Source organism: Gobius niger (assembly GCF_951799975.1).
Source record: "Gobius niger genome assembly, chromosome: 1".
Classification (NCBI taxonomy): domain Eukaryota; kingdom Metazoa; phylum Chordata; class Actinopteri; order Gobiiformes; family Gobiidae; genus Gobius; species Gobius niger.
In genome coordinates, this window is record NC_136852.1 from 56,955,126 (window position 1) to 57,490,341 (window position 535,216).

General features: G+C 40.4%; 52 protein-coding genes and 2 long non-coding RNA genes across 76 annotated transcripts; 29 read left to right on the forward strand and 25 right to left on the reverse strand.

The window, feature by feature from the left end:
* Window positions 1-19,245: 19,245 nt before the first annotated feature.
* Window positions 19,246-22,861, reverse strand: mvk (mevalonate kinase). Its single transcript, XM_079562690.1, has 10 exons — window positions 22,479-22,861; window positions 22,252-22,399; window positions 21,983-22,127; window positions 21,178-21,333; window positions 20,874-20,977; window positions 20,759-20,804; window positions 20,536-20,626; window positions 20,155-20,274; window positions 19,784-19,937; window positions 19,246-19,554 (listed from the first exon to the last, which is right to left on the reverse strand). Exons 1-10 carry the CDS (start codon window positions 22,554-22,556, stop codon window positions 19,403-19,405), a joined length of 1,194 nt encoding a protein of 397 aa, XP_079418816.1. The 5' UTR covers window positions 22,557-22,861; the 3' UTR covers window positions 19,246-19,402.
* Window positions 22,862-23,008: 147 nt separating this feature from the next.
* mmab (metabolism of cobalamin associated B) lies at window positions 23,009-24,715 on the forward strand. Its single transcript, XM_079572220.1, has 10 exons — window positions 23,009-23,158; window positions 23,270-23,328; window positions 23,402-23,495; window positions 23,562-23,619; window positions 23,693-23,765; window positions 23,846-23,943; window positions 24,025-24,089; window positions 24,161-24,220; window positions 24,294-24,387; window positions 24,585-24,715. Exons 1-9 carry the CDS (start codon window positions 23,064-23,066, stop codon window positions 24,376-24,378), a joined length of 687 nt encoding a protein of 228 aa, XP_079428346.1. The 5' UTR covers window positions 23,009-23,063; the 3' UTR covers window positions 24,379-24,387; window positions 24,585-24,715.
* aldh3b4 (aldehyde dehydrogenase 3 family, member B4) lies at window positions 24,579-27,458 on the reverse strand (the record flags this gene model as incomplete). Its single annotated transcript, XM_079572231.1, has 10 exons — window positions 24,579-24,778; window positions 24,854-24,953; window positions 25,149-25,315; window positions 25,406-25,795; window positions 25,863-25,944; window positions 26,198-26,283; window positions 26,348-26,468; window positions 26,640-26,750; window positions 26,811-27,006; window positions 27,406-27,458. 10 exons carry the CDS (start codon window positions 27,456-27,458, stop codon window positions 24,579-24,581), a joined length of 1,506 nt encoding a protein of 501 aa, XP_079428357.1.
* On the reverse strand, window positions 27,196-35,309 carry ube3b (ubiquitin protein ligase E3B). Of its 2 annotated transcripts, XM_079572177.1 has the most exons (27): window positions 34,946-35,309; window positions 34,643-34,810; window positions 34,441-34,555; window positions 34,302-34,361; window positions 34,108-34,212; window positions 33,937-34,033; window positions 33,779-33,864; window positions 33,624-33,706; window positions 33,431-33,536; window positions 33,236-33,356; window positions 32,984-33,161; window positions 32,734-32,909; window positions 32,384-32,551; window positions 32,136-32,307; window positions 31,948-32,066; window positions 31,765-31,879; window positions 31,588-31,687; window positions 31,387-31,506; window positions 30,948-31,124; window positions 30,753-30,863; window positions 30,538-30,675; window positions 30,407-30,472; window positions 30,279-30,337; window positions 29,981-30,163; window positions 29,802-29,913; window positions 29,627-29,719; window positions 27,196-29,549 (listed from the first exon to the last, which is right to left on the reverse strand). In XM_079572177.1, the coding sequence occupies exons 2-27, from the start codon at window positions 34,801-34,803 to the stop codon at window positions 29,358-29,360; spliced, it is 3,213 nt and encodes a 1,070-aa protein (XP_079428303.1). In that variant the 5' UTR covers window positions 34,804-34,810; window positions 34,946-35,309; the 3' UTR covers window positions 27,196-29,357. The 2 variants fall into 2 exon arrangements, with proteins under 2 accessions (XP_079428303.1, XP_079428304.1); XM_079572178.1 differs by lacking the exon at window positions 34,946-35,309 and having other exon boundaries at window positions 34,643-34,923.
* Window positions 35,310-35,657: 348 nt separating this feature from the next.
* On the forward strand, window positions 35,658-38,256 carry kctd10 (potassium channel tetramerization domain containing 10). Its single transcript, XM_079572209.1, has 7 exons — window positions 35,658-35,806; window positions 36,146-36,359; window positions 36,427-36,596; window positions 36,660-36,746; window positions 36,850-36,902; window positions 36,987-37,182; window positions 37,258-38,256. Exons 1-7 carry the CDS (start codon window positions 35,804-35,806, stop codon window positions 37,474-37,476), a joined length of 942 nt encoding a protein of 313 aa, XP_079428335.1. The 5' UTR covers window positions 35,658-35,803; the 3' UTR covers window positions 37,477-38,256.
* A 145-nt stretch (window positions 38,257-38,401) lies between these two features.
* myo1ha (myosin IHa) lies at window positions 38,402-49,766 on the reverse strand. The gene is made up of 32 exons (XM_079560840.1): window positions 49,675-49,766; window positions 45,927-46,061; window positions 45,745-45,860; window positions 45,388-45,586; window positions 45,230-45,310; window positions 44,931-45,110; window positions 44,748-44,846; window positions 43,248-43,364; window positions 43,091-43,162; window positions 42,880-42,999; window positions 42,735-42,802; window positions 42,082-42,187; window positions 41,942-42,022; window positions 41,782-41,873; window positions 41,607-41,701; window positions 41,412-41,458; window positions 41,248-41,328; window positions 41,047-41,152; window positions 40,866-40,983; window positions 40,692-40,805; window positions 40,541-40,617; window positions 40,409-40,477; window positions 40,239-40,323; window positions 39,962-40,124; window positions 39,792-39,875; window positions 39,566-39,659; window positions 39,444-39,499; window positions 39,239-39,374; window positions 39,086-39,156; window positions 38,907-39,004; window positions 38,744-38,843; window positions 38,402-38,673 (listed from the first exon to the last, which is right to left on the reverse strand). Exons 1-32 carry the CDS (start codon window positions 49,678-49,680, stop codon window positions 38,647-38,649), a joined length of 3,093 nt encoding a protein of 1,030 aa, XP_079416966.1. The 5' UTR covers window positions 49,681-49,766; the 3' UTR covers window positions 38,402-38,646.
* Window positions 49,767-53,591: 3,825 nt separating this feature from the next.
* Window positions 53,592-59,252, forward strand: foxn4 (forkhead box N4). Its single transcript, XM_079578161.1, has 10 exons — window positions 53,592-53,850; window positions 54,229-54,328; window positions 56,106-56,272; window positions 56,696-56,805; window positions 56,882-56,992; window positions 57,077-57,204; window positions 57,308-57,404; window positions 57,481-57,688; window positions 58,097-58,489; window positions 58,569-59,252. The coding sequence occupies exons 2-10, from the start codon at window positions 54,249-54,251 to the stop codon at window positions 58,811-58,813; spliced, it is 1,539 nt and encodes a 512-aa protein (XP_079434287.1). The 5' UTR covers window positions 53,592-53,850; window positions 54,229-54,248; the 3' UTR covers window positions 58,814-59,252.
* A 155-nt stretch (window positions 59,253-59,407) lies between these two features.
* On the reverse strand, window positions 59,408-74,204 carry acacb (acetyl-CoA carboxylase beta). The gene is made up of 53 exons (XM_079554291.1): window positions 73,847-74,204; window positions 72,061-72,193; window positions 71,850-71,988; window positions 71,594-71,703; window positions 71,436-71,517; window positions 71,267-71,365; window positions 71,038-71,141; window positions 70,849-70,959; window positions 70,536-70,745; window positions 70,298-70,468; window positions 70,058-70,219; window positions 69,812-69,975; window positions 69,578-69,728; window positions 69,389-69,492; window positions 69,238-69,319; window positions 69,026-69,171; window positions 68,787-68,937; window positions 68,580-68,714; window positions 68,349-68,495; window positions 67,572-67,760; window positions 67,377-67,477; window positions 67,203-67,291; window positions 67,012-67,136; window positions 66,820-66,933; window positions 66,614-66,727; window positions 66,430-66,519; window positions 66,215-66,333; window positions 65,933-65,956; window positions 65,360-65,500; window positions 65,180-65,273; window positions 65,002-65,109; window positions 64,875-64,931; window positions 64,754-64,795; window positions 64,447-64,662; window positions 64,204-64,359; window positions 63,930-64,133; window positions 63,687-63,842; window positions 63,484-63,606; window positions 63,138-63,407; window positions 62,966-63,063; window positions 62,722-62,842; window positions 62,543-62,653; window positions 62,212-62,355; window positions 62,036-62,150; window positions 61,871-61,964; window positions 61,710-61,806; window positions 61,496-61,631; window positions 61,251-61,428; window positions 61,069-61,181; window positions 60,844-60,998; window positions 60,586-60,756; window positions 60,369-60,505; window positions 59,408-60,292 (listed from the first exon to the last, which is right to left on the reverse strand). Exons 1-53 carry the CDS (start codon window positions 74,200-74,202, stop codon window positions 60,166-60,168), a joined length of 7,086 nt encoding a protein of 2,361 aa, XP_079410417.1. The 5' UTR covers window positions 74,203-74,204; the 3' UTR covers window positions 59,408-60,165.
* Window positions 74,205-75,828: 1,624 nt separating this feature from the next.
* On the forward strand, window positions 75,829-90,572 carry pole (polymerase (DNA directed), epsilon). The gene is made up of 48 exons (XM_079554606.1): window positions 75,829-76,026; window positions 76,873-76,999; window positions 77,669-77,749; window positions 77,825-77,869; window positions 77,942-78,034; window positions 78,118-78,272; window positions 78,333-78,477; window positions 78,546-78,626; window positions 78,706-78,813; window positions 79,127-79,237; window positions 79,306-79,391; window positions 79,471-79,590; window positions 79,671-79,803; window positions 79,900-80,013; window positions 80,159-80,371; window positions 80,472-80,579; window positions 80,658-80,786; window positions 80,860-80,962; window positions 81,085-81,231; window positions 81,304-81,449; window positions 81,524-81,672; window positions 81,753-81,845; window positions 82,177-82,479; window positions 82,557-82,752; window positions 82,838-83,052; window positions 83,202-83,304; window positions 83,378-83,458; window positions 83,538-83,660; window positions 83,746-83,952; window positions 84,106-84,318; window positions 84,846-84,989; window positions 85,067-85,207; window positions 85,278-85,431; window positions 85,517-85,623; window positions 85,693-85,869; window positions 85,955-86,178; window positions 86,253-86,473; window positions 86,541-86,745; window positions 86,821-86,994; window positions 87,108-87,233; window positions 87,978-88,110; window positions 88,185-88,377; window positions 88,446-88,574; window positions 88,816-89,009; window positions 89,088-89,288; window positions 89,377-89,502; window positions 89,582-89,671; window positions 89,755-90,572. Exons 1-48 carry the CDS (start codon window positions 75,956-75,958, stop codon window positions 89,875-89,877), a joined length of 6,861 nt encoding a protein of 2,286 aa, XP_079410732.1. The 5' UTR covers window positions 75,829-75,955; the 3' UTR covers window positions 89,878-90,572.
* Window positions 90,573-90,732: 160 nt separating this feature from the next.
* p2rx2 (purinergic receptor P2X, ligand-gated ion channel, 2) lies at window positions 90,733-93,662 on the reverse strand. Its single transcript, XM_079570558.1, has 12 exons — window positions 93,430-93,662; window positions 93,011-93,146; window positions 92,863-92,934; window positions 92,682-92,757; window positions 92,520-92,616; window positions 92,322-92,402; window positions 92,097-92,250; window positions 91,868-91,998; window positions 91,326-91,416; window positions 91,186-91,251; window positions 91,024-91,101; window positions 90,733-90,959 (listed from the first exon to the last, which is right to left on the reverse strand). Exons 1-12 carry the CDS (start codon window positions 93,594-93,596, stop codon window positions 90,861-90,863), a joined length of 1,248 nt encoding a protein of 415 aa, XP_079426684.1. The 5' UTR covers window positions 93,597-93,662; the 3' UTR covers window positions 90,733-90,860.
* A 273-nt stretch (window positions 93,663-93,935) lies between these two features.
* On the forward strand, window positions 93,936-98,952 carry pes (pescadillo). The gene is made up of 15 exons (XM_079561487.1): window positions 93,936-94,100; window positions 94,252-94,331; window positions 94,453-94,606; window positions 94,701-94,810; window positions 95,012-95,183; window positions 95,292-95,381; window positions 95,471-95,587; window positions 95,749-95,826; window positions 95,927-96,016; window positions 97,307-97,437; window positions 97,532-97,657; window positions 97,785-97,969; window positions 98,065-98,207; window positions 98,283-98,450; window positions 98,690-98,952. Exons 1-15 carry the CDS (start codon window positions 94,077-94,079, stop codon window positions 98,762-98,764), a joined length of 1,743 nt encoding a protein of 580 aa, XP_079417613.1. The 5' UTR covers window positions 93,936-94,076; the 3' UTR covers window positions 98,765-98,952.
* A 1,003-nt stretch (window positions 98,953-99,955) lies between these two features.
* Window positions 99,956-102,445, forward strand: gal3st1a (galactose-3-O-sulfotransferase 1a). The gene is made up of 3 exons (XM_079570252.1): window positions 99,956-99,975; window positions 100,995-101,141; window positions 101,228-102,445. Exons 2-3 carry the CDS (start codon window positions 101,014-101,016, stop codon window positions 102,375-102,377), a joined length of 1,278 nt encoding a protein of 425 aa, XP_079426378.1. The 5' UTR covers window positions 99,956-99,975; window positions 100,995-101,013; the 3' UTR covers window positions 102,378-102,445.
* A 1,737-nt stretch (window positions 102,446-104,182) lies between these two features.
* Window positions 104,183-112,233, forward strand: lztr1 (leucine zipper like post translational regulator 1). 4 transcript variants are annotated; one of them, XM_079570064.1, is made up of 20 exons: window positions 104,183-104,749; window positions 104,824-104,886; window positions 105,246-105,302; window positions 105,379-105,458; window positions 105,544-105,652; window positions 105,748-105,831; window positions 105,924-105,981; window positions 106,063-106,202; window positions 106,279-106,480; window positions 109,195-109,305; window positions 109,397-109,489; window positions 109,573-109,668; window positions 109,754-109,922; window positions 109,994-110,163; window positions 110,241-110,524; window positions 110,597-110,746; window positions 111,031-111,136; window positions 111,243-111,323; window positions 111,647-111,781; window positions 112,215-112,233. In XM_079570064.1, exons 1-19 carry the CDS (start codon window positions 104,580-104,582, stop codon window positions 111,761-111,763), a joined length of 2,340 nt encoding a protein of 779 aa, XP_079426190.1. In that variant the 5' UTR covers window positions 104,183-104,579; the 3' UTR covers window positions 111,764-111,781; window positions 112,215-112,233. The 4 variants fall into 4 exon arrangements, with proteins under 4 accessions (XP_079426190.1, XP_079426189.1, XP_079426191.1 ...); XM_079570063.1 differs by lacking the exon at window positions 112,215-112,233 and adding an exon at window positions 111,911-112,088; XM_079570065.1 differs by lacking the exon at window positions 112,215-112,233 and having other exon boundaries at window positions 109,757-109,922; window positions 111,647-112,090.
* Window positions 112,234-113,235: 1,002 nt separating this feature from the next.
* cldn26 (claudin 26) lies at window positions 113,236-113,931 on the forward strand (the record flags this gene model as incomplete). Its single annotated transcript, XM_079570399.1, has 1 exon — window positions 113,236-113,931. One exon carries the CDS (start codon window positions 113,236-113,238, stop codon window positions 113,890-113,892), a length of 657 nt encoding a protein of 218 aa, XP_079426525.1. The 3' UTR covers window positions 113,893-113,931.
* A 2,112-nt stretch (window positions 113,932-116,043) lies between these two features.
* aifm3 (AIF family member 3) lies at window positions 116,044-125,250 on the forward strand. 2 transcript variants are annotated; one of them, XM_079570150.1, is made up of 21 exons: window positions 116,044-116,383; window positions 118,424-118,609; window positions 119,555-119,768; window positions 121,148-121,257; window positions 121,341-121,450; window positions 121,540-121,584; window positions 121,654-121,750; window positions 121,827-121,939; window positions 122,089-122,175; window positions 122,243-122,334; window positions 122,410-122,540; window positions 122,627-122,742; window positions 122,874-122,945; window positions 123,079-123,142; window positions 123,207-123,283; window positions 123,361-123,478; window positions 123,550-123,648; window positions 124,148-124,223; window positions 124,319-124,423; window positions 124,682-124,702; window positions 124,787-125,250. In XM_079570150.1, exons 2-21 carry the CDS (start codon window positions 118,579-118,581, stop codon window positions 124,827-124,829), a joined length of 1,821 nt encoding a protein of 606 aa, XP_079426276.1. In that variant the 5' UTR covers window positions 116,044-116,383; window positions 118,424-118,578; the 3' UTR covers window positions 124,830-125,250. The 2 variants fall into 2 exon arrangements, with proteins under 2 accessions (XP_079426276.1, XP_079426277.1); XM_079570151.1 differs by lacking the exon at window positions 124,682-124,702.
* Window positions 125,251-125,501: 251 nt separating this feature from the next.
* LOC306973379 (uncharacterized protein) lies at window positions 125,502-132,411 on the reverse strand. The gene is made up of 12 exons (XM_079570305.1): window positions 132,209-132,411; window positions 131,589-131,700; window positions 131,239-131,332; window positions 131,039-131,093; window positions 129,247-129,387; window positions 129,008-129,168; window positions 128,273-128,371; window positions 128,011-128,156; window positions 127,156-127,327; window positions 126,971-127,083; window positions 126,819-126,906; window positions 125,502-126,745 (listed from the first exon to the last, which is right to left on the reverse strand). The coding sequence occupies exons 1-12, from the start codon at window positions 132,318-132,320 to the stop codon at window positions 126,692-126,694; spliced, it is 1,347 nt and encodes a 448-aa protein (XP_079426431.1). The 5' UTR covers window positions 132,321-132,411; the 3' UTR covers window positions 125,502-126,691.
* A 781-nt stretch (window positions 132,412-133,192) lies between these two features.
* LOC306973449 (solute carrier family 2, facilitated glucose transporter member 11-like) lies at window positions 133,193-137,329 on the forward strand (the record flags this gene model as incomplete). Its single annotated transcript, XM_079570372.1, has 11 exons — window positions 133,193-133,255; window positions 134,717-134,815; window positions 135,016-135,176; window positions 135,259-135,383; window positions 135,454-135,583; window positions 135,649-135,797; window positions 136,010-136,197; window positions 136,281-136,391; window positions 136,533-136,634; window positions 136,885-136,960; window positions 137,043-137,329. Exons 1-11 carry the CDS (start codon window positions 133,217-133,219, stop codon window positions 137,327-137,329), a joined length of 1,467 nt encoding a protein of 488 aa, XP_079426498.1. The 5' UTR covers window positions 133,193-133,216.
* An 869-nt stretch (window positions 137,330-138,198) lies between these two features.
* Window positions 138,199-144,340, forward strand: rbm19 (RNA binding motif protein 19). Of its 2 annotated transcripts, none has more exons than XM_079570015.1 (24): window positions 138,199-138,336; window positions 138,411-138,593; window positions 139,237-139,344; window positions 139,424-139,462; window positions 139,881-140,112; window positions 140,204-140,436; window positions 140,507-140,566; window positions 140,658-140,736; window positions 140,810-140,881; window positions 140,952-141,155; window positions 141,221-141,351; window positions 141,428-141,552; window positions 141,664-141,760; window positions 141,841-141,951; window positions 142,021-142,221; window positions 142,301-142,367; window positions 142,840-142,982; window positions 143,074-143,134; window positions 143,194-143,273; window positions 143,357-143,412; window positions 143,500-143,616; window positions 143,719-143,824; window positions 143,894-144,014; window positions 144,096-144,340. In XM_079570015.1, the coding sequence occupies exons 1-24, from the start codon at window positions 138,301-138,303 to the stop codon at window positions 144,182-144,184; spliced, it is 2,751 nt and encodes a 916-aa protein (XP_079426141.1). In that variant the 5' UTR covers window positions 138,199-138,300; the 3' UTR covers window positions 144,185-144,340. The 2 variants fall into 2 exon arrangements, with proteins under 2 accessions (XP_079426141.1, XP_079426142.1); XM_079570016.1 differs by having other exon boundaries at window positions 140,207-140,436.
* Window positions 144,341-144,468: 128 nt separating this feature from the next.
* plbd2 (phospholipase B domain containing 2) lies at window positions 144,469-148,394 on the forward strand. Its single transcript, XM_079570171.1, has 12 exons — window positions 144,469-144,703; window positions 144,907-145,000; window positions 145,093-145,251; window positions 145,331-145,431; window positions 145,515-145,729; window positions 145,807-145,901; window positions 145,971-146,131; window positions 147,201-147,296; window positions 147,366-147,437; window positions 147,545-147,697; window positions 147,783-147,945; window positions 148,053-148,394. The coding sequence occupies exons 1-12, from the start codon at window positions 144,495-144,497 to the stop codon at window positions 148,263-148,265; spliced, it is 1,731 nt and encodes a 576-aa protein (XP_079426297.1). The 5' UTR covers window positions 144,469-144,494; the 3' UTR covers window positions 148,266-148,394.
* Window positions 148,395-148,800: 406 nt separating this feature from the next.
* Window positions 148,801-150,421, forward strand: LOC306973457 (transmembrane protein 248). Of its 2 annotated transcripts, none has more exons than XM_079570380.1 (7): window positions 148,801-148,918; window positions 149,045-149,224; window positions 149,289-149,520; window positions 149,597-149,693; window positions 149,773-149,911; window positions 150,003-150,140; window positions 150,220-150,421. In XM_079570380.1, exons 2-7 carry the CDS (start codon window positions 149,063-149,065, stop codon window positions 150,238-150,240), a joined length of 789 nt encoding a protein of 262 aa, XP_079426506.1. In that variant the 5' UTR covers window positions 148,801-148,918; window positions 149,045-149,062; the 3' UTR covers window positions 150,241-150,421. The 2 variants fall into 2 exon arrangements, with proteins under 2 accessions (XP_079426506.1, XP_079426507.1); XM_079570381.1 differs by having other exon boundaries at window positions 148,811-148,948.
* A 765-nt stretch (window positions 150,422-151,186) lies between these two features.
* Window positions 151,187-159,534, forward strand: morc2 (MORC family CW-type zinc finger 2). 4 transcript variants are annotated; one of them, XM_079569914.1, is made up of 28 exons: window positions 151,187-151,317; window positions 151,782-151,889; window positions 151,963-152,016; window positions 152,082-152,116; window positions 152,189-152,257; window positions 152,331-152,421; window positions 152,491-152,599; window positions 152,699-152,858; window positions 152,940-153,051; window positions 153,155-153,280; window positions 153,361-153,440; window positions 153,527-153,609; window positions 153,684-153,769; window positions 153,889-154,029; window positions 154,096-154,250; window positions 154,655-154,783; window positions 154,862-154,967; window positions 155,093-155,225; window positions 155,309-155,392; window positions 155,466-155,711; window positions 155,794-156,039; window positions 156,919-157,035; window positions 157,301-157,352; window positions 157,444-157,582; window positions 157,656-157,823; window positions 157,912-158,005; window positions 158,097-158,285; window positions 158,826-159,534. In XM_079569914.1, exons 2-28 carry the CDS (start codon window positions 151,822-151,824, stop codon window positions 158,892-158,894), a joined length of 3,141 nt encoding a protein of 1,046 aa, XP_079426040.1. In that variant the 5' UTR covers window positions 151,187-151,317; window positions 151,782-151,821; the 3' UTR covers window positions 158,895-159,534. The 4 variants fall into 4 exon arrangements, with proteins under 4 accessions (XP_079426040.1, XP_079426043.1, XP_079426042.1 ...); XM_079569916.1 differs by having other exon boundaries at window positions 151,198-151,284; XM_079569915.1 differs by having other exon boundaries at window positions 151,206-151,384.
* Window positions 159,535-159,875: 341 nt separating this feature from the next.
* On the forward strand, window positions 159,876-163,850 carry LOC306973228 (acyl-CoA dehydrogenase family member 11; the record flags this gene model as incomplete). The annotated part of the gene is made up of 14 exons (XM_079570126.1): window positions 159,876-160,270; window positions 160,340-160,563; window positions 160,946-161,045; window positions 161,109-161,226; window positions 161,333-161,475; window positions 162,153-162,305; window positions 162,434-162,528; window positions 162,602-162,701; window positions 162,772-162,912; window positions 163,000-163,092; window positions 163,172-163,279; window positions 163,359-163,530; window positions 163,606-163,672; window positions 163,736-163,850. The coding sequence occupies exons 1-14, from the start codon at window positions 160,004-160,006 to the stop codon at window positions 163,848-163,850; spliced, it is 1,896 nt and encodes a 631-aa protein (XP_079426252.1). The 5' UTR covers window positions 159,876-160,003.
* Window positions 163,851-164,921: 1,071 nt separating this feature from the next.
* slc8b1 (solute carrier family 8 member B1) lies at window positions 164,922-170,012 on the forward strand. Its single transcript, XM_079570197.1, has 15 exons — window positions 164,922-165,229; window positions 165,758-165,910; window positions 166,109-166,161; window positions 166,449-166,506; window positions 166,597-166,702; window positions 166,780-166,947; window positions 167,032-167,145; window positions 167,214-167,288; window positions 167,953-168,083; window positions 168,161-168,302; window positions 168,389-168,510; window positions 168,610-168,763; window positions 169,405-169,485; window positions 169,565-169,629; window positions 169,716-170,012. The coding sequence occupies exons 1-15, from the start codon at window positions 165,206-165,208 to the stop codon at window positions 169,905-169,907; spliced, it is 1,638 nt and encodes a 545-aa protein (XP_079426323.1). The 5' UTR covers window positions 164,922-165,205; the 3' UTR covers window positions 169,908-170,012.
* A 403-nt stretch (window positions 170,013-170,415) lies between these two features.
* On the reverse strand, window positions 170,416-182,321 carry tpcn1 (two pore segment channel 1). The gene is made up of 26 exons (XM_079570410.1): window positions 181,812-182,321; window positions 179,924-180,063; window positions 177,609-177,785; window positions 177,310-177,423; window positions 175,864-175,994; window positions 175,576-175,664; window positions 175,476-175,504; window positions 175,316-175,374; window positions 175,059-175,158; window positions 174,871-174,987; window positions 174,661-174,785; window positions 174,555-174,603; window positions 174,422-174,485; window positions 174,302-174,346; window positions 174,169-174,225; window positions 172,512-172,565; window positions 172,365-172,437; window positions 172,178-172,285; window positions 171,949-172,110; window positions 171,766-171,881; window positions 171,650-171,696; window positions 171,516-171,584; window positions 171,350-171,446; window positions 171,132-171,271; window positions 170,979-171,059; window positions 170,416-170,904 (listed from the first exon to the last, which is right to left on the reverse strand). The coding sequence occupies exons 1-26, from the start codon at window positions 181,900-181,902 to the stop codon at window positions 170,761-170,763; spliced, it is 2,478 nt and encodes an 825-aa protein (XP_079426536.1). The 5' UTR covers window positions 181,903-182,321; the 3' UTR covers window positions 170,416-170,760.
* A 3,929-nt stretch (window positions 182,322-186,250) lies between these two features.
* Window positions 186,251-210,561, forward strand: LOC306973536. The gene is made up of 3 exons (XR_013793568.1): window positions 186,251-186,750; window positions 188,361-188,510; window positions 210,396-210,561. It is a non-coding gene; the product is annotated as an uncharacterized lncRNA (long non-coding RNA).
* Window positions 191,854-203,692, reverse strand: LOC306973302 (T-box transcription factor TBX5-like). Of its 2 annotated transcripts, XM_079570208.1 has the most exons (10): window positions 203,387-203,692; window positions 202,194-202,495; window positions 198,839-198,982; window positions 198,630-198,724; window positions 198,409-198,528; window positions 197,463-197,610; window positions 196,555-196,707; window positions 195,507-195,598; window positions 194,513-194,760; window positions 191,854-193,695 (listed from the first exon to the last, which is right to left on the reverse strand). In XM_079570208.1, exons 2-10 carry the CDS (start codon window positions 202,215-202,217, stop codon window positions 193,112-193,114), a joined length of 1,608 nt encoding a protein of 535 aa, XP_079426334.1. In that variant the 5' UTR covers window positions 202,218-202,495; window positions 203,387-203,692; the 3' UTR covers window positions 191,854-193,111. The 2 variants fall into 2 exon arrangements, with proteins under 2 accessions (XP_079426334.1, XP_079426335.1); XM_079570209.1 differs by lacking the exon at window positions 203,387-203,692 and having other exon boundaries at window positions 198,839-199,004; window positions 202,194-202,208.
* plekha2 (pleckstrin homology domain containing A2) lies at window positions 204,156-209,452 on the reverse strand. The gene is made up of 12 exons (XM_079570316.1): window positions 209,209-209,452; window positions 208,082-208,233; window positions 207,920-207,976; window positions 207,392-207,440; window positions 207,188-207,285; window positions 206,264-206,404; window positions 206,121-206,195; window positions 205,978-206,046; window positions 205,823-205,893; window positions 205,641-205,704; window positions 205,167-205,244; window positions 204,156-205,082 (listed from the first exon to the last, which is right to left on the reverse strand). Exons 2-12 carry the CDS (start codon window positions 208,220-208,222, stop codon window positions 204,660-204,662), a joined length of 1,266 nt encoding a protein of 421 aa, XP_079426442.1. The 5' UTR covers window positions 208,223-208,233; window positions 209,209-209,452; the 3' UTR covers window positions 204,156-204,659.
* An 851-nt stretch (window positions 210,562-211,412) lies between the features above and the next one.
* Window positions 211,413-213,218, reverse strand: LOC306973518. Its single transcript, XR_013793567.1, has 3 exons — window positions 213,166-213,218; window positions 212,739-212,852; window positions 211,413-211,665 (listed from the first exon to the last, which is right to left on the reverse strand). It is a non-coding gene; the product is annotated as an uncharacterized lncRNA (long non-coding RNA).
* Window positions 213,219-213,526: 308 nt separating this feature from the next.
* Window positions 213,527-227,608, reverse strand: LOC306973370 (transforming acidic coiled-coil-containing protein 1-like). Its single transcript, XM_079570295.1, has 12 exons — window positions 227,373-227,608; window positions 221,163-221,254; window positions 219,105-219,462; window positions 218,031-218,149; window positions 217,303-217,349; window positions 216,592-216,723; window positions 216,407-216,483; window positions 216,295-216,338; window positions 216,021-216,181; window positions 215,350-215,456; window positions 215,148-215,268; window positions 213,527-214,232 (listed from the first exon to the last, which is right to left on the reverse strand). The coding sequence occupies exons 1-12, from the start codon at window positions 227,429-227,431 to the stop codon at window positions 214,164-214,166; spliced, it is 1,386 nt and encodes a 461-aa protein (XP_079426421.1). The 5' UTR covers window positions 227,432-227,608; the 3' UTR covers window positions 213,527-214,163.
* Window positions 227,609-230,051: 2,443 nt separating this feature from the next.
* Window positions 230,052-236,716, reverse strand: ddhd2 (DDHD domain containing 2). Of its 2 annotated transcripts, XM_079570113.1 has the most exons (19): window positions 236,585-236,716; window positions 235,973-236,146; window positions 235,085-235,277; window positions 234,644-234,831; window positions 234,481-234,570; window positions 234,289-234,409; window positions 234,129-234,218; window positions 233,877-234,018; window positions 233,590-233,798; window positions 233,268-233,332; window positions 233,059-233,181; window positions 232,885-232,980; window positions 232,630-232,812; window positions 232,489-232,515; window positions 232,091-232,246; window positions 231,910-232,012; window positions 231,669-231,830; window positions 230,386-230,554; window positions 230,052-230,299 (listed from the first exon to the last, which is right to left on the reverse strand). In XM_079570113.1, the coding sequence occupies exons 2-19, from the start codon at window positions 236,090-236,092 to the stop codon at window positions 230,215-230,217; spliced, it is 2,322 nt and encodes a 773-aa protein (XP_079426239.1). In that variant the 5' UTR covers window positions 236,093-236,146; window positions 236,585-236,716; the 3' UTR covers window positions 230,052-230,214. The 2 variants fall into 2 exon arrangements, with proteins under 2 accessions (XP_079426239.1, XP_079426240.1); XM_079570114.1 differs by lacking the exon at window positions 232,489-232,515.
* A 529-nt stretch (window positions 236,717-237,245) lies between these two features.
* On the forward strand, window positions 237,246-248,163 carry LOC306973088 (clustered mitochondria protein homolog). Its single transcript, XM_079569903.1, has 28 exons — window positions 237,246-237,567; window positions 239,567-239,661; window positions 239,877-240,048; window positions 240,329-240,460; window positions 240,802-240,953; window positions 241,026-241,180; window positions 241,352-241,474; window positions 241,578-241,707; window positions 241,800-241,892; window positions 242,116-242,282; window positions 242,348-242,527; window positions 242,608-243,030; window positions 243,110-243,183; window positions 243,264-243,368; window positions 243,445-243,545; window positions 243,627-243,779; window positions 243,871-243,933; window positions 244,056-244,288; window positions 244,384-244,468; window positions 244,861-245,014; window positions 245,085-245,224; window positions 245,907-245,987; window positions 246,086-246,211; window positions 246,768-246,877; window positions 246,957-247,050; window positions 247,121-247,246; window positions 247,341-247,414; window positions 247,523-248,163. Exons 1-28 carry the CDS (start codon window positions 237,519-237,521, stop codon window positions 248,013-248,015), a joined length of 4,083 nt encoding a protein of 1,360 aa, XP_079426029.1. The 5' UTR covers window positions 237,246-237,518; the 3' UTR covers window positions 248,016-248,163.
* Window positions 248,164-248,544: 381 nt separating this feature from the next.
* srrd (SRR1 domain containing) lies at window positions 248,545-250,297 on the reverse strand. Its single transcript, XM_079570368.1, has 6 exons — window positions 250,075-250,297; window positions 249,948-249,988; window positions 249,649-249,854; window positions 249,090-249,188; window positions 248,859-249,010; window positions 248,545-248,794 (listed from the first exon to the last, which is right to left on the reverse strand). Exons 1-6 carry the CDS (start codon window positions 250,242-250,244, stop codon window positions 248,548-248,550), a joined length of 915 nt encoding a protein of 304 aa, XP_079426494.1. The 5' UTR covers window positions 250,245-250,297; the 3' UTR covers window positions 248,545-248,547.
* A 331-nt stretch (window positions 250,298-250,628) lies between these two features.
* Window positions 250,629-254,805, forward strand: tfip11 (tuftelin interacting protein 11). Its single transcript, XM_079570039.1, has 15 exons — window positions 250,629-250,654; window positions 250,881-251,102; window positions 251,205-251,376; window positions 251,465-251,615; window positions 251,693-251,820; window positions 251,889-252,047; window positions 252,180-252,371; window positions 252,605-252,784; window positions 252,892-253,023; window positions 253,109-253,212; window positions 253,289-253,457; window positions 253,551-253,794; window positions 253,896-254,038; window positions 254,110-254,275; window positions 254,363-254,805. The coding sequence occupies exons 2-15, from the start codon at window positions 250,891-250,893 to the stop codon at window positions 254,707-254,709; spliced, it is 2,499 nt and encodes an 832-aa protein (XP_079426165.1). The 5' UTR covers window positions 250,629-250,654; window positions 250,881-250,890; the 3' UTR covers window positions 254,710-254,805.
* Window positions 254,806-255,383: 578 nt separating this feature from the next.
* Window positions 255,384-261,254, forward strand: thoc5 (THO complex 5). Its single transcript, XM_079570421.1, has 19 exons — window positions 255,384-255,500; window positions 255,653-255,748; window positions 256,432-256,575; window positions 256,662-256,775; window positions 256,878-256,975; window positions 257,061-257,207; window positions 257,278-257,392; window positions 257,507-257,639; window positions 257,723-257,800; window positions 257,872-257,915; window positions 258,348-258,447; window positions 259,116-259,224; window positions 259,309-259,410; window positions 259,481-259,583; window positions 259,655-259,766; window positions 259,842-259,945; window positions 260,384-260,587; window positions 260,797-260,987; window positions 261,051-261,254. The coding sequence occupies exons 2-19, from the start codon at window positions 255,662-255,664 to the stop codon at window positions 261,112-261,114; spliced, it is 2,049 nt and encodes a 682-aa protein (XP_079426547.1). The 5' UTR covers window positions 255,384-255,500; window positions 255,653-255,661; the 3' UTR covers window positions 261,115-261,254.
* Window positions 261,255-261,387: 133 nt separating this feature from the next.
* On the reverse strand, window positions 261,388-264,747 carry LOC306973507 (neurofilament medium polypeptide-like). The gene is made up of 4 exons (XM_079570431.1): window positions 263,883-264,747; window positions 263,060-263,259; window positions 262,864-262,988; window positions 261,388-262,790 (listed from the first exon to the last, which is right to left on the reverse strand). Exons 1-4 carry the CDS (start codon window positions 264,631-264,633, stop codon window positions 261,929-261,931), a joined length of 1,938 nt encoding a protein of 645 aa, XP_079426557.1. The 5' UTR covers window positions 264,634-264,747; the 3' UTR covers window positions 261,388-261,928.
* Window positions 264,748-265,945: 1,198 nt separating this feature from the next.
* On the forward strand, window positions 265,946-269,529 carry fancg (FA complementation group G). Its single transcript, XM_079570138.1, has 14 exons — window positions 265,946-266,454; window positions 266,561-266,651; window positions 266,739-266,864; window positions 266,941-267,116; window positions 267,224-267,356; window positions 267,470-267,600; window positions 267,666-267,812; window positions 267,890-268,050; window positions 268,143-268,212; window positions 268,310-268,623; window positions 268,681-268,721; window positions 268,801-268,974; window positions 269,108-269,222; window positions 269,330-269,529. The coding sequence occupies exons 1-14, from the start codon at window positions 266,386-266,388 to the stop codon at window positions 269,442-269,444; spliced, it is 1,863 nt and encodes a 620-aa protein (XP_079426264.1). The 5' UTR covers window positions 265,946-266,385; the 3' UTR covers window positions 269,445-269,529.
* A 475-nt stretch (window positions 269,530-270,004) lies between these two features.
* vcp (valosin containing protein) lies at window positions 270,005-276,611 on the forward strand. Its single transcript, XM_079570050.1, has 17 exons — window positions 270,005-270,263; window positions 271,414-271,525; window positions 271,599-271,771; window positions 271,852-271,994; window positions 272,069-272,199; window positions 272,271-272,402; window positions 272,480-272,582; window positions 273,264-273,397; window positions 273,997-274,132; window positions 274,247-274,359; window positions 274,465-274,629; window positions 274,749-274,871; window positions 274,947-275,159; window positions 275,249-275,557; window positions 275,629-275,784; window positions 275,851-276,005; window positions 276,117-276,611. The coding sequence occupies exons 1-17, from the start codon at window positions 270,247-270,249 to the stop codon at window positions 276,220-276,222; spliced, it is 2,421 nt and encodes an 806-aa protein (XP_079426176.1). The 5' UTR covers window positions 270,005-270,246; the 3' UTR covers window positions 276,223-276,611.
* A 101-nt stretch (window positions 276,612-276,712) lies between these two features.
* On the reverse strand, window positions 276,713-278,338 carry akr1a1a (aldo-keto reductase family 1, member A1a (aldehyde reductase)). Its single transcript, XM_079570346.1, has 8 exons — window positions 278,170-278,338; window positions 277,983-278,102; window positions 277,741-277,892; window positions 277,446-277,641; window positions 277,324-277,373; window positions 277,106-277,255; window positions 276,881-277,040; window positions 276,713-276,785 (listed from the first exon to the last, which is right to left on the reverse strand). The coding sequence occupies exons 1-8, from the start codon at window positions 278,248-278,250 to the stop codon at window positions 276,720-276,722; spliced, it is 975 nt and encodes a 324-aa protein (XP_079426472.1). The 5' UTR covers window positions 278,251-278,338; the 3' UTR covers window positions 276,713-276,719.
* Window positions 278,339-279,943: 1,605 nt separating this feature from the next.
* dnajb5 (DnaJ heat shock protein family (Hsp40) member B5) lies at window positions 279,944-286,149 on the reverse strand. Its single transcript, XM_079570327.1, has 4 exons — window positions 285,990-286,149; window positions 284,952-285,229; window positions 283,806-284,467; window positions 279,944-280,683 (listed from the first exon to the last, which is right to left on the reverse strand). Exons 2-4 carry the CDS (start codon window positions 285,160-285,162, stop codon window positions 280,450-280,452), a joined length of 1,107 nt encoding a protein of 368 aa, XP_079426453.1. The 5' UTR covers window positions 285,163-285,229; window positions 285,990-286,149; the 3' UTR covers window positions 279,944-280,449.
* A 1,520-nt stretch (window positions 286,150-287,669) lies between these two features.
* epg5 (ectopic P-granules autophagy protein 5 homolog (C. elegans)) lies at window positions 287,670-304,997 on the reverse strand. Its single transcript, XM_079569891.1, has 46 exons — window positions 304,803-304,997; window positions 304,416-304,560; window positions 303,709-304,320; window positions 303,354-303,614; window positions 303,082-303,280; window positions 302,870-303,006; window positions 302,684-302,788; window positions 302,532-302,605; window positions 302,330-302,438; window positions 302,136-302,250; window positions 301,152-301,302; window positions 300,913-301,074; window positions 300,685-300,842; window positions 300,463-300,614; window positions 299,375-299,515; window positions 299,123-299,284; window positions 298,923-299,045; window positions 298,582-298,844; window positions 298,364-298,504; window positions 297,874-298,018; window positions 297,575-297,772; window positions 297,376-297,483; window positions 297,185-297,307; window positions 296,946-297,112; window positions 296,637-296,873; window positions 296,439-296,562; window positions 296,197-296,341; window positions 293,598-293,769; window positions 293,338-293,500; window positions 293,115-293,257; window positions 292,882-293,038; window positions 292,181-292,375; window positions 291,888-292,101; window positions 291,656-291,798; window positions 291,361-291,568; window positions 291,207-291,282; window positions 290,990-291,093; window positions 290,724-290,899; window positions 290,215-290,421; window positions 289,927-290,136; window positions 289,714-289,858; window positions 289,399-289,641; window positions 289,110-289,323; window positions 288,815-289,033; window positions 288,607-288,721; window positions 287,670-288,528 (listed from the first exon to the last, which is right to left on the reverse strand). Exons 2-46 carry the CDS (start codon window positions 304,467-304,469, stop codon window positions 288,340-288,342), a joined length of 7,659 nt encoding a protein of 2,552 aa, XP_079426017.1. The 5' UTR covers window positions 304,470-304,560; window positions 304,803-304,997; the 3' UTR covers window positions 287,670-288,339.
* Window positions 304,998-305,439: 442 nt separating this feature from the next.
* On the reverse strand, window positions 305,440-307,272 carry LOC306973434 (protein limb expression 1-like; the record flags this gene model as incomplete). Its single annotated transcript, XM_079570357.1, has 6 exons — window positions 305,440-305,820; window positions 305,898-305,975; window positions 306,231-306,326; window positions 306,441-306,581; window positions 306,888-307,087; window positions 307,197-307,272. The coding sequence occupies 6 exons, from the start codon at window positions 307,270-307,272 to the stop codon at window positions 305,473-305,475; spliced, it is 939 nt and encodes a 312-aa protein (XP_079426483.1). The 3' UTR covers window positions 305,440-305,472.
* Window positions 307,273-308,793: 1,521 nt separating this feature from the next.
* riok2 (RIO kinase 2 (yeast)) lies at window positions 308,794-312,190 on the reverse strand. The gene is made up of 10 exons (XM_079570236.1): window positions 312,017-312,190; window positions 311,799-311,937; window positions 311,568-311,684; window positions 311,092-311,267; window positions 310,933-311,021; window positions 310,655-310,846; window positions 310,479-310,571; window positions 309,978-310,394; window positions 309,093-309,192; window positions 308,794-308,978 (listed from the first exon to the last, which is right to left on the reverse strand). The coding sequence occupies exons 1-10, from the start codon at window positions 312,080-312,082 to the stop codon at window positions 308,817-308,819; spliced, it is 1,551 nt and encodes a 516-aa protein (XP_079426362.1). The 5' UTR covers window positions 312,083-312,190; the 3' UTR covers window positions 308,794-308,816.
* A 51,473-nt stretch (window positions 312,191-363,663) lies between these two features.
* Window positions 363,664-371,347, forward strand: rgmb (repulsive guidance molecule BMP co-receptor b). The gene is made up of 3 exons (XM_079570225.1): window positions 363,664-364,312; window positions 367,584-368,134; window positions 369,529-371,347. The coding sequence occupies exons 1-3, from the start codon at window positions 364,045-364,047 to the stop codon at window positions 370,264-370,266; spliced, it is 1,557 nt and encodes a 518-aa protein (XP_079426351.1). The 5' UTR covers window positions 363,664-364,044; the 3' UTR covers window positions 370,267-371,347.
* A 2,533-nt stretch (window positions 371,348-373,880) lies between these two features.
* erap2 (endoplasmic reticulum aminopeptidase 2) lies at window positions 373,881-380,419 on the forward strand. 4 transcript variants are annotated; one of them, XM_079569964.1, is made up of 22 exons: window positions 373,881-373,912; window positions 374,156-374,222; window positions 374,330-374,488; window positions 375,006-375,192; window positions 375,262-375,431; window positions 375,511-375,649; window positions 375,711-375,845; window positions 375,918-376,038; window positions 376,352-376,506; window positions 376,591-376,704; window positions 376,770-376,901; window positions 377,064-377,195; window positions 377,857-377,925; window positions 378,015-378,190; window positions 378,325-378,404; window positions 378,486-378,669; window positions 378,741-378,897; window positions 378,991-379,175; window positions 379,263-379,424; window positions 379,521-379,661; window positions 379,739-379,820; window positions 379,916-380,419. In XM_079569964.1, the coding sequence occupies exons 3-22, from the start codon at window positions 374,340-374,342 to the stop codon at window positions 380,060-380,062; spliced, it is 2,817 nt and encodes a 938-aa protein (XP_079426090.1). In that variant the 5' UTR covers window positions 373,881-373,912; window positions 374,156-374,222; window positions 374,330-374,339; the 3' UTR covers window positions 380,063-380,419. The 4 variants fall into 4 exon arrangements, with proteins under 4 accessions (XP_079426090.1, XP_079426093.1, XP_079426092.1 ...); XM_079569967.1 differs by having other exon boundaries at window positions 373,882-373,912; window positions 374,156-374,242; window positions 374,325-374,488; XM_079569966.1 differs by having other exon boundaries at window positions 373,886-373,912; window positions 374,156-374,242; window positions 379,916-380,418.
* A 271-nt stretch (window positions 380,420-380,690) lies between these two features.
* lnpep (leucyl/cystinyl aminopeptidase) lies at window positions 380,691-391,178 on the forward strand. Of its 2 annotated transcripts, none has more exons than XM_079569947.1 (22): window positions 380,691-381,135; window positions 382,588-382,682; window positions 382,937-383,139; window positions 383,209-383,320; window positions 383,845-384,102; window positions 385,888-386,081; window positions 386,155-386,293; window positions 386,381-386,515; window positions 386,599-386,719; window positions 386,811-386,962; window positions 387,033-387,146; window positions 387,222-387,353; window positions 387,429-387,563; window positions 388,009-388,169; window positions 388,264-388,352; window positions 388,430-388,613; window positions 388,691-388,847; window positions 388,938-389,122; window positions 389,202-389,360; window positions 389,454-389,594; window positions 389,673-389,754; window positions 389,844-391,178. In XM_079569947.1, the coding sequence occupies exons 1-22, from the start codon at window positions 381,108-381,110 to the stop codon at window positions 389,973-389,975; spliced, it is 3,108 nt and encodes a 1,035-aa protein (XP_079426073.1). In that variant the 5' UTR covers window positions 380,691-381,107; the 3' UTR covers window positions 389,976-391,178. The 2 variants fall into 2 exon arrangements, with proteins under 2 accessions (XP_079426073.1, XP_079426074.1); XM_079569948.1 differs by having other exon boundaries at window positions 380,692-381,135; window positions 385,891-386,081.
* Window positions 391,179-397,950: 6,772 nt separating this feature from the next.
* slc14a2 (solute carrier family 14 member 2) lies at window positions 397,951-401,086 on the reverse strand. 2 transcript variants are annotated; one of them, XM_079570260.1, is made up of 10 exons: window positions 400,907-401,086; window positions 400,502-400,561; window positions 400,253-400,415; window positions 399,768-399,957; window positions 399,550-399,678; window positions 399,237-399,429; window positions 398,898-399,045; window positions 398,657-398,791; window positions 398,531-398,580; window positions 397,951-398,442 (listed from the first exon to the last, which is right to left on the reverse strand). In XM_079570260.1, exons 1-10 carry the CDS (start codon window positions 400,928-400,930, stop codon window positions 398,110-398,112), a joined length of 1,425 nt encoding a protein of 474 aa, XP_079426386.1. In that variant the 5' UTR covers window positions 400,931-401,086; the 3' UTR covers window positions 397,951-398,109. The 2 variants fall into 2 exon arrangements, with proteins under 2 accessions (XP_079426386.1, XP_079426387.1); XM_079570261.1 differs by having other exon boundaries at window positions 400,848-401,084.
* Window positions 401,087-418,631: 17,545 nt separating this feature from the next.
* setbp1 (SET binding protein 1) lies at window positions 418,632-447,862 on the reverse strand. Its single transcript, XM_079561377.1, has 7 exons — window positions 447,148-447,862; window positions 440,355-440,916; window positions 428,857-429,194; window positions 426,469-428,169; window positions 425,994-426,186; window positions 424,886-425,915; window positions 418,632-422,502 (listed from the first exon to the last, which is right to left on the reverse strand). The coding sequence occupies exons 2-7, from the start codon at window positions 440,778-440,780 to the stop codon at window positions 422,003-422,005; spliced, it is 4,188 nt and encodes a 1,395-aa protein (XP_079417503.1). The 5' UTR covers window positions 440,781-440,916; window positions 447,148-447,862; the 3' UTR covers window positions 418,632-422,002.
* An 8,418-nt stretch (window positions 447,863-456,280) lies between these two features.
* On the forward strand, window positions 456,281-461,061 carry cdk7 (cyclin-dependent kinase 7). Its single transcript, XM_079571229.1, has 12 exons — window positions 456,281-456,377; window positions 456,554-456,613; window positions 456,699-456,732; window positions 456,804-456,871; window positions 457,002-457,070; window positions 457,818-457,928; window positions 458,006-458,124; window positions 458,987-459,086; window positions 459,595-459,681; window positions 459,761-459,910; window positions 460,000-460,138; window positions 460,920-461,061. Exons 1-12 carry the CDS (start codon window positions 456,312-456,314, stop codon window positions 460,946-460,948), a joined length of 1,032 nt encoding a protein of 343 aa, XP_079427355.1. The 5' UTR covers window positions 456,281-456,311; the 3' UTR covers window positions 460,949-461,061.
* Window positions 461,062-462,875: 1,814 nt separating this feature from the next.
* Window positions 462,876-478,081, forward strand: serinc5 (serine incorporator 5). 2 transcript variants are annotated; one of them, XM_079569823.1, is made up of 12 exons: window positions 462,876-463,036; window positions 469,612-469,779; window positions 471,903-472,081; window positions 472,169-472,251; window positions 472,409-472,502; window positions 473,010-473,221; window positions 474,311-474,403; window positions 474,728-474,851; window positions 475,129-475,198; window positions 475,303-475,348; window positions 475,626-475,770; window positions 476,786-478,081. In XM_079569823.1, exons 1-12 carry the CDS (start codon window positions 463,010-463,012, stop codon window positions 476,928-476,930), a joined length of 1,386 nt encoding a protein of 461 aa, XP_079425949.1. In that variant the 5' UTR covers window positions 462,876-463,009; the 3' UTR covers window positions 476,931-478,081. The 2 variants fall into 2 exon arrangements, with proteins under 2 accessions (XP_079425949.1, XP_079425950.1); XM_079569824.1 differs by having other exon boundaries at window positions 475,303-475,339.
* Window positions 478,082-478,243: 162 nt separating this feature from the next.
* thbs4a (thrombospondin 4a) lies at window positions 478,244-491,664 on the reverse strand (the record flags this gene model as incomplete). Its single annotated transcript, XM_079570483.1, has 23 exons — window positions 478,244-478,375; window positions 478,460-478,599; window positions 479,646-479,818; window positions 480,262-480,458; window positions 480,541-480,589; window positions 481,472-481,650; window positions 482,284-482,380; window positions 482,466-482,550; window positions 483,382-483,434; window positions 483,510-483,628; window positions 484,283-484,442; window positions 485,881-485,988; window positions 486,061-486,165; window positions 486,239-486,391; window positions 486,457-486,537; window positions 486,802-486,939; window positions 487,813-488,030; window positions 488,107-488,158; window positions 490,197-490,288; window positions 490,347-490,449; window positions 490,545-490,792; window positions 490,866-491,063; window positions 491,589-491,664. The coding sequence occupies 23 exons, from the start codon at window positions 491,662-491,664 to the stop codon at window positions 478,338-478,340; spliced, it is 2,862 nt and encodes a 953-aa protein (XP_079426609.1). The 3' UTR covers window positions 478,244-478,337.
* A 1,298-nt stretch (window positions 491,665-492,962) lies between these two features.
* On the forward strand, window positions 492,963-496,791 carry mtx3 (metaxin 3). The gene is made up of 9 exons (XM_079566484.1): window positions 492,963-493,069; window positions 493,672-493,741; window positions 493,823-493,899; window positions 493,970-494,062; window positions 494,145-494,327; window positions 494,410-494,486; window positions 494,581-494,738; window positions 494,812-494,900; window positions 495,866-496,791. Exons 1-9 carry the CDS (start codon window positions 492,980-492,982, stop codon window positions 495,962-495,964), a joined length of 936 nt encoding a protein of 311 aa, XP_079422610.1. The 5' UTR covers window positions 492,963-492,979; the 3' UTR covers window positions 495,965-496,791.
* A 475-nt stretch (window positions 496,792-497,266) lies between these two features.
* On the reverse strand, window positions 497,267-507,284 carry cmya5 (cardiomyopathy associated 5). The gene is made up of 14 exons (XM_079570606.1): window positions 506,976-507,284; window positions 505,823-506,438; window positions 501,985-505,098; window positions 499,969-500,064; window positions 499,664-499,882; window positions 499,555-499,577; window positions 499,026-499,150; window positions 498,801-498,935; window positions 498,566-498,712; window positions 498,344-498,491; window positions 498,126-498,259; window positions 497,885-497,996; window positions 497,631-497,807; window positions 497,267-497,562 (listed from the first exon to the last, which is right to left on the reverse strand). The coding sequence occupies exons 1-14, from the start codon at window positions 507,089-507,091 to the stop codon at window positions 497,310-497,312; spliced, it is 5,415 nt and encodes a 1,804-aa protein (XP_079426732.1). The 5' UTR covers window positions 507,092-507,284; the 3' UTR covers window positions 497,267-497,309.
* A 579-nt stretch (window positions 507,285-507,863) lies between these two features.
* tent2 (terminal nucleotidyltransferase 2) lies at window positions 507,864-512,145 on the reverse strand. 3 transcript variants are annotated; one of them, XM_079558007.1, is made up of 14 exons: window positions 511,923-512,145; window positions 511,710-511,802; window positions 511,250-511,493; window positions 510,943-511,057; window positions 510,108-510,196; window positions 509,974-510,031; window positions 509,750-509,816; window positions 509,589-509,665; window positions 509,376-509,504; window positions 509,260-509,303; window positions 509,045-509,181; window positions 508,707-508,798; window positions 508,535-508,614; window positions 507,864-508,449 (listed from the first exon to the last, which is right to left on the reverse strand). In XM_079558007.1, the coding sequence occupies exons 1-14, from the start codon at window positions 512,066-512,068 to the stop codon at window positions 508,363-508,365; spliced, it is 1,458 nt and encodes a 485-aa protein (XP_079414133.1). In that variant the 5' UTR covers window positions 512,069-512,145; the 3' UTR covers window positions 507,864-508,362. The 3 variants fall into 3 exon arrangements, with proteins under 3 accessions (XP_079414133.1, XP_079414134.1, XP_079414132.1); XM_079558008.1 differs by having other exon boundaries at window positions 509,974-510,034; window positions 511,895-512,140; XM_079558006.1 differs by having other exon boundaries at window positions 507,865-508,449; window positions 509,974-510,034.
* Window positions 512,146-515,082: 2,937 nt separating this feature from the next.
* On the forward strand, window positions 515,083-534,409 carry homer1b (homer scaffold protein 1b). 3 transcript variants are annotated; one of them, XM_079555290.1, is made up of 9 exons: window positions 515,083-515,756; window positions 520,498-520,654; window positions 523,543-523,674; window positions 525,523-525,615; window positions 526,839-526,986; window positions 532,512-532,684; window positions 533,073-533,183; window positions 533,263-533,343; window positions 533,993-534,409. In XM_079555290.1, exons 1-9 carry the CDS (start codon window positions 515,752-515,754, stop codon window positions 534,182-534,184), a joined length of 1,092 nt encoding a protein of 363 aa, XP_079411416.1. In that variant the 5' UTR covers window positions 515,083-515,751; the 3' UTR covers window positions 534,185-534,409. The 3 variants fall into 3 exon arrangements, with proteins under 3 accessions (XP_079411416.1, XP_079411415.1, XP_079411414.1); XM_079555289.1 differs by lacking the exon at window positions 515,083-515,756 and having other exon boundaries at window positions 520,358-520,654; window positions 526,839-526,987; window positions 532,528-532,684; XM_079555288.1 differs by lacking the exon at window positions 515,083-515,756 and having other exon boundaries at window positions 520,358-520,654.
* The last annotated feature ends 807 nt before the right edge of the window (window positions 534,410-535,216 follow it).

Sequence of the window (535,216 nt, forward strand, 5' to 3'; positions counted from 1 at the left end):
TGAGAATAAGCCCACAAATTAAAGAGATATTAGGCATCGTCAAAGTTTGAAAAATCAGCAATTTTTTTAGAAGTCCAATTTCTTCATCTTTTCACATACAAGCACTTTGGACTTCCTGGTGTCCTTGTTAATAAACTTCGATTGATTGATTGATTTGATTAATTTGGTATATTATACACTGAACTAAACTTTAAACGCACATTTGTTCTTGCTCTCATTTTTCATGAGGTGAACTCAAAGACATATTTTTTTCTATACACAATACAGACACATTTCTCTCAAATATTGTTCACAAATCTGTCTAACTCTGTGTTAGTGAGCCGTTCTTTGTCAGAGAATCAAACCCCTCCCCAACAATAAAAGTGTCCTTTTATTGTAGGCAGCCTAAGACACACCTGTGCAATATTTTTATGGTAGGATCAATTCTCTTACATAACATATTTCGGAAAAATATTGTATTTATAGAAAATGTTTGATGTCTTTGAGTTCATCCCATGAAAAATGAAAGCAAAAACAAAAGTGTGGCATAACAACCCCTGTATAGATGATTTGATGAATGCAGCTCACAGATGCCCCCCATTCCCTTTTACAGTCAGATTGATCTCTAGCTGTGCTCAGTGGCCCTAGTAAAGTAAGCCATACAGATTATTTACAACACACAGTTCTGGCATCTAAGGACGCTGCTAGAAGCGTCAGCACCGCTGATAGTATGATTCTGTTGTCTTATTAAAGCAAATACATGAGGGCAGTGGGGTCACATGGGTAGAAGAAGTATACAGCGATTTCCTGTGTGCTATATATGACTCTTAGGACAGTGTCCTTTGCTGGCACAAAAGATATTTTCTCTCTCTTCCAGACTCTTTTGAACTATTCAGTTGGTAATCACACATGAGAGATGTGAGCATCAAACAAGACGAGCGACTTTGGTCTACACAGCTGCCTTATAAAAAGCAAACAAGCTATAAATAAAAGAGAATTTTATAGAGGCGCGTCTGTCGGCTATGGGAGAGGGATGTTGAGAGGAAAGCAGAGAGATCTGAGAGACATCAGAGACTGCGGTGCATGACATTACCTATTATGAATACAATGTGATGCTATGTGAATGCGACGGTAGGAACAGGTTGGTGCAGGGCAGGACTGGTGCCACATCTTGTAATGAGATCCTTTGATGTGGTGGATTAGGAAGAAGAGAAAAAGCAGAGGGCCCTCTGGTGATGAGAGGTGAGAGGACACAACGCCACTGTCACAACAGTATATCATGTTCACCATTAATTTCAAAATCAATTGCAAAATTACAATGGCATTGGCTACACTTTCATACACAGACTGCCATATTTGGGAAGACTAAATGATGCTATAGGAGTTGGTTAAATACTTAATTCATTCACTCATAATTTGAATTCTACAACAACAAAAGGACTGCTTTTCTGAAACACTCAGCTCACTCTTTCCACACACACAAACATGAATGACCTTAAGAGCTCAGCCTCACTCCAGGTGTCTCCTGGAGACTCGGTTTGCTTTGGTGCCATTAAAACAAATCTCCACCTGCCGTCTCCGGCATCCTCGGCTGCCTTTATTTTAGACAGAAATCAATCGCGCTGTCACAAAGCATCATCAGCTTACAGTGTGTTTGAGCACGCCCCACTGTGCACAAAATGCACACTCTCACAATTACTTATAGACAAAGACAAACAAAGGGCTGAGAGCAGCACATGGGCTGCTTGCAGTTGTTTGAAGGCGAACAGAATAAAGATGGTGAAAAATAGCATGACAAATGGGAACGTGGCAGAGTGTATTCAGAGACCTTGCACTCCTCACACCTGACAGCGAGGGCAGACTAGCACCTCTTCTGACAGAAATTTAGCTTTGTACCATGGGCCAACAAAGTTTAAAATCTTATAACAGAAAAAAACACTTACAGATACACATACAGTATTATCTTGCTAAGCAGTTTTCATCTGTTAGAAGTTTATTTGTTGCCCGTCGTGTCCATACATTAAAAATATCTAAAGCTGATCAAGGTCTCTCCTGTTGTATCTAAGGTCAAGCGTTGGGTTATCATGAAGCCAGTGGCTTACCAGCGTTTGCAATCCCCAAGGTTGTCTCTGATTCAGCTTAAATATCGCAATCATTTATCCTCTGCCTCCACATAATCAGTAGATCTCACTCCATTGTTCTGCACAGACAGTCCTAATGCACCAAACAAAGGATAATAATCTACTGTGTTGAAACAAATCGGGAAAGTTCTCAGGCAAACTCATGGTGAAATCAGTTGGAAGGACGTCAAACTTTACATGTATAACACTGTAGGGTGTTTAGTGGAGTCTTCAGTTGGAGATTGGGCAGATCTCCTCATAGATAAGAATGAATAGTACACATAAATGCTATGCATATGCACTACATTTCAGCCACATAACTGACTTGCGACTAAAACACCTTTTTGTATTGTTTAGTTTATGTTATTGTTAAAACCTGCAGTTAGGGGCCTCATGGTCACAGCAGGGAGTGTCTGTAACACTGTTTACCTACAGAGATCCTGAGGCGGCCGCTGTACAACTTTCACTTCCTGCTCTCCACCTGAACAGAGAGTTTCTGGCCCATATTCCCCGCTTGCTACAGCTGTGACCCCTGAGCACTTTGAGCACAGCGAGGTGGGAGGACGCAAACCACGCAGCGCTCGCCTCTGTAATGTACTCTATTTTTGAAACAACACTCATACACTCAGCAACTGCATTTTTAGAACCTCCGTATAAAAAGACTAAATGTTGCTCTGATTCGGCCTCTTGGTGGTGAAGAATGTATAAGTGCACTCTGTCAGACAGTAAATTTGTAGTCGTCAGTAAATTCAAGGCCATGTTAGATGGCTGTCAGTGTCTTCTGGCACAGGGCTCTGCGCTGACCTCTGAGATGAGATTTATGGCAAAGAGGTGGTGGAAGAGAAGCCGCGCCAACCGGAAAGCACAATGAACTGTTCCATAAAGCCGTCTTATGAGTAAGAGAAAATGGCATTAGAGATTGTTTCAAAGACTTTCAGAACAAAGGTCTGTTTGAATCATTAGTAATCAGACAGCAAGCAAATTAAATCAGAGGAGGGATCAATGGCTGCGGATCGATTGGTGCAAAGGACAGCCGATTCGACCCCAGAGAGTCGTGGAATTCCAGAGGCCAAACAGAAGGCCATGGATCAGTTTCCACTTTATTGCCACAGCTGTCAGGGCCAATTCACGTCAAAACAGGCCACAGCTTCTTCTGAAGAAAGCTAAAACAAACCCTGTGAGGGCAGAGCAACATGCAGCACTAAGTTGTCTGCAGGAATTTCACAGACAAAAGATTATGGTACTCCTCTGCTTTGTCTGTATCCACTTCCTGTTTAAGAAGAAGACCCAGACACTGCTGCAGCTGCTCAACAGATGGCTGTCCTCCACATTTTTGGGTTCAGAAACAGCTGCTTTTAAAAGGTGCAAGTGCAAACATTCATCACCAGAGAATGACCCCTGAATGGTAATGAAACATAATTTAGACTGATTGGTGTGTGGCATTTTGACAGACCATTGATCATACTCATTAATGAAACAAGTCTACTCAGTCGTCCAGCTAAAAGTCACATTCATAAGTCCACCATTTACCAAACACGTCACACAGAGAAAGCCAGAGGCAGGTAGTTCTCAGTTACATTACAGTACTTCTACTTGAGTAAAATTATAATGTACTCTTATTTGACTAAAAATAAATTACTTTTTCCACTGTGAGTAAATATTCAAGTGGCAAATACTTCATTTTGATCTGTAAAATAGATGTAGATCGTCTCATGTACCTTGTTCTTACATTATATCTTATATCTTGTATTTTCTACCATTTTCTTTGAATTTTCTTTGTAAATATCCACATGATTTTATGTTTTGTTTCACACAATTTAAGGCGTCATTGAAAATAAAGTATTATAGTTATTCACAGAAATCGAGAAACATTTTCTCCAATTACTTTTTTACTTTTACTTGAGTAAAATTATTTCAAAGTAACGTTACTCTTGTTTGAGTAAATATTTTGGCTACTCTACCCACCTCTGGAGAAAACAACATCGTAAACAGTGCAAATGTGATTAGATTTGTTGTTTATTTTCAAATGCAGATTGCGTGTACACTGTGCATATTAAACAGTCCAGGTGCATTAACATTTAAGGCAAGACCGAAATAAAACTTGATACAAAAATTACATGCATTTTAGAACATGTTTGCATGTGCTTAAAGGCCCTATACCTGACTTTTTGAGTGCAAGCAATGAAATCGGAAGCCACTAAATTAAAATGTTAGTTGTGGTTTAAACTCATTTGTAACTTTCCTAATATATTTGTAGCATCCGAATTCTTTACAGGGAGAAGTTTATCGGCACATTTCACAACTTGCAGGGTCACCTTTTAGGGTCACTTTCACAAAAATGCAAGAAAAATAGCCTGAAAGTTCATAAAATTGATACACATGTTTAATAATGTGATGCAGTGTTTTCCCTACAGATGTGTGAGTTTACAATATACTAAAAGAGGGTAAAATAAATGTCATTCCATTTCTAGAAGTAAAATCAGGTATAGCTCCTTCATTGTGTTGTTTGCAGTTATTTTATGAGCTAAATAACTGCATTCTTAATCTTATAACTCAATCATTTATTGAATTTAATTGAAATTGCACTGAATTACATTGAAAAATGTATTTGTCAGTATGGCCAACCGGGGGCGCAGAATCTTACCAAGAGGTTACCATTTAAGCCACACTTCCACTGGCTAAACTCAGTATCTATTGATATCAATAACACCAGCTCAGCAATAAGCTGATCAAACTTTAAACCCCACGCTTAAGGCAACACAGGTTCGTATTAACTAAGGACAGAGACAGGGATACACATTTAGTTAATTTATTAGTATTGTTTCTTTGAATTGAAAATATAAGAATTTAGTTTGCAGTCACAGTTGGTTTAAACTGTATCATATTCATCCATACCCACAATAACAATTCATATTTCATAAGTGCAAGAAACAAGTTATAAGGCAACCACAGCAGCATGCACTGTAAAAATCAAATAGTAAGCCATCGTGGACTGTTACAATTGTTCAATACTTAACTATAGACAATAGTGTTTACCCACACCTTTCACTTCACACATTTAGGCATGTTTTGTGAGAAATATAGTTGTGAATTCCATAAATGTTTCACCTTGTTAGAGACTCACAATTATAGCACAGGCCCCCGAGGCAAACCTAATCTCAAAGTGAAGGGAAATCTTCTATCATATCAAGTGAAATTACTGCGAGCTTTTCTCAGCCTATTCCGATAAGATACCGATCAGCCAAATAGATTGGCTTTTCCATTATCTGTCGGGAGATCTGGGAAGGCATTGGATAGATAATTTGCTAATGTTTCCTGTGACCTCCCCAGATTTAAATTATGTCTTTGGCTACATGTCAACTCAGTCCTTCTGTTTACCACGGTGCAAGCACTCAAATAGCCATTAATATTCACTGCAACGTAGCTGTCGTCTCACGCATTTTTCTCCTCCTTTTACTGACGGAGGGTTTACTTGAGGGGTATGTTTGGAGTTTACTTTGAGTGACTGGAGGGCTAAATGTATTAGAAAAACAAAAACATAATAACTTTATTGTTAATTGCCATTTTGACCACAGTATTTTGTAAATGGGGTTCTTATTTCTCTAGGTCTAATTAGAGCTTTATAATTAGTTGCTTAATTATATGTGTGTATTTTTGGATAATAGCTCTACATGAAAGACGATACGCTGTGATCAATTTAAAATGCACCGGATTTTGTTTCTACTATTGTCATCTTCATCTCATATGCACTTGTAATATAAAATTTGATTTGTGAGGGAATGATGCATTATATCTAATGGCTGTATGCCTCAGACAGAACTTTGATTAATGAACGGCGTGGCAACAAAAGTGAAACAAGTGCAAATCATAGATTGTACAGGGGCCGATAGTGAAAAAGCCAAAAGGAAGAGAAATAAACAATTAGTGTTTAGAGATAGTTCAGAAGTAGGAAAAAAACACTGAACACTCAGTTTATTACTCTGCATCCACCCAAATATGAGCCAGTAAGATGATAAAGAACAAGATGATGAGGGTTTGTATTGTAATGGTGAGTTTGGAGTCTGGCTTGTGTTTTTATGGTCTGATGCTATGTTTTCTGTGTTGCTGTGACCCCTTTTTTATATTGTATGTAATTTCTGCTTTTACTGTGTTGTGAAGCACTTTGTGGCCTTTGCCTGTGAAAGGTGCTATATAAATAAAGATTACTTACTTACTTACTTACTATGCAGTTATTAAATCAGCTGGAGCAGTGCAGCGCTGTCACACACAGCATTAGCACGCCACACCCCCTCCCATTACCAGGTGCAGCCCTGTGATTTAAAGCTTTGATTCTGTTCAAATGACAACAAAGGTGAGCTCACAGCTGACACTCCTAATTCATCATCCGCTGCTTGATAAGAGGGGGATTAATGCTTTTAATGCTACCGTCGCAGGCATTCATCCATTATAAAGCCAGCTCCCCGGAGGACGCAGCTAAAAAGGGAAAACACCTGAAACATGGAAGTAAGGGGAAGCTCAGAGGACGATGCTGAGTATAAAAGGTTTAAGCAGTGCTGTGATGGGGAGCCTCTTGCTTGTAGGACCTTGCCCCCAAAGCCTTGGCCCTTGTCCCAGGAGCAGATGGTTGGAAGACTGGGGTGACGTTTGACCCACATGCTAAAAATCTCAACAACTCATAGGACATTTACGTGTCAGTCAAAAACATTTGTAATTAATTTAAAAACAGTGGTGTAAATAATACATAAATTCAATAAGAAAATCACGGCATACTTATATAAGTTTAATCTTGAAAAGTGTACCAACAACAGAAGGTCTACTGTATATGATAACTAACCCTATTATGTACTTTATGCTGAAGTCTGGAGTCTGTGATGTTCCATTATGATCGGCCTTCAGCGACTCCGTAGGCTGCTTTAATTAGTCACCATCAGTGAAGTCAATGCCACTTCAGTGACACACACTAATCCCTCTTCCCCTCTTTCTCTCTGCAGGGCGCTCATTGTCTCCTAAATATTGTTTCCCCCAAGTCTGTGCACACTATTGGATTAAAATGTGAAAATTAAACCAAGCAGAGTATTTTCTTAAATTGTGTTGAGTTACAAGTCCAAGAGAGAGAGAGTGGTTTAAGGGTGATACTAAACTAAGAATTGTGTACAAATGGATGACCTGGAGATCTAGTTTTTTTTTTAAAGGGCATTCAACGAAAATGTAAATGTAAATGCTTATAGATGAACGCTCTATGCATCTATGCAAGTCATTACTCAACTTTATACAAAGTGTGTTTGGAAAATGAGTCGGATCGAGTGCTGTCAATAGAGACAGAGCTTTGAATGTTGAGAGGGGACAGCCTGTTTTGTTTCTTTTTGGAGCCTATGATAAAGCAGTATTAGAATTCCCACTTCCTGTTCTCGTATGCCTGCCGCAGCTTTTTGTTCAGCTGAATGCAGAGCCTATTCATCTGAGCACACAACAGACCCCAGTAATAACACAGTCAGGAGTTTTGACTGATATCAGCTCGCAGCTTCTGCAAGTCTCTCATCCAGCCCTCATCATTTGACCGCTGAGGCCAAGTAACCACCTAATGCAATGTTAGCTCACTGATAGACTTTTGAACTGATTGAACAGATGAACCTGTGGTCTGAAGGCCCATAGTTTACTATATGAAGCTTTTCCAGCTCAGTTTTGCTTTTTCATTATGTATAGAACTGGTTTTGGAGCATTTATCACATGAAGACAAAGAAATTACAGCTGCTCCAATTCCCCTTCTGATACGTGTACACTGCTGTGCATTGTGCAGTGTTTTGTTGCGTATATCCCAGTATATAGCAGCAGATGTTATGAGCTGCAGAGTGGGGTTCGAAGCTGTCATTACATGGGAACTAGGTCACTATTCAGGCCCACTCGCTTCCATTGACTGTTTTGAGTGACTATTGATTTTCTGACTAAAGCAATGACTTCATTAATATCACCATTAGTCTACCATCTGACACAAATGGGGAGCTTGGCTGTGTGGCCCGATATATTTTCAAACAGATATGAATCAGATATGGGATGAATTAAACATACAATCACAGAGATGTGTTATACTGTGAAATGGGAAAAGGTTGTAAAAAGCTTTTCATCTTGAACCCTCTTTGAAGCACAGCAAAGCTCAAATGAAATACCAAAAAAAGTGAATGTCAACATGACTATACACACCAACACACACAGACATTTCACTAAATTCATCTTTCAGCATCCAATTTAAAGTTAATCTGAGAGAGATGAGCGAAAAATCAACAGATCACTTTACAGCAGGTTTTCAAAACAAAAACAACAATGAACGGAGGATTATTTTCCCTTTAATCCGGGGGCACCGGCTTAGCTAAAACAAAAACATGGCCATGGGAACACACTGGGGAATGAAAAGGCTCTCTTCCAAGCAAATGCGGCTCTCTGTGCACAGCACAAATAAGCAATGAATGAATATGTGGATACAGGAGCAGGAGAGAAATGAAAATGGGATTTCAGATCTATATTAAAACTGCAAATAGCTTTTAAAGATTAGTGACGGCACAAGGACGTGGCAGCAATGTGAAAAATGGTTAGCCCCTCCCGATTGGGACTATTTTGAAAGCCATCATGTTGACAAGCATCAACTTGATTGTTCAATGCATTATGTGCTGAAAATCCTTGACAAGTTTCTTTGAGGCGTGTGGGGATCTTTTGGAGACTGAAAGGAGCATAAATCAGGATTATGTATTACCGCCACATTCAAACAGCTGGCATTAAGCACTCTCAAGTGTCTGACAAGAACCTGTTTAACTATACCACCTCTTTATGAACTACAATAACACATATCTGCACTTGTGAAACATTTATTTGGAACATGTTCAGTGATGACGTAAAATAGTCTTTCAGAGAATTCAAAGCACATTAACGGAATTATTTACAACAAGATTAAACTTAACGCCTTTGAGGATGTCGTGCACCATGACTGTCTCAGGCTGTTGTGGCGGTTGTCAGAGATGTTCCTTACCGTGGCATTTGGCAGGATTACAGAGAAGTAATCCCAAACCAAACTTCAGAGGATGTCGTTTGAAATCTGCCTCGGATCCGAGATCTGTTTGCCTTTTCACTGAAATGCTATGCGAGTTATCTTCTAAATGTTTTATTTCTCAGAGGTCAAGATTACCTTAACATGTGAAATAAAATTTAAAAAAATGATGTCATGACATTCCACACCTCTCTCCCTTCTCCCTGATTGAGTGCCGTCTGGGAACATGGGATGCTAAAGACGAGTCCATCACTGGCTCCCTGTCTAATGTTCCTCAACAGTGCAGCATCACCACCCTCCATTAAGTCATCGCTTGTGTCCGAAACAGGGCCAATCTGTGGCTTTCTGGCCCTGTGCCTTTATCACAGCACAACCTTTCAGTGACAGACAGGACTGATCTCCCCTGCAGCACCCTCCACCCTGCCAGTAAAAGGACAGCAGTGGAAAAAGCCCCCCAGGGCCCACTGAGGATGGACTCATGAATCAAACATGTGCCTGAAGCTTCCTTCTTATCGCTGGGGTCAGCCGAGGCATTAATACGCCATGGCTCCAGGGAGCTACCTACTGTGACCTCCCCCAGACGCCCCCGACAGAAGGGCATAGTCCTCAGGAGCCTGTCCAGAAGAGGGGCCTCCCTCCAACACAGTCACTTCTTATTACATCCACATACTTAGAGGACGGAACCAGAGACGGCCCATATCAAGCATAAAAAATCAACACACAATTACACAATTACAGAGAAAAAAAGATAAGTATCATTTGGTGCAGCACTGGAAAAGGGACAAATCGAATGTGTGTTCAGGTCCTTTCAAATGCCACCAATCTTCATTGGCCAGACGGAGGTGATGTATGTGAGTGTCTGCCGGCGTAAATTAGGCAGTCCAGCCCGCTGTGTGGTAAAGCATGACGGGGCCGGACACTGCACTAACTCAGGAGGCCCGGTGCCACAGCGCTGCCTTTCTCTGCTTCGCCGTGCCATAAATCATCAGCTGCAGGAAATGAATCGCTGTCCGTCCAGGCCGGACGCACCAGCTGGCACCGCCATCACCTGACCAGCAGGAGCTCCTGCCCACATGAGTGGCTGGAATCAAGAAAAATGATGCATGCAGGCAGACAGAGCCACAGCCCGCACGCACTCATTAGTCTCCTCTGGGCTTCCTGCACACTGAGCGCTTGTGAAGTGAAAGGGCACACAAAATATATTTCAGATGTCACCGGAGGGAGAAAAAGGGGGGAAATGATCACCCCTGGTCTGCCCACAAATCTATGGAGAAGTGAAGTGGCAGACTGTATTAGTGTTCTCAATCCTAAAGCAGTGGGAGACTGAGGAGGGCCATGAGGTTGCTGTTATTTAATGGTGTTATTTCACCAAAAATAAGAGTCAACCCAATTGGGAATTCCACTTTGCATTCAGATGTAGTGAACAGAAAACATGTTGATGAATAGATTTTCACTTTTCAGTATTGCTGAGTTGCTAGTGGAGAGCCCACTTAAATGCTGACCGCTGCGATTATGAGAAGCTGTGTAGGCGTCAAAACTGAACCACTCATCAGCAAAATGGGTTGAAATTGCTTCAATACAAATCTTATACAAAGATGGCGGGGTCTAAAATAATATGTTTGATCTTATAGCCAGCATTATCTAAGGGTAAAAAAAAAAAAAAAAGAAAAAAAAATCCTTACATTATCTTACATTATATTAAAACCCCAAAAGTGCTATAAAGCCATGACAAGAAACAAAACAGTTTCCCCTAAAACCCAAACAAATGTTTTGTGGAGTCCATCGCTGTCTCGGATATGGAAGATTAGCCTATTTTTCCTGTACAGATAAATTTGTCTTCTGAGGCGTTGTGATAAATGACAGGGAGCCTGAGCAGATGCACTGAGGACTCATTTTGAGGTAGCAAGGTGAAATCTGTCCTGGCACCGTGCCCCAGGTCAATGCCCACCACACATACATTGCTGCCGAATAGAAATTCCCCACTGACGAGGATACTTTTATTTAGACAGATTGATATAAAAATTATAACACTTTACCCTGAAGATCATTTTTAGAGTAGACTTGGTTACACGTGAACTTGACTCAGATAAGGCTTTAATCAGTTCTGTGTCTTACAAAGTAAGTAGTAGAGGAAGTTAATGTGTCTCGGAGCTCAATAGTAGTCTTCTGCAGCTGTCACCTTCAAGTCTGGGTCCAGCACTCAACACTTCCTCATTTGAGCTGAATCCATGTAAATGTGGAGCGCTCAGTGAGAGGTTCCTCGTTCCCTCTCCAGAGCTTCATTTCCAGCTGCCTGAGCCCTTGAGTTGACCACCCAGGGGAGGGAGAGGAGGAAGTCATTATTGCTATCATAGTCAGACATACCCTACACCATCACACAGCTTGTTCGAGCCTCAAAGAGTCCTCAAATCCTTGACAAGACTATCCATTCCAGTCAAACTACCTTTATGAATACAAAATATCAATCACACTATCCACCCTAAACGGCTCTGCCCGTGCCTGCCAATTTGGCTAACCTAAACAACAGACAACTGAATCTTATCCTCAATACTGGTGCCCTATTCACATCCCCGAGATATTCATAATTCATCATTTTCGATTCCTGACATCTGCCGCTGATTGTGTGACGGGTTAGCTGGAATTAGCCACTCCTGGGAGCGGTGTTAATGTGCTGGTGCCCAGCACATGCCTGGTTCGGGAGGGGCAAGGGCTGGGGGTGGGATTGAGGCCGAAGCGGCAGGAGCCTTTCACACTTCTAATGTGTAATTAGGAGCCATTTTGGAGTGCTGCCTTCCTGCACTGAAATTAACCACCATTTATTAATCAGCCAGACCAGTGCACTGCATTGCCACAAAGGTCTCTTAACACAAAATTCTGCTCTTAATTACAGAAAACCGAGGTATTAGATTGCAGCTCCTGATTGCCTTGTGCCAGTCTCTCCACTGAACATTACAAACATTTGGAACATTTTTTTTAATTTATAATTATGCGCATGACTGGTCATTATATATTTCTTTAAATATTACAACTGTGGGAACAATTCAGCTCCACTGGAATACCATAGACATTGCCATGAGAAGCACGGCTACTCCTTTTTAGAGTTAAGTGAGCTGACCTGGTCACCCTCATCAGTGCTGATGCCTTCATGACTACAGATGAGCTCTAAAGACTTCACTGTTCGCTCAGCTCTCGGTAAAAAGATATTTTCACAATTCCCTCAAGAATACATAGTACAGTACAAGGAATCAATGTCATTATCCATATTTGCCTGTATTTGTCATTTTCTGTAAGTTTTATGTCTATGGCAAGTGCAACTGTATTCTGGCACTCAAAATACTGTGGCTGAATGAGGGCAGAGAGCGTCTCACTAAACTATTGTTGACAAAATGTCAGTGAAAGGTCAGTAGCGGCCTCGGTGCTCTCATCAAGAGCATGTGCAGTAAAGACATGAGCCACAAACAGAAAAAAAAAAGACTGACTAATGTTCATGTGAAATGTTAAATGCTCTGGTCAAGCTCTTAATGAACACCTACAGAAAACATTCCACTTAATGCAACTCAAATAACAATGAGTTTTGTTTTTCCAAAAATTATAGTTGATTTTAATCTATTACATAATGAAAAGATTAGCAAACATTTTCACAAAGAGACATAAGCAAAACAATGTATAAAAAATGTAAAGTTTAACTAATGAAAGATATGCCAAACCAGGGGCAAAGTGAAACAAAGTGTATAACTGTCTATAAAAATGAGATCATGTGGCCGTTGGAGGAGTCTCGAAGTTCTGGCCCACTGGACAGAGTACACTGCAGGGGAGTCCCCGGGGAGTGAGACATAGCGGGTTTCAGAAGGGTTATTGGACTGTGCTGCTGTCTCGCTGACTGTGAGCGCCACTAGGGACCAAAGCAGAGGAGCCTCATAGAGCAGTGAAGCCTGCGCCTGGCACCTGGGCTGTCTGTCACAACCACAAACACACACACTCAGTGACACTTGACAGGATGGGAGCTGAGGCTGAAACATCACGAGTCAAGACCCAGCTGACACTCGGGGACGTGTGCAGTTCAGTCACAACTAAAGCCAAGTCTGTTCTTTTTTTATTGCATTTATCATGAAGGTACTAAAGAGGAAGGACTCGCAGGATACTGTAACAGGACTGTACACGATTAAATGAAAAGTGAGAGCAAATGTACATGCATATCGTCTAAAATAATGTCCAAAGACTATATTCAAGTGGGTGCAGTCAAATTTTCAAAGCAGTTACTCAATGTCAAGTCTGCTGGACCTGCTACTACTATAACCAAAAATACTATTACTATTGAAATACAGCTACAAGCAAAACCTATATAACAATCCCTACAAACCCTATAACCACAAACTCAATTTCATGTGCAATACTGCCACCAGTTTGACTCATAATTGTGAAAGATAACTTTTTCTGTAATTATTGTTACGTGCTAACCTGGCAAAAGCAGCACAAGGTTATAAGTGTGCATTGCTAAATAACTAAATGAAGTTGTTTATGGGCCAATTCTGTTCACGTCATCATCATCAACCAAACAAATGTGAGAAGTCCGGACATGCTGTGTCAGAACCGGACAGACACAAAGTAGAGAGACCAGGACCTTGAAGGAGATTTCACCAGAGGCCAGAGTCGGCCGGCTGAGTGAGCGATGGTCTGCACGCTCGCCTGAAAGCATGACATTGCCGAAGGGGGAAAAACACCATTTTATCATTCAGTGCGATTCTCACCCTCTCTCCCTGTCAAACATGCCATATGTCCCCGTCACAGGTCGTCTTGCTGGCTTATCGAGTGTGACAGGGCTATTCACACACTGCTCCCAATCAGACACCATCTCCTGCAGAAAAATCAGCAGCACCGCACAGTGACAGGCTGTCAGGCAGAGGGCACCAACCTCCACAGGGCCCTGGCTCAGAGGCTGCCCATCTGAGGAGGGGGCAAGGGCCAGGGGTCATGAAGGAGACACCAAGCAGCTACAACCATGGACACATTTTTAGTAGAAAATTATGTTTTGATACCTTATCATGGAGTGGGCTTTTAGTGTCTTCATTATAATATCAGGGGTCCTTCAGGGTTTAGGGCATTTTGAAGCCAGTGGCACAGCGTGGATTAGTCAAATATACAACAAGGTAGGTAAACAGTCAATCTATCTACATCTATCCACTCATCCAACCTATTATTATCAACCTATTATATGGAAATCGTTAAATAAAATAATTCTTTAAAAACTAAATGAAAAAAATACATACAAAATAAGTATAATTACTACATAATTTGTTGTACATTTCCAAGTTCAAACGGCTTGCTATGGTGAAATTAGCAAATATTAATAAACCACAATGACTGATCTGAAATGGCTGACACACGTGCTGAAAAGAGAATTAAATAGACTTGACTTTTATCAGCTTCATGCAGCTTGCAGCATCTGGGAGGCAGATCATTTGCCTGACAGGAAACTGAAGTGGTATGTAAACATTACTTGAGCCCTTACACTGCAATCCGGTCACCAGCCCATTTTCCTACCCACTAGACCATACACGTCCCATGTGTTATGCCCATCTAAGCCAACATGTCAGGACACACAAAGGTCAACGAGGACCAGAAGCAGGAAGAAGCAGAGTGGCCTCTGTCTGCGCACTTTGCAGTGCAAATGTTTACTTTTATATTAAAGAAGAATCTTGGCAGTACTTTGTCACTTGACTCCCAACACAATAACACTGCAGATGCTGAATATTTTCACTAAGTGAGCAATCAGGAGCAAAGTGGGCTGAAAATTACACTTATCCCCCCATGAGATGATATGCATAGAGAAATAAATCAGAGTGCAAGAGGGGCAGAGGGGAGAAGTGCTATCACCTGATCCGTCTTATCTTAAAAAAGCAGCGAGATGTGTCACCTCCTCTCTTAGAGTGGATAGAGCCCTCCTGGCACATTTTTATAGAAAAGATTTCAGTGAAATGATTGCTAATCTATGCAAAAAAGCAATCAGTAACTCATTCATAATGCATGAGCAACGAGATACCACTTTTGCAACGCTATGAGATTATTAGATGTTATCGGGAATGCAGCAGATGAAATATGAACACTCCTACCTGTCCCATTGTAATTACACAGACACAGAGCTTTAGTAATAGTCTAGAAGAGAAAACTTGAGAAATAAACCAGAAGCACAGTCTGCACATGGACAGAGAGACAGGCTGAGACACAGTGAGTATAAATTCATTACGTCTAACTGCAGATTGCACTGGATGGAATATTTGTTTGGAACAGCTTTATGTATCCATTTGTGCCATGATTTATCAACCTCAAAGCTGTGGTTTAAGTACATCTGGCTGACATTTTAATAGTTCATCAATCACACAGAGTCTTGAGATAACATTTGATTATGCTCCTCCACAGCTGAAAAAAAAAAAAAAAAATCAATCCAATGAACTGGCAGCAATCCCAGAGAAATTATGAGAACCCATTTCAATTCAAAGGAAGTTCAAAGTAAGAACATTAGATAAGCTGCTTTTTAATTAATGCAAATTATTTTTAAGGGTTCTCTTGTTTTCCATGGACCTTAATGCACTGCATACATCACTGTGCCAGCATTTCAAAATATGTGTGAAAAATAAACACTACGCCGCGGATTACAGATCACTGGTACATTTACGTCTTGCTATAATTATTAAAAGCACAGTTAATACGTGTACACACCGTAAATAAATGGAAAAAGCGCATTCATATTATAATCTTTTTTAAACCGACCATAAAAAGAAACAAGGATTATCACTTGCATGAAACGCAGATGCAAAACCTTGGGAGCATGGTCCAACACCACCTACTTTGTCATTACATTTGGGGATACTACAAGACAATCCTCCTTAAAACAGGACATAGCACTGAAGGGAGCAAGCTATAAAAATCAATAATGCGTTTCAAAGGCAACAGAAAAGCTAGTGCCTGAGCCGGCAATTAAACAAGAGAGCAGCTGGCAATGAGGGATAACACACGGTGTATTTAGCGGTGCCCTCCACTTCACCCAATCAGTTACTCAATAGATCAATCAGCATGATACAATTTCACAATAAAAAATAAAATATGGACAAGGGGCCACTATAAATATTGTGATTACGATTAGATTTGCCATTTATGTTATGCAGTTCAAGAGACATTTGCTTGTGTACATTTTAAACGTGTCCAGGAGCGTTGACTGTGCAGCCCTAGCATGTAGCATTTTTCATAATATCATAGCTACCTAACATTACTATCACATAAAATAGTTGTCCTTAAAGTTCTCTCATAAAATATTTGACCTTACAAGTAGACAGTACAACCAGGCCTAGATAAAGACAGAACCTGGTCTAAAAAAGGATCTAAATAAACTTAAATGGACTAAATTCGGTAAAAAGAGTTCTCCCTGTAAATCTTGATTATATTGCAAGTGGTAAATGAATAGACTTTTGCAGATTCAGAGGACAATATAACATTTCGGGCTAAACGCCTTAACTTCCTCGGCCTGCTGTGTTAATCCGACCCTTGCCACTAACTTCGTGCTCTACCCCACTCACTGAAAGGGCAAACACCCCCCAAGAGGATCAGACCGCCCATCAAGACAGAGACGAGCTCATGGGGTTGACGTTGCCTCTGTCAGTGCTGATAAATCCAGAAAAGATAGACACATGGCCCTGCAGATTTTGTCCGCTCAGCTAACACGAAACACTATTCTGAGGAAAACACACATCAACAAGTCTGAGTGAAAAATCAGTGGCCAACATTTGTCAGCCTGGTCGAACTCTTTATTTTATTTCATGCCAAAAAACCTCATCGAGAATTAAAAAGCTAATTTTCGAGAGTGTCCTGGCCAATATGCAGCGATTAATTCTTTGTTGAAGCTTAAGAGTTCCTGACATTCCCTCACCAAGTAATTTAACAATTTATGGCTTCAGTCTCCTTAAATCAATCACTTACATTGGCACCCATCGGCATAAGAATATCAGGCCTATTGATGGCCATGGTGTGATTGACCACCAGCAGTTTTTTGCCCCTCCCACAACATACGGATCATGCACAATATACTGCTGGGACCCATTTTTCCAGAAGCAGCATTTTTTGTCTTTTACCTTTTACTTTCTTATTATACGTTTGCTACTGACCACCACAGACCAGGAGCGTCCCACTAAAATTGCAAAGAGGGTGCACATTTAATCAAATTTGAATGTGAATCACAAATCGCAAAGTGTCGGGGAGCTACTTGCAAAGTGCTGGAGAACAACCAGTTGGAGATGTCTGACTTTGTAGTATGTTATGTACAGCAACGTAACCTGGTACTGCTTGAATTTTATCTATTCTTGCACTTTTGTTTTCCACTATATCAAATACATAAAATACAAAAAACATTTAGTCAAACTTTGTTTCAATACATTTTTGCCGTTATCAAGCAGCCTTAAACCGCAGTGTAAGATTTCCTAACACAACTGTCGGGTAATTTGGTGTAAATTCACTCCTTTCCAATTGTTTAACAACAGCTAGAGGAGTATTCACTTACAGCTGACAGAATCTCACACACTTCAATAGATTAGGTGATAAATTGTGCACTTCGTGTGTCATAAGAGTAGATAATCCTCAACTAATTTGAAATGTTAAATGATCTGCAAATCTTCCTCCTGGGACACTTTTAACTGAACCTCTCTAATTTTGACTCTCTCCCTCTATCCTTGACCCCCTTCTCTGACTCCTTCTTTTATCTAAAATAATCTCTGTGCCTCTGTGGTTTCTATTCATCAGAGCATAAAGAAGCAGGCACTGAGATTGATAAAAAAAAAAATACCATCTGTGCCTTCCAGGGGTGCGCGGAGTGAGGAAAGAGTAAGGCAGGCCCTGTTGTGTCCCTCTTGTCCACCCTTGTCAATGCCATTTCAATTGAAAAGCACAGTGGTAATTAAATTCCAGCAGGGGTTAGGGGCGGCTGTGTGGCGCGCTGACGGGGGGCTGCCTTGACACATAGATGACACAATTCAAGAGGACAGCGGCAGAGATAAAAGGGAGGGGGACAAAAGTGTTTTTGCACATGTACAACGTCCACGGTCTTGGTGATGTTTGATAAATATAAGGTCACTTTTATCAATAGGTTGCATTCACGGCAGTCCAGAAATTGATCTCATCATTTTGGATGGAGGGCGGGGGCCTCTATAACTCCAAGGAAGACTCACCGTTTTTGAGAAACACAACTAAACAGTGTTGTTTGGGATTGGATGCACAAATTTGCCACTTTAATTCAGCCATCGAGACTTTGTGATTGAATAAAGCCATAAACTATAGGCTCTATAGTGAACCCAACATATTGACTAGTGCTCTTTGGCTTTGCTTAAAGTGATGAGGTAGAGGAGAGTTGAAGAAAGCTGCTGTGTTTGTGTCAGCACTAATTTGTGACTCACAGAAAGATGCTGCTTCATGATTCATATAACACTGCCACTAATCCAGAGCTCCAGAGGCCACTCAGTCCTGATGTCCCTTTGTCCTCATCCGCTGTTAGTAGAACAACATTTATGTTACTAAAAAATACAATGAGTGCCTCAAATAAGTGAATATAACATTTAAAGCAAATATTTTCTTAGAAAAACACGGTACATCTCTCGGACTCCAATTCTCCTATAGCTCAGATCTCTTACTGTAATATATACATACATTTAAATTTGTTAAATGTGAATAAATCGATTCATCAATTTAACAAGTCAAACATCTCTCAGATCTTTCAGCTAATGCTGTTGTCAAACGTGTCACTCTGCTGCCATCTATTGGGCAAAACAAGCTTTACAGTCACTTATTTTCTAGCTGTTTAACCACTTATTTATTAAAAAGCAATTATTTATTACATTTAACAGTTTAAATATAATAATTATAGATGGCAAATGTTGAACTGAAATGCTTTTGCATCGTTGTTTGTGCTGCAGATGTTACATCAATCTGGAGATGGAACTTAGTCACTTGGGCTACATTCTCACATTCCTTTGTTCATTAATATACATTATCAATTGATAATAATAAAAAAATAGAAAGCAAAAAGAAAGTATAATTGACAAGTGTATAAATTGCATGTCCCTTTCTAAAAACAGAAGGCAGAGAAAGAGACAATTCTTCTTAATAAAAATATTTTTAATTAAATTAAATTATAAAATATGTATTAATTGTAGTGATTATTTGTTTAGAGGCATGACCAGTGTACATTGAAATATTCCATGTCACAGCAGCAGGGCAGCTGAGATGCTCAGTATTGGTTTAAGATTTCTAAAATGTCCTCCTTAACTGAATGTGGAGAGTGCTGCTGGACGCCTGGACCACCAATACTTGTTTCCCAGCAATCAAATCCACAGTCTCTTAGATCTTTGACAGTGTTCTGCACCACAGAGGCACTGGTTTCTAGAGAAAAAAAGAAAAGCAGCTAAAAAAATCTGTATATAATGAATATTTAAGCACATGCCAACTTAAACAATACAAAACATTTTAACTCATAACAAAATCATACATTTAGATTGATTATTATTAACATTGGTTTGTGAAAAGGGGAAATTAAAAGGTTTTAATTTTAAATTACAGCAAAGAACACATGATTAACATAATATCCTATGACAAATGTGCTGAATTGTACCTGGTCTGAGAAGTGTGATGCCACAGCCTCCTCCTCCTGCTCCAGTTAGTTTACTGTGGAGACCTCTGGTCAGAGTGACTCGACATAATGTGTCCAAAGTAGGATGTCCCACCCCCATGACATTGAGATGGTGCTGGTTTATGTCAACAAGCTCCTAAAAATTATAGATTCAAACTATAAAAATGTACACACATATATGTATTTATTGCTGATAAACGGTAAAGGTTAGAAAAGGTAAGAGAAAAACAAAAACAAAGATGATAAATGTAAAGAACATTATCCGGTGATAAGTTTAATTTTTACATTTGTCCTTGTGAAATATGTATGTAGTAAATACGGTATTAATGATCAATAATCAAAGTAGTTTGTACCTCTAGAATTTTGTAGTGCTCTCCAGTGATTGGCTCACTGGTCATTTCAGAAAGAACTTTCTCACAAGTGCAGGAAATTGCATCCACTGAGTCAAGCACAGGTGTCATAATTGTCGGAAACTGCAATCAAAATAAACAATACTTTCTCACTTTACAATTAAAAGAGCATAGACCTCGAATGCCACAAGCATTATGCAATGATAAAGAGACATGATCTGACTTTGACTCAAGCTTGAAGAGCTTCAAAGTTTCACAAGAAATGTTTTCCATATTTATTCATGTTTTATATTTATTTATTCACTATTATGCACTACTGGCGTATTGTAAAAGCTATGCCTTTGAGTCAACCATCGTATGGTTTAGGAAAAGTAGAAACCATACCTTGTTAATTTTGTCTTTCACACCAGCTACAAGTACTTTGGTGCTACGAGGTACTTTGGTGTTAGTCAAAAGAATTCTCAATAATGGTACTCTGTGAAAAAGGTACAGCAAAGTCAGTACACACACACATACATTTATAATGTTTATTATAATGCCACGTTGTTATTGTTAATTCACAAAAAACAATGACAACATTTTTTTAATGTAAATGAAATACCCGTACCTGCTCAATGGTATAATTTTTCCAGACAGAAATCTTAACATCCCACCTGCAAAAGAGAAAATATCATGAAATGCGTCCCTGAAGCATGTCGTTATAGAAACCCTTGGCAACTCACCCCATGTTCCAACAGCATTGTCTACCCCTGAAGGATTACCATGAATAATGGTCTCCCCTCGAAACGCCCAGCTATTGATCAGCTCGAGGTCTTCCTGACACCACCTAAAACCAATCAGCATGAAGAATAAGATTTATAATAGGCTGCTCTCCCTAACCCTAACACTATCCGCATCTGCCATTTTAATGCAGCAAATAATGACAAATTAAAGAAGATACAATCCCTCTCTATTATTATTCAAATAACATTATCCATGCGCTCATCAAAATAAAACACCACGTGCCAAAGATTGATTACAGATTACCTGGCGTTGTGTTCAGATTCTTTGAGAGGGGTTGCAATGGTTCCACTTGCACAAAGTAGAGCTGCCGCTAAACAAACAGAGAAAGCAGCGCTGGATCCCAGTCCTGCTCCAGTGGGCAGCTCCGACCACACAGTCATTGTCAGGCTAGGCAGCTCACTGTAGGAAAAAGATACAAAGACAGGGAGTGAATTAGACAACTACTGGTTACTGGTTTACTTTTATAACTCACAACAATATAATAAACTGTTCTTAAAAATGTGGGCCATTTGCTTGCTTTTTCAGCATCATAAAAAATGCAATAGGGCAGAAAGAACTAATCGATTATGAATGAAAAATGAAAAAGTAAACAACTATATTAGTAATCGATTAATCGTTTTCTGGTTCACACAGACTCAAATAGAGCAAAAATGACATGAAAATGTAGTATTTTTGATAGAAAGTGTATGTAGTGTTTTGTACTTTGTAAATTTCATGAATATCTGTTTGTGTCCAATCAGAAGCAGAATTAGCGCCAAGAGCCTCCAACAAACATTTACTTTAAGTTTACTCTATCAACATGTCCTTACTACTTTAGCTTTATGTGATAATTTTTTTTAATCCAATTTTCCTACACCGGCAAAAATATTAATCGTAATTTTTAATCGTAAAAATAATCGATAGATTAATCGATGACACAATAATCGCTATTTGCAGCCCTAAAATACAGTACTTCCAAGCAGGTGCTTTCTGATAGATTGATGAAAATAAATCTGCAGCAATCCAAGTGCCTCTGCAAGATTGTAAATGTACAAAAGCACATGCTTACCTCGATCTGAACATGGAGATATAGATATAAAGGAATGCTAAAGTAGCCATACTGGATGTATCCAGATTTCCATTTGTTATTCCAAGAAACTCCCTCAGTCGCTTCACTAATTCAGCATTCAGGAGGGATCCTTCCTCCTTTTTACCTGGGACCAAAAACATGAGAATTAGCTAAACTTAACACACTGCAAAATGTAGGTAAAATATAAAAACACAGTCAATACAGTGCAAATCACATACAAAGCATATGTGGTTTAAAAATGTTCTCACCACAAGGATCAGAAACAAGTAGCTTCAGCTCTGTCAGATCCCAACAGAGGAAGGAGTTGATGTTAGGGAGATTGATGCAAACCTTCCCATCATTTGTAGCTTTTAATTTCAAATACGTTCTCAGATTCAAGCTGACAGCAAGGGCCACCTGAAAAACAAACAAACAGACAGAAAACTGAGAAACTGACACTTGATTTACACTATATGTACACAGCATAGACTAATACCTTTCCGTGTACAACAGCGTGCTCTCCATGCAGTATTGCCTTCCCTGGAGCAGACAGGATACAGTCCTTTACATGCATAATTGCACAAATTCTTGTCTTCAGTGCGGAACAAACAGGTCACTTAACGTTAGTCCAAAAATAATCTGCCTGTATTATTTGCGTTACTAGCCACTTTGAGCCAGCGTTAATCTCCTGAAGCTGCAGCAACGACGACCTCTTCATAACATTTTCCTCATAACCTCACTCGATGAAACGTTAAGTCAAAAGCATCGGTTAAATGCGGTAAAAGGAACCGTTATCAACCGTTGTCAACCGTTGAAGTGCCTGAGTAGCGCGTAAATGTACACGCATCAAAATACACTAGACTCATGGAAATGGGACGATCGTTGTTTCCTCGCTTTCCAGCGTCCAATCAGGTAGAAATGTAGTCGTATTATGTGTGTCCTGTCCAATCGCTGCTCCGCTTTATCAAATCACACAACCAATCATGCCATCCAAATGAAACGCCCTTAACTACAGGTGCCGTCCGGGGACACACGTGTTTCCATTTGTTTACGCTAACACCTAGCTTCGATCTTCACCGCAATGACTTTTTTAATAAAACTTGCTTATTTTCGCGTTGACATGAACAAAGTAATGGGTGTTCAAAGGAGCTGTGCAGTGGTGTTCACAAACAGAAGGTACAACTGGTTTGCTTTTATATTTATATAACACTAGTAGCTGTTGTTGTATAAAGGCCATATGGCAGCTACATTTCTGTGTATTAACTTTTCCCTGCAATCCTGTTCAAGGTACGCTACTGAAGGAGAAAAGAAAACACCCAAAATATACACAAAAACAGGAGACAAAGGTAGCCAAGTCAATCTTACAACGTTATTAGTTACATAGGAGAAACTGCTTTTATTGTTGCTTCTCTGTTAAAGGGTTTTCCAGCACTTTCACAGGAGAGAGGAGACCAAAGGAAGACCTAATCTTTGAAGCTTTGGGAAACACAGATGAACTGTCATCAGCTATAGGGTAATCTGCAAATTACATTAATCAGCTGTTGCTTTAAACTAACTCTACATTAATGGTACATTACAGCTTGGCCAGAGAATATTGTCTTGACAAAGGTCATGCATTCACAGTTCAGCTCGACAAGGTTAGATTTATTTTTATCTTTTCTTCCCCATCTGTCATTGTTGAGTTCTTATAACACCAATATCTTTGGGCAGATACAGTGCATTTTACAAGATGTGGGCTCTAACATTGCGACGCCCAGATCATCAGCACGAGACAGTCACATAAGTAAGAGCTTATTTGTTTTATCCAGAGCATATTTGTTTTATCCAAAACATAATGTATTAAAAGCATCCATTCCCTTCTAGAAAAAACAGAGTTTACCAATTCATCAACTACAAACCTTGAAAACTGGATAGATCAATTTACAGAAGAACTTCCCCCATTGACAAATTTCATTCTACCTGTAAGTCAATTAAATTAATCATAATATTGACAAAAAATTATTTGGCAAATAATATTCTTACTTTTTACATTACTGCACCAGTCTGGAGGAAAGAGTAGTGCCGCTTTGCACTTAGCTCGGGCCATATGTCGAAGGGCAGAACGCAGGTAAGCTGTAAGTGATTAGGGGGTTATTTCTTACCTTTATTTTGTGTTCACAGTTTAATGTTTTCATACAGTGTAGCGCCAATTGTGCGGTCTGGAGAGGCAGATCAAGATGTTGCAAAGTTTTTAAACCGGTAAGTGAAGCTAAAATTTAAATAACATGATTTTCATTACAAAATAATAACCAGAACTTGTTCTTCTATTCAGATTGAGTGATTACCTTTTTACTGTAGCCAGATATACTGCAATGAAAGAAGGCGAGAAGGACACAATCTACAAAAGACCTCAATAGCTCTCATAGGTAATTGACTTTTGTGTTGATCATCCAATGTGATTATCTTCCTATCTTATATTAATGTGTGTGCCTACCTATGTGTTATAATATTGAAGAATATATAATTGCAAAAAAAACACGGATTGTAACATTTTATTGCTGTACTTTTGTATAACGTGTAATTTTACAAATGCAATTTCTTCATCTTCTTTCTTCATTCACAGGATCTGGCACCAGCCTTGACTTCTCTGGGACAGAGTACTGGCCCAGGCCATCAGAGATAGGTTGCGCTCTTCATAGGGCGGATAGCGCAGATAAGTGACACACTCAAAGCGTTGACTTCGAAGCAGGCATGATTTCTTGTGAGAAAATGTATCAAAGCTGTAGCGTCCATGATGGGAACCTGTGCCACTCGCACCTGTTTAAATGGAGGAATCTTCAAAGAAACAAACATACCACAGAAATATCTAAAGGCATCCCATGAATTGCTTACCCACTCCACCAAATGGCAGAGTCACCATCAAACTCTGCAAGACACAGTCGTTAGCACAAAAGCTTCCACTGTAGGTCTCATTCATCAGTTGTGAGATAACCTGTGACAGACAATTGTAAACTAAATATTGTGACCTTGTCTATTTTTTTTTAATATGTATATACGTATATAAAAGATTGTGCAGTAAGTGTTCAGTGTTGCATTTCAATGTTGTATTCTTTTTTTTCCTCAAGGTCCCTTTACTGTTAAGTTAAACTAGAAATAGTCATGCACAGACCCACAAAGTGTGTTTTACCTGGCTGTTGTTGGAGTATGCATATACACAGAGAGATTTCTCCTGCTTATTGATGAAGGCTACAGCTTCATCCACATTTTGAACAGTGAGCACTGGGAGCACTGGACCATAAATATCCTGCTGCATGACAATGTCCGTGTCCACTACATCTGTCAAAATAGTTGGTGCTGCAAAAAGTTTTATATGTTTTATAATATATTAATATTATGTTGCACATATTTGCCATTGCCACTGTTATCAACACCATAGATTCTTACCGATATATTTCTCTGCTTCTATTGCCTGGCCACCCACTGTCACCTTTCCAGATTTCCACAAAACATCTTTTGTTTTGTTGAAAATATCCACATTGACCATCCTACCAAAACTGCGAGACTCTTTGGGATCCGGTCCAAAAAATTGCATAAGGCAGCACTTGAGAGCCTGAATAAGCCTCACTTGTATATCTTTGTGGCACAAAACGTAGTCTGGTGCCACCAAGCTCTGCCCTGCATTGTGAAACCTAGCCCAGGCAATGCGCTGTGCAGTAGTGACTATGTCACATTGCTGGTCCACATAACACGGGTTCTTGCTTCCCAAAACAAGAGTGACTGGTGTGAGCGTGCGGGCTGCAGCCTGAGCTATTCTGCTCCCATCCTCACGGGCCCCTGTTAATGATCTGTTTATTATTCTATGTAAAAATGTAATATTAAAAATATATATATATCATTTTACCTGTAAAGAAGACATGGTCAAATTTGAGTTCCACAATGTCGGGTAAATCGTTTTTGAGTGCAAGAATCACATGGAAACATTCCTGTAAAACAAATACAATTATAATTTTGCCATGTGTAACAATTATAGATTACTGACCAAACAACAAGCAGCTTATGATCTATATATATATACAGTGGAGCAAAAAAGTATTTTGTCAGTTCCCCATAGACTTCCTATTGGATTTACAAAATACTTTTTTGCCCCACTGTATCTAAAAAAATATATAGTAAAGAGTTGAGTTTCTTTTTGATCCATTCCCCACACAGAATTTTGTTAGTGGTGATCGTACTTACATTATTAAGGTACAAAGGAATTAGACGATGAAGAAGCTCTGCTGTGTTAGCTGTCCACTCCGACGGGTTAATGATCGCACAGTTTCCTGCATGAAAACAGACAAAAGCCCAAGCATTGCTTATTTCATAAAACTCATGGTTTTGCTGCACCTGCTGCTATGGCTCCAACCAATGGGACTAGACACATTTGGACTGGACAACACCAGCCCCCCACAATGAGCACCACCCCCACAGGCTCGCTGACGAGGCAACAGTCATCCAGTGTGGTGGACTAGAACAACAAATGTCAAAACTAAATTCACTCTCAAAATAAATGAAATGACTAAGTCACATTGACTGAGCAAAAGTAGCTATTTGCTTTAGGCTTTAATCTCATTACTAAAGTCTGACAATGAATGTCTCTGTGAAAGGCAAAATGTGGTCATGAAATAAGTTGTCTCACCAAGTTTTTTTCAACTGGCTGTGGCTGCATCCATTTCTTGAGATTGTTGATCGCATAAAGGGCCTCATTTTTGACAAGTATCAGTTCAGACATCACAGTCTCAAAGTGCGGCTGGGTCAAGAAATAGTTAAATAGATTTTGATTTGATCTTTAAGAGCAAATGTATTATACCTTATGAAGGTCCTTTCCAAGGGCCTGCACAAAATCACACTCATGTTCCTCCAGCATACGAACCACTGCCCCGAGCTGAGCCACACGAGAGGTCTCCTTTAGGGTTTGTCTGGCCCTAAAAGCAGCTCTGGCCCTTCTGAGTAGATCTACACACTCCAGTGGATATGTCCTCAAGCATGGCTCTCCGAGTCTAGTTCTGAAACATCAATGTAGTCGTGGTTAAGGTTAGGGTTAAGGTGTACTTTATTGTCCCCGTAGGGTAGTCACCACAAAACTTTATTCCAAACAGAATGTTTACATACCTTCTGCAGGTTAAACGTCCATTTCTCTGACAAGCATTGCAAGCCTTAAATTTCACACTCATTTCTCTTAATAAAAAAAAAACAATGGAAGTACCAGGACTGAAGTCTCAGCCTATTGTAGGCTTGCTCAGAAAAAAATCCAATTGCAATGGGGATAGTAAAAATTCCAACAGCAGCCAATCAGGTGATGGAAACCATTCAAATGTCAAAAGTAGCTTAATAAGAATTGCACTGACAATAACAAACACATTACCTCTCAGAATATAGCCTACCACATGGACATGACTAATTACCTTCTCAAGACTTTGAACCAGCGGGACGGAGAAGGACTCGGTGGGCTGTTCATGGTGTTTCAGCTTTAGTCTCTGGTGGGCAGCTTCTTACAATGAAATGCATCAGAAAGCACAGACTGAAAACAATGCACACTCACAACATAATCCCCGACACAAGTTAATCTGGAGTGAGACATTTTCTCCAGCCCCCACTTTCAACTAGACTCGAATGTGCTCAGCGCTGCTTACTTGGTAGGAATGTGGTGTATTTATATTATTAGTTATAATAATGTTTATAGTTAGAGGTAACATAAATCCATAAAACAATGTCAGAGTTACCTTTATTTTGTACTAAAAGAATGGAAAATCAAAATCCGCAATTAGCAGTCATCTGGTACATGAAAGAGTAGTCTGTTCTTGACATCATTGAACACAGATGAGAAACCTCATCACAAGACGTTTCGGAGGTACATTTCATATTCTGGTCAGCGTAGTGTATCTTTGAAGAGGAGAATAGAGTTCCTTTAGACAGAAGATTTCAATTATGATTTAGTAGAATGTGAGGATGTAATCATTTACACCACAAGGTTAGAAAGGTGACAAGTGTCTCAGAAGAGTAAAAGCATTTTGCATAATAAAATCACTTGTTAGAGATTATATTATATACTGTAGTTATATTTACCCCTTATAGCATAGTCTCTTCTAGACTGCTTTGAACCCTGTGTCATTTTTAAGGTTAGGTTAAGATTACCCTTCTAAAACACTTTACAGATAAAACAAAGTAGACATTTGTGCAACATTGCCATTTTAAGAAACATCGAATCAATCTCTTGGCTCAAAAACCAATCCATGACATCATCATGTTTGAGGTCCTGGCCTCATGCGATTTTCCACATGGCTTAAAACTTCCAGAGCACAGCCCTCCCTAATGACGGAGTGATAACAGTGGGTGTTAGGTTTTTGAAACTTTTAGTAATAAAGTCTACGTGTACACATTTACTCATCTCTATGGCTTGTTTCCAATATACATTAATATGTGTTACACTTACAGGTGGACATGATAGAAAGGGGCCGTTAAATACATGAGGCACTCAGTACTTAGGAAAAGTGGAAATTTTAGTTTCTCTAAGTGCATACAAACACTACTAGGTATAATTAAAAGTTTACCACATATAGCAATGTTGGGTTCACATATAAATGAACATGTCCAGTGTATTTTCACATATGTGTAAAACAGGCATCTTTCCTTTAAATATATTTTTTAAAATCATTATTACAGCTTCCGCCCTATATTGACATCATTTACATTGATAAAACTTCTAAATCTAGTGGCGCTCAAAATCACATATAAAACCAATGGGCAATATCTTTTTTCCTAGTTGTAAAATGATGCAAGATTGATTTTTTTGTTTCTCAAATGGGAGGTAATGCAATAGACATGAGAAGTCCTTCTTAATACACAGATGTGGATTTGTCTTCAGTAGATAAAAGATACATTAACCTCAGTGTAACCTTTTAAGATCCATCTAATATCATGTAAAGGCTACTTTGATTCTGGAGTGCACATCACTTGGTTTCACTTACACGATTAAAGCATATACAGTGTGTATTGGCTTGCATTGCATCTGTATTGCTTTCCAGTTCACTTGAAATGGGAGCGTTACCACCAAGGATGATTTTGTTAGGCCTGAGAAACATAGATTTAGCCACGGTGTATCACAAGTTAATCAAGTTAAATATAAGATATATTACATTTCGGGTGTGGAACAGGGCAGGTCCTAAAAATCTGGTTGTGCTGCTAAAACAGCACTTGACTGTTAGTTGGCTGAAGAACCGCAGACTTGTTGAAATCCCTGTGATTCCCGGCTGTTGTTCTGGTTACTTCTGGCAGCCACTCTACAGTCAGCACAGATTCTCATGGTTCAGGTTGCTTGTGACAACACTTCTGTGCAGACAGGTTGTGTGCAAAAGAGTTAAGAGAGCTCAAAGCCTGTGTTCATGCTGATGGCATATCTCAGTTTATCACGCAAAATACTCTTCTTGCTGTAATTGGGCAGCTTGAGCAGATTGAAACATGTTGATGAAGTGGGAAGTCGTCCACCAGGTTCCTTCTTGCGAATAGTGAAAAATCCCCTGAGGACACTGCCCAGTGTGTCTCCGGTGTCCTAGACAAACACGCATTGCTGTTTTATTCAGCTGGTTTTTATGGTAATTATGCCGTGTTTACACATCTGATTCTTACCTGATCATCTGAAACCTCAACACAGCGGATGGAAAATGGAGGTTTGAGGTAGGCAAAACCAAGTAGTGGCGGCCTTGAACAGCTGGTAACAAACTACAAAACCAAACATTATTTTAGCTGCGTTAAAACACTTCTGACCATTTTGTGTTACAAATACCAAACAAATCATGCTTACTTTAAGAAACATAGCCCTCTCCTCTGCATTAAAGTCACTTGACAAAATGTCCCAAAGCCAGATGATGACACGATGACTGCTGTGAAAGCCTCCATAGTACACTGTGTGTTTCCTGGATATAGAAAAATTATTAGGAACTCAACAAAAGTCTAAAAAAATGTTTTTCAAAAGAAACCTACTTAAGGTCATCTAGATCGATTTCTGCATTGTCTCCTGATATAAGGCGTTGGACTTCGGGCGTGGAAAACATATGCAGCCACTCAGGGTTTATGATACAGCGGAAGCCACGGATGAAAGCAATTGTTTGTTCTTTAATCTGTGTGTGCATTCGGAAATGAGCCATGAGGTGGATGTAGCTGATTCTAGATCGAAAAGTAGGAGTTAAAACATGTTACATGTCACACAAATCTATAAACTTTAGTATATACACAGTATTGTATACTGTAGGCAATCAACATAGCAACATATCTTGCTTACTTATTCTCATTGGTGACAGACATTGTTTTTCCTCCAGGTATTAATTCATGACAAACCAGCTTAAAAAAATAAAGAGCATTAAAATATGTTCATTATTGTGCTAAATTATTCCAGTGAGTTATTCTTACCTGCCCCATGACATCCTCATCATAAGATAATGTAAGTCCAAGATCTCCCACATCTCCATCATAACGCTGGAAAAACAAAATCAATATAGTCATCATCATATTGACCAGAGCAATTCATTGGTAAGCGTTACCTTAATTGAAGTCAGGTTTTTGTAAAATTCAGAGTCCAGTGAGGGCAGCTCGTCAATAGAGCTGTAAAAGGTGCTGTGATGGTGACCCAAGACTTGGCTCAGGAAAAAGGAGGCGAAGGGGACGTCGACAACAATTCCCTTCATACACAAAATAAATCCATTAGTAAAATTGCATACAACTAAAAGAGATCTTTTCCAAATCAATTATGCATTACCTCATACACCGCCTTCCCAAGCATCTTTCCGACAAACTCAAATAGCTGCAGATGGTTTTCATGAATATATGATGTGGGGGATGGATACAGCCTTTCGTTTCCGCTTGTCGTCTACAGGAAGGAAAAACAGAATATAGATGTGGTTAATTATCAGACGCGTGAAATCAGAATGAAACATATTTTCAGTTCATTGACCTTGAAGAGGTTGAGAGCAGGGTTGAACACTTTCTTAATAATCTCTTCTAAAAACTCTTTAAATACACCGTCTTGATCAATTCCAGCTTCATCCACTCCCAAGTCGTTCACAAACTTCACCCGAATGACGCCTTTCATAGAATTGACAGGCAATCTTCGCAGTTGATCATATCCATCCTAGAATAATAATTTTAAAAAAAGATTAAGGCAAGAGCATGGGTAGCACTTTGGTGATTGCATTGTTATTCCTCATGGAAACTGGACATACATTTGCTATTGCACATTATTTCACTGTGATATAATTGGTCATATCCCTCGCATCCCTCTGCTGCCCCCTTGTGAACATATTTCTTAGATATACATTTTTGATTCTCTCATATGATCATGTTAAAACTGTGCTGGATGGTCAAACGCAACCAGTGGAAGTGAAATTTCATACCTCTAACATCCTTGAGCGACGAATGGTTATATGAGTGACATGTGGTGATGCAGAACTCGTCTCCACCAATCCTAAAGTCTCTTTTTCTTTAGTAACAATATTTCTGAACAGCAGCACTCTCTGCAATAAAGAAACAAAACAAAGATCCAAACCAGTTGAGGTAAATAGACACTTATTTCATGGAGGAAAACGGCGTCTTACGTTTTTATGAGGAATAACATGTGGTATGTACTGCAGTAAAAGTTGGGCTCTCTTCTTTCCTTTCTCCAGTTCTTGAAATAACAAGCTAGGCTTCAGATCCCTATTTCAAGTAGAAAAGATGGGTTTTGAGTTTGTCTTCAAAGGGGGTACTTGTGTCTGCTTTTATAATTGTATTACTTGCGCAGCCAGTGTTCATCAGGTGTGAATTTTCTTCTGCAATCGCGTTCATAAAGCACCATTAACCAACCGTGCACACTGTGAAACAACTCCAGTTTTTCTCCTTTCGCATTTTCTACAAAGACCATAAAAACAGAGATTTAGGACCGAGTCGTGTTGTATAAAAGCACAGATGTGATTTACCTAAAATGCCATCCCAGATCATCTTAAAGACAAATGTGTTAAGAAATGAGGAGATGGTCAGGAGTTCTTCTATTTTAAAAGAGGTTTGTTCTTCATAGACCTCAATGTCATCCAAAATACTGCAGCAGATAAATATGCATTATGAAATTGAAATAAAAGATAATTAAATTGAAAATAGTGAGATTTACGTTATAAGGTGGCGTGAGCAGTCACAGAAAAGCATCAGCATGGCAAGGAGCTGTTTGGACTCCTCTGTGTCATTGTTTAGACACTCCATAAAAAGTTTGAGGCCGCCCTGCGGGCCCAGCTCACAGATAAAAGCCCATAGTTTGGGCAGAAGGTCATCCAGATGTGTTAGACCTGAAAAAGGCAAACAAACATAATCAAATGTTGCAATTACTAGAGTTTTTGTTAGTGGTCTCGCCAATTAACAAACCAGTAAGTATCTGAAGCCGTATCTGTGTCAGTGTAGACAGGGCAGTCTGGTAGAGCACACAAATACTGCACACTTTCTGAACTTCAGCCGAGTCAACTCGTTTTCCTCCAACTGGCTTCAGGATGTTCCGTACAGACGCAGACTTCTGAAAAGCTCGTTTGAAGAGATCTGAGTGTAAAATGAAAACACAAATGAGCTTCACCAACATCAAAATCTGTGCCACATGTTACCAGCCTGAGCTGGCGTTACTGGTACAGTCGTCTGCTCTGATCTTTCATGTGTGTTTTTAATTTGGGCTTCATATTCATTTCAAAGCTACCTTACAATATACAAAATATTGCATAACTCACTTTTAACAGGCAGATTGTTTTGTGATGTGCTTGGTTGGGGTGGTGAAAGTGGTGGAGGAGTGGGTTCTTGGCTTTCCAGTTTTTTGGAGAGGACGTCGCTGAAAAGTGACCGAATTATCGAAACACCCCATAAATTTTGAAGTTGTTTGGTCACCAACGGCATTGACTCATTCAAACTAGAAACAGAAATAAAGGGAAAATTAATGGTTACATTCAACTTTTACAATTGCTCCAAAATATATTACCATACCCATAGTCTACGCTTTGAGAGAACCAGCCCAGAACAGGATGCCAGTGAGTGAGGTTTGACTTCTTTTGAGAGACATATCTCTGACAATAGGACAGCATGTCAGTCAGATCCTTCACAAAATGATTAGCTTCTTCTTCTAAGACTTTCTCATTAAGGTATCCCAAGTGAATGAGGTTTCCTTGGAACGAGAACACATAGTCAGCGTCACAATACATTATTGAAAACGTAATATAAGGTTATGAAATACAATACCTAGTAAACAGAGGGTATGACTTCCTTCTAAACAAACACATATATCTGAGCACTGTTCTTCACGGCTGAGAAACAGAATAAATTTCCGAAGCAGCTCATGTGTCTGGATGGTTGCCATGCACTGTAAAAATATAACGTGTAAAATAATCTATGTTCTGTTATGAATAGGGTCATAGATGTGATTTGAGCGCATACCTCTGGGGTTAGGACATTGAGGTGATGTACAATGGCTGGAACTGACATAATGTGCAACAGGAATGATCTCAGAAGGTTATCAGAAAAGTGCGCAGCAATTACTGGTCTAAAAAATACAATTAAAAAGCATATAAGTACGTGAAACATCAAATCATCTTCCGCATCACAGACATTTAATGTAAAACTGGCAGACCTTAATGCCAGAGTGAAGATTGCAGTTAGAGTTCCTTTAGAGAGAGATGGTCTGGAACGAGCTAATCCATTAGTCAGTAAGATCTGAAGGACAAGAAATTGAGCTCAATAGGTCTATAGAATACTAATTAAAGATGACACAACAAAACATCTTACCTGCAATACTGAATAGAACCCCTTTTGATTGAGATGGCCCATAATATTTTCACAGATTCGGGTTAAAGCTGGTCTTAGAGCTTCTCCTAAAAATGGAGAAATTACATGTTTAATGTTGGCCCCATAATACAAAGGTTTTGAGAGAATACGGCATTTACCTTTTCCTCTGACTATTCGCCAAGTAGACGTGTCAGTGAAAGTTACAAGCATGGTGAGATACATGGTGATGATTTTATGGTCTTGAAGTATGTCGGGCTGGAAGTCATGAAGCAATATTATTTTGATATACATTGCTATATCGGTACAATGTGCTGTTTCTTTATGCACACCTTTAATTTTTTTAGCAGCTCACAGCAAGTCCATAATACATCCTTTATCTGCTTCAGCCAGGCAATTGTGAGATCCTTTGAAAGTGCCAGAGACACATACCAAACCTATAGACAGAAAAGGTGCATAATCAGTAAGCCATAAAAAGACATAAAACACTTTAAAAATGAAACATGAAATGAGTAAATGTACTTACTTTAGGCTCATTTTCAGCCTCCATACTGGCCAGAATTGCACGGCAAAGTTTCTCAAATCTCTGTATACAGAGGTTATTGGTGTATGAGTATGTCTAGGTGTTAAGTCATTATAAAAGATCCACATTAAATTTGACTTACCCGTTTGTCTTCTTGGCGATAAATAAATAACAATTTTCGGGCAATTTTGAAAATAGAGAGTGCATTTCTTTTTGTGGCTGTCTCAGAGCTTTCAAAGTATTCATCAACCTCTTTTCTGATAAGCAAAGAGCAAATGCACGTTAATAAGGACATGTGAAACACTGTTAGTTGTATAACATTTCTAAGGCAAAAATGATATCACCTTATTTCTTTCTGAAGCCTACAGCGACAGAGAAATCCTTTGACAAGTGCTTGAATAGAGGTTGCCGCTTTCTCCTTCTCCTTCTGACCTTTTCTCTCCTCCCTGGCTTGTCTGGCTTTATCCAGAAAGTCAGTTTTGGAGCTTTGAGGTACACTGAACATTGTGGCCCTTGAAGAACACAATAAATGTTTGTACTAATGCACTGTAATTTGGGATTAGTAGTGCAAAAAACAAAAATCTGAATAATTGCTACACCACACAGCATAATCAATTATGTAGGCAACAAACATTGTAGTGTACTTACAAACAATGTTTCCCAAATTATATGTTTCTTGAGCCAAGGGGCTCACCCTTCACTATAGCTCGTTATTCATTAGGTTGTCTCCAGAGGAAGACCGACTTGTCATTTTAGAAGCTAAGGTCGTAGGATGCAGGAAAAAAATGACCAAGAGTTAGCACACGGTGGTTCACTTCAGCGCAGCTTTGTCAAAACACCAGGCTGAACATTTTTACATCCATTAGTTCATCTTCATTGTTTCTCTCTGTTTAGTATACACCCTTTGTTGTTGGTCGTTTATAAACTCAGGCAACATACCGCAGTAAAATGTAAACAATGCCAAAACGCTTCGTCCACACTGCTACAGCCTAATCTCTGGTGTGTGCGTTAAATGTTTCCGGGTAGTTTGTGTTGTTGTTATTCCATTTCCAACCTTAGACCTTGCGTGTATTGTTTTTCATGTTCATATTATTTTCTCTGTTTTCGCATGAGCAAATGCACATTATATGTATATTTTACTTCTCTTGATAAAGAATTGATAACAGACGGTTTCGGAAAGAGTGCGGGGGAATGTTTTCACTGGTGCACACCTCAAGCGGAAACACAACAAGACCACAGTGTTCGTTTTAGTTTATACAGCAGCTTGAGCTTAAGGATTAGTTTGGTTGAACTGATATAAGTTGTTGGGGCATTGTTTTCACATAATGCAACATTCTAATTCACATCTTCTGGACAAACATTGAGGAGTAGTATCACTTTAAAGGTTCTGACTTGACGTCATTTTCATAACTGCGCAGCTTGAGCTCGGAAGGAAGTGGGTGTTAGCCGAGTTAGCTGGTCTGTGTTAGCGAGCTACTACAACTTCGAGGTCTGCTGCGGCTTCTATGGTGAATATTATTAGTTTTACTCAACAAAAATACAATTGAACATCGCTCGTTGATAATACATGTACAGTGTTTGTCTGTAGAGTAATCTCACGAGCGCCAACTCTGTGTTTTTTTTTTAACAAAGTGTCTAAGCTAACTCAGTTTAACTTTTTTTGTTAATAATAGATTTCTTACTGTTTGCGTTTTGCTATGTCATGTATAATGTCTGGACCATTGAATTTCACTCAGAGAGAGCTGACACCAGTGTTCAATGGTGTTCATTGCGCTACCACATCAAATAAGTTACTATAACGTTGGTTTGTTTATTCCGTCTCAGAGCTTGTGCTTTTGTGTTTGTAGGAAGAGATGTCAGGTGAGAGTGTGGTGAGTGCGGCCGTGCCAGCAGCAACAACTCGGACCACGTCCTTTAAAGGTTCAAGCCCCAGCTCCAAATATGTGAAGCTCAATGTGGGTGGTGCACTCTACTACACGACCATGCAGACACTAACTAAACAGGACACTATGCTCAAGGCCATGTTCAGTGGCAGGATGGAGGTGCTTACGGATAGCGAAGGTAGGTTTGAATGAAGTGGTATGTTGGATAGTAAAACAAGTTATTTATACTGTCAACATGTTTACAGGTTGGATTTTAATTGATCGTTGTGGCAAACATTTTGGCACCATCCTGAACTACCTAAGAGATGGGGCAGTGCCACTTCCAGACAGTCGGCGAGAGACAGAGGAGCTTCTTGCTGAGGCCAAGTATTACCTAGTGCAGGGCCTGGCTGACGAATGTACAGCTGCTTTACAGGTTTGAGACTGTCAGTTTCGCTAATTAGTTAAACCATTTTAATATGCTATACTTTCCACACAGAACAAAGAAACATATGAACCTCTTTGTAAAGTACCTCTGATGACATCTTCTAAAGAAGAACAGAGGCTTATTGCTACATCTAATAAGGTATGGTAATAATAGTATAAATTCTGTATGTTTTTTATGTGATGTATGATCTGTGTTTAAAAGTCATAACTGAATATTGTTATTAAACCATGTGTCTTTACAGCCTACTGTTAAACTGCTTTATAACAGAAGCAACAACAAATATTCTTATACCAGGTGAGTTACTATGACATTTAAACAATGGAGGAATTCAAGTTTTGTGCTCATATAACAAAAAAAAATGTTTTTTTAATTTCCCAGCAACTCGGATGACAACATGTTAAAAAATATTGAGCTGTTTGACAAGTTGTCTTTGAGGTTCAATGGCCGCGTTCTGTTCATAAAAGATGTGATTGGGGATGAGATCTGCTGCTGGTCCTTTTATGGACAGGGCCGTAAGATTGCTGAAGTTTGTTGCACTTCTATCGTATATGCCACAGAAAAGAAGCAAACTAAGGTAAATTAGATATTTCCCCATTGTGTCTCTTGTTAGTCTGTGATCTGTTTTGTTCAAACATGCTCTCTGTTTCAGGTGGAATTCCCTGAAGCCCGAATTTATGAAGAGACCCTCAACATTCTTTTGTACGAGTCCCATGATGGGAGAGGTCCAGACAACGCACTATTGGAAGCAACAGGTGGTGCTGCTGGGCGATCCCATCATTTGGATGAGGATGAAGAGCGAGAGCGTATTGAGCGAGTTCGGAGAATTCATATTAAACGGCCCGATGACCGCACACACCACCATCAGTGATCTTCTCTAACCCTGTGTCTTTTAAACTGGACTTTCTTTGCACCATGCCTGTGCCTTACCATACCTTCTCTTCCACTTTCACCAGCTTTCTCTTTGAGATTTCTAAAACAGGAGTTTATGAAGACTATATAAGTGATACAGTTTATGCTGTAAGTGCTTTGGTTTGACGGTTGTGTGTATTCTTTATTTTCCATCATCGCCTTTGTTTTCAATTAATCTACAGGGGACTAAAATTTCACCTCATTGTATGAAAATTGGTGTGGTTTGAGTTAAATGAACTACTTTATAAATATAGAATTATAATATGTTGACTAAAGTGTTTTTGGTATACACAGTAGTGCTTTTGGCTGGTTTGTGTATTTGAACAAATTGGGTGACCTGCCCAGTCCAACCACTTGGTGGCACTGTGTATTTAGTTTTTCCATTGGCTCCATGTCTGTGTATGTACCTATGACCAACTTAACCTGCAAGTAACAGACTTGAGTTTTCAGATATGAAAGCATTTTTTACCTTTCCATCTATGTTTCACTGTTTTTAAACATTTCGTGTCAACTATCAATTACCAGTGTTGAAAACTTGAGTTGTGACTGGGTGATGCCTGTGAGTGAATGAATGAATGAGTCACATAAGTGAATGAGTGCAACCTGAGATGTATCTGTCAGGAAGGGTTTCCTGACCCTTAGCTTTGTACAACTGAGAACTTAGACCCATCCCCGTCATCGCATTTATCAAAATATACTGTTTGCACAATATCATTTAATTTGAGTAAGTCAGAGGAACACAGTTCTTGTAATGTGTTATACTTTAAACTTGTTTTATAAATATACTTTATCACAAATAAATTTGTACACTGTGAGTTGAGTTTTTTAAATTTTATTTGTAGATTACTCTTTGAACATACAAAATTATGAAATATATGGCGAGTAAATATTGTAATGAAATGTGAAACCAAGCGCCTGAATACAGTTTGACACAGAGTGACACAAAAATATAACGTACATTTAATACTGCAAGAAACTGCATTGTGTGTAAATGTAACCAAAAGATAGTGAAATGTAGCGTGTTTATAAAAGTTCACTGTGAAGTGCAAGTATGTGAACCTCTTCTAAAGGGGTGTCTTCAAATACTGTATGCAAGGCTGTCTTTGAGTGTCTCTCCAATTTCCTCACATTATCGTGCCCTGGTCCGTGTGGTAACCTGCAGTAAAAAGAAAAACACTGTGCGTCTGCCGCTCTTTAAACACGGCCCGGACAAACACAATACTCACCACCGTGAGGTGTCCATTCTTGCCTTTGTAAACCATTGGCTCCTGCCCAATACTGAAGTCCACACCGCTCTCTTTTCCTGCTTGGACCTCAATTTTGATACTGAAAAAAAATATATTTGAAATTCACAGAAAAAACTAATATAAAAATGTAATTCTACCATACCTCCCCTGAACCACTTTGATGGCATTTTGTTTATTAGCAATAACGCTGAGCTTGGTCAAAAATTCAAACAAGTGGTCACAGTGCATCACCAAGTCACCCTAGAAAATAAAATCGTAGATTACCTCCCACTCATGAGTACAAAGGTCTATTATTTAATGGCTCCAGGGACATAAACTGACCTTCTGTTTGGGATCTTCACAAGTGATATGAAACACCACAATGCCATCTGTCAAACTGCTCACAGAAATGCCTGAGAGGCAAAATCAAAATGAAGTTTTAATTTCCTCCTTGACATACTTTATGACTGCATGACTGTGACACATGGGACTCACCTTTTAGAGATGTGTAGAGCACTCTCTGTTTGATCTTGGCATCCTCCACTACATATGCAGCGGTCTGCGTGAGAATCAGCTGCCTTGGCCGTGGCTTGAATCCGTTTCTATCATATTTGGTCACTGGTAAACTATACTGAAAGAGACTGACTGTTAGTGCACTAATTTATTTGTTTTAATTTTCATCATGTCTATTAAATACTACCTTAATATGTTCATTTCTAATCATTTGTATGACTCTGGGATTTATATCTTGTTCATCTAGGGAAACAATAACATGTCATGTAACATCTTAACACTTTTTGGATTGTCAAAACTGATTCTCACCGATTCTGGTGTTGACAAAGGGTTGGGCGACACTCTGAGGATAACTCTCCTTTTTGCCCTTAAAGAGTGCACTCGTCACAAGCTTTAGTTGGAACTAAAAACAAATATTTGTGAACACTTTTTACCATTCAAACGATGCAATACTAGGTTTTCTATGGTGATGGTCATGATAATTTGTCTCTTTGAACCCATGCCCATTGGTTGAATAGAATAGAGTGTGCAGTACCTGAGCTTTCCTCTGTGGTGTGATGCCCCTGACATACTTCCTCACCATGAGCCGGTAGTGCAGTTTCTTCAGCATTTCTGACGTCTGACACAGTGTACAAACAGCGCACATTGTTATTATGAAGCCTATGTATATTGTTTGGGTTAATCAATGTGATTCGTGAATGTTACCTCTGAACAAACAGGTGGTGGGGAATACCATGTTGTCTTGTCCAAAACAGTTTTTGGCAGATTTTGTTTGAGTCTGTTTAAAAAATTCTGCCTTACAAAAGCCAGGTACTCCGAGTTGTCTGTGGTTTTTGCTTGGCCTCTGGTCATGTATCCTTTAATAAATCTGTGTAATAAATGGAGATAATAATATAATAATGTAATAATAATAACAATTGAAACAGCACTGTCATCATTGACTTTCAGAACCATAGCCTCTAAAGTTAGATGTTAATCTTACTGCTTGATGACTTTGACAGCCCAAGCTCTTTTTTCTCTCTCTTTTCGAGCTTGGACTCCTCTCCAACAGGTTTCAATCTTTGTGGCTGTACACATATTAAAGTGATAGAGTATTTTAGTGTAAGAAAACTAAGCAAAGCATCATGTACCACACTGCATTTTTTTAATTACCAGCCTCTTTCTGCTTTTTAAACTCTCCTTTTGCTTTGTAACCTTTATATTTGGCTTGGAGTCTCGAAGCTGTAAAATGTTAAGATATTGTTAGACCAGCAAAAAGGAAAGTCGCTGTCAAATTGTACTCACCCAGTTCATGTTTACACTTTTCAAATGCATCTTCTGTTGCGTACAGTGTCCTTGGATGACGAATAAAGATTTTGGTTCTGAAAAAGGTCAAAATAAGCCAATTTCATTATTATTTAATCTCAACAACAATAGAAATGTAAAAGTCACATACCTTCCCATTTTGTATTCATTTGGCAAATAGCCCAGATGCTGAACAAGCACCTCCACTCCATCGGCGGGGTTTCCTCTCCAGTGAGGCCAAGTGCCTGGACACAGAGGTTTGTACCTGACAGAAAACAATATTATAGTGAAACATTGCGTGAATAATATATGTGTAAGTCCTCACCTTTGTAGGAACACATCATATTTGCGTCTGTAAGCGAAGCCAGCGCGTCTGACTCTGAGGTGCTCCATGAGGCCCAAGTATTTCACCTGGTGCCGGATTAGAGCTTCATCAAACTGCCCTGTATAATGGTAATATCATTTAGAGTGTAATTGTTAATAATGTACAGTATGTGAGAGAGTACCTTTCTGCTTAGACTCGTTTGACTTGAGGCAGCGTATGTACCAGGCCTCTTTAGCCATGAGGATCTCCGTCAGCTTCAGCAGACTGTTCTTGAACTGAGTCGCCACCTACAGACACCCACAGGTCAAACTCCTTCACAACCTGCCACTTCCATATGTCCCAAAGAAAGCAATGGACTGCCGCTGACAGCCAGGCACTCAACTGTTTCAGGCCTTTTCCTGTTGTCTGGGTCTGAAGTCGAGAAGCACTCCTGGATTATAGCGTTTTTAGATTGACACATGAGCTAAAAGGTAAAAACTATGATCAGACAACAGGACAAAGATTAAAAATCCTTTGAATAAAACAAATTCTTCAGCCGGAGCTCACATCTTTAATGTTCCGGTAAAGAAGATCATTGTTTTTGTCCAGGAAGCCTGCAATAAGTGAAGAGGGTTAATACAGGGGCTTGACACGATTGAAGGTTTACATTTCGGTTGTGAAGCACCAATTAAAATGGGCAAAAGATAACAGTAGACACATTGGCACATGCAGTAGAAAAGTATCAACTATTGGTGTCTTTACCCACAACACAGTAGGTAACTTCTCCTGCGTAATGCAAAAGACGGAAATCTCCTCTCTCCAGGGTCTTGCGGGTCGTTTTGTCTGCCAGTTTATGTCTGCCAAGTTATGATAAGAAATATTACAGTGACTGTTATGCACTTTTTCCGATGTCGGTGCAGTTTGCTGCTCAACATACGTAACAAAATGCGGGTGATTTGCCATTTGGTCCTCCAGTCGCTCAAGAAAGGTCAGATCCGTGGCATCTCCGGGCCTGAGACACTCCTCGTCCTGAACAAAAGTATCCTCAAAATGTTAATTCTGTAAAAATCTATTAAACCTTGTATGTGTTTACGAACCAATATGGCAATGATTCCTCTGTGTTTCTCCTCAACCAGGTCACAGATGATCTTATTGTTGAAAAACTGCACTGGCTCCCACTAAAGACAAAAAGTGTAGTAATTATATCATAAGTAACAGTCAGTATATTGGGGATTACCTCAATGCCCTCTGCTTCATACTCCTCTTGTTCAGCCTTGAGCGTCAACTGGATGAAGAGTTGCTGGAGTTTTTCATTGCAATAATTTATGCAGAACTGCTCAAAGCTTAAGACAAGCAAAACACAACAGAAAGAAGCGAAACGCTTCAGCTATCATGCCAAGAAGTGTAAGAGAACAGTAAAGTCAGGGATTGCCAACCATTTTTTTTTAACCCTGTAAGCAACTTATACCTAACACAAATAGGTGAGATCAACAAATGTTTTAAAGACATTTGTTAAACCATGTGACCTCGTCCTCTTCCACCATCAGGTTCAGACTCTGAAGGGAAGACATTTCCTATGCTCATTTATTGTGCTGTGTATGAAGTTCAATTCAATCAGTGCTTTCTGCTGAGGGTCTGAGGACCACATAAGATTCATGTTCAGTAAAACTAATGCCTATTGTTATTTTTTTCCAGGATTGGAATGGTAGAAAATGACTTGAGTTTCCTCTTCCTACTTAACAGCATTTTCCTCAATGTTGAAGATTGATTTCAATATGTTCAATATGTTCAGAGCAAACAGAAAATCGTGACTCATCAGCCACAGCACTACAGGAAAGGACTGGAGACCAACTCATAAGTAACTTCCAGGTCTGAAGAGTTGAGTTGTACCTGTTTACATAGAAAACCTCAAATCCATATATGTCCAGAAGACCGATTACAGTTTTTCGTGAGGGATCCTGGATGTAAAGCAAGAGGGGAGTGGTAAATATAAACTATAATCTATTCATAATGGAAATGATTATCCACTACTCACTGTATTCTCCATGGACTCATTGATCCTTTTAACCAGCCAGGTAAAAGTTTGTCCATAAATAGCTTTGGCCAAGGCATCTCTGGCATAGATGGCATGATCGATCGTGAACGGGGTCAGAATCTTTATTAACACAAATATAATCACAAAAAAATTAACATATTTATCTTTAATGATTGATACATTTTTTCAATTAAAAGGGAGAAACTTCCACCTGATCATTTTTGGCTTCTATCTTTCTAAATGTGAATCCTTCATGGAGTTTTTGAGCATCAACTCCCAGAAGCTGTAATGAGTAATGACCTTTTTTTTAACATGAATTCACAAAATATGACAGAACAATCTATTTGGTGTGACTTGTATTGTCTTACGTTTGACACCCATCGTAGTTCTTCACTGCTGCTGCTTAGGGTGGCGAGACCTTTGCTGTCGGGAATAAACTTCAAATTCCCAAGATGCAGAACACTCGCAACAATAGAAAACAAATGCTAAAAGAAATAGATAAGTTAAAGATGCATGTGCTCATTTACACTGTTCCTTAACCCAGCGCATTTTCTCCAGTTCAGCTTTACCCAAATCAAAAAGCTTCTTACAGCTAACAGGCCACTCTAAGACCTCATTTGAAAGCTAAGACTTACAAAACCGATTCAAACTTAGAGTTTTTGTCTCTTTTTTGTTGTGTTTTCATAGGTTTTTTTGTTGTGTTTTGATCGCTTTTTTCCCTTGCTTTTTTTTGTCACTTTTTTGTTGCTTTTCCGGCACAATTTTGTTGATCTTTTGTTGCTTTTTTGTGGCTTTTTAATCACTTTTTAGTTGTGTTTTTGTCACCTGTTTATTGGGTTGTTGTTGTTGCTTTTCCGGCACATTCATGTCGCTCTTTTGTCACCCTTGTTTTTGTCCCTTTTTTTCCCCAAGAAGCGTTTAGATTTGGGTAATGCCGAAATGGAGAAAATGTGCTCGGCTTAGGTGGGGGTTAAGAGGTTAATTTCATTCAGTGGTATGTAAGGGGAGACACTGCAGATGAAGAGGGAAAATAAGATTATCCCACTGAACCATTTGCTGTAGATTACTGACCTAAATATAAGAATACCTTTATAGTGAGTTTTCTTCTATTTAATATTTCCATGTGGACATTTGGCATTTTATGTGTAAATATGACTTAAACTGTCTATATTTCAAGAGACAAAATTGGATTCATGGTGAGAGTCAGCCTGAAAGGGGCTAGATGCAAGTTGGTTGCAAGTGGTGAGCATTAAAAAAGCTTGGGAGCTACAAAGTTGTGCGGATCTTTTATTCTCTAATTATTCGCTAGATGCAAGTTAGCCATTTTATACTCACTACTGCCACCTCAGGTCATACGTGCAACTGCAGGTTCTATATTAAGCTCGTGCATGAGTGACAGTGCAGGATTTTAGAGGCAGTTGTGGTGAACAGGTCTGGGCTCATTCTACACCTTAGGACATTGTTGGAACATGTAGAGGGAGGAAAATACATTTTAACATTTTAAACTGCATATAGTCCCTTTATATGTATGATATATTTTGTTGGCATATACATATTGGAGACAGCATTTCTAACAGAAGAAAGTTTGTGTATCTTATCTAGTCTAAAAAATATAGTTATTTCTGGGGGGGTACTTTGTTTTGGGGGGTTTGAAAGCTCAATAAATCAGACAAGGAACAAATTCATAAATGTTTGTTAAGTTTAGCCAGTGAACTACCGGATAAATGAAAGAGAATATTGTGGACTATTTGTTTCCAGGTGAAATCCTGGAAATCCTGCATGTTTGGAGACCAATCTAAACTGAGAACAAAAATAAAGTTTTGCCTGCAGTGTCTCCCCTAACAAAAATAATGTTTACCCTGACTTACATTTGTGTGACTCTCATCGATGTTGATCACTTGTAGTGCATTTTTAACTGTCTTCCAATCGTTATTGTCATTAATTGAAGGAACAATGGCACATTCTCCCTGTTGGGATATCAAACTGAATGAGCCAAGTGCAGATATCCAGTAGGTTTCTGCAGTACAAGAAAAGAAAGAGCCTCTCTGTACTTGTGTCAGGTAGTTATAGAGCTGGCAGTCCCTCTCCAGTCCAAGTTGCTGCAGCAGGTCATCCCCCGCTCCCCCCACGAGCTGGTAGAAAATGTGGAAATTCCTCTCTCCGTGATTCTGGTGCACGACCCGAGATTTCTCCAGAAGGTAATTCAGGATATGGCCTCCGACCGCATCCCCCTATGGGCAGCATCAACCTAAACACAACAACTCTACAACTTGCAGGAAAAACAAACCTATAATCCCCTAAATACATTCAAGATCTAACTTTACCAAGGGCACACGCTCTGCTTACTGACCTGGCTGTCAAACTGAATGTCCATGTATTTCCCAAAGCGACTTGAATTGTCATTTTTTAGGGTTTTGGCATTACCAAAGGCCTACAGAAAACATAATAAATGACTATAGTTACAGGTAAGAAATCTTTTAAGTGGTTATATGGTAACATTCGTCTGACCTCCAAAACCGGGTTGGACATGAGCATCTTGTCCCTGACTGTGTTGAGCAGTGTGGTGCTGGGGCAGCTCACAGCGTAGTACTGCAGGATCTTCTTAGAGGCCTCTGTCTTTCCCGCTCCACTCTCCCCAGAGATCAGAATAAAGTGGTTGTTATACTCGGTCAGCATTGTGTGATAGGCATTGTCAGCCAAGGCATAGCTGCAGGAGAGAGGTTTCAAACTTTAGTCAATACATAACTATAATTATTGACCAAACCACAATACACTAACACTAAATTAACCAAAAATATACTTTTCAAGAAAATGTTGCCAGATGTGTGTGTGACAAAGCAGATGATGCTGAAATTAAAGACTCACATGTGCGGTGGAAGTTCAAAAAAGTTAACTCCCATGTAGATATCCATTTGTTTCCTGTTGTAAATGTCCAGCTCTTTGTAAGGATTGAGAGAAACCACCAATGTACCGACATAAGTCTGAAAAGAAAAGTTTGGTTTAGAAGTGAGTTGCAATTTGCATGCATATTTATCTCGCTAACTCACATAGATGAGGTCATTGCTGAAGCGCTTTTTGAGGTTATTAATGAAAGCCTCCTCTGTGGTTTCATCCAGAAGAACAAAGTCCTGGATCCCCACTCGGTCCCGGGCCGTAAGAGCGCCCTCCATGTCCAGCTGAGCCTGTGTGAAGAAAATACATTTAAAGAATTTTTTTTTTTAAGTAGATGGTGCAGTAGTCTGACTGTATCATGGAGACAGGGATTTTATATGGAGCAAATCTGTCCAATGTCAAAACTCCTCCAGTGTGGAAGGTGTGCACCATAAGGCAAAGAGGCTCCAATGTTATATTTTATGTATAATTATCATAATGGCTTAAATAGTTTGGTTCACTATGTTTAGATTTACACTGTTGTGGGATTTTTGTGGAGAGAATGAAAACTATATATTTTATAAACCTTATGGTATAAGCAATGAGAAAAACAATGTTTCCATTTGCCCTTGTCATTTGGTAAAATTGTGCAATTACACAATTTTTCTATTAGAGTAAACAGGGAGTTCTGGTCATCGCCACGGGAACTCCATAAAACATATGACAAGGGTTTCATTGACTTTTTGATTGCAACGACCAAATGGAATTTTCTGCCAAATTTCCACCAAACTATGTTTTTTACTCCTCATATAAATGTTATTGATTGACTGCGGAATTCTTCCGCAGTCAATTATTGGTTTTCATGTTCTTTATTATTATTCCTCTTCCATCTTTTTCCCGATTTTCTCCAGCTTTCAGCACCTTCATGCTTTGTGCAATTTATGCAAGTTATGCATCAAAACGTTCCGCATGTTGAGGAGAAGGGTGCTATTACTTTTGGGACTTCTGCAACTTACGTTTTTTCCGCAATCGGCCGAAATGTCTGAGATTTTTCCCATTGACTTATAATGGGGCTGCCGCAAATCCATGCTTTTCTGCACTTTTTTCTGCATTTTCTGCAATTTCTGCACTTTGTGCATGTTCAGCTTCCGCAACTTGTGGGTTTTGAGAAAAAATCGTCCTTCTGCAGTTTTCCAGTTTTTTTATACAAGAGTTTGACATTTTTGCATTAGTGTGTATGTGCGAATCCAGCCAATGGGGAGACTCCAGGCCTTTCAGCCATTTGTGCAGCTTCTGCCAATCAAGCACTGAGGCCATTTCAACAGTTTGACCAGTTTATGGAATTTAAAAAGTTTATGCAACATTAATAATTTATGCAAAGTAACCACTTTATGGGATTTAACCAGTTTATGCAGCTTAAGAGTTTATGCAATTTACACAATTTATGCAAATTGTCCCATTCATGCATTTTACCATTTTATGCAGTTTATACAGTTTATGCAAATTTGATTATGCAATTTGAAGAGTTTATGCAATTTCTGCATTCGCTTCCCGCATTTCCTAGTTATCACTATTATCATACTTCTTTTTTTACAGAGCAAATGGAAACATTGTTTTTCTGATCGCTTATTTAATAAAGTTTTCAAAAATGTATAGTTTTGATACTCTACACAAAACTCTGGCGACATTACATACTGAACCTGCTCTTTTCAAGCCTGTGTTACCAAGTTTGTCAAAGACCCACACTGCAGTCATTATCTATTCGACCACTACTCACTCACATACTACCTTCATTCAATACAACAGCAATTAAAACTCATTTGCAAAAAAACAAGAGCAAAACAACAGAACTCTACAATCAAAACAACACTGTTATTTCAGTGACTGTGTTTGTTTTGGCTTTCACAACTGACCGCACAAATGATCAAAAAAGAGTCTCAATGGGTGGACTGCTGTGAATCCAAAAGCACAAATATGGCACATGTTTGTTCCTTTGACAAGCAGGGTTTTCGGGGTCCTTTGCGCCTTTGAGAGCGAGTGGGGTGATTGTGCAAAGAAACAGGCAGAGGCTAATCACCACACAGTGCGCAGGGACCTTGGCCCGGCGGCTCGCAGTTCCCCAGAGCTGACACAAACACACCGCGAACGGACTGAGAGGGCCCAACACGGTCCCACAATGACGAGGCATAGAGGAGAGAACTCCACCAATCTGTTTTGCATTTTCAGCTCCAACATTCAGACCAAAGGTTTTCACAGCTTTTGTTGGTTTTGTGTGTTTTTTCTCATGTCTTTGGAAGCAGAGGCTCTTTGATTCCCAGCCCTCTCTGTAAAACATTAAAAAGATAATCCATTGAATCTAATTGACACAAAGCCCTCCTTCAACTCCCCCTTTGCTCCCCCTGCTCTGTCCTCTGCCCATGGCCCTCGATTCTTCTGAGAAAGGCCAAGTGTTTTTGTCCAGTAAATACCAGGGAGCAGAGACAAAAAAGACGTCTTTAAAATGCAGTCTACAATCCATTACACATATTCCCCCGGCATATCCATTGAGTAATTATTCATTAGAAAACATTTAACGTCACAGTGAATTTCACACTAGGCAGTCGAAACACAATGGAGGAGATTTGGCCTATTTTTGGGTGAGGAGTTGGGGGGTGTGGGTTGGCTGTACAGAGGAAGGCTGAGGGGCAAAGGAGGGGTGAGAAGGGGTGCCGTATTTGTCTGATCTGAGAACCTCCGAAACTGGGCCGTCTTGAGACAACAGGGTGAGACTCCACAGTGCAGTAACGGTCTGTGCCCCGCTGCTCGCCCTCAGCCCAGACAATAGACGCTTGTTCGACGCAGTCCTGTGTCGTAATTTGGACTTGATTACTCTGCTTACACGGGCCCCTCGACGACGATGGAGGAGGCTAGTCAGAAAAGAGTGTTTTCTTTCACCTGTCAGCCCCACAGCCCGAATACTTACACCCCTGTGGGTAACAATAGCCCTCACCCTGTGTTCTCCTCCACCCACCCCCCTGCCCCCCGTTTTAAGCCAATGAGACAGGTGAACAATATCATTGAAGAGACTCTTTTGGGGATGTCAAAATCAATCTGAGGATGTGATGGTCGCTCGGGAGCTGCGGTGGGATGTTCGTGACACCGCCTTTTTTCATGGGAATTTTTTTTCTGAGAGCCGTAAAACAGACAATACGCACCGACAGCGTGACTTAGATATCTGCTCTACAGTATTACAATAAAGCAAGGATGAGCCACTCACAAAAGAATGTGGAATGGTTGTTGTCTTCATAAAACTATGTTTGCAACTTGAGTACCCTTACTGTATGCATAGCATGGAAAACGAATAACCATATTGTGCTAAACTCAGCTGTAATATATTATTGAGAATAAACAAGACAATCTGATGTAGTAGCGGAAAGAATGAGTAGGTAATTAATCCTCTGAGGCCAATGACAGATCAGGTGAGCCTGGCAACTTCAGGAGCCCAGGCAATTGTGTTTTAATTAAGAGATGGTCCTGGTTTTGGTCTAGAGTGTCAATGTTGCCTGAGATGGGAGTGAGCTCATCTGTGAGAAGAGAGAACGCTCTCTAGTTTTGCTTCCCTGAGAAGAAGGGGAGGGGACAGTTATACATTAAGAGCTTTGCTGTTCAGAGCTCAAGTAACATGAAAGTGGCAACATGGACATGAGAAGCCTTTCCCTTGCATTAGTTACATCCTTTCAGCCTTTTTATGTCAGAAATATTAGTATATTGTTTGATGAGAACATTCAGTGCTACAATAGATTTTTAGGAGAGGCCCACCTGCTGTAATTGCAAAACACCAAAGTTCAAGATGTAGCTAAAAGTAATACATTTACATATAGTCTTCGTAATAAAAAAACAACACACACACACACACATTTTGGCGCTCACACCGAGTTTTCAAACCTGCATTTTGAGAACGGTATTGTTCTGTTGTCAGGTGCAGACTCTCTTGGTTAGGATCCAAAATGGCAAAGGTCTCCTTCTCTCAAGAGAAGTTTGACAGGTCTCCCCCAGTGTCTGTTTGCATCAAGGCAATGGATGACTTTAAACAAGAGGTGGTTGTTGGCAAATCTTCAGCCAAACTGTGCTCCAAAAGTGTCCTCTTCTGCTCCTTCAGTAACGTGTTTGCCTGGTGTCAAGAAGAACAGGTTGGGGATGTTGCATGTGTACATCAGGTACAAGGCATTGCAGCATGCTTAATCATTCATGTTGTGGGAGGTGGAGGAGCAAGAAGATCTTATTCAGGTCTTACCTGGTATCTGCTCCTCTGAGTGAAACATAAGGATGTAGAAACAGGATACAAATGCCCCAATCCATCTCCTCATCTCATTCTGACAGCACACAAATATACAATCTCTTGGCAAGAAATACAGGATTGAGATTTGATAAGTGAATCAGATATAATAAAATCCTACTGCAACACGCCCAACTTTATATATAAAACAAACAAACCTAAAAAAGGGCCTGAACAGAACAGAACAGCGTGCCTTTTAGATCAGTGCTTCTGAACTTGTGGGTCGTGAGCCTTTCCCAGAAACATTTTTTAATATTTATGTACAGAAAAAGTATAGGATCACTGTTAAAAATCCCTGTTATCGGGATGTTTTTATCATAACTTCTGTCTGATTTAATGCTTATTTAACAACAGTTTTTGAGGAAAAGACAATATGATACATTATATTTCACAAGTCTACGACGTATTTGGGTTGCGGCTTGTCATCCCAGGGTGATTGTGGGTCCTGATGCCAAACCAGTTGAGAACCACTGTTTATTTAACATGTGTAAATGTGTTAGTACGAAATATACACAGATAATCTTCACATTTGAAACAGAGCAAGTCAGATTTGCTACAGTTTTGAATGTGAACTATTAGCATAAATTTAACACTACAAGCAGTCTTAAGTTGTTCAGTTAGTCTTAAGTTACACCTTAAGAGCGAAAACGTGGAAGTAACAAGTGTTTATGCTGTATCCAGGTAACCACAAAGAAACATTGGTGTCCGTTTCTTCTCCTCCAATGTGAGAGAAAAGGTCAGGTTTCAAGCTATATTTGGATTGATTTATGTCACCGCTTTTAGCCAATTGACTTTAATAGCTGTGTCTTGAACATATTTAAATAATTCACTGCTCACTCCACAGAAGCAGGTTACCTTCAGCCACCTCTCCCGCCCAGTCCTGCAGCAATGCTTGTCCAAACTTAACAAGCTTTGAGCTACCCACTGGGCTCTGATTCAGCACGAGACCCGGCAAATCCAATTACACAGGAGTCAGAGAGGTTGATTTTTCCCATTATAGATGCCATGCTGAGAATGAGAGCTGATGATAACACTCACATCTCTCCACACCCGCCCCCTCCCCTCCCTCTTTCCAACCTTATTTTGTCTCCATTTCACACTTTCCCTCCTTTTATTTCTCCATCTCTTCCTATCTAATTCCTCTTTCCAAAAGACTGTCTTTCTTCTCTTGTCTCATTCTTTGGATCACACCTTCTTTCATAGCCCATTAGTCTAATTTTTCAGAACAGCGTAACGAAGGCTGGGCCCCATCATAGTTAGTTCTAAACTGCTGGGTCAAGAGGGTTGTTTTATATTTCACTTTGAAAAAACTTTTTTTTTTTGCTCAACACTGTGCAAGGAAAAAAGATACTGATAAAATTGGTCTCTGCGATTTAAATTGTGCAAGTATTCAATGGCTAGTGGATGAGCTTATTGCTAAAATCATATTCACTAACCTCGAACAATTTGACATATGGTTGCCTACAAGCACTATCTCTTTGGATTGACCTGGACCTGCTGTGACAACGAAAAAGATTTCAAAGGTTTTCTTATACTAGAATTCTTTCCACTCCTTTAGTTGCGAAAACAACGTGGACTTTTGCTCCAACATTTCCTTTTTGCTCACTCAAAACAGTTGACCTCTGCACAGACTGGTGGCTTTAGTGTTGACCCAGGTCAAAGATAGGTCAACACCACTGACCTCTTCAAAACTAAAGATTTAAAAGCTTATCTCAACTCGCTGCGGACAATAAGTCCACTTCAAACAGTTACACACAAAGGGCCAAAGTTCAGTCCAATAAAGTCATATTCTGTGTAGAGGAGAGACTTACACTTACTCAGGCACTGCTGCACACTTCAACAATGTTCCCAAAAGCTCCTCCAGTCTATTTCATCGCAGAAACAGATGGCTTTTAAGGAGGCATAATAGTTTACATTGAGCGGATTTGGATTCATTATTTTGTCTTGTGTGCTTACAGCTATTGCATTTGCATATATATATATGGGGCCACGTCACGCCCAAGTAGCCCAATGGTCTAATGATTATTGGGAATGGGTTCTATGCTTTATAAATGGATAATATATTAAACAGTTTGGTTGGTGGTTAGACAGATATGCTCTATGTGGCAATTACAGTACTCTGCAATCAAAGTCAGATACTCAGGGGAAATGTAGCAGCGGTGCCAATATTGCTGACCATTTAAATCATGTGTTGAACAGTGGCAGACGACCTCTCTGGGCAATGGCATTGTGCCTGTCTTGAGCATCTCACTACTCATAGAGGCTATACAGACTGCATTAGTGTATACTTTATGTACAAATTAAGCTATAGGTCCCAAAAGCAGGTGAACCTGGGAGAGTAGTCAGTACTATTTTAACTATTTCAACTATCTAATGCAAATGTTGTGTTGAATGATTGATCTGTTTCTTCTGTTAAAACATTGCTACCTTGAACTTGCATGTCTTTTGATGTTCATTTGTTGATCATCTTCATTGTCTCCTCAAGGGGCTTACTATTAGACCATAGCCAAACCCTGCGGGCTTTAGGACCCACAGACAACTCTAGGAGGAGGGCCTTGTTTTTGTCCGTTACATTCATGCATGTAATCATTGATTGAGTCCATTGTGACAGGATGATTTACCATCTGTATGCTCTCAAGGGATTGACATTACTGTCAGTGCTACCACCTTTAATTTCTACCTTTCCATCAGTTACCTATAGGCTGCATATATATACAGCATATATATATATATATATATATATATATATATATAGATATATATAGATAGATAGATAGATAGATAGATAGATATATAGATAGATAGATAGATAGATAGATAGATAGATAGATAGATAGATAGATAGGTGGTGAGAGAGTAGGTAGGTAGAGTGTACTTAATTTACTGTCTGTATGACCTTTATCATGTGTGCATATATATACACGTAAAGACCTACAGCTGAAGACAATACGCACTGTTTGCCTTCCCTGTTTGAAATGTGTGTGCGCGCCCTCACCGCCTCCTGCTCAAGCCCACCCGGCCCCATGTCCCATGCCCTCCCTTCACGCGCCACCCCAACTCCTTTTCCCACTGCTCAAAGGAGCAGGACGCGGCCACAGCGGCGGGAAGCAAATTATCTACAAGGACTTCCCTTCAAACAAAGTTCACTCACATACACAGATGCCGCTGCAAGTGGCAACATCACACCGTCAGACCTGGCAACGGAGACTCACCGGCAGTAACTGGAAAGGGGATAGGCCTAAGGATACACATAATTCGAACGGATGACTTTTAACACATATTATTGTAGAGTCAGAGTAAATTAGGGGGTTTCACCTTTTTTGTCCACTTGCTATGGAAAAGCTTCCTGCGTTAAACGCACTGGATTTCCAAATGCAGCCGGAAATAAGAGGCGCATAAATGGACTGATTGAAGTCTAAGATTTGGCACTCAAGCAACAGCAGCTGATGTGGATGCTAATTTTCTGATTTGTTTTTTTTTCTTGGATGCTACAAAGGAATTCACAGAAATCTTTACCCACACTAAGAGAACGTTAAAAATTCAGTCTGGTTTGTAGCCGTCCTACTGTCAGCTGCAGACTGCTGTGGCAGTTGTCAAACTTGACGGGAACCTGCCCCGGGCCTGGCGAATGGGAGCTCCCTCAAAGTCCGCACTGCGCATGTCAGAGCGCTGGACAGCTCCAGAGAGGGAAATTTAAAAACGCTTTTGGAGAATCAAGGGCAACACACTGAATACAGTACCAGAGCTCCCGAGCGCCTCACCCAATCTGCATTTTCACCAAAAAGGTAGGTCTTTTTCAAGTTTAACTTTGAACTTTATGGAGTTATAATAAGATCCACATTATATACCAAAAGTGGCCTACATTTAATATATTTTCAGAAAATCAAATTAACAAAAAATCAAATTACAATTCACAACGATTAAGAAAATCTGTTTGCTTTATGGCCAGATTAGTAAACCAATGACAGGCAAGAGACAAAAAAAATCTGTGAGTTTTATTATGTTTTATTCCAGTCTTAGTAGAAATGTACTGGTATCAGTTTAAGAATTAGCCTTCTTTTTATGTTTTTTTTTCTAAAACTGCAAATGACACACGTTTTGTAGGCTCTTCAAGAAGCATATGACATACAATCTGTGCTTTAATTATTATGTTTACATTTTAGAGTTCTACACATCCCAGGAAATGATCGAAGGTGGAATCACATCCAGAATGTCAGGAATCATGGAAAATGCTGGGCATCATCCATCTCCACAGGACTACAGGTAACCTGTCTGTGCAGGAATTAAATAAGCAAACTAACCAAGTGTTTATATGAACACATTCAAATATTTATTTATTTACTTCGATGTACGACAAATTCTGAGCTCAAGATGTTTGGACAGTTCTTTTGTGCGTGCATCAAGGGTAAAAGAAGAGCAGAGAAATCCTTCAGAATCAATGATTTTGGGTCTGAATGGATCTGTCAGAAGGCATCAGCTCTGTTTACACCCCTGCTGTCGAAACATGGAGCGCTGAGCCAGTTGGATGGTCTGCTGAAGAGACAGGGTGACCGAGGTCACCAGCGTGCACAAGTGGATCACAATTAGAAAGGGGTGATACAAAACCTGCAGTTTATAAACCTGGGAAAGCTGTGTCTGACCATTGGGTGACATTTTAGAGACAGCAGCCCCAATGTGTTCATGTGTGAGCACTTTTATAATCGGCTACATGGTCCACATGTATTACAAAACAAACATAAAAATAGGCCTATATACAAATGCTGCGTGTAATTGTTAGGATTGTATATTGTTTTCTATTGTATTTATCTGCATATGATAAATAATATGATTGGATAAAGGATGAAGGGCTTTTAATGTGATGAGGGGTTTGTTTTTAGTCTGTTTGTTGTGTAGTAAATTGACCATCACTTGTTATTTACAAAGGTGTAGACTTGTCCTAGTCTTGGCCGCTGTGATGTCACTTCTTGGAACAGCACACGGTGCTCTAACCCCAAACTAGATTTACAAATCTTTGGCCTGAGGCTCTATTTTAGGAAGGGTGGGAGGCACTGGAGAAAGATGGGGGAGTGGGGGAGGGGTTAGAGATTGGAAAGGGACAGGGAAGCAGATGGCATCATTATTTGTCTCTCTTATGTGAGGCCTGTCATTCCAACAGATTAATGCAGGGGTCGGGTAAAGAAAAGAAACGACACAGACAATCAAGGAAGGGTCTGGCCGAGACAATAGAGCCACGTGCCACTGGGCAGATTTGTCGTTTGGAACACAATAGGTGATCATTTTTCAATAGACAGGGCCAACTGTTGCAGGCAACATGTGCTGCTGTCCCATGTTTCAAACGATCTCATTCGTTGTTTACTTATGATCCAGCCAATGGTTAAGGCAAAGTCGTGGTCACCTGACACAGGGTTGATTTTTTATAATGGGGGGGGGGGGGGGGTATCCTCGACAAACCCTCATAGTAACTGAATTATATGTGTTGTCATAGCAACCCAAATTACTAAACCCCTTTGTGCATAAGCCTGTGTACAAAGTCTGGAGAAGGTTCAAGAACGTTTTGTACTTTTATTATATTTTTTGTCATTTGTTGCTCATAACAAAAGGCTGCTGAAAATAATCAATTGTTGTCAACACAATATTTTATTATATGTATGTAGCCTTATTAGCTGTTAAACATGTAAGAAATAATCCTATTTATAGTTTTCAGTTTAGTGTTTTTGGTGCTCACTTTAGGAAACAACAACAAAAGGTATAAATGTTATTATTTAATTTGTAAGAATGAGTTGTTAAACTTGGTTAACCGTTGACTGTTCAACTGTCACTTCTTAATCTCCTTATGGTAATTCTTGGATGGCATGGCTAATACGGCTTTGTTATGTATGTTTCTTATCAGATTTTGTGTACTTAGACGGTTAATGTTAATTCAGTCGTTGAGGAAAATGTAGCTTTATGACGACGACAGAGTGAACGTTAGGTCTATCTGTGGGTCACTAGAGGCCGAGATGACAGCAGTGTTAAACCCTCACCCCCCTGTCTCTTACAGGCTCTTGACCACAGACCCCTCCCAGCTCAGAGAGGAGGACCTCCCTGGGGACCTGCAGTCTCTGTCATGGCTTACCTCAGTGGATGTGCCTCGGCTACAGCAGATGGTTGATGGCAGAGACCACAGCAACGGACCATCCCAGGGCAGTTTGTTGCAACAGCAGACAGGTGAGGTGACAGAGATGACAGTGAAACATTTAAACGTCAACAGCTGCTCTGCTGGACCAATCAGCATGGGCCTAAACTGAGTGTACAGTTGTTAACAAAGCCTAATGTAAGAACAAGTCATTGATCCAGTGTGTCACAGTTACGAAACTTATTGAAGCATTGAACGCCCGTTCTCACAAGAATAACATTCTGGGTTGTTTGCACTGGTGTGCCTAATATAGGTGAGCTGGAACCTAATTTTAGTCATACTACTTAACACAATATATATATATTTTTTATCCCCACACCCACACCATTTTTTGGCAATGCAATAAGATGGTGTGCACTAAAGCCTTGGCACAGTCCATTTGCGTCATGTACTCACAGACAGTAAATATTTCATATTATAATCTGTCTGAAACAGCTTGGCTACTCTCTTTACAGCACAAATAAACAACATTTCAATGACTGGGCAGAACTCCATGCTTCATCTTCAGAGCAACATGCAGCACAGTCCTTTAGGAATTAGCATCATCAGCAGCCACAGTGGAAGTGTGAGTATTTGCATGTTTTTAATCAACATTGTTTAGTTCAGTTTTTAGATCAAGTTTAACAAACTCCTCTTTGCAGATGTCTCCATTTTCCATGAGTAGTGTGCCGTCCCCAGGATATCAATGTCCTACCTCAGTGTACCAGACTACATCACAGTCAGTGTATCCACTCACTCAGAGTGCACAGCAGGTACAGTGCTGACCAAGTTTAATTATTGAAAAGCACATGATGAATGAAAATGTTTAAGTGTAAAGCTATATTTATATATTTCAGTGCTCGGCTGGTGGATTATATAACAATGTCTCTTTCACTAACCAAAGTATCTACACACAACCTCGACTTGCTCCACAAGAACAGGACCTACAACCCAAGACATTCCCCAAACCCATTTACTCTTACAGGTTAAATCTCTTTGAAACTGAATACTTTTACAGATAGGCATTGATAACTATTATTAAAGTATTGTAATTTGATATTTATTCTTTTTTTTTTTTTTTTTTACAGCTGTTTGATTGCCATGGCTTTAAAAAACAGCAAAACTGGCAGTCTGCCAGTCAGTGAGATCTATAGCTTTATGAAGGAGCACTTTCCTTATTTTAAGGTAAAGTATAACTATTTGAATACTTAAACAAGAAAAGGAAACATAAAGTCATGTCATATCATTTGCTGTTCTGCAGACTGCACCTGATGGTTGGAAAAATTCCGTCAGACACAACCTGTCTTTAAATAAATGTTTTGAAAAAGTAGAGAACAAGGCAAGTAGCTCATCCCGAAAAGGCTGTCTATGGGCACTGAACCCTGCAAAAATTGACAAGATGGAGGAAGAGATGCAGAAGTGGAAACGCAAGGACCTTCCAGCTATCCGCCGCAGCATGGCTAATCCTGGTGAGAACTAGATAGAAAGTCATTTATTGTAGTTTAGATTAAATGCTATGTATGATGGTCCTTACGATTGTCAGAGGCGTCTAATCAATTAAGAGTAACTTTAGTTTAAAATATTTCAAATAGAGGTAAAAGTTAGTTTTAAATGTAAGCACTCTGGTAAACGTATGTCCTTAGATTTGTGCTTATATGGATGTTTACCCATATTATAAGTCGAATTAAATAGAACTCAATCTAATTAATAGGGGTAGCCTCAAAATGCTTCATGTTGTAGCACCACAGACAAAACATCAAATAATGTGAGAATTCTGATATTTTTTGTTATATATGTTAATATCTATATTCATAAAAAACAAGAGATGTACTTTATGACCGTGCACCTCTGATGACTGGCATGTGTTGTGTGAACAGATGAACTGGACCAACTGATCACTGACCGCCCTGAAAACTGCAGACGTAAAGCTATGGATCAAGGCATGACCCGTCTCCCTACTGCTCACTCTGGCCTCCCACTGGTCGCCCCGTCACACCTGCAGTCCCAGCCGATAGTCACTTTGTCTCTGCCCTGTTTACCCCTGCACCAGCACCACCAGCTCCACGCCAAGCTGCAGTCTCAGGCCCGACTGGCGCCCATGTCCCCAGCCCCGGCACAGACCCCGCCTCTTCACGCTGTCCCCGACATGTCTCACAGTCCGCTCGCTCACCATCCGTCCAAACCACCGGAGGACTTCTACTCCGCGCAGGGCGACACACATTCAGAGGTGGACACCATTGATCCTAGCATCATGGACTTTGCTTTTCAAGGTAAGAAGAATAACATTGAATATGCTATCGTCTGCAACTATTGGGAGCGTGGTGGTGAACCTCTCAACTTTCTCCACAGGTAATATATGGGAAGAAATGAAGGATGAAAGCTTTAACTTGGACGCCCTGGGCAGCTTTAGTAACTCTCCACTACGACTCTCAGACTGTGACCTGGGTTCAGCCAATGTTTCACTGGGTTCTAATGTACCAAACCTGCCTGAAGTCCAAGTGACCGGCCTATACTCTTCCTATCCGACCCAGGAGCCCCCTTCCTCTCAGTACATGACCACAGGTGCAACAAGCAAACCCATCATCTTGCTTTGAAGTAACTTAAAAAAACAAAAAAAACATGCAAATGAACTGTCACCTGCAGTCATTCTATAAACAAAAACACAAACAGGTCGTCAATGGATGAACTGCATTCAGACTTTATAAATAGGACAACTGGAGATGTACTGAAAAGTGACCTTTGACTCCTCTACTTCTGCATTTGTCTTTCCATGCTGTGAACCATTTATCATTGTATTGTGCTAGACTCAGTTCCTGTTTCTTATTTATATTTATGAAATCAACGAGGGGACGATTGTTTTCACTCTCATTGTATATATTTGAATATTTCACAGAAAGCTTTGTATTTAACTACTGTATTTCACTGTGCGCCGAGAGTCAGGTGAACCTTTTGAGACATGATTTGACCAATTACTCGCAAGCCTCCCAGTCTAATTGCCAAGTCATACTTCAAGATTTTTTAGGGGGAAAATTGACAGGAAAAAAAACACATTTGAACCCTCATAATGTTAAAAGACTTAGGCAATTATGCTAAGAGGCTGACACTATGTTACCTGTGTAGACAATTCTCAATAACAAGAGAAATAAAAACAATTGCAAAGATGTTGGCAAAAATATACCACTGTCATTTATTAAGTTAACAAAAAGCCCTTAAACGCCATTACATCATCACACATTCTTTTGAAATGTTATGACTTGAAGACAATGAAACCAATGAAAAAGGTGGTGCCTTGACCCTTTTCAGAAACCTGAGTTTGATTAATAACAAGGAAGGGAAAAAGATGATCACTTTTCCACTTGTCGTAGCTCAGTGTCAAGGTACGTTTAACAGTCATACACAGGCCCTCTAAATCGCGCAGTCAAACATACAGTGAAATGACAATCCTAGCTGCACACAAGCCCTTTACTGGCCAGCACTATACAAGGTAGTACACTATGCAGGACTCCACCCCCCCCCCACAAAAAAAAAAAAAGTATTGCACTTATACTGACCATCCTGCTCTTGTGGTTTTTCTGATGGCAAGTTAAAAGTTTGATTGACCGACCGCTTCCTGCATTTGCCGATTTCTCATTTTATATAGTGGCAACTCCATGAAAATGGCAGTTCTTTCAATAACAAATTGCAGCATGTAAAGGCTAGAGCATTGAAATACAATGACGTGAAGTGCACTTGGCAACAAAACAGTGTAAAAAACCAAAAACAAAACTCAAGCTCATCTAAAAGTTGAACTGTCAGTGCCCAGTGTGAAATTCTTTCTTGCCGAGCTTAAGAATCCAATAGATGGTGTCGAACCCTCTGTGATTCAAGTCTCCATGGTGCGTTTCGCTGAAATTATTTACTATCACATTCAGCAGCGTCCTGTTTTTATTAGAGTATTACAAAAAGCTTAACTGGTGCTGGGGTCGTCCAGAGTAGCCAAGAGATGGCAAAGTTGTGCTCTCTGTGCTGGGGTGATATATTGGCTCATGTGCATAACACTCTCCATAGCTACATCTGGGTTGGCCTCCACAAGCCTAAAAACAAGAGACACATAAATGGGATTGTAAAAAAGTTCCACACATCACGATAACTAAATTAGCGGGAGATTACCTGTGAATTTGTCGGAGAGCATTTTCTTTCTTCAAGAACTTGATATTTTCCCTGATGGATGATTTCATACCATCTTTTGTGGACAACTGCTGTTCAAGCCACTCAACTACTGCCTGGTTATTGTCCCAAAGGTACGTCTGAAGAACAAAAACACGGCAATTAAAGAACATGTATTTATTCTTTTTGCACAACTAAATAAACCAACAAAGGCACATACCTTGACAGCTCCCTCGGTCTCAACAAACCAGCGGCGCAGCATAGAATGCATGTGCCCATCACTGAGGTCACTGTCAGCCTGCATTATCTCACATTTTACCACCTGCTCCAACAAAAGCCGACGCAGCCGCCAGTAGAAGAAGGGCCGCACATTTTTCCAGTCCAAGATGTCCTGCAAGCAGTGAATTTACATACTCAAAGTGGTTCTACTACACCATAAGCATCATACTGAACCATAATAACTTTTAGGCAAACTTACAGTGATGGCCCCTTTCTCCTGCATCCTGCCAGGGGTGTCATGGAGGTCAACAAACTGCACTGCCACCTGGTGGTAGATGGGCAACAAGAACTCCTCCCTAGCTTTAAGTTTTGTCTCCAGCTCTCGGCAGTCTTTCTCCGGCAACGCTGAGGATGCTAATGAAAATATCAATAATTAGGGACACACCTTAAATGTAACCAGAACACATTACTTTCACTGCCTTACAAAGCTTCTCAGCAACACTGGCATAAACGGGATCCAGTCTCTTCATTGTCTTCAACAAGTCTTTTCTTCTGAATTTAATCTCCACAGTGCCCTCGGCCTCCAGAACTCCGCCTCTAAAACGCCAAAACAAATCAGTAACAGACACATCCTTGGTCTGAAATGTAATGGACAATTCAAAGCACCTGCTCTCCCGGTCCGCATACATCTCCATACACAGTGGGTTGATAGTTGGGTCAATGACTACCCAGGATCCTCCTCTCAGTTCAGCATGAGGCGGGATGTACACTAGAGCTGGCTGCTGGAACTTACGTAAGGCATCCACAATGTAGGCTCCGAACTTGAGAACTTGATCGTACATATCTTCCAAAATAAACCACATTTTAGTAAAAAGGCAGCACAATAAAAGAGCAATAATTATATAACTTACCCTTCATGCCACCAGAAAAGCCTCTCCAGTTGGCGAATATGATGAGAGGCAGCCGTTCATTGTTAAAGTCATTAATGGCTTGAGCTGTTTTGAACGCAGAGTCTGGGAACCAAACCTGTCCAGCCTGTTGCATAACCTACAACAAAATCCAAAGATCTTAGATAAAATTGGATATTTTTGCATTTATTAGAAGAAGAACTTCACTGTAACTAACTTTAGACTCTGAATCCAAATTTGCCGGATCAGCTGGGATGGTGAACTCAACAGTGCGAGTTTCCACAGCAATGACACCAAGAGGTATTCCTCCAAGTCTGTAAGAATTGTTTTATTAATATCAACAATGCATGTGTGTAACATGAGAATAAAGATGCTTACCGTGCCCTGCCCACGACAACAGTTTGAGCCCAAGAAGCCATGATTTCCATAAAAGAGCCGTCGTCAAAGAATCCACTGAGCCAGCCTCCTTTTGCTGCTTCAAGTGTATCACATGAGTAGGCATACAGAATATGTTTTACAATGTATTTTAACTTATGTACTAACAGAGTTTTCCAGCCAACATCCATCGTGGATCGTAGGGCGCTTTTGACGGAGTGAATTCAATCTCTCGGTCAATAGGATCCGTAATTGATAAAACTGGCACAGGGGAATGTTTGTTCTGGATCACAACAGAACAGCGTTGAACAACCAACATTGACTTGACTTTTCACACTTTGTACCTTTGGCATGTAAGATAACCACTGGAGGATCGTGGTGACCCCCTCAAAGTCATCTGGCACTGTGGTATGTGCGACTCCATTGTTGTGCATGATCTGGATGCCGCCCAACTGGTTATTGGAAGAGTAGACCTCTTTGCCAAGGACCTGTCCAGACAAGAACTTACTCTCCATCCAGATTCATGTCATGTAACTTGTATTAGCAATATACATTCAATGCACTGCTGTTCTAGCTTTTGAATGGTCAAAAGGTCATGTGACCGAAACTCAAGAATAGGATCCATATCATAGTCAATGTATTTGTTTTAACACGTTTAAAAAGCATATAACAAACCTTATTCAAAGCACCTGCTCCAGTCAGGATAATATGGGAGTTTTCCACCTGAATCACTCTCTGTCCCAACCGCACCAAATAAGCCCCGATACCAATAGATCGACACGTCACCTGCGAAAAGGCAAGTGAGACATTTTCTTAACATCATAAATCTTTTTAAAGGTTATTTTCTGCCTTACCAAACTGATAGTGATGATATCCTCATAGGCCTGAGATGACTCTCCAGCAATAGTGCCAGAACCTCGAAGGTTCTCAACACCGAGACCATCCTCTTTTCCAATAATATCTGTGATTATGTACCTGTTAGACAAAGATGCTGATTCATTAACAAGAAAACTGGTGTTGGAGATTCCTCTGGATAAAAATAGACAAAATACAGACTAATTAAAATTATAAATCATGAACAAAATAAACGTGTTCCACCTGGACTCTCCGTCCTCCTCTACGTGGCGACAGTGAACAGAATTGGCGGAGCTGATGCACGTGTAGTCCTGAGGCGTCAGGTACAGATACTTAAACCCCTGTGGAGAAATAATAATACAAACATTTGAGGTGAATAAATTCTACTTTACTTCTTTGGTGTTCTTTTCCTTACCTTATAGGGGTCAGAAGGGTCTATCCAGGCCACTTTAAACATGTTTTTAACCTCCTCTGCAAGTCCAATGCGAGCGCCGCTGTTGGCTGCGATGTAAATGCGCGGAATACCTTCCGCTCGAGCCAGTTCAGATGCCCTGAGGAACAGCTTATCCTCTTGGGGACCAAATGATCCAATCATGTGAGTGATGTCATTAGAGATCACAACAATATCACGGCCTTCTGGGTATTCAGGAGTTTTCATTCTCATTTTGAATGCAACCATCCCCACCTGAAATAAAGGGACAAGATTATTACTGTGTGACCACGAACTAGTGTACGAGTACAAGCTCAATGAGGATGGTTACTTGATTATCTCCCGGCAGCCGGTTCATCTGCACTAGATGCTCTTCAGAGTCCAGTACCAGCTCAGTGCACATCAGCACGTCTTTTGGAGCTTTGTCCCTCGGGCCCCATAAGTTGAACAGTGCCTATGTTTCCATTCATCAAAAGAATGAGGTTATTATGGGGTGGATTTGAATAATGTAAGACTATAGGGCTACAGTGGTACCTGTCTGAACATCTCAGGAAAGTCATAGACGTATGTAGTACCCAGAGTTTGGGCCTGAAACCTCTTGGCCTGAAGCAGGTCTTTGGTCACATATGGAGTATTGATGAGCATGCCATGCAGAGGACATGGTTTCTCACAGTACGACTGGAACATAATCTGAAACAGCACGGTTATAGATTATAAATTAATTTATATTCAGTTATTTCTGAACAGATTTGACTGAATCAGAGTGATTTCACTGACCTGCCCAGAAGATGAATCAATTACTTCTTTGTACAAGCTTATGTCTAAATAGTAGCCAGATTCATTGGTCAGAAACAAGCGGATGGGGATGGCATTGCCATTGCTCGTTTCACGAATGTTAATCTTCAGCTCAGCTTGAAGGACTCGCAACTTCCACAGGCGGCTGCCGTAGCGCATTACCATGGAGCGCACAGACTCTTCAATCTTCAGATTTAAAGAAAATATGTCAATGAGACAGATACTGACAAGATACTGTGAAGTGTTATCTGCTCACCTTGGAAGGATCCATAATTACAGTAGGGACAAAATTTAGAAAGATGTGATTACAGTCAGTGCGGACAGAAGTGTTGCTGAAAGCAACTTCTAGTTCATCCATTGCCTCCAGCAGAAGACGCTCCCCTTCATTCTGAAGATACTCAAAAGAAGCTTCCTATTGTGTAAACAAAAGAACAAAGAAAAGAAAAATAATTATTGTATCGTACCTTTAAACCTTTGAATGGGAATAAGCACTTTTTACCTTTGTGATCAGATCAGAGTGGCGAATGATCGCTCGAATAAAAAAGCGGTAGTCTGTGACCTCGGCCCCATCCTGAGCGTGAGCTGCACCGAGATACAGGTGCATTTTATGGTTCTCACAGGGGACGGCTTTCAGGTCAAAGTTTCTCATACGGTTGAGCTCCAGCTGAAAGGCTAGTGCCGGCTCCAGATGTCTGTAAATACGATCCTCAAGAAACTTCAAATAAAGCACAACGGTTGTTTTTGATCCAAATGATTATTTAAATATTTTTTTATTTCATGTGAGATTTTAAACACAATAAACTTACATCATCTCTTGCTCTGAAAGTGAAGAACTTGGGAAATTCTCTCTGTCAACAATAAATCCAAACAAACCCAACTAAATATTATACAAAATAATATATTGTATTTATTTTGGCATTAAATTACCTTTTGTGCAACCAAAAATGTGATTCTCCTAATGCCACGGTCAAAAAGCTTTGATTTCTATTAAAACAGATTTAATGCTTGTTAGCAGCACATACGAACTCTAATTTTACCGTAATCAAAAATGTACCTGTGACTGAGTGAAATCAGAAAAGGTTTTGACCAAAGCGTCATCATCTTCTGTGTCTGCATTTTTTAAGGAAACATTGATGATGTGAATTGGATTCTCCGTTGAATTCTGTACAGTGCAAAATATATAGTCAATGACAGCAATTTTGATGCTTGGTAAACAAAAAGAAGATACATACTTTTAAGTCTTCGTTAAAATTGCAGCATGACTCCAACATGGACACATTTTCTAGGAAAGAATCACTAAAGCTCGAGAGGATTTCCCCAAAGTTTCTACAATGAAGAAAACCACAGTCAGGTCTTTCGCTGCTTTGTGAGACTTTGGTGAGGGAAGAAGGTCTGACAATTGAAACTGTTACCTTTTGAAGTCGTCAAAACACTGCAAAGCCACCATGGCCCCCATGCGTTGACAGGGCGGAGACAAGCCTCCCTCCAAAAACAGTTCACTGCTCTGTCGCCTCATATTAAACTGGCTCGAACTGCTCACTGGAATAGGAACCCTAGAGAAGACATAGAGGGAATATGAAAACACTAATGAGAAACACACAAAGGTTGAATTTCATTTTCAAATAAAAACAAGCAATTATGTCATACATTACCAAACCTTTTGATTCTGCAACCATTTTGAATTGACTTATATGTTATCCAAGTTGTTGCAATTAAAAATAGATCTTTTTATATTATATTTCCTATTTCTATCTGGTAGCGATAAACATTTGGTGCTTTTGAGAAGTGCATGCATTTGGCAAAAAAGATTCACCTTTAAAAAGGCCTTAAAAAAATCCCAGGTAATAAACATAAATTAAACATAAATGAATTGAGCTTTTACTTCTAGATAAAAGGACAGAGAACGGAAGTTCAGTGCATTTGTCATGCATTACAGTGAGACAGACACACAGTTGTTTGGCTGGCTGGGAGGAGCTTTACTCTACCTGTTCAGAGTAGGGTTGCTCCCTCTGAAATCAGACCATTCATAAATCAATATAAGCAGTGGACAGTCAACCTCTAAGAGTTTTTCCACTTAACGCTGCTAAATTTACCAAGAAGCAAATATAAGCAGGGTGTGTTTTTCATAATAACTCATAATAACTGATCAGAAATCATCACAGCACTCGCACAGATACATGTCCAAACAAAGAGGCTTGATAAAAATCAACTTAATATTGAAAGTAAAAGGGTCTAAAATGATTGTTTTTTTTAGTTAGTGTAGTCACCTGTTGGGATGTGATGACGGCAACATAAACTGGAAATCCACAGCACAAGTCCCGTCCAGGAGCTGGTGATGTTGAATACTGTTCAGCTCATAAGCAATGTAAGCTCTGCGGACATACACCTATTGAACAAATTAAAGCAAATTAATTACTCTCGCAAATGTTTATTGTAAAAAAAAAAAATACAAATAAACAATATTTTGGATTATTTTGCTTACCTCAAGTGCAGCCATGCACACAACCTGATTAACATGGTAAAAGAAATTTGGCAAAACATCAAAGATTGACGTCTCTGAGAGGATGAGTTTCTGATGACATTATGATAAAATAAGAAACAAAAAATAAATACATTGTTGGAAAATATAATATTTGTTTGAAAACAAAAATGTACAAGAGTTTCACCTTCAAATTCTCTGGACAAAACTGGTGTCCGTACATATCAATAGCAGACAGAAAGATAGACTCCACCTGGTTGTGTCTGAGTTCATACGAGGGCAGATGAGAGGCAATCAGCACCTGCGATGAAACAAGTACAAAATAAAAAACAACACCGGCCTCATTAGCTCAATTACTAATTATTAAACTAGGATTTCAACAATAACTCGTACCTGTCTGGCTCTTAAAGCCACCTTTGAGTTCTCCATTTTATTAAGTTGTGTGAGCTCATTTAAAATGGCCATCAGCTCGTCAGCCAGAGTTGGGTCTCTTCCACACAGCTGGTCCTACAAGATTGACCCTGATCAAGATAATGGGCTCCAAATATAATGTATAAAAAAATACCCACACTGTATATGCCTTACAATAAGCATGGTGACCAAGATATTCTTCTTGGAGACTTGGGCGTGTGAGAAGATGTAATTGACGACTGGAGTCATGTCAGGCTTGTAGCGCTCCCTCAGGTTGAAGACACACTTATCATAGTGGGCTGTGAACGAGTTTCAATATATCAGCAATAAATAAAAACACAAATATTACTCAAAGTGCTCTCTACCTTGCTGAAACTGCATTTCTACTTCCAAGTACCGCTTTAGCAAATCCAGAACCACCGCTTTTATATAACCACGGATTCCACTGCGGTACCTGAGGTGAAATACAAATAGCACAATGTGTTTAATAAAACTGCATGGAGTTGTGCAAATAAAGTTTATCCGTATCACAAACTTGCCTCTGCACAAGCTGGACAATACTCTGAGTGTTCATGAAAAATACTTCTCTATCTGCTTTTCTCTGAAGAGTTGCAGCATGAGAATCGAGAATATTTGCAATCTGTAAAAATGAGCAAGTGTTTGTATATTCAGACACACTTTCAAATGCACAGGTTAAAGCACTCTGTTGTAGTAAACAGTAAGACAGGTTTTACCTTTTGACTTGGGAACTGGCACAGGACAGAAGTAATGTTGCTGGCATACTGCGCCATGACTTTGCGGATTTCCTTATCCACACTGGGAGGGATGCGTACCGCCACACTCGTCATGATCTCCTGCAGCTCCAGCAGTGGCAGTGACGGGTCTCGTAAGGTTTTCATGAGAATAGCCACCCAGTCTTTGAGCTGAAAGAAATACGGGTGAAACACAAATATCGTTAAAAGTGCATTCATTTCTGTAATTCAATTTAAAATCACACCACGTAAAACTTACCCAATAAACAAAATGTAGATATAAGCATTTACATATTTTCATCATGGAAAAATCCAACATAAATATCCAAACAAACATGTGCTTTTGCTGTGAGCGGCTCACATCTCCTAAGACACGACTGTAACTTTACCGGGAGTGGATAGGTCTCCAGCTCGTCTCCATGGAGATGTGACTTAAGTCAGCAGAACTTGAGATTTAAGTAGGTTAGGTTCTCATCCAAATCCATTCTTCGCCTTTAATTGTTTGATGATTGTTTATAAGTTTGATTATTATGGCTCAGCTTGTAAAAACCCCAAATTAAAAATCTCAGAAAAAGTAAATATTTTGAAAATGGACTGTAAGCCAAAATCATCAAAATTATAACAAATAAAGGCTTGAAATATGTCACTTTGCATGTAATGAGTCTATATCATACATAAGTTTCACATTTTAAGTTGAATTGCAGAAATAAATTAACTTTTGCACGATAAGGCTGCAGAGCAGGTATTACTGTGACTTACCTTGTTATTAAAGTAGGGTTCTTCAAGACAATATCCTTCCATAACTTTTATGAGGTTCTCCAAGACAGAGTGGAACTTCTGGTGTAACTTTTCACCGACAATATGCATTTGTTGTTGAGATGGCAGTTTAGATGTGTAGAGCTCAACCTGCAACAATAAGGAACATGGCTCACTTAACCACCAAAAGCTAGTATTATATAAACCATTTAAGACAAAAGGTTCACAGCACACCCTGTGTACACTGCTAGGATCGTCCAGGTTCATATGTGCAACTACACAACCAGTTTCAAGCATAGCCCCGGGCCTCTTTACAAAATGAATGCATCCAGACTGATGCACCGTCAACGTCATGACCATTTTCATCACCTAAAACAAACACAAATTTAAAAACACATTGCAGATTGTGACACATTAAAAGGCACAGGTTTTAATAATGACCTCAATCTCTGCATAGGGCTCCCCAGCAAAAATATGACCTCCATCCTCAATGACATACTGCAGCAGTTTACCAGCAGAGGGCGACCTTAGCACGGTGGGGTCCTTCTCTTTCTCAAACACACAGGTTTTGTTGCCCACAATTATTCTATAGCTGTTGAGAGGAAGAAAAACATCAATAAAGAAATTCAGTATGAATAGAAACCCTCAAATAGGAGTCATTAAATATTTGTTCGGAGCACCTGTCCACTTCCTCCTTCATGTAAGTGGTGTGACTGCTGCCATCATAGGAAAACAGAAGACCACCATCGCTCAACCTATGCACATCAATCTCTATGTCCGAGCCGTTCATGATGAGGACGTAAGTAGTTGGGGATTGTCGGGCCACCTGTAAGCAGATGATTCAGTGTGAAGAAAACGCAGCTTAAAGAAAAGCATAACTCTATAGCATTACCTTCAGACAGTATTTGACACCTTCATAAATAAGGTCCACATTGATAGAGTTGAGCAAACTTGCAGCCGGTAGCACTTGGCCTCTAAACACATTTACACAAAATAATAAACAGAAAACACAAATAAAGCAAGAATAAACTGAACATACCCACCTTTCTAGTGAATGCAAAAAGTCTGACATGCTCTTCCTGAAGCTAGCATCAGCGACATGCAGAGCTCCGCATATAATTCCCAATATTGTGTCTGGTCTTTCGGCCTACAAAACATACACATAGTTCCACCTATTTAAATTTGTTTGGACAAAAGCTGAAATTGGTTGTCAATGGTTTTAGGATTCATACCTGCACTTTTTCTGCAATGAGATGATCGAGCCAGCCTGTGTCAGTGTCGTTGTTTCTAAAGCTTTCTGTCTCTAGTAACTTTATAAGGTATTCAACAGTGGTTCGAAAGTCGCCTCTAATGGAAAGTTCCTTCATTGCCACCACCATGTTACTGAAACAAACATAGATTAGTTTGACAAAAGACTAGTCATAATTAATATCCATCGCTTAACCACAAAAAAAAAACATGCTTACGAAATAGCTTCCTCGCGGTTTTCACCCCAAGAGAAGCAGTGACCGAACTGTGAGTCTGCAAATTCATGTAATCCACCAGCTGCACCAACACTGAAGTAACCCCAGACATTCTTACTGCTGCGAAAGTTTAATTCCTGAACTGTACCAGAGCTTGGCTTAAAACCCTAACAAAGAGAAGCAGTTTTCACAAAGGTTTTACAGTGTTCTACAATAATCCTTCTTTGAAGGTTGAGACATTGACAATACCTCATCAGGGTTTTCACTTGTGATCCGTGCAGCGATGACATGGCCTCTTGGACATGGAATACAGTCTGGATTTTCAAAGTCAATGACAGAGTCACCCCACGGATCTTTTTTATAAAGCAAGCGGATATCCTTTATTCTATGAAGTGGAATGCCCATTGCAACCTACAACAGATTGTACAGCTGGTTAATTTGTTGGTGTTTAACAAGGTATGTAATGCTTATTCTTGCATTAAGACTTACTTGAAGCTGCGCTGCCGGCAAGTTGACATCTCCAATCATCTCTGTACATGGATGTTCAACCTGCAGACGGGGGTTCAGCTCCAGAAAATAAAAACTTCCGTCTTCAGAGAAGAGGTACTCCACTGTCCCTGCACTGACATAGCCCACCATTTTGGCCAGCCTCACAGCAAACTGTCCCAGAGATAAACAGAGTGTCAGAGAAAGCTTTATTTATTGAAAAGAAAAAAAAACACTTCACCTTTTCCATTTGCTCTAATGTAGATGAAGAAGCTATCGTGGCTGGAGCTTCCTCGATGATCTTCTGGTGTCTCCTCTGGACAGAGCAGTCTCGTCCAAACAGAGAAATAGCATTTCCATACTCATCTGCCAGGATTTGAACCTCGAGATGTCGAGCATGTTGGGCCAGTTGCATTAGAAAAATAGGTGAGCCAGGAACTTCTGTCTGAACCTGCAAAACACAAGCACAATGGTCAGTACAAATCAATCAATCAATAATCCAGTCAATAACTGCTGATTATCAAACACTACAAAAGAGCATGTAAAAAACAAACCTGTCTGAATGCACTTGGAAAATCATCTGCACACTCTACTTTACGAATACCCTTTCCACCTCCACCCTCTGAGGCTTTAATTACAACAGGATATCCAATTTTCTCAGCCCCCTGTTGAAAACAGATTCTTATATTAGAGAGAGCCATTTTATGTCATAATTTACATAATTTACATCTGATTTCACTTACTTCAAGTCCTTTCTCGACATCATTTACACATCCACGTACATATATCTCTGAAGGAACACTGTAATATTGCTTCTGATCCTTCTTGTCGCATTTTATGCTCAGGCCTAAAGTACATAAATAGACTGATAAATGGACATGACCTTTAAACACATTTTGCTACAACAGAAAGTCTGCAGCCAGTGTTTACACTATATCAAGGACTGAATGTGAGAGTGAGGGTATGCATCACCTGATCCAGTCCAGGGCAGAGTGGGAATGTCGGCACTCTGTGCCACAATAGACGAAGCCACTTTATCACCAAGAGCCCACATGGCTTTACTGGATGGCCCTAAAAGAGGACACTTTTTACGGTCAAACTAAACTATTAGGAACAATAAAAAAGATTGACAAGATGATACCTAAAAATGAAATCCCTGCTTTGTTTAGGAGTTCAGGAAGTTTGGGATTTTCAGAAGCATGACCCCAGCCTGCCCATACAGCCTAAACAAACCAAAACCAAACAATGTTATCACAGTAGTTTTAATTCAAAGCGCAAAAGGGTAACTCTATGCAATACCTGCACTGGAATTCTTTTAGCAATGTCAACTATCAGCTCTACATTTGCATAGTTGTTGTTATTAGGACCGCCGGTCACCGGCACGTAATGGTCAGCCATCTTGATGTATTCTGCAAACAGATAAAATACTGATATTGACTTAATTGGTACAGGTTTCAGATAAACCTATCAGTAAAAACGACAGTTAACGTCACTTAGATAGAAGAGAGTGGATTAGCTGCTAGTTAAATATGCAATAGTGATAAGAAACAGTGACCTGCATTGGCTTTCAAGTCTTCAGGTGTTACCATGACAACGAAACGAATGATCCGCTCATTACGAAACATTTCATAAGACCAGCGGCGGATAGATCTCATACATTTTACTGCAGCTATACCATTGTTAGCAATCAATACCTGCAAAACAAACAGAACATGGGGTTTAAAGGCAAGTCAAATGAGCTCATTTAAGATCAAGTTTAAACATACTTTTTCTATGACACGGCAACCACCAAACCGGGTCACAAACTCCGCTGGAGAAGCCACCGTGAAATCTCTTGATAGATCCATTTTTCTTTGTTCACGTCCCTTTTTCACCAAATGAGGACCAGACATACTAGGCCTAGGAACAAGTACTTTGTTAATTCATAGAGGGGCAAAACCTTTTTTAAATTAAAACAAGGTTGTAACCTTCAAAAATGTCTGAAACAGAAAACAGCAGACAAAGTAGAGATTTATTACAAATCATACTATCAAAAACTTCAACAACACACCAGAGCAAAAGGGCTGAACAGACTCACAAAATAATTACGCTTTCTTTTGCTTTTAAATCAGGATCATAATCATTATTATTAAAACAGATCCGCTACATCGTGTTTGTCTTTCTGGTAAATCATTAGAATATTCCACAACAATCAAGGAAATCCCATGCAGAAATTAACCAACAACACTGCTGCTGCTGCTAGCAAACCAATTAAGACGAGGAAACTAATTGTACGCACACTGACTGAATAAATATTGCTGTAAATTATAACTTAACATACCATGATTCTGTGTTGGGCTGCTCGTATGAGAGTGGTGTGGTAATCCCTCCACTAGAGAGTTCAGAGATGTGTGGCTAAAGTCAAGACGATATGGCAAAGAAACAGGGGAGTTGCACCAGAGGCTTTTATTGTGAAGCTGCAATAGTGTCTGTGCTGATGACCTTTAGACACAACACCTGCACTGTACCATCCAGTCGAGATTACACACTGTACTTGTGCTACTGAACGATAACCCTTTCCTTTTCGAGAATCTTGCACCATTGCTCCTTTACAGACATGACCCATTATAAAACTAGGCAAACTCTTTGTCAAAGTTCAACAAGTGCCGTTTTAATAACTGCATCTCAAGAGCACGCGATGGCATGCACAGTTCTTAAATTCTTGGCATACTCACTGCAGCAAACCGTCTTCCATGTCCTGAAACATAAGGCATGTGCCAACAAAAACAAACTTCTTCTCAACTCCTCTTTTTAATTTGCCATGACTTTACTTTGCACAAAACAAACTCCGCTTAACAATGTCTCAAGGTGTATTTTGCCTTAGCACCACTGACCTTTGCATAAAAGAGAACCAGCTGCAAACTCCAACACTGTTTTCTTCCATGTTTTAGCCAGAATTGGAGCTGTGCTAAGCTAAGATGAAAACAAAAGCCCAGCAGCTACTTCCTCTTTACTGCTCCCCCTCTGCTTTCCCCTCCCACTTCTGCTAAAGGCAGAGCACATCACAGACCACCACACAAATATGCAAACATGGGCCAAGTTTCACGCTGCAGCTTCAGTACGCAGAAAAGTAAAGTGCTTTTTACTCACTCACTCATCTATAAAACAGACTTTTCAAAAATCTATTGATATTTTAGCACAAGAATATTCCTTACCTGACTCCATCTTTTGATAGTTGCTCTCAATAAACTATCATTACATTTTCTGTATAAACTATGAGTGTAGTTCAGCAACTACACTTTAAACCATTACCAGATAAACGCTAACCCCACTTTGTAAAGAGATGTAGCCTGTAGCTAACTGAGAGCTGTGGCCTGGACTGACAGTGCTCCGCAAAGTCATCGGGCTGAAATCTCAAGCCAATAATAGAGTTGGGTGTTTGACATGCCACAATAACACACATCTGCTCTGATAACTAACAGCACAGGCACAAATATAACACGAGGCAACAAGTGTGTGTCTGAGTTTAAAATGCACAAAAAAAGTCGACAATGGATGTAAATTAACTCTTACTTCATGCGAGTGGTTGAATGTGGAATTTCAGTATTTTGTGGAGCAGAGGTTGGTTTTGATGTAGATGGTAAAGGTTCACAGCTTGGGGGTTTTGTGGCAACAGTTTCCTCATCTGAAGAGTTGTCCTCTGAGGCTCCAAGGATGAATTTGAGGCGCTCCCTAGCCTCTGGTCCGGAGCTGAGCTTTGGCACAGTCTGACTCCTCAGAAATGAGGACTTTACCTGAGACATTTCTGTAGGTGATGTGTGTGAGCGGACATTGGTCACCGTTACGGGCCAATTGTCCTGTGAGGAGTCCTGTGAGTCCACTGCGGAAGAACCACAGCCATACAGCGTTTCCTCCTCTTTCTCAGGCATGACTACAGTTCAAGTTACAGGACATCCCAAAAGCACAGTTCACCTTGTTGATCCTAAACAAAAGAAGACAGACCAAAGTCATGCTTAACATTATAGAATTCGGGAATGTGATGTCATATCGCTAAGCATTATGGGATTAGCAGCAATTGTAAACTAATGGAGATTTTAAAAGTTAAAATACTGGCGTTATTGTTCACATTAAAACACTTGAACACCACAGTGTGTTAGATGTATTTACCAGCAGTAACTCAGCAGCTAACGGCGTTGTTCTATGGCTATTTTCTCCACTTTTTATATTGTTGTTAGGTAATGTTTAGTCTATGGAAATGTATGCTAACAGTTGCAAAGATGGCGCATCTCCATGGTAACTGTGGAATTTCTATACAGGGACAGCTGTCTAAAAAGTTGTGCTGGCTTAATAAATGATTGTTCACAAAAGAAACAATCTGACGCAGGGGCTGTACATTTTAGTCCTCCAGGCAAACTCTAAAACACTGAGAGAATTAATTAAAAGTATAAGTTTAAATAATTTACAATACATACTGGTTGGCAGAGTTTACCAATCCCAGTGAGGCTGAAGCAAACAGCCTGCCCACAACAGCTGACAGCCCCCAATGGCAGCTTCATGTGGGGTAAAGGTCACTACTGTACTGCAGGAATGGTGCATAAACAGCAGCATCCAATAAGCATTTTAAGATTTAATACAAAGTTGACCTCTTGAGGCATGGTGTGTTTTCTATGATGCTCAGTGAATTAATAACTAACGATACTGAAAGATGACAGACACGCGCAACAGCTGCTATTTTGTAAACAAACCTCTGACGTTCAGTTGGGATGTGTTGACAGATCATTGGTCATAAAATAAGGACAAGTAAAGCGCTACAACTGCAAACATTTAACAAGAAGTGTTTCACTCACTCACCACTAGAAATCGTGGCTTTGCTCCGTGTTAGCAGGTTAGCCGTCAACTTTGTGGAGTTTGTTATTTCCACATAACGGTAAATCCATATTTTGAATCATAACACGTTATTCTTTGTAATTTATCGTGACGTAACAGAACTACGGCTGTTACAATAAGTCAATAGCAACGCTGCTTAATAGACATGCCACCTTTGTAAATAAGACAGCCACCTACCACGTCAGCCCCAGGCCAGTCCCAGCCCCCTGCCCTGTCGCCTCTGCAGCTGCGCCCTCCCCACAAAGTAAACACATGTGCAAAGGGCAGAGGTGTCACTCTGTCTGCTATTTACGCAAACCGTTCAAATTATGATGCGCTTCAGAGAAAAATAAATAATGATGCACTTTATTCTATACTATACTATCTATACTATACTATACAGCAGATTAGGGTCTTAAATATAACATATTTAAATAGGTAAGGGATATAATCTGGCTTCAAGTTCAGTGAACACTATAAAATGAAACGTGAGATTGATTCAGTTGGATATTTTATAAAGTCATTTCATTTTAGTGATTTATTTTGGAGAATCCACTTTTTAAGCATCCTGCACATTGATGTAGAACAAAGTTGTGCAGAACTCTTGGCACAGCATCTGACTTCATAACAATCTTTGTACTTCCGGTTTCAATCTCGCGGCAAATCCAGACCGCGCCAAAATAGGAAAACAACATCGTGAGGGGGAGAGCTGAATTCAAGTTGTAGTCGACTTTTACATGCAATAGTTTGACAGCAGATACACTGTTGTGTGGTCAAGGTTTTACTTTTTTGATGTATGTTGGCAAGTAGAGCAACATGGTTCTTCAAAACAGTGGACGATATAAATCTGACCGAGGAGGACAAAGTGGCGGAGATCAGGAAAACCAGTATGTCACATCTGCTTTCTTTTTCTTTGTAACTTTATGTAATCTGCAGCAATTGTGTGGTTTATTATATTGTGAGTGTAATCATGACATTAATGTTTATTAATGCAAGTAATGTTTGCACCAAACGACACAAACTATGCACTATGTTTGTCTCAGGACAGTTTACTTTACTTAACTGTTACAGATAATTGCCTGATATCAACGTTTACTGTTAACATTTTTGGGAAATAGTAACTTTAAAAAGTAAAGTTTCTCAATCTATTTCACTTACATCTGCATGAAATCGCAGCTACAAACACCACAGTTTCTAGAAGAAAATAAGGTTTTGTTCAGATCTATTTTTCTAATAAAAAATCCAACATCCCCTCTGAAAAAATCTCAAACTAATGTGTCAACATAACAAGTCCATAAAGTTAAACCTGGCTCTATTTATATTTCTGTCTCCAAAAAAACAAGCAGTTTTGGCAATTTTTATGCATAATAGGCCTTATTTAAAATAAACTTGCAATACATTTTCCCTTCATTTATGTATGACTATAATTTACAGCTACAATTTTTCACCTTAATTGTTAAAAGTAAGTATTTAATAATATAAGTAAGTAAGTAAATAAGTAAAGTTTACATGTGTTTTCACAGACCTATAGTTTAAGTGCTATGGTTAATATATTATCAAACAATCGCATCTTTCTATTTAATGATTCTTGGGGCTCAATAAGCAAATTGAATTCACTTTGATTTAAATCTCTTTGCTTCCACTGACCGACTGCTGAATGTTCTGTTGTATGTATTATTACAAACCCATAGAGCTTAAGGTACTAAATATGAAATACTTTGACCTTCTCTTAGGGATGATGGGTCGGCTCTCAAGAGACTGGAGCAGAGTCAGTTCACGGATGAGATGGACGCTCGGTTCGGATTCGACAGGTTCAAAGAACCAGGCGAGAAGACCGGCTGGCTCATAAACATGCACCCAGTACGTCTGAACGGGTTCAGCATTAGGGCTGCACAATATTCCACCAAATTATCATTATCACAGGGTTCACAAAATCAGATTCAGAAAACTATTGATCCAAAGAGGCAATTCAATTGTTGTAAACCTCACTGAAATCATCTACATATTATTTGCTATCACAGCCTAAACCAAAAAGAAATGGTAACGCAAACAAGCGGAACAGGTTGGCAATAGGCAATCACGATAATGACTATATCGACTTATTGTTCAATAAATAACAGATAAAGAATACATTTCATTACATTACATCGTCCGTACAATTATTATTATTTTTTTTTTTACAATTCCTCAATATTTTTTCTTTCTACTATACTTTTCTGCTTCAATATATCGAAGTTTAGTCCTGATCTTAATTCATTACATTTTAGCCTTGTCCTTTTTTGGTCTTGTTTTTGACACAATTAAACAACAAAAGTGCCTGTGTTTTTGTTTTGGTTTAGTCGAACATTCTGTGTTGAAAAGATTTGGTAAAATACTGCAAGATGGCAATGAAATGTCGCAGTTATTTTCTCATATTGTGCCACCTTTTCACCACGTGTGATCATTTCATCCATCCGTGACTTTTGCAGCCCAAAGGAACCAAATAAATAAATAACTTACCCGCAGTAACAGATTTTCTACACCCCTTAGGCCGAGATCCTGGATGAAGACAAGAGGCTGGTTAGTGCTGTGGACTTTTATTTCATCGAAGAAGATGGGAGCAGGTTCAAGGTGCGTAACAAATGGCATATAATCAATCATTTCGCTAGAGAAAATTATGACTTTATCACATTTCCATTTTTCCAGGTTGCCCTTCCTTTCAAGCCATATTTTTATGTTGCAACTAAAAAGGTCAGTGGTAAAGTTTTATTTCCTTTTACACACAAAATAGGTTGGATTAACAAGTGTGTGCTTTAACTGCAGAATTGTGAGAGGGAAGTCATCTCTTACCTGTCGAAAAAGTTTCAAGGAAAAGTAGCAAAGCTTGAAATCGTTCCCAAAGAAGACCTTGATTTGGTGAGCTTTTTTTTTTAATGGTATTTTGCATCCACGTACGTACTCAAGAACAAATGCTGAGTTGTGTGTTCCACTGTGTCCAGTCTAACCACCTTGTTGGGCTGAAAAGAAACTACATCAAGCTGGCGTTCAACACAATGGACGAGCTGAACAAAGTCAGACGTGAGATCGCTCCAGCAGTGCGTAAAAACAGAGAGAAAGAGCAGTCCAACGATACATACACGGCAATGTTATCAAGGTAGAATCGAAGTAAATCGTCGATAAATCTTTGTGTGTATTAACATGCTATGGAATTTAGTGCATTATCAGGTGGCAGTGTGCTGTCGGTGGATGAAGAAGCGACGGCCAAAAGTATTTCCGAGCAGATCGATAACATTGTAGATATGCGGGAGTACGATGTGCCGTACCATGTCCGTGTGTCGATCGACTTGAAGATCCACGTGGTAAGGATTTAGAAGTTACTTTGTTTAACTCAAGCAACACTTCTGCATAAATCTATTGTTGTTTTCAGGCCCACTGGTACAATGTTCGATACAGAGGCAGCTCTTATCCTCCAGAGATTGTACGAAGAGATGATCTCGTGGAGCGGCCTGTATGAGGATTTGCGTTACGTTCACATTACAATGGATATCTTTCTATTCGCTTTATAACAAGGCTGTCTATTTGTGTAGGATCCTGTTGTTTTGGCCTTTGACATAGAGACCACCAAACTGCCACTGAAATTTCCAGATGCGGAGATGGATCAAATTATGATGATTTCATATATGATTGATGGTCAGGTATGTTACATTGCCTTATCCTATAGGTGGCAGTGGCATTTTTATGCACTCGTAATCATAGCTCAAGAAGATAATTGTTTGGATTTACCAAAGATCTGCTTCACACCTCATTAACACATAAAAGAGTAAACAGAAAACCTTTCTCTGTGATTTCTACAGTTTGTCTTGTAAACAGAGTCGGCGTTTAAGCTGCTCAAGACGTTAGCATGCTACCAGTTAGCAACTGTCAACACGATAAACACATGATTAACACTGAAAAGTGTTATTGTACATTGTTTTTTGTGTCCTTTACACCTTGTTTTTCTCAACAAAGGGATTCCTTATCACAAATAGAGAGATTGTTTCAGACGACATTGAGGATTTTGAGTTCACTCCTAAACCGGAGTATGAGGGTCCCTTTACAGTCTTTAATGAGGATGATGAGGTACGTCTTCCTCTCTACAGGATCCAAACACCTTGATATATGTTTTGTAACCTAGATTGTGTCTGTAGGTTGCACTACTTAAGCGGTGGTTTGATCATGTTCAAGAGACAAAACCAAACATTTTTGTGACCTACAATGGAGACTTCTTTGATTGGTAGGATTTTTATCGCTTATATTCATCATATACTATGCTGAAGAATGTTTTAGCTAATTGTGTCTTACAATGTTCACAGGCCTTTTGTGGAAACACGGGCGACTCTTCATGGACTGAACATGTACAGAGAGATTGGTTTTCAAAAGGATAGCCAGGGGGAATACAGGTCTAGTCAGGCCATCCACATGGACTGCTATAAGTATTGCTCAAACAAGAAGCGCATTATGTTTTTAAGTTGTTTCTACTTGATTTAAAACAACGTTTCACTTTATTTAACAGATGGGTTAAAAGAGACAGTTACTTGCCTGTTGGAAGCCACAATCTGAAGGCGGCAGCGAAGGCTAAACTGAGCTATGACCCTGTAGAGTTGGATCCAGAAGAGATGTGTCGTATGGCAACTGAGGAGCCCCAGGTAGGAAGCATTTCAATACTGGTTTTTATTCTAAATGTTAATGTACATTTTAGAATATGACTGGAATTCAATGCTTCTGTTATTGTTTTCTCCTAGACTTTAGCCACTTACTCGGTCTCAGATGCAGTGGCCACTTACTACCTCTACATGAAATATGTTCACCCCTTTATATTTGCTTTGTGCACAATCATTCCAATGGAACCAGATGAGGTTTGTCGAGAGAATAACCAACTATTATTACAGTGGGGGGAAAAAGTATTTGGCCAAAATCCAATACAATGTCTATGTGAAACTGACCAAATACTTTTTTTCCCGACTGTATATCCTGTGTTTAATTCTCCACGTGTTTCCTTAGGTGCTGCGGAAAGGCTCTGGCACACTGTGTGAAGCTTTGCTGATGGTCCAAGCCTTCCACGCCAACATCATCTTCCCAAACAAGCAAGAACAAGTTTTTAACAAACTGACTGACGATGGCCACGTTATGGACTCTGAGACCTATGTGGGGGGTCACGTGGAGGCACTTGAATCTGGAGTCTTCCGCAGTGACATTCCCTGTCGTTTCAAAATGGTATCCCACCCCTCGCACTATAGATCTCGTACCAGATCATTGGTAGATCTCTACCAATGATTCTAGATATTACAAAGTATGAATTGCTAATATTTTGCAGAACCCAGCTGCATTTGACTTCTTGTATCAGAGGGTTGAGCTTACGATGCGTCATGCCATTGAAGAGGAAGAGAAGATTCCCTTGGAACAGGTTACTAACTTTAATGAGGTACGTTCATTTACTTTTGATCATGTATGAAATATCTTTTATGTGATTTAACTTTGAATATTAAATGTCCATCTACAGGTTTGCGATGACATCAAAGAGAAGTTGACATCTCTAAAAGAGGTTCCTAATAGGATTGAGTGCCCTCTCATTTACCATCTGGATGTTGGTGCCATGTATCCAAATATTATTCTTACTAACCGCCTCCAGGTACACAATATCAGAAAGATCTTCTCAGTTGAAAAAGTCAAGTTTTTAACATTCAAATATGTACCATTTGTAGCCGTCTGCAATGGTTGATGAGGCCACTTGTGCTGCGTGTGACTTCAACAAACCCGGAGCCACGTGTCAGCGAAGGATGGCCTGGCAGTGGAGAGGGGAAATCAGTCAGTTCTACCACACAATCATATTGTTATCACAATGCAAAAATAATTGATCCTTTTAATGAATTACACATAAAACCATGATAACAGCACAAAATATTCAAGTTGTGATATTTTTGTTTTAGTGCCAGCCAGTCGTAGTGAATTTCACCGCATTCAGCAGCAGCTTGAGTCTGAAAAGTTTCCTCCATTTTTCCCCAATGGTCCCCCTCGGGCCTTCCATGCTCTGAACCGCGAGGAACAGGCCAAACACGAGAAGAAACGTCTGGGAGGTAACTTTGCTTAGTTACTCTGCAATATACAGATTTTTTTTCCCTTGAGCTAAAATGTTTTTTTTATGACAGACTACTGTAAGAGGGCATATAAGAAGATCCATGTTACCAGACTGGAAGAGCGAGTCACCACCATCTGTCAAAGAGAAAATTCCTTTTACGTTGATACAGTGAGGGCCTTCAGAGACCGACGATATGATTTCAAAGGACTTCACAAGGTACTTTTGACCTCCATTCTTACAATGTACCAGAACTGCTATTGGGGCTAAACTCTTGACGGATTTTATTGAAGGTGTGGAAAAAAAAGCTGTCAGCGGCACAGGACAGTGGCGATGCAGCTGAGGTGAAACGCTGTAAGAACATGGAGATTTTGTACGAATCTCTTCAGCTGGCTCACAAGTGCATTCTCAACTCTTTCTACGGCTACGTCATGAGGAAAGGGTACGAGTTGCTCCTAGTGGTTTTCTTACAGTTCTGCCAAACAGTACGTAACGTTTATTTTACCTATGCCCTTTCTGTAGGGCACGCTGGTACTCCATGGAGATGGCTGGCATTGTGTGTCACACTGGCGCCAACATCATCACTCAGGCCAGAGAGCTCATCGAACAAATAGGGTGATTGTTATCTCAATAATTTGATAGAATTACTCGAATGACCACTTAAGCCTGGCTTTGTTTATCTTAATGCTGCACTTTCATGATTGTGCTGATGTCTGCCACTGCTATATTATTATATCCTCTACTTGTAATTGGTTTGAGCCAGACCAGTGTGACTAAATTAAAGTAGTCGAATAATAATTGATTGAATTTCAAATTGAGAATCACCTTTGAACCAATCATATGTGAAAATTAGTACCGGACCACCAGACAAAAATATTACAAATTACAAAAATCCTCAATGTTGACCCAGAATAGAAAGTAAATGTTACTTTTCTCGCCCTCTTAGGAGACCCCTGGAGTTGGATACTGATGGTATCTGGTGTGTCCTTCCCAACACTTTTCCTGAGAACTTTGTAGTGAAGACGAGCAATGAGAAAAAGCCTAAGGTGACCATCTCGTATCCTGGGGCCATGCTGAACATCTTGGTAAAGGAAGGATTTACTAATAACCAGTACCACGAGCTGGTGGACCCTGCGTCTCTCTCCTACGAGATTAAGTCAGAGAACAGCATCTTCTTCGAAGTGGATGGACCATATCTCGCCATGATCTTGCCCGCCTCTAAAGAGGAAGGCAAAAAACTGAAGAAAAGGTACTTGCGACGAGGTTGTGATCTGTGCTGATGAGTCATTTCATTCAGATGTAAACAGTTTTATATTTTGTGTGAAGGTACGCTGTATTTAATGAAGATGGCTCTCTGGCTGAGCTCAAAGGCTTTGAAGTAAAAAGGAGGGGTGAACTACAGCTCATTAAGATCTTTCAGTCTTCAGTGTTTGAGGCTTTTCTCAAAGGCACAACTCTAGAGGAGGTTTATGCTTCTGTGTCCAAAGTGGCAGATTACTGGCTGGACGTACTCTACAGCAAGGTCAGAGATATTTTCATTGTTTTTTCTGTTTCTAATTAAAACCACACAGCAATAACTGATGCACTAATGTACTTCTTGTGAACAGGCGGCTAATATGCCAGATGCAGAGTTGTTTGAACTGATTTCAGAGAATCGTTCGATGTCTAAGAAGCTGGAGGATTATGGAGGACAGAAGTCCACGTCCATTAGCACAGCGAAACGACTTGCTGAGTTTCTGGGAGACCAAATGGTGAAAGACGCTGGTTTGAGCTGCAGATTCGTTATCTCACGGAAACCTGAAGGATCCCCTGTAACTGAGAGGTTGGTCTTTCATTACTTGAAAATTAATTAAGCAATCGAATTAAAAGTATCCAATGAAATTAAATCCATCTGGTTGTTTTATATGATCCATTATTTATTTATAAAGCACTTTTAAACAACCGTGACCCTGATGTATTTGCTTCTTTTAGGGCGATTCCTTTAGCCATCTTTCAAGCAGAGCCAAGTGTCAGAAAACATTTTCTCAGGAAATGGTTAAAAATGCCAAGTTTACATGACTTGGATATTCGCTCGGTTTGTAAAAACAAAACAATCATGCAATATTGTTAGAGTAGATTACAATAGTTAATAACCTTATCCCTTACAGATTGTCGACTGGAATTACTACATAGAAAGACTGGGCAGTGCGATTCAGAAAATCATCACAATCCCAGCTGCTCTTCAACAGGTGCGGGAAGAAAAGCTTTGATCTAGAGACATGTCTATTCTTTGCAGATATTTGAATGTGTTGTAATTTTGATTATAAGGTGAAGAACCCTGTTCCAAGAGTCAGGCATCCAGACTGGCTCCATAAAAAGCTCCTGGAGAAAAATGACATCTACAAGCAAAAGAAAATCAGCGAGTTGTTTACGAGTGAAGGCAAGAGACAGGTATGTGCCTTTTTTCATAATACAAGGATTATTTGTTTTTAAATCTACACATGGGTTATAATTTACATTCAACGTGTCTTTTCAGGTGGCTCATCAGCCCCTGAACGAAAGACAGACTGCCGACATTGAGGATTTTGGGATGCCAAAACCCATACAGCCAGCCGTTGTCATCAGCACAAAAAGGAAGCGGTGCTCACAGGGTGAGGACAGTCAAGTGGAGTCGCAGGACCTGGACCTGACACAGTCCTGGAGAGAAATACTAGGGCCTCCTCCACCCATGGGCTCCACAAAGGTAAACATGGACAATTTCTAATTAGGATTCAGCAATTGTGTTTAATGACTCATTGGATTCAAGAAAACGGGAGGAATGCTGTGAAATCTGTTTTGAAAATGTTCTTGATATTTATTTATGCCTCAAATTACTTACGGATATGTTGCTGAATAGGAACAGCATCTGGTTTGGATCCGATACCATAAGAAGAAGTGGGAGCTGCAGCTGAAACAGAGAAAGGAGAGGAAAAAGAGGCGGCGGCTGCTGGATGGAGAGGCTCAGTCGACAGGGGGCGGAGTGATCAGAGGTGGACCTGCCACTGGACTGGGAAGTTTTCTCAGAAGGACGGCCCGCAGCATCTTAGACATGCCATGGCAGATTGTGCAGGTATTTAAACATAGAATAAAGAACATATTTAATAGTGAGAGTAAAGATAATCGTTCACCACATTCTAGATTGTCATGTCATAATTTCAGTAGGGCCCTATGCAGCTCAATGGGAGAGACAGTTTTGGGATCAAACCTCTACAGTAAATCTACAATTATTGATCCTGATAATTATTTGAAAATGATTGGATTCACGAACCTGCCATATCTTATGGTTGAAAGTCCTTTCATCTGACCAACATCAAGCACATCATTTTGAATATTGTCTTCTTTTTTGGACACCTTTATGAGACGGTAATCTGCCCTCAGTTCATATGTGCTGAGAGACAGGACGTTGAATTGAACTTTGGGAATTTTTTTGGTTTTTTTGGATTGGTCCAGCCATGTGAGATATAAGCCATAAACAAAGTCAATAATTACCATAGTTACCACAATAGAATTCTTATGACGTAAAGTTGAGTTGGTGCAGTTGTTCAGAATGTTGTGATGTCTCGTGAACGCGACCCATAAATGTTTTCTTCTCTCCAGATTGCAGAAACCAGTCACCCCGGCCTCTATAAGCTTTGGGCGGTGATCGGGAATGACTTGCACTGCATGAAGCTCAATATCCCACGAGTATTTTATGTCAATCAGAAAGTGCCAAAGCAGGAGGAGGGTTCCTCTTACAAGAAGGTGTTGTAAATCAATCACAAACACTAATTCAGTGCAAGTACATAAAAAGTACTAAGTTGTTGTTTTTTTTGCGCCAGGTGAACCGCATGCTCCCTCGATCCAACATGGTGTATTACCTCTACGAGTACTCGGTACCAGAGGATATGTACCAGGAGCACATCAATGAGATTAATGCAGACCTCTCTGCTCCCGATATCGAGGGAGTCTATGAAACACAGGTATATTGTTAGGTCTACACATATTCAGGTTTTTACTTATTGGTAAATGTCTTTATTTTCTTACTCTCAGGTTCCTCTGTTGTTTCGTGCCTTGGTGCAGCTTGGGTGTGTGTGCATGGTTAATAAGCATGTAGTTCGAGACCTTGCAGGCAGGGAGGCGGACACATATGACCTCGAGCATCTGGAGATGAGATCTTTGGCTCAGTTTAACTACCTGGAACCAGGTACTGCATATTTGAAATGTAATAAAATATTACGTGTGCTTCAAAATCTAAGACATGCGGATGACCAGAGCCTTTTTCTATGTAGGCAGTGTCCGTCATATGTATTTGTATCATCATAGCCAAGGCCACAAAGCTCTGTTTGGTCTATTCATCCCATCTCAGCGTAAAGCTAGTATTTTCATCTTGGATACAGTAAGTAACATTAGTATTCATGTTTTTCCTCTAGAATTACACTACTAAATAACATTATGATTCCATAAGGTCCGGAGCAACCAGATGCCCAACCTGACTAACTTGTACACTGCTGAGCGTACTGTACTCCTGGAGAAAACGACAGAGGAGCTGCTGCCTCCAGAGAAACATAACTTTGAGGTTCGAGCCGAGAGCGATGTAAAGGCCATCCATCGTGCTTTGCAACGCATACTGCTGCAGTACAAGGTAAGTCAATACATTTTTGTTAATGGTAAATAATTCTTTATTGTCATTCTGTTCTAGTACTTGAATACTTGATACTTTATGTTAGGAGGAACGTCGAGGGCCAACGCTCATTGCAGTCCAGTCAAACTGGGAGTTGCGGCGTCTGACCGCTGGGTTGTCCGTGCTGGAGGAGTTCCCGGTTGTTCCAGTGCATGTGATCGATGAGATCAACTATAATGTCCTTGACTGGCAGAGGCACGGAGCACGACGCATGATTCGACACTACCTCAACCTGGACAGTTGTTTGTCACAAGCCTTTGACATGGCCCGGTATGTGCTCTAGTATGTTTGTGCTTGTGTACATATAAAGGTGCACAATTATTTACATACCTTTGTGTCACCAGGTATTACCACTTGCCAGTAGGAAACCTGCCTCAAGATATCTCCATATTTGGGTCTGATTTGTTCTTGGCAAGACATCTTCGAAAGCACAACCACCTGCTGTGGCTTTCGCCCACATCCAGACCAGACCTCGGAGGGAAAGAAGCTGACGACAGTCGTCTGGTCATGGAAAGTGATGACAGGAGCTCCGTAGAAATCAATGCTCAGGGCTGTTACTCCACAGGTGTGTCCTTTATGGACCAGAATAACATGAATCAAATTTCTAATATGATCCTTTATTTTTTCATCAGTCTGTGTTGAGCTTGACTTGCAAAGTCTGGCAGTGAACACAATCCTCCAATCACAACATGTAAATGACATGGAGGGCGGGGCCAGTCTTGGTGTTAGCTTTGATGTGATCCAACAAGCGTCTTTGGAAGACATGATGTCAGGAAACCAAGGAACCAGTGCATTGGCGAGCTATGATGAAACTGCTCTGTGCTCCAACACTTTCAGGTTCTTTCCTTTGTTCATTAACCTCATGTATTATGTCCATTGTCTGTACTAATGTGATGCTCTGTGGCGTCACAGGATTCTGAAGAGCATGGTTGTTGGGTGGGTCCGTGAGATCACACAGTACCAGAATGTGTACGCAGACAACCAGGTGATGCACTTCTATCGGTGGCTGCACTCCCCCAGCTCTCTGCTCTATGACCCTGCGCTCCACCGCACACTGCACAACATGATGAAGAAGGTCTTCCTCCAGTCAGTGCTGCTCTACTGCTTTTTTGCATGTTTTATTCAACATTTTGTTAACTGTACACCTATGAACATAAGCATATCTAGCATACTTAAAAGAACAAATCTTCCCTTTTCAGGTTGATTGCTGAGTTCAAACGTCTTGGCTCTACAGTGGTCTATGGAAATTTTAACAGAATAATCTTGGGCACAAAAAAGCGAAAGATAGACGATGCCATTGGTTACATTGACTACATCACTAACAGGTTGGTCGAGTAAAATAACACACTTAACGCTATTTGCATCAATTACAGATTTAGGATTATACCGTATGCTGTGAAATTACATTAGACATTGAATATATGTAAATATAGTGGACCGAGTCAGTCCAGCTGAGAAGTTAATGGGCACCAACAAGTTGAATAATAACTGATTAAAACTGCCTTTTGCAGTTTCCCTCATACTTAATGTTTACAACTTTAAAACCTTGTTACTTAAATGATTATGAGTTATTTTATTAGTTACATTCAGCAGTTGCTTGGTATAAAACTGTACTATTACACATGAGTTGTCCTTAAACTGAAAACTTAACGCATACGTTACGGTGGGAAAAATAAAGCAAATATATGTGTTTTTACTTAAGAAAGTTACAAATATACTAACTCACTGTGACTTGGATAAGGAACATTAATCTGATTACTGGTTTGGAAATAGTAACATGTTAGAATACTCGTTACCAAAAGAACTGGTCTTTTTAGAGTAACGTGTTACGAGGTAACTCGTTATTGGCATCACTGCTGGGAGGATTGACCAGGGAGCCTCAATGAAGACTCTTTGAATTTAAACTTGTTGGTCTGTATAAAGTTCACAGCTTGACAACTTGTGCCTTGTTCATCTTCATATTTGTTGTCAAGTACCTGTTTTCCCTCTTGGATCGTCAATGAGCACTGTTTTTTGCTCTTGAGATCTAAGTCTTTTCTTACACTAGCCATTTGTCCTTTGACTTGCAGTATACACTCCAGAGAAATCTTCCACTCGTTGTCAATTTCATTTTCTCGATGTTGGGAGTTTTTGATGTGGATGGACCCTGCCAACTACGGAGGCATAAAGGGCAAATTGCCCTCCAGCGTCTTGTATGGCGAGGTACTTGGTTCATTAGCTTAGCCTCACCTTCTATTTTGTTCATGTAAAACATGTTTCACCATGTCCCCTTTTAGGAGGGAGCTAAACAGAACAAAACCAAACAGCAAGGAGAAGATGACAGTGACGATGACGAGGAGGAGCCGGATGAGGAAGACCAGGATGGAGAGTCTGATGAAGTCGAGGATCTTATTGAAAGCAACTGGAACATTATGCAGTACCTGCCTCAAACAGCCTCCTGTCAGAAGTACTTTCTAATGATCGTCTCTGGTAAATACACCTGTACTTCTTAGCTGTTACATATTCTATTTTCTATACTCATAAATCTTCTTTCTCAGCCTACATTGCAGCTGTGTATCACAGCATGAAAGAAGAGATAAGACGTAATGCTCCTGGAGCTACACCAATAAAACGCAGAGGTGGAAGTCAGGCTACTCAAACAGTTGTGGACTTGAGTGCTCTTCCAGGTATGTGCTTATGGATTCTTTGAGACAACAAAAGTGTATTTACTATTTGTTCAACAAGATTTTTGTCATTCTCCACGTATATATATTTTTACCAAGATATGTCCGTAAGATTTTCTCTAAAGTTTTTAACTATTATGATAATGCTTCCATCAGTTTTGAAAACTGTAATTTTCAATTGAATATTCAGTTGATTCTTTACCCTTTTTTGTATTAATATTATATTAATATTTATTTTGTTCAGGAACAATTTCTTTTTCTCAAGAATATGTGTCGGGGGAGCTGACTCAGAATATTTTTACCATCACACAAAAAATCCAGAAGAAGGTGACGGGAACCAGAAGTGTGAGCCAGCCGTCAGAGATGTTTCCCGTTCTCCCTGGATCTTACCTCCCCCTCAATAACCCAGCACTGGAGTTTATCAAATATGTTTGCCAGGTACAACAGTCACTTCATTAAAGCTAGTTCTGACTAGAGAAGATTGTCCAATGCAGTTTTCTGTTCTTATCTGCCCAGGTTTTGTCTCTGGATCCCAACATCACCAACCAAATGAACAAGTTAAAAAGAGATCTCCTGCGTCTGGTCGATGTGGGAGAGTTTTCTGACAATGCCCAGTTTCGTGATCCCTGTCAGTCCTATGTTTTACCAGAAGTCATTTGTCATCACTGCAACTTCTGCCGAGACTTGGATCTCTGCAAGGATCCTTCTATAGCACATGTAAGGCTCCCTCCACAATTTGATGATGATAATTCAATAGTTTCAATCCCTTCCTGTTTGTCACCAATGTATTAACTGCCCATTTTAGGATGGCTCAGTCTTGCCACAATGGTTCTGCTCAAACTGCCAGGCTCAGTATGAGACAGAGTCCATAGAAATGGCTCTAGTGGAAGCTCTGCAGAAGAAACTGATGAGCTACACGCTGCAGGACCTGGTAAATGTCTTTGTTATTGTCTCTTTTTAAGTCACCATGTTCTGTTTGAATAGCTGTAAATGTTTCCTTTATGATTTAGGTTTGCAGCAAATGTAAAGGAGTGAAAGAAGCCAACATGCCTCTTTATTGTAGATGTGCTGGTGATTTTGAACTCACTTTCTCATCAAAGGTGTTTTTCCTTTGTTTTTATCCAATTATGTTTCACCATATGTTTTATATTTTCTAACTTTTTTTTTTAAATCTTTTGTGCAGAATTTCTCTGAGCAAATTGCAGTATTTCAGAACATAGCGTCCCACTACAACATGAGCTTCTTGGGTGAGACCATTGAATGGATGCTCGCAATGAGTCCACATTTGAGTCAAAAGACTCATTGAAATTCACAATGTCCTTGTTTATAGTCATGGTTGTCCCTGAATGCACTTACCAAGATCAGACTTTGGATAGATTTAACTTGTTTTTTTTATTGTGTGATGATCATGTTTTTGTACAGCAGCAGTAATTACAAAATAGAACAATGTATCAAATAATTTAAAACAGACAAATGTAGTTGTGCTTCCCAGGATTAATGGGGGAAAAATTGCTAAATAAACAGAACTTTTGACGATGCTTGTTAGTTGTTACATTACACGATTACATTAGCGTGATTGGCTCAAAGACTCGACTGTCTGATAGTCTCTCAGTGTAGAATCATATTTCAGACTGTGCAATTAGACTGGTAGCTCGTCACATGACACGGGCTAACAAAACAAAGGGAATATGGTAAAGTATTTTTGTATTGTGGTCGATTATTTCCCACACATTAAGTACTCAGTATCTTGAAAGTAAAGCTGAAATTTTAAAAGACAAACGATAGATTGTATGTGGTGCTCCTTTCTCCTCTTTGTGGTAGATGTCTATCCATTAGTCTTCAGTCTTATGTCTCCGTTCGCCACTGAAACTCCTGATGCATTCACACTCCCCACAATCTTGTTAGAGAAACCATTTGATGGGAAATGTTGCCTTTATTTGATTACTACTCAGTGCTGCTCTTGGGCTCCTGGACATTTTCTTCCAGCAGGCTTAAACCTCAAAGCACTCTAGATCGAATTAATGAATGCATGTTTTTATTTAAATGTGAAATATTTATAATTATGAATTATGTTGATTCTAGGTAGTAGAGAAATGTCTTAAAAATGTAAATGAAAAGCAGTATTGAAGGTTGAAAGCAGGCGGATAGTAGGACTAGGATCAAGACGGTACTATATTTAATGCGTCAAGAATGAGAGGCAGTTTTGTTATAGTAGCTAGCTCTATTTCAATATGATGGGCCTTTTTTCCAAAGGGTTCAGAAAGGAAGTCTGAGGCAATTGTTCTGATGCTACAGCGGGACACCATCTGACAGGTCTGAGTGGTTGGAGCCATAGTCGACTATGTATCCAAACCCTGTTGAAATATGATCTATGGGCTCTTTGGCAACCTGAAGAATACACAAGGAAAATTAATAACACTGAATATGAGGTCATTGAGCTGCGTGAACTTACTTCGTCAAATTTTCTGTCACTGTAAACTTCATTCTTGTCAATAAATGTAAGCATGATCCAGTCGCAGATGATAGTGCACTGAAGTAGAAAAAAAAATGGTGAACTGGAACAAAATATATACCTGTGAATGAACATATTTAAATAGAGAGGATGAAATCTTACAATCCCAACTGATGTCATTGCAGTCACTAAGCTGATGATAGTTGGAATAAGACTGAATTTCCCGGCCTGCAAGTGTATTTTTAGGAAAAGTGTCACTTAAGGCAATAATTTCACAGATTTTAAATCATTCGAGTTCTTACGTGTCCATGAACTATGACGTCCAGGCGGATCCCATAAGCTTTGATAAGTGTCCTGGACTCTACTCCGTCCTTGTTGTAATATTTGCCAAACCTAGTAAATATGTTTTTTTATATAATAAATACTTGACACATATATATGTGACACATTAGACAAATTTACACAATTATACTTAACATTTTGCTAAAAAAAAAAAAAGCTACCCAGTTTTCTTTAGCTTCACATTTTTTGTGCTTTATGTGGTTTATTTTTTCACTTCTCTATTGGACACTGACAGGAAGTGACATACGTAGAGGTAAAAAAAAAAAGAAAAGGAAATTGTTATCTCAATGAGAAATTAGTGAGTCAGAACTCTGGAACTTTACCTCTATGTCATTAACTTACATATGTCAATAAAAATAACTTTTCTTCATTTAATCGCTGCTTCACTGAAATAAAACTATGATTATGACTTACAACAAATGTTACCCATCTAACTAAGCCATGATTACAAAATAATTAAAACCTGTCATATACACTGTAGGATCAATGGCACAAGTGTCACCTGTAGTAATAGCCTGAATCCGGCAAATCTTTCCTCAGACCAAGTCGCCGAAAGGAGTATGTGGGTTTACAGTATGATGGATCCAAGTCCAGGTCACACTTCCAGTTAATGAACACCCCGATAACTCCACCCTAAACATATATGATTTTAACTTTATTTTACTACATTATTACTACTACATCATTTTGCTGACTGTACTGTGTTCTAAGACATGGTTAATTGTACTTACTGTCCGACAAAGCTCGTTAAAGTTCTCCCTTGCTTTATTTGCAATGTATCCAAGTCTAAAGTTTGGACAATAGGGCTCTTTCTCTTCATCATAATGGCACTTGTTCAGGTATCTGCGCAGCGTACGCTTGTTTTCAGCATCTTTCACGTTGCCCCTGGCAAATAATACATGAGTTGTTTTCAGTTACAGGATACCTCTTATACTGTCATATTAACATGTGCATACCTTAGCACTTTGAATTTGGGGAAGTGGATGGCGTTTCTGATAAATACAGTGAAGTTGATGGCCTCCACTAATGCCGGTTCTCTGTGGAGGACACATATCTTGTTACATGGAAAGACTATAACTGTATCAGCTGTGGGCAGTGGGAATTTAAGGTCTATAATCAGTATATCAAGCTGTATATCATCTGGGACCACTCACCGAATTGCCGCATATTCCTCAACTGGGCACCAGCTCTGGATTTCACAGGTTTTGAATGTGTAGTTGTAATAGCGTACACATCTCCCTGTCCTTCTGCCTACAAGAAAAGTATTTCATATTTTAATTTTAAAACAGAATGTTAAGTGTCAGTAAAGGCAGTACCATGGCCATTGAAGTTGACCTCTCCCTCCACACAGTCTGAATCAGATGTGCAGTTGGCATTGTCAACCTGGTGATACTAAAAGGAAGAAACACTTAAGTGTCTATGTAACCGATAGTCTTAATTCAATTATTGCAGGGCTTCAGCACAATTTAAAGACTAGAGCATTTGTAATGTTTTCACCTCGGGGCAGGTTCCTTGCTGTTGATCGTATGTGACTTCTCTTCTCAAAATTGAACTGATAACATCACCCCCCTGTTTCAAAAGGTAGCATTAGGGTTTCAACTTTATAATCAACACAATGATAAATAGAATAGAGCAGATGACTTACTTCTGAGGGCCGAGCATACTCCACTGTGTCAAGAATGTCATCACCATGAACTGCTGTGCCTTTCATTGTAGTGTAAACAGAGCTCTCTGGATGAGTTTCACTGTCTTGATACGCTTTTTGACTTATAAAAACATACCTTTAAATAGAGCAGCACTTTTAAAACACTTGCAGGAAATTAAAGACTGTCATCTAAAATGCACCATGTTAGGTTGTAGTTAAGCAAGCAGCCTGTTCTGGTGAGCACTGAGTGAAACATTAGTGGATTATTCAAGGTGATCAATTACACAATATGACAAGAACAATTATTATCCAACTTGTGTTTTACTTATGCTGTAATAGAACACTTTCAAAACTCCATTTATTTATTCATTTTCCAGTGGACTATGTAGCTAATAATTGAAATATATTTTCAAACTTACCAGATAAAATAAGTGATGACAAGAAACTGAACTCCTCTGTAAATAACTCCAAGAGTTCTGTTTCTAACCACCATAACCTTTGGTGTCTCATAGTCCCAGAAACCTATAAAATACTCCGTTATAAGCCCCCGTAGCCCCATTAAAAAACTGCGAATAGCTCCACACATGATGAGCGATCAGACTTCTTCACTTAGTATCCAGTTTTTTCATTCTTCTTTTCTCACTACTCTGCTTGTAGAATCCCAGAGCGCATCTCCACAGCATCAGCACCAGGAAGAGAAGGGGTGGGGTTTGCAGCTGTCCGTCAAGGAGGAAACACACCCACCCCTTCCACACACGCGCGCGCACACAAAAATAATAGATACGAGTAGTACTAATACTATTATTACATTATTCTTTTTCTATTTCTTATTCTTGTTATAACCACAATAAAGTAAATGAACAAGTTAATTTAGTGTTTTTTATTTTTAAACAGGCGCAAAAGGACAACCACGCGGGTCCTGACTGTTTATTCACGTCAGTCCACACGTGTAGTGGAAACACGCAGGAGTTAGCCGTGCATTTATAGCCGTCCAAAAACAACGTAATTAGACGCAAGGACAATATTGTACATCGTATTATTGTGGTCACATTATAATTATTTCTAAATGGGAGGCCTTCAAAAGAAAAAGGTAACGCAAATGTGTTTTTTTTAATAGCTTAGCAACATGACTAGCTAGCTAAGTTACATAATGCTCTATCCACCTATTTGGGATTTTTGCAATTCATATACCTCATCCACGTATTTTGTGTGTTTGAAATATTACGTTACACTGTTTTCAGTTTGAGAGGGGCTCTGCCACTAACTACATCACGAGAAATAAAGCCCGCAAGAAGCTGCAGCTGAGCCTCCCAGACTTCAGGTACTTAAGTAGCCTTTTCCATGCGAAGGGGTTAAGCATTGCTTGATTGATTCATGTAAACATCAGTGGACATTTATTACATTATTTGTATCGTGTTAACTTACTCGTTTGTTTATGGCAGACGGTTGTGTATCCTCAAAGGCATATACCCACATGAACCCAAACATAAGAAGAAGGTGAACAAGGGCTCCACTGCACCGAGGACGTTCTATCTCCTGAAAGACATCCGCTTTCTGCTTCACGAGCCCATTGTTGGGAAGTTCAGAGAATACAAGGTAACTCTTTGTTAAAAATGTGTATACAAAATAAATGTTTAATCAAATATCACATTATGAGGTGTAACCACAACTGAATATTCTTTGTTGACAGGTATTTGTTCGCAAATTAAAGAAGGCATATGGAAAAACCGAATGGTCAGATGTGGAGAGATTAAAGGAGAATAAACCAACCTATAAATTGGACCACGTCATAAGAGAAAGGTGAGGGCTTACATAATAACCACCAATAGAGGGCACAATTTAGCCCTGTGTAAATCACAATTTACAGAGTGGGCAACTGAATACTAAAATGCTGAAAACACACTTTGGCAGTTTATTTTCACTTATTATTTTGTATATAAATTCCTTTTATGTGTTTGGTAAATTGACTTATTTTTTGCATGTCCTTTTGTATGTTTTCAGATTCCCCACCTTTATTGATGCGGTTCGTGACATTGACGATGCACTATGCATGTGCTTCCTGTTCTCTACATTCGCACGAACTGGAAAGTGTCACGTTCAAACCATCCAGCTGTGCCGGCGGCTCACTGTGGAGTGGATGAACTATGTGATTGCATCTCGTTGTCTCAAAAAGGTGACAAAGTGGCGTGTTGTTTTTGTAATGCACTAGTGTAATGTTTAAGGGTTTGAAATGACTTGTCTTTGAAATCAATGTCTTTTGACCGTTCTGCCTCACTTGCAGGTTTTCCTTTCAATCAAGGGAATATACTATCAAGCTGAGGTGATGGGACAGCTCATTACTTGGTTGGTGCCATATCAATTCTCACATGATGTAAGTAACCACAGATTTAATTTACTCCTGGGATGGATAAGTGTAAAAGCTATTTGCAGTGAGCACTAAAATATTCCCTTTGTTTATAGCACCCCACAGATGTTGACTACAGAGTTATGGCAACTTTCACAGAGCTTTACACCACTCTCCTCGGATTTGTCAACTTTAGACTGTATCAGTGTCTTAATCTGGTTTATCCACCAAAGGTTTGTTACTTCTATGATCACTACCGTTTAGTTTGTAATCATTTTCACTAGGACTGCACGATATTGAAACAACTGGCAATATCCAACACGTCTCAATATCATGTATGGGAAAATGAAAACTTTCACGCACAATTTAATGCTTCAATTAAACCATTTTGCAGTTGGACAGTAAATCTGAGTCAGAGCTAAAGGAGCAAAACGTGGAGGACTATGCCATGGATTCTGAAAACTACTATGAGGTAACATTTTGTTTTCCCATTGTTTTTTGTTTCTTGGTTGTTGTTGTTGTTGTTGTTGTTTACATTGTTCCTTGCTTCTAAATGATTTTGCTTTCTACAGAAACTTTCTGCCCTCAGTGCCAGTCTGGCTCGAGTGGTGTCTTCTGTTGAGGAAGAAGAAGCTCAACTGGACAAATTTCCTGCTGAAGGAGTAAGAAACCCCCCCTCTCCCCCATTAAAATGTTTATGAGCAGCAAGCATAGTCTATATCAAGGTTTTGCTTGTGCAGGGTTACAGCGTTTAGAGGTGTGAGACCAGGGATTACTGCTCTAGGTTTGGTTGCTAAGTGAAGGTGTTTCTCTGTTTCTCACACTGAGAGGCTTGTTTTGCTCAACAGATCTGAGCATAAATTAAGCGCTGACATTTCTGGAATTCAGAAATGTTTCTAATAATAATGTCCGTTGGCCCCTAAGCCAAAACTGTTAAACATGACTGAGGGGGAATACATGGTCTTTGGTATTTGTGTTTAATATACATTTGACATATTGGTTGCAGTCAATTATCATATTTTCTTCTATGAATGTAAATAAATACTCTTAGGCTACAACTACATTGTCCAAAAAAAAGTCGGGATCGATCTCCCAGTCTCGTGCTTGGGAGCATGGCGATGTACCTTTGGAGCTAAACGAGTGGAGGAAATTGACGCTGCCGCACGTAGATTAAAGGAACAGGCCACTGTTTTTCCATACAGAGATATGTTTTTACCTGATCTTAGACGAGTTGATGTGTACCTGTCTGGTCTTAACGCTTGCGCTCAGTCACGCAAAAGCACCATGTTGTTACCATTTAGCCGCTGCTTCTCGTCTCTATGGGACCAAACAAGGGTGTTAAATGCGACCAAGCTCTTCCACGTTTTCTCTATTTAAATACAGTTACATGAGTAGTTACACGACCAAAGTATAGTCACACAAAATTAAACATGTTGATTTTCTAAGCGGATAAAAAGGGGTACAATAACAGCTTAGGAGTACTTTACAGCGCGGACGTCTGAGTAAAGACCAGACAGTTACGCATCAACTCGTCTAAGCTCAGGTAAGAACAAATCTCAGTATGGAAAAACGGTGGCCTGTTCCTTTAATGTTATGAACCGCCCCACGCTCGTGTATTTGCAGAAAACAGAGTAGTGGTTTTACAGGTTAGGCGATATTTATAGAATCAATTTGTAATTGGGGCAAATTCGCCTGGGTGCCTAAAGATTTGAGTGGGTGCTCCAGCCCTGCAGCAGCCACGGGATTGGCGCCTATTCTCCCAAGTAAACTTCAAGCTTCATGTGCTGTAATATTTATCAAGATGTTATGTCACTCACCCTGTTCTGTACACTTCACAGTGAGATCTCGGGCCTTTTTATTGTGCCTTATTTTTTACACCTAAACTTTCTTTATTAATGTTAAACTTTCTTTATTAATGTTGTTGATATGATGGTTTATTTTTTTTCTATTAGGAAGACATGGAAAATATGGAAGTCAGAGAAAAAGAACTCAAACAGGAGGAAATCACAAAAAAACTTTTCGAAGGCCTCAAGTTTTTCCTCAACAGAGAGGTTCCCAGAGAGTCATTGGCATTTGTCATCAGGTGCGTATCTGTAGCTCTAGTGATCTCCGATAAAAAGCTGGTAAGTCTATGATGGTAAAGATCAATGGTTATTAATCTTCATTGGTCTTTTCAGGTGTTTTGGGGGTGAAGTTTCCTGGGACAAGTCTATTTGCATCGGAAGCACCTATGATGTGGCAGATGAATCCATAACTCATCATATTGTTGACAGACCCAGTGTTGAGAAACAGTACATCAACAGGTATCCACACACTGCTGTATTTTATGCAGATATGTAGAATAGACTTTTTTTTTTTTTTACTTTAAATTGTGATTATTATTTTTTACGAGAGCATTAGGTGGATCTTATAAATGTGCGCTTCTTTCAGGTTCTATATCCAGCCACAGTGGGTGTATGATTGTGTCAATGCCAAGATTGTATTGCCTGTAGAGGACTACTTCATTGGAGTGACTCTGCCACCACATCTCTCGCCTTTTGTGGAGGAGAGGGAAGGCGATTATGTGCCACCAGAGAAACTTAAGATTATAGCCATGCAACAAGGACAGAAACCAGGTATAAACATTTCACAGTAGTTTGGGTGGGCTCTTACGCCGCCTGTTTGTCAGTGTATCTGAGCTGAATCTTACACTTTTGTCATATATCTGTAGTAAACGAAGAGGACAATGAGGGCAGCGATGATGATGAAGAGCAGGAGGATGATGATGAAGAAGACGAGGAGGAAGATGAGGAGGAGGAGGAGGAAGAGGAAGAGAACCTCAAGAAAATGGAGGAGCAGAAAGCCAAGGGCAAAGTATGGCAGTTGATACATGCATTGTGCTAAATACTGTGCGATAATGTCCTTATTGAATTGTTGGTGCACCTGAAGTCATTGCAGGTGAAAGTGACCCCTGGCAAATTAAAGATGGATAATGCAGCCCGCTTGGAGCAAGAGGAGAAAGCTGAGGAAAAACGTCTGGCCATCATGATGATGAAGAAAAAGGAAAAATACCTCTATGATAAAATCATGTTTGGAAAGAAAAGAAAAGTTCGAGAGGTTTGTCCTTTTTTTGTTATTGATTTACCTTAGGTTTGCGCTGATATGATTCATACGATGTCCTTGCAAAGATAAGATTGACATTTTAAACTCTGGACCCTTTTCACAATTGTTAACATATTTGAACGATTTTGTTTAACTGCACGAGGACATGTCAGTAGCCCAGTTTTGACAGTTCAATGACCTTTCAGAATATTCAGATTGCATAGGTGCTTAATAACAAGTGCACTCTTTTACAGGCAAACAAGTTGGCTGCAAAGAGGAAAGCCTATGATGATGCTGAAAAAGCAAAGAAGAAGAAGGCCAGAAAGTAACCTGTTTGGTACACAATACTGAAAATGGAACCCTTTTGTATACAAGCTTAAATAAGGACTGTGCTTTTCAAGTTTAAATGTGAAATGATGTATCTCGAGAGTGACCGGTGGATATTTCATGTATCATGTTGTACTAATGTTCTGCTACTTTGAAGTTAAAATTATATAAAAAGGCTTTTATTCCTTGATGAGTTCTTCCTCAATAACTAATGACTTGGGTCAATCTGCTGTCTTTCGGGATCCTTTATTCTAGGATTGGTCCTTATATATGCCTCCGTTCTCTGTGATGTGACTGATCTTGTTTGGGACAACGGCCAAAACTATCCATAGCCTGTACACATCAGTCTCTTTATTGAGTCTTCAACAGTGGATGCCTCTCTCCCGATCTGCATTCCCTGTGTACCCACCCAGTCAATTCCTGCACTGCCACTCTGGGTGCCTACAGGCACTGCACACCCACAAAAACAAAAGCCACAGTGTCATGTCTGAGCATGACAAGTGGGACTAGTGCCACAAACCTCATTCTTGTAAGTTAAGGTTATGTTCATGTTTGGTGTGAAATGGCCAATTAGCTGGTACTGGGTAGGATTTATTTTATTCTGAGTTACTTCATTGTAATTTGGTAGTGTTTGACCACATACAGCTTGTTAAAGTGTTTTAAACATTACCATAGAGCAGTATTAATCGAGGGAAACAATTACAATCTTTGTTCTTATATGCTCTCTGCATTCGTTATTTTATTCCGTTTTCCACCCCTCCTATCAGCTTGCATCTTGGACTCCACTGTCTGTACTCAATAGCCCTCTGTATGGAGACACAGAATGGGGACTATACAATCTCTCTCCCATTCCCCCTTCCCCCATTTACACTCACTCTGACAAGTGTGTGTGTCCCTTGACAAGTTTCCTACGTCACAGGTGGGTGGAGAAGCCTCCCTGCAGTGCTTAATCCAGCAAACTCTGGCTTTTAGAAATGATAGGGGGAGGTGGCAGTCACCGACATGCACACTGTAGGAGAGGAGAGGGATTGCCAGATGACACGGGTCTGTTACACTGGACATGTGAGAAGGCTAGCAGGGGACAGTGAACCTGCACCGTGCCGGATCTCGATCAGACGACTAAAAAGTGTTATGATGGTTTACTAATCATCTGACACAACATTATGCACTCAAATAAGGAGTGTTTTGATTCATCTTTTGGATTTGCCTGAGGGTAAGCACATTTTATATGCTTATATGTATATTAAATTTGTGCTATTGTCTGTACTATTTTGAATTGTGATCTTGCGCAGAGTTAATTCATAATTGCATAACTATTGAGCCTTCACTTAAATAGAATTTAAAAAAATAGACATTCAGCACTACATGTGGAAAGTATTTTAACATTGGCCAAAAAGCAAAGACCTGTCCAGTTATGAACAGTAGGATTAATTATTAAAGTTAAGCCATACTGTGTTCCAATAAATAAAAGGATACATGCATTTAATTACTTGGGTTCTTACTGAATAGACATATCTGTACTGCAGTACTTAAGCTGGGGGTCACAAGATCAAATGAGAGATATCTATGTTTCATGAAAACTTGCACTGTTGGAGTTACACCTAAAAAAGGTTGACAACCAGAACTTGACTGTGTTCACATCTCAGACCGGATGCGTAACATTTCTTGGAGTGGGACATCACCATCTCATCTCCATGGGAGATGTTAAGCTTGGACTACAAGTACAAACATGAGGTTGTACATACTTTCCATAATAAAGCAGTATCGTCCGTATCTTGATCATTAGAAGCATGTTTGGTATTGCAGACATGTTTATGTTCAGGTTTAATTTAGTTGCTCTTTTTTTAACAAAGCAACATATATACTTTAACATAAGAAGCAAAGTAAAAGTAAACAGCGCAAATTAAATTTGAAAATACATTGATACAATACATGATTATGCTACCCAAAAACATAGATGCCGTTGGTCTTATATGAGTGATCACAGGGTTCAAATTAGTATTGCCTGTGTATCCAGGTTTGTACACATGGATTCCTGAGTCAGGCTGTGACTCGTCTTACCTCTATCTGTAGAGGATGCCAGATCACTTTTCACTCTAATTAATTATTTATTTAATGAGACGGGTGAGAACCATTGGCAGTGTCATTTTTAGTACAAGTAAATTCCAGTGCCTCATTCAATTTATAACTATTACCCTTTAACTTGAAAAGTGTGGCTGACTGTGTTTATAGGTTTTCACTTGACTGAGTCATGACGTTCAAGAAAGTAAGACATTGGAGATCTATGTGCAAAGGCCTTGTCCTGGGCACTGTCCTGACCAGCTGCATGATCCTGCTGTACTGCCTGTCTATGCCACAAGTCCACATCAACTTGCCTGAGTAAGAATACAAAGTCTTTATATTTTTAGAAAGTACACTATGTACTAACTCATTGCTAAAAGTCATGTCTTATATCTTTTTTGTAGGGTACCTGTACCATATTCCTGTGCCCATCGCCCTTTTCAGCTCCATCCCAAAGTGACCATTAATACCTCTCAACAAAGCATGGGTAAAACATGTTCTCCTAAAGTGGATATAATGTTCATGAAGACTCACAAAACAGCCAGCAGCACTTTCCTCAACATACTTTTCCGCTTCGGTGAGAAGCACCGGCTCAAGTTTGCTTTCCCCAATGGCAGAAATGACTTTTTCTACCCTTCATTTTTTGAGCGATACCAAGTCAAAGACTATAGATCTGGAATGTGTTTCAACATTGTTTGCAATCACATGCGCTTTAATGCATCTGAGGTTGCCAAATTACTCCCAATAGATACTTCATACATTTCAATTCTGAGAGACCCAGCAGAACTTTTTGAATCATCTTTCCACTACTTTGGCCGATTGGTACCATTCACCTGGAAGATACCAGGCGAAGATAAGATGACTGAGTTTCTACTCAACCCTGATAAATATTTTGATCCAGATGGCTTCAACTTTTTCTACCTCAAGAATCTGCTGTTTTTTGACTTTGGACATGACAACACACTTAAATCAACTGATCCTCAGGTAGAAGAAGGAATCAAATCTATTAGTGAGCGCTTTCAACTGGTCATGTTAGTGGAGTACTTTGAGGAGTCCCTCATTTTGCTGAAGGATGCTCTCTGTTGGGACATGGATGACTTACTTTTCTTCAAGCTCAATGCACGCAAGGGATCCACTGTGTCCAAACTGACACCTGAACTCAGAGCAAAAGCACTTGAGTGGAATGCCATTGACTGGAAGCTTTACCAACATTTTAACAACACCTTTTGGATGAAAGTGGCAAGGTATGGAAGGCAGCGAATGGCCCAGGACGTGGCAGAGCTCAGGAGGAGGAATGAGGAGATGGCGAACATCTGCATTGAAGATGGTCATGCTGTGGAGGCAGGCAGCATCCATGAGACAGCTTTGCAGCCCTGGCAGCCACTTGGAGAAAAGTCCATTATGGGCTACAATCTGAAAAACAATGTGGACAAAGCGTATAAAAAACTGTGTCGCAAAATGTTGACGCCTGAAATACAGTATTTAACAGAACTTGGTGTTAACCTGTGGATCACCAAGCTGTGGGGACATGTTCGAGATATCATAAATTGGTAACAGCTAATGTGGGAACAGTTTATGGCTGTGGACAAACATTGAACAAACAATGTTTCCACATCAAGACAATTGTATATTAAAATGTTTGTTGCATTGTTGGTGATGAATTCTACTTTGTACTGTTTGGTGCTAGTCATTCCAATCTATATCTACTAATAAAATTACTATTTTGTATAGTACTTAGATATATGGCACTTCAATGTTGTCAACTATACTGTATCTTTCTATTTACATATAGCTGCTAACTCCTACAGAACAAGACCAAAGACTCCCAGACCAAATATGTTTACTTTGTTATCCATATCAGTCATTATTCTTAATTTTGACATAAATTATACATTGTCATATATGACACATAAACATAAACGTTTGTCCTTTGTCACATGTTGATAATAGCAATTAATGGCAATTTAAGAAACTGTAAAACAAAGCCTATTTTGTGTGATGCTTCATGAATTTTACAATGATAATAAAGAAAAACGTTTAAAATGTATGGTTTACAGCCAGTGCTTCTTTATGTCTTGATTATGTTATATGTTTGATTATTTAGTTATTTGGATTTATAATCATGTATCACAAAGTATTGCAAGGATGAGACAGAACCAAAGGACAAGTCAATCTGATTCTGAAGCCACTGTGGAAATCAGAACAGTCTTGGACCAATGCTGCCACCTAGAGGAAAAAAACACATACAATATTTGACCTTCCCACTGTACAAGCGAAATATTTGAGCTTCCACCACCAGGAATAGATCAAAATCCAATCGAAACAGAATCTGATAAGGGTCTAAAATATGCCAGTCCATTCTCCTGAAGTGTGTTTATTTTAAACTAGAGATGTCCTCTTTCTTTCGAATGAGAAGTGTGTGTGTGGCTGGCCAGGCTACTCTTTTTTTTTTTTTTATTTACAGTAAAGCATAAATATATACATTATGTACATTATATATACTTAACTGATTCTCTTCGCTCCCTACACGGTTTTTGGTCTGTAAGCTGTAATGCACTTTGTGATACCTTTCGGAATGAAAAGCGCTTTATAATTAAAGTTTGATTGATTGATTGATTGATTGATTGATTGATTGATTGATTGATTGATTGATTGATTGATTGATTGATTGAGTCAATGTTAGTCTATGACAAATGTATTCTGCCAACATAGCAGCTCTCCATAGTAAAAGTGGACTTTCCAGAACTCTATGACAAAAACAAGAGAGAAAAAACACAAAAAAACAAAACAAAGGAGCACAAATTAAACAGAAATTAAAATGACATTATTCATTAATGGAACAATTCTTCATAGATGTTGATTAGGTTAATTGTTTTTTTTGTTTGTTATGTGTTTGGTAACCTAGCCAGGCTACACAAATAGAACGTATTACTAGAGAATAAATAAAAGCCCAAATAGAACTCAACAGTTACCATGGAGATCCAGCTGTTAGCATTCATTTCCATTGACTAACATTTGCTAAACACGGTATAAAAGTGGAGGAAAAAAGCCGTGGAACATCTCCGTTAGATATATTTACCAGCAGTAACTCAGCAGCTAAGTCACCGTGGTGTCTGAGAATTTAAAAGTTAAAATAACTTTTAAATTCTCATTTCTCATCACTTTACAATTGCTGCTAATCCCACTAGACTACACGTACCGCAGTTTGAGAACCACTGGCTAAGGGGTAAAAATATGCTAATACTTCTTTACAAACAAAAGTTGAACGAATTTCTGCCATCACTGTGCATGGTAGACAATAAAGTTTTTCTATTTTATTAGCTCTTCTTTTTTTTTATGTGTTTCTTTGCCGACAGGAAGTCTCCGTGAGGGGGCGTGGCCGTGACTGAGCGCCTCAGCTCCTGTTATGCTAGTTTAGTGCTATGTTTATGCCTTTATGGATGTTTCCATTGAGGTCGTTTTTACGTTGGTTATTTTAGAGGCGTCTAAGACAGATATATATATATCAACTTCAACAAATGCAACTTTCAACAGTTGGGCTGAGTTTACAGCGCTAGCTTCCCTAATTTAGCTCACCTTAGTTAGCAATATAGCTCGAGGTAGTGAATTTGACGGGAAAAAAACAACTTTTCGCATATTCTGGTAAAAGTGCGCCTTCAAATAAATTGTGAGAGTAAATGCGTTGTCAGCAGCTGCTCTTGTGATGCTGTTCGGCCACAAAACGTAATATTTTGCGTTAGCAGCCACCTTGTTTGGATGAGTTTCCGATCTACGATGAGTTGTAAATCAACCAAAGTCGCCCCGAGTGTAGATTTTGACCACAGTTGCTCTGACAGTGTGGAGTATCTGACGCTCAATTTTGGGCCATTTGAGACCGTACATCGCTGGAGAAGGCTACCTCCTTGTGACGAGTTTGTGGGTGCCAGGTAAATATCACAACAAATACTTTGAAGATGCAGTTTCGGGGTCATTTATTAACCCTGGAAATCTGTCTGTCCAGACGAAGCAAGCACACAGTTGTGGCCTACAGAGATGCAATATATGTTTTTGGTGGAGATAATGGGTAAGTAGCCAACACATTGTGGACCCTCCACAACATCACAACACACACAATTGATAAAGCATGGTATCAAATGACACACAGTTTGGTGTCTGTGTTTTCATGTCACACAGACACCAAACTGTGACATGAAACTAGTCTCACTACTTGAAAGTCATCACATAAAGTTTGATTCACTGCATTTGTTGGTTCATTCAAACTTCATCTTATTCATCTATTTATTTAAAAGGTTATTCATAAGTAACAAACAAAGCCACACCAGTGTCAAAGTTCAGCTCATGATATTTGTTTCGACACTGGGAATAATGTGAATTTCCTTTATTATGTGAGGAGATTGAAGTGCGGATTTACTTTCTCAACAGGAAGAACATGTTAAACGACTTACTTCGCTTTGATGTTAAGGACTGCTCATGGTGCCGGTAGGTTCAGAAGAAGACTGTTTTAGTTATTGGTGGTTATTCCATATAACAAAATGTTTTGACTTGTTATTTGCAGGGCTTTTACCACCGGGACCCCACCTGCACCCAGATATCACCACTCCGCTGTTGTCTATGGCAGCAGCATGTTCGTTTTTGGTAAAGTATTTCTTCATATTAATCAGGAAATTTCACAATTTAATATTTTTGAATATAAACTTTTGCATTGCTCTGAATCTTTTAGGGGGCTATACCGGAGACATTTACTCAAACTCAAACTTGAAGAATAAAAATGATCTTTTTGAGTACAAGTTTGCCACTGGGCAGTGGACTGAATGGAAGGTAGAGGGAAGGTAAAGAGCTTTTATTGAAATTAGTGTTAATATTCTGCCACGTGTCTTGAGTAGTTCACCACAGACCCAGTGAATACTGTTTTATTTCTTTTTAGTTTGCCCGTGGCTCGATCTGCTCATGGAGCCACAGTCTACAGTGACAAACTTTGGATATTTGCTGGCTATGATGGGAATGCACGGTACTTGTGTTTCCTTGTAACTCAATCTATAAATGATTTTTGCTATCGCTACATCTTTTGTGTATTTATTCTGTGTTTATTTCTGTCTTTAGGTTGAATGACATGTGGACTATCAACCTACAGGACAGAGAGCATGCCTGTTGGGAAGAGGCCAGTGGAATTTATACCTTGTTATTTCTTTAAAAAGAAACATTTTGATCACATTACTGATGTCTTACTGTCGTTGAACAGATTGATCAAAGTGGAGAAATTCCACCCTCTTGCTGCAACTTTCCTGTTGCCGTTTGCCGGGACAAGATGTTTGTGTTTTCTGGTCAGAGCGGAGCCAAAATCACCAATAACCTTTTCCAGTTTGAGTTTAAGGGCCACATGTGAGTTTGATAGTCTCCAGGCCTATGATATGGACCTGTTTGTTGATTTATTGTAATACATGTGCCTTTGTCCCAGGTGGACGCGCATCCCAACTGAACACTTGCTGCGGGGCTCGCCTCCTCCTCCACAGAGGCGTTACGGTCACACTATGGTTGCTTTTGATCGGCACCTCTACGTGTTTGGTGGAGCTGCTGACAATACACTGCCCAATGAGCTGCACTGCTATGATGTGGACTCTCAAACCTGGGAAGTCATTCAAGCCAGTGGGGACAGTGAGGTCTGTGTTCAGAGGTCTTTATATTAGCTCTATTTTATGTGATGTTGCTGTCTGACACGGACATTGTATACATTTCTATTGGTATGAAAATGTTGCTATGTATATACATTACAGCTGAAAAGTTTGGGGTCACTCAATCAACTTCTATAGTTTTTCTCATCAGCACAACAGTTTTCAGCAGTGCTAGCATAATTGCATAAGGGTTTTCTTGCACAATTAGAGGGTAATTGATTTGAACACTGGAGTGGTGGTTGCTAGAAATGCGCCTCTGCACCGCTATGTAAGTATTCCATTAAAAATCACCCGTTTCACCCTTTTCTTTCAGAAATAAGGACATTTTAAAGGAATAGGCCACCGTTTTCCAAACTGAGATATGTTACCTGAGCTTAGACGAGTTGATGTGTACCTGACGCTCAATCACACAAAAAGACCAAAGATGTTGTTAGCATGTAGCCTCTCCTCCTCCTCTATGGGGCCAAATGGGTGAAGTTTGAAGCGACCGAGCTTTTCCACGTTTTCCCTATTTAAATACGGTTACGTGAGCTGTTACACGATCCAAGTATAGTTACACAAAATGAAACATGTCGATTTCCTAAGTGGATAAAAAGGGGTACTATATATTGTAGCAATACCTTAGGAGCACTTCAGTGTCCGAGCAGAGAATTCTATTCACCTTATTCCGGAAGTTCGCATGGACGCTGCCATGAATTGTGCCCGCCCCTTCTCTCCTATAAGTTAACATAGGACTGGAGAAGTCCTGTTGAAATAAGTTACTACACGAAAACACAGCCGATTTTAGGCCGCGCAGAGAAACTGCAGTGTTGACATGTTGGTGCAAGTGAACATTGGACATTTTACACAAATCAATCTACTAAACATCAGATTTTAGAGGTGAACATTTTCCCTCGTTCTCCGATTAAATAAACGGGCTTCGCGCTCTACTGGAAGTGTCAATACAACGGAAGTGCTGAGACAAAGCAAAAAGAGGCAAAAGTGGGTGGGGTGGAATAAGGTGAATAGGAGTGAAGATATTATGCGTGGACGTCGGTGTTATTACACCTTACGATATAGTTCCCCTTTTTATCCGCTTAGAAAATTGACATGTTTAATTTTGTGTAACCATACTCGGATCGTGTAACATCTCACGTAACCGTATTTAACCCTTGTGTCGTCCCCAGGGCCACTTATATACAGTATATGCGTTAACATCCATGACTTTTACCAGTAAATTTTTTTTTCAATTTTTTGATTAAGTGATTACAATGTTATGAGAAAGAGTTACACACGTGGTCACCTGGGGTCATTTTTGACCCCATTTTGTGTGTCTAATATCTCAGCCATAAAATATCATTTTTCAATAAGTTTGGGTTCTATCTTTAGTGTAGCTTCAGACTAATGGCCTGATACTAAATGTTTGTGTTTTTATTTATTTTCTTCAGTTGGTAGGCCTTGGTAGGTAAAAAAAACACAAAATCCCGATCAAACAACAGTCAGAAAATATCAAAAATCGAATTCTGCGGATAACTCGGACTATCTGGTCAGTTTCCAAATGGAAATAGTCAAAATTTTGTGTTAATGCAATTTTTGAATTTTCTCATACATTTGAATGAGAACAAATAGTTACACTCGTGGTCACCTGGGGTCATTGTTGACCCCATTTTGTTTCTCTAATATTTCACTCATAAAATAACATTTTGAAATAAATGTGGTTCTATCTTTAGTTTGACTTCATAAAAATGCACTGATAGTAAATTTACCAGTTTTTATTATTTTTTGAGACGGTGGGACATGTTTATGTAAAAAGAAAGTCAAATTTTGAGCCAAAAATGGCCCTGTAACACTGAAAATCCTGAAGTGGATATAACTCGAAGTATTTGGTGACTTGGGCACTGGGAGAGGCTCAAAGGTAGAGCAGGTTCTGTTTTTGAAAAATGTTTCATTTTTGAATGAGAGCAAATAGTTACACTCGTGGTCTCTGGGGTCATTTATGACCCCGGCAAAATCCCATTCATTTCTATGGACATGAGCCGATCCTCCATGTTTTTCTGTCTTTGACCTTTTGTACCGACTTCATTTGTGCTTCAAATATGAAACCATTATTATGTTTCCATCCCAGAGGACCTCCTTGACATTAGTCTGAAGTTACACTAAAGATAGAACCCAAACTTATTGAAAAATGATATTTTATGGCTGAGATATTAGAGAAACAAAATGTGACCACGAGTGTAACTCTGCATTATGGGGCACACAAGGGTTAAATAGGGAAAACGTATAAGAGCTTGGTCGCTTCTAACTTCACCCCCGCTTGGCACCATAGAGGAGAGGAGAAGAGGCTAAATGCTAACAACATCATTGGTCTTTTTGCATGACTGAGCGCACACACAAAGGCTAAGCTCGGGTAAGAACATATCTCAGTATGGAAAAACAGTGGCCTGTTCCTTTAAGTGACCCAAAACTTTTGAGCGGTAGTGAGAAGCAGTTGCTGATTGAGGTTCTAGGTGGAAGGTTGAATTAGGCAAGACAAGCAAAAGACATTCCTGTGGATCATATGGTGCTGTTTTGAAGAGTCACAAATTTGACATTTCTAGTAAATTCCATTCATTGTCCAGAAAGATACTTAGAACCTCTATACAAGCCTAAGTGTAACGTATAGATATAGTTTTACATTGTTTTAATTGACAGCTAAAATGAAAACAACACCTACTTGTTTCCAGATGCCAAGTGGAAGGCTCTTTCATGCTGCTGCTGTCATTCAAGATGCCATGTACATTTTTGGTGGCACAGTGGACAATAATGTCAGAAGTGGAGAGATGTACCGCTTCCAGGTTTGTGTCACTCACAGATTTAGCTCATATTAATATGTATTTCTTATGTCTTTTTACTCTTTACTACTATTGTTTTGTCTCTATTTTGCAGTTCTCATGTTACCCAAAGTGTACTTTACATGAAGATTATGGTAGACTTTGGGAGAACCGTCAATTTTGTGATGTAGAGTTCATCCTTGGGGAGGTGAATCTGTTTTTGGTTCAAACCTCATTAGTGAAAAATCATTGACTGACCGTAACCCTTTTTTCTTGTGTTATAAAATGTAGAGGGAACAAAGAGTTTTGGGACATATTGCTTTAGTGACTGCAAGATGCCAGTGGCTGCGCAAAAAGATTCTGCAGGCTCGAGATAGACAGCGATCGGTCAGAAAATTCAATAGCATACTTTAAAAACCTAGCTTACTTGAAAGTCATTAGCATCGATTTCAAAAGAATGTGTTGTGTCCAGAAGTGTAAACAGGATAGTGAAGAAAGTGATGAGGGGGCAACCCGCGGCCCTAAGGATATTCCTGGGGGCAGCCAGCTGCTGGAGGTTCACATCAGAGAAGCAGAGGCCCAGCCATTTGAGGTCCTGATGCAGTTCCTCTACACTGACAAAATCCAGTACCCCCGCAGAGGTATTGTCACAGATGGGTTCACATTCATGCGGATATTCCCATTCCACTGATTAACTTTTCTGTTCTTATAGGTCATGTGCAAGATGTCCTGTTGATTATGGATGTGTACAAGCTTGCCCTGAGTTTTAGATTGTCCCGTTTAGAGCAGTTATGTGTGCAATACATCGAGGCCTCTGTCGACCTGCAGAATGTTCTTAGTGTTTGTGAAAATGCCAATAAATTGCAACTTGATCAGTTAAAGGTATAGCCTTTTACATCGGATATTTATTTCAAAATCGTTTGCATCAGATGCATTAATCCACACATTTCTATTTACAGGAGCATTGCCTTAATTTTGTGGTGAAAGAATCACACTTCAACCAGGTGATCATGACAAAAGAATTTGAACACCTGTCCACCCCTCTGATTGTGGAAATAATCAGGCGCAAGCAGCAGCCCCCTCCTCGTGTTTACTCTGACCAGCCAGTGGACATCGGCACATCTCTGGTGCAGGACATGAAGGCTTGTTTAGAGGGAGGTGGTCTGGAGTTCTGTGACATAATCCTGCTGTTAGATGGGCACCCACGACCTGCCCATAAGGCCATACTAGCGGCACGATCAAGGTAGGAGTGACCTACTCAAAACAATTGTTATTATGGTCATATAAAATCAATGTAACATTGTTTTCTCAAAAGTTATTTTGAAGCCATGTTCCGCTCCTTCATGCCTGAGGATGGTCAGGTGAATATATCCATTGGAGAGATGGTTCCAAGCAAACAGGCATTTGATTCCATGCTGCGCTACATCTACTACGGAGACGTCAATATGCCTCCAGAGGATTCTCTGTATCCTTAGTGATAATAATAATACCTTTTATTTAAAAGCGCCCAAGGACACTGTACAATGGAAACATTAAAAGCAGGTAACATAATGAAACAGTACAGCATTGAGATGGTGAGTGTGGGACTAGGTGGTGTAAGAGTGTCTGAACAGGTTCAGTGCTTCTCACTTTCTGTGAATGCAACCATTGGTATTTGTAGAACTGTTGTAAATGCTGCAATTATTACTCAACTAATTGTTGAAATGGAAAGACGCACAGTTATTCTACACCCTTAACTGAACTAAACAGCTATCTGTTTGCTGCACCCTATTATTACGGGTTCTCAAACAACCGTCTCCAGGCTTACTGCAAGCAAAATTTGGAGATGAATGTGACCGTGGAAAATGTGTTGCAGGTATTTGTGTTTTTAACTAATTGATTTACTGTTACCTCGTGGTTATGATTTTATCATTCATAGTAAATATGAGTGCCTATGGTATTTTGTTGTTTTTCTACTTCAGATTCTGGAAGCCGCTGATAAAACTCAAGCTTTAGATATGAAGAAGCACTGCCTCCACATTATTGTGCACCAGTTCATCAAGGTGGGTGGGATTGTATCTGGAGCGCTTGGGGTTTGCTGCCCACTCTCCGCAGCTGAGCTAACCCACTAGCCCTGTCTTCTTTGCGGGAGACTGACATTTTTGGCCTGGTATTTTACAGCCAGGCCGGCTGAACAAGCACCTTTTCACATAACAATAAGGTCACTTAGATTATTCCTTGTTGTTTTAGCGACTCAATTTCCACCCTGTCATAATGGTTTGTGTTAAGCTTTTTCACTTTGTTTTAGAAGATTTCCTCTTCATTTAATGAGTTGCTGTTTGATTTATGTTTGATTTATTTCATTTTTGCTCTTCCTTTTCTAAAGGTATCCAAGCTCCCCAACCTACGCTCCCTCAGCCAGCTACTGCTTTTGGACATCATAGAGTCTCTAGCTTCTCACATATCAGACAAACAGTGTGCCGAGATGGGACCTGATATTTAAGATGACTTAGGCAAACCAGTAAGCTCTTTTTCCTCTTGTGGCCCCTACCCAAGTCATTCCCTAGACCTAAACCTCCCTTTATGTTGAACATTGCATGTTGTCAAACATTGTTTTTGATTATGCTCTATTGTTTGTCTTTGTAAACAGAATGCCATCATCTATGAAATGCAACATGTCTTTAAACGTGGTATTTATTTATGTTGTGCATATATTTTAAGCTCTATTCAGCCACATCTGATTATATGTAAGAAATCTCATGTATAGTGTCTGTCATTAGCCTATTTAACAGATTTTCTACAATTCTGCCTGTGACTGACATTGAAATGTGTTATGTATTGACTGGCATTATTATGCTGTATTAAATACATTGCAATCTATTTATAGCTTTAATAAAACAATTATGAATCTATTTCTCGCATTTGATTTCACTACTACATGTTTACTTTCATAGGAGACTCAGAGCCAGACCAGGCAAGACCAGAGAGGCTTTTGACACCTAGATTTTTCATATGAAGGTTAGTTTTATCCACACATGCAGAATATGCCATACGCCGCTGCTGTATTTCTAGGTCAGATTAAGTTGCCTGGTAATGCACAATCAACCTGTCTAAGTGAAATTAAGACTGAATTAAGGGATCAGATTACTAAAATCATCTTTTGGATGCGCATTTTGTATTTGTTCTTGACTGAGGCATCCATTTTGTTTATGCATTACCTGGAAAACTGAAGGTTAAGCCTTGACCTTTCTTCAAATGGGCCTGTCCCTCAGAGGTTTCAGCTTCCGCAGATCAGTGCATGATAAGCCTGGACAATGCTCCTTGTTAAGGTTGAATTCCTTAATGTGCAGCACAATTTGTCCAAACCTATATGTATTTGTATTAACCACATTCACACACCTTTCCCCCCTAATCCTCAGCACAGACATTGTAAAAACAGTGGTGCAAGACCGTATCACTTACTCTTCTATCAATGAAAGCTAGTGTTGAATACTTGTAAGTACTGGACGTTGAGCACAAAGCACTATTCATTGCGTTAACATCTCAAACGGATCAATTGTTGGTTTATTTCAGTATTAACACATTCATCAATCACATTCAAAGAAATAACCAACCTAAAGCTCAGTAAAAAGTCAGTGGAGGAATCCCAGATAAGTGTTTTTTTGTGTATGGGGTAGTGCTCATGTTTCGTTCATTTAAGCTGTTTCTTGTATGCATGCTGCCCAGAATCCCGTTGGACATATCCAGTTACATCTAAAAACGGTGCTCCTTGTTCAATGTCCAGATATTGAACGCTGAAGCACAACAGTGTGTCTCTTGTCATGGCACAGTGCTGGGCTATCTCCCTCTCCTCAGGTGCATTTTTCAGAGTCTTGCGTGAGTGGGCCGGCCCAGTTGGTCTTGTTACCTTAGTTGGTGGGATGAGTTTTTGAAAGCTTTTTTGGACCGTCTACTTGACTCGGCTGCAGACTGAAGATGGTTTTCCTCACACCAAAGCTCATGCAAAGGACTGCCCTGTTTGTGACTTTCGGAGGCTTCTTCACTTCTTTGATGACCATGTTTATTCCCTTTTGGAAAACTATGAATTCTGATTTAAATGAGATGGAGAACTGGTTTTCCGGATTGTTCCACATGTGCCTCTATACAGAAGAAGTGGGAATCCAGTGCAAGGCTTACGAGTCGGTTTTAGGACTACCGTGGGACCTCCAGATCTCCAGAGTGATCATGTCTGTGTCTATGGGAACAGGTGGCTTGGCGATGGTGACGGCATTTCTCGGTCTGGATGGAGTGCAGGTTTTTGCGGGTCAGCCTGATTTCAAAAGAGGGCTGCTTATCTTTAGCGGGGTGCTGGCGTGGGTCTCTGGCCTCACTACCCTGGCCCCTATATCAATAGTGGCCTACACGACGGTGGTGGAGTTTTGGGACAGTGGCTTCCCTGATGTGATGCCCCGCTGGGAGATTGGAGAGGCCATGTTCTCAGGATGGTTTGGAGGGCTGGCTCTGGTCATCGGAGGGACACTGTTCTTTATCGCTGTGTGCATGGGAGACTTTGATCAGCGGAGTCAAAGTGCGAATGATGGTGCACTGGTGAAGCACAGGACACAGCATTACCTAAAGACCGAGGTTTTATAACTGATCTTTCGACCTCATCTTGGGCCTATCCTCATATCTATGTTTAGCCTCTTTGGATTTACGCATAGTGAGAGTCTGTAGGCCCTAATAAATACCTGATGCAATCTGTTTTGTCTAATGAAACAAAGTGCGTAGCTTTTTATTGTGTTCAGTCAGTTTAACAAATGTATCAATCAAAAACTGGCACAAGCGTAAAGTCTTCTTCCTCAGCAAAAACATTAACAAAAGTATCAGAAATGGTAGGATGATTCAGCTGTGTTTGATTGTTTTTAGTTGAAAAGAGTTTTAGGGATTTTCTGTTCTGTTTAGTAATTCCTTTCAAAAACAGTGAGGTTCTTATGAAGGTGGGAGAATGGATGAAAATTAGCTCATGTTTGCATGCATGAGTCCCATGTGTGTTCATTAACAGAAGTTACATAAGCCTTTTATAAGCACCATCTTATTCTAGTGCGTGCTGCCAACCTTACAAGTTTCCCAACCAAATGCTTCCTTATTTCTTATTTACACCAGTTTTCTTTTCTCATGTGTTAATTATTTGTCCCTGAAGATGCGGCAGATCCACTGACTTGATTTATTTGTATAAGCTATTTGTTCAAGGTCAGTCAATTTGATTTGTGTGTGTGCTGCTGCTCCTCCCTCTCTTTCATCTTTACTTGATGGTTTTTTTTTTTTTTACATGTGAAGAAATAACTAAAGCAGTGTTAATTTCGTCGACTAAAATATTTAGTCTTAATTTTAGTCAAAGTGATATTTTTGACGACTAAAATTGGACTAAAACTAAATTAAAAGTTTTTCATGAGACTAAAACTATGACTAAAATGTCCAGATATTTTAGTCGACTAAAATAAGACTAAATAAAAATGAAAGGGAGAGACTAAAATCATCCAAACTTCAATTGAGCGTCTGAAAGAGCCTCAGATCATGTAAATTCACTGCCAAAGGAGCAGCTCTGAGCTTTATTCATGTGGAGCAGCTCCATGAAGTCGAGGACCTTGATTAAATATAATTAGAATGAATAATATAAATGCAAAGTCGACTAAATTAGTCTTAATTTTAGTCGACTAAATTGACATGCCATTTTAGTCAACTAAAACTAGACTAAAATTGAAACTTTTTTTTGACTAAATCTCGACTAAAATTAAACTACATTTTAGTCAAAAGACTAAGACTAAAACTAAAATAAAATATGTTGTCAAAATTAACACTGAACTAAAGAGGTAAGAAAACAAAAGGCAGCCATGTGTGTCCTGTTTAGACCAGTTTGTACCACCATAAAATATTTGACCAGAACCACCAAGCCTCAAATCAGATCTATACAGGTCTAAAATAGATCTGCCTTGAACTGAACTATGTCTAAACTGGGAAAAACAGCACAAAATAAATGTACCTTCAATTGAATAGAATAAAGTCTAAAATTCCATAACATTCCACCCTGATCATCAGGGGGACCGAGGCTGTTTATCACATGGGTTAGTTGTCACATTGCTTATTATAGCCACACTAGAGGGCGCTGTGACGTGATCTTTGTATTGAACATCAAGTTTAACATCCTGATTCTTCTGCTTTAATATGTTATCATTCCCACAAACAAAACACATTGAAATGTGGACAGGATTTGTCTTTTCTTATATTCTCTTTTTTATGAGGTTTGGCCGATTTTTCAACTGTCTGATGTTTTTGACAACCAGCCTCGGTCCCCCCATCCACTGGTATAAACATTTCATCTTTGTAAACGCTGTTTTACACACTTATGTGAGAGTGGAAATATCCTGGGAGCTCATTTCTATAAGACTCTGTATACCTTTTAATCCTGCTCCAATCCCCTGAGGGAAACAAGTTCTTTCTGCACCACCCACCCACTCCCCCTCTGTACATTACTGAATAAATGCTGCAAATTAAAAAGTTACATGTAATGAAATGCCAGTTGCTTGTTAAGGCTTTGATGAATGAAATTGTCATCGTTGTGTTATTCTCTCAAATGTATGCAGAAAGTGAGCAATGTTACAGAGACGAGGGAAACAATAGGGCTTAACTGGCAACCCAAGACTTTGACATGTGGAGTCGAAGCTGACAGGGCGCGCGGGCGGGTGAGGGGAGGGGAAGTGGCAGAAAGTGTGCGTGTTTGTAAAATTGCAGAGAGGAGGGGTGAGGGAATAGCGAGTTTTCATGCTGTGCTAGCATCCCCTCAGCAACTCCATCAATACTGCACACAGCTGAGAAACTGGCAAAGATCTCCTCTCCGTCAGTGCTGCATTTGCGAAACGGAGCGGTCGGTTCACTGTGTCCTGCGACTACTGGACGCGGCACAAAATCAAGGAGCGCTGACCGGACCGGGACTGTCCTGTTCTGAGTGCAGATATCCCCAATACCCCTTTCTCGGACTGGGACAAGCGCCGTTAAGGACGTGCGGATATGCTACCGAGCTCTGCGGGGAAAGCCGGGCACGGAGGAGTTTTATTCTAGTGAACCTGCTCCATGCGCCTGGACAGTGGTAAGACCATTTACGCAACCCACTGAAAGAAAGGGTGGTTGATTTGATTTATGATGTTTGTTACGAAATGTTTTTACTCGCAGTAGTTCTAGTAGTATTGGTCCAGTTGTATATTGGCATTGAGGCGAGTGTTGTACTTACATTGGGCTGTTGAGGTCCAGGTAAGTAGTTTTGCCTGGAGCGCTGTGGCGCTGTTTACAGTACACTGATTTAATGCAACTGTGGGAGCACTGCAGGGTCCATTTGAAGAATGAGGCTGTAGTATGCAAAGGTCATTAGAGAGACTAATACACAGACATAATGAGAGTTTTTCCTGAGTAATGTTTTCTGGCTCATTCCCCCTTGTGAACTGTACATCCAGATATTTTGTTCCTGGGGAGAAAAAAACAAACATGTTGAATGAAATGCTAAGTGTTTTACAGTGACACTGAAAAAGCACAAAACATGATGTTGGATAGTAACTAATAAGTGTGTGTTTGTATTTCATTGTACATACTCCAGCTTCTTAATGGGGATTGTAACTAGATGTAATCCACACTTCATTCCTTTGTAGTTTGTGGCATGTAGCCCCTGAGACAAGCAGGTTAAACACTTGTGGCATTTCAAAAACAACACAATTTCTGCTTGTTCTCAAAAAAGAAATGCTTACAGCTGCAATGCACCTTTAAAATTCAATTTGGCTCTTGACCAACTTAATGAAGAGTAAACACCACATGTAAATACAAATGTTTGACAACCAATACCCCCAAAGAGCACTTGTCCTTGTTCTTTGATTATTTTACGCAACTTGAATGACTTCTTTGGGTTATCTCAGGTTTAACAGCAGGATGCCAGAGGAGGTAATCTGGTGAGTGAAGTAACCAGTGATTTGTTGTGTAAATATTGAGAGCATTGTGTTTGAGAGATACCATTATCAAACAGGGAAAGTACTCTTATTGTTTATGACATGGCCTGACGTAGTAAATATGTGTTTAAGCTTAGATTTTAATACTGGTATTTGACGTGTTGATGGTATTTGTGTGTTTGTGTCCGGAGAAAACAGACTGAATCCGAGCAAAGCCACATGGCACCCAGCATTCCTGTTTTTCAGTCTCTATAGAGCGACCAGCTCATCACCAATCAGGGGCCATGGCTGCTAAAGCTCCCCCAACATTCCTGTTATAGGTATTACATTTGGAGGGACACTGCTTGTTTGCATGCAATATTAGCGCCCAACAGTGAGACCGGGATCTGCGTCATGTTGTGAGGACCAAATCTGCTTGACCTATTTTAGTTTGTCACCAAATCCTTGAAATAACATGAATCGCCCAATTTGGATTTCGTGAAAGTTGTTGTTGCTGTTAGTAATTGTTCACACTTTGTGCCAGACAAATGTGAGTTTGCTTGGATTCAGAGGTAATATAGATTGATAGAAAGATATAAAACAAAAAATTGAATTGCATTGATTAAAAATTGAGCCTCAGCAGAACAGGTTTGGAGCAATTTTGTCCTCTGAAACTTTGCACTAGCCCATTCAACTGTGCTCCCTGTAGTTTAAGGACATTAAGATGTGCTCAGAATATCAATCAGTCTCTTCAGCTGTTAACCCAGTAGGTTTCATTGGTTGTAATTGATTGCACCATTCTGTGCCTCTGAGGATCCAACACATTGCATTTACTGTAAGAAACTGTATGTGGTGGTGAAATACTAACGCTGGACAAAACATGGAGATTACATAGCCACAAAATGTCAGGGATTTTGAACCTTGGGGGCCTCCTGCTTCTCCTTTTAAGTACTCTGTGATGAGAAAGTTAATAGGTGTCAGAGTGCTGTTACTTTTTAACAAGTTCTACTGCAATATGCATGAGGAAAGATAGCGCTGTGTGGAAATGTTCTCAATTAACACACTTGTAACACACTTAGTCACTGTTGTCATGCACATACAGTATGTCTTTGAGTGCTTCTTTGTAGTAATCTTCTAAATCTTATGGTTATACAGTAAAAAAAACCGCCATCAGCTTGACATACGCAGTAGTTACATCTCACTGCGCACTCTTGTAGGTCAAGTGGAGAAGCTGATGTGTGCAATGGCCACTGTGGACTCACTGATGTCCAGACCTCCACCTTTGTCTGAGCAATGCTTCTCCAGTAGGTGGCGCTGCCCATAGGTCTGAGCACCTCACCGCTCCAGGGAGTCTTCCCATCCTGGACCCAACATGGGAGGATGCTTCTCCAAATCAAAACCCGGCAAGTATTTAGCTCCATGACTGTCCAAATGTGAATTAAATTACGATATGGATATATATAATTCCTTTTCCAATATGTAGTTTTAATAGATCCATTATTTTTACATGCCAATGTATGTATCTTAACAGCATCTGACCAATTTCTTCATTCTGGAAAGTTTTTTTTTTTTTTTTCTCTTGCAATCCCACTCACCATTATGATTTTCCACTGATTTAATTAAGACTTGCACAGCAGGAGAAAATTCCAGCCAGATTTACTCTGTAAGAACCGGATGATCAGCACATTTTCCAGTCAAAAAGATACAGTCGAATGTTTGAAAGGATAACACAACCATTTTTAATGTCACAAATAAATAAAATTAAGAAACACTATTAATTTAGTTACTTTGTCAATAAAACCACATTAGTGTACTATCAGTGTATTCTTTGTATCCATTGCCCAGCACAAACCTGTGCAAATGGAAGTATATCCAGAATATTGAAGACAATATATAAAGTCAATTGGACAGGTTTATATGTTTGATAAAAAGGTTTCGGTGATCATCATCTGATCACCATATTCACTGGGAAAACTCAGACTGGAATCCTCTGAGCTCAGTTACACGACTGCAGATAAACTGGATATAACATCTTATCTGGCGACACAGTGTGACACAGATGTGGCCAAAGTGGTGCCACCTGCAGAGTGCAGGGGTGTTAATAAGGTGTGTTTTGATGATGATGGTGAGCACCAAAATGTTGAAATCATGAAAACCTGTTGACGTTGTACTGTATATTGTCGTTTCTAAACCTGGATGAAGAAAAAATATCTGGTCTAAAATGTTAATGTAAATCTATATACTCTTGGATGCCTTTTTGGCCTTTAATTTATATCAGTCTTGGAAACACATTTTTCTATGACTGCTTGAACAGTTCTCGAAAAACACTCCTGTTTTTCTTGATGCAGTTGAAGTTAAAGTGGAGCTCTCCCTTTTGGAAAAAGAGAAGGAAGTGGATGGACTGTCGCCAAACGGTAAAGCCAGCCCGTTTGCCGAATGCAGAGCAAATGGTGCCCTGGGACACGGCTCGGATGATGAATCTACCCCAGTGCCCCTGTACCACAAATCAAGAGACTATGTGGAGGCATCTGTCTGTCATGTCAAAGACTTGGAAAATGGACAGTAGGAACATTTTTAATAATTAAACATGGAAAGTCGTTACTAATGTCACTTAACTTTGTATATACAGTGGGTTGAAAAAGTACCCATACCCCTTTAACTTTTTGACATTTTCCTATGGACTATGGACCACAAACATACATGTATTTAGTTTACATTTTACGTGAATGATACACAGTAAGTGACACACAATCGTCAAGTGAAATTAAATTTATACATGATTTTTACCTTCTTTTTTTAATATAAAATCTGAAAAGTGGGGTGTGCAAAAGTATCTACCCTCTTTCCTTTTAGTGCAAACAATTGCCTTCAGAAGTTGACTGATGATTTCTGAATGATCACATGTTGCCCTAATGACTAAATAGAGTCTACCTGTGTGTAATCTAATGTCAGTTCAAATACAGCTGCTCTGTGATGGTCTCAGAGGTCTGTTAAGAGACTATTGTGGAGCAGAAACATCATGAAGTCCAAGAACACACCAAACAGGTCCGGGATAAAGTTAGTGAGAAATATAAATCTGGGTTAGGTTATAAAAAGATTTCCATAGCTTTGAACATCTCTCAGAGTACAGTTAAATACACCATCCAGAAATGGAAAGAGTTTGACATCACTGCAAACCCACCAAGACCCGGCCGTCTTAACTAAACTTACTGACAGCACTGACCAGAGCTGTTACCAAGAAGCACTTTGACTTTACTGCGCAGACGTCAAAGTGCTCCTAAGGTGTTATTGCAATATAGCACCTCTTTTTATCGGCTTAGAAAGTCGATTTCATTTTGTGTAACTAGACTTGGATCGTGTAACTTTTCACATAACTCTATTTAAATAGGGAAAACGTGGAACAGCTTGGTCGCTTCAAACTTCACCCCCGTTTGGAGCTATAGGAATATGCTGGTAGAGGCTAAATGCTAACAACATCCTTGGTCTTTGACTGAGCACACGTACAAAGACCAGACAGGTACACATCAACTCGTCTAAGCTCAGGTGAGAACATATCTCAGTATGTAAAAACGGTGGCCTGTTCCTTTAACAGACCTCTGAGACCATCACAGGTCAACTGTATTTGAACTGAGATTAGATTACACAGGGGTGACCTCTATTTAGTCATTGGGTCAACATGTGATCATTCAGAAATCATCAGGCAACTTCTGAAGGACATTGGTTAAAGGGTATGGATACTTTTGTACACCCCACTTTTCAGATCATGTGTTCAAAATCATGTATAAATTTCATTTCATTTGACGATTGTGTGTCACTTAGTGTGTGTCTTTCACGTAAAAATTCAACTAAATATATTTATGTTTGTGGACAATAGTGTGACAAAATGTTGTCTTGAAACATATTTATAATATTTTTTTTTCTTCTTATTTATTCAACTCCAGGATGCGAGAGGTTGATTTGGGAAGTGGCAAAGCTTTGTTGATCAAAGAACATGGGGAGTTTTCAGCCATGGGCCACAAATGTCCTCATTATGGAGCACCATTGGTCAAAGGTATGATATTCGTTACAAGTTGCACGTACATTTAGCCTAAACCTTAATCCGACTTTATTTGTCAAATAATTACTGTTTTGAAGGTGTGCTCTCAAAAGGACATGTCCGGTGTCCATGGCACGGTGCATGTTTTAACATTGCTACTGGGGACATTGAGGACTTTCCTGGGCTGGACAGCTTGCCTGTTTTCCAGGTAATCCTGAGAGAGACAGCTCTTTCTCTTTTATCAAGTCACTTAAGCACAAACAAGTGTGTACACACAGTCTTGTCTGCTTGTCACAGGTCAGAGTTGAAAAGGACAAAGTGATCATTTGTGCAAACAAGCAGGTAAAGGAAGATTAATGTGACATGTCTGAAGACACAAGACTAATAAATTAATGCCTTATTGTATCACAGGCACTTCAGTCACAAAAACGAACAAAGCCCATGGCGCGATGTTCAGCGGTCATAAACTCCAGCACAGGCTTCAGTCATGTGCTCATCATTGGTTCAGGTGAAAAAACATTAAATTTCATGCATCAGATTATATCTTTTGAGCAGTGCATTTACGATGCTGTGGACAATGGCAGGTCCAGCAGGTCTGGTGTGTGCCGAGACACTGAGGCAAGAGGGCTTCACTGATCGCATCGTGATGTGCACCACGGATAGACACCCTCCCTATGACAGGCCTAAACTGAGTAAGGTTTGTACACAGTCTGCAGCTACAAGCATAAATATTTTTTTTAAATGACTTGAATGACACCCACACACAGACAGACATTACATGCAGCTATTAGTGTTTTGCATGCAATGAATAAAGTAACTAATAATTACTATTTGCTGATCACTCAGTCCTTGGAGTGCACAGCAGAGCAGCTCAGACTACGCTCCGCCGATTTTCTACACAACCACGACATTGAGCTGTTAACTGAAAGAGAGGTGAGTATCTGAAGTAAACGCAATAAAGATGTTCAATTAAAGGTAAATATTAAAGCTATAACTTTAGGTGGTTGCGGTCGATTCCAAAACACGTATAGTGACGTTTGATGATGGTGTAAGAATGGAATACAGGAAACTTTTTATTGCCACAGGAAGCAAGTAAGGACAATAGTGAATTAAATGGCAAATTAAATTAGAATATCATAACGTGTATTTGTATTTTCTGCCTTGAAGGCCCAGACCATTGAACTACAACGGCAAAGATGTCAGAAATGTGTTTTACCTCAGGACACCAGAAGATGCAAACAGCATTGTGAGGCTGGCAAGCAACAAGAACGCTGTAATTGTAGGAACATCATTTATCGGTGAGACACAATCACACCCTAAAGTGCTTTGTAGCTTTTCTCTTTATGTCATACTGTAAGTGTGTATGTTTGACTCGGGCTGCCAGGTATGGAGGTGGCTGCTGCTCTCACTGACAAGGCTCACTCTGTCTCCGTCATCGGGATAGAGTCTGTGCCCTTCAAAAAAGCTCTCGGCGAGAAAGTGGGGAAAGCCATAATGAAGGTAAAGACAACCTCAGGGGAAATCAAGCTTCTTCAAAGGCACTAATGTATCAGCAGCATCTTATGATCAAAGCTACAAGCACAAAGCAATCCCCTTAAACTCTTATCTTATGTCATGTTCTGCCCTTGAAGCTTTTTGAAGCAAACAGAGTGAAGTTCTATTTGCTGAATGAGGTGTCGGAGATGATTGGCCATCATGGACAGGTATTCACAATGTGAGAGCAAAAGCATCACCTGTAATGTACAATATCCTTCAAAATCAAAAAGTGGAACATATTTGCTAAAAATATACATGTATATACAGCAAATTAAAGTTACACATTTTGCCATCTTACAGTTAAAAGAGGTGGTACTGAAGAGTGGGAAAGTACTCAGAGCAGATGTGTGTGTCATAGGAACAGGTGAGTTCAAACATTTTCATTCATAAAGTGTGAATGTACCTCTTAAAGATGTGTGTCTCTGCAGAAAGTGTTCCTGCCACTGCTTTTCTGAAGCAGAGCGGCATCCACCTGGACTCCAAAGGCTTTATCACCGTCAATAAAGTGTGTAATGTACGAGCTCGATTTAACTTCAATACTTAATACAGTAATAATCCTGTCTTTGTGTAACCCATCTGTAGATGATGCAGACTAGTGTTGACAGTGTTTTTGCTGGAGGAGATGTGGTAATGTTCCCTTTCCCGCTGCGCAACAATAAGAGGGTCAACATCCCACACTGGCAAATGGCCCATGTGCATGGTATGCGTGGAGACAATACAGTCAAGTTTAATCAGAAAATGAAAAGCTAAACTGTTTCATCTTATTTACAGGAAGAGTGGCAGCTCTCAGTATGATGGAAAAACCCGCAGAGATCAAAACAGTGCCTTATTTTTGGTCAGCTATGTATGCAAAGACCATTCGCTATGCAGGTAAGCATTTAAAGGTTGTAAACAAGCCTTATAGATCAAATAACATATCTAATAGCATATTTGAATGTGTGTGCTACGATAGATTACTGTACTGTACTGTAGGACATGCCGCCTTTGCTATGCTCGATCCCGTCAGATCTCGAAAGCAGGGAAGGGCTGGGTTGGTACTTGGATGGGAAAGCATTTGGGAACACCAGGAAGCCTGTTTGAATATAGTGTGCTTGAGTGGTTGGTGGTGGTCGGACGGGCCGATGGAGCAGACTGGTAGCCTCGCTTCCGTCAGTCTACCCCAGGGCAGCTGTGGCTACAATAGTGGCTTACCACCACCAAGTGTGGCGTGCATGAATAATACCATGTAAAGTGTCTTTGAGTGTCCAGAAAAGTGCCATATAAGACCAATGCATTATCATTATTACTGTATCTGAATTATGAGGGAACTGCACTGCCACCTAGCTGTAAATATAAAAGTACAATTAAGCATTTGTATGTTTGTGTAAAGGTTATGGAGAGGGATTTGACGATGTCATTATACAAGGAGATCTTGATGAGCTTCGATTTGTGGCGTTTTATACCAGGTACATTGCACATATGCAAAGCTGTTTCTGTATTTTTTAGGTAGTATTGAAACTGAAGTGGTTTGTTTTTGTCTTTTGTCTGTTCATTTCCATAGGAGTGAAGAGGTAGTTGCTGTTGCCAGCATGAACTATGATCCCATTGTGTCCCGAGTGGCAGAGGTCTTAGGGTCTGGAAAGACGATTAAGAAACGCGATGTGGAGTAAGTCTGGTCACACTTTAAACTGCTCTGTGGGTTTGGATCGTGAAGAAAATAAATGTCATTGGTCGTTCACAGAAGTAATGTAGAAGTAGTAGATATAATATCGCAGTGCTATTGTTTCTGCACAGGAAAAAAAACTCTAACGTGTTGAAACATTTTAAAGGAAATGTGGGCTCTTGGCATTACGGGAAACCTACTGTTTCCTTAGTTAAGTTGGTTATCTTTGTCCCTTTTTGTGTCTTTCTTGTGCACCACAAGGATGTTAGCACGACTTGGCAAGTATGGACAAATAAGGAGCATTTATTCATTCCTCTTGATGACAGTGTGATACATCAATTTGAAAGAATCTGATATGTTTTTCAGGACAGGAGACATTTCCTGGTTGATAGATAAAGGCTCTCAATGACTTCACCTCTGTTCAAGAGAAGATCCAAAGTCGACTTGCTGATCCCTCAGTTTGGACATTTATGGTGCTGAGACACAGAGCAGCTTCCAGGATTGGACTTTTATCAGACAAAGCCCGAAGTCAGTGCATGTTTCTTTCTGAAACATTTTTCTTTTACTGAAACACATTTTGTCTTTACAAAATGAAAACAGGAGATGCATTTGATTCATTTATAATCTCTACACATTTCACACTGTTGTGTTTAGCAAAAGCAACAAACTTTTTCTCGCAGCATGTTGCTTCAAGATGCACCTATCTACCTGTACAATTTGTCCATAAAAAGCCTGAGATGGGCATTGGCATTTTTGTATATTGTTCTGTATATAACTCTCATGATGAATGCACTGCAGCTAAATAGGGACACACAAAATGAGCTGGATTTAAATATATATATACATTTTTTATAAATATATATTATAAATATATATATATAAATATTTTAGATAAATATATATATATATATATATATATAGAGAGAGAGAGATATAGATATGCACACACATGTGTGTTTTTGTGTATGCATATATGTGTATATACATACACACACATATTATGTGTATACACACACACACACACACATGTATATATATATATACGTGTGTGTGTGTGTGTGTGTATGTATAAAAGACAACAGAAGGTAGATTTGCATGTTTTTGTTTTTTTACATAAGTTTCTAGAGGCATCAACAGTGTAAAAATGTGAAATGCATATTCCTGATGTTGGCGATGTTTAGCAAACTACCGACATACCTCTTATTATTGTTGCCTTGCAAATAGACTGCACAAATGAAATGCGATATGCTTTGATGATCACTATATGTATATTTTCTAACAAATGTCTAATGAATGCAATACACTTGTTACTGAGAGTAATTATTAAAATCTGTCCCCAATTTGTTACTAACTCAGGGAACTGAGGTTGAGGCAAAAAGTGATGGAGTACGCTAATTACTATATACCAATGTACTATTTTCTGTGCTGTGCATCTCACAACTGAACCCTGATCAAGACTTGGGACTGACACTGGAAAAAAAAAAACAATGTTCTACCTATGAGAGCCCCCACAAGGCTTTTTTCAAATAGAAAATAAAATACTTTGAGCTGAATGTTTTACGCATTATTTTTGTTTTTATATTTTTCTGCTTATTCCATGACAAACACAAGAGTTTGATAATAAAACACCTGAATTTTAAGGAGACAATTTTTGTTGTATATTTTGTCACAAAAGTGAAGACTGGCCTCAGCACAACTTCACATTTAGACCAACAGTACAAATAATTCACATTTAAATGACAGATGACACCTGGTTGTTACCTAACACCCATCACACAAACACATTGGTACAATAATATTGCTAAAATCAAAACAATTAAAAAAATATCTAGCACCAAACAAGAGACACCAATAAATAGTTTAAAAACAGTGAGGGCACTGCATGGTAGTACTTGATTCATTTTCAGAGCTTGATAAAACTCTGTACACTAGAAAATACATTAGCTTGACTTTGGAAATCAGACACCGATCATTGGTCTTGACAGTATAAAAACAGCTGCTCTTTCTAAAATGTGACAAAAGAAATCGGTTTTGGCTAACAAGAAAGGTTTTTGTAAACAACTAAAAAAAATATTTGATTTTATTTCACATTATAAAGTTGAATCACCAAAAGTTGCATACTGCTCCTAAGGCACTTAAGGTCATTGCAGTTTATGAGATGACAGTTGTTCAGGAACAAGGCCGGTTTTCCCACTGTCCCGACTTATAAGTACAAAATGGAAAATTCACTTGTACATGTGTGAACACAAAACAGTGCATAGTTTCCTGGGATCAGAGGTCATATTCTGCTGCACACTGCTGGAGGTACCACTCATACAACTTAGCCTGTCCAAGAACAGCAACGTAAAATACTTGAACTTGACTTGTGAATGCTTGCTTATATGAAAACATAACTGACCTTTTTATTTTTCACAATATCACGGATGTATTCGTTATACTCGGCCATAGTCCTTTTTTCTTTCTTGGAGAGAGTTTTATTTCTTTGTCTGTGATAAAACAATCAATTAAATGACGGCAAACTCTTTTTATTTATCCTTTAAACACACTCACCTTGCAAAATGCTTGGCTAGGAAAAGCAGGAGATAGCAAGATGTCATGAATAAAAGCACAAACACTACTTGTCCATCTTCTGGTATCCACTCCCACAAGTACATGAAAATTCCCTAAAATGTAAAGATGACAAAGACATGAGCGAAAGGAAAATGAATTAAACTACAAGACATAATAAAACTTACGGTTAAAATAGAAAGGGTTCTTGCCAGGCTTTCCCCAGTGAGCTCTTCCACCTGCTCTTTGGAGAAGGTGTTGAAAATGAAACTAAGGACAAACAGCATGGGGAGGAAGACGCCCAAAGCACCGTACAACAGAGAGTAAAGACGGATATTTTTGTTGTACGACACATCCAACCTGGAGCAGAGTAAAATACAATTTATTGGCACAAAAACAAGTTCAGGATCAAATGGAACAAAAAATAAACGTTACGACCAAAATCCATTATTGGTTGGTAAATGTCTACAAAAAAAAAACATAGAACCGAATTAAAACATGTGTTTTACTGTGAGCGACCTCGCCTCTACTCAGACCTAACTTTGCAGGAAACTTTGCAATACATGTAGCTACAAACATGAGGTTTAACTATGTCCTTTTTCAAATGCCTTAGTTTTGTGACCCATTACAAAAATAGCATTGCCAGTGACTAACTAAGCGCTAGATTTTGCTGGCATGTTTGTGTTTTACAAGTGAGTTTTATGTGTTGATCTGGTGACATAGCAACATATAATCTGTAGTGTGGCCATCAGAATCAGAATACTTTATTAATCCATATGGGCAATTCATCAGCTGCTGCTCCAATCAATGCCAAAAAATTAAAATGGATAATTCTGAGTCAATGTGTGAATAGTTCAGGGTAACAGAGGTCATTACTGGCAAATGCATCTAACACACTATAGAATCAGAATAGTTTAACGTGAACACGCGTATAATTCTCCAATGCCAATCTCTGTACAAATACATAGGTAATAAGTAATATTTCACACAAATACAGAACATGACTCTTGTTAAACGGCAGACCATGCAAACTGAAGCCATACCTGTCCTTCTCCAGTCTGCCGCTGATCGAGTCTGAGATCAGGTCGCAGTCTCTCTCTAACTGGTCCAGAGTCTTCTGAACAGCCTGATTAATCGCCTTTTCAATCGTCTGACAAATTCCGTCAATCTGGTTCACACAGCGACTAGGCTACACACAAAGCAGAAGCTTGTTACCGCATAACCAATCAATCACGTGGTGGTGGAGAGGTTTCTTCAGTTTCAATTACAAACATGAGCTCTAGTAATTACAAAGAGAGCCAGTACCTTCTGTGGGTTGGGGATGTATATTGTTGGCATCTCAAAACCACACTTGTTGAGACCTGGACGACGGCATAACTCTTGTACAATCTGCATCATTACCCTCTGGCGAAACAGAACACTTTTTCAAGTACAGTACGTGTAATGGTGTCATTTTAAAGTGTCATGCATAAAAATATTATTTTAGGATGTTTTGCCATTTAAAATTATATCCATGTATCGCCTATTTCAGTAAGGTTTCACCCTCAATGTCTGTGGTGACTTTTAAAATTAAATTACTACGCTCAGTGTGATGGACAGCTGCGTTGAGCCACTACAGTTCAGTGAAATACGAGTTAAGCGCCAAGACCAAGAAGATCTGTTTTTGTGCTGCTGTGTAAAAAATCACATTAATGTTGTATCGTCTATAAAGCCTGTTTTGCTTTTCAGAGACTCAAATCTCAGCTGTCTCTCCACTTTTGCACATACTTGTTTTGCACAAAACGTGGAATAATTTATGGCCTTTTAAAAAACGCAAAGTACTATTTCATATTCCATGTGTTACTCAACAAAACACAGCATATACAAATCAGAGCGCTTCAGCAGTCGAAGAAATAGCAACCAAGTAAAACTGGCTTCCTCAAAACTGGATAAATGAAGTGAAATACGACAAGGGAACATTATAGCATAGTTTTTCATGTCTATTTTGGCTAATATGTCTCTTTTATTGTGTGATCCTGCTGTATTGATGAAGAAACATACCTGTCTGTCAGTTTCTTTTCCAGCCTCGTCTGCCTTGCTGAGGTAGAACAACAGCTTATCCCCACTAGTTTCACTCAATTGTTCAACAATGTTGAGAGTCCGCTTGCATAGAGCCTGACCCATTGGGTCAAAGAACACAAATATCAAGTCAGACTGTTGTCCTGTACAAAAACAACCATGTTCAATCAAAATAAGGAATCAGTATTTGTAATAATTATTATTTTTTTCCTTCAGCATACCCAACCAACTGATGGCGCGGTTTACATCAAAAGGGTATATCATGTCTCCATCCACCAAACCTGGGGTGTCAATAAATGTCACCAAACTAAACTTCTTCTGTTTTGAGGTAGAGATCTCAGCAGACAGGTAGTCCAAGGCACCTAGGACAAACAGGTATGCAGGTTTAAGCTGGTCCCTTTTAGAAAGCAATTATTGTCATTACAATGCTTGGAAACCTTGTTACCATCAACATATCGAAATGACTAGTAACTCTGTGATGGAAAATGGATAAAGTACATGCACCAGGAGAGGCCACGCCCACAATGGCGACACAGAGAAATAAATAAACAGTCCTTTAACCTAGAGACCAGTTGTCATGGTTACACACAACAGCTCTTCAACTGGCAGCTTTAGCATGAGCTGTTGGACATAAAGCTAGCCAGTGAAGAACGACTGTGAGGCAACGCCTGGAGAAGTTTATTTTGTCTCAAAGCTGTATGTAAACTTTGCTAACTAACACAATTGTGTTTTTGTTTGTCACCATAATCAACAAACCAATCAGGAATCCCTGTGCACAGTCATACACACGTGCGTGAGACTGAAGCTGAGAGAGGCAGGTGTCAACAGCACAAATCACATCCTTGTGCTGCAGCGGAGCGCTGCTTAGCATTCCTTTACGTTTGTCCTCTTCAGCAATGAACATCGCAAACCTTATTATCTAGCAGATTTTCATCAACACCTTGCACCTTCGAGATCATTTAACAAATCAATTTCTAAAACAACTGACAAACGAGCTGATGGTAAGTCTATAAGTGACTGCAACTAAGAAGATAACCCCATCGTGTGCCCAGGAAAAGGGCAAAGCACCAGTCATGCTGCACCACTAAACGGTTCACTTAACGGCACCAAGCAGGAGGTTACTACACAACAGGTTGAAGAAAAGATAAGAACAAGTTAAACAGTTTCCAATGACCAATTGCAGAAAGAGAAAAAAAAATCTCCCAAAAGAATTGGATTTTTGATGAGTCATTCTTTGTTGCTGAGAAAGGTAAACAAAAGTCTGACACAGCAGATTTCCAGAGGCGCTGAGGAGAATTGTAAAATCCTGTTTGTTCCTGATCAGATGCGGAGAGGGTCTGCAGGGCTCGGCCTGTGGAGCGTCTCTAAAGGCTGTGACATTTCTCCGCTGCTCCTCCTTAATGCACTGCACTGCTGTGGATGGGGCGTGTGACTCACATACAGTGAGCGCTCCAGTCTGCACCCAGTGAACCCTCACTCTCACACACTGTCAGAGCACGGACATGCAGAGCCCCCACCACTCCTCTGCACCCTCCCCCTCTCAGGCACACCCATGCTTTAGCATAAGCTCCATCACAGCACCATATACCACTGACGTACGCAGACCACCACTGCCATTCTCTTGAAACAATACACTGCTAATTGCTGCTTCTTCTGAACATTGAGACTGAGACATTTATATCTGGAGCTACACCACTGACTGATAAGAAGAAAGAGTTTGGTTTAACAGCAAAAGCTATGACTCAGAAATGAGGATTAGTCATCAAGGTGGAGAACCTAAATTGTGGAATAAAACAATAACTTTGATTCATTACCACAGTCCTACGACGCCTCTAAAATGTTCCTCAGTATTAACACGATTTTGGCAACTTGAGCTTTAATGCAGCATGCACTTACACTGTCCACAGATGAGATTAGAAGCATTGACATGCGCTGTTTATTATATTGCTCAAAACTAATCAGCATTTTAAATTGATAATTTTGTGTATGGATCAAAACTCAAAGAAGGCTTACCTTTGAACTCAAGGAGTGGTCGAAAGTGAGGGTAGAGATGTAATGTTGCATTCCCCTGCGCAAAATGAAAAAGGCCCTGATGAAACAAACTCCTGTGGTGCAGATCAATGCCCAATGTCCCAGCCAAACCTCTCCTTGTGCACTGACAAACCCTCCCTTCCGGACAAATGAAATTAACAGAACTATTACTCTGAACTTACCGTCAGTGATTCTCTTTTACGTCCACTTGTAATGAATGTAAACCCTTGTGTTTCAATGGCAACACCTGTTTTCTGTATGTGCTCCTCCACATACCTGAAATGACAGTGCAACAATTAACCAAAGTCCTCAGCCTATATACGTGTCTCAAAAGAAAAAGAAAAATGCGATGAATTACAACAAGTTAATAATACATTCATAGCAGTGAGTATTGTCTATGTTAAACCAGCATAGACAACACACTTTTAACACACTTTAAAACAGGGAGTAAATAATGTTAAACTCTATTTCCAACAAACTGAAAGCTGGTAACAAATACTACATAAGACTGCTTTTAAATATTAGGTATTACCAGTTAATGAAGGAACTCTTTCCTGCAGAATGATTGCCCATGATCATTACTATGATCTTCTTTCTGGGAGGAAGAAGCCGCACTCCCAAGCTGTTGGCAATTTTCACCAAACCTGACCCAAAAAGAAAAAGGAAAGGTGATGCCCATGTAATAGTTTATAATCTTCACTTTTATCTGAAAGATTCACCAGTAGTAGATGTCAGATCCCTGCATTCTCTTGTCTTTACCTAAGACACAGGCCTAATAAACAGGGGGGGTGGGGGGTGGGGGTGTTGTCATTGGACACTGTGCTTTGGCTTTGGCTGTAGTATTTTTAGGTTCCCAGTCTGGGCTGGTAGTAGAAGTCTACTGAAAAATGTTAGTAACAGAAAGGAAAAGTAGAAGTCGGCTAGTAATAAGTAGTAATCTCGTCGTTACAGCATTGCCACAGCCCTCCCCCAAGGCACTGTGACACTGACAGACAGCTGATAATGGGAACAGTAAACCTATAAATGTAAAGTAGATCTAAAATGTACTTAAACTTGTGTGGATCATATGGAACTGCTACTTTAGTGCGAAACCTTTCCTCCAATGCGCACATATTATTTTTCCAGTGTTGTAGTCGGGGGCGGGTTATTTACCGTGCTCGGTGTCCACATACAGGCTGTGGCATTCTTTCAGTATTCTCTCACTCGGTGTTGTGATCGCAGACTCCAGAGGGTTTGCCACTGACCGGGGCTTTCTGCCCGACATTATATCACAGACATATAGGCTACGGGCCGCTATGGCTACCTGCCTCCGTAGTTCCTCCAACTCATGGGGGACAGTTTCTCTGTTGCACACAAGTCCTGCAGCTCAAACAGCCTGCCATCTGCTGGTCCCTTTCTGAAAAACACGTGCAATGGGACGTTTTATTGGCTACTGTCAAATGCCACCTGAGGAACAAAATGTAGCGACGAGACACAATTCATACAATCAACAAACTCAAGAAACCACGGAAACTCACAACTGCACTGTGTGGATTAACATAAAACACTTTTATAAAAGCCCCTATGCCTGAAGTGTTCGGCAGACAGGATTTAACATTTCAGGCGCTAAACCGCTGAGGCATCTGGTCATGTGCCCAGTCCAAGTCCCTTTGAAGATTGCTTTTGTTGTTGTGTTATGTTTTTGTGTGCGTGTGTTTGTTTTAATGGGCTGGTCTACTCTATGACAAAGTTTGCCCCATCTTCTCTGAGTTTGAGGTGGGCCTCACAGTCAATATAAACAAGGCAACAACAACATCAACAATTAATATAAGTATTATTATTGGTATTATTATTATTATTATCATTATTATCATTGTTGTTGTCATTATTGTTGTTATTATTGTTATTATTACATTTTCGTCTAAATATAACAGAATGGCACATAAAAAAAATCTATCAGTGGTTTACAAACAGAGTTGAATAAAGCGGTCGTTTGTAACTATGTGGGCCAGTCTGCTCCTTGCCCCCAAGTTGTGCGTGCGTGGGTTTGGCGTCTCCCCCTCTGGCTCTTGCTACTTAGAATCATATGCTGCACCTTACAAAGGGTAGCCCTTATGAGTGCAGAAGGCTACTTTAAGGACAAGCCGTTATCAACTATCATTCAAAGCAGCTCTGTGAAAAATGAACTTCAATGAGGAATCAGGAGAGACAAAGAAAGAGGTAAGTTATCAATTAAATTATTGATTTGTGAAAGTGTGATTGGTTCCAGTTTGGCTCCGCGCGGTGCAGGCTAGACCTAGGCCTATTCAAACAAGCAAAGGAATAGAGGAACTACTCATTCTGTTGCGTATTGGATTATTGGATATTTGTCAAAGTTTAAAGGTGTCCATTTTACATTGTAACATTTTATATCCTACTCTAAATTAAGTAGCCTAAATCTAAATGTTTCTGTTCTTAACGTATAATATCATGGTTTATGGCAACATTGGTCTCAGTGTAGCCATGACGTGGACCTACACCCCGGTGATTAAACCATTAATCAGCGGGGTGTAGGTCAGTACCAACGTTTGTTTGCAGTCATTGTTACATTGTTAATTGCATTATACCGACCTTATTTTATTTGGGCTCATTGAATAGATTAACGCTCCAGACTGGATGATTGCTGGATGATGTCTATTAGTGCATGTATTAAATAGAGAGACACATTGGCCTGCATGTAATTCAGCTCATGGGTGTAGAAAAAAAACGTAGCCCAATATGTTTGGTCCCCATATTTTATTGATTTTGTTTGTTATTTCAACGAAGTTTGAACTTACAAAATAAAGCGTTAGCCTATGAAATATATATTTAATTTCAATCAAATTTAAATCAATGATTGATTGATTTAAATGTTGCAAAGATCTAGACTGTGCCTGAAACTAGTCTACTAAGTTACTTAGAATAGACACTCATGCACACATCTTAAAAATATTAAACAGTCATTTACAAAAGATCAACCACAAAAGGTAATTATTATTTGCATAGTTTTCCAGTTAGTTGTTTTCCAGTTGTAGTTTCCAAATTGAGGCATAGGGGACAGCAGAGCTCAGACTAAAGAACGCGCGCGTGAGAAGTGACGGTCAGTGCTCTCCTTTCAAGAGACGCGGGCGCTTGTGTTGCAGACAGTATTTAAACTAATTATCTGTAATGTTGAGTCAGTTTAACATTTGGTGGTGGAGATAGTCTCCATCACCAAACCTCTACAGTAAAAGATAGTTTAATATGATGAAAAAGCCCTTTCCTTTAAAAAAGAAAGAAAGAAAAAAGATACGCTGTTCATCTAATGTCTTTGGCCATGGTAAAATACTGTGAAAGTAGAAGATCCCTTAAGGCTCCACGTATTGTCACGGTGAGACAACGCGTTATTGGTGGGCTTTCACCACAGAAAAACTTCGCTCTGCATTCTCAAAGAAGTGTCTATTAGAAAAGTCGTCTCCCTTCACAAAGGACTCAACAGTTTTCTGCTTGCGCAAAATACCGCAATCTCCAAGGAAAGGATGGATGAATATCAACCCTTGCTAGATAAAGACTTCAAAGTAACTTTGAGAAAAAGGGTACGCTATAGGGCTTCTAGGCTTCTCGTTTCGGTATTCTTGATATTTGTGATGACATGCCTAATACTTGAAATGTACTTCCAAACAGCTTCCAAACAGATCCCTGCTGATGGCTGCTGGTGCTGCTTGTATTGGTGGGTCGTTTCAATATGGATACAACATTTCTGTCATCAACGCACCAACTATGGTAGGTTGATTATTCTGTCAATAAAATGCATTTATCGGCCTTTTGAAAAGTTATCTTTTGTATGAGTTTATTGGTGTTTTGATTTTGGGAGGTCAAAGTAAAATAACAAAGTCAAAAACAATCTTTCTGTATATTAATGTTTTGACAAGCAGAAACTGAATGAATTTGTTAGTTTCATACTCTTGTTGTCTCTTTTTTAGTATGTGCAGAGGTTTATAAATCAGACATGGAAAGAGCGATATGACACAACCATTTCAGAAGATTTCCTCACACTGCTGTGGTCCATCATTGTGTCCATCTTTACCCTGGGAGGACTCATAGGAGCATCTATTGGAGGGACTCTGTCTGTGAAGCTGGGCAGGTAGGTTTTCATCTCCTCTTCCTTATTTGATAATAAATGTTGATTTATTGACTAAAATCTTCAACTTCTTTTTGTTTTTAAGGAAAGGGACATTATTGGCCAACAATGCATTTTCACTCACAGCTGCTTTATTGATGGGTCTAAGCTGGCCGACAGGTTTATTTGAATTGCTCATTGTGGGACGCTTTTTCAGTGGTATAAATGCAGGTAGGGAATCTTTCTGTAGTTAAACTTTGCCAAAGAGCTGTTGGTAATTCAGTCCTGCTATATTTTAAAGGTATTGCTAATTGTGTTCAACCTCTGTATTTGGGGGAAATCGCTCCCACGGCACTCCGTGGAGCAATGGGAATGGGGACTTCAATTTTCATAACTGGAGGGATTCTGACAGGACAAGTCATGGGTCTGAGGTAGCTGTGAAATTATTGTATTTATTTTAATTTGATTTATGAATAATATTGAGGTACTTTTACAGGGAGTTCCTGGGCAGAGAGGAGTACTGGCCTATCCTGCTTGCAACAACATGTGTTCCAGCCATAGTTCAGCTAATCGTCCTGCCCTTTTTCCCTGAAAGCCCTCGCTACCTTCTTATTGACAAAGGCGATTCTGAGGGTGGCAAGAAAGGTAAACCAGTGATTGTGCACCGTGAATGATGTATTCTATGCACATGACTGCACATAACAGCATGAGACGATGTGGTGAAGAACTACAGACAATTGTGGTCAATCATGTGATGAGATTTTACGGTGGGACGCACTTAGACACAGTGGACCCCAGGAGCAGGTCAGATGAGAGCGATGCGCAGATAACGGTTTGTCATGTGATTCTTCCTGCAGCGCTGAAGCAGCTCCATGGGGCTGGGGTGTGTGACACTGAGAAGGACAACATCGAAAAGGAGAAGCTCAATGCAGCTGGAGTCCAGGCCAAGAAGCCCTGGGAACTGTTCACTGACCACAGTATGCGCTGGCAGCTTCTCACCATCATCCTACTCAACACTGCTCAGCAGCTCAATGGCATCAACGCTGTACGTCCCTGAAACAAAAACGCTATAAGTGCCCCACATTTTTGGTGATGCCATCTGTGTTTTCACTTTCATCTTTGTTTCAGATATACTTTTATGCAGACTATGTTTTCAGACAGTCTGGCCTCCCTGAAGATAAAATAAGATATGTTACAGTTGGGACTGGGGCCTGTGAATGCCTCTCTGCTTTGACATGTGTAAGTCAAAATGTGACTACTGTACATTTATTAAAAAAATACATTTTCGTTGCAGATCATCTAACTTTGAACCACATATTTCACATGACAGAATTTAGAGTTGATATTTGAGAGTCTTGTGACTTGCTGTGTGTCTCACAGGGAATGCTTATCGAAAGTCTGGGAAGGAAAGTGCTCATCATGGGTGGATACAGTCTCATGGGCATCTGCTGCATTTTATTCACTCTCTCACTCACTTTTCAGGTAATTAATCCTAAAACCTTAACCTTAACCTCATTACTACTTAAATGTACTCATCATTTGGGAAAGGCATTCCCAGGAAACATTTTTGTGAATAAAATATCTGAGTTGGAAAATTAGTATAATGTGTTTCCAGTAACTATTTTGGCTTATTCTACCAATCTGTTACACCAATCCAAAAGTGCTCCAGTAATTTATGACTACTGATTAACAGATTGAGAACTACTCGTAACATGCATTTATTTCTTCTTAGGAAGCCAGTCCAGTTGTTCCATACTTGAGTATGGCATGTGTGTTTGCATTTATCCTCAGTTTTGGCCTTGGACCAGGTAAATAATTCAGTTATACACTTACTTTGAAGACAGTAGACACTGTTGAACAAGAATAATCCTCAGATTGTTCCTTGTAAAGGTGGCGTGACCAACATCCTGACGACTGAGTTATTTACACAAGCCTCACGTCCATCAGCGTACATGATCGCAGGGACTGTGAATTGGTGCAGCTTCTTTTTTATTGGCCTACTTTTCCCCTTTATTGTGGTGGGTAAACTCTATCATCCCCGTTATTCATTGAAGTCACACAGGTTGAGTCACTGCTCTCTGTTCTTCCTGACAGCGCGGACTGCAGCAGTACTGTTTCCTGGTTTTTCTGGTCGTCTGCGTTGCTGTAGTGACATACATCTTTTTTGCTCTTCCTGAAACCAAAAACAAAACATTTCTTGAAATTCAATCCGAGTTTCAGTCATCAAAGAACAAAAAGGCCAATGGTGTGGACGGAGCAGGGACAAACCTTTTGACAACAGCTTTTTAACTCAGGGACATCATGTTAGGCAGATCATTGTAATAATATATAGGTATATTATTCATGGTGCAATCTGATTTCTTGTACTTGTGCCTATACATTGAAGCTACCAGTGTTTATTATTATTATTATTATTATTGTTATTATACACAATGGATAAACCAATTGACCAAATGAAATGTGTTAATCTAAAAGTAGACTGAGAGATGGAGTAATAAACATATTGTCTCTGGTTTCCCTCTTAAATAAAGCACTGGACACAACAAATGAGTCTTTTAAAAGCCTGAATGATATTCAAATGAATTGTCCAATAAAGCCCTGACTTCAATGTTCAGATAAATCCTTTTGTGTAACTGAACCAATACACATGTTTACACTCTCTATCTGTCTGGCATGTGATCTGGAGAACAGGAGCCTTATTCATATTCAGAGGAGTAATATAATAGAAGGAATTACTGACAAAACGCGTGTGAAATAGTTGCTAATATGGATTGCAGCGTCATTATTTCTGTTTTTACTCATCAAAGACTTTAAAGTGAGCCCTACATAAATGACAGAAAAAACTTAATTATATCCTTACTTATATGTCCACATTATTATGATTATGGCTATGATTATTATTGTTATAAGTAATTATTGTTATATAGTAGTAGTAATAGTAATACCAATTTCATTTTTTATATTAGTTCTGGCTCAAACTTCTCCAGTCCAGCAGATGGCAGTAAAACACGTAGCAACATTTGAACATCACACCACCAAAGAAAAACCGAAATGAACATGGCGACCTAGGCTAACCATGCTTGTTTTGTTGACATCTGTTAATACCTAAGTTTGAGTATATTGTTACGGTTTAGCGATCACCTAAATAATGTCTCGTCTCATCGTTAAAAACCTCCCGAACGGGGTGAGTACGGAGCCATCCATAACAGTATAGAAATGTTCTAAATCCTGTCTTAATTCCTCTGCATACCTTTCCAGATGAAGGAGGAGAGGTTCCGTGCGATGTTTTCTGCTTTTGGCACGATCACAGACTGCACACTTAAGTTTACTAAAGACGGAACATTTCGAAAGTTCGGGTTTGTGGGGTTCAAGAGCGAGGAAGACGCGAATCAAGCCCTGAATCATTTCCACAAGAGCTTCGTGGACACCTCCAGAGTTACGGTATGGATGGAGATATGCGGTTAGCTAACTACTGACGTTGAGTTAAAGCTTTACACCAGAGTTCGGGAAGCACTGTTATATGTTCACTGTTACCATGGAGATTTGCCATGTTTGTGGGTGCTTCTTATTTCTATGGGTGCGAGCACATATTTTCCATAGACTAACTTTAAAGTATTTTTCAATGAAATTATTTGTTTTCATGTCCTGCCTAAAATAATTCAGACACTACACTAGCGTTTGAGATGCACTGTAAAATGTTCATTGTTACCATGGAGATCCGCCATGTTTGTGAGTGCTTCTTATTTTAATGGGTGCTAGCCTAGCACACATTTTCCATTGAATAACATCAAAATCTTTTTTATGGAAATATTTGTTTTCATGTCCCGCAACCTAAAATAATTCACAGAGAAGGCATTCAGTTCTCCTTTCTCTGTACAAAACACCATCATTACCAGGAGAATTGAACTGAAGTGTAGTTAATGCACAACACGATCATTGTAGTTTAGACAATTTGAGCTCTTAAATGACCAGCTACATTTTAAAAAGACCAAACAGCACTTTCTGAAGAAGGAGGGCACTACCAGTAGTTTGACCTGTTGTGGGTGCACTCTGACACATAATTACAGTATTTCCTATTAAACAGGTGGAAATGTGTAAATCTTTTGGAGATCCCACTAAACCGAAAGCCTGGAGTAAACATTCCCAGTGTCCTGTCCTCGACAAGCCACCAGCTCAGACAGAGAGCAAAAAGGTGAGGACAGTATAGCCGCAAGTATGCACAATTAATTAAAAAGTTGTTTATAAGCTGACCATTGTTTTTATTTTTCCAGAAGAAGAAGGACAAGGGAACAGTAAATGCACTTGAAAATGTAAGTCTTTGATTGGTGTTTGCTCATGTCCTGTTAAAGTGTATTTATTATTATTATTATTATAATAATGATAATGATAATGATAATGATAATGATAATGATAATGACAGTGATAGCGCTTTTCTGGACATTCAAAGATGTTTTACATTGCATTATGCACTTACTCCGTACATGGTTATGGTAAGCTATTATTGTAGCCACATCTTCAATGAGGGTTCTTGAGTCGTCTTCTGTACTCTGTTGTTGTTACCTTCTGAGATCTGACGGGGTCGGGCATAGACAAGGCGGCATGGCCATTTGTTGTAGAATTGATATCCAACCCTGTCACTGTTATTATAGTGTAATATTGCTTTGAAATCTGAACAGTTGTATTAGTTAGTTATCCTGTCTAAATGTAAACTGCATTGCATTACTTCAGATGGAAGAGGATCAGAGTTTCAAGGAGTTTTTGTCAGTGCATCAAAATCGTAGTCATGCACCAACATGGGCAAATGATACTGCACCGCAACACGACGATGCCAACAGCAAGAATAAGAGCAAAACAGACTTGAAAAACAAGAAGACAAAGCCAGATTCAGATGATTATCTAAACTTTGACTCAGACGAATCTGAAGAGGAACAGGAAGAGGAGCAATTGAGTGAAGATGAAGGTAGGTTTGATAAACAGTTTTGACCAAAAACAATTATATTAAAATGAAATTAATATAGTGTTTTGTTTTGTTTTGTTTTGTTGTTTCTCAGGAGATGTTAAAGAAGCTCTTAAAACTGGTCTGTCGGACATGGAGTACCTGCGATCGAAAATGGCAACCACAAAAGACGCAATGGTGGAAAAGGAGATGGATGAAGGTGAAGGCGACAACACTTCTGGTGTCATTGACAGCGCATATGAGAGCGGTGACAGAGAAAATATGTCTGTGGCCAAAACCTCTAAGGAACATAGACCAGACAAGAGCCAGAAGGATGCAAAGAATGAGGTACGGGGTTGTTTTTGTCACTAATTGTATAACTTGGCAGCCTTTGTCAATGATATATCCATGTTTCCAGATGGAGCCAACCACTGAGTTCACTGTGAAGCTTAGAGGAGTCCCCTTCAATATCAAAGAGGTTGAGCATGCATTCCAAACACAATTATTACATTTTAACCACTTTCGCTATAATTTAATTTAAATGTCTATGATATTACATTGTTTAATAGCAACAAATCCGTGAGTTCATGACACCACTGAAGCCAGTAGCCATTCGAATTGGAAAGAATGAAAGTGGCAACAGAACAGGTACTTGTTTTTGTCCATTTTTATGCTACTACAGTATGTTATATAGAAATTAATAATGCCCATCCTGTTTTAGGCTATGTATACGTTGATTTACGCTCTGAAGAAGAGGTGCAAAAAGCCTTGAAAAAGAATAAAGATTACATAGGTAATGATAAAAGATATATACAGAGATGCGTGTTATTTGTGCCTGATTATTATCATTTCATAATTTTTAGGAGGGAGATACGTCGAAGTTTTCAGTATTGACCCCAGTGCTAATAAGGAGAAGAGAAAACCTAAAGAAATTGACAGAAACTTTACCAGAACGCTCAAGGAGGATGAAGAAGAGGAAGATGTGTCTGAGTCGGGGCGGCTTTTTGTCAGAAACCTTCCTTACACCTGCACCGAAGAAGAGATTAAAGAGCTTTTCTCCAAGCATGGTCAGTGTGATTAAACATTTAATACAAAGATACATTTTGATCATTAAGATCTGTCTTTTTTTCAGGGATATTATCTGATGTGCTTTTTCCTATTGACACTCTAACCAAAAAGCCTAAAGGGTTTGCTTTTCTAACATACATGATCCCAGAAAATGCTGTAACAGCTTTGGCTCAACTTGATGGTCACATATTTCAGGTATTATACACATTTTTATGTTCTGATTTGTCTATCTGATTAAGCTGCACATAATTTAGAATATGACGTCCAATAGGGTAGGATGCTTCACGTGTTGCCCTCAACAATCAAAAAAGAAAAGACTGAATCCTCAGATGGAGGCCCTGGTTCTTCATCGTATAAACAACAAAAAGATGCCAAAAACAAGGCCTCAAGTTCCAGGTAAATATCACTATTTCCATTTGTTTTGTTTCCCTTTTGTGTTCTGAATTTTGCCATTTGTACAGTATGAGAAATTTGTTTTCAGAATGTTTTTTTGAAATTCTTCTTCAGTTCCCATAATTGGAACACGTTGTTTCTGGGAACAAGTGCTGTGGCAGATGCCATTGCTGAAAAGTACAATACTACAAAAAGCAAAGTTTTGGATCATGTGAGTGAGTGCACATTTTGTGTGTGTGTGTGTGTTCCTAATTTGAGTTTTCCCCTTGCATTTTGCTTTGTTTTCTGTAGGAATCAAAGGGAAGCGTTGCAGTGAGAATGGCTCTTGGGGAAACTCAAATTGTGCAAGAGACTCGACAGTTCTTATTGGACAATAATGTCTGTTTAGACTCCTTTAGTCAGGTTAGTTCACCAGATTTCAGTTGATTGAGCGCAAATGGGTAATATATATTAATGAGCCTTCATCCACAGGCTGCTGCTCCAAGAAGTACTGATGTGATCCTTGTGAAAAATCTCCCTGCTGGAGTGGCGGCGTCTGAGCTGGAGGAGCTCTTCTCTCCCCATGGCTCATTGGGCAGGGTGCTGCTGCCGCCTTCGGGACTTACTGCAATCATTGAGTTTTTGGAACCCACTGAAGCTAAGCGAGCCTTCACTAAACTGGCGTACAGTAAGGTACATTGTCAAGACAATTGTGTATTGTGTATGTGTAGCACTGATTTTCATTGAACTTAAGATGATATTTAAATTCTAGTTTCATCACATTCCTCTTTATTTGGAATGGGCACCGGTGGGAGTGTTCTTGTCCAAACCAGAACCAGGTGAGATAATATTATTGTACATACACTTCCTGGTCCCAAAAAAGAAAAAAAGTTGCCACCTGGATTTAACTTTGCAAATAGGCAAGATCTTCAAAATGTATAATTACAGTGAGTTCAGCAAACTCATGTACTTTAAGACAGAGGTTATATGACTACCTGAATATAATGAATGACCAGGTTATTCCATCATCAATACAACACTGGAGAAAATCTTGTGACATTTCAGAAGCAGTAGCCTTAGTTTGGATACTGACTTTTGAGATTAGGCTTAATTTGACTAAGAAATGCTGTTTTCAATCAAAAATACATCAAATTCCACTTTGGGAACAACTGCTTTAACCAAAGCTAAAGGCGGTCCAACAAAATATTTGTTTGTTTTATGGTGGCAAATTATTATTTTTTGGCCTGGCAGTGTATTATATACACGATAACTTGACACAAAATCAGCTGCATAAACACTTGTGTTCTCTAGTTCAAAAAAAGGATCTCGTACAAGATGAAAAGGAGCCAGAGGAGGATGAAGATGAAGACGAAGATGAGATAGAAAGTGTTGCTGGGTCCACACTTTTTATAAAGAATCTCAACTTTAATACAACAGAGGAGACATTACAAGAGGTTGTACAAAATAATTATAATGTATCATACACACAGTAGCTGTAGGAGATTTGTTTTTAATTATGCGATTGTTCATTGGTGTTTGTTGCAGACATTTTTGAAGTGTGGAAAGATCGTTTCCTGTACAATTTCAAAGAAGAAGGACAAAACAGGTATTAATACATTTAAAATGGCTTGTTAGAAGATGTAATAACAGAGAATTCTCTTAAAGGAAAGTTCTTGTCTATGGGCTATGGATTTGTTCAATATCAAACGGCTGAAGCAGCACAAAAGGCCTTGAGGCAGCTCCAGGTGAACCGGACTCCTTCAAATGTAGCCATGTTTTCTAATTTAAATGCTGTCATATTAATACCATTTATCATATTTCAAAATAGCATTGCAGCGTTGATGCTCACCAGTTAGAATTAAAGATTTCAGAGCGAGCCACAAGGTAAATACATACACAAGGTTTAACTAGAAGCATCCTATGTCATTAACATATGTCAAAAACACTTATTTTTAACACATATATCTTTAGATCAACTCAAGCGACTCATAAGAAGAAACAAGTTGTGAAAAAGCAAAAGGGGTCCAAAATACTTGTGCGCAATGTACCGTTTCAAGCAACTGTGAAGGAAATTCGTGAACTTTTCTGGTATTTACTACTTTACATTTTGCATGTGAACGCTTTTAATTCTATTCTATTCAAATTTTGATATGTTTCATAACTTGTTTTCCTAATTTTATTTATTTTTAGCACATTTGGAGAACTAAAGACAGTTCGCCTTCCCAAGAAAGCTGCTGGCTCAGGAAATCATCGAGGATTTGGTTTTATTGACTTCATCACAAAACAGGATGCCAAAGTGTGTGAGATGATACTATTGCAAAAACACTGAAATCATTTGTTTAAAACTAATTTATCTTGTTTACAGAAAGCTTTTGCTGCACTGTGCCATAGCACACATCTTTACGGAAGACGTCTAGTACTTGAGTGGGCCGATGCTGAAGACACAGTAGAGACCCTGAGAAGAAAGACGGCTGAACATTTTCACAGTATGGGTTTGTTGACTTTTTAAAATTAAACATATAATTCTACTCCTTTCATATAACTTTTTTTTTTTTTTTTTTTATCAGGTTCAGCAAAAAAGCAACGGAAATCTGAAGTACTTGAGGGAATTTTGAAGACAATGGAAACTGATGATGCTACAGAAAATAATTTGTAAATGGTCATGAGATCAAGAGACTCATTCTTTGACAAATTTATGCAAATCTCATCAAGTCCTTCCATGTCAATGAAGTGAGGCAAATGTACAGGCTAAACATGTGGGTTGTTAATTTTATTAACTGATTTTACTTGTAACACTTGTACAAAACTATAATGTTTGTAATTGTATATAAAAGTAGTTTTTTTCTCCCATATCCACTGCTTTGTTTCATTAATGACAATACCGGAAGGCTTTTATTTTGAAGTTGGTCGCTCCCTGTGGTCAGGTGACTGGCCAGTACACAGTCATATGATGTGGTCATTTCAACATGGCTTTCAAGGGAACCTCGGATTGTTTTGGAGTTCGTTCTGCACTGAATCTGTCTGTACTTTTATTGTGTTTTACGTGTGTCTCGGTGCGAGCTGTAATTCAAACCGCTGTCATTGACAAACAAAGTGGAGAACTTTTAGTCGTCGATGGATTTCGTGAGGATTTTGTCGCTTGGGCAAATTTTACCGACGCCATTAAAACAACTGGGTTGGTATTTAATAAAACGGAATATATTATATAGAACACGTAATGTACCTGTTGTAGCATTGTAATCAACTGCCTCTGCCATGACCATGTTTTTTAAATTGTGATTTGTTTCTCTGCTGACCTTTGCCCCTATATTGACCTGATCCACAATAATCATAGTGATTGATTAACAACACTGTAAAAGTTGAATGCATACGTTTCAGTTGGTCTTTCTTGGAGGTCACCACGAGCAGTGAGTACAATGACAGTATCCAGGCTTATGCAGCTGGTGCAGTGGAGGCAGCTACCACTTCTAAGGTCAGCACATATTGATATCCTTGTTTACTACTTTTACTTAAAACTTTTTATAGTATTTGTTCTGAAATATGTTGTTTCACAATTCTTCTCAGCTCATATACAAACACTGGATGAACACCCTAATGGGTTATTGTGGGCCATTCAAGTCACAATCAGATTACTGTGATCGTCTCAAAGCTTTCATCAATACTAACCTGCAGTGGGTTCAAGATCAAATAGAAAAGCTACCGGATTCGCTCTACTGGTACCAGGTACACAGTGGTAAACTCAAAGGGAAGACATCATTCTGCAGCTGCTTCTCTCTGACATCTGTGTTTTTAATTTTTGAAGGTGCGCCTTGCAATGTTGCAGCTAAAAGGTTTGGAAGACAGCTATAATGATGACCTATCCTTTCCAACTGGACCCATTTCATTTAATCCATTTGGATTTCTGTATGTAAATATGTTTGTAATGGGTTTCATAATTTTAAGTAATTATTGTCAAACATTGTTTATTACGTGCATGTCTTATTCAGGCTCTTCCAAATGGGTGGAGACCTTGAAGACTTGGAGTCAGCATTGAATAAGTCTAGTGAAACTCGACCTCTTGGTTCTGGTTCCTGCTCTACTTTGATTAAGCTGCTTCCAAACAACAAGGATCTGCTTGTGTCGCATGACACCTGGAACACATACCAGTCTATGCTACGGATTATAAAGAAATACACATTTCCATTCAAAATGTCCCCCTTGGGTAATTGTCTCTTTGATCTCATATTATCTCTTATCCTCACTTTTTTTCAAAATTAAATTTCTACATACTTTTTATAGGTAATGAACTAATTCCAGGGGAAACACAAGCTTTCTCATCATATCCTGGATCCATTTTTTCTGGAGATGACTTTTATATTCTAAGTAGTGGCTTGGTAAGAAAGTCTTAAATGTTTCAACACTTGAAACACAGTTATGTAAATGTGTATAATCTGTATCTGCAGGTCACACTGGAGACAACCATTGGCAACAGCAATCCTGCTCTTTGGGATTTTGTTCAACCCACTGGAACTGTGATGGAATGGCTGAGAAATATTGTCGCCAATCGATTGGCTGTTACTGGCAAGGAGTGGGCCGAAGTGTTCAGCCAATACAACAGTGGAACGTAAGGTTCATTTATTTAAGTAACAGGGTGTGCACAGGATGTTTTCATTTAGGTGCACCAGAACAAAATTTGGGTATACCACTAACAAAATGCTTATTTGAGAGAGTTCTCCATCGCGCTGGTGCTGCGCTCATGCAGTGCTCATGCAGTCACTGTGGTTGCATGAGGGGAAAGTCTAATCTCCTGCCTAGTTTGTCTCAACTAGAGACATGATACGAGTTGGCTGGTGAGGGGTGGTGTGACAAGGATCAGGACAGGTGGAATATAGTACAACCAAAGAAAATTAGTCAATTCACATCCATTAGAGTTTTAGGCACATGGATTACCAAAGTAGTCGCATGCTCGATCTCTGGATATACTTGACTAAAGGTCTATAAAACTGAAGTATAAATCTAAATGTACAGTGGGGTGCAAAAGTTTAGGCACCCCGGATCAAAATGTCTAACAAGGAACAAAGGGAAAATGAAATTACTTTCCAAAATGCGTGAGGTTGAGACATTCCCATAACATATTTAAAGAAATCATGTTTTATTTCCATCATTCACATTTAGTATATATTATAATATTATGTAATAAAAAAAAAAGGCAGGGCCAAAGTTTGTATTAAACACTTTTCTGCACGAGAGTTCCTTCATAAAATTTCTTAAAAGAAATGTTTCCTGTGCCACAAACTGATCTTTGCTAGTTTGGGCCAAAATGTTCTTCAGTGGTATGGTATTCAGACATGCCATGTGCATTCTGGAGACAAAAAGCAGATGTTGAAATGATTATTATTTTGGTCAAAATGAGCAAAGTCAGTTTGGAGAATTTCATGAAGAGATCATCTGTCCAACTGTTGAGCCTGGCTTTGGCTCGATCATCCTTTGAGGTTGTTTTGCAAAACATCATTGAAGATCTGTGGATAAACCTCCAAAAAGCAGTGTGTGTGGAAGACCACCTCATGCCTTTTGGAGATCATTTCACCTTCCCCTTGCTTCATTATTCACATTATTGGAAAGTTTCGTCTGGGGTGCCTAAACCTTCGCACCACTGTATACGTATGTATTTGAGTATGTTTGTCTTCCTCCAGATACAACAACCAATGGATGATTATAGATTATAAACACTTCTCTCCTGGTAAAGCTGGTGTTAAAGAGGGGCTGTTTGTTGTGCTGGAGCAGATTCCGTAAGTTCAGACATACTGTATTGCCGTCATGGATGCTAGACAAGTCATTAAACGCCACTGTTGTTGCAGTGGAATGGTTGTGTACGAGGACAAAACCCAGGAACTGATGAGAAATGGTTACTGGGCCAGTTACAATATTCCGTAAGCTACATTTAATTATTTAAAACAAATACATTTGAGTCACAACATTACCTGTGACTACACACTGAGATGTGTGTGCAGTTAACCTTGTTATTTCATGCATATAGGTACTATGTTGACATATTCAATGCAAGTGGCTGCAATGAGCTTGTTGACAAGTTTGGACCATGGTTTTCTTTTGACAAAAGTCCTCGAGCTCAGATATTCAGGAGAAACCAGACTATGGTGACCGATATTGAATCGATGATCCGCCTCATGAGGTAACGGTGTTCTATAATGCAGTCTGCTGTGAATAAGTCAAGTGCTAATACTGGTTTGTATTTTATGTTTGATGCATTTTGGAAGATATAACAACTTCAATGAAGACCCTTTGTCAATGTGTGAAGAATGTGATCCTCACGCAAATGGAGAAAACGCAATCTCAGCCCGCTCAGACCTGAACCCTGCAAATGGCACATATCCTTTCGGTGCTTTAACGCAAAGACAACATGGAGGAACGGACATGAAGGTTTCATGTTTAACTTTTTTTTTTTTACAGCATGTTTTTGTTTTGAACTAATGCCGTTTTTTTTTTTTTTTTTTGCATTGCATTAACGTCTTGGTTCTGTCTTGCAGCTAACCTCCTATGATATGCTCCATGATTATGGTATGGTGGCGGTAAGTGGGCCCACTTGGGATCAGGTTCCTCCTTTCCAGTGGAGCACATCTCCATATAAAGACCTGTTGCACATGGGACATCCTGATAAATGGACATTCAATCCTATAAAAGTATCATGGTCTTCATCGTCTCATGATCGGAAGGTCGGGGGTTTGAAACGCAGCTCCTGAAGATATACACTGTCGTTGTGTCCTTGGGCAAGACACTTCACCCACCTTGTCTCCTGTGTATATTGGTGTATGAATTGGAGTGTGAATGGATGACTGGTTCCTTGCTGTAAAGTGCTTTGGGCCTAAAGGCACCGTTTTTTTTAATTCCAGCACACATTTTTATTGATTTTTTTATGTACAGAAAGGGAGCCAGATGAGAAAAGAAATCAACTGCTTTAATTTTAAGATAAGGGATCTTGTATGTTTTAGTAAATGTAAACCATTTGGGATGTACTTTTTAAATTTTAGTACACAATCAACAGAACGCTGCTGAATGCCAATTTTATATAATTTAAATATTTGCATTGTATATCATGTAACTGTTTTTTAAATATATGTATTTTCCCTCTTCCTAAAGACTCTTCAAAAACATAAGTGCCTTTTTCTTTTTTACTGCTTTGCGTCTCCCAGGCCATGTGACGTGCTACGTCATCACTGCCGTAAAATGAGTCCAGTGTTCAATGTTTCTTGTTGGATTAAGTTTGAATACTGATATTTTTTTGTGTTAAACGTATGGTTTCTCTTGCACCATACTCGCCAGCAAATATTTACTACAACGGGCAACTTTTTTTTTTTTAATTCGTGTTACTTGAGAAATACAGACGCCGAAACACGTAAGACGTAGAGATAACCTTACTTTCTCTGTTCGTATTTGCTAATAGTGACATATGGCAAAATGTAGCATATTTGATGGTCCATAATTGGATTTAATGTTAATGTGTTGAATCTATTATTACCAGGTCACTGTAACCTCTCTTATGATGGTATTCTGGCAACCCATAACCAACCTGAGAGAATATGTTACCAACAAACCTCCAGGAGTGACATTTTTCTTTTGCCTATTGGCTCTAGCACTGTCTTTCATCTGTCTCAGTGTTTACAGCTATACTCACACTCTGCCTAATCCAGATGTGGCAAAGGTAATAATATCACTGATTGTGTGCCAATGTTGTGTCCGATATGTACTTTTCATCTGTTTTACAGGACTGGAACCATCTGCTTACATCTATAGCTCAACATCAGTTGTGTGAGAAAAACCACACAAGCTTCACTACGATAGTTCCAGAATTTCCTAATGAAGAACAAAAAACAATGGAAGTTCCTGTGGCCTTCTTGCATGTTCAAGTACCTCTCATTTTGGCTGCTAAGTCAAAAGATATATCCGAGAGTGTCATTTTACACACCAGTTTCACTTCTAGCCAACTACAGCTTGAGGGTACTACTACAGAGGATGCTTTTCCTATAAATTGAGTGGTAAAACTATGGAGACAATATTAATTTTCTTTCCTCAGGAAATGAAACTTATATTGTGACTATAGACTTTACAGCAAATGGCAGTAATTCATGCCTTACCATAACTGCACCATCTCATCTGCTGTCTATTAGTCCGTAAGTGACCCACTCATTTAGATCTACCTCTTTACCATAAGTCTGTATTGTCAATGTGGTTCTATTGTTTTACATGGAGAGTTCCACCAGCATGCCCTCAAACAACAAATATCAAAGAAGCTGTCTATACTGAAGCAAGGAGAGTGATAACACCTGCACAAAGGTGCTATAGTTTACTATCCATGTATGACCCAACACTCCAAGTTATGCTGACAAAGGTGTTGTACATGTTCTCAAGTCCAAAAACAAACTGTCTCAACAGCTTTATTCTAATTCGGTGTTTTTTTGTTTCTTTGTTTCTTAACTAAGGAAGATCAACTTGTAGCTGTACGGCATCTTGTGGAAGTTGCTGTTGTTTTACTTGGTGTTTGTTTAATACTGTGTCTCTCTGTAAGTCTTCCACATTCCCCAAGTCAACGTCACCGCTTGACAGAGCAGGATCTTCAAGTAATTTTTCCATTAGCATCTATTCTGCTGATGTTTATGTAAGGTTTGCCATAATTTGTAATTTCTCTCATGTTTGCAGGACCCTCTGATTGACAACTAAATTTTCCCTATCCATCTTGAGGACTTTTAGAAAACAACTACCATTTCATATCAGGATGATGCTGGCTTGTCCTCAGATTCCATTCTGTCTCACATTTAGACAGACTGTGTAGATTTGGCCAAAAGTGCGGCCAGGGGGCCAATTGCAGCCCTAAGACCATGTTTTGTTGGCCCTCATACTTCCTACAGTAAGGTCCTACGGAGTGGTTGCAATGTGCGCAGTTAAAATGTCCGATAAATATTTTTGTTACACTGTGTACAATCTTTGGCCCTTAATGTTATATGATGATGTAGTTGGTATTGTGATGAAAGGCAATATCAAGTATGCTTGTGACAACTTTAATTTCAACTAACCACTTAAGTGCACAGAACAGGCTTGTTGAACGGGGTACATACCCTACTCAAAATGAACACACACATGACATGCAGCTTGCGCTACATTATATTCACACAAAAATAAAAAATTCATTGAGTAAGAGAAATTCACTTGTTGCATTCGGCATTCAATAAGAATAAATAATAAATAGTTTTTAAAAAAGTATGTACAATAAAAGCAAAAATCTTAAGGGGCGGAATTATAACAATAAGGAAATAAGAATAGAATGAATATTTGAACAGACTACAAAAAAAGGAGAATAAAAATTACCCCCTCCCCAATTGTTATAATCCATACATTTAAACATATTTTCAGCACTGAAATTGCCTTCAATGAGTGTGCCTTACTCATACCAGCTATATCTTCGCTCCAGTCTTTGCGCCCTCTGCTGGCAATTGTATTTCGTACAGAAATGAGCGTTGATGCATTATCTACTTTTAATAAATTGCAATAATTGGGTAAAATATTTGTCTAATGGAGTTTGTCTTGGATCTGCAGCAGCGGCTGCTTTGTCCAATCGTTGTTGACATTCTTCGGTTAAGTTGCTACGATTGGCCGTTTGTCAAAGACGAAGGCGGGATCGAGAGGAAGCCACTGTCTACCGTGTTGGAGTGTGGGGGATTTTCACGGCCTGGCTAACTGTCTCATGTTTGGGAAAGAAGAACCGAGGTGTTTCACACTATCCTGACCGGTTCCGTACAGGTGTGAGGCCGCTGCACTATCGTACTGCGTCTAACTGCCGGCAAAAGAAAGCAGTTTATTTGACTTGGTAACGACTAGCTAACATTACAGAGGTGTCGAGCTAGCTAACCGGACTGATAAAAACTCTGTCCCTCGCATTTATGAAGTTTATAGTTGGGTTAGGTATGTTATCGCGTGTTGTAAATGTGGTAAAATACACCAGTTAAAGGTGAGCAGGTAAAGTGTTGTAATAGATGGACTATTGTATAGCTTAACGTTAAATAACGACATAATTTAGCATTGCTAGTTCAGTTGCACGTAGGAGCGGTGCTAGTTGCTTTACAAGGTAGTTTGCACAGGGATGTTTAATTCAGGCCTCTCACGTGGTCATACTCACCTGAAGACAGGCTCGAGTCCAGGATGAGACATTTCCAAAATGATAAAACAAGATTTTTTGAATGTTAACATACGTGTTGTTTTCACAGGTCAAACAAAAGGCATTAAACGTTGACAAAGTAACTGACCATGGCATACTCCAGCTATAGCTCTCTGAGCAGAGCACAGCTTACCTTCGAGTACCTTCACACTAACTCGTGAGTATATTTGAACTGTTGTCAAGACTTAAGAGCAGTCATTACATACTTACCAAGAAATACATGATTTTAGCACAACTCACGAGTTTCTATTTGGAGCCCTGGCTGAGCTGGTGGACAATTCCAGGTAAATATACTTAATTACATTTTCTAAACAAATCCGATTTGTTCTAAAGACAACACATTTTTTAGGGATGCAAATGCTACACGGATTGATATCTACACAGGTATACTAACTTCATATCTGATTTATGTACAAGCTGTCTTCTGTATCAAGCATATCTACTATACATTTTCAGAAAAAAGGCCAGAGCTTCGGGGTGGCTACATGTTATGTTTTCTTGATGATGGTATTGGAATGGACCCCAGTAAGTTGTCTTTTGTAAGTCTTCCATTGTAAATGATAGTTGTTATTTGAAGCATATTTTTATTTGTTCCTAGATGAGGCAACTCATGTGATTCAGTTTGGAAAATCAAGCAAACGCTCAACAGAATCCAGCCAGATTGGCCAATATGGAAATGGACTCAAATCGTACGTTCTGTTGTGATGTGTTGTCATATTTGAGAATCTTGCTCTAAATATATATTTTTTTATCAAAAGGGGTTCGATGCGTATTGGAAAAGATTTTATCTTGTTCACTAAAAAGGGCAACACGCTTACATGCCTGTTCTTATCACGGACGTTCCATGAAGAAGAAGGCCTGGATGAGGTTGATACTTGTTGAATACGTTTTTACCATTATGTCTAATTCATACCAGTCAAATATTTATAATAGTGGAGAATGAAGCATATACCAACTGTCATTTAGGTTATTGTGCCTCTACCTTCGTGGGATCTGACGACAAAGCAGCCTCTGACCTCTGATCCAGAGAAATATGCAATAGAGACCGAGCTGATCTTCAAATACTCTCCTTTTAAAAATGAACAGCAACTCATGCAGCAATTTAACAAACTAGAAAGTAGCAGCGGTAAGAGTTCTTTTTTAATTTTGACACTTCTGTTGTAAGTGAGCTGCATATTATACTTTGTCACCATTCTATTTTTTAAAGGCACTCTTGTGATTGTCTACAACCTTAAGCTGATGGACACTAGGGAACCAGAGCTGGACTTTGAGACCGATCATCAGGATATACTGATGGCAGGAACGCCAGCTGAAGGAGTGTCAGTGTTTTTACTGTTCACGTATTGGCGAACTATTTTATTGTTCTGCTAGTCACTTTGATGCTTTGGTGGTAAGAGTCCTAACTTCCTTCTGTCTAAACAGGAAGCCAGAGCGGAGGTCATTTAGGGCATATGCAGCAGTTTTGTATATTGACCCACGAATGAGGATTTTTATCCAAAGTCATAAAGTCAGGACAAAAAGACTTTCCTGCTGTCTGTACAAACCAAGGTAATTTTTAACGTAGTGCGAAGCATGTATATTATTCTCAATAATAACTAAATAATGCATCTGCTTTTTTTTTCAACCAGACTGTACAAATATTCCTCTACTCGATTCAAAACCCGTGCCGAACAAGAGGTCAAGAAGGCAGATCACCAAGCTAAAATTGGTCGGTGCAGAACAAACACTGAATAGTGATTATTCTTATGATTTGAAATTATTTGGATCAGAGTTCTGACTTTCATTCTGTTTCAGCTGAAGAAAAGGCAAGAGAAGCTGAAAGCAAGCGCATTGCTTTGGAGGCTAAACATGGAGATGACTTGTCGAAAGATTCACGGGTATGCTACAGACTGATTTATTATAATCAAGTTATTATCATTTACATGTTTTTTCATACTCGATGTGGGTTTAGGCAATTTTGCGAAAGGTTCAGGATGCAGCCATGATGCTCCGCCGTGATGCAGAGATGAAACAAAGAATGCTGGAAGCCAAGCAAAAGTATGATTTCATAGGTTTTCATCTCTTTATTTACGACATATGTTTAGATTTATTTTATGGTTAGTTTGTTTTCAAGTGTTGCCACTTCGCAAATGTTAACTTGTTTTTCCTCATTTCAGGGCATTGAAAGAGCCTAAAGAGCTGAATTTTATATTTGGTGTAAACATTGAACAAAGAGAACTAGATGGAATGTTTATTTATAACTGCTCCCGTCTCATCAAAATGTATGAGAAGACTGGACCCCAGCTTGAGGGAGGCATGTAAGTACATAATTGTTGTCAAAAAAATGCAAACTGGGTATATGCTCATTTAATAATTTGTTCCAGGGCCTGTGGGGGCGTTGTCGGAGTGGTTGATGTTCCATATTTAGTTCTAGAGCCCACTCACAACAAACAGGATTTTGCAGATGCTAAGGAATATCGCCACCTATTGAAGTCCATGGGAGAACACCTGGCTCAGTACTGGAAGGACTCCAACATTGGTGAGCTTTGATGTCATAGTATAGCAACAGAAAATTGAGTGGCCGTGTTTGCAATGTTATTCTTGTCTTATTCTATTTCCATTGAGATTTATGCACATCCTCTATTAGCAGCAGTTGTTTGAATTGTGACAAAATTCTGGGATGGATCAATTGTTTGGCTAAATCTACAATCTAATCTTTATCACACTGCTCTGAGTGGTACATTAGCAGGTTAAGCAGCAAAGTTGAGAAAGATATCAGTAATGTGTGGCTGCAGGCCAGAGAGCATGGATACAGGAATAATAGCTACATGGGTTATATGTTATATGTACAATGCTTTTATGATATGATTGTATGATGATATGATTATAATTGTCACTCTGTTGTAATAAATTAATAACAGTGTTGTGTAAACAATGATGCAGCTCAAAAAGGCATTGTGAAGTTTTGGGATGAGTTTGGCCATCTGTCTGCCAACTGGTCCGCACCTCCTTCTTCAGAGCTAAGATACAAGCGACGCCGTGCCATGGAGATACCTGTCACTATACAGTGTGGTGAGTTACAGGCTGAATTACCTATCTTTACATGTACACTGAAAAACATTTTCTTATGTCAACTTCATCTGTGTCTAGACAAATGTTTAAAGTGGAGAACACTGCCCTTTAACATGGATGCAGTAGATAAACGGTACCCAGACAGTTGGATGTGTCTCATGAACCCAGACAGCACCCAAGACAGGTTTGGAAAATGTGTTTAAACAATAACTATACCACTATTAACACACAAAATGCAAGAGGATTCTAAATATCAACATATCAAATGTTTCTACTGGTGCCGTACGCATTGTATTTGGTCTTTTCCAGATGTGACGCCCTTGAGCAAAAGCAGAACTTGCCATGTGGAGTTTTAAAAAAAGACAAGCCAACTGCTGAGGACAAACAGAAAGAACTTGCTGAAAAAATTAAGCAGCAACAGGACAAACTACAGGCCCTGCAGGTATTTTTTGTTCCTGCTATGCACAATTAGTGTAATAATAAATTATGTTTTGTCTTGGTACATCCATTTTTTTTCTTTTTCAGAAAACAAACACTATAAAATCAGCAGCTGATATAAAAAAATTGCCTTTGAACGTCAGCATGAAGTCAACTGAAAGTACTTCTCAGGTATGTATTATTACAATAGGTTTAGCTTAAGTTCGATTTTTGATTTCACTCACTGTTTTTTTTAATGATCTAGGCAACTAGGTCGTCTGAGCGGACAATAACTCGTCCCCGTTCACCTCCACTGCCTGCTCACCTTAAAAATGCCCCTAGTGTTCCCCCGTCCCGTGCTGCCTCTCAGCGGCCCACCCGAAGCCCTGCCCCTGCTCCACCTAAACCGGAACCACCAAAGTCCAGATCTACTGCTAAGCCTGTAACGCCCACAGCAAAGCCTGCTCTCAAAGCTGCTGCCAAAACACCACCACCTAGTCGAACTTCAAAAGTAAGTAACTGTATATCACAAAAATTCTACACATTAATCCTTACGCTACTTGAACACGTTAATATCTATTACACCTTCTCAGACACCTGCCAAAGCGTCACCAGCTGCAGCTTCTGGGCAACGCAAGAGGATAACGGTGGTGCAAGACAGTGAGGAAGAGGACGATGAGGAAGAGGAAGAAGATGAGGAGGAGGAGGAAGAAGATGACAGTGAAGAGGAGAGTGAAGAAGAACCACAAACAAAGAAATCAAAGATGGCGGCTGCAGTCGCTAACCGCGGCAAAGTAGTAGAGAAAAGTCCGGCACCTAAACGAGGAAGGTTGGAGGAGGTGTGTTTCATCTAAAAACTCAATCATTTATCTTAAAGGGATATTTCAGGATTTTTGACATAGGGCCTTATTTCCTAGTTATCGAGTGTTGCTGATTTCTGGAGATATTTTTTTTTGTAATTCATGCAGTTCTGATATTTGAAGAGTTTCGTGGTGCTAGGCTAATGCAAGGCTAGCACATTTCTACAGTATCAGCGAGCTTGCATTAAAAACAGTCTGACCCGCTCCACAGTTCATCTGAGGCAAATCACTTATAACGCCAGACTAACCATACAAATATCTGTGTCGATAGAATATTTTTTGGAATATAACTGACCTTGCATCACATGAATGATCGCATTTTAGGGACTATTTTCTAGCTGATCACTCCGCCGCCGCCTAGCTTATACAACCACGAAGCTGATGCTGCTCAAATATAAGTTATTTTAAATGCAAAATGGTTAAAATTATTCTGTCGACACAGACATTTATATCGTTAGTCTGGCGTTATAAGTGATTTGCCTCAGGTGCACTGTGGAGCCGGTCACTGTTTTTAATGCAGGCTAGCTGATCGTAGAAATGCGCTAGCCTTGCACTAGCCTAGTGCCACGAAACTCTTCAAATATAAGAACTGCATGAATTACAAAAAAAATATCTCCAGAAATCAGCAACACTCTGGATAACGAGGAAATAAGGCCCTATGTCAAAAATCCTGAAATATCCCTTTAATTTTACTTGCAAATGTTTGCAGTCACATTAGTGAATTTGCTTCCATTTCCTGGTACTTTTGTGAATTATTCTACAAAATATTGAACCAACTACACATTTGTCTGTATCATGAGAGGCTAATTGAACTGCAGAACGTGAGAATTCGATTACTTTTGTCATTGAACCCTGCAGGTTAACAAACTCTCCAATTCTGTGAAGAAGGGGGTTTCTACTCCTTCAAGGCAGGCTCCAACTCCAGCGTCTTCCACTAAAGCTGTTTCCACACCTGAGCATGGTGCTAAAGCTAAGGTAGCTTTACCTGCCGCCCTCCGCTAAACTTAAGCTGGCTCGGCTGCTTTGCTTTCACACTAACGTTTTTAATCCTCGTTTGGGAGTATTTAGTAGTTTATTCTTTATCCCAAATTGTGTCTTCTTTTGAGAGATCATTTTAACCACTTTCTTTAAGCATGAACTTCTCTTCCATAGTAGACTGGTGGTGGTCTTGCACGCAGGAGGTTATATTTGAGACACAAAAAAATATATATATATTGTAATTATACAAATGTTTTTGCAGGCGCCACAGAAGGCACAAGAAGAACAAGAAGACGGCAGGAATGCTCAGAAAGGTTTGATGAGCATTAAAAATGTGTATTTTCTTTATTTTTATTCAAGTTTTTACAATGAAATTGATAAGGATGCCCGTTGCGTGTTTTGCAGATAAGGGGGTCTTAGTGGAAGTTCGAGTCAATAAAGAGTGGTTCACTGGTAAAGTTATTGCTGTTGAGGCAATCAAACAAACTGTGCGCTGGAAGGTGAAGTTTGATTATGTGCCTACATCCACACCAAAAGACAGATGGTAAGAAATGTATTACATTTATTTTTACATTGTTCACCTCCATTTAATAATGCATTATATGTTTTGTATAAAGGGTGTTTAAGGGCAGTGACGACGTGCGATTGATGAGGCCCCCATCTCCAAATTCTCTGACTCCTGACACCCAGCAGGAGACGGAGAAGGGCCCGTCTCCTATGGAGCCAGACACCACTCAACCCGGAACAAGTCGAGAGGTCACTGGCAGCCTAGTTAATATGCTCAGGTGCACTCTTCTGACACTACATCATTGTGTTAAAATGTTTGCTCTGTCTTCAAGTCAATTATTGTTGTTGTTATTATTATTTTTTCAGGACAATGCTGCATTACTTTTTCCCTCCGGTTTTCCGGATTCCTAAAGATGAAGTTAACAGCATGACCGCTGAAGAGTTAGTTTCATTTCCTTTGGTGAGTTGTAATAAACTTTAAAAAGGGCTGTAGCTCTAAAACTGTTTAGGCTGTATAATGATGCTTAACAATGTTATCTTTTGTGTTTCAGAAGGAGTATTTTCAGCAGTATGAATCCGGTCTACAGTCGCTGTGTAATTCGTATCAGAGCAGAGCAGATGCCAAGGCCAAAGCTGTGGAAGAGAAATGCAACAATAATGAAAACAAACTCAAAGAAGCAGATGAGAAACTCCAGAAACTTAGAACAAATATTGTAGCTCTTCTGCAAAAAGTACAAGAGGTAAGGCTTTTCGTAGTATATAATTGTTAATTATGCAGTCTCTAAATGTCTATTGTTGTATTATAATAAAACAAAATGTTTGTGAGGATGAGAAAAGTCCATAGGCTTTTGAACTGTCGTTTTGTTGATGGTCATATACCAAAGGAACGGCAGTGTATATGAGGATGCTCTCGATATTGTGTATAATCAATGGCATAAGGCTACAATTTTACCAAATGATTTGGCAGTAAAGCAGCATTTAATACATTATTCTTATCTTATTTTTTTATTTTATTTTTGTTGCTTTTTTATTAAACACATTTATTTACAAAAAAACAATTTACAAAATCTCTCACTTGGAGACATATGTGCAGAACAAATAGAAGTCAAATAAAAGAAAATGAGTACAAAAAAATAAATTAAGCAAAGGCACTTCAGTCAGAAGCTTAATGTCAGAGCTGTTCACGTACATTGTCTTTAGTCCTCATTCATTCTCCACAGTAGAAAATTAACTTCTTAACCAATGTTAATTGTAAAAACTGATATACTGTTGTCTTTCAGGACATTGACATTAACACAGATGACGAGCTTGATGCCTATATAGAAGATCTTCTTACCAAGGGCGATTAAAGAACAACGTGTATGCAGTATAAAGGAGACCCATCAAGTGTGTCTCTCCAAGGACAATGTTAACTCTCCCACTTTTATTATTTGTACATTATTGTCAGCTCTACTGAACTGAAGTGAGGCACAGGCAGATCCTCCTTTTTAAACTTTGTTTGTTGCTCTCCTGTGGCTCTCTTTAGTTGTTTTAATATTACATGTATTTTTTCTGTTAAAACAAGTTTATACTGTTTTAGTGTTGTTTAACCTCCTTGAAAATTTTATGTTATATCAAAAGAAAGCCTTTAGTTTGTCTAATCCATGTAACTTGTAACGGGGTGACGGGCTGATGCTCTGCATTGCCTGTATTTCAAACTTTTATTTTTGTACACTGACGCAGTAGTGCTGCCCTTCACCTCGGTTCGCCTCGGGAGCCCAGGTAAGGCTTTTACAGGTGAGTGCAACATCACGCTCGCAAAGAAATTATTTACTGGGTTTTATCAGTATCACTATTCGTTTAGACTTCTGTATAAGATTTATTTGTCCAGAAACTGTCTTTGCAAATGATACATTTTTGTTCATGTTGAAGGTGAAAGTGTGACTAATTGTTTTGATAATTGTTGCATGCATTCTGCCATTGTTCTGGACAAGACAAAATGATTCTGTATTTTTGAAAAACATACTTGCAATAAAACAGTTTCTGTTACCGCATTTTTTGTAATTATTATGATCCCCAAGTAAAGTAAATTCAATTTCTTTATATCCATTCACTACCACTGGGCCTTTTATTTTGAAATAACTGCACCGGATGTAAACACTGAAGTGTGTGAAGTATGTTTTACACAGCTGTACCTCTTCAATGTTTTCACCGTCTGCTTGTGTCAGCTGTTCAGAACGGAATACTTTGAAGCAAACTGATGATCACTTCCCTTAGTGGGGGCTTGGGGTCATTTGTGGCACGTGCGTACTTTGAAACGTCTAAAATGTAGGTGTTTTGTCTGAGTTTGCAATCGTTCTTCCTGAAAAAATCCAGTGAACTATCGGTAAAAGCTGACCTTAAACCCACTTACAAGTTGCACAATCTGAAGCGGGAGATGGGCATTTAATGTTGTATTTTTCCAGACAAATTTACAGCCATGAAGTTTTACTCAGTCCCATGTCGCGCGGTCAAGAGTGCAGTATGGCATAAGTTTCCCTGTAGTTCCCCACAGTCACTCAACCAGGTCAGATCTGCCAGTGTGGTTAAAACATTTACCAAACCACAGACGGAGCCAGCTCTTGACACTGTGCCATTCTCCAGCGCCAAAATAGGATGTTTCTTCCAAGAGAGACCCGTATTAAAGAATTCATTTCTTGAAGACGCTCTGCTCAGAGGTTACTTAAGCAGGCATCTACCACAAGAGGTGAGACATTTCGATTTTGTTAGTTGTTTCCTCCTATTTCTTGCTGCAATTTTTTTTTTGTCTTTACAGGCTGTCATTTCAGATCTGTGTGCGTTTGGGGGGCGTGTGGCGGATGAAGTAGATGGTTGGGGCAGAGACTGTGAAGTTTCTCCTCCACAACTGGTCCAGTATGACCCCTGGGGCCGCAGAGTGGACCACATTCACACCAGTGCTGCCTGGAAACGAATGAAAGATTTATCTGCACGAGAAGGACTTATTTCTATTGGCTATGAGAGACATTATGGGGAGTGGAGGTACTGTTCGTTATTAAAATGTTAATTCCAAATCCCAAGTTTAAAGGTCCATTACACAACTTCCTAGGGGGAAAAAAAGTTGATATTTAACGTTGTAGTGACCCAGCAGCTGTATTGAGTGGTCAGAATGGTGCCTTTACTTTCTATCACAGTGGTCTGTTGGACGCTCCAGGATCAATTGTTTAGTAGGTTTTCATGTGAAAGGGTAAATTGATTCTGGAGCGCCTTAGAGACCACTGTGATAAAAAGTAAAGGTGCCATGCTGACCACTACTACAAGGTCAAATACGCACAAATATAAACTTTTTCACATTAAAAGTCGCATAATGCATCTTTAAGCTTAAACTACAATGTGTTGTTTTTTTGTTTTCTGTTTTTTTTAGTCGTGTATATCAAATGAGCAAGTTGTTCCTCTTCTCTCCTTCCTCTGGCCTCTACACCTGTCCGCTGGCCATGACTGATGGAGCAGCGAAAGTTATTGAGGTGTCATTAATCTGCTTTACCTTCCAACGTACTTAGTACAAACAGCCTTTATTTGATCACTAGTCCTTAGGTATTTCTTGGCCAGTGGAGGAAGCCTTTAACCGTTTGACCACTCGTAAAGCTGAAGACTTTTGGACGTCTGGGCAGTGGATGACTGAGAGACAGGGAGGATCCGATGTGGGTCAGTGAACTTTGTGCTGTTATGGGCAGAAATGTACTTGTCAGTGCTTTTGTAAAGTATGTGGTAAATTTACATTGATTCTTTGTATTTTCACTTCATCTCTCAGCAAATGGGACTGAGACCGTGGCTGTTCCTCAAATGGATGGTTCATACAAGCTCTATGGCTATAAGTGGTTTACCTCTGCGACAGACGCAGACATGACTCTCACATTGGCCAGAGTGCAAGATGCATCAGGGTCAACTACATCGGTACAGCTCTCACACTTCTCATGTATATGACTACTTAAAGGAACAGGCCACCGTTTTTCCATACTGAGATATGTTCTTACCTGAGCTTAGACGAGTTGATACGCACCTGTCTGGTCGTTTTGCGCGACTGAGCGCATGCACAAATATCAAAGATGTTGTTAGCATTTGGCCTCTCCCAACATATTCCTATAGCTCCAAACAAGGGTGAAGTTGGAAGCTCTTCCACGGGCCAGACAGGTATGTATCAACTCATCTAAGCTCAGGTAAGAACATATCACAGTATGGAAAAACTGTGCCCTCAGTCACGCAAAAAGACCAAGGATGTCGATAGCATTTGGCCTCTCCCAATGTATTCCTATTGCTCCAAATGGGGTGAAGTTAGAAGCGACTAAGCTCTTCCACGGGCCCGCACAAAGACCAGACAGGTACGTATCAACTCGTCTAAGCTCAGGTTAGAACATATCTCAGTATGGAGAAACGGTGGCCTGTTCCTTTAAGTCAGCAAAAGTAGTTCCCAAAGTGAGTGGGGGACACAAGGCCATGAACTGGTTGTCCAGATGATTTTGATTAATCTATTTTAATTATACTGATACCTGAGTAAATGTTTTTGTCCCTCCTCTACCCAACTCCATAAAGATACACAGTAAATGTCCTGTCTTTACTTCTTGCATGTTCAGGGTAGCCGTGGCCTGTCATTGTTTTATGCTGAAGTGTGTCGAGATGAGAGCGGCCAGTTGAAAGGCATAGAGGTGCAAAAACTCAAGGACAAGCTGGGCACCAGACAGATGCCGACTGCGGAGTTGCTTCTCGATAGTCTGCCAGCTCACAGGGTTAGTTACACAGAGAACCTCCTCCTCTTCACTGAATTGGTTACTGTAAATAAAGGGCAGGCAGTGCTTAATAACTCAATTATTCATCTTAGCATTGTCTTGACATGTGATTTAATGTTGCTGGTCAGATTTCTGCAGAAGGAAGGGGCGTGGCTTCAATTGCAAACATGCTGACAATTACCAGGATCCACAACAGTCTGTCTGCAGCGGGCGCAATGCGAAGGCAAGACGCAAAGTTCAATTGTCAATTCTACTTTCATACAATTGAACTAACCTTTATGATTATGTGTTGTCAGGGTTGTCCAGCTTGCGCGTGACTATGCTACTCGCCGCAGAGCTTTTGGGAAGCTTCTTAAAGACCACCCGCTTCATGTGCAAACCCTTGCCAGGATGGAGGTGACACGCACCTATGGCGATAATACTACACTTTAGTGGTTTTCTATTGCCATGTCATTGTTTCTTTCAGGTTGAGACTCGCGCAGCCTTTCTCTTAGTAATGGACGTGTGTCGTCTTTTGGGCAAGGAGGAAACTGGCATCGCAACAGAACTCGACACACACCTCCTGCGTCTTCTCACACCTGTAGTGAAATTGTACACCGGTAAGCAGGTATGTTTTAGACAAGCTGTTGTAACATACCACTGTTCCTGTCTTCTGTCTGTGCTCATTTTTTGGCAACATACATTTTTGTTTTAGGCAGTGGCGGTTGTGTCTGAGGGCTTGGAAAGCTTTGGTGGACAGGGCTATATTGAAGATACTGGGTTGCCAGGACTTCTTCGAGATGCACAGGTCATAGCAAGTAATCTAAATAAAACAGATGCACTTACTCTACGTATTGATTAGAATTTTTTTTAAATGTGATCTCTAGGTGTTGAGCATTTGGGAAGGCACAACAAATGTCCTGTCTTTGGACGTGCTCCGGTGTGTGGCGCGCAGTGCAGGCATGGTTTTTCATGCATATTTTAGCCACACCAAGGTAGCGTGCAACTTGTCAAACTGAGATTATTTAAGAATCTGTGCAAACAAGGGAATGTGACCGCTTGTTTTCGTCTTAGTCCCTTCTTGCAGGTGCATCAGGAGTTTGCACATTGTCTCCTGCAGTCCAAGCAGTACATGGTGCTCTCTCTAAACTTGAGCTAGTAGCACAGGACGCTGTCACCAAAGAGTCCAGCTTTCTTGATTTGGCGGCGAGAGATCTGGCATATAGTTTGGCTCGTATCTATGCAGGTTGGTAAAAATGTAGAAAAGAAAAAAAGGACATAAATACAGCAGCGTTTACTCTTCAGTGTGACCTTTCCATAGGTGCCCTTCTCATTGATCACGCATCTTGGAAAGGAGCATCTCCAGCGGACATCTACACAGCTCTAAGGTAAAGAGACTGCATTCTAATGTGGGAGATGCTGATGAATTAATCTCGCACATTTTGTCACAGGTGGTGCGAACAGGATTTGTGTCCTGTGGCAACTAATAAAGAGAAAGGCTGGTATAACTCGGGCACGCCACTTCACGATGCAGCATTGGTGTACGACCAGCAAATACATGGCTAATTCTTAAATTTAAAACAACATTTTGAATAGTATTAGATATATATGATTTTTTTTTTTTTTAAGTAATATCCAAGTTGCTAATATACTGACCTGTAGCTACAGCACAACTATTTAACACATGTTAAAGCCACACCGCGTAGAATTTTACCCAATAAATAAAATTGAAATACAAACATTTATTTCATGACAGATATTTTCATCATAGAAAAATACCGCATACAGACAATCATTTATGAGTCTCACCCCGCTAAGATATGACTGTGAACTTTACTGGGAGCGGGTACGTCTCCAGCTCGTCTCCATTGAGATGTGACGAAAGGCAGTAGAATTTGAGATTTAAACAGGTCAGTTTCTCATCCAAGTCCATTCTTTTAGGCTATTTTTTGATGTTTATAGTTTCACTTCCTTATTTGACACTGACAGGATGTTACATAGAGAGAGGCAAACAACTTTAAACTGCTAAAAAAAAAAAAAAAAAAACTGATGCCGTGCCAACCATGTTAAGTCAATGGGAAATGAGTCAAACTGCTGTGGAACTTTACCTTTATCTATGTCACTTCCTGTCAGCAGCTTAAATATTCAAATAACTTTTCTGCCCATTTTTACATAAAAATTGCTGCTTCTCTGAAATGAAATGATAATTATGCAACTGATGAACTTGCAACTTGCAAATAAGTCATATTTTCAAAAGCATTTAAACCTGCACCATGACACTTTGACAATGTGATATTGGAAAATGTCAATAAAAATCTGTGTGAAAAGGTGGTATTTAAGATTTGTTGTAAATTTTGAGCTCCTCACATCACAATATATGTATTATTATTATTACTTTTAATTCACTACACAAATTTTCATGTATGTTTTGGTATTATTATTATTTTTTGTTTAAGTGCGTTACCGTGGCAACACAACTTTTTTTTTATTTTATCGAAATGGTTCGGGTACATGGACATGAGTGACATAACGATTAATGTTGATAGAAAATGTTATGAAGTAGTAAATAAGTAAATCCTGAGCTCAGACAGTTCCGTGAACGCACCACGTTAGTAAAACGTCAGTGGGCGGAGTTAAGCGTTGGTGACGAGGACACTGGCTAAATGTAAAAACACTGGACTTGTGACTGGGCCACTCTGTTTAGCAATGACTGTGAATACATTGTTGTAGATTTTGATCAACAAAGAGCTAAACAGCGGCTTGTCGCCAGAATGAGCGCGTCCCGGGATAAATCGTCGGCAATGCAACGACATTAATTGTTTTTCTAGGTGTTTTTCCCCATTATATTTTCGCCTGTCAGGTGGCTCCCATGTTTTCAGGAAGGACATTTTTGACTTAACGCATTCAACACAAGACAGACCATGACGTCGCAAACCACGGACGAGGTTGGTGAATGAACATGAGCTGCTACAAATTTCTGTTTACACTTTCCTCAGTGAACATTGCGTCCTCCAGGCTCCAACTCTGCTGCTTTTATTTTACCAGCCTCATGTTCTCTTGCCTCATTTCCACGGAATCAGATTTCTGCCCCACTGACACATTGCTCTCATTGTATTTTTTTAAATACATTGATTTTTATTCAAGTCCCTTCATCTCACTGAGGCTCACCTTTGAAATGCTGAAGTGGTCAAGACTGACAAAGGCTTTGATTTTGTGTCACAACATGCATTTTTGACATGGGCTCCATACATCTACATGCTCTTTGACATGTCACGTGGTTCTCCTATTAAGTGCTTTGACTAGTTAATTTATACTTATACCATAAACCCAATACAAGCCAGCAAAATGTGTAATTTGGATCCAATTCAGTGTTTAATTTTGTTCTCCATAGTCTAATAACAGACACTGTGGGCATATTAATGTCAGGTTCAATGTAGCCTAATATTTAAAATGTCTCTTTGTCTCCTGTTTAGTGCGATGTGGTGATGCGCTTGAATGTGAGCGAGCGCTGTGGTTTTGTGAAGAACACCTCAGATTGTAACGTGGAGGAGAGCTTCATCAACTACATCCATTTGGCCTTTTGTCTGCTGCCCCCGAATCTCACCCCTCTCACTGTGACCCTTTGCGTAAGTATCAGTGTCTGAATGAAGTGAAATCAAGTGAGAGCAGGGACTTGACATTCACATTATGAGGAACTTCACTGTACTGTGAAGCTTCACTTCTCTGTACAAGCGGTTTGTCGAGGCAGCTTTAATTTATCCTTGTGTGGACATGGTGCAAATGCATAAGATTTCTTTAGTAAAATTAACTTTTTTATTTTTCAGATGATTTGGCTCCTCTTCCTGTTTATTATCCTTGGACTCACTGCATCTAAGTTGTGAGTTTGATTTAATGTACATTCAGTAGAAACTTAATGGCAAGTAGCATAATGAACCTCCCCGATTAGTTTCAGCTTTTTAGTTTTACTTTCAGTGCACTCTATACCCACGATGTTATAGTCACATGATAACAGTCATGTGACGGTGCTGCTGTGATTGTTTCCTTAGAGTTGGACTTTTAGCACTAGTCTCTGTTTGTTGTAACAACTATAACTGGGAACTGAATCCGATTCAAAGCATTTGTAGTTATGGCATTATTAACTTCTCCTTTTGTCTCGGTCAACAGTTTCTGTCCAAATCTGTCAGCCATCTCTACCAGTCTGCGCCTCACTCACACTGTAGCTGTATCCTTTTTATTGTTACAGATAAATATAATTTCCTCTGTGTCACTTCCATTTTACACACAGTAATTCGGCCCTTAACTGCACTTGTAGGGTGTGACGTTTTTGGCTCTTGGTAATGGAGCTCCTGACATCTTTAGTGCGTTGGCAGCTATCTCTCGTCCACACACAGCTGGACTGGCAGTGGGAGCATTATTTGGTGAGTGTAGTAGCTGATAAACGCCACATCTCAGTCATCCTTTGCATTTTCATATTTGCATCTTCCTTTCTCTGCAGGTGCTGGCATTTTTGTTACCACAGTTGTTGCAGGCAGTGTGGCGCTGGTGAAACCTTTTGCTTTGGCGTCGCGTCCATTTCTCCGCGACGTGATCTTCTACATGTCCGCAGTGTTTTGGACATTTGTTATTTTATACAGAGGCACCATTTCCCTGGGAGAAACGCTGGGTATATTCAATATTGGTTGATAGTTTGCACTGAATTCTTCTTGATATCATGCTCATAGACTTTGTTTACCCTGACTTTCTTTAGGATACCTGAGCCTCTACATCGTGTATGTGCTGACAGTCATTATAGGTACCATTATCTACAATCAACAGAAACGCTCACTGAACTCAACAGTTCAAGCAGCTCCACAAATGCCAGGTGCGCATCAGATCACACCCTTCAGGTTCAAAAATGTTGTAATAATATAACTTTATGTCTGTTTTTAGATTATCAATCATCTGACACATCTGACGACGATGAGTTACCTTCTTTAAGTCCCAGGTTTATTCCACATGATTATGGTAGGAAAGCTCATTTCAATATATCAGCATGCCAGTCCTCATTTAACCTCTTTCCCCCCACTTTAACCGAGTGGATCTATAAAAGTTTACAGCGTATAGGCCAGTGTAATGCCTCATTGGAAAGCTAAGGCCGACAAAACTGATCCCATCTTTTTTATTGCGTTGCCGCTGCTTTTTTTGGTCCCATTTTTGACAAATCTTTTGTCGTGTTTGTTTTTTTTTGCTTTTTGTTCTTTTTGTTCTTTTTCATCGTTTTCTCTGTTGCTTTTTTTGTCTTGGTTTCGTCACTTATTTGTTGCAGTTTTGTTGTATTTTCATCCTTGTTTTCGTCACTGACCTGACTGGGGACAGGTGCTGGAACACTGGAGAGAGTCTCTTTATGTTCATTTCTTTGGATCTGGCAATCCTCAGTGTGGGAATCATTCTGCTTTCTGATTGGATAATCGTCTTGAGAACCAAAGCAATGATAGTGTGAACATAATGACCTTTTACATAATGTTAAATGTTTTCAACAAAACAATCAGTAAAGCCAATATTTGATTTGAAAATGTTTCCCTCATATGTGGGTTATGTTTATGAAATATTTGGAAATTTTAGAAACACAATTTTCAATCTTACCTTATCCTACCTTTTTAAATTCAAATGTTGTGTGTTTTTCTTTCAGAGACTGAATACAGACCACTTCTGCCATATTCAGAATCAACAAGTCAAATCTTCCTTGGCTCTCTAAACCCAATAGACAGCGGGAAGTGGAGGAGAAAACCCATGAAATGGAAAGCTTTGAAAATATTCAAGGTCTTTTCCTGTTAAACTTGGAACAAATAAAGTATGTAAAATTCAGAGAATGTGCTAAAATTGTTTTCTACCCTTAGACACCTCTGGAGTTTCTGCTGCTGCTCTGTATCCCAGTTGTTGATCCAGATAAAGAGGACAAAAATTGGAAGCGCCCACTCAACTGCCTTCACCTGGTCACAGCTCCGTTGATGTGTCTTTTCGCGTTCCAGTCTGGGGCCTGTAAGTGCCACTGACCTCACTCACAGTCATGCAGGTTCTCTGTGCTCCACCGGGGTACGCATCATGACGTAATCTGTCATTTTCAGATGGGCATTTCATGATCCAAGGGCAGTTCCCTCTTTGGCTTCTGTTTTTACTCCTGGGTCTTTTCTTGTCTGCGATCCTGTTTTGCACCACGACCAATGACCACCCTCCATCCTACCACTGTGTACGTAACCAGTGTACATTTGCTGCATATAACTTGCCACCAATACGATCTGCCATTCGTTCTATTGTGATAATGGAATTTTACTCTCGTGTCCACCAGCTTTTTGCAATTTTAGGTTTTGTGACCAGTGCTTTGTTGATCAGCGCTGCAGCATCAGAAGTGGTCAGTCTTTTGCATATGCTGGGGGTCGTCTTGACTCTCAGCAACACTGTGCTTGGATTGACTCTCCTGGCTTGGGGAAACAGCATAGGAGGTACTTACATATACATAGACATAGACATAGACATAGACATAGACATAGACATATCTCTGGAGCAGTTGTGCCCGCCTCAAAACTAGGCAGATTCCATATCACAAATATTTAGGACATTTTAGCTTCTAAGTTGTTAGGGTAAATCTTAACCTCTTAACCCCCACCTGAACCGACCACATTTTCTCCAGCTTGGCTTTACCCAAATCTAAAAGCTTCTTGAAAATAGTGTCAAAAACAGGGAAACTAGGATGAAAACACGACAAAAGAGCGACAAAAATGTGACGACAATGCAACAAAAAAAGGGACAAAAGAACAACAAACACATGCCGGAAAAGCAACATTAACAAAACAGAAAAGCGACATAAAAAGAGACGAAAACATGAAACAAACCTGCCAACAACGCAACAAAAAGTGAGGCATTAGTTACACTGAAGCTTTTCGATATGGATGCAGCTGAACTGGAGACAATGCACTCAGTTAAGAGGTTAAAATGATGTGTTTTATGAGCTGTATTCATCAAATAAGAACTGAAGAAATGAATGAGAACTTGACTTCCCGAGTGGGTTTGATGTGGTCAGACCGGGTGAGCTCCTTAAAATCTCCTGCAGTTTAACATTGTATATTTGCATCTCCTTTGACAGACTGTTTTTCTGACATTACCTTGGCCAAGCAGGGTTACCCACGGATGGCCATATCTGCCTGCTTTGGAGGAATCATTTTCAGTATCCTTGTTTTCAGCAGGTTTGTGAGAAATGTTGTTTATAAAATGAAAGCTCTGACCTCCTTGACTGAAACGCACAGACATGGTGTTTGGGGTGGGCTTAGGATGTTTGGCGCAGAGGTTTGAAACACATGCTGAAGTGCAGGTAATCGAACACCGTATATAATTGTGCAGGTTATGGTTAATTGAGTTTATAATTGTTTTGGAGCTGATACTTTCCCCTGATTACAGATTGAACCAGAGGGTGATCTGCCCTGGGTCCTGGCAGCGTCGCTGGGTTTGTCTCTGGTTTTCTCCTTCATTTTTGTGCCACTGAGGAACTTCCACGTGGGGAGGCATTATGGAATTTTTCTTCTGCTTTTCTATTTCACTTTCCTTATTGTTGCTCTTCTTACGGAGTTTAATATTATTAAGTTTCAGTGAAAAATCATGAATGAACTGACGATGTTATGTCTTTTCACTTGAGTGCCAGTATGACTAAACGAGGAACACTTTACGAGATTATAAAAATACACTTAAGTTTATAATATAAAAGGTGATTAATAAATTATTTTTGTTTGACATTTGGATTTTGTTTTTACTACAATCAATATCCCCCCTGGAACCGCCACCTTAACGTGGTGGAGGGGTTTGAGCACCTGAATGATCCTGGGAGCTTCATGCCCCTGGTAGGGTCTCCCAGGGCAAACTGGTCCTAGGTGACGGGTCAGACAAAGAGCGGTTCAGAAGCCCCTTATGAGAGACCAACAGGCCCGGTTAAAATCATGAGGCCGTCCTTCTGTGGACCCACCACCTGCAGGAGGCGCCATAAGGGGCTGGTGCAATGTGATTTGGGCAGTTCCAACAGCTGCCCCACGACCCGGAAACGGACAAGTGGAAGAGGATGGATGGATGGATACAATCAATATAACTAATGTGGTTTATTAAAGTGTTACTCCTTCAAATACATAAACACCGGAAACATTAGACACACGGACCAGTTATGAAATGGTTTGGAGAACTTGTACATGTACTACAATGAATACTAATCCATGTGCTTTGGAAATACTTAGTATAAGACGTACACGAGGTGAACTTCAGTAGAAGCACAGAACTTGTGCAGTCCTCGTCTGCAAAGAGACCTGACAAAAAGGCCCATTTTCATTGTCCCATAACAGGCAAAATAGTGAAGCCATCTTCTCTCAGCTTATGTCGTCCAAAACATTTCCCATGAGGCACAAACTCGAGGAGATGTGGAGTGTTCCAGTTCAAACAGTCGCTGGAGTTACATGTGAACTTAGTTAATGCTGTGTGGTCCAGTCTGTGAGTTGAAGCGAGGCTCAGGAGATGGAGACATATTGGAGGCGGGAATATCCAATTCCTGTTCACGGTTTTGGTTGAGTTGCAACAAGATTTCTTGGGAATACTCTGCATACCACTCCTGGATACAAAAATAAACAAAAAAAAACGTAATTTTCCACACAGTTCCCATGTCTTACAATAGTTCTGCCTCACCTGTATCTCCTCCTCGTACATTTTCATACTGAGGTCACTCTTTGTTCTGGACCTGCGGCCGAGGTAAACTAAAGAGGTGTACTGGAGACCACAGGACAATGGTCAAATGTTTTCATTTCACCCGAACAGTAAGCATCATTTTCAGGCGCTTACCTCATTCCTGTCCATTGCAAGAATGACGCCCTGAAGCGAGCTCAGAGAGGAGTGTCCTGGAGAGATTTGTTTGTACAGGTCCAGAGTCGCTAAGGCTTCATCACGACTGACTTCCACTTCAAACACAATGCCGTTTTCATCTAAAAAGTGCACAAAAATAAAACTTAAAGACCAATTCAATTTAAATACCTACACCAATTATTAATGAACAGCCCCACCTTCAGGGTTCTCCAGGGTGTCCCTGTTCTTGCGGCTGTAGTTCATACGAAACACGAAAGCATCTAAAATAAAAGCCACTATGATGGTCATCACTACCTGTAGAAACAGCAGACTTGCTTAAGGATCCTTTGGAAAGAGTAAAGAGTTAATTTGCGTCGGCCTCACCATTGTTACAATGTAAAAAGTCATGAAGTAGAGACGGCTCCAGTGACTTGTCATGGAGGTGATTCCTTCCTATGAAAGAAAGAACAAACCAATGATGACATGAATGTAGAAATATTCATGTCAAGTGAACTTACCATCGTAATGTACCAATTGTTGACAACAGTCAGTTCGAAAAGCGTCACTGAAATTATATGATTAACGGTTAAAACAAAGAAGCAAAACGCGTAGTGATTAAAAACATTACATTTACCAAAGCTGCTGAGGATGTCGTTGAAATTATTCAGGTAATAGTAGCCTTCTTGTAACTCTGTTTTGTTTCCTACAGTGACATTGACTAGTCTGTAGGAGTCTGCCACAGTGCTACCGCTGAAAGAATGTAAACAGTTAATTGATTATCTATGAAATGAGAGCATGACATCGAGCAGATACTTGCTTGCAACAGTTGGGATACACCACACCAGCAAAGAACTCCATCCCCACAATGGCAAAGGAATAGTAGAATATGATTAAAGTGAGGCCCAGACTTGCCATCCTGGGGAACAGCTCGAACATGGTGTCTAGCACATTACGATACCGTTGCTTTATTTTAAACAAGCTGCAAAAGACAGAAATGCAAAAGTCAAAGGTATAATCATGTTAATTAAAAAAGAAATGAAACCCACCGGAGCAGCTGAAGTGGTCTAAGTATCACAATGAAGTAGAAGGGCTCCATGTTGAAGGCGAGGGCGATCAGGCCCAGGAAAGCAAAAACTGTTACGAAGAAATCAAATCTGTTGAAAATAAGAATAAAGTTCAGTTCAGGAAGACACTGCACAGGTCAGTTAGGAAATGTATCCAGGTGTTACTTACAGATTCCACCCAGAGCTGAAATAAGCCATTGGCCCCAAACCTGTGGTTTTCAGCAGCACCTCCACGCCATAAACTGAAAGAGGAAACATGAGATTAGGACATTCACTTCTCTATGTGGGTGTCAGTGTTGTAATCCAAGAGACTCACTGGTGAGGAAGACGATGTAACTCCACGGGACTAATTTGGACCGAGGAAACCCACCTGAAATAAAGTGCAGTATTTAGATCTTATTACTGTTTCATTATACAGCAGTCTGATACAAAAGGCATTTCATTTCTATTGGTCAAACGTCTATGGCCTACATTAACACAGAACTATTAGAAATTTAAAAAGTTATATGAAGAAACAAAATACATTTTAAGAGGGTTCAGAAGCAATTTTCACATTATTTTGTTCCAGAGATATTTAGGAAAAGGATAGATAACTCATGACCATATAACACAACATTTCAATTAAAAGATGTATTCCAAATTTATATAAATGTATTTTGAAATTATTCCAAGGACCATTACTTTCTTTCATTTAAAATATTATATATATATAAATATTATATTTGCGCTAGTGAGTAGTTGTACTTTGATTTCTCAAAAGGTCTGTGGAAAATGAATGGAGCATTTACATTGCAAAAAGGAATTAACTAGAGAGTATAAATGTCTCAATTTGAGCATAATAATCCAAATTTGAGTTGTTTTGACTAGTTAAAGGAATAGGCCACCGTTTTTACATACTAAGATATGTTCTTACCTCACTTTAGTCGAGTTAATATATCCCCGTCTGGTCTTTGTCCGTGCGCTCTGTCACGCAAACGGAGCACATACGCAGCCTCTCCCAAATGTCACATAGCTCCGAAAAAGCTCACGATAGAAGCTACCAAGCTCTTCCACGTGTTCCCTATTTAAATAAAGTTACGTGAAGTGTTTTCATGCGAAGTATATTTACCCAGAAATGTAGCATGTCGATTTTATAAGCAGATAAAAAGGGGGACTATATTGTGAGGCGTAATGATACGAGGAGCACAGCGTCCGCGTAGTAACTCCTAAAGACTTCCCCCGCTCACTTCCGTCAATAACCTTTAGGAGTTACTGCGCGGACGTTTTACTCCTCGTATCATTACGCCTCACAATATAGTTCCCCTTTTTATTTGCTTATAAAATCGACATGCTACATTTCTGGGTAAATATACTTTGCATGAAAACACTTCACGTAACTTTATTTAAATAGGGAACACGTGGAAGAGCTTGGTAGCTTCTATCGTGAGCTTTTTCGGAGCTATGTGACATGTGGGAGAGGCTGCGTATGTGCTCCGTTTGCCTGGCAGAGCGCACGGACAAAGACCAGACGGGGATATATTAACACGTCTAAAGTGAGGTAAGAACATATCTTAGTATGTAAAAACGGTGGCCTATTCCTTTAAGGTTTAGTTGGGCATTTGACCTGAAACATTTCTGACATTTTGTCTTCATTTCAGGTCATTTTCTTTGCCAATGGGGTAAGAAAATTGGTCTTATCATAATTTCAAGCAAGATTTACCTTAGAACAAGTCTGACTAGTCTGAAATGTCATCAAACTGGCAAAGTAAACTTGTTCATATCAAGAAAAAAGTCTAAATGAGTGAAAACTGCTCAAAACAAGATAGATTTCCTCAATTCAAGTAATTTAAGCCAATGCTTGATACTGAGAGACCGTTGTTCAGCTCCACATCGGCAGAACCTTTCCTTTGCTTCATAGTCGTGCATTTATAAGTGTCTAGGTCTGTGGTAAATCATTCACTGCCACTTCATGGTTGAGAAAACTAACTACTTACTATTGAGAGTGTACGTTTCAACGAGGATCCACACTCCATTGATTGCTACAACTGCATCTGTAATTATAAAGCATAAACTAAAAACAGGTTATAACAGGGACTTGGGGAGTTTGCAGTGCGTGATCTTACTTACACATGGCATACTGAAAGGCTTTTGACTTTACAAGAAGATTGATCCCTGCCAGGATAAATACAGACAATAAGAAAATTTGCCAAGTATGCAATTGAAAAGTTAACAACTGAGTAAAAGAACCTTTAAAGATGAGAAAGGGTGTGTGTGGAAGATCGTCAAACCAATATTCTCCGCTGCGTCGTGCCTGAACAACACACACTGGTTTAGGTTTGGATTTACATCCACAACAGGCCACAGATAAAACTGCCCTCACCTTCCATTTAAGACCAGTGACTTCGTAGAACTTGTAAAAGTCCTGCAAACTGGGAAATGAGCGCTATTAATTAGTGACAATATAATGATGGACATGTTGATGTTACCTGAGGTGAGGAGCCCCTGAGGTGTTCAGAGCTTTATACGTGAGGAATCGGTCTCTTGCAGACAGTCGTGGTCGGTAGAAACGCATCAGTCCATCAAACTGCTTTAGAGACACTCCCATTGGTCTCTGAAATTAAAGCCACCATAAAGATCATTAAAGAAAACCTTGTTATCCATTTAGGATGTATTTAGAGACGCTAATAATAAAATACCTGTCGACTGACTAAAAGCCGAAAGGCATGGTCAATAGCTGAGCGTTTGTGAAGTAGAAGTGATTTGAACTTCATTTTCTCGACACCATTAAATGTATCAAACACCACTGCCAACAGCTGGAAAAGAGATGGTACCGTTAATTAAAAGAATAAGATAATTCATGTAGAGAAATGTATGTGATACCTACAAGATTCATGACAAAGTACAGCTCAATGGAGAGATAAACAATAAAAAAGACACAGGACCAACGGTTTTTGGAGTAAGCCGGCATCATCACATCTGGGAAACTACAAGAATTCATAGTTATATTTCTTTAAAGTCAAAATCAACTGCTTAAATATTTACGACATGGAAAAAAGTGCTTTGCTCTGAAAGTGGAAAGCATTGATTGCATGCAAATGTCAAAGGGTAACTAAACAGGACTGCGTGTCCTCCTGCACTTACTTTGCTGTGGTCAGCAGAACAAACAGACTGACAAGACTGTTCTCCAAAGTGCTGAAGTACTGTGGTGGAAAAGACAGGAAGTATGAACACGATAAAATGCCGTAAAGCCTCCAAAAGATACGCCATGTGCTAAAATGAATGCAACAGTGAAAGAACATACCGGGTTAGCAGTAGAGAAGAGACAGAAACCTAGAAGGAGACCATTTATAGACCATAAATAATACGCATTTAAACACATTCACGCTGATATTGTGTCTTACCCAGTATAGCAAATATAACCATGAAGAAGAGGAGCAAGAGAAGGATGTCAATGAAAGGTGGAAGAGACTGGAAAATCTGCCGCAAGTTTCTGATCGGGTCAAAGAATCTTTGTCAGTAACATTGCATTGTTACTTTAAATCAAAAGCACTATAAATTAGAAATAAAAAGGTCTGTAGGGATGGTTATTCAGATGGCGACTAAACGCACATCTGTAAATGGCCACACATGTCAGTCACAGTTCAAAATGTCTTCCTTCTTATGTATATCAAAGCATCAGCCATAAATACCTGCGTACAGCACCACAGTATCTACAGTCGACCAGGAAAATGGGTCGGAGAGCTCGGGTCACCCTCATGTGTGACGTCTGCCGCACCAGAACCACTATGGCCTCCACAAACTGGAGCAGCAGCACACACGTCTGCACAAGACCAGAGGGTAACATGTACGAGAGTGGACAGCAGTACAAATATACAGAACGTTTTGGCCTATAATGGCATTCAAATAGAAGTAAAAACATTTTGAAAAAATATAAACAGGAAAAAAGTTATTTCATAATTACATAAATATTTTCTTCCTTGTCAAAAAATCCAGGGGCTGAATCTCCCAAGTAAAGCTCAACTTTCTCCAAAATCCCAGTGTTGTACATTATATGACCCACCAGGGGTTTGTGGCTGGCGTCCCCAAGGAATATTTAAAGGATCAACAGTTTTCAGCATTTGTAGAGTATTGGACTTTAACAGGTATCTGACCTCTGTTTGTAACAATCACGGGTGGGTAGAGTTAGTAGCAAAAATATTTACTATTTTACTTTAGTAAAAAAGTACTTGGACAAAGTTTTACTCGAGTACTGTGAGTACTGAGTAACTGATTCATGTTTCAGTAGTGACGTAAATTATGGGACAGAACCCCTGAAATAATGTGATTTTTTTGTATATTTTCAAAGAAAATATAAGAGAAATTAAGTAAACAAAACACAACACACAACAATTTTATAGGTTAAAATGAATATTTGACACTTGAAAGATAAACTCACAGTGGCATGAGCTACTGTTTATTTTTACTGAAGTAAAAGTACAGATATTTCATTTTAATATTACTCAAGTAGAAATAAAAAAAGCCGTACAAAAAACTACGGTTGCTTTAAAAAAGTTACTTAAAGCCACACTGCGTGTGATGTGGCCATCACTAAAAAATACCTCATAAATGTACAAAAATACCTCATAAATGTACAAATACACATAATGCCTTTGCTGTGAGCGGCTCAGCTCTCCTAAGACATGACTGTAACTTTACTGAGTGGGTACGTCTCCATGGAGACGTGACTAAAGTCAGTAGAATTTGAGATTTCAATAGTTTAGGTCCTCATCCAAATCCATTCTTTAATTACCCACTGCAGTAAAAGCATTTTCTGTGTTGAGCTGGTCATTAGGAGCATGTTTTGTACTGATGGGAACAGTATAGTCCAAAATGTTACGCAGTGTGTCTTTAAGTGCATGTACTTGAGTAAATGCAACTGACCAACTCTGGTCATGATATTTCTCTAAATCCTGATGGCCTTTACCTGCTGTACAGCATCTGCAGACCCACCTCCTCTCAATCGGCATTTTCGGACATTTATACAAGTTTGTGTCTGTGGTAAATTCCGGTCAGAATCAAACTTCAGCGTTGCGCGATAAGAATAAACCGAGGAGTATGAACATTTCCTGAACCCACAGTGCATGCAGCGGCAATACCTTAACCATGGTCCTCTTGTGCCTTAAGAAGGTGTGGAAACCTAACCAGCGAAGCTTCATGCACAGCTCAAAGGCAACCATCACCAAAGCCAGCAGCTCCAGAGTGGCATGGACCTTCAATGAGGAAGTCAAAGGGAAAACGCAATCATTACATGACAAGATAGAAGTGTCAGAACATCGAGGTCTAAACTCGGTTAGCAAGTCTGATCTCTAAAAACGCGCTTCAAGACTGAGTAGTTTGTTGTTTGCAGTACACAGTGAATGAACTTGATAACAACAGCGTTAGTGTATTTACGTACATAAACATCCAGTCGTAGAGAAGGCACCGCTGGAGCCTCACACAGAGACAGGGTCATGAGCAGGAGGCCTGTAAGCAGCTCCATCATGTAAAACACGTGGTTGTGAGCAAACAGGTACGCTGACAACGCCTTGGGGTTTCGAGGGTGGGTGAAAAACTTGTCATTGTTCTCCCCTTCCTAGAAAAACAAGAATATAATACTGACACATGTTTATCCAACTTCTTATTTCTACATTATGATGAAATGGAAGGGAAGGCCCAACCCTTTATTGCCTTTGTTTTATTACAGATGTTCTATATTATAAAAACAGCCAAGTGCATAAAGGACACATTAGTCAAGGCGGTGCCAAAGACGTAATAAAATATCATGTGAATGCTTTCTATTTCTAGATGATGTTAAATGTTAAACTTGTGCATGAGGATACCCTGGAAAACAAGACGGTTCAACTCATGTGGAGTGTTTAAAGTCTCGTTTTAAGACCAGGCTTTTAACACAGTTTGAGTTGTCTTTTTATTTATTTTATAGTTCTTATTTATTGTTTTATGCATTCATTTAGTGGTGAAACAAATAGATACATTTTTGGGTTTTATGATCTCATGTGCAGCACTTTGGAAACATTAATGTTGTTTAAATGTGCAATATAAATATATGTTTTTTACACATTAGGGCTGGGACAAAATATGGGATTGGATTTGGATCGCAATACTTTGTGCTGCAATACCAAGTATCAATACTTTTTCAAGTATCGCATTTGTGTCAATGCACTTTTCGATCTTAACACTTCAATAAATGTCAAATGGCATTAGGTTTATAAACTTCAGACACATGACTGTTTTCTTATTATACATTTTAAGTTATACAAATCAGCTTGCCCTGAGGAAGGCCAAGAGCTGAAACGCGTTGGCAATTTTATCTTATCTAGCCATGTTTAAATAAAGGCTTTTTAATATCTCTACTTTTGGAGTGCCTCAGTTTATTTGATTTTTTGCTGAAACGGATCCCTGCACTGAAGAGCACCCCAAAGACTAAACTTATACAACTTTTTTTACATCCAAGTAGCACTCCAGCCTCCCAATTTTTTCAACATATTACAAATCATAATTACTTATTTTATCGCAATACGTATCGGATCGGCCCCTGAGTATCGTGATAAGTATCGGATCATGACAAAAGTGGATCGTCCCAGCCCTAGTACACATTAATGAACATTTCTGCACAGCTAGTTTTCAGCTGTTGTGTATAATGCCAACAACAATTATAGAACAAAACATATAGAACATTTTAGTTGCTACATATTACATAACATAGCATTTGTTCATGAATTAATACACTGAAAACGTCTGCATGTTCGTTCTGTATGTTCGTCATACAGTTCAAACAGAGGACATTATGAGGATAAATATGTACAGTTATTATTTACAAAGCAACACCTGTGCAGAGGATCCTGACACTCAATCATGCACCAGGAGATCTGTAAGGTCTAATGATCACTTATTGAGTCCTGAATGTGTTAAACGTGGGGCATCCAGCCCAAAGGTGGTCCATCTATGGGGCACTTCACAGTCTCCTCTAACCATAGACCGAGTGGCTCTGCCAGAAGAGGATTTCAGTTTTAAGAATTCCCTTAACGTGCATTTGACACATTAGACACATTTTTTGCTAAAACATAGTTAAAGGAATAGGCCAAAAGCTGATGGAAGTTAGCGGGGGAAGTCTTTAGGAGTTACTGCGCGGACGCTGTGCTCCTCGTATCATTACGCCTCACAATATAGTACCCCTTTTTATCTGCTTATAAAATCGACATGCTACATTTCTGTGTAAATATACTTCGCATGAAAACACTTCACGTAACTTTATTTAAATAGGGAACACGTGGAAGAGCTTGGTAGCTTCTATCGTGAGCTTTTTTGGAGCTATGTGATATGTGGGAGAGGCTGCGTATGTGCTCCGTTTGCGTGACAGAGCGCACGGACAAAGACCAGACGGGGATATATTAACTCGACTAAGGTTAGGTAAGAACATATCTTAGTATGTAAAAACGGTGGCCTATTCCTTTAAATATTCAAATAAAAATAACTTTCCTGCCCAACAAGTGCTTTACTGAAATAAAATGATAATTATGCATCTGATGAACTTGCAACTGATGTTATCCAAGTCATATTTTTAAAAGCATTAACGCGAGAGTAGAGTCAAGAACTACTCCAAGGTATTTTAACTCTTTGGGTTATTCTACACGTCAAACAAAAGTCAATAATGATATTTAGGCCATTTTAATTTGACCATTGTGTGTGGAAATAATTCTTCGTGCTTCATACCTGCAGATAGATCGCCGCCTCCTGGTAGTTCATCTCCCAGCTCTGCCGCAAGGTGACATTTTGAGCCCTGTAGTGCTGAGGTCCCGGCGTCGATATCACATCATGGTTCATAACATCATAGTTGCCTGTTCCTCCTCCATCTGGGAAATCAAAAATTTCATCAAAAATGTTTCAGTATTCCACGACACGTATAAAAGATTGTCATTCCAAAAATCAAGGAGACAGAATAAATGACTCTGAGTCCTACCAGTGCCGTCTAATTCGAGTAAAGCATAAGAGGAGATGACAATGGGACCCTCGTTGTGGTTAGTGTCTATATAAAAGCAAGGCGCTCCAGTTTGGCCGCACAAGCGCTCCATTTGGGAGGTTTTTCTCAATGTCTGATTGTCTTCATGCCCTGAACAGTCTTCTGTGTGCGAACCATTGGTTGTGATCCAGCTTTGACAGGGAGTCATTGGCACAGAGGGGCACACATTTCAAGTAATGCCAGACTTCAAAGCTCAGAGCAGTCCAGAATAGTCCAAGAAATATGACAACAAAAGCTCCAAGTCTTGAGACCGAAATAACAACAGTAACAAACAATCAGAAGATCCTATGAAGTTTACAACTCCTTCAACATGTAAAGAGTTTTAAAAATGTAACTACCCTCCCAGTGCTAAAAGCACTAAAAAAACATTATAACCCTTTGAATACAGATAAAGAAAGGAGAAACTACTGCTACATCACAAAAACAAAGAGTAAAACGAGAGTCTGTATTTGTGTCCAGTTTACCAGGCTAATTGTGATGCCTTCCCAAGCTCTATCACATGATTTCACACATGAGAGCAAACTCCATATGATCCAGTAGATATGATCACAAACTATTCCCATCCATAGTGTCCACAAACACGGTTTTTAAGTGAAAGTTAAGTTCCAGGACAGGAGTGACCAGGTCAACAGAAGCCCACCCAGTGTCCTCTGTGTGCCGTTCGAACCATCCATTTGTGTGAGAACAATAACATGTATAGAGCTCCCAGTCAATAACACAGTCCGCTTAAACGGACACAGGCATTGGCTCACGGGGGAAAATGTCCTTTCGAAGGTCATTGAGCAAACAGTGTTAAAATCCCACTCGCTGAACCTCGGCTTTCCTCGTCTTTCCTCGTCTTCTTCACACCCCCCCCCCCCCCCCCCCGATCCCACCAAGTTGTGTCTGAACTGAAACTCCTCCACTTGTCCCAGAGCACAGACTGATCAGCATGAACAGTGGGACATTTCCTCCTCAGACCAGCACTCCTAAATATCCTGAGGGGGGGGGAGAAAAAAAAAACTTATCTTCCTGTCCTCCCCTATAGTCACACAGCTCCTCCGGACACAGACTTACACAGACATGGGTAAACAACATAGTGTCTGTTCGCCAGGAGGTCCTGCTGAGGCTGCACTTTCTCACATGGGTCACTCTGTAGGAGGAATTCAAAGGGAGCAGGGCACGTGGACAGGTCACACACACATATGAACAGGTGAACTTTGAGGTGAAACTCTGTTTTGCATGTTGCACACACCCTTGACCTTGCAAATCCTCAAAAATTGCATCAATTGACAACCAAGACTGTGTTTTACAGGCAGAACCACCACACCATGTAGGAAGGCAGTTGCATCTGTCTGCATTAGAGATCATGACATTTTTAATTGTTTGGATGAAAAGTATTAGTGTTGCTTTTATTAGTATTAGTTTAAGTAGTGTTGCCAAACTAGCCCAAACTGTATTCCATTTATAATTAACCAAACATAATGGATTTAATTTTGTAGTCTAGATTTTCTACAGTCCTTTATGTGCATGCTTAGTGCACTTGGTGAAGGAAAGGGCTGTTAACATAAAAAAAAAAGCTAATTTGATGGTGTCACTTACTCTCGTCCGGCCTCTCCGTGTCCTCACTGAGCAGCCCGCTGTTAGCTTCGTCCCAGGTCAGGATGAGAGGCACATCGTCGTCAGTGTCCATTCTGCTCCGAGAGAAAGATCCGCTTTTCAGACACTCGGTGCACGGCTTGGTTGCATGACTTTACACAGGGGCATTGTTGTAGTTCGTCATGAAGCTAACTTCACTTCTTCTTCGCCAACTCCGCGCAAACTTGTGAAAAACGACGTCAGCTCAGCTTCAAAAACAGTCAAACCCGGTCGCGGTCAAGTTATTAGCAGCACACAGGCCTTTCATTCGTTGTTTGGTCCTTTCTTCTTCTTCTGGGAGGTTTGTAACATCTGACAGCGGGCTGAAAAGAAGCGTCCAGATATCTCCAGCGCAGTGACCGCGGCTCAACAAATGGTAAATGTTTTCTTCAGGCTAAAAAAAAAATCATAGTCAATAAAAGCTATAGAAGACGTGCAAATCTAAAGCGTATCAGGCGCAACAACAGCATCTTAAAAGACATTTAAAGGTGTGTTTATTACCAAACATTTGCGACAGTAAAGCAGTTGACGGCAGAAAATGACCACTGCCCGCCTTCAAAATAAAAGCGCGCAAGTAATATAAAAATAAAATCAACTACAGACGTGACATGTTAACATTTATCACATGCAAAATAGAACTGTCTACTAACCCACATAAGGTATGATCAAGTGTGGTTTCACTTTGCTTTGGTCTCGCTAAAGCCAAACTTTATTCATTCACATGTATTATTTGCTCTTCGCCATATGCGTGGTGGAGCACAAACTTAAACACGTCACACTGATGAAAAACAAACAACATACGTCACTGATATAGTGAGAGAACCCTATTTAAGAAGGCACCACGGTTACAGATGCTCCTTGTGCTTTTAGACTGAAACAGGAGCACCAACTTAAAGGTGCATTATGCAACTTTTTATTCTAAAAAAAAGTTGATTTGTGCGTATTTGACCTTGTAGTGATTGGTTTTACAAGTGGTCGACATGGTGCCTTTACTTTTCATCACGGTCGCCTCTGCAACGCTCCAGGATCAATTGTTTTGTCGGTTTTCTGGTGAGAGGGTCCGTCATCAGTGAAAACCTTCCAAACAATTGATCCTGGAGCGTCCTGCAGACCACCGTGATAGAAAGTAAAGGCACCATTCTGACCACTCATATAGCTGCTGGAGCACAAGGTCACACACAAACATAAACTCTTTTTTTTAAGTAAAAGTTGCATAATTCACCTTTAAACAAAGATTGATCATTACAATTCTTCTTTTATATAGAAAAGATTTATCTCTAAAAAACAATATCTCATTGTTTGTACCAGTGTTAATTTCGTTGACTAAAATATTTAGTCTTAATTTTAGTCAAAGTGATATTTTTGCTGACTAAAATTGGACTAAAACTAAATTAATGACTTGATGACTAAAATGTCCAGATATTTTAGTCGACTAAAATAAGACTAAATAAAAATGAAAAGGAGAGACTAAAATCATACAAACTTCTGTTGACCGTCTGAAAGAGCCTCATATCATGTAAATTCTCTGCCAAAGGAGCAGCTCTGAGGTTTGTTCATGTGGGAACAGCTCCATGAAGCAGAAGACCTTGATTAAATATGATTATAATGAATATTATGAATGCAAAGTAAATTTAATTGCATTTTTAGTCGCCTAACACTCGACTAAAATTGAAGATTTTTATTTTTTTTGACTAAATCTCGACTAAAATTGAACTACATTTTCGTCAAAAGACTCAAACTAAAATATGTCAATATCAGAATTAAAGGAATAGGCCACCGTCTGAGCTTAGACAAGTTGATATGTACCAGTCTGGCCTTTGTGCCCGTGGAAGAGCTTGGTCGCTTTTAACTTCAGCCCGTTTGGAGTCATAGGAATATTCTGGGAGAGGCCGAATGCCAACAACATCTTTGGTCTTTTTGCGTGACTGAGGGCACACAGTTCTTCCATACTGAGATATGTTCTTACCTGAGCTTAGACGAGTTGATATGTACCTGTCTGGTCTTTGTGCGTGCCCGTGGAAGCGCGTGGTAGCTTCCAACTTCACCCCTGTTTGGAGCTATAGGAATACATTGGGAGAGGCCAAATGCTAATCTTTGGTTGTTTTGCGTGACTGAGGGCACACAGAAAGACCAGACAGGTACGCATCAACTCGTCTAAGCTCAGGTAAGAACATATTTCAGTATGGAAGAACGGTGGCCTGTTCCTTTAACACTGGCTTGTACATTCTAATATGACATGTAATTCATCCCCAACCCAATTATTGACACATAAATTATATGTTCTCATATTCCTTTGTATCTACCAATGACTTTAGGAATCCTTCTGTTATTTTTTCGGAAGTTGCAGATGGCTTGCCGGTATTTTGGATTATCACATCGCAAATATTCCTCTTAGAACTAACAGTTTGTCAGAATGACCACGTGGTGGCACTAAAGGACCTTTATTGCCCTGGCATTTGTTGGCTTCCTCAAATGCAGGGTTCACTACATGTTTAAACCCCTCTGCACGAGAGAGGTTGTTTCCAATGACTGGTATTCAGGTTTCTGAGGTTGGTAATATCTCCAATTATTTCCAGCAATCATTTTAAACTGAGAAATTAGACGTTTCAAGTGACAAGTCTGAAATGCAGAGTTTAAAGCACACTGCTCTTAATGAAGATTTATAACAGATGTCCGATTATGTGATTGGTATTTTTTTGTTAAATTTTATATTCAAAAGGAAAAAAAGTATTGGGGAAACTATAGTGTTGTTTTGTCATTGGAAAAGTCACCCACCTTTCCTGTTTTTATAAACTAAATGTGTGGTGGTGGAGACACAAAATCCAATTATTAAATAGTGTTAATAAAAAGGGGAAACACTACTACAGGGCTACATGGTTGATATTACAACTTGATTTCACAATCTGACGGTTCAACTTGATTGACAGGTGTAACAGTTTATATAATGTGTGATTTCTTTCACGTTGAGCACCAGAATCACACGTTTCCTCACACCTCTCATGCTGATGCTTAAACTCTGACAGTTCACGCAAGTGCAAGGTTACATAGTCCTCCTTTGCCTGGTGTGGCAGCCACGGGCCCATCTTGGCAGTAGCAGTGGCTGATTTATTAAAACGGTAAACCACAAATCCTTTACAACATTAGGCCATGAACATTTATAGAGCTCTGTGATGATAAACAAAAGCATTGTGTCAACACTTATAAACTTTAGACACATTTCAAACAGAGGCTTTCTTGTGATGGTAACTAAGAAACAAACATTAGCACCAATATAAAATGGAAATACTGCATGCTGGGCTTTTTTTCCCTTTGCAGATACAAGCCAGCGTAAGTGGGGAAGATGGTGAAGATGGTGGCAGTGGAAATGACAGCAGCTGAACCAGTAAAATGCATCTGCTAATGCAAAAGTCTCTTAAACACCTACATAGAATGAATGCATAAAACTGTGCAGAGGCAGGAAAAGGCAAATCAAGGGGCAATGAAGGGGAAAACAACAACACATATAGCTGGGAGCGGAGATGCCACTGTATCTATTTTTGATGAATGTATTAATACTAATGGAACAACCTCTTATAATAAAAGCATCTTGTGTCAAGTGATACAGTGTGAGGCTGAGGAGATGGAAGCATCACACCCTTGTAAACACCAGAAGACCTTTTAACGACAACACTGGGATAATGCGTACTCCAAAATAGTCCAGGCCATGTCATTGTCCATTTCTTCCGAACATACTCATTTCAATATTGGATAGGAACATCTCAGGCTTAAAACTGCATTTCACAATAATAAGCCTCCATTTTATATTATTTTTTATTTATCTGTCAGCATATACTAAATAGCTTTTTGTTTTTTATGTCATTTCAATGTATGAAAGTATAGCATTATGTTACTTATTTATATGTAATGTTCATTTAGGTTTGTGCAATGGAGCCCAAATTTAGGTCCCCAAAACTTCACATTGGAGCCAAATGAGGTTATGTATATTTATTCATTTTTCCAATCCAAGAAAGAGGGTGCGTGTGAAATTTGAATTTTAAACTTTTGGTCCAAGCTCATCTAACAGTTTAACCAGCATTCCCATTCTTCTCAAGGCTACATTCATAAGCACGTGTTATACTTTTAGGGAGCAATTCTGTCACGGCAATGTAAATAACAGTAACTAGTTACTAGTTCATGACTGATTAAAAAACGTTGGCTATATAATTAGATGCACAGTGCTCAAAGGTTTTTGGGTTATTGCTTTTTTTTCTACAAATGCCAGATTTTCAATATACTGAAGGTCGAAACGGTTTAATTCTTCTTTATAATCCACACTGCGGTTTCCCAAACTGGAGAAAGATGTTGGATTCACCACTGTCTCTCTAAAATAGGGTTCACTGAGAGTAACGGGGCGAGTGCATATAGTGTGGCTTATGGTCTCTGAGCAGTGGGCGCACACTCCGCATCTCCACACTTGAATGAGCAGGTAACAAACATTTAGCCATTCATAATTAAAGGTCAAAAGAGGTCTAAACAGAAACTGAGAGGAAGTCTATGTTTATGCTAATGCCTTGTCAGACAGAGGGGGCAGCGATTCACTGACACCATCTATTAATAATGAGACAAGATGCAGATATGCACAGGGTAGGCACCAAACAATGCTTCTGCCGTGAGCCGTGGTCCCTGACAGGACGCTGAGTGAGTGCTTTGAGAATTGGGCTGTGTGAATCCAGTGTTTTTGGGGAATGGAGTGTATGAATGGATTTGTTTGTTTATTGATGTTTGTGTTTGTTTCACACCAGTGGCCTTGTCTAAGCTGTTTGCAAACAAGCCCAACAATCCTCTCCAGAGAGCGCAAGCAACCGAGAGACTGAGGGAAGAGGCGGGACGTCCTTTAAGGCACTGGCAGGATTGTTCCTCTATGGTACTTGTCTTTGTATCTTTAATTTAGAGCGATATATATTAAAAGCCAAAGTTTGGACATGTACAATGCAATGTTAATAAATTGTATATCACTGTAGAAGGACTACAGGATTCAATTTAATCATAATCAAAGAAGAATTGCAACATAAATGGTCACAATGATCAAGTCCCCAAGACTACTTATGTAGGGAGCATCGTTCTCTCTGTTCTGCCTCCATGGGGTCTGATTTTGGATAAAAGGTAACTCATTGGTTCTATCTCCAAACAAACTGAAATGCAATTCACAGGTGCTGGTCCTATAATTAGAATATCATGGAAAAAGTGCATTTACTTCTGTTATACAACTTAAACCGTGAAACTAACATATGACAGACTCATTACATACAAAGTGAGATATGTATAACCTTTATTTGTTATCATTTTGATTATTATGGCTCACAAAAATTTGAATATATAAAAAATTGACTGTAAGCCATAATGATCAAAATGATAACACTTTGCATGTAATGAGTCTATATCATATATTCGTTTCACATTTTAACTTGAATTACAGAAATAAATGAACTTTTTCATGATATTCTAATTATATGACGATCACTGTGAAATCTAAATCTTAATCTGAATTTGAAATTATTATTATTTAAATTTCTTTATTAAATCACAAATTGAATAGGCATTGTACTACTTGCCCGAAATATTGCATATTTTCCAGAATCGTTCCGCCATAAGGATAATTTAGTTACACAATTTGATAGAAATATGATGATTGATGTTGGTTCAATGGTTGATTACAGGTCAATCCATTCAGACAATTAGTTTTATCTTGGCCAACATACAACTTTTATTCTAAGGCTACATTATTGCCAAAATTGCCTGAGTGAGTGAGTGAGTAAATTTATTATGGTCTAAACTCATTTAAAATTTTCCAAACACTTTACATACGCGTGATTCACAATTGGCAGGGTCACTTTTTAGGATCAGTGTCACAGAAATGGTTGAAAAGTAGCCGGCACATTCATGAAATTGATTAAATGCTTTGACATTTTCCCCACAATTATCTTACTTTATCTTTATATGTACAATGCACTGAAATAGGGCACACCACATTTGGTTCCACCATACTAAAAGAATATCCGGTACAGAGCCTTAAGTCACCGTGCTCCATAGTTCTTCCAGAGTTACACATGACGTCATCCTCTGCTGATATGTGCTTATGCTTAGATTGTTCTTGTTGTTAGTTTAAAATGATAGTTGCTACTACTCCCTGGATTTACAGTACAAGTGCAACTGATCTGCCTTAAAAGACCCAACAACTCTCCAACTAATAGTCTCATTTGGCTCTTTGTCTATATCAGAAGACTGTGGGGGCCTCATTGCCTCTAAGCTGTGATCAAACAAGCAGAATGAAGTCCTGCTGTTACTGATATCATTATGCTGTGTGTCATGTCTGGACTGCGCCAAGTTAGAGCCGAGTTAGATATCGATCGCCCTTTCATTTCAGTGATTTGGTCCGAAATATTTCTCAAACGAGTCGTCTTTCCTTTTTGTGTTTGGACACTTTTGTCTTTTTTGTCTGGTCAAATGTCTCCGTAATTATGTGTGCGTGTGCAGGATTTGCGTGCCTCTCTGGTCCTGTGGCTGTAATCGGATGGGACATTGGCTCCATGACGGCCCGCTGCCCCCTCCACCACCCACTGAGGGAGCGCCTCTATCCTTATTGCCCTGTCATGTGTGTTGGACTGCGACTCTCCATAACCGGCTGTGAGTATAATGAGCTACAACTTATTGTTGAAGGGCACTAAGAACTTTGCTGCTTGGGATTCATGAAAGTGTAGAATTTGACCAGTTTATCTGGAGGAGATGGGTGGGGGTGGGGTGGGGGGGGGGGGGGGGGGGGGGGGTGATTAACTTGCATTGACGAAAAATAACCAAACAGAAAATACACATGTTGAACCTTTGTCTTGCCACATCAATCTTTCCGCCTTAAAGTGCATATGACTGGTTTTGATGCTTTTGAAAATAGGACTTGTTAGAAGGATCTGTTGTAAGTAATAATTATGATTTTATTTCAGTGAAGCAGCGATTTTAAGGAAGGGAAGAAAAGTTATTTTTGCATGAATTCTTAATTTAATGACAGAAAGTGACATAGATAAAGGTAAATGAGCAGATCGACTCATTTCCCGTTGACTTAGCATGGTCGGCACGGCAACGGTTTAGAATTGTTGTCAGTGTCCAATAAGGAAGTGAAACTATAAACATCACAACGATGGTCAAACTAAAGAAAGCTGGGTAAACGTTCTCACGAAATCTTAAATATAGTTGTGTCTAATGTGTCACTTTAAATCCTTTCAAATGACATCGGTAGCGCCGTTGTGATAGAGTAAGTTGAGTCAGTTTATTTGTTTATTCTGTAGTGGAATAACATTTAAATTGACCTGCTTCACCTTAATTCACTTTTGCTGATAGAGATGACATCGAGCTTCATGACAGTTTTTATTAGATGTAGATTGGCCTCGCAATTACAGAGATATGAATTGTAAAGTGTAAAACGTCTGCTTCATGACGTTCAAAGGCAAATTCTTAACACGATTATACATATCACTTTTTTTTTTAAGCACAGTTTCCCTCTTTTATGTGTCTATTATTGATGCTTGGGCACAAAAAGTGACCCATGAAGGAAGTTGAAGACCCATAAAAGTGCCACTTCACAGGTGCAGGTTTATGATCGATACTTGGGCATTGTCGCATCAAACTGACTCATAATCACAAAAACAAACACTCTTCAGGCTCTTTAAACCTTTGGCTCGTAAGTGAATTAGTGCTAATGTGAACGCAACGTATTCAGCGCACTTCAAACCAAAATATTTCTGCTGTTGTACAACAATTATTCGAGCAGCGGGACACCGGTCTTTGTAGTGTCTCGAAGTGAGAGCCGGCCCCTGATAAAGCCGCGCTATCGGGCAGTGGTTACCGATAATCAGCCATCACTGATCAGGTTAGTCTGAGCCCCCTGACCCCGGCCGGCCTGTCTGCTGTTAGTTTGACCTCTGGCCTCGCCCCCTTTGTTTTTCAGACGCTAAGCACCCACCCACACATAGAAGCGCGCTGTCGTCTCGAGCCTCTTATCCTTGACAGCCCCTGTGGTCATATGAAGATGTACACAGGCGATTTCCGAGTGGTTTCAGCCATAAACTCTCATTTAGGGGGGAATTAGCGTTGGCCCGAGTCTTGCTATGATACTGTGCTTAACGGCATTAGTCCATTCTTCAGGCTTTTAAATAACAGCAGGATGGATAGTGTCATTCAAATAAACCTCTGCAATCCGACTTTCTAGCATTGTAAGTAATGACCATGAGTTCATTGTTGTACTTTTTTTTTCTAAGGCGACATAGTGCTTATTGATTCAAATACATACTACCCACAGGAACATTAACATTAAAACATTACAGTGTTTTTGCATCAATGCACTTTTAAAAGGGACACATTACCATCTCAGAACAGACTAATTTAAGAGTGGATAACACAAAGATTATGTAAGACGTGTGCACAGGGAAATAGTCCCAGTGAAAATCTGTGACTGCTCTGTGTCTGCCGCTGCTGAGACAGAACACATCAAACCTATAAATGACCAAGACTAATCAACTTTAGCAATTACACTCCATCTCAGAGCACTTATTCCACATCAAATGGCATCTCTAATGGTGGGGGCCACACAAATCTCTCTCATTGACCTGCAACTCAAAATACACCGTTTCAATTATATCAGTTCTGGAATTTAATTATGAACATTTTGTTAGTATTTTGTTCTATAACCGTATAGCCTTATTCTGAACTGACTGGTGCTATGAAATTTAGGTCTGCAGGCGCAATGTGACATTTAAAAATGTCATCCTCTCTCAGAACACATAATGTTGAAGCACCATGAAGTGTGGTTTTGATTGTATTTTCATAAAAGAGGGAAAGATGGTGTATGTTTAGGTGACTTTGGCAGAGGCTTCACTTAGGCTCTTTGATCTCTGGGCTTCATCAATCCACTGTCTCACAATGTGGGTGAGAAAGTTCGTCGCTGATGGATTAAGTGCCTTCAGACATATGTTTGCATTGTGTTTAATATTACTTTACCACTCCACGAAAGCTCTTCTCTCACTTTTCAGCTGAGCTGTCTTACTGTACATACAAGTATTAAGCAGTGTCATTTATCTTCTGAGCTGAGGTCCCCCAGTCCCTTCTTTCTCTCTCCCCTCTCTTCCCAGCCAAGAATTGTCTGCAATGAAAGGTTAAGGAGGAACAGACCCTCTGAAGAGTCGGCTGCTTAACCTCTGCCCTTATGGTGTACAAGAGCGAGAGGGAAAGCAAGGACTGTGAGTGCTGTAGTTCTCATTTAGATTTTGGAGTTTTGAAGTTGCATGTCTTTATAGCAGGTGCTGCATGTTAAACTTCAGCCTAGAACAGAGAGGAGACAAGCTGCAGGTGTAACAGTGTGTACAAATCCCAGAGTATGAGAGTGCTAAAGATGAAGGGAGCTCCCTCCTCTCTGAAGGCAGCAGGTTGTCCGTGAGGGGGTCCAGCTGGTCCACAGTGAAGATGGCAAACAAGCTGTCGGAGATAAGAGGAACGGGACATGGTATGCGCACATCCCAGAGCAGGGCACTCAGCGAGGGCTGAGGAGGGTCCAGGTCTCTGGACTGGATAACACTGTTAAGACTTTACTCGGTACGTCCCGTGGTGATGAATGGGATTACACGAACACACACTCAGGAGAGAAAGCAGGCTACTGCTCTTATCAGCTTCTTCATAAAGATACAAGCATTAAAATGCTCGGCACTTAAAAGAGTTTCCACACACTGATGTCCTGTGCACTAAAATAAACTCTGTGGGAATGTTAATTGTTTTCTTAGACAAAGAACCTGCTGACTGGCTTGTGCAAACATATTTGAAATTTATTATTTTTAATATAAATTTGTCCATTAAACAGACACCATTTGTAAACTGAAGATAGGAGCAGAAAATAAAGTTTGACAAATATCTCTGAATAACATTGTTTTTCATGAGTCAACTACAAACTAATATTTACAAATTCAATGTAATAAATACTGGCAGGAGCACTGCTATTTAAATGTTCTCCTAGACATTACATTTCGCCCCTGCCCTGCTCCCCACACAAACTCACGAACACAAACAGTATATTACACATACACATCTCAACACTACAGGATGGAATGACCAGGACTGCTCTCTATTTACTGATGAGTGCAAAAGCACCATGGTACTGCAAAGGAAGACAGGAAAAAACAACTTTACAAACAAAAAACCTCAATAATGTCCACAATGAGAGCCATGTGTCATATTTACTGGATGAGAGAATGTTGAATGTAACTTGGCCATGATAGTCAGAAAACTGTGCTGCATGAGTTTGACATATAAGTGGAAATATTGGGCTGAAGTTCATCAGCATGATCATATTTTCAGAGTGGTGTTTGCTGAGCAATCCTTGCGTGTCAGGGATCATCTTTGGACTGCTGAATAATTCATGGACAAACAGGACCGGGTCGACACACGCACACATAATATATGCTGCACGTCTGATACTAACTGGCTCTCAGAGGAAGAGAGGGAAGAGCTTTATGATTGGTCGATTTTCAGAGAGGAGAGGAGCTGATTGGTCAGCTTAGGGTGACTGAGAGGACAGCAGTGACAGCTGTGTGATGCTGAGTTGTGCATTTACCCAGAATGCAGTGGAAACAGTGTTTACAGGTCTTTCAGCCTGTAGCATGGTCCAAAGTGTTTATCTCCATGGTGCAGTGCCTGAAGCTACTTCTGCCTCTGTCTCATTGAAATTAACTCGAAGCATTCTTAAACTGATCTGACATGGGCTTTACATACAAACACACACACTTGCACTTACAAAATAAATGCCTTTCTCTATTGCGGAGACAAAGAATGGAGCAGGACTTGGTCCACTCAATGAAGTGTGTGAAGTGTCTCCTTGAAGCTCTGCCCTGAGAGCTCTGGTCATTTTGCTCAGTAAATGTTACTGTCTGACAGTGAGTCACAGCTCACATGGTTCACCTTGTATAACCTGGAAGTCACTGAGACAAAAGAGAAACTGTTCATGAACAAGATTAGACCACAGTGTAAACTTTAAGAAGACACACTTTTAAAATACAAATACATGTTGTAATGTGCTCTTGCAAAGTCTTCCCAAAATATCCTTCTGTTAAGTCCACGTCTTCATCCAGGACAATTACTGTGGCGGGACAGAGAAGCGGAGCTCGAGATGACATTTTAATAACAATAATAGGACAATGATATAATGAGGATAATCCAAAAGCGTCAGTTTCTTGGTTTGTCTTTAGGGTTGGTTAGGAAGCTGCACTCCACTCCGGGAGCCCACAGCGCACATGTGCGTGACTTTCCAGCGTGTGGTACAGAGGGGGAGACATGGTGCTGGTGTAGCGAGGATACTCTCTAAGAGGGGAGCTGAGCTGTCGGCTGTGGATGTTTTGAGAGCTCTGAGTTGGTCCTGTCTGGTTTTGGTAGGCCTCATGAGCCATGTGCTCTCCTAGATGTGGAGAACTCTGGTGGGCTATAGCACTGAGTCTGGAGCCTTGAGGACTAGAGCTGTAAGGGGGGTGGGGGGTATATGGGTATGGGTCCATGTTGGTCACATTCGAGGGCACTGGGCAGCTGTATGACCAGGATGTACAGTTGACATCATCTAGTCTGTTCTCTGAGCCAGCAAACATGCATGCTTGACGCTGCCCCATTTCTGAGGTGTATGGAGCATCAGTGAGACCCATGGCAATGTTGTTGTGCAGCCCAGGAGGTGGAGGGAGAGGGAAGGAGGAGGGGTGGCCATAGGGCTCTGTCCCACTTGGAGAGTCCCCAGTGAAGGCTTTTTTATACGGATGCCGGTTCTCAGGAGAGCACCTCTCCTCCATAGCAGCTAGAGACAGAAAACACTCCATCAGGCTTGATAATATGCTAATGTTTATGCCACGTCAATTGATTCAATGACATCCAGGTAAATAACAAACAAAATCATATAAATTGGCTTTTAATACTTAGAACACACTGCATTAGGCTATGTCTAGGATGCAATAACTTTTATTTTTCTGTGAAGCACTTTGGTCTTCCTGGTTGTTGTTGTTAAGTGCTATATAAATAAAATGTGATTGCTTGATTGATATAAATCTGTTTATTTGAGCTAGAATTGTTTGGTATTTGCCTGTGTGACTCTGAGCAATTTTAACATTCTTTCAAATTATTTGCATCTTATGGAAAATTAGTTTCCAACTTTGGCCCTGGAGAAGTGATTTGGCTGATCCGGTTGTTAATCTATATTTTTATTTAATTTAACATTTTATTTGGTCGGGACAGTGCATGATAATGAACACGCATGAACACATGCATGTAAACACGCCACACCGGATTGTAGCCGTGGGCTAATTTCAATCCTTGGTCCCCCACTTGCACTCTCATTCATCCTGGCTTATTGTATATGTTTTAAGTGGTAAGGGAAACCGGAGCAGACACGGGGAGAACATACAAACTCCTCACAGAAAGGCCCTGTCCGGGGATCGAACCCCGGACCTTCTAGCTGTGAAGCACAAGCGCTAACCGCTGTGCCACCATGCCGCCTAAGAAGTCAAGAAATATCCAGCTGTCTCCATTTATTGAACTTTGTTTATGTAAAATTGCATTTTTTGCTACCTTCTTTGGTTTGTTCATGCTCAATATTGTGTTGACCGAATGAGGCGTACCTTTCCTCTTGGAGCAGTGGTAGGCCTGAGGCCCGGGCTGCAGGTGTGGTTGGAGGAGGCTGTAGTGAGCGGAGGGAGGGCTGATCATGTGCTGCGGGCTGTGAACGCTGAGCCCAGTGTCGCAGCTGAACGGTGACCGGAGGTCGTCTGGAGAACCCCTCAGACACCTTGTCTCTGCACTGAAGGGGCTTGCGGCAGGACAGGCCCTCTGCCGGACCGTACTGCGCGGAACGACGGGGTAGTCTTTACTGAAACACATAAGGAACATTCATTGGGTATAGATTCCACTGTTTTATGTCCAGTAGTCTACAGCATGTGTCCCCGCTGTGACTGAAAAAAACACTATTTTTTTTATCAAACCTTAAATTTCCCAAACCTTTTTTCCCAGTATATTGAATATAAACTATCTTCTTGCTTTGTATTGTGTTTCTGATCAGCTGCTGTGCCCCTTTCAGCTCTGATTCCTCTCTGCGCACACTGCCCTCTTGATGAACTCTGTGGTATGTAGGGACAGCGGGCCACATCTCCCTGACTCTCGCTCTGATAGTGACACACAAACACACACACGCAGCTCGGCTCTGAGATAATTCAGCTCTAAAAATAAACATCCACCCGTGTGTCACTTCAGATATACTCCTCTGTGCTTTCTCTAGATCAACCAAACAAGCTCAAAACACAGTGCATCTCAATATGACTGATTTGGTCATATCCAAAATGCCAAACATTGTGTGAACACCATGTAGTTAGTTATTTTGAGTTGACAATGTCTTTGATAGCGTTTGTTTTTAGTGAAGACCTGCTAAAACTCTGCTATTTCTAAAACGTTTCAGACTAAATCTTCAGGTGACAAAGGCTAAACACAAAAAGCTACGTTCATACAGTCATGTCTTGCTCCATATGTGTCCAGTCATAACAATCTGTCCCTCAGGTTACGGAAAATAGAAGAGAGAGACAGGAGTGTGTCGCAACATCAAATATCCAGAGCTGCACTCACCCCTGTAGCTTGGCCATACGGTGCAACTCGTTGTCGTCGCCACCTCTGAAGCCTTTAGCAAAAGGATTATTCTCAATTTTAAGCTGTGTGATCTGACAATAAAACACAGGAATGGTTAAAAAAGCATGTGCTATGTGTTGACAGAGTATCAGGCAGTGACAACATGTATTTGTAAATGTCCGTACAAGGGGGCAGAACTCAAGACTCAAAGGGATGTCTGTCAATCATGCAGATGTTGACAGCAGAATTGGCTGATCATCACCCATCGCGGACTGAGGCTGAGGGTTAGATTTAACAGTTTGTGCCTGCTTCAACAGTTAACGGCCAAAGCTTTAGGCCCACAAACATGCAAGCTTTGATGTTTTCTCACAAAGAGTCGAGCAACCGTTTTAATGACACAACGGTCAAGTCCATTTTGTCGTAAAACAGTTACAAAATGAACGAATGAATGAAAAGAAATCCCAGAAAAATGTAGTAAAATGATCTTAATAGATAATATGATTTTTTTATGTAATTAATATTTGAATATTTTGATGACTATTACACAGCTACTATGGTTATTAATGAAGGTGGAAATACAGACAGCTACATAAAATAATCATGTTTTCTTAAATGCATCTGTGTTAATTTTTTCATTTCATTTTATTTATGTGGCAGTATAATTTGTAATGAAATTGGATGTAGTTGTGGCTGTCATGTGAAGACTCAGTGTGGCTTAATGCGTGGCAATCTGTCTTTCTAAACATCAAGGCGACTGGAGCAGCCAAGATCAAGGGAATGGAGCAGGTCATTAGAGCAAGACTCTCACACAGTCAAGTCTCCCTCTCAAAAAGTACATACTCAGAGGAAGAATGAGGCTACTTTTGGGCACAATCGCAACTCAGCAAGTAAAATACAACAAAAATTCATATATTGAAATGTTTCAAGGAAACAAACCGTTAATAACAGCAAGACTTAGAAACACTAAAATGTTTGTTGATACTTTAAAAGCGGTAAACACATGAGCTTGCCCTTAGTGCCACAATAACTGTGATAAAGACGATGTTACCTTGTGGTTCTGGTAGGATGTTACAGCGATGAAAGCAGTCTCTGCAAAAACGTGGGTGCAGAACGCTGTGTTTTTAGACCCAAAACCATTATTCTCGTCCGCTTTGACAATATGGAGGCGAGGCTGGTACTTGTGCATAGAGTTCAGTATAATCTGCACGGAACAAAAAATACATGGTTCAAAGTAAAACTTAGCACAATTGCATACATTAGAATGCTCAACAATAAATGCATTAATAGTTAAAATAATGCTGAATCACCACCCAACTTGTGTCTGTTAAAACAGATTGGCCTCTGTCATATGACATACTTTGTGTGAAAAATTGTATAATTTGTAAAATGCTCTATTTATTTAAAATTATTATAATCATCATTTTTTACACACAAAAAATCACAAAAGACAAATGTACAAACCTCTCACCAAGGTAAACAATAGTCCATAGTCTGGTGCTAAACGTCAAGATGTGCGTCTTAATTTATCCTGCTAAACGATATTCTAATTTACTCAAAATGTTATTGGCTTATGAAAAGGCCAATGGTTATTATTTTCTTAACAATACAATTGTTTATGTCTTTTTTTCGGTTGTTGTTTTGTTTTAACTCGGCTACTGCTCATAATCCGTTGATACATTTTGGGACGTGTGTGCCCTGTTTTTGTACCAATGTCGCTTTGTAACAACAAAGCAAAATGTTCTCGTCAAAATATAGCCTTACACTGATCTATGGCCTTACACTCACGCTACAACTATTTTGTCTCTGTATAAAATGGACTTTAATACAATCCTAATTGCTGAACTTCTGTAAGAAAGTGTTTAATGCTCCCGGTGCGTAATGGACGCTCCGCACTTTGCGCGTTGCCTGTGCTTTTGTTTTTTGGACAAAAGTGAAATTGAATGTAGCCTTACTCACATGTCCGAATGGGTCCAGATGGTTGTTGGTTAGTTTTAGCTTTTGGAAAGACACGAGTTGGCGGCTCCAGTGCGCTCCCGTGGCTGGAGAGTCCGGATGGACGTATAGCCTCCCGGGCATCGCAGGCTCTGCCTTCCCCGTTACTGACCTGGAGGCACAAGATTTTCTTTTGACGCACATGCAAATTGTGTAACAATAATGTGGTTAAATCTTGGTGGTGGAAAAATAACAATAAAAGTCGGTCGCCATTATTTTTGTTTAAGTAAATATGACCCAGTGCGTAAATGCGTAAATATGGCCTAGTCAACAAACACACTTTGCTTTCATTGCGCGTTGACCTGTTGGGGTTATCCACCCCACGTGGCACACACAAGGCCTCGATACAAGCCTATAGTCAATGGATTTTCTCTGCGCGCAGCCTTTGAAACTACAGCACGTTGAAAGGGGGATTTAATCCAGTGTGTGCCGTCTGTCCGCCCGGTGAACCCTTCATACTGTGATTTAACCAGCGGGCAGACACGGGGGGAAACACGGGGAAGTAGGCCATCCCAGTCTGCAAGAAGAACCCGACCTTTACGCTGAGCGGGCAAGGATAACGTCAGAGCAAACTAACAAGCACAGCACAACACAACAGCAATTGACCAAACGTGTAACTTCGCGAATCGCGAACGTTTATACATAAAAATTTTTTTTTGCCTATTTGATAAATATTTTTCTGACAATTGGCACAGTTAAGGCTCGACTTGATTTGCCATCACAAGGTTTCTTTAGTTGCCCAATGCCGTCTTCATTGGGGGAAAAATAGGCCTCCAAAACATAAAACAAAAAAAGGAAAAACGTCTTGCCCTATAGTCAGACCAAATCTTAGTCGATGTTTAGTGAAAGTGTATTTAGGAGTGTTGAGTTCTGTGTATGGGTGAGAGTGCACTGGGATTGCAGAACTAACCACTTGTTGTCTGCAAATTTATAGCGATGATCGTCCGCGGGCACGATGTCCATGAGCAAGATGTACTTGGTTTTTGGGTTCAGTCCTGTGACCTTCACTTTGTAACTCGGGAACATGCGCCTGATCCAAACACATAAGGCACAGTCATAATTTTAAGCCAATTTTTCATGGCAACCCAAAGTAGGTTTTGCCAAGGCCTACACGCTATTTTTGGAGCTTACCTTCCTGCCTTAGTGATGATCATTTCAGTTCCAACTTCATCGAACTTAGTCCAAAGATCCCTGTCATGCAGAAACACTTTAATCCCCTCCATTCCCTGTAGAGAAAATAATAATTTTAATATATGCCTACAAGAGTGTGTCTGAAAACAGTAACTTTTATTATATTATTAATTATTCTCATCACAGGCTTATTCAAAGCTTTCCATTACCTGCTGGTTGGTGGTTGTCTGGGGTGATGCTGGGGAATTTAAAGAGTAGTTTTCATTTTCCTGCTTGGACTCTTTTGGAGATTCCATACAGTCTGAGTCTGGACACTCTTCAAGGCCAAACTGGTCCCCGCCGTTCGCCATGTCCTGTCACACACCAGGCGCAATACTTTGACAATCATTTAGCTACAGCCAATTAAATAAGAGTCTATCGTTAAGAATTATTGTAGCCACATAGGAAACATTTTCATAGATTTATTAATTTTTAGGAGGGAGAGGGGAAAATACTCTCAGCATTTTGGTGTAAATCATTGGAGTCACAACATGGACATCACTGAACAAAGCGGGAACGGTTGAGTGGGCTAATCGTCAGCTTTGTTACACAGCACGCGCGTCTCTTGCTCTTTTACGCAATTTATTAGTTTATTATTAATCATAAAGTATTGGCCTGAATTACTGGATTACACTGTTTCAAAAGCTAATAGATACGTTTTGAATAGAACCTATTAGATATTATATTATATCTTAGGCACCATTCCTAAAGTAGTTATTAGCCGAATTGATTAGGCTATACCTAATGCCCAAATTTCACCGATTTGGACGTTGCACAGAACACTCTCCTGTCAGAGCCTTCCCTGTGCTTAGGTCCTTACCTCAAAGTCACTGGCGTGTAGTTCTCACAAATAGCATGCGCATCCTGCTTTGCACATCGAAACAAGTATCCACCTTTGCAACTCTGTGTGTAAACTCCCCGAAGAGCAAACAATGGTCCGTGTTTGTTTATTCTCCTCGGACTGTCCTGTGCCTAGTCCATTTACGCGCAATGCGCTCGCTGCCTCCTCCTCAGGTCCGTTGATTAAAGCGAGACACGTTTATTTCCATTGATCGGGTTTTCCTCCGCTTTGACCTCAGCGCTCGTGGTGTCTGGACAGCGCTCCTCACCTCGGTCATTACCAACGGAGAGAGCCCTCCCTCTGCGCTCCGCCATAGGACGTCATGCAAAGGCATGAGCTGCTACAACTTGCGCGTACACGGTCCAATCACAGAGCAGCTCATGCACGCGTAAGCATCCCCACATTGGGTCCCACACATGAGTTACTTCTAGACAGCAATGGTTTCCCCTAATTGCACAACTAACTGTGTGCGCTCATCAGTGTCACATTTCTGCAGAATATTGACATATGTGCCAGAAAGTAATTAGGCAACATTAACACACTTTCTTGTCACTGGGCTATTAGCCTCTTTTTAGATATATTATTTATTTAGTAGCCTATTGTGTATTATCCTGCAGCACGACACTGTGGCTTGTAGAGCTGCAAAAGGTTAGGCTATTTTACCATTGCTGTGGCGTTTGTGTGAGATTAAGAGATTGATTGGCGTGGAGGACAGTAGCTGTTGACGCGGACGCGCATCACATTGAGTGGATTACATTGGATCCACCAAAGGAATCTCGAATTGAACGGGTCACCGAGAGGTCAGCAGCTCCAGATACCGTGAATAACGGAGTTGTGCGTTAATTCCGCTTCTTGTTCAGAGCAAATTGTAACCAAACATGGTGTCACTCCTGACCAGGTTTGGTGGATTTCTTTTAAGGCCAGCGCGTAATCACTTTCTATAAACAAAACGCTATAACGATCTTCGTTTTGTAGCAAATTGCGCAGACAAGCCATAGGGTCTAGCAAAGCGCCGATATGTCTCGGTGCCCTGAGTGCGCGCTGTCTCTAGGGGTCCGAGTGTGACACAGATGAGCCTTCATTTTATTCGAAATGTAGCCTATGTTCAGTGTAAACGTGTTAATGACGTTTCCACCAATTTTTTTTTTCTTCTTCTTCTTTTTTAACTGTTTGGATATGACACAATATATAATGTCCTATTTAGAACCGATAACAGAGCAGGCCTATATTCAATTTCTAAAGGCACAGCCTACCTGCCAAATCTTCATTCGAGTATAGGCTTATCCATAAAGGCCTTTGGGCGATAAAGTCGATCGTTTTTCAAATCAATGTTTGACCAATTGATGCCAAGGTTATAATTTGTCATGTGCGTTATTCCCGACATTGAGCGAATTGTTTTTAATAGAGCGTAAAGCGTAAAGACCAGTTGATTTGATTCATTGCATTTGCCTTCCTATAGCTTACTTCTGTTCTCAAACCTATGAGCCGTTTTAAACGCTATATCTTTACCGCACAGCACGCGTTTTCATTTCACTAAAGTGCAAAAAAAAAGAAGAAGAAAAAAGTATAAAAATCTTTGTATTTTTCTTAACGTGACAACCAGGGAAGTCCCACAAGATTTCAGAAACTCTTTTTCTGGAGAGGAGAATCTATTGTATGTATGTTAGTAATAGGGGAACATTACGCAGGGAGAACAAAGACACAAGAAGGCCCTAGACCGGGACATTGGGACCTTCTTGCTGTGAGGCAAAAACACAAAACCTAAATTAAAAATAGCTAAAACAATGTTGTTATAGACTTTGCCTTTAGGCCACTTATATTAACCTAGAGCCTTTATACAACTCACTTAAAGCAAATAGCCCAAGTTTAACCCTTTAATCGACTAGCCCTACATGTAAGTAACTTTTTGCTGTACTTTTGCAAGTAGTTTTTACATACAGTACTTTTCACGTCTACTTGAGTTGTATTGAAATATCTGTACTGTTACATGAGTAAAAGAAAAAGTAACTCGTAACAGTGAGTACTAAATCACTGAAGAAACTGATGCGTAAAATAGTTTTGTTCTGTTCAGGCTATTCTTCATAACCATTCCTTTATTAAATCATTTTTTATATTATTTTCTTTGAAAATACTACATTTTTCACATGAGTTCATGTCTTGTTTCTCATAATTTATGCCACTACTGAAACACGAATCAGACTAAATAGAGGTATTATATGGGCTATACAATGACGACCAAAGACTGTAGGGGGCAAAAGGTATAAACAATAAAAAAATAAAATAAACATACTGTAATAAAAAATGTCTGTGTTTGCAAAGCAGGTTTACAGTCAGTGCAAGTAGTCGATAAAGTGACGCAGATAGATTATTGTACGTAGTTTTGAAAGAGGCTATTGCACATGTTACTGTGTTGTACAGTCTGACAGCAGTACATTTTTACCCTTACTTGAGTTCATATTTGGGCCTCTACTTTTTACTTCTACTTGTAACTTGAGTAAAAATACTTTAAAGTAATGTTACACTTCAGTAAATATTTTGGCTTAATAACTTAATATGTTGTATTGTTTTGTATTATAGCCTCCTTCAAGATTCTCTTAGACCAATAGCTCCAGGGTAAAGGTAGACATTATTGGCATGGTATATTCATTACTCTCAGCTCCACAGTGGAGTTTGCATTCCCGTACCTGGAATGAAACCGGACGGCTCATTATTGTTCCATCGTGGTTAGGGCTGAGTGGACCCTCTGTTCTGGGTCTGGAGGAAGTGCTGAAGGGGTCCCAGGACCGCCTGCACTCAGCGGCTCCATCTCGCACACCTTTAGCCAGCCACAAGCCGCATGTGTGTGTGGCATCGCGGGGCAAGGTCAACTCATTTCTCTGCAAACAATCACATCACACAGGGCCCAATACATTCCAACCCCCCTGCATGCGTGCCGTGTGTAAGGTGGCCTGATGTGGGAACCTTTCTGCGGGGAGGGGTGTTGGCTCTGGTCCAAACGAGGCCCGGTATATGCAAAAGGAAACCGAGAAGATTGTTATTAAATTCAGGAAGATTATACCTGAATTGTCAAGATTTCCTAAGAAGATAACCTTAATAATATAGCACAGTGTAGTAGCCTGTACCACAGAGCGCTATTTGAAGCCCGTGTGGTGATTCATCATAATTAGAAAATACTTTTAAACTTGGAATCAACTCTGCATAGGTATTTTACAGCCAGTCTATGTAACGTGTTGTCCGTTTTTCCAATGGGCTTGTACTGTTTTGTACCTGTGCAAGCGGCAATAACTTGTATTCTATTAAGTATACATTTTCTGCTGCCATGGCAATCCTAATTGTTAACTGTTTGATAAATTCAACTGGTCTTTAGTGCTACAGCTCCCTCTAGCGGATAATTAACGCAAACAGAATCAGACTTGTATTGCCATTGAGGACAGGTTCACAAACTAGGTTTTTTTTTTCTCGGGACACACGTGCAGCATAAGACATACAACACAGCATGTAGATAAAAATAAGCTATAACTTGCAGCATCGAAAATGTAGTGGAGTTTTATATTAATTACTGTTTTGTTTTTTGTTGTTTTCTTTAAGAACATTTGTGTTGTGAATTCCAAGTATTTGTTTGAACAAAGCTAAAATATTCTCCCGTATGGAGGCGCATGACAGAGTTGGAGGTCAGCAGTCAGAGCAGAGGTATGAGGAGTCAGTCATGTGGGAAGATTAACATTTAGGGAAGTGTCTGTGCAGACTTTGTCACTCACATGTGTCAAACTCAAGTGCTAAGTGACCTTTTTCCTGCTCCGAACAATAAATGTAACCTGGAGGGCTGTTTATAACAGTGGTTTTGGATGGAAGTGCTCAGCCAGACAAAAAAACTCACCTTCTGTTCATCAATAGCACCTCCAGGAGAGTTGTCTTTTCCTCATCTGAATACAGCTGACATTTCATGTGCTCCCAGGGCTTTTGTACTGACTCACAAGCTGTAAACTGGAGTGGAGGCATTTACTGCTCTGGCACAGTCAGCTCCAGGAGGCAAAGCGGGACACGGAGGTCATCAGATGCACCTAATGGGTCCTTGCACTTGTTGTGTGAAACAATTCACTTAATCACAGCCTCAGAGCCCACACTCTGTGCAGTGAGTGCACAGCTGCTCTGGTGCTCCCTGTGTTTCGTCATGATCATGTAAAGGTCAGATGTGTTGACCCAAACCCTCTACACAAGCATTAAATGTATAAAAAGAGAAAAATTCACAACCTCAAAAGCTTATGTCAATCAAACACTTGCCACTTGCAACATAACATCTTTATATTCAAAACAAAAAATGCAAAACCAAAACAATGAACAAAGCATTACAACTACAAGAACAGATTGTACCACAATGAGATGCCTTGACGGTCCTTTATAAAAGTGAAATGCAATTTAGAAACAAAAACACATTAAAAAATAGTTAAGTGCACAATCACAACTCAGTGGCACATTCCTGCAACATGCTGCAGCTCAAAATTATATTCTCAATTTTTTTAAAGCCGTACTTTAAGAAAGTACTTTCTCAACACAGTATTATAATTCGATCGGCGCTTTGTTGTAATATTGCAACAATAAGTACTTCTATGTAGCCTACTGACAATTAGTTTATGTAAAAATGAAAATAATATTTTTTGCCATTTTATATTTTAGTAATAAATAAGTTTGGACAATGTTAAGGCACCTGCATGTTTGAGTGTCCAATTACTAATCATCTGAAACATGTTGCCGTCTGTAACAAAAATACTTAAAAAAGATGTATAAAATTGCTATTGCTACAATCATATACCTGCCAGGCCTTCAAATACTGATCTAAAATAAAAAAAAATTGAGTTGCAGTGAAGCTAAGTGCAAGGGGAATAAACGCATGTGCCTTCATTTCTAAATTTGCAAGGACAATTAATAAGTATTCAAGTTTTAAAGAATGTTGATGATCAAATACTACATAATCATTTCACATTTAGCTAACACATGACTTAAGCAGTTGTAACAACAGCAGTACCTTTTACATCCAGCAGGAGGCGGCACACAACAAGGCACTGGGACTCTCACAGTGTTACAGGGAATACTTCGTTTTATCAGTCACTTTCAGAGTGCCAGCGTTACCCCACTCTGGAACAGACCTGGATCTACACATCTGTGGTGCGAATGCTGTCGTCGTCCAGGCTGAAGGGGAAACTACAGCTGCTGTGAGGCTGCGGCTGAGAGCGGTGCCTCCGCCGCTCACTGGCCACATCTCCAGACGCTGCCACCATCCCCAGGCCCACAACAGATGGCCCCGGGGCGGCGTTCGCAGCCACGGGCAGGACAGACAGGGAGTTAGAGGAGGAAGAGGTGGATGAGGACGTTGAAGAAGACGAGAGAGAAGGTAAAATAGGCAATGAGGTGAAGGCGCAGTCATCCTCCTCTCCGTCCAGAATAGACGGTTCCCCGGGGGGCACAGGGGTCCATGGCTGCCAGCCCGGAGCCACGGAGCGGGACTTCTGAAGCACTGGTCTACGCTCCTCAGCCAGACTGCAAGAGCCTGACAACCCTTTGTGGCCCCGAGATCTCTGAAAGAAGCATCTTCAGTGAGAAAGACACTGCACAAAGATGAAGTGGCGGAAAGATGAAATGGTGATATGCCAAATAAATACCTTTGAGGCACCTCTAAAATTCTGAATTTTCATGTCAATATCGCTGATCCACTCATGCATTTCCTCAGGAGAATCTGTCTAAATGATATATGCACATTGTTTTACTCATTTATAAAGCATGACATTTTGTTTACTATGTAAACATAATTTTCAAATGAACATTTTTCAGAGCAGTGGTTTAAAATTAATTTGAAAAGCACAATCAGTTTGTGGCATTACAAGACTGGCTTCCACTCAAATTAATTGACTTTTTTTTTGGCTTGTTATTAATATGACGCCTCCACTCTTGTCTACAGTCAGCTGTTGTCCCAGGGGAAGATTCCGGATGTTTTTGTTGGTATGGAGGCAGATGGCTTTCTCAGTTACACAAAAACAAACACTTCGCGCTCCTTAAAAAGGAACCACACATCTGCAGCTCATAGACCAGAAATGACCCGAGGACACACTTGAAGAATATAAGCCAGTGGTGTCTACCTGAATGTAGAAGGTGCGGGAGCTGGTGATGATCTCAAATAAATTATCTCTGAGTAACAGGTCCCTGTCAGGCACAGACCAGTGTTACATAATGCATTACTCAAATAACTCAATGCTAAGCACATGGGGCTATTATAAAAAGCTGGTCCCAGTGTGACTGCAGTCAGTCACAAATGACTCACCCTGACTTGACGAGACACTCGTGGACTTTTTGAATGTCCCTCAGTGGAACAGACCGAAGAGGCTCCTTATCCTGCATGCATTAAATCCACTCACAGTTAAATAGCACAATGGACACACAAATAGATAAAGTGAAACATTGTGTCCAGCTCCTCACCGTATCAGACTTGTAGTAACTAACAGCATTATGATCCAAGGTAAAAAATCTTCTTTTCCAGCTTTTCCTCTAAAACAACACTCACGTGTGAGCATAAAGTTTATATTTGACAACATTATTACACAAGGAATACAAGTGCTCACCACATTTCCCTGTTTCACACAATAACCACACCTCAACACACCCGGCCTGCTTCTCTCTCTGAGCTCATCTTCACCCTGAAACCACAACCATCAGTTAAAATAATATCCTGCAATTACTAAATAAAATCTGCTACTGTCAGTACCAGTATAGGAGTGTGGACCACGACTCCGCCGATGATCTCGGTCTTGTAGGCCTGTTGTTTCCTCCCTGCGTTCTTTTGCTGCGGATCTGTGATGATCGCTGTAACATCGGGCCGGGTGGGGGCAGATCCTGGCTTTGGAACCTGTAAAAGGCATTATATATGCATTAATAACAAGTCATTACTTGTCATTTTGTGTGGCATTCAGTTTAATAGACTGTTTGAAGGCAACATATTTCTATTAATTCATTAGGAAACTGCCTGTAATACAGCGCTTCTGAAGTGAGTAAAAGGCGGTAAGGCCCCTCTCACAAAGGGAAGTGAAAGCTCCAGCGAGCAGCAGTGCTTCCTGCGTCAAGTTGCAGGTGAGACAGACGCTGCGTTATATCCTCTGCTATCAGTGGACATCTGGATGCTACTAGTCAACAAAGCACAGGTCATACTACAGATGAACACACAAATTTTATGCAAATGTGAACCAACTAAAATGATCAGGGTTTACACATGACAGCAATACTTTTTTAATGCCAAAACATAATATGTTTAATGCCACAAATGCAAAAAAGAAATCTACGCATTTATAATTCCTGAAGATTTGTATCCATTCCAGTAAAAACTACAAAAAGCAAAGTGGACACAACGGGAAACTTTTGAGTAGGAATTGGTGTAAAACGGATGGAAAATGAACAGAAATGTTTAACAAATCCTGCCAATGATTGTGTTTTGGGACACATTTTTGGCATTTCCAATACACTTCTGCCCGTTCAGATCACAAAGGGTTAAAATAACCACACACTGCAGCTTCCCCCATCGAGGTACAAAAGAAATCCCTTACCATTAACCGCCTGCCAGTTCACTAAAACGTCCGCTGCATTTACCTTCCTCATTATATCATTTTACGCTGTGTGGCCGTTGTGATGTACTCACAGTGATCTTGCTGGCCTTGTTCAGAGCAGCCACCCAGTCTCTCATGTCCATCTCATCATTGGCTTGGAGGAAATAGCGCCTGGAAACGGCATTTATAACTACAAAAGCAGAAACAGATTTCATGAATACCACAAACTCACCATATTATATAATGCTTCACATGTGCAATTAATATTAGTGCTATTTTGTGCTTCTGTTTCTTACCAAAGCAGAACTCTGTTTTGGGTTTCTGCTTGGCCGTGGCCTCATTTACCTGAAGAGAGGAGAATTGTATATATACTTTTACTGTCGTGTTAAGGGAGGAGTCCTCCGTTTAGTTTTTGTGAAAGCAGATGTTGTTATCTCTGGTCTGATGGAAGTGTTTTAACATCTGGAATCTTCATAGTGTCTGGTTTTCCTCGGAGCCACATGAGACTCAAGGTGATGGCTACAGATAACTTTTTAAAAGTGCTTCAGTTGGTGTGCATTCACAACATGCAAAAATGAACAATAGCAGCGACATCTCAGTACAGCATATAGAGAAACATCCATTTAAACTATACATTATTGTCCCCATGCATAGAGAAAATCATCCACTGCTTTGCCCCATCCTTCACCGACGCTGGGGCAACCTGACATGACCAGTAGTGCACAGTGTAGCCCCTGCGGTTCAGTCTCTAGCGCTTGAGCAAGGATGAGATTAATATTCAAACATCAAGTCTCCATTATAAAACAAAACAAAAAAGCATTTACCTTGGAGATGTAGGTTAGTTTTAGGCTGCCCACAGCGCTGGCTCCGCGGGCGAGATTCTGCAGGCAAATGTAAACACACAGTAGTATTGGTCCATAGTCCAAGGTTACTGTTACTCTGCACCAAAGCGGTCATTTCTGCCTCCTGCTCTTTATACTAGGCACCTGCGGGTTGTCCATGTACCAAAGCAGAACATTTTCTTGCGTGTCCAGGATGAAGTATCGTCTCTGAAAGCGTCCACTGTTCTCCTTCTCCTCTATGTCCAGGAATCCACACACACGGTTGAGCCTGTCCAGATACGGCATGCCTGCAGCTGCTGTCACATATCACAAGGTTCATAACATCGATCAATCGCCGTTTATTTCAAAGGCAAAGAAGGCAAAAGCATTCAACAGGAAAGTTGTAAAACACGGTGAGAAGATGACGGGCTTTGAAATCTTAAAATCTGGAAGTGGCCGTACTGGTTGTGGGGTTGCGGCTGTCATACATTTAGTATTCAGATTAAAACACACGCATACAGTGCAACAAGATAGAGACCAACTCGCACTCAGCAGTTTTTCATGTGACGTGATTGAGGTCGTGCAACAGAAAAACCCCGAAGCCCTGGGCCCTTCACCGCAGCCAAAAATTATAGAGTGCACTGCAGAGCTGCGCGCACACATTTCCACTGGTCAGGCGAGGAGAAGCAGAGATGGTAAGACGCTTTTCAACAAGATGTCAGTGGCTGCATGTGAATCACTATCCTCCTGCAGTGACTGAGGGATTTGTCAGCAGCGAGACTGATAGGTCAACACAGTGGCATTCTTCTTTGGGATGGGTTCGTGAAGTTACAAGGAAACGTAGGGGACTCTTAATTCTTTGAAGAGTCCTAAAAAGGAATAGCTGTTTACATGGAAACGTTTCTTTTATTGCACAATGACATTTATTTACAAAATCTAATGAAGATTTTCATATTCATATCTGACATAGTACAGTGTAGGCTACACATATCAGGCTTCACAAAACATATTATAAGCTCAATGAATCTGTGTTGGTATAATTGTAAAAGCTGACTGTCTTTTCAGAATGGGCATGAAGAGGACATTGTGACAGCAGATGGCCACATACACCAGTGTCATTACCAAGCTGACAATGCACGTGACAGTAGCCTATTAAATAAATAGACACCGTCCCTCATCACCTACACTGACTCAACAGGACCAGCAGACATGCCACACCTTCCTTAATCCCGCACCAGGGTTAGAGAGAGAGAGAGAGAGAGAGGGACAAAAAGTTTTCATGTGGGACATACCCGCGGTGTTGTTGGTGGAGAGCTCAGCGCGCGCCACAGCCAACCAGCGCCCCCGCGAGCTACGAAGCACCGTCACACAGGACCGTCCCGCCTGCGCAAGTTACATCCATGTCACACACACTGAGCTGTATCAACTTTCTCTAAAAGCGCAGGGAGTCGGTGCGTCCATCACAGAAGAGCGCGTCACTCTCGCCTGGTTGTTTCAGCTGGATATTAGAGACAGATGAGTTTTCCGGGTTGCTCGTTTGGTTATTAGAATAAACCAGCCCCGGATGTGATCTGTGCGATACACGGCCCTCCTCCTGCCGCTGTTGTGCTGTGTGTGGGACGGGGGCGCTGACTGCCAGAGAAAGCCTCTTCTCTCCACTGCAGAATGGAGTTTCACTCATAGTTTAATATAAGCTGTGGGACTTTCATTGAAGGGGATTGTGCTGAGAAAACAACATGGCACTTTGGTGGGAACCAGAGGTGGGTAGACCATCCAAAATATTTAACGCAACGCTACTTTAAAATAATTTTACTCAAGTAGAAGTAAAAAGTAGTGGTCCAAATATTTGCTCAAGGAAGAGTATAAAAAAAAAGAAGTGTGAGTACTGAGTAACAAGCATTAAAAAATGATTCATTTGTTTCTCAAACATTATGAGAAACAAAATGTGAAATAATGTAAAAAAAAGTATAATATTTTAAAAGAAACAAATAAAATCATTATGAAGAATTAAGTAAACAAACATGAAGCCTGTTTTACATGTCCACTTATCTTTCCACTAAATCTTCCACTTATAATTTGCTCACAATGGCTCGGTTACTTTTTCCCCTCAAGAGTACAGATACTTTATTGTAATACTATAGAAGTGAAATTAAGAAGTACTGTATGAAAAAGCTACTTGCAAAAGTACTGTTACTTCAGAAAGTTAAGTACATGTACTTGAGTAAATGTAACTGAGTACTACCCTAACCTCCGGTGTGAACCATTGATGGTATATTTTAAACCTTATACTGTCAATGGTGTGAACACATCTGGACCAAACATAAATGACCCTATAGTCCCTGTGCCCAATCCATATTTGTGTCAAGAACTCTCAAGTTTTCACAGGCAGACCGTGACCATCCCTCTGAAGCTCCACATCATCATCAAACAAACACCCCTTTGTCAGCAATTATTCAAGCTATTTTTTTCTACCCTGTAGGTCTGGATGATCGAGCTCCAGATTCTGACCATAAACCTGGGTCAGGATCTTCAGATGGGCGCTGAACTGCACCTGCCCACTGCTCTGGACAGGTAGCTCTAGAGGCAATAGAGGATTGGTCAAACACAGAAGGCAGATTTAAAGTAGGTTACTTTGCCTTACTTTAACCTTAAGTTGCCCACATGACCCTAGGGATGAAATAAAGATGATGATTGTTCATAAAATAATAAATTCTGTGCAAAAGGGAATCTCGTAGAACATACTTTTTATTTCTATGGAACTTACCACCAATAAGACATCAAAGTTTTAGACTATTCTTCATCTGGCACAGTCCTCTAGTTGGAGATACATGTGTGGTTTCCTCTGGCAGTGTCTACACATGGTTCAAACCACAGTTTCACAACGTAAGCCCTGAGATTTCAACACTTTGCTCTATTCTAGCCTATAGGCCAGTACAGGGATTTGCAGCAAGCCAATCAAACAATTCACTTCACAACTCAACTTTGTTTCTTTGTATTTTATTTATTTATTCAGTGACACGTATACAGAATTTCATAACTACACATGTTTAACATCATTTCTAACCTCTTGTGCAAAACGAACAAACACGACGCTGCTCTAGCTAACTATGTCATTGCGGGTCTGTAGTAGCCCGAAGGTGAAAGAAGCAGTGCAGCCGTTCATATAGGCACACCACATGAGGTCTAGAGCTCAGCCAAAGCTACTAACCCTGTACACAGTTACACTTTCGAGTTTACAGATGGCTTACATCATCTGAAAATAATTACACAGATATGGGGCTGCACTAAATCGGTTCATTCATCATTTTACCTGTTTATGAATAGTTCTCTAACATTTAACAGACTTCACAAACCAGTTAAGATAGAGTAAATAAGATTGCATTTGTACATTTAAATGCTATAGGACTGCTTCATCTTTTTTTATTTTCTGTACATTGGATACACCTTTACATTTTCTTATCAGGGAGAGGGGGGTTTCTGCACAGGGCTGTACGAGTGTGTGACATAAATGTAAAGACGACATTTGAAAGTTCAGAGGTGGGTGAAGGTGGTGTGCAGCAGGGCAGTACTGATGAGCAGGGCTGTGCTGAAGACTGTGGCCCCCGCGCTGTTGCGGTGGGCCCCGTGGCTGTGGCCTTTGTGGGGCCCGTTACAGTTGTCTCCAAAACAGCACTCCATTTTGGCTCCAGAGCTGCTGCCGTGAGCCTTGTCACAGAACGCCTTGTATGAGCATGACTTCATCACTGTGTCTGAAAGAGGAGGAGGCACAAGAGCAGTCAAAAACAATGCTTCTGTGTTGAACATTTGCTTTAAAAGACATGTATTGTCATTAATGGTTTGTAGTTCGATTCCAGCTTCCTCTAAGATCATTTACGATGTTATTTTGAGCCTTCAGACTTTAGGCTGATAGGGTGACCATCTTGTAAAAGAAGTGGAACAAGCTATAGGATTGGTGGGACAGACTGAGAAATGTATTATTTGACAATTAAATAGTTATTACACTACATTGTAATGGAATCTAAAGTCGATTCTCTCTAAAATCTGCAGTTTGTGTTTATTTAGAACAATTAATTAGTATATATCCTTAAAACACCCACACATTTTCAGCATCTGTCATTTTGAAAATGTGTGGGTGCATTGAGTTGTCTTGTGTATGAAATGTGTGGTATAAATAAACACACCTTGCCTTGCGATGTCTTATAAGCCGGTCCTTATTGAGACTGGGACGGGTTACATAATTCCCAGCAACATACAGTAGGTCTATAGGGCAGGGGCACCCAGAAATACGGATCTTATCACTTTTATATGTAATAAGTAATACGAGTAATTAAAAAGTCATGAAAAAAGTGGGACGTTGTCTATGGTAAACCAAAAGAGGAACATGTGGTAATAATGTTATCTATATTTATTTATATTATGATTCACAAAGCAAATGTTTGGCTTGATGATTGTATTCATAGAAAGTTACTGGATTCTCATTCATGTCCAAGTAAATGGAGTAGGATGGATTTCTTCCTACGATCCAAAAACTTTGTTTATCTAGTGTAGTTTTACTTTCTCATCATCGGTTAAACATTCAGGCTTCGAAGGCCCTCTGGTTACTGGAAGCTACTAGAAAGACATCCAGCAGAAGCCACAAATAATGAGAGCCTTATACTGTCACACGACTATTATTTGCACTGTTATTATCTCAAATAAGCATCTTTCCAGGGAGCTCTAAGAGAATCAAACACATCTGTCAATGGAAAATGCCTTTAAAAAAACAAAAACACACTTTGGTCCTTGTGGCAGCGCAATGCTGCCCTCTAGCGGCTGTACTCACTTTGTCCAGTGATGGTGGAGCAGGCGTCTGCGTACTGAGGGCACGAGGTGGTACCCTGCTTGTTGCACTCGTCCTCATTGGAGGCCACGCACGTGTGACACTTCAGGGCGTAACCTTCACACACAGAACAAGACAGAGCGGCTGGACTGTAACTGAGCGTGTGTACATTAAGGCAGTCAAAATGGACATGTTGTATTCGGTTATAGTATATTTCCCCCCATTTTCAGTCAATATACAGCTCCACACACATAAAAATATTGTGAGCCACTCAACCTTATGCTTAATTAGTAATTATTGCAATTGGTTACTTGTAAGTGGTTCATCAAACCATAAAGGCTCATTCAAAACTTATCACACATTAAGTTATTGCTGATTATACCAATACATTTCAAATTATAACTAGCCAATAGTTGTTGAATATACTCACTGTGACAGGCCAAAGAGATAAAAGCCAGAAAGGCCAGTGCAGTCTTCATGGCAGCTGATCAGAAACAAATGGGACAATGCAGGGGACAGTAGAGCTGAGGAGAGAATGTCTTAATGCTTATTATAGACTTATCTCAGTAATCTCCATCTATGCTGCGCAGACAACCCTTCAGACAAACGGACGGCCAGACTCACACCGGACAGATGTAGACGCTTCAGTGACTCATAAACTCTGTGAGCTTCTTTCATCGATCACGCCATTTAAGTAGAAACACAGAAGTCCATTGGTAGATTTGACAAACTTTATTGAACCAAAAAATATACAGAACTTAATGTAAAGTAACAAAAAACATAGACAAAGTGCAGGTCTTTTAAACAAAAAAAGACAAGTGGCACATTATTGCAACTTTATTCTTGTGTGTTCTGTCATGAGCAAAATATATAGCATTGTGCATTTGGATTGACGATATAAAAGTGCCACAATGTCTGGCAAACTGTAGAAGTAAAGGTTTTCAGTAAGGCAATAAAATAAAACTGTAGCTCATCTAAATTACACTCAGCGAACAGTAACGCATCGTAAAGTCACTTGTACAAAGAGAACACAGGTCTCATTCACAATTATTAGTGCAATATTTTAAATAATGGAACAAACATTGACCAAAAATACACACTTTTATAATCTCTCTGGTTATGTGAGTTTGCAAGCCTAACATTACACTTGTTTCAGAGCAATATATACTTTTTTAACAAAAATAATTAGCGTCTTATCATGAAACATCGTTCGACACAAGCTCATTCAAACGTATTGTCGGGTGTTTACAAAAGATCCTTAATAGATGCGATTGTAAAGGACCGTTTGGCTGGGATTTCACAAGCAGTTCACTGACAAACATTAGTGCAATAGTAAAATACACTGTACATTTGCCTGGCGTGATTAAACAGGAGTCTCTGAATTTGCAGGGCTGGCACAGGTTTATGCGACGGTTCTGTCCGTCTTTCTCAGTCGATCTTTCCCATTTTGGCAATGAGCTCGTCACAAATCTTTGTCAGTTCCTCGATCTCCTGACTCTGTAACACAAACGTGATGAAGATCCATTTATTTGGGGCAAACACCAAGCTGGTTTAAACTTTTAACCCCTACATGAACCGGGCACGTTTTCCCCAGTTTGGCTTTATCCAAATCTGGACGCGAACATGGACGCTGTTTACAAGAAGGGGCAGAGTAGGATGTACTTTCTTCAGGGTCTTTTCGAAGTTATTGTACATGTTTTATCAGTCTATTGTGTCCAGTGTTCTTTTTAATGCTGTTATTTGTTGGGGGGGGGGGGGCAGTGCCTGAACTTCTCTTGTATTTATATTGAAAAATTTGTTTTTTTAACTTCTTAATTCTGTAGATCCTGCTCTGTTTGTGTGAATGTGAGCAAGAGACTAGGGCACAATTTCCATTCGGGATCAATAAAGTATTTATCTATTTATCTGAAACCTTCTGAAAAAAGCGTCAAAATAGCTTAAAAAAAAAAAAAAAACGAGACAAAACGAGAATTAAAGTACAAAATAAAACATTAAAAAGCAACAAAAAATGTGACAAAAATGCAACAACTATAACATATAACTCTCCAGTCAAGAAACCTTTAGATTTGGGTAATGCTGAACTGGAGAAAATGCACTGGATTAAGGCGGGGGTTAAGAGGTTAACAGGCTGTAATGTAATATTAAACTAAAGAGGCTAAAATGTGTAAAATAATATAGAGGACGGGAGCAGCAAAGAATTCAATGTCTTCGTCATGTTGTGGATGTTATGACCTGGTAATTACTGGCTATGAAAAACAAAAAGTAGCATCAAGTTCACTGTCTTCTCTGTGAATCTTTATGCAAATAAGTGGTGGCATGCAGACGTTATTGAAGAAACTTATAGCCACGAGTTTGAAGATCTCATCTATAACAACACACCGAAATATCAAAAACGTGAATAAACCAACTGACCTTCTGCTGGAGGGCCTGCTCCAAAGACTCCACCCTCATCTGCTCCTTCCTCAGGCCGGCAGTGAGCGCCATGTTCTCTGAGCTCAGTTTGGCCCGCACCTGAGCGATCTCTTCGTTGGCCCTAAAGAAGGAAGTCACATTGATACACTTTAAACATTAGGTCAAAACATTTCACTCATAGTGAGTTTGCAGTCCTTCTCACTTGTCGAGCTTCTCCTCAGCGTGCAGCTTCAGGGTCTGGTATCTCTGCTCCTCTTGTTTAACTCTGGACAGATATTCTTGTGCACATTTCTTCAATACTTCTTCATTCTGTTGAGATAATTATTTTAATTTACAGAGGTCCCCACTGTGTTTGTCACACACGTTTTTTTTTTCCCCCAATAAAAAAAATCCACTTTTTGTTTTTCTTATTTCCTAATTTTTGCTTTTGTTTTTTTTCCTAATATCTTCCCAACCCAACCCATTTCACACATTGACAATGGAGATGAACACGATATTATAAACTTGCAGATCTTCCACAAATTATTGTTCTGTTTTCTGGTTCTATATGACAAATATTTTAGTATAGGTATCGGAAAAAGCATCGTTCAGGTATCGGTATCGAAAACCAAGTATTGTTAAAGTGCCAGTATCGGAATATTTTTATTACAGTACCCCGAAGTGTGACTAATATTTTTCTATATTTCTTCCTGTATTGCTTTTGTGTTCCTTGTCAAACAGAAAACTTATACTCGACCTTCAATATAAAACCCTGAGACCCCTGACCTTAATCACTAGATGCAGCACAACCTTATTTTAATCTAATCCTCTTTAAAGCATTTTACAAGGTTCCACTTAAGTCATTAGCTGCATATTTTCCAAGAAATGTCTCACTTTCTTGAAACCCTCCAGTGTGCTTTTCATGTTTTCGTATCGGCGAAACACATCGGACAGAGAGCGCTCCACGGAGTTCAGGTCAACCATTGCAGAGTCCCTCTCCATCGTCATGTTGTTCAGAGCCTTCTGGGAGGTCATGTTGCTCCGCTGTTCATCTTCTGAAGGCGACAAAACCCACAGTGTGCAAACATTTAGCAAAATATAGATCATGTGGTTGCGGCAAATGAAATACACAGAATCTAAAATGTGTCATGTAGTGTTTTGGACCTACCAATCATTTGGGCAATTGTCTTCTCATATTCTACGACTATTTTCCTGCAAAACAACAAAAAAAGTGGTTAAAATAAAATAATGGTCACACATTTCCAAAAAGATCAAATTACTTCATCTCAGTGACTTCCTGCCTGCTCTCTTCAAACTTCTGCTTCCAGTTGCAGACTTCCACCTCTTTAGTGATGATCTAGTGTGGACACAATGAAGATGTTATGCAGCACATTATTACGCACAGACTTCATTCCCATTATACAAAGGTTCCATGGCTTTAATAGATGCTTGTTCATCTTTGTACCTCCTCCCTGATGAGAGTGAGGACGGCCTGCTTCTCTTCTCCGCTGATGCAAATAGAGTCAAGCACCTCACTTCCTGTTTTCTGCACGGTACTTCCTGTTACACTGTTCTTTAGTTTATTGGAGTCGTCAAACTGTGGACATAGAAAGATACTAAATTGCACAAAATACGATAAAATATAGCCCATATTATGCTAAGTGGCCGTGAGATTTCAGCTTTATTTAAACTGCTCGAAATGCAAGCATCACTTTTACTTGTTTTTTTACATACACATTTAATCTAAGTTTATTTGAGGCATATTATCTGTTTCATATTGCTCTTAATTTCTAAAGTTTCATTTCTGCTGCTTCCTTTGTTCACTGTTTTCATTGTGTCCCTTCCTGGATTATGGCACTTATAATGTAATCCTATAACAATAATCTGTTTGTCCGTCGAGTGGAAGAACATAGTAATTGATTAAGTGATTTACTGTGTGTGACTGTTGTGTATATTTATCAACTACAGCCCAGTTTAAACATTAGGACATTATAAAGAAACTTCTTGTGTATTATCAATGAACCAAGGAGGTATTGAATATGAAATGCTGTGTATTTGTTGATGCTTAAATAATCAGGTCACCAACAGCGTTCCCATGTGCACCATCTAGTGTCGTTTTCTAAGCCACACCGGTCATAATGCAAATTTATAGGAGATAAAAAGATCAGTCCATTACCTCAGAGCAGCAGTCTGACTCCCCGGACTTCACATGACAATCTTCATCTGTAACAAATGCAAAGCTATAGTCATTAATGAGAAACACTATTAAGACAGTGGCTTCTTTTATTTACATAATACTCATCCTCATAATGTCAATAATCTCAAGACATAGTCATAAATTAGCTTTCTCTTCTTATTTATGATCTGAGCCTCTAGTATTTTATGAAATATTTATCAGGGTTTATACAGGCAGAAGCAAGTCAATGGTAATGCTTTTAATGCCAATTCAATGCCCCATATATAGTACATTTCAATGCTATGAAAGAATTGGTGCATAGTTCATTTCTTAACATTTCATCAGGAAAGAGAACTGGACAAAACAGGCAACTTTTGAGCAAAGAAATGTGGTCATTTTCAGCCAAAACAGTGACTGAATATGATTCAAACCATAACTTTGGTATTTTCAATGAACTTATACAGAATAAAAATGTTGAGCAATGTCATAATTTTCCAACAAATTCAGATTTAATGCCAGTATGAAACCATTTTAATGCTTTTTAGTGAGATTTAAAGCCTTTATTTTGGGACAAATCATGTCATGACTTTTCAATGCTCTGTGGAAACCCTGATTTATGTGACAAGCAATAATAGCAACAGCAGTTAATTTTGTGAGAAACAGCCAGTGTAAAAGTGAAAGCTTTAGTGTGTTCACAAAACATTTAGAATAAAAGATAAAGCGCTCACTGATCTGGTCTCGGTCTGGTTTAACACTGACGGTGCCGGCCAACTTTTCTTCATCAGTGGCATGTTCTCTGTGCGGCTCCTCCTGCACCGTCGGGTTCTGCTTCATTTTACAGGAGTTTCTGTGGCCGGAGATCAGAGGACACAGTGTCAGAGCTAACGACATTATGTCAACTGGGTCAAATGGGTCAACCAAACCAATGTATGTGTCAGGGGTTTTACAGCCCAGAGTGTAACGTTTGGTTTAAAGGTACAGCAGCATAAGCAAAATAACACCCAGAATCTGCAACAATGGGCAGAGAATGCAGATGGCTGGAATAAAAAAAAGTTGCTATGACTCCCCATCAGTCTATCTCCAGTGTATTGCTATTAGATTTTTGTGCCAAAGATGAGGACCCACATTGCTGAAGCTGCTCGCGAGCACTACTTACAACAAAAGACAGAGGAAATGGACTTGCTCAGCGGTCCTGATGCCACATTTAGAGAGAGAAAACACAATTACACGAACGGGACACGTTAGGTCTGCTCATGTGAGGATGGGATGAAGTGAGATAAAGATGAAGAGCAGAATCAGACATTATGCAGGGCAACAGTTAGCCACAAGAGGGCATTATTTCTCAAGAGAGGCAGCTAAATCGGGACCAATTATTACAAGCCATGACTAAAACAAGTAATTGTAATGATTTAATAATCTGCTTTTCTATTCTGCTGTAGTAAATAACATCAAATTGACAATATTTCTTCTCAGAGTTCTGTTGGCCCGCTGAAAACGAGTCCAGACACCCGAGCACTAGGACCACAGACTGAAATATTGCTTTGCTTTATTGAATATGCAACTTCACTTAACAAAAGAGCTGAAAATAAAACACACATGACATTACTGTGAACTCCAAAATAGTGCATTGCTCATATTCCTGGAAGTTTGAAAGGCACAATAACAACCACTCATTACAGCACCACAGAGACGTTAGATGCACAGCTGTGAGTCATCCCGACTCGGTTTCAGTAAATGTTTGGAAACAGGATGGAAAGGTCTGTGGCAGGAGTCATTTAGCGCCAGTAAAAAAATCTACTCACGTGATCAGTGCGGCTTTAGGTCCTTCCGGGCTACAGCTCAGTTTGTCAGAGTTTATGTTGCCGTTAAGTAAGTCACTGTCATCTGCGGAGAGGAGTTTTGAGTCCGAGGCTGCAGGCGCCTCATCGTCCACTTCTGTAGGATCCGGCTTGTTCAAAGTGGACTGGACAGAGAGAGAAGGGGGGCGCACGGCCGTCTGAGGGCTGGGTTTGGGGCCGACGGTCAGATTGAGGTTTTGGTCCAACCCAAAGCTGTCGCAGGTACTAGGGGCGGCTGTGGGATCAACATCTTCGGGTGCAATTGGAGCACTGTCCTGGTTGGAGTTCTGGTCCAGAAAGTGGCTTGAGACGTCAGATGGCGCTGTGTGAAGAGAAAAAAAGACATCACGATGCAAATCAAGATGGAACAAGGATCATTTTGCTACAGAGATTCAATTATGAGAAATGTCAGTCATCAGCCATTACAAACTCATAATCTAAAGAATTATTGATGATTGCATGTCTTCGCCTCAACTCGTTACTTTCCAAAGAGGTGACAGAATAAAACTGAGATGGAGAGCATTGAAGTCTGATATGGTACAATTTAAATGGTCACATTAATCGAGCGCTTTTCTACCTTCACTTCTCAAAGGAGCGCTTTATAACAAAGAACCACTCGCCCATTCGCACTCTCTTTCATACACCAGTGTCAGACAGTGGAAGCAAGCCGGCAGGTGGATGAAGTGTCTTGCCCAGGGACACAACGACAGTGTGCACCTGCGGGATTCAAACCGTTGACCCTTCAGTCACAAGATGACCCCTCTACTTTCTGACAATTTACCACTTCAACTGTAAATCAGTTACTTTGACTGGATTTATGGTTAAAATTCTCAGTGTTTACACTTATGTCAACCAGGATTCTCATTAAAATGTCAGAATCTTATTGTAAATGTTTTTAGAGAACATCATTGTAATGACCCTCCATCACAATCTAGTCACATTATGAAATCTCATTACTTGTTTATGCTTTTTTCTTGTGTTGGAAAATCAGTACAATTTCCGCTCACGGCCATGACCACAACAACCATCTCTGTTGAGTCACACCACTCCAACAGTAGCCTTTCTGTTAAAGATTAAAAAAAGACTGCAATATAACACACAGTAAAAACCTGACTAGAGCTTTTATGTGTTGTCACGACATACAATAATGCTCTGTGCTCTGAATGGAGTCACTGATGTTTTCACCTTGGCGGACTGCAGCTTCCCACTGACAAAAGCTAATGTGTGACTTATTACTTTGCTTGCAACAACTCTTGTATAAAATGTGGGTACTTTCTGAAACCTACGCCCTCCTTCAGACGGAGGACCAGATGTGGTAGGGCCCCACCCAAAAGGTCCCGCTGTGCACACACTACCACGCGGCCTAGCAACAAAAACACCAGCTCGGTTTCACAACGTGGTGAAAAAAGAGGAAGGGAGATGTAGAGGGAAGTGACAAACGGCTACGAACAAAGGTCTCTCTGCTTCTGTTTAGACACAGCCATAGCATGTGGTTGATCTCATGAACATAGGGTGATCCCAGTGAGCAACGCAGGGCTAATTATAGTAAGAAAAAAATCCACAAAGAAAGCTAATAGTTTATTTATGATTCCCCTAGCCTAGTTTTCTACAAAGCATGTGAGAGTCTTATCTTACAAAGGACAACACATTTCTTTCCTGTATCTAGCTATCAAGGCCCCATATTTTCTATAGTTTTCTTTTAAATGTTAATAAGAGAGCGGAGATCGTTTTGAAGTAGGTCTATTCAGGCCGTACCGTTCCCATGGTAACATAGCGAGTTGCCGTGAAAGCAACAGTGTCGAAAGAGCGAAGAAAACGAGGAGCTGGGGCTGGCAACGCGGCGCTCAGGCAGTTTTAGAGGTTGCACTCAAAGATAAACACGATACAGTTATGTAATCACGCCCATGTGCTGACAAATGCATCATGCAACTACTGAAGCGAAGTGGAAAATATAGCATAGACGTAACATATAATTCCATCAGTGCATCTACTGTAAAAAAAATAAAAATAAATAAAACCTACCTATGTGGTTGGAGTTGTCCAGTTGTCCCAGCAGCTTGGCCACTCCTGGGGACTCTGCCTCTGGAGTCTCAAACGCCCCCTCTGAATCAGAACTGCAAAGCAAACGCAGAGAAACACTATAGTGAGATTTTTGTTAGACTTTGTTTGTGTGTTGTTGAAGATGTTTGTCTTTGTGCCAGTTTTAGTCACAGAGACAACACTTTTTAACATCAAATTTATGCCATAAGTTTCATGTGATGAATAATAATTGGTGTTGCCACAGTACGTTATCAAAATGGCATCCATGAGAGAAAAGTGTTGTAATGAACACAACCCAGATTAAGACTTTACCGTAACAGAAATCAAACATAGTCATAATGTTAAATCAAAGCAACTGTTTTGTTTACCATGTTACATGTTCGAAGCGTGACAAAAGGGAAACTAGAGTTCAACATCGGCTCAAAATAGACAATGCACTTATTTCAAAGGAGGAAGGGAGAGGAGAGGAAGAGTTGCTCGAGCTCTCCAAGGCCACCTGCTTCCTTTGCAGTCGACAAAAGTGCAGACACAGAGTTTGTTTCTGTTTTGGGATATGGGCCACCTGTGCATTTAGCATTTCAGCCATGTCTTAAAGTTGTTACCTCATGAAAATCATAGTTAGAGTGTTTTGTTTCAATCATGCACGTTTAAGTATTCACCCAGACTCCTGCTCAAAATGCTTGACGTTATGAGGCAGAGCTCCGCCTTTCCTGGACTAATTTCAGCACTCAAATTGTCTTCAGTACTAAAAAATTCTCATCAATAGCATAGCATTTTTTCCCCCACACATGCATATTATTTTGAATTATAAAACGTGAATGCCAATGCTGTGGTGTCCAGGAGTGATTTAAATATGAAAACATTATTTTATTCCCCAGACGTAAGAAAACAACATCACAATTAAAGAAAAGCCTTAAATACTTTTAGCCTCTATATGATTTAGAGGTCCGGTGTGAAACCCCCTGAAGGGAAACAAGTCTCCACAAGTGACGGGAGAAGGGCTATACGTCCCTGTGCCCCACTGCAGCCTTCCATCTGTCAGCTGCCTAGACACCACGCTCTGATTTATTTTGGGGGGGCCCACACACTAACAATAGAAGCAAATAGGACTACAGTGAAAGTTCCTGGTCAATGTTTGCTTGTTCTCACTGAGCTTAAATCCAAATCAAAACATCACGTGTAACTGCATGATGGAAAAACACCACAACAAAAACAGATCAAAGCTCACTCCATTTTAGACTGGTCTTTCAACAGACACATTATGAACTAATCCTAATCTACATATCAAGCCACGCACTGAATTGCATCCCAAAGAAGGCCCCAATCCCTGCGATCCTGTGCGGTTACTTAGTGACTAGACAGTGGGGAAAAAGAAAAAAAAAAGCATTGGAAAATACAACTTAGTCCCTTCCCCCAAAGTATTTCTTTACTTGAGTCTCCCTCTTCTCACTGAAGAAGAAAGCCCAGCAAGAGCATGTGAAGAACAGTTTCTGTATTATGACTAAGTAGTTGTTTTAGCAGAGCGACCTTGCCATCAGGATGAGGTGAAATAATTTAAGATTAAGCCACGGTGCTGATCATATTGTATGTGGGTCTGATCCATTCACCACCTGTCAGTATGACTCAGGGGAACTGCTCTCATCGGACATCACACAAACACAGCCACAGCCACAAAAAAAACAAAAGCATCTCTGTCCTTACTTGGCCCCTTCATCTTTAGCTTCATCGCCTGTTCCTCCGGTGACCGCTGACCATGTCCATTTTGCCCACTGGACCGGAGACAACCAGGCCATGACCGGGCACTAAGCAGCACAAAGATGTATGTTCACCACAGAGGTATAGGCAGCCAACTTCCTTCAGAGCCCATCCAACATCGAGTGCGTCAGTCTTGAATCTCTACTTGCAAGTGTCAGCTTCTCCTCTTTTGTGTTACAGCTTGTTTGCCCAAATTCCTCCGTGGCTTTCCAATCCTGCGCTCTGTTGTCAGTCGAGAGGAGAGGTTTTTGTGACTGCTTTGCTCTGAGGCAGATTACCGGAGCATCAGTAGTCACTCCCTCTCTCTCCTTTTCTCTCTGTCTGACTGGGCGATCAGCTGGTCTACACACACACACTCCCCTCCCACACTCACACACAGCCTCACAAGCCGGGTTCAATTTCACAGGCTAGACAATAACACTCCAGTAGCTGTGAAGGTTTTTTGCAGTAAAGCTGAAGGAGAGTTTGTGCATGTCACCCCAAAGGAAATGGAAGGCAGTGTCTAGAGAACCAGGAAGTGAGGCCAAAAGAGGAAATGTCAAACAATGTATTTAAGAATGTGAGGGGTGTGTAGTCACTAGCACTTCAGAGGTGTGCCTCGGGGTTCCGGCTTGTTATCTTTATCTATCATGAATAAAAAAAACTCACTCAACTACATTCAACTGTCTCGGCTGTAGAGAAATGAAAAGTGCATTGTGTCTGCGTTGTTAATCTGAAAGGCAAATACAGTGTGGACATTATTTGAAAGAAATATGAGCCTTTCAGTTGTGCTTGTTTGTCCAGTGAGACAACAGAAAGCCGAGAAAACATCCCAGTCAACACCCAGGGATATAATATAGTAATAAGAATAGGCTTTTTATACACTTGTCGTACAATGTTAAACTCTAAAGGGCGGTTGATGTCATACTGTGTAAGCACAGCTACATAGAATTGATTGTTTGCCAAAACATCCAGACCAAATCAATACAAAAAAGCCCCAGATTTCTGTGTTAGTAAAGAGTCCAGTCTGACAGAAAACTCATTTGGATAAAAGCTCCTATCCCCCCTCACCCAGATTTTTTTTAGAGGCTGAATCTAGGCCATATGTACGGCAAAACCACCGTGACTAATCCAGTGGAGAAAATATGGTTTTCCACAGCAAAAGGTGAAGTGGAGAGAAAAAGAGGAGCTAGTAAGATTTTTTTTTTTTTGCATTTCATTCGCTCTTGAAGGTTTTTACTGTTGTTTAACGATCACACATGAAAGGCACGTCAGAAGCTCCCTGTGGGCAAGCGATTCAGCTGTGTTTGTGGGAAAAGTCTCTGTAAATAATGTCACACACTGGTGAACACATAGAAAGAGACGCAAAATGGACCAATTACAATCATGGCAGACCGAAAACAGCAATTATAATAGGGGGGTAGAGCAGCAGATAATAAGGATGGCACCATAATGGCTACGGGGATGACAGAAGAGGCTATTTGGTTTTGAAGCTTAACTAGGACTTTCTGAAACATTCCTGTCATTGCCTGCTTTGTTTGTTTTAAGTCTTATCAGCAGAAACCGCAACAAGAAGTCAAACCTGTCTTCTTCCAGTGGCTTGAGGTGAGAAGACTCTTATGTAATTTTATCTCAAATACAAAGCAAGTCCATGTGCCATACATGTACTGTCATGGTCTACTGCAGCACAAAGTAACCGATGAAGCGCTACAGTCAGAGGGGGGTAGAGAAGCCAAAATATTTACTCAAGTAAGAGTAACGTTAGAAAAGTAAGAATGACGTTACTTTGGAATAATCATATTCAAGTACAAGTAAAGTAGTAGTGAACCAAATAAAAGAATACTTGGAGAAAATGTTACTCGAGTGCAGTGTATATCGAGTAACTGTTTCTTGTTCCTTTGTGACAAAAAAAATTAGATTATGTAAAAAATCCTAATGAAATTTGCATTAACAATATATATTTCTGACGTAAAAGGGGCACAAAACACAAACTACATACATTTTTAGGCTTTTGTAACCTTAACATGTACTCTCAGTGGCACAGGTTTTTAAAAAAAAATCTTTTTACTTAACTTCTTAACCCCTACCAAGTACAAGTACAAGTAATCTAAAAGCAGAAAGAAAAACAAAAAAAGAGTCAAAATAGCGTCAAGCATGAGAACAAAACAAGGGTGATAATGTATCAAAAATAGTATCAAAAAGTGTCAGACAAAGGCACAAAAGACTAACAAAAAAGCAACAAAATGTGACAAAAAAAGGGACGAAAACTAAATAAAAACGCCACAAAAGAGGAACAAACACTGAACAAAAAAGTGGCAAAAATTAGATGGAAAAAGAATGTGAAAAGAGTGACGACAACATGGCAACAACACGTTCATGGCAACTGATCCGTTCAGATCAGTTGTGTTGATCTTAGCTTTCAAATGAGCCGTTACTCTGGCCTATAGGCTGTGAGCTCCAGTCTAGAAGCTTTTAGATATGGTAAAGCTGAGCAGGAGAAAATGTGCTTGGTGAAGGCGGGGATTAAGAGTAAAGATACTTAATATCAGTATTACACAAGTCGAAGTAAAAAGTACTGAATGGGATAACTACTCTAAAAGATACTTGTGTAAATGTAACAGAGTACTACCCGCCTCTGGCTACAGCATAGTGTTGACACAGTCCAAGAATAGGCCAGATACCAGGACTAATATGCTCATGGTGCGCTCTGTTTGAATTGTGCTGTTGCTGTTTAGCCCTGAGAGAATGCGTTGCTCACCCATAATCACTAATTACCCTCTGACTGATGGAAGCATATGCGTCTGTGATCTAAAAATATCCCAGTCTTGATAACAGCTGGGATGCACACATTTACATTGGGATGCTTCTCAAATATCGCTTTTTTATTTTAGCTGACATGCTGCCCAGGATATGCCCTGGAAGCAGCTGTATCAGCGGATGAATTATTTATATGAATGGCTTGGTTCATTAATTTGAAATGGTGCTCAATTTCAGGCCTATTATTAATTCAATATCAACTTGGACATTGACACTACAGCACTGAGCCTTTAAGCACAACTGCTGAATCATAGTTGACCCGTTTTATACTAGTGCCATCTAGTGGTTAAAGAAATTAATAAAACTGACACAAAGAAAGACTTGAGGCAAACTGGCTCTGCAAGCTTCACAACGTGTTCAGACAAGAAAAGTAGCAGAATAATGAAGTGGGGGATCATCTCAATTGTGTGTGAAAAACGAAACAAAACCATAATAAAGCAGTAAAACAAAGTATGGCACTTTTTTTTTTTAACAATTACACTTTTAAATATATGACATCTCAAAGTGAATAGTGAATTTTTCCAGGCACAGAACCATTTCTCAAATCATATCTTAACTTGGCAAACCATGGAGAAATGGCTAATTGCAATTTTAGGGATATTCTTTTAATTTGCACTTTATGATTTATGATCAAGATTCAACAAACATGTCCAGGACAGAAGACTGAAAGACTCAAAATAAGTATTGCTATGCAAATCCAAGAATCACAAGCATTTCAGAACTTGTTTGTTGACGTCCAAACAGGGTTAGCAGGCACAGTACTGTGGACATTTTCTACTCAATATTAGCTATTCCACTAAAATAATTGCGGACTTTATGATTAAGTAGCTGTTGCAATTCATTGTGTAGACCCTGGCAACAATTGTAGCAACTCAAAATACTAGAGATATATTTGAGAAGAACCAGAAAAATACCACAAGAAAGGAATGGGAGCTAAAAATGGAGTTGGGGGGATAAAAGCATCCTGAAGGTCTAAGTGGAAAGCTCTTGCTCTTGTAGCAAAAGATTAAAAAAGAAAAGTATCTGTGTCCCACGGCAAAGGCAAGACGATTCAAACAACACGTGCTATTTTTAGAGGATTACAAAGATCCAGGTGAATGTGCCTTGCCAAAAATAAATGTCTGGGATAAGTATTACAATGGAAAATTTGACATACAAAAAGTCATGCCTCGTAGCAGAATATCATATTCTCACTTGCAATGTAGGATTTGTGTGTTCTTTGCATGGACTAAATTCACAGGCTTCACTTTGTTTAATGAAAGAGGTATGACCCAACTGGGATGGACTAAATGCATGGACTAAATTCACAGGCTTCACTTTGTTTAATGAAAGAGGTATGACCCAACTGGGATGGACTAAATGCATGGACTAAATTCACAGGCTTCACTTTGTTTAATGAAAGAGGTATGACCCAACTGGCTCACACTCATTTCATTAGCTACTTTACCTCCTCTTAGATCTAAAACTGTAAAAATCTAAGACACCAGCCATACAACACAGTTCTTTATACTTTCTACCTGTCTGACAAGCTTGTCCTGTCCAAAATGAATGGAGATGCATGTGTTTAGTCTATGTTTTTCCTCAAGCAAAGTTTATCTCAAGCAAACAAAATTAGAGAGAGGATGTTGTGTTGGTCCTTACACGTTGCTGTTCTTCTGAGGAGAGCCTTTCCCCTGCAGACTGCTGTGCGACCCACCCATTGTACACCAGCTTCAGATTTGTCCCAGATCCACTCTTGGCTTTGGCGCCTCTACTCTCAGGTCCACCTCAGTTTCTCCTCTGGACGTCCCGACTCAGAATTGCAACCTCATCTGCTCCCCATGACCGACATTATCCGACCATAGTTGTATCCAGGCTCTTGCCTTTTCAACTGTTTTTTGTTGACAGTGTGTATCCTCTGGAGTAGCTGACTACACATGAATAGACCTCTCAGCAGTCCCGCCTCCTCGCTCGACCTCTCCTCATCCTCCATCACTCTCTCTTTCACTCACACGGGGCATTACAGTCTCTTGTTCGCACTGTCTTCAGAGAGGGAAATTAAAACAGTGGTATGCATGCTTGAAAACACTAAGCAGGGGGTCATGTGTGTCACTGGGGCATCTGGGGTAAGACCATTGTTCTGCAGTGAGAAAGGGTGCCACCTATTGTTAATCAAGTGAATGGGAAAATCTGAAGAGGGGGAGCAGTAATGGGGGTGATGGAGAGGGCATTATAAAAGAGAGCCACTTGTTGTTGTGCCCCAGTTTTTTTTTACCTGCTGTGACCAAAAGACAATGGAGACGCCAAAACTCGAAATTGGCTTTTATAAACCTGCCAGATCGTGATGTCATATCGCTAAGAATTATGGGATTTGTGTTGGATGTATGTACTTGTGACTCTTCAGCTAATGGAGTCGTTCCCTGTTTTTTTTTCATCACTTGTTATTAGCTAACGTTAGTCTATGGAAAATGTATGTAACGGCTGCAGACTTGGCGGATCTCCATGGTAACAGTAGATTTTTCCGAACTCAATTAGCCTATTTAGCCAGAAACAAAAGCATTACCAAATAATTATCATTTTTCTATCATGTGGACAGTAAACTGCACAGACCTACCTTCCTCTTTTTTTGACAAACCAACTATTTTGCAGACAAGTGCTTTCTCAGGCTTTGAGGCAAGTGCATCACGGGCCACGCTATGAAACGCACAAAATAAAACTTTAGGCTAACTGTATTTTGAACGATGTCATTAAATATCATGTTGCCCCCTCGAAATCACCAGGGAGAATCAGTTGGCTTTTCAAAGTTTATTTTGAGCTCAAATAGTACAGAAAAGAAAAGGGTAAACATAGGTCCCCTGTGAACAAAGAATAAAATAGTTTAGCGTACTATGGATTAAGTTAAAATGGACAAACAGATAAAACAACACTTACACGTCCCAGATGTAACAAGGCTTAGGCCACGGCCCGACTACTGCGCCACAGCTTCTGCCCTGAGGCTGTGGGCCTAGCTCTTTTAAACTAGAATAAACAGGTCACGTGATGGACGCGCTTCCGGTTTCAATTATAAAAAGGCAGTGTTTAATTTAGCGAAAAGATTAATAAATACTGTTATTTACAGTGAACCATTTACCAACAATAAGAAAGCGCTTAAATACTTTGTCGAAAATGGGCGAGCAACAATCACATACTTACTGAGTTGGCTTAAGTACTTTCACATCATATCTTGTGGTCCCAGTGTTGTGTAATTTCACGGGCCAGAGAGCAGGAAGATGGGAAAGGAAAGCTTAGAAGCGCCAGACATTTGATTTGTTCTGATAGAAAAAGTGTACGCATGCGCAAACGAGTGCAGCGGAGTTCCAGCCCCAGCACGCTCCCAGTGAGTTATCAGATACAGGAAAGGTGAATCATAAACATTGTTGAACTCTGATGTCATTCTGCAATAAATAACGATGTTTTGCCAGTGTCAAATAAGTATGCGCACAAACTGTAATTTTTTTTTTATTGTGATATTACTGCATGAATTACATACAGACAAAAATGAGTGGATGTTAACATTTGATCATGAAAGCATGGCCTATAAAGCGAGTTTTCTTTTTTGGTAGAAAAGACAATTACAAATAACCATGGAATGACCAGAGCTGTAATCTACAGAACAATTTAATCAGATTGAAAGTGGAAAAACATGATCAAGTGATTTCTCTGACTTTGGCATGAGAAAATGAGAGGATATCAAGATCAAGATGATAGTTTCAACCAGGAACAATGATAATTTTGAACCTTCCTTCACGTCACAATTTTGATCTTACATTTGGAGGTAGCAAACAATTAATCAATTACAATATTAACCTTAAAACCTGAAATTATTACTTCAATACTTTTTGTACAGGTAAGATGCAGCTGCCGAACGTGCTTAAACAGATGTTCTAAATATTTTTTTCTCACAAGTTGAAGAACTTTATAAATTAGTGGGTCTCAAAAAGTAGAGACGGAGTTGATCGAGTTGCGGGATCATTTGCAGTAGATTGTAAGTGTTTTAATAGTTTTTTGATAGTCAGCCGTAGGATCAATTACTGAATAAAGGAAATACTGTATTATTTTGATGTCCAATATACTAAAAAAGGCCAAAACTGCAAATTTGTATTATACATTCAATTTTCTATCTTTATTTTGCTCATGGCTTGGGCCGTTTCTTTCATTTCATGCGTTTACAATAGTGTCTCTGTATATATTTATATACAATAAGTTACAAATACAATGTTTTTGTTGATATGTATAGTATGTAAGCTTGGCTCCTGTACTTATACTTATATAAGTATAAGTATATACTTATACTTATAAGTCAAGTTACTCATAGTTAACGGAATAGAAATAACCCCAAAGAGATTTAGTTAAAGTGCAAAGGAGAAAAAAAATATGGTAAGTGCTATAAGATAACTTGTAGTGTGCAGTATCAGTAAAAACACCCATTTAATAAGGCATTTATAGAGACAAAGGATCTGTAACTTCAAAATTGTTGAGGTTGTTCAAAAACAACACCAAGTTTGTCATATATTTCCTTTAAAACCAGGAGGGCGGTATCCTCAGACTCCCTGAAAAAGAACAAGAAGACATCTGTGTATGAGATGCAACTGACAATGCAAGTAGATTTGGCCAACTAATGAAAAGCATGACTCACCAGTAGCACAGGTGGGACTGAATAGCAAACAGGTATTCATTGAAGCTCTCAATGGGTTTTTCCTGGAGAACATAGTCTATCCTACGCCCTCCATTCAGCATCCCCACTTTGATCTCAGGCTGCTCTTGCTGCTCTGCTGAAACTGGCGACTCTGCCTCAGCACATTCACCTGCAGGGACAGGAGTTTAAAAAATAAGCCCCAACATGCTCCAAGCTTCTCATACAAACCGAGCACAGAAGTCGCAAATGCCTGAAGATATTTGAGAATAATAAATGAGTCAATGAGTCAGCAGCTGGAGTTCCTGGAAATTAAAACTGACGTTTTGCTGAAAACCGTGCGGCTTCTTGAAGGCCGGCTTGGTCCCCACAGCGGGCCTTCAAATTTCTAAAACTACCTCGCAGATAACTAATTTTAAAGTGCACATATCATACATAATTGAAACCTAAAAGATTCCTTTGGGTACTTCAGCACTCATATTCAAAATATGAAGGATTTCAAATTGGAGTGGCCTCTGCAGACACAAGTGGGTATGACAGGGTGGGAGAAGAGTGAAAACAAGCTCTGACTTTCTGCTAATGGCATGCCAGCACATAGATGATGCTGCAGTGAACATACTTTGAGTGCACAACTGCTCAACACACTGGTTCAATGCGCTTCTCTTTGGTCCTCATGGTCGTGACCTGACATTCCTGCAATACCACCCCCTTGTGGCCAGGGGCGAATCCAAAACAGATTCTAATGGAGTCTTTAAAACTCTGTTTAAAAGCCTGGCTCCAAAGAATAGCTAGGGGTTGTTGTTATTTACTGTATATTCGCAGGCGGGGATGATTTTAATGTTTTTTAAGCACTGCAAAACACTGTGCTACATTTTGTATGAAAAGCGCTTTATAAATAAAGTTTGATTTGATTTGATAAATGCCCCTGTAAATCACGAAAGCCGTCACTCTTTTCTACTCTTCTCACATCCGAGCATGAGTCAGCCCGATACGTAAGAGCGGCAGTGCGGAGGTTTTATACTCATTTGACTCAAACATGAGATCACTCGACTAACAAGCAGCAGGTTATGGGATCTATGTCACAACATAATCCAAGAACTACAGATCAGAGTGCTTCAGCAGTAGAAGAAGAGGACGCAAAATTGCATGAATTAAGTGAAATATTACTCCAGGTATGATATTGGCATAGTTTATAACCTGGAAAAACCTGAAATTGTTGATTTTGCATAACACATTATGACTAAAGTGACCTGCAAGGATGTAATAAAATTAAGGTAGCAAAGTACCTTGTGGATCTTGAAGGTTTCCCTCAATGGAAGTCTCTTCTGCTTCTACTGATGGCAGGGCAGCAACGGGGAGTCGAGCAAAAGACTGCCACGCTGTTCTTAAGGAGCCCAAGACATTATTTCTTATGTCCATGCCCATACGGGTTAAGCTGTCCTTTAATTCTGAAAAAACAAAAATAGAAGACTCATGAAATCAAAGCCCAAATGGGTTCTATAATTATTGAAAGTGAAGTATTTATACCCAGGTGCATCCTCTTGCGTCCTTTATGGTGAGGAATTAGCCTGGGCTCCAGGTCATCGTCTGACACAATCATGGGCTCTATTCGATAAGCCACCGGATCATACTGCGCACAAGTTAGTTCATTAGTTTGAAGAGCTAAATGAGGATATAATAACACCAATATTATATTCTTGGAGCTTACGGGATGATAGATGTTGTAAAAACTCTTGCAAGTGGGAAAAGTGTAGTGTGGGTCAATGCGTTTGAGTCCCCGGACAGTCAGGAACATCCCAATAGGAGAGCCAAATGCGAAAAAGGTTTGTGGATGGAATGCCAATTGTGGATACTCAATGGAGACCTTAAAAATAAATGCATTTTTCTTCATCAGTAATTTTACAAGCAGACAATCAAAAGATCACACTCATCAGGAACATGGAAACACAACACAGAGACAAGTGATGTTTCACAAAACATTATTGATCGTCATTCATGCAGAATGAACACCTAATGATTGTGAACTTGGAGCCCTTCAAAATAAGAACCACACTGAAGAGTTGAGCTGATAGTGTCCAACTTCAGGACAGACACACACACACACACCTGACCCTTGGCCATGCCTCCACTGGTCTGTCCAGGCAAGCAGGGAAGGAAAAAAGCAGCACCGTAATGTTTTCATTAAGATAGCTAGCTTTTTTTTCTCTCGCCAGGCCAATAGTTTTACTTTCATTGTCGTATTGTTACCTGTCCGATGCCAACATCGAAGTGTTCATAGTCAACAGCACTGGTGACCGACTGAGCTCTATGCAGCTGGGCCTGCTCTGTCATAAACCCTGAAGACTGGTTATCATTGTGATCGTTGGTGGCGGAATCTTGAGAAGAACCATATAATTCTTCTGCAAGAAGCAGTGAACTTTGTCTGGAATCCTAATCACAGAAAAAGAAAAACTTTAAAATAACACAATATTCTGTGTATATTTCAAAATTACTATAATTAACCTTTTGGAGTAATTTTCTTGAGGCAGCATTTAAAATCTTTTTCCGAGGACCAAGTGGAATTCCCAAATCTTTAAGGTCATTGTCACGACATAGGGCCTAGCAAAGAGACAAATACAACATTTAAAAATAATAATAATAATGATAGTGTTCATCTTCTTTGAAAACAAGATTTACCAAAGATTCGAGGTCTAAGTTCTCTGCCTGCAGAGGGGTCAGGTACTGTTGTAAGCCCAGCTGGGTCAGAAACTGCTCCAGTGAGTCATGTTGTGCATAACAATTTGAATCTTCCCTTGGAACCTTCAAAAGGAAACAAGAACATACAGTATAAATCACTGATAAAAGGCATATAAAGTTGAAAAAACAAAATGCAGTTAGAATCATACTTTTGCTGAGTTGGCATCCATTCCTGTCCTTTGATTTGTTAGTAAATCAAATAATATCAGCGAGCCTAAATATGAAAATATGATCAATTTCATTATTGCGTCATTTGTGCGTTTTGTGTTCATGTTAAGGCTCCTCCATTCATCAGAATTACCCCCCACCTCCACCCTAGCCCTTTCTATACACTGTATAATACTGTATATATTATGTATACTTCACTTTGGCAGATGTGCAACTGGTGTATATTTCAGTACTGGTTTATTTTTATTCATATAACATTTTTTTTTGGATCAATAAAGTCTAGAACCAAAGATAAAAACTCACCCAGGCTGTGGCCTACAATGGAAACTGCCCCTTTAAATTCTGGATGCCGCTGGTTAAATAGTGCATGTAGCCTGTTGATCTCTGAGGCCACAGTGTCGACTATAGTCTGACAGTAAGTGGGGCTGTTATAGAAAAACAAGTCCAATAGTGTATCATTGGTGAAGTGTCTTAGCCGGCTGATGCTGGGCAGAGTGATACGCTGAATGTCCCTGACAAAAAGGGGAAAACAAGTTAGAGAAGAAGCTTCTTTATTGCTATGTTACCTAGATGCAGCATTTGACACATACTCATCCACCCCAGTTGCATCACCATGTAGAGCACTGTGCCAGTTCACAGGCAGAAACTCAACTCTCCCGACTTGGTCCTCCAGCTGTGCACGTTTGTAATGAGAGGCAAGAAGGGACAAGGACGCACTCCTGAAATCGTTAACTGAATAAAAAAGAAATAGAAAAAGATATAGTAAAAACAAAAAAAAGGGAGTACACATGGCAACATCTCACAAAAGTTGTGCATTGTATTATTGTATTATAACAACGCACCACACTGTATGATAGATCTGAAGCGGAGATCACATGCAGGACCAATGCCATGCACCATAAAGACAAGATGGTCAACGTGGTCCGGCTCACCTGAGAATCCATATTACAAATTAAACATGTCCTTAATCTATGAATGGTTACTTATAATGACATTTCATACCATCAGGTATTTCTACAGAAATGCTCTCAACTCCTCTCTTGACTGTTCTGGGTCGAGTGTGCTCTGATGGGGAGGAAACCCACTCATCTTGTGCAAATATAGGTTGATAATGCATAATGAGCTGAAAGAGTGAAACAACACAATAAACTATTTGAACATGCACCTTATTACCACTTTGTCACATGAACATACTTTTGGGTTGTGTAATATTACGGTTTCTCCCGTGGGGAACTCCAACTTTGTTTTCCATTCATCTTTGGTTATTGCTTGCTTATATGCATCCTTAAAATATAAACATAGGTTAAACAATAAAGGTAAAAACAGATATAGAGCTTAACAGGTTAAGTGATTTCACCTCGAGCCTCTGGCTGAAGTCTTCGGAGTAGGGCATGAATCTTGTGTCTTTATCTCCTTTGTAAAACCAAGTGCAGCGACGAACTTCAGTCGGTCCTTGTTCCCAGTATACAGCATAGCGCTTTCTTTCATTAACGTGCACGTCATAGCGCTCTCCCTCCACAGCCACCAGTATTTCATCACTACTCTCTGCCAAAACAATTAAACAGCCTGAAGCATTAGGCGACCCACAACTTATACAACCAAATATTTCGTTTACGATTTGCAGATAGAAAATTCTAACAACTATGGTCTAAACTACCAGCACTCGCGCAGAAGAGACACAGTGGGGTAGTTTAGATTCACCAACTGGAGAACCATTGTGCACATTATTGGACATATGATATATAAGGAACACTTTAATAATATTGTTGTAAAGGTTTTCACACACTATTTTGCTCACCAATGCTGTATGCAGACTCTAGTTTTACAGAGTCCTCAATGCTGAAGGGCTGCCAGGTCGTGTTGTCATCAGCACGACTACAGAAGAACCAGTGAGGCTGAACTGCCTGGTAGGGAGCCGGGGCGGCCTCCACGTCCACCATCTCAAAGGAAAAAGTAGAAGATGGTGAAGCCTCATCTACCACTGGCGTCACCTGAAACAAAGGCAGCTTGTCACCCAAGTGAGTAAACTAGACAGTTGTTCTACAGCATAATTCATGTAAATTGTGCATGTAAACTAAACAATAAAGTAAATAAAATAAAGGCAGCCTATTCTTGCCTTAATGCACAAAAGCGGTTTGTTTTCTTCTGATGTCTGGCGCAGTCGCCAAATTAAGTTGTATCGAACTGTTGTAACAAACACTATTAAATACTGAAATATAAAACAGGCAAACACTGAGGGTGTTCCACAGAACCATTATATTGTTGGTATGAATCATTGCGCTTCAAAAGCAGCTGTAAAGCAATTATGGTTATATCTGAAAATCTTTTCAATTACTTTCTGATACAGTGGCATAAGCTAAATGTAGTTTTGTACTTTTAAATTAGATTTACTCTAACTATTGCTTTGTGCTAAGCCAGGTTCATGTTTCTGGGAATTGAAGGCTAGTACTGTGCCAGTGCTGTCCTGGTGACTACTTGTTGTGTCCAAGAGTTTACAATGTGTGAAAAAGAACAGTATGTCCCTTTCATTTACGCATCCCACTTTGCAGCAGTCTATAGCTTAAACTCTGGTGAATTAAAGTTTACCAAACTTAAAGTTTCTTATTGGTGCCTTCAACATTTAAAATATTACTTTAATAGTTTTATAACTACTATGTGTTAAGTAGAAGCAAATGCCCACACAAACCTTCTCCTCTGGTAAGGTGCCTGTGTTCTCAGTCTGTGAGTTGTTGCCCAATAGCATGCCAGTGCCTGATGGGGCAGCTTGGTGCAGACCCCTGTCGTCCTCATTGGGACAGTCTGACATTAGCCCCAGTCGAAGGCCCCAGCCCTCTGCTCACACTCAGAAGAGCAAATACAGCTGTAAAGAGGAGATATGATTAAGCTACAGTAGATATATTTTGCATACTGCCTACATAATGGGTGAAACTGATCGGTTATGTCGTCTATTAAAACAATCTTCTATCTGTAACACCAGCATAAACACCAGATACAGTTTGTTACTTTGTAGCAGGCATCACTTAAACTGTTTCAATGATTGACAGCAGGTGAGTAACCCGCCTGTGATACAGCAGGGCACGCACTACGTCTGCCTGATTGCTGTCATGATATTATAATATTACATGTTGGTTCAGTCCTTGATATTAAAGTAGCTTTCTATAAAGTTCCGCCTGTAAATCCACATAAACAGACGGGACGATGCAGATGACAGGGTTAGCTCGGATGACAACCAAATCGGTTTACGTGTTCACACCATACAATTTATTATGAAAATGAACGCAATATTCAGTAAACTTACCCACTGTTTCACCTACAACAACGTTAATTTGGCGAAGTTCCCATCGTTGTTTGGGTTTAGCCTGTTAGCTTGGCCAACCCAAGGACAGCCTCCTGTCAGAGACTGCTGCGTTCAAGGATTCAGGAAAACAGAACATTCCTGTTCGAACATAAACAAAGTAGCTGTGCACCACGCAAAATGTATCTGTGGATAATTTAATTTGCTATTTCGTTTATTAAAGGTCAATATTATAAACATAAATAATATCTACTTACTCAATAGAGGACAAAAGAGGGAAAAGAAGACGTCTGAGCGGCTACTCATCCCACAACACCATGACTAAACTGTAACGTATCAATCTGTTACAGCTTTTACACGGGATGGATTTTATTTAATCATTGTATTGAAAGTGAAGTAAATTAGTTTAAAGTAGACTAAGTAGGATGCAACCTGTTTATTAATGCAGGTGTAGGCCTCTGGATATTGCAGAAGCCCACACCCTTTAGCAAAAAAAAGTAAAATAAACCATGTGTAATTTAATGCAAGTTCTTCCATACAGTTCGGGAACACCCGTGGAGTTCTGGTTCTGTACCTAGTTTCCAAGCGTTTGGGGGCGGGTCTATGTAGGAGTGTAGCCTGCCAGGGGAAGGAAGAAGACTGGAGTTTAGACACACCCAGTCCAACAAAGTGAGAGAGCAACAGCCGAAAAATAATGAGCTTGTGTGGAGCAATAAGAGGGTGTGGCTTTTTTTTTTTTTACACAGAGGGAGCAGATAAGCTAAGTTTGCCTAGCATACAGGGGGCAGGAGTCACAGTCCTGAGGAGGGAGCAGTTACTTTCACTCTGCCTCATACTTCTTCTCTCTTCACAGTTTTCCCCTGGCATTCCCCACAAACAAAATCAACTTGTCCAGCTCAGGTAGAGGAGCCAACCTTAGACTTTCCAGCACGCAGACATGAAGGACAAAGTGAGGAAAGGAGGAGGCAGAAGTCATGCCAAGAATGGTAAGTACAGTTTGTTTGAATTTTCTTCCTTTTTCCTGAGCCTCCCCCCCATGTTTGCTTTTCCTTTTCATCTGCTGCCTCCTCCACAGCGTATTAGGAACAGAGTGGGAGATTTTACACCATAATGCTGTTCTGTGTTTTGCTGAGAGTTATTCTCTGCTTTTCCCAACTTCACAACAACTGCAAAGCTTAAGAGTGAATCATTAACAAGTGAAATCTCAAACTAACAACCCTATGACAATACAACTTTATTACTGATTGTATATTAATCTTGAATTATTACTACCTCTTTGTTGGTGTATTGTATTGTATTGTATTGTATTGTTTTGAATTGTATTGTATTGTGTAAGACAAATCAATGGCGTATATGTGCATCCAGGAACACAATCTCAACACAGTGTTTTGGCTTAACAATGTATTTCAGGTATTTCCTAGATTCCTTTGCCAAATGAACCACTGGCTGCAGAAAACAATGCACTATTCTCTCGTAGTAGTAGTTTCACCAATAACTGCACAGCGAATCTGCAGAGAGGAGGGATCATCCTTCAACCAATCACAAACACAGAAACTTTTTTGGGCGTCTTCCAGATGTTAACTGGTCCCAGAGTAACAGGGAGAATTAAGGATTTACTGTGCAAAGAATACTGCGCGTGTTGACTTTAGCTGTGTCAGAGCATGTAAGAGATGCTGTCGCGCAGGTATTTTGTCCATGCTTCACTGACAAACTATAGTTTATGTGTTTAAGAGGTTCCAAATGCCGGCGCAGGGCGTGGTTGTCCCTTCACCCTGAGATGACATGAAGGCCAGTAGGCAAACTCAACAGGTTAAGTCACACTACAGGTTGAGGAACATGCTCAGTCCTGCTCGAATCATGAACCTTTGGGGAGAACACACCCACTTTTACACAAAATCCTGCATAATTTATCAGTCACCTTTAGGCACTCTCACTTACAAAGTCAAGAAAGGTTATGGAAGATTTGGCATCATGATGATAATTTTGATGACAAGCCTTCTGTGTCACTTTAACAACTTCTTTCTCAAACAGGCTTTTACTGGTTTTATAGTTTGGGATAATTTATTTTATTCCCCAAAAAAATGAAGGTTGGAAAGACTACTGTTGCACAATATATTGTCAAAATACTGTGATCACATTTTTAGCTGACACAGCATTCACATTGCAAGATGCCACCGTATATTTAAAAATCACGGAGGTCTTGACAAAAGCCTAAAATGAAAATAAATGTCAACTTAAAAGTTTCAGTCATGATTTTCCCAAAAGATAGTTTAATTTTATATTTGGTTTGGTTTTGAGTTAGTATGTTTTTGTCTTGTTTTGGCACAAAACAAATTGTGCTTGATTTATGTGTAAATGAAACAGAATGTACTGTGCTGAAATCGTAAAATATAAAATGTGCTAAGATGGTTATAGTAAAAAATACTGAATCAGAATAGGTTTTTAAAATAAAGATAAAATCCCTTACAAATGTGTGAAATGGGCAAAAATCCAAGGCACTCCGAAAGTAGATTAAAAGTCCTTTTATTAACAAAACTTTCTTCGGAGCAATCGTGCAACATGAAACATATGACAAAACTTGGTTGAGATAAATAATAAACTGTAAAAACTTAAGAGTACTAAAAAGTATAAAACTATAAAGGCATGCATTTAAAATCAAATATGATAAAAAAAACAACAACATTTAACATAGAACAATGGCTGGAACAGTTTATTATGTTCACGAGTTGGAGTTATTAGGTCTTTTTTTGTTCATGAGTCTGATAGCGGAGGGGCAAAAACTGTTCTTGTGGCGTGGGGTATGGGTCTGAATGGACTGTAGCCTCCTGCCAGAGGGGAGAGGGGTGAATAGTCCGTGCCCAGGGTGAGAAGGGTCAGCTGTGATTGGATTAAAAACCTTTTTTTTCACATATTTTCTGCAGCCCTGTGATACAGAACCTATTACTCACCAATGAATGTGATTGTTTGTGTTTTACCTCCCGCCAGATGACGCAAGCCCTACTAGCCTTGATGTGAAGAAAGATGAGGACACTTTCTCTGTAAAAATACAGGGAGCCGGAGTGGAGCCATTTGAGCTGCAGGTTAGAGAGTTTTCTCTTCAATCTACATTTGGATTTAGATTGTGTAATTATTATGCTTACACACATTCACAATAACAATATGTGGTTGTTTTCAGAGGACATTATATTACCTAAATAATTGTAGTCTTGCGATGTGCTAATTATGACCATTAAAATCGACACGCGATAAATATTAGACATTCTATATATTACATCGATTTGGTAATATTTTGTAGGTTCCTATTTTCTGGCTGGTTCAAGACGCCATAATGACTCTGCTGTCGAGGGATGAGGTGTTTCCACGTTCAAACCTGTCCCTGTCTCTCGCTGGCACCACACTGGACCCTCTCTCACCGATGCAAAACCTTAAAGGATTAAAACCTGGATCCATTGTTAGGCTGACTGAAGGTAAATCCCTAGTACATAATACCTACATTATCCTATGATTTGAAATCATAGGAAGAGTTGTTGACAATCATCTGTACTAAGTGATTTTGTTGAAGACCGATGGGGGGGGGGCTTAAAAGAAGATATAGAAAGAGATCAGCATAACACAAATGGATTTCGATGGTTGTATTAAGTTGCCTGTGCGTTATGTAATTTTGAACATTGTAAGAAGTTAACAACACAGACACATTTCCATCGCTTTTATCGTTGTGTGTACATGTCTCATCTGTCTTCTTCTCAGAGCTGTACACAGCCCACTCAGCTCGGCTTCACTTGGCCCGCGTGCTCGAACTACTGAGAACATCTGCACCGCAGGACGCCTTGCGAGAGGGGCGCTCCCCCAGTATTTTGGACTCCATCACACAAGCACAAGGTGGGCGTTTAATTCACACTCCCAATCTAACTGTAGACACAAGTGCTTGATTGGTGATTTGCAGTGGGTTGCTTTAAGTGTTGGGGACGGTTTGGCTGTCGCCTCAAATGGCTTCGTCAGCATCTATCAACATTTTAGCAGAAAGCTGAGTATATATCACGGGTGCAGACGAAGCCTCTTGAGATGAGAGGCAAAATGTCCTTAACACTAGAACAACCTAGTTCATATGGCCTTTTAAGAAGGAAAACTCCTTGACTGAGAAGTTCAAACTTGCTGCCAATATTATGAATGGTAAAACTTCTCAATATCAAAAGAACATTGAACTCTCTTTTCTTGTGCAGACACAACTGTACAAAATGGAAAGAATCTTAAACGGTCTTTAAGTAACACCAAGACAGAGGCAACAAATCAAGACGGCGCTCCTGAATACTTACTCCCTGGTTCCCATGAAAGACTTCTGATGGCTCTGTTCCCGAACAGTTCACAACCAGAGGTAAATGGAGGACATTCGAGAAATTGCCATGATGTGCTTCAGCTTATATGGGCTTAATATGTGTCACACCAGGCTCCTGGCTGTGTGCGGGACTTGAGCCTGAGTTGTTGGAACCCTCCTCCAGGACACAGGAAGATGCAGGGAGACTTCCTGTATATCACCGTGGTAACAACCGAGGGACGGCGCTGTGACATCACCTCCTGCCCCAAAGGCTTCTTCCTCAATAGGTACTGAATGCATTTTTATTGTCTGTTTTTTTCCCCCATAAACCCTGCATACATTCCCTGTAACAACTTCAAGATGTAGCAAACTTTCAAATACTGACACCTCGTATGTGCTTGTCCCTTGTTATGCTACTGATTTTGAAATCAGATGAAAATGCCATCTTTCAATCCCAGGTCGACAGAAGAAGTTTTTGATCCCCGTCCCGCACAATCGGCTCCAGTCTGCCATTGTTTCACTGACCTCCTCTGTCAAATCAGCCCATCCTTCAAGCAGTCCTTCTCCGCTCTCAAAAACAAGTGAGGCATACTTCTATAATATTAATAACAGTTCAAATAAAGATTAAACATAGGATCATGTATTTGTTCCTGTCTGTGTCGTAAAGTGTCTGCTATTCTATAGGTTTCACTTGCCCCCACATGAGGCCTTGAGCACTCCATATCACACCCTGAGCTGGTTGGGGCCGCCTTGTGTGTCCCGCATTCATAAAAACACATTCACTCGACTCGGAGTGGATGAACAGCCAGCACAGGTTACTTTCAACACAATTCATCAAATCATGGTGACAAAAGAGGTGGCACTGACAGCGTAAGGGGAGTGTCTGACATCTCTGTCATTGTGCAGGCTCCCGACTGGAATGAAGAGTTACAAGCAGCCAGAGACCTTCCTCTAGGAAGTCTGGAGGAGAGACTACAAAGAGACAAAGCTCTGCTACAGGTATCCACAAGACATACAGACAGTGTGTAGTACTGAGTGAGAGTCCATGTTGTTAATATATATATAAAAAAAAGTTATTGTAGCATTGTAAATCAAAGACAGATAAAGCGAAAAGCATTTACAGAACATAGACCCACAGAGAATCCAAATATGTTACTCTCAAACCTCGGTGTAAACTACAACAACAGCTAAACATTTTATTTGTATTATTTCATTTGGACAGATTAATAGTGCATTTGTCAGGGCAGCGACTCAGGGGGCAGAGAATGTCATAGATGGCTTTGTGGATCCTGTCAATGGCAATCCTGAGGATCCAGCTTTCCTCTGGGGTGGCCTTTTTATGAGCCAAGGAGCTGCAAGTGACGTTTTTGGGGGAGAAAGAGGCCGCAGGTAAGAAACAATTACAAAACTTGGTTGTGCTAATGTGTTTTAATGTGTGGTTTTGATCCGCCTAGAGCTGCTCAGAGACTGGAGCTGAAGGGAGTGCAGGCCTACAGTGACATCGAGGGGCTGCAGGGGCTGCACACTCTGCCCACAGCAGTCGTGGATTATAGAGGGGTACGTCTGTCAGCTCAGGGCCTGGCTCCAGGATTAGAAAGCTCAGAGCAGGACCAGGAAGCCTCTCCAGCTTCAAGGTATTGTTTGCCAGACAATTATATATTTTTTCATTTTCTTGTCCCTTTTAAGTAACATATCATTTCATTTTGGCTGACAGAGGCCTTTTGTATGGAGTAACTGCAGGACCCCAAGAATCTCCTCAGCGCAGACGTCTTCTTGAACATCTTGCACAAACGGCCAAAGTTCTGTTCATTCAAAGACATGTTGTTGTGTCGCCTAAAGGAAATGCGGTGCCCTTGTTCACGTCCATTGATGCACAGGGCGTTGTAGGAGCAGACAGGAGGTTTTACGTGCTGGATGTGTTTAGGAGCTCCCCAGTGGATGCCAACTTTTGCCCTGAGGAAGAAAAAGAAACTGAGGCTGTTCCTGCCGAGGATGGAGTTAAAGAAAGTTGTCAAGAGGAAGCCAAAACAAACTTTTGGCCAGAGAGTTATTGTTCAGACACTGGGTTTCCAAAGACTTTTCCTCACAAGCTCTGTAGACTAAGGCCAGAACTGCTTCAGGCGTTTACTCAGCACAAGTGAGTGTCAACCACACATCATGTTTATTAATGGCATTAATGGTATGTCATATATTTATATCTATTTATTTCATTTTAGACATAATCAGTTCAGTCAGATAGTGCGGGAGAAGCTAGATCAGAATGGAGGCTTTGAAGAGTGTGCCACAGCTGGTAAGATCTATCCACTGTTATAATAATAATCTATTTCAGTTGGATACTACAACCTTATGTTATTTTTTTATTTCTGGCAGGTGACGCCCGGGCTACAAGTGCAGTCAAAGAAGCCTGTAAAGAAGTCGGCTCTGTTAGCGATATTATTTTTGAGATGCGCTTCAACCCAAATGTTTTCACTCCAGGTAAACTGTGACCCATGTACACATTTATATGTACATAATATTTACAACTGTTCTTTTGATGCCCTTGTCATTTTAGGAGTGAAGTTCCCTCGCACTGAAGATGCCTCAACACAGCTGCAGAAGAGATTACTGCGAGAAGCAGCAGCTTTCATAATCACCGATCAGATCCCAGCTTTTGTAAGTCTAGCAAAACAGTCTTCTTTGATACTACCTACCAAAAGTACAGTATACTTATTACATGTTTGTTTTTGCATTTAGATGGACTATTGTTTACAAAACAATGAAGTTCCAGTTGATGGTGCGTCTCTGAAGAAAGCCCTACACCATCGAGGAATCAACCTTCGCTATTTGGGTCATGTGGTCAAGGCCATCTGCCAATCTGAACATAAGGAGAGACTCCGACACATACTAGTATGTGCAAAGTCTTGCATTGAGTTTCAAGATTTGACTGCAACATTTCAAATAACTGTTTCTTTCTTTTATTCAATGTGTTGCTCATCAGAGGATAGCAGTCAGTGAAATATTCATGCGCTCAACAAAACGAATATTCAACAGTTTTGTGCAGGTATTCAGTAACCTTTTATCATTTGCTGTTATTACCTGGAGCAAAGCAATGTCTGTGTAGCAGCAGGTGAAAGTTCGTTATGTGAATTGGAATGTAAAAAGCCTGGGGTGTTGTCTCTGCAGGGCGTGGACGTGTCAAGCCTCTCTGCAGCTGTCAGTCATTTCCTCTGCTGCCTATTGGTCCCACACTACACCCCGACCTCCATCACGGAGGACATGAAGAAGAAGTCGCGGCGGAGGGGCCGCGGGGCCGGGCCCTCTGAGAGCACGCCTGGGAGTACTCTCACGTCAGCAGAGCTCTGGAACATGGTGTCCCAAGATGCAGTTGAGGCTTATGACATCGCCGACGTTCTAGGGTTAGAAAAAATGATGTCTTGAATCTAATTGTGCTTTTTCTTAATTTCAAGAGCAGAAAACATAAAAAACATGTTTGTTTTTTTTCTTTTGATAGCACTGGCCCAAACCACCTTGTAGAACACTATGGACTTCAGAAACTGTCCCTGCTGAGAGAGTTCTGTTTAAAGACTGGAGTTCAGGTATAGATATACTTCATTGCTGAAATATAGAGGGGAGCAGTGGTTCTCAAACTTTTCACACAAAGTAATATCCCATAAAGTACCTGCAGGACTGCAGTGGATCAAAAGAACTAAACAAGGTCTAAAAAGTTTGATCATCATCTGAATTTCACTAAATTATATCTAAACTGGGTGTAAACTGAGTCTAATCCAGAAAAATGACTAACTTAAACATAATTAAGCATAAATGAAATTATCAAAATGAGCACAGTCTAAAATTATACAGTACTACCTGAAGAATCTATTGGTACATGTACCACAGTTTGAGAACCACTGTTATGAACTATATACTTGAAACAAAAACCCGAACAGTGCATAAGAATTCAAAACTACTTGCTTCTTCTTTTCAACAGCTGAGACTCAAAGACTACTTCCTGGACAACCAAAACAAAGCGCCCCTGGGTCCAGATGACGTCCTTAACGTCTTCCCTGTGGTCAAGCATCTCCACATGCCCATTGTAGACGCTTCTAAAACTTTTCGTACAGCACAGACCTCATTACAAAAAGGTGGATTCAGAGTTTCTTCCTCTTCACATTTTTATGAACTCATTTGTTAATTATGTTGTTACCATTGTAGGCCATTTGGATCAGGCTTATGAGCAGTTCAAAGAAGCTGCCTACTTATATGGCAGGGTATGCGATGATCTCCATCCTGAGGCATGTTACTGTCACAGTGTTCTCGCCAGAGTAGCGTTCCTAAAGGGCAAGTCAGCAGAGGTAAGTGGATCAAGCACAGACACTAATACACTAGTAGTATGAAGAGCTTGATGGTAGGGCTGCGCAATTACTCGAAATTCGATTACAATTTTGATTATTACATTACATTATTTTTTTTATGAATAAATTATTTTTTTATTTAATTATTCAAAAACACAAACAAACAATTTCAACAGTTACAATACATTTGACAAACCAACACCAAGCCAGGATTACAAAACAAGACAAAATACAGTAGACAAGTCTTGACTAGACAGACAATACAGCACTTCAGCATAATGCATTCCAAAAAGAAAAATGAAGAGGAAAAAAAAGAAAAAATAGTAGTAACTTTTGTAAATGTTTGGTTTGAGGATGAGGATGTTCATCTTTTTAACTTATTATAGAAAAAACGATTATTAAGGATGCCTCAATCGAGGAAATCATTTGTACTTTTGACTGTTCAGAAAACAGAAAATATTCAGCGTAGTTTTTTGATTAATGAATAAATAAAATAAAGATAGACTTTTTTTTATGACTAAAATAATCTTGATTTTTTTTTTTTTCAATAATCGAGCAGCCCTACTTGATGTGTGTGAGGTGTGTTTTAAATGGGAGATCTGTGATATAAATGTGTTTAATGTGATTCATATTATGTCCAGGACCACCTCAAGTTGTTAAACAGTATTTTTTTCTATTTCAGGCTCGTAGTACTCAACTGAAAGCAGTTGTCATTAGTGAAAGAGTGCTTGGTTTTGACCATCCAGACACTATCCAGCAATATGTGAGTCTTTTAAATTGCACATTGCTTGGTTACACAAGTATCAAATGAAGAAATATTTTTCTTGCTTTGCCATGTTTCATTTTGTGTTTCTTTTATAGGCGCTTTTAGCTGTGTACATGCAAGCTGGAGGAGAAACAGCGCTGGCCCAGAAATGTCTGCTCAGAGCACGTCTGTTAATGCTCACAGTCCATGGAGAAGACCACCCTTACACTGCTGCACTGGATGTAGGTTTAATGTATTAAAGGGGGGGTATTATGCAAAATCGACTTTTTCAAGCTTTACATCATGTTATTATGTCATTCCCTCATTAAAAACATGCCTGAAGTGTTGCCTTGGCACATTCACGTATTTTTGAGTAATCTGTAAAAACTCTGATTCAGCCATTTTAGGGATAGGTTTGCCTGAGTCCTCTTAGGAACGCCCCCACCTCCCGGAGACGCCTCCGAGCTTTCGTCACCAGCCGAGTAACCAATCTCTGCTCCTCAGCAGAACCCCCTCCCCACTGATGCCACAGACAGCGTGTGGAGGGGGCGTGTCGGAAAGGGTCAGAGGTTCTTAGAGACAGAGGCCTATTTCAAGACATTTGCTACAGCCATTTTGAGAGAGCAATTTTATACAAGGCAGTTATTCTAATTTACTGCATTTACAGACCAACAGAAGGTTTCGTCATTGTAGTGTGCTATAGACTGGTGCTATGTGATTGAAAAAAGCATAATACCCCCTCTTTAAAAAAAAGGAAAAACAGGGAATATAGCTGCATGTAAAATGTGCTGTTTGCAGAGTTGCCTGGGACTGTTGATGACAGGAAATCAGTCGGAGCAGTACCTGAAGAATGCACTCAAGCTTAACACTTCCTTCTTTGGAGCCACTAACCTAAATACTGCTCTCAGGTATGTCGCTATCGGAGCGGATGGCACTAAATTTAAACACAATAATCAATAGCATGCTTTCATATTGTTTACTTTGTAGTCAACACCTACTGGCCCAGCTGATGTGCAGTAAAGGTGACTACAGAAGTGCGATGACCCATGAAAAAGAAGCCCTGTCAGCATTTACCTCCATGGTCTGTTATTGCTGTATCTAATAAAAAAGGAGTAATTCTAAACAATTGATTTAACTGTCATTTTGCGCAGTTTGGAGAGGTTCACGCCCAGACCCTCTGCAGTACTGAATTTCTGTGCACCATAACCAAACAAGCTGTGCGTGTGGAGAGGTCGATCAGACAAGCGGGACCTGAATGCTCTGAGCAAACAGTGGAGGTATATTTAAGTTACTGAACCCAAGTTTCAGTTTATGCCATGGAATTAGATGGGCAATAAGAAAGATTTAAATTTTAACAATTTGTTCCCTCAGTGTCTCACTCCTACACCTGAAACCCTTTTGGAGCAGATGGTTCTGGTCACAGGAATCAGAAAGATCGTACAGAGGTAAACATTATTATGCATCATGAATGACAATGGCAAATCTGTTGCAGCAGTGATTTTTTATTGTCCTGAGGCGGGATTCCCCTTTTTGAAATATATTTATCTTTTCAGTGACAGGTTCCAGGAATATAAACAGAAACACATTGAAAGAAAAGCAGCAGTGGCTAAAGAGATAATTGAAAGTTTACTGTCAAAGCCCACCGCTTCGGACAGTGCCAGCAAAGAAGAGAAACCGACCGCAGATCAAGATAAAGAAAGCGTGAAGGAGGTTGGAAACAGTGAAGACACAGACGCAGAAGGAGGAAAAGAGAGTTCTACTGAGAAATCAGTGGAGAGCAATGACGCAGTTTCACTTACTAGTGACACAGGTGACGCAAGCGGATCAGATTCACCAACAGTCGATGAAGAGGCCAAAGCTAGCCTAGAGTCAGATAGGTTAAACGGGGAAATTAATGGAACAGCCGAGGCAGCAGCAAGTCCTTTGGCTCTTAAGGCTATGACTTGGGCAGACGTTGTTTCAAAGCCTGTAATATCAAATGGACCAGCTGTAGACTCAGCTGCCAATGGAGGCTTAGAGGCCACTCAAAATGGTGATGAGGAATAATTAAAATAGGTTACAGAGAGTGTCACTGCAGTGTCTTAACAACATTGGATGTTTTTAACTCCCGAAAGAATGAAGAAAACAATTTACAGATGTGAGGAAACGAGTATTACAGTTAACAAGATGGTGTTTTTATGAAATGGATTTCACTTTGAACTATAAACTGTTTACTTTTGTGAGCAATGTTCATCTTCAAACATAGCACAGTAGCAGAATTTGTTTCAGTAGAATTATAGAAAACAAATAAAACTGTTCGGAGACACTAAAATAATGAAAAAAATATTTCATGGTCTTCAGTAGCACCACTGAGTAAAGTACTTAAGAGGCAGAAACATGGACACTGACCTGCACCTGCATCCTCTCCAAGCAACAAACTAATTATGAATCTGTTAAATGCCCAGGGAATGGGCCAATAAAGGTACCTCTGGAGGTGTTATACTCTATTACAATAGACAATATAGTTTGATGAAACTTACAATCCAAACTTACACATCTGCTACAAAACAATTATTGTAGAAGTATTTGTCACACACAACTACCTACTGGTATCTTTGTTTTTCTGTACAATCTCTAAATCAGCACAGTGTTCATATTGTGGTTCTGGTTGGTTTATCCATGTGGACTGTGAAAGTTTGTCAATGTCACTTGAAGGAAAGGTGAGGACTGCAGAATCACTGAAGACGTCGATCATGTGGGATGGACAAGGAAGCAATATCTCCTTGCATACAGTCGTTATCCGGCTCATGTAGTTGTAATCTCGGCTAAATTCTCTGTCAATTGCCCTGTTAAAACAATAAACTCCATTTGTAAGTAACACACTCTGAGTTGGAAAATATGAGTCAATACCTGTCTTTCACGGCACTGAAACAGTTTCCAATAATGATCATTTGAGTCAGATGATGCTTGTCCCAGTTTTTCCACAGAAGGTTGTTGTAAAGGGCTTTTCCACAATGCAGTAAGTAGAAAAGAGTGGGTTCATTAGCTCGGCGCTTTCCTTCCTGCAAACAAAATCACGATTAAGCAACAATATTCATTTATATACTTAAATAGACCATGTGATAAAATTAAAAACTATACCTCATTTTCTGTCAACACAGTCAGTCCTAATTCTTTTAACACAGCTTTCTCTCCAGTAGAAAATATAGGATCATAGATGAAGCAGTCACTGAGCTCAATCTAAGCAAGAGAGAAACGTAATTTCAAGGCAATACATTTAAAATACTTTCATTAAACACACTGCCCGATCAAAAGAAACTTCTGCAATGTCAAGAGATTAATGTCCATCCGGCGATGCATTAACTTTTCACTAAAATCTTGTATTGATGATGGGGGCTGTGATCACTGCGCAAAGTGTTCTCCAGCACATCCCTTAGATTCTCACTGGGGTTAAGATCTGGACTATGTGGTGACCAATCAATGTGTGAGAACCGCTCTTTCACAATGTGAGCCTGATGAATCCTGGCACTGTCATCTTGGGATATGCCCATGTCTTCAGGGAAGAAGAAATCCATTGATGGAACAACCTGTTGTTGTTGTAACCTCAGGTACTCAGTTGATCTTTCTTTGGACACTAAGCTTAAGCTAGAACTGACACCACATTTTTGGTCGGGCAGTGTATGTAGCCAATTTACTTTACCTGGGCAGCCTCTAAAAGTAGCACTAACATGGCCAGCTGGTAACGGGCAGAAACACAATAGGAGAATGGCCCAAGGCCATAACACACACACTGCATCTGTCCAGGAGAGGAGCGTTTCCCACAGTGGTCAGCAGAAACCCGAGAGTCTTCATTCTTGTTCTCAAGGATTTGGTGTCGCAAATCTGAAGCTGCTATAAGTAACTCATCTAGTCGAAAATAACAATAAAACAAAGTCATCAGCACCATCGTAGATCAAATAAATGACCTGTAACTATACAATGAAAGTAGAAAACTACCACCTTTCCATTTCTCGACAAAGGATTCACATCTTAGATCAGATCTAAAAGGTACAGAAGCATGATTGTTACATCCGTATAGATTAAACCTGATTTACATGAGGCGTTGGATCAAAAGTGATTATCTTACACAGTCTTCCTGAGTCGTTGTACAGTCTTATCAACATCCAGATGTTCCTCAGAGTTTAAACTCCGCAATTGAACTTTGCTTTTTTCGTTTTTTCCTTTGCGTCGCCGAGCGACCTGCCATTCTTCACTGGCCGCTGACATGTCGACAATTGACGCTCTCAAAAAGATCATTTAGTCATTTCGTTCACATGTGTTCATGACTTTGTGCATAGCAATTAACGGGTTTTGTTTCACGTAGGATTGTTTTGGTTGTAACACACAAGATTCTACTTCCGGGGTCAGGGCCAAAACAAAAACATTATTATTAATGCGGTATTTTGCAAACAAAACAAACAAACAACCTTGTTTGATATAACGCGTGTTTTCATTGCTGTGTTTTCACTCGCAATCAGCCGGTGAAAGTTTTACTATACTTTACAAAGTATTCATTAGTTCACCGGAAGCACTTGGTGGTCAGAGCCGTGCGCTGTTTTTCGTAGAAGCTGCTGCTAACAAATATCCCTGCTTTTTTAGAAAGACAAACTACATGGAAAATTGCTAATTTATGCCTTTTTATCCACTCATTTATATGGACTAATCAGGTTTGGTGCTTTTCATAACCCTTAGTATCTAAAACACGAGATAAATCTATTATTTCGTGTATTACTATTGGATAGGCTACGTTAGCTACAGTGTCTTCATGACGCTACAGTTGTAGTTTGTTTATAAAGCAATGTTGGCTAACATAAAGTGCCCTTTAAAATGCTATATAAGTTACGCTATTGTATTTAAGTGTATTAGCTAAAAGAACATGTAACTGTTTTATAGTGTTACAAATATGTCGATGTCACATCTGTATGGACGGAGAGGGGATGAGGAGGACGATCATGGAGTGGAGATCGAGAGTTTTGAGGTGACAGAGTGGGATCTGGCCAATGAGTTTAACCCTGAGCGCCAAAGAACAAGGCAAAGCAAGGAACAGGCTACGTACGGCATATGGGCTGACAGAGACTCTGATGAGGATGAGCGGCCCAGTTTTGGAGGTAAAAGGTAAATGGATGTCTCTATGGACATGGCTCACAATTACACATTCACTATGAACTCATACTTTAAGTTTTATTGTTTGACATGACAATTGGGGGTTTTATCCAGGTCCAAAGACTACACTGCTCCAGTAAACTTTGTGAGCGCTGGTTTGAGGAAAACAGCAGCTGAGGAAAAAAAAGAAGAAAAAGATGAGGACAGATCGGATGACTCTGACGAGGACACCCCTGCAGCACCGCCCCCTCCTCCTCGTGCGACTGCACCCAAAACACTCCAGATGGTAACCTTTGTGCAAAGCCTGATTGACAGTTGACATATATTATCTGTTATCTTACAGTTCTATGTGTGAACATGTTAACGCATTATAGGGCAAGTTTCGAGGAAACCAGTTCCAGCGGTTTGCAGGTCAATCTGGACAAGGAATCGGCAACTGGGAAAAGCACACAAGAGGGATTGGACAAAAACTTTTGCAAAAAATGGGCTACCAACCAGGCAAAGGCTTGGGTAAAAATGCTCAAGGTAAGCACAACTTAAGATTGCTGTGTTTTCTTTGCCAACAATGATTTACAAACGGTAATACATATTTTGCTTTATAGGTATTATTAATCCTATTGAGGCCAAACTTCGTAAAGGCAAAGGTGCAGTTGGTGCTTATGGTAATGAACGTACTCAACAAAGTCTTCAGGACTTTCCAGTTGTTGATTCAGAAGAGGAGGAAGAAAAGGTATAGTATCAAAGTGAATTGGCTTTACATGAACGTTTACAAAATCTGATTTAAAACTGTCTTTTCAGGAATTTCAAAAAGAACTGGGTCAGTGGCGCAAAGATGCAAGCAGTGGAACTAAGAAGAAACCCAAGTACTCATACCGTACAGTGGATGAGCTCAAGGCTACAGGTAAACTGGCTGGACGAAGTACTGCTGCATCGGCCGGAGAGCTGGCACAGGTGAAGGTAAGTGAATGGCGCGGTATTGCTTCATTTTAATTTCTTATCAATGCCGTAACACCACATGGACATTTCTTTTATCCTGACTAGCATTAAACAATTTGTATGGTAAATCTGAACTTTTGTCCATCTCTGCAGGTAATTGATATGACCGGCAAAGAGCAGAAAGTATATTACAGCTACAGTCAGATGTCCAACAAACATAGTGTCCCCGACGAGGAGCCGCCAACTGCAGGCATGCGGGATCAGAAAGGATCTGGGTTTGCGCTACCTGAGCTCGAACATAACCTCCAACTGCTGATTGACCTCACGGAACAAAACATACTGCAGGTATTAAAGTTTTATTTGTTGTATGAATCGTATGAAAATGGTGGAAAAATAATGGCGAATGTAGTGTGTGAAGGAGTGAGTGTTAAGCTCGCTCATCATCACTGAGTGTGGAGTGAATGAATAATGCATGAAATTGTAAAGGGACTTTGAGCAACTGGAAAAGCGCTATATAAGAATAATGCATTATTAAAATAAAACAAATTTGGTTTATCTCTGTCTTTACATTTTACCAGTCTGCAAGGCGTCTTCAGCATGAAAAAGATGTAGTCACAACCTTGAATCATGAATCAAAAACCCTGCAGTCAAGATTGGAAACGGAACAAAGTGCAATAGAGCGAATGGAGGCTGTCCTTGCATTGGTGGAGCGTTTTCCATCAGGGGAGACTGCACCGGGAGAGGGACCAACTCTGCAGGTAGCCATATTATTATTTCAGTTATTTATGGAGCTAAAATGGGTTACTCGGAAAACAATAAACAAATCGTAGTTAATTAACTTTTTTTGTGTTTATTTTGTTTTTAGGAATGTGCTCGGGTTTTTGAAACCTTGCAAACGGACTATTATGAGGAATATAAGACAATGGGACTTGCAGATCTCGCTGTTGCTATTCACCCGTTGCTTAAAGAGAAACTTCATTCTTGGAACCCGTTAAAAGTAAATGCTTATATTTGTGTGTTTTTTGTCAGTAAGATTCATTCATAATATTCTAAAGTTTATTTCAACATTTGTTTTACTTTAGGATTGCACTTATTGCTTGGAAGACATTGGACAGTGGAGAGCTATCCTTGAGACCAGAAACATCCACTCCAATACCCCAGATTCAAATATGGATCCCTATCACAGGTAAAGCTACAATGATATGATGAACATTGATTCAGCCGAAGCTCTATTTCATGCACTTTTCTGGGAACTTTTTTAGGTTGTTATGGGAAGTATGGGTCCCTATAATACAAACCTGTGTCTCGCACTGGCCGCCTCGCAATGTGGGGCCAATGGTGGACTGTATCGAAGTGTGGGCTCCTCTCCTCCCTCAGTGGATCCTTGATTATATACTTGAACAACTAATAGTACCGCATCTGCAGAGAGAGGTAAACAAAAAATCACTAATTAAAGAGCACTCAATACTGTTCAGCTCCACACGTGATTATCGGATGTGTTAAAATATAAATACCTTTTCTCAGGTTGATAACTGGAACCCATTAACAGACACGGTGCCCATTCATTCCTGGGTCCACCCGTGGCTACCATTGCTTCAGTCACGTCTGGAGCCTCTTTACCCTCCTATCAGAAGCAAACTGTCTAACGCTCTGCAGAGGTGGCATCCTAGTGATGCTTCGGCTCGCCTCATTCTGCAGCCCTGGAAAGATGTCTTCACACCAGGGGCATGGGAGGCCTTTTTGGTGAAAAACATTATTCCTAAACTGGGTATGTAATCATGCATATCAACCAATGGTCTGCAGTAGGAACATCAGTGCTTTTTTTGTTACAGATAGTAAATATTTGACATGGTCTTCTCTTTTCTTTAGCTTTGTGTTTAGAGGAGCTTGTTATTAATCCTCATCAACAACAGATGGAGCCATTTAATTGGGTCATTGATTGGGAGGGCATGCTTTCTCCTTCTAGTCTCGTGTCTTTACTGGACAAAAACTTCTTTACAAAGTGGTTACAGGTGAGTGGCATTTCTTACAATGAACTTAATTGGCTTTATTTTCAGATTGAAACAGTGTTTTCTGCTCATAGGTGCTATGTTCATGGTTGAGCAACAGCCCCAATTATGAAGAAATCACAAAGTGGTACCTTGGATGGAAAGGCATGTTCAGTGATGCTTTACTGACACAACCTCTTATCAAGGAGAAATTTAACGAAGCTTTGGACATCATGAATCGAGCTGTATCCTCAGGTGTCGGTCAGTATTTCTGGACATATTTATTTTCATAGCCTTTGCAACAGTGCTTTGATCTTACTGTTATTTACCTTTTACCTTTAATCACAGGTGGATATATGCAGCCTGGAGCAAGGGAAAACATTGCCTACCTTACACAGACAGAGAGGCGGAAAGACTTCCAGTACGAGGCGATGCAAGAGCGCAGAGATGCTGAGAGTGTCGCGACCAGAGGTTTCAGTGCCAGTGTACCAACAAACTTTAAAGACCTTGTTCAGGCCAAAGCAGAGGAGAACAACATTGTGTTCATGCCCCTTGTCGCCAAACGTCATTTGGGCAAACAGCTGTACACTTTTGGTCGAATTGTAATATACATAGACAGAGGAGTTGTGTTTGTGCAAGGTGAGAAAACATGGGTGCCCACGTCGTTGCAGAGTCTTATAGATATGGCCAAGTGAGGATGACCAGAGATCGGTCGAAGACAGGTCAACTCCCCAAATGTACCTAAAATAAAGTCACTTTGTAATTCTTTTACAATCTGTGAAAATAAAATTTTGACTGTTTTCAATGTATTTAATGGTTAGTTTATTAAATGTAATTTTATATAGATGCCTTTGTGTAACGTCGTAAACCCCGCCTTAACCAAGTGCATTTTGTCAAGTTCAGCTTTACCCAAATCCATAAGCCAGTGTAACGCCACAGCTGAAAGTAAAACATTTTTTTCACCATCGCTTTTAGTTGGGTTTTCGTCAGTTTTGTTGCTCTTTCTTGTCAGTTTTTCATCACATTCTTGTAATTTCTCTCTTGCTCTTTTTTGGCTTTAAAAAACAAAACAAAAAAACTTTTACCTTTCAGTTACTTTTCTGTTGCTTTTTTTTGTTGTTGCTTTTTTGGTGCGATTTCATCACGCATTCTGTCACTTTTTTGTCACTCATTACTTTTTTTTGCTACGTTTTTGCACTTTCAACCTCGTTTTCGTCGCCATTCTGACACTTTAATTCAAGAAGTTTTTACATTTGGGTTAAGCCAAACTGAAGAAAAATCTAATGAGCTCGGTTAAGGGGTCTCGAAGTTGCTTAATGTGACCAGATGGTGGCGCTCACTGTTCTTTCGCGCTTGTTCGGTTGTGGGCGGGACTTCCGTTAAGACTCGCCAAGCTTCCGCCGAGCAGCGGAGTAGGCAGGCGAGTTGCTAATACTGCTAAACAGTTTGTGATAAAGGCATTTCAAATTAACTTCTAATTAGAAAGGTGAGCGTTGTGTTTTGGTCAGAACGATTTGATTAATATTGATTGACGTCGAAGTTGTGGTTTAATTGTTATTTTGCATGGGAGGCTATAGCTAACTAGCAATAGCATGCCATCTGTTTTCTTTTGTATTAATGTGTACCCTAAATCTCTAGAGGACCAGTATGTCTTCAAAGCGAAAATCTAAGGTGGTGCGAAGCGAAGGTGGAACACCAGAAACGAAGCGTGGACGCGGCGAAGGAGACCTGCAGGTTTGTATGAACTGTGCATCAAGTGAGAATCGTTCAGCTCAAGCTCCGGATCGCAGCATTATCTGCCCCATGTTTTGTACAACATTGTAGTGATTGCTTTTGAACAGCATTTTATTATACATGTTCAAAAATGCTACATGCACTGACTGACCAAATATAAAGGGTACAGGCTGTAAGATTTCGTTGGACCTTTTGCTTTGGTTTCAGCATAGTTCCAATACATTTCTGCCAAAACAAAAGATCCAGTGTTCCGTCAAGTTTTGCTCTCAGATCTTGTACTGGTGAGATTCTTGTTGGGGTTTGGGTCTGGACTCTGGATCCTGGCATTGTCATTTTGAAATATGCCTGTGCCTGTGTGCCATCAAAGTAGAAGAAATCCCTTGATGTTATAACCCGGGTATTCAGGATGTTCAGGTAGTCAGCTGATCAAATTTTTTGGCCATTGTGTTGCCGAACCTTACCAACTGCTGCAACCCCAGATCATAACAGTTGCTAAATCCAGGTGGCAGCATTTTGTTTTTGTCTTGTTTCTTGGTCAGGCAATGTACAACACTAACAACACAAACACACAGTCACAAATGCCCAAATAGCCTGTGACTTGTAGTAGAACTTGCTTTATTCCAAGTAAAGATTTCTAAGTGAAGTGTAAAGCTTTGGTTTACATTTTTGTCTTCTCTTTTTAGGATGTTCGGGTTTACAATGAGGAAGTGGAGTTGGATAGCAGAAACCCTGAACAGGACTACCTTCAATACAAAGAATCATGTGAAAGCTTAGCCTCACTCATGGCTGAGATCCAAGAGTTGAAAGCCAGTGGAGTCAAAGAAGGGGTGTGTAAGACAGAAGATTATCATACTGTTAATGTGGAATTTATAGTTTTAAGTTTTCTGAATTTCTGATGATTTTCTGAATCTAGTCTCCTGAGGTTGAGCAGAGACGCATGCAGGGCTGTATACTCTTTATGAACCTGAAAAAACTGAATCGACTAGCTCACATGCGGCTGAAGAGAGGCAGAGACCAGACTCATGAGGTAACTCATATTCAGCATTGATCAGTATCTAGGTTTAACGTTCATTGTGATCTTGGTTGTTATTTTATTCGTTTTAAAATGTATTTTTTTTGCCCTCCTTAGGCTAAGCAGAAAGTAGATGTACTTCACCTTCAGTTGCAGAATCTTCTTTATGAAGTCATGCATCTGCAAAAAGAAATAAGCAAGTGTTTAGAGTTCAAGTAAGAAAGACTCTCTTTATGTCTTGCTCCCAATGTACAAAATGGGATGCGCCTTTATTAAAGCCTCTTTTTTTTTTTTTCATAGGTCTAAACATGAAGAGATCGACTTGGTGAGTGAGGAGGTGTTTTACAAGGAGGCTCCAACAGAAATTTCAAGGCCACCCCTCACAAAAAATGACCAGCACCAACTAACCTTAGCACGGTTGGATTGGGAGCTTGAGCAAAGGAAAAGGTATGAATCAAGATCTTTTTACTAAGTTTTTGTCAGGATTTGAACGTTCCCGCCCCCCACCCCCCCACAGACTGGCGGAGAAATACGAAGAATCACAAGCCTCAAAGGAAAAGATCCAAAAAGGGATTGAAGTGAAGAAGGAACATTTGAGAAGCTTGCAGCCAGGACTCAATGCCATTATGCAGGTTAATACTTAGTTCTTAATTGTAAACGACATATCAACTATTTGTGGTTGTTTTTGATTATAAGTGAAACTATTTCCTGTGGGGAAATTAATTATTATTTTTTTAATTCCATAGGCCTCACTACCTGTGCAGCAATATCTGTCCATGCCATATGAGCAGACTCAGAAACAGACCGAGATTGCCCGGCACTTGCCTCCACCTCTCTATGTGCTCTTTGTCCAAGCCAACGCATATGGCCAAGCCTGCGGTGTGTTCTGTATGCATTGCTATTACACTTGATGAATTATGTGTTTTCTAACCAACTTTCTTTTTTATTTTTTTCTCTTTTAGATAAAAACCTTTCTGTGTCTATCAGTGGGGATGTGGATGAGGCCAAGGCTCTTTCAAAGCCACCAGATGATTCACAAGGTACAATCAAGTCTGCTCGTAATAATTCTATGCACAATCTTTATGTGTGACTGTATGACTATTTTCTTCAGATGACGAAAGTGATTCAGATGCAGAGGAAGAGCAAGAGAAAACTGTAAGTGTTGATCTGTGCTTTTCAATTGTTTGGTCTCACTGTACGAAAAACCCACATCGGCAAATTTGGAATCACTGCTATTGATCGGGGGTTCTAAATGACAAAAACACAGACTCGTATGAAAGTTGCAGTTTAACAAATCAATATAAGTATCAAAATGTTTACTCTGCCCCATGTCTTATTGATTCTGCCCGTAAATGTGTGTAGCTCACTAGATTAATAAGATTTCCATTCCCCTTTGAACGCATCATCAGGGCAGCTTGTGGAGGGGAGTGATGGCTGTAGGTGAGGGGAGGGGGGTACAGAACAGAGTTCACTACTGACAGCTACTGACAAAAATGATTGCTGGAGAATAGCTGAAGGCAGCTTTACGGTTATGTGTATTTTCGTATCATATTTTCATGATGCGTTTGTTTTTATGGTGTTTTGCAGAAGAGAAGACGAACCACCACTGGAGGACAGCTGGAAGAGAAAAGACGCGAAGTGCTGAAACGGCATCCTCTCTCTGTCTGTGTGGATCTCAGATGTAAAGGTAAGTGTTAGCTGTGACGTGATCGTAAAGGTGGTAGAATTTCTTGTCCTGTTAGTTTTTGTTAATGAATAACGGCTGGATTCCACATTAACTAATGTGGGCTGCAGATCCTGTTACTTGTGCGCAGATGTAGTATAGTTGGTATTGTAATTCTACACTCAAATGGATAACATGTGAATGGAAGTAAATATGATACGCTGGTTACTACCATTTCCTCTAAATAGAAAAAGTGACAGATTACAGGAAGTTCTGCAATGCAGGCGTAACTCTATATCTAAAAAGGTAAAAAGAGGAGAGGGAGCGTTGTTGGTCTGCAGTAGTTACTTTGAAGTGTAAGCATTTTAACTCGGGTCTTTTTTTATCTCTTCTGCTCTTGCGGCTCTGTATTTGTAATGTTCTGCCTATGTCTATCGTCTCTGCTGCTACAACAGTTTAATGCATCTTAGACGATTCTTGTATATTTAAACTTGCCATAGTGTCAGATGCTCAGCCTTAATTGTCCATCATATGGGATAAATGTAAGTGCTGTTTGCAGCACTCCAGTGTAGTGCACCGCTGGCTAAAGTCATCCCAGTGGGACTTTCACTGGCTCAATCAATAAAGAGGCAGACGGTGTTCAATTAAGATGCCAATTGATTGGTGTGTTACTCTGTGTTTTGTCTCCGCAGATAGCAGTGTCCTTCATCTCTACTTTTATTACCTGATGAATCTCAATATCATGACTGTCAAGACCAAGGTTGCAACTTCCACTGATGTCACCACAGCCATCAGTGCAGGGTGTGTACAGGAGTTTTTTGTTGTTGTTTTGTTTTTGTCTTCCCTTTATGTCCATAAAATACTAAAAGAAGCTATTTCATGCAGAGAGCTGTTGAGGTCAAACACACTCCTCAGTTGCCTGTACATTGGTGACCAAGGTCGGGAAACGCCTAATCCTGCCAATCGCTACCAGTTTGACAAAGTTGGGTAAGAATAAACACTTAAATTCTGCTTTTGCTGAAATAAAGAATGCTCTCATCACGGTTTGTTATTGTAGGATTGTCTCCTTTGCTGACCATGTCGACGACCTGGGCTATCCCTACATGTGGGTGCAAAATCTAGGTGGACTGCACTTTCCCAACGATGGTTCAGAGGCATGTGTTCTTAAACTAATCTTATGTAAAATTTTAATCATACACTTTTTTTTATGGACGATGTGTCTTGTTGGCAGAATGTGTGTGGGGGAAGTTCATTGAGCGCCAGCCACATGGAATCCACCATGAAGCTTCTGCGGGCACGTGTCCAGTCCCGCTTGGCTTTGCAAAAACAATTTGCATCTTTAGGTGAAATATTGTTATATTAAACACATTTATGAGGAATTGTATTTGGTATTATAATACTTCATTTTTTGCTCTCAGAACACAGCATTATCCCTGTTTCCAGTGAGTGTCAGCACTTTGTTCCTGCCAAGATTGTTTCCCGCTTAGCTCGCTGGACCACCACTACTCATCAAGACTATATGGTTTGTTTGGAGCAATGCTGTGCCTGTAATATCATACAGTCCACCCACATGTGTCCCCTAGAGCAGGGACACATCTACAATATAAGTAGTGGTCGCAGAATGATTTAAGATTAAAAATGCCACTTTGTTTTTGTGTCTTTTAGTGTAGAACAGTGTATGATTTGTGAACATCAAATTCAACTGATTAAATACATGTTCGAAAACTTAATTTTAATTGTTTTGCTGTGCTAAAATAATGCTAGAGGCAATAACTTTTTACTTTGGGGACCCTGCCTTGTTTCTATGGCAATTTTTGGGAAAAGCATGGGAACCCCTGCTCTCGAGGCCAGTCGTCCTGCCATTATTATTATTATGAACCTGCCAAGTCTGTGATGGTGAACTTGGCATTGGCTTAAACTGGTTGATTCACTATTGCAAATGAATTTGTTTGTTTTACAGGAGCTTCCTTATACTAAACACGTGACTGACGCTGGTCTGGCTAAAGACACCGACTTGTACTTCATGGGTGTTGTGGAGAGGGGCACAGCTCGCCTCCATGCCGCTGTGGTGATTAGCCCCCGCTATCCAGAAACTGCTCCTCTCTTCACCTTGTTACTCAGTTGGAAGGGGGAGCGCAGTGGACGAACTGACGACAACCTGAGAGTATGAACAGATCCAGATCACTTTTAACAGATTTTAGCACTGTACTATATTCCAATGTTTCCCCCCCCCTTTTTTTTTTTCTTTCTTTTTCTTTAAGAAAATGATTTCAATGGTTCTTTGTTGTAAAATGTGTTTGAAAATGCATTTTGAGAGTATTTTAGGTCTGTTTTGAACACATTGTCATTGATTAACTGATCAATTCTTTTCAGGCTGTTGAAAGTGAGGTAAACATGTTCAAACATGAACTGCAGGGGCCTCGTCCAGGTCATCAGCTCCTCACCAACCAGATGGCTCGCCTCTGCATGTGTCTGGATGTGTTTTTGGAGACTGAGAGCCAGGACGATAGTGTGGAGGGGCCCAGAGAATTTCCCCGTGAAAAGATGTGTCTTCGAACTGTCAGGTACCAAAAAAAATATTTCAAAATCTCTGCTCAACAACATTATTCACTGATGTTTCATTTCAGGGGTCCAAATCGTCTGAAACCATTCAAGTACAACCATCCGCAAGGTTTCTTCAGTCATCGCTAAGCTTATTACTAGTTAAGAATTTGATTACCCTCAAGCATTGTGATCATTGGCATATAGAAAGAACACTTTTAACGCCTTTTGTACCTGTTTGAAAATAAATATTTTGATGTGTCATATCCCAAGATCTGATTATTGCATAATTGTTTATTCAAGAGCTTTGGTTTATGTAAACATGAAGTGGCTGAGGGCGTGTGCAGCTCCCTCTCATCCGCATTGCAGTGCAGCTCAGGTCAGAGCGCGTTTTGTCATGAGCCCAATGAAATCAACAAAGCATTTGTCTTTTTCCAGTTTATTGTTTCATATTGCATAATTTCAGCAGTTTATTCATAGCAGTTGTCATTGTCCTAGACTTGCACATCAAAAACATGAGGGACAGCTCATCACCTGTCAGGGAGAAGCTGCATAAGGTGCACATCAAGCAAATTCAAGTCTTGTGAGTTTCTAAATACAGTATTCTTGATAAATACATATGTATCTTACAATCTTTAGCTTGCACGAGCCTGACATCTCTATGCTTTAAAGGCTAAAATTAGAATGCACTTTTTTCGTTATTGGGATCGTTCTCTCATTCAAGTTACACGGGTCATTCTGCATTCATTACAATCACACATCGGAAGCTTTGAGGTTGTGCAAAGGCCATACACAAGAGCGGGGAATTATTTGCTACAGAATTCACTATTGCTTGCATACCCTGACCTGCCATTGGAGACTAGAGCTATCTATACAACCATAGTCGATGCATCTTAGTCTGTCCTGTGCTATTTTTGCTTTTAATATTGCTTTCGCCCACTCTGCTGCACTGAGCTTTATAACGTTACTTCTTGCTGTCTGTGGTGGAGATCTTCTCGGCCTTCTCATTCTTTGATCCCTCTTTACTATCTACCTTTGCATCCTTTTTCTCCTCTGATTTCTTCTCTTCTTTCTTGACTTCAGCCTTCTCAGCCTTTTGCTCCGGCTTTTTCTCTGCTTTCTTTGGTTCTACTTTCTCAAGCTCGGTTTTGGCTGGTTTTTGTGCAGGGGGCTTCTCTTTGGCGGGCTCTTTTGCAGATTCATCCTTTTTTGGTTCAGCTTTTCCTTCTTTCTTATCATCGCCCTTCTCTGATTTACTGGGGGTTTCTTTCTCTTTGGGCTTCTCTTCTTTATTTGGTTGTTCGCTGGCCTTTTTCTCTTCCTTCACAGGCTTCTCACTGTCTTTTTGTTCTTGTTTAGGAGAGTCTTTGGAGGCCGGTGTCTCTTTCACTGGTTCCGGCTTCGGCTCATCGGAGGAAAGGGACTTGACAGCGGGAGATTTTGCCGGTGATTTGGGCAATGGGGATTTTTGTGGAGATTTAGATTCTGGAGTTTTAGGCTCTGGGGATTTTGGCTTGTCCTCTTGCTCTTCCTCGCCTTCTTCCTTGTCACTTTCCTTGTCTTCCTTATCTTCCTTGTCTTTGGTTTCCTCATCTTCATCCTCTCCTTTGTTTTCTTCCTCTTCTTCTCCTTCTCCTTCTCCTTCTTCTTCATCTGCTTCCTCTGTCACCTCGGTAACCTGAGTCTCGTCTGTTTGCTCTTCCACAATCACACGATCTGAGATTTCGTCCCCTTTCACCTTTATGAACCCTGAGATTCTGCTCTCCAGATACGTGTATGGTCCTCCGCCAGAGGTAAACCGGGTTTCTTCTCCCTCCAGTAGTTTCCTAAAGATAAAAAAAGATAAACATTACAAATATGTTTTTTTAATATATCTAATCGTACAGTTCATGAATCAACCTGTATGCCGCAATCTCAATATCTAGAGCCATCTTCACATTCAGTAGCTCCTGATATTCTTTCAGCTGGCTGGCCATCTCCCACTTGGTGCTCTTCAGCTCACGGTCCAACTGATTGATGGTCTCCTACGGCACAAGAACAGGTCATCAGATTGTGTGGTTGATGTGTACAAACGTAATTTATGTAAAAGTTTTACCTGCAGTGAGTTGAGATCATCATGGTGTCTGTCTTCACCCTCCATACACTGTCTCTCCAAGGACTCCTTGGTGCCACGTAAAGTCTCCAGCTCAATAGTGCGGCTCTGCAGTTGACGGCGATAGTCTGCAATCTCTTCCTGGGTCACACGGATCGCATCGTGCTTTGACCGAGCCGCTACGGACAGGTTATCCATTCGCACTACAAAGAGAAGTGATGTAAGGTAAGCGTATGTGAAATATATGCTGTAAAGCCATGCAGCATTGGCAGCCAAAGAATTCAGCTTTAAAGTCTGTGTCCTCAGGTATATGACCTGCAACTTAATTTCTTGGAGCACATTGTGCCACGCAGCTTGAGGTTCTAACCTTGACACTGCATGTGTCTGTCAGTCTGACTCAGCACCTTCTCTGCCAGGCGTGAAAGGGCCCACTGCTGCAGTCAGCTGGACAGCTCTAGAGGTCACTCTTATTAGATTCTACAGGCAGGAATGATTAATACAGGCATTGGACTTCCCTGTTTAGGAAACACCTTTAGTGACAGGTCATATAATAAGTTACTCACTTGACCAAAAAATAAGTTTGACAGTGGTACTTCTACGCATCATGGGTCTTTACCTGCTGCCTGACCTTGAATGACATCCACAATCGGGAGATAACACTTAGCTATGAATTGGAAACTGCCTAAATACATAAATCAGTGAAAATAGAGATATTTCTATCAATGCTGCAGCATGTGTTTTATAGCCTCTGCGTGAAAATCCCGAACCAAGGACAGAGGACTTTGGCTTGTGGAAAGAGCACTTAAAAATACAGTCTAATACTCGCCTTTGAACCATTCCTCTGTGTGCATGGCATTGTTGCTCGCTTGATTGTCCAGTTGTGTGCGGATCTCTCGCAGCGCGGTGGTAATGTCCGCCTTGAGCGTGTCTCTCGCCTCAAAGTTCACCTGTGCGCCCTGAATCTGAGCGAGGAGTTCTGCAACTTCCTCATCATGATTCTTCTTCAGAAAAGCCGACTCTTCTTCAAGCGCATTAAGTTTCTTGTCGAGTTCTCGGCGCTCAAGGCGACACTCTTCAGCGTACTTCTTCATGGCGCGCGCGGCCGCCTCGAGCTCTTCGCGACTGCGCGCTTCATCTTCAAGCCTGCCGCGCACGTGTTGGATGTCCTCCTCCAGGTGGTCTTGCTCCAGCGCCGCGCGGACTCTGTCGCCGCACAGCTGCTGTAGCAGTGCCCGGAGGTCCCCCAGCTCTTGCTCATAGTGCTCACCCACAGAGGCGCGCCCGGTCTGGCTTTGACGCAGTGCTGCGGCCTCAGCCTCCAGATTGCGATTGTGCATCTCCAAACTGCGCACCTTGTCGATGTATCCTGCAAAGCGGTCATTGAGCGCCTGCAGGATTTCCTTTTCGCTTCTTCTAGTCGTGTCCGCATTGAAAGTCTCCACACCTTCGACCGAGGGCGGCTGGCTGTACGTGAGGCGGCGACGTTGTGAGTGGAAACCGCTGGATGACACGGAGACCGGGCGAGCCTTGCGGTAAGGGCTCGGACTGAAGAAGTGCTGCTCCATTGTGAAACTCATGTTGGCTGAACAGCAGAGAACTAACTGCAGGAGGAAGGGAGCGCTCAGCTTTTATAGCAGGAGGCCAAAACTCACGAGTCAGCACCAGGAGCTCTCCACTTAAAGGGGTACAGGTTATCGCCAACTTTAGAAAAAGTCAATGCATATGTTGCGTTTAGGCTTTGTCTTTTTGATAAATAATAAATCATCCCAATGTGTCTAGGTTAATATTTATTAGCATAGCCTATAAACCACCTACCAACCAAAAAAAATAAAAAGACAGAAAAAGGTAGATTTGATTGACTATCAGACAATATGTGATTTAATGATTTAATGAGCAATTATTCACCAAAAGATAACAAATTGGATTGCTTACATCCATGTCCTGCATCATATTGGTCTTTCCCGCCCCAAAAATACCTTGAATCAGCGCAGACGGTGTGGGTGTGTGTGTTCTGCTGATGCTTAGAGCCACTGCTGCAGTGTGAGTTTGCAGATCCTCACAATCTCCCCTGAGGCCATTGACAACACCTCTTTCCTCTCTGTTCATCTCCACTAGAGAAAAACATACACATTTCACTGCTTTTGCGGTGGAAAAGTAAATAAGTCCTATGTGTTTAAGGACTCGACGATGTAAAATAGAGCCACTGTGACAAAGCATTAGCCGAAAGTCTCTGAACAAGAATAGCATAGCACCTGGGGTGAATGGGTTTGTTCTGCACACTATACAGTCTTTCCTCCAGAGATCAGTCAGACTTCAGTCAGCTCTGCATTTCTCTGAATCAGCTCCTTCAGTGTGTTGTCTGCTGTGTGACAGCCAGAGGACATCAGGCCCCAGCATGACCTTTACTGTGGTTTATGATAACCACACGTAGAGTAACATTTCAAAGAATACTTCTGAAAAACCTGGCTATGGATTAAGTTATACAGCCTATTTTAGGCCCACATACATCCCACACAAACATCATGGCCATAGCAATTATTGACGATACCTTTTTAAATTTAATTTAATTTAATTAATTTGATTTTTTTTTTTTAATCTTTTTCTTTTTTTGCACGTAACACATTCAAAAGTCACTTTTGACTAGTTGTCACACTAACAGTTAAATTGGTTTCTAGAGCATCTAGTGAAAATCATTGTGTCCTGTTAAAGGAGAATATTAGGCAATACTGTCAGTTCTATTGATGACAATTAGTGGTAAGAATATTCAGTGGGCGATGCTTATCAAGTCATTAGTCACACAGCTAATCCTTTGCGCTTTGTATTTTCCTTAAATATTTCCATTGATGAGAGAAAGTAACATACGATGATAGCTTTAATAAATGTAATATGAGATGAATAGATGTTGCATAACTGAAGATAAATAAATAAACCCGTTGAGTGACCTTGGGTGAGAGATTCTGACTCATCAAAGTCGGACTGAAATATTTCAAGCTTTTCAGTGTGTTTGAAAGTGTTACATAAGACATCAGGTGTGTGTAGGCAGAGCTGGTTCTGTCAGTAAACTGCACGTTTTAGACATAGTTTCACCAATTAAATTGCTGTGACATTACAGTACAACATGTTTGACCAGTGTGAAAAGCAACGCGTTGCTGTTTAAATATATCTTAAAGTTATTAGAATGAGTCCCACTGATCATTAGATTTGGCATAATTGCTTACTCTGCCCACCAGGGGCAACAGAGGCGCACATTTGCACAGTAGAGACTCCGCGAGCAAATGTTCATTTCCTGTTAGTTTTGAGGGAAAGTTAAATACATTTAGATCTTTAAAATGAACAAAACAGCGCCCTTGTTGGATTTATGGATTCAGGAAAACAACGGTCTCGTGACGGGATGGAAGGTGGGCTGAATAAAGGCGATAGTTGCTGTAGTTGGATTCATTATCGATCAACATAATCATGATTATTAATCATGTTGTATTTACATTATCGATACTGCGGAAACAGAGAGATGCAAATGCCCCGAGGAAAGGACAGGAACTCTGCAATGTTCGGTGCCTTTCTTTGGAGTTTCACAAACTTTTAACTAAAATACAAGGTAGTCGTAATGTCGCAATATAATTCCTATCATGTTACATGTTTAATAAGTGACTGTCCCTAATTATGTCTCACTTCATCCATACAGGTGCTCCTCATACTGCAGATTTCACGGAGTTGGAGTTGACCGTGATGTACAATGCTAGTGTTTTTTCTATTGCCCTGTCTGAGTTTTCCAAAGTAGAGCTGCTTATTACAAATACCATTGATAAAAGTAGGTCTTATTGATTTCTGTGATTCAATGGCCTATTGTAGACTTCCACAAATGTATTTATTTTATGTTTTGCCAGTTTTCCAGATACCGAAATGCACCCCTGAGACCTACGACTGTCTCCTATTTTGGAGAAAGGTTTCAGAAAAACTGCAAACGCACCCAAACTTACATTTTTACATCGGACAGCTCTTCTGTTTGCAGTGGACAATATGGCTAGTCACCCAGAAATACCATGTTATCAAGGAAATAGAGGTAATAACATTTTTCATAATTTTGCTCCCATTGCCATTTTTCTTCTTGATAGTTTAATCTCAGAAATCCTGTTACAAATGAATGTCCTCCTGTTTTATGTCATGTAGATGGAGTTGTCATTGTTCGACATGGTCTCCACGGAAAATGAAAGGAATGGAGAGGTGTTTGACTCTTTACTTTTGGTTTTAGAGCCAAAAGACCTGATTGAATTATTGCACATCTGTACCTTAATTGAACAAGGTACTGGTAGACATTGCAAATTCTTGGAAATTGTTTTGGTATTTGATGATTTTTCTTTACGTTTTGTTAACCCTTTCACCTTGCTTCTGTCACTATGTTCTACTGTTTCATAGGTGCTCAAAGACTCAGAGATGGTCTGTATTCAGAGGCCTTGAGTGATATGAAGAAAGCCACCTCTATCCCTGCTCCCAGACCTCTAGTTGCCTGTGCACACCTTATTTCAGGCTCAGGCTTTGTCCAGATGGTACATGCTTATAATCATTAATTAGGTGTTTTATGCAACTCAAATAAAAATATGTTTGTCTCTAGAAACGACCTCAGATGGCATTGGTTTGTTTCCGGAAGGCGTTGGAGACAGACTCTCGTTGTGTCAGTGCACTGTACCAGAGCATGCTTATTTACAAGCAACTGGGAAACAAAGAGGCAGAGATCAAAGCTCTTGAGTTACTGCATTCTGTAAGTATGTTCTTTATATTGGCCGGCATAGAACTTGAATATGCACATTGAAATATAATGGTTTTGTTTTTCCTCAGTGTTTGAATGTCAACCCCACCTCAGAGTTTGATGTGGGGAGTGGTCAGCTCGTGTCCTCTTCATTGCTCCTATCCAGCCCATCTTTGAAGAACCTCCTGGCAGTTCCATCTGCTCATACTCTCCTTCGCAGCCTGGCTTTAAGGTGTGTCTTTCATGGAAGGTACGAGTTCATTGTTAAATGTCATCTTTTTATCCACAAACATTCAAATGAAAACAAATATTAATCACTGCATTTGTTTACTGTTGTTGCAGGATATCCGAAGGTGTGGAGCATTATCTAGATTTATTAGCTTCTCTTCAAACAGACCAACAACATCTTTGTGTGAGTTGTTATCATTTACAAAGGGCTGTTAATGTTAGAATCTGCAAATCCACACACTTGTTTCAATGAGCCTGACTTTATGTTACATGTTTATAAGTCCAGTGTGGATGTCCCTGCCCTTCCCCGTTTGGCTGATCTTTACCTTGAGGCTGCTGCTGCTTTGTTAATGGTTCAGCGACCTGCCGATTGCATTGCATTGTGTGATGAAGTAGTCGGCACAACACTAGACCTGCTGCCAGAAATGTTGGAGTTGGAGGAATCGGACATGGAGCCTGAGACTGTACCCAGGGAGCCTCGTGTGAACTCTGACAAAGGGGCCACGGTGCTTTGGGTCGGAGCTGCGCATCTCCTACAGGGTCACTGCCACATTCATTTAAAAGACTGGAAGCAAGCTATCACCCATTACACAAGGTATGCTTGGGTTCCAATTCTTTGACTTGATAATCTTTAACTGTTATATTTTCACAGGTGTATAGATCTGCTTGTGAAAGTGCGGTTTAAAAATAAAGGTGAGGAAATCTATCTAGAAGACACATCCCAGTCCTAATGCTAATGCTTCTTACTGTTAATGTGCAATTCCCATCACAGGATGTGAACCACAGATACCCTGTTCAGACATGGGCAACAATGAGAGGTCAAAGTTATCCATTCTCCAAAGGCTAAAGGCATTTTCCTTTGCTGGCCGAGGAATCTGTTTTTCTCAGACGGATCAGTTGAAAGAGGCACTAAGAGACCTTCAGCTCAGTTTGCATGCATTCCCAGGTAAAGAGCAGACACTGTTGAAACCCAGTAAACAAGTTGACTGTTAAAGTTGCCATGATCCTATGAATGTGTAGAGTGAATAAAGTGTCATACTCTAAAGTGTACAAAGCACTGATATTAAAACTGCTATCAGAGTGTGGGTTTGCTGGGCGATGGTGTGGAGAAGTTCTGTGGAGACTTGAGCGGAGGCATGAAGCTGCCAGCTGCTGGAAAAACTTGTGGAACTTCCCCACGGATTCTTCCAAAGAGTATGTTTCTGCTCTCAGTAAATAGGCATAACAAAAATACATCAACTCCATATTTATAAATAAATAACACGATGTGATTTTTAAAATTATTGTTTGTTGACTTGTAGGCGTGCCTGTCTGTATATATTGGAACCGCCAACAGACCATTTGATGAACCCCTTGGAGTTTCAACAAAGGATAAAGGATCTTGGTTTTGAGGAAGACAAAAACAGACCTGTCTGACTTTTACTAAAATCTTATATAATGTATATAAACTGTAATTAACTACTCTGTAAGGTTGCTTTGCTGCAGTGGTTCCCAAAGTGGGGTCCAGAGGCACTACAGGTGGGCCTCCAAAGCTTTATTCCAAAACACACTTTGAAAAAATATTATTATGGATGGAATAATATATTTAATTGCGAAAATATATATATAGATTTTATGTAGAATAATAGCAAATGCCTTTGAATAGAATAAATTGTTATTACTGGGGGGAGCAAAACAATTTTGGATCAATAAGGGGGCCTTGATGTCCCACATTGGGAATGGCTGCCCTACTGTATATACAATATATTAGTATCTGCATTAAAAAATATTAATAATCTTTTGGATTCACGTATTTATTACTGTTCAGTGTTTACAGAAAAATAAAAAAAACTTGGCAAAACAAAAACCATGTACATCGACGCGGTGCGCACTTATTGGGTGATGACATTTTGTTGACAGGGTAAAGTGGCCAATGAAAAGGTTGATGCAAATAGAAACTCTTTGCTGTTTCGACACTTATCCCAACGACACGAGAGAGAGAGAGACACGATTCATTGGCTGAAAAACGCCAAGAGAAGCTTCTGACCAATCGTCGCACAGGCTGGCTCGAAGTTGTCCAATGAAAAAGCAGTATGACTCCAGCTCGTGCTATAACTAAAGAAAAGCACGGAAACAGCAGCTCTTTCGTCTGAATCCACAGACTACGACTAAAACCGGCTACACGTCTCAGGCATAGTTAGATTATCCTATTTATCATCAGTAAGCTTAAGTAGACGACATGGCTTCGGGAGGGGAGTAAGTATTTTGTTTTGGTTTCATTTTAATGCTTTCCGAACTGACAGACTGACCAAATGTAATTTAAATGGCTCTCGGCAATACATAATACGTTAGTTTAGCAATGCAGCTAATGGGGTCAGTTTCAGCCTCCGCACTTTCTCAGCTTGTTGAAAGCCCGTGTTTCAAGGTTGTTGACCGCCCTCCGTATTTTTGTGGGTGATCTATAAGTTTGTAGATGTGCCTGTGTTGTCACTTGACGGGTCACCAGTCCTCTCTTGTGCGTTTGACAAAGCGCAGTCACCGCTATCGTGTCGGAGGCTACTGTTAGCTTAGCAACGTAGTCAAGGCCAAATGCATCATCATCTGAACAATCAGGCCTATCTGACAACAAACGCCCATTTTGTATCACGAAGTGAATGTAAACCTAACTGAATGTATGGATGTTTCAATGCTACTAATATGGATTTGCGGTTTTGAGTAGTGTGTCAAAGCTAGGTAGCCGGTACTGTTGGCTAGCCTAATGTGTGGTTCATAGCAGATTCATAGCTGCTACATAGTGAACGGCCAAAAGCTACTTGCCCAAAATTACTTTGGAAATGCGATAAATGGATGTCTTGAACATGGATCAAAGGGCCCAAGTACCAGTGTTTTTCTCGAAGTTAAATTAAATCACGGCATTTTGTGTCTATCGCTTTTATTTTCTAGCAGAGGCTACATCGTAAAGTTTTTTTTTTCCTTTTGCTGTGTCATCTGGGTCCATTCAGTTAGCCACTGTGCTAGCTTAGCATGCTACTGAAATGAAACAGTAACTAAATGCTTCGGAGCAACATTCAAGCTTTTTGGAAACGTCTAGTTCTTTTTGTCGGGAGGTTAATGCTTGACTGGCCTTGCATATAAATGCTGCATTTTCAATATAATTGTGGTATTTGTGACTGTACATTGAGTTGCCCTACCTGTTTACACTTTACCTTTTTTAATTATTAATAATTAGATAGAATTAATAATGCAGAGACGGATAGACTACACAACTCGGCCCCTTCACAATTTCTATGCAAAATAACTAATTTAAATTGAAATTATGTGCATTAATTTGTTTTCTTTATGTAAAAGTTTGTTCTGGATTTATTTGAAAGTTAACTAAAATTACCATACTTTTTTTTCTTCTTAGATCAAAAAGTGATGATTTGGCTACTGCTATTCTCAAACAGAAGAACAGACCCAACAGACTGATTGTTGATGAATCCATCAATGAAGACAACAGTGTTGTCTCTCTTTCCCAGGTACAATAATTTTTAAGTTTACTTGCTTGAATTGAAATTACAATAGTCACTGACCATAATGATTTATGTCTAGACAAAAATGGACGAGCTTCAGCTTTTCCGGGGAGACACAGTTCTGATGAAGGGGAAAAAGAGGCGAGAGACTGTTTGCATTGTTCTGTCTGATGACACCTGCTCTGATGAAAAGGTCCGAATGAACCGGGTCGTCCGCAATAACCTGAGGGTTCGATTGGGGGATGTTATCAGGTGAATGCCTCTTTTTTTCTTTTTTTCTCTCTATTCAGAATATTAAGCCATTGTTTTAAATTCAATTATTTCCTCCTCAGCATTCAGCCATGTCCTGATGTGAAGTATGGAAAGAGAATCCATGTTCTCCCCATAGATGATACTGTAGAAGGAATTACTGGAAACCTGTTTGAGGTTTACCTCAAGCCATACTTCCTTGAGGCTTACAGACCAATTCGCAAAGGTATGAACTAAACTTCCACACAGTTCATTTTAAAATATTTTTAACATTAAATTAAATTCTTCATTCTTGTAAAGGTGACATCTTCCTGGTCAGAGGAGGAATGCGTGCAGTGGAATTTAAAGTTGTGGAAACCGACCCTTCTCCATATTGCATTGTTGCTCCCGACACAGTCATTCACTGTGAGGGAGAGCCTATTAGGAGAGAGGTCGGTAAAGGCGAAAGTGAATAAACTGTCAATTTCTGGAAAGTATAAAAACATTTTTAAAAAATGTTCAGGATGAAGAGGAATCCCTGAATGAGGTTGGTTATGATGACATTGGAGGAGTGAGGAAGCAGTTGGCCCAGATCAAAGAGATGGTGGAGCTGCCCCTCAGACACCCTGCACTGTTTAAGGCCATTGGTGTCAAGGTAATGCTCATATCTCACTGATATTTGAAGTTGCAAATTTTAAATGATATTTGTATAAATCAAAGTTTTGTTTTTAGCCTCCTCGCGGTATTTTACTCTACGGACCCCCAGGAACTGGAAAGACTTTGATTGCTCGAGCTGTGGCCAATGAAACTGGAGCCTTCTTCTTCCTCATCAACGGTAAAATAATTTATTATTGATACTATGTTTAAAAGACAAGTCACATTTCTTCCTCTACTGGGCGCTGCCTGATGGAGCAAACTGAAAGTGAATGTTGATGGGAGGCTCTAAGTGCTAATTCTGCTTTCTGATTACAATGTACAATGTACACAGCACAACATACACTTGCTTTAAAAGCAAAATTGTTTTCAATCAAAAAATATTACTTTTTAATTATTTTTTTTGCTTTTGCTCTGTTCGAGTCTGTGTTTACCAGAAAATTATTAATCCATTGATAAAATAAGTGATTAGTTGTTCAGCCCTACTGCACATGAGGGCTGGGGTCGAACCACTGAGTTTTTTTTTTTTTTTTTTTTTTTGTGAACTAAAACTGAGCTCCTGTAACTGTTGGAACAATATGCATTTTGTGGTTTTAATGGAAAATATTACATAAGATGGCGTTACCTTTTAGAAGTAATAATAAAAACTAAAAAAACATGACTTTGTTGCCATACAACATGTGTCATTTCAGCCTTTTGACTTTTGTAAGCAAGGGGTGTCCCATTGAGCTAAAAGATCATTATTGTCCCATTGTGGAGAAATGCTTTGCTGACCATTACATTGTTGTGTGGCATCCCAAGTAAAGCATAACGTTACCTGTTATTGATAGTGGTTGGAATTAATTTAAATGATACCGTTTAGGTCCTGAGATCATGAGCAAACTCGCTGGAGAAAGTGAAAGTAATCTGAGGAAGGCCTTTGAGGAAGCAGAGAAGAATGCACCTGCCATCATCTTCATTGATGAACTTGACGCCATTGCTCCAAAGAGAGAGAAGGTCAGTGTTGAGCTTTGCACAACTCGCTCATGAGGACTTTATAAACCCTCTAGTTGCATGTTTTAGATGGTGACTTTGTTTGAATGCCAAAATGTTTTTTATATTATTGCCTGACAGATGAACGACTCACTATAATACTTGTACTGTACTGTTTCATGTGTTCAAATTTGGTCCATCTGCCTGTTTGAGAGGATAGGGGTTACATAAGATATCCTCCATCACAGGGATGGCTCTTGTTAAATGTGTTTGAGATGTCAAGTGCCCAAAAGAGCGATGGTTTTAAAGGTCTAGTGCAGACTGTATTATAATCACACTGGCACCCTCAGTCTGGTAATTTGGAGATTAATGAATTGGATGAAGTAAGACATATTGACTGAAGGGCAAGAATAGAAAATTATCTTTTGGAATTGTACACTTAATTTATTTGACAATGACGGGCAAACATTTATCAGCATGAACCCGATACTTTGAAAGGTTTTGTTTTGTTTTTTTCTTCTTCACCAGGAAAATCCCACTGAGATTAAGAATCTCATTTCCAGGGGAGTCCTGACCTATTGTACATATTTTTAGCTTTATAGTAAATACACATTTCTTTGCAGACTCACGGAGAAGTGGAGAGACGGATTGTTTCTCAACTGCTCACTTTAATGGACGGTCTAAAACAGAGGGCTCACGTCATTGTGATGGCTGCCACGAACAGACCCAACAGCATTGACCCAGCTCTGAGGAGATTTGGTAATTTTCCTAACATTCTTGCTTCAGATTAAATGAAACATGAGCGCTTCATTACTGATTTTAATAAACTGCTGTTTCACAAAATAATCTTTTATAACCGGTACTTTCTTTAAGGCCGTTTTGACAGAGAAGTGGACATTGGGATCCCTGATGCTACTGGCAGGTTGGAAATTCTGCAGATTCACACAAAGAACATGAAGCTGGCAGATGATGTGGACCTGGAGCAGGTTTGTGCATGTTTCTTTTGCAGTTTTGACACCTTTAACAAACTGTAGCTCTGAGGGGCTTATTTCAGCTTTTTCGCTCCTATAATTAATGTTTTTGATTTACAGGTAGCCAATGAAACCCATGGCCATGTTGGTGCTGACCTGGCTGCTCTGTGCTCTGAGGCTGCGCTGCAGGCCATCCGAAAGAAAATGGACCTTATTGACCTTGAAGATGAGACCATTGATGCAGAAGTCATGAACTCTCTTGCTGTTACTATGGATGACTTCAAGGTAAAATTTGAGCGTCTCATTTGTACTGTCAAATTTTATGGCATTAAAGGTAGTCAACTGAAATGTTTTACTGTGATTTTCAAACTGAGTGTGCTTTAACAAGTACTCTTCTGCTGCAGTGGGCCCTGAGCCAGAGCAATCCATCTGCACTCAGAGAAACGGTTGTTGAGGTTCCCAACATCACATGGGATGATATTGGGGGTCTGGAGGATGTCAAAAGGGAGTTGCAGGAGTTGGTGCAAGTAAGAATATTTCTAGATATGCCAAGATAAACTTAATGTCTAAGCTGTTCATACTGACACAATTTCTCATGTTAGTATCCAGTGGAGCACCCAGACAAGTTCCTCAAGTTTGGTATGACGCCATCCAAGGGTGTGCTTTTCTACGGACCTCCTGGTTGTGGTAAAACTTTGTTGGCCAAAGCCATTGCTAATGAGTGCCAGGCAAACTTCATCTCCATCAAAGGACCCGAGCTGCTCACTATGTGGTTTGGAGAGTCTGAAGCCAACGTCAGGGAGATCTTTGACAAGGTACGTTTTGCAAATGCTCGTCTCTGGAACATGTTCAAGGTCTCTATTGCCATCAGTGACTTTGGTTTAATCTGCCAATTTGCCCACAGGCCCGTCAAGCAGCTCCCTGTGTGCTATTTTTTGATGAGTTGGACTCCATAGCCAAGGCTCGTGGTGGAAATGTAGGGGATGGTGGTGGAGCAGCGGACCGTGTCATCAACCAGATCCTCACAGAGATGGATGGGATGTCCAGCAAGAAAAATGTCTTCATCATTGGAGCTACAAACAGACCAGACATCATTGATCCAGCCATCCTGAGACCTGGCCGTCTGGATCAGCTCATCTACATCCCACTGCCAGACGAGAAGAGTAGGATGAGCATCCTCAAAGCCAACCTCCGCAAGAGTCCCATCAGCAAGGTGCCTGCTGTTACCTCAATGTCTCTTTTAAAGCCTAAACGTGTAGTAATATTTGAAATGTATGTTTTCAGGATGTCGATTTGGACTTTTTGGCAAAGATGACCAATGGATTTTCTGGAGCTGATCTTACAGAAATCTGTCAGAGGGCGTGCAAGTTGGCCATCAGAGAAAGTATTGAGAACGAGATCCGCAGAGAAAGGGAGAGGCAGACCAATCCTTCAGCCATGGTTGGTACTTAAATGGCACATTATGAAACTTCAGTGTTCTTTAAACCTTTTGTTACCAATTTGTAGGAAGTGGAAGAGGATGATCCTGTGCCTGAGATCAGGAAGGACCACTTTGAAGAAGCAATGCGGTTTGCTCGGCGCTCTGTCAGTGACAATGACATTCGCAAATATGAGATGTTTGCTCAGACTCTACAGCAAAGCCGTGGCTTTGGCAGTTTCAGGTACATTTATCTAACTGCATTGCAATGTTAAGCCTATACAATGGCATGTGCTTGTCAGGCTCTAACTACATTGGTCCCACCACTGGCTTAATTTAAACCTTTTTATTTCAGGTTCCCATCCAGTGCTGCAGGTGGTAGTGGTCCAACCCATGGCTCAGGGGGTGCTGGCAGTGGTCCTGTGTACAATGAAGATAATGATGATGATCTTTACGGATAAATGTGCACTGCCCCTTGGTGGTCAGTACTGGGATCACACTTGTACAAATTCTCACCAGATTCCACATTTTTAGGACTTTGTGCTTCTTTCATGTGTTCCTTTTTGTATAATTTCCCCTGGAGAAAGCATGTAGCCACTTGGTTTGCCCTGGCTTTGTGGGGGGTGGGGTCAGATGTGGTGTGGTAAAACTACACAATTTTTTCAATGGGGAAGGTTATAAGTGGCCTCATTCTCAACATTTAAACCAACATGAATGACTTTAGTGATGGGATTCTATGCTAGAATATAAGAAAAATATACATATTGCTAATGACTTCCTTTTTTTAAATAAACAGTAGCATTTAATGTATTACAAAATTTGTCAAGGTTATGTTGTTGAAAATAAAAACTCATAAAATGTTTCTTTCTGTGCTTTATTTAACACAATGTTGGCCAATTGAAGGCGTTGGTAGAATTTTGTTACTGTCCAGGCAGCTTTTCTTAAACTTTAGTGACATTTAATAAGGATCATGAAAAGGAAAATGAGGATGTTCAGCATCTCTCCAAACCTTTTTCCCGTCTCTCTGAAGAATACAAGAAAATATTCCAATAAATCACATGCGTTTTGAGATCTACTCAATCGATATGAGAGGAAAAAGTTGGTGTTATGGTGATTTACCTCCACTGTAGGAACAATAAATCGTTGATTGCGATTGAAGGAGTTTACAAGTGACACATCCTCTTCTGACAGGGAGAAGTCAAACACCTTCAGATTTTGCTCAATCCTTGTTGGTGTTACACTTTTGGGAATACAAGACACTCCTCTCTGAATGTGCCACCTGAAGAAAAAGGATCCGCTGGTGTCAAGTACACTTTTATGGAACCTATGTTTTGAGCTACTTACCTGAGAATAATTTGTGCCGGTGATTTCTTGTATCTCAGAGCAATTCCCTTTAGTTCCATGTCCTCTAACAAGGCTGGTTCATCTGGAGACGCCCATGGTCTGTCCCCGCTACCCAGAGGACTGTAGGCCGTCACACAAATACCCAGTGATCTGTGACAGAAATACTTTAATGTCTAACATTGACTGTAAAAAGTATAATTCAGTTAAACATTACTGACCCACAATGAGTAATAAGAGCTTGCTGGGACATATAAGGATGACACTCCACCTAAAGCACAAAGATACAATTTCATAAAACAGTTCTGTGTTAGTTTGCACTGTTTTTGTCAAATGTTGGTACCTGGTTAACTACAGGTTTATGCTTGGCCATTCTTAAAATGTCATTAATTTGCCCGGCATTGAAGTTGGACACCCCTATCGCCTTAACAAGTCCTTTATTCACAAGGCTCTCCATTGCATTCCATGTTTCCTTGAAGTCTGTGCCAGAATAACACACACTGCCATCCTCACGCCGGGGCATAAGCTCTTTACCTCGCCTGAAAATAAAACAAACTCATTTGAACAGAGGCCATTTGCAATCTCCACTGTGACAAACAGGGGGAGACAAAGTCCCAGCTGAGAGTGTGGGTGCTCACTGGAAGGCCATTGGCCAGTGCATGAGGTACAAGTCCAAATAGGAGAGACCCAGGTCGGTCAAAGTGGTCAGGCAGGCTGCTTCCACGTCCTCTGGCTCGTGCTTTGTATTCCAAAGTTTAGATGTAATGAAGACCTCCTCACGTTGAAGTGCCTATGGAAATCATCATCTTGCATAATCCAATAATCCAAATTTACAAATTGTGCTATTTTTTTTTAACACACAGACAATGACCAGTCTTACCTTCCCTGGACCAATCCTCAGCGCCAGAGCCTCCCCCACCTCTTGTTCATTGCTGTATGCTGCAGCACAGTCAATATGTCTGTACCCACAGTCTAACGCTGTGAGCACTGCCTGCTTTACCTGGTGCAGAGAAAAACAGATCTACCAGTAGCACTGAAATGTAAATATTGTTGTTTCACTTTTGTACCTGTCCTGGAGCACTCTTCCATGTGCCAAGTCCAACCATGGGCATCTTCTGCCCCGAAGACAGCCGCACAAAACCACTCATGGTCCAGCTCTAGTGTGGGGACAGTAACTACAAAGTTTTCAAGTTACGCCTCTTAAAGAGCTGAACAAGTCATCATGACTAAGTCCCAAAGCTCTGTAACTGATTCACTTGAATCTCAATTTATTAACAGCCTAGAGTCATGTGGACACAAAGTGAAAATCTTCAAGCTGTTCACCAACCTGAGACTGTTATAATTGAAGGTCAGAAAACGGAGGGAACATTTGGTGAGCTGCTTTTGTCAAAACAAAACACAGCAGTGTTTTTCTTCAGAGGAAATCTAAACTCTGTGTGAACCAATCCTTAGGGCCAGAAATAGCTGATACAGTTCTATGGCATTAGTCACAGTGTGGCGTTACAGCAGCATCTTTGATCATCCTTTGTGCTTTTCTAATTGTCTCTTCTATCTGTATCATGCACATAGCCAAGTGGAACAGAATTATATTTCCTCTGACCAATTATAATACATATCCAAGTAAGCAAAAACCATGAATGCATTTGGACTGGTACTTATTAATTATATGTTATTTACCTTAAAGCATGTGGCCCTGCCCAAATGTTGAATGGCTTGAGCAGATGGACAAGTGAAGAGCTGAGGGCAGCTGTCTGTAGCTACATGCCGGGGTCAAAGTTCTTCCTTATTTGTTTATCTTTAACTCAGACTTATAGACAAATATGATCCGCTAACTCGCTTCATGTTCGACAACAGCACACTGTGCTGTAATAGAGTAATAGAGCAGTTTTGTAAAACATCGAGGACAATAAGGTTCCCACATTTGGTTTATTTGATGCCATTTTGGAAACCTTATAAACATGTCAAACACACAAGCAGTGGCAGCACATGCGTGTTCATGTTGGAGCCACCGTCCAGAGGCTCTAAGGAACTCGGACAGTCCTTGAACGCTTCACTTCTTTCAGCTCATTTTGTAGTAGTACATAGATATAGTACATTGTCTATGCTAAATAATACTTCATGGCTCATGTACAATTATACAAAACAATTATACAAGTTTATTTAGAATCATTGTAGAAAAAAAAAATATTTAGACCAGCTTTTATCAAAACACTGAATAATAAAGTAATCCTTATGTGGAGCGGACCAAGACACCACTGCTGAACAATTACTGTTTATAATTTATAATTGTAAACTTCACATTGGCATTTTGTGTATACTTTTTATAAAACAGATTCCCCTTTCTGCCTTTCAGAAAAGCCTGTCTGACATGTAAGCACTGTATTTTGTGTACAGTATGGCTGGTTGTACAGATGTATGTCTCCTCAGGTGTGTCATGAGGCCGCACTAAGGCACCTGACAGTCCCAGAGCCAAGAGCCAGGGGTAAGCACCTATGATCAATGTATTGTCCACTGCTGATAACGGTTGATTGTCATTCATATGTCAAGTGCAGTTCACAGGATATGTTCTTAATTATTGTAAGGATTTTGTTGTGAGTATGTTACAATGGATACATTTTTCAGCAAAAAAAAGTATTTCAAAATCTGATACTACTAATACGAATTTTTTCACCAGACGACCGAAATAATGTGCACATATGAAGAATGTGAAATGACCTGGGGAAAAGTATTGGAGGAGGTCATTAATTTGACCATACAAATGAACAAGATCACATGCTCCCCGCGAGATTTCACACAGCAGAGAGAAAATAATATTTTACCAGGTCATAGTATCACATTATTGCACATGTATGACTTGGGTTGTTTCAAACATCTGGTAAAAAACTTCATGTCAAGAAATCGGTTTTCTGTGAAATATGCTCCTGCATTCAACTCTTATTTTATTTTGTATATGTGCGTTTTAGCTTCACTGAACTGTTGTGGATCTTGTGTATTTGCTGATATTAAACAATTTGGAGTTTTATATTCACTGATCAAAACTACAAGATAAGTTTCATTATTTAAAAATCACACTGATATTAAGTTTTTGTCTCGTTATAAAGAACTGCAAAAGACCCACTGATATGTCTGAAAAATATGAAAATCAGATCAGTTTATAAACAACTAATCTGACCCCTTCCTCCTCAAGGTCACCTGTGTGTGTAATATAGGGGTAAATACTATATGAATAAACCGTTAGAGCCGTAGTGGCACATATTTACAAAAGGCATAATAAAATGGCTTAAGTCAAGTGGAGCAACATTACAAAAGTTCATAGTGTGTTTAATATGTTCTATACTAAGACGTCGTTATGATTGTGGCAGGTGTTGTCTGATGATCTCTTTGGACTGGTGTGGGATCCTGTCGGGAAAGTGTACCGAAAACTCCACGATGAGGTCCCCGCGCTGCGATGGGTTTTTAGGGAACGGCAGGCCTTCCCCTCGGACCCGCTTGACTGTCCCGGGTTTGATGATGTCATGACATGGGAGAGAGATGACGCGGTTTTCCAGAGTGGGGATACTAACGGTGCAGCCACACAATGCCTAGACAGAGGAAGGGAGAGATCGAGAGGGTTAATGACTTGTGTAGGAAAGAAATGCCAAAGCGCTGACTACACCAATGACTTAATGTTTCCATGTGCTCAAACCGATTATCTCCTCAGAGTAAATCTTCGTGAAACATGTTTCTGAGATTGAAATCAGCCGTAAAGCATTTCTATATTAGTTTCTATTTTAGTCACAGCACTCAGGGGTCTACAGCATTGGGAACAAGAACATTTGGCAACAGCAAAGCTCTGGTGTTTGTGTTTTGAAGGGGGTTGTTCAGAAGAGTGTCAGGCAGGGGGGAGTGTGTGTGGGATTGGGGGTAGACGCATTGCACAGGAGACTAATTTTAGCGACCCGCTCATAGCTGAAGCTAATGAAGTGAAGCAGAAATGGGCCTGAGCTCGTAAATAGTCAGGGGTCTGGTGAGAGAACAAGCAGCGTCCCACACATGCACAGTGTCTGAGCCTCACCTCCTTATCGCCGCCTGATGAATCCACTCAGAGCTAAACTGAACTTGTGGGCCAGCTGCTATCAGCGCTCCACAGGCTTTCCACTGAGCATCCCTCACAATAAGCACTACATCTGAACTGTACAAACCCACAGCCCTGTGATTATGGAGAATTTTTTTTTCATCGGGGTCACCACAACAAGCCTGTCCCCTGTTGATAGAATTTTATGCTGGAAGTATTTTCTATGCACTTTGAGACAATTGCACCACTGCTGCCCCCCTTGATGAAGAATAAAGTCATTTTTGATAATACAAATAAAACTGTCAAAACAAAGCAAGACAAGACTAATAATTTTCAATGAGCAAACAATGTATCGTGTTCATTGTAGAGTAGAAATCAATAGATGAATTGGCATTTGTTTGGATGGTACTTATTGACTGTAGTAGGCACTGAAGTGTGTTGCCCAAGGATACAATGGAAGCATACATTGAGGTGATCTGGAAGAAAACTACCAACAACCGTCTCATATTTGTTATGTGTGCAGCTTAAAGCTACACAATAACCTGCTGCGTCATGTTAAATAATGGTAGTCGTGACATAAGGAAAGACTTTCAATCGCAGAACACTTAGCGTCGGTGTCGTGTTTGAATAATTCTGATGTGATCATGATGACTCGTTCCATTCACAAACACAGTCTTACGTGCAGACAGGTTGCTATGACAGCCACGTCATCGGCTGATCGGTGCCCACTCATTGCATAAACCATGGTTTGCACAGAAAACGTAAAAACCATCACAGATTGATCTTGTGTCTTATTTGGCAACAGTTTGAGGACACACATGGCTTTTGACAATAGTTAGCCAAAACAAATGTTGCAGTTGCAGAAAACTAGAAGAAAAATAGATTTACATCTGCCTCAGGAGGTGAAGCAGTACAAAGCTCTCCTTCTTTCTTTTAGAGCCCTCCAGCTACAGTTAGCACCTATGTGTGTTTGGATATGAGCTCTGCCACAGTGCAGTGTGCTGCGGTAACAGGAGCTGCTGAAGTGCAGTCATAACTGACAGCAGCCCAGTGTAGAGGCACACTCATTATTGCTATAAGGCAGAGTCAACTACATTATCTACTATTGCAGAATAAAATCAATGTGTTGAGAGCTTTATGCCAAGGGACTGCTCTGGCAAAAAAACAAAAAGTTTATTCCATTTACAGCACCAAATGGAAAAAGGTCTTTTTCTCAGACTAACATCTTTTTGGGCCAGTATTAACTACATAATTTTACACCTTTCAGTTTCAAAGCACTGGTTCATTAAATGTATAAAAATTCACAAGATATAGATATGGTTAAGTTGACTGAATATAAACATATACAAATATGTTACAGATATTCAGTCCAGTGATGCATATTGTCAATCAATGGCCTCTAGATACGGCTTCTGTTTGACCTGTCAGAAGGTTTTCCATACTGCCCGGGGTGTGTAGTCTGGTCTGCAGACTCTAGGCACATCATTGTCAGAACAGCAGTAAGCGATGAGGCAGCACAGTGGAATATGAGCTCTTATTTGCTGTGGATACTGATTCATCTGACCCACTTCCCTAATACTCCCTGGGTACCAACCCCCCACCCTGCATATTCATCTTCACCCCAGCAACGCGTTTTTCTCTGCATCAGACTTAAGTCTCATCTGTAGAAAGTCTAACTGGGGAAGAAATTTAATCATGTTCAATTTTCTGCTTACTGCTACTTAACAAGCTCCTGTGTGGTCTCATTTATGCAGAGAGCAGGTACTGACAGTGCCGTGTTTCTGTTTTCACTAATAATGCTTTCAGGGACTAAAGTGGACAAAATTGGCAAAAAGCTGAGTGCAAACTGCTCTCTTGACTCTACCTCTCCGTGCACACCTGCTTTTAACCAAACAAACTCCGGCGCCAGCTCAGTAAGTGGCCACTCGGCCTGACACATTAGACTTTATGTAATTCACAGAAAGTCCAGAACAGTGCTGGACCCGCTGCCCTCCAAGAAGCAGCAGCTAATTAAATGTCCTGCCAGTCACTGGAATAGCAGCCTGCATCGTCACCCAGTCACACTGCAATCCATCTTAGACCAAACAGGGTAGTGAACACACAAAGCTTGACATTAATACTAATAGGGCTTCAGTAATCGCAACCTTATCGTTATGTCAAAACCTACAATTACTTCGGGAATACAATGTGCAATATTAATCTAGTCCTGTCATATACAGAAAAAAGAGAAAAATTGACAGATATAAAAATGTTACTTTTACAGCCCTAGAATCCAGTGAGCTATGTTGCTACAGTATACTAAGCTTGGTTGGCTGTAACTCTGTGAAAATGTAAAATGAGGACAATAGCTGTAGCCGGTCACACAAGGACACCACATTCTTGACGTCTCACTGCAGCAAAAACTCCTTGCCAAGTTGGTCCTTGAGGAACGGAAATAGTTATTTGATTTGAACACGACTTTAAAAATAAACTGTCACTATAAATCATCTCTTATTTGTCTGTTGAAGCGTGAAGCATTCAAGTGAATATGTTCTGTGTTGTCTGGCTAATTCAAGAGTGCTGCACAAGAAAATACTGATCCTTAGAGGCATTAATTCAGTGTTTTAAGACTAACATGCAGGAAGATGAATAGAAAACATTATAACGCACCTCCTTCAGACTTATCTTGCAATTAAAGATGATGTTTGAGCCGTCCCTCTTAAAGTGGACATGTCCCTTGTCTTTGAGCACAAAGGAAATGTCCGCGGGAATGTTCTCCGGGGTCTCATCCCCCTCCTTTGGAAAGGTGATCTTGGTGCCCTCCTTCCAGCCTTTCTTTATGATGATGTTGAGGATTTTGTCTTCAGTTCTCATGCTCCTGCCATCTGGGTTCAGTCTTCGGCGTGTGATTTTCATCCTCTTGGTGCATCCATGGAAAATCTCTTCCAGCGAGACCCTCAGCTCATGGACCACAGGGGGGTCCTGATGTCTTTGATTAGCCCCAAGTCGCTCTGAATGCACACCCCTCCTGCGCCGGCCCTCACCAGGAAAACCATTCTTCATGCCAGCCGTAAAACCAAACTGTCTCCCAAAATGACCGAAAGGGTCCTCATCCTCGATGTCCATGTCCTGGTCCCCATCAGCATTGTGGTCGTTGTGGAAGGAGTGACCATTGGAGCGGTTGTGGTTACGGCTCGAGCCAAAAAACATGTCAAAGGGATTTGAGCCTCCAAAAAAGGAAGCGAATGTGGCGTGGGGGTCTCCATGGAATGTATAGTGATAAGTTGAACTGCCAGGGCCACCTGAGGAGCTGTTTCCCCCTGTTTTTAAACCTGAAAGTAAAAATGTACATCATATATACAGTATGAATATCGAGATAGTCACACAGTACTGAGCAGTATGAGCAACATGAGCAAAGCAAAAAAAAAAGGTTTACACTTATTATTTGTGCGTATGTTAATAGTGTATTATTTAATGGCACTATGCGAAAATAAAAATTCTAGAAATGGAACTTGCAGGCTAGTTTTTGAGCATTTCTATGAAAGTGACCCTGAAAGAATGAAAATAAAAAAGTTAGTCGTTAGTAGGGTGACGACCCTGGTAACGACTAACTTTTAACCTAACACCTAATCACCTAACACCTTTAATATAGGCTATAAATACTTACTGCACTATAATTCATATTTTAGTTTTAGAAATAAGCTTCTGAATAGAGAATTCTAAATCCGCCATGCCATGAATAGGGCTTCAGGTACAGTGTTTTGTTTAATGAATAATACAGCATATGCCTTGACTTTTATTGACAAAATAACTCACCCTCCTCTCCCAGCTGATCATAGACGACCCTTTTTTTGGGATCACTGAGGACTTCATAGGCCTCTGCAATCTCTTTAAACTTTTCCTCTGCATTTGCATCAGTGTTCTTATCTGGATGGAAGCGCAGCGCCATGCGCCGGTATGCCTTCTTGATCTCCTCTTCATTGGCGCCCTTTGGAATACCAAGAGTCTTGTAATAGTCCTTCCCCATAGCTGGACACAAGCATATACTTGAGTGGCTTCCAGGATCCCTCACCTGCTCAGGCCGTGATCAGTCTCTGGTGGAGCACAGACTGATGTTAGGGATCATGTTATGGAAAATCAGAAGAACAGGTACCTATGTCTGTTAAGTTATTAGATAATAGCTCATTCAAACAGTAGACAAACAACAAATAGTAAAATTCAAAGAAATAGGACTTATGACTGTGTAATTGAACTGGCACATAAAGAGGCCAGACTTGTCCTGACAGCAGTGCAGAGGGTATTCAAGTGCGCCTAAAACATCCTTATGTTCAGTGGATGCTGGCATTTCCTTCAGAAACAGAGAGTGCATTTTACTAAGTGTTGCTATGGAGACACAGCTGATGAGGAGGTAGTGCGGAGGGATCCCCAACACCAGCTAAAGAGCGGGCTGCTTCTCCAATCAGAGCCGGGCAGATAAAGACAATAGCCCGGATGGATTCTTTATACTTCGGTGTTAATACTCTAAACTAAATCAACCTGACCAATTTAGAAGGACCATGTCCGTCTTTGTAGAACATGTCTTGATATTAGCGGTGAGGGTTGTGAGTCACAGGGACACCGGGAGCCCCTTTCTACCAAACCACTGCGGAGCAGCCAGTTTACAGCCTAAAGGCACAGCCGTGTTGCTCCCAGTTCTGTTCCTCAACATTTAGAGTGGTTAATTAAAAATAAAAAAAATCACTAAATATATAGGCTATATTTATCCAACATAGTGGAGACACACACATTTCAATCATAAAAGGCTAAAAGCCAAAATATAACTATGACACGCGTTATGTAAAATGTCCCACTTACTTGCTATTTAACTTCCCAAATAAATGTCTTGGTCCGTTTTGAGCATTTCTCTCTTTCCTCCAGCCTCTGTCTGCGGCTCTGCGGCCACCCGCCACCGCTGCGTCCTTATAAGTGACGTAAGGGCGCAGCCGCGAGGATCACACGCTCTGAAATAGCCGCTGACCAAACGCTGATGCGCATCTGACGTCCCAGTGGAAAACCTCGGACAACTGCCAAATTAGTCGCTTCTCCAAACTATATTTGCAATTTTCTGTTATAGACCTATAGGAAGGCGATAGTAGCCAGTTAAAGGAACACAGCTTTGGAAAGATCCACATGACAAAGTTCTCCAGTTTTTTTTTTTTTTTTTTTTATAAGTCTATAAAAAAAAAAGTCCTTACCGACTTCCACTCCTGCGCCTGTTGTCCAGCCTGGCCCGGCCGTATCGCTCTCCAACCGGGGCTGGCTTCTTCTCACAATCGGTCAAACTTTGTTTTGTTTTGTTTTTTTGTTTTTCTTTTAAATGTTTGCTATCATTGTCGAAGAGAGAAGTCGACTTATTTGGGGAGAGGGAGGCTCAAGTAGCCGATGAAAGCAGAGGTCTGATAGTGTGATCGCGCGCGCGCGTTCACGTGTTGTCGTGCCAAGGTAGAGTCGGTATTTAACAGTGTCGAGTCATTTGGAGACTCTGTGCAGAAAAGTAATCTCACCAACACACAGGGTAGAAAATGTAGGGCTGAATTAATGTACTGCAAATAAGCAAATCACATGGGAACGAAATGCCCTCTGTACTGTGAAGCTTTGAAAAAATAAGAAAATCCAAATCCAAAGTTGAAACCTGAGGGGAAAAAAATCCAAATTAGGCTATTATAAGCACACATCTCAGTATAGCTTACAATCACCAAGCAACCCTCTATACCTAAAATCTACAAACTGTGGATGTAATTGTATCATTATTAATAAAGTGTTATCAGTGATGAGCAGAAGCCTATTCTTTCCTGTTTAGGTGGTGGTGAGCTGGAGGCCAGTTACACTGCAATGCAGAGATTAAGGCATAACTTTTGTAAGTTTTAGTGATACCAGGACACAATATACAGTGATTAACTGTTAAAATGAATAACTTCTGATATTAAGCAGATCACAGAAATGCTAGGTGCACCAAAACATTTCAGGAACAGTTGTTCCTAAAGTGATGCTGGGTTTCCATGGTGATTCAGAACATGCCAGACTTTGTGTCTGCCAATACACTCTGTCTCAGCAGTGGGCCCATTGTGCACGTGTACACGTGCCCGAGGAAAAGACTACCAAGTGGCTCTCCGTGCCAGGTTGCCATTTACTGTATGACTGGCAAGGTTTATCATTAAAGAAAACCTGTCAATCAAATGGGTGGGACACAACAGTATTTTAGCCAGTATTGTAAAATAAAAATACACTAGAGAAATTATAACTGACCGTATCCTCTACACCACTTTCAATGTTTTTGAAGTCCTCAGAACAGGCCGTTCTTACCACCTCCTCTCTTGTACTATTTTGGTAACCATAGAAACCACAGTTGCCTGAAAATTCTCAAAACTGACAGCTTTTGTGTCAAATAAGGCAGATGGATCACATACGGTACTCATCAACCATTTAGTTGATCTTCCATGTCCCATACACTAATAACTCAAAATCTGTAAAGAATAAAAGCACAGACGAGTAGAGTACATGGTCAAAACTTTAAGTTGATTGGACAAAAATAAATAGACCAGATCTTTGGTTGAAAACAAACAAAGAAAGCACTTCTGGATATACATTAGCCAAAAAAAATAATTCAGGCAGCCACTGCTTTCAGACGTTTGTGCACATGATAAAACTATTAAGTCAAGTTTGTCGTCCGATGCAGCCAGGCAATAATCTTAAAATTTGTATAACAAACATACACCAGCTAAAATGATTTCAGCAATGCAAAAAAGGCAAAACATGTTGATAGAGTTGAAAGATAGACCCTTAATAATTAGTCAGAATGTTATACAGATAAAACATGGTTCCCATTTCAATTATGTGCTGTACAACCATATATCAAAGAGATGTAAGAGAGCCATAGGCATATTCACAAAGCAAAAGGCTTTAGAATGACGAAACATGGCAAAATACAAAAGAAAATATGACATTCACAAGATAGAACAAACATTACTTTTCTAGTTTTGGAAGTGTGGTTGGTTATACTTGATTGATCAAGGCTTAAATTCAGCCATTTTTAATATGCAAGAAAACGTCATGAGTAATGAGGCTCATTACTTTTTCTGACCAGTGTTAACACATGGCAACAATATGCTCCAAAAGAGTCTGTCTGTGATGAACAACCTCGGTTCATGGCTTTAGTGAGACACAGTCACAGTTTGTGGATTATGTGTAGGTATTTGACGTCAGGATATAAAAGGTTGACTAACAGTGCCAGCAGTCGAGGTCCGTCCTTGAGACAATGTCCCTGGTAACGGATGAACTGAGCAGCTTTTCGCACACAGTCCTCAAATTCAGAATAGTACTTATTGCTTGGCAGAGCTTCCAATGTATCCAGAGCCTGCAATTACAAATACACAACTTGTATTATGTTCACAGACAACGGCAGAAAACACAGTTGTAAATCACTGCCACCCACTTGTTGTGCTTTCACAGAAAGCTGCAGTTCAGCAGTGGGTTGAAGTCGCAGCTCCGACTCTGATGGCACTTGAACTGAGAGGAACAGCGAGAGACACCGTACCACCACTCTGAATCTGGAGATACAAAGGGTATTTTTTTCTTATTTTTCCCCTGTTTATTTGAACCATTAAATTGGTGATAATGCAGAAAAAAAAATATTTACACACCTGTTAGAAACTGGAGACCTCTTTCCAAGACCTATAGCTCCAAGCAACCCAGAGTTTAAACGCTCCTCTCCCATCTGAAGTAACCTTGTTTGCAGCCTCAACAGACCCAAAACAACACCTGACACCTCACCATTTCCTGCTTGAGGCTGCAGCTGCTCAGCCGACAGACTGAGGGTCTTGTGCCACCAAAGAAACAGTTTGGCCTCATCGCCTGGTCCACTGTTGAGTAGAATTACTGTTTCACTGAAGTGCCAATAATGAAGAACATATATAGGGGAGATAGAGACGGCCGAACCTGGGGAACACCTGAGAGGTCCATGTGTTGAGCAAAGCCAAAATCCTCCTCTCATTGGCTGCAGTGCATTCACTGTTTAGGCGCTGGAGGATGAAGGCATAGAGGGTAAGGAAGCTACCCCCTGATTGGCTCTCAGAAAGGAAGTCATCCATTGTGAGCTCAGGCACCTGTAGAGATGCCAAGACAGGACCCCATCCCACAGATTCCTCTTCAGCTAAAAAAGCAGAAAGTACATAAAGATAAAACCGCCTTGACAGAAACGTCATAGTTATTAGATTGAACAACAAACCGTGATTAAAGTAAGCATTGATGCAGGCCTCCATAATGCGAGTCATGTGCCTGACTGAAGCCAGACACCTTGAGCAGGCTGTAAGAAGTGGTAGAACAGGAAAGCAACTTCCCTTCCTGTCCAGCCAAATAATGACATGGCCAGCTAGGGCCTCTCCTGTTGAGACGCCTACACCATTAAGCACAGTCAATGCATCGCTAAACAGGTTGCAGAATGCCATGTGTCGCTGCTCCAAGCCCGTCTCTACAAAGTGAAAAAATATGAATGAGCGTCTAATTATAAAAATAGGCACAGATTAGGATAAAAAAGGGTGACCTGGTGGGTTGAAAGTGACAGTGCCTTCTAACAGCGTGTCAAGCTGGGTCTCCAGATTGCTCAGAGTAATGCTCCCTCCTTGTTCCAGAGTGATTAAGGACTGAACACACCAACGTACATATGCTCCTGCCTTCAGAGTCTCCTCCTATACACAAAAAACATTAGGTACGCAGATGTATTAAACATAAAAAAATATTCATGGGTAAATCTCACCATATGTGGCTCTGCACCGTGGCTATGGTGCAGCCCAGCAGCACTACGCAATAATTTAAGCAATAGCTGAGGCGCAGAATCAGGACTGAGAAGGAGAGAAGGAGGGTAGTGGGTGCTGACATATCCCAGAATGCCTTGGTAGGAAGACAGATCCAAGCGGTGCCATGGCAATGATGTGGATTGGACCAACAAACTAAGCAGTGGTGAATCCTACAAAGTAATGACAATGGACAAATAATGAAATATTGAGTCATTCAGGCTTGACATGTAACAGAACTAGATGCTTACTTGATGACTTAGAAGGTGCTCTTCTTTTGCAAGGAAAACCAGCATGTACAGAAGATAGACGAGCATGGTGTGCGATTCCTTTTGAGCGTCTGGAGTCAGGGATGGATACGGGGATTGAAGGTGTTCACTTAAGACACTGACCCAATTCACTTGACATAGAACTTCTCCCATAAACAGAAAGCAACTTTTGGGACTCCCTCTCTCCACCTATTGGTTTAAGGAAAACAAGATAATTGCTCAAAACAAAGAATTTAAAATAACTTCCCATCTTAACCTGTAATCATTAAACGCATAGATATAAAAAACAACTATGTCGATATGTGAGTGGTGGTCTATTTTCGATAGGAATCTAATTAAGACGAGTGACTTAGAATTATTGGAAATGGCTCTAATAATAGAACCTGGGAACCTTAGGTGATGGCTCAAGTTAGCCAGCAGCCTGATATTATGCAATTTCTAAATGTGAGTCATGTTGAAGGTTAGGGGGCATGCGTCTGTTGGCGTCTCACATTGAAGAGCTGCTCCATGAGCTGAGTGTCTGGGTGCAGGTGTCTCCAGGGAAGGCTGTGGAGGTGTGTGTGATAGAGGTAGAGCAAGTATTCAGGCGTCCGGGGGGCAGTGCAGCTCTCACAATACTGCATCAGACACAGCCAAAGGGCACCTCTCTGCCCAGGGAGCAAACGATCTGCAAAGCAACAACATTTACAGTGAAGAAAGTTAACACACAGAAAGTCCTTTCATAGCTGGATGTGACATTTGATTGCCGAGTCCCTACCTCTGAATTTGTGGTGCAAAGTCTCGGTCAGTTGAGTGTAAAGTCCAACCAAAACACCTGCAAGATTTGCATCAGTTTCCAACCAGGGGTAACACTTAACATTACTGAAATAAACAAACAAAACACAAAATGTTTAATTGATGCAAGCAGAATTTGTTCCATTTAGACACATTTACACATAAACCAAGCTTCTAATTCTGACAACAACTATTATTACCTGCCATCTTCAGTATCCAAAGGAAAGATCCAAGGCCTAAATAACTTGACAATCTTATTGTGTAAGTTCTGCAAAGCTAAAGGAAGAAAATCCCCATTTTTAGTGAAAGATATCATTAAGTAAATAGTATGGGTGATATATGTTTATTTAGTACCTTTTAAAGTTTTCATGCTGCCCACTGATTCTCTGGCACAATTACTTAACTGTGTATTGATTAAACAACCAATCAAATGTTCCCAGAAGGACTCGATATCAGAAATGTAGGGAGTCCACGCCGGAAAAAGACCAAAACTGCGAAGATCATTTTTACTGAGGCGACTTCTTTGAAAATATTCACTGAGCCATTCAATAGTTTCATCCACCTGTGAAGCACATATTCAACCTCAAAACTGGACATTAAAAAACTATGCACAGCAAAACTCCTTTACCACACTGCAAACACCCATTACCTGCTGAGGAGAGAGGCTGATGGGGGATCTATAAGCAGAGGCTTGTTCATCCTTGGTTTTCTTATTGCGTAATGACGGCAGACAGCCCAGCACACGCATTGTCTCCTTCCAGCACTCTGGACTTAGTAATTGCTCTGATGAGCCTGAGGAAACACATAGGCACACATGCTCATTCATCGAGATTTAACTGTATTTAGCAAAACAAGAAAAGTTTGAAAAAAAACCCACATACTTTTCATAAGCAGACGCAGGCAGTCACTGTAGTGGTCGGGAAAATGATGGCGTAGAATCAAGGTCCAGTGTTTAGTGAAAACATGAAATGGTGTAAGAAGTTCATTTTCAGGGTCTCTGCCACACACACACAGAGCACCGTGGACCAACTCCAGCAAACGCGTCCTCTCCGAAAAAACTGGATTTGCTTCAATGAGCCACTGGATTAGGTCGAACTGACAGGAAGGAGAGGGAAATGCACTACTGATGTTCATATTGTGAGGCAATAATAAGCTGTGTTTATGAAGAACTAACCTTAGTGAGCAGCATGAAAATGACATCTGTGGTGTCCAAGTGGAGGGAAGTCACAACATCTTGGTACAAAAAGACAAGCTGATCAGGTGCAGAGTTGGGCGTAAAGAATGGAGAAATGAGAGGACACAGACGTCTTTGCTCCAGGATGGTTTTGAGAACACGGCCACACTCTGCTGCATTGCCCTGGATAAACACCTACAAACCAAGTCAGTATTAAAACAGTAGAGCTGGGTCATGTATAGATAGATATAGACTTTAGAATGAGTTGTCAATAGGGCACAATCAAGAAAACATTAAAAAAATATTGAGTATAATCTAAATGTAAAGGTCACTGGCTATTGGCTAAATCTGGGGGTATAGTTTATACACAGTCAAGAATAATTATTTGAGTTTCTGTGCTTATTATGAGCCAGTTGTTCAGAATTGATGCCCCTTGGAATATGTACAGTATGTGTGTGTGCGTGTGTGTGTACTCGTAGGGACCAACAGAGTGAGGACCTCCACGAGTTTTAGACCAACAGACTGAGGACAGTTTTTCAAAGTGAGGACATTTTGGCTGTTTTGGGCTGTTTTAGGGTTAGCGTTAGAATTGGGTTTAGGTTAGGATTAGGATTAGGGTCTGGGTAATACATTATGTCTATGAGCGACCTCACAAAGATGTAGCCGCAAGTGTGTGTGTGCGTGTATGAATGGCAGCGCACCTGTCCCAGTATTTCTACACAGGAAGAGAAGTACTGCCGCGTTGGGGGATGCCGCAGTGTATCTTCACAGACAAAGGAGACCGCCTGGTAGAACGCGGTCACACCAACATGCTGCACGGTGGGTGATTTCTGCGCCTTGTACAAATTCACCAGAGCCCTGAACACAATGTGAACTTATACAAGTCATCACAGATTTTAGTTTACCGCGTTCTCCTGATTAAATCTTTACTAACGTGATGAAATTCTCTGTGTGTACTGCCGCCTGGGCCAAACTCTGCTGAGGTGGGGCCATGGCGTCCGTCTGCAGCTTCTTGATATCCCGACGCAGTGATGCTATCTGAACATGCACCGCTTCTTGTTTCTGAAGTCGTTCACACTGCAAAGGTTTTACAGATAATACAGTTATAAACACATTTCATTTCAGTCAGGCATTCAGTACTAGAGTTATGCTCATACAGTAACGGTGATATTAGCGGGTCCCTGGCATGGTTGGCCCCCTTTCCCTTTGCATTCAAGGGGCATAGTGATTTGCTCCGGTCGGTTTTTATACAACAGCGGGAGACTCTCAAGTAGCTCTAGCTCCAATGCCACCTGTTGGGCTTCACAGGACACTGCAAGTCTATTATCGAACAAAATAAATAAATAAAGGTAATCAAAACGCTCTATACTGAAAGCATAAGTGTTTAGAGTTTGTGTTGTAGGTAGTTGTAGTGTACCTGGCTTGGTCTTGTAAAATGCGAAGATCCCATTGTAAGAGTTCAGCAGCAGCTTTTGAGTCTGTGAGACATCCTGCTGGAATATCCGCCACTGGCACCTTCTGCTGTTGTAGCTCTGGAGCCGGGTGTGGGATTGGGTGCTTTTGCAAGTTGGCTAATATACGTTCCTTGGCTGTAAAACAAGAGAGAAACATGAACTTCCACTTCATAAAACCAGCATTTCACACAGTGCGTTTACATCCATGTGCCCAATTTGTGCTTAAATTAACCTCTTGCCCCCCGAGCACATTTTCTCCACTTCAGTTTTACCCAAATGTAAAAGCTTCTCCACTGGTGCTTACAGCCTTAAGACCTACAAAACTCGTGACTTCTTTGTTGCGTTGTCACTGCGTTTTTGGTGACATTTTATTGACCATTTTTGTCGTGTTTTTGTCTCTTTTTTTGGTCTGGTTGCTTTTTTGTAATTTGCCATTTGTTTGTGCTTTTTTATTGTGTTATTGTAGCTTTTCCGGCAAGTTTTTGTCGCTCGAGTGGCTCTTTTGTTTGCTTTTTGTTCATCACTTTTTAATCTCGCTTTTGTCACTTGTATGTTGTCTTTATGTTGCTCTGGTTTTGTTGTTGTATTTTCATACTTGTTTTTGTCACTGTTTTGACACCTTGTTTAAGAAGCTTTTAGATTTGGGAAACCAGTGAGGGTTAAAGGGACTATACAGAATGTAAAAATGGTAAAATTATCTAATTTCCTCCCCCTAAATGTTTCAACAATGTCCTAAGGTGTAGAATGAGCCCAGACCTGTTCACCACGACTGCCTCTAAAATCCTGCAGTGTCACTCAAAAAGGTGTCACTTCGGTCCGAATTGCCTTCATGCATGCACTTAATATAGAAGGTGCAGTTACACGTATGACCTGAGGTGGCAGTAGTGAGTATAAAATGGTTAACCTACATCTTTTGTCATACTTGACTAAACGGTCATATTTCCCACATCTATAACATATGTACCATGCCTCTCGAAAGTGTTCATACACCTTGAACTTTTGCACATTTTGTCATCTTTACAACCCTAAACATAAAGATTTTATTTTGATTTTTTTACTGAATGTTCACACACAAGTAACCGACAACTGTGAAGTGAAAGCAAAATGATACATGATTCTGTTATTTTTCAAAAAATAGAAAACCGAAAAGTGGGGCGTGCATAAGTATTCATACAGCATTAGCACATGTAGTGCATGTAGAGACTGACATTTTAGCCCATTCCTCTTTACAAAACAACTCAAGCTCTGTCACATTAGAAGGAGAACGTTTGTGAACAACAGTTTTCAGATTATTCCACAGATTTTCAATAGGATTTAGGTCAGGACTTTGACTGGGCCATTCTAACACATTAATATGTTATTTTTAAATCATTCCATTGTAGATTTATCTTTGTGTTTAGGGTCATTGTCCTGCTGAAGGTGAATCTCCGCCCCAGCCTCAGTTCTCTTGCTGACTCCAGCAGGTTTTCCTCCAAAATGTCCCCGTATTTGCCTCCATCCATTTTCACAACTATTCTTACAATCTCCCCAGTCCCCGCTGAGGAAAAGCAGCCCCACAGCATGATGCTCCCACCCGTATATTTGACACTGGGGATGGTGCACTCAGGACGATGAGCAGTGTTAGGTTTGCTCCATACATAACGTTTTGCATTTGGGCCAAAACATTTTTCTCTCATCTGACCAAAGCTCCTTCTTCCACATGGAGCTGTGTCCTCCATATGACTTCTAGCAAACTTCAAACAGGATTTCTTATGGCCCCCTTTCAATAATGGCTTTCTTCTTCCACTCGTCCATGAAGGCCAGATTTGTGAAGATACGACTTATAGTTGTCCCATGTACAGATTCCCCCAGCTCAGTGGCAGGACTTCACAGCTCCTCCAGAGTTATCTTGGGGCACTTGGTTGTATTTCTTACCAGTGCTCTCCTTGTTTGATGTAATATTTTATGTGGATGACCACGTCTTGGTAAGTTGGCAGTGGTGCTATACTCTTTCCATTTCCCAATGATGGATTGAACGGAGCTCCGTGAGATGTTTAAATCTTGGGAAATCTTTGTATAACTTAACGCTGCTTTAAACTTCTCCACAGCTTTATCCCTGACCTCTCTGGTGCTCCTTGTGCTCCTTGAGAGTAGATTACACACAGGTGGCCTCTATTTAATGGTTAGGCCAAGGTGTGAACATTGTGTCATCATTAGGAATTTTATAAAGGCAATTTAATGCAGTCAGAAAATGCTGTATGAATACTTATGCACGCCCCACTTTTCACTTTTCTATTTTTTGAAACACAACAGAATCATGTATCAATTTGCTTTCACTTCACAGTTGTCTGTTGCTTGTGTGTGAACGTTCAGTAAAAAAATCAAAATAAAATCTTTATGTTTAGGGTTGTAAACATGACAAAATGTGCAAAAGTTCAAGGTGTATGAATACTTTCGAGAGGCACTGTACATATATAGTACATATGTTTGTAACATCATTTTTAGACAGAAAGGTTTAACAAAACAAACACAGAAACAACAACAACACTATACCTATACTTCAATGATCTTGTGGCTTCATACCATTACTGAAGCTTGTGTAGTCAGGCAGACTGTGGCTTTGTGCTTGGAGAAAGCTCGGTTCGCTCTGCACATTTTCCCACAATGACAGAACCTCCATTCCATCGTACTGCAGACGCTCTTGGTCCAGAAACTCAAGCCATAATACCTAGACGGAAACATACCAAAACATGACTTTAATATTTTTAAAATCATATAATCTGAGTAGTTCCCTGAAAAACATATATATGCAAGGCACTACTCACTTGTTGGCGCTGCATTACTTGTGCCAGTCTGTGGGGTTCATACTCAGGAGGAAGCGAAGGCAGGTAAACCTCCTGTTTTTGCAATGTCTCATCATCCAGCCATAAAGTAAATACTCCAAACAACCTGTGGAAATTGAGGTCAGATGTCGATCAGCTTCACGTCCTTGTGTCCAAAACATTTTAAATGCAATGCTGTACCTGACGAGCTCTGAGTGAAGCTTGGGCGAGGTCAGGTAAGGCGGTTGAAGATTGCCTGGACTTTCGTCACCTTGACTGTCTGTTGATGGTGTTAATGGAGGGGGGACTCTGAGGGCTTGACTTGCAGCATGGTGAAAATCTGACACTTCTTGAATCTTGTTTCTTAAATCTTTGAGAAGAGCAATTTGAGAAGACGTGTGGAAGAATCTCCGCCCGATGCATCCACCGGCAATGAGCCTGTCGCAAAGAATGTACTGATTTATTTACAGGCTGTGGCTTTTTAGGGGGTAAAGGTTATGTGAGTCATACCCATACTCCGGCCCAGGCTGTCGGAGGTAAAGCTGCAGGAACTTCTGCCACACCAAAGGAAGGAGGGGGTGGTCTGGTGGAGTAGCTATGGCCTGACAGGCCCAACGATAAATTTGCATTCGCTGCAGAGACGGGGTAACAGGCAACTTGAGCCTTTGCTGCGCCTTCTGGCTCAGAAACAAACATCAGTGATATAGGACAGTACCATTTAGCGGATTGTATTTTCATCTATACTGTACCTTCCAGGCTTGTTCTGGAGAAATGGTGAGATCTGCAAGAAGCTCTTGTTCGACACATCTTCTGAGTTGGGAATCTTCTTCAAACACACCCTCCATATTTAACACAAGCCAAGCAAACCACACCTATACATGCACACAGAGAGGATGCTGTTTATAAATGTTCCGAAATGATGCACTGATCTTAACATTACCTCTGCACTCAATGAAAGGCCTTCAATAAAGGAAGGAGTTGCATTCCCAGAAAACCAGCCAACAATAGAGGAAAGCAGTCCTCGCTCTCCATGGAAACCTAAGGCAGTCTGAAATATCCAATTGATGTGGTTAAAAAGGTATCAGACAATACAGATGCACAATTAATGGGCGCCATTATGAATTCTCAATAACTTCTACCTTGTACTGTTGATACAGCAGTTTCTGTACACACTCCTCCTGGTGGTGGGTGAATGCAGCACAGCAGATTTGATCCATGAGGAAAAGGACTGTTTTGTCCCTGTACCACACATTTTGCTGAGTCAACAGGCCAACCCAGAACTCCAACACTGCTGCAGCTCCAACACGACCAGGTCGAGAACTCTCTACAATATGGCTCTGTAACATTGAATAATTAATTAAAAAGGGCAGTTAAAAAGGGCAGTTAAAAAGGGCGTTTTGAGAACAAAATGCATATTTAATACAATAGTGTGACAAACCTGTATGACACTGTTTAACAGCCGGACATTGTCTCCATAAGTGGTTCCCGTGAACAGAGGCGCCACTCTGTGTGTGACTTGCTGCGTGACGCCTTGAGGACAAACACTGTCGTACTGCAAGAACGTTTGTATGCAACTTACAAACCTACAATTAATCCAAGGGAAAGTAAGACAGAATTAAGACAAGCTATAAAACATTATTTTTGAACCTAAAGATTTATAACATACTGTCATCTTGCTAAAATAAAGGCCTGTGTCCTTTTTTGGCAAAAGTTTAATTTTTTCATTTTACTCTCCAAACAATGCTGTATCTTTAGGCGTCACTATTCATGTCCTCAGATAATTAGAATACTGTAGTTACAACCAAAAAAAGAATCATCTAATTCCTCTCCATGAGAATCCTAAAATGTTTTGTCGATTTTCACCAAAACTTAAAAATATGACTTGAGCCATTATTTTAACAACGTGACGACATGCAAATTATTTTTACTGGGAGTTGTTCAGCAGGTAGAAGCTGAGGTGGTAAGTTGGGGGTAAGATGTTGTCCAGCAGATGCACAGCCGCTCTCAAATGGCGAGACTGAATCAGATTTTTCAGCAAACTGACCCCGTCGGTGCAAAAAGTCTCCAAACTGACAGTAAACAAAGCAATGACATAATTTAACTTTTTACTTCATATTTATGGTTATATCACACATTTCCTACAAACCTATGTCCCACTGTCATCATGGCAATAGACAGATAGCCTCCAATGGGGAGCCCTGATTTTACAGCTCGGAGAACAGGGTGCATGCTGGGAGTGTGAGTCAGTTCTGGAGGTGGATTTGAGGCTAAAGCCGGGACTGACCAGGCTCCTTTAGGCGTCTGGGCATTTCCATGGAGTTTCAGCCTAAGTAGAAGCTGCCATGCCCATTGGCTGAAAGACGCTTCAGGTGACACACCCAAACGAAGGACACTTGCGAGATAAGATACCTGAACAACAGGAGACAAAAACACTTAGCAATTTCTGTTGTTTTGTACTAGAAACTTTCAAATATCAACTAGTGACACCTGTTTAATGCCCTCTGATATGAGGCTGGTATACGCTTTATCAGTAAGGTACTTTTGATAGGCTTCAGCCACCAACAATGCAACCTCACTATGGAGAGAGGAAGGCAAGGCCAGTCTTCCATCCTTTGACAAAAGAAGAAAATGCTTAACACTCTTAATATGATCAAAGTACGATCATAAATATATTCTTAAGACACTACCTGTGTGTAACCCCAGTTGAGACCTTCAAGTATGACACATGCCAGACGGTTTTCTACAGAGGAGAGCGGATGTTGAAGAAGCCAGCTACCAATGACACAGATCTCCTCTGGACAAGGCTGCCAGAGGCTTAAGGGCAGTTCTTTGAATAAATACAGTGCCACCTTCAACACAAAAAAAATGCAAAATGAATGAAAGGCTGTTCATTTGAAGAGCCAGGCACGTGGCACACAGGAGGACGTGCCAATACCAACCATTCCCACTGTTTGTATGGTGTCTCTTAGCCTCTCCAGCAGTACAGAGATAATAAAGGGATGTGCTGTGGCTATGGCAGCAAGGAGCTCTCGTCCCACTTTAGAATACATCTCTCTCGTAGACGTGCTGACATAAGACACCTGTTAACGGAGGATTGATGTTACAAATATCATTGTCAAATACAGTGAAACAAAATACACACCCCTAGAATGGACCAAACTTTAAAGACACATTGCACAACATTTTACACCCGGTAAAAACAATAAAATACAAATATTTATTTCAGTGGGGGTGGTGAAAAATATCATCTCTCCTTAGACCTTAATGGTAACTTTGCTGGGAGCGGGATATTCGATCGTCTCCATGGTGATGCTGCTTTGAACCACTAGCAGCCAAACTGTAGGTTTTCATATATGAGCTCTTTTCCAAATGCTTTACTTTGATAACTCATTGGAACAGCACTGTCAAAGTCTAGCTGGTTTTGTTATGCACAACAAACATTTGTTTGCATAATAACTGTGAATGTTCCGCAACGTGGCTTATAAGGAACAGGCCAGAGTTTAGACGAGTTGATGCAAAGACCAAAGATGTTGTTAGCATTTAGCCTCTCCTCCTCTCATCTATGGGAGAAATGGGGGTGAAGTTAGAAGCGACCAAGCTCTTCCACATTTCCACTATTTAAATACCGCTACGTGAGCAGTTACACGATCCAAGTATAGTTACACAAAATTAAACATGTCGATTTTCTAAGGACATCGAAGGGCTCATAAGGTGTTATTATGCCTTCAATATAGTTCCCCTTTTCATCTGCTTAGAAAATCGAAGTGTTACATTTTATGTAACTATACTTGCATCGTGTAACTGCTCAGGTAACCGCATTTAAATAGTGAAAACGTGCAAGGGCTTGGTCATAGAGGAGAAGAGGAGAGGCTAAATGCTAACAACATCTTTGGGACCAGACAGGTACGCATCAACTCGTCTAAGCTCAGGTAAGAACATATCTCAGCATGGAAAAACGGTGGCCTATTCCTTTAAATGGCAGATTTTTTTTTTTTTGTATTTATTATTGACGACAGTATGATGGTACCTGGTAAATGAGCAGAGTTACTGTTGTAATGAAGGCACGGTCAATATGCTGCATGGGAGTGGCCATGTGTGCTAGTGCAGTGAGGAGGGAGATGCCGTCTGAGCTGTTGACTTCACAAAGCCACTGCTCGAACTGCTCCTGCTGCTTTGGATCTGGAATGACAACAATTTAAGGTTGGCATCAGAAGGTAGATTAGTTTATATGCTGGGTAGTGGAGTTTACCTCTTAGAGCCTGGATGCAGAAGTTTGTGTCTTTAGCGCAGGGACCCATTTCTTCACCTGCCGTTTCTGCACACTGCATCACATACAGGACCTTCCATAGCATTGAGCTGGACAGAGTACCATAAGGCAACTCTGACATAAACAGCCAAATGCCAAGTCTATGGGAAGAGCAAACACAAAGTAATGTCACATATTTAAGGTAAACAAACGAGTTGAGGAAATAACTACCTCTTGTTTCTGAGCACATGGGAAACAGCTCTGAGGAAAACATGATCATATTCCAGCTGTAACTTCTCCAGTGAAAGGGAATGCGCTTGTGAGTTGGATCCTTCTTGGCCAGTGATGCTCACATACTGGGCCCAGTGATCGCTAACATAGCACACTGTCATTCTGTAGAAATCCGCACACACACATGACATCAGTTTCAAAATCAAGATCCCCAAGTTATTCGTCCAACATGTACAAACCGTATAATGTGACCAATTCGTTTGACCAACTGTCTGTACCGTGCCCTGTTGTACGTTTGCAAACCAAGGGCCAGTATTTCAATGAGAGACGATGCAAAGGCAAACACACGCATCATTTTCTGACTGGAGCAGGCTTGTGGCTCATAAACACCTGGAATGAGAGGGAAATGAGTCAACTGAAGTTTTAACCTCTTAACCAGCCCCACCAGAACCAAGCAAATTTGATCCAGTTTGATATTACCCAAATGTCTTGAAAAAATAGCATAAAAAGAGCGACAAAACGAGAAGAAAATGGGGATGAAAACGCATCAAAAAGTGACAAAAAAAAGCCACATCAGAGCAACAACAAAGAGGCAAAAATCTCACAAAAACGACAAAAAAATCAACAAAAGAGCAACGAAAAAGCTACAAAAAAGTGTCAAAAATGCAATGAAAGTGCTGCAAAAAAGGGACAAAATGTCAACAAAATAGTGACAAAAATGTGATGAAAAGTGAAAAAAGTGACGACAACACGGCAACAACGTAAGGAAAAAGATCAGTTTAGATCCATTTTGTAGGTCTTGGCTTTGAATAAAAATAATGCTGTTTATATATATTATTTAAGTTTTCAATAACCTGTTTAATGTGTAATGTTTAATGTGTTTTTGGCGCACTGTCCCTTTAAGAGGGTCACCCCTGGGGGCCAGCCACACCCTATTTAAGACTGGCCATCTGGAGCTCTTCAGTAATTTGCTTGATGAAGGCCTCTGGACTGAAACGTTGACCTAATCCAAATAACTATTTTTGCAAGGTTAGCAGTGTGCGGGAAGCGTTATTTTTTTTATTATTACGCACTTGCCTCAAGTAATTCAAATGAGGCGCTGAACTGGCCTCTGTAAACTCTCTGGTCCAGGAGCTTTAAGATTTGGGTAAAGCCAAACTGGAGGAAATACACTTGATTAAGGCGGGTGGAAATGGTCATATACGGTGGTCATAAAAACACACCCGGTCTAGTCATCCCCAACATGTGGGAATAGAGCTGCTGGAAAGGAAACTGGTTGAGCAAAGCTATTAGATCTTCTTCACAAGGCAGCAGCCAACTAGTCTCTGGATCTTCATCCTAAAATACGAAACATTTCAGGATTAACCAGCAAAACATACCTCACAAGGGACAAAGTTATTTCTCCTCTATAACTTACCTCTTCCCCTCCTTCATCAACTAACGTCCAGTTACCAGACGCTGGATCAGACGATGTCATGGACTGGCTTTCACATGGCTTCATATGGCAGAGAAATTCTTCACGGTGTCTAGCGTAAAATAAAGACTCAAGTAAAAAAAGAAATGATATACTTTGAAATGTCAAAATCTGAGATAAAAAAAAAAAACTATCTCTTATTTACCTAGAAGGAGACATAAAAATGGCCAAGGCTTGCATGAAATTCTGCACTCCACTAGTGTTCCTCCAAACTTGAATCTGTAGTTGGTAGGAAGAAACTGATCTGATAAAAGAAGTCTACAATACAATACACAAGAAAGTCTTTTATAAACCAACCTGAAGAAAATGTGCAGCCCACTTTGCCACTCCGGCAGGGCAGCACAACAGATGGCACAGTAGATAAAGATGTTCTGATCCACCACTGTGTAGGAGGAAAGCAATCTGAAAGACAAGAAATAGGTACAATTAATAATCATATTGACAGAAGTGTAAATGGCCAAGAAAGGAAAAGATCATGTTTACCAGTCTTTCCAACCAATGATGAATATCTGACTGAAACTGTAAATCATCCAGGACTCTGCGTAGAAAACTAAACAAAACACTGATGGCCTCTTTCAAAGGTCGGAGAGATGTAGGCTGCGTCTGAGAACCAGAATAATCTACAAACAAGAAATATTTGGACTATTGTACTATTGCACAAGATGTTGAATGGAAAAGAAAATTAAGTTACACACCTTTCAAAATTTGATAGAGATAGGACTCCACTTGTAGACGGGACAGCAGAGCAGTGTAAGCATGCAAGGCCACTTTTTGATGAAGCAGCTCTCTACGGGTTTCAAGCTGTCTCTTTAGTTCAGCCAGCACATTTTCATTAAAGTCTGCTTGCTGAAATCTGTGGTATCCAGATACTTTAGACTGGTCTGCACACACTCCCTGTGGAAAAGAAATAATCAAAAGGTCATTAAAGTGTCACTGAATTATACTGCATGTGGTGTACTGTACACACCTGCAATGTGAGCTGCTCATCTCTGAAACTCCAGAGTCGATTCTGTGTGCTCTTGCAATCCGAGGAAAGAGTGTGCAGTTGAGCATGTGATTGAGTCAACTGTCTACGACAGCGCCAGTAATTCTGCAACAGTTCCATCAATTCATGGTTTTCTTGTCTAGCGAGAGCACAGAACTGGGTCGCACACATTTCCACACCTTCTAGCCATAATCGCAGGCCTCCAGCAGGCTCCCAGACACTTAACTGCTCAAGTGTGAAAGGCTGTGAAGATAATGTAATAAGGACATATGATTTGCTACACAACAATGGATTTACCAACATATTTTATATCTAATATACATAAAAAACAATTAACCTCAATTTCTGGAGCTGTTTTTGGTAACTCTGGATAGAGTTTGCTTCTAGGGATCTCTGTTACTGTTTCCATTGGTTGCAAACTTGGAGGGGAGGACTCTTGTTCTGCAAGGGCCAAAACGGCAGGACCTCTTCCAGATATTCTTAAGGCTTCATCACAGAAAGGTACTACATGCTGCTCTTCAAGAGTGGGCAGAGAAGGATACAGAGCAGAAACACATGGGGCAGTTGGAGTTTCATAAAGTGATGAGGTACATGTTTTACTCCATGGCTGCTCCTCTTTTTTCAACTCAAGTGCCTTTGGTGCAAGTTCAACCACTTGCTTTATCTTGTCAACTTCTTTTGAATTGTCACTGGGTTTCAACTCAGGCCCTTTAGCTGATAGATCCTCCTCAGAGTGCAACACTGGTGTGGAAGATGCTTGTGACTGCTGGTCAGATGACACATCTGAAAGCTTTTCCTTGATTTCCTGTGACTGTGCCTGTTCCTCCGGATTATCCTCTGCATGATGTGATGAGTCCAGAGGAATATCAGTAAAATCCAAAGTGGAGGTTTCATCAGTAACTTTTAGAGGTCTTTTTTCTTCCTGTGCTTGTTTTGGCGTCCTGGTCAGCTAAGATTGAACAGAGTGAAGTAATAAAATGTTGAGATTTATATTCACTAAAATGGGGTCAAGCTAACTCTGGAAAGAAACATGGAGTATTTTACCTGGGATTTTCCGCTGTTCTTTGTCTTTGTTTTCTTTGGCCTGACAGCCTCCATGTCTGATGTCAGCTGGTCGTAGCGTTAGCGTTGTAATAACATTCATATAATGTTGACGAGCTATTTTACAGCATCATTCGAACCAAGCAAACTACCGTAGATCAGACACAAACAAAAACAAGTCGATTAATCAGTCTGTTTTAGCCTGTGCTGCACAGAAAGAACTAGTAAACAAAACATCATGTCCGCGGGTTGACATCGGCAGACACAAGGAGAAAGCATCAAATTAAACGAATATAATTGTCGCAAAGACGGAGATATACGGGGAAAAGATAAACACGTCACAGCTGATAAACACCGCGTACACAATAATAAACAAACAGAAGCTCTTACAGCGTAGGCAATTCCGTTAGCAGGTTCCGCTGTTTCTTTTCATTTTTACATTAATCAGTCAGAGATATTCATCCACCGTCATATTAAAAATACACAAAATGACGCCAGTACTTCGCTGGTCCGCTGTCACCCTGATAGACCCATGGCTGTCATTTGTTTTGCTTTTTCCAGGAACAGCTTCGCAATCTATAGTCACGTGACATTTCCAGCTCTCGATGGGTGCCGAAGCGGTCCAATATAATAGTTTGTCAAAATAAAGTAATTGATCCTGTATTAAAAACCTATTGCTTTGAAGGACTACATATGAAGCTTCCAGGCGACCAAAATAATAATAATAATAATAATAATAATAATAATAATAGTAATAATAATAATAATAATAATAATAGTAATAATAATAATAATAATATATAACTATAGCTATATAACTACATAACTACATAACTATATATAAAATAGAACAGAACTACACACACACACACACACACACACACATGCACACGCACACACACACGCACGCACATATTATACATTATATAGCACAGTGTTAACATTGAAAACACGCCAAATGCTATCTTTTTATTATTTTTTATTTTAACCACTGAAGTCACAGGTACAACAGTAGTAATTATTGTGGGCTTGTCAATGTTTGATTGATTGTTTAGTGTTTTCATGAAGACGGACTGCAGGGTGGAGATGTATTGTGCTGTGAGTCATGGCTGCAGAGCCTGTATAAAGGAAGTTGTTCTTGTTGGTTTTTGTGACTAGGTTCTTGATCAGTCCTCAGTGTGGGGTGTACATATGCTTGACTCAAAGCCAAACTTAAAATTTCAGTCTTTTCTTTGTAAAAGCGCAGTTCCTGTCCTCTCCGTCGAGCTGAAACAAGTTCTCTTTGTGCCAAATGTAACTCCACCTCAATCCGTCCAGGGGATCGCTGTTCTCGGCCGAGCCAGTCCAGAGCCATACTGCTGCGCATGTACTCATTAAGTCCTTTTTGAGAGTAGTATGAAATCACACTCTGGAAAATTATGAGGAAACTGACATCAGTCAAATGAATAAAGAAACAAGCAGTATTATTACCAAAATGTAATTTACCTGACGAGAGTACCGTTTATCCCTCAGAGCCTTAAGAGTCCCATTCCAATGCAGCAACTGGAAAATGGTCATCATTTCCTTAAATAAAACATATATTTCATGGATAAAGATATATACATTTATTAGTTATTGCGGGAATATAGGAATCAATTTTAACATTACACGACACACACTTTATTTCTGCATCTGAACATCAATGAAAGGGATGCACATTGAGTTATTGATATGTATAAGCTTACATATGAATGTTTATTTAAACATATCTAAAAATTCAAAATTGATACTTGTACATGTAACTTTAAAATGTTTTATGATATGGGCTTTCTCCTTTACCTGGAACTGCAGCATTGTCTTCCCAATATAAGAGTGAAGCAGCAAACTGTAGGTTCCTAGACTGGTGTCTGAATTACTTGCATCCTCAACAGACATCTGGAAAAAATCAATATGAGCAGATCTAAATCCATGTGCAAGCTTGAAATTCTCTACAGACTAAATTTGAGACCAAATAAAAAGGTGTAATGCAGCATGTTGCAATCTACTCACAGTGCTGTCAGAGGCCGCCTGCTGCAAACTTTGCGTGATGAACTGAGAGGTGATTTGTCGACACGGCAGTTCATTCACCAGCGAGTTCATTAATGCAACACGGGCTGCATCCCTTCGGGCCTCCGCCTGAGTGTTGCACACCTGCATTGTTAAAGAACAACATTAGAAAGCAGAATAAAAGTCCATTTTTCAACATAGAAAATCTACATTACACTCTGTGGGATGGATTGTGTACAAAAAAAAGTAACTGCAAATATAATCTACTGAAACCAAAAGCTCTGAAACATCTAAATACATTTCTGATCATATTATTGGACAACATTTGTACAATTTTGCCAGATCAAATAAAAAAGACTGTGTGTTCTGCAGAATATAGGTAATAGTTAAATTAAACATCCTTATTAGAAAAGCCACAAAGATATTAGACCATAGAAAGCAGGTAAACACCTTGTAGTTACCAAAGCTGCTTCCCCCAGGCAGAGTCACATAGCAAACACAAGAGGACCCGGGTGAAGACTCGTACAGAAGCAGTCTGTCCGTCCTGCAGCCCGATTCTGGCGATAGATCTTCTGATTGAGTTGAGGAACTATTGGTTGGATTAATCTGCTTTTGCTCCCAGAAGTTGTGAAGCATTGCCACCACGTTCACTGCACACAAATCAATGTTAATCAGCTGTTGTGTAAGAACCAACACAAATTTGTCACCACGGTTAGAGTCAGTCATGTAGTTTTGTATGAAATAAGCCTTAATACTCACAATCAGTCAGTCTGGTATCTGTCTCCCAAAGTGACAGATATGACAGAACATTGTCTTCAACTTTATCTTCACTCATCTTTCTTCTGTGTTCAGCTTGTCATCGGTGTTACTTTTACTCCATGTCTTGCTCAGCTTCTTAACTTCAGATATTTATAAAACTCCACCATGAATTTATCAGAATTTATCAGGAATAGTGAAAGGCCAGTGGCACAGCTTTCTCTGCTCACTCCCACTTCTCTCTGCTGTGTGAACCACTCACTAGGGTTTCTCTTTTGAAGCGGACCACCTTTGTCACTCTCTGCCAATTAGCTTAGAGGGCCCCCTTACTCTTTCTCTACACACACACACACACACACACACACACACACACGCACACACACACACACACCAAGGTGCAGCACAGGAATGCCGCACCCCTCCCCATCAGCTATACAAATGGCTAATCCTTGAACAGCCAAATTGTTCAAGACCAGCAAAGACGTCCCCAAGTGGAACCACACTCTTTTTAAAGTAGTAAAATGTATGCAGTTCTGTTTTAGTTTGTATACTATTGCAGTGCTTCAGCAAATACTTGTAAAAGTGAATTTCAGATGTCTTACGTGAAGAGAATATCATGAAAAAGTGCATTTACTTCTGTTATTCAGCTTAAACTGTGGAACTATTATTATTATTATAGACTCATTACATACAAAGTGAGATATGTATATTTGTTATCATTTTGATTATTATGGCTCACAGCTTGTAAAAACTCCAAATTAAAATTCTCAATTACAGTATTTTAAAAATGGACTGTGAGCCATAATCATCAAAATTATAACAAAGGCTTGACATGTCACTTTGCATATAATGAGTCTATATCATACATTATTCGGACAGTGATTTAATTATGAATTTTCATGTCCATTTACGGGTCACTAGTCTCTGTCAACTCCCACCATGTCTGTCTTTAAACCAAGATGTTGAATTTTCAAGCACATACCATCCAGGGATCAAAACTAACCCCTAACACTTTCCTCAGGAAACATAACTGATTTTTGCGCACGTTGTTGCTGCATGTTCATTCCAGCTCATCTTATCATCCATCTGCACCCCTAAATATTTATAGGTGGAGATTTGTTATAGGTCTTGATTATGCATAATTGTCAACAACCATTTCCTTTGTTTTATTTACATCAATTGTAGATAAAGTTCATCACACCATCCACTCCACAACTATGGGTGCAGATGTCCGCGCAGCTTGAGAGCAGACTTAGCACAGTGGTGTCATCTGAAAACTTAATTATGTATCGATTTGGCTGTTAGCTAGTACAGTTGTAAGTATATCATGTAAATAGAAGTGATGGGTTGTTTCTTCGGAGAGTAGAGGCAAGATAATGATTACACATCCAACAAGATTTGTTCATTAAGATTTTTTATTTTGTTATCTAAGGTATTTGATTTTAATAAGTAATATGAAAGTTGACAGCCCAGTTAATGAGCACTGCATGTCCAGCTTGAGATCTGCATTCAAATAGAAACACTTTAAAAATAAAAGATGCTTCGCCATTATTGGGAGGTCTCAACGAAAAGCTTAGGGACATAGAGGATCCGTTTCCACAGTCTTTATTAATTATTATTTATTTATCCCCAGAAATCAGCACCTTCCATACTGGACTTAATTGTGCTTTGTGTGTCTCTCCTTGATTTTGTCACCAAGTTGGCCTCTCCTTTCTGCAACCGTCTTCTCTGTGCTGCTTTCTGCTGCTTGCCTAGTTGCTTTCGCACTTTCTGTCGCACCACCTCCTGAAACAGATATAAATAGGACACAGTTACAACAGAAGAAAAATATACAATTGGCACAAAACAAAGTTTGGTTAATTTTTCCCTAAAAAACTGATACAATTTATTGTTACGCACAGGTGGTATAGTGGAGCAGCTTCCAACGCTGCCCATTGTATTCTCACTGTCTGTCCTTTGCCTTCTGTGTTCTGCAATGTGTTGAAGACTGTCCAGGTCTCTGCATGGCAAAAAGACATAATAGTTTACAATTAGTACAAAGCATTACACAGGCTGAAATTCAGTTTGGAAAAAAGTAGCAGCAGCAACACCATCAACACCACCTACACCCTATCCCCTCAAATTTGGGTGAAGCAATTGTTCATGCCAAGTAATTAATCTATCACCGTTCCTTAAGCTGGTATAGGTATCGCACAGGGACTACTTCAGCTGATACCCTGGTTTCTCTGCTATTCTAGTTGTTGTAATCTTAATATTTTTGTGCTCCTACTTCATTCTTTGTATAGCCCCATTTTAGACCTGGCACAGTGCTTTCATAAGTCATGATGGTATTTGGAATGCCAAATATTACTCCAAATCACCTAGTGTGAAAGGTTTGAGGAACATTGGTCTATTCACCTTATTCCGGAAGTTTGTGTGGGCGCTGCCATGAATTGTGCCCGCCCCCTTTTCTCCTATCTGTTAACATGGGACTGGAGAAGTCCAGATAAAATCAGTTACAACACGAAAACAAAGCCGTTTCAGGCCTTGCAGAGAAACGGTGCAGTGTTGACTTGTTGGTGCAAATGAACATTATCGACTAAACATCAGATATGAGCGAAGAATATTTTCTCTCGTTCTCCATTTAAATTAACGAGCTTTGCACTCGACCTGAAGTGCTGAGACAAAGCAAAAAGTGGAAAAAGTGGGCGGGACGGAATAAGGTGAATTGTGTGCGCATTTTATCAGACTAGAGCTGTGCCTATATATCCCAGTGCATGGCAAAGACCTTTAATAAAACTTTACCTGAAAGGTTTAAAGTCTTTGTTGCAGGTAGAAATGTCTGCTAACTCTGGACACTCGTCATCTGCTTCGTTCAGCTCCTCTTCTTCAGCTCCTTCAGCCTCCTCCTCATTGGTTATTGTTGGTTCACTCTCAGTGTTGTGTTGGGATGTTTTTGTATCTTCCTCCTCTTTTACATCTGAGCTTTCTACGTTTGAGACCATGGATTTAAGACCTTCAAGTTCCAACAGTGCATGTTTAAATTCATCCAAGTCTATCGTTTCTGTGGCTTCATTTTGAGTGACTTCCTCTTCTTCATTTTCCTCCTCGTCATCCTCTTCTTCGCTCTCAGGTCCAGCTGGGTGTAGCAAATCACCATCTATTTCCAATTCTTTAGAAAAGCCACTGGCTGAGACTTCCACATCAAGTGAGTATGAACGCCTACATTCCCAATAAAACAAAAAAATGTTAATGCGAGTTTGACTGTAAATATGCATATGTTTTTAAATCAAAAAGCAATGTTACCTAATGTCTTTGAATGTAGGGAAGAGCTCACTCTCATAATTGAAGCGCCTTGCAAAGAAGTCCTTGATACACTTGACATCCCGGTCAAAATACCTAAAAAGAAGTTTGAATAAGCATTTGTATTTCACATTTCATATTTCTGAAACTGCACATGCAGTACTCAAGCAGAAACAAACCATTCAGCATTAGTGTGTGATGTGGAGACCATCTGAGGAAAGTCAATCATAGTTATGTGGTCTTGATCATCCAACATCAGATTGAACTCATTGAAGTCTCCATGTATTAAGCCATTATTTGCAAGTTTCACAATAAGTTCCATGAATTCATTATAAAGGGAAGATGGGTCTTGTAACTCATGAACCTGGCAGCTTGAAAAAAATGTGAGGAATACATATTAGAAACTTAAGGCAACACACATATTTGTTTCACTTATCAGATGCCACATTTTACATACAGGGGATATCCATTGATCAGCTCCATCACTACAGCATGCCTGTTGTAGTCTACTGGCTTGGGTACTGGAAAACCCCGATCGTATAGTGCCTACAAGAGAAACATATTCAAGTAATCTAGTCTCACTTCATAAATTGTACATATTATTAACGCAAGTCACCTTCATGTACGCGTATTCCTTCATGGCAGAAAGCCGAGATAAGTAGAGCCAGGACATATTTTTTCTGTGCTTGTGGTAATCCCTTTTATTTTTCAGGTTTCGGAAAGACGTACGGCCCAGTCTATGAAGTTTCAAAGCATACTGTTCCCCATTTGGACTGGCCACGATATAAATATCTATGGATCAGAGCGACTGTCAACATCACTTTAAATACTATCAATACTTTCTGTTTTGTTTATTAAAGACCCCATACCTGATTGTTTTCCTAGTATAGCATAAAACTTGTATACTTATACTGTGCATCAAATTATAAATATAGATATTTTAATCAGTGCTTAGTTGTTGATTACACTGTTCCTTGTAAGTTCAGAAACCTACTTATAAAACAATAGCAAATAAATAAAATCAGATTATAGGGCCTTTAAGAACTGCTCGGTTTAATGACATGACAATGGCACAATAAATTAGCACATCACCTGATTCTTTTCCAACTCCCATCTGGTTCCCAACAGAGAATATGACATCTCTTGCACACAACGTCTTTAGGGCAAGGTAATCATAACCTCCGTTGTTCAATCTGTATCCCTGGACCGCTGAATTACACACATACAATACAGAATTTAATGACATGCTTTATCCAGGAATATTACTGTACTACTACTACTGTAGCCTAACAGCATCATAGGCTACACAGACAGGGTACTTACACCTCGTGCGCTCATAGACCACCAGCTTATGTTTGACGAGCTCCCGAAGAACCTTATTACAGCCTCCGTGCTTCAGACTCGCGATGGAGGACAGCAGACTCACTGGGACAATCTCATGGTTTTTCATTCCCATTTCCACCTGTTTGAAAGGAACATGATCAAGATCATCTTCCTAGCATGAGCTAGCATCGAGATGAACATATGTTTACTCAACTTACCGCCGTGAGAACACGGAAGTCATCACGAGATAAGTATCTCAAAATCACTACATTAAGCTTCCCCATCTTTATGCTTAAAGATAAACAGCCACCGTTAGTGTAAATGTGAGAAAACCAAATCCAAATACTGAACAATCTCCATTTGATGTAAACACACGTGCAGAAGACACACCGGAAGTGGCTTTCTTCCTCGTCTTTTTGCTTTACTGCCATCTAGGCGATGGTTAAGGTATTAAAACATCTGTTGTTGTTTCACAACTTTCAGGGAGGAAAACTTCACTGTAAAAAATGCCTGCTAGCCTGACATTTTATGACTGTTTAAAAGGCTTTAAAACCAAGGTTTTTTGGATAAATGTCTGCTTTTACCATATACAAAAGGACAAAACTAATTTTATTCCAATGCAGATTTAAAAAAAAAAGAAGGATAGCACCTTTAAGGCTGAGGTTAAGAAAGATTTCTTTACTTTACCCAAAGACTATATTAGCCACATGTTCACAAATCAAGCATTCTGAAACAAAACCAAGAGTTATAAAGGCCATAATCACTAGATGGCACTGTTGCGCTACAAATGTAGAGCTCTTTGGTCTCTTCACTAGATTGTATTTGTTCTGCCTTTTAATGATAGAGGGGGGAATGCTATCAGAGAAACTGATTGAATTAATGCAAAGATCTGGAAATGATCTGTAACAAACATTTAATCTATTCCAATGGCTCCTAAACTGTGTACACGTATCCACACCTAAGCTAGGTGTTTTTGGTTTAGATATTGGTTTAGACAGGTGAAACTGTGAAACTCGAAAAATTAGAATATTGTTCCAAAAGTTCATTTATTTCTGTAATTCAACTTAAAATGTGAAAATAGTATATGATATAGACTCATGCTAAATGAGATATGCCAAGCCTTTGTTTGTTAGAATGTTGATGATTATGGTTTACAGCTTGTAAAAAACCCAAATTCAAAAAATCTCAGAAGATTAGAGTATTACATGAAATAAAAAAATAAAAAATAAAAAACAGATTTAAGCAAAGAAATGTCGGTCCTCTGAAAACTATAATCATGCACACGTACTTCGTTTGGGCCCCTTTTACTTGAATTACTGCCTCAATGTGGTTGTGTGGCATGGATGCTATCAGCCTGTGGTCCTGCTGAAGTGTTATGGAAGACCAGGATGCTTCACTAGCTCCTTCAGCTCTGATGCATCTTTCAGTCTCATGTCTCTCTTCTTCTTTTTTTGGCAATGCCTCATAGATTCACTTTGGGTTCAGGTCAGGCAAGTTTGCTGGCCAATCAAGCACGCATTGGCACCTTTTTCTTCCACACTTTTCCCTTCCACTTAACTTTCGATTAATGTGCTTTGATACAGCACTTTGGAGGGTGTCAATGATGGTTTTCTGCACAACTGTCAGGTCAGCAGTCTTTCTCATGATGATGATTCCTACTGAACCAGACTGACAGACCATTTAAAGTCTCAGGGAACCTTTACAGGGATTAATTCGCTGTTGAAAGGGTGACAAGTCTACAATATAGTCTCTTTTCACAATATTAACATTGTCTGAGATTTTGAATTTGGGTTTTTTACAAGGTGTAAGCCAAAATCATCAACATTCTAACAAACAAAGGCTTGACATATCTCACTTTGCATATAATGAGTCTATATCATGTATTAGTTTCACATTTTAAGTTGAATTACAGGAATAAATGTACCTGTAAATTTAGTTCAATTTGTTATTTTAGACAGTTTTATTTTTGATCTGGAGCTAGGCCTGGTGGTACTTACTTGATGAGGAGTTTGAGAACCGCTGGTCTATGGTAAATTGTATAAGTCTGTGATCATTTCGTAATGACTCTCCAAATTATATCAACAGAAAAGTAGCCTATGAAACGGATAGTTCTATAACCATTCATAATAACATTTTACACAAGTAGATAATTAGTTGGCTCTAGTCCCGACCACAGGAAAACAATTGTATAACATTGAAAGAAAGTAGGCCAATCTGGAAAATACGGTAAAATAAGCCCAGCTCACACACTGCAGACTCCTGTTAACATATGACAGACAGCTGCAGAAGTCTGTTTCACACCATTAGAGTTTTACACACAAGCACAAGCCGGACTGACCCCTGCGGGCTGCCATAGTCAGGATTGGAGTTTAAAAGGAGTGTGTGGGATTATCTGGAACGAGGCGTAACGACCCGTCCAGCATGCGCTCTCAGAAGGCACAGTCACACAGTGTTTTCTCCAGATGTTTGTGAGGGAAATCTCTGCCACACAAAGCAGCTTTCTTTCTGCCTCTGATTTTATTAACTGGGAGGAGACCAGGGTTTAGTTGCATATTTGAGCACTTATCTCAGCAATATTTCAGATGGAGGACTGGGGACTGGGGGCTGTATAATGCATTCATAGTTTTTGATAGAATAAACAAACCAACAACGATGAACCTTATTATTATTCTTTGCCTTCAAGTGCCTCAACTTTCAACGATGGCACCTGTGAAATTGTGATCCCACCACATTTTGTTACTGCAGTGATTACATTAGGGCAAACATCTGATTTTAAGGTCTAAAATTACCCTATGTCCTTGGCATGGTGGCAGAGTAGTTAGCGCTCTTGCCCTACTGTAAGGCTAGTAAGGCAAGAGCACTAACTAGTACTACTAAAGGTCCTGGGTTCGATCCCCAGCCAGGGCCTGTCTGTGTGGAGTTTGCATGTTCTCCCTGTGTTTTAGTGGTAGGTTTCCCCTACCACTAAAAACATCATCATTGGGGGTAATGACAAAAGTAACGATTTACACAAATATATAACTTTTTTCAGTAACTAAGGAATACAACATATTACTTACTACAAAATACGGGAATGTATTAGTCATTACATTTCGCGTTACAAGAGCCTTTAAAGGCACACCGCGTAGAATTTTACTTATAAATAAAACTGAAATACTAGCATTTATTTTATGATTGATCATTTCATCATTGGAAAAATACCTACATATGTACAAACAAACATGTGTTTTTGCTGTGAGCGGCTCAGCTCATCTAAGACATGACTGTATCTTTACCGGGAGTGGGTACGTCTCCAGCTCGTCTCCATGGAGATGTGACTAAAGTTAGTAGAATTTGATATTAAAACAGGTTTGGTCCAAATCCATTCTTGGATTTTTCCCTGCAGTAATAGTATTTTTCTGTGTCGAGCTGGTCAATATGAGCATGTTTTGCACTAATGGCAACAGCATAGGCAAAAAGTTACGCAGTGTCCCTTTAAATGCGAAAAAATGCCAAACTCCCCCCAAATAAAAATGCAGCATACAGATCAAGCTGGACACTGGTGTATAAGATGTGTGTAGTTAATGTCCTCAAAAGAAAGAAAGAAAAGGAAATCTCTGACTGCGCTTTTGCTCCCTGGCATTATTACCATTTTCAGTTTATATTTTTGCCAAAAGTAACTCAAAAGTAACTAAAAGTAGTGTAACTCAGCTACATTTTTGAAACAGCAATATGTAATACCAACATATTAAGATTTTTAGAGCTGTAATCACTAATATACAATATATTAAAATTTTAAGCAACTAGCAACACTGAAAAACATGCTGGTGATGTTGGCCCACAGTGGCGGGGCACAGTCGGCTCAGGACAACGTCTGATCTACGCAATTTCGCTGTACAATTGTATAATGACAATAATAAAGTTATTCCTCTTCTTCTAATTTTTGACCATTTTAACAATGTTATGATAACGTCATGTGAACAAAACCTAAAGTCTGATTTACATTTTCTGTTTGCAGAGCATTGAACACTTTCCAAAGACCTGTAGTGAATCCGGCTCCTTTGATTACAAATTGATGAGCCTAGTGTTAGTGTGAGATGAAAGTGTGAGGCCTGATGTGATGAAAAAAAAAGACCTTTCCAGTGCAGAGCTCAGAGCAGTTTGATGTACAGTGAGTGCATGAAAGCTCCTCCCACCCCCTCCCCCGTGTTATCCCACTCACAGGAAGATAGACACATCTTATGAAGCTTTAATTATGCATGGAAGTGGCAAAATAAAATAATGTAATACTTCTATATATTGATAACGGCTCTCCCTATAAGAGACAGTGATTTCTCTTTTATTATCTAGCTTTTTTTATTTTGGAACTCATAACTCATATAACTCATCCCATTTCTTACCCACATAAGGCTGACTGTAGACTTTTCAAGACTAATACAATATTTATTTTTGAACAAACAGGAATGAAGAAAGGGGGATTGATTGGACCCTTGTTTATATATGCTGTATAGAAACATAGTACATCACCATCATTGACAAAGTATTCATTCATATCAACATTGTCGCCAGTTTTTCCATTATTTTTTGCATGCACCTTTTCCTTTGTGACACGTGTTCTGAATATGTATTCGTGTAGACCAGCTACACCTGCAGGATAGAATATATGGGGGTCCATTATTTATTGAAATTGTATTTTAATGCAAGTCTACACGATGGTGGTGGTGGTTGTTGTTTTGTGTGTTTGTTTTATTTTATAGAAACAGAGAAGGCATGCAACATTTTTCATTTGGCCATACAGTTAATTTCCCTGTTAGCGAAGCAGCACCGAAATAACAAAGTGAGCAGACTGTTTTGTAATATCACAAATGCTTTGGCACCGTCAGCAGACTGTGGAAAATGTCACTACAAACAATAAGGTAATTGCAGCATTGTTAGGCCTATAGCCTTGTCAACTTTAATAGCAATTCATATGGGCAATTCAACTGCAACCACTTATTATAAACCATTCAAGCACACCGGGATTATGGCCATTGGGATTGCTTGTGTGTTGTTGTGTGTTGCACTATTCGTAAGAAAAAAATATAACGCTATTGTTTTCTATCAGCTGATAAATAATGACTTGATGAAATGTGGCTTCTTATTAGACTCACAGTGACTTTATATTGCTCCTATTGTGAGTGAGTGAATGAGTGTCTGTGTCTTTGTTCTAGTGTTCAGAGTGGCCCCAGTCACCAACAACCTCTGAATTCAAACAAACAAAATTAATGAATTTTTGAGTGTGTACACAGACACAGGATGGGTTTTGGGTGAAGTGTCTGACACATCAGTATGCACCGGCTAGAGCCAGGAGCAAACTGCTGCTTTAAAAATCATCTTTTTTAAAGTGATGCGATATTGTCTAGGTCTTCTGTTTCATGTTTTTTTTTTTTTTCACCAGGCTGGCAGTTTTTCAGGACAAATTTTCGTTCTCCTCTCCCGCGCCTCTGTGGGTGTTCATGTGACTGATGCAGCGTTGGTTGTACCTAGATAATGACACGCCACAGTGATGGAGAAGGTTGCTAACTAACAGCAGTCCTGAGATGATCCTCTTTTGTCAGACTGGGTGACGGGGGACAGTCCAGCAACATCAGTCACAGCGCCAATGTGCTCTCAGCCTCCCACGCATGTCCAGAGGCTAACGGGATGAGAATGGCTGAAAGGGGAGAGCAGCACTTTTAGCTTTCCTGCGGGGCATCAGATAGCAGCCACGTCTTGTGTGTGTGTGTGTGTGTGTGTATGTGTGTGTGTGTGTGTGTGTGTGCGTGCGTGCGTGCGTGTGTGTGTGTGTGTGAATATGTGGGCATTTTAGTCAGTGTATGTGTGTCTGTTTAATATAACATCTACTCCTGCAAGCATGAAATGAGACAGGCTCCCACTATCTGTTTTAAAAGTGGCTAAAATGAACTGATAGCTTATGCTTGTCATCTAAGTCAAATGGGACTGCAAAACGTAATAGAAATTGTGCTGGGCTAAGAAATACCCAGATCAGCTCTGCCTCCGCGCTGTGTTTTGTTCACTGAAGTGATGTGTGGCTTAATTTGGCGAAAACACTCTCTGCAGAATTGAAGTTGAAATAGGTAGTCGACCCCAAATCGTTACACTCAAGGAAAATTGTTCTTGAAATCCAAATAATACATCTAAAGTAAAGAGGAAATCACTTAAAATCAAAAGAGAGTATTACCAGAGTGCAAAGTAGGTCATGTAGGCCTACTTTATTCAATCAAATAGAATTACTAGAACCATTACAGCATACATTGTGGTAATTGCTGCTGCTTCAGCTGACCAGGTGCCTTCCAAGTCCTCTGTCCCACCTATTTTGTTAATATTTTACTTTTTCATTAGCGCCTTCTGAGTTTTATAGAAAATTGACACTTGCTTAAGAAAAACAATGCTAAACTGTCAAATATGATACTGTTTGTCTCTTCTCTGTTGATACAAGTTTGCACTGGGGCACCTTGCTGAGCGCTTTACGTTTGATATTTTGATATTTTGCTGCTAAACCAGTTACCTCACTGGGGACATGAACAAAGTGAAATATGCAGTGACTTAATGTTGTTAATTTGTTGTGTTTTGGGGGAAAAGGTATAGGTTAAATAGAAAATACTGTATTTCCAGGCCCCCCTGGCTGGCTTCCTTCATTAGACTCGAGGCTTTACTTTCCCAAGTGCGTCTCCATGTCTCACCAAATTGCAGAACCAATTTTTTTTCCCCACCATAAGATTGTCACCTTACTGCAAACACTAGCACTGCACTAGTCTATCACTACTTGTACACACTTGGAAATTGTGTAAATTGTTTACAAAAACACTTACAGTCGAAGCCTTGGCTCAGAAACCCCTGAGCATGTTGTTTAAGCTGGCCCTACGGCGTGACAGGCAGCAGAATGTGGCAGACATTTCGCAAACAGATGCTTTCTTGTCTGGGACTTTCTCAATGTTTTTCATCTGCCAGTTCTGCATGAGCTGTTGCTGCAGGAGAAGTGCAGTGAGACACGCGCACACACACACACGCTTCACTCACAAGACAGCTCGTAGCAATAACAGCACTGCAAAGGATGCTGGGTAATTTGGTTAAAGATGTCAGGAACGTAAATCACCTCCAATCAGGCCTGCTTTGCTATTGGTCCACTTCTCTGGCCCAAGAAGAACTCCATTGGTCACTGCTGCATTTGACCATCTGTGTTCAGCTGTTGCTCTTTGGGACTTCTCTATAGAGATGCACAAATGACTCAGAACAGATGTGGACAAGAAGAAAAAAAGACATTACACATTTTATTCTTGAATTATTATTATTTTTTTTCCATCATACTGTTATGGCAATGTATTTAGTTGCTCTTGTGACTTATAATGTGGAATGTTCTGCAGTGTGGCTTCAACACCTCACACTTGTGCAGTGGTTCATGTTAATATTTCCATCTCACCAAAATTTTGATGGGCCTTGACTGAAAGGGTTTTCAATCATGCACACAGAAATACATTTATTTTTGATTCAGAAGGCTGTTTTTATGCACTGCAGGTAAAACGCTTGTCCTTGCTTCACGGTCAGGCCTCTGTGTCCATTTGCTCTCAAAATTGTACAACTGCGCCTCTTCAAAACCTAATCTTTTTTTTATTATGGTGTTATTTGTAACATTGAAACAAAAATTCAAGGTTGCATTCTGACTTGTTTTAGTTTAGCACCGGTCTTATTTTCTCTCATATAACATGTTATTTGACAGCATATAGGCCTACTGCTTTGCTATTCTTGTCTCATGTGTAGCAAAAATAGTCTAGTCTTGTCACACAGGCATACTCTCCAAAAGTTGAGGGCTTTGATATTTCTCTCCTCGCCAGAGAGTTGACAGCTCGGGATCTTCAAACAATACGTGAGCCCCCTGTGACGCCCCGCTGCATATCTAGTGCTAATGATTACTTGTTAAGCACATCACACACCTATGCACTCACTCACACGGGGCATACACTTAACAATTCTGAGCAGTGCATGCTCTCTTCTTCCCTGCGGCTAAAGACCTTGATCACAACACCACAGAAACATTGATTAGGATGCCACAGACACACAGCATCTAAACATGGACTAAATAGGTTCTAATGGGGAGGACGGCACGCAGGTAGGGTTGGTAATGAGTGAGATAGAATGGCATTTAGAGTAACTCTGAATCAAAATTAATTGTGTGTCGATGTGTGGTATGAAAGTCAGTGCTGCCATAGAAAGTAGTATGTGAAAGAACAAGCATGAAATCATTACGTATGGCTTTCTATATTGCTGTTTGTTGTTTATTTTTACGTTCAATATTCTCATCTTTCTATTGGTTTCTACAGTGGGAGGAAAAAGTGAGAACACCCTTTGGAATCTCTTACATGTCTGCCTAAATTGCTCATAAAATTTGGTCCCAAGAATGAGTAAACAGTGTTTGCTTAAACTAATACCACCCAAATAATTACACGTTGTCATATTTTTATTGACCATAACATGTAAACATTCACAGGACAGCAAGGAATAAGTGAGTACACCCTTAGATTCAATAGCTGGTTGACCCTCCTTTGGCAGCAATAACTTCAATCAGATGCACATGCAGACTTGCAGATTAGTGTCCAGATTAGACGTGCACAAAAATCTTGAATATTAGACCATTGCTCTTTACAAAACTATTTGTAGTTTATTTGTTATTTTTTGTTGTTCAAGTTTATTTGTTATTATTTGTTATTTAGAGATGGTTTTGTAGCCTTTTCCAAATCAACAAGTGTTGATCGTAGGTCTTCAGAGAACTCTTTTGAGTGAGGCACATCAGACAATGCTTCTCAACAAGAGACTATTCTTAACTAGTGTGTGTTTTTCAGTGGCAAGGGCAGCTTTAAGCCACACCTCAGTGATTGGACTTCAGGTTGGCTCACACCTTACTCTAAATGTCTGCATACATTTTTCTTATTCGCTCTTGGAGGAGCCTTAGCCAGGCGATGTACTTACTTATACCTTGCTGTCCAGTGAATGTTTACATGTTATGGCCAATAAAAATCTAACATGTAATTGTTTGGGTGGTATTAGTTCAAGCAGACACTGTGATCTAAATAAAGATCAGACCACATTTTATGACCAATTTAGGCAGAAATCACTGTATAGTCATTTGAACTTCCAGCATTAAGTAGCCTACACCTTTTAAGCGCAGGTAAAAAATCTTGTAGTGAGTAGAGTGAGTGTTTTCTCTGGTAGTAGGCGGTCCGGGCTGATGGACAGTGAACAGGGGCATACAAATGCACAACCACCCACTGGGAAAAAGCCATCCCACCTTGAATGTTTACTGCACAGGGAGCGCTCTATGCGAGACTGCGGTTCTCTGTAAATATTCTCGGTATGTGAGCGTGGTCTCTCCAGCGGGGTGCTACAAATTCTTCAGAAAAAAAAGCGAATGTGTGATCCAGGTGCGTCTTGTCCAGGGCAGTTTGTCAGAAAAAGCCGCAGACCGAATCAATACGTCTCTAATCTATGGGACTATGATGTGATTGATTACCTCATATTCGGGAGGTCCCGGCTACGGCCTCAAACACACACTCACACACGTCTACAGGCACGAGCACACTCCGGTCAGTTCAGCCAAGCAAAAGAATTGATTGGTGTGATATGAAACTGGAGTAGATTGGTTTTGGCTGGGCACACGGCTGGACAGAGTATAAGGAAAGATGATGGGAGCATAAAAGACGCTATATTTCACAGAAGAAAGTGTATTTTTTTTGCGAGTTGGTATTTAAGGGTCTTATTTATTGATGTTGCACACAATGTTGACATGATAGAACTGCACAACAAAATGAGAGACGTAATATCAGTGTGCTCACGTCCACATTGAAACATAGAAGATGGTAGTAAGTATGCTTTAAAAGTGGCAAGACAAGTTTATTTGTAGAGCACAATTCATAGACAATTCAAAGTGCTTCAAAGTTGCATAAAATTACAAGAAAGCACATACAATCAATCCATAAAGCATCAACATAGACATTTATTAATTACAGTAAAAAGCAATAGCCATGGATTTCAACATTGTCAGAGTTGAAGGCCTGTCTCACATCCTTATAAAGGTATAAAGATTTCCTCCCTGAAGTTCTCAGGGCCTGAGATGGTTCATACGGCTCTAACATGTCAGAGATGTACTTTGGTGCTAAAACATGAAAAACTTGTAACAAGCAGTGCTGTTTTAAAGTCTATTCTCTGAGTGACAGGAAGCCAGTGCAGAGACTGGAGCACTGGACTAATATGGTCGTATTTCCTGATTCTTTAAAGGACTCGAGCAGCAGCGTTCTTGGATGTACTGCAGCTGTATAACAGTGAACAGGCCGTTACAGTAGTCTAACCTGCTGGAGACAAACACATGGATTAGTCTCTCTAAGTCTGGTTTTGACACTATTCCTCCATTTTTTCAGATGGTAAAAAGCTGCTGATGTTATTGCTTTGATGTGGCTGTTTTAGTTCAGGTCTGAGTCCATGATTACTCCAGATTTCTAACCTGATTTTGGGGCTTTAGAGAGAGAGAATCAAGGTGACTGACAACAACAGTGGAGTTTCATTGTTCTCTCTAGGGTTGCCATGTTGTATCGCATAATGTTATTGCCATATCATTTTTTGATATCATTGTAATTTTGATATCATTGTGGACACAATATAATTTATGTTGCGCTCAGCCATCAGAGCAGTATTAACACTGACTGTAGAACACTGGAACAGGTGCTTAAAAAGAAAAATGAAATGAAGGATGTAAACTGCTTGAGTAGATCATATTTGCGAGGGAAATTAGTATGGCGCTAAAAAATGAACAAGAATAAAACATCACTGAATTAATCTTCCCAATGGGCGAAAGGCTGCGATTTTGAAGTAACTTGTCCATTGTCTATTGTATCGTTAAATATATCGTTATCGTGATATTTAATTTTTATATCGTGATACAGATTTTAGGCCCTATCGCCCTGCCCTAGTTCTCTCCATGTCTGGGAGAGTCTCTTTCTATATATATTTCTATATCAACCAAAACATGCACAATATAGGCGAAAATGTCCGGTTAGGTCCTGGACAAACTTTGCTCAAGATCTGGAAATGGGACATGACCGTATAATAGGCTGACCCGCCGGTATTTACGCTTACTTAAATGTTCACATTGTTGACTAAGTTGCTGATAAATACATTTTCTTGCAAAATAATAATAACTATCTATAAGATTAGGTAAATATGAGTTTGGACATGAAAAGTTTGGTACAATCTGACGTTTGCTCATTGATATTCACCCCGCAGTAACTCATTTGAACTCTGGCCGCCGGTGAGGTCTGCCTTTGGATCTCACCATCAACACATAAAAATTCATCTCACTTCCGCTGCTAAGAATTTCTCATTTCCACCGAGTATTTACAAAAACAAATCAACTTTTTAAACATTCTCGTGTGAGGATATTAAGGGAATTTGAGTCTGGTATAGCCTAAAGGCAGACTATGTTGGATTTCCAAACAAAATAGGAGAAATGCTTACCCAGTGGTAGTCGTTGTTGCACATTCGCCAGTGTAAATCTGGGCTTGGCTTTACCTCACGGCGAGTGGTATTTGAGAAAGTGGGGGATCAGGGAGAATATGAAGATGTCTTAAAACCCAGACTTCAACTCGACCTGGGATTGTCAACAGCTCTGCCTAGAGGTGGACGATATGACAGTTTGCCAAAGTCAGCATATTGTTATTTTGGGTTGTTTTTTCTTTCTAATAAATGCAGCTGCTATACATTATCCTTCCCATTTTCTCTGAGTGGCAAGAAAAAATGGCAGTGCTGCACCAACTCGATATTACTGAGAATGTCAGTGAAAGCTTCCAGTCGTCCAGGCGTATTCCATTTGAATTCTGAATTGAAATTTTAATTGACAATTAAAAAAAACTTTGGATTACAGAGAATGAACAAATAAAGTCTAGTTGTCCGGTTCACTATGTTTAGATTTCCACTGTTGTGGGATTTTCATGGAGGAGAGTATGAAAAGTATATATTTTTGGAAACCTCATGGTTTAAGCAATGACGATAGCAATATTTCCATTTGACCTTGTAAAATTGTGCAATTATACTATTTTTCCATTAGATTAACTGGGGAATTCATCGCTACGGTAACTCCATGAATAATATGACAAGGGTTTCGATTAGATGTAAATTCAACCTGGAAGACTAATTTCAGCATCACCTACCTCCAGTCTATGATCGTGCGTGTGAGTCACACTTCCACCTCAGCCTGCCAGCGCAGAGCCACATTTTCCTGTGTTTAAGCCTCCGGCGTTCATGGCTCGTCCGCTTCCCAGCTGTGCTGCAACCCACCTCCACCCCTTCACCGCCTCTTCTATCCATGGCATCACCCTGCTACATCCTTCACCGGTCTCCCATACCACCACCAGTGTCCAGGAAGACATCGCTAACGCTAAACACCCACTAACTATAATCCATATATCGATGCCTATACTGCCGGAGTCTGATCGCTAAAAATATAATCTTTCTAATCTCTGCCTTTGTCTCTCTTTGAGTCTATCCAGGTTGAAAATCATTGCCCTGTTTGTTTCAATTTCCGCAAATACATTAAATCCTTATTCAGCTTTAGACAAGTGGAATATGTTAGCCCAGATTCAGCCTTTATTAATTATGTGTTAACTTAATTACTGTGGGCATTGTCAAATTCAAGGTCAAATGCTCCGAATAATTAAAAAGCCTATAAATGGCTAAGATCACAACTTCAAGCTCTCGAACAAATTATACAGCCCCAAATTGGCCCTGACACAGCCCTTACAAACATCTCCTCTTTCTGTGCAGCTTCACAGATCAGTGTCGACACGGGGCAGACACACAGGAGGACAGTGAAAAAGCTACTGGCCTGGATTTATTACAGCTAAATCTCAGTTGGCACGGCGTGAGCATGTCCCCATCCATCTCCCCTCTCTTATCTGTGACTGTCCTCTTCACCCTTTAGACCCGCTGCCATGCCTCTATATTGCCGTTTTATCTCTCTCCCATTTTCCCCCATCCCATCCGTCACTCAGCCTGCAATGCACCATGGGAGGAGAAGATGTCCCCTTTATGTGCTGCCCAGGTTCTGCCTTACTGAAGCCTAGTGGAGTGGTGTGCTCCTGTGCCCAAAAAGGAGAGAGAGGGGGGAGTTTGAAGAGAGCATTAGGAGCAGGTGGCTCTCCATCTGTCCTGATCACATAAACTTTTCTCTTTGCACTTTACATCAGACACATTCGGCCAGACAGACACCTTCTGCTAAAGCAAAACTGCAGACATTTGCTTTAGGGCTAGAGGACATTGAGATAATGAGGAAGTGCACGGCAAGGTGGAATAAGCTTGTAGATCCTGTTTATGACCTACAAAAGGATTTCGGCGCCCACCCCTGTTTTTATTAGTTTTCAATGGTAATGACTTGCATTTGTATTGCAATGTACAAGCTTTTCAAAGAGCCACACTGTACTCATTATTCAAACACTCCACTCGGGTCTGCCCTGGGGACTGACGAAGCTGCCAATCGGTGCCACAGACCAACACCAATCACTCACTCCCTCCCACACAAAATCCAGTTTGGATTCGTGGATGAATGTTCTGAGCCGCTATAGCCTATCACATTTTTGTTGTTGTTTTCCCTTGAGGGGTGCTTTTGGGACTCTGCCTGCTCCATTGTTCGATTTACAGACAGTTTTATCATTACCCCGCAATGCCCTATAAGAAGACTCTTCATGTGTTATAGGACAATACAAATAACCCGATTTTGGTCAACAGAGAAATTGTTATCCTCGAGCCCTCAAGAACAGATAATTGCTCTATTATAGTGAAGCTAATAGTTCTACTTCGAATTCTTAAGGTTTATTTGTGAGTCATTTTGTGTTGCCTGGAACTGAAGCAGGTGTGACTGTTTGGATAAATGAAAGTAGTAAACAATGAACTCATAGGGCTGACGTTACTATAGATCATTGAGTGTTTGAAGTGTGTTCCGGATTCAGAAGCACCATCACTTCTGAAGGCTGGATCAGGCAGCTGTGGCTCTCTCGGGGGAAACCGTCACTCTTGACTGACAGGGCCGTTTCTACAAGCCGAGCGGCCACATGCACAGGGCCCTATAAACCACCATTGGTCCGTCCAGAAAAGGAGAGTTCAGCCTCATCTGAAATCTGAGGGTCTCGATTCTGTTTTGCCATTCCTCTTTTTTAAATTCACTTGGAGTTTTAGCCTTGTTGTTATCAATCCTTATTGGGTGGATCTAAAGCATACTCCGGCAAAGCGCATTCTCACTGACCACCGGCACTGTGAAGGTTTATGAAATGCACTTGATGAGCACATTTTCTTCTCAGTTTTTCTCAATTTAAGCTTATATTGCTTACATTGTACCTACTGAGAATAACGTTGATGGTTTTTTGAGTTGAGTTGACTTGTGTACAAAATGCGATATAAATAAAGTTTCCTGAGTGTCTGAAAAAGAACCTTGAAAGTTATTCACAATGTTCTGTGTTGCTACAAACCAAATTCTAATCAATTGCAATATACACATAAAACTACAATCTTCCACGAGTTATTTTTGTGTTTTACACCCATTGTCAGCTGTTCAAGTTTTATATGTATTTTATCAGACATAATAGAAACAAATGATGCATAATACACTGCCCAGACAATCATTCACACGTGCACCAGCCCCTGTCCGCCTCTTGTATAAATGCCAGTTTTATTGATGGTGATAATGTGGTCATTTGAAACGATATATTGAAGTTATTTATAGCCTGCTCTCGCTCCATGACATTTGTGTCTCAGTTGTCAGATGCGTCAGATAAATCCACTGCAGAGTATTGATGGCCTTTGGCTCAGCAGATTGAGCTGAAAGCTGAACTGTCAGCATTACAGCCAAATCTTTGGCCCTCATCCAGGAGGTTAATATAAATGTCCAACTTGATGTTGCATTTGCATATGTGCTATTGCGATAAACATAACTGTGTCTGTCAGCTGTGTTGTTCAGTCTTGAGCAGGGGTTTAGCAGAGGAAACACATCTATTCCAGGCCTTGTAAATGTATTTCTCGGAGACACAGTGAATATAACGATGTTTGTGCTCCACTCAGAGCCACATCTGCAGGTACAGTCACCAGTGTCACATTTGCTCACAGTCATATTTGATATCACCGTCTCCCTGGATTGTGGGTCACCCAGAGGCCAGCCAATCAGAGAGCGTATAGTAAAATCTTCTCCAGACCCCGACAGACCTAACCTGAAAAAGCGTCTTATTAAAGACAGACATCTGCGGCTGCAACAGATGAATGGGATGAATTATAAAAATGGTTTACTTTGAAAAAAAACACTCTTAGGAAAAATGAAAGTCAATGAGCTGCTCTTTTTGAGGTGATTTAAGGAAACAAGCAGCACTAACCTCCAGAGTCATGCATTGAGTGCTGCGGCTCAGTTGTGCACGTGTGCAGTGTGCACTTTATGAATGTGTAATACTGTGAGGTGCACTATGGCCAACACCTACTGGTCTCTCTTATGGGTTTGACCTCACAGAAACACTCTCGCTGTGCTCCAGAAGCATGCTTAATGCACTAAGTGTGTTGGTGTGGCTGGTGAGATGGAAAAAGGGCCACTCAGCCTTGAGAAAGCACAATTTATTTGGCAACAGCGCAAACAGGTCCGGTAGATAAACAGTTACGGGAACCAGTTGTTACATTTTACTGTTTAGTGAAGCATAAAGTTGCATTTAATAGTGGTCATTTTCTTTAACACATTTGTTGCGCCATAATCACTTAAAAAAGCATTAAAACAGACTTTAAAAATACAAAATACTTAGTACTAAAGTGTCAGCACAATAAGTATGTTTAAGTCCTTTGAAGTGTTCATTTTATGGCTGAACTCTGCTCTATTGCAGTGGATCTTAAACGTTTCACACCAAGAACCACCTCATGAAATCTTTGACCTTCTAAGTATCACCAGGCCTAGATCACAATCAAGTGTGTATGGGTCTAAAATAGACCGGAATTGCACTAAATTATGTCTGAACTGAGGGAAAATAAGAACCCATGCTGTATTTGTCTCAAACATGTGATACAAAAGTTATAACAGCTGCAAAAATGGCTTCCTCAGTGAATGAAGAATGGCTGCATTTACCAGTCTATTGTGCTGATAGATTTGTTTATGAGAGAGAAAAATGCATAAAATGTCTCTGTAGTTTGTCTTCTACTCCACCCCTCATTGCGCCGGCTTCCTTAGTTATAATTCAACATAGCCGAACAACCGCTGCACGTCTGGTTAATGGTTTTACTGTATTATTCTATTACGTGCTGCTGTATTTCGCAGTTACAACATAATAGCGTTATTTCTCTTTTTGTCACTGTGCGCTCTTACCAATTTTTCAGGCCTTTCTGCACGTTATATTACTCTGCTGAAAAGGCTATTTCCCCTGTGCCAAGCTGGATAGAGTTCCCAATGTAACTGCTGCTGCTTCAAAAACAGATGTGTCATTTTTAGAGTGCGCTCCAGCCTTAGTGCATCTTTTAAAGCTCTCTGAGGTGTCGGCTCCTATTCATGAAGCTCATCTTGAAGATAGAAGATAGCATATTGGGTGTGCATTTAGGCATCTGCTGTGAATATGGTTCTCCTGCAGAATTCTATACATTTAATTGTATATTTCCATAGGCTATTCTCATGTGGGCATTAAAGCTCAGTATAAAACACCACAACATCTGCTAAAAGCGCAGGGGAAGTCTATGGAGCAGGTGTGCGTTCACGCCACATTACGATTTTTGTCTGTGTGGAATTGCACAGAAATAATAATTACGTGAGACGTCGTCCAGAGTTTTATGTCGCTGTAGTTTATAAACACACTTCCTCATTTTCATAAACGGACTGTAATAGGGTCCTTCTCCAGGGTGTCGTCTGTCACGAGGCGCAAAAATCTATGTTTCTGGCTTGAGGTGTCCGTGGGCTGCTGAGCTTTACAGCCAAAACTGGACAGCTATACTTTTTCTTTTTTATGGGTCACCACAGCCCACGGCGAATCCATCCTCCATCTAACCTTTTCTCCTCTCTGTTGTTTTATTTAATTTCATCCATAAAGTTGTTCTCTCGGTATATTGCCTTGTGCGCGGCAGCTCGTTTACTGTTCTTATTATTTTACTTTACAATACAGTACCATGGATGGAAAGTAAAAGTATATGGCCAATGTGGCCATACCGCCTTTGCTCTGCCCAATCCCGTCAGACCTTGGAAGCTAAACAGGGAAGGGCCTGGTCGGTACTTGGATGGGAGACCGTTTGGGAACACCAGGAAGCCTAGCGAATGTAGTGTGTGAGTGAGTGGTTGGTGGTGGTCGGAGGGGCCGATGGCGTAGACTGGTTGCCTCGCTTCCGTCAGTCTACCCCAGGGCAGCTGTGGCTACAATAATAGCTTACCACCACCGAGTATGGAGTGAACGAATAGTGCAATGTAAAGCGTCTTTGAGTGTCCAGAACAGCGCTATATAAATCCAATGCATTATTATTATTATTATTATTGTGGCATTGAAGTGGTGATTAGACACTCACCTGCTACACTTTTTATTACATGATGATATGATTGATTAAAACCCAATCATTATTTGAGTCTAACAATGTTTAATTACCCTGAATGATGGTCAGTATTTTCTTGGTTTTCTTCTGAAAACATGAGTAAAATGCACTAGTGTTGCAGCTGCAGCAGTTTTGGTTCCTTTTGTAACTTTTTATATTCATTTACCTTAAAGCTGCATTATGCAACTTTTTATACGAATAAAAAAAGTTGGTATTTGTTAGTATTTTACCTTGTAGTGACCCAGTGGCTGTATGAGTAGTCAGCATGGGACCTTTACTTTCTGTCACATGGTCTATATGACACTCCAGGATCAATTATTTGATCCGCTGACAAATGAAACAAAACAAATGATCCTGAAGCGTTGTATAGACCACCGAGATCGAAAGTAAAGGCGCCATGCTGACCACTCATACAGTCATTACATGGTTAAATACTCACAAATAGCAACTTTTTTCCCGCATAAAAAGTTGCATAATGCACCTTTAAAGGAATAGGCCATCGTTTTTCCATACTGAGATATGTTCTTACCTGAGCTTTGACGAGTTGATTCATACCTGTCTGGTCTTTGTGCGTGCGCTCAGTCACCCAAATGTATTTAGCCTCTCCCAGCATAGGTATAGCTCCAAACTGGGGTGAAGTTAGAAGCTACCAAGCGGTTCCACGTTTTCCCTATTTAAATACAGTTAGGTGAAACATTACACGATCCAAGTCTAGTTGCACAAAATTAAGCATGTCAATTTTCTAAGTGGATAAAAAGGAGCACTCTATTGTGAGGTGTAACAACACATGGAGTACTTCGATGATATTACTGCGCGGACTTCGAAGTTGACGTATCAACTTGTCTAAGCTAAGGTAAGAACATATCTCAGTATGTAAATAACGGTGGCCTATTCCTTCACTATTTGTGTATTTATTAACCCCATACCGAGCACATTTTCTCCAGCTCGGCTTTACCCAAGTCTAAAAGCTTCTCGACTGGAGCTACCTATAGGCCAGAGTAACACCTTATTTGAAAGCTAAGACTCACAAAACTGATCGGAACTTTTTGTTGCGTTGTCACTGCGTTTTTGTCATGTTTTCATCATGTTTTTGTTGTTTGTCTCTTTAGCACTTTTTTTTCATCGCATTTTTGTCACTTTTTAGTTGCATTTTTGTTACTTTTCCATTGTGTTATTGTTGCTTTTCTTTTTGTTGATCTTTTGCCACTTTCTGGGTTGCATTTTTTTTTTGGTTTTCGTCGCTATTTTGGCACTTTTTTCAAGAAGCTTTTAGGTTAGGGTAAAGCCAAACTGGAGAAAATGTGCTTGGTATGGGGTTAATAGTGACATACACATTTGTCAACTTCAAAGTATGCACAGTTATATCGTCGAAGTACTCCACACCTCACAATATAGTGCTCCTTTTTATCCACTTAGAAAATCGACATGCTTAATTTTGTGCAACTAGACTTGGATGTAATGTTTCACCTAACTGTATTTAAATAGGGAAAACGTGGAACCGCTCGGTAGCTTCTAACTTCACCCCAGTTTGGAGCTATACCTTTGTAGAGAGGGAGAGGTTAAACGCTAACAACATTTGGGTGACTGAGCGCACACACAAAGACCAGACAGGTACGAATCAACTCGTCAAAGCTCAGGTAAGAACATATCTTAGTATGGAAAAACAATGGCCTATTCCTTTAAAGGTGCATCATGCAACTTTTTTATGTGAAAAAAAAAGTTGCTATTTGTGAGTATTTAACCTTGTAGTGATTGTATGAGTGGTCAGCATGGCGCCTTTACTTTCGATCTCGGTGGTTTGTACAACGCTCCAGGATCAATAGAATAAAACTGTAGGTTTTCTGGTGAGAGGGTCCGTCAACGGAGAAAACCTTCCAAACAAATGATCCTGGAGCGTCCATTAGACCACTGTGATGGAAAGTAAAGGTGCCATGCTGACCACTCATACAGCCACTGGGTCACTACAAGGTAAAATACTCACAAATAGCAACTTTTTTACTTGCATAAAGAGTTGCATAATGCACCTTTAACGTGAATTAACATAAAAATTTACAAAAGGAACAAAAACTGCTGCATGATGCAACACTAGTGCATTTTACTCATGTTTTCAGATGACAACCAAGAAAATACTGACCATCATTCCGGGTAATTAAACATTGTTAGACTCAGATAATGATTGGATTTTAATCAATCATATCATCATGAAATAAAATGTGTAGCAGGTGAGTGTCTAATCACCACTTCAATACCACAATGGCCAAATGGTGGTTCAGGTAGGAAGTTAAATCAGTGCTTCTGTTTATCTACAGCCCTTTGGAGACGTTATTCTAAAACGAACTGTATAATTAAAGGAGGATTGAATGGATTGAATTAGAACCTGAATATCCTATGCCATTCAAAATCCATACTCCTTTAATACTCCCCCCTTAGGTCAGTGACCCTGATAGACGTCAATGAGGCCACAATCAATTCAGTTTGGCCATGTTTGTGTGGCAGATTTGGAACGTGCACGAGGAACACCCTCCTAAACCTAACTAGATACATAGATGGATGTGTTTTGCCACAATAACATCACTTTATGAACATGCTGAACACTTACTCACATTTCATTTAACCCTTGTTGCCTCCAGAGATTAGACCGACCTCAGTGAAGTACATATTGCTGGTTGATATCCCGTGTGGATACCGGACCGGTTGAATTCAAACAGATGATTGCATATCCTCCCAACACCTGCTTCAACACACACACACACACACACACCCACACACACACACACACACACACACACACACACACACACTGAAATAGGGCCATGGACGAATTCCCAGTCGGATGTTTGAGTTACATTACCAATGCATACGTAGTGTTTAAGGAGGCTCTGAGCTCCTTTCATATGGAGATGTTCTGTGATGAGACCGGGCTACAACCTGCCACTACCTATCTGATTCGAAATCATACCCCCAGATGTACCCCCCTTTGACAACAATGTACCCCTCGTCCCATTCTCTCTCTCCCTTTTTCCTCCTGTTTCCTCCTGTCTCTGCCTGCTCTACATATGGTAATAACCTCTCACAATATGCACGGCAGAGGAACTTCTATTAATAGTAATGACAGTAACGTTGCCCCAGTTGTTTGGCTTTGTTGGTAGCCTAGATACTAAATTAATGATTGTAATTCGAGACTTTGAAAAGAGCCGTCTGGTTTTAAGGGAGAAATGGTAATGTGTGGCGTACTGAGAATGAGAAGAAAGAATTTGTAACCAAGGTTTTTTTATTCTTCCCTGTGTGTCTGGTGTGTGTGCAGATGAATATGATGGAGATGATTGTCAGAGCATCCCTTTGTTCCCCTGCCATGGGAGGCGTAGGGCTCATCATGTACGGAAGCGTGTTTTGTTGGTTGGGGACCGAATGTGTCGGCTAATTATATGCATGCTCTGAGCTCCAGTCTGAGTTAGATGTCTAAACTCACCTTTGTCTGGGACAGGGAGGCGGAGCGACAGAGCGGCAGAATGAGAGCATATCAGCAACAATGATGGAGGAAAATAGTTCAAGAGGAGGCAGTGTCTGGTTGCGTTTTGTGTTGGAGACAGTGAAGCAGCGTTTAGCAGGTGCAGCGTGACCTGCCACACTTTGCATCTCCTGTCTCGCTCTCCTACTGTGACGAACAAAGGAATGTGATGCTTCAGAAGATCATGCTTGAAAAAGGCGTATACTGCTTCACCTACTCTTGTATTTTTAGATTGCATCAAAAGCATGAACAACAATGCCTTTCTTTTTCAGTACCGTACAGTGTACAGTAGGGCCCTGAATGCGCACACTGCATCTGTCTGAAGTGCTAGAGCTAAAACTTCATTATTTATCCTCATTTGACAAATCTAAAGCAGAAATTGGGTTTCAGATGCATGTAAAAGTAATGCCTTTTTAATATTGATGATGCATGAAAGTTAAGTCACTGTACAAATTCGTAATTAGTCTTCCACTTACATAAGACATTGCAGATTTACTAATTGAAAACGAAAAAAGAGTCTGTGCTCAGTAAAATGGTAATAAAATGACCTCAACAAATTTGATTCACAATGAGACATCATTAAAATTGAATAAAGATTATGCAGCTACAGAACAGTGCAAACGTGCAACACATTTTAACTGTCTGGCAGTGCAAAAGTATATCCAGACGGAGTAAATCTATAGCAAATAACACCATTTTGTTTATTTCAATGTGTTTCAAAACCTTTTATTACCCACAAAGCTCTGTTGTCATCACAGCGTCGAGTATCATATATAACATATTGAATTCTATTGCGCAGTTCCTGTATCCACCATTTGATACAGCTCCTAAACTATACATAATCAATACGTCCATTTCACTTTCTCCCCATCCCCACGCTACATATTTAAAGTTCAACCATTGATCCTCCCTCTCTCCCCGCTGCCTGGGCAATTATCTCCCTAATTATTCATCATCCATCTTCGGCTCAGCGGGCAGTCATCCTGGAAGCAGCGCGGCCTTGTGTCTGTGTACTCTTACTCTGTGTTGGTGTCAAAGTTTGCCAAGATGTATGTTTTGGTGGGGCAAAGAACTCTTCCCTAATTGGTCAAAGAATACGACAGGCAACCTACTCGCTCTGACATTTGCTCGCAGCCTGTAAATAGCATGTCTGTGTAAATCAGCCGGAGGTGTATGCACAGTGTCGCTGCGAGACATCACCACCACACGCAACAACTCAAGGTTCTGCTTCGGACCATATGTCTAGCTTGTCATATTCAGGAGGCGAAGGCGGAGCCAGCCACCTCCAGTTCTGCTAATGATGCTCTGTGGGCAGTGTGTGTGCATAAAAGGGCAAACTTTCACAGAACAACATAATTTTAATATTATAAAGCTTGACTTGTGTTGTCAGAGATACATAGTTACTTCATGTAGGGCAGCAGCCATCAATTACAGCTTCTTCAAATGAATACTAAATTGATATTGTATCTTAAAGATGTCAAAATTATGTATTTTCCTCCCCTTACATGTTCCAACAATGTCCTAATGTGTAGAATGAGCCCAGACCTGTTCACCACAACTGCCTCTAAAATCCTGCCTGTGCCGTCATGCACGAGCTTAATATAGAAGATGTAGATACACATATGACCTGAGGTGGCAGTAGTGAGTATAAAATGGCTAACTTGCATCTAGCCCCTTTAATATCAGTCACTGCATCCATGATCTCTCTGTACAAGACCAACAATGTCCTCAAAAACAAAATAATTTGAACATGTCAGATTTTTTTGGTCAATAAAATAAAAATCTGATCCAGATATGAGATATGAATGTTCAAAAGCATATTGGTTTCTAATCACCAAAGCCAGATGTGTCTCATTCAGAAGAGTAAATGTATGGAATAGTCTGAATAACACCTTAAAAAACTCAGCATCCTTAAACGCTTTCAAAAAAATGTTCAAATCTAATGTAATTAGCAGTTATAAGGTACTAGCACTAACTCACATATAAACTCTCCTGTGTACACTTTGTCTTTACATTACAATGGACTGCTTCGAGACAAATTTATTGATTAATGTGTGACTTGTGTGAATGAACTTTGTAACCAATTGATACAAAAGCATAATAATTTAGTCCTCATCTTGCAGATGGTAAAACTGCTGTATAGTTTAAGTTGCAATTAAGTTGTAATAGGGTTTGGCTTTAGATAAGTGTTTCACTTCAGCCAAAACCCTTTTCAGTCATTGTTTTAGTGTTTTCATGTTTTGTAGTCAATCGTGTCGGTGTGAAGATACTGACTAAAATAAAACTAAACTAAACTATTGATTTAAAAGGTTTTTGTCCCAAAGGTGACAAAACATTATTAATCGAGGGCCTCATATTGAAGTTTGTATATTGAAGTTTGGCATTGAGGGAAACACACCGGTGGTCAAAGAAGTGAAACATTCAACTGGTTGCATTTAAGTTTTAACGGTGTCCGACACCTTTATTTAAAACTTGAACGCAGAAAAGAGGTTTGCTTTTGACGCCATAATCATGCAGAATCATTACGTTTTCATTAAAAAGGACCATCTCTGGAAATATACCAATTCAAGAAGCTTGAGGGCCAACAGAAATTGGGCCACTTATGGCCCGCAGACCGCCTCTTTGGGCACCACTGCTGAAGACAATTGTCCAATCAGAAAGTAGAATAACCCCCACACTTAGAGGTCATTTACCAATGTGCAAAACGAGTAGTGTATCAGCAGCACAGTCATTTGCACATTCATTTTACACACACAGCATTTTCTAATTTTCCTATCAGATTTCAGGCCAAAATACTGTAATATAGGGAATACATTTTTTTTAATTCACTGTAATATGCCCAGATATGCAATGTTCCACATTGCGCTCTCTACTTAGCCCCTGTCTTGATGAATGACCCCTGTAAGGCCAGATCCTGCGTCTAAAACTAGTTTCATAAAAGTAAAATAGCACTCAAAAACCTGGTCGGGCTTTTCCTTTCTGTGTCCAAAGCCTCTTGAGCTTCAGTGGCTCAAAAAAACTAGGATGGAAAGAGAATGATAAACACACACTATTGTAACGTGATGAGGGTCTGGACAGCGTTTTGTAATTATGTAACTGCTTCTGCAAGGATTGACTCTTCAGCTGAGACTAAATGCTTTCTGCCTCGGTACAAACCTGAGGACCAGATGGGAGCTGGTGCCTCCCTGATGATCACTGAAACAATAAAGGAGATTTTTGACATGCGGAGGACATTTTGACCTGAAGTGTATACTGTATTTTCAGGCACTGCCCCGGATTCAACAAAATGAATAAATCAAATTCATATTTTCCTGTTTGTTTGTGTAATCCATGCAGTGACAGCCTCCTACAGCTAAAACTCTCTGTGCTGGCACATCCGCTCCCAGGCCCCAGCTTTGGACACTATGTCAAGCTTGTCATATTTAGGAGGCTATTAAGGCGGAGTCAGCACCCCAGGTCCTATCAATGATGTCACAGTGGACAGTATGTTGAATTAATGATGTTGCCAGGAGAAGTGAGCGAGCGCCGTGGCTGTTTATCTGCGTGTACGCACGGGACAGGGTCATGGTCCGACCTTGGTGCTGGGTGAGGGGAGTTGGGGGAGGTGTGCGGAGGAGGCAGAGGTGCAGCATCTCTTTGTCATCTCTCTAGTCCTGTGGTTTTCCGTGATACGCCGCTCTCACCTCTGTTTACACGTGTCTCAAAGCCCATGTCCTGTGCTTCTTTCCCCCCGAATGCAGTGTGGATACAGGGATCAGTCGCCAGAACAACACCAGAGCATTCCTCCGGTCCGATCAGCGTGGGATTACACCACGCAGTCATGCAGAGCCGGCAGAAGAAAGACAGAAAATACAGACACAAAGCTGTTCTCATACTGTCTATAACTGCTGACTTCACCTTCAAACGAAAGCAAAAGGCAAAAAGCAGAATCAGAGTAATACAAATAGTTAAATATCACAAAAGAGCTGAGACCTGAGGTTTTGAGAAGTGGAGGTCAGTAGGAGTTGGAGAAGAGGGGTCAGATTACCTATATAAATATATACAGTATATGGCCTGGTTTAGGTGTCATAGATGCTGACTGCACTGTTTCAGCTGATCCCAAGGTTGAGCTAGTGTGAACAAACACAATTCATAGTGATTCATGTCTCGACCCCACAGGACAAGGTTATAAGAAGAGCTCCCATGTGGATTTATTGTTTTTGTGTTTTCTCTCCACAACAGACACACTGTATATGCCAAGTTTATGGTTAACCAAAATACATTTCATATTCTACTGCGTCATGTCATAATAAAAAACACATTTCATAACTGAACAGTGACACATTTGGCTTCTGTTGCCACGCTATTGCCGTACCGTGACATCATCTGCATACCATCTATAGCAATATTCTTAATACAGCGTCTAAAGCTAATGTTCATCTCATAATCAAACTTTCATCGGTGCAATACAGCACTGTGTATCTTACTAGACTGAACAGTATGTGCTATACTAAAAGTCCACAAATGCACAATGCATGTTTTTATAAAGACAGTAAAATATCTATGCAAAAATATTTTTGGCGCTGCTGTGTTCGGTGCATCCCAATAGATTTGTTTTTTTTAACTAGAGGGTGTGCTCTATCAAGTGAGGCTGATTTTGACCTGCTCTTTGTCTTGAAACAAAGAGATGGTTACGGCTATGCAGGGCACTGCTCTGTGCCTCTGCGTGTTTTTGGCAGCTGGGGCCATGTTAAGGACTCTTCATTGAAATGCATTGAAATTATTGGAGATGCGTGTTTGAAGTACCTCTTTAAACATTTGCAGTGACTGCCAAATCACATTTGCCTCCAGTGTGTGGATGCAGGAGTAGTCTCAGTAAATGGTGCATTTTGTCTGAATATTTTGTCTGGTGGTACTATGCTAAAAGGAAATAATAAGAATATATATATGTATTATAGTCTGGATCAAAAGAAGAATGCAGTTACGAGTCGTAAACCAATTTTGCTTTTGATTGCGATACCTGACACTGAATGAATTAAATAAGAAAGCACAAGTTGGGTTTTCAAAGGTTGTATTAAAATGACATTTAGTAAAACCTTTTGAAAACTGAAAATGGCAGGCAAGTTTTAAAAGCATCATCTTTCATTTAAACCAATCAGGGCCAAGGTTTTAGGTAGAAAACATTGGTATTGTGTTTTTTTGAGCTGAGAATTTAAAGAATTGCGAGACATGGCGTCCGATACAATATCTGTATATCAACAAGACATTGCAAAACGATATTTTGTCCCAGCCCCAGTAGTTGTAGTATCAAGGTAACAAGGTTAAAGGATAGGTAGAAGAAAATAAAAGCAATCCTTTCATTGTTGGCGTTTTAAATGATGAGTGGGCTCCCTTCTCCTCAGACCTGACTCATAGCTTTGCTGGGAGCGGGACATCATCAGCTCGTCTCCACGGAAATGCTGCTGCCTTGCTTTACAAGCGGGAAAACAGTCGTCTTCCAAGTGCTTATATTACCCACTGCAGAAATAGCATTGGCAGTGTCTAGTTGATCACAAGGAACATGTTTGATGTTGCCGGTATGTTCATGTTTTGGCATATTCACGCAGCATCACCTAGAATGATCTGCGGTGTGGCTTTTTTTAAACGTTTATGTGCACGTGTAATACATGATTGAATTAGAAAACGTGACTCTGACAGCATGTGCTCTTGGGTAGTTAACAGTAGCGTGTGCTCAATCTGAAATCAAGTTAAGAAGTCATGATTCGACAACATTCCTAAATGAGAAAATGACAAACCACACAGACATTGTTATATAAAACCAGTGTGAGATGCATCTTGTGATTGCTCACTCGGGGAGCACGATTTTACCAACCTCTGTTCATCAGGAATTTGTACCTCGTGCTTGTGTGAGATTAGCCCTAAATTGAGCGGCGGGGGTCTTTTGATTCTAAAATTAGGTGATTTTCTTCAAAAGCACCAAGTGGCTTATTTTCAAAAGCAAATACACTTCTCACACTGTGAATGCCGCGTTGGGGGCTAGTTTGGTGCCACTGGGGGTAAAGAGTTTTGGAGCACAAATAATCCCTTCTATACACAAGTACACACAGATAGTAACATGTTGTGTAGACTGCACTGCTGGGTTGTTGGGTTTCCCCTGGTTATCTATGGTCCCAGATGGGCTGCAATCTACAGGACCCTCCAGAAACTGTTGGGGATGTCGCGAGGGAGAGGTCTCAAAGTGGTGAACTATATTGCAGCTTTTTTTTTTTTTCTTTTTTTTGCTGAGGTTTGCAGAGGACACAGTGGTGCAGAGTGCGGGACTGCCACAGTGCACTCGTATATTCTTGTCTGTATAGTTACCCAGGGATCGTTATGAGAAGGGATTAGCACAGCTTTGGACTGGCTTTGTTAATAAGCAGCACAACGGATGCTGTGGATGGGAAAAGAAACAAGCTCATAAGGCATTAAGACACGCACATGTAGAGACCGATTTATCAGAACGGACAAAGCATTGGTTTGTGATGTTAATGACGGTGGATATTCTCTAGTATTTCATGATGGAGAATGTGTTTAAAGTTTAAAGTCACCGTGAGACAAATGGGCAAGCAGTTGTGTTTTGTACCAGCCCCTAGTTCAGATAAATGGATGAGGTTGTTTAAGGGCATCGGCAAATTTCATGTTGGAAATACGGTCAAAATCTAGAAAAGATTGGATGTAATATTTTATAACCTTACAATGTCATTTAATTTACCCCATAATGAAAGGTATTTGTGGAAAACTGGGTATGTTGTAGCCAGTAAAGCGTGTGTGCTCGAGGCTCTGTGGATTGGGGTCCCGGCTGCGGTAATTGGGACCGATGGAGCTGAAAGCAGGGATGAACCGGGGATAAAGGATGGATAAAGGGAGGGATGGAACAGTGCATATTGGCTAAGGAAGAGTGTGCTGATTGGCTAATATTGACCTTATGCGTGCACATGCGTGCCGTGTGTATTTGTGCATGTATTTGTGTGTGTGCGTAGTGCAGCAGATGAACGCACAGCTTTAGCAATTTCTCCATGGACCAATTATATGAAGAGAGTTAGGTCCCAGGTGCGAGAGCCCCCTTCCGGTAATAGAGGCTTGATTAGTGACTTTATTAACTGCGTTTTAGCCTCTGTGAACGTGCTTTAGAGGGAGGAACAGATTAAGTTTGTGTGGCTAAGACAAATTTAAAACCAGCAGCTCAGACGTGAAAGTCCTTAATCCCCTTCCTCTATTTCAGATTCCTACTGTGCTCGTCAACGCTGATTTTACAGCTATAACACTGCTTCCCAAACTAGGTCAGATGAGTCCAGCGGCTTTGTAATGTACACTTCTGCTGCACCCAGTTGTGGAGAAATATTCGCGGATAAAAAATTCACTCTAACGAAAAAACCTACTGCTCGTACCATATCGGGTAAATAGAAAAGAAACTCCATTGGTAAAAAGCCCAAAAAGAATTCAGAAGTGAAAATAGATTATTTTGACTTGAGTACTGTACCTTGCGGAACATTGCAGGTTATGTTGCTGCTACATCAGCCATAAAGGCCGTACCGCCTTCGCTCTGCCCAATCCCATCAGACCTGGGAAACTAAGCAGGGAAGGGCCTGGTTGGTACTTGGATGGGACACTGTTTGGTAACACCAGGAAACCTGCCGAATGTAGTGTGTGAGTGAGTGGTTGGTGGTGGTCGGAGGGGCCAATGGCTCAGACAGGTTCCCTCGCTTCCGTCAGTCTACCCCAGGGCAGCTGTGGCTACAATAGTAGCTTGCCACCACCAAGTATGGAGTGAATGAAAAATGCCATGTCCAGAAAAAAACGCTATATAAAACCAATGCATCATTATTATTATTATAAAACCGAAAAGGTAGTGATATGAGACATGTTCCTAGTGCTCAACTTGACACAGATAGTGATATTTTTGCAGTGGGTCATCAAAACAAGTGCACTTGGAGGATGACCAAATGTACCAACCTCATATCTGGCAACATGGTAACATCTTCAAAGGAGGTGATGTCCCCCTGATGGCAAAGTTACAAGCCAGGTCTGAGGTGAGCTTATTCATTGCAAAGACCTGTTTTTTTTTAAAGGAACAGGCCACTGTATTTCAATACTGAGATATGTTCTGGACTTAGATGAGTTGATGCGTAACTGTCTGGTCTTTACGTGTGCACACCTTAACACCATAGGAGCACTTCGACTTCACTGCGTGAGCGTCGAAGTGCTCGAAGTGCTCCACAATATAGTACCCCTTTTTATCCGCTTAGAAAATCATTTAATTTTGTGTAACTATACTTAGATTGTGCAATTACTCACGTACCCGTATTTTAATAGGGAAAATATGGAAGAGCTTGGCCAACTCCCCCCCCAAATAAAATGCAGCACCAAATCAAGCTGGAAGTTGGTGCATACAATCTGCACTTTCGCTCAGGGCATTATAGCTATTTTTATATTCTGCCAAAAGTAACCCAAAAGTAACTCAAAGTGTAACTATATTTTTGAAACAGTAATATGTAATACAAACATTTTACATTTTTAAAGCTGCCACTACTAATATAGAACATACTACATTTTTAAAGTAATTGCCTGACACTGCTTATAAGGCCACTGAAAACAACTTTAGAGCTAAAAAAAAACAGTAAAGCTTTGTTTGAAAAGAATCTTAAAATATCCCCTCAATTAACATGAAATGCAATGAAAAAAACTTACAGCACTTTGGGTAAAAATGCAGTATTACATTAGAAGAATTGGGAGGGAAATGCAAATAAATGAAGGATGAATATTGAGTCGACAAATGTATTGTATATCTTGAATTCATTCTATGAATTGAGTGAAATGCTATGCTGTGTGGCTTTGAAGAAAAAAAAGTTGTACACCAATAATTTTTTAATTCTACTGCTGCTGCCAGGCTTCCACTCCTACTATGTTGGTACATCTCTCACTTACTGTACTTTTTGACATAAAAATTTAACTTGAGCGTAGCTTGAGTCACTGAAAGAGGGCTAGTTGTCCTTTTCAACGCTGCTTCAAGACAAAAAAGTGTAAAATGTGTCCATAGACAATAGAATTAATGGAGACAGAAAGGCCAAAGGGAGAGAGGTGAAGTGATGTGGGCACCGCTCTGGGGACGCTAACTGCTTCATCGTTAGTAAACAGTGAATAATTCATCTAGTTACCATCGAGAGCGTACAGCAAAAATCATATTCAAGTCACAGACGGGCCGTTTGAAAGCAGACAGTTCCGTGTGTGGCTTTTATTATTCAAAAGCTTATGAACTCTGCGGGACCCCTCACTTTCTGACCGTCTCCTCCGTGTGTGTGTGTGTGTACCGAAAAAGCTCGTGTGTTTGTGGCATGTCGGAGTTTTATTCTTCTACATCTGTGTTCGGGTGAAAGAGAGGACAAGGAGAGGGACAGGCAACATCCCCCCGTCCCTTACCCTGAGGCATGCACCAAAAACGACCCCAGTGGAGATCACTGTAGCAGATGCTTCATCTCACAAAACAGCAAAGATGACTGGATGGATATTGAGTAATTCCCCAACACAATTTGAGGATGAACAAATATAGTACATACATTTTTGAAAAATGGTCAATCAATCAATTGTTTTGCACAGCCCAACATCACAAGGGGAGTTACCTCACAGGGCAGCACCAAACATTAAGGCAATGAAACAAAACAATGAACAATGTAAAGTTCAGGGAAATGAAGTATCCAGGGAAATATGTCCAAATGAGCGTCTGTAGCAAGTGGTGAAGAGCCTCGTGAACCCATACATTAATCGTGACATAATTTTTTGATATTGTTGTAATTTTTGATATCGCCGTGGACACGATATAATTTGTGTTACGCTCAGCTCCATCAGAGCAGCATAAACACTGACTGTGCAGGAGGACACAGGGGCTGGTGCTTAAAAAGTAAAATCAAACGAAGGATGTAAACTGCTTGAGTAGATCATATTTGCGAGGAAATAAAAAAAAAAAAGAAGTATCTTTAAATTAATCTTCCAAATAGGTGTAAGGCTGGAATTTAGATGTAATTTGTCCCTTGTCAATTATATCGTCAAATATATCGCTATCGTGATATTTCTATTTTATATCGTGATTTTAGGCCATCGCCCTGCCCTATCTCCGGGTACTCCGGTTTTCTCCGGGTACTGTTGCTTCCCCTACCACTAATAACATGTGCAATAGGTGAATCCTCCAGCGAAGTGATTCTTACCATCTGCCTGGCTCCACATCTGGAGATGGGTCCCCGGGCACAGCCCTGCTGTCGCCCACTACTCCTTAACGGTTGCCCCAGCAGCAGCATCGAAGGATGGGTCAAATGCAGAGGACAAATTTCCCTATGGGGACAACAAAGTATACCTTACAATACAATAATGAGACAAACCACTCTACCAACTGCGCCACTGTCACAGGATGAGCATAAACATTACAGTAAATTAAGGAATAGAGTCCTCAGTATTTGCTGGAGTAGTTAAAGTTCTAGTACTGTAGTGTTAGCCCAGAGTGTCCCAGGAAAAAAGTATCCCAGAAGACACTGTCATGGTTGATTCTGGCAGGCTGGTGATTGCCTGACAATCCCGCCTCATCTACCCGTGTAGATGATGGACACAAAGGCGCAAGCTTCAAAGTAATAAGCCCAGAAGACCTAAAGGCTCTCCTTAATGGGGTTATGCCTACAGGGGCAACCAAGGGGTACGTAGCCCCAGGGCAGGTGTAAAGTATTTTCAGGTTGGTGTACTGCAGAAGTCGCCAGCTCCACCAACATTCACAACACTTTTCCCCCCACATTAGTGAGCCTTTTTTTTGTTTGTTAACAGAGCAAATATATGTGTGTTGATAAAACAACTGCTATTGTTAATGGTAATATAAGATACAGTGCAAATATTTCTCACAATTAGTCTTTTTTCATTTTCCCTACACACAGCCTTTGTTTGCATACATGTTTCACAAACAGCAGATATCCACAGTCAAGTGTGTAACTGCTCCAGCGCCTGTGGACTTTCATTTCTCTCCAAAATATAGTGTTTTATTCATATTTGTCGGCTGTAATAACTGCGTGTCTTGCAGAAAAGTGCTGTGTGCGCCAGGACTAGAAAACAATATTTTAGTGCATTTCCATAACCGAGAACTGTTATTATGCTAATGTTATTGTGCAGCCATCTTTGCCCTTTGAAGGTGACAGCCACGCGTTTTTATAAACTCAGAAAAAACACAATGAAACTCAATAAGCGGCAAAGTAATCAATGGTAAACTGTTTACAAGAGCGGTGCGTGTTTCTATTGCTTTCATTATTTGATCACAAACAGCAGATATCATGGCAAGACAGTGATATGGTAATGAGCCGTGAGAACAGGAAAGGCTTTGTTTCTGCTTTACCTTGTGTGGAAGAATGCCGAAAGTGTACAATGTGTTACATCAAAAGATTATACTTAAGAAGGAGTGCTTCACAGCAATTACGCTAACTTATGTTGAGGCATTATTGCTACGACTATACCGCATCGTTACTGTTACTGTCCAACCTCAAGTACCCACTATCAACACGTCTGCTTCTTACTATTGCTACCATTACTAGACTATTAAATTTGGCCTACATGAAAGTGAAGTATAACCCGGTTTCTTCAGAAAGATAAGAAGAGAATTGTGTTACATAGAAAATACTCTCCACCTTTGCTTATGTGTGCTGGTGACAGATCTACTCAGCCATACCCTCTGCCCCACAGCACTATGGACACCTGTCTTCCCACGCAGGACAGTCCCGTTCAATGGAAGCCTGATTTATGAGACCCCCAGGGCCCCTCTGCGTTTTTGGTTTCCCTCACTCACTCACTCACTCACTCACGCTCACGCTCACACACACACACACACACACACACACACACACACACACACACACACACACACACACACACACACACACACACACACACACACACACACACACACACTAGGCCGCTATCACTGTGAAGCACCATCCAGAGGAAGAGAGGAATGGCCCTTGTCATTTTTCCTCTTTTAACTGGGGCTGCGCTGCACTTTTTGTCATGGCGCCCCCGAGGGGAGCACATCAAACAAAGGAAAAAAAACCTGTGCACTTTATTGTCTTTTACCACAGAGAGCTCATATCTCTCTCCCCACTCCCTCACTCCGCCCTTTTTATATTCTCTCATATTTCCCAATTCATCTCCCTCCGCCGCTCTACAAGTATATCTATATTTTATCAAGTTTGACGTTTTGACAATGTCCTTTGAGTACGGGCTTGTCACATACATACTGAAGTCAATGGGGGAAAGGGTTGCGGGAGGAGACACTCATAAGCTTATATCTGTTTGAGCTGAAGATGACAGATTTTATGCTGAAGTCAGTGTCAAGTCTGCACTGACAGTACTCAAAAGTACAGTATTGCAATAGAGATTTATGAGACACTTCACAGTAATAGTCAAATGCAAAAATCATTTGAATCACCATAGCAAAGTCATAGTCACAATCACCTACTTATAAAGGTTATTATTGAGGTAATATGTTATTCTCTGTTAAACCCCTGTCAATTTCGTCTCATTTGCACAGTACAAAACCTGCAAACCCTGTAGTTTAGACCTCGTCAAGCTTTGACTTAGTTGTCTTCTATAATCTCTTTCAAATGTTCATGGTAAAACTGTCCATTCTGACTCCAGTGAAAGGCAAGAGCTACTCTTTTGTCCTGGTCACTTGCTTTGATAGATAGAAATGTTTGACCCTGGATAAGATGTGAAATCCAAATGCATTTCTTTGCACACAAAAGATGAAAAGAAGTAAAAGTATTTGTGTTGTTTAGCCTTGAATGTTCAGCTCAGTATATACAGCAGGCTTAGTAGAATTGGTACATTCTTAAATGTTTTGCATAATATTGTGCATATTTTGTATCAGTTCAAACAGCCACAAAACATAATATTCCCCAAAGAAATCATATAAAAGTGGATATTTTCAAAAACTGTTTTCCAGCATAAACATTATTGAGGCTCTGCGGGAAAAGAAAGTCAAATAAATATGTTGCAGAAAAGCAGTTATTTCTGAAGCTGAAGTATACTTCAGGTTTTATTATTACATTTTTAGCTTTGTTTTGATGTAGGAACGTCAGAGAACGCTCTCAGAATGATTCCATCCATAAATTATATCTGTTTTCGCTTGTGTCCCAGTGATACAACTCACCAGAAGTGTAGCACAGCCTCATCATTTTGAAATGTTTGAGAGCTTGACTCACTGAAGCAGCATTTTAGCTTTTGCAAAAGATTTTCACTCTAAGATGCAATTGAGCTCTTTGCAATTTCAAGCCATTTCTATGCCATCAGAGAAATTGTTGAAAAAGCAAAATAACAATATTCACAAGGTTGCACACATGGGATGGGGGCAGGGGTCAAAGAGAATGTCTGGGAGGAAGCTGTTTCCCAGTGGATCTCCTGCCCTTTAGCTGCACAACAGACTTTTGAAAATAAGTGGCTTGCAGCGTCATTATTTTCATCGTATGCGGGAGACAAAACGCTTGAGGAAGTGAAGAGCTCCACACAGCTGGTATCTCCTGGCCCTGAGAGGGGGTATGAGCTAATCAATACTATTGAGGAAAGATTCCCCTGGCAATTTCTTCTTGCTGTGTCTGTTGAGATGTGAGTCATTCAAGTGCTGTTTCTGCTGCTCTGGGAAATAATGGGGACCTCCTGGAGATTGCCCAATTCAGACCAATTCAAAACCATAAAGGCGGACATATAAGGGTATTTTTGTTGTTATTTCCTGCCTGTGTGGATGTGTGCGTTGGAGCTGGTGTTGCTGCCTCTTGTGCTCTGAATGTGCGTGTGAGAGGCAGGACACAGGTGCACAGCCCGGAGGTCGTCCAGAGGGAGCCTTGAGTTCATGTGTATGTATGCCTGACTCTGCAGAGGACACACAGCAAACACCATGGACTGCTTTCCCAAAATGAGGAGGTTGAAATGAGTCTGTTCATGTTGGCTTTGAATTATTACAATATGAAAAACATCTGCTTACTTCTTTGTTCAGGGTTTGACATTACCATGAGCCAAAAAACACTGATAGATTTCAGTCTTGACACATAACTCTTTGGCCATTTGAGTTTGATAATAGCATCTTGATCTGATTGATCAGATCATGCATGCAGTTTTTGTGACGGTCACGCCCACAGGTTATAGCTGTGGCACGAGGATCAAGGTTGGCATCTGTCTAAAAATGAAAGTCCAATTGTCTTGTTTTCACCTTATGATTGATTTAAAGGCATCACTGTGTAACATTTTGGATTATACTGTTGCCAGCAAAACAAAATATGCTGCTAATGACAACACAGAAAATGCTATTTTTGCTGTGGGTAATCAAAGAATGGATTTGGATGAGGACCAAACCTATTGAAATCTCTTGGCTGGTTCCACTGGGATGTCCTGCTCCCAGTGAAGTTATATTCAGGTCAAAGGAAGGTGATCTACTCACAGCAAACACGCTTTTGTTTGTTTGTTCACTTTTAGGCCTTTTTCAATACAAATTACAATATCTATGATCAAATAAATTAGATTAAGATTAACCACCTGGATGACTGAGAATTTACTCAATTTTATTGTTTTTCATACACAATTACAAACCCGCTAGTCAAGGCAGCGCATACTGGGACCTCCTTCATCTTGGGGTTCTTGGCAATTGCCTGGTTTCTGCATGATGACATCTCTGCACTCTACAATTATAGACCTCTTGTTCCTATAACATGCATTTCATCTTGGTGTTTTGTGGTGAGAAAAGGGATCTATAATCTACATAGTTTAAATGCATTCATACACATATCACATGGACATAAATTAGAGTACAAGTGTTTATATTTGCATGTGAAAATGATGACATTCTTTTCATACATAAAACAACTGATGAAAGGAGAATGAGTTGAGTGAGACTGGCACATTGTACCGGTTATTGCCTCAGCCTCTGGTGAGCGTAACACCAGATAGGGACACAACACATGCTCACGCAACATGTGCAGACACAATGCTGTCTGACTCTTTCTCAACACGGCCGAATAAATTATGAGGGCAAATATTTAGCGAGTAGCTGCAAACTGAAATAACTGCCAAGTGAAGGCTGTGAGTGACACCAGTCCTGTTTTGGCTGTGTTGGGCATTTGGGGCTTGTGCAGTCATCTATTTTAGATTTAATTATCAAAGCCAATGATGAAAATGGCACGATTTCTCCACACTGACAAATGGTCCATCATTAGCGCTAATTGTTTTTTAAATGAAAGATGGTCTCCCTATAGATTATGTTTTCTGAATTTCATCAAGCTTTTTGCCGCAGATGCTTCTTACAAATTATATGTGCATTATTCATCTTTATGGCTCCAATAAAGGGCTGATCACAGTGCATTTTTTATTTTGCCAGCATGAATTATAAACGTTTTTAGTTTTGATGTCACAAGAGAAAAGACTGACCTATAAAACGCTGCAGCTGTATTATTATTTCTGACATTTATGGCTGCTGTTTTGCAGAGTTGTGGCCCAGCAGGTGTCCCGTCCTGGGTGGGCAGTCTGCGGGGGGCCAGTGTCTGTGGTCAGTGATGTGAATTAACATGCTGCTCAAAAACGAATCAATCTAAATTATTCAGTCTGTTATTTTAGTGTCAGCCACAGAGATGATGTCGAGTTGTCAGGGAAACATAGTCCCATGATCTGGAGTCACAGCTGAGTCCCCTTTACCTGCCGGATCTGTAACAGGGAAATGTCATCTGAGCATTAACTGGCAAAGAGGGATGGAGGGCAATTAACTCATTACTGTGACACTGACAGGTCACTGCTTGTGTCAGGAGAGTGTAAAACATACATCCAGCCACATGTCTTTGTGTCACTGTCACAGAGGACGAAGTGGTCAATACTTATAGATCCAGAGGGACAGGACAGACTGAGGTCCAGCTGCTTCTCTGTTGATGAGAGCCTCTTATGGACATGTGTGGGCAACACTTGTATTCACGGTCACAGTCCCTGTTCGTTTGTCAGCATCATGCCTCAGAGGCTGCTACTCTACACGGCACGTATAGTGTCTTTGTGTGTACAGTAAACACTTATCTACTGCATTGGGCTGAGAGGAGCGGCTGCGAGAACAGCTGTGAAATGAGAAGCTGATTCTTCGCCACAACACTGGGATTTACCCTGAGCCAGAGCCCAGACACAGTGCTGTGTGCCAACAGGACATGCATATGCATGCAACGACACTCACACACAAAGAGCTTCCGCTAGCACAGATTGCATCATGCATTTCAGCTCATTTCATCATGTGTTAGTAATTTCATCCTGAGCTTTTACCCTTAAACAAACAACTATAAAACATTCATTGGTTTCTAGCAAAGAGATAAAGAGAGTCTCTTGTGTGCAAATAGGTTTGTGTTCACTTATCCACAGGTAACATGCAACCTGCTGTTCACTTCATTACTTTCTCCTTCATTTTAAGCTTGATTTAACTTGACAAATTGACTATTTATGCACTGACTCCGTTTTTATTGAAGGAACTCGCACACACTGCAGGCTCAGAGCAATACTGCCAATCTGAGGGGAATGAAAACCGCATCATTTCAGTCTGTATTCCCTTAATCTCACTCCAAAAATACACATTTGCACCTCATTGTGGAAGCTGTGAAGTAGACAGACTTGTTAATTCCCCCAGCAGAGGTTTAGCTACACATCAGGCTGTGTGTCTCTAAGCCCTCAGTCCCTGCTGCTCTTTCATCCTTTTTTTTTTACCTGTCACAGGCGATCTCTATACACCCACAGCCACCTGCACGGTCTCTGTATGTCGGAGCATGTTTGTGTGCTCCCAGTGAAACACAGTTGTTGTGTAAGCACTTTCTCAGTCAGAATATTTGACAGGCCTAATGAATCTCTGAAGAACGGACCGGTGCCAGCTCTCTCTTGTCGTGTCTTGTCTTGATTGTTCGCATACACTGAACTGTCATGCTACCTGTTTTCCTGCTGTCTCCCTCTGTTTCCAGATTTAAAATGTCCACCCAGCACGCCACTTCATATCCCACCTGCCAACCCTTTTCAGTCAGAGTTTACTACAGTGGGTTACAGTGTTTTCTATATGCCACACAATGCTCATCTAGACACATCTCACCACAACATTTATCCAGGCTTGGGATCCGCACAAAAAAGCCACATTATCCCGAGTTTGGCTTGATAGAATTACTGTATTTTGAGAGGTCACCAATTGGTCTCCCCTGTCTGCGGTTCAGCGTTTGGCACGCGCAGACCTTCATTCCCCTGCAGATTTTGATTATACTTCACCATGCAGTATTAGTTACGCCTCTGTTCTGCTCGTCTATCCCAAAAAATCCATTACCTATGCCTGAGGAGGTTTGTTAGTTTACTATCGCGCGCTAATTACACCACATTATAATACATAGGACTCGTCTTGTTTTAATGACCAGCAATTAGTCAAATACAATCTGCCAGTGCACTAGAACCAGAACAAAAGACGTGGGTGTGACATGCTCCATATAATAGCCGTCCTTCAAACACATTACTCTGAGTGCACATGTCAGAAAGTTGTGGCTGCTTCACTGATCTGTTGCCTTTGCCTGAATCTATATTTGGGGAAGGGGGGGAAGCGCATGAGTAATGAAACGCTTCACACTCATTTGGCTTTTGCACTTCAAATGCGATTGGCACAGCACAGCGTCTAAAACACAGCCATTAGATCTATAATGACTGCTCTGTCGGCTCCCCGCGGATCGCACCGCACACACAAACACCAACCCCCCGCCCCTCTCTAAAATGTCTATGTATTATGCATTCCACCCATCTGCCACTCTGCAAGCGCTTTCTCCCTGGGGTAAGGGGAGAGAAAGGAGGTGGTGGTGGTGGGGGGGGGAGTTACCACCTATCCTCCGCGCGCTTCCCTCCCCATCTGTATGTGTCAGGTTGCAGGAATGTCGGGGGCCCACCTGTGCTAAGATTCCTCCTCTCAGACAGGTACGAGCATATGGCAGGGCTGTATGACGGATTTATGGACTCCCGCGTGTTCAGCGAGCGCGGGGAGAGAGAGTTGTACTTAACAATGAGGATGCAGGGAACACAGCAGGAGAAGAACCTGCCTTGGTTTATGAGCAGTAAGAACAAGGTGCCCATTTGTGAGGGAAGATATCGAGGGGCGCATTAACATATAAGGAAACAAACAAGCCAAGAAGTCTGGAATGTGTTTGCCTTTGGGACAGAAATGTAAGCTGAGACACAAAGCTTCAGTGTGAAAATGAATCCAAGCTAAGTTGTGCATACATGATGGACAAGAAGTGCAAGTATCAAAGGGGTATTTAGTGAGAAATGTTACAGAGGGAGCAGTGGCTCTGAAACTGCTGTGTGTGTACCACAGGTGTGTGTGTGTGTGTGTGTGTGTGTGTGTGTGTGTGTGTGTGTGCGTGTGTGTGTGCGTGCGTGCGTGCGTGTGTGTGTGTGTGGGGGGGGGTTAGAGTAATGCATTTAAGTTAAGGTGTTTTACTATAGACATGGTATACAGTGTACAGATTTTTTATTTATTTATTTTTATTTAGCCTTTATTTAACCAGGTTAGTCCCATTGAGATCTTAGATCTCTTTTACAAGAGAGACCTGGCCAAGATGAGCTGCAACACTTGGTTTCCATACATTTTAAAAATCTGGACTGGACTGATATCACAAGAGACTTGAAACTATTCAAAGAAATAAGTGATTTTTAAGTCCTTCTGCAGGAGGTTCCATATAAATGGAGCCGAATAACTGAAAGCAGTCTTTCCCAGTTCAGTCCGCACAACAGGCACAACATAGTGCAAGGTGTCATTAGAACGAAGACTACGCTGACTCTGCTTCACTTTTAAAAGACAAGATAAATAAGAAGGCAGCCTTCCAAGAAGCGCCTTGTAAATCAAACATACCAATGAGAAAGTCGACGAGCCTGAAGTCCAACCCAATTCACTTTAGAGTAAAACAAACAGTGGTGAGTAAGAGGTCGACAGTTGGTTATGAAGCGCAGAGCCCCATGATACACACTGTCCAACAACCCAAGACACTGTACAGGAGCATTCATATACAACACATCGCCATAGTCAAGAACAGGCAGAAATGTGGCTTCCACCAACCTCTTCTTCACAGTAAAAGAAAAGCAAGACTTATTTCTATAGTAAAACCCCAGTAACACTCTCAACTTTTTGGTTACATTTCGAATATGCAATTTAAAAGACAATTTATCATCAATTATAAAACCCAAATACTTAAAACTCGATACCAATTCAATTTTCGGTCCAGATTTGGTGCAGATTGATTCAGAAAAACTAATTTTCTTTTTTAGTAAGGAGAAAAACATCAGTTTTGTTTTTTCTGCATTCAGAACAAGTCTGAGATGGCACAACTGATCCTGCACTTGATTAAAAGCTGATTGAAGATACTCAAAGGCCTTTGCAGGACTGGGAGTTGAACAATAGATCACTGTATCATCTGCGTAAAAGTGAAATTTAGCATTTGGGATATTTCTTCCAATGCCATTAATACACAGTGTAAAAAGCAAGGGCCCAAGTATGGACTCTTGAGGCACTCCATTTTGGATCTGCAGAACGCCAGAAGCAGAACCCTCCAATTGTACACTCTGGGTTCTATTGGACAGGTAATTTTTGAACCATTCAACTGCCTGGTCTGAAAAACCACACGCTGACAGTCTTTGAGCCAAGACAATGTGGTCAACAGTATCGAAGGCTTTTGTAAAATCAATAAAAAGGGCAGCACTGCAATGTTTATTATCAAGAGCTTCAGTTATATCGTTTAAAACCTTCATAGTAGCCGTAGTTGTACTATGCCTTTTACGAAATCCTGATTGAAACTCTGACAAAGTAGAAGTAGAAGCAAGGTACAGTTTCACTTGATCATTAACCAAGGATTCAAGAATTTTTGCAACAGAAATTTTTGAAATAGGCCTATAATTATTTAAATTTCTGTTAATATAGATAGATAATTTAGTCAGATCTGTGTTAGACCCTTTTAGACCAGGTTTGGTCCTTTCTACCTTGTTCTTGGTCTGGTGGAACTTGGAAAATCAAATATTTTTTGAGGTGGAGCTGAAGGTTTGGTCACAACAACCTGGAGGTTTTATTGTACATACGTACTTGGGTGATGGGGAAATAACACCGGATACACAATGGAGAACTTCAAAACTCTTCATTGAAAGTCCCCATGCAGCCCAGGAATTGAACCTGAGACCTTCTTTCACTGAGGCAAGAATGCTAACCATGCATGGCGGTTCCAGATTATTCTAGTTGTATTCTCTGTAGAGGTCATGCAAGTAGGAAGATTTAGGTGTCAAACCAATAGCACTCACTAGAATTCACAGATTTCACCGAAGGACATGATATTTGTACTCAAAACCCTAACCCTTCAGTTTCAGTCTTTAGATAAACATCACATTTTGAAAAGCTTGACTCCCTTCGCCCATCCAGCGCATACTGGAGCGTATCCCAAACATTATAGTATCAATCATTTATGGTCGTACAAAGTCAAAGAAACACATCATGTTAGCGTTTATAATCATGTAATAATTTGACATAGAACATATTTATTATAATTAAGAAGTGACTGATTTGTTGACCCCAGGAGTACATGCTTTATTTCTTTTCAAAAATAGTTTACTTTGCCATAACATTTTGTTTTATAATAGTCAAGGAAAATGTGCAAAATAACCTTTACGATTGAATCGGTTGCTTATCATATTATTATATGATAAAGAAATGTCTTTATGAACACTAAAGATAGGTTTGGTGAAATCAGAAGAAAAAGTAAAAAGTAGGTTTCATAAGGCTGGCTCCTATGTAAAAATGAGTGCAGGCTAGAGGCGAGAGTGGAGTTGAGATAGCACTTCTTTGTCTCACAGCTGCCAAACCTTCACCCTGACCCAAAGCAGAGTGCAGCCCCATGATCCTCATCTGGGCCATTACATCCCTCAGCTGTTTCCGCCCCGCTGCTGTGTGTGTTTGCCCAGAGAACACAGAGGCACCGTTGTCACCATGCAGCTGTGTGTTCTTCAGATGTTTTTACACAAAGGATGAAATGAGATTTGGCCGAGAGAAAAAGAACAGAGGAAGAGCATGGTTTATGGATCAAATAGTATGTGGGTTTTCAGTTATTGCCTTGGGCCATGTATAAAATTAGAAAATGTTTTTAGAAGTCTGAAACTGTGATTCTAAGAAACGGGATAATCGAGGGTCTTAAAACAAATGCAGCTGATTTTGTGTTTGTGCATGATATTAATTCAAAAGAAAAGTAGATATATACTGATCAGATCAATTCCTTGTTAGAGAGGAGCCTTGTGTTTAGTCTCATTGATTAAGATGGTCACTCAAAATTACATTATGTCCAGACATACATAATAATATGTATATCATAATATGTGATCTGCTTTCTGTTCTCCTGTCTTGATTTGTTTTCTTGTGTTTGTCTCTGTTCATGTCCTTTGGTGTTTTATTTTGACATGTGAGTTCTGTCCTTGTGGAGTTGCTTTACTTCCCCTGTGTTTGCCCCGCCCTGATGTGTTACACCTGTGCCCCGTCCCCTCATGTATTTATATGGCGCGTCTCCCTTGTCCTTTGTTGGTTCATTGTCTACGTCAGCCCTGGTTCCTTTGAGTTTTTGTTCCTTCAGTCCTTCGTGTAACCTGGATTTTCAGGTAGTGGAGACCGGGGCTATTTGTCACACGGGGTAATTGCTGGGTCAAATTGCTTTTAGCCACACTAGAGGGCGCTGTATGCTGGTACTGATATATAATATGTGTATTGATATTCCTTCTCTTCCAATAATAATTTTGTCATTTGGGCTAAAGCCATAAGGGACAGGACACATTTGAACTGTTTTATGCTTTTCCCCAAACTTTAATGTTTGGGTTATTTCTGTAATGAGAGCTTTCATTTTGTTAGTGCCTTAAACAAAAGACACTGATCTGAAAGACACAGATGCTAGCTTCGATTTGAGCCATTTTAGAGCTAACATGCTAAAGCCGTTTGTTAGCTAGCTTACATTGTTCGTAAAGTGGACACTTGTGGTTATTTGTCACATATAACATGGTGGGACATTTTTTTCTTTTGTTTCTAATGTGTTAATAATGACTTTATTTTAACATGAGCTCTTGTATGTTTAGGTTATTTTACATCATTTTACATTATTTTTACACATCTGGCATTGCAACTGTCCTTTTTATCTCAAAAAGCAAAAAAGTTACAAAGGTTTATCAAATTTCAGGTTAAAAAACTCCATTAAAACAATAGTGACAACCAACCCCCAGCCCCCGCACATGGGGCACATTGTCACAGTCGATTTTGTTGTGTTTGACGGTTAATAACTATTTCAATGTGACAGAAAAAAGAGAGCGATGTCTCCTTCAAATCGAGGGTTCAAGCTTTCATTTAATGCAGGTCTGACTCTTATGGGATTTTCTGTTGATGAGGTGCGAACTTTAGGAAAAAAATTAAGCATCAACAGTTTTTGTTGCTTTCTTTTCTTCCCCATCTTCAAACTGAGACAGAATGATATATTTATGATAGATGCTAGAGTACTTAAAACAATACATCTGGTCTGTCCAATCTTAATATTAAATGATTAAATAAAATAAATGGGGTCGCTGTGTTTTTTCTTGTTATTTTTTTTATTTTTATGAATGCATAAGTTGATTGTTGTTTATGGCACAATTAGGGGGACTTGAACTAAACTTGATCCTCTGTGCCAATAAACGTGTTGGCAGCTCTGTGGCCTGTGTAACCTCTTACAATCAACTGTAGCCTGTGTATGTGATGGGTCTCTCTTAGAGGCAGTTCATGATACTGCCTGTGCAAGTTATGTAGGCCTAAACAACATTACAAAGCAAGATGCTCTAACAATCATATGCCAGAACAGTTCCCATGATATAGCACATTATAATTGCTCCTCTAAATGAAAAGCTGGGAAAATTAAACGATTTCGAGCAGCAAATTGGTGTGAATTGTTTTTTTTTTTTAAATTGAGAGCAAAGCAGATGTTCGGTGGAGCCTTTGAGGAGCTCATGTCCGGGTTTGTGTAAGGCGAGAAGGATCAGCGCGATAATCTTTTCCCTCGTCTCGGCTAAAGAAATCCTGTCCCAATATAATCAGGGATGACGCCACATTCCTCTTTAGCATTTTAATAGATAGTGTTCCTGTTGCACTCCCGCTCTTTGTGACGCTGACACTTCTCGCATGGAGGGGCCTGAAACCCCAGCCGCTCTGCTTTCAGAGGGAGTGAATGTGCAGATAAGGCCAAGTCAGGTAAAACACTACATGAGTTTGGCCACAGAGGGAACGGCTATCAAACAAAGCTATTATAGGATTGGATTTCCGCTTGTGTTACAGCAGACTTTGATACTTGAGTTTTATCTTGTATGTTATCACTTCACATCAGGGATCACACACACACACACACACACACCTGCAGCCCTGACTTTGCTGCATCTGTGAGCTAACTAACTTATGTTTCACAAAGGTACACAAATTTATGCACATGTACATTTTTACCGAGGTCAACATAAAATGCTTTACAGCTAAGGGAAAGCAGCTAAAGCTTTAATTTTACTCAAATTATGATCGAGTCATTGGTCAATCTTAATTCTACAGTCAATCCTGTGGCCGTCATTGCACATTAGGGCTCTCAATGGTCCAGCAATTTTTGAAGATTGAATTATGTTTACTTGAATAGGCACATGTACAGTATGTTTTAAGGGTAAGTAAATACTTTATTGTCCCCGTATAAGGAAATTCCAATTCGCTTACATTTTCCGAAGCTTCAGCTCTTGTTGTCAAATTTCTTCCCACTCGGGGGAGGGTTCAGGACATCCATAATTACACCTATTTGTTCTTCTAAAACAGCTTCACTAACTGATTTAGAAAAAATAGGGAGTTGGTAGAAGTGACTTTGTGAACGTATTTTGGCAGGTTTAGGAAAGTTCGGACCCCTCCTCCCTGGAGTGGGCAGAATCTGAATGGGCCTCTTGCTTGTGTCTGTAACCAGTCTGACATTTCACTTCAAAATTGAGAAAAAGTTGCTGATAGAAGCAATCGAAGCTCAGTCAACGCATCGACGATATTTAATCAATATGAGCTTGTGAAAGTCGTTGTTTTTGCCTGATTTTACCTCAAAACCAGATTGTCCTTGCACTCCTGCTGTTTTGGATGTAATCATTGTAGTGGAACTTAAAGTAAATGTTACTATTCATTCAGTCTAGCTTATTTCCATTGATCATCACCACTCATTCCACAGTGAAGTCTATGCCTCTGCAACTATGGGCTTTAGGCAAGACTCATCTAGATTCAGGATACAGTGGCATAGTTTATGTTGCACCTCTGGCAACAACGGAACTGTAGTGCATACAAGTCGCTGCTAGTTTTGCACGCGGGCTGTTCAAACACATTTTGAAAGTCACAAATTCCCGACGCTTTGTCCAGAATAGGCCTATTAGTTACTGATACACCTATTCACACCGACTTAAGAAGACGAGAAGGAAGACTGATTGTGCACCTGCCACAAGAAAAGCCACAGCCACGTCTACCTTTTCATTTGCATAGTATTTAGCAACAATGCGTACTGTCATCGCTCCCACTATGGGCTGCACATGCCTGCGGACAGGTTTACGAGCGGCGGCCTGTTGAGTGATGGTCTGTTTGGAGCTGTGCGGCTTGAATAGAGGTGCGGAGAGCTGAAAGTGCGGGAGGGAGGCAGAGGTGTGGAGGTGAAGACAGGCCGGACGCTCCCAAACAGGCCGCCTTTGTGCCAGAGGCGGACTCAGCACTGCCGCGGGGAGGGCGCGTCTGTGCTGCACCTCGTTCAATTAATATGAAAGATGAAATTAAAGTCAATGGACAGTGTCATGCATAATGTGCGCGCCTGTAAGCAAATTTGTGCGCAGGTAATTAATATAAAACATGGCTATGATTAGTAACAGACAATGCACACAAGTAATTCGATTAAGTGCTCTGTCTTTCTAAATGCCACCTAATCAGTCTTTAACTGCAGAAGATGGCAGGGCTACATCTAATCTAATTGAAATGATAGATAGTAGTTATTTAAATCATCTTTTGCATGGAACATTAACTAAAGCAAAGGCAAGCCTAACCCTTGTTTAAGAAAAGTTCTGCCGCTCAAGACAACTTTTCCTTTGCCTCTCACTTCTATTCATAAGGGTTTGCACGTTACAGATTTATCACCACATTTTACCTCGAGGCTAAACAGTTCTTGCTATGTTGAAAATGTTGAGGAAAGGACTTCGCACATCAAATACTTCAAGTGCAGGTGTTAATGCTTTTGAAAATATGACACAGTTGCAAGTTCATCAGTTGCATAATTATCATTTTATTTCAGTGAAGCAGCAATTTTAATGTTGAAAGAAATGATGGGCTGAAAATTTTAATTGACATGGAATTGACAAGAAGTGACGTAGAAGAAGGTAATGTTCCTTAGCAGCTTGACTAATTTCCCATTGACTTAACATGGTTGGCACGGCAACAGCTGAAAATTGTCGTCCTCTATCTATGTCACTTCCTGTCAGCGTCCAATAGGGAAGTGAAACTATAAACATCACAAAAAATGGCCAAACTACAGAAAGCTGGGTACAATGTATAGCTAAATCTTAAAGGGATATTTCAGGATTGTTGACATAGGGCCTTATTTCCTCGTTATCCAGAGATATTTTTTTTGTAATTCATGCAGTTTTTATATTTGAAGACTTTCGTGGTGCTAGGCTAGTGCAAGGCTAGCACATTTCTACGATATCAGCTAGCCTGCATTAAAAACAGTGTGACCCGCTCCACAGTGCACCTGAGGCAAATCACTTATAACACCAGACTAACCATATAAATGTCGGTGTCGATGGAGTCATTTTAACCATTTTGCATTTAAAAGACCTTATATTTGAGCAGCATCAGCTTCGTGGTTGTATAAGCCAGTGTTTTTCAACCTTTTTTGAGTCAAGGCACATTTTTTTCATTGAAAAAATCACGAGGCACACCACCAGCAGAAAATGTTGAATGAAAAATTAACTCTGTAGCCTATATTCAGTCGTTCTCATCAAAGTGTCTTGAATAGGAACACGGCACAGTCTCACTCGCCACAATGCCCCAATGCCTCACTAATTCTCTTGTCTCAAAGAAATTAACTACCTGATATGGAAGAGTATTATATGGTTACTCTGTCGATCACTAAACAGCACAGACACTCGAAAACGGTACATTATTTATGGATAATAATGCATTTGTTTAAAAAAAACAACTAGGTGAAATTGGATAATTTCCCAAGGCACGCCAGACAATATCTCACGGCACACTAGTGTGCCACGGCACACACTGGTATAAGCTATGCAGCAGCGGAGAGATCTGCTAGAAAATAGTCCCTCAAAATGCGATCATTCACGTGATGCATTATTCTATGGACACACACATTTATATGGTTAGTCTGGCGTTATAAGTGATTTGCCTCAGGTGCACTGTGGAGTGTGTGAGACTGTTTTTAATGCAGGGTAGCTGATGCCATAGAAATGCGCTAGCCTAGCACAAGCCTAGCACCACGTAACTCTTCAAACATAAGAACTGCATGAATTTCACATTTCTTCACTCTGGATAACTAGGAAATGAGGCCCTATGTCAAAAATCCTGAAATATCTCTTTAAATGTAAATGTGTTAACTGTTTTAGTAAACATTGTGTCTAATGTGTCATATGCACTTTAAGGCAGGTGCACAGGAGATGAAGGAGCTTCCCATGGTCAACCCATGATCAGAAAAAATCCCGCACACTGCCAAAACTTATGTTGAAAATGTTGCAATGCAGTAAAAATCCTTTCACATTGCTTCACCTTCTCTGTCTCCTAATGTGAAGCTATTTGCAAAGTCACTGCAATTTTACCCCCTTGACTGATATGGTGGCGTATCCCTCAGCATCTAAAATATAAACAAGTCACATTTATGTGCACTTTTCTACTTTGCTGGGCTTTACATCAATGAGCCATTCGCCCGTTCAGACTTATAGTCATACACCTGTTTACAAAGACGCTGGAGGCAAGTTTCATGAGTTTTGCCCAAGGGCACAAGAGAATGCACTGGAGGGATCTGGCATTGAACCACTTAGTTTTGGATCTGTGGACCAAGGCTTTAACAACTTAGCCACAGCCGCCCTGCAATAAAAATGTGCCCCTGTATTTTCTTTACCACCTAAACAATACACTGGGTATTTTAAAATAACATGAAGATGCTTTAACTTAATATAAAATGTTGAAAAATCCTGTTGTTGCTCAAAATGAAATCTCCTAGAACTCCTTCACATGATTCCTTATTGCTGAGATCGCAGGCTTCTGGCACAAACAGGAAGCCTCTATAATCTAATATGGGCGGCACATCTCCTGCAGCCACACTGTCAAATTCTCCAGAGCTCTATACCCACTCTATCCAAGTTTACTCTTCTGACAGTTCTGTGGGGCCATACCTGCTCAGGGCTTTAACTTACGGCTGCCACTGGGGTGAGGGTAAACACTTTGACTCACATGAAACATCCCATACAGGAACCCAGTGTTTGGCCAACAGCAGACACTCTCATGGTAACACAAAGATGGACATATTTCACTTGCCAAGACATGCATGATCTCAAAGGAATGGTCAGCTGGCTGAAGTGAATGTGATTTATGCAATATGTGTAAAGTTGTTTAATCGGGAATGATACTGGGTGGAGATACCGCGAGAAAAGCCCAGTGTTTGCTCAGCTTTATTTGCATACATTGTGTTCACATATTTTCGGTGTCATTGTTGCGTCGAGCTATTTACACACTGACTGCATCCATGAACCCAGTGTTCAGAGACTGTTTAAGTTGTCTGTTTGCTCATTACTTTTTGACACATTAGGGCAGTGGCTTCCGGTCTTTTTTGTCTTGCGGACCCTTTGAACCTTTCAGAGGTGTTGCTGATTATTCAGAAGGAATCAATAAAATTACTCTTGTAACATTTAAACATTTTACTGTAAATAGCCTTTCCTTTATGTTCAAATAGTTCTAGTTTCATCTTCCTTTTTAGTTTATTTATTTATTTGAGCAGGGACAGTGTTTTAATCTGAAATAATTCCAAGTACCCCCTGGTTGGGAAACACTGCATTGGGCTATAGTCGAATGGATGAAGTACAGATAAAGATATCAGTGGGTTATTTTTACTTCATTTTTATTGCTTTATTTATTTCATTGCCTGAAAGCGCTTAGGGTGCACTTAAAGGGACAGGGAAGGGGACACAAAACAAGCAAATAGCTACGGTATGTACAGGGAAGTAAAATCATTCATTAGTAAAACATTTACATGAGTGATTAAAACAATCCATGAGCCTGTGTTTAAAGACAGAGAGAGATTCCAGCTTTAGTTTATTTTTAATTCTAATGGTTAGCAGCAGCAAAAGAGCAAAACACAGACTTGAGCAGCAGTTCTCAAACCAAAGCATTTAAGTTTTGGTTTCTGTTATAGTCATGCTATTCAGGTCTTTTCAGGCATGATTTTATCTTGATCTGGGTCTGTGGTATTTGGAAGGTCAAATATGTCAAAAGGTGGTGCTTGGGTGTGAAAAGTTTGAGAATCCCTGACAGAGCTTCCAGAAAACTTTGTAAAAACCAAGCTGTAAAGTCACAACAAGTGTGAGTCATCGTCGCCAGAATTGCATTTGTAATTTAATTTCAAACCGGAGCAAGACTTGATAGAAAAAAACCCAATTAAAATGTCTTCCTCACAATAATTTGTGCATGCGGTGGATCAAAGGCATCATCGCGGTACATTCATATTCAAAGGAAAGCTGCTCTAATAAATGTGAGGACTGGTGGAACTAATACAGTAGCATGACTCCCAAGACTTACAGTTCGGTTTAGAAGTATAAGTATTGGGAACGAAGGTGTGTTTTTGAAGTGACAGAATGAAGACGGTTTTTGGGGCGAGGGATGAGAGTGGTAGAGACAGGAGTCAGAGAGATGAGGGGAGTGCAGCCCACAGGGAGGCATTAGCATAAAAAGGCTTAAGCTAACACTCGGGACGTGATAGAGTGGAGAATAGGGCCAGCAGCCAGCGGAACGAGTTCAGAGGAGATGAACTGCATCTGTGAGGCAGCTCTGCACACCTGTGCCCTGAGCAGTGACCACACACAAGAGGCAGGGGCAGAGAAACAAAGGCTATAGGGATGATGTAGTGTCTATAGAGATATGAGTTGTGGTGCAAAGGGTTAAGAAAATAACACTATATTTAAGCGTATCCTGTTAGATTGTGTAACTTTTTTTAATGTGTACAGTAGTTTTTTGTTTTTTTGTTTAGTTTATTAAAGCCGCTTACATTTTCCGACATTACAAATTACGCATTAAATAGTCATAGATGCTAAAAAAGAGTAGGCTGAAGCAAGAAGCTCATGAGTGCCTACCTCAATTCCACATAATAAACATTTGCATTTCACTGTAATACGTGAGGACTGTGCTCTCAAAAAAGCATTTACTTCAAAAGAAAAAACATTTCCCATGTCTGCTGTATGTCTTCTTAAAAAATATAACATGGGCTATATTATATATCTTTATTTGGACATTTTAGCAGCAAAAATAACCACATAGTTGATGACAGTAAAGTGGCTCAGTTATTAGTGCCTTTTCCCTACAGTAAGAAAGTCCTGGAATTGATTCTGTAAAATCAAATTATAAATATCATTCAAAATCATTTAAGGTGAAAAACATTTAAATCTGGTTTAATTGGTTTGGATATAGTATTTTGATATTTGGCTTAATTTCAATAACATATGCTGTTTGAAATTTAAAAAAAAAATACATCAATTTCAATGTCTGAAAAGTTTAAAAAAAAGAGTCTTCTAAATGATCTTGCTACCCCCACTTCAGTGTCCAGCAACCCCCCACTTTGGGAACCACTGCTCTACACCATGAGCTCAGGCTCTGGAGAGCGGGACAGTTCTTGCACACTTCTTTTGACAGCGTGCCTGAGTGACAATAAGGGCCACTAATGGCAATCCAATACTAGGCTGTGAAACATAAAGCTTGTACCAACTAAAATGGTGAACTTATGTGTAACTGTACATTGTTATGGGTTGGTCAGGAAAAATAATTTTGTGCAAAAGCCTTTCAAGGCTGTAGGCCCCAAGAAAAAAGAGACAAAGAAACTATTCTTTGCTTTACTATGCAACAAAGCCTTTGTCGTTCAGAAAGTGGAGTCTCGTGTCTTATTACATTATATTTCCAAACTACTAATACATCATTTATTATTCCATCGTGTGTGTGTCGTACATAGATATAGAAGTCATTTGTTACAGAGCACATTACATTGCACTAGATTAGGTACAACGTGTCAAGGGTAGTGCAAAATAAAGTGTTACCCAAATGATTTTTGTTTTACATTTTTAAATGTCCTTTTTTCTTTTTGTAAGTGCAAAGATACTTAGGATTTCACTGCAGATGATCATAATGAAGCCTGTTTTGTGATTGTTATCACTGTGTAAAAACACTGATTAAAATGAAATATGATCATCTAAAACCCTGCTGAAAAAACAGCATAGACCAGCATGATTCCCTCGCTGGTCTATGCTGTTTTTTCAGCAGGGACATAAATTGCACTAAATTACATCCGTTCAATTCAAAATTTCGTGGGGGAGGACCTCCAGACCCCCCACATGATGATACGGACCTCAGTATTTCTAAAATCCTGCTGCGGGCCTGGTAGTACAGCGTCTGCAAACAGCCACTGGTTTACAACTTTCACCTTCAGAAGTTATGGTTTTGTTGGTGCGCTGTAGAGGCGGGTTTTCCGCTTGCAGCGTTTGGTTGATCCAGTATTGATTTGCTGGAGGGACAGAAGAAGAGGAGGAGAAAGTGAAAGGGGAGGAGTAGAGGAGAAACCCTGGCCTGTGAAGCGAGGAGAGAGATGTGATTGTGCGTGTCGGGACGAGCTCACAAGTCTGCGCGAAGTGGTCAGAAAAGCATCCGAAAGTCCGGGGCGCATTTCGTTCCACACGGGGCGTGGATTAGTCCAGATAAAGTCTGGCTGGATTGACTTGAGGCGCGACTTACTTTTGCTCGTTGTTTCCCGATCCGCCCTTCACTCCGAAACACATAACAGCTGTGTTTTAATGCCCCTGCGCACCCGAGGAGCAGGGCAAGGAGACCAAAGTGAAGTAGAAGAGGCAGAAGAAGAGGAAGGCGAGGTGAGGAGGCCTGGACCCTACGCGTCCTCGCCTTTTGGACCGCTCTCCCCTCCTGGCCCTGCATGGACAGGGATGGGGAGAGCCGGATGCTGTTGCCGCGAGGCTGAGCGCCTCGCCTCCCCGTCTTCAGTGCGCTGCTTCCGGCCAGTGCTGCTGCTGCTCACCGCTCTACTCTCCGCTGCACCGCATATTGGTAAGTAACTTTCCCACATTATGTGAGCTTCTCCCTCCACTTTCTCCAGCTTTTAGTGCGATAACACTCTACACCCGGTCGGGTTAATAGAGCCTGTTTCTTGAGGAAGCGATCTGACACTTTCTAAGTTATTAAGCCGTAGTAATGTGTGCCTCGCTGAACAGTGTGTTGTTGGGCCTGATAATGGCCCTCTCACCAGCGGCAGTGCAGCAGTCTAAGCACAGATCGAGTTTCCCCTTCTCTCCTGGGCCGTCATTCTCCTGTCTGCCCCGTAATGGCTCGTAAGGCTGGAGAGGAGAGGGGATAGAGAGGTCTGGTCTCTGGTTTATACAGGTCTCGACCAAACCAACGTAACTTAACCTGACAGTTTAATACAATGTTATCAGCTCGTTATTCATCTGTTGTGGATGGCAGGGGAAATATATATACACATATCTTTTTTGTTCTTCTAAAGAACCCCGAGTGACTCTTGGGGTTCTTCAGACATGTGGCAGCATCAATGTGATTTAGAGAGTCATGTCCTCACCATGTGTGTATGGTCAGTGACTGTGGTTCTGAGTCATCCAGGGCTTTTCCGTAAAGTGTAATAAGAAAGGTAATAGTAAAACAATTTCTAGTGATATTAATTGTACATGCTTGGTGTTTGTTCCTGGTTTGTTTCACAATGATCTTGGCTTTGCTGAGTAAAAAGCTTCTTGTGTTTTGAACAGAAAACAGAGCCTCCCTGTATAAAATCATTTGTTCATGAGAGTGCTGTGTGACTGTGTGTGCAGGGGGTCGGCTGTGGTGGCTGCTGTCTGTTAGGCAGTCACACCTCCAGTAATTAGTTTAACACAGGAGTTGGACTCAATGCCTTAGCGCTTGGAAACTGGACAGACCCTATTCATGCTATAGACACCTTCTATATGTGTTTCACTTGGAAACAATGAACAATGTTTAGTCTTTGAACAAATGTGTCAGTTTTTAGCTCTGAAAGCCAAGAATGAAAGGTTTATTGTTGAAGATGTCGAGAAATGTGTTGTGAACTCCTGTATGGCTTTGTATCTTGGAGAGTTGTGTTTTTTGGTTCAATGTGCGAGCGAGTGCAACAACACAAAGTGATCAATAAGCACTTTCACAAGCCATGCCCTGACTGGAGAGATTATCCCACTAGATCCTTTCTGATCTCTAGAGATGAGAGAGAAGTTCGGTGCTCAGACAAAGAACCGGCGGGTGCAGAGGGAGAAAGCTGCTGGTACTTTTGACCTTTGTGTCTCTTGATCATAAAGATAGTGCCTCAGGAGAGGAGCACTGAGAAGGGAATAAGAGAGAGATGACCGGAGGGGGTTGACTGTAACCTGCGGTTTGCCAAAGCAGTAAGGCAGCTGAGGCTTATGGTATATAGGGTACATCCAGTGTAGTGATTGTGCTGATAGGCAGAAATGATGAAAAACTACAGACAGGGCTCGTAAAAAGGAGATTTAAAAAATATTGAGGTGAAAGCAAAGGCAATTTCTGTTGGGATGTTATTGAATCTTTTATTGTTTACTCAAGGGATATTGAAACCCAAAAAATGCCATTTCTATTTTTAGCTACTGTAATACGTTTGTAAGGTTTTATTTTTTCTCCACAAATTACTTGATTTTATGGATATTTGTGAACTATGGGTTTAGACAAGAAAGAAGGTGCTTTAGAAATGGCTTGAAATCTTTTGACACAAGTGGATATTTTAATGGCTTTTATATCAGACAAATTGATTTATCTTACACAAGAAGGTTTTTTTTCCCACTCACGATACTTTCTATTAGATTAGTGAGGTACATTTAGCAAGGTCCTTCTTTGATAGATCACTTTGTTAAAAGTGCATTAGTGAATCTCATGATTCTGGTCCTCTACATATGAACATAAACTCTGATTAGTCTGATTAGTGACCCGTGTTAAAGTACAGATGTGGAGAGACAGTCGGAACTTCAGCCGATAGACAGAGTCTCCTCATTCCTTGGAGAGTCTGTTCTGTGGGATGGCAGGCAGCCCATGTGTCAGTGTCAGTATTTAACAAACACGAGTGAGATTCTGAAATGTTGTGTGAGGGGGACTGTGTCTGCCCCCTCTATCCAAAACTAGGAACACTAGTGCCCCCAAATGGTTAGTTAGATCTCCAGCATGAGCTAAAACCATCTCCAAAATAGATTAACAACATAGACCAATGTGGAACATGGTAACTATGTTGAATAAGATAGTGTTACTGTTAAATGGACATGATATGTGGGCCTATCTTTTGAGTTGATTCATTTGATTGATTCATTTGAATATAGTCTCAAATCAGGTTTGAAAGATACAGTGGTGCTAAACTGAAACACTGTTTTAATGAAGGCTCTAGACAATGACTCTGCAAGTGTAAAACTCATGATAGGCTACATTGTGGTGCTCGAGTCTATTGTAAGTTCTTTGCACATATAGAAAATCCAGTCCTGAATGTTTCAATTCAGTAAAAGTGATGTTCTGTCAATGCTGGGGAGGAAAATCGATTTCTTAAATAAAAAACAAAAATCTTTGAGAGCTGGCTGTGTTTTGTTTGTGTGTTACTGCGTCTCTCCTCCGCAGAGCGGCTCTCTGGCCTAATCTAATAGGAGCACGCTGTGACTGATGCATTAGGTTGGCCCTGTAATCTTTCTTGTGCTAACACGCTCTCTGATCTATGATATAAAAGGGCTGCTCTGACCTTTGCTACATTCACAAAAGTAATGCATCCATCGCAATCCATCGTTTCAAAACAGTTACATATTAATATAATCCATACAGTGCCAAACTGTTTGTTGCTTATAAACTATGGAACATACTAGTGAATATTGCAATTCTTTAATGACAAAAATAGGAGACAACATATCAATAGACTATAAAGGCTTTATTTAGCACTTCAGTCTTGTGTGTGCCATAAATTTTGCGCATCTTAGTCCTTACTCTCTGGCTGTATAAACAGTTTTATCACAGTTGCTGTAAATAGTTTTTTATCTCTCCTGTGTGGCCGCCCTTTGGTTTATAACACATACACTTTACTACACACAATATCACCGCAGATTTGTGAAATGTTTATCCAGCGGTTTCTCTTTTTGATTTTGAGTTTTATTATTGATTGTATCAGATCAACAGCATCAAGTGATCAAAGCATAACTTGTAACCTCAGGTGCTCTTATATGAAATCATCTTTATCTAGTGAAATGTTTTATTGCTTATGCTTTTACTACTGTTCTCTATGACACTGCTATCCTCACACTTTTTGTGTCTCCTACAGGTCAGTGCCAAGTGGCTACTCCCCAGTGTCGTATCCAGAAGTGTACTACAGACTTCGTCTCCCTGACATCTCATCTCACCCCAGCTGTGGATGGCTTTCACGTTGAATTCTGCAAGGCACTGCGAGCGTATTCTGCCTGTACACAGAAGACAGCTAAAACATGTCGTGGAAACCTGGTCTACCATTCTGCTGTGCTGGGCATTTCAGATCTCATGAGCCAGAGGAACTGCTCAAAAGATGGGCCGACTTCATCCACACACCCTGAGATCCAGCATGAACCTTGCAACTACCACAGTCGCAGCCAGCATGCACACTCGCACTCCCATCATCCGCACACACACCCGCACCCCCATGGACACAGTCAGGGCCACTTCCAGCCGACCTATCTCTTTTGTGGGCTGTTTGGAGACCCCCATCTCAGGACATTTAAAGACAACTTCCAGACGTGCAAAGTAGAGGGGGCGTGGCCTCTCATCGACAATGACTATCTGTCTGTACAGGTTACAAATGTCCCTGTGGTCAGTGGCTCCAGCGCCACGGCAACCAACAAGGTGAGTCCTCTGTGTTTTCGACCGAAGCAAGAAAATAGTAGTTTGTTGGAGCGCCAAATAGCCGATATCCATATTGCAAGAAGCCACAACAATACAAAATCACATCTCTTTCATCTGACTGTGTTTTCGCACAGCAGGAGCCCCTCATGTCGCTGTTTTAGCACAAGCCCCACTGCCTTCAGACAGGATGGTACCGGGTTGCTGGGGCGTTGTTAGAGGGCCCGGTTCATTTCCGGCTCTGGGGCATACTTTCCCAGTCAGACCAGGAACACTTTGATCAAATGGTTAGGTATTAAGAGTAACAGCTTACAACAAACATGCATGGTGTTGAAGTGGTTTAGTAAAATACTGCAATAATATTGTTATATTATGTCAATATTCAAGACAGTTATCCAATTTTGTTTTGTCTCACATTGTATAGCCCTAGTTTGTAGATAAAGTTTCAAAAGAGATGGTATGATTTACATTAGTTTTGTGACACAGAAAAAGATTCATTTCCTCTAATGGCTTCAAGGATGTTTTTTTTTTCTCCCCCAAACTACACATTAGATTTGCAGGTGTGAAGCCAACCGTCCATCTTGTGACTATCTCTTGTGACTGTAGCAGCGTTAGAAAACTAACGTGGTTAATAGCTGCATTAGGCCAGACCTCTAATAACGTGTATGCGATGAGTGAAAGGTCCCACTGTTCCCTGCTGTGTGTGTTTGGAAGTTGCCCATTGCAGTTAACAGTTACCAGAGCCTAGTGTGAGTTACAAGCCCTATTCCCTGTAAGACACTTTCCCCTAAATCAGTGCAGATGATGAGCCGCATGAGGTGATGACTGTGCTGTTAAAAGAACTACTCTAATGCTCTTGTTGATGAGCTTGAATTATTAAAAACGCTACACCCCCACGTAGAACCCTGGCAAGCAAACACACATTAAGCAAATGGACTGGCTGCTTCACAGTAGAGGTAGATTTGACCTTGTGTCAGAGGTGGGGTGTGTTATTAGTCACCATTATTAGAGACACACACTCACACACATTAACAGCCCCCAGGCTAATGGGCGGCCAGCCCTCATTCCTCATGGCTGTCATGTGAACAAAGCCGCCATTCACCGGAACTATGATGCTAGCGCTAACCGTAATGCTCACACCACACCCTGGATACTACCCCGTAAGATCACACTTTATGTTTATGTAGCTGCGTCGAATTACACCTTAAAAAGTCATGCAGTAAGTTCTCAAATGTAGTGTGTGATGCAATGAATGTCAAAAAGTTTCATGCAGAAAGTCATTGTTTGGTAAATGTTTTTGTCAAAAATATTCTATAAAGTTTTGTCCAATGCACTGTCGCACTGTCTTAAAGTGTCAATGTAATAAGGTACTTTAATAATATTCTATGCTTCTGCAGATAACCATCATTTTCAAGCCGTTTGAGGGCTGCACAGACCAGAGGGTGTACCAGGCGGTCACAGACAGCCTCCCTGCAGCTTTCGACGATGGCACAGTGAGCAGTGGGGATGCGCTCCACACCTCCACAGCGATAGAGGGAGGTCTGAGGAAGGTGCGGGCACTATGGATCTCGGAGCGCAGCCCGGGACACCATGTGGAGCTGCACGCCGGATACATTGGTGTGACAGTGATTGTCCGCCAGACGGGTCGCTACCTGACTTTAGCGATTCGTATTCCTGAGGAGTTTGCTCAGGCATATGATGCCTCTCAAGACCTTCAGCTCTGCTTGAATGGTTGTCCCACCAGTGAGCGCATTGACCAGGGGGGGCATCTCCCCCTGTCCCCTCCTGCACTGGGTTTGCAGCTACACAGACCTGGTTATTCTTCATTGACACAGGCCTCTGCTTATGGTGGCCCACATCTCTTCACTGTGGACAAAGCTCAAGAGCACTGCAAAGAACAGCTGGATGTACATGACATTTACTTCCACTCCTGCGTGTTTGACCTCCTGACCACTGGGGATGCTAACTTCACTGTGGCAGCATACAGTGCACAAAAGGACATGGAGAGTCTTCATCCACACCAGGACAGATGGAGAATCTACCCCAGAGCAGCCGCCACCACACACACTCATTCACATCAAACTATGTTCTCCTCCCTTCTTGTGCTGTGCGCTCTCAATGCGGCACTAGCCTAAAACAATGAAGTGTGCTTCTGAGTGGTGAAGGTTTGCACTAGACAGAAAGTTTTGATAAGTTTTTTTCCGGTGAGCACTGATTCAGAGCACTAAATCCACTCCGTGGTGAGACGGAGGATTATGATGCTGGTAATGCGGCCTGCGGCACAGGCAGCTCTCAATGACTGAAGCTAAACTGACCCTAAGGTTGGACCCTTTCGGAAAACAACGCAGGATTTGACGTTTATGACAATGGCAGAAACAGACTGTAAATAGTTTGTTTTTCGTTCATGGTGCAGTGCATAGGTTTTTGTGTTTGGATGTGATTTTTCTTTAATACCTCAGAAAGAGGAAGTTTGTCTTAAACAGAAGCACTTTATTTATTTTTTACAATCCATATCAGTGTTTTTGTCTTCTACCAAAAATAATCAGCCTGTAAAATATTTCACTTTGGTTCAAGTGTTTTCCAGCAACGGCTTTACCCAGTGATCTGTTCAATGTGAGTGTTCTTTTGAATGTATTATGGATATTCTTAGGCAGATGCCAGTGCTGTTCTATTTTGCTGTTTATCTGGATGTATGTGTGCAAGAGTTTCACTCTATAATGGTGCAAAAGGTGTTCTCTTCTTTGTTTGGCCCTCTGCAGTGAACTAATGAGCCAAAGGTTCATAAAAAGAGTGTGATTGAAGTGTGTACCTGAATGTTTTGACATTGCTACTGTAGATTGTTTTATTCCTACTGAGAACAAGCTGCTCCCCAACGGGACACAAACAAGTGTGAACAAACCTTCATGTTTGCTGCATCTGTGACAGAGGAGAATTAATCTGAATTTAATTGGCTTATTACGCTCCTTTTGTAGCATTATGATTTCTCACAACATGAATGAATGCAAGTTTAGTGAAGAGTGCCTGATCAGTGTTGAGAAAGTTATTTATATTGTAGTGAGAAGAAGATAGGTTCTGTATTGTTCTTATTGGTTAATAATTTAAACATTGTCAGATGTGATTGTACTTCCACCTAGTGGTGCTTTGTTGATATTAATGTGACTCAACCCACGCAAAAAGAACAAAAAAGACCAAAAATACTTTGTGCAAGTGTTTTAATAAAAAAGCAAGAATAAAGCAAAAAAAACAAGTTTTTTATTATGTCAGAACAAACATTATTGTTTCTATTCATTAGTCACTCATTACCCCCGTCTGAGCGCTCCTTTGAATCAGATAAAAGGTGTCTCCATCTGTGTTTTCAACTGTCAGTCTGCAACACCTGGGAGAGGAGCATGCCAAACCAAGAGCTGTTTTATCCTCAGCAATAACACGCCAAACAGTTGCATTTGGTGTTCTCTTGAAATGTCAACACGGTTTGGACTTGTTCTGTACTTCAGGCTGCCAGCCTCTTAAGTCCAAGTCTGGAAAAGAGTGATGTTGGTTTTATACTTTTTTTTTTACAAACTACTGTACATGCATTGACCATCTATACTACATCTATTGCTAAGATCGCTCAAAAGTCACAATTACCACTTGATAACAGCGTAAATGGTCAGCAGAGTATTGAAGACCAGTATCTTCAACAGAAGCAGCCTTAGTAACAACACAACCACAGTGTTGGTCCAGCCTACAATTTGACAACACAATGTTACACACATATTACAATTCATATGAGTGGGAAACTACTCAATTTATTAGTGAATATTACCTGTCAGCATCTCCGCAAAGCATTGTGCTTTTTCATCATCTGAAATCGAAGGCATTGGTGATCTCTGACCCAAAACATTTTCTTTCAGTCCAACATTATGACCACTTGATCATTATTATATTGTCTCCTCATAGCCCTATTGACAACAAACCTGGTATATGTGTATTCTTGTTTGGACATTGACATCTACTTATAGATATAACACATTTCATCTGAAAACTCATCAGTTGCACTAGTTCACAAAAACATCACCTGGTTCACCTCTTTTCTTTTTTTCAGCTTGTGCCCGTTGTGGCGCCACATGCTGCCTAATATCTTATCCCCTAACAGGTGCTGGATGAAGAGATGTCATTATGAGTGGCTAGCATAGACTAAAATAAATATCTCAATATGTTTTGGGACTTTCTCAATAAAAACAGCAAGTGATATAGATGCAAACCATTAGCAATGTAATAAAATGTGCACACAAAAATCTTTACGAAGCCTATATATTTGCTAATCCTTTAGTTTTGACAAATGTGTTGCTAAAAAAGAACAACAAGAACAGCTATTCGCTTTCTTATTTTTCCACCAGAAGCCCTTTATTCTCAGTTTTCTTTTGGTCACTGTATGCCTACAACTCAACACTGTAATTTTGCATACACTACCTTCTGAACAACAGTTTTGAAATCATATTCTTGACTAAATTACCCACCTTTATAAATTATACTCTCCAGCGATAACAATTGAAAACCTGATGTGTGTATTTAAGTCATAGATCTACCTGAGGCATTGATTTTGTGTCTTCTGCTCACTCGGGGGCGTCTCTTGTGACTGGCCGAGCAGCGGTATGCAGGCCAGTCGTTAGTGGCCACAGTGATGATGGACACTGGGCTGTGACTACGGTGCTTGCTGCTCACTACGACACTAGAAACGGGGGACTCGAACATGTGGCGGCTGGACGGCATCCTCCACTGAATCTCCAGGTGTCCTCTCCTGAGATCACTCACGACGCAGACAAGCAGGGTCCAGCCCAGTCTGTCCCCAGACAAATGAACTGGAGGAGCCAAAGCTGTCAGCATATGACCCTTCACCCCTGTGGACACAACAAACATATGGGGAAAAATAGGGCCTGCTGGCTTTGTTATTAAAAAGGGGTGACACTTTTACTGGAGATTGATAGGCAATAGCTGGAAATTGATTTACTCTGCAATACTAATACTTGCATAAACACCAATAACTGGATGGCATTTACTGCAGTACTTCTGCTACAGCAAACTTACACATAACCTTTAACACCAATACTAGTTCTTCTACAACCTGTACAACCAGCTTTATCGCACACACACAGAATAATACTCATTCAATAATGAATTAGGAATAAAAGTTTAATAAGGATTTCTTTCCATTTTTCAGGGACAAGGTGAAACAGCGGTACTACAGACGATTAGCCTGACAGAGTGAATAGAAAAGCCTCTCTTACCTGTCCACAGATAGATGAAGGGAATGTATAAGAGACGCTTGCATGTCTCCATCAGGTCTGCCTCACTGTAGGGACTGAATGTTGTGTGATCTTCTGTGCTTGTGGGTGTGTGCACCCAAATGCCTGCATGAGTGAACTGGAGGGCACTGTTTGAAACTGCAAGAGCAATGCATTGTGGGATCATGTTACTGTATTTTGATCCCCACTCACTCACACACACACATGGTACAGGAGATATGAATGCTCAATGTGTTTTAGTCACTTTAGTCATGAAAGGAGTCCATGGTTTGTTTTATTCACAGTAATTAAGAATGATTATATACACTAATAATTAAACATCAAGCATTATATAAAACTAACTTAATCTTTATATTTGCATGTACAGTATTTCAATGAATATCACTCCCTATAAAGGATATGGCACATTTTGCATGTGCAGTGGGAGGAGTTGAGCTGAAAACAGAAAGTGAAAGCATCAGAGACATCAGGAAATCAAGCTGCTCACAAACATGCGGTAAAGCATAGCTTAAGCATTTTCTGAAGTAACTGTAATGTTTAAATAATGTTTATATCAGAACATCAGTGAACAGTGTTGCAACATCTAGTACAACCTTAGGCTTTGTTTCCACTCTTCTGCAGCTGTTTGTACTCTAAATATAGCTGCACAGACAGGGCAAAATAGTCAGGGGTTCATTAGTTTGCATTTGTTGATGTAACAGAGCTATTCAATCAAGAATGTAATGTTCACCTTTTTCAGGTCAGAGGCAGTTTTCAACAACTGGAAACTGGCAAAGCTGTGACAACTGGACACACACCCTCAGCCGGTGATCAGTGTTCACAGCAGGTCCCTGCCTGGACGTGACCGTGTGATTTTAATATTAGCTGTCAGCCCACCATTGAAGCTGCTGACTTCTGTTTATCTGAAGGACAGTTGCCCTACAATGGCCTTGGTGAGTCTGTGTGCTCTGTCCGTTCTGCTTCTGCGGGAGTGTCATCTGGCACAGTGCTCTCAACAGGATCCTAGTCCTTCAGTTACAGCAGGGAAACATCCAAACCTGTCTTTTCCCTGGAGTCATCTGCGTCTCCCAAGGTACGTCCTTACAATAACTTGAATTAATGGTAGGGAATACTATTTTTTGTTGTCAATGTTATGTGTCCTTAGACATGAAGCAAACATGTTCAAATCCAGTTTTGATTTGACTAATAATGCTGATTAAGCCACAATTACTCAAATGATGTACATAATGTTGTTTACATGATATGTTTTGGTTCCTGAGATTATCCAATCAGAAAACCCCACTTTGGCTTGTCAGATCCTACAAGTTTACAATAAACCTTTAAGGACTTTTTTTTTCTCATTTTCAAAATCCCAACTCATGTAATTTACAGTAGTCCGAATATATGCTAGACACTAGAGGGTCTAAACTTTATAACTTATGTAAGAGGGAGTTAATGCTTATGCTTGTGGTGTATGCAGCTTAAGGCACTCCAAGTTCAGTTATAGTTGTGTTTTTGTGTGCGCATTTTTTATATTGTTGTGTTATATTGTAAGTTGTGAAATAACCCACTCACAGGTCATAATACCTCAATGTATCTCTGCATTTTAGATACATTCTTCCTGTACACTACCACCTTCTTGTGGACCCAGATTTCAGCAGTCTTAGCTTCAGTGGCTCAGTGCAGATTGAGATCGAGGTCCAGAACAACACAAACTGGATTGTACTACACAGTAAGGGCCTAAATATCTCAAAGGCCTCAATTTCTGGCCGTAACTCCACGCGTTTCTCTGACCAGGTAATAGTAAATAATTGTATACTTCAAATATACTCAGCCTGTATTGACCCAAAGCTCTCGTTATCTTAGCCTCTTCCAGTTCTTTACAACCCTCCTCATGAACAGCTGGGTGTATTCTCGTCTCGAGTGCTCACCACTGGACAGAAGTACTTCCTTTATCTTGAGTTTAAAGCAGCACTTTCAGAGGGATTTTATGGCTTCTACAAAAGCACCTACAAGACTAGTTCAGGAGAAACAAGGTACACTGATGATATAATTTTTCACCTTTTTACTTGTTCCTAATTTGACATGACGGTAATGAAAGTGACTTGTATTCAGAGTTTTAGCTTCTACTCACTTTGAGCCCACCAGTGCGCGCATGGTCTTCCCGTGTTTTGATGAGCCAGGGTTCAAAGCAAACTTCACCGTCAGGATCAGGAGGAGCCCGGAGTTCATTTCTCTGTCCAACATGCCTCTCGTAAGTATAAAATATCACTGTGTATATTCTCACAATACACTAACAAATCACTTAATCTAAGGTAAGCACTCGTGAAGTGAGCGGGGGAGTCTTCGAAGATCTATTTGCTCCGAGCGTGAGGATGAGCACATATCTTGTAGCTTTTGTCGTCTGTGACTTCAAATATGTCACCGCAACAACATCCTCTGGGATTCAGGTAAGACATTTTGAGGGATTTTCTGCTTTAACTCACTTCTATGTGGACTTTCTTGTGGCTCATCCTCTGCAGGTGTCAATCTACGCCGCTCCAGAGAAGTGGCATCAAACCCACTTTGCCCTGGAGGTTGCTGTCAAGATGCTGGACTTTTATGAAGAGTATTTCAACATACGCTACCCTCTACCTAAACAAGGTTCGCTTTTCAACAGGTTTATCGTTCACTAAGCTCTATATGCGTTGAACAACAATGCACTGTGATCTTTTCTACTTACACTTGCATTTTCTTGCTTTTTACAAATCAATTTAATGGCCAAATTTTAAAACTTAAAACTAATAATACTTAACATAGAGCTTGGAGATATGGCAAAAACACAACTAACAAATGTACATTAATTGATCTAGATTTTTGAGTACATTTGAGTATAAAGCAACTAATTATGGCTTAAAATAATTAAATATACTGTTTCGGATTGGCTAAATTGTCTAAACACTGCTTTCTCTCCCAGATTTGATTGCTATCCCTGATTTCCAGTCAGGTGCCATGGAGAACTGGGGTCTGACCACTTACAGAGAGACCAGCCTGCTTTTTGATCCGCTCACGTCTTCTGTTTCTGATAAAGTCTGGGTTGCTATGGTGATCGGGCATGAGCTCGCGCATCAGGTCAGACATGCACTGTCAAAATAAAAAGGCTAATATGTATAGGCCTATGCATGTGCACACTCTGTATGTCATGCTCCTGTGCAGTGGTTTGGCAACTTGGTGACTATGGAGTGGTGGAACGACATCTGGCTCAATGAAGGATTCGCCAGATACATGGAGTTCATCTCAGTAGAGGCGACTTACCCAGAATTCAGAGTGGTATGCAGTAAAAGATTAATATAATAGAGTCATTTTACGCATAGCTGAAATTTGTTTTGCTTCAGGAGGAGTATCTGCTCCACACGTGCTTCGCAGCAGTGAGCCACGATTCTTTGAACTCTTCTCGGCCGATTTCAAGTGCAGCTGAGAATCCCACTCAGATCAAAGAGATGTTTGACACAGTCTCCTATGACAAAGTATGTTTACACTTAGACGCGCATCTTCAGTCACGGACAATTACGCCTCTGGCTTCCGATTGTTTGGCCTATTTTTCAAACTGGGGGAAAGGCTAGTACCGTACAAGCTAGACGATATACCATGGTTGTAATATTTCTGTATTGTCTTTTTTGTCCTGCCAGGGAGCATGTGTGCTGCATATGCTTCGCCACTTTCTGACAGATGAAGTGTTCCAGAGTGGGATAGTGAGATATCTCCGCAAATACAGCTATACAAATGCCAAGAACCAGGACCTGTGGGACAGCCTGTCCAATGTAAAAGCATAAATATTTAAATGTGTTCTTTTGTAGACAGGCTATTTGTACTGTGTTTTTGCATTTTAGGAAAGAACCTTAAGAGCCTTTATGTGATTAACATTAAAGCATGATAAACATTTTTTTAACTAAAGCTACATTATAGTCCAGTTCACTATGTAATTTCGTGATACTAACATTTATGTGGGGAGTAAAAAAACATAGTTTGGCGGAAATGTACACATTTTGCAGAAAATTCCATTTGGTCGTTCCAATCAAAAAGTCATTGAAACTCTTGTCATATGTTTTATGGAGTTACCGTGGCGATTACCAGAATTCCCCATTTACTCTAATGGAAAAATTTTATAATTGCAGTTTTACCAAATGAGAAGGGCAAATGGAAACATTGTTTTTTCTCATTGCTTATACCATAAGGTTTCCAAAAATGTATAGTTTTCATAGTCTCCACAAAAATAATAGTGAACCGGACTATTACCTGCATATTCATAAACATTATTGATGAATGGGACAGCTGGTGTTTGACCATACACCCTTTTGAATCTGTGACAAGGTTGTATTTTGCCAGCCAAAGATGTTCAGTGTTATTATTTATTTAACATCTATTACATCATGTACCTTTCATGTTAAGGTAATACAGTTTTTTTCCCCCCTTATTGTTCAGACATGCTCAGAGGAGGACTTTACCTCTGGGAAACATTGCTACAGCAGCGAGCAGGCTTTCAAGAATGCTGTGAGTGGAAATCTCCAGTCGTTATATAGCAATGGTTATTATAGATGTTGTTCAATATTTCCTCATTCTCACAAGTGTGTGTGTTGCAGTACCTGTTTGCTGGTGAACACATACAACTGACAGCCATGATGAACACTTGGATTCTGCAGAAAGGTATCCCTCTTGTGACAGTATCGAGGAACGGCCCGCATCTGGTGTTAAGACAGGACAGATTCCTGAGGACAGTGCTGCCCTCCGACCCCAACTGGTCGTCCCTGCAGGAAGGGTAGAGACGCACACAATTACTTTTCTATGTATGGTGAAGGGTGCGGGCGATAAGGCGATGTTTTGATTTCAAAATTTCAAAATGTGTATGGAGCGCAGATCACGATTTCAGATACAACTTGTTTCATTTTCTAGTTACCTTTGGCACATTCCCCTCACGTACAAGACGGATGCTTCCAGCGTGATCCAGAAACATATGATGACCACAAAGACAGGTGATTGGAAAAAAAGACTCGCAATGATACATGGAGACCTTTTTCCTGTTTTGGCTAATGCTCTTTTCATTTGCCACTTAGATAATGTTTATATAGGGGAAAAGGTCGACTGGGTGAAATTAAACACTGATATGACTGGCTATTACGTGGTTCATTATGAGGACGGTGGTTGGGAAAAGATGACCAAATTACTCAGTCAAAACCACACGGCCCTCAGCTACAAAGACAGGACTCACTTGATACACAATGCCTTTCAGTTGGTCACGTAAGTAGATAAGCATGTGGCTCTGCGTGTGACGTATTTGATTTTACAGTAATCTTTCATATTTTTTACAGAGCAGGCCTTTTGCCACTCAATGCAGCCCTCGACCTGATCACCTATTTGCGATCAGAAACACATACAGTGCCTCTTCTTGAGGGTCTGGGATATCTAGGGAGCTTTTACAGGATGATGGAGAAAAGGGATGATCTTGAATTAACAAACAAATTAGGGGTAATTGATTTAAAACTAACTTGCCAGATATTGAGTGTTAATTAGTCATTTTACTACTTTACTACTAGTCTAGTTTTGTTGTGTCTGTTTTAGATGTACATCCTGCAGTTTTTCCGCGGGGTCATTGATCGGCAGACCTGGAGTGACAGCGGCCCGGTGTCTGAGCGCAGGCTGAGATCAGAGGTCCTCTCTCTGGCCTGTCATCTGAAAGACCCTGTGTGTCTGCAGCAAGCTCAAAAACGCTTCAAAGACTGGTTGCAATCCAACGGGACACTGAAGTTTGTCTGCTAAAATATTCAGACAATCATTAGGCAATTTCATATTCTCATATTTTCTTGTCGCATATTTTCTCTTTGTCGCTCTAGTCCTCCTACAGATGTGGCAGAGACAGTGTATTCTGTTGGAGCAAAAGGGGACGGTGGCTGGACCTCTCTGTTCTACACTTACACCACATCTCTCTCCGAAGCACAAAAAAGACAAATAATGGACGCTTTAACCAGCTCTGGGGACACCACCAAGTTGCAGAGGTATTGCACTGTGTCCTTAACAAATGCTGCCACCGTGTGGACACATTGTTGCTTGCATCTATCGTATGCATCGGTCAAATTTCATTATATTTACAGACTGCTGGAGTTAGCTCTTGAGGGGAAGGACATTAAAGCTCAGGACCTATCCTCTGTCATCTACATGGTCGCAAGGAACCCACTGGGCCATCATCTTGCCTGGAATTTTGTGAAGAAGCACTGGAGTACTCTGGTTCAGAAGTAAGAATGGAGAGATGGATAGGCCTATAACATTATACTACATGATATTAATTATCACTATATTCTCTATTTTACAGGTTTCAATTAGGCTCATTTTGCATCAGAAATATTCTCATTGGCACCACTAATCAGTTTACAACTAAAGAAGAACTTATGGATGTATGATTTTTTTTTTTTTTTGATTAACTTAAATTAATGGTGTGTAGTTTTCGTTAACCCCATAACTAAACCAGTGCTGTCATGTCTATTTCTAGGTGCAGTTGTTCTTTGAGTCCATTAAAGACGAGGCTTCTCAGCTCAGAGTTACCCGTCTTGCACTGGACAATTTGAAGAAAAATGTTCATTGGATTCAGAGAAACCTCGGACCTTTGAGAAAGTGGCTCAATGAGCAGATTAAATAAAACATTGACAAGTTTATGGCGCTGCAGAAAAGGGATAGGTTTACAAGCAAAAGCGCTGTGGGAGTCAGGGCAGGTTCTGAAGATGATAAGGTAGCTTTATTTCATTAGGCTAGTAAATTAAATACAGGCAACAAACAGCATTGAGGCAAAGGAAAGAACATTGTTGTCAAGTGTTGTTCAGGACTGTGATGTTTTATCACAAGCATCACGGGATGAGCAATAATAAATTAATTGAGGTTTTAAAAGGTAAAACACTGGAGTTATTGTTCATATTAAAACACTTGGACACCACAGTGAGTTAGATGTATGTACCAGCAGTGACTTTTTCTTCACTTTTTATACTGTTTTTAGCGGAAATGTACAGCCACAAACATGGCGGATCTCCATGGTAACAGTGGATTTTCCCGAACTCAATAAAAATAAGATTTTGACAAAGAAACCAAACAAAAGAACCCGATTAAAAAACTTTTCATTGAGTCTTTATGGCATTTATTTCTGAAATACTCAAGTAAGCCTGAAATTACTTTTACTTTTTTCTACTTCTACTTGAGTAAAGTTGATTTTATTCATTATTTCTGGCTATTCTAGTACCCACCTCTTTTAGTACTTTTATGTAATTTCTTGCTTTTTGGGCGCGTATGACCATGTGACCACGTCCACGCCCTTGACCACATAATATCCAATAGTCTTTCAGCAGATGGGATCTTGTCAACAACCAGGCAGCAAAAGTGTCATTTGCAAGGGGTTAACTTTGATTTACTGCAACGTATACGCTCCAAGACTTTGCATTTCTCATTCTAATAATTATGGACGAGTCCGGCAGGATGAGATGAAGCGATAAAGCCACAGATAGCTACGAAGCTTCATAAATGTCTATCAGTGCGATACAGTTGACAGAAGTTGGCTAGTCCCGAGCTAGCTTCACCTGCTAACGCCAGTTTCCAGAGAAGAGACCACCACTTCCTGAGTCTAGCCCGGGTTTTACTCTGCAGTTTGAGCTTTGAATTTGTGAAGTATTAAATCCCGTGGAGGAAATCTGCCAACTATGGATCCGTTTGACAGCCACAATGCAGGTAAGGAAGTGAAGGACAATGTTAAGCCATTCGCAATGGGCCAGCTAGTGTCCAACATTAGCTAACTTACTGCCTGACTGGACGTGACATTCGGACGAGGACATCGATAGGATTTAGCCAACTTTTCCTACAGCTTTGTTTGATCAAAGTGCTATTTTTCTTCAGCGCCACGTTATCTTTCTCCACTTTCCAACTTTACAGGAATAATCATGTGAAGCAGATTGGTCAGTGTTGCATTTTAGTGACATCATATCATAGTCTATATGTGCCTGGAGTGTTTGCTTCTTCAACATCACCACCATGTTTGCCGAGTACAAGCCGTGTTTGTCTTGGCGTGTAGGATAATGAAATTCAGATCAGCCTTGCCACTTTACATACAGCCTGTATACGTCCTCAAGGTACAAGTCTTATCAGAGCAAACAATAATAAAGCCCTCTGCTCTATTAGTCTAAATGGCCTTTTTGTTTGTTGTTTCAGGTTTGTTTCAATCAGGAAGCAGTAGTCACTGAATCACTGTGTGTAACTTCCTGTTTGTTGTGTACACAGGAAACGCATCTGACAGACCTGCAATATAGTTACAAAAGTGATGAATCTATTAAGCCAAGTGTCTTGTCTCTGAACTCCCTCTCTGGTTTGAGTGGGCAGATGTTTTTCTGTAAACAGTGGAATTATGATATAATCACATTTCATAAAGTTGTTGTTACATATAATGAACAATTGACCTCAGACATAATTCACGTCTCTGAATAATGCAATCTGTTTTTTAGTTATAGTGTAACCATAACACATCTGCTACTGACTAAGTTGCTTCAGATTGGATGTATTACTTCAACAAACTAAAGTCTAATATCACGCTACTGAAGAAAATGTGTCTAGTAATCAAACAATGTCAGGGTTGAGATTTGAAATTAGGGGCTTGCCCAGCATTTGGCATTACTGCGTTTTGTTATCAAATTAAGTGGTTGAATACAGTGAATGTCTTAACTGCAGATGTTACTGCAGGAGAATCACATGTTCACTTCACAAAGAGCCCTTCTTCTGCTTCTAACAAGGGTTGTGAAATGGGAAGTTAACATCATATTTCAATGCCTTTACATTGTTTTGCTGTAAGTATATGGCTAAAGTACTTTTCATCACCCAATAAAACAAGCTGACAAAATATGTCATAATACATAACAATAATCGTCGCCAGCTTTAGTTTTGTTGTTGAGAATGAATTGCTAAATAAATTACTGCAAAATCTTTTTGTAGAACCAGAAGTGTTCTGTGGCTTACTGACAGGAAGCTGATGAAAGTAGTCTTTGTCTCAAGGCTTCTCGTGTTTCCTTAAGTGACAATAACTAGTTGCATGTGGGTCTATGGGCTCATTTACAGCATGACCTGTATAAGGTTGGCTATTGAACACAACTGTGGACACTGTCTCCGTCTCATAACCTGTTGTATGTTTTGCAGAGCGGGTAAACTTGCCTAGAAACATGATTGAGAACAGCATGTTTGAAGAGGAGCCTGACGTTGTTGACTTGGCCAAAGACTCAGCGTCTTTCCCTGTAAGTAATTCTTTCTGCCAATTATTCTTCGCTGAACAAGTCTTTATTTGAGTGCAGTCAGTGTCAGTGTATATTGTCATTGTAGATTCATTATATCATGTAATACTGTCTGTTGGAGTGTGTCTTTAATAAAAATGAATATACGTATTAACTTTATTTACTAAACTAAAGGATGGTTTTACAGATTCATTGTGCCCCATACATTTATTAACTCTTACAAGCTACATTTAATGTAATTAACTGGCTGCCTGCAGACATTTCCTGCTCTGGACCCAGATGACATTGTGTATGAGCCTCGCAGCTCTCGCCTGCTCGTTCGAGGCCTCGGGGAAAACGACTTGGATGACGAGGAGGAGGACTGTGAGTCTTCAGCCCGGCTCCTCGGCATGTCTTTTATGAACCGCAGCTCAGCGCACAGAACTGCTGCTTCAGCCTACACAAGGCATTCTCCATCCAGGTAACTTTTGTTTTTAATCCCGCATTAATTCTCACAACTCAGTTTTCAAATTGTCTCTCCTCTCTCCAGCTCTTGCTCTCGACCTTCTGCACGCACAATGGTTGTATGTGTGCTCTTTTTAGTTATAGTGGTGTCTATGACCATGGTCCTCTACTTGTTACCCGGCTGTACATTTACCAAGGTAAGAACACTTGAGTGATTCCGATATACAGTAGCTCACAAAAGTAAGTACAGCCAAGGCATAATTTCTTGAGTATATTTGCAGAAATGTTAAAGGCCTATTCATACTCCACAAAAGTTCTCGCGTCTTGTGGAGTATGAATAGGCCTTAAGGCTGTACTTACTTTTGTGAGATAGTGTACATTTGTCTTAGGGCTCTCTCAGATTGATCTCAATTTTCATTTCAGTTTTGTTTTCAGTTGTAAAAATGAATGAATGTGGCTTTTATTGATATGGTTCATGAGAAAGGTGTTTAAAGACCATTGGATGCTTTCCACCCCAGTAACATTAAACACTGCATTTGTATTCCTTCAAAGTCCAAACATCACTCCAAACACTGCGCTGAGCCATAAGATGGTTCATAGACCCGTTCATTAAAAAAACTGTACCACTTATTTAGATGATCATACATTTTTATCACAATTCACTTCATTTCAATTTATTTGACAGCCCTATTGTGCCTCTATGTTATGTCTTCCTCTTTAGACAGGTTGCCCGAAACAGAACAAGACGAGTCCCTCTGAGCCAGTTTACCCCATATCCACCAATGGCGAAGTGTTTCCCTGGGCGCAGCTGCGACTGCCACAAAGCGTTCGTCCACTCGGCTACGATCTCACTCTGAACCCAGACCTCGGCACAATGACATTCACTGGAAGCACCGTCATCACCATGTTTATACGACACAACACGAAGCACATAGTTCTGCACAGCGTTAATCTCAACATCACCAAAGCCACCTTTAAGGTAAAGTGACAGGTTTTGATAAAAGTTCTGACCTCTCTCTCTCTCTCTCTCTGTGTTTATGTTATTATCTCATGTCTTATAATGAAAATGTAGATTTTATTTTTTATGCATTTATGTGCCGTGAATGGAATTTACTACAGGACCATGAAGTAGGTCTGAATTTGTTGTATTGGGTCTGAATACATAACGTTACTTTGGATTAGGGCCCGACCAATATATTGGCCAATATAAAGATATTTTCAATATCGGCTATCGGCCAAAATCGTCAGATAAAAAGGCCGATATCTCCGGAACCGAAAGTGATAGAGACTTTCACCTGAAAGAGCTCAGTCAGCACTTTAAAACGAGCCCTCCCACAACTTCCTAGGCCTCAGGGGGGCGGAGAAACATTGCCGTGAAAATTGTTTGTACATCTATTTTACATATTTTATGTTATAAACTTTTGCGTATAATATCGGAACCATAAGAGACAGAGAGTTACGTTTTTTTGTTTTGGAATCGACTGATTTTTGTCTTTCAAACAAGCTCCCTCTGAAGTACCTACTAAAGATGAACATTCAGCGCCCCCTGCTGGCACAGTTCAACATTGACATATTTAGAAGCTTCATACACAGGATTATAGATGAGACATTTTTAAAATTTCCGAAATATCAGTGGTGCATACCGGCATCGGCCAATCAAAATACCCGATAATTGTTTAGTTTAGTGTATTGAAAGGACAGTGTGCAGTTAAAAAGATGGCTGCACCAGATTCAGCACTATAGAAAAACCCACATCGGTCGACCGATATTTCTATATATTTCGGTTATAGAAACCTTTACTATAATATAGGTCAACTCAAAAAGGTGTTAATTCGGTCCGAAGTGCCGTCATGCACGAGCTTAAAGAGGGGGTATTATGCTTTTTTCAATCACATAGCACCAGTCTATATCACACTACAATGATGACCAAACCTTCTGTTGGTCTGTAAATGCAGTAAATTAGAATAACTGCCTTGTATAAAATTGCTCTCTCAAAATGGCTGTAGCAAATGTCTTGAAATAGGCCTCTGTCTCTTCAAGAACCTCTGACCCTTTCCGACACGCCCCCTCCACACGCTGTCTGTGGCATCAGTGGGGACGGGGTTCTGCTGAGGAGCAGTGATTGGTTACTCGGCTGGTGACGAAAGGTCGGAGGCGTCTCCAGGAGGTGGGGGCGTTCCTAGGAGGACTCAGGCAAACCTATCCCTAAAATGGCCGCCATCAGAGTTTTTACAGCTTACTCAAAAATACGTGAATGTGCCAAGACAACACTTCAGGCATGTTTGTAATGAGGGAATGACATAATAACATGATGTAAAGCTTGAAAATGTCGATTTTGCATAATACCCCCCTTTTAATATAGAAGGCGCAGTTACACGTATGACCCGGGGTGGCAGTAGTGAGCATAAAATGGCTAATTTGCATCTAGCCCCTTCAACTTTAGGCTATTTAAGATATTTAAAAAAACAACAACATCAAATGAAATTACTTAAAATATCGGCCTTTATATCGGATATCGGCCATGCGAACGCCCCTGAAAATCCATATCGGTTGGGCCCTACTTTGGATTTGTCTTCAAATATATATTTTTTTTTTTTTTTTTTTGCTGCTGTAGGTTGTGGGTGTAGACTTTTGACTGGCAGGAAGTGTTTAATGTGATGTTAGTAATAAATCACCACATAATAGAACTAATGAATTGGTTTGAAACCTTTCTGAACCGACTGTATGAGGAGCTGAGGTTTTACCACATGTTGATTTGCTTCAGCAGCTTGGTGACGGAGAGGCCTCTCCTGTGACTGTACTGGAATATAAACCAAACCAACAAATCGCAGTTAAGTTCACTGAGGAACTAAAGGCTGGCCAAAAGTGTGTTTTGACTCTAGATTATGAAGCTGAGCTCTCTCACACATATGACGGCTTTTACAACAGCTCATACACTGACAAAGAAGGCGACACAACGTAGGTTTTTGTGCACTTCCTTTTAGCATTTGTAATGTAAAAGATTCATTATGATGAATAATCTCTCTCTCAGGGTGCTGGCTGCAACACAGTTCGAGCCTCTATCGGCAAGAAAGGCGTTTCCATGCTTTGATGAGCCGTCTTTCAAAGCCACTTTTCTCATTAAAATCAGCCGCAAAGAGGGCTACATGACACTCTCCAACATGCCCAAGGTCAATGCAATTTCTTTTTCTTTGCTGCTTAAAACATAACTTTTCAGAACATTATTAGGAATGACTGGATTCATATTTCTTTTCCAGGCTAAAACAACAAATTTAAGCAATAGTCTATTTCTGGATGAGTTTGAGAAAACCACTGTCAACATGAGCACTTACCTTGTAGCCTTTATTGTTGCCAACTTTACGCCAGTCACCAAAAACGTCTCCAATACCTTGGTAAGTCAAGATCCTGTAATTGAAAAATAAATCACATTAGCAAACTATGATTTTGCATCAATATTTTATACATCTGTCTACAGCTATCAGTTTATGCTGTGCCAGAGAAAAAAGAGCACACTGACTATGCTCTTGATGCAGCTTCCAAACTTTTGGACTTTTACAATACCTTTTTTGACATTGACTATCCTCTTAAAAAACTTGGTGAGAAATAAACAGCACATTTCCGATTTATATTGTCTGCTTTATATTTTCTTTTTCTTTTTTTTTACATGCTCTTTATTCTTCCTTTCAGACTTGGTCGCAATCCCAGATTTCTTGGCAGGTGCAATGGAAAACTGGGGTTTAATTACCTTTCGAGAAACAAGTCTTTTGGTGGGTTCGCAATCCTCTGCTCTAGAGAAACAAGTGGTTGCTTCAGTCGTGGCTCATGAACTTGCACATCAGGTAGGTCTGTGTTTATGTGAAGAGGACACTTAAGACCATATTCAGCCTCATCAAGAAACATTTTGTCTAGTGGTTTGGAAACCTGGTGACCATGAACTGGTGGAACGACCTGTGGCTGAATGAAGGTTTTGCAACGTACATGCAATACACATCAATACAAAATGTTCTGCCACACCTGGACATTGTGAGTTAATAAACAATGTTAATGTATTTGTGGTCAATTTTCTTTTTATACCTAGTTATTGACTCTCGTTTGTAGGAAAACTTGTTCCTTGATGTGCGGTTAAGAGCAATGGAGAAAGACGCACTAAACTCCTCTCATGCTGTTTCGACTGAGGTCAACACACCAGAGCAGGTGGAAGAGATGTTCGACTCAGTGTCCTATGAAAAGGTGCATTTTACTCAAATATTTGTCCTAATATGTTGGTTTGATCCCTTCCTTGGAGATTAACCTATTATCCTTCAGGGAGCCTCTATTCTCCTGATGCTGAATGCCTCGCTCCCAGGAGAACAGCAGTTTACGAAAGGGATCATACAATACTTGAAGCAATTCAGCGGACTGAACACATACACCAGTGACCTCTGGAACAGCCTCACACAGGTGCAGCGCCACACCCTCAGACATGACATGCTGTCTTTATTTGGCTTTTGTGTTTACTGTGCATAATGAGATTTGGCAGTGGTTCTCAACCTGAGATTCGCGTCTTCAGATGGTTCAGGGTCATCATAACGGTGTATTATTCAAGTATGATTTTAGTTCCACCAACCAAGAGGTATTCTTAATTGGGCCTGAAGATTACTTGCTTACATCACCTCACTACTACCCTCTGTTGGTTCTTTTCATGTATCGCATTTCCTGAACATTTCTGCAACTAGACCATCTTGTAGACAATAGGAAGCAGATTTTAAATATGCAATTGTTTATTGTCAGTTCTATAAGGCAGAGCCACTATTGAAAGTAATTTTGAGGTGCATCTTTGTGTAAATTCTTTTCTTGACTTGGCTTTTGTCTTGCTGTCACTCGTAAATCGATGATAATGTTTCAGGTGGAGCTGTCCACACAGCTCCAGAACGTGTCTGAGATGATGAACTCGTGGACGTCACAGAAGGGATTTCCCCTTGTCACTGTAAGTCACAAAGGAGACGAAGTAACCCTAACCCAGGAGCACTTCTTACTTACATCTGATAATAACACACGCTCATCCAGGTATGTGCTATCTTTCATACTTTAAATATTAGATTTGTGTACGTCATATTGCAAAAGCATAACCTTGATTAATCAAGTGGATTTCTCCCTCTAGTTTGTGGAACATTCCTGTGAGCTACGTAAACGACACCTGTAATTTGGCCCCTGAGTGCAGACAAATTTTCACTCTCAAGACAAAATCAGGTGCACAGTTGAGTCCTGTCTTGGTCTTTATGCCTACAAACTTCAATGTGCTTTACTCCTAATGTTTCTTCTTTCAGGGACTTTAAAGTTGCCGGGAAATGTAAAGTGGCTTAAGATGAACTACAAAAATACCGGCTTTTACATTGTCGACTATGGAAAAGATGGTTGGGCTGAACTCTGTGATGCCTTGACAAACGATTACAAAGTACTGACAAGTGAAGATCGAACCTCATTGATACACAACATTTTTGCCCTCTCCAGGTGAGCATCATCATAAATGCAGAGTTTTTATGATGAACTATTTATCAAGCAACGTTATTAATTTTGCTTTTCAAAAGGCTGGGCCGCGTGACGTTTCAGCAAGTTCACCTGCTTCTGAAATACTTGTCCAATGAGACTGAGACCACTCCTATTACAGAGGCGTTGTTACAGCTCAACGCTTTGTACAGATTGCTCGATAAGCGCCATGAACTTGAACTTGGGGCCCGTTTAAAGGTTTGGAAATTATGTTCCTTTATCTTTGTGTTTAGGTTAAAAATGTACATTTAAACAATGATAATGCGGTTTTTGATGCCTATACTGCAGGTGTATATGCTCTTGCTCTTTAAATCTCTGGTTGGAAGCCAAAAGTGGGATGAAATAGAAAGTGTTTCAAAACAAGAACTGCGTTCAGCATTGCTGGAGACAGCCTGCAGATTACAAGAGGAAAGCTGCATAAAGCAGGCTAAAGACATTTTCAAAAACTATGTAGCATCTAATGGGACTCTGCGGTAAGCTATAGTTGTGTTTTTCAGAAAAGACCAACAAACTCGTATCTACTTTTTATCTTTTTATTGTGCTCATTTGTAGCATCCCTGGAGATTTGCAACAAGTAGTTTTCAATGTGGCTGCACAGTCAGGTGACTGGACTACTCTTCTGGACCTGTATGCAGATGCAAGCTATGATTCAGAAAAAAGAAAAATGTTGAAGGGCTTGGCCTCCACACAAGACCCGCACCATATTGTGTGGTGAGCATATTTTGTGCTTCAGAAAAAGGAATTTTCCTGAAAGGATGACTGGCACATTATACTGATGTAAAGCTTGTTTTGCTCCTTGCCCAGGATACTAAAGGAAGGGCTCAGGGGGAAGATTGTTCAGACACAGGAGATGCCTTTAGTCATCGACACTGTGTGTAAAGGCTTTGCTGGGTACTTGTTTGCTTGGGACTTCATTCAAGAAAACTGGGACCGACTTATAGAAAAGTAAGATGCATATTTTAAGGTAATCCTAATTTCAAAATGATGTCTTTGAGTCTACCACTATGTCACACTTCATTGTAGATTTCCTGTTGGATCGTTTGCAATTCAGAGAATTGTTAAGTCTGCTACCTCTCAGTTTTCCACAAAGGCCCAACTCGCTCAAGTAGGTTTTATTTTCAATATCTATGTATGTTATGTATACAACATTTCTCATATGAATCCTCACCTATATGATGTTATGATATTTTGCAGGTGCAGAGTTTCTTTTCCAGCCTGAAAGAGCGTGGCTCTAGCATGAGAAGTGTACAGGAGGCTGTGGAAACTATCAAACTCAACCAGCGCTGGATGGACACAAACTTGGCTTGGCTCAGAAAATTGCTTTAGTATTTCCCTCCATGCTGGACATGTTCTTAAGACATTAGCAGAGTTTGCACTATTGACGGCCAATGTCACAGTGCCCCTTTTACTCAGGCCAGGAACGCCAAAGCTCATGTTAGCCCTGTCTCGAAGTAAACAAGGTGATATTGTTGACGTTGGCCCTTTTAAATCCTTGTTTTTAGCTCAGGGCGGCCCTTGATTGTGTATCTGATGGTCTTCAGTCAGTTACAGTTCACTCCCTACACACTGCTGTTGACCCAACTGCTCCTGAGTTGCTCTCATCTGATCTCAGTCTGACCCGACAATCACCCTTAATTTGCTTTCATGCACTAAACTCTTTGAATGTTTAGAGTAAAAGCCACATCAGGAAATGCATGTATGCACTAAAACATACTCAAACTGTGCCAACACAGATATACTATTGAAAAAATATAATGGCTTTTGTACAGTGAAAAACCGCCATTGAAAACTTTCTTATTAAAAAGGTCAAAAATACTCTCACCACCTTGGGTTATTTGCTGAATGTAATGAAACCACTCACTGTGCTGCAGGGAGCAGGTTTAACAGCCATTGTGTCTTAGTGCATGAGATGCACAAAAAGTCACATCTCCAATCCCATTGTTAGCTTTAGCTGTAGATGTTTTACTTTAGTCGCTTCTAGCTGGAAGTCATTGTACAGCCTATATTTTCAATATTGTCTAAACCTGTAAGTATATTGTAAATAACAGCACATGTATATCACTACTTGTTTTAAAGCTCATTTAAAGTGTTAATATGTAACAGAGTTAATTGAAGGTTTTTATCAAATACTTTTATTCCTAATTTATGTTACCACAGAAAGCCCTGTAGCAAATGAGTGTTTTTAAGGGCTTTGTGCACATGACTGGTACGTGTTCTGATGTTGTACAGATGCTTCTATATTTATTTTGTGGTGTTTTTTATTTCCTTGTAGATATGATTGTAACAGCTAACTGCTCGGCCACTCTACATGATTACTTCTGTCTTTTATTATTTATATTGTTACAGTCAATTCAAGTAGATTTGCTGATCTTCCCTTTCTGTTACACTCCATCGTTAATGTCCATTTACTGACTCAAAGGTGTCCAGTAAAAACTTTTGGCTGTATTTATTTTATGCTCACCGTGGATTTGAAAGGACAATTCACAAAGCGTTAATGTTATCCTGTGTCAGCTGAAACATTTGTTACTGAAGTTTGAACAATTGGCTTGATTAAAAATACACACCACATAATTATGTACATATATTATTCCTTTTTAATTTATGAGATTAAACATAAAAATGAACCAAAAAAAGTTTTTAGATTGTTGTCTTTTACTATATCTATTGCAAACATTTCACAAGAATTCTTAAAGCCTGATTTTTCCTGTTCAACCTTTTAGTCTTGGCCTAAACTTGTTTCCAGCTCTCACAATCCCACTGCACATCCAAAATGTTCAAGCAAGTTAATTATATGCACATTTCAAAGCCGTGCACAGATTTGAGTGATGCTAAAGTAAAGCATTTCTATCTTCCATCACTCAATAAACATTTAGGTGAAGACAATGCCACAAAGTCTGCTTAGCTGTGTTTACAACATACTCTGTGGTGGCAAAAATACATTTACTCTACAACAACAAAAAGTCAGGGCCCCCAGCTTTAAGTTCCACAGAAAAGTCCTCCTGCTCTTTTCTTGATTCACCACCAGAGGTCTTTAGAGAGCTTTTAAGTTTTCAGCATCTGTATATTCTAGTTAAATGGAGCTGTATGGAGAAGTAGTTTAGTGTCATATTGTCCAAATTTCCAAAGTATAACTATATACAGGTGCTCGTCATATAATTAGAATATCATGAAAAAGTGCATTTACTTCTGTTATTCAAGTTAAACAGTGAAACTAATATATGATAGACTCATTACATGCAAAGTGAGATATGTAGCCTTTATTTGTTGTCATTTTTGATTATTATGGCTCACAGCTTTTAAAAACCCCAAATTAAAAATCTCTATTTACGAAATGAAACAAAAGGCTTGACATATGCCGCTTTGCATGTCATGAGTCTATATCATGTGTTACTTTCACATTTTAAGCTGAATTACAGAAATACATGTACTTTTTCATGATATTCTAATAATATGATGAGCACCTGTACACCCATACATCCAAATCATTTGAACTATGAGTATTTAAAAAAAAAACAACCACACATCTGTGATTTTTAGGCAAGAAATCCTTTATTTTTTCCACAATATGGAAATAAGAGATACATAAGAAAAAATAAACCTTTATCTTGCTGTAGAACCAAGTGTAAACAAACTGGAAGTAAGAGGATAATGTTACTAACCAATAATGAGGTCATGAGGGTAAATCAGATTATTCAACATACAATAATCCAATCGTGATAACCATTTATCTCGAATCTATTGAGGTCAGTAAGCCACACATATTTATTTACACAGATCTTAATATTTAAAAGAGTGGAGACACCTGCATAGCGGCCCATAGTGGCACATGTCAGCCTTGAAACAGTCGGTGCTCATTCCTCATAAACAGGATGCATTAGATGCTTAGTCACCTCATGTGACATAGACTTAGACTTTCTAAAAACCTCAAAATAAAAACTAAAATGGCAGATGTGCAGACAATGCATAACTGGGATAGGCCTATACTGTAGGTACTACGTTAACAAGGTTCCAGAGTTGAAGAGGATGCTTAATTGATCAAGCAAAAGAAACATTTTCATCTCAAAATGAAATGAAAATGTTTTTGAAACCGCTGTGTCTAAATGACTCAAGGAATGTAGCCTACTTACCTGTTGTCAACTTTATGGCAACGCCTATTTTAGGTCAGTGGACTAGTTGAAGAATTTCATATCAGATCAATCAGCAATGACCTAGTTTATTTCTATATCTGTTTCATCAGCTTTTCTGGAGCCTGGCGCTTTCAATGTAGGAGATAATCAAGGCAGCCAACTCATTTCAACCTGGAAAGACTCACAGAAACGGAATGACGGTATGAGTGTTTTATTAACGAACATGAATCATTGTTGGGGCTCAGACCCCGGCGGAAGACTGAACGAACGATATGGAAAGCATGGCTTTGACGAATGATAGCCATGATCTTCCCCGGAGCCTGGACCCTGGTGTTGGTGGAAGAGACCTGGGTTGGCCACTTGATGAGCGGAGCCGAGGAGGAGCCAGGCGGAGAAAGGGGTGGAGGAGGGTCGTAGCACGGCTGGCAAACGGCTGAGTGATTGACCAGGCATACTGTTTTACATCAGACATCTTACCGTAAGGCAGCTGCTTAGTGACAGCAAAAACACATCTTATCCCCTTGGCATGTGTCAAGTGAGTTGCAGTTTCTGTTACTGAAGGGAAATCAAAGCAAAACATGACCTCACTGAAGGACTTTCTTGAATCTTCCCTTTAAATGAAATGTAGACATGGCAGTCAGGTGGCATGTCAGACAGATGTCCTGAATGATAAATACATGCTTCAGAATGTTCTCGTCCTTGAATGAAAAAAGCATTGTGCAATGCGGTGGCCTTTAAATTGTTCCTGGAGCCTTGTCTTCAATGATGCCATGCATTACTTACATGGTTACTGTTATAACTGGGTTATTATAGTGTGAAGAGACCATACAATGAAAGACAAAGATTTTGAGGCAGTTTGCTCTCTGAACATAAGATAAGGTAAGGTAAGGTTAGTTAAGGTAAGGTTAGTTAAGGTAAGGTTAGTTAAGGTAAGGTAAGGTTAGTTAAGGTAAGGTAAGGTTAGGTTAGGATTTAGGAAGACTTGACGAAAATGGGCCATACCTACACAGTTTTTGTCCCTGGAAACATGCTAGCAATGCATTTTTTTATTTTTTATTTTTTTTTACCTGCCACATTCATGGACATTTTTTTTTAAGTATAAACCATTATTAGAAAATAATAGAAACTGTGTAATACATAGGCTACTTCATATTTATACTAAATATTTCTTATTTCTTACTTTCATATTCATGGATTCAAGGATCTACAGGTGTTGCATAATTTTTGAGTTTCGAAGAAAGTGCTAGAAATCTCTTTCAGGAAGTTTTGTCTTTGTCTTTGCATTCAGGCAAAGTAATGGTGCGTTCCAGGCAACTGGTAACTGGTAAATTTACCACTTCCCATTTGGAAAAATGCCTTGGAACGCCACTCGAACTGGTAATTACAACTTGTAAACTCGGAAACCTGAAGACTGCTACGAGTTATTGAGCTGGGTTGCAGGTTCTAGAATGTGATGATGTCATCGACCCAACGGGGGTGGGGCAGGAGCCAGTTTTTAACAGCATTAGACTTTCATAAGTAATAGCTAAAACGAAAATATATTAATTTAAAAAATGATCATTAATATCAGTCACTGGGCCCATGATCTCTCTGTACAAGACCAAAAATGTCCTCAAAAACAAAATAATTTTTCCTCTATATAATAGTATAGGCAGGGCTGTCAACTTTTCGCCCAACTTTGGAGTATACGCTTTACGTGACTGAACATATCAGGAGCTGCATAGACAAAATCTATTTGTACCTCAAAGAATGTGTCAGAGGGGAGTCCTGCACCAACGCAAATGACCAGTAAAAGCCATTTAAAGTGTGGGAGAGCACTTTAAGGGGGGGTTGGATCTGAATTTGTATAATTCAGATGTGATTTCCTGCATTTTGGTGGATTTTAGATCATGAATAATACCTTTAGCGGGTCTATTTACTGATGTTAAAGAATTACTTTTCTGGCCCCCTCTTCAAATTGGGACCAGCAATACGAGATGAAGACAGTAATGGCGGCCCCCAGTGGTAAAGCTAACGTTAAAACTGTAACAAAACCACTACGTCAGTGATGTGAACGTTACTTTTGATCACAGCTTTCAACATAGCGTTATGTCACATGTTTGTAATTAGATCTGGTTTGAAGAAACGTTAATATAACGTTAGCATCATCTGAGCTAACTGTTGTAGCATTAGCAGTTTTGTTTACAGGGCTCCAGACTAAACTTTTATTTTAGTAGCGCTGATGCTACCAACTTTTTCATTTGGTCGCGCAGACAATTTGGTCGCACAGGACACAACATCACCATTTTAATATAGCCTATTAAAACAAGGACAGTTATAAACATGTTCAAAATCACTAATAATTGATCTTAATAATGATTAAAATAATGTTAAAACTTTTTAAAAATTAGTTTTTCATATTAATTGTTCTGCTTTAATTTTGTGTTTTCAATCCATTCATCTTCCTTGAAAATTGTTTGTCTCTTTCTTTCCAAATCTGCAATATCACTGTCACTTGCAGGATATTCACTTAGAAAATTATGTATTACTGCCAATTAAGACGTATTAATCACAGTTAAAAAGTACCCGTTTTAGCCAAAAGCCTAAAATAAAATACAGGAGCTGAATCTGCTGTGGCTGAGGGAGAGGGTGGGCCATAACAGCAGCTGTTATCTTAACGTTAGCTTTACGTTAGCTTTCTGTTAGCTTTACGTTAGCTTTCTGTTAGCTTTACGTTTGCGCTCTAAAAGAAGCTTCTTCTGACCGCGAGGAGATCAGAGCGAGCTCAGGTAGGAACATAAACCGCTCAGCTCCTTCTGCTCCTCCTGTCTCCTCCTCTCGAGTCGCTCCTCTGGTGCTCGCGCCTCTCTCTGACCTGAGCTCGTGAGCTCGCCGCTCGGCTACAGTGGTACCGCCCCAAAAGCCGAACACAAGCGAAAATAGATACTTCTTTGGGGAATAAACTGTCGGAAAGTGCGTATTGGCAGAAAGTAATAGAAGGTTAATTCATGTTGGGACACGCGGCTTCCGTTGCTGTCTGTATTTCACCTGTCCCTCGGACAAACAAAACGTTTAGCTGACTACCAGGCTACTGCAGGTGGGTTGTGTGAAATGTATCCACGAATTGATTTGTTTTTAGCTTTACATGAGCTAAAAAAAACCGAACTGAGCAATTTATTTTATGTCATGCCTGGTAAACTAACTTCATTCAGTCAAGCTTGGCCTCAGACTGGTTAAGTGTCTGTGTTGGAGGTTCACACCCACGATTAAAAGGTTTAGGCCTACTCTTGTAAAAGTAAATGGATTCATGGGAACAAATATGGGAAGTGAAAAGTGTGCAATTGAAACTAAAACGTTAAAAAACCCAAAGATACTCTCCTACTGCAAATACCACACAAAAAAAGGCTACAACAAATGTCAATGCACTTTCTGCATCATTATTATTGCGTAGTAGTTATTATAGGCTATGAGTTTTCAAATCTCTACAATACCTACATTGTATTCAGAAGGAAATGTCATTGACCTACAGAACATTTATTTTGACATTCAGGAGTAACCCCATGAACCATCTAGGTCCTTGTGTCCAGGTACAGAAATAGACACACACATACTATTTAAAAAACTGTATTGCCCAAATCAATATATCACGATTTAAATTTGTTGAGTCTTGATTATTGTGATAGACAATTACGATTATCGGCCGAATGAAAGGAAATTACTGATATTTTTTTTATGGAGAGCATTTTTCCATAGTTCCACATGGTACCATTGTTCATATCGTTTGTGTGTTTAAAATACTATTTAACACTTGAACTTGTAAACATGTTTCTAAAAATAAAAAAAAGCTTTAAGACTCCTTTGTATTAAAAGAAACATTGAATAAAACAAAACAATGCCAACTTTACTACTTAAGAATTATTTTATTATATTTTTTAGGCCACAATCTAGGTTTTATGTTATCAAACCTTATGTTGCCCAGCTTAAAGGAATATACCATGTTTTTTGCATACTGAGATAATGTTCTACCTTAGCTTAGACGAGTTGATGCGTACCACCGGACATGTTAGCATTCAACCTCTTTCCATGGAGTTAGAAGCGACCAAGCTCTTACACGTTTTCCCTTTATTAAATACGGTTACGTGAGCCTTTACACGATCCAAGTCCAGTCACACAAAATCAAACATGTACATTTTCTAAGCGGATTAAAAGGGGCACTATATTGTAAGGCGTAATAATAATAATTTAGGACCACTTTGACTTTACTGCGTGGACGTCGAATGAAAACATGATAATAATATTGTTATGATAATGCATTGTTTAATATGATCATCATTTTCATCATATTTTATACCATGGACAGTGATAATTCCAACGCAAACTGGGCGCATTATTTTCGTAACCGCACAGCTAGTCCGGCAACAGTTTAATCACGTTCTATATCACTCCACTGCAGTTGTTTCCATAGTAACGACAAACAATTGAGCTGGATCTGTAACTCCACGTCGTGCATACACGGATCCTCGTTGTTTAATCCTTACTTCATAAACATGCGCATGCACATATTGCATATAAACATAAACATATTAAGATGCTAGTATTAATGTCAGTATTTCCTCCCTATTATTATTGTTATATTATATGTTAAGTGTAAGCAGTACATGCGTTCCAGTAATGTAATCTTATTTTCTTATTAACTTGCTGTACAAGCCTCATGCAAAAGTGATGTTGTGGGTGTTCTCTGGTTAATACTGACCATTATGTAAAAAGTCACCTGAGGGTTAAACAACTTTCAAGGTGAAACAAAAAAAGACTGCTGTGTTATTTATTGTCTGGAATTCCACTGTGCTGTGGTATTTTGTACACTGTGTTCCTACGTTGTCATGTCATCATCAGCTATGGAGCCCTTATGAATCCCTGATAAACTTTCTTTGTGCTCTCTGTTACCAGCAGAGGTGACTTCTGGTGACAATGTGAGGAATATCTTCTCAGATCTCTTCTTTGAGAGTCATTGGAGCTTTACCAGGCATGAGGTATGTTTACTGATAAGCCTGCTTGTGTCACAGAGATCAGAGACGTGCGTAATGTTGCTTTCTTATGTAAGATCTTCAGGCTTTTCTTTGCAAATCCTCAATAAATAAACAGATGTTATAAAAAATAATTTATTACAAATAGATGTCATAAAAATATATAAGTAGCCAGTACACTTTCCAGTTCAGTTTTACAAATTATTACTGTAAAATATGCATAAACAAGTGAGTTGACAGTATTGGGTCCATCTCAGTGAGGCAAAATACATTTTAAGTGGCTCTATTGAGCAAACCATTAACCATTGTGTTGTTTTGTGGTTTGCGCTCCTATAGTATGGCCTCAATCACAGTTTGTACTTCATCTTTTTTAACCTCATCTTCTTGTGTCATGTTCCCCTCCTCCATCTGTTCAATCTGTATCCTTAGTTGTTCCTTTTCATTTTGGATCAACTCATCATCAAGCACTTTCTGCTGCTCGTTCTTTTCTTTCATTTCTTTTTCCACCTTCTCAGTCTTCTCCTTTTTGAAGTTGTACAGGTTCTTCTCGGGGTAGGTGACTTTAGCCAGGGGTAGCTTGAAGATCGTGTCAGTGCCCGTGGTTATGAGGAGGAAGGTCAGAGCGGAGAGGCAGAAGGGCCAGGTGCATGCTGGGAGACCAAACTGAGGGGCAATAACCGCATTGTTTAGTATAAGATTACGAAAATGTGTTCTTTACGTTTTTGGTCAAATAGAATAGTGGGAAACTCACTGTTGACATAATGTTGGCGATTGCGGAGCCAAGGTATGCACAGAAAAAAGCTGCAAAAGAGAAAAAGACATTATAAATTGCTTGTTGTTTAGATCAAAGTGATTGTGTGAGAGTAAATTAACATACCACATGTAATAGCAAGTAGATGGACCTGCCAGGTGAGTGCATAAAACATGCCACCGATGGCAATGCAAGCGAGCACACAGTTGTATCCCCATAGACCAAAGTAAATATCGCCAAATGGTGCGGCCAGAGCAAGACCTGCATAACAAACCAGCGATGATGCAAGAGTGTTTTTTGAGTTTAATACTGTTCAATTAAATCTTTACTATTGATTGAATTGTGTACATGTGCGTGGTTTTCTCACCAGAGACCATTCCCACTGCTGATCCCAGGACGGCATGAATGCAGGTGATCGGTGAAGAGATAAAAAGAGCAATAATGAAAATGCCTCCAGTCCAAGGATTGTCACAGCCGTAGACCTGCCCTATTCCCACTGGCACTGACATAAACAACTGTCGACAAACAGACAAAAATATAGTCATTTTAGAATAAACATGATGACGTAACAGATAGCATTTTTAGTCTCGCTCCTGTGGTTTGACCTGCGTTGAATGCAAAGGCGGATGACTTGAAACGCCATGTTGTACATTTTAAGGAATGTGAATGAAATATGTTTTGAGACTCTGATAAACATGACACTGACCTTGTTTAAGTCTATCTCGGCCCAAGTGATGTTGGCTAGTTCAGAGCGAGGCTGTATCAGGACCTGGGGGAAGTGGTGGTTGTGGTGTCCCGTAGCCACCATGTGCAGACACACCAGTATGTTAAAGGGTAAAGTGAAAACTGGGAGGTCCCACCGACTGTTGATGGATGCCAGGGCGCTGGACACAATAGGGCTAGAAAAAAATACCAACAGCTGATATCAATTTCATTTAGATGGCTGTAACAACCATGATATAATCTTACATAATAATTGTGTAATTTAATGTGTTGGTTTTTAAATTGTGTCAACTCACCACATCATTGACATGAAGATGTTTGGCAGCAGAAGCCACCAGTACCAGTTCCCTTTATTTGAGAACACAGCCATGAGGAGTCCCACCAAGATGCCATTGTATCCATATAGTCCTGCTGCTATTGCCCCCCTGTCAAGACAATAACCGGTCATCTCCTGCTCTACTTTTAAAGACATAGATTAACAGTAACACAACCTAGCTTATAAATGTGTCCTTACCTGTTCTGTTGCAGAATAAGAGCGGAAAGTGTCGCAAAAAGGGTGCCCACAAATCCATTTAGAGCCCACCAGTAATTCTGAAGGATGAGCCCCGCGAAAATGATCAGTCCACTCAGAGGGTTGTTCACAAACATGACTTGCGCTGCTCCTCGTAACACCCAGTCGATCAGCTGCAGCAAGATGAACTGCCCTGGACAAGCGAGAGCTAGAAATTAAACTCGTCGTTCTGCTGTATAGTTCAACAGTACAAAGCGTATAGTCTCTACATAAAATAGCAATTGAATAAATGTGGGAATCTGGTCTAAATTAAGGAGATGAGAAAGAAGGGATCTTTATTGTAATTATTTGGTGTGTAGGTGGGGTAGGTCTAGGTGTCTAATTGTTTTGACAATTCAAAATGATTGCTCCAATTGGCCAGTACAACGCACTGGACTGAAACAATACAATGCGATACTACATTATTACATTATTGAACTTTAACTTACTCTCCATCCATTTAGCAAACGGTGTCATATCTCCAGCAAAATAAGAGAGCCCCTTGAGGATACAGGCGCGTGTGGTCCTGGGTGAGGTCTTGGGCTTCTCCTGGGCATGGTCCGACTGCTGCTTAGGTTTTTCCTCTGGAACTGCCATTAGGGGATGGAGTTCCTGCAACCAGCCAAGTGTGTCCCATTGTTACGTGAAACAAATTGACAAATAACTGAAAGTACTCCTACTGTTGTATATTTACTTACAGTGGCGCAGTTGTCAAGAGAAGATGCAGGTGGAGTAATGAAACAGGTTTTGGGACTGTCCTGTGAGCAGACAAGCCACGAGGTACAAATTTACACCAAACTGTAATGTGCCTTATCAGATCTTCTGAAAATTACATAAGTTTCTTGTGCAAAGTAATATATTTTATTCATCATATTCAAGATGACACCATAATTGTGCCTATATTTATGAAATAAGAATAACACAGAAACAGTGCTAAAAGTAAAATCAGTGGTAATTTAAGACCTCTATGTCTCTACGTCAGCCATCCACTCCTTAATAAATAAAAATGTTGACCTCCTATGTAAGTTAAACAATAGAACATACAGTCTTCGAACTTCGTATTGCTCCTCAAACTTCGTCTTCGTACTTTGTATTGCTCCTACCTCAGTGCTGTGTTGCGCAGTCATAAGTCCCGGAGTGAGCTTTGCAGGCTGCCAGAGAATTCCCCCAGAGCTGTCGTTCCACACTTTGCTCTGCGCCTTTATACTGTAGCACAGCCAGCCTCCTGACTGACTTTGTCCGGAGCATTTCCTTTGCTCATTCGCTGCAGGAATTTTGTCTAAGCTTTTTGCACTGATAATCTTATCACCTCTATCGATCTGCAGAGGCAAACATGCACAGACCTTTCTAGAACATTATTAGCCAAGTGAAAAGGAGGAAGACTAATTTTGACCTCCTCTTCACCTTGGTCTCAAAAAAATCACTGCAAACCATTGATAATAAAATGCTGATTGAGAATCCTGTTTACGGTAGTGTCCCAGACTGAACTCGAGGCATGATCCAAATAACAAGTACCGCTGCCAAAAAGGGTGAATGACCCATACTCATGCTGGGCCTCTTAGGTTTCTCTGTCGTGAATCTGTTAGAGCTGATTCGATTTAATCCTTGACTCCTTTATGCAATTCAAGAACCCAAAATCACTCAACCAACAACTCAGGACACCCTTCTGTACAATGTTATTAGGTTTTTTATAGGGCTGTGAATCAATTAATTGTTTTAATTGTGATTAATCGCGGTTAATTTTTCTATAATAATTATATTCATCTTTAGTACTTGTACAACATAAAACACTGAAATTCAAAGCATTTTATGATTGATTAGTTGCTTGCCCAAGGCTTGATAAGTCATATTTTAGATAAATTTTCTTTGGTGCAGAACATTTTGGAAAGAATCTGCATAAAGTAGAGTATAAGGACAGAAGGACAAATGACATTTTTTTTTTTTAAATACGATAATTAGCCAAGCCTCTTAGTAGTAGCTCTTTATCGCTTTTGTTTCATAAAAGTACCTCATCGTGTGAAAAGATTTGAGACTCCTGACTTACAATATGTAGTTAATACAAGTCTTTCAGGTCATGCATGTGCTCAGATACAGAAATATATATATTTTAAAACTGTCAAAATGAATCGCGATTAATTGAAAACATAATTAATCGCCTTTCATTTTGACAGTTTTATAATAATTCACGGTGCAAAACATTTATTATCAGGTTTAGTTGTGTTAGTTTGCATACTGTATTTTGATATTTGGCTTAATTTTACTGAATTATGCTGTTTTCAATCAAAAGTACACCAAACTCAATGTCAGAAATGTAAAAAATATTGTCTCAAAATCATCTTTGACCCCCATCAGTGACCCCTGGGAACCACTGATATGCCTTACACTAGAGTTTATAACCGTCTCGAATTTCAGGTCGGGCTCAGGTTGGGCCGAGATGTCACGCATGACAGGGCTTGTTTTTTTTTCTTTATTATTACTGTAATAATAATATCACCATTATTATCTCTAATAGAAAATAAAAAAACAGGCTTATTCGATTGGATACTAAATGTGATTATACTTTATTATAAAATAGAGGAGTCGTCTCTTTCAGCCATTTTCCTGCGGCACGAGGAGGGAGGTGCTGCAGCCTGATCTCAATCCATTTTCAACTGGATTGGGATCAGGACTTTGTGATGACCACTTCAAAACATTGACTTTGTTATCCTTAAGCCACTTGCTTTGAGAATTGTCCATTTGGAAGACTCATCTGCGTCCAAGCTTATGTTGCTCCAATATTTCCACATGGTGTTCTTTCTTCATGATGTCGTCTATTTTGTGTCCCAGTCCCTCCCACAGCAAAACAACACACCGTATTTCACAGTTGGGATGGCGTTCTCAGGCTTTTTCCTCCAAAAGTGACGATGACCGTTATAGGCGTTATACAGTATATTGTATGTAAACTTCTGACTTTTTTCAAAAACATTTCTAAAAAAAATCTATCTCTCATTCTTCTGGCATTTAGCAAATAGAAATATTTTAAAAATTTTAATTGACCTAAATACAAAATAATTCTGGTTTTATGTCATGAGAATTAAATGCAAATGTGTCTTTTTATAAAGTGTATGTAAACATGTGGTTCTCACTGGAGTTACATCTGATAAGTGCTCTATGACAAAAATGCAGAGCTTCTGTGCAACTGTCAGACAAATGTCACACCATTTGAATACATTCCTCATGTGAACCAAACAAAGACCATAATTCATCAAAACTAAAAAGAGGTCATGAAGTGACTAGAGATGTTTGTCTTTTCTGCCTTTGAGCACAATCATGCTTTATTTGCAATTTATTGTTTTAAAGTACATGAGCTATTTTACTTCAGCCTCGTCCCAGTCACGTTCATTAGTATGAAATTAGTGTATATAGACATTGTGCAAAATCGCTATTATTGCAGTCTTTGTGATTTATTAATTAAAACTTTAAAATTGAGGTGGAGGGCACCTGACTGTATCTATGGTAACTGTGGTAACTGACAAAATGCTGCATTTCTCCCATAGAGTTGTATTGGCCCTGCCCTCCATCTGATATTATGACATCATCACATTCTTAATTGTGAACGCCACCTATTAGCTGCCCTAGTGTTGATGGTTGCAATTTTAGTTGAATCAACTGCAGTAGTTTCTATAATAAGTGCAGAAGTGGCAACTGCATGGTACTTACCAGCTAATGGAAGAAGAAATAGTAGCAGTACTTTTGTTTTGTAGTTATTTTATTATTTTATCATATACATGAGGTTATATCATTTAAATGCACATGTTAAAACATACTGTAAGATACGCATTTCCAGAACCTTGACTCACGTGTTGTATACTGCACACTATGCTAATAGTAGTTACATCTGATAAGTGCTCTATGACAAAAATGCAGAACTTCTGTGCAACTGTCAGACAAATGTCTTTAATTCTTCACCTGTGTTGTATAACAACTTACAGTGAAGCCGAATACTGTCCTGGTTTTACTGTCAATTTACATTGGCCAGTGCCACCCAAAGACTATCATTCATCAAAACTAAGAGAGGTTATGTAAGGGGAATCTTTGTCTTTTCTTCCTTTAGCCATTAAGCACAATCACACTCCACCCACAACTCATTAGACTTCAGACATCAGGCCATCACTGACAGAGGTGGAGGCCATAGCTGAAAGCAGTTTTTCTTGTTTTTTTCTTGTTTTATTTAACCATGAAGAAAATCGAGGCCAGATTACTCTGATTAGGCATGACATTTCAAATTAGTTATTGTGGCTCCTGTAAACTGGAATAATGTTAGGCAGCTTTTCTTCTCTCTTCACAGTTGATGACTGGGTGGTCTACTACTACTACTCTAAATGGCTACTCTGTAGAACTCATGTATAAAGGGCATAATTTGTGATTTGGGGAATAAAGGCGTTTACCATTGTGAACTTGAGCAAATTTTGGTGTTGCTAGTTTTGATGAATTGCTCTTGAGCTGGAGGCACTTTAAGCTTCTACAGTTTGAGCAGGTTTGTGAAAATAATCTCTTTGAAGACAAACAGAACATAGATGAACAGAACAACATTACAACAGGGTAAGATTTACCAAACTGCACAATTTACATCCATGGCTAGGGGGCATGTTATTTCAGGTGTTGATGTACAGGCAGAGATAAAGTGTTACATCGTCCACACATTCATACTTACATTCAGTACTGAAAGGCCAACAGCCTTGGGTTGGATCGTGCTGACATCTAGTGGAGAAACAAGAAGGTACAGTGTGTGCTGGTATTACTCCTGCGACTGGACATACAGCAAACAGTACAGTGAGCCCAGCTTGTTACCCACATCTTCACTCAATAATAAAACACAAATGAATTCAATCCAGAAAGTGCAACCAGACACTTTCTTTCAAGAGCTCTCTTCCCAAAAATGTGATTAGACTATATCAGAGGAGACAGCATGGTCTTCTTGCTGCCAAACCACCTTCATGCACAAAAGATGAGAGGCCACAAAGCATCCCTCCGAATGTTTGTTTGAGTATTTGTAAAGAGCTGGGGGGCACTGGGGGGTGCAGCTGAAGTCTATGGAACCTGATACTTGATGACTCTCCATCACAAGAATGTAAGTTTCCTTCTCTCTGCGCATCTGGCTGTACGCCCAGCTACGTCTCTGTCTCTGTGTGTGAGTGTGTGCAACTTGTTAGTGTTTGGCCCTTTCTCGCATCCAGTGGCCCCGCTTAGAGACAGTCTTTGTATGATGGTCGTCTGGCTTGAAGCTCCATGCATTTGGATAAACAATTAATTGATTGATGTGTGATTTGTGTTTGTGTGAGCTCTCAGTCGTGCAGGAGTCCCCTCCTCATAAACAGAGGTTACAAAACAGGATCATTTTGAGTTATCAAGTCCAGGTTGGTAAAAATCAAGGTTTTCTTCAAGGTCAAAAACATTAATGAAGACACTGCAGGAAAAGACGCATAGATGGTGAATCAAAATGTACTGGAAGGGCAATAGATGGTCTGAGGCACTATGGTAGTTTTAGAAAACGTTTTTTTATTAAGACAGGGACATAGACAAAGTTTTATTATTATTATTTTTAATGTTATTAATATATGAATAAATCCATCCATCCATTTTCTTCAGCAGTCTCAGCAGAGCTGCCCAAACTTCCCGATCCACACACACCTCCTCCAGCTGTTCTGGGGGGACCCCGAGGCGACACCAGGCCAGTTCGGAGACATTGTCCCTCCAGCGTGTCCTGGGTCTTCCACGAGGCCTCTTCCCACTAGGACATGCCTGGAACACCTCCGCGGGAGGTGACCAAGAGGCATCCGAAACAGATGCCCTAGCCATCTCAGCTGGCTCCTTTCGACGTGAAGGAGCAGCGACTCTACTCCGAGCTCCTCCTGGGTAACTGAGCTCCTGACCCGATCTCATTTATAAATAAATGAAGAACTTTATTATCATTATACAATTGTACAGCACAATTGCGTAAATCAGATGTTGGGTTAGTCCTGAGCCGCTGCGACTCTGCGTGTACCTGGAGGAAACCTACGCAGACACGAGAAGAGCATGCAAATTCCAAGTTCCAACCAATCAGGTCTCACAGCTTGACATCTTTCATGATGTTTATAGGTGAATAAAAAGTTGACTCCTAATGAAGCTACCAGCTTCTAAGACTGGGGTCCTTCCCACCACCACTCTTGTGTAGTGTGGCTTAGCTGCGAGTCTTCCCTGGATACCTCCTCGCTTGTCACTGATTTAACTTTTATTTATCCCGGATCAAACCCATTGACATTAAAAATCTTTCAAGAATGTCTTGGCCAAGAGGCAGTGGCAAAAATTACAGACACAAGTAACATTTATAAAACAATCACACATCACATCAAGTTTAGGAAAAAAGGTTCTTGAGCTGTCATCGCTACTGCTCTGTAATGTGTTGATTCTTTATTTCTTCTTGGCCTTTGGGATTTGGCTTGAGTAAAGGAGTATTTAGGGTTGCTGCAGATATGTTTTTCCTTTGTCAGCTGTTGAAGTACTTTATATGGTCAGTAAAATTGTGGGTATCGCTTTATATTCAGGGCTGCTCTTAAAGTATTAATTAGGTATTAATACGCATGAGTATTCTTTGTGGGATTAGGGCTAGGGTTTGGGTAGGCCATGAATAAGCATATTATTCATGGCTTAGCTGCTCATTAACATATTTAACATATTTACTGGCATATTTTTCAGGGCCTATAGTAATTACTAATGCTTATTACTACCTCATGAATAATTAATGAGCACCCGTTGCAATTTTTTGTTCTCCAAAAGTTATGTTGCAAACCTATATCTGCATTTACACCCACAGATTTTTCTTTATTTCATTTTTTCCCTCCATTTTTGCCGCATGTTTTATTGGATTGGTCGTTCGGACTATTGTCTTATTTAGACTGACAGTTAATCAGGATGAGCTGGTGTATAACCATAAGCTGACTAACTCTTGAACCATGCAGCGCCCAAACAATTTGTGATCACAACAGTCTATTGAAAATAATAGACCTACTTATAAAGCATTGATAGTGGCAATCTTAACAGACTATTTGTTTCCCAATCATTATGAATAGTGGATTTTATGAAGAGCGGTCTTTTTGACTCTTGTGTTCAAACATTGTGTTCAAACTATTAACAAATGCAATGAGCTTGTATGAGAACAGAGGGTACAAAGCCTCTCTTGTTCTCGGTGGTGCTTTATCCTCATTACACTTCTCATTTGTTTATACAGTTAACCCTCCCTCTTCCTCCTGCCTTCATTAACTCTTTCAGCGTTTCCAATTTCTGCCCCTAAACTCCTTCGCCAATAGTGTTTCCAACAGGTTACCGCCAAGGGTCTGCGCTTCGATGATGGGCAAAAGTTAATGTTTATGAGAACGAAGGCATTAAATTTATTGTATTTGAAAGCTGAGATTTTAAAGAGAAAATAGGGGCTTAAGGAAAGACAGATGAGGACGGTGCAGAGGGAAAAGCGGGGCGCAAAAAAAGAGCAAAAGACAAAAAAGTAATTGGTCCTATGATGGCTTCCAGCTGCATGGACGTAAGCCAAGCCAAGTCTTCATGTCACGCATTCGCACGCACGCTAACACCCGCACACTCCAAGTCTGCAGAGTCCCGTAAACCTAGAGATTCTGACAATGTAAAATGTTGTGATTCCCATATACACCTATAGCTGCTTTATAGTGATGATAGTGATACAGTTTATAGCCTCATGACCCCACACTATACAAACGTAAAATAAGAAAAAGTACTATAAAAGCAATTTGGTATTTAGCAAATATTTTTTTTTATCACAAAAGTCAAACTGAACATGCTTTATTCAATCATTATTTCATTTCTGAGAATCAAATATGGGATAGGCCTTTGCAGGGTTTCCGCAAGACATTTAAAATGTACTAAAAGTCATTAAATTATTGTGCCAAAATCAAGGCCTTAAATGCCATTAAAAAGCATTACATTGGATTTAACTGGCATTAAATCAAATCATTTTGTAAAATAATGACATTACCCAACAATTGTTACTGGATAAGTTCATTAAAAAATGCCAAAATCAGGGTCCAAAACATGTTTTGGCTGAAATTTAACACATTTTTTTGTTGTGTCTAAATCTTCTTCTCTGTTTGGTGAAATGTTTGCAAATCTTAAGAAATTAAATATGCAGTGTTTTTTTCTGCTTAAAATAAATGTATAAAATATAGTATTTAGGCATTCAAAATGGCATTAAAATGCATTAAATGTGCTTCTGTATAAACCCGGCTTTGTTATTGTCAATATATTGCGATATTGATATATATATTCAGGATGAGATGGTGCGATACAATCAGCTGACTAACTCTTGAACCATGCAGCGCCCAAAGTACTTTGTAATCACAACAGTCTATTGATGATAATAGACCTACTTATAAGCGTTGATATTGTTTCCCAATAATTATGAATAGTGGATTTTATGAAGTATAAATAAAAGTATAAAATATTGTATTTAGCATTGAAAATTACATTTGACTTGCTTCTGTATAAAACCTGCTTTGTTATTGTCTATATACTGCGATAACGATATTGAGATATTTTACTAAACCATTTCAACACTGTCTGTTCAGTTCAATTTAAACAAAATTTACATGCACTTAATTTTTTTAAAGTTTCCAAACAAGACTAACCGTTGCACAGTTTTACGTCACCGTGCATTTTTGATTTGGGCTGAGTTTACAAAAATATGTTAATCTCAGTCAGATGGACGACCTCAGTAATTTTGCGATACATTGTGACAATATAGATTATTATATATTACATCAGCTAATATTACGATAACGATAATTAAGCCTTATTTCAATAAATAAGCCTTATTTTGCGTGGCATGTGTTTCTATTACAATAGTTAGTAGTAGTAGCATTCTTCTATATGAACTGTAAGGAGGGCAGTTAATAAGAGATAATCTGTCAGTGTTTCACTTGACAACTGATGTAAACATAGCCATCCAGATGTGTGACTGTATGTTTGTGTGCATTAATGCTGCCGACATCTGTTCAGGAGATAGTAAATTAGCGGCTTTCTCCGCAAGCGTTGACACTTGGTGTCAGTCAAGTAAATTGCTCATAGTGTACAGAGTGTGGAGTTTGTTATAATCACACAGTCATCACACACTGACGAGCGGAAACACCACAAATAACCACATAAACGCTCGCCATCGCTATCAGATAATTTGCAAACAATGTCAACAGATTAATGAGCTGAATAAATAATACATAAGACAGAAACAGAAATACACTGAGAAGCAAATGGATCGTAAAGCTTTACTCTGGGTTTTCCAATTAAAACACAGCTTTTGGATTTATATGATCACGGTGCGCCTTCGCAGATGTGCACACTAAAACTTGTCAAAATGTGGAGATTGGAGTTGGGGTCTTGTCAGCAGAGTTTGCCTGAAAATTTTAATGAGGTTTTGGGGGGATTTGCGCTGTGGCTCTGTGTGATTCTGCAGCCCTATTGGATTCTTCAATACTCCTTTTTTTAACTAAACATAAAGTATCTGCTTTAGGGTCAGCTCAACACAAAACAGACCTCATAAACTAGGTGCAAAGAATTAATCCTGATCGAGCTGGACTCTCCCCTTCCCTTCATCTATGGCCCTCTTTTGTGTACATATACTTTTGAAATATGCTCTCATAGTATCTTACTTACTGTAGTCATTGCTCAAAACTTGTCTGCCAGTGTACATTTCTGATGGAAAACAATGAAATGATTAACCAGTTTAGTTCAGTGGCTCTCAACAGTTGGGGATTCAAACGTGGGTCGTGGGATGAATTTCTCAGGGTCACAGGTGCCTTTGCCAGAACATATTGTTGACATTTTTCTGATAGTTGCACTCTGGGAGCAAGTTAGCAAGCCTTACGTTCAATGCTTGAATCAGTTTAGCTCTGTGAGGAAATACTGCATATTATTGACACTGTAACGGGGTCAGGCTGCTAGATATTGTAGTATATTTTGTATTATTTTTTCCAATGCTTTTGTGATATATTGTTCAACCACTGCTGACTTTCCCACACGTTTGCTACAAATGGAAAACTGGCACATTTCTTTTCTTTGCTTCATGTTCATGTGTTTTTATTCAGCCAGGGGAGCGCGTGTTAATAAACTCTTGGTTCAGATCACACAGCACTTGATGCATGTTGGCACGCTGAACCCACTGTATCTCTGCATCATGTCAAAGCCTCTCTCTCCTCTCCCCCCAAAAACACTGACAGCCCCTCTCTCCACAGCAGCTGGTGAAAGCATTAGCAGCTGGGCCCTCGGAAAGGAGAAAAGTCAAATTATTATCGCTGACATTTCAATACTGCCTTCAGTCCGAGCTTCTAAGAGACCGTCCAAATCCATTCAGGCTAATCTAGACCCCTCTTCAAAAGGCTTATCCCTCTCAAGGCTCTTCCTCTCTAAACCTTTTCAATGGCCGCTCGTCATCCCTAACAATTTACAGTGTGCTGTGCCTCAGCATTGAAAGACCAGTCTATATTGACGTTTATGTTTTAAGACTCTGACTATTTGCTTTTGTCTGGAGGAGAAAAAAGATTGTTATTGTGGCAGAAACAGTCATACAATTAATAGTTGTTGATTTCTTGTATTGTACTGTTCTCAATCTGGTGCTGCCATACCACTGACTGCTTCCTACTGTGCATTGATTTAGTGTTTAAGTCAGTGGTTCCCAACCTGGCGAGCAAGGGTAACATTTAAATACTTACAGTAGATCATTGTTAGGAAGCCTAATAAGTACATAGAACAAGATATTGAGAGTACTTAAAAGGGGTGGGACTAAAGAAGTGTTTACTTCCCTACACTCCTTTGCGGACAGCCTTATCTAAAATGTGCAAAAGGTAAAACAAAATCGTTTGTCCTAAACTGTAAATGTATTGAGCTGCACATTTGATATTGAGCTCACAACTGCCTCAATCATGGCAGGTTGTATTTTGAGTTCATAAGGTTTGTGTTGTTATGTTTTGTTTATGGTCCGAATAAATATTCATTCATTCATACATTCATTCATTCAAACTTATCTGTCATTATTTATGTTCTATATCATTGTTTCTCTTATTAGGGGCTTGACTCGACTCCAAGTCTCCAAGGAACTAAAGCCTCACCATTTATTTGAACACTTTCTGTGGAGGATTACGTCTAGTGATGTCTTACAATTGTCAGTGTTTAAACTATGGTGCCCCAACACATTCTAAAACATAGCTGCAGGACAAATAGGCAAAACATATTGAAATCAGAACAGTCATAGAAACCCATAGGCACCATCTCAGCAACCTGTGACCTTTTTTCTTTGAGGCGAGATTCCCAGCCACGCGGCCACCTGCCATCATCTTTCACCTCTATGTTAAATGAAGGGTCACATTGGTCCATCGTGTTCAAGCCTTCAGAGCTACTTCATATGAGCAGCGATCAGGCTCACACAAGAGAGGCTTATTATGCATGGTAGTAAATGACTAATCTTTAATGAGACCCACAGTTAACCTTTTAATGACTCTTTATTAGACTAACGAGCTCTGCCTCTGTGCGCAGCAGAGGAAGTGTGTGTGCACTGATTGGAGAGCACAGCAGTGAAACACTAATTAAGCTGTCGGATGGTGCAGCAGATTAGGCCGCTCCCCTGCAGAGGCTCGGCCCCGGTAGGCAAACAGACCCCATCCCTCAGCAGGCCAACCCAAATACATCCCTGCTCTGGGTCCCACCACGCACCCAGAGGTCCTCCAGCAGCCAGCGAGGAGGAATTATTACTCCTCCTCACACATTTCTGCGCATATCTGTGCATGTCTTTTAGAAAATGGTGCCAAAAATACATTCTTGTCTGGAAAATGACATGATCTACAGTTACACATGGAGAAACTTGTCTATGCTGCAGTTAACCACAGCATTTAAAACTTCCACCACAAAGAAAAAACAAGGAAGCTCGACTCTGACCACGTTTAAAAACAAACGTGTAGCCAGCAAAGCGAAGCACTATTTCTTTTAAATAACAATGCTTGTGTCTATGTCTCTACTTCACAGCTGCCAGGGTCTGTTTGGTAGAAAGAAGTTAGAGGGCAGCTACAAACAAACTTTGCCGCCACCGAGTATGGAGTGAATGAATGATGCAAGAAATTGTAAAGCGACTTGAGCGTCTGGAAAAGCGCTATATAAGACTAATGCATTATTATTATTAAGTGTCCGTGTTGGGGTCCGTTTAGCTCTATTTCACATCAGTCTCTTCTGCACAGTTTGAGAATTAAAGCAGCAAATATCCTTTTTAAACATGATAGTGGTTTATGCACACAACCTCTGGAGAGATGTTCAAAATGTTTTTCATCTCTTCCAGCAGTGACCTTATCACTTGTGTACATCAATAACTGTTGCTCTCAGTTTACATGAATAATAAGCAAGACGGCTTTTTCCTTTGAGTCCCTCTGATGAAGACGTGTTTGATGCACATACAGTTTGATTCCTGGACCTTTGCGTTTAGAGTTTGCATGTTCTTCCAGTCTGAGGATTTGTTATTGGTTCTCCGTTTCGCACAAAAATTGCAACAGCTCATAATCTGGAGATGGAGATGTGTTATAGATGTAAAAGTAACGCAAAACGATGACGATAATTAACACTAAAATGAATCTAGTGAAACCTGTGGGAATGGAGATTAGGTGTAGACGTGTTTACACCAAATCTCCATTACGTGTTGTCTATAACATCAACAGCATTTATCTCCTTATAATAACTACACACCTTTGATTAATCTGACTTAATGTGTTCCCCATCCACTGGCTGACAGCTTGAGGGCTGGAGTGGGGTCCCCAATACACACACAAATACTGTCAGTGCTCTAGTGTTGACACAGTCCAGATGTGGGCAGCTCTGGTCCAAATGAAACCAGGGCAGCCGTCCAACAACCTGGACCGCTTTCTCCCCATCAAATGATATGTTTACAATAATACTGTTCGGAGACTCCGGAGACACACGGTCCGCACACAAAATCCTTACGGCGGAGGGAAATGAACTCATGGAAAAGATCTGGAAATGGCAAATGCAGTTGGTTTGTTGGTGGTGTCTCGAGGCAGAAAACTCTTGAGGGAGAAGATATGGGATTTGACAAATAGACTGATCAAACGGGAAGAGGGAGTGATTATCATTGCCTTGTTTGGATGTGCCCTGTCAGTCTGATCGGGAGACGAAGGCAGTGGTTGGAAAAATAATAGTTCAGCAGTTATGTAATCCGGATCAGGGCTGGAAGAGACAGGGGGAAAAACGCCGGTCAATGCAGAGGTCAGACTGTACCTACTGTTCTCCAAAGCAGCTCTTCAGATCCACTTCAGTCACACAATTAGCGCACTGGTAGAGGAGCTGTTGACAATTATCACATTCTAGACACCAACATTAATGCATTTTCTCTCATTATCACTATTGGCTTTATATTTGTGTAATTACTGTGGTCGCCTAGGGGTGTTTATATTCATTATGTTGATTTGCTATGTGCATCACAGCAATTAATAGTATTGCTTTGTGGCCTCTGGTGATGTGACATTGCGAGTTATATTTTTTTAATCAGGAACATTCATAATTTACTTATTTGCAATCTGATTAGCTCAACCTATTTATTGTGAAGCAGTTAATTATAAGTTGATCAGCATTTCCTCTGTTTCAATAATTAACAATAACAAATCATGTGTTTTTGATATGAATAATAAAGAAATTATGCTTTTCATTTCATGGTGCTTTTCAATGACCGTCAAGGTCACCTGACAAGTTAAAAACTGCACACTTTTGAAAACATTGCTGCATGTGACCAAGCTTAGCCAGAACATGAGCAGGTTAAGTAAAAGTACAAGAAATTATCCGGAGTAGTTTGTGTGCTGACCGCTTTAAAGGTGTAGCACTGCTGGACACTGTACAGTATTGGCATCAGCGACGCGAGTTCAATTCCAGGCTCAGGCATTTTGCTTAATGTCTCACTCTCCTTCACCATCGTTCATGCAAAAATGACCAATTCAATAAAGCATGTGCTATAAAAAAATCTGACCAAAGAAAGAAAAAGAACACTTTGATGAAATGGTTATTTGTGCATCTGCAGCACAGCGTACAAATGGTAATGGTAAATTGTCTCCACTTATACAGTGTCACTTTCAGTCACGCACCAGTGTACGCAGACACTGGAGGCAAGGTGGGTTAAGTGTCTTGCCCAAGGACATAGCGACAGTGTGCACCTTCAGAATGCGGGATTCAAACCCCCGACCTTCCGATCATGAGACGACCCACTCTACCAACTGCTCCACTGTCGCCCAAATGTAGATTTACCTGACTGTCTATCCACTCCTCACCCCTTTTCTTCCTGGACTATCCGGTCCAATAAGGCCAAAACAGGAGCAGTTTTAATATTTGTTTATTTGCTCAAACACTGGTAACTATTGTGCACAAGTACACGCAAAATTGTTAAGTCCAGAATGAAGTATTGAGAGGAACAGGCCACCGTTTTTCCATACTGAGATATGTTCTTACCTGAGCTTAGACGAGTTGATGCGTACCTGTCTGGTCTGTACGCGTGCGCTCAGTCACTCCTCCTCTTCCTCTATGGACCCAAACCTTTGGACTTCGACATTACTGCGTGGACATTGAGGTGCTCCTAAGGTATTACAAGCCTTACTACGTAGTACTCCTTTTTATCCTGTGTAACTATACTTGGATCGTGTAAACGCTCATTTAACTGTATTTAAATAGGGGAAACGTGGAAGAGCTTGGTCGCTTCTAACTTCACCTCTGTTCGGGTTCATACAGAAGCCGAGTAGAGGCTAAATGCTAACAACATCTTTGGTCTTTTTGCATGACTGAGCGCACGCATAAAGACCAGACAGATACGAATCAACTCATCTAAGCACAGGTAAGAACATATCTCAGTATGTAAAACGGTGGCCGGTTCCTTTAATATAAAACAACAACAAAAATGTTTTTAGCAACAAAAACTAAATATTCTATCTTTTGAGGGACGAAAAAGTCCTCACAAAAAGTCCTGAAACCCTATAGGTCCTAATTATTAAAAGAAATATTACCTCATTGTATTATCAGTGGCAGAACTTGTGTTATTATTGTTTTCTTCTATAGATTAATTCTTATGATTATTAGAATATTATTATCTCAATGCTTCTGCACTACTACCAGCGGAGGGTCTGTTATGTTGAATCCATGAGCTCTCCGCACACGTTTGCTCCCCCTGCGGTGTGTCTTGCCTGTCACATGGTGTTAAACATTAATGTGTACCTGACAGCTGGCTGCTTCATTATGTGATCGCACATGGCAGATTCTCTCACACATCCTCTTCACACATGTAAAAATGTTGGATGTGCTCACATAACAAACATGTGATACAGTAAATATCTCATTTCTCTCCGTTTGCCGACCGCCGAGACTATGTCTTAAAGCAAAAACGCCAAATCTTGTTGTGAGACCGTCATTGACAAGCTGCCGCAGAATCTAAAGAGAAACATTGTGATAATAATCCACTGGTGTGTCCCGACCAGACTACAGGCCAGCTCATTAGGAGGAAGTTATTAGAAGGAGAATGTATTTAACAGAGTGTGGATGCTCTCGCTGCTAGACCTCTCAAACATAGCTACGTGAAAGTCTTTGAAATAATGTATCGTAGTGTATAATTATATCAGGTTTATGTGGAATAATGAGTTGTTTACTGTGCCGCACCTCTCTCCTCCTCTGCTTTCACCAGAAGGAATAGCTGAATATGTAAATTAGTAATGTGGGTTTTGGTTGTTGAGATTTTGCAAATTCCACCAGAGCCTGGGTGTTATCCTTGTGTTTCTGTGAGCTTTGTGTGGGTACTTCTGTAAGGAATACACTGACAAAAGTGATTTACCTTTCTGTTTTATGGACAATGAGAGGAATTTACTTGAGAGTTAAACCTTTATGAAAGTTCATAAACAGCACAACTGTAATAAAAAGAACAATTGCAGACTCTTAATAGAGTGAGTCTGCAATTGTTCTTTTGGCTTTGAATATGTTTTGTATTATTTCAAAATGTCTATGTTTATGTATTAAAGCAGGATAATCGGAGTAGAATGTCTTTGGTAAAGTGACAAACTGAATGCTACATAATTAAAGAGAAAATTATTATTGAATCTGTTAAAAATAAGTACAAACCACAGTCATAAAGAAGGAAGATCCCAAGGAAAACCCTTATACATTCTATACAGCTCAATAACTAAGCCTGTGTCTTATTTTGTTGTTTTGGGGTGTTGGAAATTGCAGCATTGTAGAGCTGATGCGGGTGTAATGAAGTGTGCTCTCCTGTGCCAGCTTTTGCACACATGTCTGTGGTGCTGCTTCCCAGCCCCACACCTACTGCAGGCGGAAAAAACGCTGCTGTGCAAAACTAACCAAGGGTTTGGAATCATTTTTAACGTGGAGGCATGCTCCCTGCGCGTCACATAATCTCATTCACCGAGGGGAGTGTGTGTTCGCTGCGGGGGGTCCATTAATAAAATATGACTGTATCATATAATAGACCAGTCTGCCAAATTACAGGAGACAGAAAGACAGCTTATTAGGAGGATCGAGGGGGAGGTGTGTGCAGGAGAGATGGGGCCTGAATAGAGAGATTAAGTGGCCTTCTCTCATCAAAAACCCACATTACCTAAGTGTTCACATCATTAACACGATTGAGAGCCAAGATACTAACAATGGCTCTCGCTGCGAAGGGATACTTACATAGAGCAGTGTTTTTTTTTCTTTTTTGAGTCGTTGAAAAGATGCCACAGCACACCACTATCTTTATCATTACCAAATTACGGCAAGTAAAAAAAAAAACGATGCGAATAACATCTGGGCCACTGCATCGGGTTCATTGTTTGGCAAATTATTTGGGCACTGACAAAATATTGTTTTGCAATTATCGCAATGTGTCTTTGCTGTTCTACATATCGTATCTGAAGCAATACTTTTGATACTCAACTCTAGAAAAAAAATGCATGTTTTTTACTTAAAACTGGCATTGTTAGTAAAAGTCTGGTGCTGATTGGTTTAAACAAAAGAGCATTTACACCTGAACTTGGGCAGTTGGAGTCCTTGCATGGCCGCTCATTGAAGGATAGGACCAATATCTTTGTCTCCAGTGCATGTCATGGATTACTTTTGTTTTTTCCAAGCTTTTAAAATATTTCCACATTGTATTGACCTCACAAACACACAGAACAGGAAAGGCTCACAGCTCAAGTCAAATGCTGTGAGTCACCCTGTCACCGTGGCAACAGAGGCTCCACGCAGCACTCTCTCTGTCACAGCCTCGGCATTATCTTTGAGTCGCGCATAACTTCCTGTGCCACTCATTCCTGCACTGATCTATTGAGTGGATCAACGCAAGGAGCTGTACATTTGAAAATCTCAGGTCAGATTTCAGATTTCTTTCCTTCTCAAGGTGGCACTGAAGGACAAGAGACTGGCAAAGTAATGGCCCGTTTGCGGAGGGTGTGACAGGAGCTTCAGAAGGGCTTCAGAGGGGCTGAGTCGCACTGCTATGTTCCTCCAGCAGATGGTGTCTCTCCCAGTGCTCTGCCATGACGGAGCACTGTAGGCGAGGGGGTGGGGTGCACATGCACCCTGTCCTATCCATCTTAATAAACACCAGCAACAGTCATCCTCTGAAAACACCAACACAGATAAATTACTCAGTTACATGGCACTTAGGAGGCTCTGCGCCGTTGACTGTGACTAATGCTCATTTATAGTGTGAAAATCACCAAACAGTGCAGATTCACAAGTTTCTTAAAAAAATACAAATGATCTAGTTTTCTGTTATGAACATTGAGACTGATTCTGCTTTATATCAATTGCTTTCTGTAAACAAACAGCCTCATCAGTTTGATTCATAACTTGTGCATTATGGGTCAGAACCATCTCTTCACATCATTGATTTAAGAACATGTTGCTCAATGAATCAATAGACTGAGTTTCATTAACATTGATTTAACTTGAATTTTCTCTATTTTAATACAGTGAAGTCTTTCTTTGAAATTCATTACATTTTATCTTTCACATCGAGCTTTGTCAGATTACACTCAAGATGACGCTGCAACTTGAGAAGAAATCTGTGCTTTGAACTGTCAGTAGTAGTGGCTCTCTCTGACCCACTGCCTCTCTTCTGCAGTGAGCTGTTTTAACTGATGCAGGTCCTCAGTGTCTCTGCTCTCATGCTGACAGAGGTGCACACAGCCATGTGGGTGCATTTACAGGGATGAGCAGTGTGCTCGGGGAGCAGCCTCTCTGCAGCCTTGACTTTCATCAGACAGGTTTTTTCTGCGCTGGCTCAGTGGTGCCAACGGTACTATCAGTACCAAAAGATACACACATTTGGGCAGCTCACCCTGCAACCATGGTAACAGAAGAATTTTACTAGTTGGCAGCAGCCAATAGAGGGGCACTTCCCACTTATCCTCAACCAATAAGAAGGCAGCGAGCAGCCCAACCCTCGAAGACCTGTCACTGTTGGACAAGTGCGGGCAGGATTTAGAGATGTAGGCTCAGCTAATGAACATGAGAGAGCACAGCAGTGTAGGCATGTGTGCAGTGCGATAGTGGAGTGAGGATTTCCTAGCTATGAAACGCTACATGCCGCCATGCTGGGGTGTAAGACTCATTAGCAAGACCATCTGACTCCAACACCAACAGTGTATCCGTCATACTCCTATCCTTCCACATGTAAACCCACTGATTGACCAGCAAAACATAGAGTATTCAAAGACCTTGAGGCAGTAAACAGAATCCCCCCAAAGAATCAGAAGTGCAACAATGACCTGTCAATAAATTCATTTATTATTTCACACAATGGATGACATGAACAACTTCGACTGTAGTTCTTCTTTATAAGTGCTCAATGCTGCCAGCCAACATAAGGTTAGCAAAATAATGAGCTTTTCTTTCTGAGGAAAGAGAAATTAAAATACAGAAAATAACCTACAAGATCATAAACATGTCCAAAAGCATGCCAGCAGACATGGATATATAAACATGTCCAAAAGCATATGCCAGCAGACATGGATATACATATATCGCATGTACATATGTGCTTAAGACATATATCTGTATGCTGGCGAATGCAAATACAAATAAATGTGTACATTTACACATACATACCTGGAGTATATATGCATATGCATGCGCATCTAGTATTTACTCTATATGACAAATATTTGCAGTTTTTAATATTAATACAATGTACAAAAATGCTTCATGAATAAAAAAAAATATTACAAAAAGAAACATATCAAACAATGTACAAGTTCTGATCCAAATGTTATTGAAATTCAACTTTTGCCTTGTTTAAAATATTTATGCATACAATCTTTTAGAACATGCAAATAATGAAAACCCACTCTAGAAAAGATTTGAATAGGCTGTATATAAACTCAAATATGCCCACGCAGTTAGAAGAGCTGACTTTGTGCTGAAAATAAGTACATTTATTGGTTTTCATCAAAGATTTATCTGCATTTCCAGCTTTAAACATTATAGCTTACACCTGGGTGTGATGAGAATGAGTACACACTCACTGATCTAGGTGAAATAAATACTGCTGCCTTGGTGTAGCAACCAACACTAAAGGACCCCATCAGAGTTTAGGTGTCTCCTGGAGCCGCTGGTCCAGACTGACTGCTAAACTCAACACTAGACCTCTGCCTCATACTTCTGCAGTCCCAGTGTAAAGTGAAAGCTCAGGGTTTGGACAATACTTGTCAGTGGTAGAAGGCACCGGAGCATAAGCTGGTAGAAAATACAGACGACTCCTGGCTCTGACCAGTCAGTGTACAGAAGGTTGAGCTGCCGTGAGTGAGAGATCCCTAAAGCTCATGGAGCACAGATCTAGTCCTCAGAATTAGCACTACTGACTACACACAGGACCTCATTTGGATGATGACGCACACTTGCGTAACATATTTTTGGCTGCTTTCTTGAGAACTGCCTCTTCATGCTGACCGTTTTTCATGTGTTGCTCTCTGCGACATAGCCTAATAGTTAATTCAGAATTTTTCACCTCGTGCATCTTTCTGGACTGTGCCAATGTCCTCCAATAAACGTTGCAAGGCAAAATACAGTGATTCTTTCCAGAGATGATATAAGTGAGTTTGGGAACATCTTGAGCTTAGCCAACATTCATACAGGATGGACCTAATGACAATAAGTACAACAACACTTCGATACTGTAGTATTACATCTGCTTAAGGCTATACTGCAACAGGTTGCAGTAACTTTCATGTATTGATAGTCACTTTCTGCACAACGCATTACAAATTAATACTAGTTATGACACAATTCTTGTCATATGAAAGGGCATTTAGAACACAATTCCCCTTTTTCTCCTTGATCAATTGGTGGAATTAGAACTGACTTTTCTTATTCGGTCATTGCAAGGCATGGGTTGATGCATAGCAAACAACAATGTATGAGCATGTGTTCTCCATGGCAACATCATCTACTGCTATTCTGCCCAGCACTTAGCTGGCCAATGACTGATGATACTGAGTCAGCTGGAAAGAGACCTAAAGTGGAGTGAATATACCCAGTTCATACGGCGATGTCTAAAGTAATCTCAATTACTCTCTCAGATCTGGGTGACAGATTAAGACACATGGACATGAGTATTTTGGGTCAGGGACACTCGACCACTGTTTTAGGTCAAACTGATAAAAGAAAAACATAAGGCACAAGTTGAATTGCTGAAATTGAAATACACCCACAAAAACAGACTCCAGAGAGACAATGCTTTCTTCTATTATGAAATAAAATTTTGAGAGAATACCAAGCAATAGCATATGCCACAAATGCAGTAAAATTAGATAAGCATAATGTATCATCTTAAAATGAACATCCAGGATGGCTACATTCTGAGTTCACATAGGAATGCTTTATATTGATGCCACACAGTAATTAATGTAACAAAACATTCTTAACTGAATACTGATACTTTGGCTTCTAAATCTACAACTCTGGACCAAATATATGTTAAATAGAAAGACAGGGATTCAAAAAAATGAGAGGGAGGCCCTATTTCAATCAGGGCTTTGCTTTGACGCTTTTGGCTGCGTAGCCTGCATATACAATTTGATTAAAATAATGCATGCTCTCTGGGATGGTTCACCATCACAGAAGATCAAACATAAGGCTGGAACAAGCATGTAAGTGCTGCATTTGATTGATGCAAGGGTATGTTTCATAGTGCATTAAACCAATTTTAAGGTTGTCCAAGAATACACCTGATTCTCTTTTACACTGTAATGCCCCCTGGATATATACAGTACACAGAAGTATGAATGAGTATGTGGTTCAGTCTGAAAACAACTTGTTTTGAGTCACACCCATGTTTGGTTTTGGTTATAAAACAATACACATCTTCATTGTCTATGGTACAACAAATCTATTTGACATATGCCAGTCCAGTCTACAAGCTGGTTTTCATTGTACAAGGCAGGCAACAGTGGATAAAGTTCCTATGTACAGTCTCAACAATCTCATCCACCATATTGCCTTTATTTTACTGCCAGAAAGGCCTGAGCATGAAAGAATGAAACTTACAGGGTTTGACTGAAGAGGTCAAGCTACCTACAGGAGATATAAGATGAGGTTAAATAATCAGGGTATTTTTTTTGTCTAAATGAAAAAATGAAATGTATAGAGGAGGTTAAGTCAATGGACAGGGTGGCTTGAATACTGCTGTAATCCACATCTTTGACAAACTTTTTGTAGAAAAAATAGGCAGGGATGCACAGTTTAATACAACAATCCCATTCCCCTTGCTGGTAAATATATGGCTAAAGCCACATTCAGATATATCATCATAAAGGACCATACACATCACCATATCACAAACATAAGAATTACATTATTACCCTACCCTATCAGGACCGTGTATAGATTTCTATAGCATTAGATCAGTATCAAAGAGTACCATATAGTGCCATGTTAAATAAAGATCAGAGCAAACCTAGAGGGCTCATATCTAGTTTGAGAGTAGCAAACAGAGGAATGGCACAAGTGTCCCCTCTACCTGCCTCTCCTCCACTTACTGTATACAGAGGAAAAACTAATCAAAGTGCACCAAGAACTCCTAGAATAAGAGCACTGCATCTGACGTCTCTACCTGCGCTCAGCTGATTTAGACAGTCAAACTACTGACTGGACGGAGCCCATAGGCTGTCCCTGCTGTGGGGCCTGTCCCTGCTGTGGGGCCTGCCCCTGCGTTTTCCAACTTTTGCTGGAGGCACAGAAGTGGCCTGATGGACTACTGTCTCTATTGTGGCGGTGATAGAGTCGTGATTGGAGAACTCCAGTGCTTCAGGAGTGAGGCTAGGCCTGACACTCTGTCTGCCTGGCAGGTTGTCACACCTCTCCAATATAGGCATCCCCAGAGTCCGCCCATTAGCTCTCCTGTCAGACAACAAGTCCAAGCCTTCCTCTGGTCTGTTGGTCCCCACAGATTCTAGAGGCTGCTTTCTGGGTCGCCCTGGTCGTCTCTTGATGACATTGTTTCCTGTTTTGGCTTGACGCTGCAGGCGCTTGGCACGAAGAATCTTCTGCACATGCTCAAAGTTCAGTGAATGCATTCTTCTTACATTATTCTGGATCTGCTCCACTTCACGACGCTTGTACCTCCGTTTACTAGCAGCACCTGCCAACAAAGAATATATGCAATATGGTAAGGTAAATGTAGTTAAGAAAAGGTAAGGTACCAGTAAAAAATATGTGTCATTAATTCAGTTAGGATGAGTTCATAAACGACATAATTTTAGCTGCTGGTGAAAAAGTCTCTTTTTGAATGAAGAGCTTCCTGCTAATTCTGCCTTATTCATGTAAGCTTTTGAAAGCCCAGCTGAGCCAGGAGAGCATATCCTATCATGTAATTGTCTATAAGAGAGCCATGAGGAGAGGGGAGAGGAGGAGAACCCATTCTGCTGAGCAGGAAACCCACAGAAATGTCTCCTTCAACCATTTAATGTTGCTACACAATAACAACGCTGTGCATCTGCAGCACAGACTGTGAATGTCACTCACAAATATGCATACTGATGCATTTGACTTCGTTTATATCCACACATCTGAATGAATACGCGTACACAATCCAACTTCAGCAGTTCAAAAGGGCTGAGCTCAAGAAATTGGAGCCATATTGTTCCCCTCACACTGGTGATTGGGCACTATGCCCCAAACATGCTGTTCCGTCCTTTCTGTTATCCATAATTCTCATTTCCACTCAACCCTTCAACACCAGCTTGCATCTTCTACATTTCAATTAAACTGGTAGCACTGCCCTACTCCATTTCCTTCTCGATTTCAGAAATGCTTCCTGGTCTTGGTCTGTCTCTGTCATTCTTTTTGTTTGTATCCCTGTCCTGCTCAGAGACCCCTCCCTCTTTCTCTGTCTGGGCACTGTTCCCAGGTTTTGGACTGAGCCACAGCCAAAATGGAGGAAAAGCACAATCAGACACCAGTCCCCAAGCAGCGTGCACACAACATGTAGGGTAGCTTTTATGAGCTTTTACTGCAATTGCAATTCCATGACCAAACCTTCTCCCTCTATTATCTAGAACTGCTGCTCATGTGACACATAGGTTTTTATAAATTACTCAGCTAATTTGAAAATCATAACCTAAACATATTGAAACATTTCACTGAATAAAAGACATTTTTATAACAAACTATACCTGACTGTAAAAGTAAACGCAACTGGGATACACATGGGATAGTCAGAGAGAGAAGAGGAAGAGTAGCCTCCATTTAAAACTCTTTATTATTGGTGAGGAATTCAGGCCAGGCAGTGAAATTAGTCTAATGCAGAAAGCACTAAGTAGCAGTAGTTTATGAGCTACACACAACCGTGCTCACATCCAGCTCTCTCTCTCACACACACACAAAGTAGCACAAATTTATGAGCTGCATACACGGAACATAAAACCGGTGACCTTCAGCAGTGAGAGGGGCCATATAGCACTGAGGACCTGTTTCTCTGTGGGATAGGAAGTCAGTACACAGCCAACCAACTCATCCAAATGTATTGAGAACAAAACAGTGTATGTAATGTTAATATATAAAATATTATTCAGAGACACCTAGTCCCATTATTCTGTTTTTAAAGCTAATGATTGTCCAACTGCATTTTGTAAATGCACGTTTTTATACAGTGTATGAGCTTTTTAGACACCCATGTTCATATTTTAATTGGACTAAAGCTGTGAAGTGAAGCAGTAAGTCTTAAAAGAGGAGGGGCAGAGAGGATGAGGAGGAGAGGGGTAATGGGGAAACAAGGGGGAGGGTAGACTGAACACAGAGCGAACCAGGGATGTGTTTGTGTGGGATGGGGGAGGAAACAGGAGCAGAGCAAGGGCAAGAAGTGCAGAAACAGCACAAGAGGGACCAGGAAGGACAAGAAGGAAGAAACGTAGAAAAAGAGTGTGGATCCTCACGCAGAGGGACGGTTGGGGGTGTGGGGTATCTATGTGAGTCATCCGTGCCGGTTCCCCTGGGGTGGGGGTGTATTCTAGCTGAGCCCCTGGCTTCTCCTCCCCTACTACTGGACTAGGCCCCAGTCATTAAACCCTTGGCTGCTAGCCAACTCTTTTAACACAGGCAAGGGCCTTTTACGGCGTGTCTGTAGAAAATAAATCACACGGTGTGAATAATATATCTTTGGCAAAGGCATTGGCAGCAGTGGAGGGAGGGAGACGATGGAGAGATTTGTGAATTATAGTCATCTCTATCCATGCATTACGGTCTTTCTATCCCAGCCAGATGTGCTCTACACAGACTAATACAGAATGTACCAAAAATATATTTGAGTTCCATTGTGAGATGAGACTATTCTGCTACTCTCCCCTCTTTGTTTGTTACTTTAAGACTGTACTGCCTACTCAAGGATTTTAAAATAATTAACAACAATTAAGTATTTAACATAAAGAACTATAGTTCTGTGTCTAGACTATCTCTAAATACCCTAAATATATAATTGAGCCTCATGATTTTTGTTCCCTCTGTAAAATAATACACGTGGTTCTTACCTGTCAGTGAGGTGCTGCTACACTGTCCAGACTGCTGCCCTGCTGTTTGAAATGACATCAGGCCTTGATCTCCAAACACGGTGAAGCTTGACTTCTTGCTCCTTTCACTGTATTCATCCTGGGACCCCACAAAGAGGTCATAAGCGGGCTCTGGCCGATGAGAGTCACTGCTATAGCTGCTCAAGAAGCTGTTGATTGGTTGTCCAGTTTGACGTGAGTGGAACTGGCTGTCAGAGAGAGAGTGAGAGGATCGCTGATCCAGGTCATCCCCAAACATTCTTGTTGTTCGTCCACTATCCTTCTGCTTTTCCAGAGTCTTGGACGCATCCTGATTTAAGTCCCTCCGGTCGGTCAGCATGCTCAGGCGGGCATTAGTCTTGGCTCCACTAAAGAGTCCACCCAAATCCTGCCGGTCATGTGGAGACAGCAGCGCTTCATCTTTGTGCTTATGTTTGTGCTTGTGCTTCCTCTTGTGAAGGCGAATACCAGCTGCACTGCCATTGCCCATAGAACCCAGGCTCTCTGCTCTCACTGAAGACCCCTGCATTGAGCCACTTGCTCCATGGAGCTTGGCCCCTGGCTGGAGTTTTGAGTCGGCTGCTGAATGGAAGGCCTTGGGAGGGGGCACAGCAGGCCTCATGAAGGGCGATGAAGGTGCAGGTCCTAGTGAGGGGTGGGGCAGGTAAAATGGTGGGGCAGGTGGGAAGTATCCCAGACCCAGAGGGGGAGCATAAGGCATGGCATAGGGCGCTGCATAGTAATTTCCTCCTGCTAGGGGATAGCCATATCCTTGTACGAAAGGCAGCTTCGATGTGATTGGCTCACTGGCTTTGGCTGGACGACCTCGTCTCCTTTTTGCTTTCAACTCAACACTGCGTCTCATGTAGGGCGTGGGCTCACAGGGGTAGGAGTCATAGTTCATTGGGTAGAAATGGTGGAAGTTCAGGCGGAATATGGAGGGATAAGGATGCTGCGGGTAGCAAGTAAATCGCCGATGAGATACTCTTAACTGCTGGAGCTTTACAACAACCTGAAAACACATACAACAGTTATAGTAGCATGTAAAATTATTGAATGAATGAATATAACGTAAAGGCAATTTTCTAACCTCTTCTAATTCAGAAAGAAAATGCAGATGATCGCGAGTCTGAAAGCACTTCCTCTTTCTGCGATGATGCTTCTGTTTCTTCTCCTGCTGTGTCAGGAAGTTATCCACCACAGTCACCTGCCGCTCACAGTGTGTCCTTCGATCTCTGCTGGAGGCTTCAGGAGTCTCATATCCACACAGATCAAAGGAATACCTACAGGGAGGTGGAGAATAAATGAACACTTGAACAGAGTGAAGGTGGAACAGCACTAGCATTTCTTTTATTTATTAATTTCCAGTCCCTAAATGAAGTATTCATACACTTTATTTATTGCTTGTGCTAAAGTCTGATGCTGATGATGTTCAAATAAATTAAAGCATTCTTCAAAATCCACACTCTGCTGTAAGAGACAAATGAATGAAATGAACCCTACATTCAAAACTCTCAAAGTAAATGTATAATGACAGAATAAAAGCCTCACATCAACCTACTCACCTTCGTCTTGACGCTGGCCCCTTTTCTGCTTGATCTGATGTGCTGTTGTTGTCCGTGCCGATCCCGCTGTCACTGGGGATGGTCTCCTCACTATGCGACTCACTGATTGGGGATAGGGTCGCCTCCTTCACAGATGCCCCTTCAGAGAGATGCGAAGGAGAGTTTGCCAGTAGACGTGGAGGCGACAACTTCCATCCAGTAGAGAGAAAACCCCGTCCTAACGGTTTGGAGTGGAGCGCAGAAATAGGCTGTAGATTGGGCATGGAGGCATCGGCTCGTAGTAAAGGAGAGGGCATGGTTAAAGGCACTGTGCTATCATGGAGACTCGAAAACAGACTTCTTTCCTTAGTGGATTTTGGATCTTGTGTTTCTGCTCTTGGCTTCCTTCCTCTTTTCTTGCCAATGTAGATTGTCCCTCTCTTGCTAACATTAATCTGTTTTCCCAGCCGCGCTTCTATCGTCGATGCCACTGCAGTCATTGCTGAAGAGACGGGGGCTGATGCTGACTTCAAACTAAGGGGGCCACCTTGACTACTTGTAAGAATCTCATTCAGGATACTCTGCATTTTCCCAAGCTTCACTTTACTCACAGGATGACAATGTCCTCTGCCACGTTTAGAGTTAGCCACTAATGTATTGAGTGTGTGCATCTTCCTCTTACGGTTCAGAACTGCAGAGGAGTCCTGGGACAGAGGGCTCGGGGGTGATGTGGAGGTTCCTTCATGAATGGTCTCCACAGTCAAGAGTGGTTGCTTCTTAGGACGGCCTCGCTTCCTCTTGATTGGCGTGTGGACAGTCAAGCTATCAGTGTTGGTGTACAACGGGCTGGACGGGGTGATCGGGAATGGCGATGGAGGGTCGACGAAGAGTGAGGGGCTCAACTTGTTGTCACGTTGGGGAGATATGAGACTTGTGTGTTTCTTAGCCTTCAGATATGACCATCTGTCCTTGGCCTTTGCTGGTTTGGAGCTGCCTGTGGAGCTGATGCTGTGGCTCGGGCTTGGACTACTGTTGGATCTGGGTTTAGGGCTTGGGATAGGGCTCATGTTGGCTCTGGGACTTGGGATGGGGTGTGGACTGGGGATTCTCGGAGTTGTAGATGGACTGGGTTTGTTCATATTAATGTGTGTGGGTTCTCTATGTTTCAGAGAGTCAGTGCTAATCTTCGGACGCCCCAGGGGGTTATTCTTAATTTTGTTGAGGTCAGAGTCATGAGTATCTCTCCTGTCTAGCCTCTCTCCCTTCTCTCTTTTATTACTTTTCTCTAACCTATCTTTCTCTGTGTTTTCTCTGCTCCGATCTCTCTGACTTGGGAAGTGAGCGTCACTCTTTTGAGGGTCGTTCTTATGTGCTACTTTTGGCTCGGGCGGCCCATTTTGATGTTTCTCAGCGGAGCCGCTGTCTTGCCGCTGATGCGACGACTGAATGGAAAATGATATGTCACAAGAAGGTTTCCATCGTCTTTTCCTGCCTTTGCTTTCCTCTGTTATGCGATTCCCATCTTCTCTTTCCTCTGGATACTGTTCACTTGTCCCTTCTTGCCGGTATTTCGACCTCTCCTCTGAATGAGCCGGACTGTCTTTCTCCGGCTGCTTTTCCCAAGATGTTTCACCACTCGGCGCCTTCTGGGATTCCTTTCTGCCGTACTTCCTCTTGATGTTCCCAAAGAGCTGCTCACTGACCTCTTGCAAGCCTCTTCCCCTGGAGAAATCACAAAGAGAAGATACGCATTTGCTTTGGGGTAGACCAGAAAATATTCCACATCCACAAGACTTGCAACATGCAGCACCTTACAAAGTATTTTTTAAAATGACCTGATCACAATAGGTTCATCTTCAGGCTTGTCTGAATAATAATGTTGTCAAATTATTGTTTAATACCAGAAGAATTACTAATATATTTTTTTAACACTTTTATATATTTATTTTTAAATGCAATGTTTGATATTCATCTGCTTGTAGCCTATTCAGGACTCACTTGCAGTCTCAATTGGACTATAAATAACAAAACTTAACAATATTTGTTGCATGTACTTTTATTTGCATCAGTGCTAAGCTTTTCAGAGCCCATTAAATCAGTGGTTCTCAGCTGGTGGGTCAGGATCCAAAAGTGGGTCGCTGGCCCATTTTTAGCAGGCTGTGGGACTTTGCCTTAAATCACTGCGTGCGACATATTGTTATGGTAGCCTGGATTATACTATATTGTTACACATGCATCAGTTGTGCCCCTGTTTGATCATGCAACAAACATCAAACTGGGGCAAATGATTGTTTGTTATCACACAAAATGAATGTTACTTGGGGTTATCATGTCAGGTTGAAAGTTTTCCCCCAGGCTACACCAGTCGAGAACCACAGCATTATAAACAATAATCATCAGAACAGCTACCTGCTGAGGGAGGTCAGGTTGAGAACACTGGCGTCTGTGACCACTGGCAGTTGTAGGTCTGGAGTAGGAGCCCGCTGCGGTGAGGGACTGTGAGCTGATTGAGAAAAGGCTTGTGTCTGATCTAGAAGAGAGGTCCTGCTGGGCTCAGAGTGGTCAGGATTGTCCGGTGTGGCGAGCCAGTCCTGGGTGAGTTGGTGACCATGGCTGTTGAACTGTGTCTGCTGCGAGGGAGGAAGGGGGCTGGTCCGGGGCTGGTGCTTGGGCGGGGTGGGATCTCCCAAAAGTTGCAGCAGACCTCCCTCTCTCTGCTCAGGCATTCTGAACTGCCGCTCATATGTCTGTGGATGCACAAGTAAAAATAGTCAGCACATGATATTCCAGTCAATCTCCTACATCATGGCTAATATAATTATTGTAAATGTTTGTATAGCAGCAATAATCCCCAAAGAGTCACCGTAGGCACCTGATCTATTTCCATTCTTCACAGACTCAGCATTACTCAATCGCATGGCTTTCATTTGTGCAGTGGTTTCATATTTGTGATCACATATTATCATTGTTTTGCCGCGCGTTAAACTGGTGGTGGTCTATTCTTTCATGGAGGGTTGAAGCTTTTAATACGTCCAAGTTCAATGAGCACACAGCGCGCAACAAAACAATGGGCTTGTTTACAGAGCAATTAAATTCCTGTGGCAAGGATGTAACATGCTGAGAAAGGTGGGGGTGGGGTAGGAATGGGGTATTGAGCACAGCATAGGTTTTATGGCCCTGTGTCCCAAACCGTCCAGTCATCTGTAGTCATCACACTAAACTGCTAATATGCATGCAGAAAGACTAAATGTATTCAAAGTGACAGCACAAAATGTGTAAAATTAAATACTTAAATCAGTCCTGACCACAGACAAAAGATACATAAGTGCTCTTGTATCTAAACAACAGTGCAAAGCTTATTGTACCACAGCTACATGATCAATGCTCCAGCACAAAATGAGAAATGGAGCGGCGGATGGCCTTTGTGGCTTAGCCTGTTATTAACAGACTCAGTGTGACGCAACAAGACACTGTTCTGCTGCGCTGCAGGGATATGTAACCTAACCACAGGCCTGCCTCTCAGCATGTACGCACAGGCATGCAACACAACACAATGTACAGCTTTGCCAAATGATGATTTCACATGCAAAAGATTAAAATGCCTCTGAGATTTACAGTTGCACACTTTTAAAATCAGAGGCTAACTGTTTGAACCTCTAGGCAGCAGCATTTCGACAGATGATTAACTCTGGCCTCTTGCAGACCCAAACATGAAGTAAAATAGAGCTTTTGTGTTAGTCATATAGCTCCATTGTTATTGCAATGTAAGAATTTCACATATTTGATTGCGGTGTTATCACCATGCCAAAAACTGCTTCCATTTGATATTTACAATCAGTGTAACAAAATATACACTTTACATGTGGAAATTTGCCAGTCAGAGTCAGCATTTCCTGTTGACCTTGACCATTTGGATCATTTCACCATGTATATTATTTCATTGCAACATCTAGTATAGTATATTTTACATGAATTGTCTTGTAATGGAAACATTTATGGCTATTAACTACCCACTAATCAACTAACCACTGTACGTCATTAATTAGTAAAGACACACTGGCAGACATTCTCCCTGAAACTCCCATGACATCTTCACAGTCTTTGTTTATGTGCAAACTTGCATGTGTGTCTGGCCAGTGACACATGAGAGGACACAGTAGGAGTCCTCGGAGAGCTAGGATGACTGACACCTGATACACACTTCTCATTTAACCTGTCCTAGAATACCTGCTGCTCCAGGTTCGAGCATGTGAAGAGTAAGATGGAGGCTGTCTGGCAGTATCCACACACCCACAAGCATCACAAACAAAATGCATCCTCCCACGAACCGACAAATAAACAGTGAGCCAACACCACGAGTGGAGCTGCAGACACCTTTGCTGTTTGAGACAGGAAGCAAACACAAGTCTGGGAAAAAATAAAATTCAGCAGCTTGCCCCCCTCTTTCCAGCTGGCACTGGTTCAGCTTTTTGTTCTTGGTTCTCTTCTTTAGCACCCTCTCCTTTTCACCCTCTATGTTGTCCATGAAGTACAGTATAACAAATAACAAAACACTTTAAAGATCAGCGCTATCAAAATCACACAGTAACTTAGTGTAAACATACCATGTGGCACACAGCCTCTTAATGTGATACTTCTGGCTTGCAGCAGGGGGCAGCGGTCAGGAATGTATCTACTAATATTGGGACTGACCCTTAACATACAGAAGACTTAAAACCAAGACTTTGTCACCTTTATTACACAATGCCCTATTTGGACTACACTTCATTTGCTACCCCTTGTTTCTGCTCCAGACTTATTTTTACAAAAGCCTCAAACTATTTGATCTAATCTAAAACAACAAGACACGCTCCCTCGAGGCTTAAACCACATCTCTGGACTGTGATCAGGGGTCAAAGGTGGCACTTCACAGCTAGGTCAACAACCTTTCTGGGGATATCTTGCTTTGAATCGGCTCTGGCTAACTAACAACATTGACCGGTCTCATGTGTTTGCACTGAGGAGCTCAGAACAATGGCAGGTACAGGGCTGTGTGCGTTCCTTTCCCACTGGTGATGTAATCGCCTGATAAGGTCAGTGGACGGGTTCATGGGTAATATGTGACTAACTTCTGCAATCCCGCAGCTCAAAGACACGCACTTGTACTTGCGTTTTTACAGTTAGAACGGGTCACTTCGAACAAACTGGCACTTGACACTAGCAGCCTCCTAGCCTTTCCTCTACTGCGGTTTTCCATTGAACTTTTCGTACGACCTAGCTGCACTATTATATTGGGAAAGAACACCCTAAACAGGCACACCCAGATCTCACAAGCCAGCGCATATACCCACGTATACACCAGAGCGCACTCTCTCTCTCTCTCTCTCTCTCTCACACACACACACACACACACACACGCGCACACACACACACACACACACACACACACTGCCCTTCAAATAGTTTTTTGCAGCCTTTTATTTGGCTGCACGCCCGGTGGTTAGAGTGTTTCATTTTTCCCTGTGTATGGAACTGGGCAGCTGTCCAGGCGCGCACACAAAGAGAGCAAGGGAGAGAGAGAGGCAGAGAGAGATAGTTAGGGTGAGAGAGAGAGAGAGAGAGGTACGGTGAAGGAGGTACGGGACAGGGGTGCAGGAGAGGGTACCGGCAGAAAAACAGGAGAGTGTTGCCTAGACCCGTTTGAGCCTGATATTTTCTTCTCTCTCCTGTTTGCTCCTTGTCACATAGCATCGTTCTGCCCTGTGGCCTCCTGGTTCAGCATGCTTCCCCCCCCCACCACCACCACACCAAAATCCTAGTCCCCACTTTTATTCTTTCTTTTGGATCTGACCATTCTCCTCCTGTGGGAACTATACCTCCTCTGTGCAGTGTGCCCCGCGCTCCCATTCACAGCCTCATCTTGCCTGTGATCTGACAGTCCTACTCACACACACAGCTCCTCTGCAAACAAACACCATGAATACTAACATGGCTTTGTGTCCACAGCACTCGGGCAGGAGAGACGAATGAGGTGGGGGCCTTTTGGGAAAAAAGGAGGGAAACGCAGTGGTAGAAAAAAAGTGGTGCTGTGTTGCTCTTGTGACCACTCTCAAGCCCCCCCCTTAAAACCCCCTCCCATGCTCCACGTTTCCCTCGTTCTTCCCACCAGTTCTCCCGGGAATAAAGACTTCCATTCATGTGCCAGTAGAGACCCACAGCAGGGGAGAGAAAAGAGGGAGGAGAAGGGTTAGGAAAGTTTTTTTTTTTCTTTTAAGAAGGGGGGTTCAAGGTGGGACACTTTGGCCAGATCAAGCTCAAAGTTTTAACTACATCAAGCATCTTGACATGGAGATATGTGTGTTCACTAATATTGTTCAGGGAAGTTTGAAAACTGGTGGTTTCTTATCAAAACTCAAACATTTTAACTGCAAGGTGGATTTTTGGTACAGTAAAATGTTCAGTAGGACATTGCTCTCCTTTATATCAACAGCAGTAATCCTTCACAAGCGAGTTCCTAAAGATAGCAGCACCCAAGAGTCTCCTTGTCACACTGTCTTTAGACACGCTCAGCCCAGGATGACTCAATCTGAACAAAAGACTGTGATTGGCTGAACTCAAGCATGTTATTACAGCGCAATTCAAGGCTTTTCACTTGCATAGTAATTACAGATGCATTTACATGCTACACAAAGTGTACATCTAATCCCCACTATTAGCTTTAATAGTGAGCACCGGTGTCTGAGATGGCAATAGAAAAGTTTGTACTGAGTGATTATTACAGCAATTACAGGGCAATTGTTTCTTTTATGGTGGCAGGTCAGCCTCCACAGAGTATTAGGCAGCCAGTCAGTGCACGGCTAAATACAGTCAGGCCCTGCGGTCCTCTATGATGCTTGTTAACATGCTCATACATTCTCAAGGGGGCATGCTAAATTATATTTCATTATACGTTACATGCCAAACACAAACACCAATTTATGAAACACTGGAATGTACTGCATATAGTTTTCTGCGCACCATATGACCCAATCAAACCTATTGTGTGCAACGGGAAACAATTCACAGCCAATGAGCTGTTCCAAATCCTTAGGGAAGGCTTCCTGTGTGGAATGATGGGTAATTCAAGACAGAAGTTGTGCTAAGATTAAACACTTCCTCTCTGCTGTGGTGCGTAAGAGCCAAGTCCCCACTTCACTGATTAGTCGCATCATAGTGAAGCTTCTGAGGAAGGACGCAACACAGAATCAACAGGGCTCCCCAACAAACTACAGAGCCAGAGAAGAACACTGAACTGGACCTCTTGGATTTATATGCTGTTACATTTATACACACAAGTGAACTTAGCTGTCAACAACATTTACAAACAATTAAAGCATATCATTAACCAATATCACTCAGACAAAAATCTAGTGTGCTGTAGCAGAGGGGTAAGGTTTTCACCCCTGCTTCTGATCAAACAAGTTGTGGGTTCAACGGTCCCTCATATCAGCCCCTCCGTTGTGAGTGAAGCATCTCCACTGGGGCTTTCTCACCTTTGTGTAAGGTGAAACATAGCTGCTGAAAGGGACGCAAAATCTCAGATTCTATGATTCAATGTTTTGATCCAGCTCCCGCCAGTGCATAGTGTTATTGTGTCCTTGGGGCAAGACGCTTATTCTGATTTTACATTAAACAATCACCATACTCGCAGAAAAATTACAATTAGATATATAATTGTTTTCCAAAATCGTGAAGCCCTAGTTTCTATCAGGCTCATGTTCTAAGATCTATGCTAGGGACACACCACAGCCAAAATGGTAGCTCATAGATAGTAATGAGGGTAAGACATTTAATAATACATTATATTGACCTGAGGTCTTTTTGCCGTTTCTTACCACTTAGGCAATAGCTACAGAGGTCGTTTAGCTGAACTGGAATCATTTAAGTCAACATATTTTTCTTCTCCGAGTCCTCAGATGATCCCCAACTTTCCCTCAACATGGAGGGTGAGAGCAGCAGAGCCGTTGTAATGACATCTTCAGTGAGAGGAAGAATGGGCAAAGTGAGACACAATACTCTTAACCAATCAGACTGGCCACCTCCCCTCAGGCCCCCTCCAACTAACAATGTGTCTTTGTATGAGGCTGCACTCCACTCGCGCGCTGTACCCCATACTCGGTTGCAGGCTTAATACCAAAGTGTCGGATCCTATACCGTTTGACAGGCATTCACATCACACAAAACAGGAGCCATTTGCTAAAATGTAAGGAGGGTTGGGCAATACAGCTCTTCAAATACCACTTTGAACTTAATACCCAATATCTAAAAGGATTTACTTGAAACAAATTTTGCAATATAGCATCTACTTTATTCCACTTTGCGATTGTATGGCTTCAGTAGTTTGTCACCCGTCATTTTCTTCTTTAATGGAGCAATAACTGCTAATGCTTTTTCAGGAATGTACACCTATATCTATATCAGTCTGAACACGCTGAATATGAAAACTCAAATACCAACAAACCATCATGTTGTTTGAGAATAGTGTGATATACTGTACATTTTTGTATATATAGCTTGCTCCTGCTTTTTCTGCGGACTGGAGCTTCAGTTTGAATGTTTTCTTCTTCCAGGCGCAGGCACATGACTACATCTGCCCCCCTTCGCTCCCTCATCTAAAGCGGTACCCCTCGTAGTTCTAGGTGAGAGGTCACACGGAGTGGCATTCCTGTGGGTCTGAGTGTAAGCCTCCTGAGTGTTGCGCCAAACAGAGAGGACGAGCAGAGAGGGAGTGAAGCGTCGTCCCACAATCACATGGGGCAGGTAAGAGATAAGGAGCGCAGGGGGAGATGGGACGGGTGCGCTTGCTGAAATGGACCACTAAACAGAAGACCCCCGGTGGCTCTTCCATGCTTCATAACCACAGCTGTTTGTTTAGTCTAAGATGCCCCAGGGGATAGACACACAGACAGAAGGACAGACACACATTTGTATCATTTATTCATGTGGGTATTGATATGACCGCTTTGAAAACGCAGCGCTGCACAAAGAAAACACTTAACAAATGACCAAACAACTAAAGTATAAATCTGATTGGATGTTGAACAAAACGCACAATAACAACGACTGCTATAAGCAAATACAATAACCGCTCAGACGGCACAGAAAGGAAAACACTCCTATCACAGTGGCAAAGTTAAAGTGTCAACAAAAAGTAACTAAATCTGTTGGAAGAATTGTCTTTTCTTTACTAAACTGCAAGAGAGATAAAAAAAACTCTGAAGGATGTATGTAGAAATCCATAGATGTACTAAACTGGCATTAGCTTAAACTGATGCTATAAGTTTGAATTCAATTATAGGTACGGATTAACAACTGCACTATCCTCTCATTTTCCAGTGGACTTACAGAACATTTGCAAACCCCATAGGGAGGAGGCATCCAGACAGCTGATGGGGCCATCAGATTTCACTGACAAACACACTCAGCCCTCGAGTGAGACACAGTGAAAGTCAATACTTTGCAACTGCTACTACTTTGCCTCCATCATCCTTTTTACAAGACATTTTGCCCTGGACGTCATCTTTATAAACCACAGAATACACTCCTCATACACGGAGACTCATAGACTGACCATGGAGCAGAGCAACAAAGCAGAACTGCTCATGCTCTGACTCATGTGCATCCAACTCAGGTTATTATTGCCCCTCTTTAGACACCGCCATGAGAGTCACAGTTCATTACACTGTCAACATCATACATATACATTATGCAACACATTTGCATTCACATGATGTATTTGGGCAAACACATGCCCAGAGCAAGTTATTAGCCCCATTATCATCTTTCAATAACATCATCATTGAAAATAATATGCTTGTACACCTTCATATAACAGCATCTTAATTTATTAACAAGGACAGAAAAATTATAATTTACATTAAAATGAACCAAAATTGTCTAAATATCACTCTTAAAGGTTTTCCCAGCTGGATAATTGGGTGTTTCTTGGCTGTGCCTATGGCATTTCTTTAAGCTGAAATAACTGCCTCAGGTCTTCATTAAAATGTACCTCTGGCTAGACGGCCTATTATGGCCTGTCCACATCTGTCTGAAGAGGAGCGGCGACCCACTGGGACTGGACACAATAGTCAATGAATAGGGCTTGACCTTAGGGACAGACTGAGAAGATGCTATGTGTGCGTCTGATTGAGAAATTAGCTACACTTCCAAACAAATGGTCAGCCGTGCGCACACACGCACACCTCAAATCCAGCCCTGAGGGAAGAAAGGAAAGGCCAGTCTGCAGTTGGTTCAACCCTGACCTGCTCACACAAACAAACAATGCACACATATAGAAAGACACACTGAGGCTTATACAGCTGCACAGGAGTCCAGGCTATCATGTTAAGCCACTGGGGTCAGAGTTCCTCTGCTGCAATTGTCCTCATTTCTATAATAGTTGTGTGTATCACCACGAGGAATGACCTTGCAGAGTCATTGAGTGTGATCAACTGCCGCAGCCCCTCACTGTAGTGGCGCTGATGAAAGAACAGCTGAGGTGTTTGAGGAAGAAAAATGAGTACTGGCCTTCCCCAGGTCTGTGATGGAGATTAGAGGTTAGATGCTCGGAGTGGTCCATTTCAAAAGTGTCCGGAGTGTGTATGGGGTCAGACACAGATGGACAGCTGGTGTTTGAACGGTGCTAAATCACTCACCCCTCCCCATACGCAGACACACAAACACACATGCCCCATCCCCCATTCACCACCAGGAAACGCCCCTCGGCATTCCCACTCCTTCAGGCAGCGTGCGAGGCCACATGCATATCCAAGTCAAACCTTGTTATTTTGAACCAAAATGACACGCACTAAAAAGACCCAGAGTGACAGTCTGATCAGGCTGTATTAGAGGTGACCCTTAAAGTCATGCAAATTCATAAATCAGTGGAGGATTGCTCTCCTTGGGACGCCCGCACGTACACATCCGTCTATTTTATGAGCTCATCAAGTCCCTCAGGTCACCAACTGCCATCCCAGCCAGGGATAAAACAGCTCACATCAAAAGGCTAACCATCTCACACACATGCACACACACTTGGCGTTGCGACTGTGGCCGCATTAATTTTCTTGCGAATGCACTTGACAAACACATACGCTGCTGGGAGACCACCACGCAGCCACACACACACACACATACACACAGCCAGGGGGACCACTGAGCACTGGGGCTGTCAGGACAAGATAAGTGCGCATATAGCATCATCCACTAATGCACAAACACACATTAGCAACAACACGCAGGCCTACCGCGGACTCCTAGAAAAGCCCGAGCTTATCTTTTGCCACAGATAGGAAAATGGATTAAGAGGCACATTTGGCACGTCCAGAGAGCTGGACAGATAACCAGAAAAAGACTCTCTAACTGCAATCATTGCTTGACATGATTTGTGTGTGTGTGTGTGAGTGCAAGATAGAGGGGCAGAAAGAGCATTGTAGCTTTGGCTAGCTTGTGCTCCCCAATGTGCACCACTGGACCAGGAACAGCTCTTTAAGTGTGTGTGGGCATCCGTGTGTGGGGAATGATGCAGTGGTTGACCCAGGACTCAATACGTTAGAAGATGCATTCATCTTGTAAATGCACACAGCCAGCGCAGACAAAGAGAGTGTGTGAGAGGACGTCCAGCATGTGCATGATGTCAGCTGGAGACAGAGCGAGAAGCCCATCATATCCTCCCTGTGTGTGTCTGTCCGCCAACGCAGCAGGCTGTTAGGAGCCCACTCATAGTAGAGGCAATGAACATGAGAGAGATTCCTTTTGACAATGACAGCCATGATTTTAGTATCCCTTCCTTTCTGTCACACTCATGTCTCTCTTAGCATCGTACATTTGATTGTTTCATAGTGTTTTATAAAAAGTTTAATGTGGATGAGATTTGCCCAAGAGCATCAAGAAAAATATGTAAACCAAAATATAAAAGGTCATGTTTTAATGACCTTTTGGCTAGTTTTGTTAGCTTCAGCACTCTGGTTTAGTGTTAACTTTTAACACAAAAGCAAGTACAGTTAAACGTAACTTGGAGAACTGAGGTAGTAGAAATGCAAAGTAATAAGTCAAAGGGTTTGCACTTATTCCGTGTCACTGCTTTTGTTACAACAAGCCAGCTTTCTTGCCACCATTTTAGATGTTTGTCTACTTATCTTCCTGTCTATCCTTCTCCTTTTCTGTCTATTAGAGTCAAATCTCCGTCCTAATGGCCATCTATTGTATGCTGCCTGCCCCCTTCTGCACACTCCCTCCGTGGGGCCCCTTAACCAGGCTCTCCATATGCCTGACCCCCACCTCTTCTTTCTGCACCCCCCTTCTCTCTTCTCATCTCCTGCTCTGTGGCTGCTGCTGCTGCTGCTGTGGTAGAGGCTGCTGCCCCGTGCTACCATCTGCTACAAGACAACAGAGAGGGAAACCAATAGTGAAAAGGGATAGTAAAGGAAATTATATACAAGATAAAATACTAAAATATGATTTTGAAATATTGGACAGACCTCCCATTCACAGCTCAAAGGGAGTATTTAACCTCCACATTCACAGACAGGAACGGGACAGCTGAGTGGCGCTTCTTAGCCCGTTCCTCTCCACTGATCCTGGCCTGTGCTACACTTGTGGGGTGGCAGGTGATGGCTGGGCTGAGGGGAAAGAGTGTTGGTGCAGTGGGGGGTAGGGGCGTGATTGAGGAACGAAAGCTTGAAACTGATCTCAATCAACACTTACACATCCCACGCTCCCCTCCCAAAACCTCAGACCTCAATAGAGAGCAGCTTGCTGCCCCTGTCACTATGACAACCTCTGTGTCAATCAGACTGTAGCAGTGGGCTTTCACATGGGGTCTATGCTGCTGATTGCCAGACATTGTTTAGTGTGGTTCTGCTTCTTTTGTTGTACTAAACACAACTACTAATTTATATGTGAAAAAGCAGGTTAAAAGTGCACCTGTCCCATTATTATATACACACAATTTTCATGCACATATGTATAAAAGCCTTAGTAAATATATCTGATTGAAATCAATGCTTTAGCTCAATAATGTCATCTCATTTGTTCCGGCAATTTTTGATCCAACCTGGAGGTACTTTCCTGCAACTCCCAGTCTCTCAAACATTTAAGTAGCTCTAAGAACCACTCAGATTCATGTTTAAAACATTAATTAATGCTTGGCAGAGAAAACGAGCGCTGAGTAGCACATTTGACTCCTGCTGAGCCTGTGGAGCTCAGCGGCATCAAGATGGCTGTCAGGTTTGGACACACACGCCGTCGTGTAGGTCAACAAACACAGCAAACAGCCCATTCCCCAAAGGAGCTGTCCGTACACAGTGTGACACACTCCAAAGCTGCGCAGGACTAAAGGCTATGATGCAGGGGGGCGAGGGGCGTGACCTGCCAAAGCTGATTGCATTAGAGAAGAGGAGACAGGAAAGGTGCCAGTGTATATGACCACAAATGGAGAGGACAGACACCAGCTGTCACTCGCTTATGTCAACCCTATTCTCAGCTCCTGTGCATGTGCATGCATGCTCTGTGATCTCAGCCCGTGGTCTAAGTTACACAGCAAACTTTGACCCTACGATGTGGAACCGTTGAGAAACTGTCCTGTCTTTTAAATGCTGTTTGTCTTTCTGTTACAGCCATAGCAGAATTTTATTAGAAGCTTGAACAGTCTAGGTTTCAACACCCACCTGTGCAATAGTGTGAAATTGGTACTAAAAGCTGTATTAAACACAGCAGTGTGCTGATTGGGTGACAGAGAATGATCACCATCTCACTGGGGTATCAGTGCTTGCTGACTGTCACCACAAAAACTACACAACAGCAGCAGCAAAACAAACCATATTAGTGACTGCCTTTCAAACTTGGCATTGGAGCACACAAACAGAAAAAAGTGGTGGCCACGTACGTACCCTTTTACGGGGTGGTCCTCGTTCTTCTTCCTTTGAGGCTCGTGCCGCGGCTCCAGATGTTCGCCCCTGTCGCCCACTCCTTCCCTCTCCCACAGGAGGTCTGATGGTCATCCTGATCTCTGGAGGGCAAATATAGTTCTCCAGGTTCTTTGGGGGCTTCTTGGTTCGCTTGGTGGTCTGAATCTTTAACTTTAAGCTTCCTTCTTGGAAACTTGCCTCTTTGATGGAGAACTCCTGCTCCTCCAGGCCCTCGTTGTGCTCCTCTAGCCCCTCCCCTTCGCTGATTGCACCATTAATTGCATCATCACCACGCAACAAACTGACAGCTCTAGCTCCTTCCTGGTCATCTCCATTCGGTCCCAGCCTTCCTCCTTGTAACTCCGCCTCTTTGGGTCGGGCCGATCCAACCAGGTCCCGAGGCTCCATCCACTCTCCGGCTGGACCCGTGAGGATGGGCAAACCTGGGACAGTTAGAAGCAGTTTATGGGGCTCCCCTTTGTATCAGTCAGCTACTGGGGTTCTGTAGATGGTCCCACAGGAACACAGCAAAGCCAGGGACAGTCTGCAAAAACAAGGGCAAATACAAGATCATTTGTCGGCACAAAATATGTTTATGTTAATATTATTAGGAGGGTAGTTCAACAGTATAGTGAGTTGTAAATATTTTATATGTTTGTGTTTAGTTGGAAAAGACTATTAAAGGCTTGTATGGAATATATAGGAATAATATAGACTTCAGTGTGGCCCACAGTAGAAGTTAGTTTGAACTGATACTTGTAATATACAGTTATAACTACCAGTAAAGTATCATGGTGAACTTTCTTGTTCAGAGTAGAGTTTGAATTCAGCTGAAGTTAGCCTGCTGACTGAAAGACTGAACAGGGAAAGAGGCTAATTTTCTCAGCTCAGCAGAAGGCAGGGGGAATCGTGCAGGAGGGGGGGGAGAAGGCAGCGGAGAAAAATGGAGGGAAGGAATCTAAATTCTTTCCCCAGATGTGGTTTACGAGCTGCTCTGGAAAAAAACACCATCTGAAATGTTTTACACACGCATCCAGTGGCATTGCTATACACAAAGTACATAAAATACATACATAAATAAGTACACATGTAAGTGGTAATGTTGCTGTCAGATTTCACCTCCTCTCCCTCCCTTCCTTTCTCCCTCGCTTGCTCCCCGCTCCGTAACAGCAACATTTGTGTGGCAGCCATTTCTCCAAGGATTGAGCTTTTCTATTTTGGACCACTGCACATACCGGGCAGCGCGGTTATATACGAGCAGCACACACAGAAAAGCCATCGAGTTACACTATGTTCCCAACACGCCGCCACACAGACAGAAAGCGACCAAAACAAACAGAGGAGTACTCTCCTCAATGCAGCTCCAGGGAATCCCATCAGTCAATATGACACAAGGCATGACTGAGCTGGAAGTGGGGAATGCTGTTCCACATTCTGAGCCCTGACTGACACTGTTTACATTGATGTCAAACCCCGGCTAGAGTCTAGACCGCCATCTCCAGACCTGATGATAGGAGTGTCATGGCTCCCACAGACGTGAAATGACCCGAGTACAGCGGAGGTTTAAGTCACTATTGCAGGGTGTGATGTTATTAACACCAACTATAGCCAAATGCACCACTTAAATTTTGGCTTGTAGTGTACCTTTATCTCTCACTTGTTTTTCGCCAAACATTCGAGGTAGTCCCACATTTCTGTGTAAACTATTAATTTACACAGATGAACACACAAAACTATTCTCAAAGTGCTGTGCTTTATACATCCCTCTATATCAGGGGTCTTCCAACATTGTTTCTCCTGTGACAATATAGTAACTATGGGCTTTAGTTGAGAAAGGGATAGAGAGATACAGGGAACAACTCCTGCTATTCTAAAACTAAAGCTAACTTTGCCTTCCATTTTAACAATAGGCTTTTCTTATTGAAAATTCAAAGCAACGACTTTAAAACAAAATGGCCAGTGAGTAAAAAAGTGAATATTTTGACCTGACTGTAACAGTTTGCTCACAGAGTCCTGGGTACCAGCTCACACCATGGCGCTGATCCCAGTTGTAATGTAACACAGTGAACCGCACGTGCTTACAGTGAACAAACATAATCCACAACAGCAATAATAGCTCAAACACAGTCACAGATCAAGATAGCCCCACTGAGATTCTATTATCTCATGGCCCTACGGGGAACCCACACGAACTCAGGGAGAACATGTAACTCCACACTGGATCAAACCCAGGACCTTCTTGCTCAGAGGATGATGGCATTTTGTTGAGATGACACCAACATAAATGAGTTACATGAGGAAAAATGTCATTCCTTCCATCCCTGTAACTTTCAAGGGTGCTGTAAATAATCCTCCTCTCACCAGTCCAGTGATTTGAGTGTTAATTTGCCAAAAGGTTATGTCTCAACCTTGTCCATTTATGTATTCTTGGCAAAGTCTTGCGTACGCGAATTGTGTACATGTATCTTGTCGTGGTGTTAGGACGTTTGTCGTCTGATCCATTTCCTATTCCCAAATGTCGGTGACTCGGCCTTGTGGCATGCGTGAAAGCCACCCTGTCCGTCATGTGACCAGCGACAATGACAGGAAAACGAGACAGCTGCCAAAAGCAACAGTACGAACACATCAAGAACAGCCTTATCTGAAAAACCTGACCTCCACTTAGCGCTCTGTCTGTGACTCTGTATGACAACTCGGTGCTTACCCTTAACCATTTTATTGAAAAAAAAGTTGCAATATTTTTGTTTAAAGTATATAGCAATTGTGATTAGATTTGCAATGTATGTCAAGACATCCAGATTCAGATGGAGGTGAACATTTGAAACATACCGAGGGGCATTAACATTTGAGAGCGGACTGAAATATAAACTGCTCAACTTGCTACAAGAATAACATGCATTACAGAACGTGTTTATAGAGGGCTAAACTACAGGGTTAGCAGGTTTTATGTTTTATACACTAATAAGAACTCATAGTGACAAGGTAGGTGTTTACAGATGACATTTATAATGGCAGTTGCGATTTGCTAGTTGAGACATTACAGTTGCAATTTTGACTTGATTGCGATTCATCTCACAGCCCAACTCTGCACAACAACTCAATACCATCTGACCATTACAACTATTTCCTCCGCCATAGACAGGTCATGACTGCAGCTCAGTGCCCTATAAGCTGTGTAATGTGCTCTGTGTTAGCGCTGTGTGTTCCTGGCAGACAGTTGGAGAGTTTATGTAAGTCTGACCCCTCTCCGGGCCTCTCTTGCCTGGCTTAAGCCTGACTGTCTACTCTCCCAGTTCCCAGTTTTTTTTGCTTTTTTTTTTTTTTTTTGCTCACACACACCTTCTTAAGTGCCAGACAGCAAGATGACTGTGAAAAACCAATGCATAGATAGCCTTTTCATGTCCTGCCAAGGCTGTTTCTGAGTACCATAAGGACTTTCATTTTGTTGGCTCTATTGAAAAGAGATTTTTTTTTTTTTTTAAATGTTCCAATCACATTTAAAGAACAAGTATTGCAGTAAATTACTCATGACAAAGATGAATAATGTACACAAGTTAAACAGTTAGTGGAAAGTGTGGCTAAGTGCTGGAAGAGAGAGGGAGAGAGATAGAGAGACGGGGGGAGAGATGGCAGTAGAAACTTAACCTTTTAAGGCTGCATACCCAGCAGCAGCCTGTTGCCTGAGGTGTACTTCCAAATAGCATGAGGACAGATGTGTCGACTTCCACAAGCAATACAACATCTATTAAGTTTAAGTTTGGGTACTGTTACTTTCATTGACAGATCTACTCTGACTTTTTATTTTTTTATTTTATTTTTACAATGTGGTTTGCCTTAAAACTAGCACTACAAGACATGGTCTGGACCTTTATTATGATACTAAATCAAGATTAAAACAAGCTTCAAATTAGGGCTGGGCAATTAATTGAAATTTTATTGAAATCGTAGTCTCTACTTTGGTCAATCTCAGTAATGGGACTTTTATAATCGTCAGTTTTACAGCCATTTCTTTGGCAGAAACAGCACATAGTTTGGGAAATTGGATGAGACAATGGAAGATCTTTGTGTGTTAAATGATACTGGCGGAAAGGATTTGTTTTGGTTGTGCAGAGCTTTGAATAAAAGGTGTGTCTAAGTTCATGAATCAGCAACATGTATCTATTTTTATTGTGGAAAGAATTTAGTCAGAAATCGGGATTAAACAATAGGAGAAAAAAGCCCTAGTTAAAATGGAACAAATGAGGAAATCGGGACCAAAATCAAACTTACATACTTTTATGTTATGTATATGCAAAAAGAGTTTACTTCACAGTCAGATGAAACTCCTCAATACTGACAATAGTGACATTTGTCCTCTGACCCATCCTTCGATGCTGCAGATATAACTCATGTAACTCATCTCTAGATGTCAAATAGTCAGTAATGGTCAGAATCACCTGGCTGGAGGATTGACCTAGTGTGCATGTTTTAAGTGGCAGTGAAAACCAGAGCACCAGGAGGAAACCTATGCAGACACAGGGAGAACATGCAGATCTCCACACAGGAAGGCCCCACCTGCCCCGGGATTAAACCCTGGACCTTCTTGCTGTTAAGCGAGAGAGCTAAATGCTCCGCCACTGTGCATAGTAAATTCTTACAATATTAACATTCTGTCACCCAATATTGCAAAAACAATCTTTTGGCAATATTTTGTACAGCCCAACTTAAAATTCATCCTTGACGATTGAAGACTGTATTTGATGCTCTTTAAAAAAGCCTTGTACTATCTACTGGGGACAGACCGCCGTCAAACTGGAAGTCCTTGTACTTTCTGACTATGACCCCATCTGAGCCTATTGTGTTCATAATGACTGTTATTATTTTGTGTATTAGCATAGAACACACCTGGGATGGAGGCAGCGGATGCATAAGGATACTCACAGTGCCAGACACCATGTGTGTAATGGCTATAATATAAAATGATGGACTGGGAACTATGTGCGCTTCTGAGAGAGCCATATGCCAGACAGCACTCCAAACACCACACTGCCCCGCACATACAGATGAATATTAAACCATTTTACTGCTGCAGAATCCACAAAATGGCTGTCAGCAAAAGAAAAAAAAAACACCTCTCGTGCTCCCCAACTGTCTTTCTCCTTCCCCACACCTCACCAACCTATGTTCCCTCTCCCTCCCTCCCGGCCTCTCCCCCTTCTGTGTACTCTGCCAAAAGGTGCTCCAGTGCTGATACTCAGTTAAGAGAGCCTGCCAACAGTTAGATTTGTCCTTGGATCTCATTCACATTCCCTCCTCCTTCCCCGTGTGATCCTGTTTCAACCCCAGCTACCCCGGCTTCGGAAAAAAAGTGGGGGATACACCTAATCAGTTTCTCATGCTTTAATTTAAAAGGTGGTACGGAGATCTAATTTCCTAATAGGAGGTTTATTGGCCCGCTGAATACATTTTTGCTGCTGGAGTTTCAACTCTTTGAAACCTGTTAACAAGACAAGATCGATGGTTCCATACCGTTTGAATCACCTCAATTATCTCCCAGCGGCACTTATCGAACACAGTCAGTCAATTCCTTCGCAATAGCCTCTTATAGCATTTGTTTTGTTACACACTTCCAATTCCAGGGAGCACTTCTCGACACTAAATCACCCAATCTTGTATCGGGAGCCTCTGCCTACATTCAATCATAGTTGCTTTCATCAACACGTCATGTGCACATACTTTGCCATCTCAGCTTTCCACAATGTTGCCGGCATAGGTGATTAATACATTGCCAAGAGTGAGTGTGAGAGGTAGTTGTGGTGGCATCCCGAGACCAGTGGCAGTGCAAGATGGAGGCACGGATATTATGTGTTTCTAATACAGTGTAATAGAGACCAAGGGACAAGACATGACATGTGTCGAGAAAATGTGTCAGATACTTGCAAAAGCGCTGGGAAATATTTCCAAGTATTGACAACAAGTAATATGAATGCCAAAATAACAAGGCAGCACGGCATATTGCCAAATTATCGGTATGTCAATATTCTGTGATGCAATATTCATATCGCAGGAAGCCACAATATATCTCAATATCACTGCTGTTTTCCACTTTACTGAGATGTTCACACTTGTTTGCAAACACAACAAAAGTTTTGTTCCTGATTTTTCAATTTTGACCTGTTTTTGACCTGCATTTTTTGCTTTGACAGATTTTTTGTTTAGATTTCGTGTGACATTCTGCTACAAGCACATCATCATTACAACATTCACGACAGTTCCTGAATACAGCAATATTTCTCATATCGAGCACACCAAGTAGCCAAAAAAGTAACTTCCGAATACTTATTAGGACTTATTTACCACATCCATTTGTACTATTCATTGAAATCCACGAAGAAGTACAAGACACACATCTGGTGCAAAGAGTGGAGAACCAGTGGAGGAGTAGGTTCTATGAGTTGTTAGTGAGCACTGCATCCCATTGACCTCATTAACTGTTATAATGCATTAACAAGGCAATAATACAGTGAGGAGAGCAGAGGGAAGGGAGTCCTATACACAGGCTGCATGTGTCTGGTTCATATTTTGGGGGCACGAGTCTACTAACATTGTAATGAAACAATCACTGGAGCAAATAAAATAGTACGTGCGTGGCAATAAAGCTTGTGGCATGCGTAAATTAAAAAACAAAGGGGAAAAAAAGGCGAGCTCTCTCTACAGATCACAATATGGCCAAAACACATAGACAGGCAGGAATTACTCAGGTGTGGAATGTAGCCAGTGGAGCGGAGCTACTTACCCATGTTTAATGTTGTCACACACTCGGCTCGTACGTGTAAATATTTTATCAAGATCATTTACAATCCATTTAGACACATTTTACACCAGCGACAGATGAGATGACACTCTCCCGGGGAGCTGTCAAAGCGGTGCCACGATATATGGAAATGGCAAATATGTGGAAAATGGCGTCAGTGGTGTTTTTGGAAAAGAAAAGGAGGCAAAAAACTGGATCCCACTGGCAACGTGATGACAAAAACAAGGTAGATGCGCGCAGGGAGAAAATCCACTCGGGGGGGAAACTTTGCTCTTCTGTCCAAATGCAAGGTATCTTTTGAAAGCTTCTTGGTAGATCTTGGTTGGACGCGCACTGGAGAGAGTAGCGGGGTAGCTGGTCACTCGGTAAAAACTGCGCAGCACAGAGATCCCCAGCAAATCCGCTACTCGGTGTGAGAGGAGGAGGAGGAGGAGCGGGGCTATTACTGCAGTCAAAACAAGTACGCATCCGACTACAAGACGAGATCCAGCGGGGAAGTGTCAGTGGCAGGAGCGCGTGTTCGGCTTTAGGTCCACGGGGAGACGGGTTGCACTGGTTGAGGGTTCCCCACTCTCTATCCGCCTGTGCAGGGTGTCTCTCTCCACTTCTCAGCGCGGTGAATGTCAGGTCCTGGAGCCTGGTGTCTGGTAATGATCTCACCCAGCAGACTGAGCGCTTGTGGCCGAGCCGCACAGCTAGAGAGGAGAGGAGGAGCGACACCGCCTCCACATGGCAGTGCGTCTCTATAGCCGTGTGGGACTCTACTACTACAGTACTTAGGATAGGCTACTATGTGATATTGCCTACTTTTCTATCGGTGTAATGACCGTTTAATGGGTCAAATAAACAAACCCGGAATACAGAATTTCAAAAATGTTACAAAAATTTGACATTTGCATAGTGAGCAATAGTAAGTAAGTAAGTGCTTTATTTGTCATTAGCCTATACAAGCGCACAATGAAATAGTGTTCAGGTGTTAGTCCTGAGCTGCTGCGACTGAGCCGCGCTGCCATTGTGGGGCGACCTGACCCGGAGGTCGAGGAAACCTGGCTGCCTTCAATCTTCTCTGATCCTCTGAAACGGTGCAGCGCCTCCTGGGTTTGTCCTTGTTTCAGAGCGTGGTGTCCTGTACTGGTCAGCTCGTCTTCCTCCTGCACAGCTCCCTCCGCTCCACAACAGTCTCTCAACATCTTCTGGGAAGAGCTTAGCAGTTTATCTGTTTTATTCTCCATTAGCTGTCCATTAGCCACTAGTAGGGACAGAGGGCACGTGTGGTTTCACTGGGAGACTTGCCTGGATACCTCCTCGTTTCTCCCTTTTTTGTTTCCTGCGGCTCCTCTTGTGAAGCCTCCACTGTGCTGCAGGTGTGGGGGGCTCTTGGTGCCTCTCCAGGTGTCGATTATAGAATGTGTAATCCATATCCTTAGGCTTAAATCGACTCATCATTCATAGAAGGGACAAATTAACCCTGCATAGTAATTCTTCAAACATGAGAAAAGATTTTATTTATTTAAAAAAAAACAAGACATTTGATCAGGCCTTTAAATTGGACAAAAATAGAAATTTGAATGTAATTTGCATCTGGAAGAATGTGTATAGAGTGACCGTGTGTTGTAGATGTATCACACATTGATTATACAACATTTTAATCCATACACTTGGCTTGAATGTGTTAATCATTGAGTGGGTGCCAATTAACATAGAGCTGAAACCTGTGATACTACTCATGTGAAGTATTGAATAATGTTGCAGCCCATGTAAACCAAGTTTCTGTTTGAGTGGGCCTGAGTACCAGCAGGGTAAGAGTCGGTGTGACCTGGTGCTTTCCCTCTGGTTAAAATATTCATATAGTGGAAAACTGCAGAGAACAGAATGACACAATCTACCCATATCCTGCTTTTTATAGCCAGAGCTTTCACGCAAACTATGACCTTCCTCGTATTGAAAGCATGCTTTAACATTAAGCGATGCAAATGATGTCAGAGTGACCTTTTCCTTGTGGTGTCCCAGGGCCTCCAGCTGATCATTTGGTGTCTAACTGTAGGCACTCACCGGGAGATTGTAATAATTTGCTCTTCACATGTAACCAGTACTTTAAAAACTACAGTGTTTTTGTATTTGCTCCCCCTGCTGTGGCACACTGTCTAGTCCCACAAATCAAGCGTGTGTGTGTCTGTTCAAGCTGGGCTGCAAGTCAATTTTATCGGCAATGTTTTTACTGCCACAGCAATTTGTTTTTTGTTTTTCTCCCCAGCATTTCTCCACTGGGGCTGACAACAATCTGCTGCCTCCAACAGTTTGGTTATATGTGAGACGCCCTGCCTTTAGTCGCTTTCCCGTTGTAGAGCTACCTGACAGAATAGTCTCAAACTAATTATTTATAATCAGTGATGTCGGTACCATTAGTAATTTATCCTCAAAAACACTTCTCACTTGGAAGAGCCTGGGACCATAGCCCTCGGCTGTGCTCAGTGTGAAATGTGTCCCGTGTTGTGCAATTTGAGATGGTTGATTCCCTGTTTGGAGTTGTGTTTTTGATCTCTGTCTGTGGATAGAGTATATTTGTTTTTGTTTTTTATGTCAAAAATGATGCTGAACAAAAAGAAAATCCTCTCTACTCCAAACAATTGGGTGTCCTTTTTGTCATTTTCAAATCAGTTATCTTTTCAATTAACTTGTTTCTTTAAGTAATTTGTAAAAAATGAACACAATTTAAACATGTGAGGCATTTCTCCAGAGACTCCTGTGTGAAGAAGTCTGCACACTGTTGCACGTGCATGTTGTTTTTGCACAATAATTACAAGGCGAAGTCTGCAGACATTTCAAGACTCTGAATGGTAATCTCGTGTCATGTGTGCAGGTTCATTGATTTGGGATGTGTGCGAGAATACAAAGAGACCCCCGAGAGTGAGGTTTTTCAACAGCTGCTCCCCGACAACCAATCAATCGCAGCCTATCTGTAAACATTACCCGCACACACTCTCAGAGAGACACACACGCTCGCGCGGCAACAAGATACGGGCCGCGCTCTCCTCTTCCTGTTGCCATGGATACCAGATACCGGCGGCCAAGAGGGAGCAGTTTTTCCAGCTTAAACTGTAAATATTGAATTATGATGGAGAGGAGCGGGAGACAGATCTAAATATCTCCATAATCCTCCCATCACTAGTCACCTTTGCCGGAAATCCACTGCATCATTCATGTTCATCAAGTTGCTACATGAGAAAATCAATCATGGCATTTACTCTATCTCTATTACACGCTGCCCCAGTTTCTGCATCTCACAATAAATGCTTGCTCACGATACAAGAAACACTTCATCAGACACTCATAGAATTGAACTCCGTCCGTTCTTTTTACGCAGACCTGGGTGGTTTTTCTATGCTTACCCATTAGATCAAGCACAAAATCCCATCACGCTTTTATCAAGAAGTTGGATCAGGTTTAGTCTAATGTTGTGTCAACCAAGAAGTAGAAGTTCCTGAAGGGTCACAAATCAAATAGTTAATGTATTGTTTCTTGAATAAATGAAAAAACCTTGTTGAATGCTCATACAGTCCCCAGAATTCAGTCACCGAGCCTTGACTAAAGGAGGTCAGGTCTCGCACTAAACGTGACTTTGCTGGAGACACACTTCACCAATTTTGGTTGTGAGGGTTAGGGCTGGGTTAGGGTTAGATGGGGCTCATGTTGCTTTCACATTTTTTTTAAATAAGAATACACGTAAACAAGGTTACACTGTTTAAATTGTGGATAAATTAACATTTCAATTAAGCATGTTTTGTTTTGTTTTTGCTGTCCCCTTATTGAAAGAATGTCGGTATTGTGCCCGGATTTAGCTCTATAGCAAAATTCCCTTTATTTCATCATCATACTGTTTGACCACATAGCAATACATGTGGTACATATACGTGTACATGTTCAGTCATATGAACAACCGCCACACAGAGGTTAAAAGGCTAGTGTGCAGTGACTGGTTAGTTTTTAATCAATGCACCTCTGTTGCCTCTGATAGACACGACATGGCCAAAGTTAGTCCTGCCCCGTTTTGTGCTACAGTCTCCTAATCCTTGCATATTCATTTGGTTCCAAGTTAAAAAATCAGTAAAGGCAATTTGACTTGAACGTGTTACGATCGTACCCATATACCCTATCTGTAAAATTTTAAATCTGATGATGTAAGCTACTTGATTAATAGGCAGGAAAGTGCACACTTGAAATGATCTGCACATTCAGGAAAAGGCAACTGATCCAAACCGCTAGAAATGATGCACACTCACCTTGAGCTGACATTGTGAAGAGAGGAGAATCACGTTTAATCAATGAAGGGCTTTTCTCTGGGAGTCCACTAATCTCACAAGGCAAGGGCGGGTTCATCAGTGCCGAGGGACCCCTGGGACTAACCGGGCTAATGGGGTGAGCACACAGTAAGAGAGACACACTTGATTAGTGTGTAACCTGCAACACAAGACAGTGAACATGCTTTAAGTGTATGCTGCTGACTGTTTTGTGAGCGCTGCTTACACAGAGATGGATCCAGGAGGAGAGAGGGCCCATGCTGACAGAAGGGGCAGTTAATGGGACATGTGACAGGGTTGATTTCTGGGGCCGCAGTGATCGGCCCGGGTTAATGAAGTAAATGGCTTCTTGGATAACACCACGCAGAGGTGATCTTCAGCACCTCACACTCCACATAAACTATAAATCGACAGTTCTTTCAACTCATTTACCTTTCAGAGATGACCAGCTTAAACACCCTTTGGCTGATCCTTTAGCGGACAGCTGATATAGCCAGCATGAAACTGTTAGTTCTGTGTTGCCTGTTGCCTATTAAAATAAAGGATTTATTGTGCGTATGCAATGCAGCTTTGACTTTTACATGCCAGTTAAATCGTGAAAGTTACATTCTCTGAAAAAAGCCATTACATGAGATATTCGTTTCTCATTAGTTTCATCTCCTTCTGTCTTTAGGCCATGTCTCATCTTATCTGAGGCATGATGTCTGTAACATTCACATCACATCTGAACTAAGATTTAGTCTAAAACCAGTGAAAAAGAGTAAGTTACATTACGATGTACCTTAGTTTCCATCTCACCTATTTAGATCATGTCCTACTTGTTCAATGAACTGTATAAAAGAGCTTAAAGAAATGCATAATGTCCATTCTTTTTGCATAAGAGGCACACTATTAGCTGTCCTTTCTTTCTTTCTTTCTTTGTAGGAATATTTTGTGACCTATAGTATTGCTGTCTCTGTTTGTTTTGATTGTCTGCTGCAAAATGGGTGGGTCACATTCTTCCTCCAGAACAGTAAAGCTCATTCTGTGGTCATTCTTGCGATATACTGTATATACAGTAGTCCTTTAACATGTTTACAGATGCCACTCTAACAGTTAAATTGAGTTTGTCTGGAATGCACATAATGAAAGTAGTATATGAGTGCTTTGAGGTAATGATGCATATTCATTGGAGTTTTGTGTAGGAATGTTGTGGAGGAGGAAAATAAATAATCAAGCTCATATTATGCAACATAACAACATAGACCTGTTTCCATGTAAAGAAAAATAAGGCATCAATGTTGTCAACCTTTAAAGGCAAATTGCGAAGCATTTCAAGACCACTTAAACTGTGGTAAAACTCAAACCATAAACAAACATGCCAAAGATACAGTGATACTGACAATGCCAACATTCGGAAGGTGACATGATGTATACACCCAGTGTTTGGCTACCTGTAGTTAAAGCAGAGCAGCAAGATCTCACAGAGACAAGCTGGTAAGAGAGGAGAGACCGCTGTCATTAAGACACATCATTTTGAGGTGTTTTTCATCAATATAAACAACCCGTAATGAAATGCTTGTATTTATAGAGACCTTAGCCTGTCAGAGAAGTTCACACATTTGTATTTGCTGTAATGTGTTCACAATTCAATCACAAACCACAGGACTTTTATTGTAGAGGCTCAATAATCTCACAGAAATACATAGTTCGTTTGTGGTGGTTTTGTCTAAACCTTCACACCTCAGATATCCACCCAACAACATCCTGTTGTGTTATAACTGAGCTTGTGGTCAGAGGCAGCTGCGTCTGTGCAGTGAGAGATCGAAACAGTGAGAGACCCAACATACAGAAAAACTCCCTACAGAAACTTCCTCACCAACAGAGAAGTTATACAACATATGCATGACACAGCAATGACAGGTTTATGCTGAATCATCTTGTACAGTGGCTCAGTGGTTAGTTACAATTTTTGTCTACAGCTTTAAAAAAGTAGAAATTGATTTCAAAACATTTGAATTCTGGCTTCGAGTGTTGCTGACCAATTGTGTCCTTGAGCAAGACACAGCCCATGCCTGTGTGAATGAATGTGGTGTGTGTGTGGTTATGGTGGACGAAGAGGACGATGAGGCAGATCGATAACCAAGTCAACCTTTTTAAGCAAACAATACATCAATACTATACATATCTAATTCTGTCACTGACCATAAATTGTAGTTGTATTTTTAATATTACTAAAACTAAAAATCGTCTTTTTGATGATTCATCATCTGCATTTTTGGTTGTTCTATTCAAATAATTTAATGTGAAATTACAATGAGCCACATTTCTGGATGAAAAGAGACCTGGCTATAAACCAGAATGAAGAGCACATTATAGTCTCAATGTTCTTTTGTAGATGTGGGTTAGCTTTGCTATCTTTTTGTGCTATCTTGTGCAAATAATAGGAAAAGTAGAATGTATTAGAAAACCACCTGGTCTGCACTTGTTGTTTACAGTAGACATGTGAACAGTCTCCTGCTAGAAGTTCTTTCCAGTGGCAGGATGTGGTGGCGTTAAGAGTCCTCACACACCCACTTCCTATGAATTCGATCAACAGCGTTGCGGCTTCACTCAAGAAAGTACTTACTGGGTTGACAACATTACCGTCTGGTAATGTGATATAGCACACATGAACTTGCCACGTGTATTATGCTGCATAGTGTGATTATCTGGAGATGGGTGTGAAGACTTCTATCTTTGACATGGCAAGGTTTAGACAGTTTTTTTTTTCTCTTGTCTTCATGGTTGCTTGGGCACATACGGTCCTGTCAGTTACATCTGTGAGCTGTCAGGGCGCAGGGTGGCAAGTGTGCATGCTTCTGAGTGGAGAATAAGAGGGGTGCATTAGGCTTGCTGATCCTTCACAGTTCTCTTGTCAAGCTAAAAGTGGGACTAGAAGTCACTGGTGTGCATGTCTGTGTGTGTGAGTGTGGTGGGGTACGTAGTGGGTCAGAAGAGAGGAGCCGTGTCTAATCCAGTGGGATATGTGGGCTATGCTGTATGGAGATGCGATGTAAGGATGTGCTCAGCAGTGCATGCATCACAAAAGCTCCCCAACTGATAGAAGGGAATCCCATGAGGCAAGTGTCAAGCTCACACCTAAAGATAACAGCATCACAGCTTGAATTTGAAAAGTCTAAACGTTTTAATGAAAGCAGAATAGAGCGACGGACTGATCACCTGTCTCTTTTGGTTGAATATGTGTCTTTACTTCCCGGGTTTTAATTCATAATTAGTCACGTCTATCACAGGCCTTCGAACAAACTTAGCTCAACATTTTATTCTTATACAACATATACATACACAAATATCATGCATGAAAGTACTCTGATTGTACAAAGTAACGGAATACTCAACAAAATACATTTCGATGCAAGTATTCAGTATTCTGTAACTAAATACAATGACAAAGTATTCTCCCCACACTTTTTGAAGAGCTCACCATAGAGAAAATTTTGAAAACGTTGTGCTCACATTTGGTGCAAGCAAAAAACCTTTAACATCTAAAAATAATACCTTCCAGTAAAGTGTATTTCTAAAGTGCTTTTCACTGATAAAATCACAAAGTGCAGAACAAGAGAATGGATAACTGCAAACAATATGAAAATGTATATACATGTGTAAAATTAAAGTGACACTAGTGAAAATCCATCAACCAAAAGCTTTCTTACATAAACATGTCTTCAAATCCTTTTTAAAAGAATCCACAGAGGGCAGGGCATTCCACAGTCTGGGGGCAACAGACTGAAATGACAGACAACAGACTGGGGGCAACTGAAATGACAGGTATTGCTGGGTTTCAGGGTTTCACAGCATTCTAAATGCCTATAAATATTTTGTTTGTGAAGAGATGTTTGGTGTTGTACATAGAGATCATAGACCCAGTCAATGATACATACAGTACATACATTTTCTTTTTAGATATGACTTGTGAAAGTGTAATGCATACAACAGAAACAACTGGCTCCTGCCCCCCATATGCGAGTGTGACATCATCACATTCAAGAACCTGGAAACAACAACCACCACCCAAAATATGCTTAAATAGTCTTAAATTAAATTGAGATGCATATTAGATCTTTAAACAAAGACATGAGCTTTTCGTGGTTTCAAACTGCTGGTATTTGTCAGTATGCCTGGAGAGACGGCTCTGAGGCAGCTTTTGGACCGTGGCTGTTTACATGTCCCCCACCTTGGTCTTTGACTTCTATGAAGGCTGTGAGTCACGTGAACGCATATCTGTAACAACATTTATTTATTGCTTTTCCCCTTTTCTTGGTTGGTTTGTTTTTCTATCATTGTTTTTGTTATTGTTTTTTTTTTTTTTTTTTTTTACTTTTTTTGGGGTTATTTTATTGAAAAGGATATCGAAGAGGCTATTGCTGGGTTGCAGGTTCTAGAATATGATGATGAATGCTTTTCCTATTAACAGCATTACACTTCCACAAGGATCAGAAAAATGATCATTGATATCAGTCACTGGGTCCATGATCTCTCTGTAAGACCAAAAATTTCCTCTAAGACAAAATTATTTTTCCTCTATATAATAGTATAGGCCTTTAGAATGTTGTGATGTCACCTGCAACCCAGCAATATTGCCATATGTAATACCTTTTGTTGTTTTAAAATATATATAAAAAAAAAAAAGGAAAATCGCACCCCCTTTTTTATTTTTTTTATTTTATTTCCTTATTTACAATTATTGGCGTTGTACCAAGTGGGCTCCAGTAGGTGGCAGTATTGGTTAATAATAGAAACACTAACCCGGAAAAAGTTATAAAGGACTTTTAACTAAACCGGAAGAAGGGAGAAACACAATATGATAGCATGGCACTGGATGTGAAATCAAGAGCCAAGCGGTACGAGAAGCTGGACTTTCTCGGAGAGGGACAGGTGAGCTCAAAATAAAGAATGAAATAAGACCGAGTATATCTTAGCAGCACATGTCGTGCTCCTGAACGCCTCTGTGTGAATATGTCCCGAGCATGCTTCAATGCTAGCTGATGTTAGCTTGTTGTCAGTGTCAACAAAGCCTCAGATCTTACACACTCACACCCTCTTTTCTTTAGTTTGCCACTGTCTACAAAGCCAGAGACAAAGTTACAGACACAATTGTTGCCATAAAAAAGGTAAGTAAATAAGAGTTTGCCCTCCATGATGTAAACAATACATTAGACATGATTAGACATTGTCCTGTTTTCATTTCTCCTACAGATTAAAGTCGGTCACAGGACAGAGGCTAAAGATGGTGAGCTCTACTTAACTAGCTTGACTTTAAAGTCACACGACGCAGGTTCATTTTTATTGTAACTCTTCCAGGTATCAACAGGACTGCCCTACGAGAGATTAAACTACTGCAAGAACTACACCATCCAAATATTATTGGGGTAAGTCATGTACAATGTGTGGCCCCTTTATGGATCAAATGGTGTTCATGTTCCTTTTCGCCTTGTGTTGGGGTCTGTTTATGCACTTTACATAACTTTTTGTTTTACAACCTGTCTTTTTGTGTATCAGTTGCTGAATGCATTTGGTCACAAATCAAATATCAGCCTTGTGTTTGATTTCATGGAGACCGATCTAGAGGTGAGACTTAATGATTTAGTTATTGTGATTTCATTATATTTGCCTGGCCAGTAAATTCAATATTCGCTTGTGACTGTTGTAGTAGTGAGGGGCAAACCTGAGCAATAAATGTGCAATGGCTGTAATTCTTTTATAAACATTCTTGTTGTGCTTAGCCTGTCCTTTATAAGCGACCTTTAACCTCTTAACCCCCACCTGAACCAAGTTTGGCTTTACCCAAATCTAAAACTGCTTGGAAAAAGATTGTCAAGAGAGCGACAAAAACTAAAAGAAAACGAGGATGAAAATGAGGATACGAGGAACGCATTTTTCTTTTTTTTTACCATAAAACACGCAAGAGCAATAAAAAGCGATTGCAGTGTTAAAAACAAGAACAAAAAAACACACACAACAATAAAGGAACAATAGAAGAACAAAAAAGTGACAAACAGAAGAGTGGCAAAAAATGTGACAAAACTTATATATATATAAAGAATATGATAAAAGCGACGACAACACGGCAACAATGCAATGAAAAAGATCAGTGTAGATCAGTTTTGTAGGTCTGAGCTTTCAAATGAGGCGTTACACTGGCTCCAGTCCAGGAGCTTGTAGATTTGGGTAAAGTCGGACTGGAGAAAATGCACTCAGTGAAGATGGAGGTTAAGGGGTTAAGAAATTGCCAATCTGCCTTTTGTTATTTCTCATTAACTAACCTTTATTTTGCACAGTGTTGTCTTGATGATTACATATATTTTTTGTCTTAAGGTTATTATTAAAGACACCAGTTTAGTCCTAACTCCAGCCAACATTAAAGCTTATACTCTCATGACTCTTCAAGGATTAGAGTACATGCACCATAACTGGGTCCTTCACAGAGTAAGAAGCACACTATATACATTCATATACTGTATTTATTTCAATAGTAGTATTATGAATGTTTTCTGTATCTGTAGGATCTAAAGCCCAATAATTTATTGTTGGACGGAAATGGAGTATTAAAGTTGGCTGACTTTGGTCTGGCTAAATCTTTTGGCAGTCCGAACAGAATCTACACGCATCAAGTTGTTACCAGGTCTGTGTAACACCATGACATGCATTTCTGGGGGATTTTAATGTGGATTATGACGTGTAATTTGAATTAACGCTGTTTATTACTTTTTGTTATTCAAAACCAATATGCTTTCTAACACTGTCTGAGTTAAAGGAATAGGCCACCGTTTTTACATACTGTGATATGCTCTTACCTCACTTTAGACGTGTTAATATATCCCCGTTTGGTCTTTGTCCGTGCGCTCTGCCAGGCAAACGGAGCACATACGCAGCCTCTCCCACATGTCACATAGCTCCAAAAAAGCTCACGATAGAAGCTACCAAGCTCTTCCACATGTTCCCTATTTAAATAAAGTTACGTGAAGTGTTTTCATGCGAAGTATATTTACACAGAAATGTAGCATGTCGATTTTATAAGCAAATAAAAAGGGGGACTATATTGTGAGGCGTAATGATACGAGGAGCAAAACGTCCGCGCAGTAACTTCTAAAGACTTCCCCCTCTCACTTCCGTCAATAACCTTTAGGAGTTACTGCGCGGACGTTTTACTCCTCGTATCATTACGCCTCACAATATAGTCCCCCTTTTTATTTGCTTATAAAATCGACATGCTACATTTCTGTGTAAATATACTTCGCATGAAAACACTTCACGTAACTTTATTTAAATAGGGAACACGTGGAAGAGCTTGGTAGCTTCTATCGTGAGCTTTTTTGGAGCTATGTGACATGTGGGAGAGGCTGCGTATGTGCTCCGTTTGCCTGGCAGAGCGCACGGACAAAGACCAGACGGGGATATATTAACACGTCTAAAGTGAGGTAAGAGCATATCACAGTATGTAAAAACGGTGGCCTATTCCTTTAAGAGTATTATTTTGATTACAGGTGGTATCGATCCCCTGAGCTCCTGTTCGGTGCCAGAATGTATGGTGTTGGTGTTGATATGTGGGCAGTGGGGTGCATATTGGCAGAGTTATTACTACGGGTAAGTCAATTAAATTGTGTTAACTTGGCTTAAAGAACAACTAAGTAATTTGTAGTCCCTCTTCGTAGTCCCTCTGGGGGTAATACAAATGTTAATGGTATGATGGGGGGGGGGGGGGGGGGGGTCTTTCATCTCCCCCTGGTGTCTCTGGCCAGAAAACCTCAATTGCAACTTTCCTGCCTCTGGGTCAGAGGCCCCAATACACACTAATGGAATCACGAAGAAGAAACAGGCTAATGGGCAAAACCAACAGCGAGCTAACGCCACTTACACAGTATTTACAGCCAAGTTTGAGTGAAAAAAATTCTCAATTGTGTAATTGGATGTACAATATCCCTCTCTCCCTTTGTCTTTTCTGTCAGTGTAGTATTTACTCTCACAGACAATTTTTGAGTGAAAAAGCGCAACATGCTACAACACCTGCAGTAGCGCTTGTGGCCTCTAGGGGCACGAGTTATTTAGTTCTGCTTTAACTTTGAAATCCTTACATGCATTTGTTTTGTGATAGATACCCTTTCTTGCTGGAGACTCTGACCTCGACCAGTTAACGAAGATATTTGAAGCTCTTGGCACTCCCACAGAGGAAACATGGCCTGTCAGCATCATATTTTATTTTATGTCTGTATATTTTAGCTCTATCTTTCTCTTATTTATGTTTTCTTACTTTTTTTCAGGGCATGACGAGTCTACCAGATTATGTTTCATTTAAAATCTTTCCTGGTACACCTCTTGAGCACATTTTCAGTGCCGCAGGGGACGACTTACTAGAACTGTTACAAGGGCTGTTTACTTTTAATCCATCCACAAGAACTACAGCCACTCAGGTAACTGGACATATTTTTATATGTATTTGTATATTGTATTGAATAATTTTAAGATGCATGATCATACACTTAAATACTCTGTCCCACAGGCTTTGAAGATGGGATACTTCAGTAATCGGCCGGGTCCCACTCCAGGTCCTCAACTCCCAAGACCAAACTGTGCGGCAGAAGCCCTGAGGGAAAAGGAAACGGTTGGACTCAAGAGGAAGATTGATGGCCCGGAGTCAAGTAATTAACTGCTAATGCTTTAGTTTTCCTGCAAAAAAGCGGCAATGGGCTACCCACTCTCTGAGCCTACATTATGCCAGATGAAACTATGGGACTGTAGTGTTTTGGTGTCTTTAAAATGAACATGAATAAATGTGAGGGTGTTAAGTTGGACCTATGTCACTATCTGCTCGTACCTTGCCATGAGTGGGCTCCTGCCTTGTATCCCTGCTATAGTCGTCCTGAATACATGAGTAAACCAGGGGAAAGTAAATACTGTAATTCTCAAAATGTAGTCCAAATCTCCTCCACTGGTTTTACAGTTCTAAGATTTTTTAATTTGGGTTTAAGTTTGAGGCTGAATTAAAAGAAGCTGGACCTTTTAGGACATCTTACCCTGACCTAACTAACACTTAGCATCTTGTGAATTTAGACTTGCCCAACTGTTCTCACGGCTGTTCGCCCCCGCCCATAAATCCACATTACTGCTGGAGTGGAGCTTGTAATTCAGAGGGTGTTGGCTGCAGTTAGAAATTGAGGATATCATGAAGCTAGAGCACATGCATACTGTTTAGTGGTGAAGTGTGTTTTACTGAAGTAGGGCTTTGGTGTGACTGGGAGGGCTTCACTTTGTGGTTTGGAAAATATCTTGTAACTCTCGTCCTTGCTACAGTTACTGTATTGCTATATATTGAAACATGTTATTAAAATGTTTTTTTTTTTTTTACTCATGGGACAGTATAACTACGCTTAAACACATGTGGACTTAAACTCTGGCTCACTAACATCATGTCTTTTACAGTTGGAATGAAGAAGAAGCTGATTTTTTGACCAGAATGAAGCTGGTCAATTGGATGTTGACCTTGGAAACCTCTTCATTTCTCAGTGTCTCGTCAAAGTGAACGACCTCCCACAACCACTTACCACAGAGAACAGAGCTTGAGAGTGCTATTGTGATTTGGTCGATAAGCCAGCTGGACTGTACTTGATACAAAAAAAGACTGTGTTCAGTTGTTTGATTTCAACATGAAGCCCTAGTCTTCAGAGCACCATTGTTAAGTGACTGTAAAAAAAAAAAATAGCGTATTATAAATATAAATGCATTTCTGTATTTTTTGTAAGATCAATAAATTGCTAAAATGCGAAAACTTTTGCAGTGTTGTAGTTTTTTAAATAGTGTTCGCTGTAAATCTGTTAATTGGTACCTTGTGGCAAGATCTTTATTGTCTTCTCTCCAGAGACGTTCAATCTTTCCTCGCCTTATCAGCTTAGTCTGACAGGCTTCGACAGGCCTTTCCTTATAGCTGTCAGATCGAGTTGCTGAACGGATCCATCTGATTCACTCTGTGTCATATTCCAGCGCCAAATTAAACCAGCATTAAAAAAAATGTACCACCCATTACGTCACTTACATGATTGCCGTTTTGTGGTTTGGTGACTGATCACATGACAAACCCCCATAGAATTGTGGCTTTCGGAATGACTTGTGACCAGTTTTCTCGATACACAACAGACCCATTGTAGTGTGACGGACAATTTTGAAAAAGTTGGACACGTCTACGTTTAACGTCTTATGTGCCTGAACCTCGCACATTTTCTCCATTTAGGCTTTACCCAAATCTAAAAGCTTATTGACTGGAGAGTACCAGTGTAAATCCGCATTTGAAAGCAAAGACTTACAAAAGTGATTGTAGCTTTTTTTGTCACATTGTCGACGCGTTGGTCATGTTTTTGTCTTTTTTGTCACGTTTTCGTTTCTTTTTATCACGTTTTCGTCTCTTTTTGTCATGTTTTTGTCTTTTTGGTCACATTTTTGTTTATCATGTTTTCGTCTCTTTGTCATGTTTTTGTCTCTTTTTTTGTCATGTTTTTGTTTCTTTTTATCATGTTTTCGTCTGTCATGTTTTTGTCTTTTTTGTCACGTTTTCGTTTATCATGTTTTCGTCTCTCTTTTTGTCATGTTTTCATCTCTTTTTTGTGATATTTTCATTTCTTTTTATCATGTTTTCGTCTCTTTTTGTCATATTTTCATCTCTTTTTTGTCATATTTTCATCTCTTTTTTGTCATATTTTCATCTCTTTTTTTGTCACGTTTTCGTCTCTTTTTTCATGTTTTCGTCTCTTTTTTTGTCATGTTTTCGTCTCTTTTTCGTCATGTTTTCATCTCTTTTTGGTCATGTTTTTGTCTTTTTTGTCACGTTTTCGTTTCTTTTGATCATGTTTTCATCTCTGTCATGTTTTCATCTCTTTTTTTGGTCATGTTTTTGTCTTTTTTGTCACGTTTTCGTTTCGTTTGTCACGTTTTCGTTTCTTTTTATCATGTTTTCGTCTCTTTGTCGCGTTTTCGTCTCTTTTTCGTCATGTTTTCGTCTTTTTGGCATGTTTTCGTCTCTTTTTTGTTGCGTTTTCATAACTTTTATGTCGTGTTTTCGTCTTCATGTTTTCGTCTATTTTTTCCTCATGTTTTTGTCACATTTTGTTGCATTTTCATCCTCATCCCTCGCTATATTTACGCTTCTTTTTTAAGCTTTTAGATTTGGGTAAAGCCAAACGGGATAATGTGCTCGGTTAAGAGGTTAAAATGAACTCTAATCCTCGCATTGTTCCACAGTGATCGACGATACAAACGGGGAAAATAACCGTATTTGTTGCCGACTGGGCCAGTAGTGTAGTAGTAACAGCAGCTTATGGCTTTTGTTGTCGCTGATGAGCGGTGGGAGGGCAGACCGGAGGGGAAGAGCAGCAGGAGGAGGAGAGAGAGCGACCATCCGCCGAGAGGAGGAACACCGAGCCCAGGCAGGCGCGTTTGTTCCGCCGAACTGCTTCGAAACCCATTTACAAACAAAAGATCATTTTCTCAAGCGGAATTATTTTTTTTCTTCACCAATCAGCATGTGTGTCCCGTGTTGTTTCTCGCAGGTAAGAATTACGTAGAGTTGATTTATCTGTGTTTTTTGTCGACAATTTGGTGCTCGACAGGCTACAATGTAACACGATGGAGCTGCGGCTGCACTGCTGCTAGGTCAAGTCACCGCTGCACTGTTTACTTTCTATCTCCGATTCAGAGGCTACTACATTTTATTCTCGTGCACATATACGTTTTTAACTCTTATATGTTATAGAGATATCACAGGCCTGATCGAAAGAATCGCCACCCCAAGGAATTACCACATTGTTATGGGACTTTTTGAAAATAGTAGCCAAGGGGGTTTCCTTGGAATCTAATGGACCTCTCCAAAAATACCCACCTTTTCATTGTTATTTTGTCCTTCTGAAAACGATCGAATAGAAATCCATATCAGGAAAATGCTGGTCAACTGCTGCCTTTAAATCCCGCTGCGTTTATTATGGTCTGACTGTAAACCAGCAATTATACAGACTCTGCAATTTACCCAAAGGTCTTCAAAGGAACCACAACAGACTGTCTGCTGAGAAACTCCCATTTTGTCCAACTCAAGTAGAGCCACATGATCATTGGTGGTGTTTGGACACAGCCTATATTAACCATAACCCACTGTGATCCTTTAGTAAATCCTGAAACTGTAGTGAGCATGTTGTCATTAATCTTTAAGGGTTTGGCTGAAACTAGGTTGCCAGCTGTAATGAATAAATGAACCAACGTGGCAATAGGCTTTCACTCAACACAACTGCCTATTATTCCCAAGCTTCCAAAGACACTAGAAATAGAGCAAAGTGGCTCTTAATCCAAAAGCAAATTGACTTCATCCTGATCATGGAGCCATCAAATGTTTCCCTCCATGGCCATATGCTCATGGCCGTGTGGTCCAGTCCTTTCCGGAGGGTGAGCACGGTTGGAGACAGATTGGAAGATTGGAGTTGGCTTGGTGTGTGCATAGGACTCTTGTAATTTCACAGTGGGATCAGGGATGGATGCCATGGTATGAGCCAGGGTTTAGCTTTTGCCCATTATTGAACTACCGTAAAGTTTTTAAGCACTGTGAGCAATGGACATTGGCTGTGAGGGGGCTGAAGCCACAGAGGTCTGGAAGGGGTACAGCTGGTACCAGGTATTTGGCAGTAAGCAATTGGCTTGGTCAATATGGTGCACTACAGGTCATCCAAAATGTGGCTGATACACAATCTGAAAAGCTACTGTACATGCCTCCGCTTTAATGTGTTGTGTTTGTCCATTTAGACATGCCATTAAAAATAAAGGCATTTTAGCTTCAACAGAGAGTGCCCTGGTTTTTCTGTTTTTTGAACATTTGAAATGTGTTTGACCGCTTTTAAGATCTCTCTACGACAATGTTGCTCACACAGATTAAACGGGTTGCTAAGATCTCAACCATGAAAAGGCCAGAAAGTCATTTGCGTAGCCTCCCTTTATATATCTATAATAGTTCCACAATACCCCTCTTTGTGCTTCAGTCATATGAGCTATTTTCAGCCTCCCCTTAGGATTCACAGCATTCATCAGCCCAGTCTCTCCTACAAAGGTGAAATCAATGCTTGTGTTTTGTGCCTTTTGTTGTTTGTGACCTGGAGTGTGTCAGAAAAATCCTCCTCAGTGCCCTCTGCACATCACTCTGGCTACTTTGGAGTAGATGATGTAACCACCTGAAATGCCAACTCAGTATAATCTCTTTGTTCTCAGATGTGAAGGCATGACCGATGGTGCGGGGCATTTGGTAAACATCTCAGAAATGAAACTGTATTCCAGATATAAGTTGGAACTGCTGAAGCTCGTCTGTTTTTGTCTTTTGTCTTGAATCCTCCTCTCCGTGCATTGGACTTCAGCTCTGTTGATTGTTGCTATGGGCTCTGTTTGAGGGAGGCAAAGACTTTCTTTTGTGTATGACAAACAGAGCAGGGATACATTTCTGCACAGCTGTCTGCTAAGGCACTTTAACGGAAGCTGAATCTCTGGTAAACTGGAATCCCTTTGTTTCATGTCTGATAACTCCTATTGTCTGAGAATGAACAATATAAACAACAAACTGCAAGAATGACAGAAAATGTGCGCACGTTTCCTGCTGTGCTGTGCTGTACTGCGGTTTCCTGTGTTCATTTGATGCGCGTATTTGTAATTTTGCTCAAACAACAGAAAGGATAAAATTGGGGGGTCTTTTCACAAATTACATCCATTCAAACTGGTCAAAAGATCAAATTTGGTCATGAATGTCACATCACAACGTATGTTATACTGACTGTCAATATACAGCAGTGTTTCCCAACCAGGGGTGCGACCTCTGCGTTGTTTTGTGTCACCGCCCACTCTGCATTGGGTGACCTCCGTTACAAAGAAGTGTAAATGCTCAACACCACTGCCCTAGACATATGAGAGGTTTAGATTTATTTCTTTTTCGTCTCTCCCAGTCCCTCTCGGTTGAGGTTTTTCATCAGTTGGTTTCACTACACCCTCTACAGCTAAAGCTTTGTAACTTGAGATGTGAGGGTGTGCCTGTGTCTAAGCCTCCTCAACTATGATTCATTGAAGTAAACATCCCGCAGTTGTTATTAGGGAGTCCACAGTGGTTTTACTTAGAGGCCCGTATAACGGAAGTGATGTCTCAAAAACAAAAGTTAACTTCTCAGTGCAATTTATTTATTTGTAAAAGCATTTGTTATTTGCCAACAAAGAATCAATTAATTCAATTCACTACCATTGGCCCCATTGTCCCTTTGAGGTTCCTAAACAAATTGCTGGTGGTTGTTATTATTATTATAATAGTCAAGCTGCTGTAAGTTTCTATCTATCCATTGGGATTGTGCCTGCTGTGTTACATGTGACCCACTTTCTGTGACCACACTGTTTGTTCATTGCATAAGCTGGTGTCTTGCGGTTTGTTCACTTTTTACCTCATGTGTTTGATTTGGGCAGAAAGACATTTCTTGTTTTTACTTCACTTTTTGTCTGCACTGACTGAGGCATCTATACTTCGTAAAAGTAATCTGAGTTTGTATCCATCTGTAGAGTATAGTCAACTCTTTCAACAATTGAAAAAGCCAAGGACATGAGAAAAGAAGTCCGCACCGCCTGGTATTACATGGCCCACACTTCCTTTCCTCAGGGTGCTCTCTCCACACTGTCCCGTGGCACCAAGCACAAAATGATTTGCCTTTTGAGGCTTTGTATAGCAGCTCACTGAGCTGAAAGGCAGCATGGAGTATCTATCCATAGTGACAAATTGCACCAAATCAGTGCCTCCTGAATCTTTAGGGAAGTGTTCTCAGTATAGCAGCCACACTGTGAAAGCAGATACATAGTTTCGTTTCTTAGTTAGTATTGCATGTCTTGTCCTGTTGTGCAGCCACAATTCATTTTTGGTGCGGATCAGCTTTGCTTGTAACCTGGAAGACCAAATAGTCTTATAATGTAAAATACCTACTCTGTCCTTGTGTCTGGAGCTTTTTGCAGATAATTACAGATAATAAGGGAAGTTACTAAATATAAACTACATGATTAGTTGAGAATCAAATCTTCACAGCATAAAGTTGTGAACGTTTTGTAGTACATGGGTGGTTCTGTAAATGTCTTAAATATCGGCTATACAACCTACCTCTCTGTAAGTGGGACAGTTAGTGGGTTCACTGTTTTCAGTTGGACATTGAACAACTCGTGCATTTTGTTCATGGACCGTATGTCGTTGAAAGAGGAGCCAGCCACAAAGCAGACAGAGTGACCACCTGTCAGCTTTTTGGTGCGTGCTCTGCAGAGTGGATGCCCGCGCCCTCGAGTGGGATAGGGTCACCGGATTACCATGGATACTCTTTTTGTAACCCTGTGTGGTGGAATTCCTTTGGACGCCCCATTGGCCCCTGACTCCCCTCCCTCCCATCCGTTCTTCTGAGTTTGCACTTGGCCCCCTTGCTGTGTGCTGTCCTCCAGTGAAACACCCCCTAACTAATGAAATCTAAACACCCTCTCGTCCTAAATAGCCCTGTTTCTTCTCGCGTACTTGCAGTGTGATGCGGTTAATTAAATGTCTATTGAGTGAAACATGTGGGCGCCACAGAGACAAAGCAAATGGATTATCCTGTTAAGCTGCATGCACTTCGAGTTCAAATCGTCAATGTTTTCTGTCATGAATTGCTAATGAAATAAAAATCATTCACATATTAGCATGTGGCACATTTAACAAAATGTCCACTTTACCACAGTTGCTGATGCATTTGTATTAATATCACCATTAGCAAGATTCAAAGACCTTCATTGTGTGTTTGATCCCACTTCAGTTAAAGCATCAAAGCTTTCATTGTTTTTCCTTTTATCCTGCTGTTGGTTGTGTTAGCTCAGTGTTGCTTCTTAGCCTTGACCTATTTACAGTATCTCTAATGAAGACCCAAGACTGAAAGATAATACCAGAAAAAAACAATGCAGAAAGTCGATAAAGTAATGTAATGTAAGATGTGAAACAGAGGGAAATTAAATATTCTGTTGGTAAACAAGTTGGATCTTATTCGTACAGGCTTCATATGACTGCAGCATGACACACATGACTAACATTAGGGACGCAGCACACCACATTTCACACGGGCTTTACTTCATCAGTGCATGGTTTACTGCACCACATGTGTTTTTGACTCAGCCAAGAATGCTGAATATTGTATGCACGATATTGAAAAGTTAAAATGTGGGAAGCTTCCGGGGGGCAGCTTAGCGGCCCTGTGTTCCCCAGTGTATTAAATGTTTTTATCATTGCCTTATTGTCTTTGCTATTTATTATTACCTGTCCTGTTTGGTTGTGACTTTGGTTGTGTTTTTGTGATTAACTTCCACTAATGTGGAAGTTAATCTGAATATCATTGTAATATTTTACTAAACAGTTTCTACATGGTATGTTCCATTCAATTTTAAGACAAACTAAAAATAATAAGCCTAAACTAGGAACTAAACTAGGTCAAACTGAGCTTTTGCATATTTATAAGTTTGGTGCATTTAAAAAAAAAAAAATTCAACGATCACACTGCCAAAACTTGCAAAAATATTTTTTATTTTATGAGGACATTAAGGACATCTTCTGTGTCAGTCCCAGTGAGATGGAAGACTTTCTTGTGCTTCTTGCGACACAGATATAGCATCACCTACAATATTCTAATACAATTCTTTCTAACCACTTCCTTTGGCTCTAGACTATACTTTTGCTTTCTCCTACCGTATGTATTGCAGTTTAAACAAAAGTCACAACGCAGTAGCCCACTGAGGGAAGGACCTCCAGTGCTCACCTCTCACTGCTGAGGTGGAGCTCTCCGAACATGGGTGGGATTCTCGGCAACAGTTAAAAATATCACCAACTCATATAATTATCCTTTGTCTAAGACCTGTATTTATGGGACTATTTGAGGACTCGGGCAAATGAGACAGATCCACTGTTTTTTTTTTAAAGGATGTAAAGATTTGTCCTAAAATAAACACATGGACTGGCAGCGTCCTTTACTGGAGGCTGGTTATGTTTGTACTTCCTGTAGTTGTGTCTGTGCAACAGGGATTTAGCTGCATTAGACGCCAGACCGCAGCAACTTAACATATTATTAGAGGGGCCAGTTTATTCAATTACAGGGTCCCACTTGGATCACCTGGAAAGGGTTTAGTGGAAAGTTTTATGCTGATATGGAGCAGTGGGTTGGTTACTATTATTACTATATTTACTCAAGTACAGTAGAAGAAAAGGTTGTAATCCAAATAATTATAACTAGTTTTAGCGTTTTTCTAGGAATAGAATCAGAATAGAATCAGCATAGTTTTTATTGCCATTGTTTGAGAACAGGTTCACAAACAAGGAATTTTTCTCGATACAATTGTGCAACATGAATATTAGATGAAAAAGATAAGGTAAAAAAGCTTTAAACTATAAGGCTATAAGGGCATGCATAAAAAAATACGATGAATACAATACAAAACTTTAATTAATTTTACCATTAAGTGGTAGAAGTGGTAGAAGTAATCAAAACCTTAATAACATTACTCAAGTGGTACATTTGTAACTTTAACCTCTTACCGCCCACTTTAACCAAGCATTCTCCATTTGGACTTTACCCAAATCTAAAAGCTTCTCGATGCCTACAGGCCAGTGTGTCGCCTCATTCGAAAAGCTAAGACCTGCATAACTGATCGTAGCTTTTTTGTCAGCTTGTCGCCACGTTTTTAATCACATTTTTGTCATGTTTTCATTTCTTTTTTATCGCTTTTTTATATGTGTTTTTGTAGTTTTTTTGTCGTGTTGTCATCTGTTTTTTTATTGTGTTATTGCTGCTTTCCCGGCACGTTTTAGAGGCTCTTTTGCCACTTTTTTGTCAGTTTGTTGTTGCATTTTCGTTTTCATCTCGATTTTGACGCTTTTTCAAGAAGCTTTAAGATCTGGGTAAAGCCAAACTGGAGAAACTGTGCTCAGTTACAAGGTTAAAGTAACTGAATTTCTTGGAGTTCATGTACTTTGCTTTTACGTGCTCAGGTGCTATAATAACATTCTTTTTACTCTGCTTATTAAAGTTATTCCAGTATGGTCATACGTGGACTGTCTTTGTGTTTGTAGCTGGCCTGCTGTTTCGGCTCGGCTGCCTGCTCCTGCTGCTGCAAATGCTGCCCCAAAATCAAACAGTCGACCGGGACGCGCTTCATGTACGCGCTCTACTTCCTGCTGGTCACCATCATCTGTGTCATCATGATGTCTCCCACTGTGGCGGAAGGCATGAAGAACCACGTGAGTATATTGTCCTCATAAGTCACACAGCAGAGAGTGGAGCTACACAAATATCAAACATAACATAATACCCGCATAAGCCACAATATATCGCAGTGTTCATGCTCTAGAGCTTGACGCCATAATCTCAGATGAAGGGGCCAGTATAGAACTAAATCTCCAAACAGAAAAGTCACAAGGTTGAATCTTTTGCTCCTCAAACTTGCTCATGTTAAGGGTTAATATCCTCACAGCTGTTAATAATAATGTTTGTGTGATTGAATAATTCCAGTACCTTGTGAGAGTTGTATCTAGCCAAAAAGTTCTTGAGAATAATGTCATTCCAGAATCTTGACAGAGAAGTTATGCCAGTTTTTGCTTCTTGTGGATAAGCCATTTGTTTGGCCTGTAGGCTTTATTTAACAGGACAAAAGGGGGGAAAGGGGGTGAAATGCAGGGAGACACGTCCAGCAAATGTTGATCCCAGAACCCAAGCCCACGACACTGCACAATCTACTTAGCTGTCCTTCACATCATTAATAAACTACAATGTGGACCGTTGAAATTACACCACATGAACATATAAAAAAAAAAGCAGAACTATGTAACTTGTTTACCTTAATAAATCCTTTCTGGGGGTAATACAAGTGTTAATGGGGTGATTGGGGGGGGCTTTCATCTCCCCCGGTGTCTCTGGCCAGAAAACCACACTAGCAGATTTCCCTGCTCCGACCCGGTGCCCCAATACACACTAATGGAAGCTAACAGGCTAACGGGAAAAGCTAGCTGAGGGCTAACGCCACTTTAGCAGTATTTACAGCCAAGTTTGAGTGAAACAATGTATCTATGGGTTGGGTTGTGGCACAATGTACAATATCTCTCTCTCCCTTTGTCTTTTCTGTCAGTGTAGTATTTACTCTCACGGACAATTAATGAGTAAAAAACGCAACCTGCTATGACACCTGCAGTGGTGCTTATGGCTTCTAGGGGCATGAGTTGCTTTGTTCTGCTTTAAGTTTGTGATGTGTTTTTGTGTTTAATTGATACATTTTGATTCTGGTTGTAAAATAGCAAATGAGCATTTCCGAGATGTTTCTTGACATGAGTAGATATTCACCCAGGCTCAAAAAGTCCCACCACGTTGCACACACATACTGAGCACAGTGGGACATCCCAGCTAAAGGAGCAGTCATTGTGCGTCCGAGAGCATTGGTCTTTTCTGGGGAGATTTACAGCAGCCGGCCCCTTTCCTTCTTAATCACAACCTATGGACATGCTAATATGGCCCTCAACATGAGACAAAACAGGCTTTTTACTCCATGTCCTGATCTGGTTACTACACGCACAGCTCAGTCCTTTTGGCTTCTCACACTGGTCTGACTTGTAGCACCTGCGCTCTTACACGCTTGTAAAAAGAAGAGCGTGGAAGTTGAAGTTTATCTAGTTATGGTGAATAAATGTAAGACAACTGCTATTGTGATGTTAGGCTTTACAACAATGATTTTATTTGACATCAGTTGCATTAATAATCTTTTGGCTTTTTCTGTTAACTTACATTAGGGCTGCACAAACCAAAATATAAATCAGTAATATGATTACTGAAGATCGTCTGAAACAACTAAAATCTGTGCATAAGGATTTATTAAGTGTTTACAAACCTGTTCTGAAGTTAAATGTATGGGCTTCTTGTAATAGTGTGTCAGTTTATATCTTCATATTCTCTAAAGTGCTTCCGAAAGTATAAAACACTGTGCACAGTGAATTGAATCTCGGTTTTAAATCAGGACTTTAAAATCACAATTGCATCACTTTTTACTCCCCAAAATCGTGCAGTCTGAGCTCTCCGGGTCCTTTCTCTCTGCTGTTGTGTTTGGACATGCCGGGCCTTCTCTCTTGCTCATGTTGGACTCGCCCACAAAAGGCGGTTAATTTATTCATCTGTGCTTTTGTTTGTGTACACTGACAGTCAGTTGTAAGGCCCCTCTAACGGGCTGCAGAGACGAGACTCAGAAAGGGGTTGTAGTCACTGTGTGTTCCCTCATTCTCTCCTCTAGATCCATGACGATCTGCATAAAGCCCACAAACATTGTGAAATACACAGCACAGTGCTCTGATACTAATCTGGTTAATAATCTCTGTTCCAGATCCCGTTTTACAGTGAACTGTGTGAAAAGTTGAATGCGGGCGAGAACTGCCAGACCTTAGTTGGTTACTCTGCTGTTTACAAGATGTGCTTTGGCATGGCCTGCTTCTTCCTCTTCTTCGCCATCTTCACTATCCGTGTGAACACCAGCACAGGCTGCAGGGCAGCTATACACAACGGGTAAGGTCTCATTGTGTCACTTATTTACTGTGTGAATCAGATTACTGGGGCCTACAGACTTTAATTTCCTGCTCGTTTTGATGTCAGGTTTTGGCTGATTAAGTTTATTGTGCTGGTGCTGTGCTGCACTGGGGCCTTCTTCATCCCTGAACAGGAAACCTTTCTTGAAGGTAAACCAAATGCCCTTTTCTATGACATATAGAAAGAATATGACATTTGGACATGGGTCATTTTTAGTATGATCAACATTATATTATAAACATTTACTGCAAATCATTATTAGTAGTACACTGGTTAACGTGTGACTTAATCCTGTGTATTTTTCAGCTTGGCGTTATGTTGGAGCTATTGGAGGTTTCATTTTCCTGCTCATTCAGCTCATGCTGTTAGTGGAGTTTGCGCACAGGTGGAACACAAACTGGTGAGCTGAGTGAATGTCCATGTTTATCTCTTTGGAAAATAGACCATCAAAATGTGCAGGTGCAAAAAAGCATTGCTTTGTCTATTATGACTTGATCTTCTGGAAAAGGTCTTGTCTCAGAGTGGAAAAATGAGTCATGTTTTCTCTGCGGATGGAGGATTCTTGGCATTGCGCCGATTCTGTGAAGCTTCTCAGGAAGCACATGGTGGAATGGTGTTTCCCTTTCCTTTCCAAAGTCATATCAACATACAGTGTAGATGGCTTAAGGCGCATCACACTGCTGTTGGTCAAAGTTTGGTTTGAGTTTTTATTTTAAATTATGAGCCCCTCAAACAGATGACCAACTGCTTAGAAACCTCTGAACCTGCCAAATCTTGTTACAGTTTTTCAAATAACATCCATCTCTGAAGTTTTCCTTTGTTGCTTTGACTTTCCAGGGTATCCAGGCTTAATTTGCATTGAATGTTTTCATCTCGTATTGATATTCTCTTGTCTGGTTGTTTGTAGGAACTCAGGAGTCAAGTACAATCGTATCTGGTATGCTGCCTTGGCCTTTGTGACTCTGATGCTGTTCACTGCTGCAGTGGGAGCTGTGGCCTTCCTTGGATTCTTCTACACTCATCCAGAAGCCTGTCTGCTCAACAAAGTGTTCTTGGGCATCAATGGCAGTCTTTGCTTCATAGTCTCCCTGTTGGCCATCTCCCCATGCATACAGAGATGTAAGAGAAACTTCACAAAGCACACTTAGTTGTAAAAATATGACCTTTGTCCTAAAAACTGGCAAAACATACCATTCCTTATTTGAAAGAACCTCGGGAGCCAGACCTTCAATGAAGGTTCTTGAGTCTTTTTCTGTACTCTGTAGTCTGACAAAGTACAGAAGACAACTCAAGAACCTGAAGATGGACAACTCCGATACGACTGAGAGCCTACCCAGACATCAATCAATCAATCAATCAATCAAAACTTTATTTATAAAGCGCTTTTCATACAAGGTTGTAACACAAAGTGCTTTACAGATTAAAGAACTTTAACTATCGAGGCTGCACTAGCACTAGTTAGGACTTTACTGGGGACAGGTGCTGGGACTGTGGAAGTAGGAGAATGCCTTTATTATTATTATTATTTACTAAATATATTACCTTTCATTTAGGCCGTTTTCACACATGTTGGAGGGCGTATTCATTCTGTCTTCATGCAAAAAAGAGGCGTCAAAGCAAAAGTAGTTCGACCAGAGGTCGGCCGCATTCACACCACACCTGCTCCGATGCAGAGAGCGGTTGTTTCAGCCGCACTCGGAGCGGCTGTTTAGATGGTCGTAAAGTGCTGCGGTTGGATTCACACTGACCCAAAAGTGCCGCTCTCGGGCTGAAAGTCCCTTTAGGTCGACCTAACTAGAGCCTGTGTGAAAATGCCCTAAGTCTAATAATGATAATAACGTATTTGTATCGCTTTTCCAGATGCTCAAAGTACTGATGAAGGGCTATGCCTGAAACGTCACATTTGGTGCAAGCAAATTAGAGCTACCTGACTGTGCGGACCTTTCTTCTTCTTCATGGTCATCATGTTTTGATCCAGCACGCAAACTAAAACTTTGCTTAATTATGTTACCCCTACTTTTAACTTTTTACATCCTGTGTGCTGTGACAAAAAGCAAACACAGAGGGAGTAATGTCATTGGAACTATGCTCACACGATAAAATGGGTTCTAGGTTTTGACTAAAGAGCCATCTTCTTAAGAAATGAGCTCAGAAAGCTGACAGAAAGAAGATGAGACTTGCTCTTATTTAATGTTCATGTTGTTACAGTGCAGCCCACGTCAGGCCTGCTGCAGCCAGGGATCATCAGTGTCTATGTCATGTACCTCACCTTCTCGGCCTTCTCCAGCAAACCAAAAGATTGTAAGTACACCTTTCAACAATGTTATTGCAGTTTGATCCTAAAATGAATAAATCAGTTAATTATTGGTAAACAAAAAACACACACAAAAAAACTCCAGCAATGCTTATGCTATAATAATCCTCAGAAGCTTCTTCTCGCTCTTTTAGGCAAATGTCAGACAGACGACCAACTGTATGCTTTACGTAGCGTCAAATTACTTAGTGTTCTGGGCTGTCGTTTCTGTAGTGTGCAGCACAGCCAAAATAAACTGCATGTTTCGCAATGTCTTCCTGCAAATAACACTCCCCTCCTCATTTATCTGCTCTGTCTCATTTTCTTCCCAGACCTGGAGATTGATGGGAAAAACCAAACAGTGTGTGTATTCGGCTTTTCTGGCTCTGAGAGCGAGAGGAAAATTGTCACTGGGCTGGGAACGACTATTCTGTTTGCCTGTGTCCTGTATTCATGGTAAGACACGTTTAAACCCTTCCAAGTACAAACATATACACAATTACTGTTGTGTCTCCAAAGAAAGGGACTTGCTTCAGCTAATTCACTGTTTGTCTCTCAAACTGCCTGCAAAATAGCTTTTCCCTTCTGCGTTTATCTCCACGTGTCTTTCATTACGCTGACTCATCATATCTCGTGGTTCGTCTCCAAATAAAACCAAATTGTGGAAAACTTTCTTGAAGGTAAACCAAATGTGGTATATTACATTTTCCACTTCCCCTATGCTCATTTTTAGTTTGACATCCACCACCAAGAGGAGCTCTGCAGCGCTGCGAGTGTACAGAAACAGTGAACCAGAAAGCGAGGTAAACCCAGCTCTAGTATTGAGATGTTAAATAATAAATCATGCAATGTAAAGCATGTTTTAACTATGGGGTAATTCTTTTGTTTTTTGTTTCTTTGCCTCCAGCGAGCTCGTTGCTGTTTCTGTTTTGGAGATGACACCGGTGAGCAAAGTCAGACAATGTCATTTTCTTTGTCATTGACTTAAAAGTGTGTGTGCTATAAAATGCTGGCAGCTCTAAGGTTGGCACTCATTGTTATTCCTCAGCCTGACAGAGGATAGTGAGGAAGTATTGGTCAGCAAAAGCAGATGATGTCACTGTTACTAGGAGAATAGTGTCACGACGGAGCAGAAATTATGTGCAGTTATGGACGAGCTGAAGGCGCCCCCTGTTGGAAGGAAATGGAACTTTGTCAGCAAGCGTGTAAATGTTAATGTGTGTGTTCCAGATGAGTTCGATGAGGAGAACACTGGCTCGGGACAGAATGTGGTGTATGATGAGCGCGAAGGGACCACTTATACCTACGCCTACTTCCATTTTGTCTTCTTCCTGGGCTCTCTGTACGTCATGATGACTGTCACCAACTGGTTTCAGTAAGTGCTTTACATTTATGTATGTTACAATATTGGGGTAGTGCAATAAATCGACCAAATGATTTTTAACGCATTATTAGGTGATCCAATATCGCAAAAAAAAAAAAAAAAAAAAAAACATATATCGCAAAATCACTGCTGTTTTCCGTCTCACTCTTTTTCCTAAATAAAAAGTTAATGATGATTTTCTTAATTTACTCGCACACACATTTTGATCCTGATTTTAGTATTTTTAGCGATCCAATCCACTTTATTTCTATAGCACATTTAAACATGACAGTACCAAAGTGCTGCACAAAAAAAGAAATTAAAATATAAAAGCAGTACACAAAAACATTTTCTTTTATATTTAGTGGAACATACCGTGCTGAAACGGTTTATCAAATGTATACATTTTTCTCATATCATGCAGCCCAAGTTAGGTCTAAACTAGTTCTTGTGGGTTGCCACTACATCTATGTAACATAAAGAAAAACCCATAGAAGGTTTAGATTGCATTATGCAACTTTTATGTAAAAACATTGATATTTGTGTGTAATTGACCTTTTTTCTGCATGGGTGGTTAACGTGACGCCTTCACTTTTCATCACAGTGACCTAAACAACTCTCCAGGATCAATTGTTTTGTGAGTTTTCTGGTGAGAAAGTCTGTCAGTATTGAAAACCTACCAGAAACTCTAAAAACAATTGAACCTGGAGCATCATAGAGGCAACTGTGATTCAGTAACCCAGCGGCTGTACTGTTTGGGTGGTTTACTTTCCATCACAATGGCCTCTATGATGCTCCAGGATCAAAATCACCTGATCTGTGAGGCCTCTGTGATCGAAAGAAGAGGCGCAAAGTTGACCACTCATATAGCTGCTGGGTCACTGAAAGGTCAAAAGTTGCATCATGTACCTTTAAGTGCACGTGGGCTTGGTTAAAAGCGTGTGACTTTATGCTTTATACCTCACTTTATACCCTGAGGTTCTTTATACCTTTATACGTCACACTTCATGCCTTCATTGTTTTGCAGCTATGACGGCCACGAGGTCGAGAAGCTGCTGGACGGGAGCTGGTCTGTTTTCTGGATAAAGATGGCTTCGTGCTGGGTTTGTCTCATCCTGTACATGTGGACCCTGATAGCCCCCATGCTGTGCCCCAGGCGCTTTGAAGCCTAGGACCTAATCGTCACTCAGGGATCAGCCGGACTCTCCTGTCAACAGACTTGAGCTAATGAGGGACCACTGCAACTTGATCTACGACCTACCTTAAAACACAGCCCGACACTACCCTCAGTGTTGCAAGTGGATTATTGCCTTTTCTTTTCTACTCTAGTATTTGCTACGTTAAGCTAATACCTTGATGTTTTTTTTGTTTTTTTGTTTTTTTACTACCACTGACTTTTTATGGGGTTTCTTTTTACTTTTCGTTGAGTCAAGTTCTGTGTCACAATATTTTTGTACCCCTTTTGTTTGTTGGTTTGCATTTTGTGTCATGTGTTTTGTGTTTATTGCCTGACATTTCAATCTTCATCGATCCATTGATTTTTAAATGTAAAAAATAACACAATAGAGGACCTCAGAGGTATTCAAGTGTCTTTACGTACCACTTTTTTGTGAAGGAAACTTATTCAATATTTGGATGTTGTTGAAGTCGTTTAAGCTCAGGTTGATCCAAACCTGAATTTGTTTATGCCTTGTTATATTGTGCCCTTTTTGTAGACGTTTTCTATGCAAAGCTTTTTATATTAGAAAACCTGTGTTGTGAATGCTTTTGGATTTGCCCGCGCTCCTTTCGAGCTTAATCTTTTGGAAGGAAAGCCCTCACCACCTGTACTTTCTGAACTGGGCAGTGCTCAAATGAAGTAAAGTTATTTATTAGAGCTGCACTAACATCACGATATATCGATTACCAAAGTACAGGTCAGAAAACGTCTTTTCTGTGTAACATGTAGAAATCATATTTGTTCAACAACCTTTTGCTTGTAAAGGTAGGAATCTTGTAGCAGGAGTGTTTGTTTTTTAAATTATTCAACACTGGATGTTGATTTTACTGCCAAATTATAGCCACTCATCTATTCTCTAGTTATACACTTCTAATGTATTGTATATATTGTGCAAGCTTCTAATTCCACTTGCTATAGACGTTATAGTAAGTTATTTGTACATTTCAGTCATCATTGTTAACTGTCATAACTGAAAATACATTAATGTAGCTTATCTAGTTTATGAAACAATGTAACTATGGTGCTCTACATAAATGCAGTCATACATTTAGGTCAAAGACGCGGTTACCAAATACTGTAATTGCCCCCATATTACATTTTAATAAAGCGTAATTATGAACAATCCATGTTGGCTTCATGTGCATTCAGTAAATATTTAACCACTTTTCAGAGAAATGGTTTTTAGTTGTGCATTTCTCAGCATTTTATTGAGATTCATGTAGTTTTAGTACACAAGATAAATGCAAAAAATGAAGCAGCAAAGAAACAAAGAATGTGTTTAACTGGACATGAAGAAATGACCAAAAATAACGCTTTCATATAATGTACAAATGTCCTTCTCCCTCTACTTCACTGCACTTTAAGCATTGAGAGGCTGGTAATCCAAAGGAATTGTGTCTATTGAAAACAGAAAACTACAATTAGGCCACACTGCGCATACTGCACGATTGTGTAATCTCCTACAGATTGCCCAACACTTACCGTTACAGCGATACTTCAGATCAGACCAGATGATGTTTTCTTGAGAGAAACAAAACACTCCGAGTCTGCCACCTCTCATGCTGACGTCGATGATGACTCCTGTGTCTGCGACCAGGTCTGACCCCTCGAAGAACCGAGCCCTGAGGCCAAACACAGCACAAGCAAACTCTCCAGACACTTCCATTGTAAAGGATTCAAGCAACTACATAAAAAAAGAAAGCCGCCACAGAACAAAAGGTCACACTTTCTAATATCTCGTTGAACCAAATTTAGCTCTGATTTGCTGTGGCATTATTTCACTAAGCTCTTGCAATTAAAAAAAAAACAGTGTTGCATTAATTTTTCACCAAGATCTTGCATTCATGTTGATCACAGCGCAAAGCCGTCTCAAGCAAATTCCTAAGATTGTCAGTGGGTTTAAGATCTGGCCAATCCGTGTGTAACAATGATGTCTCTTGCTCCTGAACGACTCTTTAACAATGTGAGCCTGATGAAGCCTGGTATTGTCATCTTGGAATTTGCTCCATTGATAGAATCACCTGCTCATTCAGGATGTTCAGCTGATGTCACTGTTTGGGCGAATAGTGTTGAACCGAGACCTGACCAGCTGCAGCAAACCCATGATCATAACAGTTGGTTAAATCCAGGTGGTGACTTTTATTTGGTAAGGCTGTACTGTAGACTGGGCTGCAATTATTCGCAAGCACATTAACCTTTTAACCCCCACCTGAACCAAGCACATTTTCTCCACTTCGGCTTTGCCCAAATGTAAAAGTTTCTTCGAAAAATCGTCAAAATAGCTATGAAAACGTGCCAGAAAAGCAACAAAAACCCGGCAAAAGAGTGATTAAAAGGCAACAAAAAACAAAACACTGAAATAGAAACACGAAAATATGACAAACACACTTCAAAAACATGATTAAAATGCGTCAAAAAAGTCAGGATAAGTTTTGTAGGTCTTAGCTTTCACATTGTATGTAAATGTAAGAAAAATCAGTAGGGCATATGCATAGTGGACTGAATCATGATTTTAAAAGAAATTGCAAATCTACTAGCACTTTCCGGAAACAATTGTAATTAGATACTTTTCCAAAATAGTGCGGCTTTAGTTTATAGTATATAACAATCATGAAGTGTTTCTATTCTCTTGTATGTCCAAACATATTGCAGAACTACTTAAACGCACCTGATGTATCCGACTTGAGGTCTGTGCTGTAGGAACCAGCGATAGGAGACCTTGTCCTTCCAGCCCACGTTTCTGGGGTCTTTCCACAGCAGCCGGACCTGGTCAGGAGTGTCCCCCGTGTGCCACAGGGAGTTTCTCAGATACTCCCCTGGACCCGTTTTGGACTTGACCACCTGCGTTTTCAATGATTAGACAGTATTGTGACTGTGACTGGTGTTTGTTCACACCTCATCCAAGAAGCGCTCAGAAACTAAACAACACCATTTCACTGATGTATGACATGCTGATGGTTCACACAAGCAAAAAAAGTAAAAAATGCTCTCGTTCAAGTGTTCTTTCCTTTCCTTACTTGTGTTTCCTCAGGTGCTATTCAAGTCATCTGCAATATCAGACTTTATTCATTGAAACTAGAGATTGTTTTGTAATATTGCATACATGGTTTACACTCAATTTACTCCAACATGAGACCTGGTTTAAATCTGATTTGAGCTTGATCTAAGCCTTATAGTATTTAGAAGGTCAAATACAGCAACAACTCAGTATAACTCAGAAGTACCTACAGCTGCAGTAAGATTTGCCGAATGTACGTGTTTTGCTCAGTAAGACTGAAACACACCTTTAGCTGTATTCCTGGTTCAGCCACGGCTCTGAAGGGTGCAGCCTGCCAGTAAGTCTGCTCGGTTTGTTTCCACATCACCACATAGAAAGAGGAGGAGTCCTGATATCCAAAGATGAAGCCAGCGTAGTCATCATCAGTGACCGTGTTCACGTGAAAGGTTCCCTCAAAGTCGACGCCACTGAACGCTGTGTATCCTGCAAAACAAACAAGAAACAAAGAGCAAGTGGAGAGACTGGTGTTGGAATAAGTGCAGCACAGGCTGTATTTGTTACTCACCGACTGCAAGGCCTGGGTCAGAGTTCATTGTCTGAACAATCTCCATTCCCTATTTGAAATGAAAACACATTATACCCGACCAACTACACAAACAGTGATAAGAAATGTGTGTATGAAATGTGTTTTACATCAGAGGTCAGAAGCCAATACCAATGTTACTTACTTACCAGTAGAAGTAACAAAGAGTGATCCACATAATTATTAAAGGAGCATTTTTGTGTAAGCAAGAAAAAGTCTAAAAGTAGATCTAAAAAGGTCAAAACATGTTGGCTTGGCCATTAAAATAAAGCTGTTTTAACCCTTGTTAAATGTAAGGTCGTTAATAACCGTATTAATGCACCTAATTGTGCTCTTAAGTGCCTGGATTTGTAGCCTGTTACAGCATGAACACTGTTTGAGTGAAAAAAGTGTCTATGTTTCAGTAGTGACGTAATCCAACACATAAAACATGGAATAAAACAAAGATTTCCAAAGTCATTTCACAATAAAAGTTAACTATGGTGTGAAAGCTTTATAACGGTAATAGTCTCACCCAAAGTGGGACACAAGAGTTCAAAATAACATTACTGTACTAGTAAATGTAAACAAGAAATGCTTTGAATGAATGAAGTGTGTGTTGATTTTAATGCTGTTTTTGGGGAAATGTATTATTCTGTATTAGTATTTTTATGACTTTGTTGACATCAGTCTGCCCCGGGGACTACAGGTGGAAATTAGCACAAGTGCTATAACCTGGTACAATGCATCTCTCCCTTTGAGGTTAATGTATATTGTACACTGTCCCTGCTCAAATAAATAAACAAACTAAACTAAACTAATGTCATGAGTCATTACAGCAGATTACTAACAACCCCTTCTCCACAATACTGTTTTCTTTTGGTGTCCAAACATTTATAGCAAAATCACAAATGGCCCATTATCTCTTGGTCACCTGGTTAAGGACAACCCAGTTGGGGTCGATCTGGGAGTCTCCCTCTGGATCCAGCACAACCGTCTGATAGGCTCTGAAGTCCGTCAACGTCACCTCAGCGTTCTCCGGGCAGGGATCAATCTTGTCAGTAACATTGTCTTTGTCTAAATCTCCTTGACATGCATCGCCTATTCCGTCGTCTGACACACAGAGACACATTAGTGTGTTATATGCAAGAAGAAAAGGGGTTTACAAAGTTTCAGACTTCATTTAATTATTTCTATTTTATTATAAAACAGCCTGATTGTAATACTAAATAAATATATAAATAAATAAAATGTCATTGTTGCTTTAGTATTCAGAACCTTTATACAAATGTGATTTTATTGCCATCAGCCATAGTTGTGTTCATAAGAGTTTAGGTCTGTGGTAAATTCTGTTCATTGCCCAATATACAGTAATGTACTCTCTATATGTATGGGGAGATACAATAACATCTTTAGCATCAGACTTCAACATAAAGCAGAGGAATGAATGATGGAGTGTGAGCTCACTGTAAAATAAAAAGTAACGACCAATGGTTCCCAACTCTTTTCTGTCAGTGGCACCAATGTTACCACACATTAGTGACCCTCCCTTTCCACCCTGACAAACTACTGTATTTAAAGAAAATATGTCATTCGATTAATTTCGATGATAACAAATATTGTCTAGAAAAGAAATCTGACATCCAATCATTTGATTCCTATATCCGTTTAGACACGTTTTTGGGACATTTTGGGGGACCCGAGGGTTGGGAATCACTGGTATAGAAAATCAAACATGGCCAGTACTGTTTGTGTCCCTCTGATCGGGGTTTGGCACTAATCTGCAGTTGTCATCGTCATCCACAACGCCATCGTTGTCATCATCGTTATCACACTCGTCTCCCTGGTAAAGAAACGAGCAAAACACTTCAAAAGGAATCTGCAGTTAACAAATGTGAATCATGCATTTTGTAACAATGGATGCAGACCTGTCCATCTTTGTCAGTGTCCAGTTGGGACGAGTTAATGACTGTGGGGCAGTTGTCTTTGGAGTCCTGGTGCCCATCTCCATCACTAAAGAAAAAGGTGAAGCAACATAAACGCTTCTGAAGAGCTCAAAACATGTGCCCTCCACCTGCTGATGCCATGAGGTCGTGCTCATCTGTGACAATTACAAAGACCTTAAAGTGCACCTTAAAGTGCACACACTAGACACAAGTTTTTCTAAAGCATAGATAACACGATTATATGTAAGAGCTAAAGATTCTGCTAAAGATTGTGCCCAGCTTTCTTCAGTTCGGCCATTTTTGTGATGTTTATAGTTCACTTCCTTATTGGACACTGACAGGAAGTGACATAGAGGAAGGTAAACAATTGTAAACTGTTGCCATGCCAACCATGTAAAGTCAATGGGAAATTAGTCAAACTGCTTCCTGTCAGCAGCTTAAATATTCAAATAAGAAAAACTTTTCTGACCAACATTTCTTCATATTTTCTGAAATAAAATGCTAATTATGCAGCTGGTGAAATTGCAACTGATGTTATCCTTCTAAATAAGCCATATTTTCAAAAGCATTAAAACAGTATCAATGCTAAGGTGTATAAAAGCACTGTAGAAAGCATAATAAATAGTAGGTGTGTTTCAGTGGTAGCAAGTTTGGGTGGTTCTTTTTCCTTGTCTATCTGTAAACAGGGCTGTTCTCCTTTTATACTAAACATTTGTAAAGGAAATATTTCTATTTTTTTGTTTTGTTATTTTTGAGTATGATAAGATCTCTTTTGTGTCTGTCCACCGTATGCCTGTAGTTTATCTGGGGGCCAGTATGTGTGAGCTGGTGGCCCAGATTTGGTCTCAGAGCTTGACGTTGTGCCTCTCTGGTGTAAAGTGACGTGTGAAGGCTGTACCTGTCTATGTTGTCATCGCAGCTGTCTCCAACGAGATCATTGTCCGAGTCCGACTGAGGGACAAACACTGTTATTATGCACAAAATTGCTTCCTGTATTCAGTCATTTGTGCTGTTCATTGCAGTTACCTGGTTTGGGTTGTACATGTCGGGGCAGCTGTCACAGGCGTCTCCCACCCCGTCTCTGTCTTTGTCCTTCTGATCTCGATTCGGGACCCGTGGGCAGTTGTCCACATTATTTCTCAAACCTGAAAACAGACATTTACGGTAAGTTGGGCTTTTACTTCAACAACTGTCCGGAAACAGAGGAAAAAGTCCAAGCGTTCAAACATAGTCCGTCAAATGCATCACCAGATGGCAGTGTTTGTGAAAGGTGAAATACTTTCCAGAAGCAGTTAAGACTTGGCAGAAAGAATCGTTAGGAAAAAATGTCCTTTAGACACGAGACAGACATGACCAAGGGCTGAGCTATCCAGGTCCCGAGTTAAATAACCAGATGATTAAGAGGTCTGCGCATGGAGGACTTGTAAATTAATTGATAGCAAAATGGGTGGGCACGAAAATGAAGAACTGAGAGCTATTAAAAAAGGGCAATCTGGCGTTTACAACAGAACAGCTAATTATTGTAAATGTGGAAAGTTCAGCCTGTTTCCTACAACACTCAACTCTATTTATTTGGAGTTCCAGACATTTAAACCATATTAGCAAGAAACAATACTTTGAATAGCATATATTACAAAACACATTCAACTAGATCAGCCTGTAGACACAGGTAGGGACTATATCCTCAACTAATACTCCACAACTTTATTGGGTATTAATTTTAAAGTAATGTAGAAGTTCCCATTATTGAACTGCCCTAAAAGTATGTGGCACGATTAATCAATGAATTAACCGTTCACCATCTCCATCCATGTCGTCGTCGCATTCATCTCCCTGTCCGTCCTGGTCTGTGTCCATTTGTGCTGGGTTGTCCACGGTTATGCAGTTGTCACATGCGTCACCGTGCAGATCCTTGTCACGGTTTCTTTGGTCCACGTTTGGTACCAGCCAGCAGTTATCCTGTAAGACATTCAGATGATTGCAAACAGCAGTTACTTTGGTAAAATGATTTATCAGGACTGTGCATTAAAAAAATGCAATATACTCTAACTAAGTAATCAAATTGCGTCAAAACAGACTAGACTAGCCACCACCTAAGTCACCACATAGATTTAACGAACTGTTGTTATCTGGGGTTGCTGCAGTAGGTCAGGTCTGGGTTCAGCAACACTATGTGCCCAAAGAATGAGATCACCTGAACATCCTGAATTTTTCCCTGATGGCACGGGCACACTCCAACATGACAACGCCCGGATTCATCAGCTCACATTTGGAAAGAGTGGCTCAGGGAGCATAAGACATTATTTTCAAACATTACTGAACACCACAGAGTCCAGATCTTAACCACATTCAGAATCTTTGGGATGTGCTGGAGAGGACTTTGTGCAGTGGTCCCACTCTCCCATCATCAATACAAAATGGTGAAACAATGCCACAGTTGTGTCAAAGCTAAAGACAGTCCAACAAAATATAAGAGCATGTGACCTTTTTTTTGGTTGCGATTTCTGTTTATGATCAGGTAGCGTAAAAAGAAATACGTAAAGCAGTACTAACTTGTTTACCTTAATAAATCCTTTAGTCCCTCTAGAGGTAATACAAGTGTTAATGGTATGATTGGGGGCCTTTCGTCTCCCCCTGGTATCTCTGGACAGCAGCTTTCCTGCACCGGGTCGGAGGCCCCAATACACACTAATAGAATCATGAAGAAGAAGAACAGACTAACGGGCAAAGCTAACTGTGGGCTAGCGCCACTTCAAACAGTATTTACAGCCAAGTTTGAGTGAAAAAAATATCTCCATTGCGTAATTGGATGTACAATATCCATCTCTCTCTTTGTCTTTTCTGTCAGCGTAGTATTTACTCTCACTGACAATTAATGAGTGAAAAAAACGCAATTTGCTAAAACACCTGCAGTGGCGCTTATGGCCTCTAGGGGCATAAGTTACTTAGTTCTGCTTCAATCAGGATCAAAAATCATGAGAAAGTTTGGATGTATGCAAATAAGCGATGAAGACCTCAGTGACTTTATAATATCCCATAGATCAGTGGTTCTCAACTGGTGGGTCGTGAAAAGTGGGTTTTGGAAACGCACCTACTGAAAAAGTATTAGGACAATACCTGAGCCCATTAAAATTACAGTTTCTGAGTTGTTTTGATCTCAATTTTAGGTTTACAAGCTTATCTAATGTTCATTCAACACTAGTTTGTGGGAAATTCCAGTATCTTACATACTAGTATATTACAAATTAAATTCTCATTTGGGTTGCAGCTTACAGTCATGGGGTAATGGTGGATTGAGAACCACTCTCATAGATAATGCGTCACCTAATATTGCAATAATAATTTACGGATGTAGATTTTTGTTTTATTTCAAAACAAAAATCGAAAAATAACTTACATCTAAATTGCTAATGCCGTCGTTGTCAGCATCATCATCACAGGCATCTCCTGTCCCATCCCGGTCCGCATCTTCTTGACCCGAGTTGGGCACATATACACAATTGTCCTGAAAGTATGAAATAACTGTTGTAGTACATAATGTAAAATAATACATATAGCAATACTGTGATGAGAATACCTTTTTACACTTTTCATCCCAGCATGGCAGCTTCGCATCAGGGTATCCATCAATGTCTGTGTCGAGTCCACAGACATAGCCATTGCCAGCCCATCCGACGCCACACTAGAGAGATTGGCATGTCATCTCTATATGCTCTGTTGGTTGTAAGCTTCTTAGTCAGTATAGTATCTCTCACCACACAGATAATACTGCCATCTCTGTCCAACAAGCAGCCAGCGTTGACATCGCAAGGATTGGGTAAACCATTGGCACAGAGCCTGGTGCCCTGACAGCCTTTGGTTTGGTCCCCAGTGAACCCTGTTTTACACCCACCGCAGGAGAAAGATCCCTGTATGGGACAGTGAGAAATTAGCCTTATGGACCATAGAAGTAAATCATACAGAGTTGTTTTACCATTGTGTTGTAGCAGTAAGAGTTGGGAGTGCAGCCGCCATTATCAGGTAGTCCCAGACACTCATCTATGTCATCACACACCTGCAAAAATGCTTTGAATTACTTTGTGCATAAACCGTGCTCTGCAAATAAACTTGCCTGGTGTATCTTAATTAACTTAAGTTTGTCTTTATATCAAAGGCTTTCCAGAACATTCCTAGCAACTTTTGTGGTGTCTGAGTCAGGAAATTACCAGATTACATTTAAAGGAAAATCAGCTCAAGCTCTTCAGAACTGAATTATGGAAAATATCTTCACATGCAGCTTAAGTTTATACAAATGCAGCATTTTCTTTCGGAGGGTTACCTGCTTGTTAGTTTGAGCATAGGCAACACCCACTCCAGTGAGCTCAGGGCCAGAGTATCCCAGAGGGCATTTCTCACAGCGAAAGCCGGGGGCTGTATTCACACATGTCACGCCAGGAAAGCAGGGGTTGAACTTACACTAAATATTAAGGAGAAAGGTCAGTCAAAGGCCGTCTGCTGGCATTGCTTCTCATTGGGGCTGCACAACATTTTGCCAAATTATTGTTACTGCAATATTAGGAGACGCCACCGCAAGAAGCTACTGAGGGCTCTCATCTGAGATTGACTGTTTTTGTTGCTACCACAGTTTAAAGGTGCATTATGCAACTATTATGTGAAAAAATAAGATGATATTGTGCGTATTAGACTTTGTAGTGACCCAGCGGCTGTGTGACACTTTTACTTTCGATCACGGTGGTCTCTACAATACTCCAGGATAAATTGTTTTGTAGGTTTTCTAGTGAGAGGTTTCGTTAGCAGTGAAAACCTTCCAAAGAGACCACTGTGATGGAAGTTAAGGCGCAATGCTGACCACTCATACAGCCGCTGGGTCACTAAAAAGTCAAATACGCACAAATATCAACTTTTTCTTCCACATAAAATGTTGCATAATGCACCTTTAAAAAAACACTTAAGAGGATATTTACCAAACATTTGCTCATGTGCAAAGCAAGTAGCACATGCTAAAGTGGATCGGCAGAAATTAAGAAATTAAGTGCAACATTCCAACCAAATAGTATATTTTGTTTTTCAGCTTGCACCCGCTATTTAGCACCTGTCTTGACAAATGACCCCCAGAGTAACGTAAAAAATGTAAAACTCCAGTTTAAGCCAAGATTTAGCCTTGTTTTGGTCCTGATTTAGTATTTTCATATTTTGTCTTTTCACGCGATTAGATTATTTTTGTTTAGATTTAACGAAACCCACTGTGTTGAAATGGTTTAGGAAAATATATATTCAGACAGCTTTTTCATATTGTGCAGCCCTACTTATTCTATAAAAACACCAATACCTCATCCACATCATCACAGCGAATCCCATCTCCAGTGAAACCGTCAGGACACGGGGCGCACCGCCAGCCCCCTGTCCCTGTGGGGATGCACATGTCCTGTCTGAAGCAGGTCCCAGGCGGACACTGAGTTACATGCTGAGGGTCTGGCGTCATGCGGAAATGCTCTGGAGGTTGGTTTGTTTCAGGCAAATTGGGTTTAGTGGGATTCACCCCAAAACCTATACACACAGCAAACTATGAGGACGTGTGGGATTACTTATGAACATATTATTGTAAGCTTTACTTAAGATTTACCACAAGCAAGGCACTCAGAAATGGTGTTCCTCAGAAATCCTGTCTCCTTTATCTACACCATGAAGATTAGAAGAATTGAATATTCATTGAATTTAAATGTTATTCTTTGTTTTCTTTATTTTTACATACATAAGATTGTTGTTTATATTTTAGCTTTATTGATTGACTGCGGAATTCTTCCGCAGTCATTTATTGGTTTTCATGTTCTTTATTGATTGACTGCGGAATTCTTCCGCAGTCAATTATTGGTTTTCATGTTCTTTATTATTATTCCTCTTCCATCTTTTTCCCGATTTTCTAGAGCTTTCAGCACCTTCATGCTTTGTGCAATTCATGCAAGTTATGCATCAAAACGTTCCGCATGTTGAGGAGAAGGGTGCTATTACTTTTGGGACTTCTGCAATTTATGGTTTTTCCCAAATCGGTCAAAATGTCGGAGATTTTTCCCATTGACTTATAATGGGGCTGCTGCAAATCCATGCTTTTCTGCACTTTTTTCTGCATTTTATGCAATTTCTGCACTTTGTGCATGTTCAGCTTATGCAACTTGTGGGTTTTGAGAAAAAATTGACCTTCTGCAGATTTCAAGTTTTTTCATACGGGAGTTTGAAATGTTTGCATTAGTGTGTATGGGGGAATCCAGCCAATCAGGAGACTCCAGGACTTTCAGCCATTTGTGCTTCTGCCAATCAAGCACTGAGGCCATTTCAACAGTTTGACCAGTTTATGGAATACAATTTATGCATTTTAAACCGTTTATGCAACTTAAGAGTTTATGCCATTTAGGATTTATGAATTTTAAAGAGTTTATGCAATTTACATAATTTATGCAAATCAACCCATTCATGCATTTTACCACTTTATGCAGTTTATACAGTTTATGCATTTTACCAGTTTATGCAAATTATATTATGCAAATTAAGCAATTTATGCAATTTGAACAGTTTACGCAATTTCTGCATTCGCTTCCCGCAATTCCGCAGTCAATCGCAATGGCGCAGCCATTGCATTTCTAGTTATTATTCCTCTTCCATCTTTTTCCCGATTTTCTAGAGCTTTCAGCACCTTCATGCTTTGTGCAATTCATGCAAGTTATGCATCAAAATGTTCCGCATGTTGAGGAGAAGGGTGCTATTACTTTTGGGACTTCTGCAACTTACGGTTTTTCCGCAATCGGCCGAAATGTCGGAGATTTTTCCCATTGACTTATAATGGGGCTGCCGCAAATCCATGTTTTTCTGCACTTTTTTCTGCATTTTATGCAATTTCTGCACTTTGTGCATGTTCAGCTTCTGCAACTTGTGGGTTTTGAGAAAAAATTGGCCTTCTGCAGTTTTCCAGTTTTTTTTATACAAGAGTTTGAAATGTTTGCATTAGTGTGTATGGGGGAATCCAGCCAATGGGGAGACTCCAGGCCTTTCAGCCATTTGTGCAGCTTCTGCCAATCAAGCACTGAGGCCATTTCAACAGTTTGACCAGTTTATGGAATTAAAAAAGTTTATGCAACATTAATAATTTATGCAAAGTAACCACTTTATGGGATTTAACCGGTTTATGCATTTTAAAGCATTTATGCAACTTAAGAGTTTATGCCATTTAGGATTTATGAATTTGAAAGAGTTTATGCAATTTACACAATTTATGCAAATTAACCCATTCATGCATTTTACCACTTTATGCAGTTTATACAGTTCATGCAACATGACATGTTATTATGCAAATTAAGCAATTTATGCAATCTGAACAGTTTATGCAATTTCTGCATTCGCTTCCCGCAATTCCGCAGTCAATCGCAATGGCGCAGCCATTGCATTTCTAGTTATTATGTGAAATCTCTTTTAAAGTAAATAGCGAGATGGGAATTATTTCTTAAAGCCAATATGGTGAAATAGTTATGAAAATGTAATATTACACTTCAGCCTTGTGTTTTCAATCAAAGCTCTTCCACAATGGAAAATTGAATTATTGTCAAAAGAGTCTAACCATTTTCTTCCAAGAAAGTGAATTCCAAAATAAAGCTTTAGAGATTCAACTGCATCATATCTTAACTACCACAAACAGCAAATATACGCTCAAATTAAATGAAATACCTGCTGATTAAGAAGTTCCTTCATCTCCAAAAGCATTCCCTTTAGCTCCAACAGTGAGGCCTGGTCCTGCACTGTCCTAGTTTCCTGAAAACCTAGGAGGATTTTGCAAAATTGAACAATGAATTTGTTCAGAACACTGGTTAAACTTACTCAGCAGTTGCAGAGGGTCACTGGGACCCAAATGACAGTTTTGCAAAGTGGCCACATTCTCAACAGTATCCTCAATCACCAGCTTTAAGTCTGTCAGGGCATCCTAGTAAAAATAAAGACCATGTTTAGAACAGGCAACAGACAAAGGTAGATGAAACTTAGACCTAAGAAGTAACAAAAAGAATTGTCTTTTGTCACCTGTGCATTTGACTGTAGGGTCCTGAGTGCCACTTTGTTAGACCCAGGCTGCAATGAGCCAAATGCAGCCGGTAGATCATTGACCGTGTGCAGCAGCCGACAGTCTACATAGATGTTTAGACGAGGAGGTCCCTGCTGAAGACCAGAGGCATGGAGCATCACGTGGTGCTCTCTCCCATCGGCCAGAGACGGAAGAGTCAAACTGCTGGTAGAAAATCTACCATCTGTCTTCTGGTATCGTAGTGTTACTGAGGTATCAAAAATATCACATTAATAAAACACAAACATTGTATGAAGTTATCAATAAGATGTTAGGTGTACGTTTGCTTAGCTTGGCCTGCACACTCAGCTCGATGTACTTGGTGTTGTCCCGTGGGTTGATTATACTGTACAGTGAGGTGGGAGCCTTGCTCTGAAGTTTGAAGGAGGACAGGAGGAACGCCTCATCCCGCCCCTTGTTCTTTAAGCTTCCCTGGAGCAGGTCTGGCAGGCAGTCCGGTGACACCAGCAGGTCATAGACTAAAAACAGAATGGTCAACATAATAAAACTAACAGCATTTTTATTGAAATGGAAAGTGTTATTGAACATTGGCTTTTTAATTAATCCTGCAGCTGTAAGCGATTTGGACATAGCTACTGCTGAGTCAGAGCACTGCCGGACTTTATTATGTGTGACATGGTATTTTACACTAAGTGTGAGTGAGTATGTTGTTGTTGCCTCACTTTTTCATCAAGAGCTGCGTAGTTAGAAATTACTTCATTGGACAGAGCAAATGTGATTGTTTACTAATTAATAATATTCAAGTAACATAAACATGTACATCACGAGTCAATAAATATTTGTCACAACACAATACATTTTTAAAGTTTGATTTAATGTTAAAATAAAATAAATGTTAATAGCCTATTTACAGTTACAAAGATTTGCACAGAAACATTTCAGTGAACACACCATTAAAGGCATCAATGTGCAAACAGTTATAAAACTGCACAAAACATGCTTTAATTGTCTAATCATATAGTTAACTATTGTCCAGCACTCACCAATGCCTTGAGCTGTGATCGTGAGCACCAGCTGTTGCAGCACCAGACACAAAGCAGCCACTCCAGAGACAGACATCTTCACTCACTGTTCCCAGAGTCTGGACCAAGTTTCCACTGGACCAAGTTGTTGTTCCACTAAAGGACAGAGTCAATGAGGATCCAGACGCTTGAGCAAAATCCCAGAAGAAGTACAGTGGCTTAGTGGTCTCAGCTTTTAAAGCAAATGGGAGGGCCCTGCTGTCCACTACAGCTGCTGTGAAAGTAGCATGGATTGGGTCATACTTTTAAAGTTTGGAGAGATGTGCCCTGTTAAGATATTGGACTGGTGTGGATGGTGATAAGATCAGGAATTGTTCCAAAAGTTTTAGAAACAGGAGTAACTGATTTTCCATCTCTCTTCTGAAGAGAAACACGCTTTGGTGATATAAGAAATGATTGACAGTAAACTCTGACTCACCTTTCTCCCCTGCCATTTTTACCCAAAAGTTATAGGTCTATGTTATTGGCAGATTCAAAGAGATAGCTAAGGTTATATGATGTACACTCTCAACTCAATTAGGCCTTTTTAAATAGAAAACATATAGTCTTCGTAAAGAAACTGTCAGATTATTCTGCACATATTAGCACCTTAACCCATACCATACCAAGTTGTCCCAATTAGGCATGTGTGGGCCCATGCACTTAATGAGGCTGCTTCACAGACCGCATGAATGTCGCACAGCGGACATATATTTGAACTAGCATCTAAACCAGTGGTTTCCAACCTGGGGGTGGTGCCTGAGACGGCAGGGCTTTGTCTGGTCAGATGGTCATGTCATAAGTGATATTGTTTGAGCAAATCAAATAGGTAAAATTAATCAATTATGTAGGCCTACAGGTGCATAGGCACTCCAATTTCAGTTTATTTGTTAGAAATAACGCTTATTGGCCATTATTTGTGGGGGCCACAGTTTTGGACGGGATGGCGCGGCCCGACGGCAGCACATGTTGGTGGGGCTTCAAGGAAAAAAGGTTGGGAACCTGGTTCCCAAAATGGGGGTCGGGACCTCTTGGGGGTCGCGAGGCCTTGGGTGGGAGTCCCCTGATGATTTTCAAGATGAAACATAAAGATAAATGCTACTGTTTTTAGTACATGAGTGTAAAACAACCTATAATTTGTGAAATCAATTCAATTATTCAAAGGAAACTGTTTTAAAATGTTGCCCTAAAAGTAGGAAATTAGGCAATAACTTTATACAATGGGGGTCCCGAGTGGTTTACGTGTCAATTTCTGGGGTCCCAGCCAAAAAAGTTTGGGAACCCAGACAAAAAAAAATCAAAACAAACACGGCGCAAAATCCATCACGTTGTTGCTGTACGTCATGACGTCAGGCTCAGCCCCTCAGGGAAACATGGCGCTGTCCATGGAGCTGATGGAGCTGCGGTGTTGGGGAGGCGGATGGGGTCTGCCGTCTGTCCACACGGAGTCTCTCATCGTGCTGGTAACGCCTTCACCTTAACAATAAACCAGATGATCATAATCTTCAGATTTGTTATTGTACCCAAATATCACCGTTTGGTTTTTTTACAGCTCGTGTTATGCTAAGTCCGATCACTCTCTCTTGGTTGTTTTGCAAATCAATGCTAGTCTTTCTCCAATCATGCAATCTATATGTTTGTCTTTTCTGTTGCTTTCACTTTGATTTGTCGAGCAGCTGCATTTGTCATTTTTTTCTGCGACCATTTATTCCTTCTTCAAGGTCAACAGCTTTAAAAATAGCATTCTCACTGGTATGTCTTCGTTGTTTATGTCGTGTTGTGTGTTGGCTAGTATGAAAAAGTTAGGCTGCAGAATTGCTCTTCTTAGCGTTTTGGTTTATCATGGACATGTTGCATCTGTCACTGGTTGTAGTAGTAGTAGTTGTAGTAGTAATCCTGCCGCTTGGTGACACCCTACTTGATTGCTTTGCTTGACAAAATAGCTTAGAAAGATGTTAGTGAAGTAGTAATCTGCTCAATGGCTGACGAAATACCCAAAATGTCATTTGTGTGAATTTAACTTTTGTGCATAATAGTTGTTGGCTTTGTTTCTGCATTTCTTTAGGCTTATTCAAAATTTTCTGGAGCTCAAGTAACAGCTTCTCCCATAGACTGGACATGGAAAACCCTCTCAGGTGTGGCTGTCATTTTTGTACTTTCATCAACTTACAAAAGTGCAATGCAGCTACATAAAACCTTTACTTTACTACTTACAGCAACTGTCCCAGAGTTAGTATGTGGAGAGTCATCTGTTACAGACCCTACACAGATTCTCAACTTCCTCAGAAAGCAGGTGAGGTTAAACACTTGGACCCACCTTGATATTATATTGTTAAACTAGCTAATCTGACTGTCTTCACCAGAGATTCAATGCAGACTATGAGTTAACGGCACGCCAGGGTGCAGACACTCTGGCCTATATAGCTTTACTGGAGGAAAAGCTCCGACCGGCTTTGGTAAAAAATATCCCTGACTCAGAGAAATTGGACATGATGAAAGATCTGTGAAAAGGTTTGTTTTTCTTGTTTGCTTTTGCAGTTGCATACATTCTGGGTGGATGCAGAAAACTATGCAAATGTAACAAGGCCCTGGTTTGCTTCACATTCTCCGTTCCCGCTAAATTTTGTGGTCCCGTTACGCCAAGCGAACATTGCCCTCTCCAGGATCCTGCTGACCAAAGGAGAGTACCCACTGAATAAAATCAACGAAATAGAGGCAAAGGTAAAGCTTTACGCTTCTGTTAGTTGACAATAACGGTGTTATCTCTGTAATAGTTGATCAAGTGTTGCTTTTTTTGTGTCAGCTTTACAGTGATGCTAAAGAGTGCCTTAACCTCCTCTCGTATAGACTGGGAACAGCAAACTACTTCTTTGGCAGCTCGTAAGCCTTTACGTTTCATCACAGCACAGAGATCTTTTAATGCATGTTCTTGTTAAAAGCCTATGATAATTGCTTCTGCTATAAACCTCTAAAGGCCGACAAGTCTAGACGCATTTGTGTTCGGATTCTTGGCCCCACTGTACAAAGCTGGTCTTCCGAGCAGTCCGCTGCAGAGCCACCTCAGTCAGCTGGAAAACCTCACTCAGTTTTGTGACAACATCCTTGCTGTCCATTTCAGCTCCAGTGAACCCAGTAAGTTTTGTCCTGTCCCATTAAGTTTGTTTTAGCGGTACGGCTTCAAAAATTAATCACCACCTTTGTCCAGGTTCCCCTCCTTCCGTTCAAGAAACAAAGGATGCCAATCTTCAGAAGCTAACTCAGCTTGTGAACAAAGAGTCCAACTTGATAGAAAAGGTGCTGATCTTCTCCATTTTTCAGTGTCCTCAAAATTTCACTAATTCAAGATAATTTGGGCATTTTTATGTTATGAGTGTGCAACTTTTTAAACTAATGCTACATATAGAGTAAGCAAGACACATATATTTTGTTCTGTTTAGAGTTTAAAAATGTTAAAATTATATATTTTCCTCCCCCTACATGTTCCAGCAAAGTCCTAAGGTGTAGAATGAGCCCAGACCTATTCACCACAACTGCCTCTAAAATCGTGCACTGTCACTCAAAAAGTTGTTACTTCGGGTTCGAATTGCCTTCATGCACGAGCTTAATATAGAAGGTGCAGTTACACGTATGACCTGAGGTGGCAGTAGTGAGAATAAAATGACCAACTTGCATCTAGTCTCTGCGTAACATTTTGGACTATACTGTTGCCATTAGTGCAACACATGCTCCTATTGACCAGCTCAACACATAAAAATACTATTACGGCAGGGAATAATCAAAGAATGGATTTGGATTGGAACCTAACCTGTTTTAATCTCAAATTCTACTGCATTTAGTCACATCTCCATGGAGACAAGCTGGAGACTTACCCACTCCCGGTAAAGTTACAGTCATGTCTTAGGAAAGCTGAGCTGCTCACAGCAAACACACATGTTTGTTTGTGCATTTTCGAGGTATTTTTCAATGATGAAATGATGTATTGTAAAATAAATGCTAGTGCTTCAATTTTATTTATAAGTAAAATTCTCTGCGGTGTGCCTTTAAGTAGAAAATAAAAGTAAAAAGGATCTCTGCACAGTAACGACAGAGTCAGGGATGTCGTTATGCAGCCGGCAGCTGGGAAACCACAAAGAGAAATGATATTGCCATCTTTCTGAAGGACTAAAGACATGAACATATGAAAAAAGGAATTATTATAATGTCGTTGGTTGAAAAATTTATGGAAAGACCTGATTTAACAGGACACTTTTTAATTTCAGATGGATGATAACCTTCGCAGCAGCAGCCCTCAGCACAGACCGCACCGTCCAGAGCCTAAACCCAGTTTGGCAAATGAGAATAACTCAACCCCTGCATAACCTGCAGCCTCATGGGAAAAAGAGCAGTGAGACATACAAGTACCTAAAAACTGAAATAATAATGATTGTTTTTGAAGATGTTGAAAGAGAGAAAGTGCATGTGTGAGATTTTAACGAGGCTGGATGCATGAAAGAGGTTAAGCATGGAGCGCGCTGAAGACGTGCTTAACTAGAAATAAGGGAAATGGAAACTGTCAGGGAAAAATATGGGATGCGGGCCATTTTAATTTGAAGCATTGGATTTTTAGTTCCAACAGTTTATTTTTATTGTCTATATAACAATTGTGGAGAGTAAGAGCATTGTAAATAGTTTATTTATTACCAGAGCACATTTTGACTGACTTAATTGTATGTACTGTAAAAAATATGTGCATATACAGCATATGAATATTTAGTTTTGCTCACACAGGAATAGTTTATAAATTAGAACAGCTTTAACGTTATAGTGACATAAAGAAAGGGCTTTATATAGAGTATCATGAAAGGGAACTAATGCGACATATTATCAATAACTAATACGATATATTCCCACTTGTCTGTGTCAAACATTGTCTTTGTTTTATTTATTTATTCAACTGACAAAGTTCACATACGCTACTAGGTCTGTGCTTCAAGAGACTAATATAGAAACACCTTTTAAATTGAACATTCATGAAACATTCCTTCTGTAGTGTTGTTTATGTGCCTTCATGACTGCTGGTGTCTCTGTGCGACGTCCACACTGTCCAATGTAAGTGATATTTTTTATGTATTTGTCACTGTTGTTTTCATCCGCTGTGAAAACATCTTCATATAAATGCAATAAATCATAAAAGTAAGACGATATCCTTGCATTTTTTTCCAATTTGTAATATAATTTAACCATTCACATATGTTAATAAGGGAAAAAAAAGAAAATATTAAAGCAAACAAGAAACAAAACTCTTGAAAATAGAATAATTTATTAAATCAATCGAGCAGAGCATTAAGCTCAAATGACTAGTTTATGTACAAAATATACATCTCGGTGCTTTTATTTACACAATGACATTATAAAATACATTCTCCAAGTTTGCAATAGTAGAAATCAACCATGAATATTAAAATAAGGCCGATATTGAATTTACAAGAAGCAAATTATTAACTAATCTCGTGAAGACGATTTATGCTCATTGGCTTTCAATAAACTACTCATATGCCATCGCAGACATATACATAGTACGCTAAATTGTGAGATACTGAATGTTTATCTTTTTATTTAGCCGTAACTGACACGAAATAAAAAATATTTCAAGCATGTAAATACTGCTTGTAACGCTATTAAACTTTGTCTAATCTGTACACAGTACACGTCACTTTGTCACAGCTAGCTGTCTTTAACAAACTCTGGCAGCTCCTGCACCATGCACACCTCCACACTTCCCGGGATGTCCATGCCCACTGCAGGGTGACACGGTTGGATAAAGCGCTCGCAGAAGGACCCAAGCAACTGACCACTCAGGGCATTGAAGAAGCACAGGCGGCCAGACTGGAAGTCCAAGAAGACCCCCACACGCTCAGGCACGTCAATCACAAACAAACTGGAGCGTACGCCACTGTGCACCAACTGATAACTGCCACTGTGAAGGCAACCATCATTAGATCAGCAGCCACTAGTTCAAGGTTAAATCAGAGTGTTATAGCTTACCCTGTTGATGTAGCGGTACACTGCAGACACCATGACCACTGATTTTCTCCCAGAGGACTGTCTCTAGTGGTGGAGCTGGAAGTCACTCCGAGCCTGTATTCAGTACTTCTTGAAACATCATTCTCCCAGTAATAATGTCCTCTCACAGGGAGCTGCTCTCCCAGGATTAACGGACATCTGTTAAAAAAATAAATGCATAGATGTTAAATCAGACTGTTCGAGTTGTTCAGACAGCATTAAATTGTAAGACTTACGCCTTGTCTGTCAGGTTTTCATGCGAGTCCTGTGAGTAGTGCAGGGTAGTCTGGTCCACAGACAGCTCCAGAGCAGGGTGGGCTGTAGCCTTTAGCAGGTGAAACCGTGTCCCTTCAAATATAAATGATAAAAGTATAAAAACATGATAAATGATATTAAATAATAGATATATAGATAATCTTTATTACAAACTCATGGTTCAACAGACAAAAATAGATAAAAAACTAACAATGTATTTACCTTTAGTAGAAATGAGCGCAGCTTCACTCTGCTCACTAGCTCCAGCATCATTCACAGCTTTTATGTAGAACAAATAATTCTCATTTGGCTGAAGAAGGACTTTCTGTTCAAAGTTCATAATGCCAGAGATGGTTCTAAACACACACCAAAGATGGATGTTATGTGGATCATCTATGAGGGCACATAGATTAAGCCTTCCTATGAAAGATCACCAATACCTGAGGCCTTCTCCCTCCAGCTCGTACTGCCGACAGTACTCCAGTGTGTAGGACAGTCCTGGAGTCTGCTGCACTGGGCTCCACCTCAGAATGGCTGTGTCCCATACGACAGTGCACCTTTCTGTGTCAATCACAGGCACTGATGGAGCTGTGCACAGAGAAAGATGACAATGATTGAAAAACAGTGTCCCTCAATGTTCCTGTACTGTTGTTCCCACTGACCTGTTTTAAAGATGAGTCGCTCACTGGGCAGAGAGCAGCCTGTGTAGTTGACAGCCATCACCCACACCTTGTACGTCTTGTCAGGCTCCAGTTCCTCCAAGACACAGTAACTTTCCTTCACTGTCACGCGGTATTCTTCTGATACAGCTGTTGAGAGCAGGAAGAATTATGTGAGCTGCAGCCTAAACCCCTCAGCCACCATGGAGTGCACACATATATGACTCTTTCAATCTACCTCCTTGTGGATCTTCCATACAATACACTTGAAAGCAGTCTATGATGTCCTCTGGGTTGACCTTCCAGTAAACGGTAACACTGGAACTGGTGGCGGAGCCGGACTCCTGAGCCTGGAGAGTTGGTTTCTGGGGCACTGGGCACAGAAAGGGAGCAAGTCACACTTATTTTGTTGATGTATGTTTTTGTGATGACATTTTCAAGGACAAAATGTGAAGGAACTTACCTTGGATTCCTTTACGCTGAGCTAGCTGGGAGCTGGACGTGTTGCCCTTGGCATAGTCCTCAAACACGAGCAGTCCCTGAGGACCAAGCTCGAGAGACATAGCAGAATCCAGAGCTGCTGTGAGCCTAAATGGACAAAGATATATCCTTGTATTTGCATATATTTATTCATCATTTCTTTGACCACAGAAAGCAAAAAAAAAAAACAGTTTGTGAAAAAATGATGAAACAAGATGTTAGGGTTAAAGCCACTAGATTTGTAATATATGTTTTGAAATAGAAATGTGTGTAATGAGTGTACATTATTAATAAGAATCTTTATGAAGACAGATTTAGTTTTTTTTAAGTGCATTATAGCATTATACTGTATTGTAAAAAAAAAAAATTCTAAAATGCGATATAAGGTCAGATTAATTGTGCAGCCATACACTATTACACACATTATATTGTAAAAACAACACATCATAAGCGATGCTAGATGTTAGACAAATAGCCACAACAGCCACAGTTCATTCACTGAAGGCACATACCTCGCATGAATGTCCTCAGGTGACTGTATAAAATGTAACAGGTTCTCATTAGTTGATCATCTTGTTTTCAAAAAAGGTGCAACTCAAACTCCCAGAGAGTTATACAAACCCGTGCATCGGTGTCTGCCTCTCTGGCCGTGGTCTCCAGTGTCCCTTTGGCAGAGTCGATGCTCTCCTGAAATGACACTATTTGGTCGTAGAGTTGCTCCAGCTTGGCCTTCTTCTCCTCCTCCATACTGACAGACATGCTGTTGTACTGCTCCATCACCAGGGCCATCATCTCCTCATTCTGCGCCTGCATCGCTGCCTCACTCTCCTGACACTGGTCCTACTCATCAAGTACAAAACACAATCAGGAATATGGCGATAAAAGCACAATAGCATAGTGAGGTGAGGTGTCTACAATACAGTTACCTCCACTGAGTTATAGGCCAACTCCAGCTCAGACACGAGATCCTCAATGTTTTCGGATCGTCCCTGCAATTCTGAGATCCAGTCACTCACCTTCTCCTGTGGTGAACAAAACAGGAACAACATTATATTTAAGAAATGCAAGCACTTTCCTTCTCAACATTGAAAGGTAATAATATCAGTTAATATCAGTAACACATTTTGGCTTGACTTGATAAACACATTGTATTTAATGACGTATAATGCATAACTGCAACATATCTAAACAACAAATTAGCAGAGTAATGGGAGTGCAGCGAAATGTCCTGTCACCACCAGTAAACAGATCAGATTTAAGTAGGTCATGCAACGGTCACTGATCAGCCTCATGCTCCTCTGTGGAATGGCTTCTTTAGAAACAGGTGCATCTTTCTGCAAGACCAACGACTACAATAATGCATAAGAATTAAAATAAAATAAAAAAAACAAATTCAATTATAATTAAAATCTAACTGTTACTTAATCTAAATTGGTAATCACATTCAAACAGTAAACGGTGTCTGTAAAGCAGATGCCAACTTCAGACGAGGTCACACTGAACTTTCCCAGAGGCACATTCACAACATCAATATGAGCTCGACAAAGTACACGTGACAATGTAATGAGAGGTGGAGAGAAAACATTGACAGACAAGATGAGAACTTGCAGAAAACTACTATGGGTAGAATATCAAATACAATCAATATACTGTAGCAAAGAACATGTGCAAAGTGGTGCTGCTATGATAGTGTTAGCTCAGTGTCTAATAGGAAATAAATGTTTATTTGTATTAGTATTTTTTTTTACTTTATTGTCCCTGTAGGGAAATTTATTCCCTACAGTTGACCCATTATCAACCAGTGCTTCTCTGCACAGCCCGGGAACCTATCTGCAGTTCTTGTTTAGGGTTGAAGTGATACACCTGAGTGCCCCAATGGTTTGCATAATCTCCCTGGGACCTTCTTGTAACCATGCAGCCAATCTGCTTGACATTATTATAGTAACCACTGATTATTGTAATACATTATAAGAAATATCAGCAAAATGTTATAGTGTTGCACTTATATGTTGTGATAGTATATAACTATATCATTATAAATGTGTCCATAGAAAGACATAGACAGCATTACTCAAGGTTTTACACCCATACAAAATTGTGAAGTAAAAGTAAAATAGCAAATATGCATGCACAGAAGTGTAATACTTTTATATTCTCTATAGGTGGAAGAGAGTGGGACATACTTTGAGATCCTCTGTACAGTTATTCGAGAGATCGACCCCTTTAAAACAAACACAGAATCTCATGGTGTTTGTTTGAAATGTTTTCTTTACAAACATCTCCTCTGAGCTCAAACCGACGCTTTCTGATTGTGAACATATTTTGTAGTGTTTGTGTTTATTTTTCACATAATTTTATTGTATACAAGTGTTCTAAATCATAGAATTTCAATGTTTGCAGGTTTATGAATAGGGAATGGGTTGGTGAGTTGTTTGTAGGTTGAAAATGTGATGAGTCTTATTGCCTTTTTTGCAGGTTTTTCATTTCCCCAAATTCTATACAATAAGTTATATGGCATGATTAAAGAGTTATATATACGAACTAAGCTCAATTTGTTTAAAATAAAAATATAGATTACAAATAATCTATCTTTGTATAATATCCTTATTGCTTTTGATAATTTCATTTTAATATTATTAATCTGCGACTTTTAATTTAGATCATGATCAATTGTAACTCCAAGAAATATGTTCTCATAAACTCTCATGGCATCTTGTTGAGCATTAGGTTTACCTGACTGACAATTTTTCGGTTCGAGAAAATCATAAATTTTGTTTTCTTTATATTTAAAGACAATTTATTAATATCAAACAAGACACCAGAGGGTGGAGTGAATGACCAGGGCAATGTAAAGTCTTTAAGGGTCCATATAACAAAGAATCTCTGTTTGCTATTTATTTAACTGTATGTTTATTGTGTTCTGCAGAGTTGTGATCCATTACCATGATCTCGTCATAGGCCTGGTCCACTGCGGTGACCTCATGGCCCTGATGTGGCTCCGAGCGGCTCTCCTGCTCCGACAGCAGACCTCCGCAGGTCACACAGAACCAGTCCAGCCCCACCAACTCAGCTGCCAGTCGAGCCTGGCGCTCCTCCTCTGCATCAATGGTCTCATAGTCCACCTCCATGAGCTCTGTGTCTGCAGTTTCCTCCAAAACTTCCTCTTCTGGCATTATTTCATCCTCTTTCACCATTTCTAATTTTTCCACCTCCATTTCAACTTGTGCTGATTCTGGCGTGTCTTGTTCAGTTATGATTTCATACTCCTCCATGGTTACATCAGGACTCTCTTTTCTCTCAGTTTGTGGCACATCTTCTTGCATGCACACATCCTGTATATCTTCAGTAATATCCATTTCATCGCCCTGTCCCAAAGCATTATGATCCAAGTCTGCAGTTTCGAGGTTCACGTCTCCTGCGTGTAATCCAGACAGATCTTCTAGAGGAGTAAACCTTTTCAGAGTGGAGCACACACCTGCGTCTTCCTCCATGTCGCCCTCAAGTATCGGCTCCTCAACATCATCTTTATTTTCAGTAGTTTCCTCGTCTAAATCCGTGCAGGCAGTCTCTGTATGTTTGTCCAGATCTTGCTTTGGTTCCTCTGGTTCAATTTCAGCCTGGTGTAATTCTTTGTCTTCATGTTTAGTTACAATCTCATAGTCAAACTCCTCTGTCTCTACTTCCTTGGGGGAAATGGACAAATCCTGCGGTGTAGTTTCAGTGACAATAGAAGGTGTCGTCTCTTCATTCAAATCTACATTTTGAATCTCCTCTGAAGCAGGTTTCAAAAGAGCTTCATCCGGTACAACTTCATCTGCAAGTACAATTTCTGTTTCTGGCTCCATCTCATCTATGGTATGCTCAACTTCATGGCACTCTTCAATATTAATCATTGTTAAATCTTCTCTCTCTTCAGCATCCTCATCTTTTTCTTCAAGTTGAGGCTCCGTTTGCACGATCACTTCTGGAGCAGAAACGGGGATTTCCTCTGAGATAATGAAAATAGGTTCTCCCACATCTGTCTCTTCGACTGGTGTTTCATCTTCCTTTATGATAACTTTTTCTTGTGCCTTTAATTCTGTTTCAACTTCTGTTATGGGTTTACTATGTGGTTCTGAAGACACTATTTCTGTGTGTTCCAAAAATTGAACCTCTACTGCCTGACTCTCCTCCACTTTCGAAGGGACATCTATCGTTGTAATAACTTCAGCTTTTTCTTCTACCTCTAACATCGTTTCACTTTCTGTTACTGGTATACTACTGGGTTCTAAAGACATAATTTCAGTGTTTTCCAAATCCCTTTGCACAACTTCTTGAACATCTTCCACTGGCAAAGGCGCGTCTTCCTTTGTAATAATTTCTGCATTTTCTGCCATGTCAGACACATTCGTTATTTCTAAATTTGGCTGCATCATCGTCTCCGCTACAGCTTCCAGTGGAGCCTCTTCATGTTCTGCGAGACTCTTATCTGGTTGTGGACTGATCTCAATGTCCATCTCAACAGCTTGTCCTTTGGGAACGAGGAGTATGAGCTCACCCCCAACACTGACCATCTCCTTAGCCACACTGGCCTCAATCTCTGGAGCGGCTAATTGCACTTCCTGTTTTGGTTCAGCAATGTTTACTGGCTTCTCCACAAAATCCATCTCAGCCTGTTGCTCTATCCCGACTTCAGCTGACTGACCCAAATCCTCACATGTTGTTTCCTTTGCCATCTCAACATTTTCTTCTTTCAGATCGATGTTTACTTGTGTTTGAGTATCCGTTTCACTTTGTTCAATAACCTCCACATGTGCGTGTACCGGGGGCTCGCAGTCAGTGACTTCTAAAGGTGCAACACTCTGCGCCTGTTTGGGAATCTCTAGCTCTGCGGCTACAGTTACAGTATCCACTGTGGTCTCAGAGGCTCGAGTTTCTTCTTCTCCTTGAATGACCGTCTCAGGAATTTGGGGAGCCAGTGCAGTATCTGTGCAAACATCAATAACATCATCTGTCATTTCCACTTTGTCAGTTGGAAGGCTGATTTCAGTAGCACTTTGCTCAATAGTCGTTTCTTGCGTTTGGATTTCAGCTATTTCTGCTTCATGCACAACTTCAGCACTTTCTGTCAATCCACTTTGGTGTTTTAGAGTCTCAATTGGTATTTCCTCAAACACCTTTTCTGTACTTTCTTCATTCTCGTTACTAACTTGCACTTTATTTCCCACAGATATTCCTGATTCTTGTTCAGTTTCAACTTGAACCTCTTTTTTCTCCGTCTTCTTTGCGTCTTCTTCTTTAGCGACTCGTATCAAGCACCCACTGATATCAAACTCATTCTGTGGCCACATCATCCTCCCTCCCTTGTGGTCATCCACGGGCTCAGATGGGACCTCCACTGTTGGCATCTCATCCTTCAAAGTAAACTTCTCCAGGTATCCACACTCCGCTTCCTCACAATCGTCTGTCAAGCACCTCTTGTAGGATTTCTCAGACGTGACGCTCTCTGCTTCAGAATACTCCTCATCGCTCCTCGTTCTCTCCCCAACAGCATCCTCGTAAAGGTCAGAATACATGAAAGACATGGCAGTGGGCTCATCCAGCAGAATCTGGTCGATAATCTTCGGTGGGCCAGAGGAGATATAAATTGGAGTTAGGACAGTCTCTTCACTTTCAAATAAAACAGAGCCGCTTTCTTTGATTGAGCTTTGGCGTCGCATCCTCCCACCTTTGGCTTCTTCATCATCCCGCGGCACCAAATCTGCAGGAGGTCCCTCTCCGTAAAACACTTCATCCAGGTGCTCGCCCACAATATCCACATCGGACACAAAAACAAAGGATTCTTCGGAGGCGGACGGACTGATGTTTTTCCGGGTGTCTTTGGGAGTGGTTTGCTCTGGTTCTGGCGTTGGTACAGGCGTTACAGTTTCGTCTTGTTCCTCTGCTGCTTGTTCCTCAGGAGCCACAACATCCAACAGTGTAAACTTCTCAAAGTAGTCAAAGTCTCCAGGGCCCTCTGTCGGATCGGGTCTGAGGCTGAACTCTGTTGGCAGATGAGATGAAGCTTCCTTTGATTCCTGTGAAGAAAAAATTATGGAAAAGTAAGTTCTTGTTTCAACGGATAGAACTCATCACTCCAATTGCAAGCGATCAATCAGAAAGAGAACATTTACATCCAGTGGTGATGAGCTACCAAGGGCTGGGTACTGTTAAACGATACCAGTATGGTATAGAAAATGTTTTAATGTAGTACTGGGATAAAAAAAAAGTAAAAGTAAGGAAAGCAGGTCCCAAAAAAAATATGACATCCTTAGAGACCAACTTTTGATGCCTGTAAGGTCCAAGGACAGTGTTATGAGAAGTGACTTGTTTTTCAGCTCAAATAAATGATAAACATTCAAAAGAAATTGTATTTTATAGAATAAGTTACAAAAATACAAAACATTATTGTTCTCATTTCTGGTTTTAGATAACAAATATTTTGGGTATCGAAAAACTATTGTTCAAGTATCGGTATCGTAAAGTATCGTTTAAAAAGAAAAACAGCCCTAGAATGACCTCTGTGACTCGAGCTCGCTCACAGTTTTACAATGTGCATCCTTTGTGCACCAACATTCTGTCATTAAACTTATAGACCTGTTTTCACATTCACATGCAACAGGATTACAATGCTCTGCCCAAGAGACACAAGAACATGTGCGGGGCTGGGAGGTTAATATGTCAACATTCTTCTACCATCTGGGCTAATCCCCCTGTTGTTTCAACAAAGTGACTTTATGTGTATTTGTAACAAGATCCTACCTCATTTTTTGCTTCTGCGTCTTGCAGGCTTTCATCCTCAGCTGAGGTCGACTGGTGGTTTCTGGACTTGATACTGGGAGTCTGGTCCAGATAGGACAGGTTGTCCTGAAGGTCAGTGCTCTCCTCCTCGTCCACAGTGGGCAGTTTAGAAGGTACTCTGATGTTGAGAATCTCATAACCCTCTGAAATCAGACTGAACAGCTCCTGGTCCTTGCTCTTTATTTCCTCCAGGTCTGGTTCAGTCTCAGTTTTGTCCTGTTTGATGTTAGGCTGAGAAACCTCCATCATCTCGAGTCTCTCCACTCCCAGAGCTGAGGCTGAGCGAGAACTGCCCGGTCTGCTGAATCTGTCACTGAGCCGGCGCACTCTTCGTCGCACCACTTTCTCCTCATCAAATATAATGGTGATCTTGCCCGCAGCCCCGGAGCCCTCCATGCTGCCGCCCTCGGACACAGAGCTGGTCTCGGACGCCCAGGGAGTGGAGCAGCGGCTGGAGGCCGTCTCCCACACGATCCCACTGTCCTCGCTCTGCACAGTCACCATGGAGAAGGACGGATCCACCATGAGGCACTGCAGTTTTGGCTTCACTGAATGGTCCTGGACAACCTCCCGCAAGCTGCACAAGAGGGGACTGGTAAGGCACACTGATCACTAGAAAAGCAAGGGCATGACTAAATTGTTGAGCTGCAAGTCAGGAGTTTTCTGGCACAAAAAAGGGGACAAACTAATGAATCAATGCCTCCACATACCACAGCTAGGACAGGTTAGCAAATCTTAACATGTAACAATTCAGGGTATGACACAAGTCCAATCTAGAGCCAAGCTGGATGATGAGCTAAAAATTAATGAAATGCACTCCAAGCTGTCTTTCTGCTATGAATGCAACTTGGCCAAGAGGGAATCGCTGCAAGGTGACAGCTCTGAGCGTCACTGCTGTAATATTAGAAAAACATGCCTGCCTTCTATGATACGTCCAAGATATCAGTGTCTTCTGCTATTTATGTCGTGACAAGACGATATGGAGCAGCATGATAAACGAGTAACGTCAAGTCAATGAAGTGTGACACAGACGCCACACAACTCAAAAGCATAGGGATTAGCCATAAGGCAAAAGAGCACAGAGAATCTGAATGCATTAATATACAATATGTACCTGTTTTGAAGTTCTTCAACCTCATCTTCATCGCCTTGGCTGAGGGTTTCCGATGCTTCGTATGAACAGTCCTGTAGCTCCGTCATCTCCGCGTCAAAACTTTCAGGTTCATCCATCTTGACTTTGGTCCTGCTTTGTGGTTGCTGTCAAGTGTCCGAGTGTTACGGAGTCCTCTTTTTGTTTTCAACCACTTTGAATGTAGGAGATCTGCTCCAACTGTTTGTTACATCTAAGTTGGGAGCTGTCCATCTGACTTAGGGGGGACAGGAATAGGCCGAGTGGGGAATGACAAGGGGGAGTGGGGAAGAAGCAAAGGCACAAAAGACGGTGAAGTGCCCTCACATTCAACAATTTGTTCTATGACAGAGTAAAGTGTTATTGCAAGGTTTGTGAAGTTCTATTATTTGAATCTTAATAATTTCATTGTGTGTCCAAAAACTTCCCTTTGAGACTAGGCCCCTTTAAGATGAAAACCCCCTGAGCAGAGTTAAATATAGGCTGAGGCTGAAACAGTACCCAGACCCTACAGCTGATGGTCAGGCCAGATTTTGTGTGGCATCCGTTCCCCGTCAAAGACAGTGCTGCCCAAGCTATAAAACTAATAAACCATGTCAACTCACACGACAAAAGCCAATCAGACTGCTGTTACTGCAGCAACACACACCTGTGTGGTGTGTATTAAGCATACCTCATCATTTAACAAAAATATCTGAATAATGTAATGTAATATAATTTGTAACTACTGTGCACATCAGGCAAACCGCATAGCGCAGAATATCAAGGTGACTTTGAGCCATTCAGTCACTTTGGTCAATTGAATTTCTCTGTAATTCACCTTCATTTTAGGTAACAAAGTCAAAATTAAATGTAAAAAGATTATTCATAGACACACAGTCAATTTACAGGTCTTTTTTTATTTTCTAAATTAACATGTCTTTACAAACATTTAAATTCATAACTTTTTACCTTTAGGATACAGTTCAAGTATAAAAACTAATATTCATATGAATCAATTACTGCATAAATAATTGATTTAAAATCAAAAAGACCAATCCCACTTCTGAAAAGTAAAAAAGGGTTTAAATAGCAGTACTGGCAATAAGACCACAGACTGCACCGGACAGCTTTTGCTTGAAGTTGATGTAATGTCAGATTTCTCTATAGACATTGATCAGTGTCTATACTTACATACATACTTAAATGAGGCCCATAGAGGCCATTTAAGTATTCAGTACGGACACAAAAGGCTTTGTCGTGTCTTGTACATGAACGGGAATCAGACTCAAAAAGGTTAAATGAACAAAATATCTACAAAGTCTAATAAGTATAACTCTGGCCTTGAGGTAGCGGCTGGCCGTCGAGGTCCCTGTTCTGTGTTATGGCCTCTTTATCTTCCAGTTTGCTCTTTGTGGATTATGGCTTCTAGTGGGAGCAGTGAGTTGAGGTCTTTCTTCTCACTTAGTTTCCGATAGGACTGCAAAGGCATAATCCATGAATAATTGGAAGCTATTACATGAAACTTGCTTTGAAATAAAAGGAGAAAGTAGCAGGAACACTACCTCGATGAATTTGGCTTTGATGGTCTCAAACTTGTCTTTCTCATAAACAGCTCTGGCAACATTGTGTTTTTCAAAAGGTTCTGAAACAATGACACAAGAATTGTGTCATAACTTCATCACAAATTCATCCATTTGCATCATGACCAATTCATTTATTGATTCAACTTTTTACCTTCCACACATATGAATTTGCTCCTCCATTCTGGGGAATTAATCTTTGGTAAAGTTCTGGCCTCTCGAACTGAGATTATCTGACTGTCCCATCTATGAAAACAAGATTTTTTTTTACATGTGCATTTTAGCATATAATATGAGACTGCAGCATGTTGTGAAAAAAGACCATGATCGTGAAATGTCATATTAGCACTAAGCACAGCTCAGCTGCTGCAGTCCTTCAAAAAGAAACCTGACACTGGTGAAAACATGAAGCAAATTGAGGAAGAGCGGTAGAGAGGATCAGTATAAATACAGTATTTTAATACTCAATCCAGAGTTGTCTTAGGAGGCTACCTGAAATTTGAGGAATAGTGCTCAAGGAATCCCAGAAACAGTTCTCCCAATGAGGATTTGTTTTTGGATATATAGCGAGGGACACGCTGAGAAGCATCAGGGACCATGTCGAGGTCTAATGATGGATCAAAATATGCCTAAAAATACAACTAAGGATAAGCACCAAGGCAAAAATGTTAAACACAAAGTCTCAAACTGGATCTGAAAACACATACCGGATGGTCTCTCTGTAGCGAAGGAAGAACGGGGGGTTTGACACCTGCAATGCATACACATTTAGGTTTATATATCCTAACAGTTAGAGAGAAAAAAATATCAGACACCGACTCACTTTGAAGGTAGTTCAGCGCCATCAGAGCCAAAGTGTAGCTGCTTAAAGTCCCTTTGCTGGCATCATTGATTTCGCAGTGTCGTGCCCATTTCTTGATAACAAGCATTAAGGGTCTTATCCTGATGTCAGCTGAAAAGTTTTATCAACCATCGTTATCTCTGTGCAGCAACTGAACGGTACTTTGCATATGCACTAAAAGAAAAAGGCACAGACCATGGGTGTAACTTCTCAAAAGGAATGTGTTTCTGATTCCGACCGTGTTGTTGACATTCAGATCAAACTCCAGGTTGCTTTGAGGAAGATGGTGGTAAAAGCAGCATATTAACGGATTTGTCAATGTTAATAAAAGACTACATCAAATAATCATATCCTACCTGTCTCTCTTTTTGAACCTTAGAATTGGCACTTTCGCCCTGATCAGCAAAGGTCTCTCCACGTATGCTTTAAAATAGGAATATTTGTTTTTACAAGCCAAATTCACTAAAAGCAACTGTATGTTGTGAAACAGCGCCCTCTACTGGACTGTTGTGGCCTTACAGTTGCTCATGTTCACACATACCATACTAGAATAATTATATTCAATATTGTTACTACTCACAACATTTTTTAAGTAGTCCCAATAATGTTGAGAGTGTATTGATGACCTTTTCATATTTCTTCTAAAACAAAGCATAACAATCAGTTATTTAGCATTGCACATGAGACAAACGGAAGAAATGTGTCAATACTCACCTTAAAACGTACAACCAGACAGAGATCAGCATCACTGCTACGGCAACCCAAACCACTCATTGAAGATCCTGTCAAGTACAGCCTTGCACCTGCATGAAATGAGAATGTCAGCATTGGACTCCGGCTGTGGTGTTGGAGAAGAAAATGGATGATCTCCCAAATCTGGATTATCCTGGACTTTCCATCCCGCCGGCTCCACAATATGTGGTTTGTTCGGCAACAGACTTACTGTAACGCTGCTCAACTGAGAGGCACAGGAAAATCTTTCCTGTCTTTCACCAGCAAACTACTAAACGCTGCATGTTGAAATAACTGATTAGGTCAGTGGACACGGAACAAAAAGTGATGGGAATAAAGGAATATCAAGACTGTCATCAATCAGGCACTCCCAGTATGAGCTGATCCCATCAATTAAAAACAAAAAAGAAATACCTAAACAGATACAATAACTCTTTCCTCCCTCCCTCATTTTAGTGAACGTTCACCTGAACTCAAATCACTGTCCTTGTCATCATCCAATTGTAATTTTATATGGGGCAGCCTGTGTGACCAAAACAAATTTCCCTTGGGACAAATAAAGACTGTACTGTACATCTATATCTTAGAGTGATATTTTCTCACATATGACGTATATATTTGTAAGCAGCAAATCTACTTTTCACTTTTACTTCTGTCTTTTTGTCGGTCAGAGAAAAAAGAAAAATCCTCTCAGGGATCAATAATGGAATTCAGAGTATTTTTTTTAAATATATAGTTTTACACGCATAACATATATTGCAATAAATATATAAAGAAAAGCAAGACTAAGTGAAGTTAAATTGATCTTCTTATTCACCTGGATACAAATGTTGTATGTCCTTCTGCAGCTGTGCTCTGTACGTCTCCTTTCGATACAGGTCAGGCAGTTGCTGCTGACAGGCTTCAAAGAGCTCCACCATCTGTGCACTCACCTTAATAAATATCATGAAAACAAATCATCAAATTCAATGTCCATCATGTTTTTTCTGATGAATAATGTTTAACATAATCTGGGAAGAATTTTCCCTCACAGAAATTTCTACGTTAGTTTCTCTAACTTGATTATGGCTTTTGGACACATCCAAAATATAGTTAATGTCCTTGTGTGGTTGAGTGTTGTTTACCTTGTCCTCAGCATACGACTGCAGACTGCTTGGGGTTTCAGGAGTGCTGGGAACATGACCAAGGCTGCGAGGTGATAGGTTTGGGAAATTACACACAGTAGGGCTTGAAAGAGACGTCCCAGCAATCACAAGGTGAGGAGGAAGAGGGGGTGACTCAAATGATGGAAAGACTGCATCTGAACTGAAGTTTTCGACACGCTGACGTTTTCCAAGATGGTACGGACTGTGAGTGCTGTGTTGTCTCCTAAGAAATGGCAAAGAAAAAACAACGGTACAATGACTAATTCTGACAGACAAGAGGCTAGACATCGAGTTGAAATACAAAACACACAACACACACTTATTGCCCAATCTTATAACTCCAGCAAAGCGACACAACAAATGGTTTACAAAAAAAGTTCTGTGTTGTTAGACATAAAATACAAGCTTGATATAATTTTATTTTCAGGTTTACACTTACTTACGACTATTGGTGACTGGAGGGGTAGCAGGTTGAAGTGGGATTGATGTTGGTTCCCACTGATACACTGGTAGGTTCCCTGGTCCACTATTGCTTTGAAAACGCAAAAAATAACATTCGGCCATTTTTTTAAACAAAATAATACAGGTAACGGACTTAAGTGCAGAGTTTAATAACAATTTAACAATTTAGCTGAAAGACAAGTCGGCTCACGAGTTAACTTGGGTCTGTTGAGTTTGTCGGTTGAAATAAAAACGTGAAGATGACGCAGAAGAGGAGGAAGGGGGTCGTGTAAATGAGCCATTGTAGAAGGGCAGATGCTGCTGGCCACTTGGTCCTTCACTGCTTCGAGGAAACATGCTGTGGCTTTTCACGGGACTCTTCAGCCCCGACTGCCCGATAACTATTGAAAAAATAACAAAACGAGACGTTAAAACACGATGACAAACTCACTTGTGGTAATACATGTCAATGGAGAAGGAATGTCGACTTAACACTACGGTAAATAACATCAAGCAACCAACCTATCTGCGTCCACTGGAGTTAATTTACCAATCGTAACCTTAAAACAAAACGTTCCACGATGTTGATTATTACCAATGGCACATCAAATGAACACTAACTTTGGACTTGCTTTTCATTTTGATATAGAAAGAAAAACTGGTAAGACTGGACCCTTACCGACCGCGAATCACATGTAAACAAACTCAATCTGACTTCCGGGGTAGACCACTTCCGTCTTGACGTTGTGACGCATGCACGTAATTTTTTGGATATGTTTTTTTATGCATTTATCTCATGGATCTATTTATCTATGACCCCATATGAATAACAAATTGTTATGTTTCACTCACATTATCACATACACATGAAAATAAAAAGATAAGACGTCAGAATATCATCATCAGAATATAATCGACAGCTGTCTGTGTAGGGCAGGCTCTCAGTCGTACAGGTGTTTTTTTTTTTTTTTTAATCTTAGATGAAGGTTCTTAAATCATCTTCAGAAGATGACTTAAAAACCTTCATATTATTGACAATTAGGCAACAGAGCTGCATTAAGTGAAAGTATCAGAATAATATTTTACTGAAGCAGTCTAAAAGTACCTAAAATAATCCAGTTTTGGATGTAGGCCTGCTTCATACGTAAAAGTAGAATGTCACAGACTTTTTTTATTTTCTATTTTCAAGAGTTAAATGTGGCTAGATTTTTTTTTTTCTAAGAAGAATTGTGCTGCTCAAACAACCAGGTCCAGGTCAAAATCGAAACAGGACTAAACCGGGTCTAAGCCATGTCTAACATGATCAAATGAGCCACTAGTAGCCTATTTTCTGATATTTGATCAATGTGATGTTTCTAAGCAGTACTATCTACTGCAGATTGATTCATTGATTCATTGATTGATTCATTGATTCACTGACCCTGAAAATAAATTGAAAATACGTGTATTTTCACTCCAGTAAAAATATGGAGGAAAAGTAAACATAAGTATTCATTTTAAAAGTTATATCAGGTATATGTACGTTTTACTCGCACCACCTGCATTCACTTAGGTCTGTATATCCTACATTTAGTAATGTTGTATAGCGACTGATGTGATGTTTAGTCAATAGGCCTATACTAAAACTTTCATAATTTAAGACATGGTTGATATGCCTGATGTGTCAACCTAATCCATGAACATGAACATCTTATAGCACCTTCACCTTTTAAATTTTCCAGCAAACAAACAAACAAATAAAACGCTTGGCTGCTTTCCGAATCATGTTATTCCGAATATAAACTAACTTTAGCCTTTTGTTTTCACTCAAACAAGACCAAATGGCTTCATGAACCTCGGTCATGAGTTGCCTGATTTACTGGCCCTCATCAAGAGGTTAATGCGTTTCTCATATTGACATTGCAGTGTAAAAATGTTAAATGATGCGCATATGGGTCACTATCTGTCAATAAATCAAAGGTGTGGATTAGAACTCAAATTCCACAAAAGCACAAGCAAGCAACATTTTGACACAATACTATAGGCTAATAATATAGGCTTTAAAGGAACGGGTGCCAAATGAAGTTAATGTTGCTCCTTATGCACTTGAGAAAATTTAGTACAGCCTACACCAAATTTAAAGGTCTGAAAGCTTTTTTGAGGAATGTACACGATCAACATTTGCAGAACCACAAAATACATACCATACTGTACTTGTGTATGGATATAGTAATAAAGATGATACTATGGGGCAGCGTGTGATGGCAGCAATAATCTTCGGCAATACCCAAGACATGCACACATCTCTACACAAAAAACAAATAATTTATTAAGTAGTACCAGTAACTTGTGTTTATGAATATATCTTGTTATGATAGATAGCTATATTGAAGGGCTACGATGATTCCCACTGTTTGAGTATGGTTGTGTGATTGATGATTGATAATTGCTGCAATGATACTTAAACTATAACAGAAGGAGACAAGATGCACAAATAATACTATATGAATGAGTATGGATGATACATGATATCTTTATTATTCTGTGAATTGTTGTCTTCCATGTATACATGTAAAGACATTGCCTTTAGGACATTTTATATGAACTTGTACTTAGAGTGAACCAGTTGAATAAGATTAAGAACAAATGCTGTAGCTGCTGCAATCGTTTAGTATGACACAGGGGCAATTTTAACTCTGAAATGTGCACTTCATCAGATGTGATGAGGAGACAGCGGTATATCAGTGAGATTAGCTTAACCAATAGGATTCTCAAGCTTAAAAATATGGGGGCAAAAGTAAGACGTGGGGAGGGGAAAACATATGGTCCCTAAAAGCCTCGGCCGATAACCTGAGCATGTTAATTGAGTTCAAATTAGGGCCTATTTGATCTAGCCCAGCCATTCCCAAAGTCCGGAACATCATGGCCTCCTTATCAATTTGAAAATCTCTCAAGGCCCTCTCTATTTAAAGGAATTGGTCATTATTTAATAAGAATCAGTATATATGTAAGCCAAAAACTGTCTTAAAGCTGTACGATTTAACAAATACATATAGCCTACATTTCCTTTCAAAATCCAATTTGATCAATATTCTTGCTTTATAGTAAAGCTTTGGGGGGGGGGACTTTGCAGTGCCTCTCAGGCCCCCTAGGGGGGCCCAGACCTCACTTTGGGAACCACTGATCTAGCCCATCCAAGAGGCTGACTTTACAGCAGAGTTTATTTTATGTTTATTAATAACACAAGCATCGGAGGCAGGAGCACGAAACATCAAATGTGCCCTGGTCTCCGGAGTGCGGAGTGACGTCACTGCGGAGGATGGTGCCGTGACGTCGCTAGTTCAATACCGACACCGGAGTGAAAGGAGGGGGCGCGTGCAACAGCCAGATGTGGAGCGGTCTGGGGGGCGGGGTGCAGTGGGGTTTGTGGATAGGTTGATCAATGCGCAACCAGCTCATAATAACTGGACCAATGTAAAGTGTTGCAGCGTAGCAAATGTTAGGCTATTTAAAAAGGGCTGGAAATCAGACGTGCTTGACAGAGATTTTGTCCGGAGGCGAGAGGAGTGGGGGTGTAGCCTCCGAGCCTATGGTAATAAGAGAGAGAGAGAGGCACCGCGCGAGTCTGGGTGAATAGTGTGATGCTGAGCTTTTCTGGCTAAACGAGGGTTGTCTTTTCCGGCTCAGAATATCCAGCAGCGTCTTCTCCACCCTTCATCCAAGGGTCTGATTTACACGTCGCTGCCGCCACCGGCCCCTGCGCCTCTGGTGACGCTCCATCACCAGCCTACGCGCTCAACGCTCGGAGACAGAGCCGCGTGAAAAAGAGCTGGTGTTCGGTCCGTGCCATGTGCGGAGCTACACGGATGTGTGAATTCATGCGGTGACAGCGGAGGGGAATGGAGCAGTTGTCATCAAATTCCTGCAGACGCACCGACTGTGACAGCGGAGAGACTGTCGTTTGAAGACAACATCAGTCAGCCGCCGACCCAACACAGTCGTTTTTATTACCGAGGGACAGGCTCAGTGGTCTGGTGTCACCTTCCATTTCAACCACAACGATGGGGTGAGTGTCATTATTAGCCCACCGCATGTTCTCTTACCGCTCTGTATTCACATCAGCTGCGATTGCCTCACCGGGATGAACTTCATGGGTTTGGAAAGCACATCAAGCATTACAGCAAAACCCCGATATGCGACAAATAGCCTATGACTAATAAAGGCAAGGTGAGGTTGAAGAGGCCCTCTAAATTGTTGTCTGAGCTGATGCTTTTACGCACAAAATCTAACCATAAAACGTTTGATACGAAAGAAAATCCCCGCAGGCCCTCTGTAATGCAGCAGGTTAAGTTTTTTTTAAATGTGAAACTTAAAGATCAGATTTGATCGAAATTGAAGATGTGTTGTACTTTACACAACCTTTAGATTGATTTCTTTTTAATGACTTAAGATCCTCACAGAAGCCGGACCTTGTTCTGCTGGTCCCCTCTGTTTACTCCCACCTACTCATATAGACAGTTATGTAATTCTGAATGATGGCATGTGCAGCAACTGCAGCCTTTTTACAGTTTAACAATGAGTCTGTGGCTCGGCTGCTGCAACGTGCACGCTGTTCTTGGTTTGGAGGATAAAATAACAGTGATTTGTCAATGCCTAACTGCTGTTAAGTGTAGGTTTGTATAATGTCAGCTCTTCCACCAAAGAAGGCGCCCATCATCAGAAGATGTGTGTTCCTTATCCCAGCTCAGAAGCCCCATTCCACCTGCCCCATGTGTTACTCCCTGTTCACTGTGATTAGCTGCACAGCTGGGAGTTAAGAAGGCATCACAGGCATGGAGTGTTTCTAGGGTTCAGCCAAAACTTGTGCATCAACTATTTCCCATTTCACAGTAAACTTCTTACTGTAGACGCCCACTCTGCCCTCCTACAACACAGGCATCGCTCACTCTCCCACTCAGCTCTCACTGATGTGCTTTGTTCGGGATTGGCAGAACGCTGACCAAATTACTATTACATAACTAACTCAATGTCTCAATTGATCTACAATAGAATTAAATTTAACCTGAAAAAATGCACAGATGTATTTAAGCATAGGAAGAGTTTGAATATGGGATAGCTTTCTGCAGATATGGGTCATGTTACACCACTCACAGCTCTAATAGCAGAGAACTGGAGATGCCTATCATCTCTCACTGGTGTGCGCACATTTCCTGGGGCAAATACAATTAATGTTCACTTGGTTTTGTCTCTGTCAGACTTTCACTTTGTTCTGTCTGTTGTTTCTCTCCCTCTCACGGTCAGGCTTACAGGGAAGGGGGAAATAAGGGGGCGCTGGGATGGTGTTCAGGAGGCTATCGTTCGCAAAATATTCAGAACAAGTACCACGTCATAAAATATTTGACCTTCCAAGTATCTCAAGGCCTAGATTAAGATCAAGTCAGGACTAATATGGGGTTAAAAGGGTCGTAAATAGACCAAACTGGGTTAGAGTTAGTCTAAACCGGAAAAACCCTCACAACTTAAATTCATCACTCAAGCATAAGTAAGATTATCTGCAGCTGAACCTGAAGGAGGTCAACTTCGGCTTCTATGGGTCATTTAAGGCAACCAGACTGGAGCTGAACTGGTCACACAACTTTTAAAGCAGTCTCGCACACAACGAGGCTCTTCTCATCAAATCGTACGAAGTGGTGACAGCATAGCAACAGATCAAGTCACACATCTCATACAAACACATACTAAGCATGGCACTTGTAGGCGTTTTTTCTTCATACGAAATCGTGGCTCAACGTTTTATGTTTTATTTAAAACCTAGAACTCCTGAAAGCTGGGGTGATGATAAAGCTTGTGCCTCAGTGGTAGGACTTTTGAACAACTCCTTGACATTGATCCCAAAGTTTCGGCTCCTAACGAAGACCCATAAATACTATCAATGTCGTTGTACTAATAATTCTGTGGTTATACAGTAGCATAATACAGCATTTTCTCATGTTAAAGGGCAGGTCATAGTGCCATTTACCATTTACCAAGAGAAATCTTCTCTGGCGATCGAAGTATGTCACTCACTTACATGTTTAGTCCAATAAATTAAACAAAACATTCCATAAAAGCTAATAATGTTAGTCTTTCTTAATCTTTCAGAGTAAAATACCTCGAGCATTCTTACATTGCTCTACACTTTTTGATTTATGACGTCACACACTGATGTCTGTCTACCTTCAAATGCCTTTATGTAACACGAGTGACCATTGTAACTTATTTAATTAACTAATCAATGTAGTTTTGAATGATAACCCTTCCTTCTAACCTGGCAAAAATCAGATTATTACTGCCCTGCAAATTTCCTTAGCACAGTAATCAAACTGGAAAGGCTTTGGTTTAAATCGCTGGAAGAGGATGGACTTTTGGAGGGATATTTGCTGCTGAGTGGATCAAGCGATCGTCATATTAGCCAATTACCTGCCACCTCACTTCTGTGATGAGATTGTCTTTCCGGTTTGTGAGGAAGCCAATGGAGAGTCTAGTATATCTCTAGCAAATAAATCGATCTTAGGGGACATTCCAAACTGTCTACAGGGCGTGAAAGTATTTTTTTTCTATGGCTGTTTTGTCTTCAAACCACAGACAAACAGGCTAGTGCGCATGCTCATACTGGTCAGCGCAAAGGGACAAAACCGTAAAGCAATTGAATTTTTTGTATTATTTTTTTTAAATGTATGACTTGCATTTGAATCCCTCGGTAATCACGTGTGTGTATGACCGATTTATTGTTCACCTTTCCTTTTTTGTTTAAAATGTGAAGAAGAAGAAAAAAAAAAAAAATCCAGCAATATCTGTCATCTGTAATGCTAACCAAACATGGGGAGTATAGATTATCTTTATAAGCTATCAGTCAAATGGAGACACATGAGTACTGAAGGTTGCCATTGCCATTGCGATTCCTATTCATAGAGTATCTAGAAAGGTGTCTCCAAGAACCTTGATCATAAACCTATAGCTCAATATCTGGAGAAATTATTGGATCAACACTGACGGATTTTGTACAAATACATAGATACAAAGTTTACAGATATGGTATCAGAGAAACAAACCAAACCAATGTGCTTGCCAAAACACATTTGCATTTTTAAGCTCCTTGTAATCCTATCATTACCCCGAACTGTCCTTTCACTGTTCACATGTAGGAGGAAATACACATTTAATTTCAGATCTATGGGCGTCATTTTGGACCTTGAACACAACTACATAATGTCAGAAATTAAAACATAGCAGTGAAAACTATCTGGTGGTAATTACTGTATTCAAGAAAGCGCACAAAAATCTGCCAAGGCACCATCAAATTATGTAATAAAAACGCTGCCACTTGCCAAGAGGCTATTACGCGGATCATACGGACAGTGCTGTGTTCAAGTGACTCACACTTTTGCCACTTATGCTTCGGTCCACTATCATGATCATTTCTACACAAACCGCTTCCCAGAAACATCTCAAATTCCCTCTCGGGCTGCCCCCCCCCCCATTTATTTCTACCCATTTGACCAAGTGCCTCTTTCTGTCTGACTTTGCCCTCGCTGTCTCCCTGTTCTTTCTTTCCTGGTTAATCACACACAGGAGGGTGCAGCTGCTGAATTTTAATATTAATTTATACAGCAGGCCTTTGATGTCCCCCATCACCCCCTCAGTGCAGTGTAAGCACTTCTCTATCTGCTCTGCCAGTGCTGCCATCCTAGAATATCTCCCAGTGTGCACCCTTGCGCTTTATAACTATGTCTGTGTATTGACTGTAGATATAGTACAATCATACTTTGGGAGCCCTGTCAGGACAAACTTGGGACCAGGGGAAAGGTAGGGTGTTGACTAGAAATGCAAAGAAAGTGAGAAAAAATAAATAATGAATAAATAAAAGGCCCTTTGGAGACAGATTACTCCGTGGAATACAGTAAATGGAGAAAATGCTAATCGAGCCAGAGATCAATAAGGAAGTCAAGGTCATGTATTATGCGCTTTTAGCTTAAATACTTCTGCTTCATAGTTCTTTCTCTCACGGTGTCATTGCTTAATGCTATTCATTTCACTCTGCTGTTAATGTTTTTGAACGAGCGTATATTGAAACCACCCCAGCTGTATTGCTATCAGTACAACTCGGTCAATCCATTTTTATTGATCACAAATGTAATCCATGGACACAGAGTTTCTGCCATGAAACATTTGAATTATTCTTCCAAATTTCTTTTTGTAACCGTTCTCCATTGTAGATTCAGTGGATGCAATGGTTGTTTATTAATCAGTGGATTCAGTTTTATTCTGTCCTCATTTATTTTTTTAAAGAATAGGTTTGTGGATCTGTGTCAATGAATCTGTGAAAGTCAAGTCCGTGCAGGTTGTCTGTGTTTGGTTGTAGACGGTGGCCTACTGTCTATAATTAGCCTTTAGCCCTCTCTGTTTCGCCAGTGCTCCCCTGTGTGACCCTCTCCCTTCGAGCTGCAGACATTCCCATATCCGAACAGGCAACGGCGACACTAACTTTGATAGAAATAGAAACTGAACCCAGGAACTCCATAACTGCAAGCGTGTTTGATTTGTTTTTTTTTTATGTAGCTTTTGCAGAAATTTGGATATTAACCATGAGCGTAAGAAAAGAGCTCCTGATCCGCTGACAGCGTCACTCCCTGGGGTGCAACTATGGAGAATGGGGAGCTTGTCATTCAGTTACCTGGGAAAGCAAACCCCCCCGCATCGGCCGGATTCGGCGAGACGCTGGTTTTGCGGCACAAAGAGGTTCACCATTTCTTTTTTGTACCCTTCAGGGAGCAGCCCATCTACAGCACCCGGGCCCACGTCTTCCAGATCGACCCGAACACTAAGAAGAACTGGCTGCCCACGAGCAAGCACGCAGTCACGGTCTCCTACTTCTACGACAGCACCCGAAATGTGTACCGCATCATCAGCCTCGACGGCACCAAGGTGAGGGCATCCAGATGTTTTAAACGGTTTTACTTTTAATGGCCGTATCATAATTAATGATGTTACCGAGGTCCAGGCTTTGGAAGTGCTCAGAGCAGCAGCCAAGACTGAGGGCTCATATTTCACTGTTTATGCGGCGAGCTAGTGTTCGTGTGTGTGCGCCTGACTGTCAGCACTTTAAAGCTTTGATTCTTGTGAGATTCTTGTTTATAGGAGCCATAAAAATAGGTAAAATGAGAAAATAATGATTCTGTCATAAATCTCTAGTTTTTAGTTTGATTTCAGATGCCCTTCCTGTCTCAAACCTGTCTATATATCATTGCGTATATCGATGCGAGCTCCAGACGAAACGGTGCACGTATTTATGACCCCCTAGAGCAGGATTTGGCGAGACCATCTGTGTTTTTGCAAATGCCTCGTCATGGAAGCGTTGTTTTAATAATACGCAGATGAGGTTTCCAAAACAATAAAATTCTGCTCACGTTAAAGTGCATAATATGCACTCATATTATGACACACTAGACACAATGTTTGCTAAAACATAGTTAACACGGTTATATTTAAGATTTTGGCCATTTTTGTGATGTTTATAAATTTACTTCCTTGTTGGACACCGACAGGAATTGACACTGAAGAAGGTAAACAATTTTAAACTGTTGCCGCGCCAACCATGTTAAGTCAATATGTTTGTTAAGTGGTGACGTCACAGCTCTACTACTGCGGTCGCAGATGTGCAAGACACTACAAAAAACTCTTAAATACCTCAATCAATATTTCTGAAACTCAACAGAGAGTTACTGAACATACTTATTTATCAGGCCCATTAGCCAAAAATGCTGAACCTACGGCTATAAAAGTAATATTTACCAAAATCGGTACTTCCGGGATAACGGAGAAACATGCTAACGGCGCAGCAGCTACGCTAACCCTGGAAGTACCGACTTGAGTAAATATTACTTTTTTAGCAGTAGGTGCGTCATTTTTGGCTAATGAGTCTGAGAAATAAGTAGGTTCAGTTACTCTCTGTTGAGTTTCACAAATATTGATGGTTGTTTATAAGATGTTTTTTTTCTTGCATATTTGCCGGGTCTGCCAGGACCCGGAAGCGGAAGTCGTGACATCACACTTAACAAACTTATGGGAAATGAAGGTGCGTTCCAGGCAACTGGTAACTGGTAGATTTCCCACCTCCCACTTGGAAAAATGCCTCTTAAACTGGTAAATACAACTTGTAAACTTGGAAACCACAAGACTACTACGAGTTCGTATATGAGATGAAGACAGTAATGGAGTTCCCCAGTGGAGCAGCGCAGCTAATGTTAAATCTGTAACTAAACCACTGCATGAGTGACGTGAACGTTCCTTTTGGTCACAGCTTTTAACATAAAGCTGTTATGTGGCATGTTTTTAATTATATCTGGTTTGGAGAAGCGTTCATATAACTTTAGCATCGTATGAGCTAACTGTTGTAGCATTAGCCGTTTTGTTTACATACGACTTCAATCACCTGGAACGCTCTGAGGTCGTAAGTCATCATTTTCTTCAAGTGGGAAAAATACCAGTTACCAGTTTCCTGGACAATGAGTCAAACTGCGATGGAACGTTACCTTTATCTATGTCACTTCCTGTCAGCAGCTTGAAAATTCAAATAAAAATTACTTTTCTGCCCAACGTTTATTCTTTAGTTTTGCCCCCTCTCTGAAATAAAAAGATAATTGCACCACTGAGGAACTGATGTCATCCATCTAGTTTAGTTTAGTTTTTTTTCATTTATTTGAACAGGGACAGTGTACAATATACATTAACCTCAAAAGGGAGAGATGCATTGTACCGGGTTGTAGCACTTGTGCTAATTTCCACCTGTCGTCCCTGGGCAGACTGATGTCAACAGACAAAGTCATAAAAATATTCAAAATTCTAAATAAGTCACATTTTCAAACGCATTAAAACCTGTCATTATGCACTTTAAGCGTTGGTCCTGTGCTGCTTCCATGGAGAAACCCAACCCTACAAAAGACACAGGGCCGAACACCACTCTGGAAAGTGCATTACAATTGAACCTTTTACTTTAAGACAAGAGAGCAAACCGCCTCCCTGTGTTGCCCCAATGTGGTCTTGCATAATGTTTGGCCTTGTACTGGATTTGCGCGATATGGCAATACTCTCCTACACGTCTGAATTTAAGAAGCTATATTAGAAGCGGCACTTATTAAACAGTTCATTTTTAAGAGCAGCACTAAATTGGATTTCATACAGTTACCCGTCACATCACTATCTATTGAGTGCTTTTAGAGTGGCAGCCATTACACAACAGCTAATTGATTGTCCATTACTTTGTTCCTCATTAGTGTTATTTAACAAATCAAGATGCATTATGCAACAATTAGATTGCCTCTTTAAATAACTTGTAAAGCCACTGCGTGCGGCTGTGTTAGTGCGGTATTTCTATGTGAAAATGACATTAAACCCAAAACATTAACATGACAAGCATTTTAGTCTTTCATTGGCTGTTGATGAGTAAGGATTGGAATAAAGCAACATTATTCAGTAGTGATTTTATAATATATACATCCAAGGTATCTGGTTTCATTTGAATATATATTATTACTTCAAATTACTTCTGTTTTTTCATTGTTGCTATATTTGTCCAGTATTCTTTATATATCTATGTATCTATGTATATCATTTCTACACCATAACTAGAAGTGGGCGATTATACATAGAATCAACATCACGATTTTCTGTCTATTACGATCCATGTGCACTTTGTATCCGTAGCAACATGTTTCGCCTCGCTTATACTCGAAAGTAGTATTTTTCTCTCACACATACGATGCAGGCCCCCGGGCAAATATGTTTTTTAATAAAGCGTCGTCTCTTTCCACCAGGCAATAATCAACAGCACGATCAGCCCCAACATGACGTTCACAAAGACCTCGCAGAAGTTTGGCCAGTGGGCGGACAGTCGAGCGAACACGGTCTACGGCCTGGGATTCTCCACCGAACATCATCTATCCAAGGTACCGCCCACTTCCTGCCTCCCATCCGCCCACAACCAGCGAAATGCCAGCACAACGCAGCGCAATACAAACGCACACGTACGCGCACACAACGAGACTTCTCATCTGCATCTTATAAAGCGATGATCTATCTGTGTGTTCAGGGAGTGGGAGGCTGTTTCTCTCCTCTGCAGTGTGATTAAGCCTCACTGTTGAACTGGGGAGGAGAACAATATGAAACCACAACCGTATCAAAAAGGAATGTACAATAAGGATCAATGTTCAGTACTGACCAATCAACTAGATTACAAGTAAAAGTAGTCCAGACTCTGTTTTGCCAGATTGGGTGATTTTCCACCTAATTGGACTATACTTTTGTCAAATTAACACATTTAGCTGCTTTACGCTATATCATGATGCATGATTTTGATATTAGCATGCTGTAGAGGTATTGACAATAGCAGTATTCTCCATGTTTGTCATGTGTTTTGATTATATTGAGCTAAATAACCATGATTAGGTGCGTCCAAGTACAGTGAGCAGCAGCGCCTCTCACTTTCTTCCTCCACGCTTGCCACAGAGTGACAGCTTATTAAAAATATGTAATTTTGGAGCAGGTTTTAAGTGGCCATTGGGCTGGAAACAGTGAGTTTTATCTGACAACGCTGTCCAGACTGGGCTGTTTCGAACTGACTAGGTTTGGAAAACTCCTGAACAACTGAGAGCCTCAACAAACCAGACCAGTGTAGATAATATCTGTAATGAACAGACAAAAGATATTTGTAAATCTGGGACAAGATTTGGATCCAGGGTTTTTACATAGTTTTATGATCATTAACTTTTTAAAAAAAATTGTTTTCTCATTTAGCTACAAATCTCCTGGTTTAAAGCCAGACGTGGATTCAAAACCACTACATTCGGTTTGATTGTATCACAGTTGTCGGTAGTTTTGTTCGAAGGCATTTGCTTGTGGTCATTTAGTTTAATTTTAATTGTTTAGTTTCATTGTAATTGTTAATAGTTCATTCCATGCTCCTATCCGAAAAATTCTCATGCCATTATATTTATGATTTCCTGTTGTAGAGTCGACTCTATGGCCAAGGTATGATGCAATTAGATTTACTGCAATAACTGCAGTGGAAGTGCTGAAGAACTGTATCTTCTGTATCAGCGGGACAATAAGACTCGCTCTGAAGTGAAATTATATTGAGTTAGTTATTGTTGGTCTAATGCTGGACATAGTGGCTCCAGTCCAGATCTTCTTGCTTTAGTTTTTCCATTAGTCAAACTTGTGTATGACGTCCTATTGTGAGCTAACTGCAGTGAGAGACGGAGCACACCCAAAAGAGACACCCGGTTTATATTTACTCAAGCTGTGTCTCACCTTACACCAAGGAGCGAATGTATCCCAGACTAAAATAACTATGCTTTAGCCCCTTACTGCTTATAATTGGAGAAACATGTGATAAGGCCTAATGACCATGATACACACACAATGAGGAAAAAATACAAATATTCCATAAATGTATTGAATAATGTGAATCTGTGATAATGTGACAGTGATTCTAACAAACCATTTTCTCCATGTAAACAAAAGAACAAGACTTAAAACAATATGGAAACAGGACCAAAACAAGACTAAAATCATCACTTCTGCTCATTTAAAAAAAAAAAAAATTAGGCTGTGTTCGCTAAAAATGTGTAAATGTCTAAATCAGATAGAAGAGTGACACTGGGATATATTGCGGCTTCTTGTGATATTACGTCAGCTGATGTTGTGGTAACAATAACGTGTCGATATTATCTGCTGCCTACATTGTACATAAAACTCTAACATTAGGTGTATAATAAATGTCTCTGTTTGTCCAGTTTGCAGAAAAGTTTGCAGAGTATAAAGAGGCAGCGCGGCTTGCAAAGGAGAAGAGTCAAGAAAAGATGGATATGGCGACATCTCCATCACAGGTTAATTTTGTTTATTTATTTGGTTGGGGCAATGCATGTTAATGAACACATATGGGACTCAGGGATTGTAGCTTTGGGATAATTTGCATACGTTGGCCCACATTCACACTCTCAAACACACTCATCCTGGCCTATTGTACATATTTTTAGTGGTAGGAGAAACCGGAGTACCCGGAGGAAACCTACACAGACACAAGGGAGAACATGCAAACTCCACACGTCCAGATGGGAGTTGAACACAGGACCTTCTAGCTGTGTCGCCCTCTGCATAGATGGTTGACCGGCCAGTGCTCTTTTTTTTAACTGTATTAAAAGAAGAAATGACTAGCTCTCAGGGTAAAGCGTTTACCTAATTAAAGCAAATACTGTCTTTTTGCCTGAGGGCAAGACACACACGCACAGATTTGTCTTGCTGTGACAAACATTTTTCTGCGGCACAAGGAAGTGCTTCTCAAATACAAACCTGCCAAGCAACTGCATGCGCTGATTAGGAAAGTAGTCAGTCAAGCATTAAAATGCTCATTGTAACATGTCAACTTGCATGCGATCTGTATCACCAACTTGACTGGATCTTATCTGTGTCATTGGTTTGCTCATGTTTTTGCTATTGCCTCTCCCATCTTAAAAAGTCAGCTACCAGCTAACACAAAAGACAATTTCTCTTTCATAATGTTCAGGAAATGTATTGCAGTTTACAAGGATTCTTAAAGCCTGTCACAATCCCAACATGTGTAAACCCCATAGGAGACAGATTAAAAACGACTAATGCATGTGAGAGTAGAATTACTTCTATGTTTTGGGCCTTATCTGAGTTGTCCTTTTGTCCTCTGGCATCGAGCAGACACAGTCATTGTGCTCTGTCTTATTCCTAAGCCCTAAGTCCTAATGGACTGGTTTTATGTTGGGACACAACTAAATAATTTGTCTCTCGTATAACTGTGCTTGTATGGGACATAAAGATAAGCATTCTGCAATCCCCTCATCCTTTAACAAGCTGCTGCTTAATCACTATAAAAATGTAGTCAGCATGTTATTATACAGAAAAATTAACATAACAATCCCCTCTGGCTGATAATGTAGAATGAACAAAATGTGTGATGGTGATTTATGTTCAGGTCAATTAAGGATGCAGTAGTGTAACCGGAGAGACAATCCTGTACTTCAGCATAGCCACTGCTGTCTGTGAGTATTGTAATGTATTTAATTATAATCTTTGTGTTTAGGAGTCTCCAGCCGGTGAGCTCACTTCACCGCTTACCCCCGTGACCCCGCCGATGGAAAGCATCAACGGGACAGACGACATCTGTGACACCACTCCAAACTCCGACAGCCGTCCTGAGCCAGCGCAGAACGCTCTGGCCTTTGCACACAGGTAACATCCCCCGCCACCTAAAGCCCCGTGACTGTCACTGCAGTGTAGCCCAACAAATACCTGTGCTTATTATTGATGTTCTTTATTTGTTATTTTGTTTATCAAATCAACATCACATCCACAAAAGGTGCTCTTCAGCTGTTTTCCCGAGTCTGTGTCTGTAGATGTTGTCTCGGTTCACATAGCCCTTAACTGCCTCTATTCACGGCTGCTCTCTCATCTTTTTTCTCCCTAGGAGGCAGTTTAAGACCTGTCGGGTCTGCTCCTACTGATAGGGACATTGTAAGACTTTATTACTGCTTCAAATTCATAGTTTTGCAACAACTCAATGCAAACTTACAGTCTGAGGTCAGTCTCAGAAAGTATGGTGTTAAAAGGTCACTGTGCTTCAGTGACTGAGCAATGATGAGAGTAAAGCTGTGGAGTGAATCCTCTACAGGAGGCACCTCCAGCACTGACTGACTGAGCGGTTTTAGAAAAAGAAAGTAAATTCTATGGATATGCAATTGCTTACTGTATTAAAAAAAAAGTATTCTAGTAGTTTACCTATGCTCTGCCTGTTTAACATGCCACGACTAGTGCAGTGTGTGAAAGCATGCGCTGCATGCACTTTCCTATAAACAGTCTGAATGTTTGTGTCCAGTGAATATATTTTTTTTAAATCAAGATGTCATTTTCTGTTTCTGTAAAACAGCAGAGTTACGTAATGACCAAATTAACATTTTTATTATATAATGGACAAGTAGACAAGGTTCAACATCAAAATGTGTCTATGAAGCATTTTATATAAGGCGTTTATGTAAAGCTGGGGAGTGGGCGGCACAGATACAGACTCACAGCATGTGTCACAAAGTAGGCAGCGGGAACACAGAGGAGAGAGACGCTGTCTGAACAACTCACACCTAAACAGGGTTCAAACTTACTCTGCAATAATCAAACTGCACTGAATATAGCCATTTCCTTCAGAATATATTTTATTATGAAAAACCATGTTGGGCAAAGCTTTTTATTTTTGTTTTACAAATCCTCTGGCAGTATCAAAAACTGTATCTACATTTTCAATGCTCATATTTTTGGTTTAAATCCGGAGAAGCCGAGACACACTGTGTACTGGCATTTTTATATTTGCATATCATTTAGCAGATCTTAATAGTGCTTGTCTAAATATCATCGCTGCCTGTGCTGTGTACACAGATGAGTGAGAGAGGGATGTGCAGAGGACACCCACTGCTCGCTGCAGCTTGTTGCTGATGTGTCTATTAATGCTGCATGCGTGGGAGACAGGGTTGACTCGCCATTTGAGAGAAGCATGTAATAAGCAAAACCTGCTCTCCCTGGCAAAAGAAGCTGCATGTAGAACAGTACAGCAATACTCTATCATTATCGAAGTCTTCTTACATTATTAACATGTTTTACTAATGCTTGGCCTGTGTCAGAAATGTGCATACTTTAATTATATACTCTGAGATGTTGTTCTGTGAGATCTTAGCCTGAAATAAAACAGTTGTATATACTTTTGCATTTGTGTTCATTATTTGGTGTTGAGAGGGCTACACCTGTGCCCACAGGTGAGTGAATTTATGTGAAGTGCCTCAATGGTAGAAACTGATTACATATTCATACACATGGCTGTGTGGGCAGGTGTGCGTGGGACCGAACAGACCTCAGCGTGCTGCGAGGCTTTTATAACAGTGTGGAGGCGAGTTTGGCAGCTCCTCAGTGGACGGTCCAAAGGGTCTGAATGTCAGAAAACTGGTGATCTCGGGTTAGCGTGAATGGTGTAGTAGGAGGAGGAGGTGTTTTTGGTCTTGAGAAATTGTAGATGAGCAGATTGAGAGCCACCTTCTCGTAGTGCTGCCATGGCAACCACACCGGCTGCACTTTCTTAAAGGAACGGGACACCTACCTGATTGGACAGTGGTCAGGAGTCCTGATCAGCTCAGAGCTTATGGGAAATAAGTGCTTCTGTCATGTAAATGTTGTGAAAGTCGAGTAGAGATAGACACCATTGACTGCTGGATATGTGGGTCTTTATTTATGATGAAAACACATTTTTACAGTTTATCATAAAATAAAAACATAAACATTATTCAAATATACATGTCTATATTGAAACTTAAACTATAACAAAACACAATAAAACAATGGAGCAAACATTAAAGGAGCACAATGAAAACATACAAAATCAAAAATGTTCACCTATTACATTTTTTTCTATTACAATATACAGTATTCCAAAACAGCAAAAAAAAAACAAACAGCTCTTTCTTAAAACAATAAACATCCATTGAAATTTGAAACCATTACTTAACTTAAATTTGAATAAGGGAAAACACAAAAACTTACTTTTGTCTCTCTCCATTCACTTCTGTGCTTGCCTCTTTGTGCTGCCATGTGATGTGTTGAATTGAGTCGATCGAATGTCCTTGTTACTCTTGCGGTTTCTCTCGTAAAGTCTTGGTCCGTGGCTCTCGTGCGCCTGCTTCTGTCTCCTCGTCTTGGCGTCTCTGCTGCTCTCCGCTCCTCCCGCTGCTCTGTGGGGTTTAAATGCTGGCAGAGGCGAGCGGTGCATCGGTGACAGCAGCAGTAGCAGCCAGCGCGTGTGACTGTGAGAAAGCTTGTATACGTGCATGTGTAGGATAGTGTGGTCTCCCTTGTACGCGTCACACATGAAGACACACTTGCGCTCAACAAGAGGGGGCGGCGGTTGTGTAAGAAGCGCACTGTGGGAGTCTGGAGTGAAATGGATCCTCCGGCTGAGTGGGTGTCATTGCACTGTATGCGGCATCGTGCTATAGTGTGAGAGGAATAAAACATCATTGTGTGAGGGCAGAGTGAGCCGAGCCGTTTGCTAAACTCTTTGTGCGGCAGCTGGGAGGAATGCGTTTAGTGTGTGGGAGTGGGCCTCTTCTTTTGCAAAATGGTCTTGACTTGATGTCAGCTCTCAGCAATGTTTTAGGCCCTGTCCAGCTGAGACACAGGGCGGGAGCTGCGCTTTGAGGAAAAAAACAAAAACAAAACAGAAATCCTAAAACATCAGTGTGAATAGACAATTATAAAATCCGATCCAAATGACAGCGGAATCTCCCTGACTCAAAAAAGAAAAAAAAAACATTTTTGTGATTAAGCAAGTGTCTTCCTCAGGGCTGTGTTTGTGACCGTGGCTTCACTAGATGTCTGTGTGTGGTGACGCATGATGGTGCACAGATGTTTAAAATCAATGGGAGAATCGTCTGATGACTATTACGCACTGTCACTGCCTCTGTTTTACATCTCGTGCAGCTTCAGTCACAAACAGAGCTCCGAGGAAGTGATTGGCCAGTCACAAAACAGGGGCTTCTTTGAGTATGGAAGATCCAGCTGTTTTGATCAGACTTTATAATCTGTGAAGGGGTTTGCACTTCACAGCTTCTGGTTGATGCCCTGTTATATACTGTACAGTTGTGCTCAAAAGTTTACGTTCCCTGGCAGATTTTTCGATTTTTATTTTTCAAAGAACATTAAAGATAACACAACACGTTGTTTTTGGTTGTTTTTTTGTTTTGTTTTTTGGTTGTGTGAAGCCATTTATGTTGAAACAACTGAGTTTGCTATTTTTAAATCATAATGAAAAAAGATGACCCTGATCATACCCCTGTTTTTAATACCGTGTATTTCCCCCATTAACATCAATGACAGCTTGAAGTCTTTTGTTGTAGTTGTAGAGAAGGTTCTGTATATCTCTTATCACTTTACCCATAAAATCTATTGGTAAAGTGGCCCATTCATCTTGGCAAAAAGCCTCCAGTTCCTGTAAACTCCTGGACTGTCTTGCATGGTGCACTTTTTTGTTGTCAACAAGGCCAGTGATGAAAAGCCTATGATGAAAAGTGCACCATACCAACTGTGAAATAAGGTGGTGGTTTGCTGATGCCACTGGCTCCAGCAGAATAAAGTGAAAGTCCCGCTAGTGGCCATCACAGGTTCATGACCTCAATATCATTGAACCACTGTGGGGAGAGCTCAAACGTGCAGTTCCTGCAAGGCAGCCCAGGAACTGGAGGCTTTTTGCCAAGAAGAATGGGCCTCTTTACCCTCAGAAAAATATAGAACCTCATTCACATCTACCTCAAAAGACTCCAAGCTGTCATTGATGCTAAAGGGAGCAATACACAGTATTAAAAACTGGGGTATGTAAACTTTTGAGCAGGGTAATTTTGGTACCTTCTTTTTCATTATGATTTAAAAATAGCAAACTCAGTTGTTTCACCATAAATGGCTTCACACAACCACTAAATTTTTGTGTTATATTTCATATTCTTTGAAAAATAGTCAAAAAATCAAAAATTCTGCCTAGAGTATGTAAACCTTTGAGCACAGCTGTATAAACTCAAGCTAAACAATGATTAAAGTGATGATTGACAAGGTTGCAGAGATGTTTTAACAAGAGTATCAAATGTAAAAGTGACAAGATCTTTATAAAATGTCAAAGTGTCTTTATAGTATATTAGCCGCCCCAATGCTTGACAGACGTAAACAGGATTTCTTGTACATTCCTTTTTTTTTCTACCAGAGGCATATCTCAAAAACTCCTTCAGTCAATTGCTTGCCTTTATCTTCTCTTTCATCTTCACTTGAGAGTGGCTCGAGATTAGACTCCAGACTGTCTGAGGATATAATCTCAGATTACAACCTCTGTGGAAAGAAACTGCTTTGACTTCTCCAGACAGTAGTGGTGACCTCCTCCAGTGTGAGTGTCCACTGCAGTCCTGTCATCTGGACTTCACTTGTATTTAGAAATATGTATGAAAAATGGGAATCTAATTGAATCTAAATGATGAAAGTGACACTGTGGCCAAAATGAGTCAAATAAAGCCACAAATTATCTATTGTCACTCATTACTGTGTTGAGAAATGAAACAAATTGGGTTAGGAATTGCGGTACGTTAAATGGAAAATGGAAGCATTTACAGTATGTGACACTTTTGTACTTGTGCAAATTCAACAGTGTTGAAGTCTGAAGACTAGGATCAAACAGACTTTTGGTTCAGTTTGTGAATGCTCTACTTATTATACTGATTTTTTCATTTCAAACAATGAAAGAGGAAGCCACTAAGTTGAAATGTTGGTGGGGGTACAAACTCATCCCTAACCTTATTTGTAGTACCCCAATTCTTAACAGGGACATGTTTATAGGCACATTTCACTACTTGCACTGTCACTTTTCAGGGTCACTTTCACATGAATGGTAGAAAACTAGCCTCCAAGTTCATGAAATTGCTACAAATGCTTTATAATTAGATCTACAGTGTTTTTCCCACAAATGTCTGAGTTTACAATATACTTAAGGAAGACAAAACAAATTTCATTCCATAACTAGAAAAGAAATTAGCTCCTTTAATGTCAAACTGTATGGCCAAGTTTTTATAGTCCCCCCCCCCCCCCTTTTTTTTTTACACATTCAGTTCAGAATTCACATTATTGTAACATTTCCTCAAAAGCCCTTCTGTTGAGTTGAATGATTAAGGGCTGCTAAATTGTACCTGTCCTCTGCCCCACAGTCCTGCCATGACGAAGCACTGGGAGGCTGAGCTGGAGGCGCTGAAGGGGAACAATGCTAAGCTCACGGCAGCTCTGCTGGAGTCCACGGCCAACGTCAAACAGTGGAAACAGCAACTGGCCGCCTACCAGGAGGAGGCCGAGAGACTACACAAACGGGTGAGGCACTGTGGCTTTGAAGATCAGACCAAAAAAATGGTCTTTGAGTGAGAATAAAACGAACTGAAAGTGGTTTGGAGAAGTAAATGGTAAATTAAAGTCATATTTGGACACATTTATATTGAAGACTTGGTTTTACATCAAAGAACCTTTCATTTCTGACTTACATGCACTCACATTGTTAAATAATAAGGGCAAGAATTCTGAAATGTCTTATTCAAGGACACAGTAGCAGTAGTTGTTGGAATTGAACTGCTAATCTCGCTTGTAAGTAAATATTATGACTGAGCGGCATTGACATAAGCCTAATTTGAAAAAACATCTTGCAATTTTATGTCTTTGCTACGGTTTGGATTCATAACATTTTATTGTCTGCCTTTCCTGACAGGTAACAGAGCTTGAATGTCAAAGCAGCCAAACACCTGTGATCAAATCCCAGAAGACTGAACTGAACCAAACCATAGAAGAACTCGAGGCTACTCTACGGGACAGAGAAGAGGTGCGCCGTATCGACACACATGGAACAAATCTTTTATAGGACTTGTTTTACATTTAAGTTCTGCTTTTTATTCTCTCAGGAAATGGAAAAATTAAAGGAGGAGCTTGAAAACATGAATGATCTTATGGAGCAGAAAGACACACTCACGCAGAAACTCGAGGTGATTTTTACAATAACTTTGATAGTGCTGAATGGAAATCGATTTTACAGTTTTATATTACATTGAATATAACGAAAGGCGGTGAATATATTTGTTGGAAAAACTAGGAAGTAATTATGAAGAGAATTGATTTTACTTGACCAAGGGAACAAAGTCTACAAGTCATTATGCAGATACAATTGTGACCTGCACTTTAATAATAAACAGTAATGGGAGGTGGGGCAGAATTGATATGTTGGATCTGTGTTGGACATAGATTGTTGTGTCCGTGGTGAGAGATAGAGCAGGTCACGGCACCCAATTATCAGTTTTAGCTGTGGAGCGAAGTCATGTTCAGGTAGTACACACTATAATATGACAGAGACACTTTTAACGATAAATAATCCCTTGTACCAATATTCAGGGATGCATCACAGGAGTCAGTTTGAATCAATGGTCCATAAATGTGTTTAGGTTTTGGCCCTAGAGAAGACATACAGTGGCTTAAGGAAATATTCTTACAAGTAAAATAGGGCAATGAGTATAATTTCCCACTGAGTCTCAATACTAACGGTAATCAAAATTTGACCAATACAAAATGATTGCTTTGTGTGTGATTTTGATATCGGTTCCCTACACAATCTGAAATCTTTCCATTTCTGCATTTCAGGAAACAGAGCTGCGCGGTCGAGTGCTGGAGGAGCAGCTGGCCGGAGCCGAGCAGCGATTGGAGGAGAACCAGGAAGAGCAGGAGAACTTCAGGAAGAGTCTGCGGACACTGCTGGAGCTCCTGGATGGGAAGATCTTTGAGCTGACGGAGCTGAGGGACACTCTGGCGCGGCTCATAGAGGAGGCCAGCTAGAGACCTGCTGCCTGACATTAAACAGACAGTAACAGCCATATGATATACATGCCCACACAGACCCGAATAAATACCCCAAACTTCTTACTACACTGCCCTTACTCATATACAGCGGGTTCTTCTTTTAATTATTACTATTTTATTATGTTCCTCTCTGATACTGAAATTGATCATTTCTTCTAGACTAATTTGCCTGTATTAATACACTACAATAGAACCATAAACACACTGAGTTTTCAGACCCTATCTAACAACTGCAGCAATTACAGTTGTGCTAATAAAGAAAACAGTTTTCAGTATCACAGTGTGGCATAATAACATAGGAATAGGTATTTCCCGAACCCACTGTTGCGATATAGGTAATCCCTTGTTTTTAAATTAACACAGGTAGCTTTAGACATAACCTCATTATTGCCTTCTCATTGGCTTGGGCGGGTGTAACCTGGATTTGAAATGATCTTGAATGTCACACATGGCTGGCTGAGTCTTCACACACATCATTCAGACACACATTTGGTTTGAGAACCGTGCCTATGTGCCATCTGCTGTCTGACGGGGGAGAGCAGTGCCACGGCTTACCCCGGTCTTCTGCCGCAACGAGGGGCTTGTCGTCGGGAGTGGAAATGGAAATAATTGCAGTTTAGACTCCACGAACTGTGCCAAAGCTGACAAATCCTCCCAAATATTGTCGCCTTGCAAGCAGATTTTTTTCCGATCCAAAGTGACTTAACCGGACATCGCGCGTAAGATGAAGTCGGTCCACGGGACTCACAACGGAAGGCTGATGGGAAATTGTTTTTTTTTTTTTCTTCCTTTTAGACAATAGGCAGGATCATCACCGCTGTAATGTACATCTTCGGTAAAGTTTTGTCTGAGGCACTGATCACATCGCGCATACATTTTCAAGTGGCATGTTGTAGATTTGACTATCCAGACAGCTTCCACGGCTATCACAAATGACTGAGCTGTCTTCCTGCCAAACTCAGTGTGGTGTGTGAAAAAAATGACAACAAAAAAACTACAAAGTGACAA

Coding starts and splice junctions, on each gene's coding strand:
- slc14a2 (XM_079570260.1), bottom strand. CDS start 400,930: ATGACTGCGCAACACAGCACTGAG. Junction 399,430..399,549: donor ATCTTCATGTCAATGATGTG/GTGAGTTGACAC, acceptor ATTTTTTTCTAG/CCCTATTGTGTCCAGCGCCC. Junction 398,792..398,897: donor AGCAGTGGGAATGGTCTCTG/GTGAGAAAACCA, acceptor TTTGTTATGCAG/GTCTTGCTCTGGCCGCACCA.
- kctd10 (XM_079572209.1), top strand. Junction 36,360..36,426: donor GGTGCTTACGGATAGCGAAG/GTAGGTTTGAAT, acceptor ACATGTTTACAG/GTTGGATTTTAATTGATCGT. Junction 37,183..37,257: donor CAGAAAAGAAGCAAACTAAG/GTAAATTAGATA, acceptor TCTCTGTTTCAG/GTGGAATTCCCTGAAGCCCG.
- cdk7 (XM_079571229.1), top strand. CDS start 456,312: ATGGCACTGGATGTGAAATCAAGAGCCAAGCGGTACGAGAAGCTGGAC. Junction 456,614..456,698: donor CAATTGTTGCCATAAAAAAG/GTAAGTAAATAA, acceptor TTTCTCCTACAG/ATTAAAGTCGGTCACAGGAC. Junction 459,682..459,760: donor CCACAGAGGAAACATGGCCT/GTCAGCATCATA, acceptor ACTTTTTTTCAG/GGCATGACGAGTCTACCAGA.
- vcp (XM_079570050.1), top strand. Junction 274,133..274,246: donor CCCAGCTCTGAGGAGATTTG/GTAATTTTCCTA, acceptor ACTTTCTTTAAG/GCCGTTTTGACAGAGAAGTG. Junction 275,785..275,850: donor AGACCAATCCTTCAGCCATG/GTTGGTACTTAA, acceptor ACCAATTTGTAG/GAAGTGGAAGAGGATGATCC.
- LOC306973088 (XM_079569903.1), top strand. CDS start 237,519: ATGAAGGACAAAGTGAGGAAAGGAGGAGGCAGAAGTCATGCCAAGAAT. Junction 241,708..241,799: donor TGGATGAACAGCCAGCACAG/GTTACTTTCAAC, acceptor GTCATTGTGCAG/GCTCCCGACTGGAATGAAGA. Junction 245,225..245,906: donor TAAAGGGCAAGTCAGCAGAG/GTAAGTGGATCA, acceptor TTTCTATTTCAG/GCTCGTAGTACTCAACTGAA.
- LOC306973370 (XM_079570295.1), bottom strand. CDS start 227,431: ATGGGTGGGTCGCACAGCAGTCTGCAGGGGAAAGGCTCTCCTCAGAAG. Junction 219,463..221,162: donor GGACAACTCCAACCACATAG/GTAGGTTTTATT, acceptor CTCTTCACACAG/CGCCATCTGACGTCTCAAGC. Junction 214,233..215,147: donor AGCAGGCCCTCCAGCAGAAG/GTCAGTTGGTTT, acceptor TTTGTGTTACAG/AGTCAGGAGATCGAGGAACT.
- acacb (XM_079554291.1), bottom strand. CDS start 74,202: ATGCCTGAGAAAGAGGAGGAAACGCTGTATGGCTGTGGTTCTTCCGCA. Junction 67,478..67,571: donor GCCAGTTCCCAAGTCAAAAG/GTAAAACCTGTC, acceptor TCATTTTTACAG/ATTGCAAATATTCTCGATTC. Junction 67,292..67,376: donor ATTGTCCAGCTTGTGCAGAG/GCAAGTTTGTGA, acceptor ATTTCACCTCAG/GTACCGCAGTGGAATCCGTG.
- morc2 (XM_079569914.1), top strand. CDS start 151,822: ATGGCATACTCCAGCTATAGCTCTCTGAGCAGAGCACAGCTTACCTTC. Junction 152,258..152,330: donor TGGTATTGGAATGGACCCCA/GTAAGTTGTCTT, acceptor ATTTGTTCCTAG/ATGAGGCAACTCATGTGATT. Junction 153,441..153,526: donor AGATCACCAAGCTAAAATTG/GTCGGTGCAGAA, acceptor ATTCTGTTTCAG/CTGAAGAAAAGGCAAGAGAA.
- lztr1 (XM_079570064.1), top strand. CDS start 104,580: ATGAGTTTCCGATCTACGATGAGTTGTAAATCAACCAAAGTCGCCCCG. Junction 105,303..105,378: donor AAGGACTGCTCATGGTGCCG/GTAGGTTCAGAA, acceptor TGTTATTTGCAG/GGCTTTTACCACCGGGACCC. Junction 110,747..111,030: donor ATGCCTCCAGAGGATTCTCT/GTATCCTTAGTG, acceptor TGAACTAAACAG/CTATCTGTTTGCTGCACCCT.
- riok2 (XM_079570236.1), bottom strand. CDS start 312,082: ATGGGGAAGCTTAATGTAGTGATTTTGAGATACTTATCTCGTGATGAC. Junction 311,938..312,016: donor ACTTCCGTGTTCTCACGGCG/GTAAGTTGAGTA, acceptor CCTTTCAAACAG/GTGGAAATGGGAATGAAAAA. Junction 308,979..309,092: donor GCTGCTCCACTATACCACCT/GTGCGTAACAAT, acceptor TATCTGTTTCAG/GAGGTGGTGCGACAGAAAGT.
- aifm3 (XM_079570150.1), top strand. CDS start 118,579: ATGGGAGGATGCTTCTCCAAATCAAAACCCG. Junction 122,946..123,078: donor TGATTGGCCATCATGGACAG/GTATTCACAATG, acceptor GCCATCTTACAG/TTAAAAGAGGTGGTACTGAA. Junction 123,284..123,360: donor GCTTTATCACCGTCAATAAA/GTGTGTAATGTA, acceptor ACCCATCTGTAG/ATGATGCAGACTAGTGTTGA.
- mtx3 (XM_079566484.1), top strand. CDS start 492,980: ATGGCGCTGTCCATGGAGCTGATGGAGCTGCGGTGTTGGGGAGGCGGA. Junction 493,070..493,671: donor CGGAGTCTCTCATCGTGCTG/GTAACGCCTTCA, acceptor GCATTTCTTTAG/GCTTATTCAAAATTTTCTGG. Junction 494,487..494,580: donor AACTACTTCTTTGGCAGCTC/GTAAGCCTTTAC, acceptor AAACCTCTAAAG/GCCGACAAGTCTAGACGCAT.
- p2rx2 (XM_079570558.1), bottom strand. CDS start 93,596: ATGTGTGGAGCTATTCGCAGTTTTTTAATGGGGCTACGGGGGCTTATA. Junction 92,935..93,010: donor AGTATGCTCGGCCCTCAGAA/GTAAGTCATCTG, acceptor CTTTTGAAACAG/GGGGGTGATGTTATCAGTTC. Junction 91,252..91,325: donor ACGTCATAGTTCATGGACAC/GTAAGAACTCGA, acceptor ATACACTTGCAG/GCCGGGAAATTCAGTCTTAT.
- LOC306973507 (XM_079570431.1), bottom strand. CDS start 264,633: ATGAGTTTCACAATGGAGCAGCACTTCTTCAGTCCGAGCCCTTACCGC. Junction 263,260..263,882: donor CACAGAGGAATGGTTCAAAG/GCGAGTATTAGA, acceptor TTCTCTTTGTAG/TGCGAATGGATAACCTGTCC. Junction 262,989..263,059: donor ATGATCTCAACTCACTGCAG/GTAAAACTTTTA, acceptor CTTGTGCCGTAG/GAGACCATCAATCAGTTGGA.
- LOC306973457 (XM_079570380.1), top strand. CDS start 149,063: ATGATGGTATTCTGGCAACCCATAACCAACCTGAGAGAATATGTTACC. Junction 149,225..149,288: donor CTAATCCAGATGTGGCAAAG/GTAATAATATCA, acceptor TCTGTTTTACAG/GACTGGAACCATCTGCTTAC. Junction 150,141..150,219: donor TGACAGAGCAGGATCTTCAA/GTAATTTTTCCA, acceptor TCATGTTTGCAG/GACCCTCTGATTGACAACTA.
- serinc5 (XM_079569823.1), top strand. CDS start 463,010: ATGTGTGTCCCGTGTTGTTTCTCGCAG. Junction 469,780..471,902: donor CGGAAGGCATGAAGAACCAC/GTGAGTATATTG, acceptor TCTCTGTTCCAG/ATCCCGTTTTACAGTGAACT. Junction 474,852..475,128: donor GCCTGTGTCCTGTATTCATG/GTAAGACACGTT, acceptor GCTCATTTTTAG/TTTGACATCCACCACCAAGA.
- setbp1 (XM_079561377.1), bottom strand. CDS start 440,780: ATGGAGCCTCGGGACCTGGTTGGATCGGCCCGACCCAAAGAGGCGGAG. Junction 429,195..440,354: donor GAGGACCACCCCGTAAAAGG/GTACGTACGTGG, acceptor GTGCATCCACAG/ACATATGAGCGGCAGTTCAG. Junction 428,170..428,856: donor AACCTGACCTCCCTCAGCAG/GTAGCTGTTCTG, acceptor TGATTTCTCCAG/GGGAAGAGGCTTGCAAGAGG.
- plbd2 (XM_079570171.1), top strand. CDS start 144,495: ATGGCTTTCAAGGGAACCTCGGATTGTTTTGGAGTTCGTTCTGCACTG. Junction 145,432..145,514: donor TTTAATCCATTTGGATTTCT/GTATGTAAATAT, acceptor TGTCTTATTCAG/GCTCTTCCAAATGGGTGGAG. Junction 145,902..145,970: donor ATATTCTAAGTAGTGGCTTG/GTAAGAAAGTCT, acceptor CTGTATCTGCAG/GTCACACTGGAGACAACCAT.
- ube3b (XM_079572177.1), bottom strand. CDS start 34,803: ATGTTCAGTGTACCTCAAAGCTCCAAAACTGACTTTCTGGATAAAGCC. Junction 32,552..32,733: donor AAACAATCTGCCTGTTAAAA/GTGAGTTATGCA, acceptor TTTTACACTCAG/ATCTCTTCAAACGAGCTTTT. Junction 29,914..29,980: donor ATCGATCTAGATGACCTTAA/GTAGGTTTCTTT, acceptor TTCTATATCCAG/GAAACACACAGTGTACTATG.
- mvk (XM_079562690.1), bottom strand. CDS start 22,556: ATGCATGTAAAGGACTGTATCCTGTCTGCTCCAGGGAAGGCAATACTG. Junction 22,128..22,251: donor ACTTGTTTCTGATCCTTGTG/GTGAGAACATTT, acceptor TTTTGGTCCCAG/GTAAAAAGGAGGAAGGATCC. Junction 20,275..20,535: donor TGAAAGACAAAATTAACAAG/GTATGGTTTCTA, acceptor TTTTGATTGCAG/TTTCCGACAATTATGACACC.
- fancg (XM_079570138.1), top strand. CDS start 266,386: ATGAACAAAACAGCGCCCTTGTTGGATTTATGGATTCAGGAAAACAAC. Junction 266,455..266,560: donor GTCTCGTGACGGGATGGAAG/GTGGGCTGAATA, acceptor CTGCGGAAACAG/AGAGATGCAAATGCCCCGAG. Junction 269,223..269,329: donor CCCACGGATTCTTCCAAAGA/GTATGTTTCTGC, acceptor GTTGACTTGTAG/GCGTGCCTGTCTGTATATAT.
- mmab (XM_079572220.1), top strand. CDS start 23,064: ATGACTTTTTTAATAAAACTTGCTTATTTTCGCGTTGACATGAACAAA. Junction 23,620..23,692: donor TCACAGTTCAGCTCGACAAG/GTTAGATTTATT, acceptor ATCTTTGGGCAG/ATACAGTGCATTTTACAAGA. Junction 24,221..24,293: donor GTTGCAAAGTTTTTAAACCG/GTAAGTGAAGCT, acceptor TCTTCTATTCAG/ATTGAGTGATTACCTTTTTA.
- pole (XM_079554606.1), top strand. CDS start 75,956: ATGGTTCTTCAAAACAGTGGACGATATAAATCTGACCGAGGAGGACAA. Junction 81,846..82,176: donor GAGCTCATCGAACAAATAGG/GTGATTGTTATC, acceptor TCGCCCTCTTAG/GAGACCCCTGGAGTTGGATA. Junction 85,432..85,516: donor GTTTAACTACCTGGAACCAG/GTACTGCATATT, acceptor TTTTCTATGTAG/GCAGTGTCCGTCATATGTAT.
- rbm19 (XM_079570015.1), top strand. CDS start 138,301: ATGTCTCGTCTCATCGTTAAAAACCTCCCGAACGGG. Junction 143,135..143,193: donor AAAGAAGAAGGACAAAACAG/GTATTAATACAT, acceptor ATTCTCTTAAAG/GAAAGTTCTTGTCTATGGGC. Junction 143,825..143,893: donor TCACAAAACAGGATGCCAAA/GTGTGTGAGATG, acceptor TCTTGTTTACAG/AAAGCTTTTGCTGCACTGTG.
- cmya5 (XM_079570606.1), bottom strand. CDS start 507,091: ATGGATGAACCTGAAAGTTTTGACGCGGAGATGACGGAGCTACAGGAC. Junction 499,151..499,554: donor CCTGAGGACATTCATGCGAG/GTATGTGCCTTC, acceptor TTGTCCATTTAG/GCTCACAGCAGCTCTGGATT. Junction 497,808..497,884: donor GAAAACCTGACAGACAAGGC/GTAAGTCTTACA, acceptor TTTTTTTAACAG/ATGTCCGTTAATCCTGGGAG.
- plekha2 (XM_079570316.1), bottom strand. CDS start 208,222: ATGCCGTATCTGGACAGGCTCAACCGTGTGTGTGGATTCCTGGACATA. Junction 205,894..205,977: donor GTTACTACAAGTCTGATACG/GTGAGGAGCTGG, acceptor TAATGCATGCAG/GATAAGGAGCCTCTTCGGTC. Junction 205,705..205,822: donor GAGTGTCTCGTCAAGTCAGG/GTGAGTCATTTG, acceptor TGTGCCTGACAG/GGACCTGTTACTCAGAGATA.
- homer1b (XM_079555288.1), top strand. CDS start 520,373: ATGGAGAATGGGGAGCTTGTCATTCAGTTACCTGGGAAAGCAAACCCC. Junction 526,987..532,511: donor CGCTCTGGCCTTTGCACACA/GGTAACATCCCC, acceptor TAAATTGTACCT/GTCCTCTGCCCCACAGTCCT. Junction 533,344..533,992: donor CACTCACGCAGAAACTCGAG/GTGATTTTTACA, acceptor TCTGCATTTCAG/GAAACAGAGCTGCGCGGTCG.
- LOC306973379 (XM_079570305.1), bottom strand. CDS start 132,320: ATGTCGGGCAGAAAGCCCCGGTCAGTGGCAAACCCTCTGGAGTCTGCG. Junction 127,084..127,155: donor GAACCCTTTCTATTTTAACC/GTAAGTTTTATT, acceptor TTTACATTTTAG/GGAATTTTCATGTACTTGTG. Junction 126,746..126,818: donor ATATTGTGAAAAATAAAAAG/GTCAGTTATGTT, acceptor GTTCTTGGACAG/GCTAAGTTGTATGAGTGGTA.
- epg5 (XM_079569891.1), bottom strand. CDS start 304,469: ATGGAGGCTGTCAGGCCAAAGAAAACAAAGACAAAGAACAGCGGAAAA. Junction 303,281..303,353: donor ATGAGCAGCTCACATTGCAG/GTGTGTACAGTA, acceptor TCTTTTCCACAG/GGAGTGTGTGCAGACCAGTC. Junction 299,285..299,374: donor CCATACAAACAGTGGGAATG/GTTGGTATTGGC, acceptor TTTGTGTTGAAG/GTGGCACTGTATTTATTCAA.
- rgmb (XM_079570225.1), top strand. CDS start 364,045: ATGCCCCTGCGCACCCGAGGAGCAGGGCAAGGAGACCAAAGTGAAGTA. Junction 364,313..367,583: donor CTCCGCTGCACCGCATATTG/GTAAGTAACTTT, acceptor TGTCTCCTACAG/GTCAGTGCCAAGTGGCTACT. Junction 368,135..369,528: donor GCGCCACGGCAACCAACAAG/GTGAGTCCTCTG, acceptor ATGCTTCTGCAG/ATAACCATCATTTTCAAGCC.
- akr1a1a (XM_079570346.1), bottom strand. CDS start 278,250: ATGAGTGGTTTTGTGCGGCTGTCTTCGGGGCAGAAGATGCCCATGGTT. Junction 277,256..277,323: donor GCTCTTATTACTCATTGTGG/GTCAGTAATGTT, acceptor TTTCTGTCACAG/ATCACTGGGTATTTGTGTGA. Junction 277,041..277,105: donor CCGGCACAAATTATTCTCAG/GTAAGTAGCTCA, acceptor CTTTTTCTTCAG/GTGGCACATTCAGAGAGGAG.
- tent2 (XM_079558006.1), bottom strand. CDS start 512,068: ATGTTTCCTCGAAGCAGTGAAGGACCAAGTGGCCAGCAGCATCTGCCC. Junction 509,817..509,973: donor GGGACTACTTAAAAAATGTT/GTGAGTAGTAAC, acceptor CCTATTTTAAAG/CATACGTGGAGAGACCTTTG. Junction 508,450..508,534: donor TCAAAGCCAAATTCATCGAG/GTAGTGTTCCTG, acceptor ATGCCTTTGCAG/TCCTATCGGAAACTAAGTGA.
- pes (XM_079561487.1), top strand. CDS start 94,077: ATGGGAGGCCTTCAAAAGAAAAAG. Junction 94,607..94,700: donor GGAAGTTCAGAGAATACAAG/GTAACTCTTTGT, acceptor CTTTGTTGACAG/GTATTTGTTCGCAAATTAAA. Junction 95,827..95,926: donor ATTCTGAAAACTACTATGAG/GTAACATTTTGT, acceptor TGCTTTCTACAG/AAACTTTCTGCCCTCAGTGC.
- gal3st1a (XM_079570252.1), top strand. CDS start 101,014: ATGACGTTCAAGAAAGTAAGACATTGGAGATCTATGTGCAAAGGCCTT. Junction 101,142..101,227: donor GTCCACATCAACTTGCCTGA/GTAAGAATACAA, acceptor TCTTTTTTGTAG/GGTACCTGTACCATATTCCT.
- tfip11 (XM_079570039.1), top strand. CDS start 250,891: ATGTCGATGTCACATCTGTATGGACGGAGAGGGGATGAGGAGGACGAT. Junction 251,103..251,204: donor CCCAGTTTTGGAGGTAAAAG/GTAAATGGATGT, acceptor GGTTTTATCCAG/GTCCAAAGACTACACTGCTC. Junction 252,048..252,179: donor GAGAGCTGGCACAGGTGAAG/GTAAGTGAATGG, acceptor CCATCTCTGCAG/GTAATTGATATGACCGGCAA.
- srrd (XM_079570368.1), bottom strand. CDS start 250,244: ATGATCTTTTTGAGAGCGTCAATTGTCGACATGTCAGCGGCCAGTGAA. Junction 249,989..250,074: donor CAACGACTCAGGAAGACTGT/GTAAGATAATCA, acceptor TGTACCTTTTAG/ATCTGATCTAAGATGTGAAT. Junction 249,855..249,947: donor CTTTGTCGAGAAATGGAAAG/GTGGTAGTTTTC, acceptor ATTTTCGACTAG/ATGAGTTACTTATAGCAGCT.
- tpcn1 (XM_079570410.1), bottom strand. CDS start 181,902: ATGGACACTGACGACGATGTGCCTCTCATCCTGACCTGGGACGAAGCT. Junction 177,424..177,608: donor CTCTACGACTGGATGTTTAT/GTACGTAAATAC, acceptor TCCTCATTGAAG/GTCCATGCCACTCTGGAGCT. Junction 175,665..175,863: donor TACTGTGGTGCTGTACGCAG/GTATTTATGGCT, acceptor TGACCCGATCAG/AAACTTGCGGCAGATTTTCC.
- slc8b1 (XM_079570197.1), top strand. CDS start 165,206: ATGACGTCGCAAACCACGGACGAG. Junction 165,230..165,757: donor CGTCGCAAACCACGGACGAG/GTTGGTGAATGA, acceptor TCTCCTGTTTAG/TGCGATGTGGTGATGCGCTT. Junction 167,289..167,952: donor GTTTATTCCACATGATTATG/GTAGGAAAGCTC, acceptor TTTTTCTTTCAG/AGACTGAATACAGACCACTT.
- erap2 (XM_079569964.1), top strand. CDS start 374,340: ATGGCCTTGGTGAGTCTGTGTGCTCTGTCCGTTCTGCTTCTGCGGGAG. Junction 376,507..376,590: donor GGCATGAGCTCGCGCATCAG/GTCAGACATGCA, acceptor GCTCCTGTGCAG/TGGTTTGGCAACTTGGTGAC. Junction 376,902..377,063: donor ACACAGTCTCCTATGACAAA/GTATGTTTACAC, acceptor TTGTCCTGCCAG/GGAGCATGTGTGCTGCATAT.
- ddhd2 (XM_079570113.1), bottom strand. CDS start 236,092: ATGTCAGACTGTCCCAATGAGGACGACAGGGGTCTGCACCAAGCTGCC. Junction 233,333..233,589: donor CATTGTAGGCCACAGCCTGG/GTGAGTTTTTAT, acceptor TTTCATATTTAG/GCTCGCTGATATTATTTGAT. Junction 232,247..232,488: donor GAGGCATGGCCAAGGGTCAG/GTGTGTGTGTGT, acceptor TTTATTTTTAAG/GTCTCCATTGAGTATCCACA.
- thoc5 (XM_079570421.1), top strand. CDS start 255,662: ATGTCTTCAAAGCGAAAATCTAAGGTGGTGCGAAGCGAAGGTGGAACA. Junction 257,208..257,277: donor GAGCTTGAGCAAAGGAAAAG/GTATGAATCAAG, acceptor ACCCCCCCACAG/ACTGGCGGAGAAATACGAAG. Junction 259,411..259,480: donor TACCAGTTTGACAAAGTTGG/GTAAGAATAAAC, acceptor TTGTTATTGTAG/GATTGTCTCCTTTGCTGACC.
- myo1ha (XM_079560840.1), bottom strand. Junction 45,587..45,744: donor TTTGAACTTCCACCGCACAT/GTGAGTCTTTAA, acceptor TCTCTCCTGCAG/CTATGCCTTGGCTGACAATG. Junction 41,153..41,247: donor ACAGGAAAAGGCCTGAAACA/GTTGAGTGCCTG, acceptor GGGTGTCTGTAG/GTGGCGACTCAGTTCAAGAA.
- lnpep (XM_079569947.1), top strand. CDS start 381,108: ATGGATCCGTTTGACAGCCACAATGCAG. Junction 388,353..388,429: donor CACTCTCAAGACAAAATCAG/GTGCACAGTTGA, acceptor TTCTTCTTTCAG/GGACTTTAAAGTTGCCGGGA. Junction 388,614..388,690: donor AACATTTTTGCCCTCTCCAG/GTGAGCATCATC, acceptor GCTTTTCAAAAG/GCTGGGCCGCGTGACGTTTC.
- LOC306973302 (XM_079570208.1), bottom strand. CDS start 202,217: ATGAGCCGTCCGGTTTCATTCCAG. Junction 197,611..198,408: donor AAATTTGCAGACAACAAGTG/GTTAGTTCTGCA, acceptor TTGTGCCTCCAG/GTCAGTAACGGGGAAGGCAG. Junction 195,599..196,554: donor CATCCTACCAGAACCACAAG/GTAACATCGTCT, acceptor TTTTATTGTCAG/ATCACACAGCTTAAAATTGA.
- dnajb5 (XM_079570327.1), bottom strand. CDS start 285,162: ATGGGGAAGGACTATTACAAGACTCTTGGTATTCCAAAGGGCGCCAAT. Junction 284,468..284,951: donor TGATCAGCTGGGAGAGGAGG/GTGAGTTATTTT, acceptor TTTTACTTTCAG/GTTTAAAAACAGGGGGAAAC. Junction 280,684..283,805: donor GCAAGATAAGTCTGAAGGAG/GTGCGTTATAAT, acceptor TCCTCTGTCTAG/GCATTGTGTGGCTGCACCGT.
- foxn4 (XM_079578161.1), top strand. CDS start 54,249: ATGATCGAAGGTGGAATCACATCCAGAATGTCAGGAATCATGGAAAAT. Junction 54,329..56,105: donor CCATCTCCACAGGACTACAG/GTAACCTGTCTG, acceptor TGTCTCTTACAG/GCTCTTGACCACAGACCCCT. Junction 56,993..57,076: donor TCACTCAGAGTGCACAGCAG/GTACAGTGCTGA, acceptor TATATATTTCAG/TGCTCGGCTGGTGGATTATA.